Source organism: Pan troglodytes, chromosome 10, assembly GCF_028858775.2.
Source record: "Pan troglodytes isolate AG18354 chromosome 10, NHGRI_mPanTro3-v2.0_pri, whole genome shotgun sequence".
In the NCBI taxonomy this organism is placed as follows: domain Eukaryota; kingdom Metazoa; phylum Chordata; class Mammalia; order Primates; family Hominidae; genus Pan; species Pan troglodytes.
In genome coordinates this window covers 102475194-103032695 of record NC_072408.2, presented here as the reverse complement: position 1 = coordinate 103032695, position 557502 = coordinate 102475194, and the positions used below count along the sequence as shown (strand labels likewise).

The following is a 557502-nucleotide window of genomic DNA, read 5'->3' as shown; positions in this document are numbered from 1 at the left end:
GCCCTGCGCAGTTGGCCCGGGAGGGGGGTCCCGAGGTGGGGAGGCGGCTGGACTCGCTGTTTCCCATCCGCTGGGATGGAAGAGTTGGGGGGCAGAGGGGAATCGAGAGTGGGGTTCAAAGTTTGGTTGCTCTGGGGAAAGGACTGCTTTTCCTGTGGGTGCGGGCACAATTTCCGTCTGGGGTTGGAGATGGACACCGTTCCTGTCTGGGTTTTCGGTATTTTAAAAGCCAGCCCTCGGCCGGGCGTGCTGGCTCACGCCTGTAATCTGAGCACTTTGGGAGGCCAAGGCGGATGGATCACCTAAGGTCAGGAGTTCGAGACCAGCCTGGCCAACACGGTGAAACCCCCCCCGTCTGTACTAAAAATACCAAAACAACAACAACAACAAAAACAGCCAGGTGTGGTGGTGGGTCCCTATAATCCCAGCTACTTGGCAGGCTGAGGCGAGAGAATCGCTTGAACCTGGGAGGCAGAGGTTGAAGAATCGCTTGAACCTGGGAGGCAGGGGTTTCAGTGAGCCGAGATCGCCCCATTGCACTCCAGCCTGGGCAACTAGCGAAACTCCGTCTCAAAAAAATAAAAAAGCCAGCCCTCAGCTGGGGGGCGAGCCTGTGGGGAAAGGATAAGGAGCCACAACACTGGTAGTCATGGAAATAATGCCCGCAGGGTCAGAGACTGAGGCTTGAAGGGAGCCTCTGTGGTCTCAGAACTGGTCTTCACGCCTCCACATCCCTCAAGGAGGTCCTGCCTCTGAGGGCTCAGGCCAGGCTCTGATGGGAGAGCCTGCCCATTGCCCTAGGCTGAGACAAGGTTGGGGGGGATGCCTGTTGAAGAGCCTCTCCCTTCCCAGGCCTGCGCCCCAACCTCACTGCTCACCTTCCAGAACCTTCCATTCCCATGCCGCCACTTAGCAGCCCAGACCCCTGGTTTTCAAACTTGACCCAAGGGGCTTGTTAAACCACTAGTGGCTGGGCCTCTCCTGGAGTCCCAGATTCAGTAGGTCTGGGGTGGTTCCCGGCCCCGGCTAATGTCAGAATCACCTGGGGAGTGTTTTGACACTCTCCAACAATAGACTCAACCCAGGCCAATTAAGTCAGATTCTGTGGGGGCCGGGTGTGAGTCCTTTCAAAAGGACCACATTCTAAGAGTTCCTCCACTACGTTTGCTTCTAGTTTTGCAGTCTCTCCTGAAAGATTATTTTGTTTACAAATTTCTCACTGCCATCAACTGTGAGCTTCTAAAGGGCACGGGGTATGTTTTACTGATTAGTACCACATCCCAGCTCCAAGTGCCTATCAGAGCATACAGGTGATAGGAATTTCCTTCGGGCATTTGCTTCAGGGCTTCTGTGGGTAGTCCACTGGAAAGGGTGGGAGAGTGCCCTCCAGACCTCTGAGAAGGAGTGGGAAACCCGTGGGGTGTAGGGTGGGGGCACGGTAGGAGAGTGGGGCAGAAGGAGAAGATATGGAAAAGAGGGCTGCTTATCAACCCCTGATTTCCCACAGCTAATTTTCCACTTACGGTATTATCGTTTTAATCCCTAGTCATCTTCTTCTGTCACTCAGCAGAACACCTATGGTGTCCCTATATGATCCAGCTGTTGGACTGAGAGAATGTAAACTTATTATCCTCAGGGAAAAAAAAAATCCACACAGTTAAGAACTCATGTTGCTTTGCTTTAGGAGGTATATGCCTGAAAGAAACCGGTCTGAAAAGGCTATGTTCTGTATGATTCCAAACTATATGACATTTTGTAAAAGGCACTATGGAGATAGTAAAAAAGATCAGTGGTTGTCAGGGGTTAGCAGGGAGGGAGGGGTGGACAGGAGGAGCACAGAGGGCAAGGAAACTACTACTCGGTATGATACTATAATGGTGGACACATTTGTTAAAACCCACAGAATATACAACACCAAGAATGAACTCTAATGTAAACCATGGACTTTGGGTGATAATGATGTGTCAATGTAGATTCAATTACAACAAAGGTACCCCTCTGGTGGGGGATGTTGATGATTGAGGAAGCTGTACACGTGTCAGGGCAGGAGGTATATGGGAAACCGCTGTGCCTCCTTCTCAGTTTTGCTGTGAGTCTAAAATCACTTTAGGGTTGGGCATAGTGGCTCACGCCTGTAATCCCAACACTTTGGGAGGCTGAGGTGGATGGATCACCTGAGGTCAGAAGTTCGAGACCAGCCTGGTCAACATGGTGAACCCCCATCTCTACTAACAATACAAAACTTAGCCAGGTATGGTGGCAGACACCTGTAATTCCAGCTACTCAGGAGGCTGAGGCACGAGAATTGCTTGAACCTGGGATGTGGAGTTTGCAGTGAGCCAAGATCAAGCCACTGCACTCCAGCCTGGGTGACAGAGTGAAATTGTGTCTCAAAAAAATTTAAAAAAATAAATCACTTTAAAAAAATAGTGAAAAATAGTCTAGGGGCCAGGTGTGGTGATACTACTATCACCTATAATACCAGCTACTCAGGAGGCCAAGGCAGGAGGATCGCTTGAGCCCAAGAGTTCACACTCCAGCCTGGGCAACAAAGTGAGACCCTGTTTCTTTTTCTCTTTTTTTTTTTTTTTTTTTTTTTGAGACAGAGTCTTGCTCTGTCACCCAGGCTGGAGCACAATGATGCGATCTCTGCTCACTGCAACCTCCACCTCCCGGGTTCAAGCAATTCTCCTGCCTCAGCCTCCTGAGTAGCTCGGATTACAGACACGCACCACCATGCCTGGCTAATTTTTGTATTTTTAGTAGAGACGGGGTTTCACCATGTTGGTCAGGCTGGTCTCGAACCCCTGACCTCGTGATCTGCCCACCTCGGCCTCCCAAAGTGCTGGGATTACATGTGTGAGCCAGCGCACCCGGTCAACCCTGTTTCTTAAAAAAATAAAAAATACACACGCACACATATGAAGTATATGAAGTCTGTTTTTTAAAAAAAGTATATTCAAAGCCAAACATTTTAATTCAGTGATTTTTATGCTTTTATTTTTGCACAACAAATCTTTGTAGAATCCTAACATGTAAGGGAGCATGTTTTTGTCAACCAGTTTGATTGTTTTGAAGAAATACCTCATCTAAAACACTTCTGACACACTTTTGGGCAGCTTTAGGGTTTCCCAGCCCATATGAAATCCTGATAAGTTTCTCTGGTATTTTGGATTGTCCACACGACTACTCTCAGCTCTTCACATGCATGGGTGATTCAGAGCTGACTCTGGTCTTCCTCAAAGCACAGGGCATAGCTTTTATTTTCAGGTGTCGGCAGCTTCCGTTCTTTGCATTCTAAGAGAAAGCTGCTATTTGTTTTCCATGCTTTCCTTCCCACTATCAAAAAGCAGCCAAGGCCAGGGGAGGTGGCTCATGCCTATAATCCCAGCATTTTGGGAGGCCACAGCAGGCGAATCACTTGAACCCAGGAGTTCAAGACCAGCCTGGGCAACATGGCGAAACTCCATCTCTCTACAAAAAAATACAAAAATCAGCCAGGCATGGTGGTGCATGTCTGTGACCCCAACTACCCCAGCTACTCAGGAAGCTGAGGTGGGAGGATCACCAGAGCTCAGGAGGTCTAGGCTGCAGTGAGCCATGGTCACACCACTGCATTCCAGCCTGGGCAACAGAGCGAGACCCTGTCTCAAGAAAAAAAAAAAAAAAAAAAGCAGCCAAAAGATGTGGTATCTGCTATTGCATGATCCACACTCCGCTTTCTATGCTTTTGTTTTAAAACAGCGAGGAGTTAGGACTGAGTAGATTTCAAGTAAGAGTTCTTCAGGAGCCCTTTATAGCAAGTGACAGAGCCCAGGGTCATATATTTTGGCTGGCCAAGAAACAAGTGAGACTCTCTCAGCTTTAAAAAGAATAGCTGAGATTCCACCAGAGATGATATGCAAAATCTGTGTGTTTGAGGAATGAGAGATAGTGATGTTCTGGAAGGTACACAGGCAGGGTCAGGGAGAGGCAGTATGAAGAATGGAAGAGGGCTAAGTCTCAAAAAATAATAATATTCATCAAAGCCTGGTTCCAAAAGAAGGGGTGTTTTAGTCAGCTTCTGCTGGGATAATATCATGTAACAAACAACTCCAAAACTTAGTAGCTTATGGCAACAAGTGAGTCTAGGTTGGCTGGGCTTGGCTGGGCTTGGCTCCAGTCTGCAGGCTGAATGCATGTCGGCTTCTCATTTCTAGGACCAGGCTAAAGGAACAGGCACCACTTCAGACGTGGTTCTCAAGGAGAGTTGGAGCTCAAGTGGGGGTGAGTGGAAACGTGATGCTTCTTAAAACCTCTGCTTAGGACTGACACACTCCCACTTCTACACTTTAACATCCTACAACGTATAACAGAATGGGATGCTATCAAAAGTAAAGAAAAAAATTACAGATGGATAAGAAAACGGAGCGGGAGAAGAAAATTAGTTTTACAATAAACCAAACTAAAATTTACAGTAAACCAAGCAGAATAAATAATGTTTGAAGCTTATGAATTGATGAATTTCTGATAGAAGCTCAAAAGGGTTTGCCATCACTACCTTCGAAGACTGCTTCAATATTGGGGGGCTAGGAGGTAGGGCTGGGAATGAACAGCCAAAGCCTGATGGTAAGACAGACCACTCTGGTGGAATGTGTACATTTGGAATCAGGAATTTGGGAATCCAGTCCCATACCTGACTTGTTCTAACTATGGGACCTTGACTAAATCACTCACCTTCTCTGGGCTGGAACAAGTGTCAGTTTTTACTGATGTTTCCACTGAATGCCAATTTTACATTAGAATAACGTGTTATGGACTAAGATTCTTAAATGTTCATTTAAAAGCGTATTTAAAAGAGTTGTATAGACTTGTAGGCAGCCCCCTGTTGGAGTCTGCGGTCTCCCTTTTGTGTTGTTAGAGGTATTTCAGGGGGACATTTGAGAAATATTGACTTGGACCATCTTTTTTGCCCTCAGACAGGCCACTCATGGGGCAGAGGTTGGCAAACTGCAGTCAGTCCACAGAACCCACTGCCTGTTTCTGTATGACTTTTGAGTGAAGAAGTATTTGCCTTTTCTTTTTTATTTTTAATTGTGGTTAAAAAAAATCAAATTTACCATCCTATTTTTAAGTGTATAATTAATTCTGTAGCGTTAAGTAGATTCATGTGGTTGTGAAGCTCACCTCCAGAATTTTTTCATCTTATGAAACTGAAACTCTATCCCCATTAAACACGAGCCCCCATCTTTCCCTTCCCCAGCCCTTGGCAACCATCATTCTACTTTTTGTTTCTATGAATTTGACTAGATACTTTGCATAAATGGAATTGTACAATATTTATCTTTTTGTGACTGGCTTATTTCACTTAGCATAATGTCCTCAGTGATCATCCGTATTGATCATACGACAGGATTTCCTTTCTTTTTATTTTATTATGATTATTATTATTGAGACAGGGTCTTGCTCTGTCACCCAGGCAGTACTGCAGTGGCATGATCACAGCTCACTGCAGCCTCGACCTCCCAGGCTCAAGTGATCGTCCCTCCTCCACCACCTCCCAAGTAAATGGGACTACAGGTGCCCACCACCACACCTGGCTAATTTTTTATTTTTTTGTAGAGATGGCATCTTGCTATGTTGCCCAGGCTGGTCTTGAACTCCTAGACACAAGCAATCCTCCCACCTCATCCTCCCTAAGTGCTGGGATTACAGGCATGAGCCACTGCACCTGGCCTTCCTTCCTTTTCAGAACTAGATACTATCCCATTGTTTGTGCATACCACATTTTATTTATCCATTCATTTGTTTTGGACATTTGGGTTGCTTCTACCTCTTGGCCATTGTGAGTAATAAGAATCTACATTTTTAAATGTTTGAAACAAGCCAAAAGAAGGATAATATTTTGTAACATGTGAAAATTATGTGAAATCCAAATTTAGTGTCCCTAAGTAAAGTTTTATTGGAACACAGCCACATTCATTTATTTACATATTGTCTAACACTGTTTTTGCACTATAACAGCATGCTTGAGTAGTTGTGACAGAGACCATATGGCCCATAAAGCTGAAGATATTTACTTTCTGGCTCTTTATAGAAAAAGTTTGTCAACTGCTGGTGTAGGCAAACGAGATTCTGTGCTGTTTTTTGGTTTGGATTTTTAACTGCATTTTCTTTCTCATTTCAGACAAGGCCCTTGCTTGCCACATCACGTAAAAATCTTATGTGTCTTTAATGCACTTCACGTCCAGGAACCTCAGCTTCAAAGAAAACCAAACGCTCATGCTTCATTTAATTCCCCTTATTCGGTCTTCCGAAGAGGTGGAGAATAGCTGGTGCTCACTGTCCCAGACACTGAGATGGCATTTCAAGATTTTCTCTGCAATCTGGTCTCTGAACAGACTTGAGCCTTTGTCTGCTGGTTCCCAACCCTGGTTACACATCAGAACCATGTGCTCTAGGACCTCACCTCTTGGAGTCTGAGGTTGAGCCCAGGAAACTCTATGTCTCCATATTTCCATCCAGACACCCTCTCTCTTCATGAAACCCTTGTAAATGTCTTACTCATTCTTTAGACATGGCTTAAACCTCAGCTCCTCCAAGAAGTCTTCCAAGATTCACCAGATGAAATGTACGGCCCATTTCTCCTACATCCCCCACAGAACCGTGTTTGAACTTTACAGCTTAGACTTATTTCTATGACTCGCTCCACTATGCATTCCCGTCTCTATATCCCTAACACCTGCCAAGAAAGTGCTAAAAATTTTTGTTGAATCAATCAATCCATAATAGAAGAAATGATGTAAAATACAGTTTTGTAAATGATGTTATACCATACTAATTGAGATATGTGAACAATCATGAAGAAGAAGAATTAATGACATTTGGGGGGAATTAAAACTGATTCCAAGCTTCAGAGTTTTAAATTTAAAAAATGATCGAAATTCATTAACACCCTGTACCCTCACACCCACCCTGAATCCACATCGTACCTTTAGAAAGGAAGGGAGGGTAAATATGTAGTGGTAAAGTGTCACAACTCCTAAAACGGTTTTCAGGATGAATACAAATGAGAATGTGTACCGACCAGCTGCCGGTCAAAATCACTTCGTACATGCTATAAATCTGACATGCTCAGAAAGGTACAAATGGTCTTTGGCCCTTTCCCTTTCAGTGATGCCCAGAGTTCCTGTGCAAACAACTGTTTTGGATTTTAAACCTGTAGATCAAGAAAATCAAGTATTTTATCTTTTGTTTTGATCCTAGAAGGTGTTGGACAAGGCTTTGTGGGAAACTGCAGTCTTTTTTTTTTTTTTAATCGGGCAGCATCAGACAGTTACAGGAAGCTCAGGAAATACTGTGAAGGGCAGGATGTCACGCTGTGCATTGATGGCAAAGATGGGGAAGAGGTGGTCGGGCCTTTCAAGACCAACTCCTTAAGGGTGGAAAAAGCTAAGTCATTGGAGATTCATGATCACATTTTTAAAAAATCCCTAAAAATAATTTGAGAGCAGCAAAGGGAAGACCAGGACCATGACACTAAGTGCAAGGATGATTGTAGAGGAGGGTCTTCAGAACAAGTAGAAGCTCCAAGGCACAAGCGTAAAATTCCTTCTCCTCAAGAATCTATTTGCATGGGTTGATAGGCTTTGTCTGGGAAGGCTGGAGCCAAAGGGGAGTTGCGGTAAAAAATCAAGAAAAAGAAGCTGTTTCCTGTGAAACTTCAGGAAATTCTGAACACAGGCATGTCTTCCCTTTGGGGGCCAGCACAGAGATGAAGAGGGCATTTTCTCCACATTGGCATGGAACCTGATGGTCCCTGCAGGCATGAGGGGGGCCCCCAAATGAGGAAGCCAGAAAGCACAGAATATGAACAAACATGTTCTGGAAATGTAGGATTCCCCAGCCCCCTGACCCCTTATTCCCTCCTGTCTCTGTCTGGAGGCATTTCCAGTAGGAACGGCAGAGGTACGTTCTCTAACTGGCAAGTTTAGGAGAAGAAACTGGCATGCTTGGCTCAGCTTCCTCCTCTCTCCTCTTTCGGAGCCAGCTTGTCTCAGGAACACATGGTCTCAGTTCTCCCTGCTAGGGGGATGCCTGCAGTCTTTTGGCTTAGCCTAGGTAGGCAAACTCGGTCTTGGGGGCAAAATGACAAACGAACCCATTGCGCCTGCAGTTGGAAGGGTATCCTCCAATTTAGCTTTTGTCTCATAAGACTATCATTTTGATCTCCATCAGTCTGGCTCCTGGGTCTATCCCTCAATTGATTCTGAAATTGGACAGGGAAGAGGGAAGCCATTTATTGGGCTCCTAAACCCCCAGCCAGGTCGTGTGAGACCCCACCCTTGGCACTCTGAGAAACAACTGGAGAAGAGTGTTGATGGTAAGGAGTGGGTATTGAATTTCCATATGAGCAGGGAGAAATTGAACAATGCCCACTGGGGCATCTGTGGTCTTAGGATCTCATGTGTACCCACAGGCCGATTTAGCTACCAATGTAACCCAAGATGAGAAAGAAGAGAAATGCCGTTCTGCAGGCTGTTTTTGGGAGCCATAAATGGTGGTTTGGAGGTAAAATCTGTCATGCTATTGAATTCGCTTTAAATTGAGTGACTTCTGTAGGCCACTGTGAGGGTACTGAGGTTAGAAGCAGGTACTGGGGTGAAAGGAAAAGAAGCATCCTCTCCCTGGAAGCATCTCTTCCTGGAAGCATCATGACACTGGATACTCTTAGGAGGGTGAGACTTCGTAATCCACTCATACCCCTTTCTCTCCACAGCAATACACATTTCTTGAATAAATGCCATGGATACTTAAGGAGAAAAAATAATAATTATTAGAAAATACATATAATGCCACAGTCTAAAAAAGTGCCATTAAATAGATTAAGCCTTTGATCCCTGATATTATTAATCCCGTTTTATGTTTGATACAAGTGACGAACAGAGATGTTAAGAGATTTATGGGCTCAAGATCACACAGTTAACAAGTGATGGAGTTGGAACTAAAATCCAGGTTTTCTGATCTAAATCCAAATCCTTTCTGCTATTCTTTGCTGTATGACAATAGAGGACCACAAGAAAATAAAGAGAAGAACCCAGAAAGCAGAGTCAGGGAAACTGGATCGGACTCCTGGTTCTACCATGAACTTGAATCACCTGAGATTCAGCCTCTTTGCCTATAAAACTGTGTGCTGAGGGCTTGGACTAGAGTGTGTCTAAGACTCTGACATGCTGAGAAGGTCCTGGGTGGTTCTCTGCTTTAGGTCGCTGTCTTAGTCTGTTGGGGCTGCTATCACAAAATACCATAAACTGGGTGGCTTAACTCAACACCAGACATTTGTTTCTTATGGTTCTGGAGTCTAGGAAGTCCAAGATCAAGGTGCTGACAGACTTGGTGTCTGGTGGGGGCCCAATTTCTGGTTCATAGATGGCACCTTCCTGCTGTGTCCTCACACAGCAGAAGGAGTGAGGGGTCTAGGCCCCTTTCCTAAGGTACTAACCCCATTCATGAGGGCTTTATTCTCATAACCTAATCACCCCTGAAAACCTCTCTCCCAATACCATCACCTTGGGGGTTAGAATTTCAACATATGAATTTTTGGGGAACACAAACATTCAGATGCCAGTGTGTTCAGAGTTGGTTCCTACCAGTGGGTTCGTGGTCTCGCTGACTTTAAGAATGAAGCTGCAGACCTTCGCAGTGAGTGTTATAGCTCTTAAAGGTGGCATGGACCCAAAGAGTGAGCAGCAGGAAGATTTATTGTAAAGAGTGAAAGAACAAAGCTTCCACAGTGTGGGAGGGGACCCTAGCGGGTTGCCGCTGCTGGCTGAGGTGGCTAGCTTTTATTCCCTTATTTGTCCCCTCCCACATTCAGTTTTTGTCCTATCAGAGTGCCAGAGTGCCCTTTTTTCAATCCTGCCTGCAACTGACTACCTTTAAGATCCTGCTGATTGGTGTGTTTTACAGAGCGCTGATTGGTGCATTTTACAGAGTGCTGACTGGTGCATTTTACAATCCTCTTGCTAGCTGCGGAGTGCTGATTGGTGCATTTTTACAGAGCACTGATTGGTGCATTTTACAATCCTGCTGTAAGACAGAAAAGTTCTCCAAGTCTCCACTGGACCCAGGAAGTCCAGCTGGCTTCACCTCTCAATAGTAGTCACCTCCTGTCACAGTTATTCATAGCAGTTCTGCTTAGGAAGCACATGGTCACAGAATAGGCTTTGCAGAAGGCTGGGGCATTTTAATCAGCCACCTACAGCAGTGGATTGAAAAGGTTATCTGCAACTCACAGTAGGAAATGAAGTTTACATCTAAACCCAATGCACACATATGTGGAACTGGAACAAGTTACACAAAATAATAGTTTGGTTTTTTTGTTTTGTTTTGTTTTTTACTCTTTTGTGTTGTTTTTTTGAGAGAGGGTCTCACTCTGTCACAGTGCAGAGTGAGTTTAGTGGCTCGATCTCGGCTCACTACAGCCTCGAACTCCTAGGCTCAAGCAATGCTCCTGCTTCAGCCTCCCAAGTAGCTGGGACTACAGGCATGTGCCATCATGCTCAGCTAAGATATTTTTTTAAAATAGAGACGAGGTGTCGCTATGTTGCCCAGGCTGGCCGTGAACTCCTGGGCTCAGACAATCCTTGCGCCTTGGCCTCCCAGAGTGCTGGGATTACAGGTGCACTAAGCCACTGCAATCAGCCATTTCCTTTTTTTTTTTTTTTTTTTTTGAAACATATACTATGTGTTTTATTAGTTAAAACAAACAAACAAAAAACAACTAATATTAAGAAAACAAGTCCGGGCGCAGTGGCTGACGCCTGTAATTCCAGCACTTTGGGAGGCTGAGGTGGGTGGATCACTTGAGGTCAGGAGTTTGAGATCAGCCTAGCCAACATGGTGAAAACCCCGTCTCTACAAAAATTAGTTGGGCATGCTGGCGCGCATCTGTAATCCCAGTTACTCTGGAGGCTGAGGCACAAGAATCACTTGAACCGTGGTTGCAGGGAGCCAAGATCGCACCACCGCACTCCAGCCTGGGCGACAGAGTGAGACTCCATCTCAAATAAACAAAACAAAACAGTTTTAAAACTTTGTTTTTAAAAGAAAACATTTACAATTTGAGTACTTTCTATTCTATTTCATTTGTTTAGAAAATGTTGGTTGCAACACACCAATTTGATCTCATAACCCACAAATGGTTTAAGAGCCACAATTTGACAAGCTAGAAATTGAAGAGTGGTGGTGGGAGAAGTCCTGGGAAGATGGGGGATCCCAGAAGCCAGATGAGGCTGAATGGGAGAAAAGGAAGAGGAGGTGACTGCTGTGTGTGATTCAGTGTCCTTCCTAACATGCCCAACACTTTCACATCATATACCATCTCACCGGGAAGGTTCTCACTTCTGTCTTCTGTAGCTAAGAATGTTCAAAAGATACTTTATCACTGTCTTGATTTATCAGCCACTCAGGCAATAAGTTCCTTGAGCAGCACTCCCTGTGTCCATAGCTGGCTGCTACACATAACAGGGTGGGCTGTGATCTTTTTATTTTTTCTTTGTAATTAACAGCCAGATTCAAGAGGATGTGATCTTTCGAAGGGGTCATGCAACAAGGTCGGGGTGTCACCAAGGGAAGCCTGATTTGACTGATGGCCCATGGATAGCATCACCTTGGTGACAGTCTGAGCCCTAGCTTACTGGTTCAGAAAGTTGAATGGACCAGTACCTCTGAGCATGGTCACTTGGCCTTGGGCCTTACCACACAAGGCCTCTTATTTATCTCTGAAGCCATCTCCAAATGGTCTTGTTCATGTAGTTACAGAGATTGCCTGGCAAGATTGAAAGTAGAAGGCCAGCTGGGTTTGGTGGTTCATGCCTGTAATCCCAGCATTTTGGGATGCTGAGGCTTGCTTAAGCCTAGATGAGGACCAGCCTGGGCAGCATAGCAAGACTCATCTCTACAAAAAACAAAAAACTAACCAGGCATGGTGGTGCATGCCTGTAGTCTCAGCTACTCGGGAGCCTGAGGGAGTATCTATCTGGGAGGATCGCTTCAGCTTGGGGTGTGAAGGCTGCAGTGAGCTGTGATCATGCCACAAAAAAAAATAATAAAATAAATAAATTTAAACAAGACTAGTAATAGAAGGCTTTCATCACACATCTTTAAACTTACATACCATCCTCCAATCACACTGCTTGAAATTCACTAATATTTTTGTAGGTCCTGCAATTATATTGTCACTAGCACAATAATATCACATTGCATTTTGCATGTTAAATGCATCCATTGGTTCAAGATAAACACTGAAAATACATCACAAATTTTAAAACCATCTTTTAACACTTGTTCAATTTTTGATATACACCAAACACGGCAGAGACCTGAGCCTTTCTCAACTTTGAGAAGGCCCACCCAAGGAAGACCAGATTCTTGGTGACACAGTTTTCTTTCTTTCTTTTTTATTTTTTTGAGACGGAGTCTCGCTCTGTCACCAGGCTGGAGTGCAGTGGCTCAATCTCAGCTCCCTGCAACCTCCAACTCCCTGGTTCAAGTGATTCTCCTGCCTCAGCCTCCTGAATAGCTGGGATTACAGGCACGCTTCACCACACCCAGCTAATTTTTGTATTTTTAGTAGAGATGGGGTTTCACCATGTTGGCCAGGATGGTCTTGATCTCCTGATCTCGTGATCCACCAGCCTTGGCCTCCCAAAGTGCTGAGATTACAGGTGTGAGCCACCGCGCCTGGCCAGTGACACAATTTTCTTAGAACATCTGCAAGTGAATTCACTCCGGAGTGAAAGGAAGACGTTCCTTTCTCAAAGTGACTGAAATGCCTGCAGCTCCTGTCCTGTTCAGAGGATCCTCCAAGGTAAACAGGAACCCAACCTAACCTTGGAGAATTTGTTCCTTCATGATTGACATGGTTTGTCTGTGTCCCCACCCAAATCTCATCTTGAATTGTAGTTCTCATAATTCCCACATGTTGTGGGAGGAACCAGGTGGGAGATAATTGAATCATGGAAGCGATTTTCCCCATGCTGTTCTCGTGGTAATGTATAAGTCTCATGAGATCTGATGGTCTTATAAGGGGAAACCCCTTTCACTTGGCTCTCATTTTCTCTTGCCTGCTGCCATGTAAGATGTGCCTTTCGGCTTCTGCCATGATTCTGAGGCCTCCTCAGCCACGTGGAACTGTGAGTCCATTAAATCTCTTTTTCTTTATCAATTACCCAGTCTCAGGTATGTCTTTATCAGCAGCATGAAAATGGACTAATACAATGATCAACAATGAAAGCACCTTGAGGTGAGCATCTTAAGGGCTGTTTCTTTCAGACGATAATGAGGCTTAATGAACCAACCAGTCCTGCCCCATCAGAGAGGGTCCTCTCTGAAAAGCAGAAAGCTCCCACCCCCCATTTTTCATTCTGTCGGACAATTAAGCCGAAGATGGCCTTTCTCTTTGTCCTTCTTTCCTGACCATGCCTATTCTATCCAAATGTTCTTTCTTCAGAAATTAAACTCCAGTGAAGTAGCTATTCCAGGAGACCTAAAAGGCATCTGTTTTTTCCCATCACATACAGACTCAATTTGTTTAATTTCATTTTCAGAGAGAAAACTTGCTTCCAAGCCCCCAGGTTGAACCTCCCTGTAGGCTCCACATACAACCAACATGACGTGGTACAAAATAGACACCATGCCTGACTTTGAGTTTACCAAACTCACATGGAAACAAGAAATCTGCCTTAAACATATAATTTGGAGCAGAGTGGTATGATGAAGAGAAGCACAGATTCACTATCTTAGGCTCTTGTTCAAACCCTGCCGTGTGATTTTGGGAAAAACACTTCACCTACTCTCTTGAAAATAGTAGGCCCGAGGCAAGGGGTGGTTCAGAAAATCTCTCATGACTGAAACCCATTCACTTATTCATTCATGCATTCATCACATATTGCCTTAGCACCTACTATGTGTAAGGGACTGTGCCACAGGCAAGATTAGTAGACATGAATCTTGCCTTCAAGGAACTGCCAATCTATAGCTTTCAGATATAAAATGTCATGATTCAAAATATGATAGGCTGGGCACGGTGGCTCACACCTGTAATGCCAGCACTTTGGGAGGCTGAGGCATGTGGATTACTTGAGGCCAGGAGCTCAAGACCAGCCTGGTCAACATAGTAAAACCCTATCTCTACTAAAAGTACAAAAATTAGTCAGGTGTGGTGGCACATGCTTGTAATCCCAGCTACTTGGGAGGCTGAGGCAGGAGAATCGCTGGAACCTGGGAGGCAGAGGTTGCAGTGACCCAAGATTGTACCGCTGCACTCCAGCCTGGGTAACAGAGCGAGATTCCATCTAAAAAAAAATGATGATAAACAGAAAATGTATTAGCACAGGGGTGGGATGATCATCTTAGGGAGGCTGTGAGCTACATGGGGAGGGGTCAGATGGTCTTAGGTTCAGACTCGGCTCTTTGGTCTTGGGCAAGTTCCTTGATCCCTTCTAGTTTCCACTTCCTTGTTCATAAAACAACGGGCATAAAAGATCCACTTTGGAGTGTTGAGAGGAGTAGAGCTGAATCATACAAAATACCCCACATGTAGTTGGTATTCAATAAACCACCTTCCCAATTTCACTCTCAACCCTCAACATCCATTTTCTATCCAAGCAGCTGATTGATATTTTCAAGAATGTAAAGCTGTCATATCACTTAGAACCCTCCATGCGCCCATTCAAATACATAGTAGGGAGGGCACATGCCTCCCCTGTCGAAGATAAGTTTGTTCTTGTCCAGGTCCTTTGAGCTCTTCCTTTCTTTTTTTTTTCCTTTTCTTTTTTTTTTTTTTTTTTTTTTTTTTTTGAGACGGAGTCTCGCTCTGTCACCCAGGCTGTAGTGCAATGGCACCATCTCGGCTCACTGCAACCTCCGCCTCCTGGGTTCATGCCATTCTCCTGCCTCAGCCTTCCAAGTAGCTGGGATTACAGGTGCCCGCCACCGCGCCCAACTAATTTTTGTATTTTTAATAGAGACGTGGTTTCACTAGGTTGGCCAGGCTGGTCTCAAACTCCTGACCTCAGGTAATCCATCCGCCTCAGCCTCACAAAGTGCTGAGATTACAGGCGTGAGCTGCTGCGGCCGGCCAGCTCTTCCGTTCTTGAAAAGTGATTGGTTCCTCGCCAGTAGGGGCTCGGCTCAAATGTCATTTCTCCAGAGGCCTTTCCTCATCATACATTCCTCAGCCCAGTCATCTCTATCCCATCCTCCTGTTTACTTATTATAACAGCAACCTCTGGTTATCTTGTTTCCTTGTGTGTTGTCTGCCCCACCTTCCTCAAGAAGCTATATTCTCCACAGGTTCATTCCTTGTCTCTCCTCTTCTGCCAAAAGCTAAGGTAGAGCCTGGCAAATAATAGGGGCTTGATAATTTTTTTTTCTTTTTTTTTTTTTGAGATGGAGTCTCGCTTTGTCACCCAGGCTGGAGTGCAGTGGCACAATCTCATCTCACTGCAGCCTCTGCCTCCTGGGTTCCAGTGATTCCCCTGTCTCAGCCTCCCGAGTAGCTGGGATTACAGGCACACGCCACTATGCCCCACTAACTTTTCATATTTTTAGTAGAGATGGGGTTTCACCATGTTGGCCAGGCTGGTCTTGAACTCTTGACCTCAGGTGATCCACCCGCCTAGACCTCAAAGTGCTAGGATTACAGGCATGAGCCATCATGTCCGGCTGATAAATATTTTTTGAATGTATATTGTTGTTATTATTCCTACTATCATTTGGTGGTTGGAATTTATCTAAGGAAAGATTCCTCAGGTTATATCTGTACTTTGAACCAGAAGAGGAAACTAGTTGCATGCCTGAAATACAAAGCTGGGAAGGACTAGTAGGAGGAAGGACGGTGTGGGCCCTGGAGGGAGTTTTGTTTTTGTTTTTGTTTTTGTTTTTCCTTTTGAGACAGGGTCTCACTCTGTTGCCCAGGCTGGAGTGCAGTGGCACAAACATGGCTCACTGCAGCCTTGACCTCCCAGGCTCAAGCGAGCCTCTCACCTCAGCCTCCCAAGCAGCTGTGCCACCATTTCTGGCTAATTTTTTTATTTTTATTTTTTATAGAGAGGAGGTTTTACTATGTTGCCCAGGTTGGTCTCAAACTTTGGACTCAAGCGATCCTCCTGCCTCAGACTCCCAAAGTGCTGAGATAACAGGTGTAAGCCCCATGACTGGCCTGATGGAGTCTTTTAATGCAATAGAAAGAACTCCAGGCCAGGTGCAGTGGCTCACGCCTGTAATTCCAACACTTTGGTAGGCCAAGGTGGGCAGATCACCTGAGGCCAGGAGTTCAAGACCAGCCTGGCCAACATGCTGAGACCCTGTCTCTACTAAAAATGCGAAAATTAGCTGGGAGTGGCAGCATGTGCCTGTAGTCCCAGCTACTTGGGAGGCTGAGGCAGTGGAATCACTTGAACCTGGGAGGTGGAGGTTGCAGTGAGCTGAGATCATGCCACTGCACTCCAGCCTAGGTGTGCAGTGCGAGACTCCATCTAAAAAAAAAAAAAAAGAAAAGAAAAAAAGAGCTCCAAATTTGAGCTAATAGGTCTGAATTTTGGGCCTAATTTTACCACAAGCTACCTCTGTTCTTTAACTTCTCAGAACTTAGTTTTTTCATACATATTTTTAAAAAAATGATTGGACTAACTTGGCCTTAGAAGTTCCCTCAGCTCTGAAATTCTGTGCCTTAAGAATGAGCCGCCTCTGAGGAAGCCCAGAAGTGTGTGTGTGAGATGCTACAGGAAAGCTTAGAAGGGAGCAGTGGGTTTGCCCCTCTCTGAGCAAAACTACTACTCAGATCCTTGACACCCATTCACTCCAAGCCAGACCTTCCCCTCACCACACCCTTCCTCATGCTCACCACAGCTGCTCAGAGATACTGACTAAATGAACAAATGAACATCCCCTGGAACCAGCAGAGAGTGGAAACTGAAAACTCAATGACTCAGTAGGAAGGACCACTGAGTCACGCAAGCCACTTCTTGTTTTCTCAGTGTACTCCAAGCCAAGTCCTGACAGGGTGGGAAGGCAGCAGAGCTCTAGCTCTAGTAAGTCCACACATAACAGCACTGCAAGGAGAAGGCCTTCAAAGTCAAAGCTAGAGGTAGGAGGGGAGGAAATGAAACAGTCACTTAACCTTTGTTCCAGTTATCTGCAGCAAACCCTACTATCCAACTAAAAGATCATATAGCCTGATACCTTAAGAGTAATAAAATCAGTTTCTAGAGTACCAGATATAAAAGGGGCTGTATCAGTTACCTATTCCTATGTAACAAATCACCACTTAATGGGTTAAAGCAGAAACCATATTATTTGCTCACAACTCTATGGGTCTGTGATTTGGTTGAGTTCAGCTAAGCGGTTCTTCTGCTGGTCTTACAGGAATCACACATGTGACTATGGTCATCTGGCGACTCAACTGGGGTTGGATGATCTGAGATGGCCTCACTCACATGTCTGGTGGTTGGTGCTGGCTGTTGGCTGAGCCTCTCTTTCCACATTATCTTTCATCCTTAAGGAAGCTAGTTTAGGCTTGTTCACATGGGTACAGCATCATTGCAGGAATGACAGTGGAAGCTGCAAGATCTCTTAATGCTCAGACTCAGATATAATGTTACTTCTACTACAATCTGTAGGTCAAAGCAAGTTACAGGGCTAGCCCAGATTCAAGGAGACAGGAAATAGATTCTACTTCTTAATAGGAGAAAAAGCAAAAGTATGCCGCAAAGGGAGCAAACATGCAGCGATGGGAGAAGTTGTGGCCCTCTTTATAGTCAACCTACTGCCAAGACCTTGATGCTCATGCAGTCCTCTCATTCTTTTTTTTTTTTTTTTTTTTTGAGACAAGGTCTTACTCTGTCTCCTAGGCCAGTGTGCAGTGGCATGAACACAGCTCACTGCAGCCTTGACCTTCTAGGCTCAAGCAATCCCCCCATCTCATGTGCCCACAAGTATCTGGGACTACAGGTGCACACCACCATGCCTGGCTAATTTTTGTATTTTTTGTAGAGACAGGATTTTGCCATGCTGGCCAGGCTGTTCTTGAACTCCCAGGCTCAAATAATTCATCTGCCTCGGCCTCCTAAAGTGCTAGGATTACAGGTGTGAGCCACCACGCCTGTCCAGGCCTACCATTCTTGAAATGAGGAGACTGATACACAAATAAGTTAAGTGCCTTGGTCAAGTTCATAGAGTTAGTGGCACATCCAGAATGGGAACCTATGCCTCCTGCTTGTCAGTCCACTGTTTTCACACCTTCAAGGACATTTTCTACCTGCAGCCTCTTTCTTCTTTACCCAAACCTAGTGACAGAGCCAGTCTTTTGAGCCACTCCACTTGTCAGAGCCATTCTTTAGACTGATATGGCTTTAGGAACAGAATACCAAAGCCCTATTTCCAAGGCTGGCCACAGCTGCCTTAGTTCTATGAATCTCCCGAACAGGAAAGGAGATTCCATTTCATCTTCTGGTCCCTTGGGAGTCTATTAGGCTCCCAGGCCATAGCTAGATTGGACAGACAAATCTCCTTTTGCTGGATTTTTAAAAGGTATTTCATAAAATAGTGCTTTGTATATGAAGAAATGTTCAATGTCACTAATCATCAGAGAAATACAAATCAAAACTACGAGATACCATGTCACCCCAGTTAAAATGGCTTTTTTTGGCCAGTCTGGTGGCTCATGCCTGTGATCTCCAGCACTTTGGAAGGTCGTGGCAGGAGGATCCCTTGAGTTCAGGAGTTGGAGACCAGCCTGGGCAACATGGTGAGACTTTGTCTCTAAAAAAAAAAGTAAAAAATTAGCCAGGCATGGTGGCACATGCCTGTAGTCCCAGCTACTCGGGAGGCTGAGGTGGGAGGATCACTTGAGCCCAGGAGTTCAAGATCAGCTTGAGCAACATGGTAAGACCACATCTCTACAAAAAATTTTTTAAAAAAATTTAAAAATGGCTTTTGTCAAAGAACCAGGAAATAACAGATGTTGGTGGGGATGTGGAGAAAGGGGACCTCTCATACACTGCTGGTGGGAATGTAAATTAATACAGTTACTATCGAGAACAGTATGGAGATTACTCAGAAAACTAAAAATAGAACTATCATATGATCCAGCATTTCTACTACTGGGTATATATCTAAAAGAAAGGAAATCAATATATTGAAGAGATATATGCACTCGTGTATGTATTGCAGCACTATTCACAATTACCAAAATAGGGAATCAACCTAAGTGCTCACCAGCAGATGAATGCATGAAGAAAATGTAATACATATACACGATGGAATATTATTCTGCCATAAAAAGGATGAAACCCTGTCGCTTGCAGCAGTACAGATGGAACTGGAGGTCACTGTGTTAAGTGAAATAAACCAAGCACAGAAAGACAAATGTCACATGCCCACACTTTTTAGTGTGGGAGCTAAAAAAAGCAAATCTTATGAAGATAGAGAGTAGATTGGTGGTTACTGGAGGCCAGGAAGGGTTGGGTGAGGGGAGATGAAGAGAAGTTGATTAATGGGTACAAATATATGGTTTGACAGAATAAATAAGACCTAGTATTAGATATTAATAGATCAGTAGGGTGACTATAGTTTCCAGTAATCTATTGTGTATTTCAAAATAGCTAGAAAAGGGCTGGGTGCAGTGGTTCACACCTGTAATCCCAGCACTTTGGGAGGCCAAGGTGGATGGATCACCAGAAGCCAGGAGTTCAAGATCAAAATAGCTAGAACAGAATTTGAATGGTTGTAACATAAAAAATAGACAAATGTTTAAGGTGATGGGTAGCTCAAGTATGGTGATTTGGTTTCTACAAATTATATGAATGTATTCAATTATCACATGTACCCCAAAACTATGTACATCTATTATATATCAATTAAAGTAGTGCTTTGTAGTTGTCATTTTTAAGGCAATAATATCTAGTATATCTTGGAAGGGTAGTAACAAAATCTGTTAGATACAATACCACTGCAAAGAATTAGTTCACCAGGCTGGGTGCAGTAGCTCATGCTTGTAATCCCAGCACTTTGGGAGGCCGAGGTGGGTGGATTACTTGAGCTCAGAAATTCGAGATCAGCCTGGGCAACATGATGAAACCCCATCTCTACAAAAAAATACAAAAAATTAGCCAGGTGTGGTGGTACATGCCTCTAGTCCCAGCTACTCAGGAAGCTGAAGCAGGAGAATCGCTTGAGCCTAGAAGGCAGAGGTTGCAATGAGCCAAGATCACGCCATTTCACTCCAGCCTGGGAGACTGAGTGAGACCCTGTCTCAAAAACAAAACAAAACAAAACAAACAAAAAACCAAATCAAATTAGTTCACCAGAACAGCTTCTGAAAGTGAAGGCTAGAGGGAGTAATATTAATTATCTAACATCTATTGAGTTCAAACTACATCCAGACACTAGGCTAGGCATTTATATATATTAGCTCATTTAATTCAAATAACAACCTTGTGACATAAGTTTTATGGCTTTCACCATTCCTAAAATTGGTCTGTCAAACATCATGTTTATGTCAAATTGCCAAATCCAAGGTTTCACAACTTTTAGTTTTTTTCAACTCTCCTCATAATTTGAGAATACATATTCATTCAATTATCCATACGTCTATTCTACTAAGTGACAAGACCTGGTTTAGGTATAGGAGCTACAGCAATAAACAAGTCAGAAACATTTCTTATGCTCGTGGACCTTATTTCTTGTCTAGTGAAATGGACATTGAATAAGTGGCAGCCAATAGGATGGGGGTTATGAATAGGGAGGTGGAGAAGCCCTCAGAGAAGGCGTCTCTTGGATTCTGGGAGTTGAAACTCTCCAAATTCTGGTTCCTATTTCTCTGACCACTCCTTTGCCGATTCCTTTTCCTCCATGTGCCCTTTAAATCCTGGCATTCACCAAGGGCTTGTCCTCATAGCTCTGTCTTCTTTCCTTTCCATCTGTTGGTGATCTCAGCCAGTTCTCCTGCTTCAGGCATGCTTGGTTTAATATGCTTTTCCTGGGAGCTCTCCCAAGCTCCATGGCTTCAACACCTGCTGAAGATTTCCAAACTTGTTTCCTAGTCCGCATTTCCAGTTCCCTATAGGATGCTGTCATCAACCTGTGCAGAACCATGCACTGGACATTCAAACCTCCTTGCTGGTATTTTTAGTTCTGCCATCATTTACCCTAGCCCTTTCAGCCTGCTAAAATCCTGTTCACCTATTGAAGTCTGCCCACCCTCTTCAGGTGGAGCCCATCCCTTCCTCCTCTGAACCCCTCTGTGTATTTCCCCCTGGCTACTTCCATACTTAATCACCTTAAAGACAAATTAGTTTTTTTCTGTGGCTGGCTCTTCGTGTGCTCGCTGAGACTGTGTGCTCCCTGAGGGCAGGGATCAAGTCTTGTTCATCTTGAAATGCTCCATGTTTTGCACAACAGTGAATGCCCAAGTTTACTGTTCATTGCATTGCTGAACTAAATTTGGATCTATGAACTATTTTCAACTCCGCAGTCAAAAGTAGCACATTTTGTTCCGACCATAACACTTCTTTTAGAGTTTCTATTAGGGTTAGTCAACTGCTCTTGTCTCGGTCACGAGATTGTGGGCAAATTTTATGGGCAACCCAACTTCCCACCTCCGCCCCCACATTTTATTTGTCTTTTTTCCAACACCCCCAGTGCCAATCACATAATGGAAGTGTTTGTAGTCCAGACTCATTCCATTACCTTGGCTTCTCCTTGGTAAGAGGACATTCATTCATTCGTTCATGTACTTATCTAACAAGTACTAATTGAATTCCTCCTTTGTGCCAGGAATTGCTCAAGGCAAAGTCCCTGCCCTGAAGGAATTCAAATTCTAGTAATGGACATGGACAATAAATAAGCAAATAAATAAGCAAGAAAATACTAGATTGATACAAGCTATGAAAGGCATCAACAGGGTGGTAAGACAGAATGAGAATGGGAAGGTGCCACTTTAGATAACATTGTTCAGGATCAGCCTCCCTGAAGGAGTTTGGACTGAGACTTGAGTGGCAGAAGGAACCTGGCTCTAGGCCAGGTGTGGTGGCTCATGCCTATAATCCTAGCACTCTGAAAGGCCGACGTGGTAGGATCGCTTGAGCCCAGGAGGTTGAGGCTGCAGTGAGCTGTGATTGTACCACCACACTCCAGTCTGGGTGACAGAGTGAGACCCTGTCTCAAAAAAAAAAAAGAAGGAACTGGGCTCTAGAAGGTCCAGAGGAGATTCCAGGAAAAAAACAGGAACATTGGAGACACCAAAGGAGCATCATGTGCATGGCATGGAACGAGCAAGTGGGACGAGCTGACACAGGGGAGGTAAGCAGAACCAATCGTGGGGGCTTGGAGGCATGTAAGCACTTTTAATTTTTATTAAAAGCAAAATGGGGAGCCATTAAAGGGTTTTGTGCAGAGGACAGACATGATCTGATTTATTTTGTAAAAATAGCTCTTTAAAAAGAATGTAGAGTGGACTGAGTGGGAGCAGAAAGACCAGTTAAAAGAGTGTTATAGTAGCCTAGGCCAGTGTACCGGTGGCTTAGAGCAGGTTGGCTGTTCTATATCCACATGAGGCTTGATTCTGTCTGCTCTTACTACCATTCCGACCCATTAGTCTGGCCAGGAAAATTCTCAGTGATGCCACTGCATCCCTGGTGCCCGTGAGAAATCCAGATGCCGAGAAAGAGGGACACCAGGTTTAGCCAGGAGCCCTTGGTCCTCTTGTCTCTATCTCCGTGGTCTCTTGTGTTCTGGTTCAGCCCCATAGGAGGGACAGCCCTGCTTCTTCTTTTTTTTTTTTTTTTTTTTGAGATGGAGTCTGACTCTGTTGCCCAGACTGGATGGAGCACAGTGGCTCAATCTCGGCTCACTGCAACCTCTGCCTCCCGGGTTCAAGTGATTGTCCTGCCTCAGCCTCCCAAGTAGCTGGGATTACAAGTGCCCACCACCACGCCCAGCTAATTTTTGTATTTTTAGTAGAGACGGGGTTTCAACAGGTTGGCCAGGCTGGTCCCAAACTCCTGACCTAAAGTGATCCACCTGCCTTGGCCTCCCAAAGTGCTAGGATTACAGGCGTGAGCCCCCACACCCAGACTGGGACAGCCCTGCTTCTGAGCCAGCCCTCCAGAGGGTTGGAGAGATTGGCAGGGCATGGGATTGTCTGAAGGCCAAGAGGGCTGTAGAATCTGGCAAGTGTGGGCAGCAGCGGCAGCGGTCTAAGCTCTCAGCAGCTGCCTGAGCTGCACGGCCCACTCCCTGGCTCGAAGCTTGTTGCCTCTGTCTTTACTTATTCTCGGAAGATCTCTGAATGCTAAAGCACACTGTTATAGTTGTTGTTGTTTTCCCCTGGAAAAATAGAGGAGCATTTTAAATAGATTATACTGAGTTGAGTGAACTAGAAACTTAAGAAGAGCTAAAAGGGCACTTGGCATTCGCCCCTCGTCTCCTGCAACTCTTCGCAGGCCCTTCCTGGCCCTCCAGCTCAGCAAACCTTCTCCCTTCTCCCCCCGGACCAGCCTCTTTCCTCCTGCAGCCCTTGTCGTGTTCTCCTGCCTATCTAACCCTCCAGCCAGTCTCTGCTCTAATATCACTTCCTTCTAGTGACTGTCCCCGAGGGCCGCCTGCCAGTCTATGTTATGTGCCCTGATTAAATGCATTCAAAGCACTAGAGACTTTCTCTTCACAGGACTCATGGTTAATTATAATCACATACTTACCAGCAGGGTGTGGACATATACACACTACGGCTCAGGTTTTTTTGTTTGAAAAATGTCGTTTACATTTATTTTTATAACTGGTCTCATCTGTTCCCACTCCTGCTGATAGTGGAGGGGAAAAGAAATTTACACTTACCAATGAAAGGTAACTGCCTCTTCCGGCTTAAAACAATCTGTTTCGCCCAAATAATCAGTTAATTCTAAGTTGAAACTTCCTATCAGGATTGCTTCCTTTTCTCTAAAGCATGCTTTCCCTGCCCATCCTCCTCAATACAGGGTCCGGCTGCAGGGAGGGCTGGGTCAGAGGCCCTCAGGGTGTTGGGCAGGGCCCGGGGGGCTATCATGGGATAAGACCCCCTCATGGGAGCCACCATTGCATCTACACCTGGGCTGTGTGGGGGCAGCTCTGCCCTCCAGCCCTTGGCCACATCTGGGCTTGCCGTGGCATCATCCCCTGCCCGCCAGCTCACGAGCCTGCATTCTCAGCTGTCTTGGGAGTATGTCTTGGGGAACTTCGATGTTCCCTACAGGCTACACACAGGTCAAGAGGAAACGGGGAGCAATCACAGGCTCCTTTCCCTGAAAACATGCCCACCACCACCATTTCGCCCCTGCTGTGGCTGCCCTCACAGTTCATGGATGCCATGCTAGACAATTTCCTCTGAGTTCCAAGCAGAAAGCAAAGCTCTGCCTTCTCTGAGCCAGCTTCCTCTCCACCACCTGGGCCATTCAACATCCCTGCTCTAATGTTTGCTCACGGCAAAGGGGCCTGAAAGCAAAGACACTCTTCTTACTCCCACTTCATCCTCCTCCCTTTTCTCCTACCCTTCCTGGCTGGTGGGAACGACTCTGTGGCATGGTCTCCGTTGACTCACACTATAGTGTAGGCAGTGTGAAGCTGTGCGGTAGGTTTGCCTCTTGCAGGTAAAGGCAAACCACTGCCCTCCCTGCCACCTACCACTTTTTCTTCATCCACTCCCCGATCAAACCTGCCTTTTAAGATTATTGTCTCATGGATGTATCAATTATAGAGATGGGGGGGGGTCTCGCTTTTTTGCCCAGGTTGGTCTCGAACCCCTGGCCTCAAGCTATCCTCCTGCCTTGGCCTCCCAAAACTCTGGGATTACTGCAGGTGTGAGCCACCATACCCAGCCTGTCTTATGGATTTAAAAATTGAGTGTGACCCTCAAAGCTGAGCAATGACCTCTTTCTTCTGCTTGGCATCCACCCATTCTATATCGACTCATCTACTAGGCAGGGGCTACATGGTTGTCAGGAAACAAAGACCATCTTTGCTTAATGTTTTAAAAAAAACTTCCCATGAAGTAATTTGTCTGATTCTTTGCACGAATTCTAGCTGTACATCTCTTTTGCTCAACACCATATACTTTGTGACTAACCCAGGTAGTACTGAGCATCTGGGGCTGCAGGCACATGCCATGACACCAGGCTAATTATTTTATTTTTTGTAGAGACAGGGTCTCTCTTTGTTGCCCAGGCTGGTCTCAAACTCCTGGCCTCAAGCAATTCTCCCAAAGTGCTAGGATCACAGGCGTAATCCACTGCACCCAGCCTCTTTCAATTTCAGTATGAATAAATGTTCATTATTTGATAGACTTCATTTTGGAACAGAAATAATATCTAGATAATGGTGAAAAAAGTAGATGTTACTATTTTGGATCAAAAATAAGATACATGGCCAGGCGTGGTGGCCCACGCCTGTAATTCCAACACTTGAAAGGCCAAGGTGGGCAGATCACCCGAGATCAGGAGTTCAAGACTAGCCTGGTCAACATAGGGAAACCCTGTCTCTACTAAAATACAAAAATCAGCCAGGTGTGGTGTCACATGCCTGTAATCCCAGCTACTGGGGAGGCTGAGGCAGGAGAATCACTTGAACCTGGAGGTGTAGGTTGCAGTGAGGCGAGATGGTGTCACTGCACTCCAGCCTGGGTGACAGAACGAGACTCCATCTCAAAAAACAAAGAAACAAACAAAATATATGAATATAAAACAATATAAGAGTCTTTTTCTAAGTGACTTATAAATTGGCTTTGAGGATTAGCCCACACAAGGATTTGGGACAAGGAGTTCTAAAATGTTTTCTGTAGGGTTGTCATGGGAAAAGGAGCAGGTCTTCCAAGGGGACCAGTTAGATGGTGATGGCCGGTATCTGAATGCAAAGTTTCCAGTAAATGAGTTTTAAAGACAATAATGTTGGTTTATAGTAATATTTTATACAATATTGGACTTTTACAGGAAACTATTTGTAATCGTAGTGAATTTCATTTAATAACCTAATAACTTGATTGTTTTGTACTCATGTAGAAATTGTAGGTCTTACATGATTTGGGGCTGTTGGAATCCAAGATTTTCTTCCCAATTGTTATAAGCTTTCTCCAATAGTTACTTTAAATTTGCCCATTATTGCTTTCTCTTCTCACTGTTTTCCTCTAACCTGATACTTGCTGACAATTCACCAGAGAGGTGAGCCCCTTGCATACTTCTAGACTTCCTGTACATGTTTTATCAGAGCAATAATGATGACTGTTCACCCTCATTACGGGTAAAATAAGTTAAGACAGGCTCAGGCCTAGGTTAATATGCTTCTAACTTTGACTCTAAATGAAACCTGTGTTTAGGAAGAGGGTAGCTGAGGAATTACATGTCCATAGGGGCCAGGCAGGTAACCTAAATGTATGAAGAGAGCTGGCTGTAAGAAAAGCAACAGGTGAGAAGCCCTACCATCAAAGTGGAAGCTTGGAACTGAGTCATCTGCTGGGCTATTTTAGAGACCCCCTGCTCAGAGGCCTGCTGGTCTTGGAGTGTGGCAGGCCTGATTCCACAGGTGGAGGCCACAGCCCTACTGGGTCCTGTGAGAAACAGAGCTTGGAGAGCCAGGGGAGTCCCTCTCCTGGTTCATCATCCTTAGCAGGACTCCCTGGCTCGCTCAAGCTCCATCTGATGCTCAGCCTTGGATTAGAAGGGCCCTTGCTGCCTCCCTTTCATGGGAGTTGAGAACCTCCTGAAGCCCATGCAGGACTTTGGGCTCAGGTCAGCTTGGGACTCAGGGTTATTTTTCTGGAAATGTAGCAGACTCTAAAATGCTGGCTTCCAGAGATCAGGGACTTGTATATTACTGTATTCAGGACTGAGCCAGCTGGCAAGCTGTAGTGGTTACTAAAATATCAAAATGCACCAAGTGACTCAAGGGTTAACACCTGACACAGGAGCAAAGGGCCTCCAGCACAGGCCCAGCAATATCTCCAAAGTCCTCCTGAAACCCTGAAAAACAAAACTGGTGAGTTAGGGTGAAAGCCTTCCTGTTACATGTGTTGAAAATCACCCCTGATTGTTCTTCAAATGTAACTCACTGCCTGGCACCTTCTATAAATGAATGAACACATGAATGAATGAATGCATGAATGAATGAATGAATGAATGAATGTAGGGCTGGAGGGCAACAGCTGTTCAATACGTGTGTGTTGCATGAATGAGTCTTCATCTGCTGTTTTCTGAAAATGCAGGCATTCCTTACACACAGCAGAGCTCTCTGAATCCATCTTAAATAGCATTTTACACTGGTTTGAGAATTCAAGGTCACCCTCTTACTTGTACCTGGGCTTTTATATAATACACTTTAATCACCTGCCTGGCAGCTGTCAGGAAAGCTTTCTGTTGTAACATATCCAGGGAAAAAGTCATATTTTGCTTTACATACTTAAGTGAAAAATTGGTCCCTGGCTGAACATAATGGAAGTCATTCGTTCTGGAAAAAGCAATTCAGAAAAAGATATCCCCTAAAAATCTAGCACAGTCCACTCAGAACTCCGTCCTCTGATGGGCTGGGGAAGATCCTTAGACTTACGAGCTATTTTGAGGGGGGTAGGGAGGTACTTTAATTTCCCATAAGGGCAAGTGTCTAGGAAATCTGTCTATTAACTGTAACTGTTTGCTCCTGAAATGTGTGATTGGCCCCATCTGAGAGGTGACGGATGCTCCTTTTAGTGCCTGGCAGTCCCCATTACAGCGAGTGTGGAAGTGACTTCTGTGATCCCTAGCCAATGTGAAGCCTTTCAGTCAGGAAGAAGAGTGGAGAGAAACATTTCAAAGTTTGCCCTTGAGAAGGCCTTTTCCCTCATGCCCCTCTTCCCAAAACCAGGGAATCTGATAACATTTTTCTATAATTTTTTTTTGTCACCCATCTATGTAACCAGAGGCAGAAAGGAACGACTTGGTTTAGAACACAAGGCCGAGGCATAAGGTGGCGTGAGTCCCCAAAGCTGCTCCCTGGTTTCATCTAGACCCTCTTCTTTCAGATTTAGTGATGGAATTCTCCCTGTTAGAGCCGTGGTTTTCATAACCCTAAAACCAGAGCTGTGCGGCCTCAGGGTGGGCAGCCGAGATTCCTGTGGCAGCTTCTTCTGAGCCCTGGGGGGTGGGAGGACAGACGGCAAGGGGGGTGGAAAGGGACAACTCCAGCCCTCACTAGTGACTTGGGGGTGGAGTGAGGATACAATTCTCGTGTCCCTTATGGGTGAGTTTCTCAAAGCTCATCTCTGGCTGAAACTAGGGAGCCGAACCAAACCCCTGCCTCGTGGGAAGCAATGATGTAGCCACTTTCAGCTTTTGTTCAAATGCTCCTGAAAGGGAGCCGCCCTATCACACACGGAACTTCAGGAAAGCTCATGCCCTCCCCAGAAATGACAAATGGAAAAGACAGAACAGTCTCCGGCCAGGCCAGGATACAGTCTCTGGAAAGAGATTGTTTTTGTCTCCATTGCCATAGAAAACACATCCTTTTAACTTAATAAGTAGGGAAACAGCATAATCACACGCGCTGGAGGTTACCAAGGTGAACAGAATCCAAGATTAAAATCTGCCAGTCCAGGGGTGCATGGAAGCATGGGAGGCCCAAAGAGGAAATCTAGTTTGCTGTTGGTAAATTTTTTTGGATGCTGTTTATGTTTGAACTTTTCTCTGTTTTCCTGTAGAAACTTCCGTACCCTCTTCCTGTGTCCCTACAAAAGCCTGGACAATGCAGTCCCAGCCCTGCTGCAGAACATGGGCAGGCCCCACCTTCCTCCTTCCTGCAGGGATATCCTTTCCTATAGAAGAGGTAAGAATGTAAGGTTCATGTGAAAATGTGATTATATTCCTTATCTCAGTCATTTCATGATTTGCTGTTTGGCGACAATAAGTCAGCCTGGCCACATTCACAATAGAGGTGGCCCCGGTTCCTAGTTTTGGCTCGTGCTGTTTTCTCAGCTGAAGAGGGCAACCGGCTGTTAAAAACGCTGCCTGTTTTCCAGGATCTTATCAGGAGTTCATGTCTAAGGCCAGAAAGAGAAGGGAGGGCTCCATTTTTTTTCCTCTCTCCTCATTGTTTCCAACTGAATTGGCAGGAAATGGGAGTCCTCCACCTGTCCCTCTCGGGAGCAAAATTGATTCGATTCCATTTTTCAGATGTATCCGCTACCACCAGAAATTGGGTACATTTCCGCTCACCCCAAAACGAATGCGTTCCTGGATTGACACAAATGACATCTTTCAGAATTGCAAATTAATCACATTTAAATGGGGATGTTTGGGACGGGGGATTGGTGTCAATTGCCCCACAGAATCTCAGGTTTGCTTTCTCTTCTCATTCACCCTTTTGTGAAGTGCCTTTTAGGGCTGTGGGGCTTGACTGACTCCAACAAGTTTGTGTGAATGTGGTGTGTGTGTGTGTGTGTAGTGTGTGTGAATGTGGTGTGTGTGTATAGTGTGTGTGAATGCGGTGCGTGTGTGTAGTGTGTGTGAATGTGGTGTGTGTAGTGTGTGTGAATGTGGTTTGTGTGTGTGTAGTGTGTGTGAATGTGGTGTGTGTGTGTAGTGTGTGTGAATGTGTGTGTGTGTAGTGTGTGTGAATGTGGTGTGTGTGTGTAGTGTGTGTGAATGTGGTGTGTGTTTGTGTGTAGTGTGTGTAGTTTGCATGTACCATCAATGGCGTGGACACTCAGAGAACTGAAATCCTTCGCTCAGGGTCTCACATAAATCAAAACAGTTCCCTTTCACAGCTGCCTTAGAGCATATGTTTCAGGCAGGGTAATACAGGATCCAGACAGAAGCTAAGTCCATTTCTCAAGACTCATAGTGTGCTTGTGGTTGACCTAATATTTTCCACTTAACCCAGTTCAGCCAATTCAGCCAATTTGAACAAAAATCAGGGTCTGTCTAGATGCTTTATTTCATCTAAAAACAACCCCAGATGATTCTATTTTGAGGGGATCAATCATTTTACTACCTAGAGAAAAAGCTTAAACATAGGAATTACATAAACCACAGTATTCCATAAACAGAAGGACCTTCCTACTCAATGTCAACACTTCATGTTGGAGCTTAGACTCAGAAACTGGGCAGTTGCTAGATGGAGCCCTGAAACAATCCATTTCCAACTACCCTCAAGAGCACAAGAAGCAGAAACAGCATTTTGATTCCACCCTAGCGGGGTCCTGGTTTTCCCAGGTCACATTATCCTCAATCCAGGGTCCTGACTAAGATCAAAGAGGTCATGCTCCTGCCCCATCTTGTTTAGGAACTCCAGCTCCTCACACCCACTGCAACCATGGTGGCTGCCTGTGGTTCTTGTGTTGTGTGAGGATATTTGCAGGCAGGGCAAAATGTTCCAGACTCCTTCCTCCCTGTGGGTCCTAGGGGACCCATGAGGTATCTGTGCTCCCAGACCTCCCTGCTTCTTGACCCCCTGGGCTGTATTTGATGGGAGCCACCCACCTCTGCCCCACTCATGCTCATCCTTGGGTACCCAACTGATGTTCTAAATATGGATGTCAGTAGACAGGCCAAAAGCCATGTAGATAGAAAGAGTGTTTCCACGCAAGTGAGACAACCAACTTAAAATCAGCCTCTCAGAAATGAGATCTGTGGGAGAAAAATATTTTAACCTCCTTGTATTGTATGAACAAATGCTTTCCTTCAACCCCAATGTTTCCTTTCTCTCCTTGGTGCTTGCCCAGGTCCCTGTGCCCTTTGAAGCAGTTGGGCTCTTCTGCACTGACTGCCTCAAAGAAAGGATGTTACAATGGAAAACAGAACTGGGAAAAGACTTCCTGACTTTGGAGTTTCAAAAGCTTAGTTCATTAGAGAAATGGAAAAGACTCAGAAAGGATTAAACACTGGGCAGAAGTATTGTGAGTGAGAACCAAATTCCTTACTAGCCCTACCACCTGAGCTTCAAGGATTGTGGATATCCAGTGGGGAGGAGAACTGACGGGGACTGGGGCGAGAAGATCAGATCGGAAGAAACTTCAGGGGCATGAGCAGACCCAGCATCCATGGACAACGCAGTATCCACTCACATGAGCCTGTGCACCACCGGTGCATCGGGGCTGCACTGGTTGTCTTGTCCTTTGGCATCCAATGAGGACTTCCTAGGAGGGCTGTTGGCATTTTTCTCACTGACCATTTAGCAGGAATAACAACTGTCTTTGCCTCCAAACCTGGCTATGTTGCAGTTAAGAAGACTGATTCCATGCGGTCAACCTAATATGCAATATCTCATGGTGCTTGTAAGCCCCCAAGAAGGAGGATGGGGCCTTTGTGTAGGTGGCAAGGTAGTGCCATAGAAGGAAAAGTTCTTGAGTCTACAATTGAAGGCAAATGGAACCAGCTCAAGATTTTCCTCAAAGAATAACAATGGTCAAGCTCTGCTCCCACACCAAACTCTCCTTATTATATGATTCTCTGGCCTTCTACAGAGTGCTACATTGCTCTTCCATGTTGAAAAACTTTGAACTATTTCCCACAGAGCTAGTCCAGTGGTCTATTTGGGTGATTCTACTCTGTGTTGCATTTCTAGTCTCTGACCTAACCTTGACCTTGACCCTGATCTTGGGTGCTTGCTTGGTTTTCCTGGTTCTCACACCCCTCATCATAAACCATGCCCTCCCCAGCTCCCAGGCCAGGCATGTAGCAGGCTTTATCTCCCCTTCTTTACTGGGGTGTCAGTCTCAATGTCTCAGCCAACCTATATACCTGGAGGTTCCTAACCTCCATGAAACCCTCAAACAACACCCTCCCTCATTTTGCCTAACATGAAGCGGATCACAGGTAACATGGCATCCTCAGGATCACACCATAAGCACCAGATGGAGAAGGGTTTTGCCTGGGATGAGTCAAGGTATTACATTAATGGGACCAGGTTGGGCCAGCGACTGGCTGGGATCCCTTCTCGTCACATGGAATCCCTTCCTTACTCTCTTTCCTCCCATGACTGGTATGGTTAGACCATCCTGGGGACAAACTCACCCTCCTCTTCACTAGAGAAAGGGTGGTGGGAGAGGAAATAACTTCTGCAGCCTAGAGGTGAGACCCAGAGGACCACAGGATTGGGCCTGGAGGGCAAGTGGCCATAGCTGAGACTTTAAACCAGAGAAGAAAGAGGGCAAGGAAACCAGATCAGTCACCAATGCTAATGTCCTCTGGGCATGTCAACACTAAGAAGATGAAAATGGAAAACATGAAAAGGAAGTTTCACTTCTGGCTTATGTTATGTACTTGGCACAGTGTTAATTTCCATCCTTGCACCTTCCCCGTGCCCTTCTCTGCTTCACAGGGGCCTAATTAACATTACACAGTGTCCTATAGGCCTCAGATGAAAGCTATTATAAAAGTGCAGAAACGATCATCGTCATCACAGACCCTAATTTGATAAGAAATTCCTTTCAGCCTGAAGTGAGTATTAACTATATTCGAAGGTCTAGGAATGTTGTCAGTGTGTTTCAAAGGTTACCACTACCTGGGGGGAAGAAATGCACCATGAAAGGAGATTTTTCATGGTGAAATTATTAAAGTATTTAGAGTTGAAAAAAAGAAAAGACACAAACATTGAGAGATTATGAGTGACAATGAAATCAGACTAGTTAGCAGAAACAAAGCAGGGCCTCAACCAGGTGACAGCAGGACTGATTTTTACGTCAGGTTTTCAGGTCAAGTCTATTAAAGGAACAGCTGGGCCCATGAGCTTTCATTGCAGTGCTATTTCTCTGCATTGAATACTGGCTAAAATTAATGGGGCATAGGATAGGGCTGGAAATTTTTTATTAAAATAGAGAGGCTTTTGTGGTAAATTATGGTAGCTAGGGGTTTAAGGTTGAGGGGAGGGGAAGGTCCTGGAACATTTCTTCTACCAATTGCCCTAGCAATTATATCCATCTTTGGAATCTTAATGCCTGGCTTCTAATCCCAGGTAAACTTGGAACAAGTGATTCAACCATTTTGTGCCTTAATGTCCTCATTTGTCAAATGAAAATAGTGAAAATGCCAACCGGGCGCAGTGGCTCACACCTGTAATCACAGCACTTTGGGAGGCCGAGGCGGGCAGATAACCCGAGGTTGGGAGTTCGAGACCAGCCTGACCAACATGGAGAAACCCCATCTCTACTAAAAATACAAAATTAGCCGGGCATGGTGGTGCATGCCTGTAATCCCAGCTACTCGGGAGGCTGAGACAGGAGAATCGCTTGAACCCAGGAGGCGGAGGTTGCCGTGAGCCAAGATCTCTCCATTGCACTCCAGCCTCGGCAACAAGAGTGAAACTCTGTCTCAAAAAAAAAAAAAGAAAGAAAAGAAAGAAAAAGAAGAAAGAAAGAAAGAAGGAAAGAAAGAGAAAGAAAGAAAAAGAAAGAAAGAAAGAAAGAAAGAAAAAAATAGTGAAAATGCCTACCTTATAGGGTTGGTGTGAGGATAGGTGAGTTCATATACAGAAAACACTGTCACATAGAAGGTACTGCTAGAGAGTTTACCATCATTATTATTATGGTCACCATTGTTATTGTTTTCTGCCCTGGGAAACCTCTTGAATAGGGAATCTGTTAGAGCCTGAATGCACTTTACATGAGTACCAAAGAAGGTCTAAGGATCCAGGGAAAATAAAATTGAGAAGAAGTAGAAGGAGAGTAAAGCTTCTATGCAGATTTTCTTGGACAGATTTTCACTGTTTTTGAAAGCTTTTCACACTATTCCACCACATTCTACCCTACCTGTAACCCTTATCAAAATGCCCTGACCCACTGAACCAGGCTGCTTCCAAGCATATTCAAACCCTGCCTTTAGCCCAGTATTTTGAAGCAACATTGGCTACAACAACATTTGGCTCTCTCTCTTAGTTATTGTGGGTTTTTCTCAGCATATTTTAGATGGTTTTAGATTTAGATTTAGATTTTAGATGTGCCCTTCCTTTTGGCATATGACAGGGTTACACCTCTCGCCCACCTTGGGGGGTTGGTTGGGGTTAAGTGACTAGTTCTGGCCAATGAGTTGTGAAAGCCAGTGAAGTGTATCACTTGCAGGCTGAAGCATTTAATGGCCAGTGCAGTTGGAGAGGGCAACAGTTCCATCAGCCTGCATCCCTCAGTGGCTTTCATAATTGAATGGTATATGTGGTATGACTCTGTTTATGTTACTAAATATATATTATATTCATAAAACTTCTGGAAGGATATTCACTAAGCCCATAGTAGTGGCTGTGTCTATGGGGGTAAGATTGCCGGGGTGCAGGGAGGAACTCTTCCACTTTCTAGTGTCTTGCTGGACTTCTTATAAGAAGCATTCATTATCTGTGTGATAGTAGTAGTAATGGCTATTGTTCATTGAGCACTTACGAAGTGCCAAGGATGCCGCTAAGTTCATGTGACAATCTTCACAATGTAACACCAGGAAGAAGGGTTTTTTTTGTTTGCTTGTTTGTTTTTGTTTTTTGTTTTTTATCATCTCTAATGAAGAGAAAATGGAAGAACAGAGAGGTTAAGTAATTTGTCCCAAGTCACAGAGCTACGAAATGTCAGAGTCGGGATTTGAACCCAGTTAGTTTAGCTACGTGATGCGTGCTCTTAGTCACTGCACTACAATCTAAATAATACTGATTCTTTTTTTTTTTTTTTTTTCTAGACGGAGTTTTGCTCTTGTTGCCCAGGCTGGAGTGCAATGGCACGATCTCGGCTCACTGCAATCTCCGCTTCCTGGGTTCAAGCGATTCTCATGCCTCAGCCTCCCGAGTAGCTGGGATTATGGGCATGCGCCACCACACCCAGCTAATTTTGTATTTTTACTAGAGACTGGATTTCTCCATGTTGGTCAGGCTGGTCTCAAATTCCCGACCTCAGGTGATCCGCCTGCCTTGGCCTCCCAAAGTGCTGGGATTACAGGCGTGAGCCACTGTGCCCGGCCAATAATAATGATGATTTTTTAAAGCCTGTTCTTCCTTCAAGGCACAGTTCAACTCTCACTTTTGTGATGCCATTTCTGACCACACCATGCATTCAACAAACATTCACTAAATACCTGTTATGGGCAAAAGGCCTGTTTGCAAAAAGTATGCAAGTCAAATAAATTACAATCTTTGCCATCCAAGAGCTTACAGTCCATCAGGGGAGGATAAAACCACCTCACAAACTAGAATGAGAAGTGCTGTACACAGCAACAAAGCCCTATGTGGGTTCAAAGATAAGAGAAGGCACTTCCAACTTTGGGAAGCAGAGTTGAGCCTTGAAGGCAAAAAAAAGTGTCAAGAAAAGCAGATCATTCTGTTTGCCTGCAGTGAAGGGGAGGAACAGGCAGAGCTGCGAAGATGGAGTCGGGGAGAGCTTGACAACTTGCTAGGGCTTTTCCTACTTTGGTAGGGAATGAGACTTCATGAAAAAATGTTGCGTAGACCAGTCATAGGACCAGAAGAGCAACTTAATGATAATAGCCAATGTTTATAAAGGGCCAGACAGGGTGCTAAGTATACTTTTATATTTAGCTTAATTAGCTAGGTATAAAATATAGCTTGTGTTTATGTATAAAATATATAAGTACATATAAAATATATAAGCTATACATATAAAATATAGTTAATACAGACTAATTCTTTTAATCCTCCATGCAACCCTCAGGGGAAGGAACTGGCACTTTCCTAATTTTACAGAGAAATAACTGTCTAGTTGGGCAGCACAGTTGGGTCTTGTACCCAATCATCTTGCTCCAAAGTCTGCCTCTTTAACCACTTAGCTACATTACCTTTTGTTGGAGGCATGGTCTCTGGTGCCACTACATGGGGTGGCTTGGGAAAGAGAGAGCCCAGAGAGGCAGGAAAGCTGGTTAGGAGATTATTGCAATACATCAGGCCACCATCCCCTCCTACAGCATTTTATTCAAAAGACTCTTGGTCCTTCATTCTGTTGTTAGCTTTTCACGTTGTATGGCTGTTCTTACCTCAAGTAAATGGGCAGCAACCCAAAGCAGGAGCCTTATAATATGAGTAATAACACACACACACACACACACACACACACACACATCACATCACATCACACAAAGGGGTTTGGATTAATCATTTTTAATAATTAATAGTTTCTGTTTTGATTCCAGGAGCAGATCTGGTTTTTGTTCTTTGTTTGTTTGTTTTGTTTGTTGGTTTGTTTTTGTTTTTTGAGACAGGGTCTTGCTCTGTCACCCAGGCTGGAGTGCAGTAGTGCAATCTCGGCTCACTGCAACCTCTGCCTCCCGGGTTCAAGCGATTATCCTCCCTCGGCCTCCCAAGTAGCTGGGATTACAGGTGCACGCCACCATGCCCAGCTAATTTTTGTATTTTTAGTAGAGAGGGGGTTTCACCATGATGGCCAGGCTGGTCTTGAACTCCTAACCTCAGGTGATCTGCCTGCCTCAGCCTCCCAAAGTTCTAGGATTATAGGCATGAGTCACCACGCCCAGCCAAGGAGCAGATCTTGATAATAATTACAGTAACCAACTACAATATACAGTGCCTTATAGTTCTACACTTTCCTGCAGAGAATCATCCTAATTCTGACTTTTAGGACAACCTTCTGAGGGGAAAGAGGAAGCATTACTTTTTACAGAGGAGAAAAGAGATTAGGTGAGGTTAAGGGACCTGCCCAAAGTCACACAGTGCCTGAGCACTAGAATCTGGGCTGAAACCTAGGTCTCCGATTCCAAGTCCAGTGCTCTTTTCAAAGCCAAAGAAAATTTCAGATTCCCTTTGACAATGCACTCCTAAAAGCACACCCTAACCTTCATGCTAAACTTTGCTTCTGAGAAGCTCAGGGTTTCAGAAATTTCATTCGTCATTTCAGGCTTTAAAGTGGGTGGGCAGATAGGCCTGACCCTGGTTTTAAGGTGGCTAAACCTTAGCACAATTGACTGGCAAGTGCTGGAATGCAGACCTCGACAGGGGCCTGTCACCACCCACCACGTCCCTTCACGTAGCAGCTTCCTACACCTCCCATTTTAAGGTTGCATTAATTCCACTGCCCTTGCATTCATCCATAAACACTTTGATGTGGACTTGGGTATGAAGTCACACACTGATTCACTTTTACTTCAAAGAAACTAGTTATGAATGAATTCACCCCACGGATGTCAAAACCCTGGAAATCATTGACAGTTCTCTACAGAAAACCTTTCTGGACATGATGGTATAAAAATACTGCCTGTGAACATGTCTAGCCAGTGCCAGGCACGTCTAGTCACTCAAGAACCACTCATTTCTAAACACCACCTGAGCCAGGCTCTGTTGTAGGTGCTGGGAATAGAGTAGTGAACGACACAAGTGAGGTTCCTGTTCTCAAGGAGCCTAGTTGGGGGAGATGGAGAATGAATGAGTACATAGACAAGAAGGTGTATTGGGTCCTGAAAAGTGCTATGGAGAAAATAAAACTGGTGGCATGATGGAAAGTGGCTGTGGAGTGACTTTAGATACAGCAGTCAAGGAAGGCTTCAATGAGGAGGTGTCTTTTAAGGGCCAGTCATCCAAAGGGCTGCAGGAATATCATTTGGACAATGGTGCATAAGGTCTTAGCTTGTAAAGGACTGAAAGAAGGTGTATGTGAGTGGAATTTGAGCAAGAGACAGAGAGACTAAGACAGAATTCTGAAAATGAGATTGATGGCCAGATCACGGAAGGTCTTTTTAGGCTGAAGAAAGGAGGGTGGGTTATATTCAAGGGAAATCAATGGGGAAGTTAAGGCAGAATGGCTTGATCTCACTTGCATTTGTAAAAGCTGACTCTGGCTCCTGAGTGGAGAGCAAAGTGTAAGGGAGTATGTCTCGGTCAGCCCTGATGGGGATCACAAAATACCATCCACTGGGGGTCTTAAACCACAGACATTTATTTCTCACAGTTCTGGAGCCTGGGGAGTCCAGGACCACAGCACTGGCAGATTGAGTTCTTGGTGAGGGTTTTCTTCCTGGCCTGCAGTCAAGTGTCATCATGCTGTGTGCTCAACAGGACCTCCTTGAATAAACACATGGAGAGGGAGCTCTGGTCTCTCTTTCTTCTTCTTCTTTTGAGACAGAGTTTTGCTCTTGTCACCCAGGCGGAATGCAGTGGCACGATCTTGGCTCACTGCAACCTCCGGCTCCCAGGTTCAAGCGATTCTCCTGCCTCAGCCTCCCGAGTAGCTGGGACTGCAGGCGCCCACCACCATGCCCAGCTAATTTTGTATTTTTAGTGGAGATGGGGTTTCATTCACTATGTTAGCCAGGCTGGTCTCAAACTCCTGACCTCAAGTGATCCGCCCTCCTCAGCCTCCCAAAGTGCTGGGATTACAGGTGTGAGCCACCTCGGCCGGCCTCTCTCTTTCTTCTTATAAGGACGCCAATTCATGACCTCATCTAAGCTTACTCCCCTTCCAAAGGCCCCTCCTCCTGATGCCATCACATTAGGGGTTAGGGCTTCAACATAGGAATTTCAAGGGCACACAGGCCAGGTGCGGTGGCTCACGCCTGTTATCCCAGCACTTTGGGAGGCTGAGGCGGGCGGATCACAAGGTCAGGAGATGAAGACCATCCTGGCTAACACGGTGAAACCCCATCTCTACTAAAAGTACAAAAAATTAGCCGGGCGTGGTGGCGGGCGCCTGTAGTCCCAGCTACTCGGGAGGTTGAGGCAGGAGAATGGCATGAACCCGGGAGGCGGAGCTTGCAGTAAGCCGAGATCACACCACTGCACTCCAGCCTGGGCAACAGTGCAAGAATCCGTCTCAAAAAAAAAAAAAAAAAAATGGAATTTCAGGGGGACACAAACATTCAGTGCATGACAGGGCGGGTGGAAACTGAGAGGAGGCTGCTGCAGGTCCAGGTGAGAGATGGGAGAGACTGGTCCAAGCTGAGTGGAACTGAGGGGAGAGACGACGGCAGATTCAGGTTGTCTTTTCGAGTTGGAGCCCACAGGACAGGCCCTCAGTAAATGTTTCCATGTGTGTTTCCTTTTCTTCCTTTCCTCCCTTCCTCCCTTGCTACCTCCTTGCTGCATTTCATTTATCGAGCTTTGGCACAAGGTATTTCTTAGGTAATCTACACCTTTGTCTCTCTTTTTTTTTTAGACAGGGTGTCACTCTGTCACCCAGGCTGGAATGCTGTGTCATGAACACTGCTCACTGTAGCCTTGACCCCCTGGGCTCAAGCGATCCTCCCACCTCACCCTCTTGAGTAGCTGGGACTATAGGCACACTCCACCACACCCAACTAATTTATTTTTTATAGAGACAGGGCCTTAAGTCATCCTCCTGCCTTGGCCTCCCAAAGTGCTGGTATTACAGACATAAGCCATGGCGCTCGGCCTTACATCTTTTTCTTTAAATGCACCAATCATAATTACATCCAATGCCAGGAAGATTCAGGTCAGTTCGACAAAACTTTGTTGAGAAGAGAATGTGTAGTGTGGGAAATGCCCGGCGCCTCATCAGATGCTCTTTCTACGCGTTTCAATTCAACAATGGGATTTGATTGGTGGTCATGAGCCCCGCACTGTGATTGGTTCTGGCAGTTCAGATGAAAAAACACAGCCCTAGTCCTCCACCATCTCACAGTGCCCTAACGGAGAAAGACAGGCAAGGAGACAAAATGCAATACGAGTGAAACACAGAAATCTGTAAGAGGGAGGGCGCTGAAACAGCACGGGAGACAGGGAAGAGGAGAAAGCTACCCGAAGCAGGTGCCTGCTGGCCTGGGTGTTAGGGGAGGGACAGTTCTCTGGTGGACGGAGAGAGAAGGGCATCTCGAGCAGGCGGGAACAGCGCAGGCAGATACATGGAGGAGTGAAACAGCATGTTTCGAGGGGCCACTGGCCACTCGGTGTTGCTGCCGCAAATGTTACAAGGGAGGAGGGTGAGACTGACAATGTAGGCGGAACCTAGATCATAATGGGCCTCGTTAATTATGAAGACAAGCTTGTGCTGTATCTCATAAGTGATGGGGACTCAGAGAAGGGCTTCAAACAGGGAGAGACCAGCAGATTTCATCAAACCCCACACACTCACCAAGCCTGCCTTTAAAATCCACAGACACATGTTACTGGGTAATATCTGTGAAGGTGTGTGAATGAAAGACGTTAAAAACATGTGGCTCCAAGGAAATAATACAATTTGGAAAGGGCAGAGAATGAGGAGAGGAAAAATTACACCGGCCCGAGAAGGGATTCTCGGCTGGCTTCCAGCCCCTAGGGAAAGCTCGACATGGGAAAGGCGGCCCACGTGTTATGTCTGCAGGCGTCTCAGGCAGGCAAGCCCCACTCCTGCACAGAACGGGGCGATTCACGCCGACTGTAAAGATGAGAGGTGCCCATTTTCCAGGGGCTGCAATGCCAATTCCAGTTGCAGTGAGAAGGTGGCTGGGCCAAGGTACACATTTCCTGTGGGCACACCATTAAGGCATCTAGTAAAAAATCCTAATTGTGCTCAAAGGACTTTCACAGAGTTTGGCAGCTTGAATAGAGGCGTGGAACCTGCAGTTCCCAGGCCTGGTTGAGTGGAGCCTCGCTGCAGCTGGGAGGGTATCGGGGGATGGTGGTATGAAAGTCTGCACCAACGCAGAAAAACATGTTGATTTTAATTCCACTTTGATATAGATGACACATAAAACTTGGTAAAGGGAGTGCTGAGAACTAAAGTCACGAGAGGGTGGCATTACTCTGTGATGTTTCTTCCGTCCAGAATGAATGGGGATTATCAAGATTTTGACTTGGGAAAATTCACGCAAGATTTCCAAAAGTTGTTGGCTTTTGGCTTGCTTGTAGAAATTGTAAGGGGGCAGCCTTGGTCTTCGTCGTGGATATAGGAGCAAGTCTGAGCCCAGGGCATGGCTAGGAAATGAGGTGGGAATTGTTGTATTATTTGGAGTTAGAATGTTCACTTATTCCCTATTGTCAGCTGCTACAAAAATCTTATAACTCTATGCTGCCCAATAATCATATCAATAGCTCTGCTGTTATTTAAACTTTTTTTCGTATCAATAGCTCTGCTGTTGCTTAAACTTCTTTTTTTTCATATCAATATCTCTGCTGTTATTTAATTTTTTTTTTTTTTAAGAGACAGAGTCTTACTCTGTCCCCCAGACTGAAGTGCAATGGTGTGATCATAGTTCACTGCAACCTCAAAATCCTGGGCTCAAGTGATCCTCCTGTCTCAGTCTCCCAAGTAGCTGGGACCACAAGCATATGCCCCCATGCCTGGCTAATTTAAGAAAAAACTTTCTGCAGAGATGAGGTCTTGCTTTGCTGCCCAGACTGGTCTCGAACTCCTGGCCGCAAGCAATCTTCCTGCTGCTGCCTCCCAAATTGCTGGAATTACACGTGTGAGCCACCGTGCCTGGCCTCAGTTTAAATGAACTAAAATTAAATAAAATTTAAAATTTAGTTCCTTGATTGCATTAGCCACATTTAAAGTGCTCAATAGCCACATGTGGCTAACGGCTACCTTGTGGGAGAGTACAGGTAGAGAACTTCCCCTTCCCATCAGGAAGTTCTGTTGGACAGGGCTATTGGACACACCAGCTTCTTGGTGCCTTTTCCTCAGACCGTAGACTCTTGAGCACTGCTTCCTATGTAATTACAATGAGAGTAATAATTATGTTAATTGTCATGGGCCATGTTATTGAGCTCTCACGCTGCCTGGCACTGTGCTAAAGCCTTTCTGTGTCTGGCAGGTTGAACCACTGAGAAGCTAATTTTCTCATTGCATTTTTCCTCTCCCAACCTCAAAATCCAAGACGTCTGAGGCCATCAGTCCCTGTGTAAGGAGAGGTTGGTGTTGCAGAGCCAAAAGCCAAAGTCGACTGAAAACAACTTATCTGCCTTGTCTTTTCTAAGAAAGCTAAACTCATGGATTGTGCTGGGCCTCGTGGTGGGGATGGGGGAAAGCAGGAGAGAGGGAGAATGGGGCAAACTCCCCTGGCTTAAAAGGGGGCAAGGGTCAGAACGTCCTTTTGGTAGTGGAGAGAATATCTGCCCCACTCCTTTGCAGCTGGGCTCCCAGTGAGATTCCCAGAAGGGAATGTTTGTTGCTGCCCCCGGGGAGTCTGGGCTCAGGCCCTGCATTTCCAGCCCGTGTAGAGGATTATTTGTCCTGAGCATGTCACAGAAGCCCTGGAGTGGCTGAGTTTAAGGGGCCACCAGCTGGGCCACCACTAGCCCATATGGTGTCTTTGTGCCAATTAGAAATAGGTACCCTCTTCCTTATTTAAATAATTTATTGTTAGGTTAGTATATTTCTGATATGGGCTGAATTACATTTTCCCAAAATTCGTATGTTGAAGCCCTAGCCCCCAGTACCTTAGACTGTGACTGTGTTTGGAGATAAGGCCTTCGAAGAGGTAATTAAATTAAAATAAGGCCAGGCATGGTGGCTCATGCCTGTAATTCCAGCACTTTGGAGGCCGAGATGGGTGGATCCCTTGAGGCCAGGAGTTCGAGACCAGGTTGGGCAACATGGCGAAACTCCATCTCTACTAAAAATACTAAAAATGTGCCAGGTATAGTGGTGCATGCCTGTAATCCCAGCTACTTGGGAGGCTGAGGCAAGAGAATTGCTTGACCCCAGGAGGTGGAGGTTGCAGTGAGCCAAGATCATGCCACTGCACTCCAGCCTGGGTGACAGAGCAAGACTCCACCTCAAAAAAAAAAAAAAAAAAAAGTTAAAATAAGGCCATTAATATGGGCCCTAATCCAGTCTCACTGGTGTGCTTGTAAGAGGAGGAAATTTGGAATCACAGGGAGACATCAGGGACACGCATGCATGGAGGAATGACCTTGTGAAGCAGCAGCAAAGAGGCTGCCATCTGCAAGACCAGGGGAGAAGCCCCAGAGGAAAGCAACTCTGTTAGTGCTTGATCTTGGACTTCCAAACTCCAGAACTGTGAGAAAATAAATTTCTGTTATTTAAGCCACCCAGTCTGTGGTGCTTGGTTGCAGCAGCCCAAGGAAACTAATATAATTACCATACAATTGGAACAGGTCCCACGGCGGGGTGGTGGGGGTGGGGGGGTCTCTCCAGAACCTTTGCAGGGACGCAGCCCTGATCCCATGCTTTTGAGCTGAGATGCTCTCCTATTCACACGCAAAGTGTATACCTGGACATGTGATACTGGTAGGTAAAGAGGCCCTTTCAGGTTTAGAGGGAGGGACACATGGGAATGAGGTCTCTAAAAGCTGTGAATGGGGAAAAAGGACATGACCGCTGAAGCGAGGTGGGGCAGGGCATAGTCCTGTATCCTGCAAGTGTGTGTGCGCATGTACTTTACTGAGTGTATGCATAGCTGTGTGTACCTCGCTGCTCTAGGACATGGGGTGAGAGGCCTGGGACCTCCGTGCCCACCAGTACCCTCCCATCAACCCCAGTCTAGTTCTCTGCTATGAATGGTGTCCCTGTAGAGGAGATGCTGTTGTGTGGCATGCAGCTTGACCTGCATATGGGCTTGGACCATGAGGAAATTGGCAGCAGCAGCGAGTTGCTCTAGGTAAAATAGTACCATTCCCTATTCTAGCAATACCCTAGACAAGAGAATGGGGTCAGTATTTCCCACCAACCCAATGGAATGGGAAACTGGAGGTAAATTTAATTTTATTCAACAAAAACAGATGACGTGACCCTTCTTGCACCTTGAAGTTTGTGAAATAAAATTCCTGTTTTATGTGTGATTCGGAAGCAGAGTCCCAGCAGGAAACTGATGGCATGCTCAAATGGAGTGACTGGAGAGGGATTCATGGGACCATTTGCAAAGATGTGGGCAGGGTTAAGGTGAACCAGCAAGAGATGAGGGGGAAGCCTAAGCGAGCAGCAGCTGAAGTGGTTCCCTCCCTGCACCTGAGGGATGGAGAAAGAACCAGAAGGACAAACAGGAAAATCCAGCACACCTTCTAAACATGCCTCATTCCATCTATTTTTCCAGCGGTCCTCCAGTGAGGTCCAATTATCCCCATTTTATAGCTACAGAGGCTTAGGCTTGGGGAGGAGTTTAAATGATTTATCTCAGTAGATTTTAGAATGCAACCTCTGTGAGGGCAGTAACCTTGCCTGTCTTGTATCCAGTTGTATTCCCAGTGCCTAGAAAAGCGCCTGGAACATAGTAGGTGCCCACTACATGTTTGTTGAATGACTAAGTGAATCCCTCCAAGATCACACAGAGTCCACACGATGGCACTGGATTTGAACCCAGATTGATGGCAAAGCTCACAGGCCTAATGATCACAACCATGTTCCTAAACCAAGGCCTGTAGATCCCTGTAGGTCTAAGAGTTGGCCAAGGTAATTTTTAAATTTGGTGATTTTTTGTATTCATTTCAATGATAGCCTTAAAAAGTTAATATTTGCACATGCTGGCTCACCTATGATCACATATCCCACAAGCAGGTACAGTGTGAGATTTTCAGGTCGAAGTCTCTGTTTCAATTCACTGTCCTATTGGCACAAAGTGGTGCCACTGTAGTTATCTCAAGCTAATGAGAAAGGTACATGGGTGGACTTAATTCCTAAGTGATTCATACATGATGCCTGTGAATGCCAAATGACATCATGGAGCGCTGTACAAACAAGAAAAGTTAGGGGCACCAGGGAGGTCACAGCATACTCTCCTTGTGGTCACCATTAATGCAAACGCCATTTCTCACGTCAATGCTGTTGTTCTGATTTGTGCTTGTTATGCATAGGTTTTTGTTTTGTTTTATTAAATTCAGTTTTGTTTTGTTTTGTTTTTGAGACGGAGGTTTGCTCATTGCCCAGGCTGGAGTGCAATGGTGTGATCTCGGTTGACCACAACCTCCGCCTCCCGGGTTCAAGCGATTCTCCTGCCTCAGCCTCCTGAGTAGCTGGGATTAGAGGCACCTGCCACCATGCCCAGCTAATTTTTCTATGTTTAGTAGGGGCGGGGTTTCTCTCTGTTGGTCAGGCTGGTCTCAAACTCCTGACCTCAGGTGATCCGCCCACCTCGGCCTCCCAAGATGTTGGGATTATAGGCGTGAGCCACCGCGCCCTGCCCAGTTTGGTTTTATAGTTGCATAGGAGTTTAGGTCTAATTTTATGTTTATGTACGTCTGGGCAACATGTAATTTAAACCAACCCTTAAATGCCTTTTCTTTTCCTTTAAAATATGCCCAGGCATTACTCAAGTGTATGAAATGCTAATGTCACGCTATGAAACAGAGTAGAGTATGAACTGCTTGTAGCAGGAACCTAACAGAAGCAGTCTAGATATAATTAGGGGTATCTGGGAAAAAAAGGAAAATCTTGATCTTTTTCCCCTAAAGCTGGAAATAGTTATTATTTATTGAGTGCTTACCAGTCACAGCACTGAGTTCTTTTTTTCTTCTTCTATTTTTTGAGACCGAGTCTTGCTCTGTCAGCCAGGCTGGAGTGCAGTGGTGCGATCTCAGCTCACTGCAATCTCCGCCTCCCAGGTTCAAGCAATTCTCCTGCCTCAGCCTCCCAAGTAGCTGGGATTACAGGCGTCTGCCACCACACCTAGCTAATTTTTGTATTTTTAGTAGAGATGGGGTATCACCATGTTGGCCAGGCTGGTCTCCAACTCCTGACCTCAAGTGATTCACCCACCTTGGCCTCCCAAAGTGCCGGGATTATAGGCGTGAGCCACTGCACCTGGCCAGCACTGGGTTCTTTATCTGTGTCATTTCAAATCCTCCTAACTTTGCAATGTAAATATTATTTCCCCATTTCACAGAGGAGGAAGCTGAGGCTCATGGAGGTGTGTAACTTGTCTGACACACACAACTAGAAAATGGAGAACAAGGAATCAAGACCAGTCTGTCTGACCTTAACAATGACATTACTCAGTCTTTCCTGGCATCAAAATAATTTTTAAGACTGTAGAAGGATGGCAAAACACTCTTGATATAATTCCATTTTGAAATATGACTAGTTTCATAAAAATAAAGGTTTGTAGATTTTTTTAAAAAGTCCTCTACCTTCCAAGTCCATATTAATAGGTGATAAGGGGTATTCTATCATCTACAGTGACTGTCAGGCTGTTAATAGTGATAAAAACATTTCCAAGTCCTATGTGGATACTGTCTAAAACTTTGCTCAATTTTGTACTGATCTATGGACCATTTCTTATTAACATGAGTGTTAACTAGGGTGAAGCTGATAGTTCGGCTCTAATTATATTAAATGTTGAGCATCTTGGAACCTAGCATCTCTTCCCACTGAAAAGCATTCCTGTGTGAGCAGAGTATGGTATTTGCTGAAAGTCTCCTAGAGTCACACGGCTGAAGCTTGGATGAAGGAGGACTGGAGGCTCTCAGCATGGCAATCACAGAGAGCTGGGGCTACTCAGGGTACTCTAGCTCCTTGTGGAGCTTTACCAACTCAGCGGTGGCTCATCCAGGCCAATAAACAGCATTATGGGTCACCCTCAACCACAGAAGCAATTAAAGGCACAAGCAAGACCTTTAGGTATATGGAAAATTCACATACATCAACTCAAGTATACTTCACTTAGGGGTATGATCCACAACTTAGAGATGAGAAAGCTAAATCTCAAAAAGGCTAAATGATTTGTAGACTTTTTTTTTTTTTTTAAGACAGAGTCTCACTCTGTCACCCAGGCTGGAGTGCAGAGGTGTGATCTTGGCTCACCATAATCTCGCCTCCTGGCTTCAAGCAATTCCCATTCCTCAGCCTCCCGAGTAGCAGGGATTACAGGTGTGCACCACCACACCCAGCTAATTTTTGTATTTTTAGTAGAGACGGGATTTCACCATGTTGGCTAGGCTGGTCTCAAACTCCTGACCTCAAATGATCTGCCCACCTTGGCCTCCTGAAGTGCTGGGATTATAGACGGGAGCCACCGTGCCTGGCCAATATGTAGAGGTTTTGAGTTCAAGTCTTTGGACCAACTCTAAGTGTAGTGCTTATTTTTACAATCTGGGGGCTGTAGACTCCTCCGAGGCCATGGTGTGCTTGCAAAGGAATCTGTACCAGCATATGCTTGAATTATGAGAAATGTAAATTACACGAGGGTGGGGGTTTCCAGTTTTTTAAGAGCTGGAGCTCTGGACCTAGGTGGCTAGATTCAAATCTGAGCTCCATCACTAACTAGCTGTGTGACTTGGGGAAAGTACCTTAACCTCTCTGTGCCCTGATTTCCTCATTTAGAAAATGTTTATATTGATACGTAATTTATATAAATATTAATGGCATCTACATTATAGAGTTTTAGGAATAAATTAATGAGTACTGTACATATAAAACACTTAACATAATGTTTAATACAATGAGTACATGAAATGCTCTCAATATCTATGACTATAATTATTAGTGCTTACCACTGAATTATTCAACATACAGATTAGTGCCTGATACATAGTGTACCCTTCAAATATTTGTTGACTGAATTAAATAAATATATTTAAAAAAAATTTTTTTACCATAATCCAGAAGTCATTACATAAATAAATATTTTATCAGAGGATTCTAAAAAAAAAATATTGTGGAGAGGGATCCTTAAAACATTTTTACTTTAAGAAGTATTTATCATATTCAAAGGAAATCTCATCCTGGGACAATGACATCTAATTTTGAACTTATAATATTTCTAGAGGACTTCAAATATCGGGAAGAAAATTCATTTCAAATCACTTTCACTTTAAAAAAAATAAAAACACCAGTGGCTAGCACAAGTGGATGGCACACAATAGGCAATAAATATTTGTTGTTGATAATGAATATAGTATTTTGTGGCTGTTGTGGGCAGGAACGAAGAAGAGAGCATCACTCTTCCTAAAAAATAATTTCTGCAGAGCTGGCAAAAGAATCACAAGGGCTGGTCCCAACATGACTGCTACTTTGAATGTTTCTTACTGAGTGTCAATCTTTATATTAGGAGAGGTAAACTCTACCCTGAGAACAGAATTTCAGGGGATTTTTCCCCCCTTCCTAGACTCAGGAACTCTGTTTTTGTGTAGTAATTTAGGAATCAAGAGGGTGGAAATACAAGTGGTTTTGCAAGCAGGCAAGAAGCACAAGGCTGGGCATGCAGTATACCTGCATACCCTGTGCAGCAATTTACACAGAAAGCTCTTCGGCGTCAATTTTCACCATTCAGAAGAGATCAATGATCCTGGGTGAAATTGCCAGTATGAGAGCAATTTTTCTAGTACCAAGGAATTTTAAGCCGGGTGTGGTGGCTCACATCTATAGCCACAGCTACTAGGCAGGGTGAGGTGGGAGAATCACTTGAGTACAGGAGTTCAAGGCTGCAGTGAGCTATGATTGCACCATTGCACTCAAGCTAGTCTCTGGAAAAAATTAAAAAAAGAAAGAAATTTTGCTGCTTAGGAATTTGTGGCTTTGCAGTATGCAATTTCTTCCTTTGCAACCAACTTTGCTTCCCCTTTCTTATTAGACTTTTCAACTTTAATGAATTTACTTAGAAAATTACATTTTCAGAGCAACTGGAATTCCTCCTTCCAGGATGGAGTTCACCCTCCTTCCCTCCCACACTGGGAATTTTTCCTGAGACAGGTTTCCGCAAAAGTACTCTTGAGTCTTTTCGACGTGGCAACTGTTCACAAGGCACAATTGTTTGTCTTCAACTCGGAATTCATCTCCATTGAGTCAGGAACAAAATCAAGGCGACAGAGGCTTTAAAATTCAGACAGGAAGTTCTGCCCTTTTGACTTGGGAAACTGAAAGGAAGGTGAGGAGGAAGATGATAAAGAAAAATACCAGGGGGAGGTTGGATATGTGTGCCTCTTATACACATTCCACATTTTTCCAACTTTTTTTTAAGGTAGAAGCAGTCTTCCTAAAGACTATTGATGAACAAACTCCAAGTGAGCCAGGAGACAGCCCACCACCACCATCCAGCAGGCTCCTTTGCATACATCCCTTTTGCACAGATATAACGAAGGCAAGCAGTTCCAAGAGAGAGGTGGGGGAAAGAAACCTTGAAAAGAGTTGTACCCTCCCAACAGAGATGTACTTTCAACACTCAAGTCTGCCCTTTCCCACTCTGGTCTCTCCCTCCCCATTTTCTTGCCTTTGTTCTTCCTTCCTGTTTGGTTACTCCTGCCTCTTGTCTGTCTCTGACTTGCTTTGACCTGTTCTCTCCTGCGGTCCTTGGTGCATCCTTCCTCTTTCTGCTCTGCCCTAGTTATCCCCCAAACAATCAATTTCTCTTTATTTTATTTATTTATGTTAGAGACGAAGTCTTGCTCTATCACCCAGGCTGTAGTCCGGTGGCATGATCATAGTGCACTGCAGCTTTGACTTCTGGGTTCAAGCGATCGTCCCATTTCAGTCACCATGCCCACCTAATTTTTCACTTTTTTTTTTGTAGAGAGAAAGTCTCCCTATGTTGCCCAGGCTGGTCTCATACTTCTGGCCTCAAGCGATCCTCCCATTTTGGCTTCCCAAAGCACTGGAATTACAGGTGGGAGCCACCACACCCAGCCCAATTTCCTCTTTATTTAAACCACTTTTATCCCATTTCCTTAATTTCTACCATTTATTCTTAACGGGGTTTTGAGAAACAGCCCCTCCGCCCTGTGTGTAGTATCAGAGGCTGCTTTACAAATTGTACAGTAGGTCCAGGAGTTACACATCTCAGTGAATGCTCCACTGACAACTGGGACTAAACTAGGCTAAAACTAAATCCGTCAGCCTGTCCAGATTCCTCTCACTCCCGCTATGACTTCTTTGGTCCTCCTTTGCCTCATCTACTTGGTAGAGCCAGACTAGATCCCTCTCTCTTCTCCTTCCCCAAGGCCTATTGATTGATATTACTACAGTGTCTTTTTACTTTTTTAACTTGAATGTTTTTTGAAGTCAAAAGTCTCCCTATTTTGCCCAGGCTGGGCTTGAATGCACATCCTTCTGCCTCAGCCTCCCCAGTAGCTGGGACTACAGACATGCACCACTGTGCCCGAACTGGAGGGTTTTGTTTTGTTTGTGTTTTTTTGAGATAGAGTCTCGCTCTGTTGCTCAGGCTGGAGTGCAGTGGCGTGATCTCAGCTCACTGCAACATCCGCCTCCAGGCTTTAAGCAATTCTTCTGCCTCAGCCTCCTGAGTAGCTGGGATTACAGGTGCACACCACCACGCACGGCAATTTTTTTTTATTTTTAGTAGGGATGGGGTTTCACCATGTTGGTCAGGCTGGTCTCGAACTCCTGAACCTGTAATCTGCCTACCTCAGCCTCCCAAAGTGCTGGGATTACAGGCATGAACCACTGTGACCGGCCTGCAGTGTTTTTTAAATGTTTTCCTTCCTCTCTCCTTCCATTGCCCTAGTTCAAGCCTTCATCATCCTCACCTGAACTGTTTATATACATTCTAATCCTGCTCTGGCACCTTCTGCTCCTCCCCTTTCCCATCAGATTTGGTTCTCTAAAACACAGATATGATCGCATCATTTCCCTTGCTTAAAAACCTTCAAGGTTCCTAGCTCCTAAGGGTAAGTCCACGTCCTACAACAAGACATTCAAGGCCTTTCACCACCTGGTTCAAATCTACTTTTCCAGCCCCATCTCCCATCATATGCTAGATCCTTGGCCACCACGCATTGAATAAAAAAAATGGTTTGGTTTGTCTTAACGTTTTGTCCCATGCTTGTAGTAGCTGGAGTTTATTGCCAGGGCCCCAAAATGAAAACACACTGGTTCTTGACCGGGTAAATGCAGAGGCATGGCTACCCTGAGTTGTCAATCTGGGTCCTACAAAGGATCCCAAATACTAACTAACTGTGTGAGCTGTGGTCAGTCCTGTGGGTCACCTCACTTCTTCAGGCCTAGCTTTCCTCATTAATACCATGAGGCTTAGATGACTTCAGGATTACCCTCCAGCATTAAAGGAGGATGCATAAGATGTGCAAACTCACCAAGCCAGACTCCATGGGCTGTGGAACCTTGGTGCATTTCCCCGGTACTAACTGACCTCCCAGTTCTGTCTGTCCGGAGCTGTCATCTCATCCAGGGATGACCTCAGACCCTGGGAGAACTGACTCATACTGCCTGGACTCGGACAAGTCAGATTTGTTCCAGAAAGCTCTTTTATTAGTATGCAGTAGCAGGAAAACTTTCATATGCTTTCCAGAACACCTTTTCCCTAGATTAATGGTATATGCCTGTTCATATACTCTCTAGATCTTTTTTCCTCTTGGTAAGTCAAATTGAGTTATCAAGATATTGTATGGACATACAGATTCAGAACACGAAGGCCTCATGATCCAGAGGCTATTGTTTCCAGGTTGTGATCAGGCCTGATGAATTCCTTTTGTTCTATGTGTCTGTTAGGAGGGCTTGATGGCAAGGAACAGAAAATAACTGGCTGCTTAAAGCAAGAAGGAGGATTCTTGTGAAGATTATGGGCAGCTCATGGAGGATTTCCCTAACCACCCTGTCTGGTGTGGCCTCCCCAGCTGGGCTCCATCACCTACCTTGCTGATTTCTTTCACAGCTCTTGTGTAGTCTGAAACTGCCTTGTTCACTTGTTTGTTATCAGTCTTCCTCCTTAGACTACATACTCCATGCAGGCAGGGACATTGTCATTCTTGCTCATTGCTTTATCACCAGACTTAGGACAGTGCCCAGCACACATGGTACGCTCAGAATTATTTGTGGGATGACTAAATGAGTAGAAAGGAAGAGCTGAAATGTTAAGCCCTGGAAATGATTGGAGATAAGCAAGATCAGTAGCAGGAACTCCTGGACCATCTTTTTAGGCGTTGCCATGCCATGACTTAACTAACTGCACTTGTCCCTCTGTGTTTCTGCTCCAGGTTTACATGCCTAGAATAGAGAATTAGTTGGCCCAGATGAGCATCATGTGCCCACTCTAGAGGCCATGAGGTTGGAGTCTTGGGAGGGGCTGCAGAGCACAGCCTCACATGGAAGGTAGGCGGTAGATCAAAGAAATGGCTACCAGGCAGATGTCCACTGCCTTCCAGCATAGTGGTCACTTTTCTTAGATACCTGTCCGTTGGATACAGCAATTCTGCTCCCTAGATAAATCTCTGTAAAATGTGTCCATGGACTCAGTTTTCTTGTCTCCATGAGTTCCACCTAAATGGGTCTCACCTACTTAAAAGGTCTCCCTATTTTGCCCAGGCTGGGCTTGAACTCACATCCTCCCACCTCAGCCTCCCCAGTAGCTGCTCAAAGAAGACAGGCATGCTCAGGTCCTGCTGACGTGATCCAAGCACTCCCTGCCTAGCATATGCCACTACATCTTTTCATATATTTGTTTCTTATTTTCTAGCTCATGAATAAAACATACGACTACTTTACATTTGAAAAAGGTATGTTTTCACTTAACCCAAATTCCTTGTTTTCTGTAAACCCGCATTTGGATGACTTTGTTGTGGCTGATGCTCTTCACTGTCTACCCAAGGGCCTCTCAGGGCTGCCACTCACTAAGCCCCAGGGATGAATCATAAGGGAAGCCTCTTACTCCTTTGCCCATGGTTAGATTAGAGGTAAGATGTAACCCAGCTCTGGGATATGAGAAATCATGGAGAGTCTGCTGAGGGCTTCTGGAAGGACTTTCCTCCCCGATGAGAGAATCATATGGAGAGAAGGGGTTTTTGTAACTACCCCTTCCTCTTCCTTCATTCTTGATGGGGTTGCCTGCATGTGAGGATATGATATTTGGAGCTGTGGCAAATATGAAGTAATAAACATGGGAACAAAAGCCAACATGCAGAGGATGGCTGAGGTGGAAGAATATAAAGATCTGGGTTTTTGGACTTAATTAAACTAAAAAGCTTCTGCACAACAAAAGAAATAATCAGCTGAGTAAACAGACAACCCGTGGGGGAAAATCTTCACAATCTATACATCTGACAAAGGACTAATATCCAGAATCTACAAAGAACACAAACAAATCAGCAAGAAAAAAACAATCCCATCAAAATGTGCACTAAGGATGTAAATAGACAATTCTCAAAAGAAGATATACACAAATGGCCAACAAACATATGAAAAAATGCTCAACATCACTAATGATCAGGGAAATGCAAATCAAAACTACAGTGTGATACCACCTCACTCCTGCAAGAATGGCCATAATAAAAAAAAAAAATAGATGTTGGCATGGATGTGGTGAAAAGGGAATACTTCTACACTGCTGGTGGGAATAAAAACTAGTACAACCACTATGGAAAACAGTGTGGAGATTCCTTAAAGAACTAAAAGTAGATCTACCACTTGATCCAGCAATCCCACTGCTGGGTATCTACCCAGAGGAAAATAAGTCATTATATGAAAAAGATACTTGCACATGGATGTTTATAGCAGCACAATTTGCAATTGTGAAAATATGGAGCCAGCCCAAATGCCCATCAATCAATGAGTGAATAAAGAAAATGTGGTGTATATATATATATATACACCATGGAATACTACTCAGCCATAGAAAAAGAATGGAATAATGGCATTTGCAGGATCCTGGATGGAATTGGAGACCATTCTAAGTGAAGTAACTCAGGAATGGAAAACCAAATATCACATGTTCTCACTCATATGTGGGAGCTAATCTATGAGGATGTAAAGGCATAAGAATGATACAATGGACTTTGGGGAGTTGAGGGAAAGGGTGGGGGTGGTGAGGGCTGAAAGACTACACACTGGGTACAGTGTACCCTGCTCGGATGATGGGTACACGAAAATATCAGAAATCACCACTAAAGAACTTATTCATGTAGCCAAATACCACCTGTTCCCCAAAAACCGATTCAAATAAAAAAACAAAAAAATTTTTAAAGAAATGGGTTCTTGATGACTTTTTTTTTTCTTTTTCTTTTTTTTTTTTTTTTTTTTTTTGAGACGGAGTCTTGCTGTCACCCAGGCTGGAGTGCAATGGCGTGATCTCGGCTCACTGCAACCTCTGCCTCCCAGGTCCAAGGGATTCTCCCGCCTCAGGCTCCTGAGTAGCTGGGATTACAGGCACACTCAACCACGCCTCGCTAATTTTTGTATTTTTAGTAGAGATGAGGTTTCACCACATTGGCCAAGCTGGTCTCAAACTCTTGACCTCAAGTGATCTGCCTGCCTTGGCCTGCCAAAGTGCTGGGATTACAGGTGTGAGCCACCATGCCCAGCCTTGATGGCATTTTTGAAGCACAGAAATCAACTCTGGATTTCTTAAGTGAGGGATGAGTGTCCATATGGCTTAAGTCATTTTGTTGAATTTACTGTTCCTTGTAGTCAAAAGCATTCCTACCTGTGAGACCTGCAAAGAACCACTCCTTTTGATCTTAACTCTGACTCCCTTGCTTTGTCACACTAGAGATGCTTCTACTGCCTAAGAGGAGGGGTTCTACTGGGGGTCGACATGAGAGTAGGTCTGAGGAAGAGCCTAAACATTCACTGTGCTTCGTTATAAACTCTCCACTGTTTATAGCTACTTCTTATCAAGTGATCATTATGAATAGCTACTTGAAAGAATACTATGACTATTCATATAAATCTCTTTGATATATATTAATATGTTATCTAACTTCAAATCTTTTTCACATTACAATTTAATAGACTCCCATCTGGTGTAGTTTTAGAATTTCTATACAGAAGGGACTTAAAAGTGGCAATTAAGTGGGAAGTGAGGGTGGGGTCTTGAAACCGCTCTGTACTTTTCAGATTGAGGGCTGGGTGCAGTGGCTCATGCTTGTAATCCCAGCACTTTGGGAGGTCGAGGCAGGAGGATGGCTTGAGCCCAGGAATTTGAGATCAGCCTGGACAACATGGTGAGACCCTGTCTCTACAAAAAATAAAAAATGAGCTGGGCGTGGTGGTGCATGTCTGTAGTCTCAGCTACTCAGGAGGCTGAGGCTTAAGGGTAGCTTGAGCTCAGGATTTAAAGCTGCAGTGAGCTATGATTGTGCCACTGTTCTCCAGCCCAGGCTCCTGCATGGACCTGCCTTCACTCCTCCCTATCCTGTGATAAAGTCAACTGAATACTAAATGCTTTTCAATCTTTTTTTTCCCATAAATGATTTCTTTTTTACTCCCCCATCCCATGATAAGGATAACTAAGTGCTTCTCAATCTTTTTTTCTTCATAAATTATTGTTAGTGAGAAACAGGATCTCACTTTGTTACCCATGCTGGTGTACAGTGGTGTGATCATTGCTTACTCCAGCGTCAAATCCTGGGCTCAAGTGATCCTCCTGCCTCCCAGGTAGGTAGGACTACAGGCACAAGCTACCACTCCTGGCTAATTTTTAAATTTTTTGGCAAGATGGGGTCTTGCTATATTGCCCAGGCTGGTCTTGAACTCCTGGCATCAAGCAATCCTCTCACTTCAGCCTTCCAAAGCACTGGGATTACAGGCATGAGCCATCTGGGCCCAACCCAAGGTATCAATGTTGATGGTTTTATGGTGTGAGCCTCCAAGATTGGAAACTTGGTAAAATAATACGGCGTTACATCTGCATTGTCATTGCTGCTGTCTAAATCACTTTACCTTGCAACATTAGAGTATCACCGGCATTTAACTTTAAAAGAAATTCAGACTCAGCAGGCTTAAATGACTGTATAAAACACACAGATAAGCAGCAGAACCAGGTCTACAACCTTGGTCTCCTGCTCATTACTCTTCCCACTGCATCAAGTTGTTCTCAGCTTAGAGATGGAGTCCTTAGGATCTGGAACAGTGTGGCTCAGAAGGAAGGTTCCTGGTACATTAAAAGGAGCCTTTTAACAGCATGAGCCTTTTCCTGCCAGAGAAGAGGAACAAAAAACCGGAGGGTTTGGGGGTAAAATGAGTCATCTCATCACTCAATGAATCTGAGTATCTAGCTCCATGTTATGACAGCGTATTTATCCAGAATATGAACTGGCTTCTGCCCTACATGTGCCTAAGTGATACTGACCATTGTTAACCAGGAAGAATGTTAGATCTTTGAGGAGGACAGAGAAGAGGTAGCCATGTCCTCCAAGTCTCCCCATACAAGTGGTTTGGAAGAGAATGTCTTCAATTTCTCAATAGGCATGTGATCTCAGAAAAAAGGTCCTGTGTCCCAAAGAAAGAGAAGAGTGTCTGCAGGAGCAGGCTGGTAGGCCAAGTGAGTGGAGGGTTTCAAGTCAAAGGCAGTCCTGAGTTTTCCAAGCCCAAAGGGAAACCAAGATCGAGAAGAGACATGGAAAGTTAGAGCAGGGCCAGAGTGGGAGTGAAGGGGGAAGAAAGCAAAAGGAAAACTCATGTTGACAGACTGACTGACTAAAAAGGTTCATACATAAATGTGAAGAGAAGGCGAGTCTGACTTCTCCACTCAGGACCAGGGTAATGATGTAATCAGCGTAAGTGAGACAGAGTGGTCTGGCAAACATGCCAAGAATGCAGGCTGGGGGGGCCTGGGTTATTCCAGGTTGCCATGCTTTTTAGCCAAAAGTAATAGAGCCAGGCTGGGAAAGGAGGCAGCCTTATGCCTCCAGGATGTCAGTGCATACTCTGAGGTCCAGGACAAAGGAGTCTTGTTTGTTCCCTTACCATGTTGGCCAATGAGCACAGCTAGGCATAGACTAAGTGTTCAAAGGCACAGGATCTGGAATTGGACAGCCTGGCGTTCAAATCCTGGCTCCTCGATTTACTTGCTGTGTGATTTTGGGCAAGTAACTTAATCTCTTGGTGCCACACAGTGTTCATCTATAGGCTAATCAGAGCACCTAACTGACAGGGTGATTGTGAGAATTAAATAAGATCTAGTCTGAGAGATGCTTAATCTAATGCCTAGTACAGAGTCAAAGCTGAATCTTTACCTATTCTTTTTCATAACAAAGTATGTACTGGGGAGAAACCAGAAAGACTAAAAGAAGTAGGAGAGTAGTCAACACTGATTTTGTATGTATCATAAAAATGTATTGAATGAATGAATAGGGAAGATGTGAAGACTAAAAATAGAGTCTGGGCCAGGCACAGTGACTCACAACTGTAATCCCAGCACTTTGGGAGGCCAAGGTGGGAGAACCATTTGAGGTCAAGAGTTTGAGACCAGCCTGGGCAACATAGTGAGACCCCATCTCTACAAAAAATACAAAAAAATTAGCCAGGTTTGGTGGTGCTCTCCTGTAGTCCCAGCTACTTCGGAGGCTAAGACAGGAGGGTTGCTTGAGCCCAGAAGTTTGAGGTTATAATGAGCTATGATTGCACCACTGCACTCCAGCCTGGGTGACAGAGAAAGACCCTCCCTTTAAAAAAAAAAAAAAAAAAAAAAAGAATAGTTTGTACCATCAGTCTCAGAGAAGAAAGCAGATGAAGTCATCTGGAATACTTTCACCAAGGAAATGTTTGGTTTGAGTTGGGTCAGGATGAAGTGAGAAATTTTGAGCCCCCAAACTACCACCAGGAAAAAGGAGACACTCGTGTGACACAGATTTTCTTTTCTTTTCTTTTTTTTTTTGAGACAGAGTCTCACTCTGTCACCAGGCTGGAATGCAGTGGTGTGATCTCAGCTCACTGCAACATCTGCCTCCCTAGTTCAAGTGATTTTCCTGCCTCAGCCTCCCGAGTAGCTGGGATTATAGGCACACGCCACCATGTCCAGCTAATTTTTGTATTTTTAGTAGGGACAGGGTTTCACCATATCGGCCAGGATGGTCTCGATCTCTTGACCTCATGATCCACCCGCCTTGGCCTCCCAAAGTGCTGGGATTACAGACGTGAGCCACCGTGGCCGGCCACATGACATAGATTTTCAAATAAATGTTCACACGTGGAGACAATACCTTTGTTTTTATTTTTTAATTTATTTTATTTATTTATTTATTTTGAGATGGAGTCTCGCTCTGTTGCCAGGCTGGAGTGCAGTGGCACAATCTCAGCTCACTGCAACCTCCGTCTCCCAGGCTCAAGTGATTCTCCTGCCTCAGCCTCCCAAGTAGCTGGGACTACAGGCGCCCGCCACCACGCCCAGCTAATTTTTTATATTTTTAGTAGAGACAGGGTTTCACCATGTTGGCCAGGATGGTCTTGATCTCTTGACCTAGTGATCCACCCGCCTTGGTCACCCAAAGTGGTGGGATTACAGGCATGAGCCACCGTGCCCAGCCAATACCTTTGTTTTTAAAAAGCAGCAATTGTCACATTATAAAATATGACTCCAGAAAGGGCTGTGCCATTTACTGTCTGACCTAAGGCAAGTTGTTAAACTTCCTCATGCCTTTCCTCATCCATAATCATACAGGGAATAATCATCATACCAACTTCACAAGGTTGTAATGGAGATCAAATCAATTAATCCACATCAAAGTCTTAGAAAAGTGGCAGGCACAGTGTTACCTCTGCTTATCCTAGACCACAAAAGCCACCTCTGTGTGTCGTGCCAGTGTCACCAACTCACCCACGATCTACCACTTCATAAGAGCTGCCTTTAATATTTCACATATCTTCTTCTGATCTTTCCCCATGCAGATGTAGTCATAAAAACATTTATTTCTCAGAGAAAGGATTCCTCTGTAATAGTTTCTTATGACCCGCCTTTTCACCTAGCCAATTATGGCAAAGCGCTTCCCACTTGTCTGTCTCCAACACCTTCAGGGATCATGGTCACCCTCTCTGAGGATTCACTTTGGGTCTCAGTAGGGGTAGCCCCTGTTTCGGCAGATGCTTTCCATGTCTCAGCTGCTGCTTTTCACTCTCCCAGCTGTGCCTGCTTGCATGCCTGCTGCTCCCTTGCTGGCTGTGCAGGTCTGCAACCCCTCGGTGTAGGGCAGCTGCACCATGCTAACTCCCACGGGGGGCTCAATCAGGGAAGTTTTACTTTCTTCTATTGCTTATCTCTCAATTTTCCAAAACAGCACCAAACAAGACTGTGCATGCTTAACAGACTTTCCCAAAGGGTTAAGAGTAGCTGGGCATGGTGGCTCATGCCTGTAATCCCAGCATGTTGGGAGGCCAAGGCAGGCGGATCACCTGAGGTCAGGAGTTCGAGACCAGCCTAACCAACATGGTGAAACCCTGTCTTTACTAAAAATACAAAATTAGCTGGGTGTGGTGGTGCATGCCTGTAATCCCAGCTACTCGGGAGGCTGAGGCAGGAGAATTGCTTGAACCCACGAGGTGGAGGTTGCAATGAGCCGAGATTGCACCATTGCACTCCAGCCTGGGCAACAAGAGCAAAACTCCATCTCAAAAAAAAAAAAAAAAGAAAAAGAAAAAAAGGGGTGCCCCATGGCTCACACCTGTAATTCCAGCACTTTGCGGGGTGGAGGCAGGAGGATTGCTTGTGTCCAGGCACTCGAGATGAACCTAGACAACATGGCAAAAAACCATGAGAAGAATAAAACCTTAAAATTTGTTAACTGTTTATTGAATCCAAGTGGGTGAAAAAAGTATGCCCTTCCTAGGAACTCATCTCATTGGCATACCCCAGCCTCATTCCTGCTTCCCAGTTTTGGGGAACTTTCTCCTAGTTTCCCTCTGCCATGTCCACACCATTACTCAGGCAAACTGGCAGCCCTCAGGAACAATTCAACCATCAGAGGTAATTTGGTCAACAAGGTGCTTCAAAAAGATGTTTTCTTTTGAATGAGTTGTCATCATTTGAAAACCAGGAGATTTTATGTATAAACCTAGATTTCCAGCTTCTGTTAAATGATGAAAAGCTCTGGCACATTCCTGTATGGCAGCAATTTAGGGGCTGAGCAGCTCTTGCTCCACATAGACGGGACATGTGTCCACCAGGTGGCCTTGGTCTCCAGCATATGGCACTGGGTGGTATCACTTGTTTTTCTACCTCCCTGGCTCCTGTAGAAATTTTTCTTAATTTTTTTAGTTTTTTGGAGACCGAGTCTCGCTTTGTCACCCCGGCTGGAGTGCGGTGGCACGACCTCAGCTCACGGCAACCTCCACCTCCCGGGTTTGAGTGATTCCCCTGCCTTGCCTCAGCCTCCTGAGTAGCTAGGATTACAGGCGCCTGCCACCATGACAGCAAATTTTTTTTTTTTTTTTTTTTTTAGTAGAGACAGGGTTTCACCACGTTGGCCAGATTGGTCTTGAACTCCTGACCTCAAGTGATCTGCTCGTCTCGGCCTCCCAAAGTGCTGGTATTACAGGTGTGAGCCACCATACCCGGCCTCGTATAGGAATTTGAGTAAAAGGTGGGGAAAAAATTACACACTTTCAGCTCCTCACATTCACGGAGAACCTGCCTTTCAATCCTCCTCTCCACCCAGATGGCTGCCATCCTCTGGGTAAGCTTATGCCCATGAGGGCTGTCCACATCCCACCTGAAGCCAAGGCCAGCTGGGTGAAAGCAACCTACTCTGGGGTGGTGTCCAAGAAGGAGGGTGCTGGGGAGGAGGACTCACCTGAGAGAATCTGAAGATGTCGTACTGGGATGGAAAGGTGGAATCGTTGTGGGGCCCAGTCAAAGCCATTACTTGAGAGTGAAATAAAAAGCATGCAGGAAACCTGAGGAAGGAGGCAAGCAAAGGTGAAGCCGGTGAAATCGATGGCTGGGAGAGTTCGTGGAGACAGGATGTGGGGCAGGCTATGGCTCAGGTCGTCCCCGTCTTATTCCTGGGACAAGGCTTTTGAGGTTTTACCCATTTTATGTGAACACCAAAAATCAAACTCTAATCTCCAGCCTTCAGACCATAGATGTGTAGCCTTTCTGCTTTCTTGTTGAGGATTTGAACCACGTCTACTAACCCCCATTGCTTCATGAACTATCTTCCTGTTCAGCCTGGATTCCACTGGTTATCAGTTTGCACTCGTATGCTCTGCTCCTTCACAGGGTTCCCTTCCAACACCTGCCTCCAAACCTTCAACCTTCACTCACACGATAACTGCCTTCTCACCTAACACTTGGTCACCAAGCACAGCGGAGCCAACCAATGCCTCCCCCCATGTCCAGCATCACTAAGTCTGATCCTGCACTGAGATTCAGATCTTAAAATGCTCCCTTGACCCTGCCTCTGATACAGGAGCTAGAAAGAAATTATTTAGGCAGATAGTAAGGGCAACAGAGCCTTCAGCAAGCTTTCCCTCTTAACAAAAAGCAACTCCCAAATCATTTCCTTTTTAACAAAGAGCAGCCTGAAAAATCGAGCTTCAGAATAGATAAGCAAGCTGGAAGCTTGCATGGGTGAATGCTGGCAGCTGTGCCAATAGAAAACGGCTACCTGACATGGAGGCTCCATCTTCCCTTTTCTTTGTCACCACATGTACAGTAAAGAAGCAGGCAACATGTTGCTGGCCAGGTAGAGAACCTGTCTGCATAATAAAAGATTAGGGTGGGCAGCCAGCTTTTTCACGTGCTGTGCAAACGGCATAACTAGTCCTAACCAGTTCTTCCCGTGCTATGCAAATAGCACACCTGGTCTGACCAATCTTTCATGCTCTATGTAAATCAGGCACCGCCTCCTCAACCTCATCTGTAAGATTTCCTGCATTTCATCATGGAACTGGCAACCCATTTTTTCTGGGACCCCTCTCTGCAGAGTGCTCTTCTCTTTCTTTCGCCTATTAAACTTCCGCTCTTAACCTCACTCTGGTGTGTCCGCATCCTAGTTTTCCATGGCTGTGGGACAACGAACCTTGGGTATTACCCCAGACGAGCGATGCCGCTTCACCTCCACTTTGTCTACAACCACATTCATCTCATTTCTGTCCCTCTTATCTCAGAAGGTTCTTGCTTCTGTTCCCGGGATCTCATCTTCTCTTATCTCTCCTAGGACTTTGCTCTTTCAATAACCCTTTCTGTCTCCTGTATTTTCAACTTTACCCTCTCTCCTGGGTCCTGTCCAGACCATAAACATATCCACGTTTCTCTCATCTTTGAAGAAAAGTGCCCAAGAACTTCGGTGGAAATGACCACAAAATGATAACATTCAGGGTTCTAAGGAAGGAAGGAGAGAAATCAGCAAGATAAAGAAAAATGGGCTGCAGGAAGGTAGACTTTCATGAACTCAGGGTTTTGGCAAGAAAAAGCCAATGGGAACGAAATCTGAGGGACAAAGGATCCGAGTGAACAGGATGCCCTTTTCACATCCTATGCTAAATTTGTCATGCTACCCTTCTCGTGTACAGGGTGGTGTCGCTCACATTGAATGTTTCTTCCAAATCCCACTGCGGTCCAGTGAGTTAGGCAGGGGTGAGATTGGGTGGGTGAGCAGAGGCTTCGGGGACTCCAGGAGGAGCTGGCACTGAGCTAGGGTGGGGCCCGACAGGCACCTCAAGAAAGAAGGGAAAAGATATCCCAGTGGCTGTGGCCAGCAGGGGAACCAGAGAATGGAGAGAGTCTCACGGTGCCTGCAGGAGAGATCATTTGCGTGGGAAAAGCGCAGCTGAAACAGGTTTCCTTAGACCTGGGAGTGCCTGTAGACAGAAATCAACTTATCTTTATGGATAGGGATCATTGAAAGAAGAAAATGATGGTATTAGCAAAAAGTTTGTGAGACAAAAAGGAAAAAAAGCCAGTCTTCAGTTTGTAAGATCAAAAGAGAGGACCTCGGGAGCCAGCTTTCTCCAGAAAATGTTGACACAAAAGCATAGACATTTTATGAAAAGAAGTCCAGGACCATCTGAACAGAGCAGAAATCCCTCTTGATGAAGCTCTGGAGGTGAGGCCAGTAGGCTTACCACTACTTACAGGCCTTTCCCCGCTATTTACCAACTGAGTGATCTACAGCCTCCCTATACCTTTTTGTTGTTGTTGTTGTTGTTTGTCTGTTTTTTGAGACGGTCTTGCTTTGCTACCAAGGCTGGAGTGCAGTGGCATGCTGCAGCCTCAAACTCCTGGGCTCAAGTGATCCTCCTGCCTCGGCCTCCCAGAGTGCTGGGATTATAGTCGTACACCACCATGCCTGGCCTACACGTTGGTTTTCTTCACCTCCATAACCCACCAGCCAGGCTCTCTTGCAGGCATAACAGGAATCAAATGTGACAGCACATGGGAAAGTGCTTTGGGAATGGCAAAGCCTTAAGCAGCTCTAAGCCACTGACACTGACAATGGTGGGAACTGGTAAAGAACATTCTAACAGCCCCTGCACTCAGCTCAAAAGAGCCGTGTGGGACTAGACAGGAAGATGGTGAGTCCGCCCAGCAGGGTGAAGCTCTGAAGGCTGGGGGAAAAAAAGAAACAGTTTTTTAAAGCTGCACAAGGGAACTACCATCTGCATTAATAACACGAACTCGGATTTTTCTTTCTTTTCTATTTGTACAAATTTATGGGTTGCATGTGCAATATTATTTACATGCATAGATTGTGTAGTGGTCAAGTCAGGGCTTTTAGCGTATCCACCACCTGATAAATGCAGATTTTTCAAGGTGGACCTTGTCAGGGGATTCTCCACTGGGGGTTTCCCTCTTGGTCACCTCAGAGGACCAGGGTTAGATTTTATTTAAAGAAGACTGCAGAGTTCTTACAAGGTGAAATCTCCATCTCATCAATGGGGAAAGGATGACTCAAGTAATTACAAATCTACTGTGCATCTAGAGAAAAGGCTGCATTTGATGATGCAGAGAGCACAGGCATGAGATCCTAGCTGACCTAGATTCATATATGCCCTTTGGTAGCTATGTGGTGCTGAATTCATAGCTCATCCACTCTCTGCCTATCAAATGGGGGCAATAAGGCTGATCTCAAGGGATGAAGCTGCACAGCACAGACAGGGCTCCTCAGTATTATACATGCCAAGTCCAACAGTTCCTGGGATGCTGGGTAGTGAAGAATGAAGCTCTGTGATGAGCAAATTTTCTTGAACCAATTTAATTTCTGTCTGGAGAGACAAGATCAGAGGGAAATCATGCATCTGGGATGGTTGTTCTCAACTGGGGGTGATTTTCTCCCCCAGGGGACATATGGCAATGTCTAGAGACATTTTTGTGACAACTTGGGGGTAGTTGCTACTGGCATCTAGTGGATAAAGTCCACAGATGCTGCTAAACATCCTACAATGTGCGGGACCACCTTCTACAATGCTCTAAATTTCAATCGTGTCAGGGCTAAGAAACCCTGGTTTGGCCCAAAGCAGAGTTTTTGTTGTTCTTCCCTGATATGGTTTGTCTGTGTCCCCACCCAAATCTCACCTTGAATTGTAGCTCCCATAATTCCCACGTGTTGTGGGAGGGACCCAGTGCGAGATAATTGAATCATGGGGGTGGTTTCCTCCATTCTGTTCTCATGGTAGTGAATAAGTCTCATGAGATCTGATTATTGTATAAGGGGTTTCCCTTTTCCCTTGGGGCTCTCATTCTCTCTTGTCTGCTGCCATGTTAAGACATGCCTTTTGGCTGGGTGCGGTGGCTCAGGCCTGTAATCCTAACACTTTGGGAGGCCGAGGCAGGCTGATTGCTTGAGGTTAGGAGTTCGTAACCAGCATGGCTAATATGGTGAAACTGTGTCGCTATTAAAAATACAAAAATTAGCCAGGTGTGGTGGCGCACGCCTGTAATCCCAGCTACTCGGGAGGCTGAGGCAGGAGAATCGCTTCAACCTGGGAGGCAGAGGTTGCTGTGAGCCAAGATCGTGTCAATGCACTCCAGACTGCGTGACAAAGCGAGACTCTGTTTCAAAAAAAAGACGTGCCTTTTGCCTTCGGCCATGATTGTGACACCTCCCCAGCCACGTGGAACTGTGAGTCCATTAAACCTCTTTTTCTTTATAAATTACCCAGTCTCAGGTATGTCTTTATCAGCAGCATGAAAACAGACTAATACATTCCCACAGTATCTGTCAATAAGCCAAGTGGACCCAACTGCATATGTGGAGTTGTTCATGCTCTGAAGCAGTAGGTAAGGAGAAATATTCATTGTTGATTCAGATGTTAGCTTAGGGGTGTTAACAATCCCTGTCTGAGGCTGGAGTAATTCATTCAGAATATGTTTACTGGTCGCAGAGGACACCAAGTTGGGATGACTTGTTAGTACACTGGAGGTAGGAAATCATGTCCTAAGTTACCTCGACAAACAAGAGAAGTGGTTTTCCAAGAGCAGAATGAAATTCTTATTGGGGAAAAACTGGTTGAGACGTTAGGGTCATAGGAATGATCTGATGGCCACCAGAGACTAAAACATAAACATGGCCCGTGGTCTAGATAGTGAGAGACAAAGGTTGAGAATGAATCTTTCAGTATTCCTCAGACCCAACGAGGCCGTTTTAAAGTCTTCAGTGTAAGGCCCTGCATTTTAAGAAGAGACATGGAGAAATCCACAGAAAAGCCAGAACAATCGCTGGAAAATAAAAAGATCTTCTGAAAACAGATAAAAGAGTTTGAGTTATTCAACGTGGAAAAAAGAAGATTAAGTGTGCCTTGATTTGAGCATGAGAAAGATTATCACAAAGAGAAAAATGGCCAGCTGTTTTCCATCTCCATGGAGGAGCAAATTATAGGAAATAGGCTGTGATTGCAGCACAAGGATGGTTATGAAGAAAGCATTCCTAATTGGAACCTGGAACAGACTTCAGAGGAAGATGGTTCAATTCCCTTTACTCAAGTTTGCTTTTTAGCAACTTTCGTGTATTTTTATACATGAAGTATTGACCTGACCACAGATAGGAGACTGGACATGATAACTTCCTGAGCCCCTAGTTTTATCGTTCTTTCTGCCTATGTCTTCACAAGGCCCAATTAACTAGCTGATGAGTGAAAAATTCAGTTGTTTTGCTGTATGGCCTTATACAAGGTAATTTTCTAACAACTTATTTGATAGATTTTCATCTATTCGTTTATTAAATTGACCGGTTGTTTTAGGGTCATGTTGACAAGCCTATAATTTTATAACATTCATTTTACTCCACAGAACTTGGACATGAACCTATAAACTATATTATGCTTGTGGGTCATCAAGTAGACCTTGTATTGATCTTAATATTAAATAGCTCAGTTTTATGAGCCAGTAGATTCTTGAATGCTGATACCAATATGCACTTGATATGGTTTGGCTCTGTGTCCCTGTCCAAATCTCATGTTGAATTGTATGTAATCCCCACTGTTGCTGGGGAGGGTCCTGGTGGGAGGTGTTTGGATCATGGGAGCGGATTTCCCCCTTGCTGTACCCATGATGGTAAATGAGCTCTCACTATCTGGTTGTTTGAAAGTGTTGGGGCCAGGCATGGTGGCTGGTGGCTCATGCCTGTAATCCCAGCACTTTGGGAGGCCGAGGTGGGCGGATCCCTTGAGGCCAGGAGTTTGAGACAAGGCTGGTCAACATGGCAAAACCTCATCTCTACTAAAAATACAAAAATTAGCCAGGCTTGGTGACGCATGCCTGTAGTCTCAGCTACTTGGGAGGCAGAAGCAGGAGAATCGTTTGAACCCTGGAGGTGGAGGTTGCAGTGAGCGAGATTGTGCCACTGCACTCCAGCCTGGGCAACAGAGGGAGACTCCATCTCAAAAAAAAAAAAAAAAAAGAAAAGAAAAAGAAAAAGGAAAAAGAAAGTGTGCAGCACTTCCCCCTTTGTTCTCTCTCTCTCTCTCCTGACATGTGAAGATCTGTCTGCTTCAACTTTGCCTTCCACCATGATTGTAAGTTTCATGAGGCCTCCCCAGAAGCAGAAGCCTGGACAGCCTGCAGAACTGTGAGCTGATTAAACTTCTTTTCTTTATAAATTACCCAGTCTCAGGTAGTTCTTTATAGCAGTGCAAGAATTGACTGATACTCACTCTGATGTAATCTGAACCAGTCATTCAGACCAGAGTAAAAAAGGTGAAGAAATAGTTCCAGGCCTTTGGGAGGCTGGGGTGGGCGGATCACGAGGTCAGGAGATCGAGACCATCCTGACTAACATGGTGAAACCCCATCTCTACTAAATACACAAAAAATTAGCCGGGCATGGCAGCGGGTGCCTGTAGTCCCAGCTACTTGGGAGGCTGAGGCAGGAGAATGGCGTGAACCCGGGAGGTGGAGCTTGCAGTGAGCCGAGATCGCACCACTGCACTCCAGCCTGGACGACAGGGTGAGACTCCATCTCCAAAAAAAAAAAAAAAAAAAAAAGAAATAGTTCCAGGCTTTCAATTTGCTCCAAGAGTGTGCTCTTTGTATCAAGAATATATTATCGTATTAATGTTGAAGCCAAACATCTGAGTTTGAATGTGGCAGGTGGGGGGTTGCAAAAGAAGATGTGATCCTGCTGTTTCTAGCATTGTACAGAAATCAATCTATTCCATATTCAAGTGAATTTGCTGAATTGCTGATCAAAAAGGACTAAATCCATTAAAACCTTATGTCCTATGCTGCAGGGGCATCAAGCTTGTGTGCTTCCTGGGACTCTCTTGTGCATCGATTTTAACTTTTTTATGTGGACAACCTAAGTGGGAACTGGAGCATAGATTGGCATCATCATCCATTAAGTGTTTAGCTTCTTTGTTAAACAATGTTCCCCTGCAAATGTTCACATTGTAAACACCAATAACCACTAGATCCCTTGTGTTCTTAAAAGGCACAGAAAATTGTAAAATTTTTAATGTGAATACAAAATGGCTCACATTCAAAGAGCAATAAGGCTTATCAAGGCAGAATTCTACACAAGGTCTTTTTACTTGATTTTGTCCCAGTGGCAATAGAGCAGGTTATCCCCTAAACAGCTGATCTCCACCTCTTCGTTTAATAACATAGCCTCTGAATCTTAGCCAGATCCATGACTGTTCCACTAAAGACTATTTTCTAGCCTCCCTTGCACTTGGTTGAGGTTAGAAATACATTTGAACTGATGTAGGCGACGTGATCTGGGCAAAAGTGATAAGTACCACTTCTGGTCCATGACCTTAAAGGAAAAGGATAACACCCTCACTTCTTCCTTCTCCCCTTTCTGCAGGCTGGGATACAGCTATGATGGCAGGACCTGGAGCAGCAATCTTCAACCATGAGGTGGAAGACTTCTGTTGAGGATAATGGAAAATCAAGGTGGAAGAAATTTGAATTTCCGTGATTGTGGAGCCCCTGCATTAGCCTTGGACTGTTGATGCTCTGACTGAATTACAGGACAGAAGATAAACTTCCACTTGTTTAAGCTACTGTTATTCTGACCTTTCCAACAGTAGCCAAACTAGTATCCTAACTAATATCCTAACGCTTTGGGCACTTTAGTAATTTACATGTTCTTTTCTTTTTTTAAAAACTTTATTTTTTGTAGAGACGGGGGTCTTGCCATGTTGCCCAGGCTGGTCTTTAACTCTGGGCTCAAGTCATCCTCCCACCTTAGCCTCCCAAAATGCTGGGACTACAGGCATGAGCCACCGTGCCTGGCCCTAATTTAGGTGTTTTTTCATACAGTAGAAAAAAATATATGTTGTTCCAGATAGATAGATAGATAGATAGATACACAGACAGACAGACAATACACACACTCATACAAACACTTGAGAGATTTATTAACTAGGGATTTAGAGGATCACTGCAGAACTGGTTGTAAAGAACTCATCCCACACTCTGCAATGTGAAGTATATACAACTCATTTATTTTTTTGAGACAGAGTGTCGCTCTGTCACCCAGGATGGAGTGCAGTGGCACAATCTCGGCTCACTGCCTCAGCCTCCCAAGTAGCTGGGACTACAGGCGCCCACCACCACACCCGGCTAATTTTTTGTATTTTTAGTAGAGATAGGGTTTCATCGTGTTAGCCAGGATGGTCTCGATCTCTTGACCTCGTGATCTGCCTGCCTTGGTCTCCCAAAGTGCTGGGATTACAGGCGTGAACCACCATGCTGGGCCCATTTTATTTTTTATATAGAATGTTCTAAAGGCTATAGAGTGAATGATAATGAACCTCCAGTGAGTTGGCAAAGAGCACAAGTTCTGGAACCAGACAGACCAGCTAAATGACCAGGGGCAAGTTACTTAACCTCTGAGTGTCCAGGTTGCCCCATCTGTACAAAGCAGGGACCATGAGGATGACCTGAGATCATACAGGTAAGATGCTTAGAACCAGACATTAGTGCCTGGCACATACCAAGCACTGAATAAATATTAACTACTACTATTATTATTAGTTACACTAATTAGCCAGTAATGATGCTATAGAAATGTGGCTAATGGAATAATTCTAGACTTTTCTTGATCTATTTGTACGTATCAGATGTGGTCTTATTCAAGACATCTAGTCAAAAATGTTTACTTCTGGCTGGGCATGATGGTTCATGCCTGTAATCCCACACTTTGGGAGGCCAAGGCAGGAGGATCACTTGAGCCCAGGAGTTCAAGACCAGCCTGGGCAAAATAGCAAGACACTGTCTCTGCAAAAACCAAAAGCATTAGCTGGGCATGGTGGTGTGCACTCGAAATCCCAGCTACTCAGAAGGCTGAGGCAAAAGGATCACTTGGCCCAGGAGTTTAAAGTTACAATGAGCTACGATTGCACCACTGCACTCCAGCCTGGGTGATCCAGCAAAGCCCTGGCTCTAAAATTAAAAAAGGGGAAAAAAAGGTCTACTTTTGCCTGGAATGCCTTATTAACGAATCCTAATCTTGGTTTATGTGCATCCTCCAGGTAGTATCTGAAATAGTACAGCATCGTCTCTTTGTAAATTGATTTCTAAAGTTTGAACAATAGCAACAGAAGTTTAGATATAGCTGTCTGTCTCACTGGAGCCATCATCTCTGGCTTCTCATTCCTGTGGACAAGGCTGTAATTTATCCTCCTCTCTGATGGCCACAGTCATCTCTGCTCATGGCAGTGGGGGCTTGGAGAAGTGGATTTACTGAGTAGTGAATGAAGTTTAACCTTCACGGCCTTTCATTTGGTTGGACCCATTCTAAAGCTCCAAGCATTCCCTGCCAGGATTGCAAAGACCATGGGGCCAGTCCCGGGGCTGCAGGCAGGGTGGATAGGCTTTTTGCATCATATGGACAGCCACCCAGTGCCCACCTGCTGCTGGTGGACCTCCAGGAGGATTCTAGTGCTATCTCTGATCCTGAGAAGGAAGGTTTGAACGAGATGCCGCTCTGTTCCCTGCTCAGAGGCTACTACAGCCAGGTTTCATGGCCACCCCAGGACTAGCCGGAACATGGAGTGGCAAGGAGCTGGCTGAGCTGGACCGGCTGCTGTCAAAGACACTGTTTGATTGGCCGGGTGTGGTGGTGCATGCTTGTAGCCCCAGCTACTCTGGAGGCTGAGGCGGGAGGATCTCTTGAGCCCAGGAGTTTGAAGCTGCAGGGAGCTATGATCATGCCACTGTACTCCAGCCTGGGCCACAGAACGAGACCCTGTCTCTAAACAAAATACACTGAGCAAGAAACCATAGAGGTTGTTGAAGGAGGAGCATCGCCAGCAAAGAATTCTGAAGCACAAAGAAACTCTTCTAAACTACCAACATTGGCCAGGCAAGGTGGCTTACACCTGTAATCCCAGCACTTTGGGAGGCCAAGACGGGTGGATCACCTGAGGTCAGGAGTTCAAGACCAGCCTGACCAACATGGTGAAACCCTGTCTCTACTAAAAATACGAAAAATTAGCCGGGCATGATGGTGAGAACCTGTAATCTCAGCTATTTGGGAGGCTGAGGCAGGAGGATCACTTGAACACGGGAGACGGAGGTTGCAGTGAGCCGAGATTGCACCACTGCACTACGGCCTGGGAAACAAGAACAAAACTCAGTCTCAAAAAAAAAAAAAGAATAAAAATAAAAAATCAAGATTAGGAGAAAAAAAAACATGCAAGAGGAAAGCCAGGATTATCTTTCTATTCTCTAAAATAACTATTTTACAACATTGTTATGTGAACAGGTAAGACGGAATGCAGTCAAAACTGTAGGAAAAAATAGTGTTCTTGAGGTGACTCAGGTAGTTAATTAGCAGAGAAAATATTACGTTATTTTAATGGATTTTGTGGTGTTTGTGGTATTTGTCAGCTTTTTAAAAATTTGTCAATACTCATTTCATACCTAAGCTTGTACTTGTAATTTTGTACTCTTTTCCTTAACAAGCCTCTCTGAAATTGGGTAAGCCGTGACACCCACAACAGCTGAATTTTCCCCCAGGAGAGTTTACACCCACTTCAGTGAGAACACTTTTTTGTTAGTGTTTTAGCTGAAGACTGACTGGCCATGTTGAGTGACACTTTCTGGGCAATGTCATTAATCGGCCCCCAGAAGCAGGAACTCCAGCATCCGTGGAGAATCAGTTGATGCACAGGTCCGGGTGCCTTGCACAAGGATTAGTGATTCATCTCCAGGGGGTAATGGAAGTGAATGTGGTGTTTCCTTTTGATTCCTTGCAGCTCTCTTTCCAAATATCATGAATGTGCAGTTACTTCCTAACGGTAACTGAAAGGTCAAGAAAAGAGCTTTCACTTTTGGCCTTTCTGGCCTCAAAACCTCAGTTGGCTACAGCCTAGTTGCATTGGGTGCACTGACTGTGGTCTGGGAAAGTCACTGTCTCATCTCTCACATGCCCCTTTCATGCTTCTTTGCTCCACCACATGAGATGTTGAATGGAGTAAGGCAGTTCCATTTCTAAACCCAGCAAAGGAAATAGGCTGAATTTTAAAGATGATCTTGGCTAGTGTAATCCCCTTCCCTTGGAAATGAAGCTGGAGGGGGTGGGGAGGAGTTGAGGATGGGTCAAAAGTGAAGAGAAGGATGGAGCCTGCTTGTGGACCATGGCATGTCATTCCTCACTGCTGTGACCGAGTCCAGGACACAGAATCTCTCATGTGAACCTTTGTGATACTTAAGAGTTCCCCAGACAAGGCTTGCCCCTACCCCCAGCCCAGTCTCCACGGAAGGGCCAGAGCTGTTTATAATAAGATCATATCACACTTCTGCTTAAAATCCTCCAGTGGCTGCCCATGGCAATGACAACAAAAGGCACACTCTATACTGTGGCCTAGGAGACCTCCCACAGTGTGGCCACTGCTTCTGCTTCTGCTGACCACACATCCCCCACAACCCAGTCCCAGGCCAGTCTGCGCTTTAGCCTCTCTCCCTCCCTCCCTTCCTTCCTTGTTTCCCTCCCTCCCCCTTTTGTCTGCCTAACTTTCTCCCTTCCTCCCTCCCTCCCTTCCTTCTTTCCTTCTTTCTTTCCCTCCCTCCCCCTTTTGTCTCTCTGCCTTTCTCCCTTCCCTCTCCTCCCCTCCCTACCCCTCCTCTTCCATCTTTTTCTTTATAACAGCTTTATTGAGATACCATTCACATACCATACCATATCACCCATGTAAAGTATGCAATTCAATGATTTTTAGTATATTTACAGAGTTGTGCAACCAGCACAATAAATTTTAGAACATTTTCATCACTGAAAAGAAACTCTGTACCCATTAACATCCTTCTTATTTACCCAACACTCCTCAACCCCAAGCCCTAGGTTACCACTAATCTATTTTCTATCTTTATAGATTTGCTTATTCGTATATTCCTTCTAAATGCAATACCATATACAGGCTTTTGTGCCTGGCTTCTCTTACTTAGCATAGTATTTCTGAGGCTCATTCATATTGTAGCATATATCCGAATTTTATTCATTTGGCTGAATAATATTCCATTGTATTGGTATTCCACATTTTATTTATCCATTTATCAATTGATGGACATTTGGATTTTTTCCATGTTTTGGCTATTATGTTGCTATGAACATTTGTGTGTAAGTTTTTGTGTAGACATGTCTCCAATTCTCTTAGGTAAACACCTAGGATTGGAACTGCTGGATCCTGTGATAACTCTATGGTTAACATTTTGAGGACTGACAGACTCTTCTCCAGGGTGGTTAAACCATTTTACTTTCCCACTAGCAATACAGAGTATCAGGGTTCCAACTTCTCTACACCCTCATCAACAATTATTTGTCTTTTTAAAAATAGTCATTCTAGCGGGTGTGAAATGGTATCTCCTTGTGGTTTTTATTTGAATTTCCCTCATGTTATGCATCTTTTGTTGTGCTTATTGGACATTTTGTGTATCTTTCTCGAAATATTTTTCAGATCTTTAATCCATTTTTTTTTTTTTTTTTTTTTTTTTTTGAGACAGAGTCTTGCTCTGTTGCCAGGCTAGAGTGCAGCAGCATGATCTTGGCTCACTGCAACCTCTGCTTCCCGGGTTCAAGTGGTTCTCCTGCCTCAGCCTCCCGGGTAGCTGGGACTACAGCTGCCCACTACCACGCCCAGTTAATTTTTGTATTTTTAGTAGAGGTGGGGTTTCACCTTGAACTCTTGACCTCAAGTGATCCACCTGGCTCGGCCTCCCAAAGTACATGGATTACAGGCATGAGCCACCGCGCCTGGCCTATTGACCCATTTTTAAATCGGGTTGTTTTCTTTTTGTTGTTGAGTCATGAGTTCTTTATATATTGTGGAGAGTAGACCCTTATCGGACATATGATTTGCAAGTATTTTCTCCCATTCTGTGGGTTGTCCTTTGACTTTTGGTGGTGTCCACTGACGCAAACATTTCTAATTTTTATTAAGTCCAATTATCCATTTTTTCTTCTGTTGTGTATGTTTTTGATGTCATACCTAAGAAAGCTTTGCTTAACCCAAGGTTATGGAAACTTACTCCCATATTTTCTTCTAAGAATTTTATAATTTTGGTTCTCACATGGAGGTCTATGATTTGTTTTGAGTTAAGGTGTGAATATGATATGAGATAAGGGTCCAACTTCATTCTTTCACATGTGGATATCCAATTGTCCCAGATCCTTTTGTGAAGGACTATTCTTTCCCCCATTGAACTGTCTTGGCATTCTTAGCCACATCACTTTCTATTCCCCCATTTAAACAATGTAATAGATTATATTAGAATAGACAATATCAAAGTATAGTTAACCATGGACTCTAAAGCCAGACCTGCTGTACTGAACCTCCACAGTGTGACCACTTACTAGCTATGTGGCCTTTGGCAAATCACTTCTCTGTGCCTCAGTTTTTACACCTGAATAGTATGTTCTTCATAGAGCTATTGTAAATATTAAATGGGTTAAAAAAATTAAATGGGTTGGTATATGTAAAGCACTTAAGCTCAGGTGTGGTGGCTCATGCCTGTAATCCCAGCACTTTGGGAGGCTGAGGCAGGAGGATCACTTGAGCTCAGGAGTTCAAAACCAGCCTGGACAACATGGCAAAACCCCATCTCTATAAAAAACAAAAATTAGCCAGGCATGGTAGTATGCACCTGTAGTCTCAACTACTCAGGAGGCTGAGGTGGGAGGATTGCTTGAGCCTCGGAGGTGGAGGTTGCAGTGAGCCGAGATCATGCCATGACACTCCAGTCTGAGCGACAGAGCCAAATCCTGTCTCACAAATAAATAAAGCTAAAAAGCACTTAAAACAATGCCTGGCAGGTGATAAAGACCTTGTAAGTATTTTGCTATACAATTTCTGCAAAAAATTTTTGCTCACAGTTTCTGCCATTGTGAAGAAAATAATGTTTATGAATCTGAATCACAAGGCATGATTTGTTTCTTATTGACCATGTTTGTAACAGTAGATTGCTAAAATAATGCTACATAACAAACAATCATAAAAATCTTGGTGGCACACAGCATGAGGCATTTACTTTTTTTTTTTTTTTTTTTTGAGACAGAGTCTCACTTTGTCACTAGGCTGGAGTGCAGTGGCACTATCTCAGCTCACTGCAACCTCTGCCACCCGGGTTCAAGTGATTCTCCTGCCTCAGCCTCCTGAGTAGCTGAGACTACAGCTGCGAGCCACCATGCCCAGCTAATTTTTGTATTTTTAGTAGAGATGGGGTTTCACCATGTTGGCCAGGATGGTCTCCAACTCTTGACCTCGTGATCCGCCTGCCTCGGCCTCCCAAAGTGTGAAGCATTTATTTCCCATGAGTTTGGGGGTGGCTGGGCAGCTCTGCTGATCTCATCTGGGCTCACTCACTCCTCTGTGGATCAGCTGATAATCAGCTAATCTAGGCTGGGCTTGGCTGAGCAGGTCTGCTTCAAGCTTCAGGTCTTGCCAAGCTTGGCTCCTCATCACTGGACTTGGTTCTGCTCCACATGTCTTCTATTTGGGCCTAGTCTAAGGGGTAGCAGCTTCCTGGGGGAAGCTCTTATCATGATGTTAAAGGCACAAAAGGGCAAACTTAATCCTCTAAGCACATTTGAAGTCTCTGCTTGTCTCCTGTCTGCTAACATCCTATTGGCTGAATGACAAGGTCAGAGAAGTTCACTCCCACAGTCTCATTGATCAAAGCCAGTCACACGACTGAGCCCAACATCAGTTAGATACAAAACAACAATCTGTTGAGCAATAATCTAATAGTCCTAGTCAAAAGAGTTTGAGAAGCATTGCTCTAAAGCAGCAGTCAGCAAACTAGTGCCTGCAGGGCAAATTAGACCCACCACTTTTTTTTTTTTTATATAAAGTTTTACTGAAACCCAGCCTTGCCCGTTTATTTATGTATGGCTGCTTTTGTGATACAATAGCAGGATTGAGTAGTTGCAATAGAGACCTCATGACCTGCAAAGCCTGAAATATTCACTACCTGGTCCTTTACAGGAAAAGTTTGCCCACTTCTGTTCTTTTTTTTCTGAGACGGAGTCTTGCTCTGTTGCCCAGGCTGGAGTGCAATGGCATGATCTTGGCTCACTGCAACTTCCGTGCCTCACTGGTTCAAGCAATTCTCCTGCCTCAGCCTCCCCAGTAGCTGGGATTACAGGCGCCCACCACCACACCCAGCTAATTTTTGTATTTTTGTGTTTTTAGGTTTTGTCATGTTGGCCAGGCTGGTCTCGAACTCCTGACCGCAGGTAATCCACCCACCTAGGCCTCCCAAAGTGCTGGGATTACAGGCATGAACCACAGCACCTAGCCCACCCCTGCTCTTAAGGCGGCAAAGTTTAGGAACTGATGAGAATTCAGCATCAAATCAAATCAAATAATCAAGGAGCTCCTTCTAAATGCCAGACACCGGTGAATGCTGCTCAATGACTGTTTGATTTAATTTGACGCTCTGCTCTCATCCCTGCAGAGAAATGAGTGCTTCCTAGTTTGCAATAATCACTTGTGTGGTAAGAGAGAGCCCCATTCTGGTCTGGCACTTGGGTCTGTATCAGAGCATCGTCATTGTAATTCGTATGCTGACTTTCCTATTCTTGTCCTGTAAGGAGTTAAATATTGTGAGCTTTGGTTAAATGACATGCTACTGGCCAGGCACGGTTGCTGACACCTGTAATCCCAACACTTTGGGAGGCTGAAGTGGATCGCTTGAGCTCAGGAGGTTCCAGACCAGCCTGGGCAACATGGCGAAACCCTGTCCCTATGGGGAAAAATAAAAAATAAAAAAAAATTAACCGGGTATGGTTGCACATGCCTGTAGTCCCAGCTACTTGGGAGGCTGAGGTGGGAGGATCACTTGAGCCCAGGAAGTTGAGGCTGCAGTGAGAAAGCAGTGATTGTGCCACTACACTTCAGCCCGAGCAACAGAGTGAGACCCTGTCTCAACAACAAAAAAAATTAATAATAAGATATACTACCTTTGAAATAATGCTCAAAAAAAAAAAACTAAAAATTATACAGTCATCCAAATAAAACAAGATTTTTGAAACTTTACTGGACTACAACCCTCCAAAAGCTATAATCTTAGGTTGAAATCCAATATAGAAAACTGATCTAAGTGGAGTTGCTAAGGTTCACTGGTAGGTGGGAGGGGACTTGGGCTCAGGGCCACATCCATTAAGCAAGCTCCCCCATGCCACACCCATGGTCCTCTCAGAAGTCCCAGAAACTAAGACATGCCAGGGCTCCTCGGAAATTAATTTTGTTTTTGTGGATTTTCTAATGTCCAGAGAACAACTTTGGTATACAAACAAACAAACAAACAAAAAATTACTATGCACCACTTTTTTTCCCTAAGCAATATTTCACTTATTGGAATAACAAATTTACAATCCAAGGTTTTCCTTCAAGCTTTTAAGTCACTTTTATAAATCTTTTTGGGCTATTTCTAGAGAAAATTTTACTAGCCTGTTTTATGGGAGGCTTTGCTTAAGGGTTGATTCCACTCAGACTTAATGAAACAACTGTAAGCGTTTTAAACTACATTTGTAAATTTATTTGATTTGTGTTTCAGTGATACCTAACAGTTACAGCCCCTACCATGGGCAGACACTGTCCTAAACTGGCTGGGTGTGGTGGCTCACACCTGTAATCCCAGCACTCTGGGAGGCCGAGGCGGGCAGATTACCTGAGGTCAGGAGTTCGAGACCAGCCTGGCCAACATGGTAAAACCCCGTCTCTACTAAAAATACAAAAATTAGCCAGGTGTGGTGGCGTGGCCTGTAATCCCAGCAACTCGGGAGGCTGAGGCAGGAGAATTGCTTGAACCTGGGAGGTGGAGGTTGCAGTGAGCCGAGATCGCACCACTGCAGCCTGGGTGACAGAGCTAGACTCCATCTTAAAAAAAAAAAAAAAAAAAAAAAAATTTACACCATTAACTCCTTTAATTCTCGTATCAATTCTAGCGAATATCTTATATTATTATCTCCGCTTCACATACAGGGAAACTGAGGTATACAGAATAATTCTCACAGTCATATAGCTAATAATATGTGGGCTACTTTTTGAACTAGCTGTCATTGAAAAGCAAATAAAATATATTAAATTTATAAACACAGTTAAAAACCCTTCAAGTTGTTTAATTAACTAAGTCTGAGTGGAACCAACCCTTAAGCAAAGCCTCCAATAAAACAGACTGTGCCCCAGATTCCAGGTTTGCGTGCTTACCTTTTACATTAAGAAGCTGACTACAAATTAACTAAAAAGAAAAAACGCTGACTCCTTAGTCATTTTCGTAAAACTAATATTATACTTATAAATATAGCATAAAAGGTTCAATTTTATATATTCCAAAACTTACTTTTTATTTTTATTTTTGTGTGTGTATTTCTGCTGTTTAATATTTTTTATAGAGACAGGGTCTTGCTATGTTGCTCAGGCTGGTCTCCAACTCCTGGCCTCAGGCAATCCTCCCAGCTTGGCCTCCCAAAGTGTTGGGTTTATAGGCATGAGCCACCCCACTTGGCCTATAGATTCTTTTGTAATTCTCTTACAAAAATTTCTTGACCGGGCACAGTGGCTCATGCCTGTAATCCCAGCACTTTGGGAGGCCGAGGCGGGTGGATCACGAGGTCAGGAGATCGAGACCATCCTGGCTAACACAGTGAAACCCCGTCTCTACTAAAAATACAAAAAAAAAAAAAAAAATTAGCCAGGCATGGTGGCAGGCACCTGTAGTCCCAGCTACTTGGGAGGCTGAGGCGGGAGAATGGCGTGAACCCAGGAGTTGGAGCTTGCAGTGAGCCAAGATCATGCCACTGCATTCCAGCCTGGGTGACAGAGTGAGACTCCATCTCAAAAAACAAAAAACAAAAAAACAAAAACAAAAAACCCTCAGTATAGCAAGTTGTTCAATATGCCAAATTCATTTAAACATTTAAGTGCTTAAAATATCAAACATATGGATTATTTTCAAATTTTATGTATATTTTTAAAAGACTTAACCCTACAGATTTGACATACTCCATCACCTTTATATTTAATTCTAAATCTTCCCTGGGTTGAAGACATTCGGCTATTACGGAAATTCCCACGTCCTCCCTGGGAAGGAGTGTGTTGAGGGGAGTGGGCAATGGAGTTGCTGCTGCTGAATGTCTGATAAGAGCTGAAAATTAACCACTGCATTTGGCCAAGTGAAGGTCATAGTGACCTTGACAAGAGCTGGTGTTGATGGTTTGATGAAATGAAGGTGTAAATAAAAAGGATACATGAGAGAAGAACAGGAGAAGATAAGGAGGCAAGTCTTTTTGCCATTAAAGGAGCTGGAAACTGGGACAATAGCTGGAGGGAGATGTGGGGTCAAGTAAGTTTTTTGTTTGTTTGTTTTGAGACAGAGTCTTACTCTGTCACCCAGACTGGAGTGCAGTGGTGCGAACTCAGCTCACTACAACCTCCACCTTCCAGGTTCCAGCAATTCTCCTGCCTCAGCCTCCCAAGTAGCTGGGATTACAGGCACCTGCCACCACACCAGGTTAATTTTTTGTATTTTTAGTAGAGATGGGGTTTCACTATGTTGGCCAGGCTGGTTTCGAACTCCTGATCTTGAGTGATCCACCAGCCTTCCTCCCAAAGTGCTGGGATTACAGGCATGAGCCACTGCGCCTGGCCCCAAGGAAGACTTTTTTTTTTAACGGAATTTATTGTAAATAAGTTGATAGGGTGGGAAAGGATGAATTCAGGAGAAAAGAGGCAAGTGACATTCCTGGGTAGGTAGAAGAGTTGGAATCTACTCTCCAAGTGAAGGAACTGACCTTGGAAAGGCACAGGAACCGTTGGACCGTGGTCACTGGAGGGAAAGTAGAATAGAAGGACACAGGAACTGCTAGATGTGCTGGAAGCAGGTGCAAGTTTTTTCTGATTGCTCCTGTTTTCTCCAGAAAATAGGAAGTGAGGTTCTCAGTGCAGCACATTGGGGAAGGATGTATTGATGGTTTGAGGAAAGGGAAAGCATGAGATCGTCCTTTGGGAAAGTGGGAGAGTAATAAGATCACGGAAATGTAATGGGATTATCCATTAGCCTGAAGGGCCGTTGGTATACGAAGACTATCTGAAGCCTTAGGACTGGATGAGAGCAGTACGGAGTGAGTTTGGACAGAGGAGAGGACAGGGTTGAGGATGGAGCCTGACTGGCAGAGCTCACTGTAGAGCCAAAACGATTAGATCTGTGTGCAACATTATTTAATCCAGCAAACCACAGGGATTAGAGGGAATTCCCACTTCTCCAAACATAGTTAATAATTGATCACTCACTTACCAGTCGGATCAAGTTCAATGGTTTACTTTCTGGACCAGGAAACGCTTTTGTGATACATTTTCCCCCACACAAATGGATGTCTGGTACCTGCTGCCTTCCAACAATATTACTTGTATTTCCTGAAAGTCAGAACGACAAGGGACTTCAAACGCTATTATCAGTTAGGGCTGCAAAGCCAAACACAGCTGTAGGCTTTCAGAACCAATGAACACATCAGGTTTCATTAGAAACTGGAGAAGCTATGGCTTCTGGTGATAAGTATCACTGGGGCAATATACTGAAATGTCAATATCTGCACAAGGGAGCTAATTAAAAATAGGCAAATCATTTGCTCATAAAGGTTCTGGTTTTTCCTTCTGATACCAAATGCTTTCCAGTTGCTTCCAGCAGACCTCTTCCTCAGGTCCATCATCCCACCCCATTCCAATCCTATCTGTGCAGATACTCAGTTCACTTCACCATCTTTTCTTGGTCAGAGGTCTCAGTCTAGACCAAGGTTTCTCAGTGTCAGCACTACTGACATTTTGGGCTGGATAATTCTTAGTTGTGGGGCTGTCCTGTGCATTGTATTGTAAGATATTTAGCACCATCTCTGGCTTCTACCCACTGGATACCAGTAGCACTTCTCCCTCCTCAGGTTTGACAATCAGAAATGTTTCCTGACATTGCCAAATGTCCCGAGGGGCAAATTTGACTCTGATGGAGGACCGTTGGTCTAACTATTAGACTTAGAAACACTGGGACCCACAGGTACCCAAGTTAGAGCTTCATATGGAATCTCCCATGGTAACCCTTACAGTATAAATTAAGTCTGGTAGACCAGGGCAGGAGATGACAACTTCAGAAGTGAGAAATTAGACACTTTGCTTCTGCATAGAATGTGCAGTTAGCTGGCTAATCCCATTTAAACAAAAAAAGGAGAAGAACTTGTCACATTTTCAACCTTCTCACGAATTGCTGTGAAGATTCTCAGGAAATGATCATTAGTTGCCAACAGCATGAAAGATAAAATGCACAGAATGTTAGAATTGGGAAAATGCACAGGGAAATATAAAGAGGGAAAGAAGGAAGGAAGGGAGGGAGGAAGGGAGAGAGGGAAGAAAAAAGGAAAGGAGGGAGGGAGAGAGGTATAGAAGGAGGGAGGAAAGGAAGGAAGGAAGAAAGAAGGAAGGGAGGGAGGGAGGGATATCGAGGGAAGGAGAGAAAGAAATGGCACAGAACCCAAATGCAAAGTCAGAGTTCAACTATACCAAGTCTTAATCTATGATAGCAAAATGATGTCTGCATTCAAATCCAAGTTGTCGGGGCCAGGTGTGGTAGCTCATGCCTGTAACCCCAGCACTTTGGTAGGCCAAGGCAGGCGGCTCACTTGAAGTCAGGAGTTTGAGACCAGCCTGGTCAACATGGTGAAACCCATCTCTACTAAAGATACAAAAATTAGCTGGGCAAGGTGGTACACACGCCCGTAATCCCAGCTACTGGGGAGGCTGAGGCACGGGAATTGTTTGAACCCGGGAGGAGGAGGTTGCAGTGAGCTGAGATCACGCCACTGCACCTAAAAAAAAAAAAAAAAAAAAAAAAAAAACCTTAGCCTGGCATCCCAGGCTCTAAACAATCTAACTCCCACAGACCTGCTCCCACTACTTACTTTAATCTTCACCCTATTCCATCTGCTCCACTTACATCTCTGCAAGACACCTCGATCATCACTATTCCTAAATCTTTACAGACACGTGCTCCATCCAGCCTTGCTTGAAGGTTAAGAATTCTTTCAAATGCTTAACCTTCAAGACTATCATCAATTCCCACCTCCTTCCTTCACTCACCCACTTTAGCATAACTAGGGGCTGAAGCCAGTGTAGATGATAACAGCTAACAGCTCTACAGAACTTACCGTGGACCGGACACTGCTCTAGGCAAACTTCATTTTGGATGTCAAAGGGGATTTTGTTTCCAGGGCTGCCCCACTGTGCTATCCACGGCTACCCCCATGAAGCAGAAGCAGACCTACTGGGACCCGCCAGTGTCTGCCATTGTGACATTGGCAACCCTTAGTCTTCATGAGCAGAAGTGCAAGGCTAGAGAGCCCGCCCGGGAGAGGTGGGCAAAAAGTAGCCTCTGTGGCTGGGTGTGGTGGCCCACGCCTGTAATCCCAGCACTTTGGGAGGCTGAGATGGGCAGATCACCTGAGGTCAGGAATTCGAAACCAGCCTGGCCAAAATGGTGAAACCCTGTCTCTACTAAAAATACAAAAATTAGCCAGGCATGATGGCGGGCACCTGCATTCCCAGCTACTCAGGAGGCTGAAGCAGGAGAATCACTGGAACCCAGGAGGCAGAGGTTGCAGGGAGCCGAGATCGCGCCATCATGCTGCCAGCCTGGGCGACAGAGTGAGACTCCATCTCGAAGAAAAGTGGCTCACGCCTGTAACCCCAGCACTTTGGGAGACCGAGGCGGGTGGATCACAAGGTCAGGAGATCAGACCATCCTGACAGACATGGCGAAACCCCATCTATACTAAAAACAAAAAAAAAAAATTAGCCGGGCGTGGCGGCATGCGCCTGTAGTCCCATCTGCTGGGGAGGCTGAGGCAGGAGAATGACGTGAACCTGGGAGGCGGAGCTTGCAGTGAGCCGAGATCACGCTGTGTCCGGAATTGGTGGATTCTTGGTCTCACTGGCTTCAAGGATGAAGCCGCGGACCCTCGCGGTGAGTGTTACAGTTCTTAAAGGTGGTGTGTCCGGAGTTTGTTCCTTCTGATATTCGGAAGTGTTCAAAGTTTTTTCCTTCTGGTGGGTTCGTGGTCTCGCTGGCTTACGAGTGAAGCTGCAGAGCTTCACAGTGAGTGTTACAGCTCTTAAAGCGCTGGTCTGGAGTTGTTTGTTTCTTCTGGTGGGTTTGTGGTCTCGCTGGCTTCAGGAGTGAAGCTGCAGACCTTCGCAATGAGTGTTACAGCTCATAAAGACAGTGTGGACCCAAACAATGAGCAGCAGTAAAATTTATTGCAAAGAGAAAAAGAACAAAGCTTCCACAGCGTGGAAGGGGACCCCCACCGAGTTGCCACTGCTGGCTCCGGCAGCCTGCTTTTATTCTCTTATCTGGCCCCACCCACATCCTGCTGATTGGTCCATTTTACAGAGAGCCGAGTGGTCTGTTTTGACAGGGTGCTGATTGGTGCGTTTACAATCCCAGAGCTAGACACAAAGGTTCACCACATCCCCACTAGATTAGCTAGAAACTGAGTGTGGACACAAAGGTTCTCCAAGTCCCCACCAGAGTAGCTAGATACAGAGTGTTGACTGGTGCATTCACAAACCCTGAGCTAGACACAGGGTGCTGATTGGTGTGTTTACAAACCTTGAGCTAGATACAGAGTGCTGATTGGTGTATTTACAATCCCTTAGCTAGACATAAAGGTTCTCCACGTCCCCACCACAGTCAGGAGCCCAGCTGGCTTCACTCAGTGGATCCCACACCGGGGCTGCAGGTGGAGCTGCTTGCCAGTCCCGCGCCGTGCGCCCGCACTTCTCAGCCCTTGGGTGGTGGATGGGACTGGGCGCCCTGGAGCAGGGGTGGCGCTCGTCGGGGAGGCTCAGGCCGCACAGGAGCCCACAGAGCATAGGGGAGGCTCAGGCATGGCAGGCTGCAGGTCCCGAGCCCTGCTCCGCCGGAAAGCAGCTAAGGCCCGGCGAGAAATCGAGCACAGCAGCTGCTGGCCCAGGTGCTAAGCCCCTCAGTACCCGGGGCCGGTGGGGCCGGCCGGCCGTTCCGAGTGCGGGGTCCGTGGAGCCCACGCCCACCCGGAACTCGCGCTGGCCCGCAAGCACCGCGCGCAGCCCCGGTTCCCACCCGCGCCTCTCCCTCCACACCTCCCTGCAAGCTGAGGGAGCCGGCTCTGGCCTTGGCCAGCCCAGAAAGGGGCTCCCACAGTGCAGCGGCGGGCTGAAGGGCTCAAGTGCCGCCAAAGTGGGAGCCCAGGCAGAGGAGGCGCCGAGATTGAGCAAGGGCTGTGAGGACTGCCAGCACGCTGTCACCTCTCAACGCCAGTGCACTCCAGCCTGGGTGACAGAGCAAGCCTCTGCTCCCCCCCCCCCCCCAAAAAAAAAGTGGCCTCTGTGATTCAGCTGGGGTTGGGGGTTAGGACAGGGGTGGGGTGCAGGGAGCTGAGCTGCTCAAGTGGCAGGGCGTGGGGGAAGGGTTTGTCAGCCTGCAGTGACCTTAGGGTTGGAGAGGAAGCAGATTTTTGCTGCTCCTGCTGAAGGCTTCCTGAAGGCGGGGCTCCTGTTCTCTGCTGTTCTTTGGCCTTCCTCTGGGCACAGGCTTAACCAAGGTGCTTACATGCTGGCTCCTTGATTCACCTTCTAAGCCTTTGATTTCACGGTAACTTCATTTCCCCCACGTGGAACCCAGCTCTCTGAAGAGCTAAGGCCAAGACCTCACCGTGTGAACTTCTGTAGTTTCTGGCTTCAATAGCCGAATTCACTTTGAATCTAAAATTGCTTTTTTGAATTTAGAATGGTCTCTTTGTTACCTCCTTTCTTATTTTCTGTTTTCTCCTTGTCTCCTTGGAGTCTGCTCAGTTATCGAGGAACTGCAGTGCTACTTTCAGAAATGTTCTCGGGTCGAGTGCTGGGCGCCCTGGGTGACCGCAGCCAGGTCCTAGGCTCTTCCTGAACCAAACATCCAAACCCCAACCCATGAGGGGAATTGTGTTCCTCTTAGGAAGGATCCTGGTCTGCTTGGGGTGTCTGTGACTGAAGCCTGTCTTGTCCAGTTCTCTCATTCTGGAAAAACAGCAGTAAGAAACATTCACTGGAAGATTGTGGAGATTTAAGTAATGGGAAACGAGTGTCTCTGGTGAAACTATACTTCTATGGTCTCAGTTCCTGGCCTTCATCTTCCCTGCTACCCCAACTAGGCTGTCTCCTCCCCTGCCTTCCCCAGACCCCATCACAGTGGTGTTGGAAAGTGGAATAGCCAGTGGCTGGGGAAGGCTTTGGATTCTGGCAGTCCTGCCTTTAACTCCCGGCACCATCACATGGGTTTGTTACTCAGTTTCCCCATCTGTAAAATGGGGACGATGATCGCTATTCCAGCGATTTGCTTGGAGGGTTGAATGAAACAACAGAGGTGTAAAGAGAACTTTTTATGTATCAGAATTCCTCTTAGGAAGGTAGAGCTGTCTTTGTTGAGAAAATACTTTGCTAAGTTCAAGTAGGAACCGAGATCCTTCTGGCCGGAGGTGGGCGGGAACGCTCCCAACAAGACAAAGGGAGGATTTTGTTTGCAACTCCAGGGGGGAAGTGGGGGGCCAGGAGAGGGCGGAAGCCCAGTGCTCCAGGAATGACCCCTCCCCATGGATACTGCACTCCCATCCCCGCCCTCCACCAAAATCTTGAATCAGGTTTACTGAATTCATGGAACACTTGAAGTAAATGAGGAAAGCAGAGAGGGGCTGAGTTGTGTCTCTGGGGAGCTCTGAAACAAAACCATGGTAGCATTTCAGAATGAGAGGGGATGGAGGCAAAGGACAGCTAAGGATAAAAGACACAGGACCCCGGGCTGGGCGCGGTGGCTTACGCCTGTAATCCAAAGTGTTGGGACACTTTGGGAGGCTGAGGCAGGTGGATCACAAGGCCAGGAGTTCAAGACCAACCTGGCCAACATGGTGAAACACCGTCTCTACTAAAAATACAATAACCGGGTGTAGTGGCAGGCGCCTGTAATCCCAGCTACTCGGGAGGCTGAGGCAGAGAATTGCTTGAACCCAGGAAGCAGAGGCTGTAATGAGCTGAGATCATGCCATTGCACTCCAGCCTGGGCAACAGAGTGAGACTCTGTCTCAAAAAAAAAAAAAGAAGAAAAAAAAAAAAGACGCAGGCACCCTCCTAAGAAGGGATTGGACTATCAAGGGCAGCAAATCTGAGAGGTAGGGGCACCAGCCACAACCTGCTTATGCAAGAAAACAAATTGTAGTTTAGTATCATTAGCCCGTGTTTCGTGCCTTCCTGGGTCTTTCCTTCTTGACCTTCCATCTGGTTAGACATTGCTTCCTTCAGGAAGCCTTCTCTGATTTTCCATACATGGGTAAGAACTGTACATTCTGAGCTCCCTTGTTCATTTTCATCCTGGAGATGTCACCCTGAGTTATAATTGCTCGTTTGGATGCCTGGTCTCTCCTACCAGACTATACACTCCATGGGGTGTACATCTTTTACACCACTGTGTTCCCAAACCTGGCATAGCACCTTGTACATCTGTTTTCAATAAAATACATGTTCAGCAAATGACAGTCTCATAGAAAAAGCCCAGTCTTTGGTGTTCTATAAAACCTGGGTTCAGATCCTGACTCTGTCACTTAAAAGCTGTGTAACTCTGGGCGTATTACTTAACCTCTCTGAGCCTCACTCATCATCTCTGTAAACAGGTGTAAGGTACAAGGTCAGTGTGAGGACTCAATGGGAGGAAATGTGGAAAGTGTGGTGCATGGCCACAGTCAGCACTCAGCAGATGTTGGGTTCTCATCTCTGTCTCCTATATTTAACACATCTATTCCAGCCACATGTCCCCACCAAGCCAAGGCCCTCAGCACCTTATAAAACCTCCTACTTGTTACCTTACTTCACACTGTCTGTCTCAGATGTATTAAGCTCTTCCTTTGTACCAGATACTGCTCTAAACTAGGTGTCAGCAGACTACAGCCTGTGAACCAAATCTAGCCCCACACCTGTTTTTGTATATAATGTCCATGAGTTAAGAAAGGTTTTCACATTTTTAAATGGTTAGGAAAAAACTAGAAATAATATTTCATGCCACATAAGAATTATTTGAAATTCAAATTTTAGTGCCCATAAATAAACTTTTTTTTTTTTCGAGACAGCTTCTCACTCTGTTGCCTAGGCTGGCGTGTAGTGGTGTGATCATGGCTCACTGCAGCCTCGACATCCGGGGCTTAAGCCATGCTCCCACCTCAGCCTCCCGAGTAGCTGGTACTACCCGTGCGCCACCACGCCAGGCTAATTTTAAACTTTTTTTGCAGAGATGGGGTTTAGTTATATTGCCTAGGCTGGTCTTGAACTCCTGGGCTGAAGTGGTTCTCCTGCCTCTACCTCCTGAAGTGCTGAGATTATAGGCCTGAGCCACTGCACTCAGCCATAAATAAACTTTTATTGATATATAGCCATACAAATTATTTTTCATCTTGTCCATGGCTGCTTGTCTCTTTGGGCTGCTACAACAAAATAGCACCTTATAAACAACAGACATTTATGTCACACAGTTCTAAGAGTGGGGAAGCCCAAGATCAAGGCCCCAGCAGATTCAGTGTTGGGTGAGGGCTTTCTAGTTTGTAGAAAATTCATTTCTAATTCATTTCTAGATGATACCTTCTCCCTGTGTCCTCACATAATGGGAGAGGCTAGCTAGCTCTCTGGGGCCTCTTTTACAAGGGCATTAGTCCCAGTCATGAAGGCTTTACCCTCATAGCCTAATCCCCTCCCCAAAGCCCCATCTCCTGATACTATCACCCTGGGGGTTAGGATTTCAACATGCGAATTTGGGGGGACACAAAACATTCAGACCATATCCTCTGCTTTTTTTTTTTTTTTTTTTTTTTTTGTGGCAGAGTCTTGCTGTGTCACCCAGGCCGGAGGGCAGTGGTGCGATCTCAGCTCACTGCAACCTCGCCTCCCGGGTTCAAGCGATTCTCCTGCCTCAGCCTCCCAAGTAGCTGGGATTACAGGTGTGCATCACCACGCCCGGCTGATTTTTATATTTTTAGTAGAGATAGGGTTTCGCCATGTTGGCCAGGCTGGTCTTGAACTCCTGACCTCAGGTGATCCGCCCGCCTCAGCCTCCCACAGTGCTAGGATTACAGGCGTGAGCCACTGCACCAGGCCTATAGCTTCTACTTTTGGACTACAATGGCAGAGTTGAGCAGTTGTTGCAGAGACCATATGGTCCACAAAGCCAAAAATACTTACCATCTGGCCCTTTTTAGAAAACGTTTTCCAACCCCTGTTCTAAGCAGTGCCCACACTGATGATTCTCAAGCCGTCATAAGCCATGTGAAGTCAGCCCCAGTACTTCTCATTCTACAGTGGAGGAGCCTGAGGTGGAAAGAGGTTAAGTCCCATGGCCACAGTCACACAGTGGTAGATGGTAGCTGGGACCAAGCTCCTATTGCCTCTGAAAGAGGAGGTCACTGCTCAGGAGGCTGGGGACAACCCTAGACAGCCTCCATGCTGTGCTGGGGAGTCTGGCCTGGAAGGTTCTTGATCAGGGGAGTGACATAATAAAGTGAAACCCTAAGGTGACCACTATGGTCACTGACTTGCAGGAGAGAGTGGGTGGGAGAAGTGGGATAGAGGAAGGACTAAGAACTGGAATTTTGGAGCTAAACTTCCTGGTTTGGGTTGCAGCCAGCCACTGATCTCTGCCACCTTGGACAAATTAATTAGTGTCTCTCTGCCTAATTTCCTTCACTCTACAAAGAAGATCATAATAGAATCTGGATTCTACCTTATGGGGTTGTTGGAAAGATTAGAAGAGAAAGTTCTGTCTTATTTATCTGCCTTTGAGCACAGAGAGGCCCTCAATCAGTGTTAGCTATGGTTATGCCTGTTATTCATCCCAAAGGGAATATATATATATATATATATATATATATATATATATATATATGTGTGTGTGTGTGTGTGTATATATATGTGTGTATATATATGTGTATACATATATGTGTGTATATATGTGTGTGTGTATATATATGTGTATACATATATGTGTGTGTGTATATATATGTGTGTGTGTGTATATATATATACATATATATATATATATATATATATATATATATTTAGATGGAGTCTTGCCCTGTTGCCTAGACTGGAGGCTGATGTGCAATGGCTGATGTGATCTCTGCTAACTGCAACCCCCACCTCCTGGGTTCAAGCAATTCTCCTGCCTCAGCCTCCTGAGTAGTTGGGACTATCGGCGTGCACCACCACGCCCGGCTAATTTTTTTTTTTTTTTTTGTATTTTTAATAGAGACGAGGTTTCACCATGTTGGCCAGGCTGGTCTCGAACTCCTCATCTCAGGCGATCTGTCCACCTTGGCCTCCCAAAGTACTGGGATTACAGGCGTAAGCTACCATGCCTGGCCTCATCCCAATAGGAATCTACTGCTCCCTCCGTTCCAGGTGCCATTCCAAGCAATCAGGATGCAAAAAGGAAGAAAGAAAAATGAACCAAGTCTGATACCTGCCCATAAAGAGCACACAGTCCACTATGAGGGACAGAGGAGTACATGAGTACCTGGGGAGTGGTGTGACAAGTGCCAGAGTGGGCTATGGCGGAGAGCAGAGAGAAGAAACACCTTGTTCTACTTCTCCCTTCTGTGGCTCAGGTTCTACTCCTTCCTGAGCGCACCAGGCATCCTGTTGGGTTTGCCCTAGGCCTCTTCTCCCCAGGCCCTGGAGCCAGCCTGAATGGGGAATAACATGGGCACAGGCAGTTTTCCAGCGCCCTAGCTCGAGGCTGTGTCTGGAAGACTGTACAGTACATATCAGCCGGAAGTAGAGGGCCCCTGGGAGAACACGGGCAGGGGAATAGCTTGGTCACTTCCACTTACCAAACAGCAAAACAACAAATTCACAGCAAGGGATGTTGATGCCAAAAACCCGTCAGGTTCCAGCCTGGAATCTTGTATTTGTCATATGAGTGTGCCCTTGAGGTGCAGCAAGAATCCACAGCAATTAAGAATGTGATCATAAAATGTGCCAGCAGCTCCTGCCTGCCTTGGTTTTTATTTTTATTTTTATTTTTTTGAGACGGAGTTGTGCTCTATTGCCGAGGCCGGAGTGCAGTGGCGCCATCTCGGCTCACGGCAATCTCCGCCTCTTGGGTTCAAGCGATTCTCCTGCCTCAGCCTCTCCAGTAGCTGGGACTACAGGCACCTGCCACCTCGCTTGGCTAATTCTTTTTATATTTTTGGTAGGGGCGGGGTTTTGCCATGTTGGCCAGGCTGGTCTCAAACTCCTGACCTCAGGTGATCCGCCCACCTTGGCATCCCAAAGTGCTAGGATTACAGACATGAGCCACCACGCCCAGCTGGTTTTTGTTTTTTTTTAAACTACCATTAATTAGTGTTTGGTTTGCCATTTACAAGTGTGTATTTATGTGTATGCATATGTAGCTATTCATGGAAGAAAGACTGGAAAGATACACGGGTATCATTCTACTGGGGCGGCAGTGAGGCAATTGGGGAGTAGAAGGGAAAAGTGGAGGCTGTTTAGTAGCATCCACTAAATGTTTCACCCCAAATCCTCATGCCTGTCCTTCCTCCTTGAGTAAAGTGCTTCAAGTATATACATATTTCAAAAGCTCCCCCAAGTAATTCTGAAATATGTTCTTCCCTTTCACTCCACATCTCATGTCTAATTTATCCACATATATCAAATGTTAACAGTAGTTATATCTGAGTATTGGGATTATAATGATTTTAAAACTTTTCTTTTTCTTGTTCTTCTTTTTTTTTTTTTTGCTTTGCTGGTGTTTAAAAATTCTACCATGGCTAGATGTGGTGGCACATGCCTGTAGTCCCAGCTACTCAGGAGGCTGAGCAGGGAGGATTGCTTGAGGCCAGGAATTCTGGGCTAAAGTGTGCTATGCCAATCAGGTATCCGCACTAAGTTCAGCATAAATATGGTAATCTCCTGGGAGCAGGGGACCACCAGGTTGCCTAAGGAGGGGTGAATCAGCCCAGGTCAGAAACAGAGCATGTCAAAACTCCCATGCTGATCACTAGTGGGATAGTGTCGGTGAATAGCCAGTGCACTCCAGCCTGGGCAACATAGCAAGACCCTGTCTCTAAAAAAATAAAAATAAATTCTACCATGAACATGTAAACTAGTATAATAGTTAAGTGTGTTTGTTCTAGAACCAAACTACCTGAGTTTAAACTTAATAGTGGTAGGTCACTGTAACTCAGTGATGTCATCTGTAAAAGGAGAAAAATAATAACAGCTATCTAATTGGGCTGTTGTGAGAAGTAAATGACAATACAGATACAGCTCTTAAAATAATGCCTGGTACATGTGATGCTTAATATGAGTTACTCCTTACTATTAAAACATAAGGAAAGTTAGCAATACATTTTAAAATTTAAGAACATTTTGAGCTGGATGTGGTGGCACGTGCCTGTAATCCCAGTACTTTGGGAACCTGAGGCAGGTAGATCACTTGAGGTCAGGAGTTCAAAAAATACTGCCTGTACTAAAAATACAAAAGTTAGTCAGGTATGGTGTTGCATGCCTGTAATCCTAGCTACTCGGGAGGCTAAGCCAGGAGAATTGTTTGAACCTGGGGGACTGCAGTGAGCTGAGAACCTTGAATCGCTTGAATCTGGGGGGCTGCAGTAAGCCAAGATCATGCCACTGCATTCTAGCCTGAGTGACAGAGCCAGACTCTGTCTCAAAAAACAAACAGAAAAGAACATTTGGAAATATATATATATATATAAAAAGAAGAAAAGGAGGCCGGGTGTGGTGGCTCATGTCTGTAATCCCAACACTTGGAGAGGCTGAGACGGGCAGATGACTAGGTCAGGAGTTCAAGACCAGCCTGCCAACATGGTGAAACTCTGTCTCTACTAAAAATACAAAAATGAGCCAGGCATGGTGGTGCGTGCCTGTAATCCCAGCTACTCAGGAGGCTGAGGCAGGAGAATCACTTGAACCTGGGAGGCAGAGGTTGCAGTGAGCCAAGATCCCGCCATTGCACTCCAGCCTGGGCAACAGAGCAAGACTCCGTCTCAAAAAAAAAGAAAAAAGAAGAAGAAGAAAAAAAAAGAACCGATGATCTTGGCATGCCTTTGGATCTTATCTGAGCTGGATGGCAAGCCCAAGCCCTACTCTTCCCCGTCTGTGAAGTGGGAAAACAATAGGCTCTACCTATTCTGTTGTGGGGATCAGATTCTGTTGTGGGGATCAGATGAGAAGGGAAGAGATGGGAAAGGGCTCTGAAAACATAAAGCGAAATTTTATAGTGAGGAATGTTTATTGTAATTAGGAAGAGGATTATGCAGCATTGAAAAAAAAAAAGGCCAGGCGTGGTGACTTACGCCTGTAATCCCAGCACTTTGGGAGGCCGAGACAGGCAGATCACTTGAGGTCAGTAGTTCGAGACCAGCCTGGCCAACATGGAGAAACCCTGTAAAAATACAAAAATTAGCCAGGCGTGGTGGCACATGCTTGTAACCCCAGCTACTTGGGAGGCTGAGGCAGGAGAATCGCTTGAACCCAGGAGACAGAGGTTGCAATGAGCCGAGATCACACCACTGCACTCCAGCCTGGGAAACTGCGCGAGACTCCGTCTCAAAAACACAAACATAAAAACACACACCAGCAGCCAGCTGCAAAGGCTGGTGGCAACAGGAAGGGGACGCTGGGCTTCCTCTTCCTGCTCTCTGGTTCCAGCCCAGAAACTACACCCTGGCTGGAGGAAACAGATTGAACCTTACTGAAAGGTACACCAGCCATTCCTTTTTCTGTCAAACATTAAATGGTATCTGCTTTGTATATGCACTTCTCTTCCTTTCTTTCCATTCATTTTTGCCTTTGGCGTTTTTTGTTGGTTTTTTTTTTTTTTTGTAACATTATTTCTTAGCAAGTTACAGGCAACCCAAAAGCTAATACTCAGTAAACATTTATTACGTGCCCATTATAGACCTGAATGTTTGTGTCTCCCAGCCCCAAATTCGTATGTTCAAATCCTAGAATAGAGCCTTCATGAATGGGATTAATGCCCTTTTAAAAGGGATCCCAGAGAGCTCTGTTGGCTCTCTGCTGTATGAGGATACAACGAGAATACAGCCATCTACAAAACAGGAAGCAACACTCGCCATTCATGGGATCTGACGGTGTCTGGATCTTGGACTTTCCAGCGCCTAGAACTGTGAGAAATAAAGTTCTGTAGCTTCAGCCACCCAGTCCATGGTCTTTGTTATGGCAACCCAAACTGACTAACAGAGTGCCAGGCATCATTCTCAGACTACATGTAGTAACTCATTTATCTTCTAAGCAACTCTAGGAGATAAATACCTTTTTATTATTTTAATTTTACAGGGAAGGAAACCGAGGCATAGAGAGGTTAAATAACTTGTGCAGTCTGTAGGTGGTAGATCTAAGGCTCAAATCCCAGCAGTGTGGCTGCAAACTCCTGATGCTCTTAGCCACTAAGACAATTAGAGAGCACAGGCTCCAGGAAGCCCACCGTACCGCAATCCCTAAAATCTCAACCGCCAACCCTGTGCAGAGGATTTGCTAAGACTGGGATGCAGGGGCCATATCTGCCCACTGCCCTCAGCCCTGAGACCCCTCTTTTGGGTTTAGTAGTCCTGGAGGAGCCAGGAGGGAAGTCCAGGTAGTCTGATTCCACTGTCTGTCCTGCTCTCCATGACCTTAAACTGTCTCCCAAAGAGCACACATTGGTAAAGGATTTTCAGGAACAAATGCTGAAGAAGGGTGTTGCTATTCTTGGAGACTTTGCCTTCAGAATCAGTTTCTACCCCATGCTTCCAGAAATTGATGAGGATGACTGTAAACACTCCAGAAGCAACTTGCCAGTGATACGCTGTTTCAGGGAGAAGGACTGGCCCTCGTTGCTGGGGGAGCAGCTGAGATCCTGTGATGCCAGGTGATGTCTGCTGCGCTGACGGTTCCTGGGATCCATTCCTCCAGGATTTTGGACAGCATATGTTCTGAAGGTGGCCTCTTCTCTTACACAGCATGATGTAACCCTCCAATCCTCAGGCTCAAATAGGTTGCAGATTTTCTAGGGTGACTATTTCCTGTGTTCCAAGATCACAGGTGGTGAGAGCATTCTGCCTGAGAACTGTGGACAGCATTTATGTGAAAGCTGCTTATGTGGGTCAGGACATGCTTAGTGGCAAGTAATAGAAAATACAGCCCAAGGCCGGGCGCGGTGGCTCACGCCTGTAATTCCAGCACCTTGGGAGGCTGAGGCGGGCAGATCACCTGAGATCAGGAGTTCAAAACCAGCCTGACCAACATGGAGAAACCCCGTCTCTACTGAAAATACAAAATTAGCCAGGCATGGTGGTGCATGCCTGTAATCCCAGCTACTCGGGAGGCTGAGGCAGGAGAATCACTTGAACCCGGGAGGCGGAGGTTGCGGTGAGCCAAGATTGTGACATTGCACTCCAGCCTGGGCAACAAAAGTGAAACTCCGTCTCAAAAAAAAAAAAAAAAAAGAAAGAAAAAGAAAATACAGCCCCAAATGGCATAAACAATAAAGGAAAGTGTACTGGCTCATGTAGCTGAACAGTCTCTGGATAGATTTCAGGTGAGGATGGATGCAGTGACTCAACCATGTCACAAAACTCCTGGCTTTCTTTTTAACTCTTTCCTCTGCTTTCCATGTCAAGTTCATCTTAAGGCTGATTTCTCTCAAAGGAGCAAGAGGGCTACCAGAAGCCTCAGGGAGCATGCTTCCTTGTTCATTTCTAGCAGAAGCGGCAGCATCTCTCCCAGATTGTTAAATGAAAGTCCTGGGCCTCCGATTGGATAATCTAAGGTCACAGGACCACCCCTGAACCAGTTACTGCAGCCATGGCACCGAGTGGACCATAACTGGTTGAAGTCAATCAAGACCTACCCCTGGCCTGGAAATCAAGTACTTTATCCACCGCAGTATACTGCGGTGATTTCTGACATGGAATTTTCTGGAGTCATTAAAAATACCACATATAGTTTAATGGAGCAATAAAGTAAATGGCAACTACATTTTTCCAATTGCTCAAGTCAAAATCTTGAAATCAGGCAGGGTGTGGTGGCTCACGCCTATAATCCCAACACTTTGGGAGGCCAAGGTGGGTGGATCACCTGATGTCAGGATTTCGAGAACAGCCTGGTCAACATGGTGAAACCCCACGTATTTTGTATTTTGTAAAAATACAAAAATTAGCTGGGAGTGGTGGCGCACACCTGTAATTCCAGCTACTTGGGAGGCTGAGGCAGGAGAATCGCTTGAACGCCGGAGGCGGAGGTGCAGTGAGCTGAGATCATGCCTGGACAACAAAAGTGAAACTCCGTCTCAATTAAAAAAAAAAAAAATCTTGAAATCATTCTTGACTCCTTTATTTCTCACATTCCACTCCCATATCCAACCTATCATCAAAATCAATTAGCTCTACCACAAAAAATATCTAGAATCTGATCCCTTCTCACTTAACCACTACTGTCTCTTATCTACGGAGAAGCCAAAGTAATCCTTTTAAATAGTAAGTCATACCATGTCACTCCTAAGCTCAAAGGCCCTCAGTGACTCTCATATCAATCCAAAGAAAAGCAAAAAGCAAAAAGCAAGACTGTTCATGCTGTGGCCTGTTACCTCTCCACTCTCATCTCCTACTACTCCCGTCTTGCTCACTCTGCTTCAGCCAGACTGGCTTCTTGCTAGATCCCCAAAAATATCCAGCATGCCCCTGCCTTAAGGCCTTTGTATGTGCTGTTCCCTTGGCCTGAACACCTTTCTTTCCAATATCCGCTGGGCTCATCCCCTTTGTTCAAAAATGACATTATCAGAAAGGCCCTGCATGACCAGTCAGCGTGAAAACACACCCAGCCAATCTTTAAGTCTCATACCTTGCTTTATTTTCATAGCACTTACCATTACCTAAAATATTTAAGTATTTGTGTACACGTCATTTTTCTCCCCTCCTGAATGAAAGTTCACAACAGCAAAATTATTCACTAGTACAGCCCCAATATCTAGAACAGTGAAGGCATTCAACATATAGTTACTGAAAGTGAATGAAAGCTTTAGAACAAATAATATACGAAAGAGGAAATAGCTAACAACAGATGAAAAAATGTTCAGTTTTTCCAATAAGCAAAGAAATACAAATTAAAATACAGCCAAGACAATATTTTTGCCTATTAAGTTGGCAAGAACTATCAAGTAATAAATCCATTGCTGTTGATAAGCATTGAAATTGGTATTTTCATGTAATTTTGGTGACCAGTCTCATTAATTCATTTAAGAGATATTTATTGGTACCTACTATATACACTGTGCAATTTGCCAATATATACTCTAATGTGTCATAAGGCTCAGAGTCTCTGTATTAGTCAGGAAAGACTAGGTTACCAGTGGTAACAAATTAACCCCAGAATCCTAGTAGTTTACTGTAACAAGAGTTCCAACATACCCACCTCAGGTTGGCGAACAGGGAGGGTTGTTCTGTGTCACTCAGGGACTCTACCATCTGGAATGTCATTGGTCACCCTTGCAGAAAACAGGAGAGATTGGCAAATCATGCATAGGCTTTCTACAGCCACATCCAGGAAATTCACACATCACTTCCATTCACACTTCATTGTCCAGAGCTATTCATATGACCCTACCCAATGGCAAGGAGGCTGAGAAGTGAAGCCTCCTTTCTGCATGCCCAAAAGGAGCAGAGAAACACAGATGTTGGTAAATACTAATAATGTCTGCTATATTCCTTGACCAAGAAATCTTACCACTCTACTAAAATAACCTAAAGTACATAAAAGGCCTCATTAAGGAAAATATTCATTGATGTTTTATTTATTATTTTGATAGCCCAAAAGAATCTTATTGGATAATGAGGAAATGGGTAATGGAATTATGGTTTATCCATATGCAATAAATTATTGTGCAGTCATAAAAATAGTAGTTAATGAAGAAGCTATATATGGAAAAATAATTTTAACAAAGGAGTAAGTAAAAATTAGGAAACAAATAAAATGGGTATTATGATCACAACACCATAAAAATATACCTGATTTTAAAAAGTCTGAGGAAATACACTGAAATGTTTTCATTCAACAAATACCTGCTAGGCGCTAGGCCCTGCAGATTCAAAGATTAAATACACTATCTTTGTTCTAGAGGTGCTACAGTCTTATAAGAATATCCAAAATGAGCCAAAAGAAATCCTTGCCTAAACCCAGAACAGTTATTCTAATAATTTTATGGTTGTACATAAGGATTCACTTTCATGCCGTCATGATTTGAATCACTCAGAGAATGAGAGGCAGAGAATCATCATTCATTCCATAGATAGTTATCAAACATGTCCTAAGTGGGTCACAGAGTTGATCAAGACACCATACCATGCTCACTGACCCCAGAAGGCTTAGAGTCTAGCTGGAATCCTACATGTCAAACAGGCTGGTCCTTGCTGGCCTCAGCTTCCGGCCTGATGAACTCCTTTACATAATGCTCTGTATTAGACCTATGAAAGTACCTGGTGCCTAAAATAGTTCCTGGCATATAGTTTATAGTTTGGTGTCCAGTAAATTCTGGTGTTTTCCCCAAACCAACTCTACCTGTAGGCTTTCCATTTCAGTTGATGGTATCTACATCCTTCAATGCTCAGGTCAAAAATATGGAGTCATTCTCAACACCTCTCTTTCTCTCACACCCTATAAATCTTTTTCAGAAAACCTTATAGCTCCCTCCTTCTGAAACATATCACAGAATCAGACCACTTTTCACTCCTCCATTGCCACCTCCATCTTTCGCCGTTAGTGCCTCAGCCTCCTAACTGGTCTCCAGGCTTCTCCCCTGGCCCCTGCATTCTGTTTTCCATACAGCAGGCATGAAGAGCTGTTTAAATCCTAGGTCTGACCCCACCACTCCTCTGCTCAACTCTACTCAAACAACTCAGCTTAAAGAGTGAAATTTAGAGTTCTCACAATGACCTTTATGGTCCCTCTCTGGAGTCTCAGCTTTGTTAGATGCAAGTTAGCAGCTGTTAGTAGCAACATGGTATAACACCGCCTTTGCAATCCAGAATTGGAATTCAGAGATAATATGACCTCCCTCCATGCACAATTTTTAAGAGTCATATCTAAAATACAAAGCAGAAATAAAAAGAAAGCCCACAATAAGAGATGCATTTTAATATGTAAACATTCAGGCACAACTACAGTAGAAGACAAAAACATCTCCACGAATTTCACAAACACCCACTATCAGATGGCACCACCCCATTGAAAACCACTGCCCTTTACCATCTGGGCTGGCTTCCTCTCTCTAAACTAAACACCAGCCCTCAGGCAGTTCACTCACTCTGCTCCAGCCACACCTGCTTCCCTGCTGTTTTGGACCAGTAAGTCACCTTCCTGTCTGGAGTCTTTGCAATTGCAGGATTCCCTCAGGGAGCCACGTGGCTCACTCCCTCCGCCTTCAGGTCTTTGCTCAAACATTCTTTTATCAGAGAAGCCTTCCCTGACCACTCTCTTTAAAATAACGACCTTCCTCTCCCCAGACAGCACTCCTTCTCACCTCTCCCTGCTTATTTTTCTCCATACACTTATTGTCTGACATACTAGATATTTTATTTATGATGTTGTCTGTGTCCACTCCATGAGGTCACTGATTTTTCCTGTTTGTCTTCTACTATATCCCTATTATGTAAATGAGTGCTTGGCACAAGGTGAGCGTTCAATAAATATTTGTTGAATGAATGAAAACAGTGAACAAGGGATATGTATTGAGTGACTGACTGAATGAATTGCTACAGACACCCAGCAATCATGGCATTAGTCCTGAACGCCTGGCCTCTGCTCCTCTGTACCTCACTCCTTGCCAAACTTGTTCTGTCCCACATGCTTGTTGCTTTCCACTGTATACATTCTTCATTTCCCAATTTGAAGCTTGACCTGGCTTCTTCCAACCTTGACTTCACATCTGGATTATGAATTTTGTCTCACCCCCAGGCATGATGAAATTGTGACAGCTTCCTAGCAACACCCAACTTGACCTCCTTCCTGCCTTCTACCCTGTGTCCCTCCCCTCCCCGCTTTTCAACACTCCATAGCTTTATCCACATATGTACTTGCTCTAATATGCCTGTCAAAATCCTACTGGTTCTTCAAGGATAGATTCAAATGCCCCCTCCTTGCTCAATGAAGCCTGATCCACCATCCCGAAGTCAGTCTCATACCTCTAAGGCCTTTTAAGTATTTGTAACTCTTATGGCCCTCATCACAGCCTTTGCTGTATAAAATCTTGGTTTGCTTATCTTATCCCTTCTGCTGGAATTTAAATTGTTTAAAGGCAGGGAGTAAGTCTTACTTATTTCTTGCGTTTCCCACGGTATATGAAACATGGTCAATAAGTATTAAATAAGATAATTTCTATAAACTTCTTAGTACAGTTCTTGGCATATAGTGAATGTTCAATCCATACTGGCTGCTAATACCAGTTCACACACAAGGAAGGCAGAGTCAGTTCCACTCCAGATGAGAGCTATACTGTGTGATTTTAGCTAGGTGACTTTGAGAGCCCGTGACATGTCCAGGTCCTTACTTTTCACTGCCTGTGCCTCTTCCTATCTGTAGCAGGTGCCCCATGTTTCCTGGACCCACCTGAGTGCCCCTGAAGCTGTGGGCAGTTCCTGGCACAGGCAGACTGATGGCTTTCATCCCAAGTACCTGCATAGGCCTTCTCTCTTTGTCTGGTACAGAAGCCTGATAGGCTACTTATAAGTGCAACCCATAGTTGAGGGAGAGGGTGTCAATGTTCCTGGGGCCGATTCTCAACAATTTGGATGGAGTTGTTGGAAAAATGCCCCAGTCTCCCTGGCTTCTAGAGGGACAGTTCTGAGGCATGTTCCACATGGTTTCTCAGTCTGTACTGGGACTGAGTCTTTGTTGCCCCTGAGAGTAATCTGCTTTCAGCTTTTCTCTTTCCCTAACTTACTTCTCCTACTTCCTTACTTGTGCGTTCTGGGATCACTTCCCAGAACTCAAGTCCTGCTTGGGAGGGAACTATCGTTACTCAACCTTCCCGAAGAAATGGCTGTCTAGCCCCTTAGGCTGACAAAGTCCTACATGCCTCCCATCATGACACACCTTTCCTGTGGTCTGTCAGCACCAGATATGTCAATGATTGAGGTGGTGGGGAGGTGATAGGAATTCTTGGGTTATTGGCAGAGGCAAAGAATTGGGGGTGATGGGTGGGGTACATGTGGAGTTTAATCCTAGGTTTGCTGCTATCCTTACAGAAATTATCCCCCAAGGAAACAGTTGCAGTAACCCACCATTTAACAACAAAGGCCTACTCTCACTCCCAGATGTGATTGCTTAGACTTCATAAGGAAGAATACTACCTTATGAAGACCACAATGCTATGAAGACACAAAGGACTCACTGGTTTGTGGCCTAGTTTTCTTGGTGCTGTATAAGTTCATCAGAGAGGTTGTCACGTGTTCACCAAAGCCTGTTCGCCCTTCTCACTGAGCACATAACTACATTATATCCCTCAGCCTCCTTTGCATTAGGTGTGATCATGTCTGGATTCTAGCCAGTGGAATGTGAACAGAGCTGATGTCCACCACTTCCAGGCCTTGACATTAAAAACCTCCCATGGATAATCCTCCATGTCCTTAGTGATCTGCTGCCTGGAAGCAAAAGACTCCATGTTCTATGGCATGGCAGACACAAGGTGGCAGCAGCCTGAAGCCCTGAATCACCATGTGGAAGATGCCTGCTGTGAATTGACTGTGAGAAGAAATAACTTTTATTGGGTTAAGCTACTGAAATGCCAGGGTTAGTCATAGTATCTGGTGTCATGTCAATCAATACAAAAATTGGTATCTAGAAGTGGTGTGCTGCAATAACAAAAACCTAAAGTAATATGGCATTGGCTTAGCAGTGGAGTGGTAGTTGGTGAGAAAAGTAATATAAGAAGCTGGAAAAAGGAAACCTAATTTGTAAAGTGGCAAGACATGTAGTAAAGTATTTCCTTCGATGACAGATAGCATCCTACTAAGCCTGTAGTTCTCGGGAAAGTGGTTGGAAAGAATCAGAGTAATAGGATATATAGACGTTTCACAGGGCAGAGACAAGGGTGAGGTGAGTGAGGCACCTAGGATACAAAAGTAAGGAGGCAGTCTCTTTTACCACCCTGTTTTTAGCTAGACATTACAAGACAGATGAAATTTATAGGAAAGATTTGTTTGCAAACAGAAGTGAAAGAGTCTAGAGAGGGCCCAGAAACACAGGGCCTCAAGGGTTATAAAGGCCCACCACTTCTGGACCTCAAAGAGCAACAAAATATTATTGAAACACAAAGGCCCTTTATGACTAACATGTATTAATACTATTAAAGATCTGATTAAGAATGTGAACTTCCCATCTCTCTTAGTCCATTCCGGCTGCTATAACAAATTACCATAGACCAGATAGCTAGAAAACAACAGAAATTTATTTCTCATAGTTCAAGAGGCTGGAAGTTTGAGATCTGAGTGCTAGCATGGTCAGGGGCTGGAGAAGATTCTCTTCTGGGTTACAGATTTCCATCTTCTCACAGTGTCCTCACACCACAGAAAGAAAATGAGAAAGCTCTCTGAGGCCTCTTTTATAAGGGCCTCATGAAAAGAATGAACTTATCCCACTCATGAGGGTCCCATCCTCATGACCTAATCACCTCTTCAAGGCTCCACTTCCTAATTCTATCACCTTAGGGGTTAAAATTTCAACATATGAATTTTGGGGGACACATTTAGTCTTTTGCACCATCCGTGCCTGTTGTTTCAGAAAGCTCAAGCTAGCTGCTGTTAACTCAAGAGAGGGAGCCAGACATCCATGCCCTAGGGCATGGCAGAACGCACGATGGCAGTAGCCTGAGGCTCTGAATTACTATGTGGAAGATACCTGCAGTGGACTGACTATAAATGATGTCTAGGAAAGAACTTTGGGCATGATCATTGCTTATGGAACTGATGGGAAGCAAAGATCAGAAGCTTTCTGTATTAGTCCATTTTCATACTTCTATGAAGAAATAGCCAAGACTGGGTAATTTATAAAGAAAAAGAGATGTAATGGACTCACAGTTCCACATGGCTAATGAGGCCTCATAATCATGGTGAAGGTGAAGGAGGAGCAAAGGCATGTCTTACATGGCAGCAGGCAAGACAGCATGAGCAGGGGACTCCCTTTATAAAACCATCAGATCTCGTGAGACTTATTCACTATCATGAGAACAGCATGGGAAAGACTGGCCCCCATGATTCAACTAGCTTCCATCGGGTCCCTCCCATGACATGTGGATATTATGGAACCTACAATTCAAGATGAGATTTGGGTGGGGACACAGACAAACCATATCACTTGCTAAGTTTCCGGGAAATTATATTGCCAAAGAAAAAAATGAGTCTACATTTAAAAGACTTTTGACAGTTAGAACCTTGAACCAATCCTTGAGTCCCCAAATTTGCACAAGCAGGGAGTGGGCTTCAAAAGCTGTGCAGCCTTCAAAGACCGTGGGCTCCCAACACCCACCTCAAAGGCTTATAGGTGGCTGTGGAGAATAACCATCAAGGAAGAGCCTCTTAGATAGCAAACAGGGACTACAAGGAGCTTCTCCCAGAGAGCCAGATCAGGCACCTTGTTCTTGGACTTCCAAGCCTCCAGAACCATGAGAAACAAATGCCATGAGAAATAAATGTCTGGCTATACAAGGTGGTTCACGTCTATAATCCCAGCACTTTGGGAGGCTGAGGAGGGAGGAGGACAAAAGTTTGAGAACACCCTGGGCAACATAATGAGACCTCATCTCTGCAAGAACAACAACAACAACAGCAACAAAAATCAGCTGGACATGGTGATATGTGTCTGTAGTCTTAGATACTCAGGAGGCTGAGGAAGGAGGGTCACTTGAGCCCAGGAGTTTAAGGTTACAGTGAGCTAGGATCATACCACTACACTCCAGCCTGGGTGATAGAGTAAGACCCTGTTTTGGAAGAAAGAGAGAAAGACAGACAGGGAGAAAGACAGACAGGAAGAAAGAGAAAAAAAGAAGGAGAGAAAGGAAGGAAGGAAGGAGAAGGAAGGAAAGAAAGAGATGGAAGGAAGGAAGGAAGAAAGAAAGGAAGGAAGGGGCCAGGTGCGGTGGCTTACGCCTGTAATCCCAGCACTTTGGGAGGCTGAGGTGGGCGGATCACCAGGTTAAGAGATCGAGACCATCCTGGCCAACATGGTGAAACCCCATTTCTACAAAAAATACAAAAATTAGCTGGGCATGGCAGCGTGTGCCTGTAATTCCAGCTACTCAGGAGGCTGAGGCAGGAGAATCACTTGAACCCAGAGGCGGAAGTTGCAGTGAGCTGAGATCGCACCACTGCACTCCAGCCTGGTGACAGAGCTAGACTCCATCAAAAAAAAAGAAAGAGAAAGAAAGAAGGAAAAGAAAGAGAGAGAGAAAGAAAGAAGAAGGAAGGAAGGATGGAAGGGAAGGGAAGGAAGGAAGGAAGGAAGGAAGGAAGGAAGGAAGGAAGGAAGGAAGGAAGAGCCTGCTGTTTAAGCCACCTGTATATGGTATTTGTTATAGCAGCCTGAGCTGACTATATATATGTGGATATATGTATTAGTCTGTTCTTGCATTACTATAAAGAAATACCTGAGACTGGGTAATTTATAAAGAAAAGAGGTTTAATTGGCTAGTGTTTCCACAGGTTGTACAGGAAACATGGTTGGGGAGGCCTCAGGAAACTTACAATCATGGCAGAAGATGAAGGGAAAGCTGGCACTTTACATGGCCAGAGCAGGAGGAAGAGAGAATGGGAGAGGTGCCATATACATTTAAACAACCAAATCTCAAGAGAACTCCGTCACGAGAACAGCACCAAAAGGGGAAATCTGCCCCCATGATCCAATCACCTTCCACCAGGCCCCATCTCCAACATTGGAGATTACAATTCAATATAAGATTTGGGCCAAGTCTGTATTAGTCTGTTCTCACACTGCTATAAAGATACTGCCTGAGATTGGGTAATTTATAAAGAAAGGAGGTTTAATTGACTCACAGTTCCACTTGGCTGGGGAGGCCTCAGGAAACTTATAATCGTGGTGAAAGGTGAAGGGGAAGCAAGGCACATCTTACATGACAGCAGGAGAGAGAGAGAGAAAGAGAGAGAGAGAGAGAGCAGGGGAGACTCCCACTTTTAAATCATCAGATCTCTTGAGAACTCACTATCATGAGAACAGCATGAGGGAAACCACCCTCATGATCCAATCATCTCTACCAGGTCCCTCCCTCGACATGTGGGGATTATAATTCAAGACGAGATTTGGGAGGGGACACAGGGCCAAACCATATTATTCCACCACTGGTCCCTTCAAATCTCATGTTCTTTTCACATTTCAAAACCAATTATGCCTTCCCAACAGTCCCCCAAAGTCTTAACTCATTCCAGCATTAACTCAAAAGTCCAAGTCCAAAGTCTCATCTGAGACAAGGCAAGTCCCTTCTGCCTATGAGACTGTGAAATCAAAAACAAGTTAGTTACTCCCAAGATACAATGGGGGTACAGACATTGGGGAAATGTTCCCATTCCAAATTGGAGAAATTGGCCAAAACCAAGGAGACACAGGCCCCATACAAGTCTGAAACCCAGCCAGGCAGCCATTAAATCTTAAAGCTCCAAAATCTCCTTTGACTCTGTGTCTCACATCCAAGGCACACTGATGCAAGAGGTGAGCTCCCAAGGCCTTGGGCAGCTCTGCCCCTCTGGCTCTGCAGGGTACAGCTCCTGTGGCTGCTTTCAAGGGCTGGCATTGAGTGCCTGTAGCTTTTCCAGGTGCACAGTGCTAGCTGTTGATGGATCTACCATTCTGGGATCTAGAGGACAGTGGCCCTCTTCTCATAGCTCCACTAGGCAGTGCCCCTGTGGGGACTCTGTGTTGGGGATCCAACCCCACATTTGCCTTCCACACTGCCCTAGCAGAGGTTCTCCATGAGGTCTTTGCTCCTGCAGCAGACTTCTGCCTGGACATCCAGGCATTTCCATACATCCTCTGAAATCTAGGCGGAGGTTCCCAAACCTCAATTCTTGACTTCCGTGTACCTGCAGGCCCAACACCACATGGAAGCCACCAAAGCTTGGGGCTTGCACCCTCTGAAGCAATGATCTGAGCTGTACCTTGGCCCCTTTTAGCCACTGCTGGAGCTGGAGTGGCTGGGATGCAGGGGCCATGTTCCAAGGCTGCACATGGTAGCAAGACCCTGGTCCTGGCCCACAAAACTGTGTTTTCCTCCTGGGCCTCTGGGCCTGTGTTGGGAGGGGCTGCCATGAAGATCTCTGACATGCCCTGGAGCCATTCTTTTCATTGTCTTGCCTATTAACATCTGGCTCCTCATTACTTATGCAAATTTCTGCAGCTGGTTTTAATTCCTCCTTAGAAGATGGGTTTTTCTTTTCTACTATGTGGTCAGGCTGCAAATTTTCCAAACCTTTTTGCTCTGCTTCCCTTTTAAACATAAGTTCTAGTTTCAAGCCATCTCTTTGTGAATGCATATGACTGAACACTTTAAGAATCAGCCAGGTTACCTCTTGAATGCTTTTCTGCTTAGAAATTTCTTCCACCAGGTGGAGGTTGCAGTGAGCCGAGATTGTGCCATTGCATTCCAGCCTGGGCAACAAGAGCAAAACTCTGTCTAAAAAAAAAAAAAAAAAAAAATTATTCTACCAGATAACCTAAATCATCTCTCTCAAGTTCAAAGTTTCACAGATCTCTAGGGCAGGGGCAAAATACCACCAGCTGTTTTGCTAAAGCATAGCAAGAGTAAACTTTGCTTCTGTTCCCAATAAATTCCTCATCTCCAGCTGAGACCACCTCAGCCTGGACTTCATTGTCCATATCATTATCAGCATTTTGCTCAGAACCATTCAACAAGTCTCTAGGAAGTTCCAAACTTTCCCACATCTTTCTGTCTTCTTCTGAGCCCTCCCAACTGTTCCAACCTCTGCCTGTTACCCAGTTCCACAGTCACTTCCACATTTTCAGGTTATCTTTATAGCAGGCCCCCACTCCTGGTACCAATTCTCTGTATTTGTTCATTCTCACACTCCTATAAAGATACCACCTGAGACTGGGTAATTTATAAAGAAAGGAGATTTAATTGACTCACAGTTGCACATGGCTGGAGAGGCCTCAAGAAACTTACAATCATGGTGGAAGGGAAAGGGGAAGCAAGGCACATCTTACATGATGGCAGGAGAGAGAGAGAGCAAGAGAAGCTGCCACTTTTAAACCATCAGATCTCATGAGAACTCCCTCACTATCATGAGAACAGCATGGAGGAAACCAAACCCATGATCCAATCACCTCTCACCAGTTTGCTCCCTTGACACGTGGGAATTACAATTCAAGATGAGATTTGCGTGGATACACAGAGCCAAACCATATCAGGGACACACATCCAACCCATTATATATACTTTTTTTCTGGTGAGAGGCTTCATTACCCAACTGCCTGATTCTCAAAGGTACCCTGATTAAAGAAATTTGGAGTCCCATTTGATTTTCTTCTCTCATTATCTAACATATGCCTCTACCAGAGCATGGGATCTCATCCCCTTCCACTTTTATGATACCATTTATAATGGTTAATTTTGTGTATCAACTTAACTGGGCCATGGGGTGCCCAGACTTTGGTCAAACATTATTCTGGGTATTGTGTCTGGGTGAGGGTGTTTCTAGATGAGATTAATATTCATATCAGTAGAATGAGTAAAGCAGATTGCCCTCCCTAATGTGGGTGAGTCTCTTCCAATCAACTGAGGACCTGAATTGAACAAAAAGACTGAGTAAGAAGGAACTTTTTCTGTCTGACTGCTTGAGCTAGAATCAAGTTTTTCTGACCTTGAACTGAAACTTACACCACCAGTTTTCCTGACTCTCAGGCCTTTGGACTGGCCTGGAACTACACCGCCGGTTCTCCTGTATCTCCAACTTCCCAACTATGGATCTTGGGACTTCTGAGCCTTCATAATTGCATGAACCAATTCCTTATAATAAATGTATGTCTATTAATGTAAAAAAAATAGGTAAGGTCTCTGTCTTATTGAACTTTATCTTTAGAAGGAGAAGATATGAAGAAATATCAGTTAAGAATGCTAGGGCTGGGTGCAGTGGCTCACACCTGTAATCCCAGCACTTTGGGAGGCCAAGGCGGGCAGAAAAAGACCAGGAGATCGAGGTCAGGCAGGCGAGACCAGGCTGACCAATATGATGAAACCCCATCTCTACTAAAAATACAAAAATTAGCTGGGCGTGGTGGCATGCGCCCGTAATCCCAGCTACTCAGGAGGCTGAGACAGGAGAATCACTTAAACCCAGGGGGTGGAGGTTGCAGTGAGCCGAGATCATGCTATCGCACTCCAACCTGGGCAACAAGAGTGAAACTCCATCTCAAAAAAAAAAAAAAGAGTGCTTTGAGTTGCATGAAGCCATCCTAGCCATGGCTTAACTTTTCTCACATGACATAAAGTGCAAAGGTGGGTGGTTTCTGGCAGCAATTGTCATCAAGGACCCAGGCTCTTTCTCTATTTTTGCTCTGTTATCTGTGCATCTTGACTTTATGCCATAACACTTGTCACTCATGGTCAGAAGAAGGTCACAGCAGTCAAGGTAGAAAGAAGAAAACAAGAGAACAACAGTGTCTACTTCCTTTGCAAGGAAAGCAAAAGTCTTCATCAAAACATACCAGAAGACTTAACTTTCTTCTGTTTCATAGGCAGGAGGGATACCAGGAAAGTCAGCATCTGATATTCCTGCATCAGTTGCTGGAAGCAGCTGTTAAGAAGGCTGGGCTGGGCATGGTGGCTCAGGCCTGTAATCCCAGCACTTTGGGAGGCTGAGATGGGTGGATCACTTGAGCTCAGCCTGGGCAACATGGCAAAATCCTGTCTCTACTAAAAATACAGAAATCAAAAATTAGCTGGGTGTGATGGCGTGTACTGTAGTCCCAGCTACTTGGGAGGCTGAGGTGGGAGGGTGGTTTGAACCCGGGAGGCGGAGGTTGCAATGGCTGTCTTCACTCATTCCTGGGCATAAGTCAAGCTAAACATGGGAAGAATTTAGTTCATGGTTTAACTTTAAAGCAAGGATGGTCATAGTCCTTCCTTAAAATGAATCCCCTGAAACAAATCCCCTCCTTGCTCAGGGACAAAAGCTGCCTTTGTAAAACTAATGAAAGTCCACGAAGTTAGGATTATGGCGGTGGCAGCAGCGGGGGAGAAGGGAGGGGGCTGAATGATCTGAAAATGTAGGCATAGTTTCCATGATTCCTTGCTGCTCAAGTGTCTGATTTAGGGGCTGCCTGATTCTTGAATCATTCTTTGCTCAATTAAACTCCATTGAATTTAATTTGTCTAAGACCTTTCTTTTAGCGAGCCACTGAGACCCTGGAGTTGTTTGGTGTGACCACATATTCCAACTAATGAGATTTAGACTGAGGAAAGAGCATTTATCTCGTTTTTTTTTTTTCCTATAAAGCCAAATTGCTGGAAAGTATAATTTACCCTTACTAAATACTTTCTCAGGTTGTTACCATTTGGTTTCCACCCTTCCCATTTGACTGAATCTACTTGTACTAAGGGTGACAGATAAGGTGCCACCATACACTGGTTCAAAAGTCACCTTGTTACCAGAAAGTAGGCCCGATCCAGACCCCAAGAGAGGATTCTTGGACCTCACACAAGAAAGAATTTGGGGCAAGTCCATAAAGTAAAGCAAAGCAAGTTTATTAAGAAAGTAAAGAAATAAAACGATGGCTACTCCATAGACAGAGCAGCGGCATGGCCTGCTCAACTGAGTATATTTATAGTTATTTCTTGATTATATGCTAAACAAGGGATGAGTTATTCATGAGTTTTCTGAGAAAGGGGCATTGATTTCCCAGAACTGAGGGTTCCTCCCCTTTTTAGACTGTATAAGGTAACTTCCAGATGTTGCCACGGCATTTGTAAACTGTCATAGTGCTGGTCGGAGTGTCTTTTAGTATGTGAATCCATTACAGTTAGCGTGTAATGAGCAGTGAAGATGATCATAGGTAACGTTTTTCGCCATGTTGGTTTTGGTGGGTTTTGGTCGACTTCTTTACTGCATCCTGTTTTATCAGCAGGGTCTTTGTGACCTGTATCTTGTGCCAACTTCCTATCTCATCCTGTGACTAAGAATGACTAACCTGCTAGGAATGCAGCCCAGTAGGTCTCAGCCTTATTTTACCCAGCCCCTATTCAAGATGGAGTTACTCTGGTTCAAACACCTCTGACAACCTTCTCTGTAAAAACATCACTGCCTACCTCAGGAAGGGGTTGTTGTTCTCACACCTGTGGTTCCATGCCACTAATTATACATTAAATTATACTAAACAAGAGCAGGCACCATTTGTGTGTGCTGAATGGATTCTGTACAACGTGAGAGTCATTTCTTTGCTAATACTGGCAACCTACATATCTCTCAGCTGCATGAGCTCCTTGAGGATAAAGAGGGTATTCCTTATAACACTCTGACCACCAACACTAACTCGTGGCTTGTCCTGGATGTTTCCTAGTAAATGCTGCTGACACAGACCCACCCTCTCACCCACTTGCTCACGAAGCACACACTTGACACATGTTAACCTTCAGGTAAAGTTCTGTTCAACTCCTAGCTGGATTCCTCCAAGAGTTGCAGTGTTCCTCCCATGGATAGGTGTCAGGGGAAGGAAAGCAAGGGAAGTTCTGCTGGTTTTTTTGCTTGTTGCTGATGTTATGATATCACTGAGGAATGTGAAGGAGTGCAGGGAACCTTACCACAGCATATGGCTCCGTGGGATAACGAGTATTTTTTTTTGTTGAGACAGGGTCTTGCTCTGTCACCTAAGCTGTAGTATGGTGGCTTGATCACAGCTCACTGCAGCCTCTACCACCCAGCTATTTTTTTTTTTTTTTTTTGAGACGGAGTCTCACTCTTGTAGTCCAGGCTGGAGTGTAATGGCGCAATCTCAGCTCGCTGCAACCTCCGCCTCCCAGGTTCAAGCGATTCTCCTGCCTCAGCCTCCTGAGTAGCTGGGATTACAGGCATCCACCACCATGCCTGGCCAATTTTGGTAGAGATGGGGTTTCACCATGTTGGCCAGGCTGGCCTTGAACTTCTGACCTCAGGTGATCTGCCCGCCTTGGCCTCCCAAAGTGCTGGGATTATAGACGTGAGCCACCATGCCTGGCCTAATTTTTTAATTTTTTGTAGAAATGAGGCCTCCCTATGTTGTCCAGACTGGTTTTGAACTCCTGGGCTCAAGCATTCCTGCCACCTCAGCCTCCCAGAGTGCTGGGATTACAGGTGTGAGCCACTGCACTTGGCCAATGAGTATTTTTGAGTTAAAGGCTCTGAAAGATCACAGATGCCAGAAGAGACTTTCCCTCTAACTACATAAAGACTGGACAGACCCACCAAGGAGAACAATTGTTTTTCCTCCCCGCTTCCTGTCTCTCGATCCCCTACCTCTCCAAAGCACAGGCTGAAGTTCCCTTATCTGCCTAAAGTCCGGACCTACCAAAGAAGAAAACGATTACCTCCAGTCCCTTCCCTGAGTTTTCATTAACTGAACCCATATCACAGGAAGTCTGTCAACAAACCTGGACAGACTTTTGTTATAAACCATTATCTGCTCTATGAGTTCAATAGACTTTGCCCCAGACCTTTGCACATTTTTCAAGCCCATTGAATTCCCCCCAAAAAGCATTAACCATACCCCAAAGTCAACCACACTTCCCCATCTCCCTTTCCCCTAAGAAGTAGGACATATAAGCATCTGTACCTTTTGGGATATTGGGCAAACACTCTGTGATTCTCCCTGTGTACTCCATAGTAATAAATTTGTAAAGTCTTTTCCTCTTATTAATCTGCCTTTTTTGTGAGCTGAATTTTCAGTGAAACTTCTGAGGGTGAAGGGGAACTTCCCTTGGCCCCAACAAATACAAAACAAGACCGGCTGGGTGCGGTGGCTCATGCCTGTAATCCCAGCACTGTGGGAGGCCGAGGTGGGCAGATCACGAGGTAAGGAGTTCAAGACCAGCCTGACCAACATGGTGAAACCCTGTCTCTACTAAAAATAGAAAAATTAGCCAGGTATGGTGGTGTGCACCTGTAATCCCAGCTACTAAGGAGGCTGAGGCAGGAGAATTGCTTGAACCTGGGAGGCGAGGTTGCAGTGAGCCGAGGTCGTGCCACTGCACTCCAGCCTGGGCGAAAGAGCAAGACTCCGTCTCAAAAAAACAAAACAAAACAAAACAAAAAAACCCAAGACCATGTGAATGGTTCTTAGGAACAGTCAGCAACCAAAGTGAAATGATTTGTTTTTCCAAAGGTGAATCCTCAAGGCTGTTGTTCATTCATTCACAAATATTTATTGAGCACCTACTGCATGCTAGGCACTGGGTTAGATGCTGAGGATACAGCAGTGAACAAAATAGACACCATCCTTGCTTTTTCTAATTTCCTAGAGCTGCTATAACAAAGTACCATAAACTGGGTGGCTTAAAACAACAGAAATGTATTGTCTCACAGTTCTGGAGAGTAGAAATACAAGATTAAGGTGTTGGCAGTGCCATGCTCCCACTGAAAGCCATAGGAGAATCTTTCCTGCCTCTTCCTAACTTTTGTTGCTTTTTCTTGTCTTGCAACTACGTAACTCCAGTCTCTGTCTTTGTCATGACATGGCATTCTCCCGACAAGTCTGTCGGTTTGTTTGTTTGTTTGTTTTCCTGAGATGGAGTTTCGTTCTTGTTGCCCAGGCTGGAGTGCAGTGGTGCGATCTTGGCTCACTGCAGACTCCACCTCCCGGGTTCAAGCGATTCTCCTGCCTCAGCCTCCTGAGTAGCTAAGATTACAGGTGCACACCACCACGCCCAGCTAATTTTTGTATTTTTAGTAGAGAAAGGGTTTCACCATGTTGGTCAGGCAGGTCTTGAACTCTTGACCTCAGGTGATCCACCTGCCTCGGCCTCCCAAAGTGCTGGGATTACAGGTGTGAGCCACTGTGCCCAGCAAGGCTGTCTTTTTATAAAGACACTGGTCATATTGGGCTAGGGGCTCACTCTTCTGCTGTATGACCTCATCTGAACTACTTACATTTGCAATGGCCCTACTTCCAACTAAGGTTATGTTCTGAGGTACCAGGGGTTAGGATTTTAACATCTTTTTTGGAGGTTGGGGGAATAACTTGACCCATAACATTGCTCTTATGGAGCTTATAGTCTAGAAAGGAGGCATACATTAAATGCATCATCACACAATTAAAGATGAAAATGTCATTAGTAGTTAAGTGCTCCAACAGTAACAAGAACAACAAGAAATCGTAACAGGTGGACTGGACGTGGTGGCTCGTGTTTGTAATCCCAGCACTTTGGGAGGCCGAGGCAGGTGGATCTCTTGAGCTTGGGAATTCGAGACCAACCTAGGCAATATGACGATATCCTGAGTCTACAGAAAATACAGAAATTAGCTGGGCATGGTGGAGTGCGTCTGTAGTCCATGCTACTGAGGCTGAGATGAGAGAATCACTTGAGCCCAGGAAGCTGAGGCTGCAGTGAGTCAAGATCGTGCCACTGCCCTCCAGTCTGGGTGACATAGTGAGACTCTATCTCAAAAAAAAAAAAAGAAAAGAAAAAAAAGGAAGGCTGGGCGTGGTGGCTCAGGCCTGTAATTCCAACACTTTAGGAATCCAAGGTGGGTGGATCATGAGGTCAGGAGTTTGAGACCACCCTGACCAACATGGTGAAACCTCGTCTCTACTAAAAATACAAAAATTAGCCTGGCGTGGTGGTGCGTGCCTGTAATCCCAGCTACTCAGGAGGCTGAGGCAGGAGAATCTCTTGAACCCGGGAGGCAGAGGTTGCAGTGAGCTGAGTTTGTACCACTACACTCCAGCCTAGGTGACAGAGCAAGACTCCATCTAAAAAAAAATCGTAACAGGAGAAGCTAAGCCATGGTTGAAGGGGGTGATCAGGAAAAGTTTCTCTGAGGAAGGAACATTTAAGCTGAAGCCTGGAGCGTTCCTCGGGGGGAGAGCAACACCGAAGGGGGCCCCAGGCTGAGGAGAAATTTGACAGAGGTATATTAATACATAAGAGACCCTCCAAAAAGGTTCTCAGAAAAGCTGAGAAGAAATAGAGTCTCTCTCTGTCACTTTGGTAATCTTAATGGTCCCAAACAGTTGTGTGCAAGAGGAAAATTCAGTTACTGAGTCTGCCAAAGAAGGAAGGCCTGTCTTATTATTAGGTTCTCCTACTACATAAGTGGTTGTTTTGTTTAGTCTTTTTAAGGACCATGTTGAATGAGCCAAATTACATTTATATTCTTATTCCTTTGGGATCTGGACAAGTCTGCCAGATTTCTGGATTAGCAAAAATTGATTCGAGTGTATGATTTCAGTTAGCGGCTGCTGGGATCACTGTGAGTTTTCAGCATGACATTGTTTAGTAAGCAAACCTCTGAAAGTACCCTTTTATATCTATCAGTCCCCTCCCCAAAAAGCCTCCAAAACCCAGCTATTCTAAAGGGAGTTAAGACTTCCTAAAGCAGTAGACAAAGAACTGAGTGTCAGCTCCTCGGTTGAGTTCAAATTGCCTCAGACAGCAACTGGGCTACAGTATGTGGCACACATTTTCAGAGCCAGACGGGGAGAGGGGGTGGGTTGGTTCCCCCTGGAAAGGCTGTGCTGTGGCTGGGTGGGGTGGGAAGTTAGCCTCCCTTTTCAGGGACAATGCGTCCCACCCTATGCCGGATAGTGGCACATCACAGCTCAGCCTCCCAATTTCACCCACTGGCCTCCGTTTCCCATGTCATCTGAGGTCAGAGAGGCCCAAGCCAACAGAGGTGACTCCACAGCCTTGCAGGAAGCTGAAGCTGTGAGAAGAAGGATATGCTGCTCCATGCACCCCCCCGAGGAGCTGTCCACGGACGGGCCAGGGCTGCTTCCGGGCCAGCGTCCAGGTCTGCTGCTGAGGGCCAGGTGGTGTTGGAGTTGGCCGACTCTCCCTCCTCCATCACATTTTCCAGGAAGGGGTGGCTAGGGACCGGTGGTAGGTGGGGATATTGTCAGCAACGAATGTTGGTGTTTTTGACCAAGAGCCAAAGTATTGTGTGTTTCTGGGGGTCTGGCAGACTGCCTCCACCCAGGGAGACATGCACAACGAGCCTGCCATCCCAGCCTATAGCACAGTTGTTTGAACTTTGCAGGGTAGGATGGGTGTGGGTGTGTGGTTCTCACCATGAGGATCAAGCCCTTTTTTTTTTTTCCCCACTCCTTTACATCTTTAAGTAAATGAAGCAAAGGAACTGACTGGTGGACTTGAGGAGTGGAAAGGGGCTGTTTATTACCATTCTTGCCAGTCATTTCCCAGGGTTAGAAGTCAACAGAGAGTTCTTTTCTTCCTTTCGTCCAGTATTTGAGTTTAAGTCTTAACAGAGGCAAGTGGGCATTAATAATAGTTGTCCAGGCCAGGCGCAGTGGCTTACACCTGTAATGCCAATGCTTTGGGAGGCTGAGGCAGGAGGATCACTTGAGCCCAAGAGTTCAAGATCAGCCTGAACAACATAGCAAGACCCTATCTCTCCAAAAAATTTAAAAATCATGCAGGTGTGGTGGCACGAGTCTGTAGTACCAGCTACTCGGGAGGCTGAGGTGGGAGGATCGCTTGAGCCCAAGAAGTTGAGGCTGCAATGAGCCATCATGTCACCACTGCACTCCAGCCTGGGTGACAGAACAAGACCCTGTCTCTAATAATAATAATAATAATTTAAAAGTCCAGTTTGGCACCATGGGCATATAATCCGGCCTTGTTGGGTCCCCGTTTATAAAAGATCTCCCTGCTGTGGGCTGACTCCTTCCTCACATAGCCCTCCTTGGCCTGAGAAAACCCAGGAGAACAAAGGTGGGAGGAAATGTCAAAATCCAGAAGGGCCAACTTCTGAGCAACTCTGGGAAGTTTTCTCCCAGAACCAGGTCTTGCCCGCAGAGAGCTCTTCCTAAGGAACCGGGTTGCTGAGGAGTGGGTGGAGCTCAGCACCTTTCACACTCCATTGGATCACAGTCTGTTTCCATTAGGAAGGTTGGATGCTGCAGCCCGTTTCCCACCTGGTGTAAATTGCAGGGGCTACCGCTGCCACCAGCAGGGTATCAGCAAATAAAACCAGGCCTGAGGCCATTTGTTACAAACTTGAGGCTTGTGGTATTTGAAGCTGCACAGTCATTTGGGAAACTGAGTATTCCACAGAGGAAAAGGCTGGTGGGGCGGTGCATGTCCCAGAGGACACAAAGTGTTCTCCAAACCCACAAAGTCTGAAAATCCATCAGTACAAATTTCTAAAATTTCAGAGATGCCAGATTTGGCTAATCAAAATTCAGGGTGTTCCATTAAGTTTGAATTTAAAATAAAGGAGGAACACTTTTTTTTTTTTTAAGGATAACTATGTCCCAAATATTGCATTGGAGGACATACTTATGCTTACAAAGTATTTGTTCTTCCTTGTATGATGTTGGTGAGAATGTAAATTAGTATAGCCACTATGGAAATGAGTATGGAGGTGTCTCAAAAAATTAAAAATGGAACTGGCATATTGCTGTGGTTTGAATACGTCCCCTCCAAAATTCATGTTGAAACTTCATCCCCATGGTGGTGATATCAAGAGATGGGACCATCTGGGGAGTGATTAAGTCATGAAGGCCCCACCTTCATGGATGAGATTCAGGCCATTATAAAAGGGCTTGAGGGAGAGGCTTTACTCTCATCTTCCTTCTGCCACAAGGACACAGCAACAAGACGTGATCGTGGAAGCAGAGAGCAGTCCTCATCAGATACTAAATGCTGGAGCCTTGATCTTGGACTTCCGAGCCTCTTCAACTGTGAGAAAATACATTTCTGGCCAGGAGCGGTGGCTCACGCCTGTAATCCCAGCACCTTGGGAGGCCGAGGCAGGTGGATCACGAGGTCAGGAGATCAAGACCATTCTGGCTAACACGGTGAAACCCCGTCTCTACTAAAAATACAAAAAAAAAAAAAAAATTAGCTGGGCGTGGTGGCAGGCGCCTGTAGTGCTAGCTACTCAGGAGGCTGAGGCAGGAGAATGGCGTGAACCAGGGACATGGAGCTTGCAGTGAGCAGAGATTGCACCACTGCACTCCAGCCTGGGCGACTGAGCGAGACTCCATCTCAAAAAAAAAAAAAGAAAAAAAAGAAAAAGAAAATACATTTCTGTTCTTAATCAATTACCCAGTGTCAGGTATTTTGTGGTAGCAGGACAAATGGATGAAGGCATGTGCAATCCAGCTACCCACTACTGATTGTATATCCAAAGGAAATGAAGTCAGTATGTCAAAGAGATATCTGTGTCTCATGTTCATTGCAGCATTATTCACAGTAGCCAAGATATGGAATTAAAGTAAGTGTCCATCATGGATGTATGGATAAAGAAAATGTATATATACAATGGAATACTATTCAGCCTTAAAACAAAAAGAGGAAAATTATGTCACTTGTGACAACATGAATGAACCTGGAGGACATTGTGCTAAGTAAAATAAGCCAGGCACAGCAAGACCAAAACCACATGATCTCACTTCTATGTGGAATCTAAAACAGCCCAACTCATTAAAGCAGAGTTGAATGGTGGTTACCAAAGACTGGGTTTGGGGAGATGTTGGCCAAAGGATACAAAATTTGAGCTCAATAAAAGGAATAAGTCCAAGAGATCTATTGTACAAACAATGACTATTATTGATAACAATATATTATATACTTAAAAATCACTAAGAGAATAGATTTTCAGTGTTCTCACCACAAAAAAAGTATGTGAGGTAATGTATATGTTATCTCAATTTATCCATTCCACAATGTATACATATTTCAAAACATCAAGTTGTACACCATAAATATATACATTTTTACTGGTCAATTACAATTTATTTTCAAAAGTATTTGTTCTTTATCTAAAACTTACATTTAACAAAGCATCGTCTATTTTCTCTGACTACCCCACCCCAGGTACAGAATGCCTCCAGAAGTTTCTTTTTCTTTTCTTTCTTTTTTTTTTTTTGAGACAGAGTCTCGCTCTGTCACCAGGCTGGAGTGACTTGATCTTAGCTCACTGCAACCTCTGCCTCCCGGGTTCAAGGAATTCTCCTGCCTCAGCCTCCCGAGTAGCTGGGACTACAGGTGTGCACCACCACGCCCAGCTAATTTTTTTTGTATTTTTAGTAGAGACGGGGTTTCACTGTGTTGGCCAGGATGGTCTCGATCTCTTGACCTCGTGATCTGCCTGCCTCAGCCTCCCAAAGTGCTGGGATTACAGGCGTGAGCCATCGCGCCTTGCCTGCCTCCAGAAGTTTCTACTGAAGGCAGAGGCAAAAGGAAACTGGCTGTGAATGCTGATGTCTTATTCACTAGTCTTTGAACTCTTCTAGGGGCTGGCTGCCAGACTCAAAGCATTGTTTGCTTATGGGATGAACGTCTTAATGCAGGGAACCTGAATGGCCAGTTGTCATCAACCCAACCAAAGGGACTCCGCAAAAAAAGTAATGTTGTTGTTCTGTAATAGGTAAATGTCAGGTAGTTCTATTCTCAATGGCAAGCTGATGAAGCCCACCCCAGTCCACACACTTTCTCCCCTGTTCAGAATCTGTTGCCAGGTGGGTGTCTCGGCCTATTCTTCCTCTCCCTTCCTTGTTGCCCTCTCAGCCTCTGCAATGGGGCTGTGAGGAGACCAAACCCCATCAGCTCCTCCTTGGTATTTCCTCATTCCACTATTCAGAGCATTTCCCTAAACCTGTTTGCCTGAGCATCCGGGCCAATATTTCGTGGGGAAAGTGATTTAATTTTTTTAATTGAGGTGAAATTCACATAACATAAAATTAACCTTATTTTTTTTTTTTCTGAGACAGACTCTCACTCACTCTGTTGCCCAGGCTGGAGTGCAGTGGTGCAATCTCAGCTCACTGCCTCCTGGTTTCCAGTGATTCTCCTGCCTCAGCCTCCCGATTAGCTGGAATTACAGGCACGTGCCACCATGCCAGGCTAATTTTTGTATTTTTAGTAGACACGGGGTTTCACCATGTTGGCTAGTCTGGTCTCGAACTCCTGACCTCAAGCAATCTGCCCGCCTTGGCTTCCCAAAGTGCTAGGATTACAGGTGTGAGCCACTGTGCCTGGCCAAATTAACCATTTTAAAGTGTACAATTCAGTGGCATTTGGTACATTCACAATGTTGTGCAACTTCCACCTCTATTTGGTTACAAAGCATTTTCTTCGCCCCCAGAGAAAACCCTGTACCCATGAAGCAGTTGGCTGCCAGCAATTTAAATTTAATTTTAAATTTTCACATTTTTAATTAAGCAAATTTAATTTCAAATTTGTCTCTTTAGAAATAGAGAGGCTCCCTCAAACTGCCCCTTGTGAGGCTGAAGTGAGGGGAATGAGAGAAATGGAGCAATTCTTGAGTTGAGTCAGTGGACAAGACTGGTTTCCAAACCTAATTGCAGATCTCTCACTGGTTTATAGGATTGAAGGCTATAGATTAAACGGCTCCAGAAAGACAGGTGTGTGCATGAAATGAGTCCCTGGTGATTGACAGAAGAGGGTTCACTTTAAGGCAGGGCTTACCAGGGAAAGTGGCAGAAGCTGCCAGACTATGCAAACAATGGGGAAGGGAGTCACAGGGCATGAAAGGGTCTTGTGAAGGGTGTAACCTGCTCACAGAGCACATTCTTGGGGACTAGGGTAAGAGAAGAGGCTACAAAAAGGAGCACAATGGGCTTGAGCTTCTAGGTTCAGAGGGAGCCGATGAATCACCTTGGGGAGGTGTCCCATTGCCCCTTGGCCAGTGAGAGCCTGAGATTTCCTGATTTACAGGAGTTGGTTCCTTCTCAGAGGAACACTTGACTCTCTCCTGTCTAGAGAGACCAATCCTCCTTATTGTATGTAAAATCTGGTGCAACTGCATTTTTGGAGACCACTGGTACTTCCTGCAGTGACTTGCTTGCAGCAGTTTTCTTTATTCTCCAGCTGGTTCCAGCTTCTTTTAATCTCTAGTTGTTTTCAGCAGTCCCTAGCTCACCACAAAGCCAGAAGCTTCCCAGTTTGGAACAGAGTTGCAGGGGTAATCCCCTTTGTTCAAGATTTGGGAGTTAACTGTTGGGCCAATGCCCCCTTTATTGCAAAGGTTGCAAGGAAAAGAACAAAGGAAGAGGAAGATCCACTGGGACAGTTGGAGCTGCCAGGTGGCACAGAGCTGTACAGTCCTTCACTGAACAAATGTTTATTGAGGGCATGCTGGCACAAGGCACTGCTGTAGAAGATGCAAGTGGTTATAGCCCACCCTGAGCTACTGCATTTTATGTGCCAGGCACTGTTCTTGGGGCTTTGCTTATATTCACTTATACTGAAGGACAACAGCCCAGTGATTATTTATGGGAAAGTGAGCTTTTCCCACCCTTGCCTCAGGGTGGCGGTTGCCCAAAAGTGGGGTTTGTCCTGTGTCCATGCCTCCTTACCTGCCACCTCAACCACCAAAAGGAACTGAACCTCCCCTGCTACTCCAGCTCATGTGCAATAATCACAGGACACAAGGAAGTTGTGGTAACAAGAGCAGAAAAGTGGAAAAACAAATACCTCTACCCCTCTGCACAGATGCTGTGTCTGCCTCACAAATATCTTTAACCTCCATCATCTCGTCATTACTCCCTTGCCCCATGGATGGAAGCAGTTGTCCCCTCTGTCTAGCTTTACAGACACTTTGCTCAAGCATCAGAGCAGATACAGTATTCGAATGGGATGCCCTGAATAATATGCCTTCTTTAGGCATCAGGCAGGAATGTCTGAAGATGAAAAACCCTAAAACAAGTGCACAAGGGCCTTGTTGATGTTTCTAAGAATAGCGCTGGGAGAATCTCCTTGGCCTAGCCTGGAAAGTCATCATTCATCCTGGGTTGCGGGGATGAAGAATCCTGCCAGTGTCATTCTATATACTCTTTTCTGATAAAGATACTTTGTTAAATGTAACTCAATGCAATTTGATTTTATATCCTTAAAAGATTTCTTTCATATGAACAAATCCACAAGGTAAAAAAAAAAAAAAAGTTTTGGCCGGATGCAGTGGCTCATTCCTGTAATCCCAGAACTTTAGGAGGCTGAGGTGGGAGGATCACGAGGTCAGGAGATCCAGACCAGCCTGGCCAACATGGTGAAACCCCGACTCTACTAAAAATACAAAACTTAGCAGGACGTGGTAGTGTGTGCCTGTAATCCCAGCTACTTGGGAGGCTGAGGCAGGAGAATCTCTTGAACCAGAGAGTTGGAGGTTGCAGTGAGTCGAGATTGTGCCACTGCACTCCAGCCTGGCGACAGAGCAAGACTCTGTCAAAAAAAACCCTCCACATTTCTTTATTTTTTATTTTTATTTATTTAATTAATTTTTTTGTATCATTATTTTTTTTGTGATGGAGTCTTGCTCTGTAGCCAGGCTGGAGGGCAGTGGTGCGATCTCGGCTCATTTCAACCTCTAACTCCCTGGTTCAAGAGATTCTCCTGCCTCAGCCTCCCAAGTAGCTGGGATTACAGGCACACACCACTACATCAGGCTAATTTTTGTATTTTTAGTAGAGACAGGGTTTCACCATGTTAGTCAGGATGGTCTCAACCTCCTGACCTCGTGATCCGCCCACCTCGGCCTCCCACAGTGCTGGGGTTACACGCGTGAGCCACCATGCCTGGCCTAAAAAAAAGTTTTTATTGTGTCCTCAGTGGGGATCAGAAAATATAGTTACTGTGTTTTTCCTTCTGCATTCCGTCTGAAATTATGCCTTATTTTTAAATTTATTATTGAATGCCGCATACTGTCATTTTGTTTCCTATCTTGGATCAGGTTGTAGGTACTGTGTGTGAGTGTGCATTTGTGTGTGTGTGTGTGTGTGTGTTTGAGAGCGAGAGAGAGAGAATGTTGAATTGAGGTCTTTCAAGGAAGGGTTAAAGAGCCATGTGCGAATGAGCTTCTGTTCCACGGCAGGCATTTAGAATCACAGTGCTTAGAAGACGTGGTTTAATGATAGGCTGCTGGTGATGATATTGCTTCCCTGGGACGCTTCAGGAAGGGTGAGGAGACTAATTGGCTGGTCTGGCAAACAATTCAAGATGAGACCAAAAGGAGGAGCCATCTGCTGGCAGGAAGTAAATGGAAATTCACCTTAGCGCTGGCCCTTCCACAGTGGGTGCACAGATGGTGACAGGCGGAACCCTTAGGGAGAGAGCAAAGGCCCTCATCTGCCAAGAGAGGAACAAAGGGGATTTGCTATTGCCTCCAGTGAACAGCCTCTTCTTTCATTTTGAGATCATGTAAGGAGTTTGCCCACATCACAAACCTGTTAGTATGAGCTTGGTGGCCTTGGGGAGTTTCCAGGCAGTATTACTGTGTAGAACTAAGAGTTAGGCTTTAGAGGAAGCAATGGAGATGGAAGTAATTGGTTTAAGATCCTGGACATGGGCACCCTCTAATCTGGGATGACCTCATGTGGCTGTGCAGCACAGAACAGCAAGGGGGCTCCATTGACATGCAAAAGGCATTTCCTCGACACTCCCCCTCCCAGCCCTGCTGCAGGTCCCAGTCTGCACAGTGCTTCAGGGCAGATCTCCTCCTGACTGCTTGCAAGTTGAACCTTCGATTCAACTTTATTCCACCTGCTCAATGTAGTCCTTCGAGTTTCCAAGCAGGAAGCATTGCAAGGGCGAGTAGCTGCTGCAATAAGCCCTCATTTCTGCAAAGGAGTGGTAGTGTATGTTTTCCCAACATACCCACCTCAGATATAGTAATTTCTAAACATATCAGTGGAAATAGAATAAAACCTCTCAGATGCAAATTATCTTGGTTGCAAGGGTAAGGAGTAGGGGGGAAACCAATATGAGTTAATAAAAGAACTGAACATACTTCAAATAACATGAAAATTTTCCCTCTAATTCCATGAGAGGTTAGACATGTAATTTCTTTACACTTGAATATATTGAGAGAATCAGTTAGGATAGCACTTTTTAAAAACTTTAATTTTCTGTCTGAAAGCCATCACTGTAAGGACTATTACTGAAAATTTAAAGGCCAAATATTTAAACAATATGAAAAATATACCATCTTGCTTAACAAGAAGTCCTGAGACAGGACAGATGCAAAGTTCGTCAACTCAATGGCTTAACAAGGTTAAGAAAGATTTGGGCTGTTTACAACCTTCCTATTCCATTCTCACTTAGCAGGGCAGTTTTGAACCACCAGGTACCTCCCCTCATGGTCACAAGATAGCAGCCACGGTTCCAGCCATCTCACACAAATCCTACAACATCCTTTAGATGAATATTCCCTCCGTGTGTGTGTGTGTGTGTATGTATGTGTGTGTGTGATCACAGAGGAAAACCTTCCCCAGGAGTACCTCATATACATACAGCTTAAACTGCTAAAACAAAAAAACTAAAAAATATGATGGTTCAAAGAAGGAAGCAATTTATTTTCTTTTCATGTATCAGTCCCAATGTATGTAAGTCTTTCTGTCTTGCTCTGCCATTCTCTGGAGTCATGTGCTTGCTTGAAGCTGGATTAGCAATACCACCCAGTGTGCAGAAAGGGATTAAGAGAGAAAGTAAAGAACAAGCATTCTCCTTCTTAAAAACATGGTCTAGAAATTAGACTCATTGTTTTTTCTCACATCCCATTAGCCAAAACTTGGCCACACCTTGCAACGATGGAGGCTGGGAATTATAGTCTGTAATTGGGCATGTGCCTAGCTAACACTGAATGTAACTTCTGCTGAAAAGAAAGGTAAAGTGAATGTAGGGAGAAATTAACTTTCTCTGCCATACTCCTCTTGTCAATTTCTGCTCATGTCTCATTGGTCAGAATTACTTAACATCATGGGATCTAAACCACTAACAGCTAGGGAATGAGACCACCAGGACTGGTTTAGGTCAGGGTTCTCAACCTCAGCACCATTGACATTTTGGACTGAATGGTTCTCTTTGTTGTGGGGGCTGTCCTGTGCATTGAAGAATGTTTAGCAGCACCCCTGCCCTCTACCCGCTAGATGCCAGTAGCACAATACCCCACCTCTGTGGCAACAAAAACTGCCAAATATTGCCAAATTACCTCCAGTTGAAAATCACTACCTTACATCAACCACGATTTTGCCCTCGAGCAGGAATAGGATGCCCCCTTCCCTGAATCAAGTTTTTAAAAGATGGACGCTGCCAGGTGTGGTGGGCTCACTCCTGTAATCCCAGTGCTTGAGGGGCTGAAACGGGAGGATGGCTTGAGTCCAGGAGTTCAAGACCAGCCTGGGAAATGAAGTGAGATTCCATCTCTGCAAAAAATAAAATAATTAGCCTGGCATGGTGGTGCACACCTGTAGTCCCAGCTACTCAGGAGTCTGAAGTGGGAGGATCACTTGAGCCCAGACGTTCCAGGTTGCAGTGAGCTATGATCACTACATTGCATTGCAGCCTGGGTGATGGAGTGAGATCTTGTCTATAAAATAAAATAAAATGACAAACACAAAATCAGGGTTATTCTAACAGGAGTAATGGGGGCAATGGCTGCTGGGCAGGCAACCAACAGTCATCAATGTACAATGATAGAAGAAATGTCAAATAACATGTTATCCAATGAAGGCTGGTTGTGGTGGCTCAGTCCTGTAATCTCAGCACTTTGAGAGGCCGAAGCAGGAGGATCACTTGAGCCCAGAAGTTCAAGACCAGCCTGGGCAACACAGTGAGACCCTGTCTTATTTTTAAAAAAAAAGGAAAAGAAAAAATAACATTATCCAGTGAAGGTTCTGTCAGATGATCTTTAATTTGTTTATTTATTCAATATATATGTATTAAAAGCATACCTGGTAGGCTGGGTGCTGTGGCTCACGCCTATAATCCCAGCATTTTGGGAGGCTGAGGAAGGAGGATTGCTTGAGCCCAGGAGTTCGAGGCCAGCCTGGGCAACATGACAAGACCCCGTCTCTACAAAAACTACAAAAATTAGCTGGGTGTAGTCGTGCACACCTGTAGTCCCACCTACTCGGGAGGCTGAGGAGGGAGGATGGCTTGAGCCCAGGAGTTTGAGGTTATAGTGAGCTATGATCATACCACTGCACTCCAGCGTGTGTGACAGAGGGAGGCCCTGTCTCTAAAAAGTAAACTAAAATAAAGTAAAATAAAAAATTTGGCTGCTGAGGCTTAGCCAAAAGAAGAAGAAAAGAAGAAATATTTTCTAAAAAGAAAAAAATTTTGTAATTAACAAAAGATTTATGGGTAAATTGCTAATATCAAAGCTTTTTAAGTGCTTAAAAGCCATTTGACTTCTTAAATAGATTGTTTACATTATTTTCCTAGTAAATCCTTTCCCCCATTGAGTGGAAAAATAAACTTAAAACCAACTCCTATCTAAATCATGGGAAATATGGGTAAGATCCAAATGAATTTATTTGGGTTTTAATTTTTTTTTTTTTTAAGACAGTTTTGCTCTTGTTGCCCAGGCTGGAATGCAATGGTACGATCTTGGCTCACTGCAACCTCCGCCTCCTGGGTTCAAGCGATTCTCCTGCCTCAGCCTCCTGAGTAGCTGGGATTACAGGTGCCCACCACCATGCCTGGCTAATGCTTGTATTTTTAGTAGAGATGGGGTTTCACAATGTTGGCCAGGCTGGTCTGAAGCTCCCGACCTTAGGTGATCCGCCCGCCACAGCCTCCCACAGTGCTGGGATTACAGGTGTGAGCCACCACACCCAGCCAAAGTTTTACATTTTTTCAAGTTATCATGTTAAATTCATAGACTTCATCTATACAAATAGATTTGAATTTGCTTAGAGCTTATTTTGGCTAAAGAAGTGGAAACAGAGTATAACAAACAATAATCGAACAAACTCTAAAAAATTATTGGTAACAACATTGGCTGTTCTTCCAATTTGCTTATAATTATTTTATTCTGACTTAGATAATCGAGCTAGTTTCACTTAGATAACCTCTAGCTCTCCTAATGTAGATGTATTTAATATAAATTAAAGAAATATTTCTTTTTATATCCTGTGGTAAATTAAATATAAACTGGGGAGCAATTGAAAAGTATGAGAGAAAACAGGCCCAAATTAATGTCATGCTGTCAGGTAGGGCTTCAGGGGCTGTTATCACATTCCTCATTTCTGCAAAATGTTTCACTTAAATCTGGAAAAATGAAAAGGCACAGTGTTTGTTAAATGCCTGAGGGCAGAGATGGGAAAAGCAAAGGTAAACTTTGTAGAGAAGTGAAGTTGGCAGGAAATTGCAAGATGAGATTTGGCTTGAAAATGGAAGCTTATTTATCAAGAAGAAAACTATGAAAAGATAAAAATACGCAATCCTCCTTGCACATTCTCCCAAATGACCCTGTGTATGGCTTGTGTGATTAGGTTAACCACTTCTATATTAAAACTAGAAAAACTTTATATTTTCCCATTGCTACTTTGCCTGAAAAAAATGGGTCATTGGCCGGGCGTGGTGCAGTGGCTTATGCTTGTAATCCCAGCATTTTGGGAGGCCGAGTGGTGGATCACGAGGTCAGGAGTTCGGAACCATCCTGGCCAAGATGGTGAAACTCCATGTCTACTATAAATACAAAAATTAGCTGGGTGTGGTGGTGCACCCTGTAATCCCAGCTACTTGGGAGGCTGAGGCAGAGAATTGCTTGAACCTGGGAGGTGGAGGTTGCAGTGAGCCCAGATCGCACCACTGCACTTCAGCCTGGGCAACTCTGTCTAAAAAAATAATAATAATAAAATAAAATAAATAAATAAAAAATCATTGCCCCAAGGTGAGTGGCAGGACTCAACTTACAGCTTTTATCAATTAGCTAGGCTTTTGCACATATAGATAACTGCATTTCTTTTTATATCCTGTGATCCAATTATATATTTTTCCCTTTAAAATATCTGTTAAAATAAGAAGCATAAGTTGTAATCACTAAAAGCATTTTTACATATTTAAAACAAAGTAAAATCTAGAACAAGAGTTGAAGACACACCAACAAGTACGTATACTCAAGCTCCTCCTTCTTGAATTAAGTCAGCTACTAATATTTTCTGGTTTGACCTCAGAAATTAAGTAAGGAAGCCACTGTGAATATTTTATTAGAGGCAAAAGTCCTTGATAATTTTTTTTTTTTTTTGAGACAGGGTCTTGCTCTGTCATCCAGGCTGGAGTGCAGTGGCATGATTACAGCTCACTGCAGCTTCAACCTCCCGGGTTCAAGTGATCCGCCTACCTCAGCCTCCCAAGTAGCTGCGACTACAGGTGCCAGCCACCACACCTAACTAAGTTTTTAAATTTTTAGTAGAGATGGTGTTTTGCCATGTTGCCCAGGCTGGTCTGGAACTCCTGGGCTTAAGCAATCTGCCCACCATGACCTCCCAAAGTGCTGGGATTGCAGGTGCAAGCCACTGTCCTCGGCCCTTTATAAACGATTTTTCACCGTTGGAGCTTACTGTGCATAACAGACACCTCTGGGGATCTGTTCAACCCACAGTCCCACCTTTGTGGCCACTACTTCTGTTGGGTGGCCTCTGCCATGACTCCTCTCACTGGTCTCTAGTAACACCTTTCCTTTCCCGTTGCCCTTCAAGCCTCAGGGAGGTGCTGGCTCGCTGCTGCTGCTAATGCCTTGGTGATTTCTCATCCTGTTTGTGCGCCTTTAACCCTGGCCAAGCCTCTGTAAAACACAGTGTCTCATTAAACTTTTGTCAGTTATGTCCTATATGTGCACCACTCGTTCCCCATAGGGACCCTATCACACTCTCTGTATTATTTCCTATTGCTTCTCTAACAAATTACTACACATTTGATGGCTTAAAAAAACACAAGTGTAGTATTTTATAGGTCTGGAGGTCAGAAGTCCAAAATGGGTTTAACTTAGCTAAAAGCAAGGTGTCAGCTGCAATTCATTCCTAGTGAGGTTCTAGGGCAGATTCCATTTCCTTGCCTTTTCCAGCTTCTAGAAGCTGCATTCTTCGGATCAGGGCCCCTTCTTCTCTCTTTAAGGCCCACAGTGTAGCATCTTCTCTCTCTCCTCTGCTTCTATCATCACAGTGTCTTATCTGGCTCTCACGCTCCCGCCTTCATCTTTCCCTTAGAGAGCCCCCTGAGATTTGATGGGGTCCACCCAAATCATCCAGGACAATCTCCCCATCTCAACTTCCTGACTTGAAGCACATCTGCAAAGTCCCGTTTGCCAAGTAAAGTAACATACTCATATTTCCAGGAATTAGGACTTGGACGTCTTTGGGAGGCCAGGGTGGACATTATTCCATCTACCATCCTTCCTTCAAGGCAATGGGTCCTTCTGTTTTCTTTCCCAATGCTCTGTTCCCCCAAATAGAAATACAGTCAAGTGCCACTTAACAACAGGGATATGTTCCCAGATATGTGTCACTTGTCAATTTGACCGTTGTGCAAACATCATGGAGTGTTCAGTACTTACACAAACCTAGATGGTATAGCCTACTATACACCTAGGCTATATGGTGTAGCCTATTGCTCTAGGCTGCAAACCTGAACAGCACGTTACTGTACTGAATACTGTAGGTAATTGCAACACAATGGTATTTGTATATCTAAACATATACAAACAGAAAAAGTACAGTAAAAATATGGTATCAAAGGTTTTTTTCTTTAAAAAGGATACCCCTCTATAGGATACTTCCCGTGATTGGAGTTTGCAGGATGGGAAGTTGCTCTGGGTGAGTAGTGAGTGGGTGGGGAGTGAGTGTGAAGCTTCCTTCCAGTGGTTGCTCTGCTCTTCCCCAGCTTCCTGTCCTCACCCTCCTGTCAAAGCTGCCTCACTACTCCCCTAACCCTGTCCCAGCCTGGGGACAAGGAAAAGAGGACATAGAGGCAAGCAGCTTCCTTTTAAGGATGGAACTCTGAAATTGCAGACATCATTTCCACTCACACCTCAGGTGTCTAGAATGCAGTTATATGGCCACATCAAACTGCAAGGGAGGCTGGGAAATGTCGGCTCTCCTTGGGCAGCCACGTGCCCAGCCAAAACTCATGAGCTCCTGTTATTTAAATAAAGGAAAAGAAAATGGAAGTTAGGAAACCAGGAGGAGTCTCTGCCACATTCTCTGCAGCTTAGTTTTCTCATCTACAAAATGAGAAGGCAGTTTTGATGATTAAATGTCATGCATAGAGAGGGATGAGAACTGTGTGCAGCACACAAGTGTTCAATAAACATTATGTTATTGGATTATATTCTCTTCTCTTCTCCTCCATGCTTGAGTCTTGTCTTTTTGTTGTTTTTTGTTTGTTTGTTTTTGTGTTTGAGACAGAGTCTCATTCTGTAGCCCAGGCTGGAGTGCAATGGCGCGATCTAGCTCACTGCTACCTCCGCCTCCCAGGTCCCAGTTCAAGCAATTCTCCTGCCTCAGCCTCTCGAGTAGCTGGGATTACAGGCACGTGCCACCATGCCCAGCTAATTTTTGTATTTTTAGTAGAGATGGGGTTTCACCATGTTGGCCAGGCTGGTCTTGAACTCCTGACCTTGTGATCCACCCACATCGGCCTCCCAAAGTGCTGGGATTACAGACGTGAGCCACCGCACCCGGCCAACGCTTGAGTCTTAATGTCTGCTCCAAGATAAATGAAGACCATGAATGATCCAAGGATGTTGGAGGCACATTCCATTGGGTATTGACCTCTAGGGTGTAAATGGACCGATTCCTTTAAAGGTGCAAGAATAGGGTGAACCATCTGGCACCCACAAAGGGCCTGGCCCACCAAAATTACTGGATGAATGTGTGGTGCGATGAATTAAATCATCTCTTTACGGACATGGAGCAGGTTCAGCCTGAAGAGGAGAGTAAGGAAAGAGAGAGAAAGGCTGAAGAAAGAGAATGATGGGGAGGAGGACAGGAAAACAACAGAGGAAAACGAAGGGGCCAGCACCTTTGTGTGAATGAGAAAAAGACTCCCCTTCCTCAAGACATGTTGCTGCCATCAGCCTCAACATTGTCATAATACATATGCAAACCTATGCTGACTATGGCATGAATGGTGCCCCCTAGAGTTTTCAGTTTACAATAAATACAACTAGCCCTAGAAAAGCCATATAAAGATTGAGGGATGGCGGATGGGGGTCGGGGGAAGAGTGGGAATAACAAGAGAGTAAGAATGAAAAACCCCATTGGTAGGAAGTGTGAGAATTAGGAATTAAAAAATGAAAGGTATGTGTTATAAACTGAAGAGTGTCCCCTCCAGATTCACACAATGAAGCCCTAACCCCTGGTTTGACTGTACTTGGAGACAGGGTCTTTAGGGAGGTAATTAAGATTAAATGAGGTAACTTGGGTGGGGCCTAATCCCATAGGACTGGTGTCCTTATAAGAAGACGCTCCAGATCTCCCTCTCTCTCTCCCTCCCTAAAAACCCTATCTGCAGGTCGGTGCAGTGGCTCACACCTGCAATCCCAGCACTTTGGGAGGCCAAGGCGGGCGGATCACGAGGTCAGGAGTTTGAGACCAGCCTGACCAACATGGTGAAAACCCATCTCTACTAAATTACAAAATAATTTGCTGAGTGTGGTGGCGGGCGCCTGCAGTCCCAGCTACTTGGGAGGCTGAGACAGGACAATGGCGTGAACCCAGGAGGCGGAGGTTGCAGTGAGCCGAGATTGCACGACTGCACTCCAGCCTGGGCGACAGAGCAAGACTCCGTCTCAAAAAACAAACCAAAAAAACCCTATTTGCAAATACAGTCAAAATGGCGGTTAGGGCTTCATTGTGTGAATCTGACATCTCTCCCTCTCCCACTCCCTCTCCTTCCTCTCTCTGTATGGCACAGAGAAGAGGCCCTGTGAGAATAACAGTGGGAAGGTGGACAGCTACAAGCCAGGAAGAGAAGCCTCACCAGAAACCAGCCCGTATGGCACTTTGATCATGGACTTCCAACCTCCAGAACTGTGATGCATTAAATATCTGTTGTTTAAACTACTGAGTCTGTAATATTTTGCTGTGGCAGCCCAAACTGACTAATATGTATTAAGTGGGAAAGAAAGAAATGGTTCATTACAGCAGAGAGTGAGCAGAGATGGGAGAGAAAAGAAGGGCAAGAGAGAAGAGGAACTTCACTTCAAGGCCTAAATGAGGTTCAGTGCTTTTTTTACTTTTTTTCAATGTGTATCTGGACTTCAGGAGGGAGTTCTCATGAATCTTGTGTTTGGGTTCTGCCTTGATAGTGAGGCTCTTCTGCCACCTGGTGGCAACATGCTTAATCCAGTCATCACTCATTCATTCCTTCATTCCAGAGACATCTGTTGCGTGCCTGCCCTGTGCAAGGTATCGTGCCAAGCAAAGGATATAATCCTTAATGTCTACTCTGTGCTGAGCTCTGTCCTATGTGTGTTTTGTTTTGAGACAGAGTTTCGCTGTTGTAACCCAGGCTTAAGTGCAATGGCACAATCTCGGCTCACCGCAACCTCCGCTCCCGGGTTCAAGTGATTCTCCTGCCTCAGTCTCCCGAGTAACTGGGATTACAGGTGTGCGCCATCACGCACAGCTAATTTTTGTATTTTCAGTAGAGATGGGGTTTCTCCATGTTGGCCAGGCTGGTGTTGAACTCCTGACCTCAGGTGATCCACCCGCCTAGGCCTCCTAAAGTGCTGGGATTACAGGCGTGAGCCACCATGCCCGGCCTGTCCTATGTGTTTTACATGGAGAAATGATTCACACTTCACCACAACCCTCTGGGCTAAATACTATTATCTCTGTTTTATAGAGGAGGAAATTGAGACGCTAAGAAATTAAATAACCTGCCCAAGAGCCTACAGACAGTGAGAGAGTGAGATCAGGAAGCAAGGAGCCCAGCTCTAGAAGGCTTTACAGACATACTCCCTGCCCTGGAAGACCTTACAGTTTCCTTTTAAAAAGAGGTAAATAACCAGCTTAAAGGATATGTATTTTTTAAAAAATGAATAACGTGAAATGGCAGTGTACCATTTTATTCCGTATTGACAGGGACAGGATGCAGAAAAATTCTGGGCAGAAGGGGGTGGGTCCCCAGCGACAGCCCCGCCCTCAAGGTGAAAAGCCTAATACCTCGGCCCAAAGTGAAAACTTACATCCCTGTTTTCCCGCTGGAATGTTGCCTTTTCCAAAACCACCCACGGCCTGCCCTGCCCCCATCCTGTGTCTATAGTAACCCCAGAACTCAGCCGGCAGAGAGGAGAAGCAGCTTGACTTAAAAGTGTGCAGCACCTCCACCTTAGCTCTCTCTTGCTCTGCCTCCCAAAGTGCTGGGATTACAGGCGTGAGCCACTGCGACCAGCAAGGCTGTTTTCTTATAAGGACACCGGACAGCTTGACGTTGTAGCTTTCGAAAGGAGTCCAGCAGGGACGGCTGGACTTCAGGGGAAGATTACCTTCCTGCTCTGTCCCTTTTTCAGCTCCCCTTTCTGCAGAGAGCCACTTTCACTGGCAATAAAATCCCCCACATATACCACCTCCAATTTGTTGTGTGACCTCATTCCTCCTAGATGCCGAACGAGAACTTGGGTGCGAGTGCAAAAGGCTGTCACACTGACTTTCCACTGAGTTGTTAACACTTAAGCTGTCCACAGATGGCAACGCTAAAAGAGCACTGTAACACTCTTACTGGGGCTTCAGGAGTCATGGGTACCCCACTAGACTGTGCTGCAGGGCCTCATGGAGTTTTGCTCCTGCCAGCGCCCCAAAGCACTCGCCCCAATTCCTGCACCCACTCACCTGCACTCCCCCTCCTGTGAGGGGTCAGGGAAAATTTCCTGCTTCAGTATGAATTCTGGTTTTAATTAACTGTCAAGAATCCTGGGGCCTTCATCCCAGGCGAGGAGATCTGGCAGCCATGGATCTCATCGCCACTCAGAGATTTTAGAACTTCAGCTATAAAAATGGGCAGAATTTTCCTTGATCATATCGGTGGTACCTGTCTGTGTTCCTGTGCAAACTGACATGATCCTGACCAACCGTCCAGAACTCATCTCCACTCAGTTCACAGGCGCCCTGGCCTTTTAACAAGGTCGTTAACCTGCTGTGCAGTGAACTTTAAGATCTGGTCATGCTCACTGGCAGCCACAGGGTCCAAGATGTGAGTTGCAAAAGTTGCAATAGCAAACCGGGGTGGATTTATGAATTTGCCACTGGAGATAGCCGTGTTATAAGGAAGGCTGTGTGATCCTGGAAAGTGCTCTAGTTCAGAGAGTGAAGGCTCTGAGGAGCATGTACCATCTGATAATTCTTGAAGAAAAAGAGATAAATTCATCCTTTCCAGATCCCCCTTACTGAAAACAAACATCAGGTGACATTCACTGTCACCTTAGCATCAGAGTCAGATGTATGACCTGCAGGTTGCGAGAATCTAAGATGGAACCTTTTTAAAAAAGTTTTGTATTTTCCATCCAACAGCAGTGTATAGAGAGAATATTAGACAGATGGCCATTGATTTTTTCCCTTGTGTTTACATCTTGAGGTAGAAGAGTCTGTCTGCAGCTACATAGTGGGTTATGTAAGAAAAAATATCTGGGCTATTGGCATGAAAAGTGTGTTTTATGTGAATTTTGAAAGGAAAATATGACAAGAGTGTGGTTTTAAACTTACTTGGGCTTCATTTTAAACTTAAAAAAAATTCCAGTTATTTCACTTGATTTGCTAACTTCAGAGAATAGATCTGAATCTGTGCTTGGCACTGAAGGCCCAGTGTTAGCATGGCTGTGCTGGCTGGTGTGCCATATTCTTGTTGGAAATGAACTGTAGCACCAGAGCCCATTCTTCCTTGTTGGTCTTGACCCAAAACTGTCACCATTCCTAGTTATTTGTTGTCACATAATTGGTGATGATTGGAAACTTTTTCTGAAATGGGCAGAACTGCTTAGTTGTCTTTCTTCATGTAACTTAAGCCTAGTAATATAAAGAAAGAAATACTTGGAAAAAAAAAAGAATCTTTCCCTTTGACTAAAAGAGGCCACATTCAACTGGCTCATTGCGCATCCATTCGGTTAGGGCACTGGCCCCAACTGGGAGGATTTTTAAAACACAGGAAGTTGGCCAGTACAGTGGTTTACACCTGTAATCCCAGCACTTTGGGAGGCTGAAGTGGTAGGATCACTTGAGCCCAGGGATTTGAGACCAACCTGGGCAACATAGGGAGACCCTAGGAGTTCAAGACCAAAACAGAGCAAGACCCTCATCTCTACAAAACACTAAAGAATTAGCCGAGTGCAGTGGCTTACACATGTAATCCCAGCTATTCTGGAGGCTGAGGTGGGAGGATTGTTTGAGCCCAGGAGTTCAAGGCTGCAGGGAGCTATGATCAAGCCACTGCTTGGGTAACAGAGTAAGACCCCCATCTCTTAAAAAAAAAAAATAGAAAGCCGGCTGAGCACGGTGGCTCACATCCATAATCCCAGCACTTTAAGCGGCCGAGGTGGGTGGATCACATGAGGTCAGGAGTTCGAGACCAGCCTGGCCAAAATGGTGAGACCCCGTCTCTACTAAAAATATAAAAATTAGCTGGGCATGGTGGTGGGCACCTGTAATCCTAGTTACTTGAGAGGCTGAGACAGGAGAATCGCTTGAACCTGGGAGACGGAGGCTGCAGTGAGCCGAGATCGTGCCACTGCACTCCAGCCTGAGTGACAAGAGTGAGAGTCCATCTCAAAAAAAAAAAAAAAAAAAGCCACATTCCACGAGAGCATTTCTGCAAGAGGGGTGGTAAATACATAGAAGGCAGAGCAGGAGAGGGATGAGAGAGAGAAAGAAACCATCGAGCTACACTATCCAATATGGTAGAAACTGTTTAAATTAATTTTTTTTTTTTTTTTACAAAGTCATATTGCAGAAGTGCAACAATCCCAGAGCAAAGCAAATGGTCCCTCGTCTCCTGACCTGTCTCAGGGATAAGCTGAGAGTGGCGATGTTGAGCTTAATTAGGACTTAGCTATTTTTCTATGTGAGGTGATAGGATTTTAAGAGTGACCTTATTCCTCCCTTCCACTGAGTCCTGCAGCTGGTTTTTGGGTGCTGTTACTCACACCTTACAAGTGTCCTCTTGCCTGGTGGTTACAGAAAGGAAGGACAACTTCACCTTCCAGTCTCCATTTCAATTGGGACCATTGCTGGCGGTTTATGCTCCATTAAGTTGCCCAGGAGCAGCCTTTACTGCACACTGAGTTATGTGGGTCTCTGAACTTCTACCCCTATTCTTATGAAGACCTGAAAGTATTGTTTAATAAAAGCTCTTTCTTGTAATAATCATGCTTATTTGCTTATATGTGAGTCTCTGATTCTCTATCATTGATTTTTTCACTTGTGATAAACTAACAGAGATGGGTGATTTAGGCAGGCAATAATCAGCCAGTACAATAAACTTTTAATTTAGGCTGGCTGCTAAAGTGACACCAAAAGAAACAAATACGCAGAACAGGGTAGCACTCAGGCTTTAATCTAACTATTGCTCCACCCCACTCTGTATCACTGCCTTGTTAAATCTTTCTTTGGTATTTGTCCCTTCCCTTTCAATCCTACTCTTCAACTTGGTTGAGTCCCTTGATCACATCTCGCACTAAGTCCATTAGCCTTCCTAAAATGTCCCTCCTCTAAGGTCAGTCTCCTTCAAAACACCATTCAGCTGAATTCATTTGACAAATATTGAGCATCTACTGCCCTCAAAGAATTATGGTTAGTAGGGAGACACCTTGGTAAAATGAAATACATATAGATATATAGACACAGATACACAGTGAAATGTATGTATTGGTTAATGTTCCTTTGGTTGCAAATGATAGATAACTCAAGCAGGTTTAAGCTCAAAAAGGGAATTTGTTAGTGCACAAAATCCAAGAATGTATCCTGAATTTAAGTGAGGCATGATTCAGAGGATCAAATAATGTCACCAGCAGACTCTTTCTCACTCTCTCATTCCTTTCACTCTCTTTATTTTCGCTTCATGCTCAGGCAGTATGTGAAGTCTGCTAGCGGCTCCAGGCTTGCAACAAAAACTTGTGTGTTTCTTCCCAGCCGCTCATGCTCAGTCCCAGGATTCACTCTAGTTAGATGAACCTGGGTCTCATGATCACCGCTGAACTGTAGCTCCTTAGTGCTCTGATTGGCTAGACTTAAATCACATGGGCTACACCCAAAGTACGGGGTGGGGGTGGGATGGGTTCCTGAACTCTTGTCAGAGAAGGCAGAATAGAAGCTAGTGTTAAAAGAAACAGTTTAGACAAATTAAATTTAACAGAGTTTGTTTGGGCAAAGAATGATTCATGAATCAGGCAGCACTCAGAACCAGAAGAGGTTCAGAAAACTCCACTTGGCAGTGTGAGCAATGAGCTTTTCTAGGGTGAACACAAAAGCAATGTAGAGAAACCACTTGATCGGCAATAGCTAGGCATCTGCCTTATTGGGCGTGGTCTCATCAATTGGGTGCTTATTATTGGCTGAAGCTTCTCTGTGATTGGCTGAAACCAGGCTATATGTTACAAAAATATACTCCTAAATTAGGTTTCAGTTTGTTTACATACTATTAGGTTGCTGTTTGTTCCACAGAAACTCAAAATATGGAGAGGGCCTCTGGCCAATGGCCTCGTGCTTATTTAATTTAACACTAGGTAGATAAAAAACAACAAATATTTCTATAGTATGGGTAAGATATATTGAGAACACAATAAACAGGTGCCTAAATCTGCATGTGAGTCACAGAAGACATCACAGCAGAGGGTAAATCCGAGTTGATGCTTGAAAAAGGAGCAGGAGTTTGCTGACAGGCAGGGAAAGCCAGGAGGATTGGGAGGGAAGGGGTCCCAGTGGCAAGAATGGCCTATGCAGAGTCACAAAAGAAAATAAACTATGTGTCCATCGGACATGGCTTGGGTGTGTGTTCCCATCAAATCCATGTGGAATTGTAGTCCCCAGTGTTGGAGGTGGGGCCTGGCGGGGAGGTGATTGGATCATGGGGGCGGATTTCTCATGAATGGTTTAGCATCATCGCCTTGGTGCTGTTCCTTTGGTGCTGTTCCCGTGATAGTGAGTGAGTGCTTGTGAGATTAGGTTTTTTAAAAGTGTACATCACCTCCTCTCTAGCTCTCTCTTGCTCTTGCTCCCACTATGTGAGACACCTCGCACCCCCTTTGCCTTCCGCCGTGATTGGAAGCTTCCTGAGGCCTCCCCAGAAGCAGAAGCCACCATGATTCCTGTGAAGCCTGCAGAACCATGAGCCAATTAAACCTCCTTTCTTTTCTTTTCTTTCTTTCTTTTTTTTTTGAGACGGATTTCCGCTCTTTCGCCCAGGCCGGACTGCAGTGGTGCAATCTCGGCTCACTGCAAGCTCCGCCTCCCGGGTTCACGCCATTCTCCTGCCTCAGCCTCCGGAGTAGCTGGGACTACACGCACCCGCCACCACACCCGGCTAATTTTTTGTATTTTTTTTTAGTAGAGACGGGGTTTCACCATTTTAGCCAGGATGGTCTCGATCTCCTGACCTCGTGATCCACCCGCCTCGGCCTCCCAAAGTGCTGGGATTACAGGCATGAGCCACCGCGCCCCGCCAATCTCCTTTCTTTGTAAATTACCCACTCTCAGGTATTTCTTTTTTTTTTTTTTTGAGATGGAGTCTTGCTCTGTCACCCAGACTGGAGTACAGTGGTGTGATCTCGGCTCACTGCAACCTCCGCCTCCTGGGTTCAAGTGATTCTTCTGCCTCAGCCTCCCGAGTAGCTGGGATTACAGGCGCCTGCCACCACACCCGGCTAATTTTTGTATTTTTAGTAGAGATGGGGTTTCACCATAAGCCAGGCTGGTCTTGAACTCCTGACCTCGTGATCCGCATGCCTCGGCCTCCCAAAGTCCTGGGATTACAGGTATGAGTCACCGTGCCCGGCTTCTTCTTCTTCTTCTTTTTTTTTTTTTGAGATGGAGTCTCGCTCTGTCACCCAGGCTGGAGTGCAGTGGCGCAATCTCGGCTCACTGCCACCTCTGCCTCCCGGGTTCAAGCAGTTCTCTGCCTCAGCCTCCCAAGTAGGTAGGATTACAGATGCCTGCCACTACACCTGGCTAATTTTTGTATTTTTAGTAGAGACGGGTTTCACCATCTTGGCCAGGCTGGCCTTGAATTCCTGACCTCATGATCCACCCGCCTCGGCCTCCCAAAGTGTTGGGATTACAGGCGTGAGCCACCGCGCCCAGCAGGTATTTCTTTATAGCAGTGCGAGAACGGACTAACTCACCATCTTTTTGCACAAGGCAGAGAGCCAGATTAAAAAGGCAGGTTGTGGAGCCTGATTGCTTGGTTTGAATTCCGGTTGAATCTTGGCTGCTTACTTAATTGCACCATGCTTCAGTTCACCATCTATAAAATGGGAATAGTAATAGTACCTACCTCTCAGGCGGTTGCCAGGATTAATTGAAATGTGTTAATACATTTAAAATGCGTAGAAGAGGGCCTGGGATATAGGAAGTGCTAAAAACAATTGCTAAATAAATCCAATGAAGTAAAATAAAATTGGTGTGATTATTAATTCATGCTGTGCTACAACCTACTTTAAAATAATGGCCTACAATTATTTGGTTCAATGCACTATAAATTTGGTTTAAAAGATCACAACAAAAGAACAACATGACTTTCTCATGATCATTTATATAGGTAACATACAATCCAGTTCCTTCTCATATATAAATTTCCCTGTTTGTAGTCATAGTGTTGTTACACTGTTATCCCACAGTTCCACATTTTATAGGAAATGTAGTTTCTCCTTCCGGCTTTTGTTGCCTAAGGTCTAATCTTGCAGACTTATTATAGCAAAATGTTGCTCAATTTAGCCCACCCAGTCTCATGAGACAACAGGCTGACCCAAACAACCCCAAAGGAGAGAAACTGAACAGAACGCGCATACAACCCACACTGCCTTGTGTTCATTTTGTAAACGTCAAGCTCTGAAATTGGGTCAATGGTCTTGTTATCCCTTGTCTGTGAGTTACATTTTCTGAATTGTGTATGTGTTAGGAACTTTGGTTAGATATTCTCTGTATATTTTATTCTTTGGAAATCTTCCAACCTCCACCCTTAAGTAACAATGACTTTTGAAATGGTCTAAGAAAAAGGAAAAATCTCATTTGCAATGTTTTGCGCGGTGAGGGGAAGAGAGGAAGTTAGAAAAAAAGGCCTGTGGTGAGGCCAGGGTATAGGGCAGTGCTCTAAAAGGATGTGTTCTGGGGTCTCATTGTCTGGGTTTGAACCCCAGACCTGCCTGTTCCAAGTTGAGTTGACTTGAGCAATTATTTATTGGAGCTTCTGTTTCTCCTCTGTAAAACAGAGATAATGCCTCACAGTGGCAGCCAGCTTCCAAGGAGTCTCCCAGTGATCACCCCTCCTGGTACCCATGGCTTTGTGGTGTGCCCTCCTATTGTATTGGGGTTGCTCTGTGTGACCACTGGAATATAACAAAAATAGTTGTATATTGTTTTCACGGCTCAATTGTGTTAGCAAAAGGCAGCTTCCCCATGGCTGCCATTTCCTCCACTTTTAGAGAATGGGAAACTTCAATGATTCCCTGCCCTGATCACCAGGCCAGGGTAGACTAGACGGCCCCAGTGCACACAGACATCTTGTGTAAAATGTGAGGCATTCATTCTTCGGAAAAACACGTGGGGGTTCAATAAGTGTGTCTTAGTCCATTCAGGCTGCTATAACAAAATACCATAGACTGGGTAGCTTATGCACAACAGAAATTTATTTCTCACAATTTTGGAGGCTGAGAAGTCCTTGATAAAGATGCCAGCAGATGTGACGGCTGGTGAGGGCCCATTTTCTGGTTCATAGATGGTGCCTTCTTCCTGTGTCTTCACATGGTGGAAGGGCATACAAGCTCTCTGAAGTCCCTTTTGTAAGAGCACAAATTCCATTCACCAAAGGCCCCATCTGCCAATATCATCAACTTGGGGGTTAGGATTTCAACATATAAATTTTGGGGGTGACACAAACATTTAGACCATAACAAAAGATAAGTATTTTTCTGAATTTGCTTTTTGTTCCTAACTTTGCTTATAACTGTCAACCTCATAAGAAGTATTTTCCCTCTCAAATACCCATCCAAACTTTACACATTCATTCATTAGAGGTTTCCAAAGTAGTATGGACATAGGCGTATGGACATAGGCACATGGCAATTATTTGGATGCAGGCAGAAACTATTAAATCTTTAAGATTATTTATGTAACTGGCTTCACAAACATAATTTGTAACATAGAATTATAAACAACTATGTTTTATTCTTCTACTGTCCCTTTAATTTTTCTCAGTGAACTGGTATTTCCTCTGCCTCTGGATAAACCTTGTGCAGGCTCGGGATTTTTCTGGATCCTCAGATAATTACAAGTTCTATGATCATGTTTCATATATTGCAGCCTTAATTTAGAAGTTAGAATGTAAGCATAAGTGAGTGCCTGGGTCAGCTAAGGCTGCCAAAACAAAATATTATAGACTGGGTGGCTTAAACAACAGATACTCATTTCTTACAATTCTGGAGGCTGACAAGTTCAAGTTCAGACTGTGAGCAGATTCAGTGTTTGCCATGGCCCCTTTTCCTGGCTTGCAGATGGCCACCTTCTTGCTGTATCTTCACATGGCAGAGAGAGGAAGCTCTAGTCTCTCTTCTTCTTATAAGGGCACTGATTCCATCACAAGGGATCTACCCTCATGACCTCATCCAAACCTAATTACCTCCCAAAGACCTCACCTCGTAATACCCTCACATTGGGGGTTAGGGCTTCAATATATGAATTTGGGGGAGACTTAAACGTTTAGTTCATAATATTCTGCCCTTTGTCCCTCTCAAAATTCACATCCTCCTTGCATTTAAAATACATTCATTCCATCTTAACAGTCTCAAAAGTCAACTCATTCCAGCATCAACTCTAAAGTTTAAAGTCTCATCTAAATATCATGTAAATCCAATATGAGTGAGACTCAAAATTCACCCTAAGGCAAAATTCCTTTCCAACTGTGAATCTGTGAAACCAGACAAGTTATGTGCTTCTGAAATACAATGATGGAACAGGCTCAGGATAGATATTCCTATTCCAAAAGGGAGAAATTGAAAGGTAGAAAGGGGTGACAAGTACCAAGAAATCCAAAATCTAGAAGTCAAACTTCATTAGGTTTTAAAACTGAAATACAATCCTCTTTGGCTCAAAGAATGCTCTGCCCTGTAGGCCCACTGGGGTGGTGGTCCTCCCTTCCAGAACCACTGGACGGTATCACCCCCATCTTTCAGTGGGGTGTCCCTGCTTCTTCAGCTCAGTGTAGCACTGCCCACATGGCTGTCTGTGAGGGCCACACCCACATGAGTGCTGAGTAGCAGTCCCACTCTTTGAAACCAAGATGGAGGCAGCCTTGTTCCCAGGGGCCTTTCCACTCTGGGCCTGTGGTGGGAGTAGCAGCCCTGATGATGTCTGAATTGCCTTTGGGATCCTTCCTCTCTTTTCCTGAAGGGTATTGCATATTCACAGCCTTACTTCATTCCATCTTGTTTTCTCTTTTCCTGAAGGATGTTGCATATTCACAGCCTTACTTCATTCCATCTTGTTTTCTCTTTTCCTTTTAGTCCCAACTGGCAGGGGACTAAGCATTATTTCTCCTGGAATAATCCCAACTCTATTTCTGGCTTCTGTTGAGATGGCTGATTAGGTCCATGGTTGATACTCACACTACTCTCCTTATCAAATGGGTGACCAGCCACACTCTTAATAATCTCTTCTTTTCTTTTCCTTTCTTTTTTTATTTTTTAAAATAGAGATGGGGTCTCACCATGTTGCCCAGGCTGGTCTTGAACTCCTGAGCTCAAGTAATCTGCCTGCTTTGGCATCCCAAAGTGCTGGGATTATAGGCAGGAGCCACCATGCTTGGCCTAACTCTTCTGAACATGGTTTCTCATTTTTTTTGCAGTAAGGACAGGCTAAGAATTTTCCAAATCTTTAAGTGCTGGTTATTTTTTGATTAACAATTTCTTCTTCAATTCATTTCTCTCTTCTTAAATTTTACTATCAGTGGTCAAGAGGAACCAAGCTGCTCTTTCAGCACTCTGCTTAGAAATGGCCTCAGCCAACTATCCAATTTCATTGTTTGAAAGTTCTACCGTCCACAAAACACTAGAACATAAACAATTCAGCAAGTTATTTGCCACTTTATAAAAAGGATTTTCTCCATTGTCCAATAACATGTTCCTCATTTCCATCTAAGGCCTCACAGAATAGCCTTTGCCACCTATATTTCTGCTAGCATTCTGTTCACGATTGTTTACGCATCCTCAAAGAAGGAAGACAGAAGCTCTTTTTGAGTCCTCACCAGAATCATCTTTAGCAATTTTTTCACAGCAACCTTGGCTTTTTGTAGCATGTATCTCAAAACTCTTTTAGCCTTCACCCATCACCCTGCATCATTACTGCTTCCACATTTTTAGAATTTATTTTAATTTAAAAAATGTATATAATGTAATTCAGAAGATCCAAAGATATCCCTTATGCACCATATGGATGCCAATTTCACTATGCAAATTTCACCATGCAAATTCTTCCTCCCTCTGAAATACTTTGGTCTTTATTAGTAGTAGTATTATTTTAATTTGAGATTCAGGAGGTACATGTACAGGTTTGTTACATGAATATATTGCCTAATGCTGAGGTTTGGGCTTCTGCTGAACTGTCACCCAAATGGTGAACATGAACATAGTACCCAATAGGTAGTTTTTCAACTCTCTTTCCTCCCTCCTTCCCTTTCCCCTTTTGGAGTCCCCTGTGTCTATTGTTTCTATCTTTATGCCTGTGTGTACCCTGTGTTTATCTCCCTCCCACTTATAAGTGAAAACATGCAGTATTTAATTTTGTTTCTGTGTTAATTCACTCAAGATAATGGCCTCTAGCTGCATCCACGTTGCTGCAAAGGACAGCTTCTTTATGGCTGTATAGTATTCCATTGTGTATATGTACCACATTTTCTTTTCCAATCCATCATTGATGGGCACCTAGGTTGATTCCACGTCTTTGCTATTTTTATACATTTGTTATAGCAGCACCCATCCTGGTACCAATTTCTGTCTCAGCTTGAGCTGCCATAGCAAAATAACAGTGAGCAACAAGAAAGATTAACAGACCTAATAATTCTCCTACTCCAAGATAAGATGAGTGTATTAACAAACAAAACAAAATAATGATGACAAATAAGATCTGACAAAATGTGCCCCCCATGCAAATCATAATTATAAGATGCTTATTTAAAGTAAGGATTTACATTGACCATTGTTAAGAGTAAACCTTGCCCTCAATGTATTTTGCATCTTAAGATATGATTAATTGCACATGTAAAGAATTTGCAAACATTTATTGAGGGTGTGCCCACCTTTTTTGCTGATATTGGTGAACAATAACAAAAATTAGAACCCCCTGTTTTTTATTTCCATGCAAGCCTCACTGCTTCCAGGAAGATGCCCACTGATGTCTCCATTGAGCTCCTACAGCATTTGTGACTGGTCCACCTGGATACCCTTTAATTATTCAGTCTCCCACACTGATCTTTGGTGGTTTAATTTTATAGTCCCCATTTTCCCAGTATGTTTGCAAACTTCCAAGGGACAAGTGGGCATCCCTGCTGTTTAGTACCCACAAAAGGTGTCTGATAACTTGCCATGGATGTGTTTATGCTTGCCATGATTGCCCACTTCCTTTTGGCCTAGAGTTCAGGAATTCTAGAATTGTCCCTCTCCAAGTGAAGATCAAGGAGTAGAGGATGAGGAGAGGGAGAAGAAAAGTTTGAAAAAAAAAATCAAAGAACCTGGAAGGTTTGTTTTGTTAGATTTTGCAAAGAGCAGCAGAAAAAGCCAAATCTATCATAAAATATAACTTGATTTCTGATATTATATTATTCTAGTTCAATGATTCAATGAAATAAAGAGGAAGCATTTAAGGAGTGAGAGATGAGAAGTTCTGGGAAGCCACGCCCGCTTAGATAAGCAGCACCCTCAGCTTCCATGGTGCGTCTTTTCGTTCTGCCATCGTTCCTTCTTTTGTTCCTTCCTTTCTCCACTCCTGTCTTTTATTCCTTTTGAATCTTTTGAGGACCTACTATGTTGTTTGTACTGAGCTGGGGGCTGCAATAGAGACGACAGAATTGTAAGGTATACCTGGAAGAAACTGCCCCTCTCCACTTCTTTGGGAACAGAGTGAGAAAGGTATAAAGAAACAAATACAAATTAACCAGAAGGACAAGAAATATATACAGTCGATTGTCATGATTTGCAGTAATTATATCTTAGAAAGTTCATAAACATTGCATTAGTGAATCCTGAACCTTTGCTCCCAGGGGAAATATAGTAGGTTCCTGAGAGCCTCTGTTCACATTTTCATCAATCAATACAAAATTTCATTGTATATGTTTTTCTGTTTCAAGACACTTTTGTAATATATAGTTGATTCATTAACATTGAAATCACAGCCAACAGCACTGTAACTCATGCTTGATGCTGCTTATCTAACACACACACTTTGTCCCTAAACACATCGCAGCCTTCTTGCGCTTAACCCTAGACAGCACTTCAGCACCAAATTGGGGAATATTTTAAACTGCAAAATCACCAACGAAAAGCACAAAAATGTGTGAACAAGGTGACACTAGACTGCAAAAAGGACACTTGTTTACAGTATAAGCGCAGAAGCAGGAAGGCAGAGGGTCACTTTGTTTAACCTCAGTTGAGACTGTGTGCCTCTGGAGACTCAAATTTTTCACAGCTCTGAGTGTGTCCAAGAGTGACCACAAAAGCTCTGTAAATATTGATTTTGGAATAACAAATAAATTTTGGCAAGTAGGCAAACTTGTAAACACCAAATCCATGAATAATGAGGATTAACTGCATGTATATATGTATGTGTATATACATACACATACATACATACATACATAGGTATGTGAAGTTCATGTTCAGAAGAATTAATGACCAAAAGAGAGAAAAATACACTGGGAATATATCTATGGCGAAAGGAGGCAGTGAGCAGAGGTGAGAGAAGTGGGTATGGAGGGCCTTCCAGGACCGTGCATTGGTTGGAAAGAGCTGAGTGGGGTGCAGTGTGTGTGTGAGGAAGAAAGAAGAAGGGGGCTGCTTTGGAAGCCAAGGGGAAGCAGCTTGGGAGGGAGGAGAAGGTCAGGTCTGGGAGGTTTGCGGAAGTGCTCGGCTGGGTTTAAGAAATCCTGAGACACATGTGCAGGAGAGGGCAGAGAGTGAGTCAACCATGTGAGTCTCTTCCATGGGTTTACTCAACTCTGGATTTCAAATAAAAGCCTTTTGTAAGAAATGACAAAATAATAGTTCCTCAAACATGGATTTGTAGATGAGAAGAACAGTTAGGAGGAAAGCATTTTGGGTTAGCCTTTGCTCATGAAAATGTTATTTCCATGAGCAAATAGGCATAACCTGCTCTGTTGGCATAGCAAGAGAAACTGGGCTCAAAGCCTACAAATATGACACAGAAATAGGACTTTTGAAAATGAAACCCTGCAAGCACTTATCAAAACCTACTTGTGCTTTAAGTCATCAGAACAAAAGGTGTAAGTACCTGCTGTGATGAAATATCACTGCCTACTTAGTGGGAAAAATGTAAGCTGAGCTGGAATCTGAGTCAGAAAGAAACAGGTACAATGAAGCTTGCAATCAGGCTTACCTGGAAAAGAAACGGAAGTGAGTGAGAGGAAAATAAAGTATGATCAAGGCCAGCAGTTGTAAAGAACTTTTTCTCGTAACTTGAAAACAGCTTCCCTCCCTACTTCATCTACTTTTAACCCCTACCCAAGCTGGGGTAGGGAGAAGGGTGTTGGATTTGTGTCAACAACTACAGAATCAGGTTGCTGCAATGCAGTTAATGTTTCTGGCCTGGTGCAGGGGTCTTAAAGGAAATCTCCTGGCAGGGTGCAACTGTCTAAACTTCAAAGCAGCATGTCAAAACCTGGCTACAATGTGTTCACTGAAAGACACGTACCAGAATGTCCATAGCAGCACCATTCATAATAATAACTCAGAACTGGAAATCACCCACATGTCTATCCACGGTTGAAAGGATAAGTAAATCATGGTATATCCACACATGGAACACTGTAGAGCAGTGAGTATGCACAGCCTAGATGTACACACAACATTATGGAGAAATCTTGCAAAAGGAATGTTGAGCCAAGGAGCCAGGCATGACAGAATATACTGTACGTGTCTGTTTATGCAAAGGAAAGATAAATAGCCGAACAGGTCAAGGTAATATACTATTGGAAGTCAGGCAGTGGTTACCCCTAGGAAGCAGGATTTATAGAGACTGAAACGGAACTTAAGGGAGGCAACAGTGCGGTGGTGGTAATGTTCTGCTTCTGATCTGGGTGCTGATTGCACTGGCATGCTCAGTTTATAAAGTTCAGTGAGCTATACACTTACAATATGTGCATTTTTATGAATGGATAGGATGCTTCAATAACAATGTTTTTAAAAGTGTTTACCATTAGTGGGGGGGGTGGGCTGGCAAGGGCATTCTGTATCACAAACAAACATTGCCTGGTGGCATCAGAGGACAAGGGCAAGTGCAGAAGGTGGCTTTTTCTTTGCTGCAAAGTCAACACAGAGTGAAACACTGAATAAAAGGATGCCTAGAACCTCATGTGAAATCTCATTCGCTCATTTATACGTTTGTTCATTCATACAACAGACATGTGCTGAGAGGGAGAATATACAATCAGGGTCTTAAAGACACACCATGTAGTAGGGAAGGCTGACAAGTAAACTGACAATGATGCAGTGTGGTAAATGCTTTGTTGAGGATAACACTAGGGTATTAAGAGAGTACTGATATGGCGGTCAAGGGCAGTGGACCCTAAGAGAAGAAGTCCTGACATGTTTGATTAACACTTGGACTGAATTTTCTCCAATGCCAAAAGTATTTCTTGAGCCTCTAAGGCAGTGATCTCATTTAAAATGCACACAGATCACCTGGGGATCTGAATAAAATGTGGATTCTGATCCAGTAGGTCAGGGCAGGCCTGATATCTGCATTTTTTTTTTTTTGAGATGGAGTCTTGCTCTGTTGCCCAGGCTGGAGTGCAGTGGTGTGATCTCGGCTCACTGCAAACTCCACGTCCTGGGTTCAAGCAATTTTCCTGCCTCAGCCTCCCAAGGAGCTGGGATTATAGGTGCACGCCATGCCTCAGACTCAGCCTCCCAAGTAGCTGGGATTACAGGTATACACACCACGATGCCCAGCTAATTTTTGTATTTTTAGTAGAGACGGGGTTTTGCCATGTTGGTCAGGCTGGTCTTGAACTCCTGACCTCAAGTGATCCGCCCACCACAGCCTCCCAAAGTGTTGGGATTACAGGCATGAGCCACCCGGCCAAGATCTGCATTTCTGATGAGGCTTCTAGGAGGTGCAGATGCTGCTGATCTTCAAACACACTTTGTGAGACCTAAGAGAGAAGGCCATGTGATGGTGGGCACTGTCTGGCTCCAACTCAGGACAGCGTGACAGCCTATTTGGTTCAGGCCAGTCCCTCCCAAGGACACAAGCCGAGAAATAAAAGACAGAACTGTGTGGGAGGAGACACGGGTGGCTGTGGGGCTTTCCAGACTCTGCTTGCGGTCAACCATGGGGTGGGGTGGGGTGCCAGAAAGGGATCTGGGAGGAGACCACTTACGCTATTTTACAAAATTGGCAGAACTTTTTCTTGTGCTTCTTTCATTTTGGCCTTCCCAGCTGCCCAAACCTTGGGTTTTTTTTTTTTTTTTTTTTTTGAGATGGAGTCTTGCTCTGTCACCAGGCTGTAGTGCAGCGGTGCGATCTCAGCTCACTGCAATCTCTGCCTCCTGGGTTCAAGCGATTCTCCTGCCTTAGCCTCCCAAATAGCTGGAACTACAGGTGTGCGCCACCACGCCCGGCTAATTTTTATATTTTTAGTAGCGATGGGTTTTCACTATGTTGGCCAACATGCTCCTGATCTCCTGACCTGGTGATCTGCCCACCTTGGCCTCCCAAAGTGCTGGGATTACAGGCATGAGCTGCCGCACCTGGTCCCAAACCTTTTCTTGACATGCAGAACATGGAGATGTGACTATAAATATAGAATTCATGTGCATGGCTGCACAAGGAAGAAGAAATTTCACAGAAGATGGAGAAACTGGTCAGGATTGCCTCAACTATGTTGTAAGGTGAACATTAAAAATGTGGCTAAAATCATTTCTTCTATTTGCTCACACACTGAAGGGAGGAAGAGAAGGGTGTCACATGCACCTTGTTCTCTTAGCAAGGGAGATTCTACTAGACTCTAGCCCAGACTGGAGGGTGGTGGGGGGCAGAGTCCTGAAGGGGAGGAGGAGAGCCCTGCCAAGGTTGTGGGAAGAGTGGGAGTGGGAAGGGCATGCAGGCTCAAGGAAGGGCAAGAGAGTGCAGAGAGCTTGAACACCTTGGTTCAGCATGGCTGATGCAGGGTGTATCGAGCCACTCAAGTGGAAGCTGCAGAGCCCCGTGGGGCCAGTGGTAGACACTATGAAGTCCACAGGAAGTCAGCAAGGGCTGTTTTTGTTTGTGGTTTGGGATTCCAGTGACCTTTATTTTTTTCATATCAATAAATAACCTTTTGACTGGGAAATATATTCACATTAAAATTCAAAAGGCTTACAAGATTATTCAGTTGAAATATCTACTTTTCACCTCTGTTCCTTGGCCTTCCTTCTCTGTCCACACTGGCAAACAATACCATGAGTTTCTTGAGCATCCCTCCAGAAGTATTTTATGTAGATATGAATAAATTTTTAGAATAAATTCTCTTCCCCCTTTTTACACAAAACAGTGAGTCATCCATAGTCAGAATTTCATCAGGCTCCCTGACCACACTGCTCCTTTATTTTTCCAGATGTCACTTGTCATCCAAGACACGGACTTCCTTGGTTTTCCTTCTTCATCAAGGCCATTCCTTTCCAGTCTCCATAGCTAGCGTTTCTTCTTCCCCCGTGCCATCCACATGCTGAACTCCCAAATGTGTATCTCCAGCCCAGTTCCGGCTTTTCTTCTGGACTCATACTCATATGTCCAACTGCCTGCTCAGCACCTCCACTCGAATCACAGACACCTCAGATTGAATATGTGAAAGACTGAGTTGGGCACAGTGGCTCACACCTGTAATCCCACCACTTTGAGAGGCTGAGGCAGGAGGATGGTTTGAGGCCAGGAGTTCATGACCAGCCTGGGCAACATAGCAAGACCGCTGTCTCTAAATAAATAAGTAAATAAAATTAGGGGGAAAAAAAGGATTGGACTCCTGAATTTACCCTCGCCCACTCCAGTCTGCTTCTCCCACAATCTCTCCTTCTCAGCTAATCCTACTACATTTTCCTGGTTTGTCAGGTCAAAAGTCTTGGCATTATCTTTGACTCCTCCCTTTCCCTCATACTCCATATCTAAACTGCCAAGAAATCCTAGTAGGTCTGCCTTCAAAATTTATGCTGAATTTGATCACTTCTTACTAATTCTACTGCTGACTCCTGGGTCCAAGCCACCATCATCTCTCACCTGAGAATTGCTGCAGCTCCTACTTTTATTCTCTCTCCAGTCTGTTTTCCTATAATAATCGCCAATAAAACTCTCTAAATGGAAAAGAACTACATGTTTGTCTTTTTTTTTTTTTTTTGAGACGGAGGCTCGCTGTCGCCCAGGCTGGAGTGCAGGGGCTCGATCTCAGCTCACTGCAGACTCCGCCCCCCAGGGTTCACGCCATTCTCCTGCCTCAGCCTCCCGAGTAGCTGGGACTACAGGCGCATGTTTGTCTTTTAAAGCAACAAGGGAAGAGGGCAAGAGGATGCATGGGCTTGGGAGTTTATTTTCTCTCCTCCTGTCTACACCTCCTCTAATCTGTCTCCCATGCTGCCACAGAGAAATCTTTCTAAAAGACAAGTACCGACCATGCATTATCCCAGTTAAGACTCGTCGACTTCTTGCAGCCTTAAAGGTAAGTTCCAAGCTCCTTCTCAAGGCATGTGAGGTTCTTTCGAGTCCCTGCCTACCCCTTCAATTCACCTCCCGGGTCTATCCGACATGTTCTCACTTTGCCAACTACTGCAGGTTGCGTCAGGGAGTTTTCTAGGCAGAATGTGGAGAAAGCAAAGAGGAGCAACATGTTTCTGGAGAAATAACACAAAAGCGAAGAAGTGGAGTTGTGAGATAGGCTGATGGGAAGGTGCAGTCCAAGGACAGAGTGCTTTGGGGGAAGAATGAAGTATGAGATGGGAATGGTAAGCAGGATCAAGATCCTCACAGAACTGGTGGCCACAGTAAGACTGGTCATTTATCAATCATGAACATTGCTGTGGGCCAATATATAGAAATGTTTGATTTAGCTGAGCATGGTGGCTCACGTCTGTAATCGCAGTGTTCTCAGACCAAAGTGAGGGTCAGGCTGCTGTTTCTCGTGGCCCAATAATGAGATGCAGGTGAACTGGGGAGGAAGCGAGTTTTTATTTCTGTAACCGGTTACAGGAATAGTGACCTTTATTTTTTTCTAAGGAGAAGGCCTGGAAATTATCACCAGACCAACTCAAAATTACAGTTTTCCAGAGCTTATATACCTTCTAAGCTATATGTCTATACGTAAGTGTGCATTCATCTAAAGACGTAAGTGATTAACTTCTTTCCGTCTATAACTAAGGTCTGAGTCTTGAAGACCTTCCTGTGGAGCGTCAGTAAATTAATCTAAATGGGTGCAGGTGCTGGGGTGATTACCCTTATCTTGTCTCCTGCTAAATCATGGAGGTTTGGGGAGTTCCTTCAGACTCCCAATAAACTTGTTTAATCATGCTTTAAGGTTCAGGAAAGGCCTAGGCAAAACTCTTGGTGGGCTTTTGTTACATTCCAGCCTTCGTATAAGGGTACTGACTTTTAATATTTAATTTAACCACTCAGTCAGTACTGAAACAGTTGTTATGGAGGCCTGCGTTAGTGGACCTGGCCTGCCATACCAGCACTTTGGGAGGCTGAGACAGGCACATTGCTTGAGCTCAGGAGCTCGAGACCAGCCTGGGCAACATGGCAAAACCCTGTCTCTACAAACAAACAAACTAACTAACTAACTAAAAATACAAAAATTAGCTCGGCGTAGTGGCTTGTGCCTGTGGTCCCAGCTACTCAGAAGGCTCAGGTGGAGGATCACTTGCGCCCAGGAGGCAGAGGTTGCAATGATCTGAGATCGTGCCACTGCACTTCAGCCTGGGTAACAGAGCAAGACCCTGTCAAAAAAAAAAAAAAAAGAAATGTTTAATTTAAAACTGGGGGTTTATGGCCAGGCACGGCGGTGGCTCACGCCTGTAATCCCAGCACTTTGGGAGGCCGAGGTGGGCGGATCACGAGGTCAGGAGATTGAGACCATCCTGGCTAACACGGTGAAACCCCATCTCTATTAGAAATACAAAAAATTAGCCGGGTGTGGTGGCAGGCGCCTGTAGTCCCAGCTACTCAGGAGGCTGAGGCAGGAGAATGGCGTGAACCCGGGAGGCGGAGCTTGCAGTGAGCTGAGATCGTGCCACTGCACTCCAGCCTGGGCGACAGAGAGAGACTCCGCCTCAAAAACAACAACTGGGGGTTTATACTACTTTGAAGATAATAAGCTGAGTGATTTAACTTGGTGTAAAGGGGGATACACATTTCTTTTTTTTTTTTAATTGACATAAAAAGTGTATGTATTTATGGGGTATAGTGTGATGTTTTGATGCATGTAGAGGATACACATTTCTGTAAAAAAGAGGCAAGAGGCAGAGTTTAATCAGGAGCTAGCTAGACCACATCAGCAGGCAGAGCAAAGGGAGGAAACCATTCTGTTTAAATGGCAACATGGTCTCGAAGAGCACCCAACTGTGGAGTCCAGAGGTACTGCTGCAGTCTTCCATGTCATTTCTCAGAAAATTAGGATTCTCAACTCTTACAAACATCAAATGCCAAAATAACAACAACAAAAAAGTGAACTTATACAAGAAATGAGACTCATCTTTCATTTTAATATAATTTCAGATTTAAAAAATCATAAAAGCATACAAATATAATATTATAATACACTGTGAATAACTGGTTATTTAAAAAAAAATTTGCCAAAGCTTTCTTTAAAAAAAAAAAGCTTACATTCATCTTTTAATCCCTTGGATTGTATGCCAAAAATTCTAGTATTTGAAAATGGGCCTTAAATCAAAAAAGGCAGATAATATCAACTGGCAATGTTAGTAAGACCTTGAAGGATTTTAAGCAGGGGAGTGAGACGATTACATTAGAAAGAATGCTCTAGCAGATAACACAAGCAAGAAGGAAGAAAGATCTGTCCACGATAATGTGGTGGAAAACCAACAGATAAGGGCAAGTATCTGGGGCAAAACTGATAAACTCACCCAACTGAGACCAGGAGTCTTAGTAAAGATTGAGTTCCCTGTGAAGGACAGAAAACCCCAGATAACACTGTCTTAAACAAAGTAGAAATTTATTTCTTTGAGAAATTCAGAGCAGTTCACATGGGGTTTCCATGATCCCCAGAGACCTGGCTATTTCCAGCTCATGGCTCCTTCTACCTTGCTGCTCCACCACTCTCAGCACATGGCTCCAACATCATGATACAACATGGTAGTCAGAGCTCTAGCCATCAATGTATCTTATCTACATTCCAGGAAAAGAATAGAGAAAAGGTTAAAAAGAAAATAAAGTTACTGTTAAGGACACTTCCTGGGAGTCATAATTGACAATTCCACTTACATTCCATTGGACAGAACTTAATGGCATGGCCTAACTGCAAAGAAGGTTGGGAAATGTCTACTTCCGGGTGGCCATGTGTCCAGCTAAACATGGAAGGTTTTACTACTAAGGATGAAAAGATATATAGGTATTAGGAGACAACTAATGATCTCTATCATGCCAGATGTATAACCTGGAGAGGAAAGAAGAAAGGCAGATTATTGAGGAGTGTGTGAGGGCACTGCATTAACTTGTAGGACTTTGTACCTTCAGAATTGTTCTTTCCTAAACACATCTCTACTTCTGGCCCCACGCCTTGATTCCTGCTAAGTCCACCTGAAAAATCTGCTCACCTCCCACTCCCCATGCTCAATGCTACCGTTTTTCCTATTAATATTCTGCTCGTCCTCAAATCCCATCTCAAATGCTATGTTAATCATGACGTTATTCTTGACTTTCTCCAAAGGGATAGAACTTGTCCCTCTAGAATTTCATGTATAGTTTTTCTTGGGCCTTAGTCTCCTCTTAACACCATGTTGTCTTAGGTCATTAGTACAGCTGGGTACTAGAGTATAAATTATCCAAGAGGTAAGACAGAACCTTCCCCAATTATTTTCTAGGTAGCACAGTGTAGTAGAATGCATTTAATAAATATCTGCAAATTACATCGACTATTTCAAGAAAGGAAAGGTATATGTAAAGGAAGGGGAGAAAACAATGTAAAATCTTTTTGCCCTCTTAAGGGAAGTATTTGTGCAACAATTGAAATTTCCCGTAAATGCATTTCAAAACATATCTTTGCTAATGTTGCCATTCCTTTTTAGAGGCCTAATTTGGTGTGACTTGTTTTGCTGTACAAACCGTGGTTGCTTCTCACTTCCCAGGTTGTCCTAAAAGCTCTTGCTAACACAACAAGGAAAAATAACATTACAGTGGTTCAAATAGACAAAATAAAAGCCAACAGCAATGATCATATTAGCTAACATGTAACAAATGCCCAATCTGTGCCAATCACAGTGCCAAGCAGTTCCCATACTTTATCTCATTTCATCTTTTCAACAACTGCACGGGCCACAGGTGCCTCAATTATCCTGAGGGGATTGAGGGATTAAGTAACTTTTCCAGGTGAAGAGCAGGGCTGGAATTCTTCCTGTTCATATGGCTCTATAAATATAGGTATTATTTCTTTTCATAATATTTTATATAGATCATCTTTTCATCTTTAAGTCTCCTTTGGTAAGTAAACCCTGATATTACCCTTCTTTTATTATTATTATTACTATTATTTGTAGAGACAGGGATTCACCACATTGCCCAGGCTGAACTCGAACTCCTGGGCTCAAGCAATCTGCTTGCCTCAGCTTCCCAAAGTGCTGGGATTACCGGTGTGGGCCACTGTGCCCAGCCTTACCCTTCTTTTATAGATGCAGTGGAAAGCCTCATTTTTTGAAGCATTCTCAATTCCCCATTGGATATCAATAATACTCCAATTGCTTGTAAATTGCAAATTTTGTACATTCTATATTTGGGGTGAGTGGTATCTCAGAAAACAATTCCTACTGTAATTTATTTTTTGATGAATATATTAATGGAGGAATTTATTTGTGGTTGTGTGTGGATATTTTTATTTAAACACAAGTGGCATAAACTCTGTGGGTTCCTGGTAATCAATAATTGAAGATGATGATAATGAAGTTCTTATTAAAACAAACTATCCTTTCTCCATACTAGATAAATAAGATGATTTGATTGTGTATTATTTGACTAAATGAATTCTATGGTATCTATTGTATTTGTCACCCTAGATTTGGTGACCTCAAAAAATGTTTGCGGCTCTGTGTGGTGGCTCATACCTGTAATCCCAGCACTTTGGAAGGCCAAGGCAGGTGGATCCCTTGAGCCCAGAAGTTTGAGACCAGCTTGGGCAACATGACAAAACCCCATCTCTACAAAAAATATAAAAATTAGCCAGGCGTGGTGGCGGGCGCCTGTAGTCCCAGCTACTTGGAGGCTGAGGCACGAGAATCGCTCGAGTCCAGGAGGTTGAATGTGCAGTTACCCATGATCATGCCACTGTATCCAGCCTGGGCAACAGGACACTTGCCAAAAAAATCCGAAAATGCAAATGTTGATGACAAATTCTTACACCCTATGAATTAGGACCTATGCATGTGTAAGGTATTAGATTTCATAGTTTGGGATTTTTTTGTTTTATTTTATTTTCCTTTGGCTTGCAGGGGCCAACACAAGGATATCCAGAAATATAGCAGTTTTTTGTTGTTGTTGCTGGAGCTAAGTTTCGTCACTTTTGATAGAGAATTGAACCATACCAGCATGCTCAACCCATCAACTATCCCTCACACCTTTGAAATCTTTACTTTCTTCTTCTTCTCTACCTTTTTGCCTCTGAGTCGATCCTTCTGCAGAAACTTTCCTCTTCTCCAGAAGCCCTTTCACCTGTATATCTAAACATGTTAAAGTTTTCTCTTGCCCTAAAAAGCAAACATTAAAAAAATACTTTCTCGGCCGGGCGCGGTGGCTCACGCCTGTAATCCCAGCACTTTGGGAGGCCGAGGTGGGTGGATCACGAGGTCAGGAGATGGAGACCATCCTGGCTAACACGGTGAAACCCCGTCTCTGCTAAAAATACACACACACAAAATTAGTCGGTTTTGGTGACGGGCGCCTGTAGTCCTTGGAGGCTCAGGCAGGAGAACGGTGTGAACCCGGGAGGCGGAGCTTGTGTGAGCCGAGATTGCGCCACTGCACTCCAGCCTGGGCGACAGAGCGAGACTCCGTCTCAAAAAAAAAAAAAAAGCTTTCTCAATGCTGCATTCCTCTCTAGCTTCCCCTTTATCTTCCCTTCTCACATTGGCCAAGCAACTTGACAGTGGTTTATGCTTCACCTCCCTCTTCTCTTCATTGCTCAATCCACTACTCTCTGGCTTCCATCTTCAACCAAATCACGACAGTCAACAAAATCACCACCTTCCCCATTCTCACCCCACTGCCAAATCTAGAGAATTTTCACTTCTTACTTCGGTGGTCCTCGGGACTGCATCTGGCATTGTTGGTTGGCTCTTTCTGGTTTATTTCATGGGTTTCTCTTCCTCTAGCCCTTTTTAAAACAATAAATTCTGGTGTTCTCTCAGCTTCCAACCTGTTTTCATTACCCTTCTCTTTACACACTCTTCTTGGGTTGAGCTTACCCACTGTCATAATTTCATCCACCACGTTATGTGACGTGGTCATGTCTACCTGGCACTTCCCCAGAGCTATGGACTTAAATATCCAAGTGACTCATGGACATCTCCGCTTCGACTCCCATAGGTTCTCAAATTTCATATGTCCAAAATTGAATTTAGCATCTTCCCCTTAAATCTGTCTGATTTAGTTTGAATATATGTCCCTACCAAATCTCATGTCGAATTATAATCTCCAGTGTTGGAGGTGGGGCCTGGTGGGAGGTGTTTGGGTCACGGGGGCAGATCCCTCGTGGCCTGGTGCTGTCCTCGCCACAGTGTCTTGTGGGATCTGATTGTTTAAGTGTGTGGCACCGGCCCCGCAATCTCTTGCTCTTGCTCGGGCCATGTAGAGGCCTGCCCCTTCTTCACCTTCTGCCATGATTGTAAGCTTCCTGAGGCATACCTGGAAGCATACCGGAGCTATGCTTCCTGTACAGCCTGCGTAACTGTAAACCAATTAAACCCCTTTTCTTCCCAGTCTCAGGTATTTATAGCAATGCAAGTACAGCCTAACATACTGTCCTCTTCATATAGACTACTACCTCTGGTTAATGACTAGCCAGCCACTGAAGCCAAAAGCCTGGGCCACCTTTGTCTCCTCTCAATCCGTGAATCCACTTATCTAAGTATTCCTTCCATTCATTCCTTCCTCTCTATCCTAACTTACTACTTACCTATGTCAGGCCCCCAGCATCTTCTGATTGAGCCATTTTAATAGTTTCCTAAATCTCCTGCTAATGGTTTTGATACCGCATTTTATAACATGAGTCTGACCATGCTTTATCAGTCCCCTGCTGAAAACTCTTCAGTGGGTCCCCCATTAATGCACCCAGGATTAAAAGGCCACCTGTTTAAGGTCCTTCGAAACCTAGCCTCTTCCAATTTTTCCAGTTTTAATTTTGTGGCCCCACCCTAAAGGCAAGGCATCCTTCAATCCTCCTTCACCTGCCACAAGGGCCCCAGAGCTGAGCTAGATGTCCCAGCTCTGCACTCCCATTGCGACCAGTGCATAACTTTTATAGAAATTCATTAGTTTCTAAGATGGGAATGTTGGCTTTCTCCGTTTGAGAGATGCAGGTTCTGGGGATGTACATAATAAACACCGAAACTGACAAAACAACTGTTTAAACCTTGAATTACTTACAGCTGGAACAAAAACAATTATTATGCCTCCCCGTCGGGGAATCGAACCCCGGTCTCCCGCGTGACAGGCGGGGATACTCACCACTATACTAACGAGGAACTGCACAAAAGAAGGTCTTGTGATAGGCCTTTTCTACGTTTTTGCTCCGCCCCCCCGCTACATGCAAACACCGATGAACCTGATTTTCTTATGTTTGCCACCACAGCTTCCACGAAAGTTGAACAGAGCCAAAATGGTAGTGTTCAGTTTTATCTCCCCCTCCATTCTCATCATTTCCCTTCGGCCACCCTTCTAACTGCCCCTACTCCCCTCCTCTTCTTCAGCTCCAGGCGCACGCTTGGTCCCCCTCAACATCCCTAACACATACGCTCCCAGGTAGCCAAGCGCCCGCTTGCCGCGCGGCACCATGGAACTTGTAGTTCCTTCACCCATTCCCCCAACGCTCGTCTGACTTTAAGAAACTTCCTTTCCCGGCGTGCACCGCGAATCCCTCCTCCTCTTCTTTACCTCTCTCCCTCCTCCTCAGGTTCTCTATCGACGAGTCTGGTAGCTGAGCGTTGGGCTGTAGGTCGCTGTGCTGTGTGATCCCCCAGAGCCATGCCCGAGATAGTGGATACCTGTTCGTTGGCCTCTCCGGCTTCCGTCTGCCGGACCAAGCACCTGCACCTGCGCTGCAGCGTCGACTTTACTCGCCGGACGCTGACCGGGACTGCTGCTCTCACGGTCCAGTCTCAGGAGGACAATCTGCGCAGCCTGGTACAGTGGGGCGCCTGCCCAGTGCCCGCCTCTCCCGGGCTCCCTGCCCCTTGCCCCTAGTCCTTGCGGGCTCCCGGATCTCCGGCTCACCCCGCCGCGGCCCCTGCCTAGCCCCACGTCCCCGTCTGCTCTTCTGTAGTCCCCATCCAACTCATGTTGTGCACTTCTCTTCAGCCCCCAGATCTCTCACAGCACCCCTTCTCAACCCCGCTTACGCCTCTGCATCCCTTCCCTCACCCCCCACTTATACGTATGTCTCCTCCGCCCCTCGCCCGGATCCTCTCTCCGAGGTCCCTGGGCACATCCAGCGCCTCGTCCACTCCTCTCAACTCACCCAGCCCTTAGGTGTCATCTTTGCAGTAGCCCCCATAATTTTAGTTCCTGGCTCTAATTACTCCATGGCCTCCCCATTGCTTCGGCCTGCGGCCCAGAACCCCCTTCTTCAGGCCCCAGACTTTTCCCAGCCCCCTGGGCACCTTCCTCAGTCAACAATCTCACCCAAGTCTCAGATCCCATGTCATGTCGATCCCTGATCCCACGGTTGCCTCCCGGGAACCCTTATTTCAATCCACAGGTCTGCAGGGCACCACCCATCCGTCTCCCTCCTAGTTCCCTGGATCTCCCTGCTAGTCGTTTTCAAGCCTCTTAGGATTTCCAGCCCCGGCCGGGCAGGCCTCTTCTTTCCGCCGTACTTTGAAACTAACAGTCCCTGCTTGCTAACTCTAGGCGCAGCTCTCTCTCTTCAGGGTCCTTTCTACTTTTTAATCTTATCAACTTTCTTCTAATAATTTAAGAACGGATGGGACATTCAAATTTTCTAAGTATGATTCAATACGCTTTTTTAATAGTTGGTTCCAAGGAGCCAAGTAGTTATTTCACTTAGAAAACACATACTTCTACAAACTCTATAACCATTGGAATGAAGAAAGGTTGTAGATTCATGGAATATTATTCAATGATTTTATCTGTATCATAACCTATATTTAATGTTCTTGCTCAAATTGCCCGATAGTATTTGGTTTATACCTTTCACCTGAAGGTACCTTTCACCTGAAGAATTTCATAGAAGATCATTTTAAAAATAAGAGGGTCATGAAAAGACAGCCAAATTCGGCTTCTTCACCAGGGCAGGATGCTACATGCGTATTTTACACAGTGTAGCATGGTGAAATCTACTAAAGCACATCAATAAGCAATCAGATCAGATCGGGCAGATAAGAATTGGTGGCTTTCAGGCCTCTTTTTCCTACTTGTGTAGAAAAGATCTGCATTTTGATTTCATTAATATGAACTAATAAGTACTTTCTTACTCTTCGTCCTTCAACATTTTGCTAAACTGATTGATTTGAAAAATAGGTCGATTCCTCTATGTACTGATAGGTAATCAACAAAACTACTATAAGAAAGAAAAGAAAGATATTATAAGCAGGAAGGCATCTATTTCCTTGCAGATCGCACTTTGGTCTTCTTGAAGTACCATGCTATCTTTAATTGCAGTAGCAACTTTGCCTGGGCAGGGCTGAAGTCCTATTTCAATGCAGTTTCAAAACTAAACACCGCATGTTCTCACTCATAAGTGAGAGTTGAACAATGAGAACACATGGACACAGGGAGGGAAACATCACACACCAGGGCCTGTTGGGGGTAGGGGCCTAGGGGAGGGATAGCATTAGGAGAAATACCTAATGTAGCTGACGGGTTGATGGGTGCAGCAAACCACCATGGCATGTGTATACTTATGTAACAAACCTGCACGTTCTGCACATGTACCCCAGAACTTAAAGTATAATAATAAAAACAGAAAAACCACACTGTGGGACTGCCATATTTGAACATGTGTTTATATGTCCTACATTCAAAAGTACTAGAGATTTAAAAATTAAGCAATTCAGGACACTTGTGTTCAGATGTGAATAATTGCAAACCAAAACCGAGGTCGCTAGTGGAAGAAATTTAAACAGGTTTTTCTAATATATGAACAGCAAATTCTTCCTTGAATCTTTAGCTGCAACATATATTTCAGAAGAAATATTCCAATTGGTTTAAGATATAATAAAACCTTGACTAAGCCCCAAACCCACTCAAAGCTCTCAGTTAACTGGAAAGTTCTTGTTCTTCACCTTTATTTTAAAAAATTAAATTATAAACTATGCTGAAAAAAGTAAAAGAATGAAAATTTTTATAGCTTTTTGCTGCTTAATGTGACCTCACACTTACCTTTGTTTTGTAAAATAAAAACTTAAAAAAATTTATTATTTGAAGTTCAGGTGTACTTCAAATGTGCAGGTTTGTTACATAGGTAAACTTGTGTCATGAGGGTTTGTTGTACAGATTATTTTGTCACCCAGGTATTAAGCCTAGTACCCATTAGTTATTTTTCCTGATCCTTTCCCTTCTCCTACACTCCACCCTCCAGTAGGCCCCAGTGTGTGTTCCCCACTGTGTGGCCATGTGTTCTCATCACTTTTGTAAAATAAAAACTTTACCTCTGTTCTATAAGTAAGCAAGAGTCAGGATGTTTAAATTTTGAAAAGAATGTCCCAATCTAAAAATCTGCTCATTGTTTTTACATTCCCCAAATCTAGAGAAAAGAAGGTTTTAAAATTGTGATTTCTGGTTGGCATGTCTGTTTAGCAAATTAGAGCCTGGAATTATAATAATGTTAGATGTTATACAAGGAAGGCAATTTATGGTACAAAATAACATGTTTATAATTGTTTGCTTATTTATGACAAAAGCCTTAGACCAGGAGCTTATCCTCATTAATTAGTTAATTAATATTTATTTAAAGTTAACTTGTTGCTTTCCTCCACTAGATTGTGGACTCTTGAATGTAGAGACTGTGTTTCATAACTCTTTGTATCTCAACTTCCTAGTATAGTCTATGTCTGGCATGTAGAGGACATTCAAAAGTTTGATTAATGGATGATTTCAATTAGAAAACAGTGCCTAAGCTTAACATGGGCTACATTGATAATAGTGCCAGCTGTATTTCAGAGGTGAGATGGGAAGACCCAGTGCCAGTGCGGAATCAGGAGAGACGTCATGTCTTCTTTTCCTCTCTGTTCTTAGAGTTTGTGATGTTGAGGAATGCTGAAGAAGCCTTAATCGGACAAATTCTAAGCTTTCTAAAATTCTTTTCAAGTTTTGGGTTATTTACACTGAAGTTTGATCCTCCAAATTTATGATAACTTTCATACATTTGTTTCTTTTCACTGAAACCTTCAGAAATGTTTAGGTGTTCTTTTGGTTAGTGGCTCAAGAGGTTTTAGTGCCATGGCCAAGGCAGAAGCCAGCAGATAACAATAGGTATTTCTGACTGCAAACCATCTTGTTTTCACTAAGTAAATGGCTCAACTGGGAATCAAATCAAGGTGGTTTTTTAGTTTTAGCTTTGTGTTTCACACATAAACTTATTTTTTTCCATCATATCCCTGCACGTAGCAAGTAGAAAATGTAAATTTAGACATCATAATGAGGCATAAAGCTTTTTTAAAAAAAAACTCTGCTTTGTTCTAGAAAGGACTGAGACTGCTTGAAGCAACATATATAGTATAAGATTAAAAATAATTAAATAATTTGCAGGAAGAGAGAATAAGGATAGGAGAAACAAAACCCATGGCATAAAGCTCTCTATACTTTAAAAGAAGTGGGCCACAGGGTTGACATGGAGCTTCCTACCAGCCTGTGCAAAAAAGGAATCAGATATCTATTCCATGTCAACTGACCAGCTACTGAGAAGTACAGCTGCTTTTTAGGGGGATGGAGGGTATTGTTCAAAGAGGATACTGTGAAACATATAAATTATATCCTATAATTAGTAGAGCTGTTGATGCTTAACACGTTTCTTAAAAAGTACTAAATCCAACTTGTCAACAGTCCAGTTTATTTTTCTTTCTTATTACAGTTTTTGACTATTTTTTAAAAAATAACATCGCTGAAATTTGAAGGGGAATTTTAAAAAGTAGTTTGCAAATGATAGTTGAGACTTAGGACTTGAGATAATACAGCTTAAACATTGCATTTTTTGTTTTCTCTTGGTCTAGGACCTACTTCATGCATTAATTGACACCTAGTGTTTTTGAGGCAGAGTGCTAAACCCTGGGAATACAGACCTAAGTAACATTCTCTGTTTTAGAACCCTTAGTCTAATGGAAAAAGAAATCATTATAATGCAGTACAGTAAGTATTATAGGAAAGGGTAGGGCCAAGAGCTATAACAGACACAGGGGATATCAAAACGTTTCACAAAAAATAGTTGTCACTATGACACTTCTGATTCTGAACAGATTTGGAAAGTTTAGCCAATATAGAAAACAGAATATGTTCCACTGGGAAATGACCCAGTTAATTCATCTATATAAGCATGTGTTATAAACACAAGATACTCAAATCAAGTTTTTAAAACAAGTTAGCTATTCTGAATAGCTATTCAGAACTAGGTACTAGACTATGAAGAGACTAGAGAGGTACTAGAATATGAAGGAGTAACCCTATTATTTTAAATAAGATATAAACCGTATCTTCTACTAATTTAGAGTAAGGATAACAGATGAGGTACCCCCAAAAGAAAGTACCCAGGGGCAGCTGGGAAATGGCTGGTTCTTGGCCTCACATGTAGCCAGGTCAGATTTCAGAAAAGGAAAAAAATAATGCCAGAGGTAGGGAGATCTGGTAGAAAGCAGTTCTACCAGTCCAGGGCCTGACCTGGGTTAGTAGTGGAAAGAAAGGAAAAGTATGAAGACATTGTGAAAGAACAACTTTTAAGTGGCTGTGTGGGGTTGGGAAATGGGATCAAACCTTAGGTAACTGGAAGAGTTCTTTTAACAGAATCAAGAAATCTGGGGAGAAATCTGATTCAGGGAGTATAAAAATCATTTTTGGAATTTTTAGAAGCCTATTCAATGTGTGGTGCTATGTCCCATGGAAATGTTGAGCAGGCGATTAGACTGAGGTCCTGGGGAGGGAATACAACTGTAGAACTAGAATGGCAGGCATCTTCACAGAGACACTAGTTGAAGATGTGGGCATGAGTAAGAGCTAGGGAGTGAAGGATATGGCAAGAAAATCAAAGGACCGGGGCTGGAACATTGGGACATATCCATATTTTTGAATTGGAATAAAGGAGGGGAAAGGAAAAAAACATTAGACAAATAGAGAACCATTTATGATGTATGTGTACAGGCAAAGAAGTGAAGGAAGGGGTTTTAACCAGATGACATGGTCCATAAGGGCTGTGAGTAGACAGAGGTCAAGGTTATTGGACAGAAAAGACTTTGTTGATCGGGGTGGGGGCTGCCCTTTCAATAGCAAGAAGCCAGATGGAAGAAGGGGAAAGGGAGGATGATTAATGAGGAAGTAGAAGTAGTAGTCATAGCAGTCAAAAACTCCCTTGGAGTTTAAGGAAGGAAGGAGGAAAACTAGAATATTTAGTGGGTAGATCCATCAAGTAGAATTTTGTTTATGTTGTTAAGAAACAGTCTTGTGGCATAGGAAGGTTCAAGATTCTAGGACAAGAGATTAGTTGAGAGATAATTAAAGAGTATGATTTGTAGGGCTCAGGATTTGGGGGATAGAAAATACTCTGACACTTGATGCCACTCCTTCATGCCCAAAGCAGTTGTCCTTAATTGGCCATGGCAAGTAGATATGGCCTCCCAATCCTCTGCAGAATCATTTGGTCTGAGTTGCCATACCAGGTTGGGCTTTTTCTAGATACAACCACAGTGATATACAGTTTGCTGATTTGCTTAACGAACATGAAGTTTGAAAGTACATGAGTTCTAGGAGGAAATATATTGTGTAATGTATTGAGGAGCCAGAGTGAAAGAAACTTAAGTTATAGATAAAGTTTTTCATAATAGAGAAAATTTTAGGAGTCAGAAGCAAACATATTTTGATTTAGATTTGACTTTTACTTAAAGCCCAAAATTTGTGTGACTGTCCTAGGGTTATTTAACAATATATATGCAAATCTTAGAACCCAAAAATTTTCAAGATGCTTAGAGTCCCAAAAAATGAGACCTAGACTAGCTTTTGACTCTTTAATTCTTCTAATTTCACTCTGTATTTTACTCTCCATAAGCAAATAGTTGTTGTAGCCTATATCTAATATGAGTTTTTTCTGGTAAATGAAACTATTTTCTTACTATTTAAAAATATTAATTTTAGGTTTTGGATACAAAGGACCTTACAATAGAAAAAGTAGTGATCAATGGACAAGAAGTCAAATATGCTCTTGGAGAGAGACAAAGTTACAAGGGATCGCCAATGGAAATCTCTCTTCCTATCGCTTTGAGCAAGTATGAATGTTATGATCTTTCTCTTTTACAGCTAAATAATGGGGAAACATATTCTTAACTAATTTAAATATTTTTTCTTTTTAAATTTTAGTTTGTAAATATGTAATGATTGGTACACTACTTATCCTGATCTTCTGTTCAGATTAAAGTTGATACAGCAGTTAAAATTATATATACTTAAGATACTAAAAATGTTGTTTGTATATAATACAACAAGGACTTTGGGAACTGTTAGTTTCTAAACGATTCATCCTTTTACTAATATCTAGAGTGATGGTGGGGGCATGCCATCATAAGAAGGCATTTCAAGATAACCTGGGCAGCTTTACAAGTTGCACCCTCCTTGCCCTTGCCCCAGAGGCCAGCTGCATTTATTAATGGGACAATGATAATGCCAAAGATAGAACTGTTACAGTGCAGCAATCTTGGGATAAGTGCTTTAAATGCATTCTTGTATCTAATCCTTACAGTAACCCTGCTGGTATAATCTACACTTAAAGATGAGGAAAGGGAACCTTAGAGAAATAACTTATTCAAGAAAGTGGCAACCAGAATTGTCACATTGGGAGTATATGCCACCTCTTGAGGGGAAAGAGGGTGAAAACTATTGGCCTAGAACAAGGGTGATCTACCCCAGTTGTTCAGAGGCCAGTGTTTTCATGCCTTCTCTTTCCCTTTAAGAGAAGGGAAACACTTAAGTCTAGCTTGTGAGGTAGATGGTATTCACCCCATTCTACAAGGAAACTGTGGCATAGGGAGGTCAAATAATTTCCCCAAGTTTACAGTACCAGTAAGTGATAGAGTCAGGATTCGAACACCAGCAGGGCTGCTGGTCTCTAAAGCTCTGCTGTTTCCTTATTATCAGTGCTTCTCAAACTCTCTGGGGTAAAGGACCAATTTTTATCCTCTTCAATCTGTCATAGACTGATACTTTTGTACAATGCAATAAAAATGAAATATGAGGAAGAAGAGATGAAATACAAGCACACATTTTTTATTATTAGATTCAACAGACATAAAAATGACTCTAAAAGTTTTGCAATGCTGACTCTCAACTTCTGGTCTTGTCTTGTCCTGGGCCGGTAACAGTTTGCAGACTAGCACTGCTCTGTGTCATGCTGTGGCACCTGCTGCTGTGGTAGTTGAAGCCCCAAAATGATTTCTTTCACTTTTTCACTCTAATAAAATATTAAATGATATCACAGATGCAAAGTACGTGACACACAACGGGGTAGTCAACCACTGTTAGTTGCCATTAAGCCTTCGCTAGCAGTTAGCATAGGAGAGGTAAAAGGACCCACAGGCTGGCAATTAGGTAGGAAAACTGAGAGGAGACTTACCCACTGAGGATGTGGCATACCTAGAGCTTACTGCCAATCAGTGATGAGAATGCATACTATGTTATTTATATTATTCAGTGTATGTATTATGAGTTTAAATTTTCACTAGATGGAATCATACTCTACTAATATATTTATTTGTTTCATACAGAAATCAAGAAATTGTTATAGAAATTTCTTTTGAGACCTCTCCAAAATCTTCTGCTCTCCAGTGGCTCACTCCTGAACAGACTTCTGGGAAGGAACACCCATATCTCTTTAGTCAGTGCCAGGTAAAAAGGATTCCAGAATGATTTCTGATGCAGAAAATTTCAGCACATATGGTTGAATGAAGCAAAATGAACAGTGGTTTTATGGATTATGTAGGTTTTACCTAATAAAATGTATTAATTGATCTTATAAAAACATATAAGATGAATTATATATTTTCATTTTATCTTTCACTATTAATACACTCATGCCTTACTTTAAATAAGAAGCTTCTTTCAGTTTGGAAATATGTCCACCTAGATTGGACTCTCTAGGCCTGACTTAGAACTTGGCAGAGAGTAGGTACTCAGTAAATAGTCATAAAATGAAAGGAAAAATTAATAAATAATATGTACTGGTTATGAAAAATGCTAATAGTAAAGAAATGGAAAGTGAAAGATTTAATTTCCAAACCTTTTCCAGACACCATTGCCCAGAGGTAACCACCATTGAGTTTGGAATGTAGCTTTTCCATATTTTTCTTACACATTTACAAAAGTGTGTATTATATCAATATATTAACTGTACCTTTAAAATTGCATGACTTAAACTACTTTTGTTTTCTGTTTTAAAACTAAGGGTAAAGAGCCATACAATTAGAGATAACCTGTCACAAGGATAATACATTTCAAACTGTCTTCTGAAAGAAAAAATACCTACTTTTCATAGTAATCAAATAATTTACAATTTAGGGAACTGACTTCATTAAACGTTTGCTCTATTTCCAGGCATTGTGCTAGATTCTTTACATGTTTCATCCCTCCCAATATTCCTGTGTGTTAGGTTCAAATTTCAATACAAGTCCATTTAAAAAAGGAATTAGCATATGAATCAGACCTGTTTACTTTCTATGGCCACTTGAAACATCTTTTTAATCTAAGAAACCCTCAGTTTAATAATCTAGAAGAGATGAAATGTTCTACGCAAGAGTGTACAAATTGCACAATCTGTATCTCATAAATATCTGATTTTCAGGCAGTATTTCTTAATAGAATGTCTATTAACCAAAGTTGGCAAGAAATGCAAGATTTGTGAGTCATGAAAATGTTAATTTTGAATATATTATTCCATTTCTTATTGGCAGCAATGTTGGGAATATGGGAAACAGATTTCAGCTAAATTAATAAATGATTGAGGTGATAGGAATCATGTAGACATGATTTTGTTTGATGAATTTGCTTACGGTTGTTCTGTATGCATATTTGCCTGGGTTTGGCCTTATCCAATGAAATACATTTAAAAACCCCTTTGGTATTGCCATGTCACCTAACTAGAAACCATTAAGGAACTATAGAGGCATGGTCTTGGAACTCTATTTTGGGAGAGAGAACCAGGTGGCTCTGCTAGTCCTACTTAATCCATCTAGAGGTCATTTGGGAGCCTATATCTTTGGAGAATTTTCTAGAACTGAAATAAAAAGACCTGGAGTTTGGGGGTTTTAAGAAAGCTTGTGGTGGAATGAAGTATGTTTAGGATTTGTAATAGCTTCAGAGAAGGGTGTTAATATCAGAATTCCTTTGAGTTTAGTAGACTGTCTCAATGAGGCTGGGTTTTCATTTCATTGTTCACCAGCAGTAGACAGACTTATTTGTAAACAGACCGGGTATAAGATTGTAGGTGCTCTTTTTTTTTTTTTTTTTTTGGAGACAGGGTCTTGCTGTGTTGCCCAGGCTGTAGTGCAATGGTGCGAACTTGGGTCACTGCAGCCTAGAACTCCTGGGCTCAAGCGATCCTTTTACCTCAGCCTCCTGAGTAGCTGGGACTACAGGTGTGTACCACCATGCCCAGCTAATTTTTTTTGTGTAGAGGTAAGGTCTCACTATGTTGCCCAGGCTGGTCTCAAATTCTAGAGCTCAAGCAATCCTCTCATCTGAGCCTCCCAAAGTGCTGGGATTGCAGGAGTGAGCCACGGCACCTGGCCTGTGGCCATACTGGATGGAACCAATGTTAATAACGATTGGTGTGGCAGTACAGAAACACTTTGCATATGATATGAATGAATATGTCTAGATGGCATTGAAAGAGACTGTTCTTTCTCCCTTCTTTGCTTCTTTGTTTTACTTACAAGGTTTGCTGCAAGATTGAAGTGTCAAGATTACAGCAACATTTCTCAGGCTGTGTTCGTTAGAATACTGACATCCCATTAGGTGTTAAACCAGAGAGAAATGGGTTTTGTGTTAACACAAATGTAAGAAATCAAACAGGTTTCTTTATTGTAGGTCTGTTCAGAGCCTTCAGGCGGCTAATATTCTAGTGGCTCTGCAAGACAGTGGTGCAGTATGCCATACTTCTCAGGTCTGTTTTGCTACAGAGCCCTTTTTTCTCAGGTTTCTAAAAGCTTCTCACTGGGCACTACTGTCACCCAGACCATAGAGTAGGAAACACTGCTTAAGAGTTTCTCCATGCTTCAACTGAAATGTGAGGGTTAACCATAGATTAAAATGGAAAATCTGATTTTTAAAAGTCCAAGAATCTATTTTTGGACTTTAAAAGATCCCAAAAGGCCAGGCGTGGTGGCTCACGCCTGTAATCCCTGCACTTTGGGAGGCCGAGGTGGGCAGATCACCTGAAGTTGGGAGTTCGAGACCAGCCTGATCAACAATGGAGAAACCCCATCTCTACTCAAAATACAAAATTAGCTGGGCGTGGTGGTACATGCCTGTAATCCCAGCTACTCGGTAGGTTGAGGCAGGAGAATCGCTTGAACCCGGGAGGTGGAGGTTGCAGTGAGCCAAGATCGTGCCATTGAACTCCAGCCTGGGCAACAAGAGTGAAACTCCATCTCAAAAAAAAAAAAAATCCCAAGAAATGAGGACTGTTTTTATTTTAATGTCTAAGAACAATGCTGCAATTTTTAATGATTTCTTAATGACTTATGCGAAAGATAAATAGCTATTTCTTCTTGTTTCTCCCTTTTTCAGGCCATCCACTGCAGAGCAATCCTTCCTTGTCAGGACACTCCTTCTGTGAAATTAACCTATACTGCAGAGGTAAATATTACGAATTATTAACTCAATTAAATGATGCATATCAGTAAATATGGTATAAATGATAAGCAGAGATGATAATTGAATTCCTAGAGCTAGAATTATTTTTCTTAATGAAATTCTACCTGAAATATGTAAACAAAGAGGCTGTGGCACTCATTCTGAATCTCTACTTTAAAGGCAGTTTTAAACATTTTAACTGTGAAAAAAAGGAAATGGAAACCAATCTGACTTTTAAAAAGGAATTCAGGGCTAGGTGCGGTGTCTCACGCCTGTAATCCCAGCACTTTGGGAGGCCGAGATGGGTGGATCACGAGGTCAGGAGATCGAGACCATCCTGGCTAACATGGTGAAACCTCATCTGTACTAAAAAAAACACAAAAAATTAGCCGAGCATGGTGGCGGGCACCTGTAGTCCCAGCTACTCGGCAGGCTGAGGCAGGAGAATGGCGTGAACCCAGGAGGCAGAACTTGGAGTGAGTTGAGATGGCACCACTGCACTCCAGCCTGGGCGACAGAGCCAGACTCCGTCTCAAAAAAAAACCCAAAAAACAAACAAACAAACAAACAAAAAGAAGAAATTCAGAATCCTGGATCTAAAAATAAGAACTTAGGAACAATTTTTACTTGACTTTTAAAAATTGACATTTGCACGATTTAAGTTTCTGTAAATGCATTCTGTAGCCATATAAGCCTAGTGGGCATGTATTTCAGACTTGTCTGTATGCAATTCCAACTTATTCCCTTGGTAGGTACTGCTAATCCTTTTTGGAAAAGGTGAACTGTAATTACTAAATAATCACTATCCCGGAGGCTAGACCTACTTAGACCAAGCAAATAGAATGAGGACCAACCCATATTTATGGGGCCTTCTTGCTTCCCAAATCATCCCACAACCAAATTACATCTAGGATAGTGCAGTGATATATTATACTTGGAGGCAAAGAATCCCAGGGCTCTGGCTCTTCTCCACCACTTAATAACTGCGTGAAGTCCCAACTACTTGGGAGGCTGAGGTGGGAAGATCACTTGAACTCAGAAGTTCAAGGCCAGCCTGGGCGACATAGCGAGACCCCATTTCTAAAAAAATAAATAAATAATGATGTGACCCTTGAACAAGTTTTATGACCTCGCAACCTCAGTTGGCACATATATATAACGTATCACCACCTAAATGAAGGGAGGTGGCTGAACCAAATTATTTCCTGAATAGTTTTGTGCTTTAGAATCTACAATTGTTGTAGCACTGGTTCAGGAACTTCTAATTCTGTGCCTGCCTCAGTCATAGCTTTGGGTCCTGAGCCATGCAAGAAGAACATGAAAGTCTAGCCCCTACTGGAATATATTCTTGTTTGATCATTAATACTTGGGGGAGTCCTTTATTCTGGCATTCATCAGAAATCAAACTTTCAGAATCACGGAGCTAGGATACACAGTTAAATGACTATATGGTTTGCCGCATAAGGGTCTTTTCCGTATGGATTTCCAGAGAAAATTATTTGACAGTTTTTAGCAATAAATTTTAGTTTTTCACAGTTACTACTTTTAAAAGGTTCCTCTATTTGTAACTCCAAGTGTGTGTTTTCAAAACAAAATTGTTCAAAACCATTCTGTCCTACAGTGAGTATATAACGTCCTTTTGAATCTGTTTTGTGAGTGTAGGGGGAGCAGGGATGGTGGCTGCCATTGCCAGGGATGGTGCTGGGCTCTTCACTTATATTATTTATTCCTTGCAGCAAGCCTTTGAAGTTTTACACTTACTTGATGGGGAAACTGAGGCTCGGGGGTTATATTTATTTGCCCAAGTTTGTGCAGTTAGTTATTAGGTGGCAGAGCTGGGATTTTAATCCAGTTTCTACCAAAACTCTGCTCTTAATGTGCATGGGTGAATGGATAGAAATTTCACATTCACTTTTAAAGAAGCCAGTTTCCCATATTGCTAATTTTATTTACAAAACTGATATGTATATGTGTATATATATACTTTTTGTATATGTGTTTTATATGTATACACATATATATGTGTGCATATATACACACACATATATATGTGTGCATATATATACACATCTATACACGTTGTGTTCATATATATGTGTGTGTATATATATACTTTTTGTATATGTATATACTTTTTGTGTTCATAGTCTGTTTATTAGATAGTCAAGAATGGGAAGAAAAGGTTATTTTACATATATGGTTTAAGACACATAGAAGCTTTTATTTATGACTAGAAATGATTTTTCTCCTTGATTAGGTGTCTGTCCCTAAAGAACTGGTGGCACTTATGAGTGCTATTCGTGATGGAGAAACACCTGACCCAGAAGACCCAAGCAGGAAAATATACAAATTCATCCAAAAAGTAAGATCCTAGGGTCTAGATTTTTGTTTTCATTGGCGGTAAACTACAGTTAGCTTGTACACATCCAGAGGGCAAAATTACTTTTGAAATATTTCAGAATTTTGAGAACAGCTTTTGGTTTTTGTTTTCTTCATTTTTTTTTTCTTTTGTGCTTTTAAAGGGTTTTGTTCTACTTACAGAGTGTTGTATTGAAGAGAGGGTTTGCTATAGAGACAGAATAGGGACCATGCCTGTTTTCATTTTTCCTCACTCCAGTTCAGGGGCTGGCTTCCTGTTCTTTTGAGTTCTTAGGCATTCACCTGCCCTGGTACTACAGTGTGGGCAAGTGGCTGTTGAGAGTGTTTACAAATGGAGGAGTCAAGACCAAAAAAGCACTGAGTTACAGTCCTGGTCATTAGACATGTATCTTTGACCTTCAGTGAACAGAATGTGTATGCATGCGTGAGTGTGTGTGTGTGTGTGTGTGTGTGTGTGTGTGTTTTCTTAATTGACCTCACAATGGATAATTTGACTTCCACTGCAGCTTCTGTGGTTCCAAGCTCCCATAACTTTGGCATCTACTTATTGCCGGGTAACTCTGTGTGCCTCTACAACATGCCAATAGTGCTTTGAAACATAAAGGAATAAAAAAAGAAAACCAAAACCTTTTAAAAGTCAGGAGGAAAAAGGCAAACATATGGGAAATGTGCTTCCTGTAGGTTACTTTTTGAGAAATGCTCAAAATGCACCTTTTAATAGTATGTATGACCTTGTTTTTCATGTGTGAGAAGCTTTTGTTCCTAGCAGAATAAAAGGCAAATAGATGTTTTGAACAATGTTTTGTATCACAATTTCAAGCTATATGTTAAAGATGAGAACTATTTGAGAAGTATAAAAGCAAAGTTATCCCTACTAATATTAGGAGATTTGAAAGGGAATTTACTTACTTTTAAATATGAATTGTCTTACTGTGTAACATTTGTGAACACTAATGCAAGCACGTGGTGTGCGTTTGTTTGCCCTCTTTAGGTTCCAATACCCTGCTACCTGATTGCTTTAGTTGTTGGAGCTTTAGAAAGCAGGTGAGCTTTTGGAAAAATTTTCAGGTTTGTGGAAAGATCAAAACTTAGGCATCTTGAACTTCTCTCAAGGTTAATTGGTCAATCATTTGCATATTTCTCAAGATATCAAGCTGACAGCTCTAGAAAAATTCAAATCTAAAATGTAGGCAACAAATTAATTTTACATTTAAAAATCTTGACCAGTCACCCCTTATTTTTTCAAGTATTGTAAAATGAGTATGCTCTTACCTTTAGAGATCTGGATTCTCATGTAAGCTTGAACAAGTCACTCTCAATCTCTGTTTCTTTATCCTTGAAATTATAATGTCTGACTTTCTACCTCATAGGGTGGTTATGTGAAACAAATGAGATAAAATATATTAAAGAACTTGGAAGCCTACAAATATTACAGAAATGTAAGATATTTTATCAATATTTTACAAATAAAGTGCCCTTCCTTCTTAATTTTTTGTTCATTCTTAGTTTTAAGCACACTTAACTTTTTAAGTGTGCGGTTCAGTAGTGTTAAGTATATCCACATTGTTGTGAAACAGATCTTCAGAAATTTTTCATTTTGCAGAACTGAAACTCTGCACCAATTAAACAATAGCTCCTCTTTCCCCCACCGCCCAGTCCTTGGTAACACCCATTCTATTTTCTGTTCCTATGAATTTGATTACTTTAGATACCTCACATAAGTAGAATCATACAGTATGATTTTATCTCTTTGTGTCTGGCTTATTTCATTCAAGGTGTCATAATGCCCTTAAGGTTTATCCACGTTATAGCATCTGACAGGATTTCCTTCATTTTCTATTTGTTTCTTCTTATATAAGAGTATTCAACCTTTAAGTGCATGACAAAGTTTATACCCATTCCTGTTCTAGAATAGTCTTATAGGCTGGGCTCTGTGGCTCATGCCTGTAATCCCATCACTTTGGGAGGCCAAAGTGGGAGGATCGCTTGAGCCCAGGAGTTCAAGACCAGCCCAGGCAACATAAGTGAGATCATGTCTCTACAAAAAAATAAAAAATTAATCGGGCATGGTAGTGTATGCCTGTAGTCCCAGCTACTCAGAAGGCTGAGGTGGGAGTATTGCTTGAGCCCAGGAGGCGGAGGCTGCAGTGAGCTGTGATGGCCCCTCTGTACTCAGCCTGGGCAACAGAATGAGACCCTGTATATTTAAAAAAAAAAAAAAAAAAAAACGCTGGGCATGGTGGCTCACGCCTGTAATCCCAGCAATTTGGGTGGCCGAGGCAGGCGGATCATGAGGTCAGGGAATTGAGACCATCCTGGCTAACACAGTGAAACCCTGTCTCTACTAAAAATACAAAAAAAAGAAAAAATTAGCTGGGCGTGGTGGCGGGCACCTGTAGTCCCAGCTACTAGGGAGGCTGAGGCAGGAGAATGGTGTGAACCTGGGAGGTGGAGCTTGCAGTGAGCCAAGATGGCGCCACTGCACTCCAGCCTGAGTGACAGAGCGAGACTCCGTCTCAAAAAAAAAAAAAAAAAAAAAAAAAGTTTCTTATGAGTTGTGACTGGGTTTCTATAGTTGTGAAATTGAGGGATGAAATGAGACCCTCAAGAGGTCTTACAAGAGGCAATAAACTAATTGGGGACACCTTATGTCTTGGTTTTTTTCCTTTGGTCCAGCCTGTACCTCCTTAGAGAGCTGCATATCTATTGCTGCATATACAACAGCAGGTTTGCAGCTCACGCCATGTAACCTCATCCCTTTCCCATAGGCACATGGTAAATGCACTCTCACTGTAAAGGTTTGTCTACAAGACATTAACTACTTTTTAGAACCAGATGAATCATTTGCCGTGAATTTCTTTTTTATTAAGCTTTTTAATCTTGCAGGCAAATTGGCCCAAGAACTTTGGTGTGGTCTGAGAAAGAGCAGGTGGAAAAGTCTGCTTATGAGTTTTCTGAGGTTGGTCATATAGTTATCCTTTGTAATCATTGTGATAGACAGTAGATTGAAGATTTTGAGTGTGAAATGTGATGGTTTTAAGTGATACAGGGAAAGAATCAGATTGTCTTTTATGTAGATGTGTAGTTGCTACATTCTTTTTATCATTTTCATTTAACATAAAAATCATTAACTTTTAACCTTCATAGAAAGCAATATACAATTTTAAGAAATGTACAATGGTGATAATTAAGGCATACAGACATATATATGTTGATTTTTCAGACTGAATCTATGCTTAAAATAGCAGAAGATCTGGGAGGACCGTATGTATGGGGACAGTATGACCTATTGGTCCTGCCACCATCCTTCCCTTATGGTGGCATGGAGAATCCTTGCCTTACTTTTGTAACTCCTACTCTACTGGTAAGTGTAAATGTTTCTTCATTTGAAATTGACGTTTCAAAAATAAACTTAAGAACCTTAGGAGTCCTAATAATATGTATATATATGTAAAGAACCTTAGAGTCCTAATAATATATATATGTATAAAAATCTTTTCTCTTGTTCGTGTAACCTTTGTTTCTAATTTTATTGTTTATTGTGGTTATCACAATCTCATTTTTTTGTTGTTGTTTTTTGAGACACAGGCTTGCTCTGTTGCCCAGGTTGGAGTGCAGTGGCACAATCTCAGCTCACTGCAACCTCTGCCCCCGGGTTCAAGCGATTCTCCTGCCTCAGCCTCTTGAGTAGCTGGGACTATAGGTGCACACCACCATGCCCAGCTAATTTTTGTAATTTTAGTAGAGATGGGGTTTCACTATATTGGCCAGGGTAGTCTCGATCCTCTGACCTCATGATCCACCTGCCTTGGCCTCCCAAAGTGCTGGGATTACAGGCATGAACCACCCCACCAGGCATCCATCTTGTTTTTGAAAGGAAAATAATCAGGCCATTTGGAGAAGGAGAATATTATGTTCACGGTATTTGGGGAGTTGGGCATGGGGGTGCTGTGTAACAACAATTCATTGATAAATTATGTATCCAGACAATCAGACTATACCAATTACACTTGGTGTGTAGGTACAATTAAAAAAAAAATCAGTACACCATATACAGGAAAGGATTAGGGCCATAGTACGCTGCTATGTTTAATATGCCTGTGAGCTACTTTAAATTCTTCCTAGAACCAAAATGAGTGATGGATTAGCAATAAAATAAATAAAATACAGCACAGGACAGATAGGACACTCTAAAGTTTTATTAAATATATTTTGGGTAATAGGAGAGAAAGAAAGTGATGGGTAAATAAGAGCAGATATAAAAATGGAAGTAGAAGAAATGTTTCATGGAAGTTAGACACAAATAGACTGGCTTTCATTGTATTGCAAAAATTCCCTAGAATTAGGGCAAGAAAGAATGATGCTAATTTTTAGTTCTGTATTTTTTTTGTTTTTTTCAATTAAGGTCTCTTTTACCTTCTTTGAAGTGCTGTAGTAGAAATACAGTGGATCACCAGTGCCAGTATGCTAAGTATTTAGGTAGGCAGTCTTTTAGATAGTCTGTAATTCGATTACTAAAATACTAAGGTAATTTTCTTTTTTTGTAGGCAGGCGACAAGTCACTCTCCAATGTAAGTTAAACTTTTTCATTATGGCCTTACCTTCAAGAAGTATTACGTCAACTGATTTTAAAATATCCCTTGTATTTTTATGTTAAAGATATGGTTATAACGGACAATTTGGGGACTCTTCTCACATTATTAACAATTAGATGTAATAGATTTAAGGAAATTTTATGGTTTGATCTCTTCATATATTTATGAAATATTTTTAATGCAGTGATATATCTATTTAATATTTTCTAAGTAATTTTTGTTTTCTAATTACTTTATGCCATATTTGTGTGTGTGTGTATGTCTTTGGTTAAATTAAAGATTTTGCTGAACTGAGTAACTCCCTGAATATCTCAGCTAATATTTTTTAAAAATTGAATAACATGGAGTGTTTACAGTAGAATGGGTTATTTTAGGTTAAGATAATCAGTCTTACTATTAATCACACTGTTTTCTTTAGGTCATTGCACATGAAATATCTCATAGCTGGACGGGGAATCTAGTGACCAACAAAACTTGGGATCACTTTTGGTAAGATTTTTGTTATTATTTCTTTATTGGTTCATGTTGCTGATTTTTTTTTCCCTGCCTCCTACCACTCTGAATTGTTTTGTGTGTATCTCTTGTTTTTCTTTGTTATCATCTCTTAGGTAGGCAAGGATTTTTTTTTTTTTGAGATGGAGTCTCACTCTGTCACTCAGGCTAGAGTGCAGTGGTGCGATCTAGCTCACTGCAAGCTCTGCCTCCCAGGTTCAAGTGATTCTTCTGTCTCAGCCTCCCGAGTAGCTGGGATTACAGGCATGCGCCACCACGCCCAGCTAATTTTTTGTATTTTAGTAGAGATGGGGTTTCACCGTGTTGCCCAGGCTGGTCTCGAACTCCTGAGCTCAGGCAATCCACCCACCTCGGCCTCCCAAAGTGCTAGGATTACAGGTGTGAGCCACCATGCCCAGCTTTTTTTTTTTTTTTAATTGGAGACAAGGTCTCACTCTGTGGCCCAGGCTGTAGTGCAGTGGTGCGATCTCTGCTAACTGCAACTCCAGGGTTGCAATCCTCCCTCCTCAGCCTCCAAAGTGGCTGAGACTAAAGGCGCATGCCACTATGCCTGGCTAATTTTTGTATTTTTTATAGAGATGGGATTTCACCATGTCACCCAGACTGGTCTCAAACTCCTGAGCTCAAGTGATCCGCCTACCTCGGCCTCCCAAAGTGCTGAGATTATAGGCATAAGCTGCCACGCCCAGCCAACAAGGATTTTTTTTTTTTTTTTTTGAGATGGAGTCTCACTCTGTCGCCCAGGCTGGTGTGCAGTAGTGTGATCTCTCTGCCTCTCAGTTCAAGCAATTCTTGTGCCTTAGCCTCCCGAGTATCTGGGACTACAGGTGCACGCCACCATGCTCAGCTCATTTTTGTATTTTTAGTAGAGACGGGGTTTCACCATGTTGGCCAGGCTGGTCTTGAACTCCTGACCTCAGATAATTCTCCCGCCTCGGCCTCCCAAAGTGCTAGGATTACAGGCGTGGGCCACCATGCCCGGCCAACAAGGATAGTTCTTAAAAATTCTGTAGGAATACAGCGTTAGGAGTATTAGGTTCAGTCTAGGTGTTAAGTTTAATTCCTGATATACTCCCACTTTTAACATAGGGACATGCAAGAGCAGAACCAGGGCTTAACTTTCCCTGCTGCCATCTGCTGGGCTGGTCTTCCCATTGCTCTGGATTGACTGCCTGGGAGCCAGAGTCGGCTTAGACTGTAGTGGTCATGCCTTACAACTGCTTTCCTCTGTAGAAAAGCCAAAAAGAAAATATCTTGATTGAAATGTCTTTTCTTCTCAGCTGTGTCCGTGTTTTTATTAAAATATTTTTTTTTCAGGTTAAATGAGGGACATACTGTGTACTTGGAACGCCACATTTGCGGACGATTGTTTGGTGAAAAGTTCAGACATTTTAATGCTCTGGGAGGATGGGGAGAACTACAGAATTCGGTAAAGGAGTCAAAGTTTTAAAAACCTTCATCCAAAGTTGTATAGGTGTTAAAAACTGAGTTTTTATAACAGCGTCTTTACTGTGTAGCAACCAAAAAGTCATTTTTACAAGTGTGGAAAGTGAAGTCAATGCTGGTATAACACTGTGCTGATCCACACCGTTCACTGTTCTATGTAAGGTAGTTTTGATGACCTGGTCTAAATAGGGAGCTGTGGGACCTCACTGGGTCTTTGCTATTAATATAGCTGTTAACTATGTTTGAATCTTATTTGGTATGTCATTTTTAAGTGTTGTCTCCTGAAAGCCAAATTTGCTGACCAGGCATTAAATCATTTTTCTAGTCTTTTTATAAGAATAAAGCCTGTATTATTGAGCAAGAAACATCAGAGAATATTACTTAAGTAAGCATTCTATTAATAGACTTCCAGAAGTTTATGCCAACATATCCTAGTATTCCAGTCTCCAAGTTTTAGATTCCCCTAAAGTTACACCACTGAGTGAAGTAATACCTCCTTATTAGCTTATTTGCGTGGTGATAGCAGTCTTTCTATATGTTTCTCCACGTTATTTCATGTCTTGCAGGTAAAGACATTTGGGGAGACACATCCTTTCACCAAACTTGTGGTTGATCTGACAGATATAGACCCTGATGTAGCTTATTCTTCAGTTCCCTATGAGAAGGGCTTTGCTTTACTTTTTTACCTTGAACAACTGCTTGGAGGACCAGGTAAGTAGTTGGTATTTTATGATTTTTTTTTTTCTTTTTGAGGGTAATGTGAGAATTAGGAAGAATTGTAAACTATTGTTTTGTTCCATTTAATACTTCCAATTCATTCTGGATGTAGCTGCTGAAGAAATCTGTATTGTTTTCTGAGTTACCTCTCAACTTAAAACCATTAATAACCCCTAAGGTTTAAATTATGCTGCTTCATTTTTAAAAAAATCTCATCAGTTTTTGAAATTAGGATAATAGTGTGTATTCCCTGAAAACATTTCTATGGTACAGAAGTTTATAAGAGTAACAAGTGAGAGTCCATCAACCCCTTTCCACTCCCCAGGGGTAACCACTGTTAGCAGTTTGGTGTAAATGGCTCCAGATCATTTTCTAGGTGTAAATTAACAAGCAGACAAATAAATACATGTAATTATTTTAATTACAAAAAATGGGTCATGCTATATATTGGCTCTGCATTTGTGTTTTGTTTTGCTCGATATTTCACATACACCCTTCTGTGTCAGTACATATAAATCTGTTTCATACTTTTTAATGCCATCATACTATTTCATGATAAAGCTATGCTGAGTTATGTACCCATCCCCCACTGATGGACATTGAGGTGTTCTCCTTGGTTGATTGACTTGGAAGGCTGTCTGTCACCTGGATCCATTCTGCCTGTCCAGTCTTATTTTTCTCCTTTCTAGTCATATGAAGGTTATTGCTTTTAGAACTTGGGTTATGCATTCCTTTTCTGTGTCTTCATGTGTTATCCCCTTACCTATAATTAGAATTTCTCTTCTCCCTTCCACTGAATTACATATATTCTTCAAGGCCCAACTTAAGTCCCACCTCCTTTTTTGAACATTCTTTCACTCTGAAAGTCCTCGTAGATTTCTCTATTCTCTGAATGTTCTCTGTTCTCTGTGGTTAATAGTACAATGCCAAACACGCACACAGAATGTCAAATAATTACCTTTCTATGAATTGATTTCTTTTCTTTTTTACTCTTAGAGATTTTCCTAGGATTCTTAAAAGCTTATGTTGAGAAGTTTTCCTATAAGAGCATAACTACTGATGACTGGAAGGATTTCCTGTATTCCTATTTTAAAGATAAGGTTGGATTTAAAAACCTTTTCTATTTTTCATGCTCGATATATCTCTATTTATTGACTGATTAGGTTAACTTGTATTATCTAATAGTAGTATTGGTTCAGAACTTTAGGACTCAACCTCTCATTGCATATTTTTTCTATTTTAAATGTGATCTTAACCACATGAACTACCTGTAGAATTTTCCTATTTCAGAGAAGTCATCAATAGTATGGTGATGAATATAAATTTTAGAAGATAGAGTTAGATGAGGTAATGGATATATTAGCTTGACTTAGTCCACATTGAGTACATATATCAAAACATCGCATTGTGTCACATAAGTATACACAATTATGATCTATCAATTTAAAATATTAATTTTTAAAAAAGATTTAGAAATTATCTTGATATAGCAGATTAGACAAAATTATATATCTAAGGACTTATAAGTTTAAATTTTTTTTCAACAGGAAAGGGCATTCTATTGTAAACTGTGAATTCTTACTATTCATAGGTTGATGTTCTCAATCAAGTTGATTGGAATGCCTGGCTCTACTCTCCTGGACTGCCTCCCATAAAGCCCAAGTAAGTACTTGTCTGCTAGTGCTTTCCTTCTCATTCTCCTAACTCCTAGAGAGCCTCAAAATATCTGAAAGAATAGTATGCCTTCCTGAAACTGTTACTAGTTAATGATGAGAGCAGAGTTCTTAGGTGTTTTGGCCTTAACCCTGAGGCCAAAACAATAATTTCCGCAGTTTACAAATGTGGTTTTTCACTTCAAGTAATTGAGTGCCTCCTTTCTGCACAAGGATGGTGAGGGATTTAGAAAATAAGCTATCGTATCTTCCTTCAAACTTCTGCAATAAAAATATTTTATAAGTATTATGTTAATTACAACACTGTTATAAGTTATTATCCCCATTTCCCAAGGAGGTAAGTTAGGTTTAGCTAGGTAAAGTGTCTTGCCCTAGGTTGCACAGCTAGTAAGTAGTAAAAGTTGAGATTCAAACCCTGGCAGTCTTATTGCCTCCAATATACTGCTTTCTTTCTTCTTTTTTCTTAGAAACAGGGTCTCACTCTGTGGCTCAGGCTGGCGTGCAGTGATGTGATCTTAGCTCACTGCACCCTCTGCCTTCCAGGCTCAAGTGATCCTCCTACCTCAGCCTTGCAAGTAGCTGGGACCACAGATGCGCACTACCACACCCGACTAAGTTTTTGTACTTTTGCTAGAGGCAGGGTTTCACCATATTGCCCAGGCTGGTCTCGAACTCCTGACCTCAAACGATCCACCTGCCTTTGTCTCTCAGAGTGTTGGGATTACAGGTGTGAGCCACCGTGCCCGGCCTCAATATACTGCTTTTTATACTGAACCCCCTCCTTCACTCGGACCTGAACCCTGGTCTTTCACGAGTTGTGTGAGGACACTGACCATGGCGTGTTCCATGGCATGTTCTCTTGTTGCCTTTCTTTGGGATCACCAAAATTGCCTACCAGCTTCTCTTACACTAAACAGGCCAGTGTAATTGATGTGCAGGGAGCAGCAGGAGAGAAGCTAAGAAACAAGATGAGGCCTGGTCATGTTTTTTTGTAAAGCACTTTAAACAGCCAGGCCGAGAAGTGTTTGGCTGAGAAGTTACTGGGAGTTTTGAGTATGGAACAAATGTGGTCAGAGCGCCCCACTAACTGGGCAGTCCTGGTTATCATAGGCTGTGGTGGGAAACAGGAGCTCAGATAGGGAGGGGTGATTACAATAGAATGTTTCGAATTTTGTTTTGGAAACAGGTGGCACAAATCATCAGTAAACCCTTTTAACGTCTAAAAAAGGTATCAGCAAAAATAATACTTTAGATTTTTTTCCTAGCACTTCATTAAGAAGTGCCATACATTATCTCGTTAATTTTTACAACAGCCTTGCTAGAGATTATGAGGACCTGAAGTCATACAAAGGCAGTGGAAAAGAAAGGAGTAACTGAGAGAAGAGACGTTTGAGGGCTAGAATCTATTGGCAACTGATTGGCTGTGGTGAGAAAAGAAGAAATTAAAAATGACTGAGCAGAGATGTAATAAAGATTCAGCTCAATTCAGCACACATTTATTGTCAGGCACTAATATGATGAATAAGGAACTCACGGAGCAAATATGTGTGTATCAAGTAATTATAATACAATGAAACGTATTTTTAAAAAAAAATATTAAGTGTTGCGGGTGAGGAAACTATTAATTTTAATGGTGATGGATTTGGACATCGTCTAAGAGATGACTTACAAAGGAGAATACAAGAAGTAAACTTTAGAACCTTAGAGGATCTTCATTTTAGAGCTAGGACAGAGGAAAGGTAGCAAAATAAATGGAAAATTAAAAAGATTTCAAAGGTTAATTCATTGTTAAGAAAGTTGTGGGAAGAAATAATTTAAAAGTGGTACGGAGAGTGGTCAGCAGTCTGGTGTGCTGTAGAATTATGAGGAGCCTGAGAATAAAAGCATAGAATTTGGAGTTTGGAGTCTTTCAAAGACTCTAACTTCAGGGGCCTGATAAAGCCAAAAGACAGTTCCAGGAAGTTTAGGAGTGGAGAAGGCTTTGCCCATTGCTTTTAAAATTGGGGAAATCTGGGTGGAAAATTACTTCTTCAAAAGTGTTTCTTTGATATCACCGCTGCTAAGGGATCCTTTTTGGGCATTGGTTCATTCTAGATCCCTTAAGATTGCTTTCAAGTAATAGCAAAGTGCCGGAGGAACCCTGGAATCATTCCTGTGCCCGGGAATTCTGTAAAGAGAGAGTATCTTAGAAAATCTCAAACCACAGAAAATACTTTGATCCATTGCAGTACAGAATCTTGGCTTCCATGATCCTCTTTTTATAATGCTCTCATCATTTGTGTATGTATTTAAATATCTGAGTCTATCCACATCTCTCCATTTCTACTACCACTGTCCAAGTTCAGTATCACATCTTCACATCCTGGAAGACTGTTCTGGCACCCAAACTGTGCACTTGTATCTGTTCTGACTTCTCCCAGCCACTCTCCACACTAAAGCTAGAGTAAACCTTTAAAAGCACAAATGTGTCATGGTGTCCTCCTGCTTAGCAGTCTCCACTGGTATCTCTTTGCTCTTGGGCTAAGACAAAATTCTTTAGTGGGGATTATAAGCTCCTAACACTCTAGCTCCCTTTGCTTCAGTCACACTGGCAGTTTTGGAGTTTCTCGAACTCCCCATATGTCCTCCAACATAGTACCTGAGCATGCTGTTTCCTCTACCCGGAGCCCTTTGCCCAGTTAATTCCAATCTCAGCTCAAGAACCACTTCCTCTTGGAAGCATTTCTTGACATCCCTGGCCAGGTCAAATCTCCCATTCTAGGGCTTCTTAGTGCTATATCCTCTCTTCGTAGCAGTTGCACGGTTCTAACTTTACATTTATTCGTGTGATTAAAGTATTTCCTCTTTGCTATACTGTCAGAACCATGAGAACAAGGCACATATCTGGTTTTGCTCTTTGCTTTTCTGAAGACTGCCATAAGTAGGGTCCTTTCCCAGGCTAATTCTTAACTTAGTACTTTTAATTACACTGATAAGGAAGTTTCAGGACATGAAGAAACAGACCAGCTAAAGGTTTTCTACTTTGCTATTATTTTTTAAGAAATCAATGCTAATAATGTTTTAGTTGAAAGCAGTGTATTCTGATCAGTCAAGGACCTCTGATCCCACCTGTTCTTGAAGACAAAATGGCATGCCTGCAGTCCACAACCTGACACTTCATGTAATAAACTGGCAGCTGCTTCGAGGTGGGAGCTGTGTTGTCCTCTTTATTGTCTCCCCTAGGGAAAAAACGGAGTCCCAGTCACAACTCTCTTTAAGGGAGATTCAGTGGTAACTTCTAATCAAAACTTACTTCATTTAGGCTCTAAGGGGCAGCTGCCTCTCTGTTCCCTAATACAAGCATTTCAGTACAAGCAAGCATGATTTACGGACAAAGAGGGATGTTTTGCGAGAATTTTGCACACACTGCATGTTCTTTCCCATTGTTGCAAAATATGATTTCTAAGTTGAGAACACACAAATATTGGTATAATTTGCTTAACAATTACCATGTGTTAATTTCATTTTCTTCTAAAAAGGAATGAAATCATCAGGCAATGGTATCGGGCTCTCTCAAGGGTCTAGCATCTAGAACGGTGCCAATTATGTAGCAGGTGCTTGCAGGTTTGTTAGATGATTAGATGTTTGGAACAACCAAGTAAAATCCATGACAGCAAGGACTTGGTGTTGTTCATCTTGTTGTCTTGAGTGCCTAGAACTGTTCCTGCCATGTAGTAAATATGCTCAACTGATTCCAACTACTTTAACATATACTACTTGAGCACATGACAGTCTTTTGCTGAGGTGCTTTAGCATTCTTTCTAAAAGATAGATGGGTGTTTCATTAATGTGGTATCCATTTGGGTTTTTGAGTTCTTGGATGATGCCAGTAGTATGTAAGTTAGGTAAAATATTTCCTATTTTCATCACTTTGGAGTTTGTTTTCCTTATTGAAAAGGGACTTTGAAATTTAAGTATGTACTGTAGCTTTAAAACTGCATTTCTGCAAAAGCATGTGCATTTTAAACAAGTTAATCTTTATCTTTGCAGTTATGATATGACTCTGACAAATGCTTGTATTGCCTTAAGTCAAAGATGGATTACTGTAAGTAATAATGTGCGATTTTTGATTCCTTTTTGAATTGTGCAAATATGTCTTTACTCATGAAGCAGGGAGGGTACTTTAAATCACAAACGGTTATATTTGGAAAGGCTATTTGAAAGTCAGGTTTATCTAAGGTGATATTATATCTACTCTCAATATAGAAAATTAAGGGTTTGAGACAGGGTCTTGCTCTGTTGCCCAGGCTGGACTACAGTGGCGTGATCATGGCTCATTGCAGCCTCAACCTCCTGGGCTCAGTCAGTCGTCCCACCTCAGCCTCCCGAGTAACTGGAACTACAGGCATGTGCCTCCGTGCCTGGCTAATTTAAAACTTTTTGTACAAACAGGGTCTATGTTGTACAGGCTGGTCTCAAACTCCTGGTCTCCAGTGATCCTCCCACCTTAGCCTCCCAAAGTGCTGGAATTACAGGCATCAGGCATGAGCCACTGTGCCCAGCCTAGAAAATTAAGTTTTATGGGGGGAAAAATTGATGTTGAAGGCATTAATCCTGATTTTTCTTGCTTCTTAACTCTTAAAAAAAATATGCAAAAATATTTGCATCTTACCTTTCTTCTTTTCCTTTTAAATCATTTATAAGATACTGCTTCCAATATGGCAATTTCACATACCAGGTAAATCTAAAATGATCTTGGGTGACCAGCTGCTGACTATTAGTGGTGCAAAGAATCGAAGCACTTTTGCTCTTTGTTCACTTTCTATGAAGCTTCTTAAAGAGGCGCTTCTTCATATATGTACTAAAATAGAACGCTTTACTGAAGCCAAAGTAAGGATGAGCCCTTGATAATTCTTTAATGAAAAACAACAGAAGATTTAGGAATACTTTTATTCCTATTAATTTGCAACAGATTTATCATTTTTTTTACGTAATTTCAACTTTTAAGTTCAGGGGACACATGTGCAGGTTTGTTACACGTGCATATTGTGTGATGCTAAGGTTTGGGGTATGATTGATCCCATCACCCAGGTACTGAGCACAGTACCCAGTAGTTTTGCAACCCTTGCCCCACTCCTAGTAGTGCCCAGTATCTATTGTTGCCACTTTTATGTCCATGAATATACAGTCGTTTAGCTCTCACTTGTGAGAACATGCTGTATTTGGTTTTCTGTTCCTGTTAATTCACTTAGGATAATGGCCTCCAGCTGTGCAATCAGTTTAGCTATTGCCTTTTAAAACCTGTTTTGTGTAGTTGACAAACTTGTCATGAAGAAAAGTATAAGAGATTTCTATGGGAAACAGGATTTTTTAACAGTGTGAGTGTATTAAAATCCTCTGTTTTAGTTTGAAAAATGTATTCCGGCTTATTTGGTGCTAGTTAAAACTGCTACTAATTTCTGCTCAAATATTCCTTTGGGCCCAGCAGTTAAGGTAGATAATGATCAACTCTTCAATATTAGTAGAAACAGGCAGTGTTAGGAACAGATTCAGGACACTGTATTCACTAATGCACTCTTTTCCTTATGTATTTTATTTCTCAGTGATTTGTCTTAAATAGTAAATAAATGCAAAAGAATATTTATAACATATTCATATGGTGTATAAAACAATTGTGTGACCCACCACTAGCATAAGAAGTAAAATCTTACCGGTACCTCTGTAGCATCCCTCCCCATCTTATCCCCCTCTCCACCCTCCTTGCTGACCCATCCGGGTAACCATTGTCCTGAATTTTGGTGTATCATTCTCTTGCTTTTTATGTTTTTACCACATAAATATATCCTTAATTAATATATAGTTTAGATTTGCAGGTTTTTGCACAGAAAATGAGCTGGAGCTGTAAGTTCTCATATTAAGGATAAGTTGTAAAGGGAAAAGAAGTATTGCTATTAAAGAGATTTCTGAAGGGGGGGGAAGATGCAAAATATTTATTTAAAAGGGTATATACCTATGCATCAAATTTAGTGGAAGGATATACAGAAACTACTAATATTGGTTACTGAGGAGTAGTACTTGGAGACAGGGAGCAAAACCAAAAGAATTTTTCCTTCTGTCCTATTTGATTTTTTAGTATTTGCATATATTTCTTTTAAAGTAACAAAAGCCCTAATTTAAAAGAATATACAAGTAGTTCTAAAAGATTTAAAAATCCTTATTTTTATAAGCTTTATTTAATATTGCTTAATCATCTTCTCAAAGATTTTTGAGAGTAAATCCAAATTTGAAAAGTGCAGGCTCATTTTTCTTTTCTTAGATGGTTTCTAAGATTAAGTGGGGAAAACAATATGTGGGGATGGAGGAAAACATTAGTTTATGGCCTTACCAATTTATTAATGTAATATTTAAAAATATATGATTTCGTTCTTTACATTTTTGAATTGGTCTATAAATTAGTCGACATGCATACATTTTGAAATGTTTCTTTGCTTTGGAAATTTCTATACCTCAAATGGTACAATGAATGTCAACAGTTTCTTCCACTCTTCCTACCCATAATCTACTTTTTCTTAAGTAATATAGATTCTAGGAGTCATATCAGCTATTTAAATTACAGTAACTCAATCTCATGATTACTTAAGTAACTCAGCCTTAAATTTATTTTGAATAATCTTGTTCATTCATATGGTTCTTTTTCTGAATTTTTACTTTTATGTCAGATAAACCAATAAGTATTATTAAATTGTACTTGAACAAAAATAACTAGGTAACATTTATTTTAGGCCAAAGAAGATGATTTAAATTCATTCAATGCCACAGACCTGAAAGATCTCTCTTCTCATCAATTGAATGAGTTTTTAGCACAGACGCTCCAGAGGGTAAGTACTAGCTCAAAACCTTAGAAATTAAAATGGACAGAAAGGCACAGCATTTATGTTCTACCCAACTTGGCAAAAGATTATTAACGTGGAAACTAATGGGGAAAAAATCATTTATAAAATTTATTCATTTCTTTAAAAAAGCATTGAATGCTTACTGTGTTTTATATTGTGCTAAATATGAAAATATGTAAGAAAGGATATACCTTATCTTCAAATAGCTTATAATCTAGTAGGAAGGGGAACACATGCAAAATTTAGCAATAAGCCAGGCACAGTGGCTCACATCTGTAATCCCAGCACTTTGGGAGGCCGAGGCAAGCAGATCACTTGAAGTCAGGAGTTCGAGACCAGCCTGGCCAACATGATGAAATCTCGTCTCTACTAAAAATATAAAAATTAGCCTGGCATGGTGGCAGGTGCCTGTAATCCCAGCTACTTGGGAGGCTGAGGCAGGAGAATCACTTGGACTGGGAGGCGGAGGTTGCAGTGAGCCGAGATCACACTCCTGTACTCCAGCCTGAGCAACAGAGTGAAACTCCATCTCATAAAAAAATTTTTAAAAAAATATTAGCAATAAAAGGAGGCATACTTTAGGTATCATTTGGAAAAACTTAATTAGTGAAAGACTCTTCCAGCTGGGGGCATCAGAGAGGGAATTTTGGAGGAGACTTGATTTGCACCCCCAGGGCTAGCAGGGAGGTAGAAATTCAAGGTGGAGGGAGCAGCAAGGGCTGGAATTCGTCTGCAGCATTGCTGGAGTAAACAGTAGCACTGGGTAAGGAAGTCAGTGAAGGTAACACTAGAAAAGCTGGTAGGACCAGATGTGATGACTCTCAATGCTAAGCTAAGAAATTTTAGATCTTACACTGATCAGTAGGAAAGGATTTTAAAAATCCAGCAGGAGAGTCGGGATGAAATGCTGGGTTGTAGAAAACTAATCTGGGGCCATGAAGGTTGCATGGTGGTGAAGTTACTAGTTGGGAGACTGGCAGGAGTACCGGACTTGAGGGAGTAAGTTGCGGGGAGAGGAGAGAACAGGACGTGAGAAAGAGGTTACACAGGGTGAAAGCACAGAGCTCTGTGACTGACTGGATATAGGGGTTGACAGTAAAGAATCCAAGCAGATTTTAAGGTTTCGAATCTAGGCAATTGAAAGAATAGATGAAACCGAAAGGAGTTGCTGCATTTTGAAATAAACCAATGACTGGATTTTAAAGACTCCCATGAAAGGGAAGTCTTCAGTCTAAGGACCTTGAGAAGGAAGAAGATTTGGAGCGGAATTTTCTGTGGAATTGATGCAAAAATTAGGAATAGGATTTTGAGGCAACAAAGGACCCATCAAAGAGATAATCTATTTTTAGTGCATCGGGTCATCATGGTTTCATAAATTGCTCTACTACTGGTGGGTGGTCTAGGGCCACAGAGAGAGAGAACATGGTAGGGTGATTCTGGAATGGATATAGCAAAACTTAGGGCAAGTCAGGGAGCCTTGGAGATGACCTCAACCAGTTGGTCTACCAGGGTAGACTTGGAGTTGCATGTGTCCATAAGGGGCTAATGGACTAAATTATTAGCGACAGGATTAGTAGTTCATGAGAGCAGAGATTGGTTAGTGAGTGTGGAGTCCTGTAAGGTAAGGAGGTCGTGGTTGGAGGGGAGAGTTATCATCTACCTAGAGGCACCTCTGCCTCTCACAGGCACTACAAACTCTCTGCTTGTCCAAACTGAACTCATCTTTTTTCTTTCCTTCACCCAAACTTGTCCTCCCTTTTAGGGTGAGTTAAGGTAGGGATAGGATGCTTATGAACCCCCTGAAATTGTATACGGAAGTTTGTATTCATGTAGTAAGTGTATTTTCCCCCTAGGGAAAGAGTCCACATTATTCATCAGATTCCCAAAGAGATCTATAATACAAACATTTAAGAACTGCTATTATGTAAGTATGCAGATAATTTAAGAGGGATTTCAGAGGAAATATACAAAGATAAAGCTAGGGGGAATCAGTCAGGCAAAAATTAAGGAACTATGATTTCATCTGGAGAATGGAATTGCATTTAAGTTATATAAGTTATACAGAATAACTAGAAAAACTCTAGGAAAAGTCTGAAAGATAATATTTATACATGCTAAAAAGTCTAAGAAGAGCAATTCTCATTTAATGCTGAATACTTCACAAAGTAAATTATCCCTGTGCTCCCTGTAGAATATCCTCATCTGGAATAAGTTTGCACAGAATTTACTTTAGTGTGCAATTTGTTTCTTTTATTTTTATCTAACTTATTTCTATATTATAAAATATTTAGGATTTTAATCTGGCTATGCATTTCTCTCCAGCTCCTTTCTTCCAAGGAATCCTGTTGAAATGATACGGTGTACTTCTTTATTTTGCTCTTAGGCACCTCTTCCATTGGGGCACATAAAGCGAATGCAAGAGGTGTACAACTTCAATGCCATTAACAATTCTGAAATACGATTCAGGTACATCATTTTAACTTGTCTCTGTGGAAGAAAGCAGAAAACTCCTTTGAAAGATGGAGAAAGGGAATGCAGAGTATGAGACATACTTGAGTCTTGAGAAGTCCTTGTCAAAGTGACTGCTTTTATATAAATACTTACAGTGGTATTTAAGGAATAGTTGCAATATGTAATCTGATAGTATTAATCTTTTTGTTAGACTTTGCTCTAAACCTCTCTTGCCTTAAAAGAAAAAAAATAATTAGAATGAAGGATTCCGTGGTAAATAGGCTTTCTCCACAACCAACTAAATCTACTTTGAAATGGGAATAGTTAGAAATATTTTATTCTATTATATGTTAATCTTTCTTAATTCAAATTTGTAATGTGAGGCTTAAACCAAAGTTTAATTCCTTCAGAAATTGCACGTATAAGGTATGTGAGCACCTACCTGATCTTTCTTAATTCAAATTTGTAATGTGAGGCTTAAACCAAAGTTTAATTCCTTCAGAAATTGCATGTATAAGGTATGTGAGCACCTACCTGATCTTTCTTAATTCAAATTTGTAATGTGAGGCTTAAACCAAAGTTTAATTCCTTCAGAAATTGCATTTATAAGGTATGTGAGCACCTACCTGATCCAGACCTTTAAAAATATATGATCTTTTTCAAGAACCAGCTCCTCTTCTTTCTCTTCACCAATTATTAAATTGTATATATAAGGATTTGAGAGTCTCAGAATCAAGACATACCATAAAGTGGTGTATAGTATAACTATAGTGGGGTTATTCATATCACTACAGAAGTAATATTAAGATATACCTGTCATATCCTGCCCCTTCCTCATTTTCTACTCCATGCTCCCCCCAAATCCTCCTTTTAGATGGCTGCGGCTCTGCATTCAATCCAAGTGGGAGGACGCAATTCCTTTGGCGCTAAAGATGGCAACTGAACAAGGAAGAATGAAGTTTACCCGGCCCTTATTCAAGTAAGAGCCCACTCAGACTGTGCTTTGAATTCATCTAAGAAACAGGAAGAAAACTGTCAAATATTTAAACGTAATCTATATGACAATATTTTTAAATTTGTTAAAGTTTACCAGTATAATTTTGGAATAGGGATTCACACTTATAAATATTTAAAATTTGAAATAATTTCATTCCTCTTTTTAGAAGCATTATATATGGATTACTATTTTGGATCAAATAGAGTTAGATACTGATAAAATAGAAATAAATCAAAGATAGCCTTATATACACAAAGATTTTTAAAGGTAACTAGAAGATAATTGGTGGGTAGGTATAGACAAGAAAGAGAGTCTGAAGTTAAATGTAAGGAGAAATAAGCAGATAAAGCTAACTCTTGTGTTCAAATGTTGCATAGAGGTCAAGGGTAGGTTGCTTGACATAATAAAGGAATGCTTAGTGAGAGGGGGATAAGTTGTATCTTGACAGCAAGATACAATAATATCTCAGTCAAGGTCTTTATGAATTTTGTCCAAATTCTGGAAAAAAAAATCATGCCATAAATATCCATGATTGCTTTTGTTTGCTTTTCATTTACTTCACAAGTATTTAGGTGGGTGCAAAAGTAATTGCAGTTTTGGCCATCAAAAGTGATGGCCATATAATATCATAAAACTTGGCAAAATAAGTCATTATCTCTTTTTTGATGTGACCACAAAATTAAGTTTTAAGTATATTTTATATGCTTTCCCTAATTAAAACCCATCTAGCTTTGGATTGAGTAAAGTATACTTTAAATAGGTTTTTAAATAAGAGTATACTTGGGCCGGGCGCGGTGGCTCACGCCTGTAATCCCAGCACTTTGGGAGGCCAAGGCAGGCAGATCACAAGGTCAGGAGAGTTTGAGACCAGCCTGGCTAACATAGTGAAACCCTGTCTGTACTAAAAATACAAAAAATTAGCCAGGTGTAGTGGTGGGCACCTGTAATCCTAGCTACTTGGGAGGCTGAGGCAGGAGAATCGCTTGAACCTGGGAGGCAGAGGTTGCAGTGAGCTGAGATTGCACCATTGCTCTCCAGCTCCTCCAGCCCGGGTGACAGTGCGAGACTCTGTCTCAAAAAAAAAATGAATAAAATAAATAAGAGTATACCTTTTGTGGGAAAAATAAATATTTCTGTTTTATGATGTTTATAGTAGTTACATTAAAAATGACTAATCCTACCTTTTGTATGGTAGGTCCTGTTTATTTAGTGTATTTATTATTTATTTAGTGTATTATTTATTATGTATTTATTATTTCACTGTGGTCAGGACTTTTATTCTCAATTATTTGAAGTTTTCAGAAATTCTATATAAATTTTAGTGTTTTCATACTCTTAAAATCTTGATTAAAAAAAAATTTTTTTAAAGCAGTTTTTAAAAAGAAAGGCTTTGAGGCTCACTCTCACATACAGGGCTGATATTTAGCCAGGAGATGAGAGGACTCTGTTCAAATAATAAAATCCTTCCATGCTGCTTGGTAAATAGCCACTGGTCCCAGCCACTCTAGCCCTTCCCTGTAACTTGCTGCAAAATGTCTGATCTGCCAGTATAAAGGCCAGTCTCTGGTACAGAAGGAGGTCTCTGGGACCCTGTGACAGGACCATACCCATCTGATTGGCTGGGACTGGTGCCTTATTTGGGTGATGCTGGCTGTCACCCCTGCTGACATCCTTTAATTTAATCTTGGGTATTGACTTATGTTCTTATTCTCTTTCTCCTTCCTTTTTCCTTTCCTCTGAACCCCTTCCCTCCTTTCTTTCTTCTCTCCCTCCCTTTCTCCTTCTCGCCTTTCTTTCTTTTCAATTTTTTCTTTTTTGGCAGGGATCTTGCTGCCTTTGACAAATCCCATGATCAAGCTGTCCGAACCTACCAAGAGCACAAAGCAAGCATGCATCCCGTGACTGCAATGCTGGTGGGGAAAGACTTAAAAGTGGATTAAAGACCTGCGTATTGATGATTTTAGAGATTTCTCTTTTTTAAATGGAATTCGTAAAGAAATATAAAACTTCAGCTCACAATTAAAACTGTCTTTTTGGTTTTGGCTTTTTATTGTTTTGTTGGTGATTTTACTAAAATAAAGTTGAGCTACTTCTTCTTATAGTGGCATATTCTTTGTAAATTTTAACAAGGTTTAATCTTTCGATTTACAAATTTAAAAATTTTGAATTAGCTTTATATTAATTTTCTCCCAGTATGATCACAAAATATGTCAAGGTAGTATTTTACCTGATATATGATTTAAATTCATTAATTTGAATCTGCTGCAGATTCAAAAATTCAACATGGTTAGGATTTTGCTTTGCTTTTTAAATAACCTTAAACATAAGTCCGGGCACAGTGGTTCACGCCTGTAATCCCAGCACTTTGGGAGGTCAAGGCGGGTGAATCACCTGAGGTCAGGAGTTTGAGACCAGCCTGGCCAACATGGTGAAACCCCGTCTCTACTAAAAATACAAAAATTAGCCGGGCGTGGTGGCACGACTGTAATTCCAGCTACTCGGGAGGCTGAGGGAGGATAATTGCTTTAATCTGGGAGGCGGGGGTTGTAGTGAGCCGAGATGGCGCCATTGCACTCCAGCCTGGGCAACAGAGGGAGACTCTGCCTCGAAAAATAAAAGATAAAAACCTTAAACGTGAATGCTCAGTTGTATTTGCACACCACCTACCTGGTGGACAGCAGATGAACTCCTTACCAGAATGTGTCAACCCTAGCAGGAGCTCTCAACTCCCTCCTCCTGGACCCCTCCGGCTCATCCAGTGGGCTTGTCCTGGTCTCCTGTCCATCAGAGGTCAGATGGCCACCCCAAGCACCAGTCTTTCCCATCCCTCTCACAGTCTGTTCAAAGACAACAAAATAACTTGAACCAAATAAAAGACAAACATAACAAAGCACCCCTGCCAATGCAATGTAGTGCCCCAGCGCACCTCAGCACACATAGCTGTATTAGGTAGAATTATTAGTGTATTAGCTCTATTAGTTAGAATTAATTAGAACCATAGCTGTGTTAGAATTCTTTGATTGCAAGTAACAGCAATCCAAGTGACCAGAAGTCAAAAAGGGAAAGGAAGATTATTTTAAGGATGCTAGGTATGGGGAGATTATCAGAACCTGGGACGGACAGAAGGGGTCTGACGCCCAGGACTGCAGCACCATCAGTGCTCCTGTCCCTCACCTCTGCCTCTCTAGTCTACGTTGTACAGGCTGGCCACTCTCCAGCTTTACTGTTGCAAATAGTTCTGACCACATGGAGAGGCTATCACATTCCAAATTCCCAGAGGTGAGACTCTAACCCAGGTTGGGTCCACCTCTGGTCAAATAAATTGTGTAAGAGGAATGGTGTCTTAGAGTATAATTGTTGGCATGGGGTGGGGGTGGGGGGTGGTGTCCTGACCAAATAACCCCTCAAAGTGCTAATGCAGTGACTAAAGTTACAATAGGAGCAAACACCCAAGGTGGGACAGGTATGGAAGAGACATATTCCTGCCTATTCCCGGAATCCTGACTTTTCCCTGGCTCTCACTCTCCCTAGCAGTTTTTGTTTTGTTTTGTTTTGAGACAGGGTCTCACTCTGTCACCCAGGCTGGAGTGCAGTGGCATGACCATAGCTCACTGCAGCATCGGCCTCTGGGTTCAAGCCATCCTCCCACCTCAGCCTCTGGAGTAGCTGAGACTACAGGCATGCACCACCATGTCTGGCTAATTTTTGTTTTGTAGCGACAGAGTTTGGCCATGTTGCCCAGGCTGGTCTCGAACTCCTGGGCTCAAGCAATCCACCCGCCTTGTTCTGTCCTCTTGGTCACTTATCTATGCTGCAGTGTGATTCTTTCTCCAGGCTCTGCTCTCCCTTGTCTTCCTTGCCAGGAATACAGAGAAGGGAGTTCAGCTCAAATCACTGGCATAAGATCACATTCTAAGATTAGACTTTAGCAAATCCATTTACCCAAATACTGCTCTTTAAGGCTTCTGCCCTATGAGCTTACAAGACAAGCTGTAAGTTAATGGCGTTTTTAGTTATCACTTAGTGATACTGAAAGTGAATTGTGACAAGGGATGCTTGAAGGGTGGCATGGAAGGGTGCTGTGAAGAAGGTAGAGGGCGCTAAAGACAAACTTAATCCTGCTTGCTGGTTTACCTAGGGGCCAGCTCGGTGCAGTTCACAAGTTCTTCAGTTCAGCTAGTAAGCATATGCTAAGTGTCTTTGTGCCAGGTCAGATATATACATAATTATGGATGAACACAGACAAGTAATTTCTAGATAATACTAAAGAAGAGCTACGCTAAGGCATCCCAGAGAAGGGCCACTTAACCCAACTGAAGAATTTAGGGAATGCTTCCTGGAGAAGAAAAGGCCTAAACAGGCTTAAGGAGTAAGAAAGATCGAGCCAGGCAAAGGAAGTTGGAAAGTGCGTTTCTGGAGAAAGAATAACAAGGAAGTCTCTGCTGCACAATGCGTAGGGCCTGAGTTTAGAATCCTCAAACTGCTGGGGGTGACTTACATGGCTGGGAGGTGGTATCACCTGGAAGCTCCTTCCCTCACTAGTCTGATGTCTGGGCTGAAATTACTCAGAAGCTGGACTCGGCAGTGACAGTCAACTGGAGCATGCAGTAGTTTGGGTTGTTTCGCAGCATGAAGATAGTTAGACCTCTTATTAGTCATCTTTATACAGCTTTATCCATCACCAGACAGTAAGCCTCATGAATGTAGAGCGTGTTTGTTATTTATTTCATCTCCAGCACCTTGCATAGACCTTGTTACATAACAGGTGTTGAAAAAATATTTGTTAAATGAGTCAAGGAATGAATGGGGGGGGGGTGGGGCAGAAGGTTAAGGTGGTTCACATGTGCAGTCCTCAGTTTTCTCACAGATGTAGGAAGTAAGGTCTCCTTCTGAGGATTAGAGGTGGATGTCGAGAAGGTCCTGGCAGAGGGGTCAAAGTTTTGGAAAGTCACTGTGGGCTGGATGGAATAAAAGGGCAATACCATCAATCTATGTGATCACAGGACTTTCTCTATCAGTGTCTTCTGCCTGGGTGAACAGATATGGCAGTTTCTTTTAATTTTAAACAGGGTCTTGCTCTCACCCAGGCTGGAGTACAGTGGTATAATCATAACTCATTGCAGCATTGACTGCCTAGGCTTAAGCAATCCTTCCAAGAGATGGCTGTTTTTTGTGATGACTAAGGGGATGGGTGTTATTCCAAGTGTAGACATAAGTTTAGGGATGCAAAGGAATCTCAGAGTGCTTAAGAAAGAGTGGTCCAGTGAGCGACTAGGGACCAGCTTCCTAGGATAGTAAGTGAGGATGCTGGTGGGAAGTGGAGGGATGAAGAGACTGACTGGAGGTCAGGTCCAAGGCTGGCAGTGACTAAAGTAAAAGGGCAGCTGGAAGGTTGTGGTCAGAAGGTGGAATATTGGAATTTCAGATTTCTTAAGTGTGTCAAATTCGGGTTGTGACAAATTCCAGGGTGATTTCTTAAGTGTGTCAAATTCAGGTCATGACAAATTCCAGGGTGCAGTCATGGTGTGAGTATCTGAAGAGCAAGTTTCAATAAGGCTCAAGGAAGGGTAGCTATTTGTACGCTTCCTGGGAAGCTGTCAGCAGATGAGAGGGACTCTGGGTATGAGTATAGGTGTTTTTCTTGAGCAACCATGTCTCTCTTCCCAACAGAAGTCTGATTTAGTGGAAACAGACTTTTCAGGATTTTTCTAGTGCAATAATCAAATCTCTAAAAATTGGCTTACGATGAAAGTGCTGCTTAGTCAAAATAGCATCTGCATATCTTCGATGCCGTAATCATGCTATCCAGAGTTCCTTAATACAAATGGTAATAAGGCGGGTGCAGGGAGCAGTTATCTGTGGTGAAGAAGCTTAATTGGGTGAGGGATATCCATGTGCCAAGATGAAAGAGCATTTATGGAACTTTATAGCTTTATGATTCATACAGAACATTTATAAAGCATTATAGTTACATGGAGTATTGGTGTCCAGATACTAGTAATCACAGACACTTCTATAATATTTCCACTATGCCAGGTGCTGTGTTGAGGGCTTTACATATATGAACTGACTTCATCCTGCCAATAGCCCTTTGACGTATATACTATCATCATTACCATTATCTTCATTTTACAGATGAGGCAACTGAGGCCCAGAGAAGTCAAATCACTTGCCCACAAGTCATACACTTAGCAAATGGCAGAGCCAGGATTTGATCACAGGTAAATCCTGCACATACTGGAGGGAGGCAGTTAGCCCCTAGGCCTTCTGATAAGGAAATACAGGGTAATACTCACCTAATCAAGGCTAATAAGTAGTAGAGCTGGACTCTCATCCACGGCTGTCTGAGCCCCTAATCTCCAAGTCAGGGTGGTTCATTTGCCCAGATGACGACCTTTAGTTGTGAAAATGATCTCTGGCCTTTGCAGTCTTCCCTGGTGGAAAGAAAGCTTCAGAAAACCTTACTGGTGACAGGAAGTAGTTGCTCAATACATGTTTGTGGAATAAACAAATGAGTGACGATTGCCACACTCCCAGTGTCACAGTTGGCCCGCAGGACACATTTTACAGTTGAGTAATCTCAGATAAAGACAGGAACATGGTGTTTATAAGCTGCCCTTAATGGCAGAGAACACAGACAGAAACGAGGGAAGAGAGAGAAATTGGGGACCCTGAAGAAAGGGGGCCAGCAGCAGGTAGGTGCCATCAGGGACAAGAACAGCACCTCCCAGGGTGGGAGACCCCAGGCCTTTCTGGCAGCAGGTCTGGATGGAAAGTGGACAGGAGGCTCACCCGTCTGCATCCCCTGCTCCTGCCCCTGCTCGGCTACAAAAACCAAAGGGACAGCGGGTACCTCAATAAATATTTGTCCAATGCATGAATGAGTAAAGATGAAGGAGGGGGAGTGGTTTGAAAGTCTATTCTCATCCTTCCAGCTGACCACATACCGGTAGCCACTCCTGCATAACGCTCTCCCCTCCTGTGACCAGCTGAGGACCTCAGGCTGCAGCGGAGCCATGCCCAGATACACGGTGCACGTACGTGGGGAATGGCTGGCAGTGCCCTGCCAGGACGCGCAGCTCACTGTGGGCTGGCTGGGCCGGGAGGCTGTGAGGCGCTATATCAAGAATAAGCCCGACAATGGTGGCTTCACCTCCGTGGATGACGCGCAATTCCTTGTGCGCCGGTGCAAGGGCCTGGGCCTGCTGGACAACGAGGACCGGCTCGAGGTGGCCCTAGAGGACAACGAGTTCGTGGAAGTGGGTGAGTGGCTGCAGGAGAGGGCCGCGAACCGGTGCGGTTTGGCCGGGCTTAGTCTTTGCAGCATTGAACCCCCACCTCAGGGAAAATGATGAGCAGAGGTCAGGCTTGCCGAGGCTGGCCCTGTGCAGGCACATGCCACGCCTCTGGGGATCTTAAGTCCTCACACAACCCTGTGAGATGGGTAGGATTCTCCTCCACCTCTGATGGAGGAGAAATCAGAGAGGAGGTAACTTACCCAGACTCCAGCAGCTAGTAAGTAACAAAGACTAGACTGGTACTCAAGGCTGCAGGTCTGAATCCCTTTGCAGTGACTGAATCATTTTGAGGTTATTTTGCCTTTCGAAAGAATCCACCCCCACCCCCAGACTGGAGGCCGGCAGCATAGCATCAGTTCAGATTTTGAAGAAAACAAAGCTGGGAATGGGGATGGAAGTGGAATTCTGTCTTGAACTTTCATCTAAACCCCTGGTCTCTGCCCTGACACCTACCTTTCTGCTTTTTGCTCTCCTCCTACATAAAGATGCTAAGACCACATGAAACCATCTGAAGTAGTTTTAAAGCAGCCATTTCTATAGAATTCATGGGCCAATGATGGGCCCTTCCTTGGTTTAACAGGGGGAACATGGCTGTACAATGTGATCTGTAACGAGTCTCCTGTGCATTGTTTTAGTTATAGAGGGTGATGCCATGTCTCCTGACTTCATTCCATCTCAACCAGAAGGAGTTTATCTGTATCCTTTCCCACAGGCTCTTTGGTCTGCTCTGGGGGTGGCTCCTGCAGATGGTGGGGCTGGGGGTTTTTCCACACCACCCTATGTGTTCCTTTACCTGGATACAGATACAGCAAGTACCGGGAGCCTGAAAAGGTAAGCTTCAAACCACTTTCTTTTTCTTCAGAAAATTAAGGCCCCTTATTTAAGAGGGAGGAAAGCCAGGAAAACTTCTGAGTAAACACTGTCAATTAGAACAGGGCTGGCTGGGAGCACTGACTCATGTCTGTAGTCCCAGCACTTTGGGTGGCCGAGGTGGGCAGTTCACTTGAGGTCATCAGTTTGAAACCAGCCTGGCCAACATGGTGAAACCCCATCTCTACTAAAAGTACAAAAATTAGCCAGGTATGGTGGCGTGCACCTGTAATCCCAGCTACTCAGGAGCCTGAGGCACGAGAATTGCTTGAACCCAGGAGGCAGAGGTTGCAGTGAGCCATGATTGTACCACTGCACTCCAGCCTGGGCTGGAGACTCTGTCTCAAAACAAACAAACAAACAACAAACAAACAAACCACAGGGCTTTATCCAGCTCTGTAGTGGGGAAAGGGGGCTTGGAAAGGCATTATGCTTTTGCACCAATAAGCCTCCTCTTAGGCAAGCTGCATTTTTATTTAGCATATTCATGTTTCACGCAATGATCAGATCTCTGAAATGTCAGTTTGGTTCTGTTGGAGGTGTCCCTACTCTGGTTAGAATAATCAAGCTGTTCAGACTCACTGAGATCCCCTTCTTTTGTGTAGTACATTGAGTTAGATGGAGACCGTCTGACCACGGAGGATCTGGTCAACTTGGGAAAGGGACGCTACAAAATAAAGGTATGGGGAGGAAGGGAAAGATGTCCTCTGGCCATTTTTGTTGCCTGTGGAAGTCTTTAATGTGCTCGGTTCTGATCAACATTTTCCTAGCTCACCCCAACTGCTGAGAAGAGGGTGCAGAAATCCAGGGAGGTCATAGATAGCATCATAAAAGAGAAAACAGGTATCTTTTTATCTTTATGTTATAAATATTTTTATAAACAAACAAAAATCCCTGCATTTAATTGCATAATGTCTCTTTTTATCCTAGTTGTTTACGGTATTACTACAGGTTTTGGGAAATTTGCCAGAACTGTAATTCCTATCAATAAGCTACAGTAAGTTTAAAACACACATATGTTCACGTTCCACCTACCCTCATCTTTGAAATATTTTTCAACAAGGGAAATAATTCACATTTGCCCCGATTTACAGATCAGAGGATGAGGCTTGGGTTACCTTGCATGTGAGTTGGTATTGAAAACCCAGGCTGGCTGGTTTCTCCCATTGCCTTCCTTCTGTCCCTCCAAGGGTTTGACCATGATTCCCTTTATTTTCCCAGCTGAGGGAACATTTTCTCACTGCAATGTATCTAAGAGGGTTTTTACCTTTCTGTTGCAGGGAGCTTCAGGTCAACTTAGTACGCTCACATTCTTCAGGTAAGTCAAAACGTTGGGTGCCTCCTGGATCTTGTGTGATTAGATGAATAAAGCACAGCACAGTGTGAGTTATCCAGTTATTGTCACAAAAAGCTAGTTTCTCAAAACAGCATTTCAAGAACTAGGTGCCGAGGTGAGAAGGGATGCAGAAAGAATCAGCTGAGCCTCAGAAAAAGAAATGGGCCAGGTGGAGGGATGGGGTTGGTATGAGAACACATGTCCCATGCCGTGGAGACAGTGTTGCATTCAGGGAAGGAAATAAAGCCTGGAACTCAGAGAATGAGTGAGGATGGGCATAGTGAGATGGGAAAGACTGTCACCAATCAGCACCCATCAGATGATAAAGAAGTTGTGCTAAGGACTCTGGATGCTATTCTAAAGGTGAGTGGGAGGTCAGGGGTTCACTGAAGCTTCCCAAAAAGGGGAATTGAGAAGGCAAAACTGGGATCTTAACCTTTGTCAGGAAGATGGGGCTCGGACAAGTCAGGCAGGCAGGAGGGAGAGTAGTCCAACTACCTGAGCCGAGAGGAGAAGGTAATAGCAGACTGGGCTACATATGGGAAAGATTGGAGGGAGGGAGGGAGGGAGGGCGGTTGTCAGGAGACAGAAAGGAGTTTGCTTTTCTTGGAGAAAACATCAATTCTGTTTTGCAGGTGTTGGGAAACCACTAAGTCCTGAGAGGTGTCGGATGCTCTTGGCTTTAAGGATCAATGTCTTAGCCAAAGGATACAGTGGCATTTCCCTGGAGACCCTCAAACAAGTCATAGAAATGTTTAATGGTAATGCAATGGCTCCCTAGACAGAACCTCTGTGGAGGCTGGACATGTACCACAGGGTAGAATTGATTGGCCAGATGCTGAGGAATCACCTAAGATAAGAAGACATGAAATAATTGAAATGAGTGGGAAATGCCTTTGGCAAAAAGAAGGATAGTTAGATGGGGGAAGAGGAGAAAGTCCATCAGAGATGCTTACTCCTGTGAATTTTAACTTATTCTGCAAGACCCTTTCCCTAGCATTTGTCATCTTCAAGACTAGAACAGGACTCTTAAGTCTGCCCTTACATTCAAGTCTGCCTAGAAGAACCTTGGATTAAGTGGTACACGAATATGGTTAGAAAAATTGCATAATGATATCAATGTCCATCCCAAAGGCCAATTCAGTAGTTCTGGTTGGTGCCTGGGAATCTGAAATCGTAATGCCCCTCCAGGTGATGGCCAGACTTGTACACTAAAATCCAACTTCTTGCAAGGGTAGAACAAAATGAGTTAATGACTCCCTTGTAATCAAGAAGCCATGTAGTGGCAGGATATGAGGGAACTCAACTCTGGAGCTTTCTTCTTGGATAGGAAAATTCTAATGTGGAAACCAGATTTGCAGTGGTTGGAGGTATTGTCCCTTCTCACAGGTAAGGACAAGCCTTCTAGGTCAGTGGAGACTCAGAACTCTTTGAGGGGAAGGAGAGGGAGGAGAAGCAGTGCTGAGGCAGTCACAAACAGCAAAACACATTCTTGAGTTTCCATGTTATGGACGCAAGTGGCACGTAAATAGGATATGCCAATGAGTGGAGAGCAATTTGAATGAGCAGTCTATTGTATATAGGACTGTGCTGAACAGACTAGTAGTGATTCCAACACCTATTTTTACTCCTACCTTGGTCTGCCATGCTATATAGCCCTAAAATCCCAGACAGTAGCACTCCAACTTTAAACCCACCTGTACTTTATGGGTGAGTCTAAGGCACCTCTGAGAATTCCCCAGCATGAACTATGAGCCAGAAGCTGGTCTGTGGATGGCACTGCCATACCCGACTGACATTATTTAACAGTTGGAAAAAATGCTGCTGTCAGGAATCTGATTTTATTTCAGAAAAATGAAGCCTCTTTTTTGGTAACTTTTTGGGAATTTCTTAGAAAATGGCACGTGTTCATTGATAAGCGGCAGTGGAGTGTAGACTGGGTGACTGGCAAAATGAAAAGACTCAGTTGCCTATGACTTCTCTTCCCCTGGGAACCTTGTTAATGCTTTGGTGCACCACTTCCTTCTGGAACATTTTATATTACTTTTCCAATGTTTCCAAACATTTTCCAATAGCTGTGAATGGCTAAACTTGGTCAAATGAATGTCCTTTAATTTCATATTTAGATAATTTCTAACTATTTTTCCTATAATAAACAATGAACTGTAAAACAAAAACAAAAAAATAAAACAGCTAGTTCCTGATCACGTCTTTAAGTTATATTGCTAAAATTTCTACAAGTGGAAGTACTAGGTTGAATTAGAGCACGCAGATTTTGAGGGCTTTGTATCCAGAAGTGTCCTCCTTCCTTCTTATTTATTTAGGAGACAGGATCCTGCTTTGTCACCCAGGCTGGAGTGCAGTGGCACGATCTCGGCTCACTGCAACCTCCACCTCACGGGTTCAAGTGATTCTCCCATCTCAGCCTTCCCAGTAGTTGGGACTACAGGCATGCGCCACCATACTTGGCTAATTTTTGTATGTTTTGCAGAGACAGGGTTTCACCGTGTTGCCCAGGCTGGTCTTGAACTCCTGGGCTCAAGTGATATGCCCGCCTCGGCCTCCCAAAGTGCTGGGATTACAGGCTTGAGCCACTGCGCCCGGCCTTTCTTTCCTTCTTGCTGACTTTCCCTCCAACCCTCCTTTCCTCCCTCTCTCCTCTTCACCTTCCTCTCTTCTTCCTCTCCACCCCCACTCCTCTTTTTCTTTCTATAACAATTCATCCAGGTCCCTTACATATTAGCTGGGTTTGAAGAATTGTCTTTCCTCAGGTATCTGTGCCATAAAGTGATAGATATTGGAGGCAGGGTGTTTGGGAGGGCGGTGGGGGCACTCACTGGCAAAGCAAGGAGAGTCAGAATGCAGTACTCTTGAACTAATTGCTGCCTACTTCTCTCCCAGCCTCCTGCCTGCCCTATGTTCCAGAGAAAGGAACCGTTGGTGCCAGTGGAGACCTTGCCCCACTCTCTCATCTTGCTCTTGGGCTAATTGGAGAAGGGAAGATGTGGTCTCCAAAGAGTGGCTGGGCTGATGCTAAATATGTAAGACTCGTAGCAGCTTCTATCTGCAGCAATTGCCCTAGGTTGGACACCAACTGTGCTTCCATGCTTCGTATCACCTAATCCTTACAACAGCCCAGTGAGGGAGCCTCTACTATCCTTACTTTATAGATGAGACAACGAAAGCTTAGAAGTCAGACTAGGCAAGACTGTTGTTAGCTTCTATACTTGGCTGTCAGCCTTCTGGGTTTGGTAATCACCTTGGTGAAAAGGCATAACTGCTACTGTTAATCCCAATTATTTATCCTGCACCTACAACATTTCCAGTGCCTAGCAGGGAGGTCACACACTGTCACAATTTTAATTACGAGCTGGTCTCACAGGTGCAGTGGTATGGCTTATAGCACTTACTATATGGCTTCTGGAAAGCAGGTTTCATTTTTCCCTAAGCTCTTACCCTAGTGGCTAATCAAAAAAGCCTGTTTTTGATAAAGCTTTGGTGTTTTCTTCATCTGTGTCTGAATTTCATTACGGCAGCATAAAGCATCATTTAATGTAACATCCCTGATGAACTGCTGGGAGCTTCCCTGATAGTAAGTGAAAGGGGTAGAGGGCCCCAGAAGAGGAAACAGCTAAGGAAATAGATAATCCTTTTGGGGATGCAGCTTCTAGATCATCTGTCTTCCGTGCAGGCTTGTCTTTGATTATTTCACTATGGACAGCGTTTTCCTCCGACCACCCTCATACAGCAATCACCCTGACCTTTCTAAACAGCAAATTCAAGCATGTTCTGGTGAAAACTTGTAATGCTTCCCATTGTCCTCAGGATAAAGGCTAAACTGAAAGTGGCTTTCAAGGGTCTTGTTTGTCACGTTAGCCCCTAATCCCTTCTATGTGTGGTTCTGCATTGCAGAAACTGGAGGTTGCTTGCAGCAGGAATGTGCTGGGCAGAGGGTCTGGTACAAATACGTTCTTCTGTCTCCTATTTCTGCTTCTGAAACATCTTCTAGGGATCTTTTGAAGCCAGAAGTTCAAGACCAGCCTGGGCAAGAAAGCGAGGCTCCGCCTCTACATAAAATAATTAAAAAATTATCCTGGCACAGTAGCATGTTCCTGTAGTCCCAGCTACTCAGGAGGCTGAGGATCACTTGAGCCCAGGAGTTCAAGGCTGCAGTGAGCTAGGATTGCACCACTGTGCTCGCTCTAGCCTGGGTGACAGAGACAGGTGTCTAAAAAATAAAAAGAAAAATAGAAAAGCCCTCTAAGAAGCTTCCGTCTCCGCTGCTCCACTTCCTACCCCTCGAGTTCCTTGTGACCCTCCTGTATGCTCTCCTAGCAAATGATTGTTTTCCACTGCACCCCACCCACTTCCCACATCCTCAAGCACTGAATGTACTATTACTCAGATTGCCCTGAGCTTGTCTGTCTTCATTTTGCCTACTCCTAGACCGACCCCAACACCCAGAACAGAATCTAGCCTCTAGCTGATACTTGAATCTAACTGTGAAATTGACATAGTAAATGGGACCAGCTCTGTCCTTCTCTTACCTTAACTTCCCCTTCCTTCTTTCCTAGAGAGACCTTAACTTAATGACTCTCTACTTCTTTTATTTCAAGGGAAGATTGTTCTGCCCATTGCCCCCTCGGGATTCTGTCTCCATCTAGTAGAGGGAATTTTATAATCCCCTCTTCACTGGTGCTCACACATGTGCCACAAAAGCCCTGCTCTGAGGTTTTGCCAGTATTTAAATGAAGCATTAATGAGGTTAGAGGACTTTTTAGGTCAAGCTCTGGAGGCAAGGGAGCGTGAACTGGGAGGAGTCCAGCCTGAGCACAACACAGATGCATGTATGTGTGTCAGATGCCTGCATGTCAGGAGGCAGCGGTAAAAAAGGTGAACCGCTAAGGTGGAAACTGAACACGAAGGACGTAGAAACCAAAATTTAGGGTTGATTCTATAGACAATGGAGCCCCTGATTTCAGTACAAAAATTAATTGAAAGATAAGTCTGCTTTCACGACTAAAGAACAGAACTAGAGAATAGACCAGAGAACATGAATACAGCCAGTTCCTGTAGGTCTCATTTCTTATAAGATGGACTTTTGGGCATAAAGAGCTATTATTGGATTCCATATGATATTGGAAATAGGCCAGTATTTCATTTGATACCCATTTTCATATTTTTAATCATTCTATAGGTGCTAGAAGCCCATGGATTGAAACCAGTTATTTTAAAACCAAAAGAGGTAAGGAAACTCAAGAAAAATATGTTCATAGTGCATGAGTTTTTATTTATGCAGTATTTTCAGTTTTAATCTCAGCCTCAATCATTCCTTAAATGCAACTTGCATGTTTGCTTAAAGTTCATCCCTGAAGAAGGGGCAACTCCGTAAGAATTTAAAAGATTCTTTATGCCAGGCATGGTGGCGGATGCCTGTAATCCTAGCACTTTGGGAAGCCGAGACAGGTGGATTGCCTGAGCTCAGGAGTTTGAGACCAGCCTGGGCAACATGGCGAAACCCATCTCTACCCGCCCCCCCCAAAAAAAGACAAAAATTATCCAGGCGTGGTGGTGCACACTTGTAATCCCAGCTACCCTGGAGGCTAAGGTGGGAGGCTCACTTGAGCCCTGGAGGTCAAGGCTGCAGGGAGCCATGATCGCACCACTGCACACCAGCCTGAGCAACACAGTAAGACCCTGTCTCAAAAAAGAAAAAAGATTCTTCATGCCACAATGCATAGGGGGTCTCTTAGGAACGTAAAACTTCAAATCGAGTTCTGTTAGGATCTCTGAGAGATAGATGTTCTCAGCCCAAATTCCTTAGAATGCTCTAAGCTAAGAGTCTTGGACCAGAATTGGGTTTTTTTGGATGTCTCGTCTATAACAGTAAGAATTTAAAGAAGAAATGTAACCTAATGCACTAAAGATTTTATGTGCAGTCTACACTCCAGAGCTGCGTTGCTGCTTTGGGAATGGGGATACTTAATGAGTGTTTCATTTGCCAGATTTGTGCTTACGAGTTCACATATGATAGCACTTATTCTTCAAGGGCTTAAATAAACATTACTGTCCCACACTTTAGAAAACATAAACATAATTCAGCTGACTGGCTAATTTTTCTCTTATGAAAGCAAAAGATACAAAATCCACAGGTATGTAGGTTCGTTACAATAATCACAGTAGGAAACTTTGCTCTCTCCCCCGACAGGGCCTGGCACTCATCAATGGGACGCAGATGATCACATCCCTGGGCTGTGAAGCTGTAGAGCGAGCCAGTGCTATTGCACGGCAGGCTGACATTGTGGCAGCCCTGACCCTTGAGGTGCTGAAGGGCACCACCAAAGCCTTTGACACTGGTCAGCAGGGTTCTTCCTTTTGGTTGTTATTCATTCAACCAGAGGTGGTGGGGCGGGGTGGCTGAGATCTTTAGACACAGAAGTGGTGGGGGCAGGTAGTAGGGAAGGAGAAAACCCAAGTGCCTGTGGCGTACCCAGTGTGCTGCCTCTTCATCTAGGCTATGGCACAACTGATCTTTGAAAGAACTGCAATTTACAGATACACACAGCCCGGAAGTTGAGTGACTTGCCTGAGAGCACCCGGGGATCTGGGTGTGTGAAGCTCTGTGCTGTCTTAGGAATCTTTTTACAGGACTTAGGAGTCCTGTAAAAAGGAGTAGGATTAGAGTTGGTCCCGACTAGAAAATTGGGAAAGAAAAACTGTCGAATTGGTAGCTTATTTAGAAAGTAGTGAATTTTGACGACCCCCCAACTATAATATGAAAAAGGGCAGAACATTGTCTAAAAGTGAATGAGTTAAATTAGGCCACTGTAGGGCTCCCTCCTGTTATTAGCCCTGTTCCTTTAAGGTAGGCCCAGTGTCTTGAGTGGAATTCCCAGTGGTCTCAACATATAGTTTGCTCTCAGATATTTAAAGTAGAAGGAGTCAAGTCAATAAGGAAAATCATGCTTTCAGAGTTAAGTTTCTAATTCTGAGTGGTGGCTAAGGACCCCTGGGACTTTTGAGGGCTGTGTCAGCACCGTAGATGGTCCTGAACCATTGATGGTCATTTATTCTAATATCAGAATTACTCGACCTGGCATGGTGGCTCATGCCTGTAATCCCAGCACTTTGGGAGACCAAGGTAGGAGGATCGCTAGAGCCCAGGAGTTTGAAACCAGCCTGGGGAACGTAGTGAGACCCCCATCTTTAAAAAAAATAAATAAATGGAATTATTCAGACTTTTTCTCCTTCATCAATTCTAGACATTCATGCTCTTCGACCTCACCGTGGGCAAATTGAAGTTGCTTTTCGGTTTCGGTCACTCTTGGACTCAGATCACCACCCATCAGAAATAGCAGGTCTGACCATGTTTATGGGAGTGACCTATTTGGTTATGTGTTTTGTGAAAAGAATTGGTAACATGATCCCTGTCTCATCCCCTCCACCTCTTCCACAGAGAGTCACAGGTTCTGTGATCACGTCCAGGATGCATACACCTTGCGCTGCTGTCCACAGGTAAAAGTAAAGAAAAAAAAAGTCAATAAAAAATGCCAATAAAGTTTTTCTTTCCCCAGGTTCAGGATGAAAAATTTTAAAATAGGAAAGTGTTAGAAAAACATGTAATGGTCAACTATAGTCCAAATTTCTTACTGTCTCTATGAAAAGTTATGTATATTTTACCTTTATGTGTGCAATTGTTGTAAAGTTTCTATTCTATATGGTGAACTATTTGTTTTCTTTTGATTGCTCAACCTACTTTCAGAGGACAACCTTTTTTTTTTTTTTTTTTTTTTTGAGACAGACATCCAACAAATAACCTCTCTGATTTGGAGATAGTCTCACTCTGTCACCCTGGCTGGAGTACAGTGGCATGATCTCTGTTCACTACAATCTTCACCTCCCAGGTTCAAACAATTCTCCTGCCTCAACCTCCCGAGTAGCTGGGATTACAGGCATGTGCCACCATGCCTAGTTTTTGTATTTTTAGTAGAGATGGGGGTCTCACCACGTTGGCCAAGCTGGTCTCGAACCCCTGACCTCAAATGATCCACCTGCCTCAGCCTCCCAAAGTGCTGGGCTTACAGGCGTGAGGACCGTCCCCGGCCCAGACAACCTCTTATGTTGATTCAGTGCCCTAACTTTTAAAAATTCTTAGTAATAAAATCATAACCAGTTAGTAGAGTTGTACTGTTTCTCCCTGTTAAGATGAAACTTTAACCAGATAGTCAGAGGTGTTTACAGGAAAGTCTTAATTATATCATTTTGAAACTCAAGTGCATAGTAATGGTTATACCTTACTTGCATTTTATGGGCAATATAAATTATTTTAAATGAATTTGTGATGCTTAACTTTAAATTAAAAATGCAGATGACCTGGGTTGGCATTAGGCATCTGTACTGCAGATGTATAATTTACATATGACAATTAGAGAGCCAGGCATCGCAATAAACCATATTTTGGTCTGTGCCAAATTTCAGTCTATGGTGTAATAGAGAGTCCTCCCTAGAATAAATACCCTCATTTCCCTTTACTCAGCAAGTTTTCTTTTCTAGCTAGCTTATTAAGCAATGGATCAAAACACCTATGGGTAAGAATTGCCAAATTAGATCTACAGGAAGATTAAGTCCTGATGTAAGACTTCCCTGATATTTTAATAACGATAGCAGATTCTATGTGACAGGCACCATTATCACTGTCTCTCATTTATTAATTCATTTAATCTTCCCAACTATAAGATACTCTTTCTCCCATTTTGCAATGGGGAAACTGAGGCACAGAATTAAGTATCTTGCCCACGATCACACAGACAGATAATTACTTCCTTGACTTCTGGGAGAAACCAGAGCCAGGTGCTGCTTTATAGCATTGTGGCTATTTCTGGGGTTTATACAGGGTAGCTGCCTTATGTGTGAGCATCTTCTAATGTGATACCTTCATGCTTAATGAACTTTACTGCCTTGGATAATAGCTACCATTTGAGTAATCTCTGCGAGTCACATCTAAGAATTTGTTTGCATTATTTTATGTACTTCTCAAAAGCCATAAGTGCTATTGTCTGTTTTCTAAGTCTTCCTCTCTTTTAACTATAAACCTAAGGAACTTGCCCAAGTCCTACCACTAACCTGGGAATGAATCTGCCTGTGTCTAGAGTTGGCATTCTTCCTCCCACACCATACTGCTTTGTATAGATTGATCTAATGTGAATATATATGATAATGAATTTATTCTAATTTGTTTCAGTGAAAACCCAAAAGAATTATAACAAAATTATCTTCAGTTCAAAAGGAACATAGTATAATTTCCATGGTTATAACTTTAAAATAAGATCTTCTATATTCTTTATAACTTTAAGATAAGATCTTCTATATTCTTTTAAGAATATTGGTACTCTTCAGGTAATCAAATGGGTCATATACCTTATTTTGATTGTATTTTAGGTCCATGGTGTGGTGAATGATACAATAGCATTTGTGAAGAACATCATTACCACAGAACTGAACAGCGCAACAGATAATCCTGTATCTTTTGATTGTATACTAACCTGCAATTATAGAATTGCAGCTGGTAATTTTAGGATCTACTGAAACAATCATTTTGTGTAGCTTCTCAGTTCCATTGCTCCATTTTACAGAGTAAATGAATCAGTACCTGAGGCTCAGAGGTTAACTGACTGTCTCCAGGTCAGAGCTGGTAAGTGGCAGAGGTGACCTGTGAACTTACTCTCAGGTTCCAAGTCTAACATGCTGTACTTTCAAAATGGACCCATTCATGATTTAAGAAGATATTTCCAGCATCGGCTGACATGTTTCCTGAAGACACTGGCCCTAAAACCCCCTGCCAAGGTTGTTGGTGGGAGGGTGAAGACGTGGGTCACAAATGTGATTGCAGAAATGCTGAACAATTTATGCAGGCCTCTCTGCTTTGAGTGAGAGCAGTTTGCGTTATGCAGAGGTCAGCATTTTAACACTTACCAAAGTATTGATTAAAGAGTTATGGCTTCCTCATCCTGAGGTTTTTGGCATTTTTTTTGTTTGTTTATTTTTAGACGGAGTCTCACTCTGTCTCCTAGGCTGGAGTGCAGTGGTGCCATCTCGGCTCTCTGCAACCTCTGCCTCATGGGTTCAAGCGATTCTCCTGCCTCAGCCTCCTGAGTAGCTGGAATTACAGGCATGTGCCAGCAGGCCCGGCTAATATTTGTATTTTTAGTAGAGACAGGGTTTTGCTGTGTTGGCCAGGCTGGTCTCAAACTCCTGACCTCAAGTGATCCACCTGCCTCGGCCTCCCAAAGTGCCGGGATTACAGGTGTGAGCAACTACACCTGGCCCCCATCATGAGTTTTTATTTGTCAAGCGCACTTTGCTCAAATTAGTGCTTTTGCGTTTGTTCAAAGAAATAGTAAAACTGATTCCATTTCTCAAGGATGGAGGTCCTCTCTTAATGGTGTGGCTTATCTCAGAGCCATCTGGTTTTTCTATGGAATGTTCCATGATGGCTCAGTTCCCCAGATGTTGAGGTGATCAGTCAGGAGTCACACTGACACAGTTTTCATGGAGATAGCACTGCCTCTGAAGATAATCAAATGCCTTTGGAATCTATTTTTCCTATTCCACATCTGCCTCAGTTCTGAATCCCAGAGAAAGTGCTGAAAAAGCAGCCCCAAAAGCAGGTCACAGGCTGAGTTAGCAGATGGTTATGTGATAGCTCCGTAAGGTTTCCCATGAGATGGCTTTTGTATGTATGTGTTTTTTGACAAGCTTACTTCAGAATGTGTGTTTTATGTTCTCTCACATTGTTTTACACTGAAGTCAAACCCACACTAAATAAGCCTCAGGAATTGTGGGTCTCTCCATTCACCTCAATACCACCCCATCCCCCAGATGGAATAGTAGTTTTTATGAACTCTATGTAGTCTTATCTCACGTACCAGTCTTTTCACTGTAGGGAAGAGGTATCTATTCTACATTTACATCATTGCTTTTAAAGGGTATCTCATAGTTTTTAGAAATTACCATTCAATTACTGAATATGGGGCAGGGGATAATTAATTCCTCACTAAATTCTTCTGCTACCACTTGCCTCAGCAAGAATTTCAGCCAAAAGTCTTTTATTTTTTTCAATTAAAGATTGCTAATTATTGATAAATTTCCAATAGGCTAATATTTGGGAGTTCTCTTGCAATACTGCTGTTACCTGAAAGAATATGTGTCTCAATTTTCTATTGCAGATACGGAGCCCCATCACACATGCTGGATATTATGGGAGTTAAATTCTAATTGTTCTAATCTAATAGCCAACAAACAAATTTGGAACAACTAGAGGACAACAAAAACATGTCTAAGTTCTAAATTGATGCAGAATTCCATTGCTATAGGGATTCAGAGAATGGAGAGGAGGCCAAGACCAAGGAGCTAGACCCAATGGGCTCACAGTTACACATGCAGAACAGAGTAATCCACACTTGAGTAGGTTAATGTAACACATACATCTCTAACTCTTTCAAACTTAGAACCTTTCTTGCACACAGCGAGTTCTCAGTTAACAGGTAATGAATATTCTTGAGCCCAAGAGGCAAAGATTAGCTCTTTAGAACCAGGAAGAAGGATCTGCTACTGCCTTTTTCTGGGTGCTTGCTGGTTTAAGTAAAGTGCATGATGGAATAGAATTATCTGAGGCTGGGTTTGGTGGCTCACACCTGTAATCCCAGCACTTTGGGAGGCCAAGGTGGGCTGATCACTTGAGGCCAAGAGTCCAAGACCAGCCTGGCCAACATGGCAAAACCCTGTCTCTACTAAAAATACAAAATTTAACTGGGTGTGATGGTGCATGCCTGTAATCCCAGCTACTCAGGAGGCTGAGGCACAAGAAATCACTTGAACCCGGGAGGCAGAGGTTGCAGTGAGCCGAGATGGCGCCACTGCACTCCAGCCTGGGTGACAGAATGATACCGAAAATAAAAAAAGAATTACCTGAGAGTAATAATATTCAGCAAATTTAAACTTGCCACCTACTTAAAATGGATTCATGAGGACATATTGGCCACCATCTGCTGTTGAACGCTGACACCAGATTACTGAGTAAAGAATTTGAAAATTTTCTCAATATTGATTGTTCCAGACATTTTGGTAGTTGCTCATCAGCAGAGTTTCCCATTCAACAGATTCTTCTATGGAACACAAGTTTGCAGTGCCCATTGAAGAAACAGAAGTTGCTTTCAAACAGATGTGTTGGTCTCTGTTTTTAGTTTCAGGCTATAAACGTTTTGAGGGCAGGTACTAACCACCAGGTTAGTAAAGTTATGGTGCTTGAGAATCTAATCTCAAGAGAAAACATCATTTCAAGGTTCATGTTTTTTCAGCCTCCAAATTGGGTGTACATGATCCACCTTTAAGGCTTTTTGTTTTTTGCTTTTGTGCCCCTTTATGTCTCTTGCAGGAACACTTGTCTCTTTCCCTCCACCCCACATTTGTACACAGACTGCCACCTCCACGTTAAAAAAGAAGGCAGGAAGGGGTTGTACTTGAAGTGACCAGCAAATGTTATCTTCAAGCCTTAACCTCTTTTGAAAGATGGTCTTTGCCAATAGGGGAGAGACAATTTCTGGAGGAAACTTCCATGGTGAATACCCAGCCAAAGTAAGCTTTTTAGAACTGCTCTTGACCCAGAAGGCACATTTCAATATAGGCTGACTAAATGGAGACCCTCTTTCAGGCCCTAGACTACTTGGCCATTGGCATCCATGAACTTGCTGCAATCAGTGAGAGGAGAATCGAGCGGCTCTGCAATCCCTCCCTCAGTGAGCTGCCTGCCTTCCTGGTGGCTGAAGGTGGTCTGAACTCTGGGTTCATGATAGCTCACTGCACGGCAGCAGCCCTTGGTAAGGACACTGCCCCTTTCCCAGAACACATGCCCGTCCATCTAAGGGTCTTTCCATTTCACCTAGAAGTATCAAATGTGGTCTGTGAGCGAGATCTAACTTTTCACCACTTTTATCTGCATCCTAGTTCTCTCAGTGCAAAGGTAACAGGTTAACTCTAATATTTTTCAGAAAAAAATAGTTTAAAAACTTCAATACTGTTATACTGAAATATAATAATACAATAACAAGGCTGTAATGGACAATTTCTCTGTGGAAAGCAATTTGACATTGCATATGAACTTCATCTCTATAGCTTTTTTCCAAATCTCCATTTGAAGACTATTGGAAAAAGACTAAGATGGTTATAGTTAATGGTGAAACTTGAACCAACCTATAATTAAACTTTAAACTTTTAAACCTATAATTAAACTTTGGATTCATTTCACTAGATGTAACAACCACTAAAAACATAAAGATGTTATTGCAACATTAAAAAAATGCTTATAAGAATCAGGATACCCTCTGTGAAGATTGAGCTTCAACATAGTTTATTTCTGACTCAAGATTGTAAGAGACAGATTAACACATCAGAACAGTGCCTGGCACTAAGTAAGTGCTAAGGGCCTCATTTATGTTCATTCACTTAATTGCACAATTGTCACCTGAGGTAAGTGCTATTATTGTTATCTATAGATGAATATCTGAAGATCTGAGAGTTAAGTGACTTGCCCAATATTGCACAGCTAGCAAGATGTAAAGCAGAATTCAAACCCTGAATTTTGGCATGCAAAAATGTGCTTTTACTTCAATTAATGAGGATCTCATTTTAATCAATACTTAATCCTAAAATAGGGTTGTCAAATTTAACAAAAACACAGGATGACTAGTTAAATTTGAATTATTTGGGACATACTTGTACTACAAAAATTATTTTTTTAATCTAAAATCAAAATTTAACTGGGCATCCTTTACTTTATCTAACAACCCTACCCTAAAAGGCAGGATAGCATGAGTTATTACATGCGTAGATGCTAGATCAGAAGCCCAGCTCTGCCATTTACTAGCTCTGTGAGCCTCTTTATCCTGTTGATCCTCGATTTACACCTGCATAAAATGGAGATAAGTTTACCTAAGGGGGTTGTTTGGAGGATTAAATGAATTGATGTATATAAAGCCTGGCACATCATAAGCACTAAAAAAATACTAGTTGCTATTAATATTATTCCCAACCAACACAAATAACCAACTAAGAGCCACTGAATTCACCTCCTCTGACCAGTATCTTCTATTTGCTTACTTGCTTATTAATAAAATACCCCTTTAACAGGTAGAAATTTCTCACAATAACGTAGTAGTGGGGGAGTAGTCATTGATTTCTAGAGAACAGGATGGACATTGGGAAGCCTCATTTGAATATGTTTTAGTTTCCCAAGCTGCCTATTGAGGTTGTTTGGCTTGCTTTCATTGTAGTAAAATTAGTGTTTTTCTTTTTTTGGCACTTGTAAGTTATCTTTCTGAACAAGCCTTACCACAGGTTACTTATCTGTATAGTCCACAGTTTAGGGTCCAAGGACTTGGGACTTACAGTGCTGAAACCTGGAAAGTCCTTGGCCAACCAACATGACCTTGACAAAGTAGCATGACCCTAGTTTAAAGCGAGATCATCTTAGGATACGATCCCATACAGCATAGAAAACAACTGAAGCTTCACCCATGACCACTCTTAAAGCCAAAGATAGAGGAGAAGAGACTTTGAGTCTGACCTTTCCTGACTTCTAAGCTAGGGTGAGGGAACTTCATAACCTAAGTTTTTGCTACTTATAGTGTAGTCCTCAGACCAACAATATGGCCATCACCTGAGAGCTCATTAGAACAGCAGAATTTCACGCCCCACCCAAAGCTCAGTATCTTTGTTATAACAAGGTCCCTGAGTGATTCATGTGCACTGGAAAGCTTGAGAGTCCCATGTCTTGGTCCTCCCTAGAATTCCCCCACCTCCCAGATATTTCTGGCAGTCATCGAGCCCCTGTTTACATCCATTTATATCATCCTTGAACACTCTGAAGTGTTAAATCTTCTTGCCCAAGATTTATGGGTCCAGCCTCAGTCCCCAAATGCCACACCGGAATTCTGGTGACACAACCAAATTGACCTCAAGTACCTGAAAATGGCCATCATGTCTCTTTCTCCCCTAGTCTCCCTGGCATGCTATATGCTTCCCAGGTTGTCATCTTGGCCTTGTTATATTAGAATTCCCAGCTCTCCCATCTCCGTCTTACCTCAGAACTCACTATTGCTTTAGAGTCCTCACTTGGGGAAAAAAATGACCTGCTTCCTTTTCCCAAAGCAGCTTTCTACCATCAGGTGCTTGGATAATGTCCAAGATCTTCTGGAGAGTGTATCCCATGCTGTGGAGCACTCTGTGGAAGCCACGGGTCCTTTAGACAGCTCATCCTATGAGGAGCACTTCTTAACTGGCACTGGTCTCTTGCAGTTTCTGAGAACAAGGCTCTGTGCCATCCCTCGTCTGTTGACTCCCTCTCCACCAGCGCAGCCACGGAGGACCACGTCTCCATGGGAGGATGGGCAGCAAGGAAAGCCCTCAGGGTCATCGAGCATGTGGAGCAAGGTAATGCTGATGAGTTCAGGGTGGTGGGCCTGCCTGATAGACCACTGTGCCCGTGGTTCTCAAGTGGGATCTCCCACCAGCAACATCAGCATCACCTGGAAACTTGTTAGGAAGGCAGACTCTCAGGCCTCCTTGCAGGCTGGCTAATTCAGAAACTCCAGGAGGAGAGTGGAGCAATCTGTGTTTAACGAACCCTCCGGGTGATTCTGATCTTCACTAAAGATTAAGAACCAAGGAACCGTGCAGAACTAAGCTGGTCCTTTGGCTGGCTTTTTTTTCTCTTTTTTTTTTTTTTGAGGCAGGATCTCTATCTGCCACCCAGGCTGGAGTGCAGTGTTGCAACCATAGCTCACTGCAGCCTTGAACTCCCGGGCTCAAGTGATCCTCCTTCCTTAGTCTCCTAAGTAACTGACATCTCAGGCAAGCACCACCACACCTGGGTAATTTTTACATTTTTTTGTATAGATGGGGTCTTGCTGTGTTGCCTTGGCTGGTCTTAAACTCTTGGCCTCAAGCAATCCTCCCACCTCACCCCCAAAGTGTTTTTTTTCTAATGATACTTTTAAAACATATTCAAAGTGGAGAGAAGAGTACCGTGAACTCTCACACCCCACCTTGATTCAACAGCACATTCAATTTATGAAGTACACTATGAACTCTAGTGAGTGCAGACAGGTCACAATGGGAGAGGATGAAGTTGTGGAATTCACTGTGGACCTGGAAGCAATTTCTCATCTTCTAGTCCAGTATCCCCACCCCACAATTCATATGGAATTGGAAACCACGAGATGTAAAGCATCTTGATGAAATGCATAAAATTATTTAATAGAACTGGGGCTCAAGATGACGATCAGCTCTTCTTTCTGACTTCCTTCCCTACCCACATGACCCAAACTTGGCCAACAAACCTTTGTTAGAGGATGTGAATGGGGGACATGGCAGATTTTGCTAGTGCAGATGAATGGGCAGCTTCCTGGGTAGGTGTGCAAGTCTGGTCATTATTCAGGTAAATGTCTCAATTCTCCCCTTCTCAGCATTAAAGATATAGTCAAGGGGTTAGAAAACAGGTTAAAATGGCAACTAAATACCAAAGCAACTTCATTCTACCAATAGACAGAGAACAAACCATCTGTTAGTTGGGTGGTGATGGGTGTCAACTTTGGGAAATCCACATTCCTTAAGCATGAAGTCAGACTTGCATAAGCTACCCTCTTGGAATTTCTTGTTTCAGTGCTGGCCATCGAGCTCCTTGCAGCCTGCCAGGGCATAGAGTTTCTACGTCCCCTGAAAACAACCACTCCGCTGGAGAAGGTCTATGACCTGGTGCGCTCTGTTGTAAGGTAAGATCAAACAGGTCTCTGAAAATTACATCAGTTCAGCACTGTGAACCCTGGCAGCGTTTAATGTTTGGCTGATGGGCGGATGTGCTCTCCCTGTAGGCCCTGGATAAAAGATCGCTTCATGGCCCCGGACATCGAGGCAGCCCACAGGCTGCTCCTGGAGCAGAAGGCAAGCTGGCTCCTTGGCTTGTTTCTTAATTTTTAATTGTTACAGGAAAGCAAAGTCGGGGATGGAGAAACATTGCCTTATTCTATTGTTTTCTGGCCACTCCTTGGGAATGAGCAAAAAGGTATTTGAGCAACAACTTGCAGCACCACTAAGAAGCCATATAATAAACACTAAGTGCACCAGGGTGCAGCCAATGGTTGAATATCTAAGGATTAGAAACAGAAATGATTTTAAATGGAGTTTTGGGACAATATTCATGGGGAAAAAAATAAGATGTCAGGTTCATTGATGCCTCCCCACCCCTGCAAGATGTCCTCTTTGATTTAAAAGTGCGTTCCCTTCTGGGTGATGCTATCACAACTACCACCACTGGGTGCAATGGCTGTGTAGACCTGGAGAGAAAACCAAGGCCCGGGTGTTTACTTCAGAAGACTTTCGGTCTGTCTTGTGCTCTGGTGAGATACGGGTTTTTCTTTCTTGCATATTTCCACTGGTTACATTGACCATATACTCAGTTGCCAGGTACAGATGCCCAGCATGCTGGCTTATCTTTTAAATATCATTTTTGAAGTGCTTTAAACCTTTTGAATAACTTGTGGATGTTATGTTCCCTAGAATCGCTTGATTTCCTTAAAACGGTTGCTCTGCTCTGGGGCAGTGATTTTTCCCTGTGATTTTCACACCCATTATTTCTAAGCATGTCCTGCACTCTGGATGGGGAAGCTGCTTGTCTGCTGCCAACTTTGGTGCTAGGAGGGAGGTATATGAGAGGTTAGCCTTTAAGAGTATTCATTTTCTAAGGTCATAAAAAATAATAGGGAAGGCTCTTTGGCTGTCAGTGGCAATCAGTTAAAAAGCATATATAAACCAAAAACAGGGCCTTAATTTCATTCAATTTTTTAAAAAAAAATTTTTTAGAGATGCAGGTCTTGCTATGTTGCCAAGGCTGGACTCAAACTCCTGGGCTCAAGTGATCCTCCCACTTTGGCCTCTTGAGTAGCTGGGACTACAGGCACATGCCACCATGACCGTCCAGGGCCTTACTTTGAGATGATGTTATGCTTAAAAAAAAAAAAAGAAAGAAAGAAAAAAGAGGTTGGTGGGTGGGAAGCAAAAACTAACCAAGGATCTGAGGCAGTGCCTCTCCAACGTTAAAGTGGCTATGAATCTGCTGGGCATCTTGTTAAAATGCAGGTGTGGATTCAGTAGGTCTGGGTGAAGGCCAAGATTCTGACTTGTCCCAGGTGATGCTGATACTGCAGGGGCACAGGCCACGCTTTGGGTAGCAGGGTCAAAGGAACAGAGCACCTGTTGCATGGAAATAAGGCAAAAGGGAATACAATTCACTGCCTTTTACCATTTAAGGCTTGCTTTAGAAAACACACAGGTCCAGGCCATGTGTGGTGGCTCACGCCTGTAATCCCAGCACTTTGGGAAGCTGTGGTGGGTGGATCACTTGAGGCCAGAAATTCGAGACAGCCTGGCCAACATGGTGAAACCCCGTCTCTGCTAAAAATACAAAAATTAGCTGGGCCTGGTGGCATGCACCTGTAATCCCAGCTACTCAGGAGGCTGAGGCACAAGAATTGCTTGAACCTGGGAGGTGGAGGTTGCAGTGAGCTGAGATCATGCCACTGCACTCCAGCCTGGGCGACAGAGTGAGACTCTGTCTCACAAAAAAAGAAAAAAAACAAAAAAACAAGAAAAAACCACATAGGTACTGTTAAGACCCTGGAGCAACTATCCTTCACTCTGTCCACACTGAATTCTCTGGGTTTTGTTATTTGCTTGCTTGTTTTGCTTTGGAAAAGTATGCAGCTTAAAATCTTTATGATGACTTTAGAAAGTTTTGGACTTTGTATATTTACAGTCTTTAATGCAACCAAAGACTAATTGACACAGGTCATGTGTCAAATGGCTTAAAATAAAAGCAAGCAAACAGCAGCTGTGTCCGGTCATGTATAGAGTATGTTTTGACTTCGGATGAAGTTGATGTTTAATAGCATGTGGAAACAATGTCGTCAATATTTCAACTTTGCTTTGTCCTTGCTTTTCAGGTTTGGGAAGTAGCTGCTCCATACATTGAAAAATACAGAATGGAGCATATTCCAGAATCAAGACCTCTTTCTCCAACAGCCTTTTCACTGCAATTTCTGCACAAGAAATCCACCAAAATCCCGGAGTCTGAGGACCTTTAATGGGTTTTGTCATGAAGTAGCAGATCAGAGGGCAGTCAGTTTAGCACAAAGCAATACTAGGCTGAAGGAGAGACCTGAGAACTTTCCTAGGTAGATCAATCCATTGTATAATTCAGTTCTTCTAAAGCCCACGTTGGTTAGGCTGATGGCAGTATTATAGTTGCTAAATTCAGCACTGTGTTCCTGTTGTCGTGGTTCAAGACCCACCAGGTATTTTCAGATTATAAAACTTTTCTTTCTTTCTTAACAGTTTCAACAGGCCACTCACTCTTAAGGGTGAGAAGAATAACCACAATTGTATGTGCCTGTTTTTTACTCTTAGCATTAGATGAATTCAAATTTGGAAACAGATTGATAGCAATTTTTTCTAAAAACATCAGACTTTTGTTAACCTTTTTTTTTTTTTTTTTTAATTTGCTTCAACAAGCTCTCCACCAGTTGACTTTCTTTGGCTAATTTTACTTTGCATGATATGCCTTAATATGCCTTCATAAATAACCATTTTAAGTCATAATTTGTCCTTAAGCTGCTTTTTTCTTCTATTAATTGGATCATAGTAAAGAGTAGTCAATAGGGTCTTCAGCTATTAATTGTAGAGGTGATTAAAACCAACAAGGAGTTTCATGTGCAAAGGAGATAAGGAATGAATATAAAGATTGCTATTTGGGTGGCTCTTATTAAACTGTGTATTTTGTACTTATCACTACATGTATCCCCCAAATGCTTACATGGGAGTTTGAGGTTAGTATTTTCACTTCCTAGGTGTTAGTACTCTATTCACATTCTTATTGTAACCTTCCTCATTTCACAGATAAGGAATCTTTGGGGATTAACCAACCTCCTTTCTGTAATGGTAATCATTAAAATGAGTCCTATTGATAAAGGTCAGATGGAGCCCTAGAATGTATTACTGCATCTATTTTTTTCCCCAAGAAGATAAAGGACCTTCAGGGATGGCTTAAGTGTATCTGTCCAGATGAAGGATGGGTCACATGACCTCTTGGCTTCCCAAGTCTAAGCTCTGTGACTTTGCACCAGTGTGTGCATATATGTGCAAGGCTCTTCAAGTGGTCTGAAACCGTGGCTCTAAAAACCACAGCTGGTGGAGAGGAGGACAGACACACTTGCCACCTTGCCTACCTAATTGCCGTCTAAAATGGGCCGAACAGTGGATTTCACAATAGAGTTTTCACCCTTTAGATTTACAACCTGTCAGGTGGAAACTGAAGTGAAAACTGCTGCCCACAGCAATTCAGGGAGCAAAAAATGTGCTGAGGAGACTGTTTACTTAAAGGTTGTTCTTGGTGCTATTCTTTGTCAAAATGTGAACACACACAAATGAGGTTTGTGCATTGTCATCCGTGGGCTGCCATTGAGCCAGTAACCCCCAGCGGTCTGATGGTGCTCTTCGCTCCAGTTTGGGGAATGCTGGATTCTTACAGCCCCTGCAGCCCTCCAGGTCAAAATGACACTTTGTCACTGAGTTTTCTACACAGCTCTATTAGTAACTGACAGCACACGCCTTCAAGTGCACTTCAAGGGAAACATGGAATAAACTAAGTCTCAATTGCCTTATGGTGTCGCTTTATTCTTAGGTATTTATAGCAAAGTTAAGCGCCTCTAACAGCAGTTAATCAAGCTTCTGAAGGATTCAGTTGACAGATGTCAACCGTTTTAAGAACAATATGCTTGACTCAGTACACTCTTTTTCCCATTGGCTAGCAACAAAAGAGTTGGAGGCATCAGGATTTCCTCCCCAGCCCCGCAGGCTCACCTGGTCTTTGTCACAAGTTGTCTCAGGGCAGCTGGAGGAGGCAAACCCTAAAGAACAAGGGCTTTTCAAGTCCCTGTTGTGCCACGTTCGCTAATGTCCTGTTGGCTAAAGCGAGTCACGTTCCAGGCCCAGAGTCAATTTGGGAGGGTAACACTCAAGGGCATGGGCATGTGATTTGACGTGATCCATGGGCCTGTATCTGACAATCTACCACATGCATAAAATCCCATCACAGGCTGGGTGCAGTGGCTTATGCCTGTAATCCCAGCACTTTGGGAGGCCAAGGTGAGTGGATCACGAGGTCAGGATTTCAAAACCACCCTGGCCCAGATGGTGAAACCCTGTCTCTACTAAAATTACAAAAATTAGCCAGGCACCGTGGCAGGTGCCTGTAATCCCAGCTACTCGGGAGGCTGAAGCAGGAGAATTGCTTGATCCTGGGTGGCAGAGGTTGCAGTGAGCCAAGATCGTGCCACTGCACTCCAGCCTGGGTGACAGAGTGAGACTCCATCTCAAAAAAAAAAAAAAGAAAGAAAGAAAGAAAAAAAAAAAGAAAAGAAAAAGAAAAAAAAGTCATCACAACCGGCAAAATTCAAAAGCAGATACATTTCATACTGCTTTAAACCTGTGTCTGATTTTTGGGGCTGGTCACTGGATTGCTTTTTATTAAACTTTATGGTTCTCTTTACGGTTCATTTTGCTTTTTTTTTTTTTTTTGAGATGGAGTCTCGGCTCTGTCACCCAGGCTGTAGTGCAATAATGCTACCTTAGCTCACTGCAAACCTCTGCCTCTTGCGTTCAAGCAATTCTCCTGCCTCAGCCTACCGAGTAGCTGGAATTACGGGTATGTGCCATCACACCTGGCTAATTTTTGTATTTTTAGTAGAGATGGGGTTTCGCCATGTTGGTCAGGCTGGTCTCGAACTCCTGACCTCCAGGGATCCACACATCTTGGCCTCCCAAAGTGCTGGGATAACAGGCGTGAGCCACCGCTCCCAACTCATTTTGCCTTTTTGCTTACTTTTGTTGAGAGTATTAATTTATTAAATGTAAACATTGTAAATGTAAATGTAAATGTAAATGTAAAAAATAGTTGGAGAACATTAGTTTCAGCCCAGAGGGTAGACTTCATTAGTCTAACATACAAAAGACAGTTAAATTACAATGCTACAAAGGCTATCATAGAGATGTGGGAATGTGGGGAAGGGCGTCCAGCTCCAGTTTCCCATATAAGGAAGAGAAGGAAAGCATTCTGGGCAGAGGGAACCGTATTGCATGGCCCTGAGCAGCTCACTGTCCCCTAAGGAACAGTGTGAAGATTGGTGTGATTAGGGCTTAGAACTCAAGAGCTGCTCAGACCTTAATGTGCATGTGAATCACCCGGGGCTTATTAGCATGCAGATTCGGACTCAGCAGGTCTGGGTCCAGCCAGAGGTTCTGCATTCCTAGCAAACTCCGTGAGTTGCACGGGCTTGCAGCACGCTGGCCTGGGAGGACTAGGGCAGTTTGGGTAGATGTCTTTTTCTGTCTTCTTTCAAAAAAGGCATGAATGCTATTTGTTTAAAGTGAGTGCCTCCTAGATGAAAAATCAGATGTGCTTCTCTTCCTTGTTCCTTCAATAGAAGAATCTAATCTTGTGTTGCTTGAGTTCCAGGGAAGACTCGACCTAACATTCCGTTTTGGCTTTTATGTGTATCTCCTGCACCCCAAATGTTCACAGTGCCTAGGTGACTGGTCACAGGGGAGCCATCACACACAGCAACTGTGTGCCCCCTACACTGTCTCAAGACTTCTTAAACAATCGCATGAGGTTCAGAGCTCCAGAGACCCCATTGTGATTGTGTCCAGAATTGGTGGGTTCTTGGTCTCACTGACTTCAAGAATGAAGCCGCGGACCCTCGCGCTGAGTGTTACAGCTCTTAAGGTGGTGCGTCTGGAGTTGTTCGTTCCTCTCGGTGGGCTCGTGGTCTTGCTGAGCTCAGGAGTGAAGCTGCAGATCTTCGTGGTGAGTGTTACAGCTCATAAAAGCAGTGTGGACCCAACGAGTGAGCAGTAGCAAGATTTATTGCAAAGAGCGAAACAACAAAGCTTCCACAGTGTGGAAAGGGACCCGAGCGGGTTGCCAATGCTGGCTCGGGCAGCCTGCTTTTATTCTCTTATCTGGCCCCACCCACATCCTGCTGATTGGTAGAGCCGAGTGGCCTGTTTTGTCAGGGCGCTGATTGGTGCGTTTACAATCCCTGAGCTAGATACAAAGGTTCTCCACATCCCCATCAGATTAGTTAGATACAGAGTTTCCACACCCAGGTTCTCCAAGGCCCCACCAGAGCAGCTAGATACAGAGTGTCGATTGGTGCATTCACAAACCTTGAGCTAAACACAGGGTGCTGATTGGTGTATTTACAAACCTTGAGCTAGATACAGAGTGCCGATTGGTGTATTTACAATCCCTGAGCTAGACATAAAGACTCTCCACGTCCTCACCAGAGCAGCTAGATACAGAGTGTTGATTGGTGCACTCACAAACCTTGAGCTAAACACAGGGTGCTGGTTGGTGTATTTACAATCCCTGAGCTAGATATAAAGACTCTCCAAGTCCCCACCAGACTCAGGAGCCCAGCTGGCTTCACCTAGTGGATCCGGCACCAGGGCTGCAGGTGGAGCTGCCTGCCAGTCCTGTGCCGTGGGCTCGCATTCCTCAGCCCTTGGGTGGTCGATGGGACTGGGCGCCGTGGAGCAGGGGTGGTGCTCGTCAGGGAGGCTCGGGCCGCACAGGAGCCCATGGAGTGGGTGGGAGGCTCAGGCATGGCGGGCTGCAGGTCCCGAGCCCTGCCCCGTGGGAAGGCAGCTAAGGCCCGGCGAGAAATCGAGCGCAGCGCTGGTGGGCCAGCACTGCTGGGGGACTCAGTACACCCTCCGCAGCCACTGGCCCAGGTGCTAAGTCCCCCATTGCCCGGGGCCAGCAGGGCTGGCCGGCTGCTCCGAGTGCGGGGCCTGCCAAGCCCACGCCCACCCGGAACTCCAGGTGGCCCGCAAGCGCCGCACGCAGCCCCAGTTCCCACTCACGCCTCTCCCTCCACATCTCCCTGCAAGCTGAAGGAGTGGGCTCCAGCCTTGGCCAGCCCAGAAAAGGGCTCCCACAGTGCAGTGGGGGGGCTGAAGGGCTCCTCAAATGCCACCAAAGTGGGAGCCCAGGCAGAGGAGGTGCCGAGAGCAAGCGAGGGCTCTGAGGACTGCCAGCATGCTGTCACCTCTCATGATGACAACAATGTGCAATGTTACCCTTAACCTTCCAGTGAGGGGCATTTTGAGTTGCTTTATATTGACTACAGCAAAGCCTCATTCATTCAGGCTCTATTAAACTGAAATTAGTGATCACTTGGAGAGTTAATCTTTACTTCTCAAATCATTTCTTACCAAGTTTGGTAATGCAGTTGTGATTATAAAGATGATCGAAACACTTAAAAAGATTTCAAATCAACTTACATGGCTTTTAAAAACACCCATTTATATGTAAATAATTATCAACTCTTTACAAATAATTTTGTAATTTCCTAAAAACTCTAATAGACAACGCTGCTGATCTACTTCCAGGCTGAAAGGAAACAACAACAATAAGAGCGACAGCAAACATTTATTGAGAGCTGTAAAATGTGTTTCACCCAATTGTAATGTAAAGAATCAAAAATTTCCAAAAAAATTACATGATTGTAGTTGGTAAAAATGCACCCATTTCAGGAAGGCCCCTGTGCCTGTGTATAAATGATGTGTCTTGAACGCTGCTGGGAAGCTCTATTGCTGAGATTGAGAAGACCTTAGAAACAGAAGGACACTCTTCATCAGAGGACATTAATTCATTTGACAAGCATCTAGAAAATGAACTACTTGGGGAAAGGAAATACTATTTGCTTAACAGAAGGCTATATTTTAGCTTCATTGGGGCGTATCACTTAGATTTCTTTCGATCCCTCAATGTTCACTAAATATAGTTTAAAAACCAAGATGTGAAATACAGACACAAAATGGAAATTTTAAGCCAAGCCTACTTTTCCCCACAAAGGCATTTTTGTGATACCCCACCATATTAATCTACAGAATATTTGTAACCAATATTTGTGAACTAATTGGATGTTTTGTGATTTTAATCACAATAGGTTTACCTGTTTATATGTCAAATGCATGTGTTAAATGAAAATAAATCTATCCCTTGGGTTTTTTGAGTGACTTAAAAAGACATTGAAGTACATTTAGGTTTAAGTGATATAATTCTTGTAAATATTAAGGTGTTTTAACTTTTAATATAACTATATTGACTTATTTCATATAGTCAAAAAGTCTTCTCTTTTCAAATCTATCATGTTTTATAGATGAGTTTTCCTTTAGCTATAACATATTCAATTAATTCATGATGGCCTCCGAACTGGTAAATCAAATGCTCCCATCTAGAAAAAAAAAAAAAAAAACAACAAATATTACTTCAATGTGTGCAAGTAAAAATTATTACTTTATCAATAAATGCTAATTTTAAAATGCATTCCCTACACATTTATTTACACCCAGTCAATGGTATTTGGGCTTTCTAAAAAACAGTATATAACTAACTGGTCTATGGTAAATCAAACATTGTTTAATAATATCATTTAAGTACTTGATCTTAAAATATTTGCTTCATTAAATGATACATAAATGTCACCATCAGCATTATATTCAATACAGGGAGTGGTTTCTGATCATGGAGAGAATTTTAAAGCAGGTGTCTCTGGAGGACTTGAGGTCCAAGGGCTGCAATGGGCTCGTAAGAGTCAAGTAGCCATAGGATTTACAACTTGTAGGTCTAGAACAGTAAAACCCTGATATGGTTTGCTGCTATGTGCCCACCCAAATCTCATTTTGAATTGTAGCTTCCATAATTCCCACATTGTGGGAGGGACACAGTGGGAGGTAATTGAATCATGGGAGTGGGTCTTTCCCATGCTGTTCTCATGATAGTGAATAAATCTCACACGCTTTGATGTTTTTATGAATGGGAGTTCCCCTGCACACGCTCTCTTGCCTGCTGCCATTTAAGACATGACATTGCTCCTCCTTTGCTTTCCGCCATGATTGTGAGGCCTCCCCAGCCATGTAGAAGTGTGAGCCAATTAAATCTCTTTCCTTTATAAATTACCCAGTCTTGGTATGTCTTTATTAGCAGTGTGATAACAGACTAATATCACACTGGAGGCCCAGGTGGCAACAGACTATGGGTGGGTGAGTGATAAGTCACCAGGAACAGGAAAACTAAGTTTAAGCTTTTGGGATCCAGTCGGCATGAGAAATCAGAGAGGGAATGAATCAGAACCAAGGTGAGAAGCCAGAGTTGGGAGCAAGTTGAAAATCAGAAGCCGAGCAGAAAAACACAAACACATGCCAGAGGGCACAACCCGGCCAAAGTCCAGGTAAACAGAGCAGAAATCTGGAAATCTACGAAAGATACCAGACAGATGAAGAGATCTTGAAAACTTGGTCTACCCTGTTGTTTAGGGTCTGTCAGTAGATTTGCTCTTTGGAAAGGGATCAGGATAGAGGGGACTGGATAGTGTCTGAGTCCAGACAGAGTCTGACATTAATAATTAGTGGAAAAGGGATTTAGGCCTTATCTGCATACTTCAGTGGGCATAATATAAAAGAGCTAAGTTGAAGCACACTCACTGGGATGAATTGATGATAATGAGATCTCCCTGTTTGCCAACTTCCAACGATCCGTGTGTGTGAGACTTTCCCAGTGCATAAGCTGCATTGATGGTGGCAGCGGCCAAGGCCTCAGTCATGGACATTCTCATGTTTACACAGGCCAGATGCATGACCATTGGCTAAGGCAGGAAGAGAAAAGTGTTGGAGGAAAGTGACATATGGCAACTGCAATTTAAAACATTTCTCAACACAGCACAACAAATAGAGGCAGTTAAAGGTATAGGAGGAATTGGCTCAGTTGCAATGGGAAAAATCTCAGTTTATACATAAAGATTCTTAGACTTTGGAAAAGATTACTTTATTATAGGGATTGCGTATTTAATATTTATTGACAACTTTTCAAGATCACTTACTGCACACAATGAAGTTCACTTCCACACTTACTAAGACCTCTTGGAGTTTATGCTATTCTCTGGAGAAAGGAAATGGGTTACTGTAAAACTACAATACTCAAAGCTGAATCAGAAAATAATGCATGTAGAAGCTTCTCTCCTCTCTCTATGCCTGCAGGCATTTATGTGGGACAGAAAAATCCAATTACACTGCTGTCTACCCCTTTTTTTCTTGTTTCACAGAAAAATATTTTTAGATTTTTTATACTGTTTTAGAAGCTAGTGAAATATTTTTAAATTATTTATATGCTTGGTAGATACTCTGCTCAGAAAGGCACATGAAAAAAATAATTACCATTGAAAAGCAATATGCATTGGGGTTGAAATCACTTCCCAGAGCAACTATTACTCCTTCATCTAACATCTTCCTGGCTCGAGGTTGTTTCAGTCTAAGGGGAAGAAAAAAATATGTCAGTCTCTAGAATGTGAACTTTTGTAGAATAGCTGTTCAGAACAGAAGAGAACTTGAGACAGTCAACGCCTTCATATTCTGGAAGAAGAAGCAGAAACTCAAGATTAAATGATTAGTGGTAGAGTTACATATATAATCCCAGGACTCCTGATTTTTATCATTCTGCTTTTGCAGTTACTTAGATATGACTAACATTTAATTAATGATTGTTTATCTCATCCATCTTTTTACATATTAAGGCATTCTTGCAAAGGGAGGAAAATATAACTTACAAATGGTTTTGGAATTTAATAAGCTTTTTGGTGACTCCCAAATTAAATAATAAATGCGGTTACACTATGCTTTTTTTTTTTTTTTTTTTTTGAGATGGAATCTCTGTCTCTTGCCCAGGCTGGAGTGCAGTGGCATGATCTCGGCTCACTCCAACTTCTACCTCCTGGGTTCAAGCAATTCTCCTGCCTCAGCCTCCCGAGTAGTTGGGACTACAGGCACCCGCCACCACGCCCAGCTAATTTTTGTATTTTTAGTAGAGATGGGGTTTCACCATGGTGGCCAGGCTGGTCTCAAACTCCTGACCTCAGGTGATCCACCCACCTTGGCCTCCCAAAGTGCTGGGATTACAGGCATGAGCCACTGTGCCCAGCCACAATATGCTATTTTTATTAGTTTCCATTTTGCAATTTCCTATTCACATCTCTCCCTTTGCCCTCTTTTTTTTTTTTTTTTTTTTGCCTCAAACATCTCTGTAGGTCCTTTAAAATCTTGAAGGCCCAAGAATTTAGTGTGTAAAATGTTTATATTTCTTCCTGGATTAGGCATCCCCTTGACCTCCCTGGTGAAATATTCTTTATTCTTTAGGACATATCTCAAAAGTGTTACATCAAAAATAAACAAAGCCTAAAAGCTCGTTAAAGCAATGAGGACAGATTTAATTTGGGAATAACTGCTGCAATAAAGAAAGAGTCCAGCAGAGATAATTCTCGCCCTAGAGTCACTCCCAGTCTGTGATCAATCATTTGTAGGACACTTAAAATGTTTTTCAACAACGTATGAGAGGAGGTGAGTGAAGCAGAGACAGAGAGTGAGGAAAGGGTACAGCTTCAAATGTCCCTGCAAGTCATTTGAATGGCCCTCCCCGCCTTCCATAAATACTTAGGGGTAAAAGAGGAAAAAGTGAGGCTGTAAAAGTATTAGGGCGCTCCATAAAAACCAAGGTGAATATTTCCTGAATACATTTAAATATTACATGCAAATATACATAAAATACATGATTAAAGCAAGCCCTTAAGTAGCATAAGGCAATGGTTATTCTGGAAATGAGAGTCAAGAGAGGGTTCAGGGGAGAGCAGGGGGCCCTGCTGGTCTCTCCTGATGCAGAGATCAGAAAAATACAGAAACGAGAAGCCAGAAAGCAGAGTGTGGCCTTCACTTCGACTGCCCCTGTGGTCCTAAACAGGAGGCTAAACCTGTCTGTGGCAATGGCAGATGACAGCTTCCGCTGGTATAGGAACAAAGTTCAGACTTTTAATGCTGAATTGCCCTCCAGTACCACAAAGTCTTAGGCTTTTGCTCCATGTCAAGAGATTCAAGACTAGTTAAAGAAAGGCCTTTTTTTTTTTTTAAGATAGAATCTCACTCACTCTGTTGCCCAGGCTGAAGTGCAGAGGTATGATCTTGGCTCCCTGCAACCTCTCCCTCCTGGGTTCAAGCAATTCTCCTGCCTCAGCCTCCCGAGTAGTTGGGACTACAGGCGTGCGCCACCATGCCCAGCTAAATTTGTATTTTAATAGAGACGGGGTTCCACCATGTTGGCCAGTCTGGTCTTGAACTCTTGGCCTCAAGTGATCTGCCCACCTCGGCTTCCCAAAAGTACTGGGATTACAGGCGTGAGCCACTATGCCCAGCCGAAGAAAGCCTTTTCTTTCCAAAAAAATAAAAAACAAAAAACTTATTTCTTGGGTGGTGGAGACAAATATTGATTGATGACTTAGACTGATGACACTTGAAATGCATAAGACATTGGTCATACCAAGAACCGTTATTGATATTTCCTGATTATAGTCTACATTGTGTTTACTCTTTAAGAGAATAGTAATAATAATAAAAATGTATAATATCATACATGTGCATATAAAATCATAGTAGATTTGAGAAAAGCACTGAAGTATTCCTTTCTTCGCCCTTCTAAAAGTTACTCGGAGCCTGGTCTTACCTAACCTCAGTACAATTCATGTCTTGGGCTGGATAATTCTTTGTTTTGGGTAGCTGTTCTGTGCAATGAGGACTGTTTAGCAGCAACCCTGGCCTCTACCCACTAGATGCCGGTAGCATCCCCTAGTTGTGACAACTAGAAATGTCTCGAGATATTGCCAAATGTCCCCTGAGGGAAAAAATTACCCTGGGGTTGAGAACCACTGTCTTAACTGCAGAATCACTCCCCATGAAAAAGACCACATGTCCTAGCTACACAGAAAGCACCTAGTCCTAAGAGAAGATAAACTTCCTCTTGACTGCTGGCCTCCCAGACCACAAACTTGGATATCATATAAGTAAGTGGTACAATGGGAAGTGTCAGAAGACCTCAGATCTCATATTGGTTAGAATCAGAGCAACAGTAATAACAGATGAACTAAGTATATTCAATTCATAGCATACAGCAAAATATCTGGGGAGATTTTACAAAATATATGTCTCCTCTTTCCTCCCACCCCCAGGATTCATAAAGATTTATGACAATTATGGTACCCACTAACATCCCTTTAGAAAACAGCTCATGCAGATTCTGAATACTGCTAAATATCTTTAACATCTTATGCATATATTTAAAAGTATAGCACCTATTTCATTATTCACTAATTATAAAAGTAATGCATAGTAATTCTTTTTAATTGGAAAATTCCAAAATCCATGAAAAAAAAGAAAAAGAAAAAGAAAGCACCATCTTCCTCAATAATCCTGCCACTCAAAGGCAATCTGGGTCTAAGTTCCTTCCTCAGAGAAATTCGTTTACGAACATCAGTCCAGGGTTGGCATCTTCATTAGCTGAGTTTTCTTCATCTGCATTTTTAAGGGATTTGTAAGGGCAATGAAATAATGTCTGGGCACTTTGGACATCTGTGTCTTCACAGCTTGTACTTGCAGCTCTTGGGTCTGGGGTGAGAAACGACCTTACCTCAGCATGTAGGCTGTGGTGGGCAGAAGGATGGCAGAGCACCTGGCCGTTGCCATAGCAACGATGCCTTCATCACTCACTTCTTCCAGGTGGCTGATTGCCTGCGCTCCCAGTTCAGCCCCAAGCTAAGGAGAATGGGCAGAGAGGGAAAGATTTAACAAATAGCAACAACGAATCCATGAAGTTCCATTAAATTGTTTTGTTTGTTTGTTATTTTTAAGACGAAGTCTTGCTCTGTAGCCAGGCTGGGTGCAGTAGTGCAATCTCAGCTCACTGCAACCTCCGCCTCCTGGGTTCAAGCAATTCTCCCGCCTCAGCCTCCCGAGCAGCTAGGGCCACAGGTGTGTGCCACCATGCCCAGCTAACTTTTGTATTTTTAGTAGAGATGGGGTTTCACCATGTTGGCCAGGATAGTCTGGATCTCTTGACCTCGTGATCCGCCTGCCTCGGACTCCCAAAGTGCTAGGATTACAGGCGTGAGCCACCGAGCGTGGCCTAAATTGTTTTTCCCATAAAGAGAAACAGCGTTTTATTATTAAGATTTCTTGCCAACCAACTGTTGTAAGCCCAATCCCCCAAATGGGTGAAGGGTTTGTAATGGGCACTCATTTGAAAATTAGCTAGTGGGCTACTTCAAAAACTATTCTTAAACACAAATCCTTCAGACATTTTCTGAAACAGAAAACTTTATGAATCTTATGGATCAGAGGTGAGATAAGGGGATCTAGAGCTATTTGGGAGAATTGGGAGGAATTGGTGTTTGCATGAAATGCGGTAGGTGAGGGAGAGGCAGCAGTCAAAATGATATCCAAGATTTTGACTTAAGCAACAGACAGGTGATGGCGTCATTTACTGAAGCAGAAAATGGGACAAGACTTGGAAGCAATACGAAGAGATCAAGCTGGATATAAGCCAGTTAAGAGGCATGCAGGTGGGGTATCTATGTCTGTATTTATGCCCCAAGGGCTTGTTTATTTAGGTCTCAGGCTTTAGAGGAGAGAAGCCTAGACTCATGATTGTAGGGACTTTGTCTTACTGCTAAATTCTCAATGCCTAAAACAGTGCCTGGCACACAGTATTCATTCAAATATTTGCTGAAAGGATGAATAAGTGAATTAATTTGAGCAAAGGTATATGGATTTGAAAATCATCTTGTGGCTATTTTTGGTGTGCTCCACTAAAATGATTTGGATGCTGCCACAGAAAGATCTGAAAAGGTACAAGTGAAATTAATATACTGTGCTAGTGTGGCTTTGTGTGCCAAGCAAAATACTTTAGAAATTTAGTAAAAGAGATCACTGAGGTAATTCTTTTTCTTTTCTTTCCTTTTTTTTTGAGATGGAGTCTTGCTCTGTCCCCCAGGCTGGAGTGCAGTGGCATGATCTCGGCTCACTGCAACCTGTGCCTCCCAGTTCAAGCAATTCTCCTGCCTCAGCCTCCCGAGTAGCTGGGATTACAGGCGCGTGCCACCACGCTAATTTTTTGTATTTTTAGTAGATATGGGGTTTCACCGTGTTAGCCAGGCTGGTCTCAATCTCCTGACCTCGTGATCAACCCACCTTGGCCTCCCAAAGTGCTGGGATTACAGGCGTGAGCTACCGCGCCCAGCCAATTCTTTTGCTATTAATACTAATATCACCAGTGGATGATAATGAAAATAAATCATCAGCAAAAAAGTAAGTTTTTAATAGAGGTCAGGGTTTTCAAGTCTCAACCAGACCAATCTGTACATTGTTCAAACAAATTTCCCCATTCAATATCTTTTCAGAGGGCTTTGAAGAAACTAATTAAGTTTCCCATAGCATGAATGTGCAAGAATGAATGTTGACGAGGGAAAAACTAAAAGTCAACCACACCTCAGCAGCCTTCATCGGGTGGAGTTCATCCCCATGGAAGTTAATCTGTAACCCTATAGCTTTTCCACGTTGAAGAATCCTTCTGGTGGAATCGAGATCAAAGACACCTTTCTCACAAAATACGTCTATATTGTCCACGTGTATTTCCCCATTTCTGCCAAGTTCCTTCAGCTTTGGGAGGTGGTTATTGATGATGTCATCAGCAGCTTCAGTAGCAGTTTTTCCTCTGGGGAAGAAAATGAGATTGCCATGGGCAAATATTAAAAACAAAACACAAAAAGACAGGGTAATCTGGCACTTGAAGAACCTGAGGAGCAGTAGAGGTAAATGACTTCAAGCCTCAGAAAGGTAGAGAAAGACTCAAAGCTGCAACTATGGGCTCTTAAATATTGGGCCATGTCTACATAGTGGAGGTATTGACAAGACTTCTGTATGCACTGACCCTATGCACAGAGACTCAAATGGTTTATCCATTCTGGCATACCTGTGTTAACTTTGGGGATGCCAGCAAGACTACCTGGCTGAAAAGCTTAATTTGGCCGGGCACAGTGACTCATGCCTGTAATCCCAGCACTTTGGGAGGCCGAGATGGGCAGATCACTTGAGGTCAGGAGTTTGAGACCAGCCTGGCCAAAATGGCAAAACCTCGTCTCTACTAAAAATACAAAAATTATCCGGGCATGGTGGCATGCACCTGTAATCCCAGTTACTCAGGAGGCTGAGGCAAGAGAATTGCTTGAGCCAGGGAGGCGGAGGTTGCAGTGAGCCGAGATCGCACCACTGCACTCCAGCCTGGGTGACAGAGCAAGACTCCGCCTCAAAAAAAAAAAAAAAAAAAAAAAGCATAATCTTCCTGTCAAGGACACTCAGAGGGCATCCTGGATACTCCCCCTGATGACCCACCTGTGGTCCCCTTACCTGACCCCAGCTATCACCCTGCCTTTTTCTTCCTCCACAATGTTTCCTGAAGCACCTGCCTTAGCTTTCTGTCTCACTATCTGGGGATATGGGGGAGGAGGATAGTAGGAGGCTCTGAAATTCTCTCTAAAATTCTGGTGGAGTTGGGCATGGTACCTCATGCCTATAATCCCAGCAACTGGGGAGGCTGAGGCAAGAGGATTGCTTGAGCCCAGAAGTGTGAGGCTGCAGTGAGCTATGATTGCACCACTGCACTCCAGCATGGGCAGCAGAGCAAGACCCTGTCTCTAAAAAAAAATTAACAATAAGAAGAGTAGATAAAATAAAGTTCTGCAGTAGTTATATGTTAGAAAAGCCTGGGCTTTTAGAGTCTGGTAGACACAGAGCTCTACCACATGGTGGCCACGTAACTTAGGAGATACTCTTTAGCTGTTATTTGAGCTCAGGCTTTACCAATGGGAATCCAGATGCAGACCTCAGAGGCTCATTGGCAGATGGAGAAAATTTCTGTGAAACTTCAGCCCTATATTTGGCACACAGAAGGCTCTCACTCAGCAAAACCATTTGGGTAGGTGGGTAGAGGTGGACTATGAGAGACAGGCACTTACGCAAGTTATTTCTTTTTCTTTTTTTCTTCTTTTTTGAGACAGAGTTTTGCTCTTGTTGCCCAGGCTGGAGTGCAATGGCATGATCTCGGCTCACCGCAACTTCCACCTCCCGGGTTCAAGTGATTCTCTTGCCTCAGCCTCCCGAGTAGCTGGGATTACAGGCATGTGCCACCACGCCCAGCTAATTTTGTATTTTTAGTAGAGACAGGCTTTCTCCATGTTGATCAAGCTGGTCTCAAACTTCTGACCTCAGGTGATCCACCTGCCTCGGCCTCCCAAAGTGCTGGGATTACAGGCATGAGCCACCGTGCCCTGCCTGCGCAAGTTATTTTTAATTCTCAAGACAATCATATAGAATAGGGTGGCATTTAGCTCTGTTTCACAGATGAGTAATTCATGTTCAGAAAAGTTAAGTCATGACCTCAAAATCACCCAGCTGGAAGTAGCCAAGCTGGATTCAAACCCAGGTCTGGCATCACTTCAAACTGAGACTTTTCCACCATGCCACACTATCCTTTCTACTGCAAAAGAAAACAGACTATTATACACTTTATATTCTGTTTGAAAAAAAAATCTACTGTTTTCTATAGAGAATGTCTCAAGAGTCTCAGTGAAATTTTAAGCTTTAATAATTTCAGAAATATAAATGCTAAAAACTTACAACAAAGATCACTGGAAATATTAAATATTTATGTCTTTTCTACACAACTAGTTTTGTTAATTTTGAATAATAAATTTTAATGTTCCTTTTTTAGTTCCTCTGATTGAAGATAACATGAAGTTAATTTTTATTGATATTAAATATTTATATTTTTCCATTAAAAAGTGACTATAGCTAATAGTAATGTATTGTTTTCCTAAAAATTGTTAAAAAATAGATTATAAGTGTTCTCACCACAAAAAGTGATAAGTATGTAAAGTAATGCATATATTAATTAGTTCAATTTAGCCATTTCACAAGGTATACATATTTTAAAACAACATGCTCTACATGATAAATATATTATTTGTCAATTAAAAAATATATATATTTTTTGAGATAGAGTTTTGCTCTGTCGCCCAGGCTGGAGTACAGTGGCACAATCTCGGCTCACTGCAACCTCCGCCTCCTGGGCTTAAGCGATTCTCGTGCCTCAGCCTCCTGAGTAGCTGGGATTACAGGCATGGGCCACCAAGCCTGGCTAATTTTTGTATTTTTAGTAGAGATGGGGTTTCACCATGTTGGCCAGGTTGGTCTCAAACTCCTGAGCTCAAGCGATCCACCTGCCTTGGCCTCCCAAAGTGCTGGGATTACAGGTGTGAGCCACTGTGCCTGGCCTAAAAACGGAATTTATATTCCGAAGTTTACAAAATCAGATAAATGTAAAAGAAATTTAAACAATTAAATTTTTAAATAATGATTGTAAGTCTGTAGTATTATATTTATCTATCTAAGTTATCAATGTTTAAGACCACAGTAAGACTTTGGAGGCACCTTATGCATGTTCAAGTCCTGGATTTCTTTTAGATAGTTCAATTGGCTGTTGGAACCATGAGCCTTCCTATTTAGAAATTCCAGGACCAAAAGGAACTCTGGACAAATAAAATGCAAGTGCAGAAAGGAACAGAGTTCTCTACAGTAAGGCCATGTAGGAGGAACATTTAGATAAAGGGGAAGGCTAAAAATCATTTACAACAACAAAACAAACATGTTTGCTGTTAAGAAAGCAAGCAGATGAACAAAAGCGAACCCCTTTGAGTCACCTAGACCACAAGGTTTGAGCTACCTCCTAAAGAGTGTTACTATTAATTTCTAAAGTGCTTTTAGAAATGCTAATTAATTATCATGGGAAATTATTCAAATTAATATGTGTAATTTTAAGCGACCTACACGGAGCCATTTCTTTGTCTTAACCCAAAGAGCTTGAAACATCTCTTCTATCATAATTAAAGGACTAGCAGACTGATGAGGCTAAGGGATCGCCTTCCTAAAACCGAGTCTGCGGGATGAGTGGCCATTAGAATCAGGTCTTTCCAAAGACTTCTATCCATCTCCCTGCAAGAGCTAAAGTGCTAATGCACCTCCACCCCCGGGGTTCGTTTTCAATGCTCTGAGTTAAACCCGGGTCCCCACTGGCTGAGATTACTTAGGCACTGAATGAGCCCCGCAGTAGGTAGCCGAGATGCCGATGTCCAGCTCCCGCCGGGCGCGCTCAATCACGCGCAGCATCTTGAGCTCGGTCTCCAGGTCGAGGCCATATCCACTCTTGCACTCCACCAGCGTGGTGCCAGCCCTCATCATGCACTGGAGCCGTTGCTGCAAGGAGCGGAACAGCTCCTCCTCTGAGGCTTGGCGCGTGCGCTCCACGGTAAAGTGGATCCCTCCTCCGGCCTGGTGAATTTCCATGTAGGTGGCTCCTGCCAACTGAACACACGCCTCACCCTTAGGCCAGCACATGCCAGGAAGTTGCAGGGAGGTCTGAAGAATCTACTTCCAGGGGCAATATTATATAATGATTAAGAAGCCATATGGCATGGGCACCAACCCATCAGATTAGAAAGGTGCTGGGATACACAGTCCTGGAAGCCCCTAGTCTGCCAGACACTGGATTGTGGGGAGCTCCGAAGGGGTCCTGGGAAGAGGCTGGAGTGGTAGAGATGGGAGATGTGGTGGGTGGCCTGTTGGGATCTTAGGGCAGTGAGGCCTGGCGTGGTGGCTCACGCCTGTAATCCCAACACTTTGGGAGGCCTAGGTGGGCAGATCACGAGGTCAGGAGTTCAAGAACAGCCTGACCAATATGGTGAAACCCCATCTCTACTAAAAATACAAAAATTAGCGGGGGCATGGTGGCACAAGCCTGACCAATATGGTGAAACCCCATCTCTACTAAAAATACAAAAATTAGCGGGGGCATGGTGGCACACGCCTGTAGCCCCAGCTACTCTGAAGGCTGAGACAGGAGAATCGCTTGAACCTGGGAGGCGGAGGTTGCAGGGAGCTGAGATCGCACCACTGCACTCCAGCCTGGGTGACAGAGTGAGACTCTATCTCAAAAAACAAACAAACAAACAAAACAAAACAAAACAAAACTGGCATAGGAGTATTGCAATATTTTAACAAGTCAATCAACCCGCAATGTGTACTTGCTAAGTATCAGCCCTCCCTCCATCCCTCAGCTTGTTTGAGAAAACAAAGCTTAGGCAATTCAGGAGTTGCAGGGAACCCCATTGCAATTATTCAGATCTCCACTAAAGCGGCCCCAGGAAGTTTTCTTGTCTCAATATTTGGCCATCCGAGTTTGGAGCTTGATCTTTGTCACTCAAAGAGGCTCTTTCTTGGGTCCCACTGGGCTCCAGTTACTCTGGGCAGCAAGGAGTGTGGTGCAGAGAAAGGATGCAGGCCTGGGGTCTCCTGGCCAGAGTTTTCATCTGGGTTCTGCCATCCTCCAGCTGGTGACCCTAGTCAACACTCTTCCCTTCTCTAGACCCAGCTTTCTCCATCTACATAATGAGAGGATTGGACTGTAAATCTCTTTCTCCATCTATACAATGAGAGGATTGGACTGCTTTTGGCTCTGAAATTCTGTGATTTAATAAAACAATCTTAAAAACATCTCCAGTTTGTTGAAGAAGGTACATGATAGCTGAAGAAAAGAATTTTTTTTTTCTTTTCCTGAAATAAGCCAGTTTAGCTGCTAGGAGGCACATCTTTTTTTTTCTTTTTTAAAAAACACATGTGAAAATCTCTCCAACCAGGGATTTAGGAGTTGGTTACAGCTAATATAGGACTAACACAGATTACATTTTGTGATTCTTAATAAGTCTCAGTTTATAACAGAAAAATTAAGGTATTTTATTTTTGTGATTAGTAACATATTTTTCCAAGCTTTACTCCAATGAATGGCAATTTTCAAACTATTCCTTGGAGCCCTTTCAAAGGCTACTAGAGATAGCAATTTGGAATGGGAATGTGGGGAAGGAAAGACGGGGAGACATTAGTGGGCAGGAATAGCCCTGTGTATAATACAATGATTTGGGGCAGTTATAAGTAAGTTTTGTTGTCATTTGTTTCCCATACCCAAGCAAGTAAAAATATCCATTAAAAAATACGTTGACATATGTTGCAAAGCTTGATAGCCTACTAACTCTTCAGCAAAAGACTTCATATTTGTGCTTTATTTTGATTTGACATGATTTGTTGCAGTTACCTTCATTGCAAATTCGTGAACTCTTTCACCAGCCCATACTGGATGTGTGTGTGCATCCACCAAACCTGTAATCAATAAATCAAGTTATCTTACAATTAAGAAATAGAGAGCACTTAGACAGCAGGCAAACAGCAGCACTACATCCTGCTGCTCTGGGGAAAGCGTGATGGTGGCCATCCATTTTGGAGGAGCATGAAAGGAAGAATTTGTCTGTCTGGTTCCCTTGATAGAGAGAAAAGAAGACTGCCCTGTTGTATGGTTGGTCTAGAAAGCTCTAATGAAGGAGGTGATGCAACATGATTAAAATATCCCTTACAGAAATACAGCTCCTTTTGCTCAGTAAGTCCATGCTCACCAAATAAGCTTTTATTTTATTTTATTTTATTTTATTTATTTATTTTTGAGAAAGGTTCTCACTCTGTCACCCAAGCTGGAGTGCAGTGGCACACTCACAGCTCCTTACGGCCTTGACCTCCCAGGCTCAAGCAATCCTCCCACCTCAGCCTCCCTAGTAGCTGGGACTATAGGCATGCACCACCACACAGGCTAAAATTTGCCATGTTGCCCAGGTTGGTCTTGAACTCCTGGGCTTAAACGATCTGCCTGCCTCAGCCTCCAATGATCTGCCTGACTCAGCCTCCCAAAGTGCTGGGATTACAAGCATCAGCCACTACTCCTGGCCCAAATAAGCTTTGAAATTAGGTTGTCAAGCCCCCTAGTTGGCAAAACCATGAACCTTATCACAAGGAATAATCTGGATATGAAAACATAATACTACAATCCCCTCCCCCTGCAACTCTGAGAAGGGAAAATGTGAAATCAGAAAGATTAATCTATTTTCAAGAAAGAAATGTATTTTAATTAAGGAGAAACTGTAAAGCAATCACTTGAAACTTTTGTTTATCCAGGTACAATTCAGTAAAGTGTGTCTTTCCAAAATGTTTTAGATACCTTATGGATTAAATGACTCATTATTGGCTCTGACTGGATTAAAATCAAAAGCCCCTACTCAGATTGCTTTCTGCTATATTCCTCTTTTTCATAACATTTCACCCTGACTTTGTCTCCTGACCCTCAAGAATCATAAGGAAGGCCAGGTGTGGTGGCTCATGCCTATAATACCAGCACTTTGGGAGACCGAGATCAGCAGATCACTTGAGATCAGGAGTTCGAGACCAGCCTGACCAACATGGTGAAACCCTGTTGCTACTAAAAATACAAAAATTAGCCAGGCATGATGGTGCATGCCTGTAATCCACCTACTTAGGAGACTGAGGCAAAAGAATTGCTTGAACCTGGGAGGTGGAGGTTGCAGTGAGCCAAGATCACACCACTGCACTCCAGCCTTGGTGACACAGTGAGACTGTCTCAAAATAAACAAACAAATGAAAACCCATCAGGTAGAAGCTCTGTCAGATGTGTACAATAAATATTTAAAAGTATAAAAATTTTATATAAAAAAATATAAATATGAAGCCCTTTTGTTTGTGTAGAACTGAAAGTTTGTGAAACTTGTTTTGGATGATTATATGAAGCCATACAACATAATGTAGGAGATGATGGTTAATAAACTGATTCTGTTGTCAATCATTAAAGATACAAGTGAACTGCAGTGAAAGCTCTAGGATTTTTGTTTTTCTTTTTCTGCCCAGAGCTGGATCCTTTGTTTCACATCCTATACAAATTTAGAGTATTTCTAGTATTAGAGACAGCAGCTGCCTTGTTAGCCTCTCCTGTGCCATGGATTAATAAGGTTCTTTTGACTGTTTTTGAACCTAAACACAACACAGCTGGTTTCTATTCAGCATGTGAGTGGGAAGAAGTGGAGTTGAATGAATGGCCTTGATTCCTAGGTTGTCTGTTTCCTGTTTAGGAACCTTGGGTAACATATTTCACCCTTAGCCTTCAATTTTCTAATCTGTAAAGTTTAGATAATGATACCTCCCACACAGGGCAGTTATAAGGATTCAAGGTGAAACCATGTTTGAAAGCAGCTAGACATTCAATAATAGAAATTCAATACATGGAACGATGATTTTTTTAAAATATTATTTTGAGACTTTAAAATAAGCTGTTACTCTTCCTCTTTACATTTCAGGAGCAACTGTTAAAGCTACTTGTAGACCTTTACTGAAAAAGAGGTAAATACCTGGTAGAATACATTTCCCAGAGCAGTCAATTATTTCTTCAAAAGTTTCTCCAGAAAACTGTCTTTGAATAACATCAGCAGGACCAATAGCTTTTATAAATCCATCTCTGAAGAAAAATCAAGAAATAGTTATTAAATTTGGGGAAATCTTGTGAGAAATCTGATGAGTGACTTAAAATATGTTTTCAGATTCTTTGGTGTTAATTAGTCAACATTTACTGTGTGTCTATCTTGAACCTGAGTCTGGAAAAACGTCTCTAGCCACATTCAAGGCAACCATAAAAGACCCAGATTAGCCAAAGCCTCCTCAGCAAAATGAACAAAACTGGAGGAATCACATTACCTGACTTCAAATTATACTACAGAACTATAGTAACCAAAAGAGCATGGTACTGGCATAAAAAACAGACACATAGACCAGTGGAACAGAATAGTGAACCCAGAAATAAGTCCATACATCTACAGTGAGCTCATTTTCAGCAAAGATGCCAAGAACGTACATCAGGGAAAAGACAGTCTCTTCAATAAATGGTGCTGGGGAAACTGGCTATCCATATGCAAAAGAATGAAATCAAATCTAAATGGGTTAAAGACTGAAATCTAAGACCTTAAACTATGAAACTACTCAAAGAAGACCTTGGGAAAACTCTCCAGGACATTGGTTCAGGCAACAATTTCTTGAGGGATACCCCACAAGAACAGGCAACCAAGCCAAAAATGGACAAATGGGATCACTTCAAGTTAAAAGGCTTCTGTACAGCAAAGAAAATAATCAACAATGTGACGAGACAACCCACAGAATGGGAGAAAATAATTTGCACACTATCTAATTGACAAGGGATTAAAAACCAGAATATATAAGGAGCTCAAACAGCTCAATAGGAAAAAACCTAATAATCTGATTAAGAAATGGACAAAAGATCTGAATAGACATTTTTCAAAAGAAGAGATACAAATGGCAAACAGGTATATGAAAAGGTGCTCAACATCAATGATCATCAGAGAAATGCAAACAAAACCACAATGAGAGATCATCTTACCCCAGTTAAAATGGCTTTTATCCAAAAGACAGGCAATAAAAAATGCTGGCAAGAATGTGGAGAAAGAGGAACCCTTGTACACTGTTAGAAATGTAAATTAGTACAGCCACTATGGAGAGTATGAAAGTTCCTCAAAAACTAAAAATAGAGCTACCATATGATCCAGCAATCCCACTGGTAGATCTATATGCAAAAGAAAGGAAGTCAGTATGTTAAAGAGATGTCTGCATCCCATGTTAATTGCAGCACTATTCACAATAGCCAAGATTTGGAAGTACACTAAGTGCCCACCCACAAATGAATGGATAAAGAAAATGTAATACATACACACAATGGAGTACTATTCAGCCATAAAAAAGAGTGAGATTCTGTCATTTGCAACAACATGGATAGAACTGGAGGATATTATGTTAAGTGAAATAAGCCAGGCACAGAAAGACAAACTTGGCATATTCTCATTCATTTGTGGGAGCTAAAAATGAAAACAATTGAGCTTATGGAGATAGAGAGTAAAATGATGGTTACCAAAAGCTGGGAAGAATAGAAGGGGAGAGGAGAAAAATGGGGATTGTTAATGGCTAGAAAAATATGGTTAGATACAGTGAATAAGACCCAGTATTTGATATCACAACCGGGTGACTACAATCAGCAATAATATGTTGCACATTTTAGAATAACTGAGGGAGTACGATTGGAATGTTTGTAACACCAAGAAATGATGAATGCTTGAGATGATGGAAACCCCATTTACCCTGATATAATTATTACACATTGTACGACTGTTTAAAATAACTCATGTACCCCATATATATGTACCCATGAAAATTTACAATTAAAAAAACTTTAAACGTCAAATATATGTAGCAGACAATTGCCATTTGTTCCCCAAGATCAATGTTCCCTTTTTTTACACTAGTAGAGCCCTAAATTTTAGCTGGACACATGATGACCCAAAATACAGACTACATTTCCCCGCCTCCCACTAGCCAGATGTGGCTATGAGACTAAGGTCTAGCCAGTAGGATTGTCTTCTCTTCCTATTCTTACTGGCTGGAATGCAGACACCATAACTAGAGATGGGGTGGCCATCTTGGGTCATGGAGTGAGTGTAAGAAAGTGGGCCATGCATGGGAGAGCAAGGCAGCAGGGGCCTGGCTCCTGAGGACCCCATGGAGTACTGCAATCAACTAGCCCTGCATTCGTATGTCTGGATTTTCACATAGGAGAGAAATATACTTCCATCTTGTTTCAGCCACTATTAATTTAGGTCTTGGTCACTTACAACAAATTCGTGTTTCCAACATGGAGATTCAGGGCTATAAACCTGAGAGCTGGAATGTGTTGTGAAAAGCAGTTAGGATAAGGGATTCAGAACTGGGACAGAAGTGGTTGGGGTAACCTAACAAAATGTAAGACTGGAAGAGCAGAAGAAACTGGATGGAAAGAGAAGATGTTATGATAGGAAAAGAAATAATGATTGTGGGGGATTTGGGGAGGATAAACTTAGGGTGGAATAAGAAATTAAGTCTTGAAATAGAATTTAGTATCCTGATTAATACAATTCTTCATCACTAACAGCTTTTATCTGGCCCAGTTAGATAATCTACCTAGTGTGCAGCGAATCTGGTGGTGGAAAGGACCGGCAGGATTAGAAATTGACCCTTGAATGGGAAAGAACAAAGAGAATGCTCTTATGCAAAGAGTTAATGACTGACACTGCTTTAAGAGAGGTTGTTTTAACAAAGTCAAACCTAAGAAATAAATCTCTAACATTCTCCGTCTGTGCGGGAGGTGAATTTTGAGGGCACTAGGTCCTCTTCCTGACCCCACTAATCCCATGCTTATCTACCTTTCAACAGTGTGGTTCTCTCATTCATCGGTGGATGTGCCTATGTTTGAACAAAGGCTTATGTTCCTTTGTTGAGGACATAATGAGGACAGTTATTGAAGGAAACCAACAAAAAGCATTCCCCCAAAAGTGTTTTTTTAAGGTAGTCATTAAAATTACAAAGATACATATTACTGCTATGGTGAGATTTTCACTATTTACGACTAAGTGAAAAAACCCGAATACAAAACAATATGCATAGCTTCCTTTTCTAAAGCACGCATTTTTATGTGATTCTATTTGCATAGGAAAACATCTGAAAGCAGAAGCACTAAATGTTGGTATTAGTTCACCTAATGATGGGGTTTGAGTGACTTTTTCCTTTTTGTTCATCTGTATTTTCTTTTCCTACAATGAACGTATATCACATATACTTTTTTAGGGGATACAAATAATAGGCACACGTGGTTTTATTTACTTTGTATTCTGAGAAGTTTAGGAAGAAAAATTCTGCAGAGTCTTCTGAAAGTAAAGCAAATTAGCAAGCAAGACCCTACTTTAGGAGCTAAAGTATAATTATAATGAAAACAGTAATGATGATGATTTAAGGAGGATGATGCTTCTTTGAGTGGCTCTCAGGGTGCTTTGTGAAAATTTAGAATTGGCACATACGCTGTCTCAGTTTCTAAAACCTAAAAATTGGTCTTGTTTTATAGTAGATAAATCTGACACCTCTCCCGATCCTCCCATTGGTTCAGGCACCCCTCTGTGCAGTCTCTTATAATAAGCCTGCATGCACACATCTCTCTACCTTTGTGCTTACCATATTGTATTATAATTATCTTTTCATGTGTCTTGTTTCCCAGTAGACTTTGAGCTCTTTGAGGTCAGAACCAGTCTTAGTCATTTTTGCATCCTCTACGCTGAGCACAATCTAACTACTCAGCACATATTTGTGAATGAATGAAAATGTCCTATTTTAGGTTCATTGTCCACCTGACAGTTTAATTGGCTTCTAGGAAGGAAAATATAACACCCACCAATTTTTCCTTCAACATTTTCCATTTTTGCCCCTCCTCTGAAGTGCCAAAACAAATGGTCCTTGTGTATGAATCTATATTTTAATTCCTGTTTGTTTTGTTCATTTAGACATTTTCATCTAGGTTTTAGCCTTTGGATGGGACAATTGTAAACTGGATGACAGTTTGTGCTTCTTTTCCACACCTGGGAGCCTCTTCAAGATTAACTACAATCTACACACACACACACACACACACACACACACAGAAAGAGAGAGAGAACTTAATTTAAGAATGAGATACCTTTAGAGACCTAAATGAATGAACACAATGGTGGAATTTACACCCTATGGCAGACAATCACTGAGATATTTATTTTTAGGAAGGGGGAGTTTCTGGTGTCCCTCAAACCATATTCTTTTCCAGGACTCATTTTATATATCTATAGCATATAGGGGATTAACTATTAGTTGATCTTACTGAGATTCATTCTAATCAGGACACACCATGGTATGTATATACTTGTTGAAAAAAAAAACACACCGTTAAAATCCATCTAATTCTGGGCTTTGAAATGGAACTTTCTTCCACTTCTCTGTGCTTTTAATCAGTACCCCTCTCCCTACACACACTCACACTCACAGCCTGTGTTCTTCTTGTCTACCAAAAGAAGAGCAGGATTAAGTTGTCCTTGAACACACAGGTTCTGCATAAGGGAAGTGATGTGAAAATTTAAGACAATCACCTAAATAATTCACCCTGAAAACACTTTTACCTTAAAATATTCAGATAATGAGGTGGGAGATATATATCAAAGCACCTCAAGTCACCAGATAATTATTCGAATTCTGTACTTGATTTTTGCACCAACCTAATGTATAAGACAGTGATGATAGTAAGTGAAAATAAAAACAGCACCATCCTGTACTGAGCTAATCATATTTGAATGGCAAAGTTCTCAATATTCTTGTAAATTTATTTCAATGTAATAAATCCAACAAACTCTGAGAACAATGTAGCAGACTCGAATGAAAAAGCCCCACCTTTCAGACCACAAGTCAGCTCCCTCCTTTTTCTTTCCCTACTTTTTGTGGTTTTGATGTGAACATAGAACATGTCTTAGAACCCAAGACTTCATGTTGGTGCATTAGTATCATTTTATTTATGTATTTATTTATTTTTGAGACAGAGTCTCTCTCTGTCACCCAGGCTGGAGTGCAGTGGCGAGATCTTGGCTCACTGCAACCTCCGCCTCCCGGGTTCAAGCGATTCTCTGCCTCAGCCTCCCGAGTAGCTGGGATTACAGATGTGTGCCGCCATACCCGGCCAATGTTTGTATTTTTAGTAGAGATGGGGTTTCACCATGTTGGCCAGGCTGGTCTCGAGCTCCCCACCAAGGTGATCCACCTGCCTCAGCTTCCCAAAGTGCTGGGATTGCAGGCATGAGTCACTGTGCCTGGTAGCATTGATATAATTTTTATAAGATACTCCAGTCCCAACCCAGGTACATATTTTTCAACTTTCTAAGCAAAATTTTAAATAATATTTTCATAGTAAATTGGGAATGTTTTCATCCCTTAATTAAAAATAAACCAATCAGGCTGGGCGTGGTGGTTCACGCCTGTAATCTCAGCACTGGGAGGCCAAACCAGGTGGATGGCTTGAGCCCAGGAGTTCAAGACCAGCCTGGGCAACACAGTGAGACATTGTCTTTACAAAAAATACAAAAATTAGCCTGGCTTGGTGGCGTGCACCTGTAGTCCCAGCTGCTCGTCAAGCTGAGGTGGGAGGATGGCTTGAGCCTGGGAGGTGGAGATTGCAGTTGAGCCTGGGAGGTGGAGCCAAGATCATGCCACTGCACTCCAACCTGGGCAACAGAGCTAGACCCTGTCTCAAAAAAACAAAATATAGGCTGGACGCAGTGGCTCATGCGTCTCAAAAATAAATAAATAAATAAATAAATAAATAAATAAATAAATAAAATTAAACCAACCCACAGTCCCTTAAAAGCTGGGCTCTTGCACAACCCTAAGCTGCCTCAGATAAGCCGTGGTCAGTTTGTGAGACTCATATCGTGTGCAGTTGTGGCCCCATGGCACCCTTTGGATTCAAATTCTCATCCAACTTCCCTTGCTACCCCAGGTCGCCCTCAAACTTTGTTCTTTTATTCATATCTGGCAGGAACCTCAGATGAGTAAGAGAAATATCTTGTTTTCTGATGGTCAAATCTTGATTTATTATCACTCAGGGCCATTATCGTCTAAATGTTCTCCGTGGTTCTAAAGCTTTAGTGTACGAGGTCACGGGGATGTGAAAGGTACTTTTGAAAAATTCAGGTCTCAGAACTCCAGCCCCAGTGATGCTGATTCTAAAATTCTAGGGATAGGGAGTGGGGGACACAGGTGGAATCAGAAATCTGCCGTAAGAATAAAATAACCACAGGCCACCCTGACAAAGGTGGTCTCCTGGCCTCCCTTTAAGAAGCACTGGGGAGGACCTCAACCCCTTCTGATGGTTGGACAGTGATATTTTACCAGCAGAGGCAGGACCCTGATGCGTTCCAATGGGGTGTTCCTCTCTGAGCTCTTTGGACGGAATGACAACCCCAAGCAGCAGAGCGTGTTAGCAACAAGTACCCCAAAGGCTGGCTTGCCCGTGTATCTCTGTGCAGGGACGCTTTCACGGCGTTGTTTCCCTCCAGAGTGCACAGTGAGAGGAAGAGCGGCCAGCTCCGCCCGTGGCGGTCCCCACCCTGCGCGCCCGGCCACTTACTTGCCCACCACCAGGCTGGCGCCTTCCAGCACCGCCAGGCTGCGCAGCGCATCCCGCGCCAGGAAGCGCTCGCCGCGGGCGCACACCAGCACCACTTGCTGCGCGTTCTCCAGCAGGAGGCTGTGGCCGCCTGCCATGTCGCCTCGCGCCGAGGGTCGCCGGGAGGCCACCGCGCTCGGGCCACCGGCAGGACTCAGTGGAGGACGAAAAGCCGCAGCCTGCGCTGTCCGGGGCTGGGAGGGTGGGGCGGGGGCGGGCGCTCGCAGCCGCTGCCCTTTGCTCGCCTCCCCCAACCACAGCAACGGGGCCGGTAATCGTTGCAAGAATGGCAACGAGTAATAAACCTGATGAGGAATCCTCTCTTTTTTGGTCGTCTTGTCCCGTCCCGAGTAAACGAGATGGAGACTAGTGTCCCTACTTTTCAGATAAGGAAACTTAAGCTTGGTCACCCCGAGAGATCAAAGTGAGCTGTGTGGATCACGTGGTTATGTGGAAGCGCGTCAAGGGTTGGCTGGGTGAGGGCACCCGGAGTGTTCGGGAGTGAGGGACCGGAACCTGGGGTAGAGCCCCGGAAGGGGGGCCATGGGGGAAACCTCTGCCCGGGGGGTTGGGGTGGGAGCCTGGAGATAGCGCTCCTGGAGAGGGCAGAGTAGGGGAAACCTCTGCCTAGGGTGCTGGGACGCGAGCCTGGAGGCAGAGCCCCGGGAGGGTACTGCGTGGAGGAAACATCTGCCCACAGGTTCTGGGGCGGGAGCCCGGGACGCGGAGGGCCGCGAGCCGAGGGAACCTGGGGGTGGGGAGGAGGGGGATGCGGTAGGGGAGGTGCTCCTGGGTCCGCGCGGGTGGCGGGTGCCGCGCACTTATCCGTTGGCCAGCTGCGTTCCGGGATCAGCTACCAGACGGTCCCTGAGATGACGGGGAACCGGGCTGGGGGAGGATAGAGCCGAGACTGGAGGATCGATTGGCACCTCCGCCCACTTTTCCCACAACGCCTTCCCGAACGATAGGTTGGAAAGGCTCCTGGATCCAAACTCGCTGAGGTAAAATAGGTTTCAGCTCAGTGTCCGCCCCTCCGCATGCCCCCTCCCACCCCTCAGCTGTGTGTGGTGGGCCTACAAGCAACTTGCGACCAAAATTGGAGACAGAATCAAGTTTATGGAAGATGGTCTGTGATTCTCAGCCTCGTCGCTTCCTGCTACCAATTGCTATGGAAACACTGCCAGGCCCAGGCTTTTGAGTCCTTAATTACTTGATTTCGTTTATCCATGTTTATTACAAGCTCTGTGTTAAGTCTGGTGGAACATACAAAGACAGGAAAGGCGCTTTCCCTGCCCAGTAAAGACTTTACAATAAAAGTGATAGATGTGGACACAAATAATATACTATAAAAGCAGACTAAGCCTGCAAACCCACAAAATATAAAAGTTAATTTAGTCTCATTAAAAAAACCTAGAACAGAAAGCAAAAACTCCTTTAGATGACCGCGATAAATAAGAATATAATTTAGCTTCATATTATGGCCTATAAAAGAGAGATCAGTTAGGAAAGAGAAAGGAAAGATAAAAATTGGAAAATATATAGACAATGTGAGTGAAAGAGACCCTAAGGGCGTGGGGGAGGGGGCATCAGAAGATTATTCACAGCTCATATACACAATGACAAACAGGTTGTGTGTATGTGTGCATAGCTTTTAAAAAGTTTATACATACATATATTTCTATGTCTTTAAAAAGAGAAGTAGAAATAGTGGGGAATAGAAACACATAAAGCCACTAATTCACAGAGAAATATTAAAATTTTCTATTATAAAATTGCTGCTGAAGACTTTAATCAGTTACATTTTGCAATTTTAGGCATATTTGCAGAACTATGCAATTGTAGGTATAAAGGATGGGTTAAAATTATAGAAAAATAGGGTTCAATAAACTTGTCTTAGTCTGAGTTCTGTTTCCTATAAGCTGTTTGACCTTGGGGAATTTCTTTACAGTAATTTCTCGAAGCCTCAGTTTTCTCATCCTCATCATAGGGAGAGCTGTTTCTACTTTATGGGCTTGTCTGAGTTTTAAATAAAATAAAACATAAATCACTTAGCCCAGTGCCCAGCTCTAAACAAGTAATAGGTATTATTACTATTATTCGTTTGTTTTAATCCTGCTATTTGTCTTCCTGGCCAATTAAGTTAAAGATTAGATTTCAGCCAATAGTATAGTTCCTCTCCTGACTTCACAGACCATGTACTTAAAGCTTGCAAGTTCTGGGTGAGTCTAAAAGAAATTATATTTCTTTTTCATAGGTATTTATGTTTGTGGGTGAACTGTGCATCTGATTCACAGTCCAGACAGACATTACCTGATAAGCTCCTGCAAACAGGAGGTTTGCAAAAGCAGAAAGGATGAATGAATTTCTTTCCTTAGTTACTGTTCAGTAGTTATAGATGGATAAGGATGACACATTTTTCCTTGCTAATAACCAACATCCCGATAGCAGCTCTTATAAAATACTTTTCACATTATCTGACTTGTATATGCTGACTCCTTAACAGATCCTTCCTTCCTCTTGACCTCCAGGTTTTTTTTGTTAGTTTGTTTGTTTGTTTTCACTTCGCAAAAGGGGCAGTCAGAAATGTCAACAGAAGCGTCCATACTAAATAGCCTGACGCCAGCAGTACCTTAAAGGTCAAGGTGAAAGTAATTTCCTCATCATTGTGCTGTGCTCTGACCTAGTCAGAAGCGGCAGCGCGCATCTAAGCAGGCCAAGGACCCAGTGGCTCCTGGCTTTTAGGTAAACAAAAAATTGCTAACTCTGATCTCCCCACACCATCCAAGGACACAGTTCACAGCCCCTTCTCCTAGTATTTGTCCAAGGTAGGCGGAGAGGAGGTGGGAAAAAAAAATGGAAGGGCATTGGGTCTGAGAGAACCAGTCTAAATCCTCATATGCATGTGAAGATAAACATTGCTTTTTATCTCACATCGAGATCATCTGGAAATTCGTTTTCATTGGGTTTTAGAGGGGGTTGTTGCAAAAAACAAATAAACTGATTCGAATAATATCTGGTAGACAGTGTTATTATTCATTTTATTTAGAGTTGGTTTAGAAACTTAGGACTGGGCCTTATCAAATCCCACTCCTCTTTCCCCACTTCCCCTGGAGCTCAGAATGTTAAGACTACATGAAGCTGATTCAGGTCCCCCAGATTTGCACTGATATTGCTGGTAGACTCCTCTCCAATGACCAGGTTTCAAGAACTTTGATTGGGAGTTTCTTACAAAAAGTAGTTGTCAGTTATGCTCCCATTTCAAATGGCGGCAGTTGACAGAGTGGGCCAGAAAGAGGAAGGATCTGGACAATATCTAGTTTGAAAAAAGTATAGGAGATCACTTCTTCACAAGCCTACTATGAGCAGGCACTTTGCATATATTATCTGTGTTTGAAAATTGCACCAAGCCTGTAAGGAAGGTGTTATTATTCATACTTGATAGAAGATTCTATGGTGCATTAAGCATAATTCTCTAGACCCAAGAGAAAGAGTAGATAAGAGTCAGAGGCAGGAGTTAAACCTACCTGCCCCCAAAGGCCAGGGGTCTTTCCATAGTGCCATTCCTACTACCCTTGCAATGACACTTGTCAAGAGACCTGACTCAGAGACCACATATAATTGTACAGCTATTAAAGGAACACAACAATTAATTAAATCAACCAGCATGGTGTTCACTTGAAAGAACAGTATACATTACACCTATGTCCCTTTAGATATCTAATATATATCTCAAATTTCACATGTTCCAAAATGAGCCTCTGATCTTCCCAAGTGCCCCTTCCCCCACTGCCTTCTCTGTCTCCATTTATGGCAACTCCATCCTTTCTGCAATCAGTTCTTTATCTCATACTCCACATCCAAACCATCAGCCAATCCTGTAGACTCTACTATCAAAACACATCTAGAATCGGACCACCTCTCACCACTTCCACTGCTATCCCAAGGAAGGGATAGCATTATCTCTTGCCTCCCAGTGGCTGTAGTCTCCTAGTAGATCTCCCTGTGTGACCCTTTTCCCTTTCTACAGTCTCTTCTCAGCTCAGCACCAGAGTGATTCATTGAATGGTTCCATTTCACTGAGAAAATGGCCTCCAGGGCCCTCGTGATCTTGGACTTGTTGTCTCTCTGGCTTCATCTGGGGTGCTGTCCTCTTTGTTCACTGTGCTTAAGGCCCACTGGTGTCCTTACTGTTCCTGAAACACACCAGGCACATTCCTCCCTCAGAGTGCACCTCTCCATGTGCTTACACTCCCATAGCACATACTATGCAAATGAGGCCATCCAAAGGCTGGATGTGGTAACTTACCTAACAATCCCACAAGGTAGACACTATTTGCATCATTCCTCTTGAAAGATGGGGAAATTGAAGTGTGAGGATTAAGGGACATAGAGAGAGTCTATGCTCTTAATCATTTAGCTTATGCGACCTCTAAAATGGATGGCTGGCAGTTATACACCACCATTTTACATTCCTGATATTTCTGAGCTTTTGATCTTTTTCATCTATTGGAAGTTGGATTTGAATGTGTATTTAAGATGTGAACTTTCAGGCATTTGCTATGCAATCCAATAACATTTTCTCTCTCTTTTGGTACAGAGCCTTTGTTTAGCCATCATGCTATTTTTATTTCGCACAACAAAGACATCCACTGACTTTAACATTTTTTCTGATTGGAAAGGGGACTTTATAATCCCTTCCTAACAATAACTGGTTCTGTTCCTCTCCCTCCCTTTTGTTCACCAACCTTTCTTTCATCAATACAGGAATTCATGCATATGGAAGTATAGAAGTATAACAACATCTAGAGACTGCTGATTGCATTTACATGTTATATGAACTATATAATAGAGACAGAATAAGAGCAGATATCTGCTCTTAGCAATTGGTTTAAAGGAACAGAACTTCCAGTTTTTCTGTGAGTGAAAAAGTCCTTGAACCCATGGATAAAGATGCTCATTGCAAAAAGACTTTAAGGATAAAGGGAATGAGAGTGGGAAGGAGAGTGAATTTAGATAGATAGAAGGACCAAAGGAGTGAAAATGTGACAAGAAAGAGGTGATCAGAATCCTAAGAGTGGAGATGAGTACAGAGTGTAAAATTGAGAAAATCTACAAATCTTTAGTATTAGCCATCCAAATTCCAAATACTCATCAACCACAGGTTGTCACCAATTTTTCACCGATCTTTCTTTTCCCCCGTGAGAATGAATTTAATGCCTGTGAAAAAATGTTCAGTCATTTGAAAAAGTATAATGTCAGTGTTACAGTTTTTATTCATTTTTTATCTTTTATAAGCTTTAAGATAATTTTTTAAATATTTGTTTTTATAACCACTGGAACTAAAATCAGATGCTAATTAGTAAATATTAGCACATAATAGTTCCCACTTACTGAGCTGGTCTGTAAGCCAGGCACCCCACTTGGTTAAATCCATTGCCCACTGAATCCTCAAGAAAGCCTTAAGAGGTGTGTCCACTTTATGAAACAGGAAGCAGAGGCTCAGAGATGCTGAGTAATTAAGATGTAGGCTCCATGAAGACAATAGTTTTTGTTCTTTTTTGTCTTTTTAAAAATTGCCCTGTCCCCCACACGTACAGTGCCTGACACATAGTAGGTACTCAATAAATGTTTTTTGAATGATACATGAACTTGCTCACACATAAGTAAATACCAAACCAAGATTCAAAAATCAGGCTTGTCCAAAGTCTGTGTTCTTAATCATCTGCTGCTCTGCTTCCAGGATATTTAGCTCTTATATATGGCTCTTTGAGATTCCTGAGGCACATATTTAAATGAGTAGCCCAAAATAGAATGTGTTGTCCATTGTTTCTGCTGCGGGCACATTTTTAAATATAAACTCCTGGGTGTCCTTTATCCCCAAAATGAATATATCTTTATTATTTTTCTCATTGTAAGAGTTACACCAGCTCACTGAGAAATTTGAATGATACTAAAAGTATAGAAATCAGAACAAGGATTAGGGTAAGGCCAGTGAAGCTCTAGCTTCATGCATAAAATTTAAGGGGAAAGCAAAAACTCAGTAATCAAAATAAGCAATATTTTAATTCACTATTTTAAATATATAAATTAATGTAAAAAATTCATGATAAATGAAATAACAGAATTTTAAATAGAGACAAGTTCTGTGGGCCAGGATTTGGGTGAGTAGAGTGAGGCACTGGCTCTCAGGGTCACACAAGTACAGGGTCAGATACTGTCCGTATTTACAATTTTGATATTTTGTTCATTATAGAATTTCCTGCATTTATTTGGAATTTTATAAAAATATATTGCATTAACATTTAATTTATCATAATAACTGAAAGTTGATTTTTTTGTTTTGTTTTTGTTTGTTTATTTTGGCAATCCTTAAGCTTTGCAGCTAAGGTTGAGTGCCTCAATCACCTAACCCTAATCCCAAACCTGGTAAAAATGAGAGACTGCACCAAATCACATGTAATCAAGATTCATGTTTGATGAACAGCATTTCAAACACCTCTCAGATTTTTGCATGCATTTTTTAATCCACACTATCCCTACTCTTTTGAAATGTTTTGTTTTTTAACCAATACCATGGAGAGAAGTAAATAGTGACTACAGCATCATTTTAAGGGCCAATTGGTAATTTATTTTATGGATATACCATAGTTATTTGGTCAACTCTGTATTTATGAAATGACATTGAACAAACATTATTGCACATGCTTTTTTGGCTGCTTGTCTGATTATTTTCTTGACATAAGATACCAGAATTGAAATTGCTGGGTCAAAGAGTATGTGTGTGCTCACTGCTTTTAAAAGCCATAAGGACTGTTAAGGAGTCATTGGCAGTTGAATTTAGCCCTTTTATATGATGTTCATAGAATTTTTAAAAAACGTATTTTTTTTTCTTTCAACAGGGCCAGGAAACAAAATGTCCTCAAATTTATTGCCAACACTGAATTCTGGAGGTAAAAAGAAATCAATCAATATATTCTTGTTTGGGCCTGGCAGTGTTAGGCTCCATAACAGATTGTGAGCATAAGAAAAGGAGAATGTTACACCATAAATATAAAATGTAATGAGTTTATAAACTACCTGCAGAGAAGATTCTGTTCTACTTTTTAATTCAAAAAAAAATCTTCAAATCAGAGGGTGCATTAAATTGTCATATTTAGCCAGATTGCCCCAGTCTCTCATGACAGAAAACAATTAACTCAATTATTTGTCATAGTCAAGGACATACCTAACTAAACTTTATGAAAATCTGCCCTCTTCTTTCCTTTACCACCCTTTCTCATCTTATCCTTCTGCCTATTTTTTATTTTTATTTATTTTATTTTATTTAATTAATTACTTTTTTTGAGACGGAATTTCGTTCTTGTTGCCCAAGCTGGAGTGCATTGGCACAATCTTGGTTCACTGCAAACTCCGCCTCCTGGGTTCAAGTGATTCTCCTTCCTCAGCCTCCCAAGTAGCTGGGATTAGAGGCATGCACCACCACCCCCAGCTAATTTTGTGTTTTTAGTAGAGACAGGGTTTCACCATGTTGGCCAGGCTGGTCTCAAACTCCTGACCTCAGGTGATCCACCCACCTCGGCCTCCCAAAGACCTGGGATTACAGGCATGAGCTATCATGCCCAGCCTCCTTCTGCTTATTTATGAGCATACAAGGAATTAGTATTTATTGGTATATAAGGAATTACAATTTTCTCTTACAAATCTGACAAAAATTTAACATTTGGATAACACTAAGAGTTTGTAATAGGTAACAGGCACTCAGGCTCTCTATAGGCATTCTCTTTAAAGGAACATTTGACACTATTTGTATTTACAATGTAAAAGTTTGGCTGCAAGAGACAGAAAATATAAAACAACTGTGGCTTAAACATGATAGACGTTTGTTCTCTCTCAGGTTAAGTCTGGATACAAGCATTCCATATGGAGGTTCACATCAGGGGCCCAACTCCTTCTGGCCTGTTCCTGGGCTATGTTCTTGGTCCAAGACGGCTGCTTCCACACCAGTGATTACATCCATATTCCTGCCAGCCAGGAGAAAAGGGGAAGGGGGGACATGCCCTGAAGTTGCATTCACCACTTCCACTGACCTGCCTCCAAGGGAGGCTGAGAAACATAGCCTCTACTCTGAGTGTTCATTTAGGGTTCTATTCCTATAGAAGAAGGAAGAATGGATATTGGGGGTTCACTAGTAGTATCTGCTCCACTACCATTTTTTTAAAAAAAGCATTTAAAAGGAGCCATGTTTGGAATTTATTCTACAGATATGTATGCACAAGTGATTAAAGATGTGTGTACAGGAATATTTATTGCAGCATTGTTCACAATAGCAAAAGACTGGAATCAATCATAATGTCCATTGGAAAGGGTTGGTTATGTAAACTATAATACAACCAGGGAATGGGATAATGGGATACTAGACAGACAGCTTCTCTGTCACCCAAGCTGAAGTGCAGTGGCACCATCTCGGCTCACTGCAACCTCCGCCTCCTGGGGGTTCAAGCAATTCTCGTGCCTCAGCCTTCCGGGTAGCTGGAATTACAGGTGCCCATCACGCCTGGCTAATTTTTGTATTTTTAGTAGAGACGGGTTTTCCCCATGCTGGCCAGGCTAGTCTCCAACTCCTGACCTCAGGTGTTCCGCCCGCCTCGGTCTCCCAAAGTGCTGGGACTACAGGTGTGAGCCACCACACCCAGCCTAGTTATTTAGTTTTTTTTTTTTGATGTCGTGAATATATATTTGCTGATATAAAAGGAACTCCTAGGTATATTGCTAACCGAAAAAAACAAAATGCAGAATATTAGACTAGTATGGATTGGATGATGCCTTTTTTAATTAAAGGATTTATATTACTTTGTCAAGAGCTGTGACAGGGCTAAGATTTTCCTCTACTTGCAAACTCATAAGTTAGCTTGCTACAGTTTCCTGGATGTTGACAAGAGATACAAAACTCTTGGGTCAGAGACAAACGACTTTATTACTCACAAAACAACAAGCAGCATGAGTTTTGACATATTTGGTACCAGTTCCCTAAGACCCATAGCCTTCTTTTAAGATTAATACAATTATATATTAATAACATAATATGAACCTTTGAACCCATCAGAACCCAAAGACGAGGATCTTCACAAGAAATTACAACCTGACAATAACTACATACCCTATCCCTTGGCTTTCATCACCTAAGCCACGCACCATGTTGAAGTCTGTTTAGAATTTTTCTTTACTATTTTATTTGTATGTATAGTTTTATACTGTATATATGCAGTCTTAAAGAGCATATTTTTCATTTTAGTTTTAACTTTTAAAAAAGTATATCTTGTTGACTATCATATTTTAGAACTTTTTCAGTTAACATTATATGTATACATACATATATATTTATTTTAATCTTTTAAAAACAATTGTTTTTATAGACAAGGTCTTGCCATGTTGCCCAGGCTGGTCTTGAATTCTCGGGTTCAAGCGATCCACTTCAGTGTCCCAAACTATTGGGATTACAGGAGTGAGCCACCATGCCCAGCCAACATTATATTTTAAGATTCATTCATACTGTTGTATGGTTTAGATCATTCATTTTCACTGCTGTATAATATCACAAAATGCAAATGTACCATAGTTTACAGTTGACACTTCTTTGGGTATTTGGGTTGTTTTCAGCTTATTGCTACTAAATGGTGCTGCTAATAAACATTCTTGTTCACATCTCCTGGTATATAAGAAAGTTTCTTTGCATGTATATCTAGGAATAGAATTGCTGAATCTGACGTTAGCTGAGTATTCAACTTCAGATAATAATGTCAAAGTGTTTTCCAAAGTAGTTTTGCCAATCATAACTCTACAAGAAATGTATTAGAGATCCTGTGCAATTATATCCTCTCCAAACACTTGGTATTGTCAAGTTTTTTAACGCTTTGCCAATCAAATGGGTGAAATTATGGTCTTTATTTGCATTTCCCTGATAACTAATGAAGTTGAACAACTCTTCATATGTTTATTGACCATAAATATTTCTTCTTCTGTTAAATGCCTGTTTAATACAGTCTTTTTTCTATTTTTCTTTAGGTTGTTAGTGCTCTTTATATTGATTTGCAGTTTTGTAGATGTGGTATATCCCAATTATGTCATCTCTATGGAGTACAAATATTTTCTCCCAGTTTTAATTTATCTTTCAATTTGTTTATGGCGTCTTTTGATGAACAAAGTCTTTAATCTTAATATAGCTGAATTTATCAATATTTTCTTGTATAGTTACTACTTTTTGTGTTTTTAAGAAATCTTTCCCTAGAAAAGGCCTAAATGATAAAACCTATATGTTCTACTGTTTGTTTTAAAGGTTTTTGGGGGACAATTTTATCCTTATTTCATCTGTAGTTAATTTTTGTATGGAGTGTGAGGTAAAGATCCAATTTCCTTTTATTCCATGAGAATAACCATTTTCCCCAACTCATTTTTTGAACAGTCTCTCCTTTCCCCACGTATGGATATGTTCCTGAGATTTCCATTCTAGTCCATTAGTGAATTTGTCTTTCCCTTTACTGTAGCTCCATAATGATACACAGCAGAGCAATCTCCCCATCCTGTTCCTCTTGGGAAGGGTTCTCACTATTCTTGTCTCTTGGTTTTCCTTAGTAACTTTAGAATTTACTTATCAAGTTTATTTAGAGAAACTCCTATGGGACTATGTACTTATATTACTGTGAATCCATTGATCATTCGTGGAGAATTGGCATTTTTATGAAATCATGTCTCTCTATCCACAAACATGACTCATCTCTCTATTAATTTAGATCTACTTTAATGTATTTTAAGATTATGTTATGCAGTTATTTCAATTCTGCAGTTTTTTAGTGCCTTTTGTATACTAACCTAGCTGCTCGGGGTTCAAATATGAATACATCAGTACGATTGGAGACAGTAAAAGCCATGATTTCTAAAAAGATACTTAATATTGGTATGTACTCCAAATATGATTTTAAAAAAAACAAAATCAAGTCCAGAAACAACACCAAAAAATGAAGAAACAAATGGAAGGAAGAAAGGAGGGAAAGAAGGAAGGAAAAATGAGTGCTTGAGGGAAAATACCTCATATGCAATCTATTAGGGAATTCTGTTGGTTCTCCCTTCAGAATGTACTCAGAACCCAACCACTTTTCACCATTTTACTCCTACCATGCTGGTCTGAGCCCATTACCTCTTACCTGAACTAGTCTTATCTCAATCCTTGACTCCCCCACTCCAAGTCTCTTCTTATCCAACTACAAAGTATTAAGTAGGTCAGACCACATTCCTTCTCTGTTCAAAGCCCTCCAATGCTTCTCTAGTTTACTGAGGGTCATTGCCACAGTCTTCAAGACTGCCTACAAGATACTAAGTAATTATCCTTGCTACTACAGTCCCCCGACCCCATTTATTTCACTCCAGCTACACTAGCCTTTCTTGAACACACACAAGAGATGATCCTGCCTCAGGACCTTTGCATTGGCTGTTGCCACAGCCAGTACCTCTCTTCCTCAGATATCCACTTGACTGGTTCTCTCAACTCCTTTAAATACCACTTGATCAATGAGACCCATTCTGAGCACTCTACTTAAAATTGTTCACCCCAGCCCTCCTATACTCTGCTTTATTTTTCCCACAGAACTTTATTACTTTAAAACATAAAAGTTACTTTATTATATTAATGTTTATACTTTCTATTTCCAAACCTGCCACTTCACCTCAGTATAAGATCTTCAAGAGCAGCCATCTTTGTTTTGTTCACCAGTGTAACATCAGTTCCTAAAACACTACCTGGCACATAGTTGAGGCTTCATTGGTATTTGTTGAATGAATGAATGAGTGGATGAATGAATTAATGAATAAATAGAAGAATTAGGACAAGACAAATAGAGTGTCAGTAAGGAGCAAGTCTAGGAAAGGAGTGAGACTGTGTGAGACACAATAATGGCCCCCAAATGTGTCCACATTCTAATCCCTGGAACCTGTAAATACGTTACCTTACATGGCAAAAGGGACTTTGCAAATATGATTAAGTTAATTACCTTGATATGTGAAGTTTATGCTGGATTAGCCAACGGGCCTAATATAATCCAAGAGTCTTTTTATTCAAAGACCGAGAAGGTGATGTGACAATGGAAGTAGAGGCTAAAGTGATGCACTTTGAAGATGGAGGAAGAGACCACAAACCAAGGAATGCAGGCAGCCTCTAACCGCTGGAAAGAGAAAGGAAACTGATTCTCACCTGGAGCCTCCAGAAGGAACACAGCTCTATCAACATCCTGATTTTATGTTCAAAGGACTCATTTCAGACTTCTGGCCTCCAGAAGTGTAAGAAAATAAATTTGCATTGTTTTAAACCACTAGGTTTGTGGTAATTTGTTACAGCGGCAATAGGAAACTAATACAGTGAGGCAGAGAAGAGAAAGCCTTCTCTCAAGGTTGTTAATTAGTAATGTCAGGGATTTGCAAGGCAACTTAGAGAAGAATATAATAGTAACAAAAGGAAGAGATCTAGAGTTTAGAGTTTAGAGTAGCCAGGATTCAGCTACTAGAATTTGATTTGTAGATCTAAGCAGACCCCTTATTGCTAAAATGGAGTATTGGAGAGAGGTTGAGCCTAGCATCCAGTTTGCTAAAGAGCTGGTAGAATGAGACTCTGTGTTGAGGTAGAAGACATGATTAATGGTGGAATTTGATGTACATTGCAGGTATGGAGTGCTGTAAGGGGTTGAATTTAGACCCCAAAAGATATTTCCACCAAGAGCCTGAAAATGTGACCTTGTTTGGAAAGGGGGATCTTTGCAAAAGTAATTAAAGTAAGGATCTCAAGATGAGATCTTCTTGGATTTAGGACAAGGGCTAAATCCAATTACTAGTGTCCTTATGAGAGAACAGAAAGGAAGATTTGAGATACAGACACACAGAGGGGAAGGTCATGTGAAGAATGGAGGAAGAGATTGGAGTGACGGATCTACAATCCAAGGAATCCCAGGAATTTCACTACCAGAAGCTAGGTTAAAGTCATGGAATAGATTCCCCCTCAGAGCCTCCAGAAGGAACCAACGCTGCTAACACCTTGATTTTGAACTTGTGGCCTCCAGAACTGTGAGAGACTACATTTCTGTTGTTTTAAGCCACCCTGTTTGTGGTAATCTGCTACAGCAGCCCTAGTCCTATGTGACTAGGAAAGAAATACAGGGAGAAGTGTTGCCTAGGGACTAGTTCATGTGGTGAGTTTATAATATAGGAAATTTGGTGTAGCGGGTTGAATAGTGGCCCTCCACAAATGGTTGGCCTTCCTATTCTAACCTCTGGAAACTGGGAATGTGGCCTTATTTGGGAAAAGGATCTTTGCAAATGTAATTAAGATAAGGATCTCAAGATGAGACCACCCTGAATTTAGGGTGGGCCCTAAATTCAATAATAAGTGTCCTTATAAAAGAAAGAAAAGGAGAAGGACATGTGAAGTTGGAGGCAGAGGTTGGAATTATCCAGCCAATGAATGTCTAGAGCCATCAGAAGCTAGAACTGTGGAAGGATTCTCCCCTAGAGGCTTCACCAAGAGAGCATGGCTCTGCCATCACCTTGATTTCAGATATCTGACCTCCAGAATGGAGAGAATACATTTCTGTTGTTTTAAACTACCAATTTTGTGATATCTTATTATGGAAACAAGAGGAAACTAATATACTTGGTGTTCAGAAATTTAGTTTTCTTCTATTTCTCTGTAAACTGAAATAAACTCAGCTTTGAACTTGGAGGGACAAAAATATCATCTTGTCAATTCCAAGACAGTTAACCTTGGTCAGTAGAGATTTTAACTCAGGCATTAAAGATTTTAAGACACTTGTGGGGGAGGAGCCAAGATGGCCGAATAGGAACAGCTCCCGTCTACAGCTCCCAGCGTGAGCAACGCAGAAGACGGGTGATTTCTGCATTTCCATCTGAGGTACCGGGTTCATCTCACTAGGGAGTGCCAGACAGTGGGCGCAGGTCAGTGGGTGCACACACTGTGCATGAGCTGAAGCAGGGCGAGGCATTGCCTCACTCGGGAAGCACAAGGGGTCAGGGAGTTCCCTTTCCTAGTCAAAGAAAGGGGTGACAGACGGCACCTGGAAAATCGGGTCACTCCCACCCGAATACTGTGCTTTTCCGATGGGCTTAAAAAACAGCGCACCAGGAGATTATATCCCGCACCTTGCTCGGAGGGTCCTACGCCCACGGAGTCTCGCTGATTGCTAGCACAGCAGTCTGAGATCAAACTGCAAGGTGGCAGTGAGGCTGGGGGAGGGGCGCCCGCCATTGCCCAGGCTTGCTTAGGTAAACAAAGCAGCCGGGAAGCTCGAACTGGGTGGAGCCCACCACAGCTCAAGGAGGCCTGCCTGCCTCTGTAGGCTCCACCTCTGGGGGCAGGGCACAGACAAACAAAAAGACAGCAGTAACCTCTGCAGACTTAAATGTCCCTGTCTGACAGCTTTGAAGAGAGCAGTGGTTCTCCCAGCAGGCAGCTGGAGATCTGAGAACGGGCAGACTGCCTCCTCAAGTGGGTCCCTGACCCCTGACCCCCGAGCAGCCTAACTGGGAGTCACCCCCCAGCAGGGGCAGACCGACACCTCACACAGCTGGGTACTCCAACAGACCTGCAGCTGAGGGTCCTGTCTGTTAGAAGGAAAACTAACAAACAGAAAGGACATCCACAGCAAAAACCCATCTGTACATCACCATCATCAAAGACCAAAAGTAGATAAAACCACAAAGATGGGGAAAAAACAGAGCAGAAAAACTGGAAACTCTAAAAAGCAGAGCACCTCTCCTCCTCCAAAGGAATGCAGTTCCTCACCAGCAACGGAACAAAGCTGGATGGATAATGACTTTGACGAGCTGAGAGAAGAAGGCTTCAGATGATCAAATTACTCTGAGCTACGGGAGGAAATTCAAACCAAAGGCAAAGAAGGTGAAAACTTTGAAAAAAGTTTAGAAGAATGTATAACTAGAATAACCAATACAGAGAAGTGCTTAAAGGAGCTGATGGAGCTGAAAACCAAGGCTCGAGAACTACGTGAAGAATGCAGAAGCCTCAGGAGCTGATGCGATCAACTGGAAGAAAGGGTATCAGCGATGGAAGATGAAGTGAATGAAATGAAGCGAGAAGGGAAGTTTAGAGAAAAAAGAATAAAAAGAAACGAGCAAAGCCACCAAGAAATATGGGACTATGTGAAAAGACCAAATCTACGTCTGATCGGTGTACCTGAAAGTGACGGGGAGAATGGAACCAAGTTGGAAAACACTCTGCAGGATATTATCCAGGAGAACTTCCCCAATCTAGCAAGGCAGGCCAACATTCAGATTCAGGAAATACAGAGAACGCCACAAAGATACTCCTTGAGAAGAGCAACTCCAAGACACATAATTGTCAGATTCACCAAAGTTGAAATGAAGGAAAAAATGTTAAGGGCAGCCAGAGAGAAAGGTCGGGTTACCCACAAAGCGAAGCCCATCAGACTAACAGTGGATCTCTCGGCAGAAACCCTACAAGCCAGAAGAGAGTGGGGGCCAATATTCAACATTCTTAAAGAAAAGAATTTTCAACCCAGAATTTCATATCCAGCCAAACTAAGCTTCATAAGTGAAGGAGAAATAAAATACTTTACAGACAAGCAAATGCTGAGAGATTTTGTCACCACCAGGCTTGCCCTACAAGAGCTCCTGAAGGAAGCGCTAAACATGGAAAGGAACAACAAATACCAGCCACTGCAAAATCATGCCAAAATGTAAAGACCATCGAGACTAGGAAGAAACTGCATGAACTAACGAGCAAAATAACCAGCTAACATCATAATGACAGGATCAAATTCACACATAACAATATTAACCTCAAATGTAAGTGGACTAAATGCTCCAATTAAAAGGCACAGACTGGCAAAATGGATAAAGAGTCAAGACCCATCAGTGTGCTGTATTCAGGAAACCCATCTCACGTGCAGAGACACACATAGGCTCAAAATAAAAGGATGGAGGAAGATCTACCAAGCAAATGGAAAACAAAAAAAGGCAGGGGTTGCAATCCTAGTCTCTGATAAAACAGACTTTAAAGCAACAAAGATCAAAAGAGACAAGGCCATTACATAATGGTAAAGGGATCAATTCAACAAGAAGAACTAACTATCCTAAATATATATGCACCCAATACAGGAGCACCCAGATTCATAAAGCAAGTCCTGAGCGACCTAGAAAGAGACTTAGACTCCCACACATTAATAATGGGAGACTTTAACACCCCACTGTCAACATTAGACAGATCAATGAGACAGAAAGTCAACAAGCATACCCAGGAATTGAACTCACCTCTGCACCAAGCAGACCTAATAGACATCTACAGAACTCTCCACCCCAAATCAACAGAATATACATTTTTTTCAGTACCACACCATACCTGTTCCAAAATTGACCACATACTTGGAAGTAAAGCTCTCCTCAGCAAATGTAAAAGAACAGAAATTATAACAAACTATCTCTCAGACCACAGTGCAATCAAACTAGAACTCAGGATTAAGAATCTCACTCAAAACCGCTCAACTACATGGAAACTGAACAACCTGCTCCTGAATGACTACTGGGTACATAACGAAATGAAGGCAGAAATAAAGATGTTCTTTGAAACCAACGAGAACAAAGACACAACATACCAGAATCTCTGGGACGCATCCAAAGCAGTGTGTAGAGGGAAATTTATAGCACTAAATGCCCACAAGAGAAAGCAGGAAAGATCCAAAATTGACACCCTAACATCACAATTAAAAGAACTAGAAAAGCAAGAGCAAACACATTCATAAGCTAGCGGAAGGCAAGAAATAACTAAAATCAGAGCAGAACTGAAGGAAATAGAGACACAAAAAACCCTTCAAAAAATTAATGAATCCAGGAGCTGGTTTTTTGAAAGGATCAACAAAATTGATAGACCGCTAGCAAGACTAATAAAGAAGAAAAGAGAGAAGAATCAAATAGACACAATAAAAAATGATAAAGGGGATATCACCACCGATCCCGCAGAAATACAAACTACCATCAGAGAATATTACAAACACCTCTACTCAAATAAACTAGAAAATCTAGAAGAAATGGATAAATTCCTTGACACATACACTCTCCCAAGACTAAACCAGGAAGAAGTTGAATCTCTGAATAGACCAATAACAGGAGCTGAAATTGTGGCAATAATCAATAGCTTACCAACCAAAAAGAGTCCAGGACCAGATGGATTCACAGCCGAATTCTACCAGAGGTACAAGGAGGAACTGGTACCATTCCTTCTGAAACTATTCCAATCAATAGAAAAAGAGGGAATCCTCCCTAACTCATTTTATGAGGCCAGCATCATCCTGATACCAAAGCCGGGCAGAGACACAACCAAAAAAGAGAATTTTAGACCAATATCCTTGATGAACATTGATGCAAAAATCCTCAGTAAAATACTGGCAAACCGAATCCAGCAGCACATCAAAAAGCTTATCCACCATGATCAAGCGGGCTTCATCCCTGGGATGCAAGCCTGGTTCAATATACACAAATCAATAAATGTAATCCAGCATATAAACAGAACCAAAGACAAAAACCACATGATTATCTCAATAGATGCAGAAAAGACCTTTGACAAAATTCAACAACCCTTCATGCTAAAAACTCTCAATAAATTAGGTATTGATGGGACGTATCTCAAAATAATAAGAGCTATCTATGACAAACCCACAGCCAATATTATACTGAATGGGCAAAAACTGGAAGCATTCCCTTTGAAAACTGGAACAAGACAGGGATGCCCTCTCTCACCACTACTATTCAACATAGTGTTGGAAGTTCTGGCCAGGGCAATCAGGCAGGAGAAGGAAATAAAGGGTATTCAATTAGGAAAAGAGGAAGTCAAATTGTCCCTGTTTGCAGATGACTTGATTGTATATCTAGAAAACCCCATTGTCTCAGCCCCAAATCTCCTTAAGCTGGTAAGCAACTTCAGCAAAGTCTCAGGATACAAAATCAATGTGCAAAAATCACAAGCATTCTTATACACCAATAACAGACAAACAGAGGACCAAATCAGGAGTGAACTCTCATTCACAATTGCTTCAAAGAGAATAAAATACCTAGGAATCCAACTTACAAGGGATGTGAAGGACCTCTTCAAGGAGAACTACAAACCACTGCTCAAGGAAATAGAAGAGGATACAAACAAATGGAAGAACATTCCATGCTCATGGATAGGAAGAATCAATATCGTGAAAATGGCCATACTGCCCAAGGTAATTTACAGATTCAATGCCATCCCCATCAAGCTACCAGTGACTTTCTTCACAGAATTGGAAAAAACTACTTTAAAGTTCATATGGAACCAAAAAAGAGCCTGCATTGCCAAGTCAATCCTAAGCCAAAAGAACAAAGCTGGAGGCATCACACTACCTGACTTCAAACTATACTACAAGGCTACAGTAACCAAAACAGCATGGTACTGGTACCAAAACAGAGATATAGATCAATGGAACAGAACAGAGCCCTCAGAAATAATGCCGCATATCTACAACTATCTGATCTTTGACAAACCTGAGAAAAACAAGCAATGGGGAAAGGATTCCCTATTTAATAAATGGTGCTGGGAAAACTGGCTAGCCATATGTAGAAAGCTGAAACTGGATCCCTTCCTTACACCTTATACAAAAATTAATTCAAGATGGATTAAAGACTTAAACGTTAGACCTAAAACCATAAAAACCCTAGAAGAAAACCTAGGCATTACCATTCAAGACATAGGCATGGGCAAGGGCTTCATGTCTAAAACACCAAAAGCAATGGCAACCAAAGCCAAAATTGACAAATGGGATCTAATTAAACTAAAGAGCTTCTGCACAGCAAAAGAAACTACCATCAGAGTGAACAGGCAACCTACAAAATGGGAGAAAATTTTCACAACCTACTCATCTGACAAAGGGCTAATATCCAGAATCTACAATTAACTCAAACAAATTTACAAGAAAAAAACAACCCCATCAAAAAGTGGGTGAAGGACATGAACAGACACTTCTCAAAAGAAGACATTTATGCAGCCAAAAAACACATGAAAAAATGCTCACCATCACTGGCCATCAGGGAAATGCAAATCAAAACCACAATGAGATACCATCTCACACCAGTTAGAATGGCAATCATTAAAAAGTCAGGAAACAACAGGTGCTGGAGAGGATGTGGAGAAACAGGAACACTTTTACACTGTTGGTGGGACTGTAAACTAGTTCAACCATTGTGGAAGTCAGTGTGGTGATTCCTCAGGGATCTAGAACAAGAAATACCATTTGACCCAGCCATCCCATTACTGGGTATATACCCAAAGGACTATAAATCATGCTACTATAAAGACACATGCACACGTATGTTTATTGAGGCATTATTCACAATAGCAAAGACTTGGAACCAACCCAAATGTCCAACAATGATAGACTGGATAAAGAAAATGTGGCACATATACACCATGGAATACTATGCAGCCATAAAAAATGATGAGTTCACGTCCTTTGTAGGGACATGGATGAAATTGGAAATCATCATTCTCAGTAAACTATCGCAAGAACAAAAAACTAAACACCACATATTCTCACTCATAGGTGGGAATTGAACAATGAGAACACATGGACACAGGAAGGGGAACATCACACTCTGGGGACTGTTGTGGAGTGGGGGGAGGGGGGAGGGATAGCATTGGGAGATATACCTAATGCTAGATGACAAGTTAGTGGGTGCAGCACACCAGCATGGCACATGTATACATATGTAACTAACCTGCACATTGTGCACATGTACCCTAAAACTTAAAGTATAATAATAATAAATTTAAAAAAAAAGACACTTGGGATAGGGCAGAATCTAAGTTTGTAGACTTTCTCTTGGGAGAAGAGAAGGCTGATTGGGGAAGAGGTGTCCAGCCCACCAATTACTCATCCCCTGGAGGACAACAGTGGCTCCATATTGGGATGTCTGGGGTCCAGCCCTGGCCTGGGAGTGATGGTATATAAGGCATAGGTCCATGGACTCTGTAAACACCACTGTATTAGGCAGAACTCTCCAGAAAAACAGAACCAATAAGAAGGAGATTTACTATGAGTAATTGGCTCATATAATTATGGAGGCTGAGAAGTCCCATGATTTGCCATCTATACGCTGGAGACCCAAGAGAGCTGGTGATGTAATTCAGTCAGACTCAGAAAGCCTGAGAAGCAGGGGAACTGATGGTGTGAGTTCCAGTCTCAGCATAGGAGAAGATGAGATGAGATGTCCCAGTTCAAGCAGTGAGGCAGAAAAGAAGGGGTTACTTCCTAATTCCTCAGCCTTTTCTACTCAGACCCTCAAGAGATTGGATGAGACTCACCCACATGGATGAGGGCAGTCTACTTTACTGAGCCCACCAATTCAAATGCTAATCTCACCTGGAAATACCCTCACAGACACAACCAGAAATAACGTTTAATCTGGGAACCCATGGCCCAGTCAAGTTGACGCACACAATTAACCATCACAGGCACCTGGCCCCAGGTCCTTTTGAGTCCTCAATCTCTGTGGCTACCTCCTGGTCTTCAGCCTGTTGGCTTTGCTCGTCCACACTTCTGCTGTCCCAGAGTCTAGCTGCCTGGACCCACCCTCAGCTGTTTCTACTTCATGTTTTTAAGGCCTAAAATTTTATGTGCTGCCTTGACATATTTCAGCCTCACAGGGCCCCAAAAGCCTAACCATAAATCCTCTTGCTCTTGCCAAATATGACGTCCACCTAGCAGGAAACTCTCCCTGCCTGGCTAGTTCCTCTATCAATTGGACCAGCTGCATTCCACCTGGTCTTCAACCTAATGGGTTTCACTGCACTGTCAGCCATGAAATTATTCAAACAAGTCAATCACATCCTCCTGTGGGGACCAGGGGACACCTCAGCCTTTTATTACTACAAAGTTGCCTCCCACCACTGGTGATTCACTGTGATCCTGAGTGCAATTCCCATGTGGCACTGCATTGCAGGCAGCATTCTCCTCCCCCAGGCTATGAGTATATATGACTTATAAACTGCTTTCAGTCTCATATGTCCAGTGTTGGGTATCATGTGTTCAGCCATCTCGTAGTATTTAGGATAGGGGATTCACTCCATCACCATCAGGGTGAATAGGAGATGATCAGAGTACTCTGTGTTGAACCCAAGACTTCCACTCTGCAATTTTCTTTCTCTCTAACTCATGACTTACAGAAAAATGTGTCTGGAGTTTCTATAATCCCAGCCACTCCCACTTTCTACACTGAATCTTTGGGCAAATGGCTGCTTCTCAGGTAGACTTTAAGCTCCAGTCCATTAATTCCTTAAACTTTGGTCCACTAGCTCTTAGTCCTGGATGTACATTACAGCCACCTGGGGGACTCTCAAAATATTCCAGTGCTGATGTTTCCTTGACAAATTAAGTCAGAATATCTGGAGGTGGGTGGAGCCAAAATGATTCTAGTGATTTGGGGCAAGAATCATTGAGTTTCTTCATAGGCCCTCTGCTTGCTGGGAGGATGTGGAGTCTTTTTGTAAGGTTGAGGTGGACATGGGATGTGGGGTAAGAGTTGGGGAATGTGTCTTCAGGAATCCTCTTCCTATCTCTGATTTAAGGTGTCAACTCCAGGCTCCCAGTATTCTTGGTTATATGGTTTGGCTCTGTGTCCCTACCCAAATCTCATCTCAAATTATAAACCCCACATGTCAAAGGAGGGACCCGTAATCCCCATGTGTTGAGGGAGAGAGGTGATTGGATCATGGGGGCGTTTTCCCCCATGCTCTTGTGATAGTGAGTGAGATCTCACAAGATCTGATGGTTTTATACATGTTTGGAAGTTCCTCCTTCATGCTTCTCTCTCCTGCCACCTTGTGAAGAAGGTGCTTGCTTCCCCTTAGCCTTCTACCATGATTGTAAGTTTCCCGAGGTCTTCCCAGCTATGCAGAACTGTGAGTCAATTAAACCTCTTTCCTTTGTAAACTACCGAGTCTCAGAGAAGTTCTTTACAGCAGTGTGAAAATAGACAATTACACTTGACCTTGACTATTGGTTTTGAAAGCCAAGATTTCCATCCTGCCACATCCCAAGAGTTAGAAAGTAAGAAATAAAGAAATAAAGAGAGAGAAAGTTTTTTTGTCATATCAAATGTTATAAATAAAAACAGGAAGTCCATGCAGAAATTCAACTGACTTTTCTTTTTCTTTTTTTTTTTTTGAGATGGAGTTTCACTCTTGTTGCCCATGCTGGAGTGCAATGGCATGATCTCGGCTCACCGCAACTTCTGCCTCCCATGTTCAAGTGATTCTCCTGACTTAGCCTCCCAAGTAGCTGGGATTACAGGCATGAACCACCACACCCGGCTAATTTTGTATTCTTCGTAGAGATGGGGTTTCTCCACGTTGGTCACGCTGGTCTCGAACTCCCGACCTCAGGTTATCCACCCACCTCGGCCTCCCAAAGTGCTGGGATTATAGGCGTGACCACCGCGCCTGGCCCTCTTTTGCTTTTTTAATGGCCAGCCTTCATTTTTTATTAAGTGTAGAACAATTATGTGCAACCATCACTACAGCCAATTTTAGAACATTTTCACTAATTCAAAAAGAAACCTGCACCCCTCAGCCATCAACCCCTAGGCCCCATCCACCCTCCAGCCCCAAGCAACTACTCATCTACTTTCTATCTCCATGAATATGCCTATTCTGGATATTTTATATAAATGGAATCATATAATGTGTGGTCCTTTGTTACTGGCTTCTTTTACTTAACATGTTTCCAATGTTCATCCATGTTGTAGCATATATTGTACTTCATTCCTTTCTCTGGGCAAATAAGAGTTCCTTGTATGGATATACTGCATTTTGTTTATCATTCATCAGTTGATGGATATTGTATTAATCTGTTCTCATGCTGCTAATAAAGACATACCCAGGCTGGCTAATTTATAAATGAAAGAGTTTTAATGGATTCACAGTTCCACATGGTTGGGGAGGCCTCATAATTATGGTGGAAAGTGAAAGAGGAGGAAAGTCACGTCTTATATGGTGGCAGGCAAGAGAGTGTGTGCAGGGGAACTCCCCTTTATAAAACCATCAGATCTCATGAGACTTATTCACTATCACGAGAACAGCACAAGAAAGAACCCCTCAACACGATTCAATTACTTTCCATTGAGTCCCTCCCATGACACATGGGAATTATAGGAGCTACAATTCAAGATGAGATTTGGATGAGGACACAGCCAAACCATATCAGATATCTAGGTTGTCTCTATTTTTTGGCTATTAAAAATAATACTGCTCTAAATATTCATGTACACGTTTTTGTGAGCCCCTATGCTTTCATTTCTCTTTGGTATATCCTAGCAGTAGAATTTCTAGGTCATGTGGCAATTCTGTGTTCAACTTTTTAAGGAACTGCCAGATTGTTTTCCAAAGTGACTGCCCCACTTAAACATTCCTTCTAGGAGTGAATTTGGGTCCAATTTCTCCACATGCTCTCCAGCGCTTTTTATTATCTTTGACTTTCTTTTTTAAGACTCTCTAATCTGGGCAGAGGCTCTCCCTAAGGGTAGTGGCTGTATCTGTTGCTGTTGAAATGGTGGTGTAAGGGTAATGGTGGTATATGTATAATGGTGAGAAGAAACATATTAATATCTCAAAATTTTATCCTACTATTTTGGTAAAGACCTCCTTATTTTATCAACTCATTCCTCATGAAGCAGTAAGAGCTATGTCGGTGCTGTGGGAAACAGACAGAGGAGCTGTGACTTCTACCCAGGAGATGTGGAGGCAAGGCTGTCTGCACTCTACTGTTAAAGCAAACTAAATATGGCCTGAGAAGGACTCCATACTTCTATATTTGAGTCCTTGTGAACGAACTGCAACCTAACTTAATAGGTAGACAAAATTAAAACCCTAACGTAGAAGTATGCCCTGTAACAATAGCTGAATCTTGGCCTAATCCCAGCAGCCGTACCTCAACCACTCATACACTGCTGAGTGCTCAAACTGTGTTCAAATAAGGCAAATGCCGAGCTGTAACCAATCCAGCTGTTTCTGTACCTCACCTGAGATTTCTGTACTTCACTTCCCTTTTTTGTCTATAAATTTGTTCTAACCATGAGATATCCCTGGAGTCTCTGACTCTGCTGTGATTCTGGGGGCTGCCCGATCCACAAATCATTCATTACTCAATTAAACTCCTTTAAATTTAATTCGGCCAAAGTTTTTCTTTTAACACTACCTTCTCAGAGATCCCTGCATCCCATTCATTCCACCCTAGCTGGTGGGAGACTTACTATTCTGGTCAGCAGAGGAAGGATGACAGAATTCATTCATTCATTCTTTCTTTTTTAACAGGTAAAGTAAAAGATGGCTCAACCAAAGAGGACAGGCCTTATAAGATCTTTTTCAGAGATCTCTTTCTTTTCAAAGAAAATGAAATGGCAGCAAAGGAAACGGTAAAGTTTAATTAAAATCACAACCCCAATTAATGTTAGAATCATATCCACTTACCTATTGCTCTTATGAACTTTGCTGGGCTAAGACATGGAGTCAACTAGACGCAGATGGTGTGTGCCCCACACCATGATGGGGAGACAGTGTGAACACAAACGACAGAAAAACATCCAGCTGACAATAGGCAGCACAAAGATCGCCACCTAACGGAGGAAGAGAGATATACCACTGCAGTCCAGTAGGACACGTATGGTACACTGTCCTTCATTGATTCCAACACACACATCTCCACATTTTTTACATTTCTGAAATTGGTACCTAGCTTACATAGATGGAATGTCATACATCACTGGCCCTGCGTAAAATAATAGCACATCTTACAATAAGTGGCATCTCAGAGTGGAGGAAATACAGTAACAGAGGCGTGCCAAAGAAATATAGAGAAAGGGGTGTTCATCTTTGTTGATGAGAAGATGGAAAAAAGGCTGTTAGTGGTGAGGAGATAAAAGGAGGTGGGTCTTCAAGAATCAGATATGGATAAGACAATGTATATGCGTGTGCTGGGGAAGGAAGAAGGGATGAAAGTGGAGGAGGGGGTGTTGTTTTCAAATTATGTGGTATGAAGCTAGATCAATGATAAGGCTGATTTTCCCACTGTGCCTTGCAGAGTTAATCTCACCACTGCTGTGGTCATCACACCTACATCACCTGGTTCACATTTCAGTAGATTTACTTTCTTTCTTTCCAGAGGTAAAAGTTGATTACAGGACTTTGTCTACCCTAATTAAGATAAGGAAATTATCTAGAAATGCTCAACAACAGATTCACCTGTATGTGATTGTTCCTCAGGATGTGTTGTATGGTTTTGTGGAACATACTTAAAATTAAATTGAGAGAAGATGAATGAAATCACAAGCCTAATTTTTAAATATCTACTGGGGAGATCCCTTTCCTCTCAAGTTTTAATTCCACAGAACCAACACTTAGAATTTCCTTTTTTTTTTTTTTTTTTTTTTTTTGACAGTCTTGCTCTGTCACCCAGGCTGGAGTGCAGTGGTGTGATCTCGGCTCACTGCCACCTTTACCACCAGGTTCAAGTGATTCTTGTGCCTCAGCCTCCTGAGTAGCTGTGACTACAGGCACCCGTCACCACGCCCGGCTAATTTTTGTATTTTTAGTAGAGAGGGGTTTCTCCATCTTGATCAGGCTGGTCTTGAACTCCTGACCTCAGGTGATCTGCCCGCCTTGGACTCCCAAAGCGCCAGGATTACAGACATGAGCTACTGCACCCAGCCTGGAATTTCCAAATTTTAACTGCATTTTGAGCAAGACTAAATTGTGAAAATGAAGCTGAGAGGACATTTTCCAGTCTTGTATTTGTGATGTACATATTTAATAAAAGTTAAATGATCTCAGCTTCATATGAGAAGGAAATTGAAACAACACACATTCCTTCAAAGAGAAGAACCTGGGGTTGTTTTTTTAATGTTAAGATTTTTGTTGCAAATGTTATTTTTGTATATGATCGCTAATTTTAAGATAACATACTTTGGTATATTAAAAATTCTTTTCAACTTTTCCACTTGGGCAGGAAAAATTTATGAACCGTAATATGAAAATCTACCAGAAAACTACTTTTTCATCCAGAATGAAGAGTCATTCATACCTGAGCCAACTAGCTTTCTACCCTAAAAGGAGTGGTAGGTCATTTGAAAAGTTTGGGCCAGGTCCTGCTCCGATTCCTAGATTAATAGAAGGTGAGTCTAAATTACTCTTTAAGAACATCATTTTGAATATTTACTATTAATGTCAGGTTTGGGAGCTTTGTTGGAGGGTGATTAAAACAGACAGTATGCTCTCTTATAATGGTAGGGAGTCTTAGTACATGGGGATTGAGAGTTAGGAGAAATTCTATGTTAAATAAGAAAACATACTTTTCCAAGATGACTGTTACTCATTTTCATAACCGTTCTCCCAGGAGGACAGTTACTGCCAAAAGAATGTAGTATTAAAGTTTGCAAAAGTGGATAAAATGTAAAGGTAATAGCTCTGGCCATTCATACTCAGTTCTAGATGTCAAACTTAGAAAGTTTCTAAAGATAAAAAAGCCTTGATATCCAAGCCATAGAACTCATGCATCCAGAATGAGGAAGCTAATAAAATTAAATGAGCTTACCTGATGTTGCAAATACCTAATCCGGTTTTAGTGACCTTTTGAGGCAACATATTAAAATACTATAAGATGATCATTACTACTCAACAAAAGAAGGCAATCTGATGATCAAAAATGTCATGGGTGTATCCTGCTTGTCAAACCAAGTAGTGCCTATAGATGAGACAGAAAGTACTTTGAAGTTAATGAAAATAAAGGAATTAATGCTAGGATGATGGAGTCTAAAACCTTCCCCCAAAATGAATGTTTTCCAAATTGTTAAATTAAAAAGTTTAAAATAAGAAGGGAAAGAAGGAAGGAAGGAAGGAAGAAAGGAAGGCAGGCAGGCAACTTAAAAAAATTTTCTCTGGATCCCAAAGCCCATGCACTTTCTCAAACTGTAAAAAAATTTTTCAGAGAACAAGCAAACCACTTAGGGAAGGGCTTTGGAGTCAACAATTAATGTAGGAAAAGGAAGCCATGTTAACTTATTCAGAAGAGCTTCCAAGTGCATATATAATTGTATGTAAAAGGAGCAAATGATAGGCAGCAAGGTGATGCCAGGGACTGTACCACAAGTTCTAGGGCATATCTACGTTCAATCACATGCCTCATAGTTCACCTCCGTAGAGTGGTAAACCTTAGGTCATCAAGAGCATTTACAATTACATGTGATATGTTTTAGAAAGAGTTCTACACCAAGTGGCTGGTTTAAAATACCCAGGACGCTCCAGCAGTTCTTAAATAACTCAGAAGTATGGCTTTGCAGATGACCCCATTCGACAGCATTGCTATTTAACAGAGAAGTTACCGGTCTCTTAAAAGTAGATGTCTTGGATGAATTTTGGGTACAAAGGAAAAATAAAGTAAATGGCATAGGGTCAACTCTTCAAAAGGAAACAGTAAAATTGTTTGGCATTATCCAAGGCAATTTGGGCTCTGTCAGCAATGGAAACCAGATTGTCAATTTCTGCCAATTGCACAGATAAGCAATTTGGACATTTTAACTTAAAATATAGAAGTCACCCTCAGGCTGTATTTCCAATCAGGAGCTGATTTGAGTGAAACCCTTACTCCTCAACCTTGCATCCCCTGCCTGAATCCTGACTGAAAACAAACCTACATGAAAGCAAAATGAGCAAGCAACCACACGCTGGGAGGTTAGGTGACTTTAATTTTTTGTGTATGCAGTAAGTGGCAAACTGCTCGGTGCCCATCAAAGAAATCACATGCACAACTAAGTGTCAGAGACAGATCAGTTCGCCTACATGAGAGAAGTGCCATTTCCATCTTCGCACAGCTAGCAGCCTGACTCTGGTTTTGCTCTCAAAGTACAACACCTGGGATAGTTGCAGGACTCTCTGTTGCAGTATTCTGTGTCCTCAGATCTCTCAAGCTGGTCTTTACATCCCCAGAGAGTGGTGGAGGTACCCTCAGGTCTAGGAATGTTAATGCTTTGGGAGGGCTTTATTAATTCATGGCCTCTTGGTTCAAAGATCTGCCTGATAGCTAGAAGAGCCAAAATGGGAAACTCACTATAACGAGTCTACTTAGAGTTGAAGAATAAAATTCTGTCAACTCAGCCAGAGAGTACCATGTCAAAGTAAGCTGAAATGGTGAATATGGCTCTAAGATTTAGTAAGTTGACAGCACAGGATTTTTTTGGATATTGAAGTTTATTTTCAATTTGGCTGACCCATCAGAAGTGATCAAATGAAAGCTACAGTAAGCACTTTCATTCTTTTCTTCTATTAAAAATGTTTGAGTAAATTGAACCTGAATCTAATCAAATAAATATGAGGATTGAAGACCATGTTAGATAACACCATGAGGATACAATATGTCAGATCCATTATATGGGAAATTCTACAGAGAAATTGACCTCGTTTCTTGAACAAATGAATGGCTTGGGAAAAAAAAAAAGTGTGTGTAGGGTATAGGGTGTGAGGAGCGGGGGTGGCTATTATAGATTTAAAAGAGACTTTAGGATCCTTACCATAAAATATTTAGATTTTAATTTTTAAAATTCCAAAAAGGTATTTTTAAGACAACTGGGAAGATTTGAATGCAGACTGTGTGTAAAACGACACTAAGGAATAGTTCATTTTGTTAGGGGTGACGGTGGTTTTATGGTTATGATTTAAAACTTTTTATCTGCTAGAGTTTGATATTAAAGTATTTATGGGTGAAATGATACAAAGGCTTGAATTTGCTTTGAAATACTCCAGTGACGGAGACATTAAGGAGGGTGGCAATAAATGAGACAAGATTGGTAAAATGTTGATAATGTTGAAGTAGGTGACAGGTACACAGGGAACATTATATGGCTCTTTACTTTTATGAATGTCAGTGATTCCCGTAATATAAAGTATTTTTGTTTTGTTTTGTTTTGTTTTTGAGACGGAGTCTTTCTCTGTCACCTAGGCTGGAGTGCAGTGGCGCAGTCTTGGCTTACTGCAAAATCTGTCCCCAAGGTTTAAGCAATTCTCGTGCCCCAGCCTCTGAGTAGCTGGGACTACAAGCACATGCCACTATACCTGGCTAATTTTTTGTATTTTTAGTAGAGACGAGGTTTTGCCATGTTGGCCAGGGTGGTCTCAAACTCCTGGCCTGAAGTAATCCACCTGCCTCGGTCTCCCAAAGTGCTGCGATTACAGGCATGGGCCACCACTCCCAGCCTAAAGTTTTAAAATCTATTAAAAAGACAGCTGTGTGATAAATGCTGACTGATTTCATATGTATTTTATTTAATCATCAACAAAACATTGTTAAATATTTTTGCCTCCTCTTTGTGTCTGATGAACGTGGCTCACGGAGTCTGTCACTTATTCGAAGTTCTCGGTGGGTGCAGAATTCAAGCCAAGGCCTGTCTGACTCCAAAGCTTGCTTTCTTTTACCTCCCAATTAACGTTTATTAATGATTATAATAATCATTGTTGCCATTATTAACCTTGAGAAATTAAATAATTACTCATCCCAATTGTATTGTTTAAATAATAGCCAGTAACAATTATTAAGAAGTTACTATGTGTTTTTGTAATATATTGCATCATTTTCCTCTCACAACACCATTACAAAGTAAAGTAATGTATCTACCCGGGCTTACTTATGCTTTGGTAATAAATCACTCCTAAATTTCAGTGGCTTCCAATAACAGAGGTTTAATTATCCTTCACTTTCCAATGTGGGTGCTTTTCTCTGGGTCTTCTGCTGAAAGAACATTTCCTGTCTAGGATGTTGCTGGAGTTATAGCAAAGGGAGAAAGGAGAGAAACAGGTAGTGGTTCTTGAAGCTTCTTCCTGGAGGCAACATAAATCCCATCCGATCCCATTCCCATTCCCTGGGCTGAATCTGTCAATAGGCAAGTTTGACATCAACTTAGTGGGGAAAGAGAATCCTCTCACAGAGAGGGGCAGCAAATATTTGGGAACAATAACATAATCTGCCACAGGCAATATTCTCATTTCACAAATGAGGAAGCTGAGGCATGGAGAGAGGGTTATTTACTCATATTCCCACAGCTAGTAAGAGGTGAAGGTCAAAAGTGACCCAGGAAGACGTGGGCCTCCTAGGCAGCACAGGCTCACAGGTTACTTGGAAATATTGTTTCCTTTCTATTTCTATTTGCATTTTTTTTGCTTTTATTATTAACTTTTGAGACAGGGTCTCACTTTGTCACCCAGGCTGGAATGCAGTGGTGTGATCATGACTCACTACAGCCTCGACCTCCTGGCTAAAGCAATCCTCCCACCTCAGCCTCCCCTCCCAAGTAGCTGGGACTACAGGCACACACGACCATGCCTGGCTAATTTTTGTATATTTTTGTAGAGACAAGCCTTCGCCATGTTGTCCAGGTTGGTCTCAAACTCCCGAGCTGAAGCGATCCACCTACCTCAGCCTCCCAAAGTGTTGGGATTACAGTCATGAGCCACTGCTGCTGGCCCTGCTTTTATTACTATTTTTAATTGACCCCATAATAATCATACATATTGATGGGGTATGGTGTGATGTTTCAATACATGTATACAATGTGCCATAATCAAATCGGAGTAATGAGCATATTCATCACCTCAAACATTTATCATTTATTTGTGTTGGGAACATTCAAAATCCATTCTTCTAGCTATTTGAAAATATGTAACAAACTATTGCTAAGTATAGTCACCTTACAGCGCTATAGCACACTCGAACTTTTTCCTGCTGTCTAGCTGTACTTGTGTGTCTGTTAACCAACATCTTCCTATCCCCCCACCCCCATCCTTCCCTGCTTCTAGTGACCACTATTCTACTCTCTACTTCTATGAAGTCAACTTTTTTAGCTTCCATGTAGGGATGAGTATTTAAATTCTTAAATTTTAGATTCAGGGGATACATGTGCAGGTTTGTTACGAGGGTATGTTGAATGATGCTGAGCTTTGGGCTTCTATTGATTGCATCACCAAAATAGTGAACATGGTACCCAATAGGAAGTTTTTCAACCCTTGCTCCTCTCCCTCCCTCCCTGCTTTAGGAGGCCGCAGTGTCTATTATTCCCATCTTTATGTCCATGTGTACTCAATGTTTAGCTCCCACTTATAAGTGAGAACATGCAGTATTTGCTTTTCTATTTCTGTGTTAATTCACTTAGGAGAATGACTTCCAGCTCTATCCATGTTGCTGCAAAGGACATTATTTTATTCTTTTTATGGCTGCATAGTATTCCATGGTATACATGCACCACATTTTCTTTAGCCAGTCCACTGTTGATGGGCATCTAGGTTGAGTCTCTGTATTTGCTATGGTTAACATTGCTGTGATGAACATACAAGTGCATGTGTCTTTTCGACAGAACAATTTATTTTTGGGGAGGTAGGTACCCAGTAATGGGATTGCTGGGTTGGATGATAGTTCTATTTTTAGTTCTTTGAAAAACCTCCAAACTGCTTTCCACATGGGGCTGAATTAACAGTGTATTCCCATCAACAATGTATAAGCATTCCATTTTTCTCTGCAACCTAGTCATCTGTTATTTTTTGACTTTTTAATAATAGCCATTCTGACTGGTGTGAGACGGCATCTCATTGTGATTTTGATTTGCATTTCTCTGATGATTGGCAATGTCGGGCATTCTTTCCAGTTTATTGGATGTCACTTGTTTGTCTTCTTTTGCCTACTTTTTAATGTGTTTTTTTCTTGTTAATTTGTTTAAGTTTCTTGTAGATTCTGGATATTAGGTCTTTGTCTTTGACAAAGGTTGCGAATATACATAGCTTGCAAATATTTTCTCCTATGCTATAGGTTGTCTGTTTAGTCTGTTGATAGTTTCTTTTGCTGCGCAGAAGCTCTTTAGTTAAATTAGGTGTGAATTGCCAATTTTTATTTTTGTTGCATTTGGTTTTGAGAACTTTTCCTAGGCCAATGTCTGGAAGAGTATGTCCCAGATTTTCTTTTGGGATTTCTTTTTATAGCTGGAGGTCTTACATTTAAGTCTTGAATCCCTCTTGAGTTAATTTTTGTATATGGTAAGATGAAGGGATCTAGTTTCATTCTTCAGCATATAGCTAGCCAGTTTTCCCTGCACCATTTATTGAAAAGGGGATCCTCTCCCCATTGTTTATTTTTGTCATCTTTGTTGACAATCAGTTGGTTGTATGTGTGCAGCTTTATTTCTCTGTTTTCTATTTTGTTCCATTGGTCTGTCTATTTTTGTACCAGTACCATGCTGTTTTTGTTACTGTAGCCTTGTAGTATAGTTTGAAATCAGGTAATATGATGAGTCCAACTTCGTTCTTTTTGCGTAGGATTGCTTTGGGTATTTGGGCTCTATTTTGGCTTCATGTAATTTTTATTTTATTTTTATGAATTATTTATTCATTTAGAGACAGTGTCTTACTCTGTCCCCCAGGCTGAAGTGCAGTAGCATGATCATAGCTCACTGTAACCTTGAACTTCTAAACTCAAGCAATCCTCCTGGCTTAGTCCTGTGAGAGGCTAGGACTATAGGCACGCACAACCATGCTCAATTAATTTTTTAATTTTTTTGTAAAGATGGGTTTCTTGCTGTGTTGCTCAGTCTGGTCTTGAACTCCTGGCCTCAAGCAATCCTCCCACCTTGGCCTTTCCAAGTTTTGGGATTACAGGCATCAGCCACCATGCCCAGCCTGAATTCTAGAATAGTTTTTTTCTAATTCTGTGAAAAGTGACATTGGTAGTTTGATAGGAATAGCATTGAATCTGTAAATTGCTTTCATAAGTGTGGACATTTTTAATGACATTGATTGTTCCAATCCATGAGCCTGGAATGTTTTTCAATTTGTTTGTGTCATCTATGAATTCTTTCAGCAGTGTTTTGTAATTCTCATTGCAGAGTTCTTACACCTCTTTGTTTACAAATATCCATAGGTATTTGTGTGTGTGTGTGTGTGTGTGTAATGTAAACGGGATTGCATTCTTGATTTGGCTCTCAGCTCAAATGTTATTGATGTATACAAATGCTATTGATTTTTGTACATTGATTTTGTATCCTGAAACTTTGCTGAAGTTGTTTGTCAGATCTAAGACTCTTTTGGTGGAGTCTTTAGGGTTTTTTAGGTATCGAACCATATCATCAGTGAAGACAGATAATTTGACTTCCTCTTTTCCTATTTGGATGCTTTTGTTTCTTTCTCTTGCTGGATTGCCCTGGTTAAGACTTCCAGTATTATGTTGACTAGGAATGCTGAGAGTGCAAATCCTTGTCTTGTTCCAGTTCTTAGGGGAAATGCTTCTAACTTTTACCTGTTCCGTATGATGTTGGCTGTGAGTTTGTCATAGATGGCTGTTAGTATTTTGAGGTATGTTCCTTTGATGCCTAGTTTGTTGAGTGTATTTATCATAAGGGGATGTTGGATTTTATTGAATGCTTTTTCTGGGTCTGTCAAGATGATCCTATGGTTTTGGGGTTTAATTCTGTTTATGTGGTGAATCACATTTATTGATTTGTGTATATTGAACAAACCTTGTATTCTAGGAATAAAGCCCACTTGATCGTGGTGAATTAGCTTTTTGATGTGTTGTTGGATTCAGTTTGCTAGTGTTTTTTTGAGGATTTTCATGTCTATGTTCATCAAGGATAGTGGCCTGTAGTTTTCTTTTTTGTTGTGTCTTTGCCAGATTTTGATATCAGGATGATACCAAATTCATAGGATGAGTTAGGGAGGAATCCCTTCTCTTAGATTTTTTTGTAATAACTTCAGTAGGATTGGTACTAGCCTTTCTTTGTACCTCTGGTAGGAGTCGGCTGTGAATCCATCTGGTCCAGGGCTTTATTTGGTTTGGTAGGTTTTTTATTACTGATTCAATTTCAGAACTCATTATTAGTCTGTTCAGGGTTACAATTTCTTCCTGATTCAATCTTGGGAGATTGTGTGTTTCCAGGAATTTATCTATTTCCTCTAGATTTTCCAGTTTGTTTTCATAGAGGTGTTCATAATAGTCTCTGTGGATCTTTTGTATTTCTGTGGGATTGGCTATAATGTTACCTTTGTCATTTCTGAGTGTGCTTATTTGGATCTTCTCTCTTTTTTCTTTGTTAATCTAGCTAGTGGCCTGTCAATCTCGTTTTTCTTTCAAAGAACCAACTTTTTGTTTCATTGATTCTTTGTATGATTTTTTTGGTCTCAATTTCATTTAGTTCTGCTCTGATTTTAGTTATTTCTTTTCTTCTGCTAGCTATAGTTACATTCTTATCAAGAGATTTTATTTTATGCCACATCCTGTTGGTTTTTATGAAGCAAACATTATTGAAATGTAGCATATGTATAAATTTCCAGAATGAAAAAAGCTTGAAAAGAAACATTTGGTATTTTCTATTGCTAGATGGTAAAACTAGTTGTCATCATTTCCTTTCCTCACAGAAGTTTGGTTTATGAGCCAAAAAAGATTTTGCCTAAGAGCTTTGGTATGTGTAGATTGGCCAAACATTAAGATTTAAAATAGTTCAGTCTTACTTGGTACAGCACAAGCTTAGGTTAGTTGTGTGACCTTGGATAAGAATTTTGACAGCTCTACACTTCAGGACCTCACAGACAGGATGGGGATAGTAGTAAGTACCTTATTCAGGTTGTTGTTAGGATTAAATGATGTGCTTAAAGTGGCTAATGAGGTTTCTGGAATATGATAGACATAAAATAAATTGTAATTACTATTACTAAATTAGTTTGAGTGGCTAGGGAAAGGTTTATTTGAAGATATAGTATTTTTAAAAGATCAGATACATACTGTAGAATAATTTAATTATATGGCTTTTATTTTATACAGCATTTTTAAGGATGATGAACTAAACTCACGTCTATTTCAACTTTCTTCACAGGTTCCGACACAAAAAGGACTGTCCATGAATTTATTAATGACCAGAGAGACAGGTTTCTGCTCGAGGTAGTAAAAATAACTTTTCTCCCCTAGCCAAATGGAAGACTTCTTTCATAGTGTTTTCAAATATTTACCTTGACATTTTGCTTGTCTATTACATGTCCCAAATCTATTGGTTGAACAGGTTGGTTTTTTCATGTGTTCATTAATTTGAAAAATACTTACTGAGAGTTTACTATGTGCCAAGCAGTAAACAAAGCAAAGACCTGCCTCTCAAAGGATTTACATTCTAATATCCCAGACAAGGTTTTATACTTCCTGGAACCTATCAGAAAAATTATTCTAGAAAATGTCTGGTTCTAGTTTGTCCCTTTTTCTCCAATTATCTCTCCTATGACCAGGATAGTGCCTGAGATGCCCTATTTAATGCAGCTTCTCCTGATGCTTTGGCTGAAGATGGTGGGAATCCAAGCACTCTGGAAATTCAGACAATTCTAGAATCCCTCCAGCTTCCTTGATACCTATTCATGTCAGAACAGTGTGCCAGGTCCCTTGTGGAGTCTTTTATAAAAAATAATAGAGGCTTTTTTTCCTGCCATCAAAAACTTTAACTAGATGCCAGGCATATAACTGAAAACATGATTATTTACTATGTCTATATGCATATTCATTTGCCATAGATAAAGCAGAGATGCCAAGCACTTAATGGGAAAATAATTACAAAATGAATGAATTGAACATTTTTGTACCTTTATTGTCAAGTATCTAATAATCTAAAGATGTTAATGTGTCTCAATTAAACTCTTTGATGCTAATGAGTAAATAACAATGTACTTGACTTTTCCTAATTTCACATCATATATTTTGGGGCATAAATTTAGTTAGTTAGTACTTCCATACGCTGCCAGCTACAATCAACATAAAATATCTCACTTAAAGTAACTGATAAAGTTATAAATAGAACCTGATGGCTTTGTTTGTTAAAAAGCATCTCCTGGGTATGAGTTTGATCTTTATTATAAAGTCCTACTGACATAACTGATGTCCTAGGTAGTTTAAGGTGGTGCTTGACAGATACACTAGGATTTCAGGACATTTATATTAAATATACCTCATTTCCTTTCTTTACTGTATCCCTCCCTCCCTCAACCAGTTTGGTGAAGTGTCCACTTATCAAAAAGACTTGTACAGTCTACCCTCTGTATCCACAGGTTCAGCATCTGAGAATTTAACAAACTGCAGATCAAAAATATTCAGAAAAAATGATAAAAAATAACAACAAAATAATACAAATTTTGAAAAATTATAACATATAACAACTATTTATATAGCATTTACATTGGTATTAGGTACTATAATTAATCTAAAGATTATTTAAAGTATATGGGAGAATGTACATGGTTATATGCAAATACTATTCCATTTTACATAAGCGACTTGAGCATCCACAAAGTTTGGTGTCCTTGGGGATCCTGGAGCCAATCTCCTGTTGATGCCAAGGAACAACTATTTGTAGTAAAAAATCTGGCCTTGTCTAGAAAGAGTGTGGCCTTTGCTCTTGACTTCCGGGTGGTAATCTATATCATACTTAATAAGGCTGTCTTTCTTTAATATAGGACTGGTCACATCTGACAGTCTTAGGGTGGAGGCTGCCCATCCCAGAAATATTAACAATGGGACTTAGAGGTGGGGCTTTGGGTCACACTCAGAGGGTCTGGAGACTGGAGACAGATCAACCACATGGTCAATCAATTAATCATGCCTAGTTAATGAAGCCCCAGTGAAAACTCTAGACACTGAAGCTCATTTCTGCTTCCCTTGTTGACAATATTCTCTGTGCGTTGTCACATGTAGATGCAGGGAGGATAACACCTCCTAGTTCCATGGGGAGGGAACACTGGAAGCTTTGCATTTAGAACTTACTCAGGCTCTGCCTTATGGGTCTCTTCCTTTGGATGATTTCAATGCATATTCTTTCCTTTTAATAAACTATACTATACCCATGAGTATAATAGCTTTCAGCGAGTTTGTGAGTCCTTCCAGCAAATTATCAAAACTGATGGTATTTGGGGGAACCCCTCAAACTTGCGGTCAGTGTCAGAAGTGAGAGCAGTCTTGGGGACTATGATAAGAAATTTTCAATTTGGCTAACTCTGGGTAACTTGTAATAGTTTTCAAAAACTGAAGTGGCTTCATGGCATCTTTATTTTTTATTTATAGCAGAGTTGGGACATGAAATACCCATTTAAAAATTATTAACATTGACATATTATGAATTTAATATTATAAACACTTTATGCCAATAAATTTGACAACTTAGATGAAATAGATTCCTTGAAAGATGCAAACTACCAAAGCCTACCCAAGAAGAAAGAAATAAATGGAATAGCTTTATGTCTCTTAAAGAAATTGAACTTACAGGTAAAAAACTTCTCACAAAGAAAAACCCAGATTTATTGATTAATTCTGCCAAATATTTAAAGAAGAAATAAATTTAATTTTATACACACTGTTCCAAAAAAATGAGTAAGAAGAGGGAATACCTCACAACTCATGCTGTGAATCAAAACTAGATAAAATGATTAGAAGACAAGAAAGCTAAAGACCAAGATCTCTCGTAAGCATATATGCAAACATTCTGAACAAAATGTAACAAACCAAATCCAATAATACATAAAAAGATAATACATTATGACAAATTAGGGTTTAATCTAAGAATACAAAAGTAATTTAACATTTAAAAATAAATCAATGTAATACACATTAACAAATTAAAAATGAAAACCCATATGATTATCCCAATTGATGCAGAAAAACCACTCAACAATATCCAAATTCATTCTTGATGGAGACGCTCAGCAAAGTAGGAACAGAAGAGAAGTTCCTCAACTTTATAAAAGGACATCTACTAGAAACTTATCACTAACATTACATATCTAATGGTGAAAGACTGAATGCTTTCCCCCTAAGATTAGGAACAAGGCAAGGATTTCCACTGCACCACTTCTTTTTGTCAGTGTTCTGGAGGTCCTAGCTGGTGCAATAAGACAAGAAAAAGAAATGAAAGACATTTAGATTGGAAATGAAGAATTAAAGCTGTCTTTATTTACAGACAACACGATCCTCTCTGCAGAAAATCTGAAGAAATCTATTTTAAAACTACCATAACCTATGAGTTTAGCAAGGTTGTAGCAAGGTCAATTTACAGAAATCAATTGTATTTTTATAAACTTGTAATGAAGAATTAAGAAATTAAAATTTAAAAAGCAATGCCATGTCCAACAGCATCAAAATATGAAATAATTCTAGATATGTTTGTAAAATATGTACAATAGATGTACACTGAAAACTACAAGACATTGCAGAGAAAAATTAAAGACCTAAATAAATGGAGAGTGATACCATGTTCATTGATCCAAAGACTCAATATTGCTGAGATGCCAAATCTTTCCAGATTGATTTATAGATTAAATAATTTATTTAATCTATAAATACAATCTCAGTACAAATCCCAGGAGTCTGTCTTGTAGAAATTGAAAGGCTGATTCTAAATTTTTTATGGAAATGCAAAGGACCTAGTTTCAAGAGCTATGAAGGATCTAAAATGCTATCCTACTTGCAAGCCAAGAAGTTAGTCTGCTGCAGTTTCATAGTTTCAATAGAAGACACCAGACTCCTGGGTCAGAAATAAAGAATAGTTTCTTATTTATAGCCATTCCACTCCTGGGAATTTATCCAAGAAAAATAAAAGCATATGTGCTCATAGCAACCTTATTTGAAGTAGCCCAATGTAGGAAACAAGACAAATGTCCATGAACAGGTAAATGGGTAACCAAACTGGGGTATATCAACATAACTGATTACTACTCAGCAATAAAAAGGAATTAGTTATGGATATTCTACCAACATGGATGACTCTTAAAATAGTTGTACTAAGTTTATAAATCCAGACAGAAAAATAGTTCATACTATAATTTCACCAGATAAAATTCTAGAAAATGCAAGCTCGTCTATAGTGACAGAAGACAGGTCAGTAATTGCCTGGGAAAGGAGGTGGGGAGGACGGAAGAAGGGATGGATTACAAAGGGCTTGAGTAGACTTTTTGAGGTGATGAATATGTTCATTGTTTTGATTGTGGTGATGATTTCCCAAGTATATACACATGTCAAAACTTAACAGATTGTATACTTTAAAAATGTGGAGTTTATTGGATAGTTATACCTCAATTAAACTAGAAAAAAATTATGAAAATGATGCTACAACTACTGATATTTTCTAATTATTATTTTTCCCTCTCTGCTGGATTATTGCCACCAACATACAAACATCCTATTATTTACCCCATCTTTTAAAACAACCCCACCCCAAAAACCCTCTTTAGATATCAGTTTGGCTAACTCTGGGTAACTTGTAATAGTTTTCAAAAACTGAAGTGGTTTCATGGCATCTTTATTTTTTTATTTATAGCAGAGTTGGGACCCTCTTTAGATATCACATTACATACCATCTTCTGCCCCAATTTTCTGCTCTCCTTTATAGCAAAATTTTTCAAAAGCATTATACTTATTTCCTGCCTCCACTTCTCTCCCTATTCTCTGCTAAATCCACTTCCATCAGGTTTTTGTCCTTATCATTCACCAAAACGACTTTTGTCAAAGTTACCAGAGACTTCTCTGTTGCTAAATCAAATTGTCACAGTATTCCTTTTATTTAACACTTGGCCTTTCAGCAGCAATTGGTCTATTCACTCCTTTTTTGAAATACTTTCTTCTGTTGGTTTCTGGGAGCCACTCTCTCGACTCTTCCACCTTGCTAACTGCTGCTGCTTCTCAGTTTTATGTGCTTGTTCTCCTCTTCTCCCTGATCTTCAAGTGTTGGAATGTCCAGGGCCCATTCCTTACCCTTTGCTCTGTCTACCCTCCTTCAGGCTCATGTCTTCGAATTCCACCTCCATATTAACAACTTCCAAATTTATTTCTCTAGCTTGATCTTCTTCCCTGAACTCCAGGCTCACAGATGCAACTGTAATTCTTAACATTTCCCATCAAGATGTTCAGTAAGCATTTCAGACTTCATGTTTCCTAAACTCCGCCCCTAATATACTCTTTCCTACCCTTGCAAGTCTGCATCTCATACCATAGTCCCTGGCTCACTAAATAGCAATTCCATTTTTCCACTTGCTTAGACCAAAAATATTGGGGTTATCCTTGACTCCTTTTTACAATCCACATCCAAACAGATCTTCAAAAATATTCTTTTTCAAAATATATCCATAATCAGACTACTGTTCATGACCTCCACAGCTACTACTGCAGTCCAAGCCACCAACATCTCTAGCATGTATTAGTGTTATAACTTCTAAACCTGGGTCTCCTGCTTCTACTGTTGCTCCCCTGCAGTCGGTCTGTTCTCCATACAGTGATAGGATCATGCCCTTCCTCTGCCAAAGGCCTCTAGCAACTTGATCTGGTCCCCAGCTTACTCTCTGACCTCACTCCTATCACTCTTTCTCTTGTCCCAAAAGACAACGATTCAAAATGCCATAATCCCAAACACTGAAATCCTGAAAGATCAAAATCTCAAAAATATAGTTCTGGAAAATGTAAACTTAAAAAATTTTTAAAAGACATTTATTTATTTATTTACATTTTTAAAGGGGGATTTTTTTGAGAACATATAACAACATGACAGACCACCTGTTAAGCCACTTTGCACAATGAGGTAGGCAATAACAACAACATATGTATTTTTGCCGGTACAAATACTCAGGCATTCTAACGACAATTGCACAGGTGTAACCATTATGAGCAGACTAACTATATGCAGAAAGAAATAGATCCAAGAGCAAAATGTATAAATGAATATTGCTATGGTTGGTAATTTGTGCACCCAGCTTTACAACTGCAGTCATCAAATAAACTTTATCAATAACACGTTGAAATTTTTTTAGAAGTCTTTGATCACCCCTAATTCCAAATCTGTCATTATGTCAACATATTGTTTGGAGACTCAACTGAAATCCATTTTCATCTGAATAAAGACGATAACAAGGTAATAGTTTTGTCTAACATGATGCCACTACCTTGTGATTTTGATTTTCAGGATTTTAGACATTAGGGATTTTACAATTTTGATCTTTCGGGATTTTGACATTTGGGATTATGGCATTCAGTATTGTGTATTAGGGATTATGATTCAAACCCTTTCTCTTGCTCACTCTGCTCCAGCCTTGGTGGCCTCTTTGCTGTTCCTGGGACACACCAATCACACTCTTGTCTCCAGGCTGATGCACTGGAGGCTCTTCCTTATATTAGGCTGGTGCAAAAACAACTGTGGTTTTTGCTATTTCAATGGCAAAAACCACAATTACTTTTTCACCAACCTAATAGGAGGAACATTCCTCCCTCAGAAATCCTCATGATTGGTTTCCTACTTCCTTCCAGTCTCTGTTTAATTCTCACCACATCAGGGAGACTTTCCTTGGCTGTTCTATACATGATAGCAACCCCCTGCCCTTGTCCACAGCACCCCATCCCGCTTTCATCAGCTTCCTTCCTCTTCTAGAATGGACACTCCATACAAGCATTTATGTTTCTTTGGATCATCACTCTATTTACACCCCTTAAAACAGTCCTGGCACACAGTAGGCACTCAGTAAGTACTTGCAGAATAAAGTAATGAATGAAGCATTTTTTGCTATAAACTTGGAGGGTCTAATTTTTGGTTGTTATCTCTTTAAAATCATCTCATTTCCATATTTTCAATTCATTTATATTATGTATGTGGCCTTATTTATGATTTATTTTTTTCCTGCATGGTATTAAAAACCCAAATAGTCTGGGTGTGGTGGCTCACGCCTGTAATCCCAGCACTTTGGGAGGCCAAGGCAGGTGGATTGCTTGAGCTCAGGAGTTTGAGACCAGCCTGGCTGACATGGCAAAAACCATCTCTACTAAAAATACAAAAATTAGCCGGGCATGGTGGTGTGCACCTATATAGTCCCAGCTACTTGAGTGGCTGAGGTGGGAAGATTGCTTGAGCCTGGGTGGTCAAAGCTGCAGTGAGCCAAGATCACCCCACTGCACTCCAGCCTGGGTGACAGAGCAAGACCTTGTCTCAAAAACAAAACAAAACAAAAATCACCACATGGACTCTTATATTCTGTACTAAAAAAATAGAAGGAACTAGAAGGCAGATGTCAAAGTTGTGTTTGGGGATCTAAACAGGCCTCTTTGATTACAGTTAGATGTGGTACCCTTGGGCTGGCTCCCAGGAATGCGTCACTGGCATGGCAGAGTTGAAACTGCTTTCTCCCATGGTCTTCCTATTGGCGGAGAAGCTGGTAGCTTTTGTGACTGCAGACAACCCAGTTTCCCAATTCCCAGAAAGTACTGGAGGGTAATACACTGTAGGTAATACCAGATGCACCTACTCTTTGGAGGAATATGCAGCTATTTTTTATTTGTAGGGCAGAACCCTTTTGGAACAACACTGACCCTCTTCATAGAAGTAAGGGAGGGAAATTAGTCTCCCCTCCAATTATCCCTGAAAATAAAACTCCTTCAAGAAATAAAGTCCATTGCTCCAAGATTTAGGCGTACTATTATTTCTAATACAAATGTTCACTTGCTGTGTATAAGACTGTTGAAATTACTAAAAATGTGGAATCATGTTTTTACACCTCTGTCTTCAATGCCCCTAGTATGCTTTGTCAACCAAAAGAAACACAATCAAAAAGTTTGAAAAAGACATAGCAATGAGGGAACGGCAACTAAAAAAAGCAGAGAAAAAGCTCCAAGATGATGCACTGGCCTTTGAAGAGTTCCTTCGAGAAAATGACCAGAGATCTGTAGACGCTCTGAAAATGTTTGTTTCATCACTCTGGCCAAATCCCTCCCACCTCTTTTGTTTGTTTGTTTGTTTGTTTGTTTCTAAGAAGCAAATTAACAGATCTTCATTGCTTTTCAGGGCAGCACAGGAAACAATAAACAAACTCCAAATGACAGCAGAGCTGAAGAAAGCAAGCGTGGAGGTACAAGCTGTGAAAAGGTGAGGGTGGGCAGAATCTTCTCATGGCCAAATTTCCACGACCCATTAAAACCTATTCATGCCAGGTAAGACCTAATAATCCTGATCATCCTTATCAGTTGATGATGTCATAAGTATGAACGAATTTTAAAAAATAAGTAACCTGTCCATCAAGATTTGTTCCTGCCTGGGTATCAGGACAGTATGTGGCTTCCAGTTGGAAAGTCTCTCTAACTTGTAGATACAGAAGCAAAGAAATTAGATGAAGCAAAACAATTAGGAATAAACAATAAATTATTATCTAAGTGCCCTTCTTCATTCATTCATTTTTTTCTTTTTATATTTTTAGTTTAGTCTGGTTGCACTTTTGCATTCATTCTGAGACATTTTTTCTCCCACATTTTAACATCTCTGAAATTGGGACTCATTCTACGATCATCTTACAGTCATCATGGGCAGTATTTTTTATATTTACGCTTACATAGTAGAAACTAGTATTGCTATTAAAAACTAAGATCTGCTGGACACACTGCTTGCCTCTCAGCTCCTTTGGAAGCTGAGGCGGGAGGATCGCTTGAGCCCAGGAGTTCAAGTGAAGTCTTAGCAACACAGTGGGACCCCATCTTTAGTAAAAATAAATAAAAATAAAAAACTAAGATCTATAAAGAGAAAAAAGCATTGGAGCAGGAGTTGGGATAAAATTGTACCATCTGCCACTCTTTTTCAAACTTGGATGTTTCCTTCTATGGTCAAGGAAACTCACTTGAACTAATTTTTTTTTTTTTGAGAGGGAGTTTCACTTTTGTTGCCCAAGCTGGAGTGCAATGGCATGATCTCGGCTCACTGAAACCTCCACCTCCTAGGTTCAAGCGATTCTCCTGCCTCAGCCTCTCGAGTAGCTGGGATTACAGGTGCCCACCTCCACACTTGGCTCATTTTTTGTATTTTTGGTAGAAATGGGGTTTCACCACGTTAGCCAAGCTAGTCTCAAACTCCTGACCTCAGACGATCCACCCACCTCAGCCTCCCAAAGTGCTGGGATTACAGGCATGAGTCACCGCGCCCGGCCTAACTAATTTTAAGTAGCTAAAGAAGCTTCCTTCTGTCATCATTTTTGGACAGTAATTTCATGATTCAGAATACACTGTAGTGTTGGTATCAGGTCAATGCTAAAACTTACTTTTCCTTTTTGAGAACTTGATGCTTACCTCCCCTCTAGAACTAGGTCCTAGGCTTCTTACATCCTTCAGACAAGCGAGTCTGAAATAAAGCAGAGTTGGTTTCTCTGAAACCAACTGCACTAACAGAATGTGCATTTCATATTCTGGCTACAGCAGGCTCTTCTATTTTAGGAGCCTAAAGCTGAAGCTGCTCCAAGATGGAGAATTTCCTTCTCTCTTTCACCCCCGATGCAATTAGAAGTTTCTATCCATTTATAGAATATTTCTAGAGCTAGAGTAGCAGCCTCTATTTTTGTGCAAAGTATTGCATTTATGCACAATAGCCGCCGAGTTGAGCCCTCCAAATGGTCTTGCTGAAGATAACTTGATCGTTGATGTATCACATCATCCTAGAAAGGTGCAGGAGATCATGAAAAACAAGCCTGTAGTGGAGCAAGGGCAGCAGGTGCTCTTCTCTCTTTATGGCTCGAGATGGCCCCAGGAGGCCTCCTCTACAGGTAGGGCTGGAAAGGGAAGGGGGCATCTTCTGAAGCTTTTGCTTGGAAACTGTATCTTTCCAGCCAATTGTCACCTCGTGTTCTTTGTAGCATATCTGGGAGGATTTCAATCTAAAATGGAGGCAGCAGTAGAATGAAGGTCTCCCATCAATCTTCCAACTGGTGATACGTGAAGCAGCCATTTACTGACCCTTGAATATCACTCTTGCACCAGGGCTGAAGGAAGGCTCTGACAGATAGAAGTATTAAAGCTGAAAACATTGATACAAAGTAATATTGATATCTTTCAGATAAAGGTTTGGAAGCTGCCTTTCAAGTGGGCCTTCTTTTGTTATTTTAACATCCCTCTTTGTCCACTTTGTAATGTAATTACTATAACGCAATGTGAAGCTGGGCAAAAGCTTTTGGTCCAAGTCACTCAATATTGGCAAGAGCTTGGGCATCTGAGTCAGGTGGACCTAGGTTTGAGTGCTGGCTCTACCATTTACATCTCCTTTCCAAGATAAGAATAATAGTACCTATTTTAAAGTGCTGTCCTGAGGATCAGCTTATGTCTGTAGTGTGTCCTGCCTGTAGTAATAGGTCCTCATTAAGTGTTAGTTTCTTTCTTTTCCTTACAAATGTACCATCTTTTGCTACTTTCTTTCTTTTTTTTTTTTTTTTTGAGACAGAGTCTTGTTCTGTCGCCCAGGCTGGAGTGCAGTGACGTGATCTCACCTCACTGCAACCTCTACCTCCCAGGTTCAAGTGATTCTCCTGCCTCAGCCTCTTGAGTAGCTGGGATTACAGGCATGCGCCACCACGCCTGGCTAATTTTTGTATTCTTAGTAGAGACAGGGTTTCACCATGTTGGCCAAGCTGGTCTTGAACCCTTGACCTCATGATCCGCCCTCCTTGGCCTCCCAAAGTCCTGGGATTACAGGGGTGAGCCACTATGCCCGGCTTTTTTTTTTTTTTTTTTTTTCGAGACAGAGTTTTGCTCTTGTTGCCCAGGCTAGAGTGCAATGGCACGATCTCGGCCCACTGCAACCTCTGCCATCCGGGTTCAAGCGATTCTCCTGCCTCAGCCTCCCAAGTAGCTGGGATTACAGGCGCCCACCACCATACCTGGCTAATTTTTTGTATTTTTAGTACAGACGGGTTTTCTCCATGTTGGCCAGGCTGGTCTCGAACTCCTGACCTCAGGTGATCTTCCTGCCTTGGCCTCCCAAAGTGCTGGGATTACACGTGTGAGCCACTGCACCCGGCCCTTTTGCTACCTTCTAATTTCTCCCTATATCTAAAACTTAATACAGTGTTTCCTACAGAAATAATAAACAAGTCGAGTAAAACTATCATGTCTATTCTATGTGTGCATATCCTTGGACATGTTTTATTTAAACAGCATTCCTAGAGTTTTCCTTCATCTCATTTCATATTCACTGAAGCCCATATTTTTATGGCCATATTTATCCTTTTTGATAATTAAATTATTAATTCAGTACATAAGAGAAACAATTTTGTAAAAATTTTTTTCTAATGAATGTGCTTTCACACTGATATACCTAATCATATCTTTGTTTCTTTTGAGTAGTGAAATAGCAAAAACAGAATTCCGCCTCAGGGAGTATATGAAATATGATTTTTTTCTGCTGCAAATGTCTCCAAAACATTGGCAAACCCAGCAAGCACTAAAAAGAGCACAGGCATCAAAAAGTAAAGCAAATATCATCCTTCCAAAACTATTAGCAAGTAAGTTACTCATACTCAACTTTCATGAACTAAATATCCCTAACTCTAAAATCATCTGCTTCAATGTTTTTTATCTAAATAGATATTTTTTTAAGCAGGACCTAAACTAAGATTTTCACTATCTCTGTTATTGTATATCATTAATTTGGAAACTTGAGCTAATTTCAGATATAAAGTGTCTTTGCCTATTTGTGTTGCTGTAGAGGAATACTTAAGGCTGGGCAATTTATAAAGAAAAGAGGTTTATTTGGCTCACAGTTCTGCTGGCTGCACAAGAAGTGTGGTGCCAGCGTTTATTTCTGGTGGGGGCTTCAGGCTGCTTCCACTCATGGCAGAAGGGAAACATGTGTACAGAGACCACATGGTGCAAGGAGAAGCAACGGGGAGGGGAAGCAGGTGCCAGGCTCTTTTCAACAAGGAGCTCTTGTGGAAACTAAGAGAGTAAGAACTCACTCATTCCTATGAGGATTGCAACAAGCCATTCATAAGGAGTCTACCCCCATGACCTAAGCATCTTTCACTAAGCCCCACCTCTGACATTGGGGACCAAATTCCAACATGAGATTTGGAGTGTAGCATAAAGCAATAAAAATATATGCATGGGGAAAGAGAAAATATATTATTTGCAACTGATATGGTAGCCATACCTAGAAATCCCCTCTAAAAACCTGAGAGACTGTTTGATTTTATTAAAGGATTCTGTAAACAGACACAAAGTCATTCATTTTTATTTTTATTTTTTGTTTTGTTTGGTTTTGTTGTTGTTTTTGAGATGGAGTCTCTGTCTGTCACCCAGAGCTGGAGTCCAATGGCACGATCTCAGCTTACTGCAACCTCCGCCTCCCAGGTTTAAGATATTCTCCTGCCTCAGCCTCCTGAGTAGCTGGGACTACAGCCACGCACCACCATGCCCGGTTAATTTTTGTATTTTTAGTAGAGACGGGGTTTCACCATGTTGGCCAGGATGGTCCTGATCTCTTGACCTTGTGATCTGCCCGCCTCGGCCGTCATGTTTTATTAACCTAACAAATTAACCTAAGTTTTATGTTTTATTAACCTAACATGTTATGTTTTATTTATATATTAACATATTTTTATGTATGCTATATATATGTTATTTACTTATATATTAACATTTATGTTTTATTAACCTAACATATTAACCTAAGTAAACTAACTTTATTAATTAGAAAATACACAAGAAGGTGGGACATGGTGGCTCATGTCTGTAATCCCAGCATTTTGGGAGGCCAAGGCAGTCAGATCAGTTGAGCCCAGGAGTTTGGGACCAGCCTGGACAACATGGCAAATCCCCTTCTCTACAAAAAACAAAATATTAGCTGGGCGTGGTGATGCACACCTCCCAGCTACTCAGGAGGCTGAGGTGGGAGGATCACCTGAACCCCCAGAAGTTGAGGTTGTAGTGAGTCATGAGCATGCCACTGCACTCCAGCCTGGGTGATGGGAGTGAGACCCTGTCTCAAAAAAGAGAGAAAGGAAGAAAGAGAGAGAGAGAGAGAGAGAAAGAGAGAGAGGGAAAGAAGGAAGGAAGGAAGGGAGGGAGGGAGGGAGGGAAGGAAGATAAGTTAAATCTAAGAAAACCTGTCTCAAAAAAGAAGGAAGGGAATGGAATGGAAGGGAAGGGAAGGGCAAAGGAAGGGCAAAGGAAGGAAAGAAGGAAGAAAAGAAAGAAAATATACGAGGAAATTAAGTCTAAGAAAACAACAATAACCTTAATGTGTGTGAGCTGGAGTTTTGAGAAATAGAAAGCTACGTCATGTTTTCAGATAGAAAGATTGATATTGTAAAGTTGCCAAATATTCTAAAACTAATGTATAAGTTTTATGGAATTATAATTAAAATGTTACCAAAAATGTATCAGAGAATTGGGTCTTGGTTGGGGAGAACTTTGCACAATGATCCAAAGGTTCATCTAGAAAGATAAACAAATACTTTTGAATTCGGAAGGTAATGGGAGGAGGATTACAAGTGCTTTAAAATTTTATATATTATCATGGAGTCTCAGTAATTGAAACAGTCATGTACTGGCATTGGGTCAGCTCAACGGACCAGATATGGGTCCCACTACATATATATATAAGAATTTAAGTCCGGGTGTGGTGGCTCACGCCTGTAATCCCAGGATTTTGGGAGGCCAAGGAGGGTGGATCACAAGGTCAGGAGTTCGAGACCAGCCTGACCAACATGGTGAAACCCCGTCTCTACTAAAAAATACAAAAATTAGCCAGGCTTGGTGGCGCATGCCTGTAATCCCAACTACTCAGAAGGCTGAGGCAGGAGAATCGCTTGAACCTGGGAGGCGGAGGTTGCAGTGAGCTGAGATCACACCACTGCACTCCAGGCAGACCCTGTCTCAAAAAAAAAAAAAAGAATTTAAGCCAGGTACAGTGGCTCACATCTGTAATCCCAGCACTTTGGGAGGCTAAGGAGGGAGGATTGCTTGAGCCAGGAGACCAGCTTGGGCAACATAGTGAGACATAGTCTCTACAAAAAATTTAAAAATTAGCTGAGCATGGTGGCATGCAACTGTAGTTCTACCACTAGGGAGGCTGAGGTGGGAGGATTGCTTGAGCCCAGGAGGAGGAAGTTGCAGTGAGCCATGATCATGCCACTGCGCTCCAGCCTGGGCAACAGAACGAGACCCTGTCTCCAAAAAAAAAAAAAAAAAAAAAAAAAGATTGTAATAAGTGAAAGTGGGGTCACAAATCAAAGGGGATGATTTGCACTTTCAACTAACATTGGGGTAACCAGGACCAGACTTAGCCTCTTGCCTGAAAAACTGGATAAATACATGAAACAGGAATTTTCACACATTGGACATCAAACAGTAAAGCAGAGTGAGACTCCGTCTCAAAAAAAAAAAAAAAAAAAAAAAAAAAATAGCAGAGTGATCCCTTGGAGAGGGGAAACCAGGGAGGTGAGCCCTAGGATTGCCTCAGCTTACTACCTGGAGAGAGAGTTTCCAGGATGCAGTGCAGGGATGGGAGCCAGGGGCAGCCCAGCTGAGAACTGATGCCACTACTCCAGGATAGGAGCATTTACAACACAGAAATTGGCGAACTACAAATCAGGGGGAATTTGCTTTCTAGAGAGTTGGTTGTTAAACCTTTACCAACACACCACTAATGGTTTCCCTGCTGAGTTCCCTAGGTCTCTCACTGTGCCAAGTGTGATTAAATTAGGTCATATGTGTAAAGTGTTGAGCACATGAAAAAATTTGGTTAAAGCTAAATGGTGTTGCACAAGAGGGAAAACAAGTGGGAAAAAAAAAACCAAGAAGTATTTGCATTCAACAACTTAAAATTCAGTCCTTCTGGGGCCAGGTGCAGTGGCTCCATCCTGTAATCCCAACAATTTGGGAGGCCAAGGCAGGCGGGGTGCTTGAGCCGAGGAGTTGGAGACCAGCCTGGGCAACATGGTGAAACCCCATCTCTACAAAAAAAATACAAAAATTAGCCAGGCATACTGGTGGACACCTGTAGTCCCAGCTACTCTGGAGGCTGAGGTGGGAGGATGGATTGAGCCCAGGAGGTCAAGGCTGCAGTGAGCTATGATGGTGCCACTGAACTCCAGCCTGGGTAACAGAACAAGACCCTGTCCCAAAAAAAAATAAATTAAAATAAAATAAATTTCATCTGGGTTCGTGATCCAAATAGAGAATGTTCAGAAACTAGTTAAGTCTGTCAGTCCAGAGGCTTGAAAGCTAACATTTGGGATTTAAGGAGTTACGACAGATGGATGTTGAAAACGGAGATGTCCTAGTGCCCTACCAGTCAGTTCTCACACATTCTCTTATCCCAGGGACCAGCACTTACTATCTGCATATTGTGTTTGCATATTACCATCTGCATATTACGTTTGCATATTACTATCTGCATATTACGTTTGCTGGTTGATGATGTCTCCAACTTATATTTCTGTCCCTGGAAGTTTTGACAATAACTCTATCTTCACCCTGAGACAAAGCTCTCTTTCTCAGCAGTGTTTTATTCCCCCCATCTTTCTATGTCTCTCTCCTCTTCATTTTCTATTTCTAGAATTATCATTACATTCAAGTAACAAGGAAGGCATCCTTGAGGAGTCCGGGAGGACAGCCGTCCTTTCAGAAGATGCTTCTCAGGGAAGAGACAGCCAAGGTAAAGGTAGATTTGGGACTCATGAAAGTAAAACCTGAGAATGTGTCCATCTCAAAGTGGAGATAGAGGACTATAAGCCAACCTGGAAAATGGGCTGTGTCCACCCCACCCTCAATCCTAGCAGCCAGGGGCTCTGGTTCTCTTTCTCATGTTATCACAAAATGCCAAGAGGTGCACAAATGGATAGAATAGGCAGAGAATCAGAGGAAGAGGGCCCCTGAGACATCCCCTGGCTGGCCAGCACACGTCCTGAAGTCCTTCCAAGCTGAGGCCCCTCGTTTCTCTGGCGCGGACCTGCCTTCTGCTGTTGGCAGGCCCACTCCCAGGGTCCAGAAAACCAGGCCATTTGCAATGAGGTGACTGACTTTGGCCAGTGATTCAGAGAATTAACCCTTGGGAAAAGGATTAATTTAGAGCAGAGGTAGCTCTAACCTACCCACCATCAACTCCAAGAAGTCCTTCACTATCACCATCTCTCCCAGGTGGAATGACCCTCCTCCTCCCACTCTGCATCACAAATTCAGACCCGAGATTTGGCCCACTGGGCTGCGCTATCTGGCCCCAGTGTTTTGGTGTTGTTTGGCTTGGTGGCCAATGTTTAAAAATCAGCACATGTAGGCCAGGCATGGTGGCTCACACCTTTAATCCCAGCACTTTGGGAGGCTGAGGCAGGTGGATCACTTGAGCCCAGGAATTCAAGACCAGCCTGGGCAGCATGGAAAAAACCCATATCTGCCAAAAATACAAAAATTAGCTGGGCATGGTGGTATACGCCTATAGTCCCAGCTGCTGAGGAGGTTGAGGTAGGAGGATCGCTTGAGCCCAGCAAATCGAGGCCACGGTGAGCAGTGATGGTGCTGCGCCCCACTGCACTCCAGCCCGGGTAACAGAGTGAGACCCTATCTCAAATAAATAAATAAATAAATAAATAAATAAATAAATAAATAAATAAATAAAGTAAAATGAGCATATGTCATGAAAAGAAATCTGTATTTCTATCTTCTCTTGAAAACCACAAGATCTGAAGTCTGGGATCAAGTTGGGAACTTTCTCGTGGGAGGGGTCTGATCTCTCCAGTTGCTTTGTTCTTACTGGATCCACTCCACTCCTTTACCTGCCCTGTCCTGTATCCATCTGAGTTTGCAGCCCCCAATACAGGCTGACTCCTGGGACTCCTTTTCTCCTGTATCCTGCTACCAACCTTGGGATGTATTTAGTATTGGGATAAAGGTCAGGAATACAAGTTGCCTGCCCAGAAATGACCCTGGTATAAGCCTGAAGCCTTGTGCATCTGGCCAGCTGATTGAAAAGTAAATTCTTTTGGGTTGTGAGGCCACTTTGGCTCACTTTAAGACATACTACTTTGCCTGTTGGAGGATCTTGAGTAGGGTGTGGGGGCAGGGGTGGGGTAGACGGAGTGGGAGGTGGTGTCAATATTCCCTTCTCTTTGAAATTTTGAATATAGAAGTTTCTCAGTTTAAATAACACCTCTTAACAATACTTTTTAGTAGTACATGTTAGGGTACCAGCTTAAAAGCTGAGACAGGCCGGGTGCGGGGGCTCACGCCTGTAATCCTAGCACTTTGGGAGGCTGAGGTGGGTGGATCTCCTGAGGTCAGGAGTTCGACATCAGCCTGGCCACCATGGTGAAACCCCGTCTCTAGTAAAAATACCTGTAATCCCAGCTACTCGGGAGGCTGAGGCAGGAGAATCGCTTGAACCTGGGAGACGGAGGTTGCAATGAGCCGAGATCATGCCATTGCACTCCAGCCTGGGCGACAAGAGTGAAACTCCATCTCAAAAAAAAAAAAAAAAAAAAAAAAAAAGCTGAGACAATAATAAGAATAAGATGGTGATGGGACCTATCTGATTGGTTCTTCTTCATCCATTTTTTTCCCCATCTTTCCTTTACTCACCGTGTATTTATTGGAGACATAAATGTTTCAGGTGCTCTTCAAGACCCCACGTACACAAAGACAAATAGTACATGGCTCTGCATCCCAGAACTACACACTACAATGGGGCGAATGATATATAGTTATAGACAGTGAGGGCTCTGGAGGGAAAAGCCAAAAGTGTGATCTCTGCCTGAGGCATTTAGAAGAGTCTGTGCCTTTCATTTTATTCTTATGCATGCAACTCAGTTTCAATAGAATAAAAGACCACCATTTTCTATGCAATGATCATTCCAAAAATAAAATAATTTTTTTAAAAAAGAAAGAAGTAATGGGCATGTCTGTGCAGAAAAATGAATACCTTGCACCAAGTGCACGGGCTCATTTCTAATTCCATGTTATTTCTTTTCACTCCACCATCACCAACGGCATGGCCTCACCTGGACATTTTGAACAGGAAAGCCAAGCAGAAGCCTGACTCGCACCCCAGAGAAAAGGAAATCAAAGTACAGTATATACTTGACTAACTCCCTTGGAAACTGGGAATGGTTTTCAGCAAATAACTTTTAAAGCCTTTTCTCAGCATATATGTCATGTATCCATAACTGTTGTAAGAGATCCTGGAAGTAGTGGTGCCATTTCTGTGCACTCCTGAGATCTCACAGGCCTCTCTCCAATCTTTGTTAAGTACCTACAGCTATTATTTGCAGAAGCTATCTGCCCCGCCCCCTGCATCTTGGGTCTTTGCTTCTCAGAACCCACTGCCCTATTTTTTATTAAGCTATTCTGCTAGCCTGTGTGTTTGCAATTTCACCATGTGATTCAAAATTCCTGCAATTAGGATCATAAAGTATTTTGTTGTTGTTGTTTTCCCCCTCACTTAATTGTTCACTCGTTTGTACTCATTATTTCAGAAGTCACTCGTTCTCAACCCTTACTACCCCAAGAGAGCTTCTTTAAGAAAATATGTTGATGCCTGGGATGGGTACACCAGCCCAGAGGAAGGGATCTGGGCCAGCATCACAGTATCATGACAATCACTGAGAGAAACAGAAACATTTTGCTGTGACTTCTAGGTACCCTCTGAATTCTAGACACCCACTTCTGTGGCATTTGGCACAGATTTTTTTGTAATTAAATGTTCATTTTGAGATCGTTTTAGATTCATGTACAATTGTAAGAAATAGTACAGAGAGACTCCATATACCCTTTACCCAGTTTCCTCCAATGGTATCATCTTGCAAAACTGTAGCACAAATACCATAACCAGGATATTGACATGGATGCCATCAAATACAGAACATCAGCGCAGGGTTCTTCATGTTGCCCTTTCATAGTCACACCCACTTCCCTCTCCCACCTCCTCTTAAACCCTGGCAACCACCAATGTGTTCTCCATTTCTATGACTGTGTTATTCCAAGAATGTTCTATAAATGGAATCCTACAGTATGTAATCTTTTGGGATTGGGTTATTTTACTAAGCATAATTCTCTGGAGATTCACTTAAGTCGTTTGGTCTATCAGTAGTTGGTTCCTTTTTGTTGATGAGTAGTATACTATGGTATGGATGTGCTACAGTTTAACTATTTGCTCATTGAAGACCATCTGGATTATTTTTAGTTTGGGGATATAGTGAATAAAGTTGCTATAAATATCTTTGTTCAACCTTTTGTGTGAACATAATTTTCACTTCTCTGGAATAATTATAATGTAATGCCTGATTAGATGGTAGATGTGTGTTCAGTGTTTTTTTTGTTTGTTTCTTTGTTTCCTTTTTGAAATGGAGTCTCGCTCTGTCACCCAGGCTGGAGTGCAATGGCACAGTCTCTGCTCACTGCAACCTCCACCTCCCAGGTTCAAGCAATTCTCTTGTCTCAGCTTCCTGAATAACTGGGATTACAGGTGCCTGCCACCACGCCCAGCTAATTTTTGTTATTTTTAGTAGAGATGGGGTTTCACCATGTTGGTCAGGCTGGTCTCGAACTTCTGACTTCAGGTGATCCACCTGTCTTGGCCTTCAAAGTGCTGGGATTACAGGCGTGAGCCACCACGCCCGGCCGCATGTTCAGTTTTTAAAGAGATTGATAAGTTGTTTCTCAGAGTGGCTATGTCACTTTACATTCCCACTAGCATTGTATGTGGGGTCTAGTTTCTTCATATCCTCAACAGCATTTGGTGTTTTCACTGTCTTTTATTTTAACTATTCTGGTAGGTGTTAATTGATTTTCCTAGTAGCTAATGATGTTGCGCATCTTGTCGTGTGCTTGTTTGCATCTTTATATCCTCTGATGAAATAACTATTCATGTCTTTTGCTCACTTTCTAACTGAACTGCCTTTTATTAAAACTGTTGGATTTTGAAAATTCTGTATATATTAGATATGAGTCCTTTGGGGATATGTGGTTTGCAAAGAATTTCTCTGAGTGTGTAGATTGTCTTTTTTATCCTCTTAATAGGGTCTTTTGCAGAGTGAAAGTTTTAATTTTGATGAATTTCGAGTTATGAATTTTTTCTTTTATAGTTCATGCTTTTCGTGTCAATTCTAAAACGTTTTCCCTAGCCTTAGACTCAAAGATTTTTTTCCATATTTTTTCTTAGGTGTTTTATAGTTTTACATGTAAGTTTGTGATCCATTTTCCATTCTGAGTTAATTTTTGCATAAGGGGTGAGGTTTAGACTGTGGTGATGGTGCTCTTTTGCCTGTGTATGTCAATTGCTCCTGCACCAATGTTGAAATGGCTTCTTTCATTGAATTGCTTTTGCACCTTTGTCAAAAATCACTTCGGCATATTTGTTGGGGGCTATTTCTGGATTCTCTATTCTGTTCCATTGATCTATGTGGCTGTCCTGCCACATGATCTTGACTACTGTAGCTATTAGTTTTTTGCTTGTTTGTTTGTTTTTAGTATAGGCAAGCTTTATTATGTATGGCCTTGATTTCACAAAGTTAGAATAGCAATTACACTTAAAATTAACTCATTAAAAGGTGTAAATATCACAGTATAGATATGTTATCCAAAACTCCAAAGGTAGTGAAACTGGTAACATACTGCTACTTATCTTTGGACAGATACAACCATAGTATTTATGGAACTGGTTCTCAGACAAGTATGTACCACTTTCTCCCGTGCCTTAGGGAGGATAGGATGTTATAACATAGGCATTATTGATGCAGTGACTCGTGGATAATTGCTCCTAATTAACACTGCTAAAATTAGGTTCACATGTTTTACTTTGTGTGGGAGCTGATGACTCTTGTTATTCTGTGTTTTGAGTGATATCTTTCAAGGTGTTGACATCACATCCACTCATTCCAAAATGCATCACAGATGGGAACTTAAGCCTCTTTACAAAGCAAACCACTGGAAATTTATAGGTAGTATGCAGCACTGGTCTGTAACTGATCTCTGATAATATAGCAACATCATTTCTTTGGAACATAATTTTCTTGATCCCACAAGAAGTGACAGGATAAGAAAACTCATAGTTAAATGGCAACAGTCTTGTTACAGGACAGTTATCTCCCAGGTGTATGTCGCCAGTTTTAATTTCTGTGTTGTTATCAAAGGGCCTTATTTTCATTCTAACAAACAATCATCAGAACACATTGAAACTGTTGCAAGTCAGATAGTGACCTAAGCCATCAGTAGTCAACTCAGTCATTGCTGCAGTCCAAACAGTGTCTTCTTTATCCACTGAAGATCTGTGTCTTAGGACTGGGTCGAGTCCAGAAGAATTCCAAAACAATAGAGAAAACAGGAAGGACCCGCCTAAGAGCACAGAGGTCTTCATTGCTCCAGATTCCAAGACACAACACAGGGAACAGGAAATGTCCTGTAGCTATTAGTCTCGAGGTCAGGGAGACTTCTTATGTAACTCCTGTTTTTCAAAACTGTGTTGGCTGTTCTAGCTCCTTTTTCTTTTTATATAAATTTTAAAATAACCTTATCTATATCTACAAAAAAACTTTCTGGAATTATGATGGGAATTGTGTTAAGCCTTTTTATGGGTTGAATTATGTCCCCCACAAAGATACATAGAAGTCCTAACCCATCGTACTATGTACATGACCTTATCTGGAAAAAATATATATATATTTATTACACCTTTGCAGATGTAATCAAAGTAAGATGAAGTCATTAGGGTAGACCCTTAATTCAGTATGACTGGTGTCCTTACAAGAGAAGAGACACTGAGACACAGGGAGAATGCCATGTGATGACAGAGACAGAGATTGAAGTGATGTGGCTGCAAGCCAAGGACTGCTGGCAATAGGAGCAGCTAAGAGAAAGGTATTAATAGATTCTTCCCTGGAGCTCTCAGAGAGAACATGGCTTGTTGACACCTTGATTTCTGACTTCTAGCCTCCAGAACTGTGAGAGAATAAGTTACTGTTGCTTTAAGCTGTTGTTTGTTACATCAACCCTAGGAAACTAACACAAATCTGTATATCAATTTGGGGATAATTGATTTCTTTACTATGTTACATTTTCCAATCCATAAACACAGTCTGCCTCTCCATTTGTTTAGATCTTCTTTGATTTCTTCAGCCTTCTGTAGTTTTCAGCTTACAAATCCTATACATGTTTTGTTAGATTTATAGCAAAATATTTTTGTCTTTTCTTTTTGAACAATTGTAAATGGTATTGTACTTTGTATTTTGGTGTCCATGCAGTCATTGCTAATATAGAGAAATACAATTGATTGTATACCCTGACCGTACTGAACTCACTTATTAGTTCAAGAATTTTGTTTTGTTTTTAAAGATTCCTTTGGATTTTCTAAGTAGACCATTATGTCATTTGCACATAGCGACAGCTTTATTTCTTCCTTTCTGATCTTTATGCCTTTTATCTCTTTTTCTTGCTTTATTGCAATGGGTAGAACTTTTGATGTTGAATAAGAGTAGAGGGAGCAGATATCTTTGTCTTGTTCCCAGTCTTGAAAGGATTCAGTTTTTCACCATTAAATATAACGTTAGCTGGAGGATTTTTGTAGATGTGCATACTCTATCAAGTTAAGAAAGTTCTTCTCTGTTCCAGTTTTCCTGAGAGTTTTTATCAAAATGAGTGTTGAATCCTGCCAAATGCCTTTTCTGCATCTAGATGCTCACAGTAACATGCAGACACCACATTCGCTCCCTCAGAAATCTCACCACTCTCCTAGTCTCATCCATTCATTCAACAAATACTTATTGAGTGCCCCAACAATAAATAAAAGACAATCTCTGCCCTCAAGGGGCTTACCATTTAGGGAGGAAGACAGCCAAGTTGATTGCAATACAATGTGATAATGTTATTAGAAGGATAAGCCAAGAGTGCCACAGGCATGCAAAGGTAGGACTCTTAACCCAGAGGAGAGGTAAGGGCATGGGAGGGCAAGGGCAAGATCAGTGAATGTGCTTCAGAACAGGATGCCTCTAAGCTGAGTCTATAAGAGGAGGAAGAGTTAGTGAGGACAAGCTCTGGAAGAGGGAGTGCTTTCTGGTACAGAGATGACAGAGCTTGGCTCTGTTCAGAATGGCAGGTTTATCATTCTGAGTAAAAGGGGGAGAGGCTCAAGGAGTACATGGGCACTGCACCATGAGCAGGGAAGTGGTGATGCTATCTACCTAAGCAGCCTGTGCTTTGTCCCAAGGGCCCTGGGGAGACACTGTATGTTTTAAACAAGAGTGTGACAGAGACTCAATCCTATTTGCACTTTAGAAAGATGGATGTGGCAGTATTTTAGAGAATGAAATGGTGGAGGACAAAACTAGAGGTACAGTGGCCAGTTAGGAGCCTATTGTCACAATTCAGGTGAGAGAGATTGGACTGCCTAAACCAGATAATGGCATCGGGAACAAAGAAAGAAAGGCTGTGAGAGACATAGGGAAGTGGCACTGACAGGACTTTGAACGGCTTATGTAAAGATTGAGGGAAGTGTCAGGAAAAGAGAGTGGTTACAGATAACGCCCAGATTTCTAGCATGGCAACTGGGTGCATGGTCTTGCCATCCAATAATATTGGGAACCCAGTAAGAGGAGCAGGCCTGCCTGAGGAGAAGAGAAGGAGTGTGATTTTGGATGTTCATTTTAGCTCCCTGTGGGACAGCCATGTGGGTAATGATGTCCAGTTGAAGGTTGGACATTGAAATCTAAAGCTCAAGAAAGAGAAAGAGATGTGAGAGTCATTAGTGTATTAGCAGTGGTTGAATCCATGAGATGGATGAGGTCTCCCCAAAAGAATGGGTAGAAGGAGAAGGGAAGAAGACTGAGGAGGAGCCCCAAAAGACCGCAAGAGTATCAGAGAGGTGGGAAGAGAGTGATTAGAAAGTGATGTTGCTCAACCCAAGAGCAGAGAAGGGTGGACTGTAATGTCAAATGCTTTCTCAGGGTATGTTTCCCTAAAATTCATCTATGTCCCTGGCCCTTTCCGTTTTCCCACACTTTCTCTCCAACTGCTCAATAGGCAGCTCCAGGTGTGTATTTTGTCCCCTCAAACTCAACATGAATAAAGCAAATATTAATCTTTTCCTTATCCCATCTGTAAGCCGTTTTCCTTCCTGTGAGTGCTACCTCCATTTTTCCAGGCTCCAGACCACAAATGTTGGAGTCATCTTTGTCTCTTCTCTCATGGCCCCAAGAGCCCTTTCTATTTTTGGTTCCCATGATTTCATTCTTCCATATATCTCTAAATTCTCCTCCCTCCCCACACACTTACTCATCGTTGCCATCATCACTGCCCTCTATCTGAAAGTGTTAATGACCTAGATCACAACAGCCAACTTACTCTCTCCCTATCCCTGCTTCTTTAATATTGCAATCAGTTTCCACTGATCTTTCTTACGGGATTTTTCCAGAGCCACTTTCCAAGCCACATGATTATGCTTTAAGGAGGTATCTCACTGTCCATCACCCCAACCAACATTTTGTCAGCCTGATTGGAAGATATTTTGAGAAGTAAAATTTGCTCTTAAAGAGAGAAGCATTGCCTTACTTGGGGACAGTCAGAAGGCTGTGATACAGCTTTCATTTTGAGAAGTAGAGCACATTTAGATTCTCAAGAAGAATGCATTAAAAGGACAAAAGGATGAGGCAACATAGGCTGTCATGTGTTTCTTTAAAAATAAAGTTACCTTACTTTATAGATGCACCTCAAATAATTGGTACCATATGGTATGGCCCTCCCATGTGGTCTCATTGTTTGTGTATGTCAGCTTTGTCTGGGACAGAATCCAATTTTCTTTTGTATATTCATGGAATCCATTGATTTCTGCAATCAGCAGTTCCCTAAAAGGCTAAACCTGCTATTGAAAATAATTATGTTACAGTTGGGTTCCAACGACAATTTAGAAAGGAATGCAAACCTGTTGACAGAAAATGGCTCACAAATCAGACATTTTCTTTTTCTTTTTTCTTTTACAGCCTGGCTGAAAGTTTCGGTTCAGAAGACAGTTTGGAATTCCTTTTAGATGATGAAATGGATGTTGATTTGGTAACCAGATTATATTTGCTGGTTTAAATATTGGGTTTGGTGAAAAATACTGATGATCATTTATTCTTTTGAAATTAAAATATTTTATTCAAAATATTGCACAAACCTTCCAGAAAGAAATATAATTTTGATACTATTCTCCAATTGGATATATAATCTATCTTTGTCATAAGACATTTTATAACAAATAAGTATCTAGAAGAAGGTAATGATTTAGGATATATATTTTTATATATATATAAAAATATATATAAAATCTACAATCTTCTTATAAAAATAGCCACTTGCTGATTGCATTTTATTGGGACTTGAGATGTGTTGGGTAGCTGAACCATAAAATAAATAGGCCTTCAACAAAACAACCCTTTATTGCTGCAAGATTGACTTTGAGCTAACCCCACCCGAAATGCAACCACAGAAACTCAAAAGGGATAACAAATACCATTCATTGTTGTATATTACACACCTTATCCAAGTCATCTTTTTAAAAAATTGTGACAAATAAACATGTAAAAAATTTACCATTTTAGCCGTTTTAAGTGTGCATTACAGTAGTGTCAACTATAAGCAACAGATCTCTAGAACTTTCTGATTTTGCAAAATAGAAACTCTATACTCATTAAACAACTCCTCTTTTCTCCCTCCCATAGCCCCTGGCAACTGCCATTCTACATTCTGTTTCTAAAAGTTTTACTATTTTAGATACCTCATGTAAGTGGAATCACTCAGTATTTGTCTTTTTGTGCCTGGCTTATTTCACTTAGCATACTGTATCCAAGGTTCATCTATGTTATAGCATATGACAGGATTTGTTTCCTTTTTTTTTTTTGAAATGGAGTTTCACTCTTGTTGCCCAGGCTGAAGTGCAGTGGCACGATCTCGGCTCACTGAAACCTCCGCCTCCTGAGTTCAAGCAATTCTCTGCCTCAGCCTCCCAAGTAGCTGGGATTACAGGCACCGACCACCATGACTGGCTAATTTTTGTATTTCTAGTAGAGTCGGGGTTTCACCATCTTGCTCAGGCTGGTCTTGAACTCCTGACCTCATGATCCACCCACCTCAGCCTCCCAAAGTGCTGGGATTACAGGTGTGAGCCACCGCACCTGGTCAATTTCTTTCCTTTTGAAGCCGAATAATATTCCATAGTATGTGTATACTACATTGACTTAATCCATTTATCCATTGATGGACATTTTTGCTTCCATGTCTTGGCTATCGTGAATAATGAGGAACATGGGTGTGCAAATGCCCAAGTCAATTTTTAAAAAAAATGTTTAAGGTAACACATACTTTATCTTAAAAATGTAGGAAATATAAAATAATTAAAATGTGGGGAGAAAATGACTTTCACTCAGCCTCCTGTCATCTTTCTTCTATTCCTTCTCCCTTTCCCTTTTTCCCGCACTTGCCTCCTCTTCTGCTCTGTCTCCTTTTCCTCACCCTCTTCTTCCTTTTTTCTTCCTCATCCCTTTTTTAATACCCTCATCTCCCCACAACACTGCAAATGTGCTCTTTCTGAGAGCCAGCTCTCACTTGGAAATAGGCGAGTTTCCCATACAAGTTCCTACCTGTGTCTCCCTCATCCTTAGAACCGTCTTCCTTTACCCCACTGTATTTTCTAGATAAGTCACATGTGCATAGGTAGCATATTTTTAAGTAAATTATATTCTTCATTATTGATTAATTAGGAGCCAGCACTTTATTTCAAGGAACCAGAGGAGTTACTACAAGTCCTCAGAGAGCTGGAAGAGCAGAATCTTACTTTGTTTCAATATTCCCAAGATGTAGATGAAAATCTTGAAGAGGTAAACAAAAGAGAAAAAGTTATACAGGATAAAACGTAAGTCATTATAAACAAGTAGATTTATTCCATTAAGCAATTTCTAACCAGAGCCTGGGTCCAACTCACTCACATGTGGCTCTTCCTCGTGGTCTCTGTGAATGTAGGCTGGGGTTTTTAATAGTTTACATTGTGGAGTGCAAAACGTAGACATCGTATTTACACAGAATAGACTGGCTTTAATTTTGTCCCTACTTCCTTTCACTTGTCAACGTATTTTCCTACTAGTAATAATAAAAGATACTTTGAAAAATGACTAAAAAGAATTAAAATGGTACCTACTGCCTTAACTTTTGTCCGGTATAGTTTTCGCCCTATCACTTGGCTAGCTGTCATTTACTTTACCAAATCATGCTGTGGATGATAATGCTAACAAATGTATTTTCATTGGCTGTGACTCTCAGAAAAATAATTTTTGTGATTAAATATTATATCATTTTATAAAGTTCCTGTCAATATCTCAGGGCAAATATAGAAAGGATTTCTGTCAGGGGAAAGCAGCTGGATTTGATCCCTCACAAAATTCCTTCCTCATCTAAAAATATATAGTATTACAAACTTGAAAAAGCATTGAATTACAGAGAATAAATCTTTGTATCTACTCATTGCAAAAATGTGTAGAACCTTTTCTCAGAACAGTTTTCTGGGCCAGAAGATGGCAATCTTTTTAAACAATAGGTCAAACTACATTTAACTTCAAAACAAATTAATTTGTTCAGAAGAATCTAAATAAAAATCATTATCTCACAGCTACCCATTACCATTTCTGAGACTTTTTAATCTTTGTATCTTTTCCAATCTTCACAGTGTCTAATGGCCCTCCACCCACCTCCACAATAAGATTTTCTGGGACAGGGTGGGTGCAGGTAGGCAGGAAAGGGGGATATATAGAATCTATCTCTAGAGGATCTTATCAGAATCTTTAGGTGAGGGAATTAGGAGTCTATATTTTCCCTCTTGGCTCCCCACATATTCTGATTATCAGCCACGTTTGAGAACACTGGTTCCTGATGCCTCAGCTCTGCTGCTATTTGGGGGAATTCGAATGGAACCACAAAAGTAGGGGAGGGGAAGAAAATGCCTTCTGATGGAAGTTAGAAACAGCATTTGTGCATGTATTTTTCTCATTTTAACTTGAAAAGTTGCATGTACTTTGGCAATGTCTTCAAATACAGACTTGTATTTGGCTCACTACATGGATTTTGACACATGATCTAGAGTGTTAAAGCTCCTGACTGATGGTTATTTCACTAACCACAAATTTCAGATGAGGGTCTCTTTCTTCTTTTGTAATAGAAATAGCAACATAGAGTTTCTTTTGGAGCAAGAAGAAATGCTTAAAGCTAACTGTGTGAGAGAAGAAGAGAAAGCAGCAGAATTGCAATTAAAGTCCAAGCTCTTTAGCTTTGGAGAATTTAATTCAGATGCTCAGGTAAATCACTCTTTGCCTATGGTGATTTCATTTTGGCTCATGATTATAATTTTTATTCCCTGTGTCCTAAGTATGTGAATAGGAGAGTTAAAGCAAATCACAAGTCCTAGGTTGATGACAGAAGTGGAAAGCCAGCTTGGAATTTATCTTGCCATTATGTAATAGCCAATTTACATAGGCAGAAAGCATTCAAATTGGCATTGGGGTTCTCTTAAAACGTTGCTCTTTTGCAATGCATGATATTGACCATAGTTTCCCCTCGAAATACATTTTTTCAGAGCCTAGACATATGTAGTAGTTCACTGTGTGTTGTCATTTTGGTGGTAATTCAAGGAGTAATTAACAGAGGAAGCCATGAATCAACACAATTAACAGTGACTCAACACTGACTAGAAAATTTTCCCAACACTGAGCCTGTACTAGATTTTTGCCTCTTCAGGCCTGCATAGACTCATTATCAAAACAGCTGTGATATGTGCTAGTACACTTATTTATTGAGAAGTTCATCTCTCAGCTAGATGCAAACCCCCTCGAGTGCAGGGATTGACTTATTATTCTTCGTTCAGTTGAGGGTCCCTTTAAAGTTGGTGCTCAATAAATGTTTGTTGAATGAATGATGAGGTTAGCTTTTAGACCCACAACCAGCTCCATCTAACATTGATTACCTTATAAAAACCTCAAATGAAATAAAAATTCAAAGCTAATATATGAGGCTAACATTGTTTCGGGACCAAACTGAGGGTTGGGCTGCTATTTCTCGTGGCCCAATAACGAGATGCAGATGAACTGGGGAGGAAGACAGTTTTTATTTCTGTAACTGCTTATAGGGAGAAGGCCTGGAAATTATTGCCAGACCAACTCAAAGTTACAAAGTTTTCCAGAGCTTATATACCTTCTAAGCTATATGTCTGTGTGTAAGTGTGCACTCATCTAAAGACATGAGTGATTAACTTCTTTTGATCTATAACTAAGGTCTGAGTCCTGAAGACCTTCCTCTGGAGCCTCAGTAAATTTACTTAATCTAAATGGGTCCAGATGTTGGGGTGATTACCCTTATCTTGTCTCCTGCTAAATCAGGGAGGTTTGGGTAGTTCCTTCAGATCCCCAATAAACTTGTCTGTGGAGGCCTGGAGAGTTTCTTCATCCCCAATAAAACTTGTTTAATCTTAACTGAGTCCTGTTGAGAATTCCTTCATTATTTTGTCATTCTTTAAGACCCTGGAAAGGTCTAGGCAAAACTCTTGGTGGGCTTTTGTTACATTCCAGCCTTTGTATAAGGGCACTGGCTTTTAATATTTAACTTAACCACTCAGTCAGTACTGAAAACAGTTGTTAAGGAGGCCTGCATTAGTGAGACCTGGCCTGCCACAACATCACATTTATGGATATGAACTTGATTTTCAAACAGAAGTAGAACTGGGAGAACTGCATCAGAAGAAGACTGTCCTCCCCTAGCCACAGGTGAACAGGGTTACAAAAAGCACAAGCTGGTTATGGCTCCTCCAGACACACACACATTTCCTAGGGAGTTATAGTGCCCTGAGTTAGTAGGGGATGGGGTTGTGCATTGCCGGGGCCAAGAGGTGTGATGATAGCCACCTTTCAATTCAGTGCTGTTTTTTTCTAACCATTTTTTTAAAACTGTGGTACAATATACATAACCAAATTTACCTGTTAGCTATTTTAAGCGTGTGATTCAATGGCATTAAGTACATTCTCAATGTTGTGGAACCATCACCACTATTTCCACAACTTTTTCATCATCTTTTCAACATAAAAATGTAACATCTTAACCATTTTTAAATGTACGGGTCAGTAGTGTTAAGTACATTCATGTTGTTTTGCAATCTCCAAAACTCTTCATCTTGCAAAGCTGAAATTCTATACCCATTAAACAATAACTTTCCATCCCTCCCTCTCCTAGCCCTTGGCAACCACCATTTTACTTCGTCTCTCTGAATTTGACTATTCTAGGTACGTCACAAAAGAAGAATCATACAATATTGGTCCTTTTGTGTCTGGCTTATTTCATTTAGCATAATGTTTTCAAAGTTCATCCATGTTGCAGCTTGTATCAGGACTGCATTATTTTTACAGCTAGATAATATTCCATTGTATGTTTATACCATATATTGTTTATTCATTCATCTGTTGATGGACACTTGAGTGGTTTCCACACTTCAACTGTTTAAAATAATTCTGAAACCAATTGACATGCAAAATGTCTGATAAATATCTGTGATATCTCCCCTCCTCCCTACCCCATCCCAACCAAGCCCCTTTCATCCAAGTTTGGGGCAACTATTAAAAAATAAAAGCGGCATTTTTGATACTCTTTAACATTGAGGCAACCAGATACCTAAAGAAAGAAAGTAGAATTGACGTAAAATTCCTTTTTAAATGGCTATCCATGAAATTTTGATCACAAGTGTAAATTTGGCATTCATGTATTGCACTCTGCGGAAATGGGACTAATAATCCATAGTGTCTTCTGGAGATGTGAAATGTGGGGTGGGGAAGGGGAGGTGAAGCAGGAAAATTGGGAGGGAAATGTATTCTTAGGATTTTTTCCTTCTCTACCTCCATTTTTTCAGCTCTCAGAATATACAAAACATAATCCTTTGAGTAAATTTAGCTGCAGCTCATTTTTTAAAAGATTCTTTTCCAGCGTTATTGAGGTATAATTGACATATTTGATTGTGATATTCATAAATTATGTTACTCTGGAGCTATCAGTATGAAATGAATTTTAGTCTTTCAAAACTTCCACACTCTTAATGATACTTAATCCCCTAAAAATTTTGCCCTTGATCCAATATTTCACTTTTAAAATAACATTTTAAGTTCAAGTATAATGTAATGTTGAGAAGTGCACAAATCACAAGTGTACCTCTCAAGAAATTTTCTCAAAGCAAACACACCCGTGTGCTACCCCCCAGATCAGGGAATACACCATTATCAGCCCCTGCAAACCTCCCTCACACCTGCTTCCAGGCTTTACCAGCCCTCTTTCCCACTGTCCTGACGTCTCATGCCATCAATCAGCTTTCCTGTTTTTGAACTCTGTTGGAATGGAATCATGTAACATGTCTGGCTTCTTTCTTTCAATACTGTGTTTGTGAGACTCATCCATGTTGTTTAGTGTAGCAGTTGTTACTTCTTCATTGAACATGAAATGGAACATAAACTGCTCCACTGTTCAATGTGAGGAATGTGTTTATCTCTGGTTTTATTGTTTTCTTTGCACAAGGAGCTGATCAGTTGCAATTGAGAGAACTGTGTACAGTCAACACAGCAGAATGTCACATGGATTAGAATGACAGAACCCTTGAGTTTGAAAAGACTTTCAATGACATCTAGATATCCACCCCGGCAACCTTTCCCCTCTCCCGTTTTGATACAATGATTCCTCCTAAAACACTGCTCTGGTCATATCACTTCCCGTTCACTGTTGAAAGGCACCTGAAGTTCTCTGATCAGTCTTCCATAATTCCTGTCCCATTCACCTGGGCAGACTCCCTTGGCAGCTCCTCCTCCGAGGTACTGTGGGCTGGGCCTGCCATCTGGGGGCAGTTCCAGGGATGGGGCTGAAACTTCCCTTCCCTGTCATCAATTGGCCTGTGCCTTGTGCTCCCTTTTGACTTTTTGCTTTGTCAGGCCAGGCTCTCAATCCCTTTTTCATATGTGAATTACCTTCATTCATCTCATTCTCCTCTCCTATCTCTTGTTCTTACCTTGTTATATTAAGAAAATATCTCTTCTCGCCATTTTCTCTCCTCTCAGAAGAGGGAATTTAAGAAAAAAAGGGGAGGGGGTGGTGGTGTAGAAAAGACATCGTAAAAAGCCACTGCCCTGCTCATCCATCTCTAAAGCCATCTAAGTGTTCAAGAGGTCTCCTTCAGAGATTTCCATCAACTAGCAACCACTCTCATCTTAAAGTTGTTTTTCCTCAAAACCTGTGGTGAATACATTTTTAAAGTATTTTTCTGTGCTTTATTTAGTGACTCACGTTGCAGCATTGTTTTCATATGCAATTTACAATATTTCAATCCGATGGGTTACTTTTATTTTCTTTTATATTTTTCTGTGTCTCCAAGGTTTAGAAAAAGAATGTGCTGTTACATAAATAGGAAACACAGTAAGTGTTATTTTAGAGAGAGGGGAAAAGGGAAATTTATGGCCAATATAGGACTTTTGCTGTTTTCTTTTATATTATTATGTATTTCTCCAAGTTTTCTAAAAGGATCATGTCATTCATGTAAATAGGAAATATAATAAGTGTTACCTTACGAAGGTAAAAAGGAGCTTTATGCTAAACAGGACCATCAGAAAGCTTTTTAAGCTAGGAGGTGGAAGAGAAAAGCTGTCGGAAGTGCTCTTGGTATCAGATCTTGGCTTGTAATTGTGTTGGTGGCTCTGTAAGGTGTTTGTGGTTCCAGGAGGGGCTTCCCATGGCTCCAGGAGCCACCTCTCTCTTGAGTGTTATTTGTCGCTGGCTTTATGGTGATTCTCATCTTCTTGAGTGGAAGCAAGAAATGGGGCAGAATGCTACCTGAAGAGTGATTCACATTGCCCAGCAGTTTGTTGAGCTCTTCTTAATTGCAAACACCGGGTTCACAATGGAGACAGAGGATGACAATTTTCTTACGGTCCTGAGACAAGGTACCTACCACTTCAAGAATCTCTTGGCACCAACAGTTAAACGGCACAGTGTCGAGGTACAGGGATCAGCAAGGTTTGGCCTAAGCTTTTGTTTAGACTAGAATACTGCAATGGCTTCCCAACGAAAACAGTGAAAATGATACTTCTAAAAAGGCTTTGGTAGGCCAGCCTGGGTACCTGTTTGCTTGCAACTTTTTTTTCTGAGAATGCATTTAGTCATTTATTCAGCAAACATTTATTCAGTGTGTAGTTATGTGCAAAGCACTGTTTTAGTTGTAAGTTTAAGCATAAGATGTAGCGCCTGCTCTCCTGGACTATAAGGATAAGGCAGAGAACTATTATATAGGATGATTATAGTTTTGCAATTATAACAGAGTAATACATGCAAAAAAGGAGGGGGGCTGGGTTACATATTGTGCCAAAAGGAAATGCATCCGAGTGGCAAAAAAACGATTTAAAATGTTTGTTGCCTGTATTTGAATTCTTAGGGACTCAGATATACAAAAACATTCAAGCAAAAAATATTCCGCCCATTATAACTACTTTTTATATCTAGAGTTCAATATATTTTAAGAAAATAATCCAAGGTGTTCTATAGTAATGCTCTGACTATAAATTATAATATAGGTTAAACATCACTGCTGCATTTTCTCAATGATTTGTTTTATTAAAACTTCTCATTTTAAAAAGTAAACATTAGGCCAGGCACAGTGGCTGATGCCTGTGGCCGAGGCAGCACGATCACCTGAGGTCCGGAATTCAAGACCAGCCTGGCCAACATGGTGAAGCCCCAGCTCCACTAAAAATACAAAAATTAGCTGCGCGTGGTGGCGCATGCCTGTAGTCCCAGCTACTTGGGTGGCTGAGGCACAAGAATCGCTTGAACCTGGGAGGCGGAGGTTGCAGTGAGATGAGATTGCACCACTGCACTCCAGCCTGGGTGACAGAGTGAGACTCCGTCTCAAAAAAATAATAAAAATAAAAATGTAAACATTTAATAGCATATACATGGGATTTTACTGTAATATAGTAAAATGCTATATTTATTGAATGTGCAATGTGATGTTAATGTTTTCTGCTCTTCTCAATCTCAGGAAATACTGATAGACTCACTTAGTAAAAAGATTACTCAAGTATACAAAGTCTGCATTGGAGATGCTGAGGATGACGGCCTCAACCCAATTCAAAAGCTGGTAAAATTAGAATCTCGCCTGGTAGAACTGTGTGACCTCATCGAATCCATTCCCAAAGAAAATGTGGAGGCAATTGAGAGGATGAAACAGAAAGAATGGCGGCAAAAGTACAGTCAATAAGGATAAGAAAGACTTAATGAGTAGCTGGTTTTGCTCAGATTCCACAAACACATTAGCAAGTCTCTTGTGTAACGTCATATTATAGGGACACAGTGAGGAGGAATGAAATCCAGCCCTGCTCTCCTCATATAGCTATTATTTAGCGTGGGAGATCATTCATCAAATACTCTTAGGAAATAAATGTGTCATTACCAATGGTAATGAGCACCGCGAAGGAAGGAACTGGGTGAACAGAGTTCACCAGGGGCAACTGACCCAGTTTGGGATGGACAAACTCGCCTGGAAAAGCAAATCTTTGTAATTATATGAAATTTATGAATAAGTAATTACATGAAAATTTTTGAATAGCTATCATGGGGAAGGAGAATTGCACTGGTGGTGAAGGACCCAAGATATAGAATTAGGAGCCTGTCATGGGAAAACTTCAAGCAGACTCAATCTACCTGTGGTTCTCCCATGAAGGGCTCCAAATTCCTAATGAAGGAATTGTTTGAAAGTCTGAGCAACACAATGAGGGTTTTCCGCAGTGTATAACTGCCAACATGTACACAACATTCACTCATTTATTCCTCAAGACAACCTCATGAGGATTATCATCCCTGGAGCCCCACCCCATCCCCCACATGCTTGCATAGCTTGGTGCCCTTCAAAGGAGATCTGTGCATTGAGGGTGGTATGGCCTGACCAGGGCCTTTCAGAATGCGTTCACTTACAAATTTCCATACCAAGTTAAATAAGAACTTTTAGGTACAAACAGTTGTCCCTTGGTATCTGTAGGGGATTGGTTCCAGGACCTCCCAAGGATACCAAAATCTGCAGATGCTCATGTCTCATATAAGACGGCATATTTGCATATAACCTACGTACATCCTCCTGTATACTTTAAATCATTTCTCAACTACTTATACCTAATACAGTGTAAATGCTAGAGTTGTCATACTGTATTTCTTAAAATTTGTATTATTTTTATTGTTGGGGCTTTTCTCCAAATATTTTCAATCTGCAGTTGGTTGAATGCCCAGGTGTGGAACTGTGAATATGGAGGGCCTACTGTCCTAGTTTGAGGCAATGATTGTAAATATGACCCCTAGCCTACTGTGGCATGTAGGGAATGTTTACAAGTGGGATAATGTTCACGTAATGGCAAAAAACATGTTGAGAGGCAGACTAGTACTCTGGCTACCAGCTTGGGGATTAGACCATGCTGAGTGAGTTCAGTTCAACTATTTATGACTTTGTGACCTTAGGCAACATAAGCACTCTAGTCGGTTTCTTTATCCGTAAAACGAGAGTAATACTGATAAATACAGGTTGTTGTGAGGATTAAAGTAGATGATCCAAGTAAATTATGAGAGCATGCTTGGCGCATAGTAAGTACTCAAATATTAGCCAGTAGTGTTAGATATTTTGTTATTGCCTACTTTATGGATGTATGGTGGATATGCTTACCCATAGTAAAAATGATGTCCAGACTCTGTTATGGTGATCCTGATGGGATCTTATTGAACATAAAGCAAGCTTTAAAAAAAACTATAAATGAAAAGTTACTCCTTCCCTAAGATGACCTCATTATGACTACACTAACAGCACTTCCATCTTTTTTACACTAGCAAATATATTTGCACCAAAGTGTAATTACAACTCATTTTTAGCAGTGATAAATGAATGTAATTCCAATTACTTACATTCTTCTTAAAAAGAATTTTAGCAGATTTTCCCCATGGTTTGGGGCATCTAACACGGCACCTAATTTTGCAATTAAAATGCTCAGTACATGTTATTTCCATTCCCTAGTATATAACCTTACACTTAGAATATCATTAAATAGGTCCATAAAATAGCTATCACATATTTAGTGCCTATTGCTCACCACCTTGTACTTGATAAGTTGCACAGATTACTTAATTTTTTCCCTCAAAACAACCCTAAAGAGAGTATGACAAATAGCATTTCTTGCTCACAATTTGAGGATATTATTCAAAAAGATTAACTGGAAGGTACACTTTTGTGGCAGCTCACTAAGCTATGCATTTATTTGTGTACTTTTCTGTATGTATGTGACACTTCAATTAAAAGTTTTAAAAAGAGGAACAAGTAGCTGAAAGTTAATTCAAGTAGCTATTATACAAACTATCTGTAAAGTGCTGAAATGTTTAGGAGGCCAAGGTGGGCAGGTCACAAGGTCAGGAGTTCGAGACCGGCCTGGGCAACATGGTGACACCCCGTCTCTACTAAAAATACAAAAATTAGCCGGGTGTGGTGGCATGCACCTGTAATCCCAGCTACTTGGGAGGCTGAGGCAGGAGAACTGCTTGAACCCAGGAGGTAGAGGTTGCAGTGAGCCAAGATCATGCCACTGCACTCCAGCCTAGGCAACAGACTGAGACTCTGTCTCTGGGGGAAAAAAAAAAAAAAAAAAAAAAATAGACCAAGATCTGGGTATATTTTATATTTTCCAAAATGATGAAATTTCTTCCCATTTCAAAATAGTATTTATTGTCGAGATTTACCTGAATATTCAAAAGCCACGGTTCTGAGTAAAGATGAAGTGTCATTTTCATTCACCTTTAAAGGAGGTCTTCTATTCACATGGCTCATTAACAAATAGGAATGTGCTTTTCCTACTCAATGTGATTTATAGTTACAAGAATGTTTCTCCCTTCTTGTGACAGGTTTCGTGATGAGAAAATGAAAGAAAAACAAAGACACCAAGAGGAAAGGCTAAAAGCTGCTCTGGAAAAAGCAGTAGCACAACCAAAGAAAAAGGTTTGTTTTGCTATTAATAGATGCAGCCATATCAATATGTGATACAAAATACAAAAACAAAATACTTTATTCGTCTAACTTATCCAGGTTGAACTTCAGAAAGATAATCTTTCTTGCTCACAGCTACAATTGGTCTCTCTGGTTCCTTGTTACTTTTAGAATAATTCAAATTAGTGGCTCTCCAGTTCTCAATTAGACACACATTTTAGTAAAAGAAGCCTCTTTTCTCCTCTTTTTAGACCTAGGTTCATTAAAATCAGATAATTTTTTTCTTGTTTTTTGGAATAGATTATAAAAGTATATTGTTCAAAGTTCAAAAGATACAAGAGTATTCAGTATAAAGTCAGTCTTCCTCAGTTCCCCTTCCTGAAGGCAACCACTGTTAACAGGTTCATTTGCATCCCTCTGGAAATATACATACACAAATATGTATTTATGTACATATTCTTTTTCTTACTAATGATAACTAGGAACTTGGCTTCTTTCACTCGGTAATGTTTTGGAGATGTGAACCCAGAGAATCGCATGTAACTGTGGGGACTGTGTACAATCCCCACATTGTAAAGACAATGAGATTGACAGTTGGAGTTAAGATGATTTGCCCAGAGTCACTTTGACTTAGCAGCACAATCAGGACCAGAAGCCAAAGTTCTTTATTTTGCAAGACTACCTGTCCAATCAGAAGTTTGGGATTAGGTAGTCAGGTACATGTGGTCCATCAATTCTACACAGGGTAAGGAGTTTGTTTCTATATGCCACTCTTTCCCTCCTCTGGGATAGCATCTGAAATATATTCCAGAAAGACAATTTCATGGTTATCTGCAAAGCTATTGCGGATGCTGATTCTTACCACAGTGATAGCTAACACATAACGAATGCTTACTGTGTGCCTTACAACTAACCTCAAGAGGTAAGAACTTGAAAACAATTCTGAAGTATGGGAATTAATATGTGCCATGACAAAAAAACGATTACTTCAAAATATTTTATTGAAATAAATACTTCATCTTAAAAAAGGTATTTATCTAGTTCAATTCTTTCCATGAAGACTTTCCTCACCTGTCCTCTTCTCCCAAGAATTAACCATTCATCACCCTTCCACATGGACTACTTAGCAAACCCACCAAATTGAAATTATTATTTTTTAATATATTCACCTTTCCTTCTAGACCATGAGTTTTATGACGTTTGTATTCCTAATACCTGGCACATCATGGATACTTGATGTGTAGTGAATTAACAGACTAAAAATGAGCATAAAAACTAAAACTGGAAAAAATTGGGGGAAAAAATGGTTATCTGATAAATCAACAACACACAAAAGACCTCTGATAGAAGCTGACCCAGTTAGGACACTTCATCATTGCTAATTTTCTCAGACACTATTAATAACAAATGTTACCAAAGATCTTTGACAGTTAAAAATTCCGATATTGCAGAAGGAATTCAAAGATTCTAGCCCCCCAAGGATATTTTTGTTGTTACAATGATGGGGAAAAGTGCTATTGTTATTCAGGTTCTCTCAGGCCTGCAATGCAGGGGACAATCTCACATAAGAATTGTCCTACAATGTCAATAGTGCCTTTTGAACACAGTGGCAATGTCCCATCAAATCTCATAGAATTACGGTAGTTTCCCCACTTATACATTTAATGTATACAAATTCAGCTATAAAAGCAAAACAAAATAAAAAGCGGAGGAGGGAATCCCAAACGTAAAGAGAAAAATAAGTAGTAATATACTTGAGTATATATGACCCAGAGAGAATGAATAGGTATGAACTCGGGGTTTCCCAAAGCCTCTTCTGTTGGGAACACCTCCAGAAGCCAACCAGTGTTCAAGATGGTACATGGTTTTCTGGACTTTTTATTTAACAAGATTTCTAAATGCTAGTCAGGTGCTCAACAGGAGAAAGCCATCTCTTCCAACCATGGAGGAAAAACTGGCTATGGCACTTACTGAGAAATAAAATGGTGGCCTTCAACATGGTGCTTTTCTAGGCTGACCACATTTGAACCATATACTATCTGATGACTCTACCTAAGTTTTCCCACTTCCCAATAAAACCTAACTGCTGTTCCTTCTGCATAGTTATTAGTGTCCAGTTTGCTACTCAACTTTGCCTAGCACGTTAGACATCCGTTAGGTTATAAGTCCCTTCTAACTGTGATTAGTTAATGTTACAAACCATATTATTCCTTGTAAAAATCAAGTTAATATTGGTATTTCACAAATTTCAATAGAAAATGGCTATGCTCAAAAAATATTAAGTATTTTGTTTTTCTTTTGTTTCAGTTGGGAAGACGACTTGTCTTTCATTCAAAACCTCCATCTGGTAACAAACAGCAGCTACCTTTAGTCAATGAAACAAAAACAAAATCACAAGAGGAAGAATATTTTTTTACTTGAATAAAAGCAGTAAGACATTTTATTACCAGAATGTCTTAGGTGTATTTTGTAAATTTTAAGTCTTTAAGTATTCATATCATAAGTATTATTCCATATAGCTAAACACTTTCTTCTATACTTTGAGTTGTCCCACTTGGGGATACACAAAGATAGTTTACTGATAAAACCATGGTAAATGAACACTGAAGTGTAATAATGGCCATTCTCTTACAACATGAGAATGTAAATGATGTATTTTCTCAACCCATCTGTAGGGAAGTTCATAGCATACTGTTATTACTAAGGAATATACATTTTAACAATGTACAACCCTAAAATACCTGAAGGGTTTTGAGGGGCTTAAAACTCAACCTCGAGGTTATGTCTCAGAACATAATGGTGAGACTGGTTTTTATTTGACATTACATTTTGTTCAGAGAACTTTTTTCTCTTCAGTGAACAAACCGTATGCCTTCAGCCTGAATGTCAGTTCCCAATTTCTGTTGTGCCCTGTCTGTACAATCATTTTAATTTTTAGAAGATGCTTCAATTTTAGCTACAATATGTGCATTTAGCTTATATTGACACAGAATTAACATGTAATTTATTGACTACTAGGTAAAATAAGACAGTATATTATTAATACCAAGAAAATGTTTAATTTTATACGTTAAAAGTGGCTCAAAAGTAACTTTAAAAGAAAAAGTTGCATTTAAAAGGTCTCAGCTAATAGATAATTTTACAAGAAAAGGTCTGAAATTCACCTTCATAAAAATATCTAAAGCATATAAATAATTATCCTTTATGGGAAAAAAAAGAATATTGGGCTTACAAAAGAAAAGCAACTTAAATGAAATTCAGTGGCTTTTAAAGCATTAGTTCGGTGAGTAATCTTTCCCAATTGGTTTATCATTTCAGCTTTGCTTGTAAATATCTGAATACAAATAGTTCACAAGTCAAGTTGAAAAACAAACAAATCTTTATTGTCTAGAAATATATATAAAAAAAAAATCCCCCACAAAAGATGCTATTCTCTCATTTCCCCATCTTCTTCCTCTTCTTCCACACCTCTGATATAAAGGACATTATTACACCTGTAAATACAAAAAGTCGATTTTGTTGTTCCAACCAGAAACCATGTATGATCTGAATTACTATATTTTTATTATGAAAATACTGAATGCTATATTTATAATATTCTTGTCTTTAAAAAAATTATTTAAATATATTCATTTTAAAAAAAAGTTTCACATAGATTTGTTGAAAAGCACATGGCACTTATTTTCCACCGTATGGTTGTTATAAAATGACATCTTTATGATTTTCCAAAGGAAATAATTACCAGAATTTGGAGCTTCAAAGCTAGTACAGAAAATCAATATAACAAAACAGCCAGACCCAACTAAAATTCAAAACTAAGTTCCCGCAACAAAGGCCACTGCAAAAGGTTGCCACTGCAAAAGATTATAGCTAAGAGCTAGAAAATTAAACATCAACACTAGAAAAATCTTTTGGCCAGTTCCAAAACATTTGAAAACTTACCTTTGACAAGTTTAACAATTTCAAAGACTTCTGAAGTCTAACTGTAAAGTATTATAAGTTAATAGTGATTTTTTAAAAAAAAGTAATTCCAAAATTGAGGCACTAATATATTTAGAACAGGTATTCCTAATGCTCACCAGTAACTCCTTACATATACTACTGCTGTTTGTTACCTTATTAAAACTTCACCCAGATGTCCAGACAAAGCTCCATCTATGTATTCTTCTGTATTTGCAAGCTTTCAATAAAAAGAAATATATTAGTATAATCACACAGGAGGAAAATATTACAATACAGCTAATATTGGTGAGAGAACTCATTAACTGAGACCTTTCTATACCAACAACTCAAATTTATCTATAATTAATAAACAGAAGATGAGCTTTCTATTACTATTGTAGTACTTTTGGTTTCATATAAACCTTCAACGAAATTAATATTCAAAGCTTGTTTCAACATAAGTTTCTGAATCTCCCAGGTTATGTAATATTTCTATTAGATATTAAAACAGTGTGTGGAAGAAGGCAGTCTCTAACTCATATTGAGGTGTCCAAATAGGTATACGAAAGCTATGGCTAACATGCCAAATACTTTTATATTAGTCAACAACCAAAGCAGATAATTGAGTAAGAATTTTCTTCTTTTCCTGTCTTTTAAGAAACAGGGTCTCCCTCTGTTGCCCAGGCTGGAATGCAGTGGCACAATCATAGCTGACCAAAACCTTGAACACCTGGGCTCCTCCTGCCTCAATCTCCTGAGCAGCTAGGACTAAAGGCATGTGCCACAAAGCCTGACTACTTCGAAACAATTTTTTCTGTAGAGATGAGATCTTGCTATATTGCCCAAGCTGGTCTTGAATTTCTGCCTTCAAGTGATCCTCCCGCCTTGGCCTCCCAAAGTGCTGGGATTACAGGCATAAGCTACCACATCTGGGCCTGAATAAGAATTTTTAATTATGTACTAATAAACAGGGAAAAACAAGTTCTTAAGAGAAAGTTAAATAGTTAACAGTGACCTTTACAGCTATTTTGGTGAACTATAGCAAAGTAGTGTGTTTCCCTTATGGTATTATTATGAATCGAATGTCTGAGCTCTTCTTACTTTACCTACAGTTATTTTGGTGAATTATTTCTAATTTTATATCAAAATGTTTAGCTTTCCTTCTACATATAGGTAACAAGCTCTACTTGTAATTAAAAGAAAAATCACAATCAATGCCACTTGGGACTCAGAGAAGGAACTAAGGAGTGATGGGAGAGAGGGAGGTTTCCTTCACAATTAGGCATGTGGAAAAGGAAAAGAAAAACAGGGCTTAACAATAAGGATTAAAATAGGATGTTTCATAAGGCATGAAAAACATGGTAATGAACACTACTACTGGATGTTACTCCCTCTCTTATAGACAACAAAAAGTAATCTCCATTATCCAGATGATATAGTTTTGTCTGAAATATACGAGGTTGTTGAGACAATTAGTTTGTATGTAACAGCTATAAGAAATAATGTATTAAGAGCAACTAATTTTTTGTAAAAAGTAATTACAGCATTTAACATTTCTAAATTACACAATAATGTTCCAAATACTTTCTATCATGTATTAAATTCAGTCTTCACCATCACTTAACAGGCTCTCTATGGCCGCCATTTTAACCTAACTTTCTGTCATTCGTCCCTTAACTCAATCTGCTCTGGCCTTTTTGCTGTGCCTTGAACACACCAAGCATGCTTCTGCCACAGGGCCTTTGTACTTGCTGTTCCCTCAAACTGGGATGCTTTTCCCCAGATACTCAACTGAGTTGTACACTAATTCTGGTATCTTCCAGAATTCGCCTCCTCAGAGAGGCTCCTCTATATAATATTGCACATACTGTCTTCCCCCTTTTCTTCATGGATGGCATCTATCATGCCTATTATCACATTATATTACCACCTCCCACCACTAAACCATAAACTGTTGAGGGCAGGGACTTTGTTTTGTTCAATGCTATATTCACAGTGCCAGGCACATAATGGAACTCAATAAATATTTGCTGAGTGAACAAATTCAAACACTGGTACAATATAGTTGACTACTCAAAGTGGTTGGTTACTCAGACATTTTGCAACTCTAGCAGGGTCACTAGCAAGCTATATTAATTCTAAAACAAATATTAAGTGGTAATTCTTTTATTATTGAGATGTTAATTTCCATAGCATAAAATTCACCCTTTTAAAGTGTACAATTCAGTGGTTTTCAGTATATTCAAAAACCTGTGCAACTATCACCACTACTTCCAGAATATTTTCATCACAATTCATATACTTCCCAGATTTTTCTATGGTCTTGGTAAATGACTCCTGTTTAAGGAATTTTCCAAACTCAAACTATGCTTTGGGGGCCTTAATGTCATGTGCTCAGGTGGTAATTGCCTAAGTTAAGGAAAATCATAGCTCTCTGCCTACTTAAGTACTCCTTTTAGTACTCTGCTTACAAGTATGGAATCCTTGGATTCATGATTGGATTGACCACCTGTCTTGATAGCCTTTAAAAACCTGCCTGGAAACTACTACCATTAAAAAAACAACAAAAAATCCCAAACTAATTTTTTAAATGTGCAAAAGACATGAACAGGCATTTCTCCAAAGATAAACAAATGGCCAATAAACACATGAAAAGGTGCTCAACATCATTAGCCAAATGCAAATCAAAACCACAATAAGATACCACTTCACACCCATTAGAATAACTATTTTATAAACACCCATAGAAAATAACAAGTGTTGGTGAGGATGTGGAGAAAGTGGAACCCTTGTGCATTGCTGGTGGGTATGTAAAACCACGTAGCTGCTGTGGAAAATAGTGTGACAGTTACTCAAAAGAAAAAAAAAATTTCTCTGTCATCCAGGCTAGAGTGCAGTGATCACAGCTCACTGCAGCTTCAACCTCCCCAGGCTCAGGTAATCCTCCCAACTCAGCTTCCTGAGTAGCTGGGAATATAGCTGCCCACACCATCATGCCTAGCTAATTTTTGTATTTTTTTTGTAGAGATGCAGTTTCACTATGTTGCCCAGGCTGGTCTCAAACTCCTGGGCTCAAGCAATCTGCTGCCTCAGCCTCCCAAAGTGCTGGGATTACAGGTGTGAGCCACCACGCTTGGCCTCCTTAAAAAATTAAACATAGAATTACCAGTAATCCAGTAATTCCACTTCTGGGTATATACCCCAAAGAGCTGAAAGCAGTGACTGGAACAGACATTTGTATACCCATGTTCACAGCAGCATTATTTACTGCAGTCCAAAGAGGGAAGCAACCCAGTGTCCACCAAGAGGCAAATGGATTAGAATGTGGTATATCCATATAATGGAATATTATTCAGTCATAAAAAGGAAATTCTGACACATGCTACAACATGGATGAACCTTGAATAATACACTACGTTAAGTCAAACAAGCCAGACACAAAAGGATAATACACAATTCCACTTACATGAGGTATTATGCACAGTCAAATTCATAGACATGTAGACTAGTGGTTACCAGGGGTTAGTTAGGTGGAGGAAGGAATGGAAAATTATTGTTTAATGTTTAATTGTAAAATTATTGTTTAATGGAAAATTATTGTTTAATGGGCAAAAAATTTCACTTTTGGATGGTAAACAAGTTCCGGAAATGGACAACGGTGATGGCTGCAGAACAATGTGAAGGTACTTAATGCCACTGAATTATACACTTAAAAATGGTTAGAGTGGCAAAATTGTAATGTATATTTTACCACAATAAAAAGAAAATTAATTACAAAAAAACCCACCAAAACACATGGCTGAATCATTTACAGAAACTCGTTTGACAGACATACAGTCAGTTCAATTCCTTTGGCAGATCTGTCTTTTCCCTGAAGGAATGAATTTCCTCAATAGCTTTGGTGTTGTGCCTTTAGCATTCATTAAAAGACTCAATAATTTCACTTGAAAACTTTCTTTCAGGGCTAAATGATGAGAAATGTTTTGTTTTCTCCAGCAAAGTAGTGTGTTTCCCTTATGGTATTATTATGAATCAAATGTCTGAGCTCTTCCTACTTTAACTACTAGGAATAAAATCTGTAGCTGAATTCTGGTTTAAGTCCATGTCTTGTACCTAGTACATCACAGTATCCTTCCTGGCTTTGACTTTATTTTTGAATTTTGCCGTATATTTGTCAATTTAATTGTATGTATTCTTATTAGTCAGACTAAACCTTTGAGAAATAAGGTGAAGCAAAATAAATGCAATGTTATGACCTTTACAGCTCTTTAGCTTACCTGCATGTTCATGTAGCCATCTACAGATACCAGATAGCCCTTGTACTCCATTCCCCACTTAAGTTTCACCATCACTGGCTTTCCTGTTAGTCCATTGAGGAAAGGTTTGGGATTGAGGGGTAAACTCTGCACAAAGAACAAAAAAGGATCTAATTAATTATTTTTCCTCCCACCACCAACTCTCTTCTACCGAATCACCAATATTTTGTGGTATGCAAATGAAGAAAACTTTTGACTCCTTATCATTTTAGTACATAATTTTCACTTTTATTTGTTGAGAGTACCAGGGAAATTTAAATATCCAGTTAGCCAATTTCACCTTTAACCCATCAAAACAAAACACTGACTATTCACTTAAGATACACTGACTATCTACATCACTCACTGTTCTGAGCTCTAAAGAAACAAAGATAAAGGCACTAAAAAAAAAAAAAAAAAAAAAAAAAAAAGTGGGCCAGGTAGGGTGGCTCGTATCTGTAATTCCAGTAATCTGGAAGGCTAAGGCCGGGGGATCACTTGAGGTCACGAGTTCAAGACCAGCCCAGGCAACATAGTGAGACCCCCATCTCTACCAAAAATAGTCAGGTGTGGTGGTGCACACCTGTAGTCCCAGCTACTAGGGAGGATGAGGTGGGAGGACTGCTTGAACCCAGGAGCTCGAGGCTGCAGTGAGCTATGATTAGGCCACTGCACTCCAGCCTGGGCAACAGAGCAAGGCCTTGTCTCTTATAAATAAATAAATAAATGAGTCCCTGTCAAGAAGTTGGAGATGGGGAGGGGAACTCCTCACATACAAATAATTATATTGCATGCTGCACTGTAGTAAAAGGAGATATACTAGGCACAAGGGTACCAAAGCAATCCAGGGGAAAAAGGAAAGGTTGCCTGAAATAAGTAATACCTCAGTTTTAAAGGATAAGAGTTTATTTCCAGAGCGGGAAAAAATGCTGTTCCAGGCAAGGCTAGCTACTTATGTAAAAGGAGGGAAGAGTGATGCAACAAGGTGATTTTGGGGACATACAATTCAGCATTGTCAGTCAAAGCCCCAAATATAAAACTACAGAAGGAAGCAGAGGGCAGATCACGCTTGACAGTATTTAACTGGGGAAGCTAGGGCTAGGTCCTATCTGACTTTGTCACTAGCACTGCCTCTTACTTACAGCAATTACTTAATGTTTATTTATTCAGCAAACCATTAACATCTCCAGTGATTTCGGTTTTTGCCCTCTTCTGCTCACTCACCAGTCAAACAAAGAAGAGAACTAAGAAACTTGGCTACTAACCCCCTCTAACATGAGCATATTCGGAGTGATCTTGATATGGCGATTACTCCAATAACCTAATGGGTCTCCAGTTTTCATTCTCCAATTTGTTATCCACCACAGTAACTATGATTTTTTAAAGTGCACATCAGATTGTCATATTTCTGCTTAAAATGATCCAATGGCTTCCAACCGAATCATTTTAAATTGATTTGGAGTACAATCAAAACCTCCCAATACAGCCTAAGAGGTCCTGCCCAACGCCTGCTCCTCCGATACCATCTCTTAACCACTATTCGCGCAAGTGGCTATACCTTTCTGTCAATTTCTCCAACTGACCAAGCTTTCTTTCCGGCCGCAGGTCTTATGCTCCTATTCCCTGTGCTCGGTACACTCCTCCTCCTGCTCTTTAAAGGGTCGTATTTCATGACACTTAGGCTTCAAGTTAAATTCCACTTCCTAGGGAGGCCATCTCTGACTAAGCCTCTAATGTCTAACGCGCACCCTCACAGCCTCCTGTCTGCATTGTTCTTAGCACTTATTATTTGCAATTGCATACTTGTTATTTTTTGACTAATGTCTGTCTTCCCCACCCAAGTGAGTTAATCTAGAGCATGGCCGTATCATTACTTTCACGGAATGAAAGTGAATTCTGGAGTGTGGTTAAGTGGGAAGTGCAAATTCTCTTTGACTTTTACCCCGACCCTATAGCCCCAACTAAGAATACCCCAGGCCCGGATTCAAACAAAGAGAAGAAGGCACGGGCACTCCTAGGAAAAGAAAGGCATCGGGAGGAGCACGCGCCTCAGAAACCCTAAAAGCAGAGTGAAAGGAGCTGGCGACAGGGTGCGCGGCGCCTCACGCGGATGAATGGGAAACGCGCGAAGGAACCAGCAGGCCCCGCGAGGCTGGTCTCCCTCCTTCTCTTTCTCCCAGCTTCTCCCGCCGTTCTCTTTCTCCTTACCATCGTAACCACGGCCGAATGTTGCAGGCTACTCTCTGCCGACCAGACCGCCGCCCGTCCCTCGTGACTACAGCAGGTACCGCAGGTCCCGGGCCGCAGAGTTTCAAGAGAAATGGCCGCCAAACAGGAGTATGACCTTTCACCTCCCACCACGGCCCTTCCTGCCTCTGTGATTGGACGCAAAGAGATGCGTGCTGATTGGAGGAGATGGCTGGACCAGTATCTCCTAGCAACCAGCAGCGGCTTGGGTTTGCGCCTTGCAGGCGGCGCCCGGACCTTGGAAAACCGGCTCTGAGGATCGCTGTGAGGCAGCCAAGGACTGGAGGCAGGCCGATGTTTTTAAATGTGGTGTCCTTCCTAGAGGGCGGTCTGGGAGAGGCTGTGTAACGGATGTGATTTCTCCCCAACTTGGCTAATGGGGATTTACTTTGTCTTTTTACACCCGTGAGAATGTTCGGGGTCCCAGAGTTCCTTCCTCACTCTTCCAACAGGTTCCATGATTTGGGGGCGCCTCTGCCGCAGGCCCTTTCTACCTGAGTGTTCTCTCTTCTGCAACACCCGTTTCAACCCCTTTTAAAGGAATTGGGGGCTAGCCAGACTAGACTAGGGGCGGCGAAACGCACTGAAGAGAGTCGGATACAGAATTTCTTGCAAACGAGGTCGAGTTGCGTCTGGGATACGGTGTCATGCCCCACCCCCGCCCCACGACCCTGCCGGCCCCACCTTTCTTTTGCTTCGCCTGCAGAAACCCGCACGGCCTTCTTACGTGCATTTGAAATTACCTAAGGGCGTAAGCAATATTTCCTCTGTCACGGATTAAAACTTTCGATGTAACGGTGTTATCTGAATCTCACTAGTTTTTGTCGTAATCCTATTGAGTTCGGGTCACTCTGATCTGAAATGCTAAATGCAGTTCTTGGAGAACACGCCCTTTGGGAAGTAACGCTTTTTTGCGGCCCTGAAGAGATGGATTTGGAGTTGAGGATGAAATGTTGGGTGTTGAGGCATTGTGGAGCAGTGGGCAAGACTTTGGAGGGGGCCTGCATTCGGAACCTGCGTCTATCAGGCGCGGCCGGTGTTGGGCAGTGTCTTAACCCCGAGGGCCATTGTTTCCTCGGCAGGAACGCGGCTTTAAAAACGGAACCATCCTCAGGGTGGTTGCGAGAATTTAACGTAAAACGGGGCTTGGCCTTGTAAAAGCTCAGTGTTTCACGTAAATGTTGAACACTGACCAGACAATGATTGTCAGTGTAGTTTTTACCAAACAGTTATTAGATTTATTCACCCTAAACTTCAGTGGATTTCTCCGTTTGTCTATTGTTTTATGAACTTTAAGTCTTTATATAGACTTTGAGTTCCTACTATGTGTCAGGCTTTTTCAACAGTTGTGGAAATCTTACCTTACTGTCTGATTCGGGATGACAGCCCCGTTTAAGAGATGAGGAAGTAGGCCCAGCAGGTAACTGTTACCAGTTGAGGGTAGCTGTCCGAGTTCTTGGCGTTTTCAACAAAGAATTGGACAAAACGCACAAACAAAGCAGGGCAGCGAAAGCAGAGATTTATTTTAAATGAAAGTACACTCTACAGGGTGGGCACCTCCTGGTGCAAGCGGCTCAAGAGCATTGGTTATAGAATTTTCTGGGCTTTAAATACCCTCTAGAGGTTGCCCATTGGCCCACAACCAGTCTGATTGGTTGCGGGAGGGGACCAATAAGAGGTACTTTCATTTTTCAACTGCCACGCAGAAAAAGGAGGGGTTGAAATGGGAGTAGCCTCTGATACCCAGTCAGCATGGATGGGCCCTAGGTTCCCTGCTTCCAGCCGCTATTCTTCTGCCTCATAGCTTGCTGAGGACCACATACCTGGGTTTCAAAACTCTGCTTTTTCTACTTCATGAAGCTACCTTTCAAAGACTCAATATGTATTTTAGAAGCCTGACTCTTTAGCTGTTTTCTCAGTGAAGTGAAACGAAATACTACAGTAAACACATTCTGTAAAGATAGTGTATTTAAGGTTGGTTTTTCTTTTCATGTTAAATTTTTTTTTTTTTTAATTTGAGACAGGGTCTCATTCTGTCACCCAGGCTGGATTGTAGAGGTGAGATCTTGGCTTACTGCAGCCTTGACCTCTTGGGCTCAAGAGATCCTCCCACTTAAGCCTCCCGAGTAGCTGGGACCACAGGCATGTGCCACCACACCCAGCTAATTTTTAAATTTTTTTTGTAGAGATAGGGTCTCGCTATGTTGTCCAGGCTGGTCTCAAACTCTTGGGCTCCAGCTGTGTACCCACCTTGGCCTCCCAAAGTGCTGGGATTACAGGCGTGAACCACCATTCCTGGTCCATATTAAATTTTAATCTTAAATACCTTATTAAAATTAAGTGGGCATAAGTCACTTACATTTGTCTAATTGTAAATATTATACAAAATTTTGGAAAATGTAGAAAGTTCTAAACAATAAACCTAAAATCACTAGTAATCCCACCAATCAAAGAAAACAACGATTAACTTTTATTGTAACAATAACATATGCACTTTTTTTTTTACAAGATATCTACAGTTTTTTGTTGTTGTTGTTTGTTTTTTCTTTTTTGTTGTTGTTTTGGAGACAGAGTGTCACTCCGTCACCCAGGCTGGAGTTAAGTGGTGCGATCTCAGCTCACTGCACCCTCCGCTTCCCAGATTCAAGCAATTCTCGTGTCTCAGCCTCCTGAGTAGCTGGGATTACAGGCATGCAGCATCACGTCCAGATAATCTTTTGCTAATTTTTTTTTTAATTTTTAGTAGGGACGGGGTCTTACCACTTTGCCCAGGCTGATCTTGAACTCCTGAGCTCAGGCAATCTGCCCACCTCAGCCTACCAAAGTGCTAGGATTACAGGTGTGAGCCACCACACCCAGCCTACACACAGTTTTGTAACTTGTTTTCTTCACTTTATATTGAGCAAATTCTCATATGACTGAATATACTCCTCTAAAATGCGGCTTAATGTCTTCATTATACTTTGTATTTTGCATCTGTGATAATGTATTATTCTATTATTTTCATTTTTTCTCCTGTTATAAACAGTCTGCACTGAACATACTTTTACATGAATCTTCAAGTGTATTTTTGATTCTTTACCATAAATTCTTACAAATATAATTCCTAGGTTAAAAGGCATTACTATTTTAAAGGCAAATATATATATTGCCATGTTGGCATATGGCTCCACAGAATATTCATCAGAATAATTGCTTCAAATATAGGGGAAATAACAGACTTTATATTTTTTCGAAGATGAGATAGAATACATTTTGAGCACATATGAAGAAAACGACCCCTAATTGTTAATTAGGATGAACAGTTTGGTGAGTTCTACCATTATTTATCCTATAACCCAAAAATTCCAGTGGTATACAACCATCTAAAAAGGAATTTATGAAATGATTTAGAAATATTTACTGAGGTGAGTAAAATGAATGTATGATGTCTGCCCTTGTGGAATTTTAAAACCTCTTTGAGAAGAAGGGGACCAATACATATTGAATGCCTTTCATGTTATGCTAGGATATTTTATTGTGTAATTTGTCTAATTTAAATCCTCACAGTACTTCAAGGTAGATATTATTATCATCCCCATTTTAGAGATGAGAAGACAGCTTCAGAGAGATTATGTATTTTTGTCGAAAGCCATGTGGAAGGTAAAATGGCTCCAAAGCCTAAGATTTTTCCTTTATACGACGCTGCCGCTCCCAAAAATGTGGTTAAGTAGAGTACAAATAAATATATAGAAATACAAATATTAATGCAGTCAATGAAGAGGGATAGCATTTAGGAAGTTACTTTTGAAATTGATGAGCTCTTCTTTTTATTTTGTTTATTCTCATAATTCCAACATCTTATTTTTTTCTGATTATGGCCAGAATCAGCTACAGGTATGATCGGAATAGGTTTAAAGGAGGAAAAATCCAAGATTTGAATGCTGTCAGGTGGAAGCTTTTTATATATTTTTTTGTCAAACCTGAGAGATATGGCATTCTCTCTAGCGAAGAAGTTAAGATTAAAAAATATATAAGCTTCCTTGGATCATACAAACACTGAACCTAGATTAGAATTCAAATCTTTTTGGTGGTTCAAAGCCCATTGTACCATTGTAGAGAGACAATCATACCTCAAAGGTGTAGGAGCATAAGAACCTCCTCTCTCACCTCTTGAGGTTTGATATTTGAGTCTGAGAAATAAATAGACAATAGACCAATTGGTCTATCTATCCAAAACAAGGAGAAAAAGCACAGCGTAATTGATTTATGCGCATGGGAGCATCAGAGGAAGGTGAATGCCCAATTCTAGTAGTGCTAGACCCAATAAGGTCTAGAAGTTTATATACCCTTATTCATAGGGGAGAGGGGAATGCAGGATGTAGGCAATTTTAGAAGAGTAATAAGTGATTTTTACAAGAGATGAATGGGTCCATGGAACAGACAGACAATAGTCTGGGACAAAGTTCTTCTGGGCTGTGGGTATGGTGTTTGATTTTCAGTCTTTTCCTCTGTGATATGAGTTTAATTTTCCTTGGTTAATGAAATTTCATTAAGAAGATTGAAGACAATTGTTTTCCTCTTCAGTGGATTGGATCTTTAGGTAGATAAGGAAACTTCAGAGAAAAGTCTCTTCCTGTGCTTCAGGAGAGGAGGAGGGGCAAGAGATGGGGGGTGGGAGAAGGTCAGAGAGAAGGTCAGACCTTGGTTCTGAGGCTGCTGCTTTAGTGCAAAGTAGCAGTATGCTTCGGGGTATCATTTTCTGAGCCCCAACAAAGGAAACCTGGTATTGTGGGTAGGAGCCAATACTGTCTGAGTTCAAATCCTGACTCTGCCATGTGCAGCTTATCTCTGCTTCAATCTCCTCATCAATAAAGAGGATGATCATGATAGTACCTATCTTAAAAAAATTTTTTTTTAGTGAGGTGGGCTGTAACTATGTTGCCCAGGCTGGTCTCAAACTCCTGGGCTCAAGCAATCCTCCTGTCTCAGTCTCCCAAGTGGCTGGGATTATGGGTGTACACCACCACGCCCAGTTCAATACCCATCTTATAAGGCTGCTATTAGGATACAATATTTGTGGTGTTTATCCACCTCCTGATACTGAATAGTTTCTGTAGCGAGGTACGTAGGCACGTGAGTAGGTCAATGTGACCTACAATAACTAATGCTAATAACTAATATTGGACTACTTGTTTGCTGTTTGCTAAACTGCTGCTTGCTCAAAAAGTTCTGGGCTGTTGGCTTTGATTCTTCAGCTGTGCTGGAATCCACTGTGTACCTGACATCTCTCTATCTGGGTCTATCACTTCACCTCTTGGGACCTGGGGGGCAAGGGAGGCTGACACGGCTAAGACAATGCTTCTGTTTGCTGTGTGTAGTAAACTGTCTTGTTCTGATCCACATAGTCTCATTGTCTCCTTTCAGCACCTGTGGAGAGACAGCAGGTTTACTCCTTGCTACCTGAAGTTGGGGTTCTCTCCTGACTCTCACAGGGTTAACATTAAATGAAGAACATTAAATGAGATAATATATGCAAAGCAGTACAATATCTGGTCAGTTTGATAAATATTTGTTCTCCTACATTTATATTCAATCAAAATCTAATTATCCCCAAAAGCTTGGTTTAAGTAATGTAAAACCAATGTAAAAGTAGCACCTTATATATTTATGGGGAGACCAATCCCTTTATGGACCAGAAAATTAGTTTGCCTAATAACTGAAGATATAAGAGATTAGTCTAGACCCAAAACCATTTATTAGCCATTAAGTGCAGAGGGAGCTGGAGGGAGCTAGCAATCAAGGACCTGGGAAACAGATGAGACAGAAAATGAGTGGATGCATACAATTTGTTCATATATATTGAGTTATATTAAAAAAGCAGTATAGGCCAGGCAGTGTGGTTCATGCCTGTAATCCCAGCACTTTGGGAGGCCGAGGTGGGTGGATCACTTGAGGCCAGGATTTCAAGACCAGCCTGGCCAACATGGTGAAACCCCATCTCTACTAAACCTCGTCTCTACTAAAAGTACAAAAATTAACCAAGCATGGTAGTGCATGCCTGTAAGCCCAGCTACTCAGGAGGCTGAGACACAAGGATCACTTGAACGCAGGAGGCAGAGGCTGCAGTCAGCCGAGATGGCACCACTGCACTCCAGCCTGGGCGACAGAATGGGACTCTGTCTCAAAAAAAGAAGGCAGTATATACGGCAGCAGAAGATAATAAAAACAGTATATTTAATAGCACATTATATGATTGTTTTATATGATTGACAACATAATGGTTGATAATGCTGGTTCTAGAGGCCAGGTTCGAGTCTGAGTTTGAATCCTGCCCCCAACACTTACTAGTGGGAACTTGTGTAAGTTACCCGCCCTCACTAAGCTTATTTTCCCATGACATAGGGATAATTGTTTCTTTCTCCCAGTGTGGTAGTGGATGTTAGGAGTTAGTACAAGGTTGTTCCTCTATCCTTCCTGAAGATGTGGTTTTAAAACCATTAGATGGAGTAAGCAAAGTATGCACCTGTGCTGGGGTATGGGGGTAGTCACAGTGGTCTGAATGGAGTGAGGAGAACATCCACATAAGAGAGCAGCCAGTGTGGGGTGTCAGAGCCTGAGCAGGAGGAGGAAGGTATCTACATAGGAGGGCAGGCAAACATGGGAAGTTGGTGCCTGAGGAGGTGAGGATGGTGATCACGCATGGCGAGGGGCAGCCCAGCACCAGCCATTGGAGCCCAAGTAGGATGAAGCATCCCCAGAGGGTGGCCTGACAGGGAGTGTTGGAGCCTGAGTGGGGTTAAGAGGGTGTCCACACTGCGGGGAAGAGGGTGGCCTGCTGTGGAGTGTCAGAGCCTAAAGGAAGCAAGGAGGATGTCCATGCAGAATGACCTGGCACACGGTGTCAGAACCTGAATGGAATGAAGAAGAAATGCAGGGGAGGGGACAATGGCAGGAAGGGAAATTTGTTACAAGGGCACTAATCAAAGGAATCAACCTATAATAATGAGCATACTTAATGCTCAGGTTTTAGTTTCTAGAAACTGCTTCCCACTAAAGGAATCAGGATCCCTTCGAACATTGGCTATTTTCAGTCTTCTTCACTATAGTAACTGGTAGACACCATCTTATTACAATCCAGTGATCAAACAACTATCGTTAGCAACTGGAAAATCAAAATCAGGTGCCACATGATAAGATGCAAAGAAAAGATGCATTCTGTGATATTCTTACCAAAGCCACATAACCTGAATCTAGTAATCAGGAAATATCAGACAAACCACATTGAGGAACAAAGTGGCCTGCAATGTTCAAGAGTGTCAAGGCCACAGAAAGATCTCCATGATAAATTGCAGAGAAAGACAAGGCACCGAATAATTTGCAAAATATGCTGCCTCTGTATAAAAAGAGAAAGAAGGGGATAACAAGCTATCCATTTCTGTGTATGTGCATAAGTATACTGGAGGGCTCCTAAGATACTAAGAACACGGGTTGCCTATGGGTGTAGTGGGAACTACACTGAGGGCAGACAATGATGAGATGTTTCACTATGCATTTTTTAAAAACTTTTAATTATGAAATTCACATATTAACCATTTCAAAGTATACAGTTGAGTGGCATATAGTACATTCACAATGTTATTGCAACCACCACCTCTATATAATTCCAAAACATTTTTGCAACTTCATTTATTTGTTTGTTTGTTTTGGGATGGAGTCTCGCCCTGTCACCCAGTTTGGAGTGCAGTGGTGCAGCCTCGGCTCACTGCTAACCTCCGTCTCCTGGGTTCAAGCGATTCTCCTGGTTCAGCCTCCTGAGTAGCTGGGATTATAGGCACATGCCACCACACCCAGCTAATTTTTGTATTTTTAGTACAGACGGGGTTTCACCATGTTGGCCAGGCTGGTCTTGAACTCCCGACCCCAAGTGATCTGCCTGCCTCGGCCTCCCAGAGTGCTGGGATTTCAGGCATGAGCCACTGTGCCCAGCCCATTTTCACAACTTTAAAAGAAAACTCTGTAGTCATTAAGCGGTTCCTCCCTATCTTCCTTCTCTCCTAGCCCATGGCAACCCTCAGTCTGCTTTCTATCTATAAATTTACCTGTTTTGGATATTTCATATAAATAGAAACAACATGTGACCTTTTATATCTGGCTTTCACTAAGCGTAATGTCTCTGAGCTTCACCCACATTGTAGCTTGTTGTAGTAGTAGTACTTCATTCCTTTTAATGTATGAGTATGATTCCACTGTATGTATATACCACATTTTGTTTATCCCTGCACCTGTTAATGGACATTTGGGTTGTTTCCACCTTTTGGCTACTGTGAATTTTGCTGCTATGAGCATTTGTGTACAAGTATTTGTTTGAATACCTGTTTTCAATTTCTTTGGACATATACCTAGGGGTGTGGAATTGCTGGGTCATATCATAATTTTACATAGAACTTTTTTTGAGGAACTGCCAAACTTTTCCACAGCAGCTGCGCCATTTTATATTCCCACCAGCAATGTATGAAGGTTCCAATTTCTCCACGTTCTCACCAACAATTTGTTATTTTCCGTTTTTGTTGTTGTTTTAATTATAGCCATGCTAGTGGCTATAAAGCAGTATCTCATTGTGGTTTTGATTTGCATTTTCCTAATAACTAATGATGCTGAGAATCTTTTCATTTGCTCATTGGCCATTTGTATATCTTCTTTGGAGAAATATCTGTTCAAATCCTACATACCCTTTTAATGTTCTATTTTTGGAACTTTTGAATCTATTGCCTACTAAAATAAAAGAAAAAGTCATTTAATTGTTTTGGATCTTATTTTCTTCCTTTATACACTGTAGGGATTGGGCTAGATCAGAGTTTTCAACCTTAATATTATTGACATTTTGGACCAAATAATTCTTTTTTCTTTCTTTTTCTTTTTTTCTTTTTTTGAGACCCTATTTTTTTGAGACGGGGTCTCTCTCTCACCTAGGCTGAAATGCAATGGCTCAATCTTGGCTCACTGCAACCTTCACCTCCCGGGCTCTAGTGATCCCCCCATCTCTGCCTCCCAAGTAGCTGGAACCACAGGTGTGCACCACCATGCCCAGCTAATTGTCTGTATTTTTGGTAGAGACAGGTTTTCGCCATGTTGTCCAGGCTGGTCTTGAACTCCTGAGCTCAAGCAATCTGCCTGCCTCGGCTTCCCAAAGTGCTGGGATTACAGGAGTGACCCACCGCACCCAGCCACAAATAATTCTTATATTGTGACTTGTCCTGTGCATAATAGGTTGCTTAGCAGCATCCTTGGCCTCTACCCATTAAATGCCAGTAGTCCCTCCCCCACCCAGGTTTGACAACCAAAAATGTCTCCAGGCATTGCCAAATGTCCCCTGGGGAGCACAGTTGCCCCTGGTTGAGGACCACTGGAGGTCAATGGCCCCACAGGCCCCTGAACCTGGATCAGTTTGCAGGTAGTGTTGTGGCTTTGCAAACTATTTTCAAAAACAAAGAAAAATAACCAACAAATTGTACATTTATTTTAATAAAGACACTATAGACTAAGACCTCATGTGTCTTTGCTTTTGCTTGGAATGAAGTCACCTTAAAATACGAATACTGGTGGATCATCATGGGTCAGAAGCTCTGACTGGCATTTATTTATGTATCTGATTATTAAAATGGGAAACAAATTTTAAATAAGTAATGTCTTTGAGTTTTGTAAATCATAGATTCAATCTGTGGGGGCGAGTAGATAATAAAAGAAGTCTGTGGATGAAATGGCTGGAAACCACTCAAGTAGATGATCAGCGTTCAATACTGACTTTAAACACTTTTCTGTTTTTTGCCATGGTTCCAGCGGGTGGCAGTGGTGAATTTGGAATAAGAGTTCTGTTTGCCACATAAGCACTTCAAAGTTAATCAGTACAAATAGGACTTCACTGTTCTCAAAACACTAAAGGAAACAAAACAAAACCTCATGGAATTTTCCCCATAGTATCCTGTGCCATACAGTCTCCCCCCACCTCCTTCACCCCTCAAATGTCTCCATTGAATCCAATTTTAAAAAATAAAGCTTATTCTACTTCCTCATCTATTACCCTGTTGCCAGAGGTATCTGACCTCCTTTCCTTCAAAACAAACCGAAGACCTGGACATTTTAGTTGGATATGGGTAACCTTTGTTGGTTACCCATGACTAGCAGCCTAAAACAAACTCCTTCATCTCTTTCCCTTCTGTCCCATGAACCGCAAAGCTGGCCCTTGCACCGCTGGCCATGCTTTTTCTCACAACTCCACGTACTTACACAGGATGTTCTTACCACCTAGAAATCCCTCCCCATTTGCTTTGCCTGAAAAATGCCTCCTCATCTAATCTCCAAGGCCCCACTCAAATGGGCACTTCATATCTGAAGCTTTCTCTGACTTCCCTAGGTAACTAATTGTTCTGTCACATGGGCTCTACCCCACCTGTTTTAGCACTAACTACACTCTTTTAGAGAAAAAGGTATTTTATTCATTAACCCTTTGTTGCTATTACTAGTCATTTACTAGCACATAATTAGTTCCCTGGCACATAATGGCAAATTTCTGGAATGAATAAATTAATGAATAACTGACTTGAGAGACTTGGACTTTAAAAATTTGCACCAATTCAAACATATATATATATATATATATATGCCAAAAAAAAGGGGGGTGGAATCAGGGTGTCCACCCTTCTTACTCAAAAGAATGGAATATACTGAACAGTAGAGCATTCTCCTGCCTCAGCCTCCTGAGTAGCTGGGACTACAGGCGCCCGCCACTGCGCCCGGCTAACTTTTTTTGTATTTTTAGTAGAGACGGGGTTTCACCGTGTTCGCCAGGATGGGCTCGATCTCCTGACCTTGTGATCCACCCGCCTCGGCCTCCCAAAGTGCTGGGATTACAGGCATGAGCCACTGCGCCCGGCCCTAGATTGCCTATATATTCTATTGGCTCCATTACTTGTGCTATTAGCCTTAACTTCTTGATTAGGGAACTATCTGCCAGGTTTCTTCATTGCAAAGTTACCTTTTAAAATTGTATTATTAAGAAGTATTTTGTGAAGGTACTTTGAGGCTATGTAGTTATCTCATTCCTCCTCAAACTTTCACCTACTGCATATTAGCATCCACTGTATTTCTGAGCTAAATCAGTTACTTATGCTGGCTGCCAAATGGTGATTTTCTGACTCCATCATTTCTTCTCCATGCATCAGTTGGCATTCCACTGTAAGAAAAGCTTTCTCCTTTTCCCACTTATTTATATCAGTATGGACTCATAGATTCTATTTTATTTAGTGGGTTAATCATGTCATGATTACTTATTTTGATGCCCTTTATTTTAAGGAGTCATGAATTTCTATTTTATTACATGAATTTATAATCTGTTACTATTGTTATTTCTCTGCCTTAATTGTCACATATTTGGACAGGGGGAACCCCCATTAAGCTGTCTTCTGTGTTCTTTTGACATGTCATCCTCATTCTTTGAGCATTTCCTTATTTTCTGTCCCAATAAGATGTTCCCTGTCCCAAACCTGGAATCAGTCAATTCTCCAAAAAACCCTGCTTCGTTTTAGTGGAGAATGGCATTTAGGAAACTAAAGATTGGTCTAGACAATAGGCACGCTCCTTGGTAGGGGGGTGTTGGTGCTTCCAGTCCCTCTCACTGGACAAAACTAGAGAACGTATGCATGTGTATACATACATACATGCATGCATATATGACCATATCCATACTTGTTTCAATATCGCTATTGAAAATTCCAGTTCAACACCACATGGCTTATTTTAGTTTTTTCAGTTTCCATATTTGTAGTCCCTTCCCCAACAGTTAGAAAACTGTCTCCCTTCATCTTCAATTTGTTTGCTTATCTGATCAATCCCCTCCATGTAACCAAACTTCCATCACCACTACCATCCCCCCTCCCAGCCAACCCAGCAAGACAGCCTTGCCTGACTCTAACAGCATGAACTGGGCCACCACTCCAGAGCGCGCTGACCTCCCCATTCCCACTTTGCTCAGCCCTACCTCATACTTTTAGACAGGATTATTCAGAAATGAAGGATAGATAGAAGCAAACTATAAATCCCCTTTAAACTGATGTTTATAATAAAAACTAATACAAAAGAAAAAATATAGAGGGAAAGAATTTTAATTTTTTCTGGACACCCTCCAATTGTTTCAGTATACCAGTATTCCAAGTAAATAAAAAAAAAATTTAGTCAAGCTTTATTATGTGATGCTATTTTAATGTGAAAATTGTGAGGAAGGGCTATTCTTCTTATTCTTTTCCAGTTTCCTTTTCTCTTTCCATTTCTTTTGTTTTGTTTTGTTTTTTGTTTTTTTTTGAGACAGAGTCTTGCTCTGTTGCCCAGGCTGGACTGCAATGGTGCGATTTCGGCTCACTGCAAACTTTGCCTCCTGGGTTCAAGAGATTCTCCTGCCTCAGCCTCCCAGGTAGCTGGGATTACAGTCATGCATCACCACACCTGGCTAATTTTTGTATTTTTAGTTGAGACGGGGTTTCAACATGTTGGCTAGGCTGGTCTCGAACTCCTGACCTCAGATGATCCGCCTGCCTTGGCTTCCAAAGTGCTAGGATTACAAGCATGAGCCACCATGCCTGGCCTTCCATTTCTATTCTATCTCTTCTATTTCATGGGTGGCCAAAATAAGAGCAAAGGAATTATATCACAAATTGATCTAATAAAATACACAATACTAGAAAAATCATTTGAGAAGTGTGTGACTCAAGGTAAAAAAAAAATCTCTTATAAAAAATCATATAGTCAATATTTTAAGAGTTAGAAGTTCATAAATATGGTGATTAACTCTTAGGAAAGAACCTATTATTTATCAGTATATTAAAGTCTTACTGAAGTAAAGTAAACAGGATAGACTGGTAGATTTTAAGGCAAATTAAAGCAAAAAGATTAAGATTGAGAGAGGGAGCTGTTATTTATGGAAGGAGATTTAGGATTGAGGAAAGGAACTATAATTTATAGAGGGTAATTAGGTTGGGATTATGCTCAGCTATGATTAACAAAGACCCAAATTAAGGATGATTTAAACCAGTTGAATCATACAGTTTGGATATATGTCCGCCTAAATCTTATGTTGAAATGTAATCCCCAAAGTTGGAGATGGGGCTTAGTGAGAGGTGTTTGGGTCACGAGGGCACATCCTTTATGGCTTGATGCTGTCCTCATGATATTGAGTGAGTTCCTGCGAGATCTGGTTGTTTAAAAGTGTGTGGCACCTCCAGGTCCTCTCTCTCTTGCTCCCCTTCCTGCCATGTGAGACGCCGCCATTCCCTCTTTGCCTTTTGCCATGGTTGGAAGCTTCCTGAGGCCTCCCCAGAAGCTGATGCCGGCGCTATGCTTTTTGTACAGCCTGCAGAACTGTGAGCCAATTAAACATCTTTTCTTATAAATTACCCAGCCTCAGATATATCTTTGTAGTAACACAAGAACTGCCTAACAAAAAGAAAGTTTATTGACCTCTTTTGTAAAGGTGAATAGTTCAATACTGGGGTGACGCTTTGCTGCTTGAAATCTTCAGAGACCCTGACTGCCCCTAGCTTTTGATCTGCCCTCTTAGGCTATGACCCTCATCTTCATCATCCCAGATGGAGTTCTAACTACCACATACGTAGTCGAAGGGTCAAATGGAGGAAGGAGGGAAAAAAGGGCAAGCACCAGCTATCTTTAAAGGAAATTTTCTGGAAGTGGCTGCACAATTCTTTTCCTCATAGCATGTTGACCAGAACCTGGTCACATGGCCACACTGGCTGCAAGGGAGGATGGAAAAGGATTCTTACAGTCCCAGTGGCCCTATGCCCTGCTGAGAATCAGGGGTTCTAACACCAGTAGGCTGTTTGGGGTAGGCAACCATTGATCTCTATTGCCAGAGGGTCTACTGGATGTTGTCTATTTCCTTATCATAAAATGGGTTAAATTGGCCTGGTGCATGGCACATGCCTGTAATCCCAACACTTTGGGAGGCTGAGGCAGGCAGATGACTTGAGGTCACGAGTTTGAGACCAGCCTGGACAACATGGTGAAACCCCATCTCTACAAAAATACAAAAATTAGCCAGGTGTGGTGGCGCATGCCTGTAATCCCAGCTCCTTGGGAGGCTGAGGAAGAAGAACTGCTTGAACCCGGGAGGCAGAGGTTGTGAGCCGAGATCACGCCACTGTACTCCAGCCTGGGTGACAGAGTGAGTCACATAGAGTGAGACTCTATCTCAAAAATAAATAAATAAATAAATAATTTTTAAAATGGGTTAAATATTATTAACAGGGTTAAACAAGGTAACAATAGCTAATACTTATACTTCTTATATTCCAGGGATTTCAGGTGAAAAACCTGTTTATAACTATCTTATACTTTTTAACATAATTTTTTTTGCTCTTAACACTGCATTTTTCAAAAATACAATTATCATGTAAATTCAGAGAAGACTATGCTTGCTTTTGTTTAGAGTTTTACTAACAGTTTTCACTATTTCAGAAAAGTATTGACAATGCTGCAAGCTGCACTTGAATCACCAAGATAACATCCATGGCTCTGTTTACAGGTTCAAGCAGTTGACTACTTTGTGAGGTTTTCTAGTGTAAAAGTACTTGAGCGTTTGCATATTTTTATGATCAATTATTTTACATTTATGTCTGCTTGATGCTACAGTTTAGGCATTATATTTATTTTAAAATTACATGTGTACGTAGGCTGTATTCTGTATGAATTTCACTTGATAGTACAGAACAGAACTGCTGCTAGCATATAAGGTGCCTCTGTACAAATAAGAGGCCCCCTCTGAGTGGAGGAATTAGGAAAAGGCACCCCTTCTTTGGGGTTGATGTAGCCCCCTGTCAGGGTGCATGACTAGGCAACAGAGTGCACCTAGAATTTGCCCCCATCTACCACCTGTGTAACTTAGTAGATGGCAAGCCCCTTTAAAGGCAGCATGAAAAAAAATACTTTTTTTTGAGACAGAGTCTTGCTCTGTTGCCCAGGCTGGAGTGCAATGGCATGATCTTGGCTCACTGCAACCTCCGCCTCCCCGGTTCAAGCAATTCTCCTGCCTCAGTCTCCCTAGTAGCTGGGACTACAGGTGTATGCTACCACGCCTGGCTAATTTTTGTATTGAAAAAATACTTCTTGTAGAAGGTAGGCATTGGGTCTGATGGGGCTGATGATTACTAATTTAAAAAGATAGTCAAGGATTGAACCTGGAAATACTTCCATGTTTAGAGGTGTAGTAAGTGGACCCAACAGTTAGGAAGAAACCGAGAGAGTAGTGTACTAGAAACCAAGTGAAGACAGTACTGTAAGAAGAGAAAGTGATCCATTGCATCAAATGCTGCTGTTAACCAGCGCTTTGGGAGGCCAAGGTGGGCGGATCACTTGAGGTCAGGATTTCAAGACCAGCCTGGGAAACATGGCGAAACCGTCTCTACTAAAAATACAAAAATTAGCTGGGCGTGGTGGCACAAGCCTGTAATCCTAGCTACTTGGGAGGCTGAGGTGCGAGAATTGCCTGGGAAGCGGAGGTTGCAGTGAGCCAAGACCATGCCACTGCACTCCAGCCTGGGAGACAGAACGAGACCCTGACTCAAAAAAAAAAAAAAATCAAGACAGATGAAAACTCATTCTGTCCACTAGAGTAGGCCATGTGGGGGTCACTGATGATCTTTACAAGAGCACCCAGTGAGGTAGTAGGATTGAAAGCTTGATTGACATGGATTTAGGTGGAAACATAGGGAGAAGTGAAGAAGGTTAAGTATAGACAACTCTGGTGCTAGAGACTAAGGAGCTGAGGGTCTGTGCAAGGGAGTGTTGATACATAAGTCAATGAATAACAAAAATAATATTAGGTAGTGATTTACACTTTGAAGAAAAATATGTAAAATAGCACCCAAGGGACTGGGGCTCTAGTATTCATTCAGTCATTAGACTCTTTGAGTCCTTGAACAGGTCACCTTTACCTCATTGGGTCTCAGTTTCCTCAACTGAAAAAAATACAAAGGTTGAACTTGGTGACTTCTTTTATCTTTAGCATCTGTTATTCTATATATTGAAAAATAGCTTCCAAACAAACGAGTTCACACTTTACCATCTTGTACAAGGTATTTAGCCTCCCTATATCTTCATTTCTTCTAGTATTTTATTTTATTTTACACTTGATCTTAGCCAAAAAGCCAAGAAGCAATATTTTATTTTATTTTGAGACAGAGCCTCACTCTGTCACCCAGGCTGGATTGCAGTGCACTATCACGGCTCACTCCAGCCTCAAACTCCCAGACTCAGGTGATCCTTCTACCTCAGCGTTCCAAGTAACTGAAACTACAGGCACAGCCACCACACCCAGCTAATTTTTGTATTTTTTGTAGAGACGGAGTTTTGCCATGTTGGCCAGGTTGGTCCCGGACTACTAGGCTCACGTGATCTGCTTGCCTCAGCGTCCCAAAGTGCTGGGATTGCAGGCACAAGTCACCGCATCTGGCCAGTTTCTTCTATTTTAAAACTGTGGACATGTATAAAGACGTTCATGGTCAATACTAGTGAAGTGGCTAAATAATACTTCAATTGGCAACAATATTTTCATATGATAAAATTTAATACAGGCTGGGCACCATGGCTCACACCTGTAATCCCAGCACTTTGGGAGGCTGTGGCCAGGAGTTCAAGACTAGCCTGGCCAACATGATGAAACCCTGTCTCTACTAAAAGTACAAAAAAATTAGCTGGGCATGGTGGTGGGCACCTGTAATCCCAGCTACTCAGGAGGCTGAGGCAGGAGAATCTCTTGAACCTGAGAGGCAGAGGTTGCAGTGAGCCTAGATCACACAATTTTACTCCAGCCTGGGCAACAAGAGCGAAACTCCACCTCAAAAAAAAAAAAAAAAGTAATGCAATAATTTAAAATAATATTTACAAAGATTCTAATGACATGGAAAAATATAAGACATCAAAATATGTAAATAAATATTAATAATGTCAAAATATGGACATTTGAATATATGTGTCTAGAAAAACAGACTAAAAATAAACACCAAAATGTTATTAGTTGTTATGTTTAGGTTATGGGATTTGGGATGGTTAAATTTTCTTTATAATTTCCCGGGTTTTTCATTTTAAAAAATTTTGCCATTAGAAAGTGTGCCCTTGATAATAGAGAGATTATTTTTTAACTCAGTTAGCGTTAGCTCTTTAACATTTATGAATGCTTATGCCCATAACTATTCGTTCACAATTATGTTCCATACGATGGATTTACAGAATGTGGTCACCATGACCCTGAAGTCACTTGCATACACACTAATTTAAACATGTAAATGTTCATTCAAGAATATATTCATCTGGCCAGGTGCAGTGGCTCACACCTGTAATCCCAACACTTTGGGAGGCCGAGGCAGGCAGATCACGAGGTCAGGAGTTTGAGACCAGCCTGGCCAACATGGTGAAACCCCATCTCTACTAAAAATACAAAAATTAGCTGGGCATGGTGATGCACGCCTATAATCCCAGCTACTGGGGAGGCTGAGGCAGGAGAATGGCTTGAACCCAGGAGGCAGAGTTTGCAGTGAGCCATGATCGTGCCACTGCACTCCAGCCTGGGTAATAGAGCAAGACTCCATCTCAAAAAAAAAAAAAAAAGAATATATTTATCTGAGGAGATTAGCCAGTGAATCTTTCCTTTAAGAGGTGGTGGAAATGTATTCATTTTTAAAGTTAGCATTGGTAATATTAGAATAATAATAATCTAAACAATATCTTGTGCTATAGTCAGGTGTGAGCAGGGAAGGAGAGGGCTCCCCCACTACTCACACACCAGGTGTGTCAGGAGGCCATTCTGTGAGGTCAGGCGGTTGTTAACTGTTTCTCTACAGTAATAATTGGTCACAGCTGGCACTAGGGAAAGACAGTCTCTTACCAGATAGAAAACAGCTGAAACTGGTGATCAGCAGCTTCCGGATCAGATCTCAGCGTTGGACGAGCAGGAGAAGCAACGCAAGACCTCGGAAGCCTGCCAAGGTATAAAACCCCAAGTCAAAAGTTCAAACCGTGCTGGTCTTTCAAATCGCCCGCTTGGCCCTCTTTCAAGTGTACTTTCCTTCCTTTCCTTCCTGCTCTAAAGCTTTTGAATAAACTTTCACGCCTGCTCTAAAACTTGTCTCGGTCTCTCCTTCTGCCCCTCAGTCAAATTGTTTCTTCTGAGGAGGCAAGAATTGAGGTTGCTGCAGACCCAGATGGATATGGATTCTCCACCGCTAACAGGGCTATATACACAATTAATATTAATCATTCTGTTATAATCAAAATCATCCAGCAGAATTTCAGAATCTTGCAAAAGTTGACCATAATGTATCATATGGTCTTTTCCTCAAACCTCCTTCCCCCTCACCGCCGCCCTTTGTTTTAAGACAGTGTCCCACTCTGTCGCACAGGCTAGAGAGCAGGGGTGAGATCACAGCAGGGGTGTGATCTCAAGCTCCCGGGCGCAAGTGATCCTCCCATCTCAGTCTCCCAAGTAGCTGGAACTACACCCATCACACACATTTTAAAATGTTTTATTAAGACAGGGTCTCATTACATTGCCTAGGCTGGTCTTGAACTCCTTGGCTTAAGGAATCCTCTTGCCTCAACCTCCCAAAGTGCTGGGATTACAAGCCTGAGCCACTGAACCTCTCCCTCTCTCCCTCTCTCCTCCCTTATCTCTCTCTCCCTCTCTCCTCCCTCTCACCTCCCTCCCTTTCTCCTCCCTCCCTCTCTCCTCCCTCCCTCTCTCCATCTCTCTTCCCTCTCTCCCTCTCTCATCCCTCTCTCTCTCCTCCCTCTCTCCACGTTCTCTCCTCCCTCTCCGCCCTCTCTCCCTCTCCTCCCTCTTTCCCTCTCTCTCGTTTCTCTCTCCTGCTCTCATCCCTCTCTCCCTCTTTCTCTCTTTCCTCCCTCTCTCCACCCTCTCTCCTCCCTCTCTCCCTCTCTCCTTCCTCCCTCTCTCCCTCTCCGTTTCTTCCTCTTTCCCTCTCTCCTTCTCTCTCCCCTCCCTCTCTCCCTCTCTCTCTCCTGCATCTATCCCTCTTTCCCTCCCTCCTCCCTCTCTCCCTCTCTCATCCCTCTCTCCCTCTCTCACCCTTCTCTCCCTCTTTCTCTCTCTCCTCCCTCTCTCCACCCTCCCCCTCCCTCTCCTCCCTCTCTCCCCCTCTGTCTCCTCCCTCTCTCCCTCTTTCCCTCTCTCCTCCCTCTCTCCCTCTTTCCCTCTCTCCTCCCTCTCTCCCTCTTTCCCTCTCTCCTCCCTCTCTCCCTCTTTCCCTCTCTCCTCCCTCTCCTCTCCATCTCCTCCCTCTCTGCTCTCTCTCTTTCATTCTCAGGTTGCACACACTTACACTCCAAAGACTTACCTTTTAAGCACACTTCACCAGTAAACAAGGAAGCTGGCATTAACTCAAGCCAACACATTCCCTGCTTTCTGGACATTATAACATCTTGAGCCACAGTCCCTTCTGCATCTGAGTAAGTTTCCAGTATTTACCCACATTTCTGGCTGAGTTAACTCTCTCCTGCTGGGCAAGAAGATGAAAGTGAGATGAGATGGGGAGAGGAAATGTATAGAATGTGGATTTTAAACCAAGTATCTTCACCTATCCAAATAGGAACAGGACAGATATTTAGCCTTCCCTGAGCAGACAGGATGAAATAGGTAGTGAAGATCCTCTTTTTATTTGGACATAACGTTTGAAGTAGTTTCAGAGTGAAGAATTCAAGATTGTTTCCCTACTGCTGTTCGAAGTCTGTTTGCTACTTAATTACATTCACGAATGCTCATTCATAAATCGTTTGAAGAGATTAACTGGAATGATGCCCAAGGCAGCATATGCCTTTTCCAGGCAAGAATAAGGATACACTCAAGTATGTGAATATGGACAATAGGCAAGCCAGCATAATGACACACTTGTTTCATGAGTCATTTTAATTGAATAATACATGATCAAATACTGAGTAAGGCCTTACTCCATGACAAATAATAGGAATTTGTATGAGATCAAAGAAGATCATGTTTTCATAGATAATTTGATATATTTGTGGTCCATTTGTGGGGAAAAGAGGATATTCTGTTCTTAATCATTTCATTCTGGATTATAATAAATCTGCATTCATATAAACTTGACTAATTCGGACTTTATGGGAATTCCATTAGAGCTGAATTTATCATTGTTCTCTGAAAAGAAAATCTTGCTAAGAAAGTTACTTGTGTAAACAAGAATGCACTGCACATGTATCCCAGAACTTAAAGTAAAAATTTTAAAAATCCCAGAAAAAAAGAATGCAGAAGAAATCATTAGGAATTTGCAAAGAATATTTTCTGACTTCTAAACGGCATCCTTGATATCATCAAAATGTATAGTTGCAATAGAAACAAAAGCCTGCGAGTTCTAGTTATATCACCTGATACTCATCATTGCCACTCTTTCCTCTTCTTCTCACTTAGCAATATATCATGAACATTTTCACATGTCAATATATATTATTTTACAACAAGATTTTTAATAGCTGCATGATATTGCATCTCATGTTCTACCATCATTTATTTAACCCATTGTTGGATGCTCAACCTGGTTATGACTTTTTTGTAATTGTAATGGCACCGTGAACATCCTTATCAGTATTTATTTGTGTGTACCTCTTTGATTGTGTTCTTAGGGTAAAGTCTTAAAAATAAGATTGTTTGATCATAGGATATGTTTAATTAAGGCTTTTAAGGTATTCCCAAATTAAAGGGCTGGAAGTCAGAGGGCAAGGGATTCCACTGATAGAGTCCATAGATTAACCTCCTGTGACAGAGCAAGGCAGAGAAGGACAAAGAATGCATCTCGAGAGGCTATCACAAGTCATTCAGCATCCTCCTTCCCCAAACTAGAGCCTCCTTGCTGCATTTTTTCTGTAAAGCTTATTTCCTATTCATGTATCCTATAATATATTTATTATAATAATTATTATCTTTTGAGACGGAGTCTCTCTGTCACCCAGGCTGGAGTGCAGTGGCACCATCTCGCCTCACTGCAACCTCCACCTCCAGGGTTCAAGCAATTCTCCTGCCTCAGCCTCTGGAGTAGCTGGGATTACGGGTGTGCACCACCACACCTGGCTAATATTTTTTGTATTTTTAGTACAGATGGGGTTTCACCATGTTGACCAGGCCATTCTCAAATTCCTGACCTCAGGTGATCCACCCACCTTGGACTTCCAAAGTGCTGGGATTACAGGCATGAGCCACTGCACCTGGCCAATTTATTATTTATTTTAATTATTATCTGTTTGCCTTCACTAAAATGTTAGGTCTACCAGGTCAGGAATTGGCTTTTTAATTCATTGCTGAATATCCAGTGCCTAAGCAAATGCCATGTACATCATAAACAATAATTCTGTTTTTAATGAATAAGTAAAACAAAGGGATTGGTAGTCCTGCTAGATTATGTACCAGTCAGATCACCTTTGAAGTATTCCGGTCAGGCCAGGCCCTACCTGGAGAGGAATATTGACACACTGACAAGTGGTCTTTAAGTGTGTCCTGGGCAGAATGATTGAAGAAACTCTAATTGTTTGGTTTGGAAAAGAGAAGGGAGTTAGGGATAGGAAAGCTTGTCTATCTTAAAATACTAAACTCTCTTAAAACATTAAAAAGCCTTTCATATGAAAAATATTTGGGCTTATAACCTGTGCCAAAGGATGGAAATTGTTGACTTTTGCTCAGCCTAAGAAAGAGCTTGTTCGCATTTAGAGGTGCATAAGAATTGAATAGGCTTCCTCTCTCTCTCTCTATATATATATACACACACATACATATGTATGTATATATGTATATGTGTGTGTGTGTGTGTGTGTATATATATATATATTCCTCCATTTCTCTTCCTTGATATGTATGAAAGAATTGGCTTTTTAATTCACTGCTGGATATCCAGTGCCTAAACAAATGCCATGTACATCATATGCAATAATTCTATTTTTAATGAATAAGTAAAAAAAGGGATTGGTAATCCTACTAGATTGTGTACCAGTCAGATTACCTTTGAAGTATTTTGGTCAGGCCAGGTCCTACTTAGAGAGGAATATATCCTTGATAAATATGAACAGTATACATATAGAGGAATATATATATATATTCCCTTGACCATTTTAAGGAGAAAACACTTATTGGGATGTAGAGGTGATGCAAGTGTCTGATGGGTAAAAAGATTCTGAAGGTTTCTTTCAATCTGGAGGTCTTATGATTCAGTAAATATATTAACATGGTTTTTATGGTTTTTATTTTGATAATTTTCCTACTGGTTCATCACCAGAGAAGGGGCCAACATAGGGGCAAAGAAGAATATCGTGATCTAATATAAAATAATACACATTTTGAGGGTAGCCAAAAGTTTTGCTTACCAGAAATGGTATCTTCCATTCATTTCCTAGAAAGCTAGAAAATTTACCATTCAAAATTAATTGCTTTAGGTTGAAATTGACAGTAAACCTTCTATTTATTCAGGGCAATGCTCAATAGAAAAAAATATAAATATAGGGTAACATCAAGTAAGAAAACAATCTAATTTTAGAAAAAAAAAACTTAGAGAAACTATCCTAAATCAATATAGCTTAATATTATTGAGTTCATGGAACATAAATAAAATAAATGTTAAGGAATATATTAATAACCTGGTATGATCAGTAAGCTCCTTCCTTTCTCCCATCTTTTATCTTACTGTTTCTTCTTTCTCTTTCTATCGCTTCTCTCCTCTTTCTTTTCCATTCTTCAGTAAGTACCCATTTATCACTGGCTACTATAAGCTCTGGGAATACAATGATTAACAAATAGAGACATGGTTCCTTCGTACTTGGACCTAGCAGGAGCCAGTTAACAAAAGGAAGAAAAAAAGACTTTCAAGACCAAGAAAGGAAGGGGGAGTAGAAAAGCAATGAACAGAAGAAAAATGGGCAACATCGTTTGCTTATTTTTTTTCTACCTTCATCCCACTCCATTCCTTGTATAGTTTTTCTTGCTGGGTGCCATCTTCTTTCAACTTCTGATAAAACCCACTGCAAGGCAATAATCATCCAAGTGTTCTTCTGATTGGATAGCAAGTTCATTTATTTAATTATTTTCAATAAATTATTTTAAAATATGATCTTTTTCCCCAGGAAAAGAGGAAGACAGTAACTTGACAGTGGAGAAACCTGGAAGCCATTGCCTTAACTGAGTCATGAAGGTTAGTGTTATCAGTGATGTCCTCAGGGTATCATGTCATCTGCCAGATTTCTATTCTTTCCCTGGGCAGTTAATGATGAGCTAACTATCTTAGAAGTCAAAGGAAATTTTTGTTTATGAAGAGACTTTGAGAAGTCTTGGGGCTCTCTTGAGTGCTACTCGCTTTCCCCTGAAATCCATTCCTATCCCATCCCTGCCCTCTGCTGGGTCTGCTCTCCGTCACTTCGACCTTATTTAGGGTTTGGCTTACTGGTTGGGGCCACTTCCATCACCACCATGTTTAACACAAGTTGCTTGATTGCTTTCATTTAAATTATGGAGTATTTCAAACTGCACAAAAATGCCAAAAATAGTATGACAATGTAAAACATACTCCATCCCTGATTTAAAACGCTGTAACATTTTGCCATATTTGCTTTGCCCCCTTACCCTCAACTTTTAAAAAAGATGTAGAAGTCCCACATCTACATCCCATTTCTCACCTGTCTCTTTGAGGACTACAGGCTATATACCTGGAGTTGAAATTGACTATACCCATCTTCAACTTTTCTAGATATTGCTGAATTGTTCTTTAAAGTTAGTTTATATTAATTGGGGTTCTCCAGAAAAACAGAATCAAGAGGATAGAGATATAGAGACATGGGTATGGATATGTATATAGATGTAAATACAGATATAGATATAGATTTATTTTATAGAATTGGCTAACATGATTGTGGGCATGGTGGGGTGGGCCAGCAGGCTGGAGATTCAGGTAAGAGTTGTTGTTGTAGTCTTGAGTTTGAAACCTGCAGGGCGGTCCAGCAAATGGGAAACTCAGGCAGAGCTTTGATGTTGGAGTCTTGAGGCAAAATTATTCTTTATTGAGTCTTTTCTCCTAAGCCCTTCAACTGATTGGAAGAGGCCCACCCACATTATGGAGGGTAATTGACTTTACTCAATATCTATTGATTTAAATGTTAATCACATCTAAAAAAATACATTTGCAATAACATTTAGACTCATATTTGACCAAACAACTGGGCACCTCAGCCTAACGAAGCCGACACATAAAATTACCTATAATGGCCGGCACGATGGCTCATGCCCGTAATCCCAGCATTTTGGGAGGCTGAGGCGAGTGGATCTCTTGAGGTCAGGAGTTTGAGACCAGCCTTGCTGACATGGCAAAAACTCATCTCTACCAAAATTCCAAAAATTAGCCAGGTGTAGTGGTGGGCACCTATAATCCCAGCTTCTCGGGAGGTTGAGGCAGGAGAATCACTTGAACCTGGGAGGCGGGGGTTGCAGTGAACCGATATCATGCCACTGCACTCCAGCCTGGGTGACAGAGCGAGACTCCATCTCAAAAAAAAAATTAACTGTCATAGGGTTGTACCAGTTTATACTCCCACCAGCACCTTTGAGAGTTCTTGTTGTTTGATACCCTTACCAGTCCTTGGTACTTACAAATGTTTTAATTTTGCCAATCTGCTTAGTGTGAATTGGTATCTTGTTTTAATTTGGATTTTTTTATTTTCCTGACTACTAGAAAATTGAGTATTGTTGTGTTTGTTTATCGGTCTGAGTTTTCTCTTCAGTTGATTGCCTATTCAAATATTGCACATTTTTATATTGGGTTCTTTGAATTTTTCTCATTGACCTATAAGACTTTATAATTCTGGATAAAAATACCTTGTAGATTATTATAACTTTCTTTTCCTAGACTAATGGTTCCCAACATTGGCTGTACATTGGACTCACTTGGGGAGCTTTTAAAACTCTAGGTACCTTGGCTGTACCTTCAACCAATTAAAACCAGAATTTGGAGAGGTGTAACCTAGGATCAGTACTTTTCAAAGCTCCTCAGGTGCTACCTGTGTGCTTCTGAGAAACACTGTCCCAGACTAAGGCAGTAGGGTCTCTGCCATACAGAAAGTTTTAATTTTAATGTTTCTGATGCCTTAATTTTCTTTTATAGTTTCTACTTTTTGTTTTCTTTAAATTTTTCTATACCTGATGTCATTAAAATATTTTACTATATATTCTTCTCCCTATCTCTTTTGTGTATTAAAATTCTTACAGTGTTGTGACAAGGATTTTTCTACACAGATGACTAAAAACTCTTGTTTTGACAGATTGACAACCTCCTTTTTTTTTTTCAATTTGTCATTACAGAACTAAGAAAAGGTAATTTTAGTAAAAGTTGTGCAAAATACTTATTTTTATGATGTGGCTATAAGTGAGAAGGAACCGTTGATTTTAATCATTGCATTCCAATTTTAGAGCTTCATTTTCATTTGTATTAATATCCAAACTTTTGAAGGGTGGTGGTTGGATGATATGCTCTAATTCAGCTTCAGTAGGAGTTATTAATCATATGTGTGGTTCCAGTGGAAGTATTTTAATTACCATTGACTAAACTGAGGAAGAAAAGCTACTGACAAAAACAGAAAGTTAAACTACTTCAGTGAAGTGACTAATTATTGCTGGATCTAACTGTGGACACAAGTAGGATTATTATAAAGTAGGGAGATGGTGGATCTGAAGAAGCCTAGGATGAGGTAGCACTAGATAGATCTTATTTGTGGAGCATTGTTGAGTGTGCACTTGCATCTTTCTTTGTGACTAAAACCAGAAAAAGTAAATACATCTGTGATGGTTAATATCGAGTGTCAACTTGATTGGATTGAAGGATGCAAAGTATTGTTCCTGGGTGTGTCTGTGAGGGTGTTGCCAAAGGAGATTAACTTTTGAGTTATTGGACTGGGAAAGGCAGACCCACCCTCAATCTGGGTGGGCTCCATCTATCAGCAGCCGGTGCAGCCAGAGAAACATGGAAAGACTAGATCTAGCTTAGTCCTCCAGCCTGCATCTTTCTCCCATGCTGGATGCTTCCTGCCCTCAAACATTGTCTTCAGCTTTGGGACTCGGACTGGCTTCCTTGCTCCTCAGCTTGCAGACGGCCTATTGTGGGACCTCACCTTGTGATTGTGTGAGTTCATACTCCTTAATAAACTCCCCTTTAAATATACATCTATCCTATTAGTTCTGTCCTTTTAGAGAACCCTGACTAATACAATGTCTTTCCTGCCCTCTTCAGTGTTATTAGGAGCACATTGCTTCTTACTGTTTTGTTCTTCTTTCCTTTCCGTTGCAACCCATGTGAGTTTTAAGTTTTCTTATTTTCTGTGAAACAAAATTTGTTTGTCCACATTTCTTTGCTGCTGCTTCTACTTGTCAAGAGTTTTGGTTGTATATAACAGAAACCTAAGTCAAACTAGCTTCAGCCAAAGAAAAAAGACCCTAATTATAGTTTTTGTTTTCGTTTATGTATGCATTCAGGGAAGGAAACTATTATTTAGGATCATTGACTAGTGCCTGAAAGAAATTTGGAGCCAGTCAAGGAAAACAAAATGTGATTTACAAGAAAAAAGTAAAGTTGTTTGCTTTATGAATGGCATTTTACCAGGTACAGAGTACATTTTGGTTTCCCTAGCAGTACTGAAATACTTTCATTACACAAGGACTCTCAATGGTTTAAAGCTCACAATCTCAGCACTATTGATTTTTTTATTGTGGTAAAAATATACATAATATAAACTTACCATTTTAATCATTTTAAGTATACAGTTCAGTAACATTAAGTAGTGACATTATTGTGCAACCATCACCACCATCTGCCTCCAGAACTTTTTAACTATTGACATTTTGGACTGAATAATTCTTCTTGTTGGAGTGGTGGTAGGGTCTGTCCTGTACACTGTAGGGTGTTTAGCAGCATCCTTGGCCTCTACTCCTTAGATGCCAATAGCATCTCCACCTTCTCCCACCCCCACCCCATTCTGAAAATCAAAATTGTCTCTGGACATTGCCAAATGTCCCCTGGGAGGCGAAGTCATCCATAGTTGAGAACCATTGATTTCAAGGGGAAGAATTTCTATTGTAAGTTGTGCCATTTTAACTTTGAAGAAATAACTTGGGAAAAATGCATTATGGGCATTCATTAATATCAGACACAGAACTATTTGTAACTTAACTATGTACCAGATCAATTGTGCTTTCAGTAGTAAACAAATAGAGCATTTAATTGCCAGAACAGTGATAACATAATTACTTTGATTGGCATTGCTGCAGAAGAGCTAAGACTAATCAGAAATAGTCTAGATTGGAAATGACAGCTTTACATGCATGACTGAATGTGTATGGCTAAAAAATTGCTGAAGTATAAGGTTAAGAAGTTTATTTTAGTGTTTATCATAATTACTGCATGTTTTATAGAGTGACATCAACTGACTTGCAGAAAAATAGCAATTCTGTGTTACTCTCATATAGAAAGAGTATCTTCTGTTAAGAATTATTATTTTCTTTCATCTTGTTGTACCAGTATATGCTGTAGTTACAGTGAACAAGACAATATAGGCAAATATTTGAGAGATATATTAATTGCATGCAAGGTAACATGAGATTTCCCAAAGCCAGATATGATTCTGCATCCAATTCTATCCAATGCCCAAAATGAATCCTGAGTAGTACTTTAGCTTTCAAGGCACTAGAGAACATTTTTTCATGCATTATAGAATAATGTGATCCATTATTATCTTAAGAAATGAGGCACTTAATGTTATTCATAACGTTATTCACCATGTTCCAAATAGCTGATATTTGTCCTTAGATGTGACAACCAATTAAGATAGAAAAAGTCAGGTTTATTCCATGCAAAATTACTTCCATTATTTATTTCTAGCAATTATAAGGATATATTAGGTATGGCTGCTGCAATACAGAAGACAAAAATTTTTAAATATTAAACTTGGTTCCATTGATATTTGCTTAAGTCCCTTGACCTATCCAGGCCTTAGTTTTGCATTAGTCAAATTCAGGGATTGAGAGATAATCTTAGGGATCTTTCCAACTTTAAGATAGTATTGTTTCCTTCCTACCTTCCTTCCTTCCTTCCTTCCTTCCTTCCTTCCTTCCTTCCTCTCTTCCTCTCTTTCTCTTTTTGACAGAGTCTTACTCTGTCACCCAGGCTGGAGTGCAGTGGTGTGATCTCGGCTCACTGCAACCTCCGCCTCCTGGGTTCCAGTGATTCTCGTGCCTCAGCCTCTCTAGTAGCTGGATAACAGGCACCCACCACCATGCCTGGCTAATTTTTGTATTTTTAGTAGAGACGGGGTTTCACCATGTTGACTAGGTTGGTCTCGAACTCCTGACCTCAAGTGATCCACCCATCTTGGCCTCCCAAAGTGCTGGGATTACAGGCGTGAGCCACTGCGCCTGGCCAAGATGGTATTATTTTCTTATAGTTTAAATTAATAACTAGAAAGAATGAAGATTAAAATAAAGAATATCCTTTGATTCGTGACTATGCTTTCAATTATACAAATAGTTTATATAAATAGTCAAAATAAAGGGCAGGCTAGCTTTTCAGTTTAAGTAACAATGAAGTCTTTTTGTAGGTAAAGCTTTCAGCAGTTTCCCACATATGTTGAGGATGTGAGATGGTGCAATATAATTATTTTAAAACCATACACTGTAAAATGAGGTTTTGCAAGCATGCTAATACTTATACCTTGATTTCAAAGTAGAGTAGAGCAAGTAGAAGTGTGATAGATTAAGAAGATGAACAAAAACTGGTTCAGCTTTCTGCTTGATGACCTGATTATAGAAAGCAGGCTAGATTATTATGGATAGTACAGAAGATAAAATATGCTGGTATAAAATATTTTACTTATTATTCATTTATCCATAATTATTTATATTTAATAAAAGTTTTCATCTCCCTATAGGTACATATTCTGTTCTGGAGAAAGTCTAGACTGCTCTTGGATATACAGAAAAGTAGTATTCATCATGATGATTGCCATTTATTGAGCACTTCTGTGCCAATGCTTTACATTCATTATCTCATTTAATCCTTACAGCCACTCCGTAAAACAGGTATTATTAGCTAGAATTCCTAAGTAACTTGCTCAAGGTTTCACAAAGAATAAGTCACAGAGCCAGGATCTGTCTGCTTCCAAACTTTACTCCTTAGCTCTTCTAACCCAAACTGTAAGAACTTCAGGAAGAAACAAACAACAAAACAAAACAAACACCTCAATTCTTAATGCTACATATAGTTCATAGCCTCAGTAAGACAGTGAAATTCCTAAGTTGCAGCCTGAGTGGGAATTATTTTGATATCTGTGACTGTCAACTTAATTACCCATACACATGACCTTCTGGATAGTATCAGATTCATCTGTTGATCTCTGAATTAAGTTTTGTTGAGTTGTCAAAATTAAGATCATTCTGATGGTAGAAAGTCTGCTAGGCTTTATTTCATTCCCTGTCTGTAAGGAGAGGGCCTGCAGAGACTCCTGGAAGTTTACATTAGAGGAAGACTTTCTTAGCCTCTTACAAACCTCACCCCCTCTTTTGAATTGTAGTCCTTCAGAGGCATGCTTAAAGAATAGACATTTTCCCACAGTCCCCTGCTGATTCTGAATGAACAGATTCTCAACCCCCCGCTGACTGGTGAATATATTGCGTATCCCCATCTTTACCCTTTACTGACAGCCTTCATAAAAAACTAGCTTAGAAGACAAATGGCACTACAGAACCTCTGACAACTCATTAAGGAAGCATACAGTAGGTTTCTGCCAAAGATTGCTACTATTTTAATGTGACCTAACAGCAGTTTTGTCATGATGGAAGAACGAAAGGATGCTGCCAAGAATGACTGCCTTTGGTCAAATGCAGCATAATGTCCCTTTGCACTGTTTTTAAAGAGAGAAGTAGTGAAGAAGTCAACGAACGTATAGATTATCTATGGCATGTGGCTTTCACACATGCTGCTTCCTCTGCATGGAATACCTTTCTCTCCCTTCCCCACCTGCCATTCGAGAGCTGGCCCAAATCCTACCTTCAATACGAACTCTTCCCTGTCACCCATGGCATAACTTCTTCCTCTGAGTTCTGACAACACTTGTTTCTACCTGTTGTAACCATTCACATGTTGCTGTATAGTTTGTAGAATTATTTGTCTTGTCTTGACTCAACTAGAAGCTCCTTGAACACAGGAACTATACCTTATTCACCACTGCATTTCTTTTCTTTTCGTTTCTTTTCTTTTCTTTTTTTTTTTTTTTTTTTTTGAGACAGAGTCTCACTCTGTCGCCCAGGCTGGAGTGCAGTGGTGTGATCTCGGCTCACTGCAACCTCCACCTCCCGGGTTCAAGCAATTCTCTGCCTCAGCCTCCCGAGTAGCTGGGATTACAGATGCCCGCCACTACACCTGGTTAATTTTTGTATTTTTAATAGAGACGGGTTTCACCATCTTGGCCAGGCTGGCCTTGAATTCCTGACCTTGTGATCCACCTGCCTCGGCCTCCCAAAGTGCTGGGATTACAGGCGTGAGCCACCGCGCCCAGCAGGTGGCATGAGCTTTTAGAAGGTCTGCAAATCTGCAAAAATTGCATGTAACAATTTTATATGTTTTTATATGTTTAAAAAAAAATTTTTTTTGAGACAGGGTCTCACTCTGTCACCCAGGCTGGGGTGCAATGGTGTGATCTCGGCTCACTGCAACCTCCGCCTCCCGGGTTCAAGCGATTCTCCTGCCTCAGCCTCCTGAGTAGCTGGCATTATAGGCAAGTGCCATTATGCCTGGCTAATTTTTGTATTTTTAATGGAGACGAGGTTTCACCATGTTGGTCAGGCTGGTCTTGAACTCCTGACTTCGTGATCCGCCTGCCTCGGCCTCCCAAAGTGCTGGGATTACAGGGATAAGCCACCACACCCAGCCCACCATTGCATTTTTTTGTACCCAGAAGAGCACCTAGCACAGAGTAGGTCCTGGGTTACTGATTGTTAAATGACTTCCCTATTGTCGTATGAGCTTATTCTTGTTGGAGGCCAGATCTACTTAGAGAGAATGGTGATTATGATCATGAAATGACTGACAAGTCCTGCCTCTGCCAGTGACTTGATATGTAGCCTTTCAAGTTTCCCCATTCTGTAAAAGGGGAATTGCAATGATACCTACCTCATGGAAGAAAATTTCTGCAAACGATTTCAGGGTTTTTTTTTCATAATTATAGATATATTCAGGTTTCCTGCTGTTTATTCTTGATCCAGTTATGGTAATTTATATTTCCCTCAAAATCATTCATATCTTGTTGTAATTTATTTTTTAAAGTAATAATAAGTATTCTACTTGTTGATTTCATCTGTACATCTGGTTATAGCCCATTCCTAATTTGTATATATGTGTATTTTCCTGCCTTTCTCTTTTCTTCTTTCTAAAGAGAAATATGTCAAAATATTAATAATAGTTTTCTGTGGGTGATAAGATTATACATTACTTTTACTTTTATGTTTGTCTGTATTTTCCAAATATTCAGAAATCAGTCTATATTATTTATGTGTTCATGAAATGATACTTCATGCTTAATTTTCAAATAAGGAAACTGAAGCCAGGAGCATTTCATAGGTGGATCATGGCCTTAAATTAGGACCAGAAAACCTGCCCTGGCCCAGCCACTGTTTAGCCAATAGGGTGAGAGTCAACCACCATGACTCTTCCAGTTCTCAGTGATCTGCAGAAACTGAGCCATTAAACCACTTCACTGTCTCTTGTTCTCATCTTACATAAAGGGCTGTTAGCGTATGGTAAACTGTCACTGTGAACTGATCGTTGGGGTTTAATCCACCTTACATGGTAAGTTTTATTTTTTGGCATCTCAGCATATAGTTGGTAATAAAAGACAATTATTACAGTGATAAAAGATAACAGTTAATATGTGATGATAACACATATGGCAATGAGTGAAAACATCTGAATGTGTAATTGGAAGGTAGATGCTATATATTTGATATTTTAAAATTTCCTGTGATTCTGTAGGATTGTTAAAGGAAAACTATTTTTTATTTTTATCTTACTTTACTTTTTTTTTTTTGAGACAGAGTTTGTCTCTGTTGCCCAGGCTGGAGTGCAGTGGTACAGTCTCGGCTCACTGCAACCTCCAACACCTGGGCTCAAGCGATACTCCCACCTCAGCCTCGTGAGTAGCTGAGACTACAGACATACACCACCACGGCCAGCTAATTTTTGTATTTTTTTTAGAGATGAGTCTCACTATGTTGTCCAGGCTGGTCTCAAACTCCTGAGTTCAAGTGATCCACCCATCTCAGCCTCCCAAAGTGCTGGGATTATAGCCACGAACCACTGCGCCCAGCACAAAAGTTTTTTTTAACATTGTTAGGAAAAGGCTGCTTGTGGTTCCTAACTCATAGCAAATTAGAAAGGAAGACATGCAGTGCAATTTGATTCAACAAATCTTTCTGGATTGCCTACTTTAAATCTTTTACTAGACCATATATAGGAATGCTTTATCTTGTAAAAATATAAGCTACTTTCAAAGAGATTTTCTTTAGTAAGATTTTAACCATTAGATAAGGCATCTTATTTATCTTCAAACTCTTAAGTGACTTGCCTGGTGATCACCACATGAACACAATAATAATTGTGTCTTTTCCTATGAGGATATAAGCTTTATGAGGGCAAAATTTTATCCTTATTTCATTGTCTTAAGGTTGTTAACAAACCTTAGAACACTGTAACAAAATGGGGATGTTTAACAGGTTTTTAAATAATGATACTAATAGATGGCATTTTTAATATGCCGAAAAGGTATTATCCCTTAAATGAGTTATTGCATTAAATCCTCACAATAAACCTATAAGACACTGTGAACATTTTCATTTTATTGAGGTTTAGAGAGATTACAGAATTTCTTCAAGGTTACATAGCTTGAAAATGGTGTGGCCAGGATTCCACCCAGGTCTGTCTGACTTCAGAGTTGAGACTCTACTGCTTTGCTCTCCAAACTCAAAAAATATTTGGTGGCCAAATAAATGAATGAACTTCCATTTGCAGAAATTTGTAATTAATTCATCACTTTTCCTAGAAAAGAAAAGGATTTCTGAATTCACAAACATTTCCCTTAGAGAAAGAACAAGTACAAGTGCCTATGAGATTTATTTTACTCTATTTCAAAGATGCACCATTGTTCTATATACCAATTGTTTGTTGATTATAATTATAGATATCAGGTATGTATTAATATATGTATCAACTAAAATTATAGACACCATTGATTACTAGTAATATCCCAAATTTAGAGACATTATAGTGTGTCCCTTAGAATGGGTAATAAATGTAATGTGTGAATATATAGGTTTTCTGTAATGCAATGCGAATTTTTTTCTGTAAGTTATGAGGCAGTACCATGCAGTGGTTAAGCACACAGACTATGGAGACAATCAGTGTGCCTGGCTTCAAGTCCCAGTTGTCTACTTATTAGCTTGTAGTCTAGAGAAAATCAGTCAGTTTCTCTGATTTTAGATACTTCATCTATTAAATGGGGATGAAAATAATATCTTCCTCTGGATCATTCAAGATATACTTCATTAGACCTAGTGAAGCATTTTTAGTTTAATTTCTAGAGCCTTTTGCAAAATATGGATCAGATCCATTGCTTAAAATACCTATCAGCTGTCAGAGGACATATTTCTGCTTGTATTTTTTTTTCAAGTTTGTCTTCTAGTTCAAAGATTTTTAACGGTTGTCAGGAAGTCTTCTTCAGTCCTATGATGCCCTAAAAACAGCCATCCTATCAGGTTATTGACCCTCACTGAGCTTATGGTAAGTTCGAACATGATGTTAATGAGACACGTTTCCATCCACTCACTTCCCACTATAAGCTAGTTAATTTTGCATAAAGAAAACCTCCCATCCATAACTATAGCCTATAGTTCTCATTCCTTCCATCTAGGCAGGTTCTTGCTCCATATCTCTTTGCAATTGGAAGATATATATTCACTAATATTTTCTTGCTGTCTTGCTCTCTCTTCCACCTCATCAGTTAGTCTTTGCACAAATAAGCCTCTTAGCTCTATTCAAGGAGCAAATGAACAGAATTCATCTTTGTTAGATGAGGTCTATGGCCCAGTGGATCTATTTGGAATATGCCAGACTATTTGTTAACTAGGGTGAGTTATAATGCATTTTTGGAGATGAAAAAAATGATGTCTTTTGCTCTCCTAGGAAATGTTTTTTAAGGTTAAGTTTAGGAACTATAAGATGTGGGTTTTGTATGATTTTGTTGTTTGCAATTCTGACAGCTAAGAAAGAATAAAGACGCTAACAAAGGTTAACTTTGAACAGAGGATGTAAGAATGACCATTGTCTTTTTTGTACTCTTCTACATTTGAAACATTCTCCCTGGGAAAAGGATTCTAAATTCCTCCACCTGCTTGAAAAGGTCAGAAACCTCTTTCCAAAAATACTTTTTTATCCTCTTAATGCAATAGTCTCAACCCTGGCCACTCGTTAGAATCACCTGAAAACATGTTTTTAAAATCTCATGCCTGGAAGGATATGAACAGACACTTCTCAAAAGAAGACATTTATGCAGCCAACAGACACATGAAAAAATGCTCATCATCACTGGCCATCAGAGAAATGCAAATCAAAACCACAATGAGATACCATCTCACACCAGTTAGAATGGTTATCATTAAAAAGTCAGGAAACAACAGGTGCTGGAGAGGATGTGAAGAAATAGGAACACTTTTACACTGTTGGTGGGAGTGTAAACTAGTTTGACCATTGTGGAAGACAGTGTGGTGATTCCTCAAAGATCTAGAACTAGAAATACATTTTACCCAGCCATCCCATTACTGGGTATATATCCAAAGGATTATAAATCATACTACTATAAAGACACATGCACACGTTATGTTCATTGCAGCACTATTCACAATAGCAAAGAGTTGGAACCAACCCAAATGTCCATCAATGATAGACTGGATTAAGAAAATGTGGCACATATACACCATGGAATACTATGCAGCCATAAAAATTGATGAGTTCATGTCCTTTGTAGGGACATGGATGAAGCTGGAAACCATCATTCTCAGCAAACTGTCACAAGGACAGAAAACCAAACACTGCATGTTCTCACTCATAGGTGGGAATTGAACAATGAGAACACTTGGACACAGAGTGGGGAACATCACACACCAGGGCCTGTCATGGGGTGGGGGAGGGGAGAGGGATAGCATTAGGAGAAATACCTAATGTAAATGACGAGTTAATGGGTGCAGCACACCAACATGGCACATGTATACATGTACCCTAGAACTTAAAAGTATAATTTAAAAAAAAAATCTCATGCCTGGAACCAAACACAAAGATTCAAATTTAATGTTCTTAGGTGAGATTTGAGCATTATTATTGTTTAAAAGTGTCCCCCAGTGATTCTGATTTGCAGCCAATGAAATCCAATGAACTAATGTGTTGCCTTATCTAACTATCTCTCTGATCTCTTAGTTCCTTGAGAAATGAACTAATGGTAATATTTCATTTTATTCCTTATGGAACACTCAACTAATATTTGTTGTTTGATTGAGACTAAGAGGATAAATAGAGACATGATCTGGACTTTACAATACAATGCATGCCATTGTAATCCATCAGAGATATGATTGGATTTTTTTTGTATTATATCTCAGTGCCAATAATTTATTTTATTATTAGCCTTGAGCTAAATTTTAATGCCTCTCTCTGTTACAGAAACTAGAAATTTTACATCCCTGACTGGAATAATAATATAACACGCTCCAGGTCCCTCATCAATCTGTTCAATGAATAGATGATTGGCTATATGCCAAGGGAATCTGCTGCCCTCTGGAGGGTATTGTGCTGTTAGAGATGAAAACACCATTTCCCAGTGGATATTCCAAGGCACATGGGAAATTATGAAACAAAACCAATGCAACAAAAGAAAAAGGTGTCATGGTCATTTGGAAAATTCGTAGCATTTGAAAAATGCCACACACTCTATCTCTCTGTAGGAAAGTCACACTGCAAATTAGCAAAATAGAGACTGAGAAGTTCTATAATAAGATATTTGTTTCCCAAACTAATTGGCCCACCTCCCATCCCACATACACACCTAATTTCTGTTAATATTTGGGAAACTAATATTCTACAAATATTTTGTATTCATAATCTACAAATTAATTAAATTAGGTATTTGGAGAAATTGAAGGAGAATAACTTAATGAAGGATTTCTTAAATAAACTACCAAAAAGGAAATATTAATGAAATGAATACATTAAAATGCAAAGATTCCGCATCCTATGCCATGACATATTAACTGGAGGGATGCAATCTGATGTGGCAGTGTGATGTGCCATGCTATTATATTCATGTTTGTTTTTCTTCTTAGTGCTTATCCTAATGAAACATTTGAGATATTTATACCATTGCATAACAAATGGGCTTGTCATTTGTGCTTTGCAATAGAAGATGTTGACTTCAAGTACTATCATATTAGGTTAAAGATGTGTGAGGGATAGGCTGGGTGTGGTGGCTCACGCCTATAAATCTCAGCACTTTGGGAGGCTGAGGGGTGGATCACTTGAGCCTAGGAGTTTGAGACCAGCCTGGGCAATATGGCAAAACCCCATCTCTACAAAAAATACAAAAATTAGCTGGGCATTGTGGCTTGTGCCTGTAGTTCCAGCAACTTGGGTGGTTGAGGTGGGAGGATAGTTTGAGCCTGGTGGATAGAGAGGGACAGAGGTTGCAGTGAGTTGAGATTGTGCCATTGCACTCCAGCCTGGGCGATAGATAGAACCAGACCTTGTCTCAAAAAAAAAAAAAAAAAAAAAAAAGATGTATGAAGGACAGCAAGAGGCTAGGCAAGGCATAATGGAGTTCACCCTGAAGTTCAGTTAGTACAGAGTGGAGGCCCCAAGTATGCAACTCGGGCTGGAAAGATGACAAGTTTGGTGGAAATAAAAAATGTGTAGTCAGGAGGCTTGGGTTTTATTCTTTTGTGTCACTAATTTTGTGGTCCTGGCTAACTACATAAAATCCTCCTCATCTGTAAAAGGAAATCATGCAGAGCTGTCTAACGGCTGAATGAGATACCACATATGAAAATGCTTCATACAGCCTCTGACATCATAGGCACTCAACGAATACAAGTTCAAGGTAAATATGATTTGTGAGCACAGAGATAACACCAAACTAGACAGTCAAGAGGTCAACACAGGAGGAAGCAAAAACCGCAGGATACATCTAAAGTGACCAACCATCCAGGCCAAGTTTGCCAGGGATGGTCACAATTTTAGCACATAAAGTCTTGCATTTGGGGAAACCAGGTAGTTTGGTCCTGGGAAAACCAGGATGGTTGGCCATCCTAGCTCAGAACCTAGAATAGGAGCGCAAACAACAAGGATTGGACCCCAAGAAAAAACAAGTGGCCAGAATGCAGGAATGGAGTATGGAAACACTAGGAATAATGGTCCTGATGCTGACCAATATTTCTCAGACAACAGATAGCAAAACAGGCTCAGCATGTGAGTAGGGATGAACCCATAGGTGGAAGTCAGTATACACACCTGACTTAACTGAGGGAACCTCAGGAGCCAGGTAGTGCTATGCAAGACAAATCTTACAAAGTTATTATTTTTTTCTTTTTTAAAGATCTGTCACTCAGGCTTGAGTGCAGTGGTGCCATCAAAGCTCACTGCGGCCTAAAACTCCTGGGCTCAAGCAATCCTCCTGCCTCAGCCTCCCAAATAATGCAATGGCAGACACATCACTGTGCTGGGCTAATTTTAGAACATTTTTTGTAGAGATGGGAGTCTCACTTTGTTTTCGAGGCTAGTCTCGAACTCCTGGCCTCAAGCAATCCTCCTGCCTTGACCTCCAAAAGTATTGGAATTACAGGTGTGAGCACTGTGCCTGGCCCCAAATTAATTTCATAAGTGACTTCGGTGATGAGCTAAAATGAACAATGAGGAAAGGATGGTTTCTTCAATAAATAATGCTAGGACAATCATTATCCATGATACAAAAGGAATCGAATTTTCTACCTCACACAATACAGAAAAGTTTATAATTTAGAAACCTAAATAAGGAAAAAAAAACTTTAAACATTTTAAGAGAAAATAAAGGAGAAAAGCTTAATAAAGATTTTAAGGCCAGGCACAGTGTCTCAAGCCTGTAATCCCAGCACTTTGGGAGGCCGAAGCAGGCAGATCACTTGAGGTCAGAAGTTCGAGACCAACCTGGCCAACATTGTGAAACACCATGTCTACTAAAAATACAAAAATTAGCTGGGCATCGTGATAGATGCCTGTAATCCCAGCTACTTAGGAGGCTGAGGTAGGAGAATCACTTGAACCCCAAAGGCAGAGGTTGCAGTGAGCCAAGATCGTGCCACTGCACTCCAGCCTGGGCAACAGAGCAAGACACTGCCTCAAAAAAAAAAGAAAAAGATTTTAAAATAAGCAATAAAAAGGGAAAGATTCATAAAGTTGATTATTATTTATTTATTTATTTATTTGAGACAAAGTCTTGCTCTGTTGCCCAGGCTGGAGTGCAGTGGCACAATCTCAGCTCACTGCAGCCTCTGCCTCCCGGGTTCCAGTGATCCTCCTGCCTCAGCCTCCTGGGTAGCTGGGATTACAGGCACACACCACCACGCCTGGCTAATTTTTGTATTTTTAGTAGAGACAGATTTCACCAGGTTGGCCAGGCTGGTCTCAAACTCCTGACCTCGGGTGATCCACCTGCCTTGGCCTCCCAAATTGCTGGGATTACAGGCATGAGCCACCGCGCCCAGCCAAAGTCGATTGCTTTAAAATGAAAAGATGCCATGAACACAGTGAACAGCCAAGCCATAAACTGAGAAACAATATTTGCAATATATCAAGCCTACAAAGTACTTATATCAGTAAGTACTTAAAGGAAAATGCCAGCAATCCAGTAGGCATAGAATAGGAATAGGCAATTCACGGAAGAAACTTCAGTAGTAAAAACATATTTTTAAAAAGCTCGGCCGGGTGCGGTGGCTCACGCCTGTAATCCCAGCACTTTGGGAGGCCGAGGCGGGTGGATCACAAGGTCAGGAGATCGAGACCATCCTGGCTAACACGGTGAAACCCCGTCTCTACTAAAAATACAAAAAATTAGCTGGGCGTGGTGGCAGGCGTCTGTAGTCCCCGCTACTCGGGAGGCTGAGGCAGGAGAATGGCGTGAGCCTGGGAGGCGGAGCTTGCAGTGAGCCGAGATCGCGCCACTGCATTCCAGCCTGGGCGACAGAGCGAGACTCTGTCTCAAAATAAATGAATAAATAAATAAATAAATAAATAACTCAGTTTTACTACTTGTCAGAGAAATGCAAATTGAAACCACAATGAGATAAGATTTTACATCAAGCAGATTGTCAGAAATTAAAAAGCCTGGCAATACCAAGTGCTGGCGAGAATGTGAAGCCACAGAAGTTTTCTTACACTTCTACTGAGGGTGTAAATTGGTACAACCATCTTGGAGAGCAAATGCTCAATAGCTAGAGATGTTTTGAAAGTATACACTTGTGCAATACCTCCTCGTTGTGCAGCCTAGAGAAACTCACAAATGTGTGCACAGTGGGTCATGTATAAGAGTGTTCACTGTAGCATGGTTTATAAGAGCAAGAGACTGAAAACACTCTGAATGTCCATCAGCTGTAAATTAAATAAATTGTTGTATAATTCATTCAATGGAATGTTAACATACAGCAGTTACAGTAAATGACTGAAGTTAGATGACCAATATCACGAAATCTCCAAAGCATAATATTAAACTAGAAAAAGTAAGTTGCAGAAATATTTGTACCATATGGTATCCCTTATATCAGCTATAAAATATGTGCAATATTATAAATTCTATGTGTACACAAATATGTAATAAAAATACAAAAAGTCACAGAGATAATAAACCAAATATTGATTACTTCTAAAGAGAACAAGATGGACATGAAATCAGAAATAGTTAATAAGGCATCAAATGTGTCTATTACATTTTATGTTTAAAATATCTGATGTAAGTAAAGCAAAACGTTAAGATTTGACAGAGTTGGGTGGTAGATACGTAACTGTTATTTCATTCTCTAGACTTTTCTGTAGGCATTAAGCATTTTATTTTGAAAAAATAAAAACAATGTTATTAGCATTTAAATTCAGATTATTTCAGAATTACTCTAAAACATTTTTAAAAGCAAAACTATGCTTTCCGGAGTTGGCAACTTAACAAAGCCAAGTTTAACAGTCTGTTCAAAGAAAGTTAAAGTATGCCTTGTCCTGACACATATTTCACTGCCACTTAACCAACACTAGATGTCACTTTACTTCATGCATTTAATTTGAGAGTTTCTGGTTGAAATTAGATAAACTTGGATATGTTTTATCATTTTCTTTCTCCAGTAGATACAGAGAATTATGAAAAATGAAAATGTTCTCTGCTATATATCCATCCAGGAAGACAAAGGACACGTGTATTTGGGTTTATCCTTTTATCCTTGGCACATACTGCGTATAATAGGGTTGCAAAAGTATTGTTAACCAAATAAACAAAGGATACAAGAAACTTTCTCAGAAGAAATGTTTAATATCCCCAATATGTATATAATTACATTTGGAACAGTTTTTCCTTCAAACGGCAGCGAGCTGTTGAAAGCAGACCTTCCAGGGATTTGCAAGGGAAAGGTTACGACTCTAATTTCAAAGCCCAGCTTGTGGTCAGTGGAAAGAAGACACCATTTCAGATCTTTCAACCCAAAATTGTATCTCAGTTCATTGGAGCATTGGATCTCCAATAAGGACTGACAAATAAGAACTCCTTAAATCAATAATTGAACCTTTTTAGAAGGAGAGAGACCTTTGATAATCATGAAAATCGTGAACTCTCTGGAAATTTTCTTCTAAACGTATAAAAATCAGCCGGGCGCAGTGCCTCACACCTGTAATCCCAGCACTTTGGGGGCCACGGTTGGCGGATCACTTGAGGACAGGAGCTTGAGACCAGACAGGCCAACACAGTGAAACTTTGTTGCTACCAAAAAAATACAAAAATTAGCTGGGCTTGATGGCATGTTCTTGTAGTCCCATCTACTCGGGAGGCTAAGGCAGGAGAATCGCTTGAACCTGGGAGGTAGAGGTTGCAGTGAGCTGAGATCACACCACTGTACCCCAGCCTGGGTGACAGAGTGAGACCCTGCCTCAAAAAAATTTTTTATGAAAACATATACAATTGTTACATGCAGGTTTTGCAGATTTGCAGACCTCCTAAAAGCTCATGCATGGACTCCAGATCAGGACCCCTTGACCAGAATGGATAAAAGCACTTGCCCAGGTTCCTTTCCCAAGCTTTCTTAAACTCTGCCAATAACTAGAATTTCAGCTGAGGCTGGCACATATCATGTGAACTAAACAACGTGACTACGCAAATGAATGGAATGGAAACCAACCCTGTAAATTCAGGTAATTAACCAAACGTGGGCAATGTCTACTTTGGAAATATTTGACTTATGGATAACAGTCAAAGTGTTTATATATACATTTTTTCTAAGAATAATTAAGAAAAGAAAAAAGTAATAGATTTGTTTGCTGAAATATTTATTTGGAAGCTGGTTTTTCCGTGGGGAGCAAGCCAAATCCTAGGAGTTGCTCCACATAATATTTTCTAGTGCCTGAATAATTGTCCAACTGTTTTCATTTTACACCTAACCGGAAAGAACTAGTTTATAATTTTGTTACTGACTTTCTTGCATCATAAATATTACAGAATAGCCCAAACTAGGTGAAATTAGTTAATTGTATGAATACAAATTAATGAAATTTCACTACATTGTGTAAAGATACTCTAAATCAAATAAGCTTGAACTCCAGAGTCTTTCCCTCCAAATCAAATAAGCTTGAAACTCCTTTATCTTCTTTGTTCCAGAGTCTTTCCTTATTAAAAAGACTTCTTAGGCTGGGCACGATGGCTCAAACCTGTAATCCCAGCACTTTTGGAGGCCAAGGCAGAAGGATCTGTTGAGCCCAGAAGTTTGAGACCAGCCTGGGCAACATAGTGAGACCCTGCCTCTACAAAAAAGTTTTAGAAAATTAGCCAGGTGTGGTGGCACTGCCTATCGTCCCATCTACTTGGGAGGCTGAGGTGGGAGGATTGCTTGAGCCTGGGAGGTTGAGGCTGCGGTGAGCCATGATTGCACCACTGTACTCCAGCCTGGGCAACAGAGTCAGACTGTCTCAAAAGAAAAAAAGACCTCTTTCCAGGGACACTCTGTTCTGTTAGCCACATATCAAGTTTTCAAAAACAGGTGTTGAATGACAAAGAGGGTTCTACTTCTTCTTCTTCTTCTTCTTCTTTTTTTTTTTTTTAAGTGAAATGGAGTTTCATTCTGTTGCCCAGAATAGAGGGTAGTGGTGTGATCGTGGCTCACTGCAGCCTTGACCTCCTGGGCTCAAGTGATCCTGTTATTTCAGGCTCTGAAGTAGGAAGGACTATAAGAAGGTGTCACCATGCTCAGCTAATTTTTTTTTTTTTTTTTTTTTGAGACAGAGTCTCACTCTGTTGCCCAAGCTGGAGTACAGTGGCATGATCTTGGCTCACTGCAACTTACGCCTCCTGGGTTCAAGCAATTCTCCTCCCTCAGCCTCCCGAATAGCTGGGACTACAGATGCTGCCACCACACCCAGCTAATTTTTGTATTTTTAGTAGAGATGGGGTTTCACCATGTTGGCCAGGCTGGTCTCGAACTCCTGACCTCAGGTGATCCGCCCGCCTTGGCCTCCAAAAGTGCTGGGATTACAGGCATGAGCCACCACGCCCAGCTGCTCAGCCAGTTTTTAAAATTTTTTGTATTGATGGTGTCTTGCTACGTTGCCAAGGCTGTTCTCAAACTCCTGGGTTTAAGCAATCCTCCTGCCTCTGTCCCCCAAAGTGTTGGGATTACAGGTGTGGGCCACCACACCTGGCCAGCATTCTTCTTTATCATGATCACCCTGTTACTGAAAGTACGTTATAGGCTATAGTTACAATAGATAAATTGGGCCAATTTTTAAGAAGTATCATTTTACTCACTGGAGATTATGTTAACGCCATGAGAATGGTAAAACCAGGGTTTGTTTTTCTTCTGTTATGCAACTTTGCTATATGTACTAGGCATATAAAGTAAAACAGTAGTATATTAGAGTCCTGATTTGGTGCAGTGATCATTTATAGGCTTAGCTGGTCATAGCACCCATTGTGAAATTACATGCGGAAAATGGATCCTGTTTTAAGAGAACAGAATCTAACTCGGATTCTAATTCTTCAACCACCAAAAACTTCCACACCTCTTTCTAGGAGATACAGAAAAATATATGCCCTTTATTGGAGTCATAAAGAGCTCTACATTCAGAGTTCTGTTTCCTTAAGGCAAAGAACCTGAATGCTAATCCTTCTTTATTTGTAATTGACAAAAACCATAGGATGTTTTCTTAAAGAAAATTATCATTATATATATATATATTTTCTCCAGAGTTAAAATGTTGATACTGATAATTTTCTTTAAGAAAATATCTTAGGGATATTGTCAATTACAAACAAAGGAGGGTCAGTACTCAGGCATTTTAACTCTGGAGAAAAGTTTATATTTTCACAACTAAATACTTCACCATTTATCCAATAAAATCTGTAAATTTTCAGTTATTGATTTAACTATTTCTCTCTGACTTTAGAACTTGATATCATTTGACTGTTATCACAAGTACTTGATTTAATGGCCATGTTTTTCTCTAGACGATATCATCCTACATGAGTCATGGTAGGCTTAGTCAACAGACTTGTATTTCTTTTTGTTTGTTTGTTTTTGAGACAGAGTCTCACTCTGTCACCAGGCTGGAGTGCAGTGGCGCGATCTCACCTCACTGCCACCCCTGCCTCCCAGGTTCAAGCAATTCTCCTGCCGCAGCCTCCCAAGTAGCTGGGACCACAGGCATGCACCACCACGCCCAGCTAATTTTTCTATTTTTAGTAGAGATGGTGTTTCACTATTGGCCAGGATGGTCTCGATCTCTTGAACTCATGATTTGCCCACCTCGGCCTCCCAAAGTGTTGGGATTACAGACATGAGCCACTGCTCCTGACCTTGTATTTCTATTTCTATAGCCGTGATTCTATAATCTTATTTGATCATTCCATCAATTTATGGTTCTGTAGTAAAATATTTTGTTTGTTTATGTTCATATCATGTACCAAATGTAAGTGTTCATTTTACCATAATTTCTTGACACTTTAAAAATTGTTAGCATTTTCTAAAGTTTAGAATTATTCAGCTTGGGGGGAAGTTCAGTGAGGACTGCTGGTGGTGGATAGCATGAGACCTGGGTAATACTGAAAACAGCTCTGTGTCTAAGCTGCTCCTTGGATCAATAGACTTTCTTTCTGGGCCAAATTATAGCTCCTTTTCATTGACAGGTGAACATCTCAATATCTTGTAGCCTTTTCTCCTTCTTAGAAAACATGATAGAAATAAATGGGTGAATCCAAAGCAGTATAATTTTAGCAAACAGAAAAGATATTACACTCCTTCTGGAGTGTAATGGCATGATCATAGTTTACTGTAGCCTCGGGGCTTGAGTGAGCCTCCCACTTCAGCCTCCTGAGTAGCTGGAACTATAGGTTTGTGCCACCATGCCTGGCTAATTTTTGTTATCTTTAGTAGAGACGAGGTCTCAGTATGTCACCCAGGCTGGTCTCCAACTCCTGAGCTTAAGCGATCCTCCCTCTTCTGTCTCCCAAAGTGCTGGGATTACAGCTGTGAGCCATCACGCCCAGCCCCTTATTAATTTTAAACTTTCATGTATTCCTTTGGAGAATGTCTTTCTTGCCCCTTTTTAGCATATCCAAACCTTATCATAGTCGCCATCCAGCTTTTTTTTTCTTTTTCTGGGTCTCCCAGTCTCTAGCATGTTTTATTGCCTTATAGTAGTTTCTCATTGCTTTATGTGCAAATTATTACATGCCAAATCAGATTGTATGCCTCTTGAGAACAATCTTGTGCTTTATTTACCAAGCTTGGTAAACGCTGAATATATAATCTACTTTCCTTGCATTTAATTATCACTAAAGAGTTGATTCCCAATTTACTTTATCCCCTACCATTTATGCATTTTGTTGGGAAATGTTTACTTATGTGCTGGGAAACATAAATAAAGCCCAAGATTGTTCTCAAGAGGCTTACAATCTGATACAAATTCATAAACTTTCTTAAAACATTATGAGATTTTTTTTTGCTTTTTTCTTTTTCTTTTTTCTTTTTTTAGCTCATCAGCTTTCTTTAGTGCTAGTGTATTTTATGTGTGGCACAAGACACTTCTTCTTCTTCCAGTGTGGCCCAGGAAAGCCAAAAGATTGGACACCCTGCTTTAGACTATTAATAAGCAGTTCTTATTTCTGAAGAAGTTTTGGGTCATATTCTTCTCTCCTTTTCTGGCCTGATCTACTGTAGGTGAACATTTGTAGATTAGCTGGTTCCCCTTCATTCCTTCTCTTCTGAAATGTGTGGTAAAGTAAAAATGCCTAAGGCAATAATTTGTGGATAAAAACGGCTGCACATGAAAAATAATTGATGTGGTTTAAAAATTACTCCGAGGTGGAAAATAAAATGCCTTTTCAACCTACACTCTAAAAAGAGTACTAAAGCTAATTCTTTATAAATCATGGAATGGAAGCAAAGAAAGACACATTTTTGGGTAGTCAATCAATTTTAAATAAGGAGAGTTTTTAAATTTTGTATAAAAAATTAAAAAATGTTCAGTTCCCTAAAAGGACATAGCTGAAGATGAAGAAAGTCTTAACTACACCCTTAGCAATGTGAGTTTAATGTTTTCTATAATTATAAATGTGAAAGCTGATCACTTTGGTTTCTTTATAAGTTAATCATTTTAAACATCACACACCAGGGCCTGTTGGGGGCTTGGGGGCAAGGGGAGGGAGAGCATTAGGACAAATAACCTAATGCATGTGGGGCTTAAAACCTAGATGACAGGTTGATAGGTGCAGCAAACCACCATGGCACATACAAATGTATGTAACAAACCTGCACGTTCTGCACACGTATCGCAGAACTTAAAGTAAAATTTTAAAATAATAATAATAAGTTAACCTTTTTTAAAAAAATGCCTTTGTAGTTTTAGCTTTTTTCTATTATGTCTCTGCAACTTTCCTGGGAGTGACCCAAATGCAAACATTCTCTGCTTATGGTACTTCCCAAGGTGCTCTTGTCACTGTAGTGCTGCCCCAATGCCACCTACACCTGGCCTGCATGTGTGTTTACGATGCTAAACATTGGGATGGGACTAGAAGGTTCAACAAGATACATCAACGTGACACAGATACTATTTGATTGATTTTTTTTCTTCTTATGTAGATCTATATAGAGCCATCCTTTCTAAACTTATAAAAGTGCTTTTGTTTTAGTCACTTATTTCTTCATCTGAAATTCTTTGCTCTAGAACAGGGGTCCCCAACTCCTGGTCCGTGGCCTGTTAGGAACCAGCCTGCACAGCAGGAGGTGAGTGGCCGGCCAGCATTACCACAAGAGCTCCGCCTCCTGTCCGATTAGTGGCAGCAATAGATTCTCATAGGAATTCAAACCCTATTGTGAACTGCACATGCAAGGGAGCTAGGCTGCAGGCTCTCTATGAGAATCTAATGCCTGATGATCTGAGGTGGAACCGTTTTATCCCAAAACCATCCCCCCACCGACCCCGTCCATGGAAAAATTGTCTTCCGTGAAACCAGTCCCTGGTGCTAAAAAGATTGGAGACTGCTGCTCTAGAAGATGCACTTGTTAAGAGAATTCTAATTCCCTGGTTTTCTTTATTTAAAGAATGAGTAATATTTTTTAAAGTCCAATACTTTTCTTTAAAAGGAAATTAAGCAGGAAATAGGAAAGAGTTTAGTCATTATCCTTTAAATTGCTGTATCTCATAGCTAATTCACACCAGAAGCCTAAAAATTAAGCAGCATTAAAATGTGATCATTCACTAGCATTTTTCACTGCTTGATTTGAGGCTGTTGTTAATTTCAATACTCATAGTGGTAGCTAAGCATAAAAATTAAAAATATATACATGTATTTTTAAAAATCTTTAAGCTTTATGATTTATGATGTTTAGCAGTGTCTGTATATAAAGATAAAAATAGTCTAAGTATGTATCATATTTGTTATAGCCTAATAGTTTACTTTGTTAGTGAGGGAATTTACTAGTCAATTATATAAACATTATAATTGAAGCCTATGCATGGATTTTGAGAAAAGAAATAGGCTGAGATAATGAAAAGCAGTGTGATCTTAACTAAACATCTGAAGATTAAAATAGAATTAAAGCAATAACTACAATATATTACAATTAGCAATAACTACAATATATTACAATTACAATATACTACAATATATTACAATTAAAGCAATAACTACAATATATTAAAATTAGGCTGACATAAAGCCTTTAATTTCAACCATGTAATATTCAGCCATGTAAAATAAGTATGTTAAATAAGTATTAAATATATTTTGGACATTTAGAGTAAGGAAATGTAAATGTTTCTCTATGAACATTTTACTAATAAACTTGTAAAAATCAACTGGCAAAATATATTTTCTTAACTATATGGAAAAAGTATAAAAGAAACAACTTATATAAGTACATACTATGTGCAAGACACTATTCCTAGAACTTTATGTGCAATGATGACTCATTTAGTCCTTGATATGGTTTGACTCTGTGTCCCCACCCAAATCTCATCTTGAATTGTGATCCCCACGTGTGTAGGGAAGGACCTGGTGTGAGAGGTGATTGGATCATGGGGGCGGATTCTCCCATGCTATTCTCGTGATAGTGAGTGAGTTCTCAAGAGATCTGATGGTTTAAAAGTGTGTGGTGGTTCTCCCCGCTCTCTCTCTCTCCTGCTGCCCTGAGAAGAAGGTCCCTGTTTCCCTTTGCCTTCCACCATGATTGTGAGATTTCTGAGGCCTCCCAGTCATGCTTCCTGTTACGTCTGTGGAACTGAGTCAATTAAACCTCTTGTCTTCATAAATTACCCAGTCTCAGGTAGTTCTTTATAGCAGTGTGAGAACAGACTAATATAGTCCTCATAAGAAATCTCTGAGAGAAATACTCGTAGTATCCCAATTTACAGATGAGGAAACTGAGGCATAAAGAAGATAGATAATTTGCCCAAAATCACTCTGCTAGTGAGTGAGATTCTAACCTAGAGTTAGAACATGAGCGTCTAGGCTCCTAATCATTTCACCATTCTGCTTTTGCAGCATGATCAGTAATCTTTTAATTCACTTTGGTTAGAGCAATTAAAAATGTCTGGTTAAAATAACAAATTATGGTGAGTTAGTATTATTACATTATTACTATCACAACATGGAATTACCCAAATAAGTTGTATAGAATTTTTAAAAATATGAGTACATTGCTGGACGTCACATCCTTAGGCTTCAGGAACTGAAGACACATTGCAATTTACTCTAGGCTAATTAGCAAAAAAGAAAAAAAGCACCACTGCACCTGGTAGGAAAAAGATAAATAATAGTTAATTTTTATTAAATGCGTATGATGTGTCAAGCATTATTCTGAGTGCTTTATTAATGTATTTAATCCTACCACAATCTTCTAAGATATGTGTTATTATTACTCCCATTTTATGAATGAGGCTTAGTGGGAGTAACATGTTCACCCTGCCCTCTCCCTCCTCTATTCTTCATTGTTGGAGATTTCAGAATCTTGGTTGTTTTCTTGTTTTTTACTGGTGGATGATTTTAAAATTTTTAGGTGGCTTTTGCTGGTAAAGAAAGTTGCAACCTTTGGTTAAAGACTGAGTTGAGGCTGAGCGCAGTGGCTCACGCCTGTAATCCCAGCACTTTGGGAGGCCGAGGCAGGCGGATCACGAGGTCCGGAGTTTAAGACCAGCCTGGTCAATGCATTGAAACCCCTTCTCTACTACAAAAATTAGCCGGGCGTGGTGGCATGTGCCTGTAGTCCCAGCTATTCAGGAGGCTGAGGCAGAAGAATTGCTTGAACCCAGGAGGCAGAGGTTGCAGTGAGCCAAGATCGTGCCACTGCTCTCCAGCCTGGGTGACAGAGTGGGACTCCGTCTCAAAAAAAAAAAAAAAAATGAGTTGAAGGATAATTGCTGCTTCATGACAGAATTTTAAGAAAATGGCTTTGAAGGCATTTTGCTTTCTGCCTGTAGTGTTACTACTGCATGATCTGGTTTAGTACAATAATAATGACCAGGAGCTCTGGCATCTAATTTTTCAAATCCTGGCTCTGCCTCTGTCTTAGAAGCAGAGATTCCTGTTCCTGCTGCTACAACAAAATACCTTACACTAGGTAATTTATAAACAACAGAAATTTATTCCTCATAGTTCTGGAGGCTGAAAAGTCCACCATCAAGGCAGCAGCAGATTAGATGTCTGGTGAAGGTCCCCTCTCTGCTTCAAAAATCACACCTTCTCAAGAAATCCTCCCATGGCAGAAGGGTGTAAACAGGGCAAACAGGCTTTCTCCAGTACTAAGGGCACTAATCCCATTCATGAGGTGACTCAATCACCTTCCACCTCCTAATACCATCACCTTGGGGGTTAGGTTTCAACACATGAATTTTGGAGGAACACAAACATTCAGACTATAGCAGCCTCTTCTTAGGTGATCTTGTGCAATTTCTTGAATGGATTATACAGAAACATCCCTGCTCTGTTAGTGTTCCTGGGGTAAGGGTAGGAGAGGGTCATGGGTTGGGATAGGAGGAGAGCTGATTGAGAAAGGGAATGAAAGAGGCCGGAGGCTATAAAAGTATCTAAAATTGTTTCCTCCTAACCTCATTCGACATTTTCCCTTACTTACTTGATGTTTTCTGTTTGCTTAATGATGAAATCTGTTTGATTCCTGTCAGCTTTTTCTTAGTCATATGAGAACTTTCTAGAACTAATGGGGTTGCATGAGAACTGACTTCCAGGCCCACCCATGCTGTTACAGTGAGATCACTTTTTGTAGCACCAGTTCTCGTTCTGCTTGCCATCTTTCCTGATGTGTCACCAATGTTGTCTGTGAACCACACCCACAAAAACAACTCAGAAACAGATTTTCTTGAACCACATGTGACGTTGGCAAAGTGTGGTATTTTTAAGTAGGCCACATAGCTATCTAACCAATCACTCTTCCTCCATTGTGAACAAATATATATTGAGAACTTACCCTGTGCCTGGCACCAGTGATAGAAAGACAAATGTCCCTGGCTACTTCGTATTAGCAGCAAGCCTAGTATGCCTTATACACTGCCAGGGTAGAGGGTTTTTATTTTTTTTAAGTTAAGTTGCTTTCCAACTCTTGACTGTGCATAACTTTTTCTTATAACCTGTGGTCTCTATTTTTGCCTTCTGTTTAGCTCTTTCACTAGTATCATTACTTGCAAATATGCCAGAGCATCTCAACTTTATTCTACCAGGATCACGATTGATTTATATTCCTCTTTTGGCTCCTTGCAGTGCTTTTTTCTGCTAGTGCAAGCTATTTACATGCACTTACTCTGCACTTTGCACACATTATTCCCCTTGTGGTATTACCCCCTGTGAGGTCTAGACCTGTGCTATCCAGTACTGAATGAATAAGATATTCCACAAATACATATACTATATATAGGTTTCTATCTATCTATCTATCTATCTATCTATCTATCTATCTATCTATCTATAGTCTCTCCATATTACCTATAATGTATATTATATATATGTAACTTAAAACTCTAGATATGCAGCTAAAAAATGAACTGGCTATAGTCTTTGCCCTTTTTAGTATTTAACTAAAGACCTGCCTTTCTAAAGAAAGCTTCTGGTTTCAATCGGATAAAATTAATTTTTGACCTTGCTTGTACATGGGATGAGAGTTTAAAAAGTTATAATATAATTGGCAATCTTGTGTCACTGTAAGTTTGACATATATCATTTCTTAGTGAGAAAGCAGAAGCTATGCTATGAAATCCTCTCCCTCTCTGCTTTGAAGAAATTTTTATGGCAGAAACTAAACTATAATGCAGCTTAAACTTGGAACTAAGCCGAACAACTTGGATTCATGGGCATATCAGCATCATTATGATGGTGATGATCATGATGATCATTACTACCTTACCATTATCATCTCATCACAAGTATTATTATTACTACTAATGAGAGTTGTAATTATATTACTTTTATGTTGATTCTTTCTCCAAAATGAATTCCTCCCCTCTCTTCCCATTTTTTTACCTCGTCCTAATTGTGTTTATAGAAACAGAAGTGACAATTTACTTAATTACATAATACTAAACAAAAGAATATTGTATCAACACTGATTTGGCATGGAATGAGGTTGCCTATTAAAGCTGTATTATCATAACGTATCTCCCAGACATGATATTTTTTCTGCTTGCAGCCAAAAGTAGAAATTTTTTTGAAACACATTTAGAGTTGTTTCTGGAGTTAGGCATTAGTAGATTATCACTAATTGCTTGAGAGACCCCACAGTCCTAATTAGACAGAAAAGTGAAATGCAGAGGCAGGGCTACCACAGTCAGCCTTGAAGATTGCGTGCTGCAGAATCCCAGGGCATGCTACTCACATGATGTGAATGGCATTCCCAACATTGTGCAGCAGAGCAACCTGCACATTTGGAAGTACTGAGAATATTGTAGGAAAAAATAAAGAACATTTCATGAAAGCATTTGGTAGATCCATGGTCATCTCATTGTCTTTGAAGGTAAATTTTATTTTTAAATTTAATTCTTTCTAGAAGCCATGAATATTAAGAAGTATAATAATTTGAAAAGAGAAAAAAGTTCTTGGTAGGAGATTCTACAATCAATATTCAATTCCACAAAAGTACACCATTAGAAATGAGAAAAGCAAATGTAACACTTGGACTTAGAGTGTGTAAAGGGCAAATCAACTAGTAGAGAAGGTAAACATAGGAGAAAAGAGTTAAGAAAAGAAATGACTCTAGCAATAGTGCAGATTACATAGCTTGAATTCTCTCGGTACAAAACATCTAGTTGCCAGCTAAAAAACAAACATTTTAAAGCATATTGTTTGCCTCACAAAGATAATAAAGGAAATCACCAGTCCTCCAATATTGTGACTATTCAAAATGTACTACATATTCTAGCCAGTGTAATTAGAAAGGAAAAACAAATAAAAATTGTAAAGATTGGAAAGAAGAAATAAACGGTCCCTAAATGTACACAATATGGTTGTTTATATGGAAACATGGAGTTAGGCATAAGAGACTACAAATTATTAGAATTAGGAATTTAGTAAGGTTGCTGGATATAAGATCAATGGACAAAAATCAATGACATCCCCATACAGCAAAGATTAAGAAATATTACTTTTAAAAATATATCATATAAAAAATAATCAAAAATATGTATAGGAATAAATCTAATAAATGATTGGCAAGATTTTTATGTAGAAAATTAGGCAACTTTGTTGAAATGTCTTTAAGAGGACCTAAATACATGGAGAATATATGATGTTCATAAAAATGTAAACTAAATTCCCTAAAGATGTAAATACTCCTTAAATTAACTATAAATGTAATACAATTCCAATTCAACCCAACCCAACAGATCTGAGTAGTGGAATAGAATTGAGTTGCTGGTATTTGAGGTGAATCTGGAATTCTTTTGAGAGCCTAGTATAATTAACGGTGCCTCTGATAGAAAAAATATTCCCTGTAAATTTTGTTATCAAAAGGATGAATACTCAGATATAGGTTGCAAATAGAAAATCTACCTTATTTACCAAGAACTTGAATATTTACCTCAACATAAGAAACTAAGGATATGATGATTTCTTGGCAAAGGAATTGCTGTGTCAGTTGCAAGATGGCATTTTTCATCCATGACTCAGAAGTCTGGAATACCTGCCCAGTGCCTCATATGGATATAGACTCTAGGCTTCCAGACCCAGAGAGGAGAATGTTTTAGCAAGTGCATACTGCCACACATGAGAGCATCCAAAGCATCCAAAGTTATCTGAACTACTATACCTCACCCAGAGGCTACCTGTTAAACTATAACAGGCATGCCACCTGTGCCTTCAGAGGCCAATAAGTGATCTTTGAACAGGGTTGGAGTTAAAAAGTAAACCTATCCTTCACGTTTCTGCATTGTTAAAACTAAAGTACTTATAACAACGGACTTGATATGACTCTGCGGTCAATGTTTGCTTCTAAGATTGGCTCATTGTTTACATTTTAAAGGAAGAACACATTTGTTATGAAAAAGTTTTTCCGAATAGTGTGATTGCTTTGGAAGCAGCTCTTAAAACTGTAACACTATGTAATTGGCCAAACTTTCTGTACTACAGTTACCCTTCCAACTCTATAACTGTGAGTTTTTGGTATTTTTCAGTGAAAAGAGAGCCAGTTCAAAACATAAGATTATATAGATGTCTTTTAAAAGAGTTATACTATCACTTTTGTGTTAAAAAACAAGAATTCCAAAGAATGCCAATAAAGATTAAAATCTTCATCAACAAGCATTTATTTTCTCAATAGGCATGAAAGCATTACATAAAATATGGAAAAAATCTCAGACTAGTGATGTGTTTGGTGTGTCCTTTCAACAACTTCTTCTGTGTTTCTGGCTCACCCTCTTACCCTGCTTTTCCTCTCTTACATCCTCTTCATTGTGGAAAGAGGTAATAGATACAAACCAAAAACTTCATGGAAAGCATGCATGGCAGTCTGTTTCCTACAATATACACTAAAAGTGTAATTAGTTTCCTATTTACTTTTCTCTTCTGTTGTTTACTAGTTGCTAACCGTGACTATCATTTGAAAAGGGTGAAAATAGTAAAGCTATAGATGATCTGAACAGATCAGTCAATTTGACCTAGTGAACGTTTATCAAATACTTCAATAACAGCTGAATTACACATTCTTTTCAAATTCACATGAAATATACACCACAATAGGCCATATGCTGGGCCATTAAACATACTTTAACAAATTTAAAAGAATAGAAATTATACAAAATATGATCTCAGAAAAGTTAGCTGGAGAATCCCCAAATATCTGCAAATTAAACAATGTGTTTCTAAATAACTCATGAGCCAAAGAAGAAATCTCAGGAGAAAATTTTAAATATTTTGAATTAAATGTAAATAAAAGTACAACTTATCAAAATTCACAGGACACAGCAAAAGCAGTGCTTAGAGGGAAATTTGTAGCATTAAACGCATATATTAGAAATGGAGAAAGGTCTAACTTCCTTAGGAAATTGGAAATTCATTCCATCTTAGATAATTAGTAAAAAGGGTGAAATAAAACTGATTAGCAAGCAAAGAAAAAAATTCAATTTTACATATAATCTAATAAAAGAAATACTAATACAAATATCGCTTTTCACATACTAAATTGGAAAATTTATACTTTTAAAGTATAATATTCAATGCTGGTATGGGTGAGGTGAAATAGGCACCATACCTTAGTGATAGTTATACAGATGGATGCAGCATTTTTGGAGAGAAATTTGACAATGTGGCCTAAATGTAACTTTTCTTTGACCTGATATTTTCATTTTAATGATGATAAGAAAATAAAAATTAAAACTCAAATTAACAAAATGTTTAATTAACAGAGATAGCTATAAAACTATTATGAATAATAGCAAAAATCTGAAAATAACACAAAAGTATAATAAGGTAGATCCACTCACTGGAACAGTATATGGCCATGAAAACTGATGTTTGTGTAGAATTTCTAATAACTTAATAATAAGTGAAGAAAGGCCGGGTGCAGTGGCTTACGTCTGTAATCCTAGCACTTTGGGAGGTCGAGGCGGGTGGATCACCTGAGGTCAGGAGTTTGAGATCAACCTGACCAACATGATGAAACCCCATCTCTACTAAAAATACAAAAAATTAGCCAGGCATGGTGCAGACACCTGTAATCCTAGCTACTCATGAGCCTGAGGCAGGAGAATCACTTGAACCTGGGAGGCGGAGGTTGCAGTGATCCGAGATCACGTCACTGCACTCCAGCCTGGGCAGCAAAAGCGAAACTCCATCTAAAAAAATTTAAAAAGTAAAGAAAACATGGAACAAAAATTGTATGGCTATATAGGCTAGATATAAGATTAGAAGGAGCCATACCAAAATGAAAGCTGGTTTTATTAACGGTAGAGGGTGTCCAGGTTCTTGGTGTCCTAAACAAAGAATTGGACAAAACATACAAACAAAGCAAGGAAGGAATGAAGGGTTTTATTGAAAATGAAAGTACGCTCCACAGTGTGGGAGTGGCCCTGAGCATAGAGGCTCAAAGGCCCAGTTACAGAATTTTTGGGAGTTTAAATACCTAGAGGATTCCATTGGTTACTTCAGGTACACCCTATGTAAATGGAAAGGATGAAGTAAAGTTACAAAGTCATTTACAGCCTACGCCCTATGGAGACGCTATTTCATGTTATAGCTGAAGTATGAGTCAGCCTTATGCTCCCTGCCTCCAGACCCTATTTTCCTGCCTCAGTTTCTTTGGAAGATGGGTTTGCCCTACTAACTGCTTTTCTATTATTTCCCAAAGACCCATGATGAACACAGTGGTTTCACTCATGGGCTTTGGAATCCAGTGGTTGGGTTACAGTCTCAGCTCTATTATTTACTAGTTGGGTGAGTCTCAGTTCTCATTTGTAAAGCAAGGATGACACTTGACAGTCTCTCCCTAGGGTGACTAAGAGGTCTGAAGGTGATCTTGTATGTAGAGTGTTTAGCACAAGGCCTGCTGTATATTAAGTCCCGAATAAATGCTAGCTATTTGTTATTGGTTATAATGAGGAAAAAATTTCTATCAAAAGTAAGCACATTAGGGCCAAGTGCAGTAGCATATGCCTGTAATCCCAGCACTTTGGGAGGCCGAGACGGGCAGATCACCTGAGGTCAGGAGTTCAAGACCAGCCTGGCCAACATGGTGAAACCCCGTGTCTACTAAAAATACAAAAAAAATTAGCCGGATGTGGTGGTGCATGCCTGTAATCCCAGCTACTCAGGAGGCTGAGGCAGGAGAATCACTTGAACCTGGAAGGCAGAGGCTGCAGTGAGTCAAGATGGCACCACCACACTCCAGCCTGGGTGACAGAGCAAGACTCCATCTCAAAAGAAAAAAAAAAAAAGATAAGCACCTTAGGACAGGCTCACCCAGATTTGCACAGGGAAGTTTTCCTTTCTCTGTTGGACTCTATTGATGTATTTCTTTGAATGAGTTGCATTTTCAAGATATTTATTTACTGATTGCAGGATATCTGGAGTTTACAAATGGGGCACTTAAATGTCCTTTCGTATACCAAAAAACAGGACACACTGAGAAACAATAAGTATATTTGATTGTCTGTGTATTTAAAAGTGCTATATCCAAGACCGTACCAGTGAGACTGAGAAAGGAATTCAAAGCTACTGACTTTAGCTACTTATTACCTCAAGTCTGCAGGCTGTGATTTTTTAAATTTCAGAGTAAGAGATAATAATCTATACCTCCTTCACCCTTCCTATAGGGTCATTAATAGACTGGGAACTCCCCTGCCACTTCAGGATTCTTTTCAATGTAAAATTTAATATTATTTTGAAAGTGTTACTGTAGCTTTAAAGGATTTCATTACCAAAGAAAGAATTCTGTTCATGATAGAAATATCATGCATTTTAAGAAGAATTCATCTTTTTTTTTAAAAAGATTCCTTTTTCTCTGTTTGCAATAAATATTGTATTCATTCAAACATTTCTGAAGGAGGACAGATAGTGGGGAAATGATGTACTTTTTCTTTACGATGAAGGAATCTTCAATAGTTATGTTAGAGAGACTTACTACATGCATAAAAAAGTGCTTGGGCTTCAGAGCAATTAATATTTTTGTATTAATTTGGCTTTAAAGTTTTAATTCCTTAAATTTAGTGAGGAATATTTCTGTGAGTAAATAGCATTTATAAGTAGAGAAGGTCTAAGGTAGAACATTTGAGGTGTTATTTTGTAGAGTGCAGAAACCCAAATGGACTTACATTTATTGTAACCTTGAGTGGCTATGGCTAATTGGCTTAAAATTCTTCTTCTTCTTCTTCTTTTGAGATGGAGTTTCACTCTTGTTGCCCAGGCTGGAGTACAATGGCATGATCTTGGCTCACTGCAATCTCTGCCTCCTGGGTTCAAGCAATTCTCCTGCCTCAGCCTCCAGAGTAGCTGGGACTACAGGTGCCCACCACACCTGGCTAATTTTTTGTATTTTTAGTAGAGACGGGGTCTCACCATGTTGGCCAGGCAGGTCTCAAACTCCTGATGTCATGTAATCCACCCACCTCGGCCTTCCAAACCAATTTGCTTAAAATTCACTTACAGGTTTTCAAAATGTATTAACATCCTGAAACCATTAATTTGAGCTCTGAGATGGTACAGTTTTAATACTGCTTAATGAAGTTTTTCTAATGTTTCTGATAACTGAATGCCTCTTCTATGATGAGGTCAATTATACTGAATTTAGGGTTGAAGCAGATTGTGTCATAGATTTACCCTCTAAATTGCATTGTAATCTTGTAAGGCACAATTGTAATAAAAATATTCAGAAAGGCACTTGTGTTTGAAATTGCAGCACAGGTTTAGGATCGGAAAGTGTCCAGGGTAATTAGGAGCTATAGGTAAAACCAAAGCAGAAGCATATCTAGCTTAATTAACATCTTGAACATATTCTACTATATTACATATCTTGAAATCCCACCTATGGACAAGGGATGTTTTTAATCAAATTGCTGCTTCAGTAGATTGTGAGCTTTTTTAAGCTTGATTTTCTAATACTTAGACAATAGTACTTTTCATTGAACTAGACAAATTGAGTAGAATCTTTGTACTCTCAATTGCTTGCATAAGAGTACTAGGCAAAGAAAAGGCTAAATTTGCAAACCCAGCTTAGTCACCAAACCTAACTAGCTGTATAACCTTGACTAGGCTGGGGCCTGTGAAATAAAAAGTTTTAAATGGACCTCAGTTTTCTCGTGTCAGAAAAGGTTGGACTAATAACTTCCAAGGTCTTTTCCTATGCTAAGGTTTTATCAGGATAATTATGAATTAGGTAAAGTTATCAATTTTATTGTCTGACTGTCCCACTAAGCTTTAAAGCCAGTTTAACCATCTGCTGGACATGACTGGTCTGCCATCCTCACTAAGTCAACCCGTTCCAAATGGAATCAGTCACCTCCCAAACCGACTACATTTCCTGATTTTCCTATTTCTGCAAAAGAGATTATTATTTTTTCAACGAACCAGATTCAGAGCCCCCAATCCAAGTCACTTTTTTGTCCCCCCTCATCCACCCCCCACCCACTCCTCGCCACAGTGTTCAAGTGATTCTCCTGCCTTAGCCTCCCGAGTAGCTGGAATTACAGGCATGCACCACCACACCTGCCTAATTTTTGTATTTTTAGTAGAAACGGGGTTTCGCCATGTTGACCAAGCTGGTTTCGAATTCCTGACCTCAAGTGATCTGCCTGCCTCAGCCTCCCAAAGTGCAGGAATTACAAGTGTGAGCCACCGCACTGGCCCAAGTCATTTTTAATTTCTTCCCAGTCTTTGGCCAATCCCATGGTCAGTTACAAAGTTCTATCAATTTCTTTTTGGTTCTTCTTCAATTCCCCCCAACCCCTGTCCATTATCCCTATCCTCATCTTGGTGTAGACCCAGGTATTCTCATAAAGTAGCCCTTAGCTCACCTTCCAAGTCTTCTTTTCCTGATCTATTATATGTCATTTCTAAATTATGACTCAGAGAACCTCCCAACACAAAGCAGCTTGACTTGCCAAAGCCTTTATTTGTTTGTCCCTCCTCTACTTTTTCTTCCCCATTCCACGAATCCCTATGAATCTCCTTCTCCTAATAGACTCCACTCATTCTCTCAGAGGCACTCTGTTTATTCACACTGGAGCACTTAGGCGACCACCACTGGCATATTCATCCACACCATATTCATCCACACCTACACAATTGTTAGTGCCCAGGTTCAGTCCACATCCTCCATGTGGTTTTTTTTAACTTCCTCAGCCCACAAAGTTTCACCTGTGCTAATAGCCTACTTTATATGCCACTCTTGAGGCACTGCCAGGCACTGCTTTATCATATCCTGCCTTAAGTTGTTATATTTTGTAGAACAAAAAATGGAATTATAACAATCCTATGGTATTGCTGAAAGTTTAGAGGCCAGAGGAACAGTCATCTCTAATATTTTGATGTATTTCTTTCCAGACCTTTTTCATATGTATGTTTTCTGTTGTTATAATGAAAGTGGCTGGGCACTGTGACTCATGCCTGTAATCCCAGCACTTTAGGAGGCCAAGGCGGGTGGATTGCTTGAGCCCAGGAGTTCAAGACCGGCCTGTGCAACATGGCAAAACCCCATCTCTAAGCGAACAAACAAAAAAATTAACTGGGCATGGTGGTGTGCACTTATAGACCCTGCCACTTGGAAGACTTGAAGCAGGAGGATCATCTGAGCCCAGAGGTCAAGGTTGCGGTGAGCTGAGACTGCACCACTGCATTCCAGCCTGGGCAATAGAGTGAGACCTGTTTGAAAACAAAACAAAAACCAAAAACAATAATGAAAGTATATATACAATTTTGCTTTTAATTTTCTTTCACCCAATATATGAGAAAAAAAAAGTATAACTGAGAATAATAAAGTGATACAGGGGGTGCCATGAGAGGACAGAGGGGAAACTAACCCTGTTGGAAGAGGAGCCTAAGAAGGAAAGGTGTCACAGCAGCTATTGTCAGAACTGAATTTCCAAGGACCTGCCAGAGGTAGCCAGAAGGAGGAGAGGGTGTGCAGAAGCGAGAGGCATGAAGCAGTATTGTCCATCTTGAAGAGTGCAGGTTGTTCACTGTGAGTGGCAAGGAACCGGGACATTATAGGTTTGGGTGCCAAGCCAAGCAACATGCATTTTATGTGCCAATGATGAGAAGCCACTGAATATGTTAATAGGTGCTTGGGCCAAACACATCAGTGAAATTGCTAACTTTGGATGACATATACTGCTCCTGTAGTTGTCTACTTGATATCCAACCTCCCCTTCTTTCCAGTAGAATCCTGATTTTGTTAAGGGTGTCAATGTGCCCAGTTAAAATGCTTAGCTCTCCAGACTTCCTCATGGTCTGAAGAGGCCATGTAACCCAGTTCTAGACAATTAGATATAAGCAGATGGGTGAGGTTACTGGGAAAGTGTTTTAAGGCCAGCTGGCATGTATCTTTTACCCTTTTCTCTTTTCTAGAATAACAACACCCGTCCTGGAGGCAGAAAAACCATCTTGTGCCCATGAGGGAGAATACCAAACAAATCTGGATGACTTCCTTGAGTAGCTGCATTTATATTGGACTGTCTACCTCCTGACTTCTTGTCTTGTAAGAAAAATCAATCTCAATTTGGTTAAGCTACTGAGTTGGATTTTCATCAATTTCAGAAATAGCAATAGGTACAGAAAGTTTTAGCTAAGAGCCATTTAGAGGGAAAAATATTTAAAATGTGTGTCAATATAATGCTGTCAATGGTAGCTATATCTGTAATAACAACACAACTGTTTTTGGTTTTTGTTTTTGTTTTTTTAAAAAAATTTCTTGCCCTCATATAATTAATTTCAACATGAGAGAGCATGCGTGCTTTTTTTTTTTTTTTTTTTTAGAAAAGTATGGTTACCTTCCTGGAAGAGCATGTGTATTTTCAAAGGCTCTCACTCCCTCCCTTCCTAGGAATGAGCAGCTGAAGCCAGGAAGCACATGAAATAAGAAAGAGCGCCCATGGCAGGAGGCTTAACTTAAAGCTTAAGGAAATTCCCAAGATGATGTTTTTAAAGGGCATTCAAAGGGCACAGTCCAGGTAGAAAACAAAATCTAGGATTATTTTAATGAAAACAATTCTCCATTTTATCTTCTCCCAGTAGTCTTCTAGTTCAAAGAGAGAGAAGATTGTATTCATGGAAAATTGATGGATAAGCAATGATTTTTTTTTATCTGAAAACCCAGGTCCTATCTTCAGTGTGTATTTATTGTATGATTTAAGTTTGGCACTTACATCTTTCATCTCACTTTCTCTTTGTATAAATGGGCACAACTATTGCTGTTCCCTCCCACACATTGATGCTGTGAGGATAAATAAGATCATGTTTATACTTCCATGGAGAAAAAACACTAGGTATACTAAAAATATCACTATTTTCAGAGTCTTTCTTTTTCTTGGAAATGTATAATAATGCCAGTTGCAAATGGTATTGTTGAAGAGTCAAATTTTCCATAAAAGTGATCACCTTTTCAGAAAATAGGTAATTAGTCCTTTGAAAACTAAAAGTTTCTTTTAAAATTTGTAACCATTTTTCAAACTTAGCAGCTTAAATTTGTTGATTTATTCTTCAAATTCATGTTTATTGAATGCTTACTACATGCAATGTATTTTAATGGAAATATTTCCCTCTGGTAAAACAAAATATATTTTGCCTTTTATTGATGACTCTGTAAGATACCAATATATGAAAAAAGGATTTTAGCTGACTTCAAATATACCAGCCAACATCACATTAGGTTACAGAAATATAAGCCATAGAGCTAAGTTAAGGAAAATGTTAGTTCTATTCTATGTTGATCAGACAAACCTGGAGTTGAGTTCTACATGCACAGTGTAAGACAAGCTGGAGTATATCTGAAAAGAGGTGATTAAGATGGTGAAAAGTGTGGGAATCCTGTCATATGGGTGTTTAAACTAAAAGGATAGTTAAGATGAAAATTATTAAAACTTTACTTTAAATCATTGAATACCTACCAGAAGAGAAATTGGACTTATTCTGTATGGTTGCAGATGACTAACCTATAAACACAGAATTTTAAGAAGAGAAACATCCCACTTAAATAGAACAGTGCCAAAAATGAGCAGAATTGCCTTTGAGGCTCTTGTTTATGGAGATTTTTAGAACAGAAACTGGATGACCTTTGGACAGAGGCTTTGTGGAAAGGGGTTTTGATGGAGTGAGAAGTTGGGCTCAAGGGTCCCTCCTGATTCTGAATGTCTTACGCTCCACTAGGAACCTCACTTACTCTACTAAGTTACAGGAGAGTGATGCCTTTATAGCTTTTTCGTCCTTTGTTTCTGCACTAGAAGGCCTCAGACTGCTGTGGATGTTTTGGTTTTGGTTTTGTACTTATGGCTGCTTTTTAGAGTTTTCCCATCCTTCTCATTACTGGATTGCCTCAGTTTATCCCCTGTCTTTAATAACATCCTGCTCCATTCTAATCTGTTACTTCTAATAGGCTGTGATCTAGAAAGATGTCATAACCAAACTTAATAAAAATACATGAATGATTTAAGTGAGGTCCTGAAGGGCTCTCCTGTGAGTAAAGTCTTTGGTGCACAGAGTTTTGCCATTTATTTTATTTTATTTATTTTGAGACAAGGTCTCACTCTGTTGCCCAGGCTGGAGTACAGTGGTGCCAACAGAGCTCACTGCAGCCTCGACCTCCCAGGCTCAAGCTATCCTCCCACCTCAGCCTCCCAAGTAGCTGGGACCAGAGGCATATGCCACCACGCCTGGCTATGCCATTTATTTTACTTTTTAAAGACCCTTTTAACTTCCTTTCAAGTTCTCAGGAATATTCTAGATTTAACTTATCAATTTTGTGGTTTCTGGGAATTGTTATTGAAATTCTGTAAGTTTGCTAAGCTTCCTACTAATTCATAAAATTACAAAATATTCTGAATCCATGACTGATGTTTTCAAAAACAAAATCATAGGCAATAATATACTTATCCAAGATTTTTCTTATGTAGGTAACCTTTTCTTGGATAGCTTCTTCAAAAAGAAAATATCCTTTGTAACTAAACTGGACTATATAAGCAAATGATGTTTATTAGAATGCTGACTATTTTTCTCTCCTGAGCTTTTCATATAGATAGTATTGGTGTCGAATGTGCAGATTCCTTTTGAATATGGGAAATCATTGTGATATAACTGGTTTTCTCCTTAGTCCTTAGTCTCCTTAGCCCCTTAGTATATAACAATAGTTTTAACACAACTCAGTCAAAAACATGTAATGAACACTTATTGTAGGTGTTCTTGGCTAAGAATAAGGAAGAATATCAGAAAAACATAGTAATGTTTTGTATAAACTGAATATTAAAGACTGTTCTACCATTAGAGAGCTTTCTGTCTTGTTAAAGGAAATAAGAGCCAGTTATTCAGCAATCAAAGAAATATATTATCAATGCAGGATTCGTGCAGACAGTAAATGGCTTTGAAATTTGTAATGAGATATGGAGTAGTTCTGTGATTGCTTTGGCAGCACATATGCTAAAATTGGAACAATACAGAGAAGATTAGCATGGCCTCTGCATGAGAATGGCATATAAATTTGTGAAGCATTCTATATTTTTAGCAATATATTGTACTCTTGAAAAATGCTAAGACAGTGAGTGTATTCTTAAATGTATGTTAATATGCAAAAATGCATATGTTCATTGGCTAGATTTAGTCATTCCACGCTGTATACATATTTCAAAACATCATGTTGTACATGATAAATACATACAAGTTTATTTGTTAATTAAAAAACAGAAATGGATTAGTTCTGCCTAAATATACTAGACTCAGAAGTTAATAATAAATGTGCATCCACCCCTTTGTTTAATTTGCCTTGGCTATTAAGTTAACATTTATGCTAAGAACCTTTGGCTGTTATAGTTTCCTATCATTTATTTGGTAAAAAGATTAATTGGAGAGGTGTTTCAATGGCTCCATTAGGAGATGTGAAGAAAGCCCCACCATTGCCAGTATTTGGGAACTCAAAAAGCGTTTATTTTCTAAAGCAGGTGATGCTACATGAATTGCTGTCCACACCTTCTGCTACTTTCCTCTGTTGGCCAGAAGAATAATTTTAATGTCGCCCAAATGGATTATGCTGACCTCAACCCAGATCCCCCTGGGAGATATAAACTTCTTATATGTTCCTGGCTGGGTCATTGTAAATAATATCTACATGAATCCCAAAGCTCTGAATTATCCTCATCTGTAACAGACACAACGACTAAATGGTATCTGGAACGTAGTTAATTTTCTGGAAAATATTCAAAGGAACAAAATGAACACTGCAATACAAAATTGCTGTCGACTTAACTTTTGCCAGTTTCCCTGGATGTGTAAGTAGAATTATATTTTCACAGAACTTGCAAAAATCTCAGACTCGGCTGCTATTTAATCTCTTTCCAGAAGCACCAGCCCTGAGCAATCCTATCTGCAATTAGCTGCGTGTGGTTGCTACTAAATTGCTCCCCATAAGTTAGTTCCTAACACTGTTTCACAGCACGGCATACTCTATAAAGGGAGAACGCTTGGAAGGACCGAAGAGTTCCCTTTGTCGTGCCCCTGCCCTGCCTCTGGACAACGATGTTCTTACACTGCCGACTAGCTAATCCTGTGACCCTTTTCCTTCAGCACCTTGAGTTTGAGTTAGGCAATACCTCTTACACCAAAGTGGGCACACCTTCGGATCATGTAGGCAGCGATTGTTTAGCCGAGACATCCCCCTACCCCCGCAAAAGGCAGCAGAGAAGCGGCGAACGCCGCTTAGCAGTTGGCGCGCTCTCAGTGCGGGTGACCCGGGGCTGGGTTGGGGTGTTCCGTCCCCGGGTCGTGGGACTCCCCGAGAGGGGGTGACTGGAGGAGGAGGGAGGGCTTGTTTCGCTGGGGGATGTGGGAAGTAGGCGCTAGCCTGTTTCGCGGTTTTTTAAGCCCCTTGGCATGCCCTGACCTGATCTAGAGGGAGTCTACTGCTCTTAGGAATGTTCCGGGAGAAGGTGGGAGATTGCTTCCCAGGGGAGGCCTGTGGGTGCTGCAGGGCACCAGGGGGGTCACTAGGGAGATGCAGGGCGCGGGCCAGGAGAGGCGCCAGGGCAGCCGGGGGCCAGGCTGAGGCGACCGGGACCAGCGGGCAGCCGGGCGTCGGGGGCGTCGGTCGGGGCGCGGGGGACCCCCCCCCCCGGGCGGCAGCGGCAGCGGCGATCCGATCCCGCGGGCTGCGCCGCCCGGGCTGTCAAGCGCGGGGGGCGGGCGGGAGGAAGGGGTGGAGGTGCGAGGGGAGGAGGGCTGGCACCGGAGCGCCGCGGCGTCGGTGCAATAAAAATGCATCGCATGGAACTGCCCGTGGAGAAGGACGGGACGGAGCCGGGGCAGCCAGAAGAGGTGGGAAAAGCGGAGGAGGACGCCCAGGAGGAGGCGGCGGCGGCGGCCGGGAAGTGAAAGGTCTCGCAAAGTTCAGCGGCGGCTGCGGGCGCCGAGCCCCGGGCTAGCGGCAGACGAGCCCGCAGGGCCGCTCCGCGGGGCAGCGCAGCCAGGCCGGCTATGGTCCCGGGGCTCCCGCCGCCCCCCAGGTGCCCGGGACCCGCCAGGCCGGTGCGCGAGGGTCACCCCACCTCCCCGCGCGGTCCCGGCCCCTGGCTCCCAGCTGCCGGCGACCGCTGACCGAGCCCGGCGCCCCAGGAGGAGGAAGAAACCAGGGCCCGGTTCCCTCCCGAGGACGGCGGCGCTTCATCCCGCAGCCCAGAGGTCTCGGCTCCCTCCGGCACCCGCCCGGCCCGGCTGCTCCCGGCTCCTCCCGGCCATGGGGAGCTGCGCGCGGCTGCTGCTGCTCTGGGGCTGCACGGTGGTGGCCGCAGGTGGGTGGTGACGCGGCGGGGCCCCCACCCCTTCCCTCGCTGCTTCTCTAACCCATCTCGGGACTCGGGGGTGCAGGGGAGCCAGGGCTGCGAGCGCAGAGCGCTGCTCCCGAGGGTGAAATGAGTGGCCATGTTCCGCCTCCTTTCCCCGGGGCTCCGCAGTTTCAAATACTATTGATTTATTTTTACAACTGGGATACACATGCGCTTGGATAACCAGCTATCCTGGGTGCGCCCTGCCGGGGATACTGCGACCGGGGTTTCTTTCTTGGTTTGGCTTGTTGAAAAACTGCTTTTCCACTTGGTGAGGGAACAAAGGACCCAGCTCGCCATCCCCCGGCACTTCATGGCCTAAGGAATGATGAGGAGGGGTGGCCCAGAGACCCTGGGCGCGCGTGGGCTGGGGCCGGTCTCTGGTGGAAGCCGATCGCTGGTGTCCCTGACCTGGTGCTGGGTACTAGAGAACCAGGTAAGGACACCTGGGGCAGGGCTGAGCGCCCTCTCCCCGGAGCAGTGACTGGAACGCAGTGGGACTCCTGGCTTGGACGATAGGTGGTGATCACCCCGGGCTTGCATTGAGCTGGCTGGCCGCCCCTGGGGAATTGGTACCCTGGCAGAGACTCTGCGGGAGGTCGGAGGCGGGTCTGCTCCCTGGCTCTGTAACTGAACAACCGGCGTCGGCGTCGGCAGATGCCCTCTCCCTCGCACTCCCATCCTGGCTTTCTTGGGCTGCCCTAGGCCACCGGCTCCTGGCTCGTGGTTTCTGTATTCGGGAGCCCCTTCTGCTCCTCTCCCTCCCTCTTGCGGGTCACCTGGTTTCCAGTTAGGCGTAAGCGCAGCCCTGTAGGTGAGGGGGAGAGATGTGAGGGAGTCTGCAGACATCCAGTCTCTCGTGCGGATCTTGACTGCTTCAGAAAGGGGCGCCTGGGCTAGAGGGACGCGCTGGTGGCTACAGAACATTGTAGCACGCATCTCCTCCCTTGAGCTTCCACTCTTCCCTGAGGGCCGCTGGCACCCAGCAAAATCCAGGCTTTCCAGTCTGCATCCCAAACCAGTCCAAGTCACAGGAGCATCCTTAGTATCATTGAATAGTCCCTTGAGTGACTCCAAGTATTTTGCCCCACGGATTCTTTATCTGGCTCAAATCTTTTCTGGACTTAGGAGTTTAGGGGCATTTAAAATTATTGGATATTTTTCCCAGGGACCTATTAAAGGCCTAAGATTTTACTTTAATTCTTGCACTCTTAAAATATGAGCTTTAAAAAAAACCTTTTCCTTCTCAAACCATATTATGGCAAAAACATGCAAGCCATTGAAAGGTTGTAAATAAACATCACAAGGCAAGTGTTTCAAGTCAAAAATACTTGTACAGGCAGTATATGATTTTCCTTGAAATTTTTTACAGGTGAGTCATAGCACACTGTGTGTTCGTGTGCTTCTGGCCACAAGCAACTGTTGCCCCAGCTAATGAGAAAAGTGGCAAACAGAACCCAGGCATAATGCACACTTTAATTTGACATTTAAAAAATAATGCCTAAGGAAGCCCTTTAGTTGCAAGGCTTCGTGGGGTTGGCCATTGTCAGTGTGTGAAATGTCTCTGTTGCAGCCTAAGCTGTCATTTGGCCTCCTCCAATCCTTACTATGACAACAGTTCAGAGGTACTGCTTCTTAAGCAGCAGAAACATTCAATTAGCCAGAATTTAAGGGTTGATTTCCTTTTCCCTCTTTCCCCCTCTGTTTTAACCTTTAAAATAGATGATTTTTGCTTAAGGTATTCACAATTAAAATGACAAACGCAAATCAAAGGATTATAGTATGTACTCAGAATGTTAATAAGTGGATAATGTTTATCATTTTAAGTCATTTTAAAACATTAAAGTCTGTTGGACCTTTGGGAGGAAAAGTGTGTTTTTTAAAGAAGGTGTTGTAGTTCACAGATAATATTTAAAGGTGCTGTTAGTGGCTGCCAGACTGTAGACACTCTCCTGTTAAGCAAACAGTTAACTACTATATAACCTGTCACAGGTAGAAACCCTGAAGAGACAGCATGTAAAATAAGCTTTTCTGCCATTTGGCAGTTCAGAGAGTTTTTTTCTTAGTTATGTTTACGTAATGTTAGAAACTGATAGTGCACATCTGAACTCCAAAGGTCTCTAGCTTTGCCTCCCTCTAAATGAGGACCCATTGTATATTTATTAAATATCTCATATTGCTTTTCCTAGGGAGTTTACCCCTTCCCTGGCTTAAAAATATAAAGAAAATAGAATTCCACATTTCCTTCTAAATACATTCTCATAATAAACATGTTAAATCATGTGAAGGACTCACATTAAATTTGAAAGACTAACTTAGGTGGTCTTAAAAACACTATGGTTTTTCAATAGTCATGACTTCAAAAACACATCAATGTATTTGAAATACAGAAAACATTTATAAGGCAAAGTACTTGAAAAGTTTTAGGCCAATAATCTTCACCCTGGTGGTTCTGTTTTCCCTCCTCTTGCCCTCTGCCTAAAGTGTTTGTTTCTGTGATGTGAATTTTACATCTGAACATAAAAAGCAAATACACACACACGCACACACACACGCACACACGAATGCATTGTGAATGCAGAACAGTGTTCATGCTCAAACAGGAACATGGTGGAGCATGGTAGAATTTGCCATTTATCGAAAGTCTCAAGCGCTTTTGGGGAGATCCTTGACTGTTGTCGATGGACTAGGTGGCCAAAAGAGCTTTCCAGATGGGTTTGTCTTGCATCATGCATGCTTTCCCTTTCTTAGGACTGAGTGGAGTAGCTGGAGTGAGTTCCCGCTGTGAAAAAGCCTGCAACCCTCGGATGGGAAATTTGGCTTTGGGGCGAAAACTCTGGGCAGACACCACCTGCGGTCAGAATGCTACCGAACTGTACTGCTTCTACAGTGAGAACACGGATCTGACTTGTCGGCAGCCCAAATGTGACAAATGCAATGCTGCCCATCCTCACCTGGCTCACCTGCCATCTGCCATGGCAGACTCATCCTTCCGGTTTCCTCGCACATGGTGGCAGTCTGCGGAGGATGTGCACAGAGAAAAGATCCAGTTAGACCTGGAAGCTGAATTCTACTTCACTCACCTAATTGTGATGTTCAAGTCCCCCAGGCCGGCTGCCATGGTGCTGGACCGCTCCCAGGACTTTGGGAAAACATGGAAGCCCTATAAGTACTTTGCGACTAACTGCTCCGCTACATTTGGCCTGGAAGATGATGTTGTCAAGAAGGGCGCCATTTGTACTTCTAAATACTCCAGTCCTTTTCCATGCACTGGAGGAGAGGTAAGGGCACCTGTTTAACTCTACACTGTAAGTAAGATAGAAAAATGTTACCAGCCCGCATTTTTTTTTAAAGCATGAAGCTATACTTGTAGCAACATGAATGAAATTAGAATTTTTCATGAGATTTATTTGTCATAAATTATTTCTTACCCTTACATATGAATGTGTAGTCATTTTCAAGCAGATTGCCCACTGGCTGGGTTTAAGTCAGTATTCTAAGATTCAAATTTTTCACATATAAAAAAAGAGCAGACACAAATCATCACTCTAGAGGCTCCTCATTGCTTCAGTTCTCGGGACTACTTACTGTGCTTCTGAAGGGGGAGGAGTTACTGAGACAGTCTGTTCCTGGAGCCCACACGGGTATCTTCCTGATAGTGTTAATATAAATAGGAAGTAAATAAAAACAAAGCCAAGAAAGAAAAAAAAATCTGTTTGACAGAAGGATACTTTTGTATGACAGTAGCAAACAAATGAAAGTAGTTGCTTTTAACATACAAAGGTTCTTCTGGGCTCACAGACACATGAATTTCAGCTTAGGCCATCTTAAACTCATTCTGCAAAACAGCCTCCTTAGCTACTGATCCAATTTCTATGTGGAATGTTTTCTCTTTAATATTCCTTTCTCCTAAGGGAGAAACAGGTCTCTTTTTAGCTCTTCTTAACTTATGTGGCAATACCTTGAAAGGCTCCCCCCAACCCTCAGGTGTATGAGAACAGAGAAAACTGAATAAAAGCAGATTAAGAGAATATAATAATTCAATAAGTAGATGAAGAAATACTGATTCAGGAAAAAGAGAGGAGAGTATAATCATTCTAATTCTGGTCCATGTCCTGAATATACAGACTAGATAAGTGGCTTTCAACTAGGGGTGATTTTTGGCTCCTCTTCCCTGGGGACATTGGGACACTTGAAAATATCTGGAGACATTTTTGCTAGGGGGAGGAACACCACTGGCATCTAGTGGGTGGAGGCCAAGGATGATGCTAAACCTCAGACGATGCACAAAATAGCGTTCCCCACCCCATCCCCAACCAAAAATTATCTAGCTCAAAATGTCAATGTACCGAGGTTGAGACAGCCTGGACTATTAGGCATATATCCAATACATGGATCACAATGGCTACAGAAACTAGGATAAGCACTCTTCTAGCATCCTTTATATAACTATTCTCAGACTTCCCAGGTAGTTGTGTATAATCAGCATGTATTGACCCCCTCAGGCACTGTATTCAACGCTACTAATTCTGCTTTTGGTGTGGTATGGGGAGGTGCTTGCCAGGAGCCTGATGAAAAGGTTGGTTTGGGACCTCCTTTCCCCACTTCCATAGATACATGGAGACTTTTGCCATATCATTCAGCCACTTCTTCTGTGTGCACCTTGAAGAGACCAGCAAGAATAGTGCTGCTGGCACCAGAACCAAGTAGGACATGGTGCAAGCAGCACACTGACTGTTTTCCATTCTTCATGGTCCCCAAAGTTGGCTGAATATTGTTAAGCCCATTTGCAACCTGTCATGATGGACATTTTTAAAGATACCAGGACAGGAAAGAGACAGATAAGTTAGTCTCATTGTTTTGTTATGTGGAGAACACTTTGTGCTGAAAACAAATGAATGGCTTGAACTCTCAAATTGCTTTGGAATTGATCCTCAGGCTCATATCGGCTCCTTACATCTCAGTGCTACTGGGCCTTGTGTATCTATGAAGTTGAAAAAATACAGTTTTAGTAACCAGATGGCAGGCATGCTCATTTAGCAAATATCACATTGAATTTATTGCAAATTTATTGCCACAGTCCAGCAATTATTTAAAGATGACTATAGTAATCTCTACTGGGCCTTGTTTATCTGTGAAATTGCAAAAATACAGTCTGAGTAATCAGATGGCAGGCATGCTCATTTAGCAAATATCACATTGAATTTATTGCAAATTTATTGCAACAGTCCAGCAATTATTTAGAGATGACTACAGTAACTTTGAACTAACCTATATGGAAATACAATCTTGTCTTTTTTAAAACCAACTATTTATTGTCATCAATGTTTATATCAAATTCCAAGCAGATAGAGACTAACATTTATGTAAGTTATTTCAGTGTACAGATACCTTCTAAACCTAGTTCATAAGTGTTTTTAATTGTAGTTGTCATTTTAGCAGACTTTTTTTTTTTGAGACTGAGTCCCGCTCTGTCGCCCAGGCTGGAGTGCAGTGGCACAATCTTGGCTCACTGAAGCCTCCACCTTCTAGATTCAAGCAATTCTCCTGCCTCACCCTCCTGAGTAGCTGGGATTACAGGTGCACACCACCACATCCAGCTTTTTTTTGTCTTTTTAGTAGACATGGGGTTTCACCATTTTGGCCAGGCTGGTCTTGAACTCCTGACCTAGTGATCCGCCCTCCTCGGCCTGCCAAAGTGCTGGGATTACAGGTGTGAGTCACTGCGCCCGGCCTCAGCAGACATATTTTAATGGTGAGAAAAGCATCAAGTGTGACCTAGTTCCCTCTAGAGCATTATTTGCAAGTGTAAAGTGTAAAGAAGTCATTATAGAATTTCTTCTTTGCAGAGGACAGGTTTGGGAACTAATCTTTCTCTCCTGAGTTAAAGAATGGAAGAGTCTTTCTCTAACTCAAGGACTACAGGAAGCCTCCCCAGAAGTGATTATTGCCTTCCTCTCCTCTGTCATGTTAGAATATATATAAATCAGTGCAGTACTACAAATTTATTTTGCAGTTTCAACTCCATGTCACCAATTTCCATCTTTGAAAATTGTGTGCTCAGAAAAAGAAGCTAGTCAATCTAGTTTAAAAATAAGAAGTCTCAAATTTCATTTATGGCTTATTTGCAATATTATAGACCTATATTTTCCTCCATTCTATATAAGGTTTAAGACTTCTCTAGGTATTATCCTATTAATTAGGCTAACATAAATATATGCCAGACTCAATTTGTTTCCAATGTTCATTCAGAAATACTGCTTTGGGTTTTGAGAGCCTGGAGCTTCATGTCTAAAGAGTCAGCTACCTCCATCAACAGAGTGGAAGGCACCAGTCATCCGAAAGAGGACTTCAAAAACATGGGCCCAAAAATTCACCCAGAAGAACACTTTTTAAATAGGCATTAAACCTGCTATATAGAAACTTCCTAAACTGCCCAGCTCTTTCAAAGAATGGGGTATGGCTATCCTAAAACGTGTCTCCTTCCTGGGAGATGAGATTGAGGCTTGAGCTAAAATGATTTGCCCAACAACATACCGTTAGTTACGTGGCAGAGCTAGGACTAAGTCACAAGTCTTCTGACTTGAAGTCTAGTATTTGTTCCATAAAATCAAGTTCTCTCCCTCTATTTGTGACCCTCAAGAACTACTGGTGGGGAATATCTTATATCTCCCTCCTCTCTCACTCTCTTAAAGCCATTTGCTGCTATTCATTTGGAGATGACATGAAGGTAAAATGGAATTTGCCAAACAGTTTTCTCCTGAGCAGTAATGTCCTCTGAGATGGCAGTGGTATACTGAGAATAAAAGATACCATTGTTAACTTAGGCTGGGAAACACTGACTGGGTTTAACAAATTGAAACATTTAGAAATACATTAATATTCTCATTATGTACCCTGTATCCCCAAATGGGAGATTTAGGATGTGACATTCCTGGACTTACTTGGCTATGAAACCCTCTTTTTGCAGAATTCGTTACTATCTTTCAGGACCCTAATGATCCACAGAGCACAGCATGGGAAATGCTGGGGTGGAGGTTTAAGTGCTCCCAAAACTCTGGTGAAAGGCACAGACAGGCCTGGGGCTAGGCATCCTTGGATATCAGGACTCTGTCCATTAGGAGCTTAGCCTCCTATGTAGTTGGAGCAGTCAATAATAATAACCTTGAGGCTAAAAATGATAGGTTAATTAGGCTTTTTCAGGATGTAAAAGAAGCACTCTCAGATTACCTCTGGATACAGCAAACACAAGGAAGTGGGAAGATGTAGCAAATCGTCTTAGATGCCACACAGTCAGGCCTCATGACACTGGAATTGCGATGATCACTGTTAGGAAACAGCATCTGTTCCAGTGTGGCCCAAAAGTAACTCTAAAGGGATGTAGTTACGGTCTCCTTAGAAGTGAGCATGACTTGCTCCCTGCTCTATTAACTCTCTATTAAAAGAACTCTATTCAAAATTGGATAGCAACCAACCAAAGCACACAGATTTTTAAAATTTTTCTCCAGGGCATTATGAAAATGTACCATTCAAAGGCAGGACTGTAAAGTCGGAGACAGCAGTACAGAGAAGCCAAGAACAGAGGGAGTAGCTGGGTCTCAAAGTAATCTTTGAATAGAAAAGGATTATTAGGCTGGGCACAGTGGCTCACGCCTGTAATCCCAGCACTTTGGGAGGCAGGCAGATCAACTAAGGTCAGGAGTTCAAGACCAGCCTGGCCAACATGGTGAAACCCTGTCTCTACTAAAAATACAAAAAAGTTAGCCAGGTGTGGTGGCACACACCTGTAATCCCAGCTACTCGGGAAGCTGAGGCACGAGAATTGCTTGAACCTGGGAGGCGGAGGTTGCAGTGAGCCGAGATCACGCCCCTGCACCTCAGCCTGGGCGACAGAGTGAGACTCTGTCTCAAAAAAAAGAAAAAAAAAAAGTAAAGGATTATTAAAGAGGGTAAGGCTCGTGTCAGTTTTATTTACCTGTATGTCCCTAGCATTTAGCACATTGCTTGGATCACAGTAGGCAGTCAATAAATCTGTAACTGAATAAATAAATGAGTGATATGACAAGCAGGGAGAAATGACAGGGGATAAATGAATAAGCCTTGGGCAGGGGATGAGGATCAGAAACCTTGGTTAACTGGAGAAGCTGAGTTGGTAGTCATATGAGACTAGTTATGGTATGGGAAGCGCAACCAATAGAGGATCTTAAATGATGTTTATTCACCCATTTATTCAAATAATTTTCAAGCTACTATGTGTCAGATCCCATTCCAGGTGGCATAGACATGGCAGTGAACCAAACACATAAAAATCCCTGTATCCATGAAACTCAGATTCTAATGTGGGGATGGGGAGATAGAGAGCAAATAAGTAAAATCTGTGTTATGTCGGAGTGTGGTAAATACTAAGGAGAGAAAACAAAACGGGGGAGGGGATGGGGAATGCTGGCAGGGGAAGGTTTGCTATTTTTATTTTTCTATTTTTTTAAATTATTACTTTTATTCAATTAAAGCAGAAAAAAGAAATGGGGAACATAAACAAATGGAGAAATAGAAATGACATGGTAAGATGAGAGAGTCAAGCTTAACAACTTTTTTCTTCCAACTTTTAAGTGCAGGGGTACATGTGCAGCATGTGCAGGTTTGTTACATAGGTAAATGTGTGCCATAGTGGTTTGCTGCACAGATCATCCTATTGCCCAGGTATTAAGCCCAGCATCCATTAGCTATTCTTCCTGATGCTCGCCCTCCTCCCACCCAGGTTTGCTATTTTTAAAACAGATTGAAGGATTTGTGTTTGATAGAATGGACAGTGACAAGGACTATGAGTTCCTGGCAAGTTTTCATGAGTGAACAAAACCTATAATTAAGGGTCACATTTGTTTTATGGTAATGGTATGGTTTTTTTTTTTATTATACTTTAAGTTCTAGGGTACATGTGCACAACGTGCAGGTTTGTCACATATGTATACATGTGCCATGCTGGTGTGCTGCACCCATTAACTCGTCATTTACATAAGGTATATCTCCTAATGCTATCCCTCCCCGCTCCCCCTACCCCACAACAGGCCCCGGTGTGTGATGTTCCCCTTCCTGTGCCCAAGTGTTCTCATTGTTCAATTCCCACCTATAAGTGAGAACATGCAGTGTTTGTTTTTTGTCCTTGCAATAGTTTGCTGAGAATGATGGTTTCCAGCTTCATCCATGTCCCTACGAAGGACATGAACTCATCAATTTTTACGGCTGCATAGTATTCCATGGTGTATATGTGCCATATTTTCTTAATCCAGTCTATCATTGATGGACATTTGGGTTGGTTCCAAGTCTTTGCTATTGTGAATAGTGCCGCAATAAACATATGTGTGCATGTGTCTTTATAGCAGCATGACTTATAATCCTTTGGGTATATACCCGGTAATGGGATGGCTGGGTCAAATGGTATTTCTAGTTCTAGATCCCTGAGGAATCGCCACAGTGTCTTCCACAATGGTTGAACCAGTTTACAGTCCTACCAACAGTGTAAAAGTGTTCCTATTTCTCCACATCCTCTCCAACACCTGTTGTTTCCTGACTTTTTAATGATCACCATTCTAACTGGTGTGAGATGGTATCTCATTGTGGTTTTGATTTGCATTTCTCTGATGGCCAGTGATGATGAGCATTTTTTCATGTGTCTGTTGGCTGCATAAATGTCTTCTTTTGAGAAGTGTCTGTTCATATCCTTCGCCTACTTGTTGATGGGGTTGTTTGTTTTTTTCTTGTAAATTTGTTTGAGTTCTTTGTAGATTCTTGATATTAGCCCTTTGTCAGATGAGTAGATTGCAAAAATTTTCTCTCATTCTGTAGATTGCCTGTTCACTCTGATGGTAGTTTCTTTTGCTGTGCAGAAGCTCTTTAGTTTCATTAGATGCCATTTGTCAATTTTGGCTTTTGTTGCCATTGCTTTTGGTGTTTTAGACATGAAGTCCTTTCCCATGCCTATGTCCTGAATGGTATTGCCTAGGTTTTCTTCTAGGGTTTTTATGGTTTTAGGTCTAACATTTAAGTCTTTAATCCATCTTGAATTAATTTTTGTATAAGGTGTAAGGAAGGGATCCAGTTTCAGCTTTCTACATATGGCTAGCCAGTTTTCCCAGCACCATTTGTTAAATAGGGAATCCTTTCCCCATTTCTTGTTTTTGTCAGGTTTGTCAAAGATCAGATGGTTGTAGATATGTGGCATTATTTCTGAGGCCTCTGTTCTGTTCCATTGGTCTATATCTCTGTTTTGGTACGAGTACCATGCTGTTTTGGTTACTTGAAGTATAGTTTGAAGTCAGGTAGCGTGATGCCTCCAGCTTTGTTCTTTTGGCTTAGGATTGACTTGGCAATGCAGGCTCTTTTTTGGTTCCATATGAACTTTAAAGTAGTTTTTTCCAATTTTGTGGAGAAAGTCATTGGTAGCTTGATGGGGATGGCATTGAATCTATAAATTACTTTGGGCAGTATGGCCATTTTCACGATATTGATTCTTCCTACCCATGAGCATGGAATGTTCTTCCATTTGTTTGTATCCTCTTTTATTTCATTGAGCAGTGGTTTGTAGTTCTCCTTGAAGAGGTCCTTCACATCCGTTGTAAGTTGGATTCCTAGGTATTTTATTCTCTTTGAAACAATTGTGAATGGGAGTTCACTCATGTTTTGGCTCTCTGTTTGTCTGTTATTGGTGTATAAGAATGCTTGCGATTTTTGCACATTGATTTTGTATCCTGAGACTTGGCTGAAGTTGCTTATCAGCTTAAGGAGGTTTTGGGCTGAGACAATGGAGTTTTCTAAATATACAATCATGTCATCTGCAAACAGGGACAATTTGACCTCTTTTCCTAATTGAATACACTTTATTTCTTTCTCCTGCCTGATTGCCATGGCCAGAACTTCCAACACTATGTTGAATAGGAGTGGTGAGAGAGGGCAACCCTGTCTTGTGCCAGTTTTCAAAGGGAATGCTTCCAGTTTTTGCCCATTCAGTATGATATTGGCTGTGGGTTTGTCATACATAGCTCTTATTATTTTGAGATACGTCCCATCAATACCTAATTTATTGAGAGTTTTTAGCATGAAGGGCTGTTGAATTTTGTCAAATGCCTTTTCTGCATCTATTGAGATAATAATGTGGTTTTTGTCTTTGGTTCTGTTTATATGCTGGATTACATTTATTGATTTGCATATGTTGAACCAGCCTTGCATCCCAGGGATGAAGCCCACTTGATCATGGTGGGTAAGCTTTTTGATGTGCTGCTGGATTCGGTTTGCCAGTATTTTATTGAGGATTTTTGCATCGATGTTTATCAGGGATATTGCTCTAAAATTCTTTTTTGTTGTGTCTCTGCCAGGCTTTGGTATCAGAATGATGCTGGACTCATAAAATGAGTTAGGGAGGATTCCCTCTTTTTCTATTGATTGGAATAGTTTCAGAAGGAATGGTACCAGCTCCTCCTTGTACCTCTGGTAGAATTCGGCTGTGAATCCGTCTGGTCCTGGACTTTTTTTGGTTGGTAAGCTATTAATTATTGCCTCAATTTCAGAGCCTGTTATTGGTCTATCAGAGATTCAGGTTCCTCATGGTTTAGTCTTGGGAGGGTGTATGTGTCCAGGAATTTATCCATTTCTTCTAGATTTTCTAGTTTATTTCCGTAGAGGTGTTTATAGTATTCTCTGATGGTAGTTTGTATTTCTGTGGGATCGGTGGTGATATCCCCTTTATCATTTTTTATTGTGTCTATTTGATTCTTCTCTCTTTTCTTCTTTATTGGTCTTGCTAGCGGTCTATCGATTTTGTTGATCTTTTCAAAAAACCAACTCCTGGATTCATTGATTTTTTGAAGGTTTTTTTGTGTCTCTATCTCCTTCAGTTCTGCTCTGATCTTAGTTATTTCTTGCCTTCTGCTAGCTTTTGAATGTGTTTGCTCTTGCTTCTCTATTAATTGTGATGTTAGGGTGTCAATTTTAGATCTTTCCTGCTTTCTTTTGTGGGCATTTAGTGCTATAAATTTCCCTCTACACACTGCTTTAAATGCGTCCCAGAGATTCTAGTATGTTGTGTCTTTGTTCTCATTGGTTTCAAAGAACATCTTTATTTCTGCCTTCATTTCGTTATGTACCCAGTAGTCATTCAGGAACAGGTTGTTCAGTTTCCATGTAGTTGAGTGGTTTTGAGTGAGTTTCTTAATTCTGAGTTCTAATTTGATTGCACTGTGGTCTGAGAGACAGTTTATTATAATTTCTGTTCTTTTACATTTGCTGAGGAGTACTTTACTTCCAGCTATGTGGTCAATTTTGGAATAAGTGCAATGTGGTGCTGAGAAGAATGTATATTCTGTTAATTTGGGGTGGAGAGTTCTGTAGATGTCTATTAGGTCCAGTTGGTGCAGAGCTGAGTTCAATTCCTGGATATCCTTGTTAATTTTCTGTCTCATTGATCTGTCTAATGTTGACAGTGGGGTGTTAAAGTCCCCCATTATTATTGTGTGGGAGTCTAAGTCTCTTTGTAGGTCTCTAAGGACTTGCTTTATGAATCTGGGTGCTCCTGTATTGGGTGGAACTATCCTATATTTAGGATAGTTAGCTCTTCTTGTTGAATTGATCCCTTTACCATTATGTAATGGCCTTCTTTGTCTCTTTTGATCGTTGTTGGTTTAAAGTCTGTTTTATCAGAGACTAGGATTGCAACCCCTGCCTTTTTTTGTTTTCCATTTGCTTGGTAGATCTCCTCCATCCCTTTATTTTGAGCCTATGCATGTCTCTGCACGTGAGATGGGTTTCCTGAATACGGCACACTGATGGGTCTTGACTCTTTATCCAATTTGCCAGTCTGTGCCTTTTAATTGGAGCATTTAGCCCATTTAAATTTAAGGTTAATATTGTTATGTGTGAATTTGATCCTGTCATTATGATGTTAGCTGGTTATTTTGCTGTTTAGTTGATGCAGTTTCTTCCTAGAATTGATGGTCTTTACAATTTGGCATGTTTTTGCAGTGGCTGGTACTGGTTGTTCCTTTCCATGTTTAGTGCTTCCTTCAGGAGCTCTTGTAGGGCAGGCCTGGTGGTGACAAAATCTCTCAGCATTTGCTTGTCTGTAAAGGATTTTATTTCTTCTTCACTTATGAAGCTTAGTTTGGCTGGATATGAAATTCTAGGTTGAAAATTCTTTTCTTTAAGAATGTTGAATATTTGCCCCCACTCTCTTCTGGCTTGCAGAGTTTCCACCAAGAGATCAGCTGTCAGTCTGATGGACTTCCCTTTGTGGGTAACCTGACCTTTCTCTCTGGCTGCCCTTAACATTTTTTCCTTCATTTCAACTTTGGGGAATCTGACAATTATGTGTCTTGGAGTTGCTCTTCTCGAGGAGTATCTTTGTGGTGTTCTCTGTATTTCCTGAATTTGAATGTTGGCCTGCCTTGCTAGGTTGGGGAAGTTCTCCTGGATAATATCCTGCAGAGTGTTTTCTTACCTGGTTCCATTCTCCCCATCACTTTCAGGCACACCAATCAGATGTAGATTTGATCTTTTCACATAGTCCCATATTTCTTGGAGGCTTTGTTCGTTTCTTTTAATTCCTTTTTCTCTAAACTTCTCTTCTTGCTTCATTTCACTCATTTGATCTTCAATCACTGATATCCTTTCTTCCAGTTGATCGAATTGGCTACTGAAGCTTATGCATGTGTCACGTAGTTCTCATGCCATGGTTTCCAGCTCCATCAGGTCATTTAAGGACTTCTCTACATTGGTTATTCTAGTTAGCCATTCATCTAATCTTTTTCCAAGGTTTTAAACTTCTTTGCAATGGGTTCGAACTTCCTCCTTTAGCTCGGAGAAGTTTGGTCGTCTGAAGCCTTCTTCTCTCAACTCATCAAAGTCATCTCTATCCAGCTTTGTTCTGTTGCTGGTGAGGAGCTGCGTTCCTTTGGAGGAGGAGAGGCGTTCTGATTTTTAGAACTTCCAGTTTTTCTGCTCTGTTTTTTCCCCATCTTTGTGGTTTTATCTACCTTTGGTCTTTGATGATGGTGATGTACAGATGGGGTTTTGGTGTGGATGTCCTTTCTGTTTGTTAGCTTTCCTTCTAACAGTCAGGACCCTCAGCTGCAGGTCTGCTGGAGTTTGCTGGAGGTCTATCCAGACCCTGTTTGCCTGGGTGTGAGCAGCGGAGGCTACAGAACAGTGAATATTGCTGAACAGCAAATGTTGCTGCCCGATCGTTCCTCTGGAAGTTTTGTCTCAGAGGAGTACCTGGCCGTGTGAGTTGTCAGTCTGCCCCTACTGGGGGGTGCCTCCCAGTTAGGCTACTCAGGAGGCAGGCTGTCCATTCTCAGATCTCAAACTCTGTGCTAGGAGAACCACTACTCTCTTCAAAGCTGTCAGACAGGGACATTTAAGTCTGCAGAGGTTTCTGCTGCCTTTTATTCGGCTATGCCCTGCCCCCAGAGGTGGAATCTGCAGAGGCAGGCAGGCCTCCTTGAGCTGCAGTGGGCTCCACCCAGTTCAAGCTTCCCAGCTGCTTTGTTTACCTACTCAAGCCTCAGCAATAGCGGGCACCCCTCCCCCAGCCTGGCTGCCGCCTTGCAGTTCGATCTCAGACTGCTGTGCTAGCAATGAGCGAGGCTCTGTGGGCGTGGGACCCTCTGAGCCATGCACAGGATATAATCTCCTGGTGTGCCGTTTGCTAAGACCATTGGAAAAGCGCAATATTAGGGTGGGAGTGACCCGATTTTCCAGGTGCCATCTGTCACAGCTTCCCTTGGCTAGGAAAGGGAATTCCCTGACCCCTTGTGCTTCCCGGATGAGGAGATGCCTCGCCCTGCTTTGGCTCATGCTTGGTGCACTGCACCCACTGTCCTGCACCCACTGTCCAACAAGCTCCAGTGAGATGAACCCGGTACCTCAGTTGGAAATGCAGAAATCACCCGTCTTCTGTGTCACTCACACTGGGAGCTGTAGACTGGAGCTGTTCCTATTCAGGCATCTTGGAACCAAGCCTCGGTAATGGTATGTTTTAAGGTATGGGAAAATGATGTTGGATATTAATTAACCCAACATTCATTGATAAAAACCCCTTTTGCTAGTGTTCCTTAGAATGAGAGCATTTGAAAAGGAATCTAAATGTTGTTAATGGAAAAGAATATTACTCATGAGTAATCTGCAGCCTAAAGATAGTTGAAGTGACTTGTCTTCAATTACTCAGCTGAAATCTGTGTTTCCTGACTTCTAGCCCAGTGCTATTTCCACTATACTAAGTTGAAATACCTTTGTGCCAAGTCAAGTAGCATGAAAGATACAAAAACTATATACATTCCGTTCCTTCACACTCCTTACAACCTACTGGGTGAGAGAGTAAACATGATAATTTATGGACTGATTCATTAAATTATATGAGATAGTGCATGCTTAATCCCCCAAATATGTGGTGTAGATAATATGCCTTTCAAGATCCAAGTATTCATTTGTCTCTAGGCCATGGAAAGGGCTGTGTTTCAATACCTTGTGATAAAGTCAGTATGGCACAAGTGTGCAGAAAATGATAAATTACTTAATCGGGGTTTTATGGGCATTTACATTTATGATATGTTAAGCAATATTTAGAATTTCTCAAAAGATAAAACAAAGTCGTATATGAGTAGGAATGCTTTCTAAGCATGACTGTTCGGTTAACTACTTGTAGTCTTCAACTGGCAAAATCTGTTCATGCCTATTTCCACAGTAGCAGTAGTCACAAGTCATAATGGCTGCTAATAGCTGTTGAAGCCTTCCCACCTGCCAGGTGCTCCCAGTGCACTGCATCCCTTATTCTCACAAGAAGCTCCTTAGTTAAGCACCAATATTAACTCTCTTTTACAGACAAAGAAACTGAAACCTAGTGAGTTGAAATAACACAGAGTCAAATAATAGCTAAAATTATTGAGCTAACCTATTCCAGAGCTGGGATGATTAATTTGCCTTGAAGTTATTTATATGATTAGGCTTTATTATAAAACACCAATCTTTTTTTTTTAAAAAAAAAAAAAAAAGAGAGAAAAACTAAAACTAAATTTCCCTGGTAATCAGTAGGTATTGTATACAACATATAGTCTACTGATAATTTGTAATATGGTGGTATGCACTTTGCATAATAAAGTTACTGCTTTTACATTAGATAGAAGAAGTATATATAACAAGTAAAGACTCTTTGCACTTAGTGTTATCCAAGATCGTTTAAAATAAGCTGTATGGGAATGAACATCACAGTTCTTCAGTACCACTTAGCATGCTTTGTTATTTGATTGGTTTGGTTTTTGCGGGGAGGGAAGGTACTTTTTATCTAGTTAGTACCCACTTTAAGTAGTATTTCTAATGAAGTCATCTAATGTATTAATGTTTCACCTTGCATTATATTTTAAATGTAAGGTGCTAAATAAAGTAAATAAGTAAAATATGTAGAATGCTACATAGTGATAAGTGCAAAGGAAAAAAAAATAAAGCAGAGATGGGTGCTATGGGGAGAAGAGGCTTATGTTGAGATGGGGCTCCCAGAGAAAGCCTCATTGAGACGTTCGAATAAGGACCCAAAGGAAAGTAGAGGTGAGTTGTGGACATACATAGATAAGAGCAAAGGCCTTGAGGAAGTCCGCCTGGCACCTTCCAGTGTGCGAGGAGGTTGATACCAAAGCTAAGGGGTCCAGGTGCAGTGTAGTAGGTGAGATCAGAGTGATGGGCAGGTGTGGGCATGCGGGCCCTCAAAAAGAGGTGCCCAGGATGACTCAAACTTACGCCTAGATCAATTCAATCCTGTTCATTATTTTTAGCATTCCCTCAAAGGAGCCCCAATTTGAACCATATGTTATTCTGGGCTTATTTATAAAGTCATTTGTTTTTAGTCTGGGTGATATTAGAAGCCATTGGAGGCCAGGCATGGTGGCTCATGCCTATAATCCTAGCACCTTGGGAGGCCAAGGCTGGTGAATCACCTGAGGTCAGGAGTTTGAGACCAGCCTGGCCAACATGGTGAAACCCTGTCTCTACTACAAATACAAAATTTAGCTGGGCGTGGTGGCAGGTGCCTGAAATTCCAGCTACTCAGGAGGCGGAGGCATGAGAATAACGTGAACCCCGGAGGGCGGAGGTTGCAGTGAGCCGAGATCGTGCCACTTCACTCCAGCCTGGGCAAAAGAGTGAAACTCCATCTCAAAAAAAAAGAAAAAAGAAAAAAAAGAGCCATTGGAGATTTTGAGATTTTAAGTGGTGGGGTGATATTATCTATTTTTAGTACGATTACTCTGGCTTGTGTGTTAATAAAAGACCAAAGAGGGAAGGAGGGTGAGGGAAGAGGCAGGGGGACCATTTAGAATCCTATTGCAATAATTCAGACTAGACTTGATGGTGCATGGGACAGAGGGCAGAGGTAGAAATGGTGAAAAGTGGTTGAATTCTAGATCTATTTTGTTGATAGAGCCAACAGCATTTGCTGACAGTTTGGGTGTAGAGTGTAAGAGAAAGAAGTAAGTATGTTTTTAGTTTGAGCACCTGGAAGAATGCAACGACCATTTACTGAGATAGAGAAGATGTGCCAGGGAACAGATTTGGAGAGGAAGACCAGGAACTCATTTTCAGACACGTTAAGTATGAGTTGCCTTTTAGACATACAAATGGAGATACTTAGGAGGCCACTGGAGTTTAGAGTTCAGAAAAGCTGGCTGGACCAAACATATGTGTGAGATTTTAAGCTATGAAGCTGGTTGAGATTGCCAAGGGAGTGAGTATGGATTAAAGAAAGAGAAAGTTCTAAAAACTGAGCCAAGGGGAGGATTAAAGTTAGTCCATTGATGCTGCCATTATTGAAAACACTTTTGCAACTAATCTTGGGTGGACGTGGTGGCTCATGCCTGTAATCCCACCACTTTGGGAGGCTGAAGTGGGTGGATTGCTTGAGCCCAGGAGTTCAAGACCAGCCTGGGTAACATGGCGAAACCCTGTCTCTACAAAAAATACAAAAATTAGCTAGATGTGGTGGCACACACCTGTAGTCCCAGCTACTTGTGAGGCTGAGGTGGGAGGATCACCTGAGCCTAGAGAGGCTGAAGCTGCAGTGAACCATGATCGCACCACTGCACTCCAGTCTGGGCAACAGAGTGAGACCCTGTCTCAAAAACAAGAAAGAAAACCAATCTCACTAATTTATGGGTCCAACTTTTGTTCAATTAAGCAACAACATGAATTGATTTATGTTGGGTTACCATAGTCAGAATGGTGGGTGCAAACTCTAAAATCACAGGTGAGAGAGAAGTTGGGAATGGCAATTTCACATTTTCAAAACATGACCTAAAACAAGCAGGGAGAAGGCAAAGTACTAATCAGATAACAAATGATGATGGAAAAGGGAGAGGGAGCAATAGTTGGCATGCTATATTGAAGGAGGAAGAAAACTTTGAAAATACTGTGCTGAAAGAGAAATGTTGATTTTAGAGACCTTCAGATTTTGAGGGCCTCATATTCCATTCATGTTGAAATTATCTAACTTTTCATCCTTTTTTGACTCTCAAAATTTCAGCGATAGGAGCAATTTTTTGGAATGCCCCTGGACTATCACAGTATTGTAAACAAAGTTAAAATATAGATAGCATTGTACACATTTTTCTGCTTAATGTTATGAAATTTGATTTACAAAATTTGATGGAGAGCATCTACCTTGACAATCCCATTTAAGTAAAAGGGTTTATACTTTCACAATTTCAATTTGTGTGCAGAATTTTTTAAAAATTTATTCATCTTCTAATTAGTATTGAATATATTAATATTTAATTGTTCTGTTAAGGAGGACAAGGGAAAACCAACATTGAGAGATCATCGTAGAATACAACGGTTTCTGTGCCAGGCAGTTTGCATACACTCAGTGTATCTCTAAGAAACAAATTCTTGGCCCCGCGCGGTGGCTCACGCTTGTAATCCCAGCACTTTGGGAAGCCGAGGCGGGCGGATCTCGAGGTCAGGAGATCGAGACCATCCTGGCTAACACGGTGAAACCCCGTCTCTACTAAAAATACAAAAAATTAGCTGGGCCTGGTAGCGGGCGCCTGTAGTCCCAGCTACTTGGGAGGCTGAGGCAGGAGAATGGCGTGAACCCGGGAGGCGGAGCTTGCAGTGAGCCGAGATCGCGCCACTGCATTCCAGCCTGGGCGACAGAGCGAGACTCCGTCTCAAAAAAAAAAAAAAAAGAAAAAAAAAAGAAACAAATTCTTTTCCTGGATGGTTCATCTTGCTAATGAGCAAACAAAAACAAAACAACACCCTTCTTTCTATGTCATATTTCTCTTCTCTTCTTCCCCTTCCTGCCACTGGCAGAGGAGCAGAAGTCTTCCCAGGCCTCTGCTATGTTTACTGATGTTACTTTACACTTCATAATCCCAGTTCCTAAAACAAAAAATAATTTTGAAAAATATTCACGTGCTTTCTACATGACATCATGTTCATTTGTGCTGACACTGTCTTCTGGCTGCTACTGAAAAAGGCTTCTCTGTTTTAAAGTTGAATTGAAGAGAGAAGATGTGATCACCCTCTTACACTGTTTAATCTATGTCAAGAATTTCTGTTACTTTTTATTTCAGCCAATCTGGCCCTTCTGAGGCCCTTGAGGTTTTCCACCAGTTTCTTTTGTAACAGATGCCTACACTTGTCTCATATTCTGTGTCCCAGTAAATAGCCCCTGATCCCACCACCACCTCCAAATAAAAAGTAAAGGTAATGGAGGTCACATCAAACTGGTGCTGCATCAGGAGAGCCGGGCATCTCACTCTCCAGGAACCCTCATCCTTGCCCTCCATCCTAACACACCCAAATGGGTGCAAAACTCTTCCTTTCGTAACCATAGCTCCCTCTCTGATGATCATGAAAGCTCAGAAGAATGTAAGCCCACTGGAACACCCTCTTGAAGGAGGGGAGTGTAGTGAGAAAGTGTAGTTTGCAGAAACCAAAACCAGGTGATTGGCAGCCCTTACATCCCACCTTTCTTACTCATTCCCATTTGTTGCTTCTGGCCATTTTTCTTTCTAATTTCCACTTCTGTTAAAGGAAACTAAATATGGCCTGAGAAGGACTCTGTACTTCTATATCTGAGTCGTTGTGGACAATCTGTAAACTAATTTAATAAGTAGACAAGATTGAAAACCCACCGGGAGTGGTCACTCACGCCTGTAATCCCAGCACTTTGGGAGGCCAAGGCTGGTGGATCACCTGAGGTCAGGAGTTCAAGACCAGCCTGGCCAACGTGCTGAAACCCCGCCTCTACAAAAAAGACAAAAATTAGCCGGGTGTGGTGGCGCAAGCTTATAATCCCAGCTACTTGGGAGGCTGAGGCAGGAAAGTCGCTTGAACCCAGGAGATGGAGGTTGCAGTGAGCGGAGATCACACCCTTGCACTCCAGCCTGGGTGACAAGAGTGAAACTGCGTCTCAAAAAAAAAAAAAAAAAAAAGATTGAAACCTAATTTAGGAGTATGCACTGTAACAACAGCTGAGTCTTGACCAATCCCAATGTCCATACTTCAACCATTCATGCACTGCCGAATGTTCAAACTGTGTTCAAATAAGGCAAACGCCAACCTGTACCAATCCAGCTCTTCTGTACCTCACTTCCAATTTCTGAACATCATTTCCTTTTTTTTTTTTTTTTGGTCTATAAATCTTCTTCCACCACTGGCTGCGGTGGCATCTCTGAATCGGCTGTGATTCCGGGGGCTGCCCAACTCGCGAGTCGTTCATTGCTCAATTAAACTCCTTTAAATCTAATTCGGCTGAAGTTTTTCTTTTAAGACTCCAACTTATGTCCCAGTAGACCACTTATTTTATCTCTGCTCTGGCTCCTATTTGTCTGTAAAAATGGACATGATACTTAGCTTGCCCCCATGATTTTCTCTCTGGAATCTTCTATCAGTTCTCTCAATTCCACTGCCCCCTGACCTTCTGTTGCATCCCAATCCCAGCTCAATCTCACTGTTTACCTTCTTGCTCCTTCGGCTAGACAGCTGAACTCTACTGGAGAAAATAACAACACAATCATACTGAGAGATGCCTTTATGTTTTCCAGTCTCAAGTTTGCCCTAAAACTTCCCTGGAAGTTCTTCTTCCCTTCCGCTCTCTTTCTTCCCTGCAGAGACTCTCAAAGCTTCTCTCTTCTCCCTGACATCTCCACAAACCCCCTGCTCACTCTCAGCTAAAGAGCTTGCCTCCTGCTTCACAGAGAAAATAGATGTATACATGGCATTGCTGTCTAACCCAGAGAAGCTCATCAAAGCAAAAATCTGAGAGTTTCTCTCAATTCCTTTCTCTCCTTCAGCCAGTTTCGATTATCCACCAGGACCTATCCCATTGTGCTACTTGGGTCTCTCTTTAGTGGGTATGCCTCTCTCCATCCCTGTAGCTACTATCTTAGAGCAAACCACTCTTATTTTTCTTCTGCGTAATTGTGGCATTCTCCTGAATGTTCTGTTCTGTCTCGCTTGCTCCCCAATTTATTCTCTATACTGCATTCTCAAGGATATTTAAAAAGTACAAAATGTTACTTCCTTGCTTGAAACTCTTCAGTGACTCCCCAGGTGCATTATCATGAAGTCCACATTCTTGAATGTGGCTTGCTAGGCCCTGTCTGAATGCCCCCCTGGCCTCTTGTCTCATCCCTGCCTCCTGAGCTGTAGCCTCTAGCTGGATCTGTTGAGCTGCTTAGATCACTCTCAGGTGCCATGTTCTTTCTCACTCTCTGACCCTCCTTGGCTTGGTGGGGGAGGGCTCTCCTTTTCTGATCCCCTCCCCCTAATCCTGCCTCTCATTCATTTAAGTTAATTAAGTCACTCAAATAATTTAGGGGTAGATGGAGAAATACTAGATAATTCCCACTCATCCTTAAGGAATTTGCTTAAACTTCACCTTGCACCAAGATTCTGGGTTAGGTGCAGTGTACACGTACATCACATGTGTGCACCCACAGTATCCTACGTTCACCTCTGTCATAGTACTTACCACATTCTTTAGCGAGCTCCCTAAAGTAGCTCAGACCACACTTGGAGAAACACTGCCTTAGCATCTCACGTGCTGCCTGACATATTCAATAGCTATTGGTCAAGTAAACCAACTCTTGCACTATTGTTGTTATTGTTACTGACAACAACTTTGTATTGCTTCATATGGTTTAAAGCACTTTTATGGCAGAATAAGGGATGTGCAGACACACTAAATAGTGTGTTGGAGAGATGCCTTGATAAGCGTCTCATAAGTTAGCCATTGAGGATGACAGATCCTCGGGCAGACAGTTGGTCGGTGTGATTTCTCAACAAGGACGATGTCATGGGTTACATCCCTCTGCAAATCCAAACCACAGGCTCTATTCCCAGTATACAAAGGCCTAGCGCAAAGGGTTCCCGTTTAGATGGAAAGGTACAGATCTATCACCACCTCCTGGAAAACAGTGCAAGGTGCCTCTGAAGGTTCACTTGGAGAGGGGGCGTTGCTTAGTTTTTCATCAATATGGGAAATGATTGGGAAGGGTGCCTTATGCTCCCAGCTGGGCTCTTTGTCACAATGCTGAGTTCGTTGCATGGGGTGTTGTTTTGTGATTCTGAAAAACAACTGCCTTATGACACTGTGGACAAGCTTGTGCAGCTATTTGGCTTACTGGGATAAATGGCCAAGCTTGTTACTTTCTCTCCGTAAGCACTGCTAAGCTACATTCAATTCACCTGTGTTTTTGGATTTGGGAGGAGAAACTAGTTAAGGGAGAAAACTTTCTTCGGTGAGAGAGGTTTAAATATTATTTTCCTTGCCAAAACAAACAAAATAAACTTTTTTTGTGAGAAATTTCTGAGCTGTGCCTCTTCCCTATTACCTGTACCTCATTATAGTATATTCCTGTCTTTAAGGAGTTAGTCTGATTGGGACTTTTAAATTGCTGTCTCTTAAAGGATGGGTAATAATTGAAAGGTAGAGCAGGGAGTTCCATGGAAAAGTGCACCTGTGTAAGGAAAGCCAATCCTGAGAGTGGTTGGAGAGGGTGGTGTGGTGAGGGGTGGGGAAGAAAGGGAGACAGAGGAAGATGAAGCTAGCCCTGGGTGCTCCACGGGGAGCAGTTTGGACTCAATCCTGTGGGTAGTGGAGATCCATCAACAGTTTTTCTGAGTAGAGATAACATAATCAGAACTGTTTAAGAAAGAAAACTCAGGGGACAGTGTGAAAGATTCTTGAGTAAAATGTATGAGATTAAACTTAACAGTGATAAATATTAATTCCTTTTTACAAAAATCAGCTGTACTACACCAGAGAGGTGTGACTTATCAGCCATTCATGTGAAAAAGACCTGAAGGTTTTAATTGACTGAGATCAACGCGAGTCAACAGTATACCATGACTGCCAAAAAAGCGAATGCAATCTTAGGCTACATTCATGGAAGAATAATGCTCCAAACAAAAGAAGAGAAGAGCCCTTCTGTCTTCCCGTCTAGGCAAGCACAGCTAGAATATTATGCGCAGGTCAAGATATTCCTATTTAGAGAAAGCTGAGCAGAACTGGTGAGATCAATGAGAAACCTCGTTATATAATGAACAATTAACTTGGGATATTTCGCCTATGAGAGAGGATTTATGGATGTTCAGGAATTGCTAGCATTCTTTAGATGTTTGAAGAGGGATTAAATGGGCTCTGATGCTTTCAAAAGGCAAGAGTATGACCAAATAACTTTCTAAAAAACTTGTTGTATCCAAAGACCAAATGAATTCCTTTCAGTTTCTCATCCCGTGAAATGTTTCCGCAAAGGCTGAATGATCTACAGTGAGAAAAGGTACAGAGAGGATTTATGTCCAGATTCAGAGGCTTAGGTCAAGACCTTTGAATGTCCCATTTAACTGTGAATATAGATTATGACTTAAGAAAATATTTTACATCCAACGACTCCAGTAGAAGAGGGCTTGTGTTGGACACTGCTTAGCAAGATCACTGAGTCTTCAGCTAGCTAGGCAGGAGCCCATAATTTTGGTGAAACTCTTTTAGGGAAATCTTATTTCTTGCTACTGTAAGAGGAGCACCCTTTTTAGCCACTGAACATAAGGATGTCACTTAACTGCCAAAGAAAAGGAAGGCAGAGGAAAAAGGCAAGAAGTCCCCGAGTCTTTCTGAGTCTCTGTATTAATGGGTGACATTTTATCTATATTTATAATGATACTAGACACAATATGGCAGTCTGCGTGTGTGAGTTGGGCTCTAGTCTGTCACCAGGCTCTGGTGGTGCCAGCTCTTAAGTTGGTTCTCCACTTCCACTATTATCTGTCTAGTTCCATCTCTCTCATTGCACACTCAAATCTCGAAAGTACCCTAAAAGGCTATCTCTGTATTTTAGGGGCCTTGGATTCTTCCTTTGTAAGTTGGATCAATGTGAGAAAGAATAAGATAAAGCATATATAAACGTGTTTTATAAATGGCTAAGTACTATATAAGTGCTATTATTAATAATCATATAATTCTATTACATTATTAGTGAAGTAGACTTTTGGGGCCAGTTCATCCTGTCACTCGGCAAATATGTGGGTGCCTCTATATGTCTAGCACCTTCCGAGGCTCCGAGGATATGGTAGTAAACAAAATGGACACAAAATGCCTTCTAAAGCCCAGACAACTGACGTACAAATACATCTTTAGAGCACAACCCAGTCGTTAAGTTAGGGACTTCCTGTACTAACTTTGGTCAACTGTCAATGTCTCCAAGAGCGTTGAGGGTCTACATTTTTGCTTAGTGCTTTTGGACAGACATTGAGTTAGAGGACAACATCAGTCTTGGCATTTAATAGTAGATACCGTGAACACAAGAATTGTGTCTTCTCATTAAAGCAGTAGCCCAGTCATCTACCTAGACAGGCAATAATATAGTGGTAGTTAGATTTAGATAAAAGTGAACAAATCAGAGGTACAAAGAACAATTCTTGTCTCTTCATTCCATATTTAGTTTGACATATTTATTGAGACTACAAATTCTTTTTGAACTGTGTTATGAATGTCAAGTACAAGATAAGGAACTATGTTTTTAAAGATATTTTTAGACAGCAATGTTATGGTAAGATACAAGTATGAGCTTAAAGTAAAATGTCTTATCAAAACTGAAAGAAATGTATCCACCTACATCTGGTTGGTATTTCAGACTCATGAAGGAATTTCCAAGTGATTCTGTTAAGAGGTGGCTCTACAGTGAGTGAGTGAACAAGTTAGATTTCTAGCCCTCCTCTGGCTTCCCGTTCGGGACTTGCCTTTATTCTTTTATTAGGGATAGGCACTCCTCATAATTTATATGACAGGTTAATATGCTTTAAAAAAATCTCTCTTAAGGTCCTGTTCAAGTTAGGGAGTTATAACGTGTAAAAGATTCTCAATTTGAAGTACTGTAATCAGAAGTCTCACACACACTCATTTTCCAAGAACTTTATAAAACATGCACCAGGCACAGGTAGAAAGTGACAGCCAAGAGTTCAGTGATGTATTATTTCTGGTGCTTTTTTAGCCCTTTTTTTTTTTTTTGGTCGGGGCTGGGGGATGGAGTCTCGCTTTCTCACCCAGGCTGGAGTGCAGTGGTGCAATCTTGGCTCACTGCAACCTCCGCCTCCTGGGTTCAAGCGATTCTCCTGCCTCAGCCTCCTTAGTAGCTGGGATTACAGGTGCCTGACGCCACGCACAGCTAATTTTTGTATTTTTAGTAGAGACGGGGTTTCACCATGTTGGCCAGGCTGGTCTCAACCTCCTGACCTTAGGTGATCCGCTGGCCTCGGCCTCCCAAAGTGCTGGGATTACAGGCGTGAGCCACTGTGCCCGGCCAGCTCTCCTTCTTTAAAAGCCCACTTAATAAAGCAGTTAGCTACTTCTAGATGCTCTGGCAGGTGCTGTGAGTATAGCCAAGAGGGTCTGTTACCTATAGAGCTGACTCCAATTGCTGTCATCCACAAAGGCCATTTTAATCTCCTGCTCAGTTTCCAGTCAGCCTCCTGCATCACTTCAGCTGCTTAAGGGACAGTTACATGTTTTACAGCTGTGGCTCTCCACAACCCCACCCTTCTATGACTCAGCCTTGACTACTAGTCTGCCTGTCAGTATCATTGGCATGTAACCAGAAATATTATTTTCTTATGAACTAAATGATGCAATGACAGATGTTATAGAAATATGCAGGTCATATCAAAACACTCTAATTCAGATGTGGAAGTGACTCTTTCCTCCCCTTTCTCACCTCCCAAAATAATGACATTGGAACTTCAGTCTTGCATTCCAGTTTTACCATGATTAGAAGTGGTTGCTCAAGAGGCTATGTAAATAATAGGTCTCATAAAAACATATTTTTCTGTCTCATGCTACTGTCTCCACTCAGTCAGCTTCATTTCTTCCCCAACAGCTGTGTTGAAAGTACTCTAGGTCTTTTAAAATCTGAATATTACATTATGGAAAAATCTTTGAAATTTATTTGGATTAAAAAAATAAAATTGGGGCCGGGCGCGGTGGCTCACGCCTGTAATCCCAGCACTTTGGGAGGCCGAGGCGGGCGGATCACGAGGTCAGGAGATCGAGACCATCCTGGCTAACACGGTGAAACCCCGTCTCTACTAAAAATACAAAAAATTAGCCGGGCGTGGTAGCGGGCGCCTGTAGTCCCAGCTACTCGGGAGGCTGAGGCAGGAGAATGGCGTGAACCCGGGAGGCGGAGCTTGCAGTGAGCCGAGATCGCGCCACTGCACTCCAGCCTGGGCGACAGAGCGAGACTCCGTCTCAAAAAAAAATAAAATAAAATAAATAAAATAAAATAAAATAAAATTGGAAAAAGAAAGGTTCAGAAATAGAGGCTAGAATTCGCTTGACATCGTGGAGAGGAAAATGTCTAGAAAATACCGTCATTAGTAACATGTGCTTACGAGTTACAGAGAGGTCATCTGCTACTTAGCGAGAGTGGTAAATGGTGTAGAAACTATGTGATATGAGACATTATAGATAATTTACCTGGAGAATAGAAGTTAAGTTGATGGCTGTGCTTAAATATTTGAAGGATTTCCATGTTGAAGATAAAGTAGACTTGTTTTGTATAGCTCTAAGGCCAGTATTAGGAGTTTCAGGGAACAGACTCTAGCTTAACACAGAAGAACTTTTTGATAATTACACCTTTCTAAAACTGAAACACGCTGCCTGATGAGGCTGTAGGAGCTAGCAGAGAATGAATGGGCATCAGCCATTATAGAGGAACTTCTTGCATTGAGAAATTTGAGTTAAATGGCCTCATGTTCTTTTTTGATTATTAAAAATTCTTTGAGCTGTTTCTAATACCACTTTTGATAGAGATCAATTTTCAAGAATTAGGGGACAATTGGAATCTTATGCATTATTAATTTATCCATTTTTGTATCCAGAGTCTCAGTGCCTCATACAAAGCATTTCCTCAATAAGTAAAGTTTGAACTAATAAATAAGTATTTCTTTATGAAAAGGCTTAAGGTCACAGAAACTTAGGATTTTTATCTTATTTAATTATGGCTTTGTCATTATTTAAAAACAAAAATGACACTGATGATGAGAGACACAGTCGGAATTTATATGAGCCACATTTGCAATTGATTCATGTTAGAAATGCCTTTTCTTATCTAAATGTATAGGAAAGAAACGGTTTTAGAAGCCGAAATGAGAGTTAGTTTGTTTGCCAATTTCTCTTTCGAGCCCAGAATTTCTATTGTGAGCTTTCTTGCTCTGCAAGCCCAAAGCTTAAACATCCTGAAAAATTCTGTACTTTCAGCTCTCCTATATAAATCTCTACTCCATGAGCAGAAGGAAACAGACTAATTTCATACCATTTACTGTTTTCTGTCTCTATACGAATCATGTGAATTAGACTCACCTGTCTTTCAGTTGCACTGCTCGTACTTCAGTACATGTAGGACACAGTAGAGAGAAAAATATCTGCTTTTTACTTTTAAAGCCAATTGCTGGTCTCTATTTCTGCAAGTCTTTTCTTCTAACTCAGCTTTCAGTTCTCTTTCTTAATTCAACTCTTGCAACTAATCCTCATACTTCAGACCGAAACTTAATGGGAAAAGATATGTGAGATTCATCTCTACTGAGAAAACCTTTCATGATGTGATTAATACTTATCCTCAAGGTCTCCTACAAGTGAAGGACAAAGTGGCCCTATGCTGCCTAGTACTAGAGTAACAGCAAATATTTGTCTGTGGCTTAGGGCAAGTTGGAGGTCCCTTTGAAGTCTGTTTGGTAGCCAGGATCTCTCCACCAGGGTAACAGGGTTTAAAACTTGAAAAATTTTTAAACCTTAATCAGCACATTGGGGTTGCTCCTGATAAAGACTCTTGAATGAAAAAAATGGAAAGTACATTCTAGTCTAAGTTTGCATTTTGGAAATCCCCAGTAGGCACACACATGTTCAACAAGAAACTCAATTAGTTTTAACATCAAGTTAATTGCCAACTGTGGTGGTTTTCTGTGGCACCCAGTCAGGGAACGTGTTTAACATATATAATATGAATAATATATATGTATATATATGCATTTTTATAAGGAAGATTAATTGAGGAGATAAACAGGAGGTAATAAAATAATTTTAATGACTTAAACATGCAAAAATGGCTAAAAGCTTTTGCCACTATGGATAAGTTCACTAGCATTTGGTCTCATTACAGCTGAAGAGTTGTCTTACTCTTCAAGAGGGGGATAAAAGAAAAAAACTATGTGTTAATAGAAATGTAGATATAATTAGGTAGACTTAAAGAATTATTCTGGGTGCTCACAACTATGTGTTCATGGTTTATCGTTTTCCTACTGTGACCAGGTTTTGTAGGTAAATTAGACAACCTAGGTGACTCTTCTAATGTCTTTTGACGCACTTTACTTATAAGACTATCTCTTTTGGGCTGGGCACGGTGGCTCACGCCTGTAATTCCAGCACTTTGGGAGGCCAAGGTGGGCAGATCGCTTCAGGTCAGGAGTTCGAGACCAGCCTGGTCAACATGGTGAAACCCCATCTCTACTAAAAATACAAAAAAATTAGCTGGGCGTGGTGACAAGTGCCTGTAATTCCAGCTACTCTGGAGGCTGAAGTGGGAGAATCACTGGAACCCAGGAGGTGGAGGTTGCAATGAGCCGAGATCGCACCACTGCACTCTATCCAGCCTGGGAGACAGAGCGAGACTCCGTCTTGGGGAAAAAAAAAAAAAAGAATATCTCTTTTGTCCTGCCTCGGGAAAATTCACTTTTACTATGCACAGAAGTCTACATTCTGCATTAAAATACCTTGATATTAGAGTTAATTGACTGAAGCATGGAAGAGTATACATAGCTTTGTTCTGATCCTGTTGAATGACAGCAGGACCAAAATGAAAGTCTAAGAACTTTTAACCCAAGAAGTGAAATATCTACCCAGAGCTGTTGTAATTTTCATTTACTTCAGGGGGAAAAAAAGGATATCTGCAACACTATAGTTTCCGCTATTTATATGCTGTGCATACCTCCTAATACAACAAACTATATAGGAAGCAATTCTTGCAACTTTCATTTGCTGAAAGGAAAATAAATCTCAAGTAGAATCCTCTCCCCTTTAAGGAAGAAAGGGAGATGGAGTAAAAAAGGAATAAGAAAGAAAGAATAATTACATTTTAGTATTCAAACTAATCTCCTTAAAATCAGATTGATTTTTCCTTTTGTCTCACTTCTGACACTCCAGAAGTCCCAACCTCTTAAAACTTATCAGTTTGAAATGAGATTTCTGCTTCTGCTCATGAGGGATTAACTGCTACAGGAATGACTGCCCCTCTCTTCTTTCCCCACTACAAACACACAGCTTAAGCGAGAAAAAAAAAAAAAAAAAAGATGGTACAATTGTTTTCAGACATTGGCAATAGGCAGCACAAGACTGTGCTCTGAGAAAGAAGAAACAAACATAACAATCCCTACAATTGCCCCAATTTGCTGATTGGACATTTCCAAGCCACCACATAGGAAGGAGAACCCAGAGTCCAGTGGGCCCACTAAGTTGAGGAGACAGAGATGAGTGCTCAAGGAGGCCAGGGCAGCTAGAATTTGTTGGGTAGAATACTGGGGAGGAGAAAGCTACATAAGAGAAGTCCAGAGATCTGTACACAAAGGTCTCCTTAAGTTTTTGGCTAAATACTGAGCTGCATATGTGTGAGGTAAACTCTAAAAGAGTGAAGAAAGAACTGTCAGAAAGTAGTAGTTGAACCATTCTTAGTATTCCTATGAGTCTGGGAATAGTTCACCTTCTCACTGTCTGGACTGGAAAGACCTCATAATTCACAGGCATCTGGTAGAGCCCTCAGAAAACCTTTGTAATAGGGTTAAATTAGCCCTAAAATAAAGGCAAAACTGGGTTCACCCTAATAAAAATTTACAGCAATCTTCAAAAAGCTGAACATGATCTCAAATAAATTAACTGCATATCAAAACAAAGTCTAACCCTTTTTAGAGAAATATATCAAAATCCATCAAGCAACAATATAAAATTCACAATGTCTAATGTTTAATAAATTACAAGGCATGAAAATATGACTCCTAACCAAAAGAAAAATTGATGAATAAAAACATCCAGAAATTACACAGCTGGTAGAATTAGCAAGCCAGTACATTAGATCATCTACTATAAATATACTCCATATGTTCAAGAACATGAACATGTGGAAGAGAGAAATGGAAGATATTTTTAAAAGATGTAAGTGGAACTTCTAAAGATGAAAAATGCAATATCTGAAATTTAAAAAATATACTACAAGGGGCCAGGTACGGTGGCTCACACCTGTAATCCCAGAACTTTGGGAGACTGAGGCAGGTGGATCACTTGAGGTCAGGAGATCCAGACCAGCCTGGCCAACATGGTGAAACCCCGTCTTTACTAAAATACACAAAAATTAGCCAGGTGTGGTGGCAGGTGTCTGTAATCCCAGCTACTCAAGAGGCTGAGGCAGGAGAATCGCTTGAACCCAGGAGACAGAGGTTGCAGTGAGCCGAGATAGAGCAAGACCCCATCTCAAAAAAAACAAACAAACAAAAATACTACTAGGGACTGACAGTAGATTAGATAGTGCAGAGGAAAAGTTTGGTGAACTTGGAGGCATAACAATAGAAACTATTAATTAATGAATCACAGAGAGAAAAGATGATTAAGTAAAAAGAGCATCAGTGAGTGTGGGACAATGTTAAGTGGTCTAACATTCAAGTAATTGGAGTCTAAAAGAAGAAGTTGAGGACAAAAAATATCTTTGTAGGAGTAACAGGAAAAAAAAAATTTCCAAACTTGATGAAAGTTATAAATCCACAGATCTAAGAAGCTCAGTAAACCCCAAGTAAAAAATAAAACAAGCTGTAAAGAAAAGCACATCAAACAAAGTTACCACGCTGATTCAATGAAGAAGGGTTAGTCTTTCTAATAAACAGTGCTGGAATAATTAGACATTCATATGTGAAGGGACAGAAAGAAGAACCTCAACACTTAGTTCAACTGTAGAGAAAAATTAACTCAAAATGAACTACAGACCTAAATGTAAGAGCTGAAATCTATACAACTTCTAGGAGAAAATATTTATGACCTTGAGTTTAGGCAAAAATTTCTTAGAATGGGACACAAACAGCACAAACTGTGAAAGAGAAATACTGGTAAACTGAACATCATAGAAATTAAAACTGGACAGGCACAATGGCTCACGACTGTAATCTCAGCACTTTGGGAGACCAGATCACTTGAGCCCAGAAGTTTGAGACCAGCCTGGGCAACACAGGGAGATCCCATCTCTACAAAAAATTAAAAAGTTAGCCTGGTGTGGTGGTGCTTGCCTGTAGTCTCAGTTATTCAGGAGCCTGAGGTGGGAGGTACACCTGGGCCCAGGAGGTTGAGGCTGCAGTGAGCCGTGATCATGCCACTGTTCTCCAGCCAGCCCAAGCGACAGGGCAAAACCCTGTCTCAAAAAATAAAATAAAATAAAAAACTATTGCTATTAAGACACTGTTAAGGAAAGTGTTAAAAGGAAGCCACAGATAGAAAATATTTGCAAATCATTACAAACTGAATATATATTTACATATCACAATTCATAAGGAACTCATAAGTCAATAAGAAGAAAACAAGAATTGAAACTGAGCAAAAGATTTGAACAGACACTTCACCAGAGAAGAGGATGCATGTCAAACACATGAAATGATGCTCAGCATCACTAGTCAACAGGGAAATACAAACTAAAACCACAGGGAGATACTGCTCACTTTCACTATAAAGCCTAAAATTCAGAAGACTGATAACACTAAATATTACAGAGGAGGTATAGCAACTAAAATTTTCATCATACATTGCTGCTAGAAATGCAAAATAGTACAACAACTTTAGCAAACACTTTGGCAGTTCCTTATAAATATCCACTTACCATACCACCTAGCAATTCCTCTCCTAAGTACCCACGAAAAATAACTTACATGCTTATAATGACTTCTGCGTGAATGTTCACAGCACTTTTATTCATAATAGCCAGAATCTGTAAACAACCCAACTATCCATCAACTGATGAATGAATAAACTGCCAAAATTCTTCAATCAGTTCTTTCTTGCTTCCATTTACTTGTCTCATGCTCTTTCCTGAATCCTTTATAGCTGTCCCTTATTCCATCTAAGCTCTCAATAGTCTTCTGTTATCCAGCCAAACCCAGAAAGGTTTTTGTAATCTCCTTTTTTCTAATAAATTGCATTTGCCATTTTTAATTACTTTTTTTTTTACTTTGCATTCTCACTTCCTTGGGCTTCTATGATAATGAATTTTCACTATTTTCCCATATTGCTCACGGATCTTTTTTTTTTTTTTTTGTATTATTTTTGGCTCTTCTGCTTTCTGACCTCTAACCATAGATGGCCCCCAAAGCTCAGCCTTTAGTTCTGTTTTTGTTCCAACATTCATTTCTTTGCCTCTCACACGTGGCTGTTCTTCCCCTGCTCCCCACTACATCTCTTATTCCCCAAACTGCCTTTACCATGGTTCAGAGTCTTCTCTTTGCCATATTAATTCTCCTGAAGGGAAGGTCTGTTCATTTCACTCCCCTGATCACTTGCTATGTATTCTATAACCAAACAAAGTCAGCTGTGATGTAATGGTAATAGCACTGAACTTGGACTCCAACAACCTGGGTTCAAGTACTGGCTCTGCCACTTACTAGCTAGGTGACGTTGGATAGGTTAATTAACATCTTCTCAGAGTTTCTGTATCTGAAAGACGGGAATGGATAATACCACATCATAGATTTACTATAAGGATGAAATGAGATAAAAATAAAGACAGTTTATAAAATGTAAGCCATTATTAAGCATGAATATGAGTTTTCAACAAATATGTGTTAACTCATGTGTGCCAAGCATTGCCTACACACTGATGGGCAAGCAGACAAGGTCCCCTGCACTCATGTCTCACTCACAGTCTAGAGAGAAATACAAGCAATTAAGCAAATTTAAAAATAGACATGGTATATTCTAAGTCTGGAAGAAATAACGGGTGCTTGATGTAGCACATAGAAGGAACAGGGATGATTAAGAGAGCTTCCTGAATAAAGTTACATCAAAGATGACATCTAAAAGACTGCCATGAGTTGACCAAGTCGAGGGTGGGAGTGGAATGGGTGGCAATGACAGAGAGGTGTGGCAAGTGATCCAGCTGGGGAATAGCATGGGCAACAGCTGGGCAGGCAGCAAGTTCATGGAGCTTTCCAGGAACAGAAAGGAGTTCTCGGTATGGCTGGAGTGTAAAGTTGGGTACAAAGAGAGGGAGAAAGAGTGGGGAAGGATGGGCAGAGAAAAAAAAGAGAGATCATACAGGCAATTTCCACCAGAGGTCAAGCAGGCAAGAGATTGATGATCCAAGATGAAGTAGTGGGGTATTCCTAAGTGTGGGCCAAGCACGGTGATAGGAAATTGAGGTGATCAGTATTGGGAAGTTACCAGTGTAGGCACACAGCATCCAAGAGGCCTGTCCATGAATCCTAGTCACCAAGCTGTACTCCCCAGGAGGACTCAGTCCCAAAGAAGGGAGATTGACAAAAACAAGGCAGGTTCCCAACAAAAAGCGACACACCAATCAATCTTATTTATAAAGGGCAGTGATGTTTCAAGGCATTTCCACATCTCAGACCTTTGAAGAAAACGTTCACTACATCTTTGCGAGCCAGGCAGAAGCAGGTATTACTACTTTTAACCAGTGTACAGTTAATCACATCCATTCACAGAATAAACGTGGCACAGTTCATCCTATCCATTATTTGGTTGACAAGTGCTAATGGTATCAATCATATATAATATTTTCTTTAATCCTATGTTTTAAATTTAATTTTAGTCCAGGAATGGCTAACTCCAAAACAAGTATAAAATGGGATATAGTGAAAAAATCATTAGATTGGAGGTTAGGATTTTGATTCCAGTCTTAACTCTGTCACCAACCTATTGATTGACACTTGGCAAATCACTTCAAGTTCTCAGAGCCTCAGTTTCGTCTAATTGGACTAGCCCATTGATTGCTAAGGACGTTTCTGACACTCAGATCCTTTGACTTCAAGTCCTGAGGGCAAAAAGAAAAAAGGCTAGGATTCCACAGGTATTGAAGAATTTTTAAAATTTATTTTTAGCCCCAGTCTTTATTTTTAATTTGGTTTTCTATCTTGTTTCTCATTCCTCAGTTACAGTTCTGTCATTTCCCTTTTCCCTGAAGATATTTACGAAGCTGCCTTTGCGTCACTTTAAAACTGTAAATATGCCCTTGAAACATGCAAAGAGGCTTTTGTGTACTTACAAATTGAGGTTATTATCGTACAAGTAAGTCACTTGAGTGCACTGCATTCTTCAGCTTGCTCCATTGAGAGCTTTATTAGGTTATATTGTCCTATCTCAGAAGATAAGACTTTCCCACTTTAAAGGGTGGGCTATCTGATGAAACAGGGTGCCGAATGCTCCAGAGTATAAGCAAAAGGATTTTGGTGCTGCCCAAAAGACAGACACACTTCTCTAAGACAAGTAGGTACTTCACTTAAAGGGGCACAGTCAAGGACAAATGTTCTAAAATTAAACCAACCAGCTGCAGACGCCCACATGTCAATTATACTATCTTCTAGTCCAGCCTTCTTTTTCCATGAAACCAGAACTCCCACTCGCTGCAACCCTGGAAACTTCACATACTTTCCAAGTGGCCACCTACCCATGGAAGCAGAAAGCCTGTTTCAGAACATACTAGGATACATGTACTCATCTGACAGAATGTATGCTCTTTGGGTTTTTCAACTCTGGTACCAAAACGTCAACTTAGGCGATGCCAGAAATTGGTTTCACAAGTCAATTGAAGTATAACCTTCCTCTTCAAGTGAGGTGACAATACAAAAACTAGTCTGTGAATTACATATATTTTAGGAACCTAAAAAGCATGACAGATTTAAGTTTTTACATAACTTAATAAACAATAGAAATGGAGACAAATGTGTCTGTTTCTATGTTTGGGTTTTAGGTGTATTATCAACCTAACAATAATCAGAACAGTTGTGAATGTGTAGTGACAAGATTTAACTGAATTAACCAGATGCTGTTTGTAAATAACTAGTAAACAACCACATAAAACAAATGATGGCTTTATAATACTTTCATGCGCGTCCGTGTGAAGAGACCACCAAACAGGCTTTGTGTGAGCAACATGGCTGTTTATTTCACCTGGGTGCAGGCAGGCTGAGTCCGAAAAGAGAGTCAGTGAAGGGAGATGGGGTGGGGCCATTTTATAGGATTTGGGAAGGTAATGGAAAATTACAGTCAAAGGGGGTTGTTCTCTGGTGGGCAGGGGTAGGGGTCACAAGGTGCTCAGTGGGGGAGCTTCTGAGCCAGGAGAAGGAAATTCACAGGGTTAATCACTCAGTTAAGGTGGGGCAGGAACAATCACAATGGTGGAATGTCATCAGTTAAGGCAGGGCAGGGCCTTTTCACTTCTTCTGTGATTCTTCAGTTACTTCAGGCCATCTGGGCGTATACGTGCAAGTCACAGGGGATGCGATGGCTTGGCTTGGGCTCAGAGGCCTGACATTCCTGCCTTCTTATATTAATAAGAAAAATAAAACAAAATAGTGTTGAAGTATTGGGGCGGTGAAAATTTTTGGGGGTGGTATGGAGAGAGAATGGGCGATGTTTCTCAGGGCTGCTTCAAGCGGGATTAGGGGCGGCGTGGGAACCTAGAGTGGGAGAGATTAAGCTGAAGGAAGATCTTGTGGTAAGGGGTGATATTGTGGGGTTGTTAGAAGAAACATTGGTCTTATAGAATGATTGGTGATGGCCTGGATACAGTTTTGTATGAATTGAGAAACTAAATGGAATAAAAGAAGGAGAAAAACATGTATAAAACGTCTAAGAATTGGGAGGACCTAGGACATCTGATTAGAGAGTGCCTAAAGAGATTCAGCATAGTCCTGCCAGCCAAGATTATTTATTTACTTCAGGAGTTAAGTGTGGCAGTTTGGGGATAGCACCAGGAGATATCAGCTGTGATGGCTTGGAGAAACCGTGTAAACCGGCAGTGTAAACAAGAGCAGGGCATGTACGAGTAGTTGAGAATGGTGAATAGGAGTATGACTAGACAGAAGATAGTAGGGATGACAAGTTTTTTGGGGGCACAGTCTAAGTTGGTCTGGTGTCGAATGAGACTGGGGCCTAATAAAAAGGAGCGTCTATACAGGAGCTTAAATGGGCTGTACCTTGTAGCATTCTGAGGACAGGCCTGAATTCTGAGAAGCGAAAGTGGTAAAAGTATTGTCCAGTCCTTTTTAGGTTGGTGGCTGAGCTTGGTGAGGTGTGTTTTTAAAAGACCTTTAGTCCATTCTACTTTTCCTGAAGACGGAGGACCGTAGGGATATAAAGGTTTCACTGAATACTAAGAGCCTGAAAAACTGCTTGGCTGATTTGACTAATAAAGGCTGGTCTGTTATCAGACTGTATAGAGGTGGGAAGGCTAAACTGAGGAATTATGTCTGACAGAAGGGAAGAAATGACTGTGGTGGCCTTCTCAGACCCTGTAGGAAAGGCCTGTACTTATTCAGTGAAAGTGTCTATTTAGACTAAGAGGTATTTTAGTTTCCTGACTCAGGACATGTTGAGTAAAGCTAATTTGCCAGTCCTGGGTGGGGGCAAATCCTCGAGCTTGATGTGTAGGGAAGGGAGGGGGCCTGAATAATCCCTGAGGAGTAGTAGAATAGCAGATGGAACACTGAGAAGTTATTTCCTTGAGGATAGACTTCCACGATGGAAAGGAAATGAGAGGTTCTGAGAGGCGGGCTAGTGGCTTGTACTATAGCATAGCCTGCCTTTGCTGGTGTGTGGCGATTAGGCCTGGTGGAACTGCCATCAATAAATCAAGCGTGATCAGGGTGAGGAACAGGAAAGAATGAAATATGGGGAAATGGGGTGAATATCAGGTGGATCAGAGAGATACAGTCATGGGGGTCAGGTGTGGTATCAGGAATAATGTGGGAGGCCAGATTGAAGTCCGGGCCAGGAACAATGGTAATTGTGGGACTTAAAGAGCGAGTACAGCTGAAGGAGCCGGGGAGCAGAAAGTATATGCATCAGGTATGAGGAAGAAAATAGATTTTGGAAGTTATGAGAAATGTAGAGAGTGAGTTGAGCATAGTTTGTGATTTTTAGGGCCTCTAACAGTATTAAAGCAGCAGTAGCCGCTGCACGCAGACATCAGGGCTAGGCTAAAACAGTAAGGTCAAGTTGTTTGGACAGAAAGACTACATGGTGTGGTCCTGGCTCTTATGTAAGAATTCTGACTGCGCTAACCATGTCTAGGAAGGAAAGGAGTTGTTGTTTTGTAGAAGGTGCTGGGGTTTGAGAGATCAGTCAGACACAATTAGCAGGGAGAGCACGTGTGTTTTTATGAGAATTATGCCGAGATAGGTAACAGATGAGGAAGAAATTTGGGCTTGATTGAAGTAATGGGGGCTGTCTGTGAAACTTTGTGGCAGTACAGCCTAGGTAATTTGCTGAGCTTGATGGGTGTCAGGGTCAGTCCAAGTGAAAGCAAAGAGAGGCTGGGATTAAGGGTGCAAAGGAATAGTAAAGAAAGCATGTTTGAGATCTAGAACAGAATAATGGGTTGTAGAGGCAGGTATTGAGGATAGGAGAGTATATGGGTTTGGCACCACGGGGTGGATAGGCAAAACAATTTGGTTGATAAGGCGCAGATCCTGAACTAACTTGTAAGGCTTGTCTGGTTTTAGGACAGGTAAAATGGGGGAATTGTAAGGAGAGTTTATAGGCTTTAAAAGGCCATGCTGTAGCAGGCGAGTGATAACAGGCTTTAATCTTTTTAAAGCGTGCTGCGGGATGGGATATTGGCGCTGAGTGGGGTAACGGTGATTAGGTTTTAATGAGATGGTAAGGGGTGCAAGGAGGGAGTAGAGGTATCTTATACTTGTGGGTTAAGGTGGGGGGATACAAGAGGAGGAGGCAAAGGAGGCTTTGGATTGGGAAGAAGGGCGGCAATGAGATGCAGCTGTAGTCCAGGAACAGTCAGGGAAGCAGATAATTTAGTTAAAGTGTCTCGGCCTAATAAGGGAACTGGGCAGGTGGGGATAAGTAAAAAGGAGTGCTTAAAAGAGTATTGTCTAAGTTGGCACCAGAGTTGGGGAGTTTTAAGAGGTTTAGAAGCCTGGCCGTCAATACCCACAACAGTTATGGAGGCAAGGGAAACAGGCCCTTGAAAAGAAGGTAATGTGGAGTGGGTGGCCTCTGTATTGATTAAGAAGGGGACGGCCTTACCTTCCACCGTGAGTTACCTGAAGCTTGGCGTCCGTGATGGTCTAGGGGGCTTCCGAGGCGATCTAGTGTCAATATTCAGCCGCTAAGCCGAGAAGATCTGGGAAGGAGTCAGTCAGAGAGCCTTGGGCCAGAGTTCCAGGGGCTCTGGGAGTGGCTGCCAGGTGAGTTGAACAGTCCAATTTTCAGTGGGGTCCCACACAGATAGGATGCGGCTTAGGAGGAATCCCGGGCTGCGGGCATTCCTTGGCCCAGTGGCCAGATTTCCAGCATATGTAGCAAGCTCCTGGGGGAGGAGGTTCTGGAGGAATGCCTGGCCGCTGCGGTTCAGGCGTTTGGAAGTTCTTGTGTGCTGGAGATGTGGCTGGGGTTTGTCTCACAGTGGAGGCAAGGAATTGCAACTTTTTTCTATTATTGTACACCTTCAAGGTGAGGTTAATTAAATCCTGTTGTGGGGTTTGAGGGCCGGAATTTAATTTTTGGAGTTTTATTTAATGTCGGGAGCAGATTGGGTAATAAAATGTATTTTGAGAATAAGACGGCCTTTTGACCTTTTAGGGTCTAGGGCTGTAAAGTGTTTCAGGGTTGCTGCCAAACAAGTCATGAATTGGGCTGGATTTTTATATTTGATGAAAAAGAGCCTAAACGCTATCTGATTTGGGATAAAGAAAAAGGAACATTAACCTTGACTATGCCTTTAGAACCAGCCACCTTTTTAAGAGTAAATTGCTGGGCAGGAGGGGGAGGGCTAGTCACGGAACGAAACTGTAAGCCGGACCAGGTGTGAGGAGGGGAGGTGATAAAAAGATTATACGGTGGAGGAGCGGAGGCTGAGGAAGAATTGGGACCTAGCTCGGCCTGGCGAGGAGCAGCCTGGGGAGGAAGGGAGAGGTCAGATGGGTCTGTAGAAAAGGAAGATTAGAAAGACTCAGCGACGCTTGGGGTTGGTACTGAGGGGACAGGCAGGAGGGAAAGAAGGAAGATTTGGGACGAGTTGCACTGGGCACAGAGGCTAGGAAGGGACTGATGTGTAAAAGAATGCCTGGACGTCAGGCACCTCAGACCATTTGCCTATTTTACGACAAGAATTATTTAGATCTTGCAGGATGGAAAAATTCAAAGTGCCGTTTTCTGGCTATTTGGAACTACTGTTGAGTTTGTATTGGGGTCAAGTGGCATTGCAGAAGAAAATAAGGCATTTAGGTTTTAGGTCAGGTGTGAGTTGAAGAGGTTTTAAGTTTTTGAGAACACAGGACAAGGGAGTAGAAGGAGGAATGGAGGGTGGAAGGTTGCCCATAGTGAAGGAAGCAAGCCTAGAGAAAAGAGAGAGTAGAGAAATGGAGGGAAGGGGTTCGGCGGTTCTTACCTTCCAGAAAAGTGGGAAAAGGGGTTGGGGCGCAGAGATAAGAGGTCAGGGCGTGGAAATAAGTGATGGGGCGCAGAAATAAGGGGTTGGGGCATGGAAATAAGGGGTTGGGGCATGGAAATAAGGGGTCGGGGCACGGAAATAAGGGATTGGGGCGCAGAGATAAGAGGTCGGGGCGTGGAAATAAGGGATTGGGGCACAGAGATACGAGGTTGGGGTACTTGCCTCTCCTCTAGAAAAGCGGAACTTGCCACTAAGAGTGAAGGAGAAGGGGTTGAGGGGTACTTGCCCCTCCCCCAGAAAAGCAGGACTTGCTGCTAAGGGTGAAGGAGAAGGGGTTGAGGAGTACTTGCCCCTCTCCCAGAAAAGCAGGACTTGCTGCTAAGTGTGAAGGAGAAGGGGTTGAGGGGTACTTGCCCCTCTCCCAGAAAAGTGGGACTTGCCGCTAAGGGTGATGGAGAAGGGGTTGAGGGGTACTTGCCCCTCCCCTAGAAAAGCAGAGAAGGGGTAGAGACAAGGAGAGAAGGGGTTGGGGTACTTGCCCCTTCCCCAGAAAAGCAGGAATTGCCACTAAGGGTGAAGGACCAAGGCAGGCATCCCTGCGTGGTCTGACACCTTTGAAACGTGGGTGTATAATCAGAGAGGCGTCCCTGCAATGTTTAAACACCAAGGGAAGGCTGCCTTCCCAGTCCGTGACCGGCGCCGGAGTTTTGGGTGCACGGATAAAACGTGTCTCCTTTGTCTCTCCCAGAAAATGAAAGGGATTGAAATTAAGAGAAGGGAGAGATTGAAGAGTGGAAAGGAGAAAGTGGTTGAGGGACAGTGAGAGAGGTTGGAGAAGAGAGTAAGAAGAGGCCGCTTACCTGATTTAAAATTGGTGAGATGTTCCTTGGGCTGGTCGGTCTGAGGACCTGAGGTCATAGGTGGATCTTTCTCACGGAGCAAAGAACAGGAGTACAGCGGATTGATCTCCCAAGGGAGGTCCCCCAATTCGAGTCACAGCACCAAATTTCATGCGCGTCCGTGTGAAGAGACCACCTAACAGGCTTTGTGTGAGCAACATGGCTGTTTATTTCACCTGCGTGCAGGCGGGCTGAGTCCAAAAAGAGAGTCAGCGAAGGGAGATAGGGGTGGGGCCGTTTTATAGGATTTGGGAAGGTAATAGAAAATTACAGTCAAAGGGGGTTGTTTTCTGGTGGGCAGGGGTAGGGGTCACAAGGGGCTCAGTGGGGGAGCTTCTGAGCCAGGAGAAGGAAATTCACAGGGTTAATGGTGGGGCAGGAACAAATGACAATGGTGGAATGTCATCAGTTAAGGCAGGGCAGGGCCTTTTCACTTCTTTTGTGATTCTTCAGTTACTTCAGGCCATCTGGGCGTATATGTGCAAGTCACAGGGGATGCGATGGCTTGGCTTGGGCTCAGAGGCCTGACAAATACAAGTGGAAATGTTTCTCACTATAGATCCTATTCCAACCAGGCTTAGACACAGTAGGGAAGAAATGTGATTTTATATATATAAATAGGGCCAGGCATGGTGGCTTACACCTGTAATCCCAGCACTTCGGGAGGCCAAGCTGGGTGGATCACCTGAGGTCAGGAGTTCGAGACCAGCTTGGCCAACATGGTGAAACCCCAGCTCCACTAAAAATACAAAACTTAGCTGAGCATGGTGGCGCGTGCCTGTAATTCCAGCTACTCTGGAGGCTGAGGCAGGAAAATCACTTGAACCGGGAGGTTGCAGTGAGCCGAGATCATGCCACTGCATTCCAACCTGGACAACAGAGTGAGACTCCATCTCAAAAAAAAAAAAAAAAAAAGAAAAGAAAATAGGTTTTACTATGGAGGTGATTTGTCTTTTTATTAGATTATATTAGGCAAAAGTTCCAGGGATTTCTCCCTAAATGTTTGTAGTCATTCCTGCAGTTGGTGTAAATTTATTACTGAAAATATTCAAATATTCAATACTTTTTCAATGCCATATTTGAATAATGTAATGAATAAATAATAAGCTGATTAATATTAAATCTATTTTTTCTTTTCTTTTTTTTTTTTTTTTTTTTTTTGAGACAGAGTCTTGCTCTGTCACCCAGGCCGGATTGCAGTGGCATGATCTTGGCTCACTGCAACCTCCGCCTTCCAGGTTCAAGTGATTCTCCTGCCTCAGCCTCCTGAGTGGCTGGGACTACAGGTGCGTACCACCATGCCTAGCTAATTTTTTGTATTTTTAGTAGAGATGGGGTTTCACCATATTGGCCAGGCTGGTCTTGAATTCCTGACCTTGTGATCCACCCACCTCAGCCTCCCAAAGTGCTGTAATTACAGGTGTGAGCCACCATGCCTGGCATATTAAATATATTTTTTCTATAAAGTAAAATTGTGCTAGTTATGTTGAAGGGGGTGTAAGATTACCATAAAAATTAAGATATTTTTAAAGTGATAAAGTTTATTGTGAGGCAATATGTACCTAGAATTTTTGCTTATTAATGAAATGTACATTATAAAAATAAATTTTTATTATAGTTATTCCGTTATTTTTATATTGGAAAATCAAAATAAACCTGTATTGACATGATTCAGATTCACTCATTCAGTAACATTATTGAGAATTCATAAGGCATTGTATTAGATGTTGGGGATATATAAGGATGCATCAAAACATAGCATAAGCACACACACAAAAAAATATAAATAGTCCAAGCACAGTGGCTTGTGCCTGTAATCCCAAAACTTTGAGAGACCAAGGCAGGAAGATCTCTTGAGGCCAGGAGTTTGAGACCAACCTGGGCAACATAGTGAGACTTAGTATCTACAAAAAATAAAAAAGTTAGCTGGGCATGGTGGCATGCACCTGTAATCCCAGCTACGCAGGAGGATTACTTGAGCCCAGTAGTTCAAGGCTGTGGTGAGCTATGATTGTGCCACTAGACTCAAGCAAGACATTGTCTCTGAAAAAAAAAAGAAAACAATACATACATATATAGGCGATCATAATAATAGGTATCACAAATTATTTGAAAAGTTATAATGGGAGTTTACTGGTATATTCAGACACAAATTACTAAAACAGAATTATTGAATAAATGTACAAAGTTTAGATGCTTATATTTTCTTTTTCAAATTTTTCAGGAACATATTTTATTGATTTTTCATGCCTTTCTATCTACTAAATATAACTATACTTCTAACTTTATTATAAAACATCCAATATGCCATTTCTATATATTTGAGTACAAAAATAAAGGCTTAGTTTATGTACAGTTTTATAAACTGTGTTTTATAAAAGTTAAGCTGCCTTGGTTTTTTACATGTCACTTCTCATCCAGGATGGGTAATAAGGACCAGATTTACCCTCCCACCTGAAACTACTAAAAAACTGGACAAAATATGTGAAACAATTGTTTTAAAGTATTGAACTTCCAGCAGAAGAGGACAATGATCCCTGAGAGAAGGGAAACAAATGAGGTGAGCCCTACAATTACCCCAGCTTACTGCCTAGAGAGGGTGTCCAGTCTGCAGTGCAGGGAAGAGGAAGCTAGATAGAGCTCGATGGATTTCCTGACTTAAGGACTCGAGAATCAAGGAAAGACCAAGGGGGAGCTAGAGTTTGCAAGGTAGAGTTCCACAGAGGAGAGCACTATATGGAAGAGACTTTCAGAGATTTGCAGATAGTCCTTCTCAAGTCTCCAGCTGAGAACTGTTCAACACATATGCAAGAAAACTACCTGAGGCCAGAGAGAGAAACACCCTTGTTGTACCTGAGTGAGTTAGAGAAAACGCCACACTTTGAGATGAATTAAGAGTCCGTTTATTTAGCCGGCGGCCAAGAGACAGCTAATGCTCAAAGTTCTCTCGGCCCTGAAGAAGGGGCTAGATTTTCTTTTATACTTTGATTTAGAAAGGGGAGGGGGGGTCTAGTTAAAACAACTTTACAGAAGTAAAGTAGGCAAAAAAGTTAAACGGATAAATGGTTACAGGAAAGTAAACAGCTCCAGGTGCAGGGGCTTTAAGACTATTACAAGGTGATAGACGCGGGGCTTTGGGTTTTATCAATCGGACGAATTCCTGGGAACTGCAGATTTTGCTCGCCACAGTATCTTATCAGTTAATTGCATTCTTGGATGTGCTAGGAGTCAGCTTGCACAAGTTAAGTCCTTGAGGAAGGGGCTGCCAGTGAAAGAGCCAAGATGGAGTCTGTCTGGCTCTCTTAGCTAAGGGAGAATCAATTCAGGTGGAAACAAGTCTAGGTGATTAAAGGAAAGGGAGAGACTAAGAACAGGGTTAGTAAAAACAAGGTTGGGCATTACACCCTGAAGGAGGGAGGGAACAATCCCCAGAGGTAACATGGGGCCAGGAACAGACAGTGTGGAAAACCTTGTAATTCATTGTTAGAGTAATTAGAAGGGTATCACCTCAGTAGAGGGGCAGAATTAGCCTTATGCTAGAAAATGCATTGGTCCCACATAACAAAATATAAAAGCAAGACTCAAAAGGATCCAGCTATTTCCAAGAAACTGAACTGCATCCCAAGAAAAAGCTCAAGAATACAAAAATATTCAGCCCTCAACAAGGTAAAATTCATGATACCTAGCAGCTAATCAAGACCTGCAAAGAAACAGAGAATACAACTCATAATAAAAAGAAAAACAAATCAATAGAAACAGACACAGAAATGACACAAATGAGAGAGTTAGTAGCTGAGGACTTTAAAACAGTTATTATCACTGTATTTCTTATGTTCAAAAGGTGGAAGAAAGATGGAGCACATTAAGCAGAGGCAAGGAAAAGATAGCAAAAAAAAAGTTGAATGACCATTTTTGAAGATTCTGATGCCTGAGATGAAAAATACATACCAAACAGGATTAGTAGACTAGACATTGTAAAAGAAAAGATTAGTGACGTTTAATACGTAGCAATAGAAATGACCCAATATGAAACACAGGGAGAAAAAAAAGCCAGAAAAAGAAAGAAATATAGCATTAGTGAGCTCTGGGACAGCTTCAGGCAATTTGGTACACGTAGTTGGAACCAACAAAGGAAAGAAGGGAGAGGAGGGGAACAAAAATTTTTAAGAAATAATGGTTGAAATTTTTCTAAATTTTATAATAACTATAAATCCATGGATCCAAGAAGTGCAACAAACCTTAAACACAAGAAACAAGAAGAAATCTACTCCAAAACACATAACAATCAAATTGTTTAAAAAGCAATGGTAAAAAGAAAACCTTAAAAGCAGCCAGAGAAAAAAATGGCACATTACGTACAGAGGAACAAATCTAAGAATGACAAAAGCTTTTTGTTGGAAACAATGTAAGCCTGAAGACAGTGGAGGCAGAAACTTTTAAAGTGCCGAAAGAAAAAAAGAAGTCAACTTAGAATTCTATACCCAGCAAAAAATATTTTACAAAAATGAAGATGAAGTCAAGACTTTTTCAGACATAAAGAAGCCAAAAAAAAAAAAAAAAAAGTTTTTCACCAGCAGATTTGCATTGAAGGAAATCCTTCAGACAGAAGAAAAATGATACCAGATGGATATCTGGACCTACAAAAAGGAATGAAGATCATCACAAAGGAAAAGTAGGTGAATACATGTGAAATGCCTTTTTATATTTCTAAAATCTCTTTAAAGATAATTAGTTGGCTTTTTAAAGCCAAGGTATTAACAGTGTGTTGTGGAGCTTATAACATATACATAGAGGTAATATGGATGACAACAGTGCAAAGGTTGAGGGGAGGAAATGAGAGTATACTATTCTTAGTTTCTTATACTATATGTGAAGTGGTAAATATCATCAATCACATTAAATGTAAAAGGTGTAAACATCCCCATTAAAGGCATAGATTATAATATTGGACAAAATTTTTGAAAAAGATTAGGTATGCCGCCTATAAGAAGCTCACTTTAAATATAAAGATATAGCTAAGTTAAAAGTAAAAGGATAAAAAAAGATATACCCTACTAATACTTTAAAAGAAAGCTCGAGTGGCTATATTACTATCAAAGTAGATTTTAGATCAAAGAATATTGCCAAGGATAAAAAGGGACATACACTGATAAAACAGTCACTTCATCAAGAGGATATAACAATCCTCCATGTTGGCGGGGCACGGTGGCTCAGGCCTGTAATCCCAGCACTTTGGGAGGCTGAGGCAGGTGGATCACCTGAGGTCAGGAGTTGAAGACCAGCCTGGCCAAGACAGTGAAACCCCATCTCTACTAAAAATGCAAAAATTAGCCGGGCGTGGTGGCAGGAGCCTGTAATCCCAACTACCTGGGAGGCTGAGGCATGAGAATCACTTGAACCCAGGAGGTGGAGGTTGCAGTGAGCCAAGATCGCGCTACTGCCCTCCAGCCTGGGGGACAAGAGTGAGACTTCATCTCAAAAAAACAAACAAAAAGCAACAATCCTCCATGTTTATGCACCCAACAACAGGGCTTCAAAATACATGAAGCAAAACCTGAAGGGAGAAATAAAATAAGTTGATAATTATAGCTGGATATTTCAATACTTTTTCAAGGATACAAGGTGCATTATCAAGACAGAACATATACTGAGTCATAAAACAAGTATTGATAAATGTAAAAGGATTCATATCATACAAAACATGTTCTTTGACCACAATGAAATTAAATTAGAAATCAATAACAGGAAGGTATCTGGGAAATCCCCAAATAACTGGAATAAACACACTTTTTATTCCAATTATTCAAAGAAGAAATCAAAAGGAAATCAGGAGTATTTTGAAATTGAATGGAAATGGAAACACAGCATATCAAACTTTGGGGGGATGCAACTAAAGAAGTACTTAGGGAAAAAGAAACATCTCAAATCAATGATCTTCAAGTCCAACAGAGCTTAAAAGTAAAATTCACTGCTTAGTGAATTATTTTTAAAAAGTCAAATCAATGATCTAAGTTTTCCCTTTAAGAAACTAGTAAAAGAAGAGCACATTAAACACAAAGTAAGCAGAAGAAGTAAATAATAAAGATAAAAGCAGAAACCAATGAAAAAGAAAAACAGAAAAACAATAGAGAAAATCATTAAAACAAAAAGCTGCTTCTTTAAGAATGTGAGGATGTCTAGTATCTTAAGAACTGTTAAAGAACAAATGCAGTTATGTTCCTGAAGTTGCTATTTTTAGTAAATAAGAAAACTAGATCAGAAACTATGGAAAAGATTTGTATTTCTTGGAGTGTTTGCTATACCTGCCTGATCCATTTTCTTAAGAATATGAAAGATCTTGTGTGCTACTGAAGAGAAGAAATCCATAAAGCATTTTGAAATGTATTACATATTTTTACGTAGTGTTTATACATAGATGTGTGTGTTCACATCGTTCTCATCAAGAGTGCGGAACTTGTGGTAAGAGCATCTTGCTATCTGTGTTCTTCTAAACTCTAGACCCTGTTTGGCTTCTCCTCTTAGGATGATACTTGGAGAAATAGTTGATTCATTTATTCATTCAACAGTCATTATGAAATGCTACAATGTGCCAGAGACTGTGGGACATGCTGGGGAGCACAGCTGTGAACCAGACAAACAGGATCCCTGCCCTCTGAGCACTGAGTCTGATGTGAGATACAGACAAGTAAATAGGCAACAACAATAGACCAGTGTAAGCGTGCCATCATGGAAGGAACGAGTTCCAAGGGAGTCCACAGGACGGCTTTGAATATTTCTCAAGCTAGCAGCTAAAAAGAATTTTTAAAAATATGATCACATTTATTATTACAAATTTTTATAATTCAACATAGGCAATACAATGTTAGGCATGGAGCAATATGTTAAGGTATGAGTTTGATTCTCAAAGAATTCCTTGACTATTATGTACCTAATATTTACTCCTTATTCTGTTCACACTGTATTGATGCTCTGTTTAAATTTTCATCTCAAAGCATAAATAAGACATATAGGATGCTTTTTTTTTTTTTAAACGCCACCATGCCTGGCTAATTTTTGTATTCTTAGTAGAGATGGGGTTTCACCATGTTAACCAGGATGGTCTTGATCTCCTGACCTCGTGATCCACCCGCCTTGGCCTCCCAAAGTGCTGGGATGACAGGCATGAGCCACCACACCTAGCCTAATTTTCCATCTTCTTATTGAGAAATTTTTATGAGTATTCTAGAATAGAAAGATCATATAGGTCATTTTCACCTGTTCAGGACTTTGTATGGATTTCTCTGTTACACTGGGGCACAAAGAAATGGCAGAACCTGAGCCAAGAATCCCCATCCTCAGGCAAAGTTCAAGGGATTCGAGGCTTAGAGAAATAAGGCAAGACCAGGAAAATGTGAAGATTCCAAAGGTTAGGTAGGAAGGGGTCCATGATTCATTCAGAGGGTCAGATATTTTTTAAATTATGCATTTCCTTTACCCATTGATTTCAGCTTTGGAAATGTATCTTCAGGAAATTATTACAGTAGTCCTCCCTTATGTGCAGTTTCACTTACCGCGGTTTCAGTAACCATCAACCATGGTCCAAAAATAGGCGAGTGCAATAAATATTTTGAGAGAGAGAGAGACCACATTTACATAAATTTTATTACAGTGTATTGTTATAATTGTTTTATTTTTCCTTCTATTTTATTTGTTGTTAATCTCTTACTGTGCTATTATAAAGTTTAATTTATAAATTAATTATATATAATTTATATATATATTAAACACTTTAAAAGAAAGCTTGAGTGGCTATATTACTATCAAAGTAGATTTTAGATCAAAGAATATTGCCAAGGATAAAAAGGGACATACATGGATAAAACAGTCACTTCATCAAGAGGATATAACAATCCTCCATGTTGGCATGGAGGAGACAGATATATATATATATAATTTATATATAATTAATTTACATTATAAGTTTTTCCTATACATACGTACCTATGATAAAGTTTAATTTATAAATGAATTATATATAATTGTATTTAATATATAATATATAATTATATATTATATAATTCATTTATAAATTAAACTTTATCATAGGTACGTATGTATAGGAGAAACATAGTCTCTATGGGTTCAGTACTGTCTGCAGTTTCAGGCATCCCTTGGGGGTCTTGGAAGTCATTCCTGGAGGATAAGGGTGGACTACTGTCTGTACATCCACATTTTAGCTACAAGGGTGTTCCCTGCAGTGGGTTACACTGAAAAGTTGGAAGCAACCTAGTTGCCTAACAATAGCAGCCTGGCTAAATAAATTATGTCATAGCCACACACTGTAATTCTAAGCAGGTTTTAAAATTATGTAACGGTGTTTCTCAAATTTTGTTATGTATCAGAATCACCTGGAAGGCTTGTTGAAACACAGATTGCTGGGCCCCACCTGCAGAGTTTCTGATTCAGTTGATCTTGGATAGGGTCCAAGAATTTGCATCTCTAACAAGTTCCCTAGGGGTGCTGTTGGTCTGTGGAACCATTCTTTGAGAACCTCTGATGTAGAGATACACTTATTGACTTGGAAGAATACTCACAAGGTATATAAAGATGTTTATGTTGTATTTTATATGTATGCATACATACAGAAGTTTAGGTAGAAAGATATTATCAAGTTGGCATCCCTGGTTATCTTTGGAGGTAGATCACGTTGTAGGTACTTATTATCTTTAATATTTTGCATGACCGATTTTTCTGTAATGAGCATAATATTAACCACCAAAACATAATAAAATTTCTTAATTAAAAAATGAGATCATGAAGTCCTGGCCAATAGCACTAACGAGCCAGAAATACTGAAGTATGCTTGAACCTGGTCAAAAAGCGCGATCCCTGACTTTCTAAATATTAATATATCTTGTTGGGAGTGTGTATTAAGAGGCAGTTGCAGACAGAGGATCAGTGATGGGCCTATAGATACATTCCCTTCCTTATGGGAACAAAACACAGAAGAGGCTGATACTATCCTGAGGGCTTCTACGTGTTTTCTTACTTCATTTCACTCATGCCATACAGGCTTCTTCTGGGGAAGTTTGAAGAAAAACTGGGTGGGACCCAAAGGGCGACCTGCCAGAAGTTGGAAGCATCTGTATTGGCGCACTCTTTGTTTCCTGACGCAGGGTAGATCCATTCCCAGGGTATCAGATTAAGGCGTCTCCTTTCTGGAAAAAAGATTTCATGGTTTAAATTCCCGTTCACTTTTGTGTCTGTGGCACTCTGCTGTCTCCTTTCCAGCACACAGCCTCAGGGGTCATGATGTCCCTTCCCTACTGATATCCGCGTGCCAACTGTGGTGTCATGCACACCAAGCACAGAGCCGCCATTCAGCTCCCACTGTCTGGGCTCAGGAAGCAGAAGAGCTTCAAAGTTCCTACAGACCTTGACAGAGCTTCCTCTGGCTTTGCCTGTGCGGAACAATTCTGAGGGTGAGGGGGAGATGGAATGGGGTGAGAGAGGGAACTAGGGTAAATGTCAAGGGTAAATACGTGGCAGAGACAGAGAGAGACCAAACAGTTGCCACCGAGGCTCAGGAAAAGGAAGGGTGGGCAGATAACGAGGAGAAGGACACCACAGACTTTTCAGTGGAGCTCTTACTTGGTTAGCACTGGTGTGTCCTTTTCCATGTCCTTGTATTACTGTGGTTGATAAAATAGGAGGTAGCACTTTACTGATATCATTTAGAGCAAGGGTTCTTCCTGTCTAACAGAAATGCCAGTGTTTGGAGGTCACGTTGAGAATAAGTTCCATATAAAGCCCATAATGGATTCAATTTTTAAAAAATGCTTCGAAACAGAAAATCATGTTCTAGCTGTTGTTAAAAAGATGTTACTTCTGTACTGACTTTTGAATATATGACATATTGTTTGTTGGAAAATTTTATTTTCTGATAAGCTTCCTTCCACCACTTTGCATGTGGATAAATGGGACAGAATGTGGTTTGAGTTTAAGATACAATGTTGTTTAAGCTTTAAAAGTTCAAAAATAGCTAGAAATACAAATACCGGTTAATCCGTTATTTCTTATTATTGTCATAATACTGGTGTTTAACGTGAAATTCAGTATGCGAATGAATTTAGACCCGACATAAGGAAGTTATTTGGAATTCTCACCTATTACACAAATGCCAAGAACAATGTTAAATTAATTAATTTGTTTACCAAAAATTTATTGAGTACTTACTATGTGCCAGCCACTGTCCTAGGATACATCCGTGACCGCCTACATGAAGTTTTTGGTCTGGACTGGGAAGATAGTAAATCACTAAACCACTACAAATATAATGTCAGATGGTGATAAGTACTAAGAACAAAAACCAGGCAGAGCCATTATAAGGACTTTGTATCTTGTTCTGAGGGAAATGGGAGGTCTTCAGGTGGGGGTGGTTTAAGCAAGGGAGTGACACGATCCAATCTCTGTTTATAGAGAACCACTCTGGCTACTGGCTAGACAATGAGCTGCAGAGGCCAAATTTCTGCTGAATTATTACCCTCTCCCCTAAAGTTATATTTCACTGAGGACAGGTCTGTACCAGTAGACCTTGGACATGTGACACAGTTGATTCTTTCCTTTTCATACTTTTGGTATGAAATTGATCTCTAAAGTGATACTTTTATATCCAAAAAGAGAGAGTTATATTTTTAGGCAAGGTAAATCAGATATCACCTCGCTGCCTACAGTGTCCCAGTGGCTTCCGCTACAGTCAGCATAACTCTACTGTGACTTCCACAGGGCTCCATTCGTGTCTATCTCACACCTGCTCTCTGTCTGCCTCTCCAGCCACTCTCTCTTTGTTCACTGGTCTCCAGTCACACTGACTTCGTTGTTCTTCCTTGAGCAAGCCAAGCTTGACTCTGCCTCAAAGCCTTTAAGCTTGCTCTTCCCTCGCCCAGAATGCTCTTCCTGGCAAGATCTTTGTATGGCTGCCTTTATCTCAAGGGTCAGGTCTCTGCTGGTCACTCAATGTATACTTCTGTGTACAAACAGGCAGCACATCTGCTCCTTAGAATAACAGGGCAGCTCTGTCCCAGGTGTGCTCAAGGTCTAAAAACTTCTTGTTATCTTATCGTTCACAGATGACATAAGGCATAAATCAAACAGGGACTACATTAGGCAAACAATTCAGGGTTTGCGCACAGTCCTATAAACGCATGGTATTTTCTTTCTCCTTACAGGTTATTTTCAAAGCTTTGTCACCACCATACGATACAGAGAACCCTTACAGTGCCAAAGTTCAGGAGCAGCTGAAGATCACCAACCTTCGCGTGCAGCTGCTGAAACGACAGTCTTGTCCCTGTCAGAGAAATGACCTGAACGAAGAGCCTCAACATTTTACACACTATGCAATCTATGATTTCATTGTCAAGGGCAGCTGCTTCTGCAATGGCCACGCTGATCAATGCATACCTGTTCATGGCTTCAGACCTGTCAAGGCCCCAGGAACATTCCACATGGTAGGTGAAACAAGTCCTCCCCTAAAAAAAACAAATCATAAGTTACCTTCAGCTTTGGGCATTGGTTGGTATATGCTTAACATAGTGCTGCTGATTTTTTCCTCTGCCCATCACAGCTCCGACTCCATACTCATCCTATAAAGTGCCTATTAACTTGTCTTTTAATCTTCAGTTTTAGAGTTGTAGTCAAGCCTGATAACCAGATTCCTTGGAAAACACCCATGCCAGTTTTTAGTACTGTGACCTTCAGATATAAAGTGTAAAGTGAGCAGGAGTGAGAGGATGGCATGATCATATTAGTGGTATTATCACACACAAGCCAGCTTTGACAGTAAATGGGGACCATTGTGGAGTAGATTTTAAAGTGGGAAAAATAAGAACCTCGATTTTATGCCTGGTATCTTTGCTGCCCAGCCAGCAGAATGAATAAAAATTCTCCTCCATGAAGAGGACTGACCCCCTCTTCACCTAAGGCAGAGTTAAACTCTCTTTCCTCTAGGTTCACACATCTCCTGGGCTTTCCTCTGAATTTTTACTTCTCTGCATCCCCCAGGAGACCGCGAACTCTCTGAGGAACTGTATGATCTTTGTATCCTCAGGACCAAGTGTATTACCTGGGCCAGAAGTAGGTGCTCAGTAGGTGTTTGCTTGAATGATAGCAACATAGGAATAGGGAGATGATGAAAAATTAGTGTCATTGTTTATCTGTCCTTACCTCCCCGACTTCCAGAAAAGATAGAGAGTGGCTCAGCAGTAAGCACCTTGTTGGGACACATCCAGAGACTATGGATGGGGATTGGGCAAGGAGAAAATAAGGATGAGCGCTCCAATTATTTGATTTTCTATTTTGCTCTGATACTTCTGAGCAAACCAAAGCAAAATGAATAAAATGGAAAAGGCTGCGGAATATTCTACTGCATTTCCTAAAGGGTAGACATCCCTATTCTTTCTTCTTTCTCTCAGCCCTAGTATACGATAGGCCACCAGCAGCCATGATCCAGTTAGCCAGCAGGACAGTTTGTGCTGGCTGGGCTGAGTCGCTGGGGCAGCATCAGGGTAACTAAAATGACTAGGACAGCAGCCAGAAAGTAACCAAAATACAAACAGTGCTATTACTTGTAGAAGTTAATCCAGGCTCCCAGAGTTGAAGAAAATGCAGCATTCATTCAACAGATACCTGCTAGTTTCTAGACACTGATGGATCTTTGAAATCCTACAGTATTGTTTCAAATAAAGGGTGCTATGATTTAGTGTATCTCAGTTAACTGGGTTCAGGTAGGATTCAATCAGAAAATAACAAATATTTAGAGACATGTCAACCTACCAGACTGTGAACTAGAAAGTTTATGTGAGGTAGAGTGCTCAAAATATTTTGCCATGACATTTTAGTGAATTCGTGAAAGGAGAGCATGCAGATCTTTTGTTTCCTCAACTGTCTCTTATAATCCAAGCCATACAGGACCACCTCAGAGTAGAGTCCTGAGCAAAATGACAGAGGCCCCCATAACATGGCACAGGGTGGACCCTCAATATTTGTGGACTGAAGGACCTATGAGACTACCTGCATGGCTCTGATCAACCACAACAAAGTGCCAGAGTTGTCAAGGGCCTTATAAAAACTTCAGGTGGCCGGGCACAGTGGCTCACACCTGTAATCCCAGCACTTTGGGAGGCCAAGGCGGGTGGATCACCTGAGGTCAGGAGTTCCAGACCAGCCTGGCCAACACAGCAAAACCCCATCTCTACTAAAAATGCAAAAATTAGCTGGGCATAGTGGTGGGCGCCTGTATTCCCTGCTGCTCGAGAGGCTGAGGCACAACAATCACTTGAACCTGGGAGGCGGAGGTTGCAGTGAGCCGAGATCGTGCCACTGCACTCTAACCTGAGTGACAAAGCAAGACTCTGTCTCAAAAATAAATAAATAAATAAATAAATAAAAATTAAAAAAAAATCATGAGCAGGCATTTAAAAGTATTACTTTCTTTTTTTAAAGTAAGTCCTCTAAATATAAACTTTCAGAGTTAACAACACTTTCTAAGGCTGAAGATAAAAATTCTAGAAGTTTCTCTTTGTTCTGCCAAATTCAACAATGGATAATTACTCAAAGCTAACAGACACTTTTGAAGAAGTCTTAAAATACAACTATTCTATACAATATACTGCCAGTAAGAAAATTATCAGCCTGTAAAGAGGTTCAGGATAACCAAGTAAAGGAGACTATACAGTAAGTGTTTTTCCATTCCAAAAGGATGTTAGAATGAGACATCTCCATCCTAGAAAACCCTATGGAACGGAAACCTCATTTTCTTACTAATCTCCTGCTGCTTTGAAATTGGAAGCAATTTCCTTTTAAAATAATATTAGTTTGCTGACATCTTTCTATTCCATTTTCATACTGATTTCAATTTGTGCAGCAGTGGTAGCAGCCCCTAGTGCCATTACTAAGCATGTGTTTGAATGGAGCTAAGCCAAGCCAAAACTGTGGATAAGGCCAGGTAGGGGGTAAAAAACAGCCTAAGTGGCCAAGACTATGTTGACTTCCAGGGATCCAGTTCCATGACAATTCTTGTTATCCCTATTCTCTTTAGAAAAAAGAAAAAAGAAGAAAAAAGAACCCATAAGCAATTGGACCAATAGCGGCCACGGTTGGAAATGTGAATTATTCTGGTTTTCGATTTTTCCACCCCTAAGCTTGGGTGTATTTGACTTTTATCTATACTTTTTTCTGAATTAGAAAAGAGCTTGTATTAAATTTGGAAATGGTTGCCTCCTTTGAATGTGGTTTTTGTTTTGTTTTGTTTTTTGAGATGGAGTTTCGCTCTTGTTGCCCAGGCTGGAGTGCAATGGCACGATCTCGGCTCACCACAACCTCTGCCTCCCTGGTTCAAGTGATTCTCCTGCCTCAGCCTCCAGAGTAGCTGGGACTATAGACATGTGCCACTACGCCTGGCCAATTTTGTATTTTTAGTAGAGATGGAGTTTCTCCATGTTGGTCAGGCTGGTCTCGAACTCCTGACCTCAGGTGATCCACCCACCTCAGCCTCCCAAAGTGCTGGGATTACAGGTGTGAGCCACCACACCCAGCCTGAATGTGATGTTTTAATTCCTATGATTGCTTCACTGAGCATATTGCACATTGAAAGTATAGCCTTTTGCCTTATTAGGAACATAGGCATAGATTAGTTGTCCCACATTTGTGTGTCTCTGGACGCCATTTATTTTATGTACACGGCTGTAGAAGAACTGAAATCTGATTGTGCCTGCAGAATGGAAGGTAGCTTCTTAAGAAATGCTGTTCTTTTGCAGGTCAGCTTATCATAGGTATGTGCACACAAATCTAAATTTTTAGCACAGTTGTTATTTGCAGCAGTGGAATGTGGTCCCTGAACCAGCACCGTCAGCCTCACCTGGCAACTCGTGAGAAATACACATTCTCAAACCTTACCCCAGACCTACTGAATCAGAAATTCTAGAGATGAGGCCTAAGAATCTGTTTAACAACCCCTCCAGGTGTTCTAATGCTTGCTAAAGTTTGAAAACCATTGCTTTACAGACTGTGCCAGTTCATCTGTGGCTAATATTGTTGCTAAAATGAGTAATTAATGAAACCTGATTTTATGGGCTAGAATTGTTTATGGCTGATGATAGCAAATTAGGGAAGTTAATGGAAATGGCACCCTATTTCTTAAACTATCGAAAAGAATAGGAAAAGAGATTCAAACTAGGAGCCTCATTTACCTTAATACATTCCTTTTTTTTTTTTTTTTTTGAAATGGAGTCTCGCTCTGTCACCCAGGCTGGAGTGCAGTGGCGTGATCTTGGCTCACTGCAACCTCCCCCTCCTGGGTTCAAGCAATTCTCATGCCTCAGCCTCCCAAGGAGCTAGGATGACAGGCACGCACCACCATGCCTGGCTAATTTTTGTATTTTTAGTACAGAAGGTTTCGCCCTGTAGGCCAGGCTGGTCTCCAACTCCTGACCTCAAGTGATCTGCTTGCCTCGGCCTTCCAAAGTGCTGGGATTACAGGTGTGAGCCACCATGCCCGGCCCCCTCCTGTGTCTTTTAACACAGCATCACCTTCCCCCCATGTTTCCCCTTCTCCCCAGATCCATTCCACTTAGTCTCACCAGTTCAGTTTTCCTTCATCTGTCTATTTTACTGGAAGACAGAACAGTGTGATGATTAAGACCCTGGTATTGGAGCCAAACACAGCTAAATCTGACTTACCACAGCATTTACTAAGTTACTTGGTCTCACTGAGCCTCAGTTCTCTAATAAAATGAGGATAATATCTACCTTTTGTAGTTATGGTAAGGATTTAAAAGTCTGATGCTCTGTGCCCAGGATATGGTAGACACTACTTACATTGCTGTCATGATTCTATTGTATTATCTCAGCCACCTCTACTCTTCTCCTTCATACACTTCTCTGCCAGTAATGACAAAAATAAATCACAGCTTATGTGCTGTTTGACATGTTTACAAGGCTGAGGGTTTTGTGGCAAGGAAAACTGTGCTTTGACTCCAGCCTGCTGGAATCCCAGAAATTGTGTGAAGAGATCTTAAGCTTTTTTCTCTTTGCAGCTGTAGAGGACTAATTTAGTTCTCTTTTTCCTAGCAGCTGGTGATTTTACAGCTGTTGGGTGATGAATGGTAATAAGAGGGAATATGGAATGTTTCATTATTTTATTCAATTATCATCCACTGGATAACATGGAGGCCTTAGAATACTGTGAGAAATATTTAAATGCCCTGAGCTGCACTTGTTAAGGCAGATTTTTCTCCTGTAATTTGGAGCTTATTTTAAAAGATGGTCAATATTTTGACTGATGCGTCTAAGTCTGAGGGTAAATGCTGAGATCTGTGGAACCATATAATGGGGTTTGAGGAAAATGTTCCTTAGCTACCTAGCTGTATGAGGCAGGTTTTAGAATCATTCATATAGTCTCATTATGAAAGTGTTTCCCGAGGAATCCGGATACATTCCTTCATGTATTTATGTTTTCATATATCATATGTCATGTTTTATAAATTAAGGACAGATTTAAAGCTACAGTTTTCATCTTCTTTTTAAAATTTATTTTAGATTTTATTCATGTTTTATGAATAAGTCAAAAGTATCATTAGAAAGCTCTTCAGGCCGGGTACGGTGGCTCATGCTTGTAATCCCAGCACTTTCGGAGGCCAAGGCAGGCGGATCACCTGAAGTCAGGAGTGATCTGCCCGGCCAACACGGTAAAACCCTGTCTCTACTAAAATACAAAAATTAGCTGGGTGTGGTGGCGCGCGCCTGTAGTCCCAGATACTCCGGAGATTGGGGCCGAAGAATCGCTTGGACGCAGGAGGCAGAGTTTGCAGTGAGCTGAGATTGCGCCATTGCACTCCAGCCTAGGTAACAAGAGCTAAACTCTGTCTGAAAAAAAAAAAAAAAAAGAGGAAGAAAGAGAGAGAGAGAAAAGAAAGCTCTTCAATCTTTAAGGTGGTAAGGAAATGAACAGGAGATTTTAAAAACGATAAAGTTATTAAATTTGACTATAAAATCAGGATTTTAAGAGAGAAAGAGAGAAAGAAAGGAGAGAAAGAGAAAGAGAAAGAAAGAAAGAGAAAGAGAAAGAAAAAGGGAGAGAAAAGAAAGCTCTTCAATCTTTAAGGTGTTAAGGAAACGAACAGGAGATTTAAAAAACAATAAAGTTACTAAATTAGACTATAAAATCAGGATTTTAAAATACTTTATATGGTAAAACATGCATGTATGTTTGGAAATGTACATCTGTAAATTAGTTTTCGGTTTTAGCACAGAAAAAAACTATCATGGATTATAAATACTGATGACAACGGTTACCCCTTACTGAGTGCCTACTATGTGCCAGGTCTTGTGCTGTCATGCTACAAGTATTATTGAATTTAATCTCCAAAACAACTACATGGAGTATCATCATTATTTTCTTTCACAGATGCGAAACCGAGACTTGAAAATGTTGACTTCCCCAAAACGAACGAAGGGTAGAGCCACAATTACATTCACCTGTCAGACACTAAAGCCCATTCTCTTTTTGTTGGTGTTGCGCTGTGAAAGACTTGGATCTAACCAGGGTTGACATCGTGCCAAGAACAGAGAAAAGAGAGGGAGGGGAAAAAGGATTGGAGAGGGCAGGGGCGATGAGGCTGGGTTCAAGGGATTGATCATCATGATAACCACAGAATCTAAACTAAGGAGGGAAGTGAGAGAGTAAAGACAATTCTCACCCCCAAAGGTTAGCTGATTTATTTATTTATTATTATTTTTTGAGACAGAGTCTCACTCTTTTGCACAGTGGCGCAATCTCGGCTCACTGCAACCTCTGCCTCCCAGATTCAAGCGATTTTCCTGCCTCAGCCTCCCGAGTAGCTGGGATTACAGGTGCCCACTACCACACCCGGCTAATTTTTATTTTTAGTAGAGATGGGGTTTCACCATGTTGGCCAGGCTGGTCTCGAACTCCTGACCTCAGGTGATCTGCCCACCTCGCCCTCCCAAAGTGTTGGGATTACAGGCGTGAGCCACCATGCCTGGCCTAGCTGTTTTATATTTTATAAAGTCCTTTCCTCTGCATTATTTCACTCCATCTTTACTATAACCCTAGAAGGTATGACTGCTCTTACAGGGATAGGTAAACTATCCAAGTCCTCTACATTTCAATGTAACCAGAAATTAGCAACGATTCTCTTCCATTAACGACTAGTGAAATGGCTCCAAAGGGAAGAAAAAGAGAAAGAATAAAAGCAAAAACTTTGGATATTCTACAAAGTAAATAATTTAGAAGTGACTATCTTTGGAGGGGTATGGATATCTATGGTTTTATTAGGAAGAGGAATTTCTGGATCTACCATCCTTTACTTCCCTCTCTAGCCCTAAATCATTTTTGCTGCTGATGAAAAGCACCAGCAACCTCTATCATTTAATTTGTCACATTAGGATCTGGAGGAATAGGTAATCCTGTCACCAAAGGAGTACAACATATTCCTAATATTAACAAAATGTAAAGCTTGCCAATTTGATACAATTAGTGTGAGCCTATCCTCAATCCTTATTTCAGTGCTCCTGCGTTAGCATGGCATAGTTCTGCTGGTAGTCCCTTAGCACTGAGTAACCACAGGTGCTATAGAAGGTGTACAGAATGTTGATTTTACTTTATTTACTGCCTCATATTTCCTAATAGAAGGGCAAGCCAAATTCACGTTCATGGCTGGAAATTGTTAGTGTTTTGACTGTGTTTTCTCTCTACACAGTAAGATATACTTTCTTTTAATGGAAAAAATTGCCCAGGATTACTGTTTCTGATGATTAGGAAACAAGAAGACTTTGGGACCAGAGGCATTCTAAAATAATCTTGGCACCCATGGAAGGATTTCCTGTGGGGTTCCTTTCAAGAGTTCCCCCAGAACAATTAGATATTTATTTATAGGCCTTTATTTCACAGAGAGGTGAAAGGATAAAAATACCTGAGAGGTAAAATGTTGGTATCAGAGCTGACATCTCTAAAAGTGAAATAGAAGCCAATGGGAAAGTAAGGTTGAGTCTCCAAAATATAATATTTGTTCATTTAACTTTTCATGAACATGCCTTCCAGAAAGTGAATGTTTTTCCAGAAAACATATATATTTGGGTCAAAATTGGGGCATTGTAAAAGTGCAAAAATGAATCTAACAGGTTTGAAATACTTGTTCTATAAATTTGGGAAGGAACAACTCATATTTGACTTTTTTCTTACTATAAAGTACTCCCCAAATATTCAAGGCATATCTCACTTTGCAAATTTTCTCATGAATACTTCCTTTTCAGTATAACATTTTTGGGTCCATCTGTGAATAGCTGGGAACCTGGAGTCAGATCTCTGTGTCTGGAAGACCTGGCCTTCCAATTTCACTGCTAATATAATGGGTTCATGGGGAGAAGGAAGCTATATGGAAAGAGAAAAGCTGAGGTTACTGATAGATATCTGACTTCTGGTGCACAAATCGTGTCTCCACGGTATTTCATTTGTGTCTTGCCAATTTTGTAATAGCTGGAAGCATACTTCAATTTGTCCTGAAACAGTTATATTCAGTAGAAGATAAACTGTGATTTAAGTCCTTATTCTCCCTTGCAAGGGAAATTTTTAGTGACAAGACACGTAAGGTTAAAATATACACACACACATACACACACACACACACACACACACACTCTCTTTATAATAATTCCAGAAGATGGAAAAAAACCCACAGCCATTTCAAATAGTAAGGAAAACAAGATCTGTTGATGTTGACATTCAAAACCTTAATAATATAATTGGGACTACGATTGCATTACATCTTAGCAATGTAAATATTTTAATGGAATAAAATAGTAAATTAGTACACATATAGGGATATAAAAGGGCTATAATATTTGTTAACTCATAAAAGATTTTTTTGTAATATGGGATTCTAATTTGGCATCTTTTTAGCTCTTTTCCTAGTCTTTAGGTAGAACAAAAATAGAGAAAATTATGGTTTCAAAAACCAAGACAAAATATATTTTAGCTTTAAGATAGCGCACATATTATAATGGAAAAAATTATTATATTTGTTATACTATTAAATATTTTATATATAATATAAACATTATGCAATTCATACAAGTAAACATGAATCAAGTGTCTTGCCTTTTAATTTTGCATCTCTAAGGGCATGTATTAGTCCGTTCTTGCACTGCTGTAAAGAAATACCTGAGACTGGGTAATTTATAAGAAAAGAGGTTTAATTGGCTCATGGTTCTGCAGGCTGTACAGGAAGCATGGCAGCATCTGCTTCTGGGGAGGCCTCAGGAAGCTTCCAATCATGGCGGAAGACAAAGCGGGAGCAAGACCCCTGACATGGCAGGAGCAGCAGCAAGGGTAGGGGAGGTTCCACACACTTTTAAACAACCAGATCACTTGAGAACTCACTATCCTGAGGGCAGTGCCAAGGGAAATGCTACTAAACCATTCCTGAGAAACAGCCCCCATGATCCAATCGCCTCCCACCAGGCCCCACCTCCAACATTGGGGATTACAGTTTGACATGAGATTTGGATGGGGACACAGATCCAAACCATATCAGGGCAACACTATCAGGCATGTAACTTAGCTGGCTCAGTGAGCTCTCAGAATTTCTGAAAGGCAGTGATTTTATTGTTTCCCAGATAAGAACCTAGTAGCCGTTAAAATTAAAGAGAACACAGGATCATAGTATTTCCATAGGCTGAACAGAGGCAAAAAATCCTGTAGCCTATTTGTCTTTTAGTTCAAATTTATAACTTAATTCAATTCAACTTAACACACCAGGAATAAAAAGGAGCTTCCTCAATGTAATAAAGGTTAGAAAGGAACTTCTCAATGTAATAAAGGTCATCCATGAAAAGTCCCCTGTTAACAACATACTTAATGGTGAAAAACCAAATACTTCCTCCCATGATCAGGAATCAGACAAGGATGTCTGCTCTCACCCCTTCTATTCAATATGGTGCTGGAAGTTCTAGCCAGGGCAATTAGGCTAGAAAAATAAGTAAAGAGCATTCAGATTAGAAAGGAAGAAGTAAGCCTATATTTATTCACAGATGATATAATCTTAGATTATAGAAAACTCTTAAGAATTCACCAAAAAACTATTACAGCTGATAAACAAGTTGTAAGATACAAGATCAACATTTCAAAAATCAATTATATTTTTATACACTGGCAATGAACAATCCAAAAATGAAATTAAGAAAATCTCATTTACAATAGCATCAAAAAAGAATAAAATAGAAATAAACTTAACCAAATGCAGGGCATATACACTGAAAACCCTGAAACATTGTTAAAAAAAATTAAAGAATACCTAAGTAAAGGGAAAGACATTTTGACTTCATGCATTAATTAGAAGGCTTAATATTATTAAAATGACAATACTCTCCAAACTGACCTATAGATTCACTGTGATATCTATCAAAATTCTAGCTGCCCTTTTTGCAGAAATGGACCAGCTGAACCTAAAATTCAGGTGGGAAAGCAAAGGACCTCAAATAGCCAAAACAACCTCGAAGAACAGCAAAGTTGGAGAACTCACACTCTCCAATTTCAAAGCTTACCTCAAATCTATAGTAATTAAAACAGTGTGGTATTGGCCAAAGGATAGGCATATAAATCAATGGGAGAGAGAGTTCAGAAATAAACTCATACATTTGTGGCCAAAATTAACAAAAATTAACCAAAATGGATCAAAAACCTAAATATAGAGCTAAAATTTTAAAACTCTTATAAAGAAACATAGGTGTAGATCTTCATGACTTTGGATTAAGCAATGGTTTCTTAGATTTGACACCAAAAGCACAAGCAACAAATAAAACAAATAAATTGGACATCATCAAAATGAAAAACTTTTGTGCATCAAAGGATGCTATCAAGAAACTGAAAAGACAATGCACAGAATGGGAGTGAATACTTTCAAATCATATATTTGAAAAAGTTCTGGTATCCAGAATGTATAAAGAACTCTTACAACTCAACAACAAAACAACAAATAACCCAGTTTAATAATCAGTAAAAGATTTGAATGACTGGTCTTGAGCCACCCAAAGAAGGTATGCAAATGGCCAATAAGCACATAAAAAGACGTTCAACATCATTAGTCATTAGGGAGATGCAAATCAAAACGATATTGTGATACCACTTTGCATCCATGGCTATGATCAGAAAGACAAACAATAACAAGTCTTGGGGATGATATGGAAAAGTTGGAACCTTCATACATTGCTGGTAGAAATGTAAAATGCTACTGCTGCTGTGGAAAACAGTCTGGCATTTTCCCCCCCAAAATTTTTTTTTTTGAGACAGAGTCTTGCTCTGTCTCCCAGGCTGGAGTGCAGTGGCGCAATCTCGGCTCACTGCAAGCCCCGCCTCCCAGGTTCATGCCATTCTCCTGCCTCAGCCTTCTGAGTAGCTGGGATTATAGGCACCTACCACCATGCCCGGCTAATTTTTGTATTTTTAGTAGAGACGGGGTTTCACCATGTTGAAGGCTGGTCTCGAACTCCTGACCTCAGGTGATCCACTCATCTTGGCCTCCCAAAGTGCTGGGATTACAGGCATGAACCACCGTGCCCAACCCTGTCAAAAATTTTAATATGGAGTTGCCATATGACCCAGTAATTCTACCCCTCAGTATATACGCAAGTGAATTGAAAACATGTCTACACAAAATCTTGTACATGAATGTTCATAGAAGCATTATTCATAGTAGCCAAAAAGTGGAGACAACTCAAATGTCCATCACTTGATGAATGGATAAACTGTGGTATGTCTATACAATGGACTATTATCCAGCCATAAAAAAGAATGAAATACTGATACACGTTATAATTTGGATAAACCTTGAAAATGCTGTGCTAAGTGAAACCCAGACACAAAAGCCCACATATTGTATTATTCCTTTTATGTGAAATCCCCAGAATAGACAAATCCATAAAAATAAAATAGGTTGGTGATTGGCAGGTACCAGCAATTAAGGGGGAATGAGAAGTGACTGCCTAGTGAGCATGAGATTTCTTTCTGGAGTGGTGAAAATGCTGTGGAATTAGATGGTGGTAATGATTGTACAACATTTTGAATATACTGGAACCACTGAAATGTACACTAGAATGGTTAAAAATAGTGAATTTTATGTTACATGAATGTTATCTCAGTTAGAAAAAAATCAATAGCTTAAAAAAAAACCCAAACAAAAACAGAAAAACAAACATGGTGGGTTGTACAGGAATTTTACAGAATAAATATATTTCTTTTCAAGACCAGTCATTAAACTGACTGATTTCAAAAGCAATAGCTTTTGGATGGATGAGTATTGAAGAAAACCAATTCTTTCAATAGCTGTGGCTGTTGTTTCTGGCCATATACAGATAGTCACAGATTTCTGAATGGCTCTGTATTCTGATAGAGTTTCTAAACAAGCGTAACTTTTTAATAAACCAGTATTCCACCTTCATTTTTCATATGTGCATACTCAATAATGAAGACTGTGTTTTACAAGATTCACCTAGAAACAAACAATTTCCCGATATGAAAAGAAGCATCTGAATGAATTAACAACAAAAAACAATGGAAGACAACATGCCCTAGTAACTGACTTCTTGTACTACAATCAGGGGCTCATTTATCTTAAACATGTCAACTTTTGTAGTACCCTGTGCCCTGTATAGAATACTGAGTGACAATCAGACAGTGCTGTCAAGAAAGAAGGGAAACAGCAGGAAACGTGAACTAGACTGGATCTTTAAAAAAAAATCTTTGTAAGAGAATGCATAGTAGCCTGTGACAAGAAATTTTTTTCCTTTAAAACAACCAGAAACTATGCAAACACATTGAGCAAATGAATCTTACTGGGTGAAAAGTACTTAATAATCCTTACAGCATTTCTAATAGAGTTTACCTGGCCCCCAACTAATTATAACAACTCTTCTAAATCCTAGAAGACAGTGAATAAAACCCTACAACACCTTCCTTCATTCTCAAACACTACTTGACAGATAAGTTGCTTACAAAATGAGTTCTACTCGTTTTTTGCTTTCACGCAGTTTCCCAGGTTCTTGCCTAATAGTTGTATTAAGAGTTTAAATGGCTTACTAGAAGTTATATATTGTTAATTCTATTTTTGCTGCCTCTTTCTAAAATTATTAAAATTAAATAGGTACTAAGAAACTGAAATCGATGTAATCCCCTTTTCCCTCCAAGAGATTCTATTATAAGAAGTTATTTTAGGTGTTTGTGGGAAGCAAAAAAAAAAAAAAAAAAAAAAAATCCTCCTGATGACATCACTGTTCTAAGATGGAACTTCTAATATTTTAGGAATCTCTTGGGAGTTCTGTTCCCTATTCTGTCATTGATTTGCTTTCTGACCTTGGGAAAGTTTAAGTATAAAAAGACAAGTGCAAAGGAAAGACTTTGATCAAATGAAGAACAAAGATGGAGTAGGTAGAATGACTATGTAGCTACTGTCTTAGTAACTGAGCATAGTGACCTAGTAGCAATTTGGCTTGAAAGAAATTTCAAATTACTTGGCTGTGTATTGAGATAGTTTCCCATATAGTATTATAGAAAAGTCTGTCTATAGACAGGAATTACAGCAAAAATCTAGTATTTTTGTTGTAATACTTGTTGATCATCTTTTGCTCTATATTTGCAGCTGAACAAACTATAGCTGTTATAAAGGAGAAAAGGAGCCAATTTGATATTCTAATGCAATGAAGTCTTAGATATATTGAAATAAATGTCTTAAAATCAGAGTGCCTTACTTTATTGCCATTGCATACATGCAAATCTGCAGCCAAGTTAAGCCCATACACCAGCTCAGTTCACTTGTAGGATCTAGTCAAGTAAATATCCCTGTTGGACAGAAATCATTTTTAAAAGGCCAGTAGTCAGAAATAATTTTTAAAACCTATTGGAAACAAAGAATAAGAAACAGTTCTATAGAGTGGAGTAATGATGGAAAAAAATCTCATAATTGGTAACAGTATGATCTTATCTAAATGTAATCTTCTTAAGCCTCCTGGGCATTACAATTCTTAGTCTAATGCTATTTGCATTTTTATGGCAGAAATATTTATTACAGTCCCCAGAGGGAAGATAAAGTGCGTGATGATACTGAAAAGAGGAAGCTAGTAGAATTAATCTTGTGAAAATATGAGGCATTCCAACCCCACTATACAAAACATGTTAAAATTCCATTTTTAGAAGTAAATCCTCAAGTATTCTTGATTTAAAAAAGAAAGAAAACTTTAGGTAACATGTGAAGGGTAAGAAATGGTAGTGTTAAAAAATAACTTTGTAAAAAGAAAGGTCATGACTCTCATATATATATAAAACGAACATGAGTCAAAGATGTATTTAACTCATTAATGAATGACAGGCCAGTAAGACATTACAAACAGTTCAAAGGAAAATTCAAAGAATCACACATATATAGGCAAATAAAGAATGCTGAAATAGGCCAGGCACAGTGGCTCATGCCTGTAATCCCAGCACTTTGAGAGGCTGAGGTGTGCGGATCACCTGAGGTAAGGAGTTTGAGACCAGCCTGGCCAGCATGGCGAAACCCCATCTCTATTAAAAATACAAAAATTAGCTGGGTGTGGTGGCACCTGTAATCCCAGTTACTCAGGAGGCTGAGGCAGGAGAATCACTTGAACCCGGGAGGCAGAGGTTGCAGTGAACCAAGATAGTGCCACTGTACTCCAGCTTGGGCAACAGAGTAAGACTGTGTCTCAAAAAAAAATAATGCTGAAATGTATTTACAAATAGATGCAAAACAAGTCAATATGAAGGGCAATAATCAGTTGCATTCTACCAGACACAACTGATTTCCATTTCTATGGACAGAAATTATTTGCATTATTAATCATTTCCTACAACTTACAGAGTTGTAAAATAGCTGAATGATGATAAAAGGCCAAGAAAACCTAGCGAGGGTGTGCTGCGGTAACACACTTGGTAATCTCTTGGTGGGGGGCACAGGGAGTGGATTTCAGAGTCTTTCACTATTTTTCCCCGACAGCAGGAAAGGTAATTTTGGTAGTAAGGTTTCCCAAAAGATGCTATATTTGAACCTAAAGTCCACAGTTATAAGCATAGTCTCTATCGCTGGCCTCACAAAAGAGAGATTTGTTTTGTTCTAGGAAGTCATTATTCTGAAGAGTAAGACAGACTCCTACCTAAAATTACTCAGCCCAAATTTAAACTGTACTGCTCACTTGCAAAAAATACTCTTGAGCCAATTAGATAGTTTTAAAACAATGGATTTTTTTTTTTTTTTTTTTTTTTGAGACAGAGTCTCACTCTGTCACCCAGGCTGGAGTGCAGTGGCACGATCTTGCCTCACTGCAACCTCTGCCTTCCAGGTTCAAGCGATTCTCCTGCCTCAGCCTCCCAAGTAACTGGAATTACAGCACACACCACCATGCCCAGCTGATTTTATTATTTTTCGTAGAGACAGAGTTTCACTATGCTGGCCAGGCCGGTCTCGAAATCCTGACCTCAAGTGATCTGCCCGCCTTGGCCTCCCAAAGTGCTGGGATTACAGGCATGAGCCACAGCACCTGGCCTAAAATAATGGAAATATTTTAAAACCTTCTTTCACTTGGCTTTTTAAGTGAGGTTTTTGTTTTGTTTTTCGAGACAAGGTCTGGCTCTGGCCCAGGCTGGATTGCAGTGGCACAGTCTCGGCTCATTACAACCTCTGCCTCCCAGGCTCAAGGGATCCTCAACCTCAGCCTCCCGAGTAGCTGGGACTATAGGTGTTCACCAGCACACCCGGGTAATTTTTGTATTTTTTGTAGAGATGAGGTATTGCCATGTTGCTGAGGCTGGTCTCCAATTTATGAGTGGAAGCCATCCACCCTCCATGGCCTCCCAAAGTGCTGAGATTACAGGTGTGAGCCACCACGCCCAGCCTAAGTGAGGTTATGTTATCAACACTATTTTTAAACTCAAACGTGTTTTGTGATTTATTTGAAAAGGCCAAGCTGCGCTTTTCTCTGCCCTTGAGCAGTTTCTGCCTTCCTTCCTGCAGATGGGTGGGTTTGGGGGTTTGTTTTTGCTTTATTTCATTTTTGGCTAATCATCTAATTTTTACAAAAGTGGCCATGCTATATAGAGAAAGATAAACCACAAAACTTGACTTTAGGTCTTAGTTCTAGCTGTAATACTACCAAAAAAAAAAAAGAGAGATCTACTGAATCACAACTTTAAGCAGTCTCGGAATCAGTGCCCACCGTATGTATGTATGTGTATATATATATATATATATATATATACACACACATCTATATATATATATAGATGTGTATATATATATATAATATATATATAGATGTGTGTATATATATATATTATATATATATAGATGTGTGTATATATATATATTATATATATATAGATGTGTGTATATATATATATTATATATATATAGATGTGTGTATATATATATATTATATATATATAGATGTATACAGATGTGGCCAATGTACACAGATGGGGTCGCATTTGGAAATTTGTGTGTGAGTGTGTGTGTGCGCGCGCGTGTGCATGCACATGCACACTTGCACTTCTGAATACTCTTCAACTCCTGATTTCTTGTGGTAAGTAGCATATGCCATGGCACAGATGAACTTGGACTTAGATAAATAATTCAAAGCTTTGGGGCATATAAAATTTTGTACATGAAAAAATGGAAATAAGCCAGCAACCTCAATTTAAAAATTTACCTAAATCATTCGGTTATGCACAGTGTACTTCTTATTCTTCATAACTAGATTTAAACTGACTAGAAGTCATCACACTACCTATTACCATTCTTACCAGATCGCATCTAATAGGGATGGTAAATAACATAAAGGAGGTGCTATCCACAAAGAGCAAATCTTTAATTAGAGTTTATTTACATTCCTGCTGTCATCTCTGTTTGTAAATGTATTCAAAGGAGTTCCTAGTAAGGACTTGTTGAGGCTTGCAGTGGCCTGGAAATTCCCCTAGAAGGCATCAGAATCTCCAGTGCGCAGATAGAAAGGTTTTACATAGAACCAGTGAAGATCAAAAAGTATTCTCTACCCTTACTTGCCTGAACTTTATGCCAGATGTGGGAAATTGGGGCCAGTCTCCCTGTATTCACCTGTCTTCAAAACTGCTTGGCTTCTTCCAGAGGAATAGAACCGATAATCCATTCAAGCACAGAACACTCATGAAGTGGCTCACCATGAGTCCAAACCAGACTCTGTCCTGGACAGCTCTTACTTAAAGGACAAGTTTTGGGAGGACACACCAATTTTATTTATAAAAGTGTCATCCCGAAGAGACTTGGCCAAAGTGGACCCCTCAAAATCCTTCTGCCGAGGGTCTTACAATGGCATAGTTTAGGGGTTAAGATGAGGATGCTAGAGTGAGACTGCTGGAGTTCAGGTAGCTTTACCACTTATTGGCTTTGTGGCCTTGGGCCGATTACTTAAACTCTTTGGGCCTTTGTTTTCTCCTTTGTGAAACTGGGCAATAATAGTTATACCTACTGTATGGGGTTTTCGTGTGAAGGAATTGAGTTAATATTTATACAATGCCTAGAACGGTGCCTGGGTATATAGTAAGAGCTACTCAGTGTTAGTTACTATTACTATTGTTGTTGTTATTTATCATCAGGTCCATAACTGACCCACATTCCTTGAGCTTACAATAGATCTCCAGGAGATGACCACTACGCATGAGGACATATTTATCAACATGCCTTGCCCAGGTATAAACCTGTATACCCCTTATAGGAAGCAATCTGGACAAAGCTAAATGTGACAAGTGAAATTATCTCATTCCCACTTCAAATGCATAATTATCACCCTGCCTTCTTGGCAGTTTTAAAAATGAGACTAAGCTCGGTAACTTGAGTTCTCAAGGCTTCATAATATATATATTCCCTGAATGAAAAAAAAAATACACATTTATTGGAAACCCATTGTATGTCAGTTACCAGGGATTCAAAGACATTTAAGCCACTGTTTGTTCCCTGCAAGGTCTTACAATCTAGTAGAGAGAGGCGGATAATGTATGATTCCCATGCTGTACACTAAATGCCGTTTTCTTAGGGAATTTGCATTGGCTCCATTCATGGTTTTTTCAGGTCTGTCCATCAGAGCAAGGTCTTGGCAAATTAGTGAAGTAGGCACAGTTTGTTTTTGGCTCCTCTCTCCCCTTAAGACATTCCCTTTCCCTCCTCCGGGAAGTCCCAGTTCTAGGATTGAAAATATGATTATAATCTCTGCTGACATGTTTTTGCTAATAATATAAAGATTTGCCCCTCCTGAGGGTAAGTGCATTTTTGTAAGGAGGTCTTGAACCTAAAACATCATTCTAGAGCTAAAGGAATGAATTTCTACAGAAAGAATTTCAGGTTACAGCTTAGCTGGGGGAAATGAAGCCTTAAGTACTGGTTAATTTTTATTCTTTGATTATAATTGTTTTTACCCTATGCCTATCTTTATTTTATTTTCCATGCTTTTTGATGAGTGGGTTTCCTCTAGTGTTCAAGTATAGACAAAGAATAAGCAGTAAAGCTTTTCATTTCTACTTGCATTTTTACTACTTATATTATTGGGCAAGGGTTTGAAACACTCAGCCTTCAACCTATTTTGCCCCATTCTGACAGTAGGTTTCAGGCCTCCTTTTCACCAAACTCAATTATTATGCTTGATATTCACCATAGAACTTCTACTTCTTCTGTTAAATTAAAACATGCAAACCTTTAATGGGAAAGGGCATATTTTATTCGTTAATGAAAAAACATGTTTTTATCACAATGCTTTCTATTCAAAGGTTGTGTTGTAGCATTTGTTGTGCATGTTTTTGTCCTGAATAAGAGCAGCAGGTTCTAACAGGCTAGCCCATTATTAGAATTTATTTCTTTTCATGAATAACAAGTTCATTATTTTAGAAGTTTAATCCTTTTCTCTAAAAGGGGCATACTATCTCTTTAGAAATTAATCAGTTTTTGCCTTCACATTTGGTCTTCAATTGCTGTATAGCATTGTTTCACTCTCTAAATTATGTGTCATAGCTATAGAGGTCCATGAATTGCTGCAGCTGTCGTTAAGGGGGCATTTTTCTATGGTACATAGAATAAGCACTGTTTGTATCCTCTTTTCACAAACATTTTTTTAAAGTTCCCATGATGGTCTAAGAGAAGATTCATTTTCAATTGGAATTAAAATTTGCATGGTAACAAATTGAAATAAAATCATGTATATAAGTAATAATGACACAGTAGCACAAGGAAGTTACTCAACTGATGAAATTCAAAGATTTCTGTGTACTTTGCTCTAAAACAAATCTTTTTTTCATTAACTTTCATTATAATTTTTAGTAGGACATGATCAACAAGAGACTCAAACAATAGTTGTTCCTTTCTTTCGTGGAAAGCAATTGGGAAGCAAATTTTATCAGACATTCCTAGAATAATTTAGTTAATGTAAGTCCTTCAAAGCATTAACCAGGTGGATTTTCTGCTTTTGTAATTCCATTATGGTCAACGTCTGTGGTAAACATCACTGGAGATAAAGTACATCTTTATTTGGGAGGAGGAACTAGAATAACATTTAGTCCAAGAGTACTGTAGTCACAAGCAATGGGAAACATGCAGTAGAGAGAGAAGAAAGCTGAAGGAGAGAAATAAAAAAGGATCGTATTTATTTTCATTTAAGTATAGTCAATATAGATGAATGAAAGTCTGTCTTCAGAGACTATTAATATTTATTTACTTTTCCATTTGTGTCACATTGGGTAGTTGCTGCAGGAAAGAGGAAATACTCTCTTAGCTCTTCCTCGTTTGATTTTCAGATGATTCCAGGAATGTTCTGCATTGGTGAAGTGGCAACAGGATCCAGCTATATGTCATTTAAGCCTAATCTGGGGGCTCAAAAAGGATTTTGGGTAGTTCCTGCAACCAAATAGTATTTACAATACAGAGAAACAGGCCTTGAAATCATAGAACCTTAAGACTAGAAGCAACCTAAAAGTTGTTTAAGCCAATCTTCCATGTTTAAATATTCTACAACAATCTTGGTAAGCATCCATCCCATATGCTTGATGCTGTCAATGAACAGCTTCCCACAACCTCCTGGCTGGTCAGTTTCAAACTCAACCACATGATTGCTGACTACTGAAAGCGTTCTGCCCCAAAAGGAAGGACAATGAAAAAGCAGCTTTTCTAGGCAAGTCCCGTGTATCTTCCAGTTATGAATCTAAAAGATAATAATTTCCCCATTTCACCTCCCCCTGACCTAAATTCTTATGTCTCTTGCCTCAAATATGAGGAAATAATATTTTCTCTTCCATGCCTATTTGGCTTTAATATATGATATTATCACCAAAGTAAACAGCTCTTAACGAGCATGCTGTTCCAGTAATTCCTTGACTGACTGGTTCAATGTGTGTATGAGTCCCTTCCTGTAAGATAAATGTGCTAAAAATGACTGGCAAGTGCGTTAATATTAGTAGCAAATAAACTCAATTAAATACGAGTGTGAAAACTTTTGACATTGGCAGAGAAGAGTATTCTTAGCATAACAGGGAAGTTTATGGAAATCATAGAATATCCAAAATTCTATTCACCTCTTGGGTCATTAGAAGTTGTAGTTTTGCTGTTAAGGTAAATTACTCATTTTTTAATTAGATAACTAGACACTGCTTTTCTTCAACTAAACCTTAAATACATAATCCCATTTTCCTGCTCCTTATCTAGTTCATGTTTGTATACCAAACAAGAGCTATGTTTAACCTATTACTAAAGTTTCCTTTTTCTGTTTTTTTTTTTTTCAATGAAGACCTAGTTTTACTTGCACATTTTTCACGAGCATCAAATAGTGGATGATCTTTCAAGCTTGAACAGCAACAGTTGTATTGCTGAGGAAGGATTTCTTGTTTCAAATTGTCTAGGTAATGATTTACAGCTATTTTTGGTAATTCTCAAAATGACAGCTCCTTGAATTTTTCTGTATGCAGAAAAATTTGCTGGGCTAGCATCTTTCAGACCCCGGGAGGTTCATCCCAATCCTTGGCATGTGGGATCAAGGGAATGCTCTGAAATCCTCGCTGTAGAGGGAATTGACCTGTCCAACATTATCTTGTGATACATGTGAATGTTTGATGAGGTAACTCTAAATATCTGTGGACTCCTGAGGCCTGAGATTTGTGTCAGGATGAACCCATGTGTTGGGTGATATTACGTATAGGCCTTAGGCCTTCCAAGACCAAACCTGATAAGTTGAACCTATGATAATGGTTGAGCTCCTTTGAAGAGGACTCACAGTACTTTGCAGCATCTTGCTTCATACGGTATTCAATAAACGGTTGCTAAAAAGTGGAAAAGAGGGCCAGGCATAGGGGCTCATGCCTGTGATCCCAACCCTTTAGGAGGCTGAGGTTGGAGGATCACTTGAGCCTAGGAATTGGAGACCAGCCTGGGCAATGTAGTGAAACCCTATCTTCACAAAAAATACAAAAATTAGCTGGGCATGGTGACATGTGCCTGTTGTCCAAGCTACTGGGGAGACTCAGATGGGAGGATCACTTCCGCCCAGGAATTCAAGGTCTCAGTGATCTGTGATCACACCATTACACTTCAGCCTGAGCAACAAAGCAAGACCCTGTCTCTAAAAAAAATTAAAAATAAATAAGTAAAATTAAAAAATGGAGAGGATGCAAAAAAACTACGTAAGAATTAACATGCTGATGTAACTGGAAAATCAGGAAAAAGAAATTAACAACCTTTTCAACTTCTGAATATTTTCAGAAAATACATGTGGGTGCCACTGGTTATTTATTGTAAGGCATGAGCTGGGGGGAAAGCTGGAGAAGAAACCATAAAAGGAGAAAGGGAAGAAAGAACATAACAGGCAAGATAGGAGAGAGATAGAAATAATTTTTTAAAAAAAGAAGAAAAGAAAGTATATTTAATATATCTTTCACATCATTTCCTTACTCAAAAATCTTCAATGGATCTGCATTGCTTACAGGATAAATTTCAGCCTCTTTAAGCTAATGTTTAGTGTGTTCTGTGATCTGGATTGAACCTACCTCTCGAACACATACCTCTGGTTTATTTATTGACTGTCCCTGACTATTCCTTTAGGGTTTTTATATTCTTGTCTTTGCTCCCTAAGGAAAATCCCATGTACCCTTCAGGACACAGACTCAGGGACTACACTTAGAAGTTTTATACAGACAGCACTAATTGACTTTGTTTTTTATCATATTTACTTTACACCCCTTAACATTTTCCCTAATGCCCTCCTTAGATAGAACTCCCTTAACAGCGGAACTCTGACTCCAATTCTATCAGATTATTTATGTGTTTTTAATATATGTTTTGCTTTTTTGTGTGTGGGTTTTTTTTTTTTGACATGTAGGATTTAGATAATTACAAAACTGTTTTTCCTACTAGTCTCCATTGTGCTACTTCTGCCAGCTACATAAGGATGTCTTCATCTTACTAAATTCTTCAGCCTCGGAAGATTTTTCCTACACAGTCATTTTTTCAAAGACTCTCTTTTCTTTGAAATCAGCATTTAGTACTACAAGTAAAACAAAGAATCATCAACTTTTCCTGAGAGCTTTTACAGAAATTTGCCACATAGAAGTTATTTGATTGGCAAGAGTTTATATTTTTTCATGATGAGAGAGAACACTGAATTTAAAATGCTCAATAAAAGTAATATGTCTGAGGCACCTCTACTTCATATATTTTATAATAAAAAAATGGATAGGAAAAATCAGATACCCAGGAGCTAGGATGAAAAAAATCTCATTTTTATAGAGCAGTAGAAGTTGAATTCCTGCAGCTCTCAAAATTTAAGTGCAGATTTGTCTTTAGAGCTTGCCTGGATGTGTGAATGGAGATTTGTAGTGAACCCTTATAATTCCATGGAATTTTGATATATAAACATTTCATATCAGAGAGAAGGCCAAGAAGGTAGATTATTATAACTCAATTCATACTTGGGGATTCCAAGACCAAAACCAGTGAATTGAATCTATAGTATTAGTTGCATTTCTATAAAGAAAATTAACAAAAATTTTTGCAACATCATCTTTTTTTCAAGGAGCCAATTTACCCTATTTTTTAAAAATCTATATACTCACTAATCCCTGAGAATTAAAAGAACTTCTATAATTTTCATGAAGCATGAGAACCTTACATGACAATACACTGAAATGAAATTTAGCAAGATGGCCACCAACATATTGCTTATGAAATTTTCTAGCTAACTCTTAGGCGTCATGTTCACTCACACGCAGCCCGAAGTCCTCTAAGCCCTGTGTGTAACTCCTGAACTTGGACATTATGTGAGCATAAGGCCCATAGCAGTCATATAGCACACTCGGATAATTGCACGGGCCACTTGCAGAGTGCGTCCACCAGTGGTAGGAAAGTATTAAAAGAAAGAAGGTCCTGGATGAGATGACACAAGTTACTTGAGTGTTATCTTAGGTCAAGCAGTAGTATATCAGTGTATCGGTGTGGCTGTTTTCAGGTTTGTTGAACTTTACCTTAGGGACTCATTTTGGTTTGGCCACTCTGAGCACATGTCATTTTTAGTAATTCATTTTTTGTCACAATCAAAATATTTTAGATGCATTGAAATAAACTTTGCTCACAGATTCTCCTTACACCTTGGTTCATTTTGTTTCCTTTTCCTGAAAAGTTTCTTCCCTTCTGTCTGTTAAAAATGCCACCCATGTGTCAAGGGCCAGCTCCAATCTCCACCTTTCTCATAAAGCCCTCCACAGCTGTCAGCCTGTGGTGATTTCTGCATCTTTTGAACGCCAGCATTATTTTGCTTAAGTATTTGTTTATTGTCTTGTTTATCTGTTATTTTCTTCTATGTAACTCTTTTTTCTCCAGCTATTATACATTTTATCTTTCTTAAAGACAGGAAAGTTTTCTAATACTTTGTGTACCAAACATGGCCTAGCATAGTGACTCTCCCTTGTAGGTACCCATTAAATATTTGTTGACTAGTTGATATAATTTGTTACCTTTATGTTACCTTTAACACTGTTTCTCAAGGAAAAAATATAAAACCTCTTAGATCCACACTTATGAACCCCATTCTGAGCTACTTTGCAAACCTTTCCTTTGTACAGTCATGACATCATGTAAATAAATAATCTTGGTGCTGGAATGCATCTTGGTTGAAATTCATTGCAAGTCTCAGTTATCAGGAGATAGTTCAGATGATTCCAAATATTAATTTTTAGAAGTTATCAGTGAAATAATACAAAAAATATTAAAATTCCCATGTTTCTAAGAATTCTACTGAAGTATTTCTCTCTGGGAGAAATACTATTTTAATAAACCCTATATTACTCTGAACTATGGGGAGGAAAAAAAAATGCCCAGTCATTAGGACAAACTGTATTCAAAGCCCTAACAATGCACATATTTTCAATATTACTTCTAGAAAATACATTCAAAGGAAATAATTAAAGATGCACTCAAATACTTAGCTACAATGATATTCATTATAGCATTGAATATAATATATACATACATTTAAAAACCTAAATTACAATAAAATAGGTGGTCAGATAATTGTACATCATACGGGGTGCCATTAGAGTGTGTATTATATGAGAATATTTAACAAAATGGAAAGATATTCACAATATATTATGTGAAAAAGATTGTAAATATAATTTTTTTAAGTACTGGAATTGTATGCTCCAAATGTTGATATTAATGTCATTTTGCAATGAGATTATGGATTTCTAAACTTTCTAGAATGAAGGTATGTTACTTTTGCATAAAGAATTTTTAAAAATTAAAGATATTAAAAACTTAGCCAGTACTTTAGAATTCAAGTGTTTGCTCAGCCAGTACCTTAGAATTGCTCTATAGGGTCATATACCCTTCAGCCAAGAAACTATATTACTTAATCTTTTGAATTTTTCAAAAGATGATAAGACAAACTAAAGAAAGCATCTCTCCTCTTGATGGCTAACTTCTTCAGGAAAGTGAATGAACATCTTATGACTAAAGCCAGTCCATGAGATGAGATTGTGGGAAGCATGTTCTTCTTCGGCGACATTTGTGCTCATAGTTCTCACTTGATGTTGCTTGTAGGTCCATGGGAAGTGTATGTGTAAGCACAACACAGCAGGCAGCCACTGCCAGCACTGTGCCCCGTTATACAATGACCGGCCATGGGAGGCAGCTGATGGCAAAACGGGGGCTCCCAACGAGTGCAGAAGTAAGTAACAAGCCCACGATACTCAAAAGCTTTCTTTGTAAAGTCAACGCATCTGTGGACTCCTTGTTGTCTCTAGAAACACAACACAAAGTGGTGGATGACAAACACTAGACCCTACACAAACATAGCCATATCACTGCCCACTGAGGCTTCAGCCACTGAAAACAGTTGCCGTTCATTACATTGCCAATGTGACTGTTTTGCCAAGAATATGTTGCCTGTTTGCTTGGATACTTGGTGGGAGCTAAGAACTCTTTTATGATTTGACATAATAAAAACAGGAGGATGGCTCACACCTGTAATTTCAGCACTTTGGGAGGCCAAGGCGGGTGGATCACTTGAGACCAGGAGTTCAAGACCAGCCTGGCCAACATGGTGAAATCCCATCTCTACTAAAAATACAAAAAAAAGAAAGAAAGAAAAAAAAAAAAAAATTAGCCAGGCATGGTGGCGTGCACCTGTAAGCCCAGCTACTTGGGAGGCTGAGGCACAAGAATCACTTGAAACCGGGAGGTGAAGGTTGCAGTGAGCCGAGATCACGCCACTGAACTCCAGCCTGGGTGACAGAGGGAAACTCTGTCTCTAAATAAATAAGTAAATACATGAGTAGACACAAGAACATCTGATTCTGTTGTACTCTCATTGCTGAGATGGTGAATTATAAACATGAAAATAGCTATGTTGAATTCAGTTCTCAAAACTACCCAATAAAGCAGGTGGTGTTAATCCCATTATAGAGATCAGGAAACTGAGGCTCAGTAAGATTAAGTGATTTGCCAAAGTTAGTAAATGATAGTGGGGACTTGATCCCAAGTTTCAAGACTCCACATTAGGTACTTTTTCCCATAATACCACATTGCCTTTTTTTTTCACTTTATGATGCTTGAAATGAAAGATTAGATTTGAAATTAAGCCAGTAAGTTAAGAATGAGATTTCTCTACGAGGACTAACTAACTTGAGGTTTGAGGCTGGAGATTAAATAGGAAGGTTAAAATATGGGAACATGAGCCATTTTTTTCTTTGCAATTTAAAATGTTCAGAGAAATGCGCATGCCCATCACAATGTTAACGCTCACAAACCTCTCTTTTACAAGAATTTAAAAGCAGGTTCTGTGGGTAAAACTGTGAGAAGTCTCTTCCCATACGTAATTTGGAGTCATAACTGATTTGTTTTTGTTTCTAGGAAATGTAAAGGATTTCCTGTAAGAATCAATCTTAAATTATCTTGTAATATACTTTTAAAAGATATGAATCTGGTCAGAATTTCATAACACATCAAGGAAACAATGAAAAACAATAGCACAAACATTTGCAAATACATTTGACCTCCACAAAAATCTGGATTCTTATTCTAAATCACTCATGAAGAGAATCTAAAGAATTTCTCCTGAATTCCTAGGGTGACTTTCTGGCTCTTTCCACAGAAATCAGCTGCCTATCTAAATATATATAGAACACAGACACATGTCACTTGATGCTATTGACTTATAATGTTAGAAGTGCTTTGAGGAATTGTTATATAATAAATACTGCAGGCCTCTTCTGTAAGAAAATTGAGGCTTCAATGGGAGTCCACCTTCTACTCACCAGTTCAACAGCTGAAGAATAGTACTTCATGAAAGATAAATCAATCTACTTGCCAACTTACTAAGCTCTGTCCACCAGAAGCTTCCTTCCAGGCTCATTAGTAAGCATGAATTCATGCCTGCATCTGCAATATGAATGCTCATTTCCACATAAGGCCTGACAATCTCAGCTTTTCTTAGCAAGGACAGGAGACCCACAGGGATGACCCTTGAGAAGTAACAGGAATGGGAATTGTGAAGTGTTACCAAAAGAGAGGGTAAAAAACTGATTGTCACTCCTGTAATCTTTCCATAATAAATGTCAAACCCCGTTGGTAAGTTCATCATAATATCTCCGCCCAACTAGACAAATCTACACTTTGTTGATTTTCATGCATCTCCTGAAACTTACTTTTTTTTAATTAACAGCCTATAATGAAAAACTGGAAGGCTACACAAGAAACCCTTTTAAAAAAAAGTAGTAACCTATTGAAATCAGGAAAAACAGGGTAAATGGGGAGGCCGAGGCTAGATTTCTCAATGGATACCTTTCTATATTGCTTTGATTTTTGTATTGTTAACTACTCAGAAACTAAAACTAAACATTAACAATCAGTTTATCCTATTTTTAGTTTATTTATTTATTTATTTTGAGACAGAGGCTGGAGTGCAGTGGCGCAATCTCAGCTCACTGCAACCTCCACCTCCTGGGTTCAAGCGATTCTCCTGCCTCAGCCTCCCAAGTAGCTGGGACTACAGGCGTGTGCCACCGCACCTGGCTAATTTTTTTGTATTTAGTAGAGATGGAGTTTCACTATGTTGGCCAGGCTGGTCTCAAACTCCTGGCCTCAGGTGATCCACCTGCCTCAGCCTCCCACAAGTGCTGGGATTACAGGTGTGAGCCACCATGCCTGGCCAACTCATCCTATTTTTAACTATCTGAATATGAGATAACCCATCATTTTATTTTTACTTATTAGTGTTTCTCTCCACGCTTCTTATTTCCAGCCTGTAAGTGTAATGGGCATGCTGATACCTGTCACTTCGACGTTAATGTGTGGGAGGCATCAGGGAATCGTAGTGGTGGCGTCTGTGATGACTGTCAGCACAACACAGAAGGACAGCATTGCCAGAGGTGCAAGCCAGGCTTCTATCGTGACCTGCGGAGACCCTTCTCAGCTCCAGATGCTTGCAAACGTAAGTAACCTGTGGTTTCCAGAAAATAGGCTGATTTGTACAAGAGATGAATCTCTTTATCCCTCATTCTGCTAACCCAAGAGAAGGAGGTCATTGAGGTTCTGAGATAATACACTCACAGATATCAGTTAATTTCTTCATTGATAAGAGGCAAGAATTTTCAACCAGTTGGGTGAAAACAGTATAATATTCATCAAAGTAATTTCCTTTCTCACTCTCCATAAAGTAAAATTATTTCCTATAGCACCGCATTTTGGTAAACAGGATGACTAATAAAAGAGAAAAAAGAGTGATGAAGGGGGAGAGCTATTTAAGATCTTAAGACTTTACTTGTGAGTAGAAGGTAGACAATAAATGGACTCAAGCTGATGAAATAAAGGGTAGTTACTGCACTTGGGTTATTCTTTTACCTTAACAGTGAACTTAAACATGAAAAAAGACTAGTTTTGGTTTCCTTATAAATCCATTTTGATTGACACTGCTCTAATGTATCCTCTCTATCATAACTAATTTAGGAAATCATATTAATTTTATGCTCTCCCCAAAAATACTAAACTCTTATAGCATGCGTTCTGCTTTTTTATTGACATAACTCTGAGAAGAGGTTTATTTGGAGGCCAGGCATGGTGCCTTATGTCTGTAATCCCAGCACTTTGGGAGGCCAAGGCAGGCGGATCGTTTGAGCTTACAAGTTCGAGACCAGCCTGGGCAACATGGCAAAACCCTGTCTCTACAAAAACTACAAAAATAGCTGGGTATGGTGCTGTAGGCCTGTAGTTTCAGCTATTTGGGAGGCTGAGGTGGGAGGATGGCTTGAATCCAGCAGGCAGAGGTTGCAATGAGCTGGGATAGTGCCACTGCACTCCAGCCTGAGCAATAGAGCCAAACCTTTCCAAAAAAAAAAAAAAAAAAAAGAGAGAGAGAGAGAAAGGAAGGAAAGGAAAGAAAAGAAAAAGAGGTTTATTTGAAAAAAGAATAGAATTTGAAAAGATCTATCCAATTCATAGGACATTATCTGAATTATGTGAATGTAAAGGGTGCATGCAGGGCTTATGTAAATGTCAACTGTGGATGAATAGCTCATCTAACCACATCAGTATTTACCCTCTCTCAGCTCAGAAATCATCAGATAACAGAAGCCCCTCAAGACTATTAATGGAGATTGATGATCATGCCCTTCCTTTCCCTACCAAGGACTCCATGTTCTAGCTCAAAAACAGTGACAGGAAGAAAGCACTACAATGGGAAATAAGCATTTAAAACCTTGGGGTTATTTGCGAGTTTTTTAAAGGAAAAACTATATTGCTCTTTAAAAATATTTTTTAACATCAGGGAGAAGATATCAATGTGCAATTTGAACAGGCTTGCTTGTTAAAAGCTTTTTCTCTTAAATAATGGCAGATAAAATATAGTACTGCTCACTTTCCACACCAAGCCCCAAATCTGGATCTGTGTCATAATATTTCTCCCAGCATCCTGTTTTACTCCTGCTCCTTGTTTGTACTCAGACTTTGTAATATTTAATAGGTTTCAAACAGATGTAGATTCAATGCCTTCACTGCCAATTGCCAGCTGTGTGATGTTATGCCGGCTATTGAAGCTCTTCGGACTTCAGTTTCTTCATATGTAAAATTCCTGCCTGTAGTGTAATGAGAACTATATAAGACAAAGTGTGTATGTAAGATAAAAGGGACGGCACATTGCCTGTCATAGAATAAGCCCTCAAGAAACGAAAACTACGCCAGGTGGGGTGGCTCGCATCTGTAATCCCAGCACTCTGGGAGGCTGAGGTGGGAGGATCACTTGAGCCGAGGAGTTTGAGATTAGCCTGGGCAACAGAAGAAGACCCTGTCTCTATTTTTAATATTATATTTAAAAATAACAATAAAGAGGCTGGGCGCAGTGGCTCAGGCCTGTAATTACAGCACTTTGGGAGGCCAAGATGGGTGGATCATGAGGTCAGGAGACCGAGACCATCCTGGCTAACACGGTGAAACCCCATCTCTACTAAAAATACAAAAAATTAGCCGGGCATGGTGGCGGGCGCCTGTAGTTCCAGCTACTCGGGAGGCTGAGGCAGGATAATGGCGTGAACCCGGCCTGCGGAGCTTGCAGTGAGCCGAGATCATGCCACTGCACTCCAGCCTGGGCGACAGAGCAAGACTCTGTCTCAAAAATAAATAAATAAATAAATAAATAAATAAATAAATAAAATAACAATAAAGAAATAAAAATGAAAACTAGTATTATAATAACTGTCATGTCCTATAAGCCAGAAGGTGAAAAATAATACTATAGGGTTTCTACTCTTTATTGATCAAAAATACCTTATTTAAAGATACTTACTTCCTTAAAGTCTGCAGCTCCTTAGGGTCTAAAATATAGATCCTAATCTCCATGTGCTAACAAAATGGTCTCTGCTTATAATAATGGTGTCTTAGAACATAGTCCTGACACCATTTTGTACAGAATATGTTTAAATGAATAGATATATATATACGTGTGTATCCCATAGCCTCAGACCACTAGTAGAAATGTCTAAAAATGAGAATGTCTGAACTACTAAGCAGATAAAAGAGAAAAGAAAAATAATTTGTCACTAACTTGGATAAGTCATCTTGTAGGGCAACAGGTAACATTTTCAAAAAGATACAGTTATATAGCATTTCCTTGAACAGTATGCTGTACAGTATACCTAATGTGTTCATGTATTCATTCATCCAATTACTTTTATTGAGCGCCTACTATGTGCCAGGTGCTTAAGATGCATCAGAGAATAAGACAAAGATCCTTGCCCTCAAGGAGCTTATATTCTGATAGAGGAGACAGACAAGAAATATAACTAATAAGTGAAATATACAGTATGTGAGAAGTTCATAAGGGCTAGTGTCATCAAAGAAGAAAAAAATAAAACAAGAGGGAAGGGATCCAGGGAACCAAGGGCTTGGGGTGGGAAGAGGAGTGGCAGGGTACAGTAAGGGACAGGATGATGAGGGTAGTCCCCAGCACTGGGAAGGTGAGATTTCAGCTAAGATTTGAAGACAGTGAAGAAGTTCACCAAAGAGTTAACTGGGGAAAGAACATTCTAAGGAGAGGGAATACCTAAAGTGAACGTCTTAAGACAGGAAGGTGCCTGATGTGACAAAGGAAATAACATGGGGGTTAGCGTGGCTGCATCAGAATGAGAGTTGGGGGTGTCGGGAGATGAGACTAGAGAGGTGACTGGGGAGGGGAGAAAATCTAATATGTACTGATGAGCCACTGTAAGCTCACCAGCTTTTACTTGGAGTAAAATGATGAGCCACTGCAAGGGTTTTCAGCAGAGAAGTGGCATGGTCTGACTTAGTTTTCAAAAGACTGTTCTTGTGTTACACAAAGGCAGCTCAATTAATATTGAACTTGCACTTTCAGCATTCAGCTTTAGTTGAAGTTAGCAAGCAAACTAGTGATTCTCAAAGTGTGGCTCTTGGACCAGCACCATCGGCATCACCTGGGAAATGTGTTAGACTTGTAAATTCTCGGACCCTGAGACAGATCAACTGAATCAGAAATTCTGCAGATGGGGCCCAGCAATCCGAGTTTTCACAAGCCCTCCAGGTGATTCTGATGCACAGTAAAGTTTGAGAAACACTGATCTCAATAAAGCATGCCCCACCCCCCCCAAATTTTACATTGGTTAACAAAGCCAGTTTCTAACATTTTGCTAACATTTGAGCCTCTTCTATGTGCTGGTGTAGCAAACAGCTAGTCACTTCCATTAGAATAAAGAGTAGAATACCAAGGGGAATAGTGCAAGAAAACGTTGGAGGATTGATTGGGGCTAGAATTGAGAGGGCCTTAACTGCCAACCTAAAAATGTTGGTGTTTATTTTCTAGGGTACTAGGAGCCATCACAATAATTCAATTAGTATAGTGTGATATATTTGCAATGTATTTTAATGATGTATAGCTCAGATTAATTTCAAAGCATTACATATTATTCATTGCATTTTACTTTACTGATTTTTAAATTGTTCGGCTTTGTAAAGTCATAAGATAGGTAAATGTACAAAGAATTAAAACAGATGAAGCCCTTTTATAGTGCCTAAGTCTGACCAATTAAAAAGAGAAAAAAGAAAACACTTACTGGCAAAGTTGGAGCCAAAATAAATGCCTTTTTGTTTATTTTGTTTTAGTTTTGTTTTTTCGTTACTGTTCTATGTTCAAGATATGGCTCATATTCTTACTAAATGTAAAAAGGTCACCAGCCCTAGCTTTTTAAATCCTAGAATACTCATAGCTTCAGAGTTTTATAAAAAGAGTATGAAAGAGGAGTTAGGAAAAAAAGTGACCTCTTGTTAGTAGTTACTGTTACTTATACAGCTCATCTAGAGACTTGTGCAAAACAAGTTTTACAGGTTTTGGTTCCCAAACTACCAGGTCTGTGAAAAACATAAGCAAATTGTGAGAATGCAGCTAAAATTAAACAACACCCGTAACTTTTTATTATTTTTTCAATCCATGAAAATGTCTGAACATTCATCAATGAACTTGAGCAATTAGAATATTTTTAAAGCTTATTCCTTCACTCAACTCATTCTTACTCAGTGCTACTATGTGCTAGGTGTGCTAGTTTCTGGGAATTACAACTGTAAGCAAAAGAGACACCGTCTTTTGACAAAGCTAACAAAGTCTAGTGAGTTATCTGTAATGTATACATACACATATGTGTATATAGGCAACTAGTGGTATACACACACACACTCATACACAGAAGTATAATAAGTATTGTGTTACAGAGTGTGGAGGGGAGCACATCAGAGGGGCAGTCAGCAAGAGTGGAGTGTTCTGAGTTTTGAGAACCTGAGACCTGAAGTTTAATGGAAATTAACAAAGCATGAGTAGAGATATTCCCAGCAGAGAGAAAAATCAACAGGATTTGCCAAAAAGGAACAGAAGGAAGAAAGAATATAGCATATTCTGACAACTGAAAAAAGTCCTGGCCATAGAGACAGGAAAGAGCGAGGAGGTGGTTAAAGCAGTGTGAGGATGAGGGAAGTAGGGCAGGTAAGTGGTTGGCTGAAAGTGCCTGCATCTTGGACATCTCAGTCAGGGAGCAAGAGTAACTCTCGAGTTGAACTACCAACAAGTAGTTGATAATCAGTCCATGTGCGTCATCTACTATAATTGCCTGGTTGATATTTATAGATATAGCCAAGTATATTTATAGATAATACCCAAGTACGAGAAGACCAAAGGCTCCAAAGTCATTTCAAGGAAAACTCCCTCAAGACCATATTAAGATACTCTTAAAAAAAAAAAATTGCCCTGAAACATAATAAGGTAATTATAACATATTTATCTGTAATTCTAACATAATTGTAACAAGTTTCTGATCCCCTTATATGTTGTTATGGATTCACCTACATCTGGCTACTGAAAAACTTGAAGCTAAAAACTACTACTACTAAGTCATATTAGTAATCATTCCTAGTTAACAAATACTTGGATGGTACTTAATGCACCAAGTAGGAAAATTATGAAAATAACCAACACCAATTTAGTTCTTTTAGCATAATGTATAGGAGGTAGATGGGTTCATAGGGAAGATCTGTATTTCTTTCTTTCCCGCTCCAGACAGCTCCCCGATCCCTGGGTAGGCTTCCCTAGGAAAGCCTATCTCCATTCACTTTGTGACTATTCTAGGATACATTTGGGGCAGAGATGCCTGTGTCTGCTTCCCTAGCTTACGTTTCCTTACTGGCATCTGCTTCCAGAATATTACTCTGGTTCTTCTCTTCTCTTTTTCTGAGTCTGCAGTAGATCCCAACATTGATCAGCACATCCAGTTCTCTCCACCTACGTACTCTCTACCTACGTTGTTTGATTGGCAGTATGTTTGAGAGCATTTTCATTACTCTTAAGTAATATTTTCATATCATTAATTCCCTCCTTAGTAGATGTATCCCTATGTCACCTCTTTGTCACTGCTTCAGTTATAACTGATAATAAAGCTTGTGACAAATAAGTTAACATATTTAACATTTATTAAGTACCTATAATTACCAGATTTCATGTGAGGTGCTGACAGCGATATTCTTATAGCTAGATGTTTTCCCCCCATTATTTCCCACTTTACTTTTATGAGGAAGGTAGTATCAAGAAAACAAGTTGATATTTTAAAAATTTAAACTATTTCAGTATGTGGTTCCATCAACAACATGTACAATGTTATTCAAAATAACAATTTTATTATATTTATTTTACTGAGCTTACCAAGGCAGAAAAGCAAACTGCTACTCTGTGTGTGGTCTGCAGACCAGCCGCATTGGCATCATCTGGTTGCTGATTAGCAATTCAGAACCTCTGATCCTACCCCAGAGCTATTGAATCGTATTAAAGGTTCAGAGTAGCCAGGCATGATGGCACACAGCTGACATCCCAGCTCCTCAGGAGGCTGAGGAGGGAGGATCACTTGAGCCTCCAAAATTCGAGGCTGCAGTGAGTTAGGATCGCGCCACTGCACTCCAGCCTGGGCAGCAGAGAAATTTCCCATCTCTTAAAAATTTTTTTTTAAGGTTGAGAGTGCTCTTGAATGCTTTTCAACAAGGGTTCTATGCACTTAATTTACAGTTAAATTTTTCAGAGTTAGCCAGAACAGCCTAGTTAAGCAAACATCCAAATTAACGAAGGTTTACATCTCTATTTGTGTGCATATAGACTTAGAATATTTTAGAATAAATTATGTAGAGGTTTACTGAGAAAAAATGGAAATCTGAATAAATATGTTTCTGTGGTACAGCATTTTCCAGAGTTTGATCTGCAGAGTTCTAATTCCATGAAATGTTAATAGAAATTATGTGAGGGGAAATTTTGCTATGGCCTTCAAATTTAGGAAATAAATTAATCAAAGGTTTCTTCACTTCAGGATGTCTCAGAGCCTAATATGCTAATGTTTATTATAAACCTGTTTCGGAGTTTTGACATCTCTCCAATTTAACCAGAGAATGCTTTTCTTTCAAAGCATCTTTTGGGACCCGTGTTCTATAGCACACACTGGAAAATGTTGTTATACTGGCCATATCTATACGAAGACTTTACTTGGGAAGACACACGCTAGAAGATTTTTTTCTATATATTTGTTCCCCATTTCCAAGTGCTAGAGCCTACAAATGGGTGCCAAGGAAATAATGAACCTTACATTTCTATCAGTGAAATAATCATAAACATAAGATTAACTAGGCTTGGGCAATCTAGTCTATTGGACTGCCAGCAATGAACATATGACAGCCCTTTTCTTCTTCTCTCTCTTCTTTTCCAGTTTTTATCTTCTCAAAAGTTAGAACTGGGCCAGGTGTGGTGGCTCACACCTGTAATCCCAGCACTTTGGGAGGCCAAGGCTGGTGGATCACCTGAGGTCAGGAGTTCGAGACCAGCCTGGCCAACATGGTGAAACTCCGTCTCTACTAAAAATACAAAATTAGCCAGGCATGGTGGCAGGCACATGTAATCCCACCTGCTTAGGAGGCTGAGGCAGGAGAATCACTCGCACCTGGGAGGCAGAGGTTGCAGTGAGCCAAGATTGCGCCATTGCACTCCAGCCTGGGAGCCTCCAGAACAAGACTATGTCTCAAAAAAAAAAAAAAAAAAAAAAAAAAAAAACAAAAAAAAAAAACCATTGAAAACCTGAAGCAACAGTTGAGATAAATTTACTAGAAGCACATAAGTTGTAGCTCAGTTTAGTTCAGAAAACATTTATTGAGTGCTTCCCCTGTGCCAACATTAAGTCTGTGAAAATCAGAAGATCTTCCCTAAGAGATGTTACATTCTAGATGAGGAGAAATGTATAATAATAGATCATTTCAGTACTCTGTGGTGGTGATGATGATGACAATATCATAGTAATTGCTGACGTATATTGAGTGCATACTATTTTCTGGTCACTATTCAAAGGGCTGTGTATGTTTTCACTTTTTAAACTTTCACTAAAGCACTCCAATGTAGGTAACATTATTACTACCCATTTTACAAGAGGAAAGTGCAATGAAAAAGATACAGCAAGTGCCTTAGGGAGAGTGTGGGGGTGAGTGAGGACAATTTAGGGAAGACTTCCTTGAAAAGATCCCTCCCTACTTCTTAGATGGCTGTTTCTGTTTTTTCCTGTAAAATTGCTGAAATACAGTTTGTCCTGATTTCTTTTTTTTTTTTTTTTTTTTTTGTTCTTTTGAGACGGAGTCCCTCCCTGTCGCCCAGGCTGGAGTGCAATGGCACAATCTTGGCTCACTACAACCTCTGCCTCTTAGGTTCAAATGATTCTCCTGCCTCAGCCACCCGAGCAGCTGGGATTACAGGTGCTCGTCACCACACCCAGCTAATTTTTGTATTTTTAGTAGAGACGGGGTTTCCCTATGTTGGCCAGGCTGGTCTCGAACTCCTGACCTCAAGTGATTCACCTTCCTCAGCCTCCCAAAGTGCTGAGATTTCATACGTGAGCCACCGCGCCCAGCCAGTTTGTCCAGCTTTCTAATCTCAGTTGTTTTTAATGAGTTGATCTAGAAAATGAAACAAATTGATGATGTTCTTCCTCACAGCATCTATGATACATGTAATAAAATACTTACCTGGGCATGTTGATTCATTCAACAAATATTGATGGCATTAATCTTGGGGTTTTGTTTGCAGTTAGGTAGATAGTTTCCTGCCAGGTTAAGCCAAGGACTTACTGGTTCCACGAATGTTCTAAGAGATTTTTTTTCCTCCCACTCTCCTGAGAAGCACCATGCTAAATGCTATGGTTTTATGTGTACATTTTTACTTAATGGTTATAAATTCATCAAACCTGAAGAAACGAGGCCCTGAACCAAATCTTCTAGCCAATAGATTTATTTCTTGTGAGCAATTAAATCATCCCTGTTCTCACTTCCTCTATTTCAACCTTAATCAGAGTCTACTGTTGGACCCAGCACAATCAACTACACATTACCATGCCAAGAAATCACTTCTGAGGATTCCAGGGATGTTGTTTGTTTTTTTAAGACTAGGGAGATCACTGAAACTGAATTTATTTCTACAGCTTAGGAAAAAAAAATTTTTTTTAAAGGACAGTGCATTTAAGGTCTGTAAACACAAGGGAAAACATGAATCTCTCCAGCTGAACCTAGGGCTGAGAACAGAAATGGAGGCTCAAAGTGACTCGTTGCTCAGGCACAGAAAGAAAAAGGGGAATGTAATTCTCACTGTGCACTGAGGTACTCTGAGGAATCTCATCTCTCTGTTCTAAAACAGGATAGTCTCTTTTAGAGTAACTCACTTGAAACCTCTAAAGTCACCTATGTGACTTTGGTAACCTATAACACAGGTAGATTTTTCTATAGCAGGCATATTTTTAAAATGTGACAGCAGGGGTGGTGGCTCACACCTGTAATCTCAGCACTTTGGGAGGCCAAGTGGGCAGATCACCTGAGGTCAGGAGTTCAAGACCAGCCTGGCCAACATGGTGAAACCCTGTCTCTACTAAAAATACAAAAATTAGTTGGGAATGGTGGAGGGTGCCTGTAGTCCCAGCTACTTGGGAGGCTGAGGCAGGAGAATCACTTGAACCCAGGAGGCGGAAGTTGCAATGAGCCAAGATTGCACCACTGCACTCCAACCTGGGCAACAGAGGGAGACTCTGTCTCAAAAAAAAAAAAAAGAAAGAAAGAAAGAAAAAAGAAAGGGAAAAAAAGAAAAGAAAGAAAGAAAAAAGAAAGGGAAAAAAAGAAAAGAAAGAAAGAAAAAAGAAAGGGAAAAAAAGAAAAGAAAGAAAGAAAAAAGAGAATAACCTTCCTAGATAATTGTGTACTGGCTTTTGCGGCAGGGTTCGTGGTGGGAGGGAACCCTGACCTGATTCACACCATTTAGCAATTTCTGTGGTTGAAACATTCTCACCACAGCCAGTTTCAAACTCTCAGGTCATTTTTCATCAGGAAGTCAGACTCAGACTCTGAGTCAAAAGTAGAATGGTTTGGACAAGGTCTTGCCTCCACTTTCACAGCCCCACTTCTCTCACCTCAAGTCATTGGTTCCCAAACCTGGCTGTGGGTCAGAATCACCAGGGAGCGCTTACTCAAAATGTGCAATCTTAGAGTCCTGCCCAGAATACACTGAATCAGAATCTCCAACAGGGCGTCCGGACAGAAATCTGCATTCCTTTAAAAAGCATCGTTGGTGATTCTGATTCAGCCTTTTGGTCTCCTGGCTCAGCATTTGAACACCACTGCTTATAGCAGTCTTGTCTCTAGCATAAGCTCTCTTTAAAAAAAAAATTAATTAGCTGAGCATGATGGTATGCACCTGTAGTCCCGGCAACTCAGGAGGCTCAGGCAGGAGGATCACTTGTGCCCAGGAGTTTGAGGCTGCAGTGAGCCATGATCACGCCACTGCACTACACAACCAGGGTGGCAGACTGAGACCCTGGGTAAAAAAAAAAAAAAAAAAAAAAAAAAAAAAAAAAAAATCCTCACTTTAGAAGAATACACTGTTTGAAACAGGTGTTTAAAGAAATGCCTGTAGAACAGAATTAACTCCTTTTAGGAAACAACCAGTTAATTCCTTTACAATAAATTTATTGACTTTTATGCCAAGACACATATTTTAAACTATTACATAGTCTTTCTCCATATTAAAAGGAAAATCAGAAAATGGAAAAGAAAGCAGAATTCATTCTCTGTCAAAGTAAACAACCTCTTGAAAGATTGGCATGCCCTTCCTTCCTCCCTGATGGGCCAAAATAAATGTAGTCAATGGCCTTTTAGCACAGAGTGAATAAAAATAAACTTGGTCTCTCTGCCCTAAAACCCAAACCAAGCATTTACCAAGATAGCATCGGGTTTCATGGCTACCTACCCAAATGAACCAGCTATCTTTGTAAAGAAAGGGTTATATCATCCAGATCTTTTTTTTTTTTTTTCCTTCTTTCTGGCTTAGGTGAAAACTACTCAGCTGTTGGAGATGCAGGTGCTTTGGGTGGATGACTCTCTTGCCTCAGTCTCTATTGCCATTCTTCACACTCTACTCAAATAGCCCCTTCTCATGATGCTCTCAGGAAGAGTCTCTGCATTTCCGTTTGCACTGATCTCTCTTAAACAGTTATTTCATTTTACCTCCTGTATAGTGATGCTTCCATTTCAGTCTATCTTTCAAGTACAATTTTTACACTAATTAAATCCAGAATACCTTACCACAATTACACATGTAAGAAAACATAAGCACCTTTCATTTGTTTATTCTCGTGCCTGTGAACCAGTCCATTCCTTCCCAAAGGTTATTGAGGTCTCTTCAAATAGTAACTTGTGGGCTTTTTCTTTCAAATTGTAGGTTTGGCAAAGTCACATGAGTTCATTTTATACCATATAAACAACATAGACATCCTTGTTTTATACTGAAAGCAACTGTGAATGATTCCAGCATAGAATCAATATGAAGTAACTGTTTGTGGAAACCACACTTTAAATAGAACAGTAACTTGGCAGTAATAGTTGGGATACTTTAATCTCAGCTTTTTTTTTTTTTAAATCCAAGAAGTAAAACCAGAGTTTAAGCAGTGAGAGAAATAGAGAAAATAGATATGTCATAACATAATAATCATACTAAGGCAATCCTTTAAAAAGATTAAATAACACATATTGAAATTCATCAAAAAAAGAGAAGCTACGATTATTTTTTATTTTTTATTTTTATTTTTTTTTTGAGGCAGAGTCTCACTCTATCGCCCAGGCTGGAGTGCAGTGTCATGAACATGGCTCATTGCAGCCTCAAACTCCTGGGCTCAAGCAATTCTCCTGCCTCAGCCTTCTGAGTAGCTGGGACTACAGGCATGTGCCATCATGCCCAGCTAATTTTTTAATTTTTTATTTTTAGTATAGACAGGGTCTCACTATGTTCCCCAGGCTGGTCTTGAACTCCTGAGCTCAAGTGATCCTCCCACCTTGGCCTCCTAAAGTGCTGGGATTACAGGCTGGAGCCACTACACGCAGCCAAAACTTTACAAATTGATGGATAATAAAAATCAGTCACATTTGGGAAGAGAAGTGGACGAGGTCATGAAATTCTCTAAAATGTCTTCCAAGAAGAAAGTGGAATGCAGTAATTCACTGAATAAATAAATAGTATACCATTCTACTTTTGATGAGGACATGTAATAATCAAGCAAACAATTAGAAAATATCAAAATCTTCAGAAGGTCTGGACAAAATTAGAAGGTGCATAAAGAAGAGAATGAGCATTTGGTGAATGGCTGTCATGGACCAGACCTCATGGTAGGTAATTTAGCAATGTTTGTGTGCTAAGTTATAGCTTTATGTGCTATATTTTCTATTTTACAAATGAAGACACTGAGACTTAAATTGATTACAGTTGTCCCTGTTCCTCCATCTGCAGTATCCTCGAGGGATTGGTTCCAGGATCCCCGAGGATAGCAAAATTCGTGGATGCTCAAGTCCCTTATATGAAATGGCTTAGTATTTTCATATAACCTATGCACACCCCCCTGTATACTGTAAATCATCTCTAGGTTACTTATAATACCTAATACAATGTAAATGCTGTGTAAATAGTTGTTATACTGTAGTGTTTAGTTGTATTGTTGTACTGCTATTTTTTACTGGGTTTCTCCTCAAATATTTTTGATCCACAGTGGGTTGATTCTATGGATGCTGAATCCACGGATGTTGAGGGATGACTGTATATAATTTGCCCATGTTCACATAGCTGGTCAGTGCCAAGGCTGGGATTTGAACCCAGGTTAGTCTGACTACAAAGATCCCATGACCTGCAAAGATCCAAAGAACTGTATTACACACCGTGACCCAGTTAATGACAACAGAATCAAAACCCAAAGGAAGAAATAAAAAGATATATATTTTAAAGGCAAAAATAATTTTTAAAGAACCTAGTTTTTTTGAACAAAAAAAAAAAAAGTAAAAGCCTTTAGTTTTGTAAGGCCCTGCTTACTGATAAATAGCCATGTAGTATTTGAATCTAAAGAACTGATTTCATCCTAAGGAATCTTAGTATAGGAAAGATGGAAATGACTGGAGAATATTCCAGATAGGCCAACAAAAACCATCAAGAAAAGAGAGATACTAATGAATAAGTGTGAAAGATGATAAATATTGTCAGATTATCCAGGAAATTTCTCAAGGATACTACAGCAACTTTCTATAAATACTCAAAAGGTGTAAGGGGGAAGTAGAGGTGTGGCAAAAAATAATTTACTTTCCTTGAACAAAGAGTTCTAATTGGATATAATTGGGTGAAAGGAATTTCAGATTGATTAATGTGAAAGAAATTTTGCTGCCAGTGAAAGGTACTTACGGGTGGAGAATGTCCCCTATCAAGTTAGAATAAATAACTTTTTTTTTTTTTTTTTTTGAGACAGGGTTTTTGCTCTGTCACCCAGGCTGAATGGAGTGCAATGGCATGATCACAGCTCACTGCAGCCTTGACCTCTTGGGTTTAAATAATCCTCCCATCTCAGCCTCTCGAGTAGTTGGGACTACATGCACATGCCACCACACTCAGCTAATTTTTTTTTTTTTTTATTTTTTGTAGAGAGGGGCTCTTGCTGTGTTGCCCAGGCTGGTCTTGAACTCCTGGGCTCAAGTGAACCTCCGGCCTCAACCTCCCAAAGTACTGAGGTTACAGGTGTGAACCACCGTGCCTGGAAAGAACTTTTCTTACAAAAAATAAATAATAAAGCTGGACTGACTGAAGCATTAAATATAGGATATAGTCTTGCTCTGGGAAGGTGCAGAATAATCTGCTTTGTTTTGACCATTTGAGTTTACCATAGATTTGTTGGGGTGGTTTTCTGTTTCTAGTATCCAGTATCCAGTACTGCAATCCTGTGGTGTTAAGATATTATTCACAGAAACCTGTAAAGAGCAGTATGGACCTTCTAGGAGGTTCATCAAAACATAAAATCATTTCATGATTGTTGCTTATTAAGATGCACGTTCATTTATTAGTGTAACAAAGGTGAGTGATTTGCTAAAATGGGTCAGGCATTGTCCTAGGTTTGGGGGATACAGTGATAAAACGATGTGGTTCCTATCCTCTAGCCCTTTACAATGTACTATAGTGACAGCAGTGTGGTGAAAAATCAGAAGATTATTGGAGGCCAAAAGATCATCAATTATTAAGAAATATTTTTTAAATGACACAAATCGTTCAATTTAAAAAACTCAACCTAGATTTATTCAGTGCCTCTCATGTGGCAGGCCTATTCTAGTCACTGTCTGTACAGCAAAATTGTCTCTATCCCCGTGGAAATAGACTCTAAATAAATTTACCCAAGTAAATATGTAATTAAAAGCTATAATAAGTGTTATGAAAAAAAAAGGGGAGCATGACAGATTATGGCAGGATGAACCGCATCAGTTCAAAGGCGAGACCGAAGATAGACACAGTTAGGTTTGTTTCTCCAAAGGAAAAAGGAGCTAGGGATAACTCCAGTTCCTGGCTAGGTGCCTGCATAGATTGGAAATACAGGAGGCTGAACAGGTGGAAAAATAAGGAAGGAAGGAAGGAAGGAAGGGAGTACGGGAGGGAGGGAAAGGGGAAGGGGAAGGAAAGGAAAGAAAAAGAAAGAGGGAGGGAGGGAAAGAAAGAAAAGAGGAAAGAAAAGAGGGAGGGAGGGAGGAAGGGAGAGAATGGTGCACCCAAGTTTTCCCATGATAAAATTTGTCTGTATATGCAAAAGTGCTTTCTTCAGTTTTAATTAAAGTAGCAAATCAAGAATATAAAATTGGCTTTTTAGCTGCCTAAGATCTCTTAGATATACCCAGGAATAAATAGTAACTGGCCCAACTACAACTAGTAAACATGAAAGGAATGATACAGAAATTAAATAGGGAATCTGAGCAGTAGTCACATAGCAAGCATTAAAAATAAAGGCTATGGCTGGGCGCCTGTAATCCCAGCATTTTGGGAGGCTGAGGCGGGCAGATCATTTGAGGTCAGGAGTTCAAGACCAGCCTGGCCAACATGGTGAAACCTTGTCTCTACTAAAAATACAAAAATTAGCCAGGTGTGGTGGCACACACCTGTAACCCCAGCTACTCAGGAGGCTGAGGCAGGAGAATCACTTGAACCCAGGAGGTGGAGGCTGCAGTAAACCAAGATCACGCCATTGCACTCCAGCCTGGGCGACAGAGCAAGACTTGTCTCAAAATAAAATAAAATAAAGGCTATGACTTTTGTATTTATTTGCATTATGCATTTAAATGTGTATAGAAGACAGGAAACAGACTTAAATACTGTACATTTATTTTTTAAAGCTTTAGAGGCAGATCTCATGCATCCTACCCCTCTTTTGGGTAGGATGTACAAAAACTCAGGAGACACTGAACTTCAGTAAATGAAAGGCAAATCATAATTCAGATTGTTTTCTTATTAAACTGATTCAAGCGTAATTTTTTTTTTTTTTTGAGACAGTCTTGCTCTGTCACCCAGGTTAGCGTGCAGTGGCGTGATCTTGGCTCACTGCAACCTCCACCTCCCGGGTTCAAACCATTCTTGTGCCTCATCCTCCCAAGTAGCTGGGATCATAGGTTTGCACCGCCACGCCCACCTAATTTTTGTATTTTGAGTAGAGATGGGGTTTCACCATGATGACCAGACTGGTCTTGAACTCCTGGCCTCTAGTGATTTTACCTGCCTTGGCCTCCCAAAGTGCTGGGATTACAGGCATGAGCCATCGTGCCTGGCCATAATTTTATTTGAAATTAAATACCCCTTGAATATTGTGGAACTAGCTACCATTGAACGTAATGTATATAACATTGCAAGGATCAATAGAAAAATGTTCCCTAGGATAGTAAAGGGGTACCATATGGCCTTTCACAGAGTAAAGCACATTTACAACTTTTTCTTATTTTTTTATAGCTTTTCATCCACTAGCAAAAATAGCTGATAGCAGAAGGAAAGAAGAAAACAGTGCCAAAAAGAAAAAAAAGATAAAAGATCTCATTTTTTCTACTATTTAACTTCACACTCTATTTATGTATAACAGTTCAAATTGTGTCCTTTCTTCTTAAAGCTGTGTCTCGAAATCATCTCCCTTAAGTCCCCCTTGCTCTAAGAATTCAGCAGGCAGCTGGGCAGCTTTTGGAATGACTTCACTATTAAAAATCCCCCTCAGAAATTCTGTAGGGCCTTGGCCTTTTCAGGAGAAAACAATGTTGGGAGCCTGGAGGCGCTGCCGAGGGAGTGGCCGCGCGGAGGGAGTGGCCGCCGGGGTCTTGGTGAAAGATCTTGACAAGCAGCTTCTTTCCCAGCTAAGGGCCTTGAACTTTGAGTTCTGTTTTTAGAAAAGCTAAATCAGGAGCAAATACTTTTAGGGTATTTTTCTCCCAGTGTAGCTTTTATAACAAAATAACAAAAGTTAGAGCCATCAGGTAATATTAAAGGAGGCCAGTTTCAGAGCGGTAAGATGCTGAATTCCATTGGTGGTTTCAACAGTGAGCTTAAGATCACAGATCACTCCCTCAGTGGAAGACAGGCAGACTCCTAGAGTTCTAGTGGAAGGTGGGAATAAAGATGAACCGGCAGCAATTACCTCCTTTGACTCCATCATCAAAGGCTATAGCAATCTCTTCAGAATAAAGGGAGCCATAATGGTTCCATTATGTTCCTGTTTTGTGCTTGTGTTTGTATACTTTTTATATTCATGCAGGTTGACTGCTGTGACTCTTGTCCTATATGACATTTCAGGGCAGCAGGACCATAGATCACACCCTCCTTTTTTTCAACATACTCTGATCCACAAAATAAGAGTAATAGGTTAATTTTTTTTCTTTTTTTCTTTTTTTTTTTCAATTGAGACAGGGTCTTGCTCTATCACCCAGGCTGGAGTGCAGTGGCGTGATCTCGGCTCACTGCAGCCTCCGCTTCCCAGGTTCAAGCGATTCTCCTGCCTCAGCCTCCTGAGTATTTGGGATTACAGGGATGCACCACCATACCCAGCTAATTTTTGTATTTTTAGTAGAGACGGACTTTCACCATGTTTCTCGGGCTGGTCTCTAAATCCTGACCTTAAGCGATCTGCCTGCCTCGCCCTCTCAAAGTGCTGTGATTACAGGCATGAGCTTCTGCACCTGGCCAATAAGTTAATTTTTTTTGTCCAAGGAAAGGAACATATAACAGGAGAGTAACTTAATTCCATAGAACTTAGAGTAGTCAAGAAAGCAGTGTTCCTCTCTGATACAAAGGCAAGGAGGCTATTTTGAAAGCCAGTTAGATCATTAGTTTCCTTTAAAAAAAAAAAACATATCTACAATGAGGCAGTTTGTTGCTCCTGTATTCTCATGCACCCTGAACTACCTCGGGTATAATGCTTACTGCCCTGTCATTATCTACACTTCTCTCTTCCCTCACTCAAGAGATATGACTTTTTGTAGTCATCTTTGTATCTTCGGCCCCTAGCATAGTTCATGTTAACCTTAAAGTTCAATAACCCTTTGGTAAAGTTGCAAGTGAATGAATGAACGAGTGATGAGCATTTTTATACGAATAAGTTTCATCTAGATAATAATATCCTTTTTTTTTTTAGCATTTGGTGCCACTAGATGCCTGATACATTGCTAAATATTTACATACATGATCTCAAACCTCACAAAACATCTCTGTGGCTTCCTTCATTAATGAGAAAACTGACAGCTGAAGAAGTTAATTTCAAAAGTCTTGTAAATAATAAGCCTCATCACCAGAATCTAGTTCTGGATAGAATCTAGTCATCTAGTCTGATTCCCAAGCTTGTGCTCTTACCAACTTTATTATATTGCTTCTATTTTATTTTCTGTCTTCTAAGAAATCTTACAGCAAATTTCCAAACAACTGTATTTATTGTCAGCCTTTGTGATTGATACAAATATTAGTTTTAGAGCCTTATGCACGCACAAGATATTTGAAAATGTGTCCATCCATCGTTTCATTAACAGGTGTGTTTCCTGCTAGAAAGTCCTACACAGCAGCATTGCCTCCTTTTCTATAAATGCTGCAGGGGCCCTGCTTCACTTTCAGATGTATTGCTGCAAACATATAACTATAGATAAAATTTCTATCATATTCAGCAATTATCTAAATTCATTACTTGAAGGGAATCTGTTGTGAAATCTTTTGTAAAGTACTCATTTCCTCTACCTCATCTGTTTCAAAACTTTTGCACTGTTACCATAGATTTTCTTCCAGTAGAACACTTGGGTAAAGAAGGTACCAGCCAGGCATAGTAGCTCATGCCTGTAATCCGAGCAGTTTGGGAGGCTGAGGCGAGTGGATCACCTGAGGTCAGGAGTTTGAGACCAGTCTGGCCAGCATGGTAAAACCCCATCTCCACTAAAAATACAAAAATTAGCTGGGCATGGTGGCGGGTGCCTGTAATCCCAGCTACTCAGGAGGCTGGGGCAGGAGAATCACTTGGACCCAGGAGGCAGAGGTTGCAGTGAGCTGAGATCACACCATTGCACTCCAACCTGGGCGACAAGAGCGAAACTCTGTCCCCCCCCAAAAAAGGTACTATTCAAAGTAAGTCTCATGCATTATTGATGAACTCTTGTGAAAATATCCGGAAATTAAATTGACATTTTTAATAATTTTGTTTTGCCACCATGGTTGTGGGTGAGAGCAGGTTAGGGCAGATGTTTTGGGGGGAAAATGATGACTCCAGTGATGAATGATTTACCACCTAGACAGGCCATACAGCTTCTAAATATACCTGGTTACCACTCAGTGTAATATTTTGGCTCTTAAGGACAGTTCACCACAGCTGTGAACACTAAAAATTATAACGAAAAGAATAATTAATGTCAGCATAATAGTATATGATGATGGTTCAACTGTTGGGTCTAACAAGAAGACAGGCCGGGCATGGTGGCTCACGCCTGTAATCCCAACACTTTGGGAGGCTGAGGCAGGTGGATCACTTGAGGTCAGGAGGTCAAGACCAGCCTGACCAACTGGCAAAACCCCGTCTCTACTAAAAATACCACAATTAGCCAGGCGTGGTGGCATGTGCCTGTAATCCCAGCTACTCAGGAGGCTGAGGCATGAGAATAGCTTGAACCTGGGAGGCGGAGGTTGTAGTCAGCCAAGATTACGCCACTGCACTCTAGCCTGAGCAACAGAGCAAGACTCTGTCTCAAAAAACAAACAAACAACAACAAAGACAAAGCTGAAGTTAAGAACTTCTGTCAGTCTGGGTCATAACTTTGACATTTATTGTGAAAAAATAAGTTCTTGGGTTGCATTTTAGAATCAACAATTAGTAAGAAATATATGTTGGGGAATCAGAACTGAACCAGAACCTGAGGAGATCCTTTTTCCTTCCAAACAAGAAGAAAATATGTTTGCATTTTGGAAGAAAATAAGAAAAGTAGATTGTATGTGTCAGATATTGACTGCTATCAAGCTTCAGGAGATAAGTATGCAAGGCAGACCTCGGTGTGAGTCTTGAAAAAGTATGCCATGAAAGATGTCAGGGCCTTCGGCCTGGAGCTAGTTCTGCATAGTTTCCAAATGGTATCTTTATCTTGTAATTATGTGAGAAGTCACGCTGACAGAAATCTACTAGCACATATGACAGAAACACATTCTTCTCTGGCCATTCCTGAAATGAGTGTAGCTTTTAAAATATACGGTAGAAGGGAGAGGTCAACTCCTGGAAATGCTTGAATTTTCTATTAGAGGAAAAGATAGGAGTGGTGGACTACCATATATTACCATAGAAGGGGTTCTTATAATATCTTTCTTCTGGCTAAATCTCTCCTATCTGCTTTAAGAACCAAATTGACTTGACTGAGTGATATAGTAACTATAGGTTTCGTCATCTCAAAATTATATAATTTTCATACTAGATTATGTGATTTCATTTTAAGTAATGTCTACACTGTTTTGAATATAGCATTTTGATATATTCATATTGCATATTATATAATCCAAATGAATTATTTCTTAATTAGAAACAAACCATAAATCAATAGTGCTTTGATACTTTAAGAGAAAAATCCCTAAATGTTCTCATAATAAAAACCAAGTGAAGAAAAAAATTAGGAAATTTAATGTAGAGACAGTGCTTATCATAACTGTATGAATATAAAGATGTTCTCCTTAGAACCTCAATGTTTTAGAGGCAAAATCTTTACTTTCCTCCGGTGTAAAGATTTTTAAAATCTTGGAATAATTCTTTTAAACTTGGGATCTCTTTAAGGACCAAGACTGTTTTATTCAAGTTAGATCCCTAGCAATTTGCACAGTACTTAGCACATAGCAGGTGCTCATTAAATGTTTGTTGAGTAAGTGAATGGGTAAATAAACGCTGCCTTAAATACACACATTATTAGCCTTTCAAACAGTGTCTCCTATGCTGTTTTCCTCCATTGTCCTTTGTAAATAGTGCTTATATCATAGCCTTTTAATTCAGTTCAAGGGTCATTTTTGAGCAGCTGTAATCTACCATTTGCTAATGTCTTACTAAGTGCTAGTGATGTACATTATCTCTGGTTTAGTCCTCAACAAAACCTGGTAAAATAGAAATGTGGGGCTCAGAAAGGTAAAACAAATTTCAGCTAGGAGTTAAACTCAAGTCTGCCTCCGCTAAGCACTGCAGGGGATAGGTGAGTGAGGCCCGTGCTCCACTTCAAAGAGCTTACAGACCGGTGTGATAGACAAAGAAAACCCCCAACTGCCTAATGCAAAGTAGAATGTGATCAGAGCTATAAGAAGAAATGTTTCTTTAAAGCACTGGAGGGTTACAAAGAAAGGGTAAATCATACTCAACTGCATTGGAATAAGGAATGATTTCTAAAAGAAGGTGGACCTGTCCCTTGTGGGCAAGTGGAGCTACTGCCCTGGCTTCACATTTGGTGAGGTGGGAAGGGGTGGCAGAGGAAAGGGTGTTGAATCCCACTTTTCTTTTCTGAATACCATTGTATGTCAAAAGTTCTGTCTTTAACAAGGAAAATACCAACAGAGCTCCCACCTTGAGCACGCTAATCCCCCCAAATGGTTGAATTGCAGCAACCCTTAGGGGTGACATTAGATATAGGTTTTGAAGGACATATAGAATTTTGAAAGATTGTTATGGGAAGAAAGATTTCACTGTTGAAATTAATAAAGGCAAAGAAACAAGAAAGATGGAGGGTGTGTCTAGAAATTGTCCCAATTAATTAGAACAAGGGCTATATGCAAGAGAATAATGAGAGGAAGGACTGGAAAAGTAGGCTAGACCTCTGCTATGAAGGACCTTACATGTTTGGCTAAGGAGTGACCACATTTTGGAAACTACAAATGCTTCATAAACATTAGAATTATTATTATTAACATTTGTTGGTTGAGTGAGTGAGTCAATGAATGAGATTCTAATAAATGAATGAATATGAGGTTATCCAAGAAGATAATTCATACCTTTGGCAGAAGAAGCAACATTTCATGCTCTATTGTAGTGGTTCTCAATGAAAGAGAGCTTATGGGGAGGGGCGTGGGGGGAAGGTTACACAGATGTTAGAAATTTTTTGCAAACCTCACACATTCATACTGGTTTGAGAACCATGGCTCTAATGATTATTGGTTAAAGAGATGAAAGAGAGATCTAAACAGTAGCACAGTACACCATCAGGGCCTGTATTTCTCCAGCTTCTGTTCTCACAAAAGTCACCAATGACCTCCTGATTGATGGTGTTGCTGGCCTATTGTCCATCGTATGTGACTTGAGCATTCTGCACTGTTTGACACTGTTAACTGCTTGAAACTTTCTCATCCTTTGGCTTCTTTTTTTTTCTCTCCTCCTTCTCTACCTTCTCCTTAATAATCTTTTTGCAAGTTATTGCTCCTCCAACTGCCAGTACCTATGGATGTTTCCACCGTGTTCTATCCTTGATCATCTTCTCACTCTACACACCGTCCCTGGGAAGTTTCATCTAGCCCTCCTAATTTCAACTGCCATTGGGTGACAACTCTCAAAACTGTATTTGTGACCCCAACTTTTCTCCTAAGTGTCAGAATGTTTCCAGGATATATTTAAGATAGCCTTTAAGCATCTCAAGCTTAATGTGTTTGATCCTAAACTCATTCTCTTTCCCTTCCTTCCCTATCTCCACCCTCAGCATGGATCTATCTGCCCCAACTTTCTCTAGTCCTCTCTTCTAGATCTTTGTGAATAATGTCACTAATTATTCAGTTTCATGAACTAGACACCTGAAAATCTTCCCCGACTTCTATTTGTCCCTCAACAACTCTTTCTTCCTCTTCCAGATGGTCTCCAAACCCTATCTATTCTAACTTTAAAAAATAAGTTTTTCATATCCAAACTTACCTCCCATTCCCACACCTACTGTCTTAGTCATTTCCTTGCTGTCTCTCTTTTCTTTGATTATCCTGCCACCAGCCTCTCCCCACTCTAGTCTATACAATGCCTCCAAAGTGTCTGTCAAAATTCAATTGTAACCATGCCATAATTCTGCTTTATAACTTCTTATGATTCATTATGCCCATAGGACAAAATTCAACCTCTAAAGCTAGGCAATTCCACAACCTGGAATCCTATTACCATCCGACCTGACTCTACAGCTTTTCTTCTGCCTCATCTCCTTCAACTGCTTTCTACTCAGTGTACACTCAGGCACACTAAACTTCTCACATTCCCCACATGGGCTCTTTCACATAGGATTCCCACAGCCTGGAATATCCTCCAGGTCAATTCCACAGATGCTGATTAGGGCATCTATGATGTACCAGACACTGTTCTGGGGCCCCAAAGACAAAAATAAGAAGATAAAGATCCTTCTGTCAATGAATTCAGACTCTACTAGTAAGGGAGATAGGCATATCAACAAATAATTATTTTAAGAAACTGTTTAGTGGCTGGGCGTGGTGGCTCACATCTGTAATTCCAGCACTTTGGGAGGCTGACTCAGGCAGATCACTTGACGTCAGGAGTTCGAGACCAGCCTGGCCAACATGGTGAAACTCCATCTCTATTTAAAATACAAAAAAATAGCCGATATGGTGGTAGGCACCTATAATCCCAGCTACTTGGGAGGCTGAGGCAGGAGAATAGATTGAACCCGGGAGACAGAGGTTGCAGTGAGCCGAGATCACACCACTGCACTACACTCTGGGCAGTAAAGCAAGACTCCATCACAAAAAACAAAAAACCAAAAAAAAAAAAAAAAAAAAAGGCTTTTTCACCAAATTATTTTTACATGGAATGTCTCAAACAGATTTAAGGCTGCAAACTTGTTAATTTTATAGTCGTTTGCTTTTCAAAGTGAAACTCAGAAATACTTAAAAATAGCTGTAACATTTGCATTAGGAAAGATGATGTTTATTCCAGTTTGCATTTTTATGGTGAAATAAAATCCTTTTCCAATGGAAAAATAATAATAATAATAATGATGCACTGTGATAGGCACAAAATAGAAATATATGCAAAGAGGCAGCATAGAGGAGAGAGTGGCTAACTGTCTGGAGGGAGTGGGACAAGAAATCCTGTCAGAATCTAGATGGACAAGGTGGGGAAAGGCCACACAGGCATGGCCAAGGGCCAGGGGCACTGAGGCATCAGAGAGTGTAGCATTTCCAGGAAGCAGTAAGAGCTCCCACACAATGCAGAAATGTAAAATGCAGAAGGGATGAACGGTACACCCAAAAATAGCTAAGACGGTCAACTGTATAGTGTGTGTTTCTTACCACAATTTATTTATGAAAAATTTATTTTAAAAAGATGCACTGGGGAAAGTGTCTAAAGACTGAGCTGGAATCAGCAATTGCCTTCCTTGCCCTCCTTTTCTTTTTTCTTTCTTTTTTTTTTGAGACAGAGTCTCGCTCTGTCACCCAGGCTGGAGGTCAGTGGTACAATCTCAGCTCATTGCAACCTGGGCCTCCCAGGTTCAAGAGATTCTCCTGCCTCAGTCTCCCGAGTAGCTGGGACTACAGGCGTGCACCATCACGCCCGGCTAATGTTTGTATTTTAGTAGAGATGAGGGTTCACCATGTTAGCCAGGCTGGCCTCGATCTCCTGACCTCAAGTGATCCACCCGCCTCAGCCGCCCAACGTGCAGGGATTACAGGTGTGAGCCACCACGCCCAGCCCCTTGCCCTCCTTTTCAACTTGCAAACTCCTATTCATCTTTTATGAACTGGCTCAGATCGCTAAATGATCCCTCCTTTGTTGATCCCACCTGATTCCCTCAGCTTGTATTGCCTTCACCTTTCCTCTGTGTTCCCACAGTGCTTTATGTGTACCTCTGTTACAGCACATCACATGTATGGAAATCTTTTATTTCTTCTCTGTTTCCCCCACAAGACTATAAGTTCCCTGAGGGCTGGCACCATTTCTCAGATAAACATAGGTCCTATATCTCTATAAGAATTATCTGATGGGCACAGTGGCTGGCACCTGTAATCCCAGCACTTGGGAGGCCAAGGCAAGAGCATCACTTGAGCCCAGGAGTTCAAGACTGCCTGAGCAACATAGTGATACCCTGTCTCTACAAAAAAAAAAAAAAAAAAAAAATTAAAAATTAGCCAGGTGTGCTGGCATGTGCCCATAGTCCCAGCTACTTGGGAGGCTGAGGTGGGAGGATCTCTTGAGCCTGGGAGGTCGAGGCTGCAGTGAGCAGTGATGTGCCATTGCACTTCAGCCTGGGTAACAGAGTGAAACCTTCTCTAAAGAAAAAAAAAAGAATTATCTATTGGATTAGTTAGTTAATTTAATTTACTATTAATCATGTACCAGACATCACACTAACTGCTTTGCACACATAATCTCTTTTTATCCTTACCACTGCATGAGGATAGTTCCTATTTTTATTGTCTTTACAGATAAGGGAACTGAGATGAGAGCCTAGGTATCTTGCTCAAAGTCACACAGTTAGTCAGTAGTGGAGATTTGAAGCCAAACTGATATTTTAAAGGAAAAATAATCAATAAAAGAAGTTTCCAAGGGGAAAAAGCAGAGAACAGGATTGAGAATATTAGTTGAGAAGGTGCAGCATGAAGAACTGGCTTCTTCAGTGTGTGACACTGTGCTATGCACCTTGCTGAAGTAGTTTCATTTAAAATCATGTCAACTGCATGAACTCTCCATGAGATGCAGATACCACAATAAGGAAACCAGGATCCAGGAAAGTTATATTTCTCACCTGAGGTCACAGAGGCTCTGGGAGGCAGAGCCGTCAACCAAGGTTTCTCCCAGCGTTTCTCACTTGATTCTCAGAGAAAGCAGTGGGAAGATGAAAAAGATTTTGAAATGGAGAAAAGATTATCCAGAGGACCCTCTCAGTGAATTAGAATCAGACTAAGTGGGTAGGTTGATTGAGAAGCCTAGGGAATTTCTGAGACAGCCACTGTGAGAAATATTATTTTTTTTTAATCCAGGAAAATTTGAATAAATAGAGTTGATGGGCTGGGCACAGTGGCTCACACCTGTAATCAATCCCAGCACTTTGGGAGGTCGAGGTGGGCAGATCGCTTGAGTCCAGGTGTTTGGACCAGCCTGGACATGGTGAAACCCCATCTCTATAAAAAATACAAAAATTAGCTGGGCGTAGTGGCGTGTGCCTGTAGTCCCAGCTACCTGGGAGGCTGAAGCAGGAGGATTGCTTGAGCCCAGGAAGTTGAGGCTACAGTGAGTGGAGATAGCACCACTTCATTCCAGCCTGGAACAAGAAAAGACCCTGTCTCAAAAAAGCAAAAATAGAGTTGATGAGCATTGGTTTGGAGATCCAACTGAAGTTAGGGCTCATGAATTTGTGATAAGCCCAGAAAGCACATTTCACACATACATATATATGAAAAGTGTATATATGTATGTATACAAACACATAGATATACACTTTGTTCAACTACTTTTGCCATCCCAAGAACAAAGAAACTGCTGCAGGTTGTCAGACTGTGAGCAATAAGTAATTCCAGGAGTAGGGAGAGGGCTGAGGAGAAGGACTTTTGACTAGTATTAAAGACTTACGGCCAGGCGCAGTGTCTCACGCCTGTAGCCCCAGCACTTAGGAGGCCAAGGTGAGAGGATTGCTTGAGGCCAGGAGTTTGAGACCAGCCTGGGCAACATAGCAAGACCTTGCCTCTACAAAAAAAAAAAAAATTTTTTTTTAAGTAGCCAGGTATGATGGTGCCGGCTTGTAGTCCCACCTACTCGGGAGACTAAGGCAGGAGGATCGCTTGAGCTCAAGAAGTTGAGGCTGCAGTGAGCCATGGTGGTACCACTGCACTCTGGTCTTGGTGATAGAGTGAAACCCTCTCTCAAAAAAAAAAGCAAAGCTCCTCAAAAGAGCTATCTGTTCACATGCTCGAATTCCTCTACTCCCATACTCCCCTGAATCCTCTTCCACTGGGTTCCCCTCTCACTATGTATTACACTGAAACTCTTCCTGTGAAGAACACCAACAGCCTTTGTGCTGTTCAAATGCAATACTCCATCACATGCCCCATCTTCTTTGACCTTTCAACATCTGCCACAGCTGATGCTGCCCTACTCCTTGAAACCTTCTTTGGCTTCCAGAACACTATACTCTCATGACGTCTTTTCCTTTCTCACTGAATCCTTCCACCCTGTCTTCTTTGCTGGTTCGTCCTCATCACCCCAACCAAAGGGCATTCATATTTCATGCCTTCCATATTAGGATAAATTATGTGTTTATTTTTGCAGCAGACATGCTTTTCTGATTATATCTCGCTTATCTGTCATTTAATTAGCTTTCATTCTCTGAGCATACACTCACTGGCTAAAGAAGGAGTCTCAGAAATATGCTGTGTGGTGAAGGGAAGCCACTTGGGGATGGTCAAGCCTAATGTTCACACGGGTGATCTACAGTCAGTCTTTGATCCTTGCGTGTCCTCTCTGTTGTAGCGTGTTCCTGCCATCCAGTAGGATCAGCTGTCCTTCCTGCCAACTCAGTGACCTTCTGCGACCCCAGCAATGGTGACTGCCCTTGCAAGCCTGGGGTGGCAGGGCGACATTGTGACAGGTGCATGGTGGGATACTGGGGCTTCGGAGACTATGGCTGTCGACCATGTGACTGTGCGGGGAGCTGTGACCCTATCACCGGCGACTGCATCAGCAGGTGAATGTGCAAGGCTCTTGCTCTCAGCTGCATGTATTTCAGGCTCTTTTGAAAACCTATAGTGATTTGGAAAATCTTGCATTCTGTTAATGGAGCAAAGATGTATTTGCACATCTCTTTTAAAGAATTTTTGTCAGGCTGGGCGTGGTGGCTCACGCCTGTAATTCCAACACTTTGGGAGGCTGAGGCGGGTGGATCACCTGAGGTCAGGAGTTCGAGACCAGCCTGGCCAACATGATGAAACCCCATCTCTACTAAAAATACAAAAAAATTAGCTGGACATAGTGGTAGGCGCCAGTAATCCCAGCTACTCAGGAGGCTGAGGCAGCAGAATCGCTTGAACCCGGAAGGCGGAGTTTGCAATGAGCCAAGATTGCACCATTGCACTCCAGCCTGGGCAACAAGAGTAAAACTCCGTTTTAAAACAAAACAAAACAAAACCAATAATTTTTGTCTAATTACAAACTCAAGTAACTTGTTCTTGCAAGATTCTAGAGATCATCTAATTCATTTTGCAAAATAATTATTGTCTTCACAATAGTTCAAGGAAAACACTATTTCTGGAAAAAGGAAGAATGGGAAGGCAGAAGATAAGGTTTAAATCTCTATAGATTCATTTCTATACAAGTTCTAAAAAATTCCTGAATACGTTCTTTATCATGTTCTATTTTGTTAGCCACACAGACATAGACTGGTATCATGAAGTTCCTGACTTCCGTCCCGTGCACAATAAGAGCGAACCAGCCTGGGAGTGGGAGGATGCGCAGGGGTTTTCTGCACTTCTACACTCAGGTGAGATGGATGTAACCAGGCATCATATTTTCGGGTCTGGTCTTATGTAACAGTGATACGTGACAAACCAGGGTCCAGCTTTTGGATCCTATGAGGGGAACTCTTTAGTTCTGGGGTTTCATGGTATAATAAAGTAGTGACTCCCGTAAGTATGAAACTGTAAAATATAGCTAAGGGGTATTTTAACACATTTTTGTTTGTTTTCTGATGATTAGAGTAATATATGTAGTTGGTATAGAAAATTTGGAAAATGCAAAACATCATAGTAAAAAAAAAAAAAAAAAGGTCACCCAAAATCTCATTATTCCACTGTTAATACTTTGGTATGTTTTTCTCACTCTAAAACACAGTTAAGAGCCTACTGAGTGGGGTGAGTATAATCCCAGCATTTTGGGAGACCAAGGCAGAAGGATTGCTTAAGGCTAAGAGTTCAAGACCAGCCTGGGAAACATAGCAAGAGTTATCTCTACAAAAATTAAAAAGTTAGCCCAGTGTGGTGGTGCACGCCTGTAGTCCCAGCTACTTGAGAGGCTAAGGTGGGAGGATCACTTGAGCGGTCAAGGCTACAGTGAGCTGTGATCGTGCCACTGCATTCCAGCCTGGGTAACAGAGCAAGACCTTGTCTCAAAAAAAAAAAAAAAAAAAAAAAAAGCCTACTGAATATATTAGGTTTGGAAATTTACAGATCCATTGAAAGGAAAAATATTCTTATAAACCTAGCTTAACTTAATAGGTACAAAGCAAAAGCCAGATGTGAACTCCTTATGTTTATAGCTTTTTTACAACTAGAAAGCAAAAGTAATTCTACAAACTAAATATAAGCCAAATAATGAAGCCAAAAAAATCAAATTAATGACATTAACTGAATATGAAAAATGATTTGTACCAAAGCCAAAACACTGCTCACTACATAAATATAGCTCTTTGAGTTTACTCAATATGGGCTCCTATTTCCTCTGACTCAATTTCCCTATGATGTTGTTCTGTTTCTTCTTTTGAAGGGCATGCCATGATAGTGGTATGAATTCTCAGCTTCTGTGTTCATCTTGCCTCTGTTCTCTTCTTGTAGAAAAGCAAGTGATTATACTTAGCAGTAACTTGCTCCTTAACACAAACTCAAATGTGGGCATGAAATATTGAATCAACACTTGGCTATAAAGTGCTCACCAAATGCTCCAAATTAAACTCACAGCAAGTTAAATATATTTTATTATGAAACATTACAAGTAGTAAAAATGTTATGCAATGAGCACCCATACACACCTTCAAAGGGTTAGCAAATCTCACACTTTGCCATAATTGTTTCATATTCTCATTTAGGTTATAAAATGTTACAGATGCTTTTGAAGTCCCCGATGTACCAGCCCCAAGCCCAGTTGCCTCCCTTTGTCCACAGAATAACCACAATGGTGAACTTGGTGTTGATCATCCACTTTCATGTTTTTATTACCTATATATATATTGAGTATTTCAGAATTCCACGCACATTATATCTACTCTTTTTTTTTTTTTTTTTTTTTTTTTTGAGACAAAGTCTCACTCTGTTGCCCAGGCTGGAGTGCAGTGGCACAATCTTGGTTCACTGCAACCTCCACCTTCCAGGTTCAAGCAATTCTCCTGCCTCAGCCTCCCAAATAGCTGTGATTACAGGCACCCACCACCACACCTGGCTAATTTTTTGTATTTTTAGTAGAGATGGGGTTTCACTATGTTGGCCAGGCTGGTCTCGAATGCCTGACCTCATGATCCACCCACCTCGGCCTCCCGTAGTGCTGGGATTACAGGCATGAGCCACCGCGCCCAGCCCTTATATACTCTTTTAAAATGTTTTTGGTAGCCAGGCTTGGTGGCGTGCACCTGTAGTACCAGCTACTCAGGAGGCTTAAGCAGGAGGATCACTTGAGCCCAGAGGTCTGAGACTGTAGTGCACCATAATAGCACCTGTAAATAGCCACTGAACTCCGGGACAACATAGAAAGAGCCCATCTCTGAAATGTAAATAAGCAAAACATTTTTTACCTGATTATGTAGTTTTTTGAGGTTTATCCATCTCAAAAAAATTCATATAAAAGCGGTTATATGAATATACCATTTTTATTCTCTCGTTTGTTTGCCATTTAGGATATCTCCAATTTCTAATTTTCCACCATTATAAATAACACTGCCCTAAATGTTCTCTTGTATGTGACTTTGTGCACTTGAGAAGGTGTTTCACCAGGCCAGGGGCTGGCAAACCACAGCCCTCAGGCCAAGTCGGCCACCTGTTTTTCTATAGCTTGCAGGCTACCTGCCCTAAGAATGGTTTTCACAGTTTTAAATGCTTACACTTTAAATGGTTATAGAAGTACCTGTCTTTATTCTTGGCCATTCAGGTTTCCTTTTCTGTGAATTTCCTATCCATAATTTTCTTACGAATTTGTAGTAGTTCTTTATAAATTTATTCATTCATCCAACAGATATTTATTAAGTACCTCTGTCATGTGGCAGCGCTGTAAATAAATGAACAAAACATTAAATCTCTGCTTCTGTGTCTCCTACATTCTAGCGAAGGAAAACAGCTAATAAACAAATAAAATATTTAGTATGATAAATGTTTAGTGTAATAGAAAAATAATGCAGGGACAGGGGATAAGATATGTTTTAGAGGGACATACTTTTAAATAAGGTGATCAGGGTAAGCCCTTTGAAAGGTGACATTTGAGGTAAGAAGCCTAGCTATACAGGTGGCAGAGGAAAGAGAGTTTAGGCAGAAGATACAGCAAGTCTTTAAAGCCCTGAGGAGGAATTCAGGAAACAGCAAGAAGGCTAGTGTGGCTGGAGCAGAGTAAGCTGGGAAGACAAGTGGAAGAGGAAATATAACGAGGCTGCAGAGGCCACTGTGAGGACCTTGGCTTTCACCTGGAGTAAGATGGAAGCCATTGGAGCATTTCAAGCAAAGGTGTGGCATTTAGAGTAACACCCGTCGGCATGGTTGTGTGTTTTCCCTAGTCACATTCAGCACTGTGGATGTAGGCATAAACAAAGAGATGACTTTAAGCTGGGTTGAGGTTTTTCCAAGCAAGAATGAAGCAAGAGAGGGCAATAATTGTTCATAGAATTTAAACTGGGTAAATAGGGATGTGAGGGTGAAATGAGGTAGGGTCAAGGATTACAGGGTTTCAGAGGATTGTTGGAGTTGGAAACAAGCTAGGATGGGATGTAGAAGTCAAAGAATGAGACTCTTGAAATTGAGACTGGAAGAGTAGCAGTTATCGATAATGGCGATGTCTAAGATGTGGTCATGGGAATGAGCAGCTGAGGCCATTTTCTGTAATGCTACCTTATATATCAAGTTTCTATATATGAATGGATCTGTATCTTGTCTCTCTATCATGTTTCATGAGCCAATACCACAATATATTATTACAGTTTTATAATGAGTCCTGATATCTGAGAAGGCAAGTCCCTTCATTTCATTGTTCTTTCTTAAAATTATCTTAGCTATCGGTTCTTTGCCTTTCATGTGAATTTTAGATTAAGTTTATTAAATCCCACAAAAGGCTCTGTTGGGGTTTTTATTGCAATTGCATTGACTTTATAGATCATTTTGAAAAAAGTGATAGCTTTGTAATATTGAGTAGTCCCAAACATGAAGATACCTTTCTATATATTAAGGTCCTCTTTAAGGCCTTTCAATAGCATTTGTCACTTTTCTCCAAAATGGTTTTACCTGTCTTTCATTAAATTTACTCCTAGATACCTTTAGATTTTATTGCTATTGGGAAAGTGTTCTTTACCTGAATTTTTTAAATGATTTTTAAAAATCATTTTTTATGGCTGCATAGTATTCCATGGTGTATATGTGTCACATTTTTTTTTGTATTTTTAAATGATTATTGATATAAAGGATATAAATGTATATGTGTCACTTTTTTTTTTTGTATTTTGAGCTTGTATCCAGCGACTTTGCTGAACTTGTTTACTGATTCCAGTATGTATGGATTATCTTGGATTTTCTAATGTAGGCCATCATATTATTGACAAATAAGGACAGTTTTGTCTCACTTGTGTAGTTCTCATGCCTCATTTTTTTTGACTCCAGTACAATGTTTTCCCAAATTTGATGGAAATAGTTTGAAATTTTCACCACTATAAAACTTGATATCGATTTTTGATAGGTAGCCTTTATCAAGTAAATGTCATTCTCTTCTATTTCTAATTTTATCGTTAATGAGTTTTGCTTTTAGCTGAATGCCTTCTCTGCATCTTTTGAGAAAATCAGATGGTTTTTCTCTTGTAATCTATCAATGTGGTATTTGAAAATAATTTTTTTCCGGTATCAAACTATTCTTTTTTTTTTTTTTTTTACTTTAAGTTCTAGGATACATGTGCAGAGTGTGCAGGTTTGTTACGTAGGTATACATGTGCCATAGTGGTTTGCTGCACCTATCAACCCCTCATCTAGGTTTTAAGCCCCGCACGCCTTAGGTATTTGTCCTAATGCTCTCCCTCCCCTCGCCCCCCACACCCCTAATAGGCCCCAGTGTGTGTTGTTCCCCTACCTGTGTCCATGTGTTCTCATTGTTCAACTCCCACTTATAAGTGAGAATATATGGTGTTTGGTTTTCTGTTCCTGTGTTAGTTTGCTGAGAATGATGGCTTCCAGCTTCATCCACGTCCCTGCAAAGGACATGAACTCATCCTTTTTTATGGCTGCATAGTATTCCATGGTGTATATGTGTCACATTTTCTTTATCCAGTCTATCATTGATGGGCATTTGGGTTGGCTCCAAGTCTTTGCTATTGTAAACAGTGCTGCAATAAACATACGTGTGCAGGTGTCTTTATAGTAGAATGATTTAGAATCCTCTGGGTGTATACCCAGTAATGGGATTGCTGGGCCAAATGATATTTCTGGTTCTAGACCCTTGAGGAATCACCACACTGTCTTCCACAATGGTTGAACTAGTTTACACTCCTGCAAACAGTGTAAATGCATTCCTATTTCTCTACAGCCTTGCCAGCATCTGTTGTTTGTCAGAAAGGCAGTTATTATCAAGCTATTCTTTTAGTCTTAGGATAAGTTTTATTTGCTGTGATGTATTTTTATGCATACGTTGCTGAATTTGATCTGCTAGGGTTTTTATCTTTCATTTATTTATTTGCTTGCTTAGGATTTTCATATTGATGTTTATAACTGATATTGGCCTATAATGTAATGTATTGCATTGTATATTTGAGTAAGTTAGGAGGTCCCCTTACCTACTACGGTTTTTTTCTATTCTCTGCAATTATTTATATAAAAATAGAATCATGTGTTACTTGAATTTTTGTTAGAATTTATCTATAAAACCATTGAGACACAGTGTCTATGAGTAGACGAAAGTATTACTGATTCAATATCTGTCATGGTTATTAATTTGTTTTATTTGTGATTTGGTGTTGGTAATCAAAGTTTTCTAGAAAATTACCGATTCTTTTTTTTTTTTTTTTTTTTTGAGTTGGAGTCTCACTCTGTCACCCAGGCTGGAGTGCAGTGGTGCAATCTCGGCTCACTGCAACCTCTGCCTCCCGGGTTCAAGCAATTCTCAGCCTCCCAAGTAGCTGGGACTACAGGCGCATGCCACCATGCCCAGCTAATTTTTTGTATTTTTAGTAGAGATGGGGTTTCACAGTGTCAGCCAAGATGGTCTAGATCTCCTGACCTTAAGATCCACCCACCTCAGCCTCCCGAAGTGCTGGGATTACAGGCGTGAGCCACCTTGCCCAGCCACCAATTATTTTAATTTTAAAAAATTGTATTGGCATAGAGTTATACATGGTATTCACTCATAATTTATTTAACCTTTACTCAGTCTGTCCTTAATCTTCTTTTTGTCCCTAAGCTTATCTGTGCCTTTTTTCTTATTGTCTTATACTGATCTTAATTTGCTTCTCTCAGAGATTAACTTTTGGTTAACTTGATCCAACCTATTTAATTTTTCTTTATTTCACTAATTCTGCTCTTATCTTTATTTTTTTTTTATGTTTTCTCTAAGTTTGCTTTTTTAGTCCTTTTCTACCTTTGTGAGTCCAGTGATTATTAACTCACTTACTTTTAGTCTTTCTTATTTTTAGCAAGTACTCTTAAGGTTATACATTTCCTTATAAGATCTTTTAGCTGGATCCTATTGGCCTTTATATGTAGTATCTTCATTATCATTCAAGTTCTAATGTTTTTCTAATTTCCATTAAGAATTTCTCTTTAATCCATTGAGTTGTCTAGGATATTTAATTGTTCAAACATCAGGGTTTTTAGAATATTTTTTTTTTTACCCGGGGCTGGGCACAGTGGCTCACACCTGCAATCCCAGCACTTTGGGAGGCCGAAGTGGGTGGATCACCTGAGGTCAGGAGTTGGAGACCAGCCTGGCCAACATGACAAAACCCCGTCTCTACTTAAAAATACAAAAAAATTAGCTGGGTGTGGTGGCGCGTGCCTGTAATCCCAGCTACTTGGGAGGCTAAGGCAGGAGAATCACTTGAACCTGGAAGGCAGAGGTTGCAGTAAACTGAGATCAGGCTACTGCATTCCAGCCTGGGTGACAGAGGGAGACTCCATCTCAAAAACAAAAAAACAAAAAAGAATATTTGTTTACTGATTATCTCTAATCTAATTTCATTGTATTATATCTATTCTTTGAAAACCAGGAGGGCAACTTGGATTCATTTCTAGGTCACTTAAGGACTAGCTACATAATTTGCAGGACTAGATGCTGGATGAAATGCAGAGCCCTTTTTAAGAATTTCATCAAGTGGCCATGAATAATAGTTTGGAGTTTTGTGTATGTGGTTGGTTTATTGTTTTTTCCCAGCCTCCTTTCATTAGCAAGGAGAGCCTTACCCAATCTGTCTTTAAAAAGTGAGTCTGACTGTGATCTCTTTTTTGTCCTATTAACTCCTTTGTATCTGAACTCCTGACCACTGCTGCCTGATTCTGAAAGCAGACCCCAAAGCCGTATCCCCCGAATGCACATTCATTCATTTCTTTTCTTTACATTTTTTTTAAATTCAAGAAGTATCAACAAATTGAAAACATTCATTTCTAGTCCACAGAGATAAATATCTAGTTTTTGATGCAGGTTATGTCTTTTTTTCCGTGCTTTATCTAATATTGCTATGTGCTTGGAGCTGAGGATGTGCTAAAGTATGAATTCACAAAGTTGTGTTGATTGAGAATGTCTGTGATAATTTTCCCAACATTTTATTATGAAAATTTTCAGACATCCAGAAAAGTTTTAGAAGTTGTGCACTCACATACCCGCCACCTAAATTCTGTCCACCCATCAATCCACATTTTAGATCAGAAAGAAATCAGTTTTAAAACCTTCTCATAGAGAACATATGGACCCTTCAAGAATCAAGAACCTAAATCTGAGAAACAAGGTTATTTGCCCATCTGTATCATGGTTTTTTCACTTGACATAATCGTATGATAATTTTCCTAATGGCTTCATGTTCAGTCACAACAGGAAAGAAGGTGCAAAAGAGAAGGCAACATGAAGTTATCATATTTATCTTTTCAGCATTTGAAAAAGAAAACAAGTCTTTACTATGAATTTTTTTTGCCTTAATGCTACGTAGTCTGGAATTTTATGATTTTAACTTTAATAGCCACTTTTAAAGGTGTTCTTCTATTTTTCTAAGCACACAATGACTTTTTATAATTCTCCAAGTTTGCTAAACCAAATCTGTAATAATCCGGTTTTTAGGACTATAGGACATTCACTAAGCCCATCATGCGTGTTATTAGAGAGTTGGCAGCATTCCAGCCAAGCACATAAAGTGCTGGCACCAGAATGACTGCAGACTCTCATGTCCACAGCAGCTGTTAGGTCTGTGATGTCCCCAGAGAGTCTCTGAAATTCATCTGGATGAACGCCAGATTGAGGAAGACTTTACTGAGTTCCCTGCATTGGGTATAGAATGGTGCTTCTGAGCACCTTTTTCAACAAGTGTTCTAAGCACTGAAAAAAATCTACCTACCTATATACCTCCCATAAGTTTCCATAAAAACAGCTTTCAACTAGGAGTATAATATACTTTACCAACAAAACACCCTTAATTTCTACCACTTCTTACACCAGATGTAAAATTTCACTTCCTGAATAACAAAACTGGCCTTAACTAGTACCACAGAACTGTAAACAATGCTCTTTTTTTTTTTTTAATGTCCTAATAACCTAGCATAACTAAACAAGCTTTTCTTCCCTTCCAGATTTCTTTTAAGAAAACATATCTGGGCTGAAGCCTGATCAACAAATATTGTTTGAGCTCTAAGCATATGAAAAAGAAGTATTGGAAAGCAGCCAAAGAAAGGTCATCAAACAATAGACCTATGTCTGCTCTTCTAGGCTGAAGGGTTAAAGAGAAGAGCATTGTGTTGAGGAACAGTATATGCCATTTGGAGTTCCATTAGGTTATATAGCACAGTAGTTACTGTACTCTTCTGCTTTGTGGAATTATCAAAGGCCATAGGCTATTCACTTAGGTTACTACAATTTCTTTTTTTTTTTTTTTTTTTGGCAGAGTCTCACTTTGTTGTCCAGGCTGGCGTGCAGTGGCGCCATCATGGCTTACTGCAGCCTTGACCTCCTAGGCTCAAGCAATCCTCCCACCTCAGTGCCACCAGTGCTCCCCTCCACGAGTAGCTGGGACTACAGGCACATACTACCACACCAGGCCAATTTTTTTAATTGCACATAACTCCTTTATTATACTCATTCCTGGAGAAAGGATTTAGTACAGTTATGCTCAAATGAACACTGGACCCATGTGGCCGAGCAACTAGAACATGATTCAGAAATCAGTCAGTGAAAGACACACTTGGACAGGACCAAGAGGCATTTCACTGCCATGAAACAAGGCAGCAGAGGGATTCTAAAAAACACAGCAGGAAGCACTCCTACTCCTCCGAGGTCAAGGAGCTTATCCCATATTAGTATGAGGAATGGCTTACTTTCTGATGACCACATGTGGGACTATTTCAACTGCCACGAGAGATCCGAGAAGGATTATGGTTTTGTATTATTTATATATACTATACTTTTTTTTTTTATAAAAGTAAACGTAACACCTAAACTAAATTCAGGATTGATCCCAACCTTCTAGAGCCATCTCCTCTGGGGTCAGGGAGGAAACAGCTGTCACATCACCATGCGAGTTACATTCATCTTCCACTGGAATGACTAGAGCCCCCAGGCAGTGGCCTGACTACAGAAGAGCAGAGGACTGGCTCTTGGGGACAGACAGGCTCTCTTGCTTCTCCTCATTGGTCATGGCTTAGCATGGTTCCTCCCCCACAAGTTCTTAGTAAACAAAGCGGTCGCAAAAACCCAAGTCACTACCTTTAAACTCTCTTGGACAAGGGGAGCTTTTCCACAGCTTGGACTGAGAACCCATGCCCTAGAAGTGCTATTCTGACTAGAATGAATGAAGGGAGTGGGTGCAGGAGACAAAAATGGCTAAAACGAAAATGGGAGCCACTGGTCCCCATCTGCAGCTACAGCTCAAGATGCCTACAGATGTGGTCAGTGTGCAGGAGGGATGAGCAGAGGGACACACCAGGCAAGGAGGGTGCTCCTGGGGACAGTAGTCTGCCCGCCGGCCTTCACTTCTTGGCCTTGCCCTGGGCAGCCACAGCTTCCATGGCTTTACACAGGGTCCCTTCATCCCCCAGGAACTCCATGCACCTGATGGGCTTCGAGCTCTTGTCCAATTTACAGACAATGGGAATACCAGTCAGCAGGTTCAGCTCCATGATAGCCTCTTCAGAGAGACCTTCCAGATGCTTGACAATGCCCCGGAGGCTGTTGCCATGGGCTGCAATCAGTACCCATTTCCCTTCCTTGATCTGGGGAACTATTTCTTTATTCCAAAAGGGCAGAGCGCTGGCAATAGTGTCCTTCAGACTCTCACAGGAGGATAGCTGATCATCTGTGAGGTCTGCATACCTACGATCCTTACTGATGTTGCTGTAGAAAGGATGGTCAGGCTCCAGCAGGGTGGTGGGACATCATAGGAGCACCTCCAGATCTTCACCTGGGCCTCACCATGCTTTGCAGCAGTTTCTGCTTTACCGAGATCGGTCAGACCCCCATAGTGCCGCTCATTGAGGCGCCAAGTCCTCATTACAGGTGGGCCACATCTGATCAATGGCATCTAGCACTGTCCAGAGGGTCCGGGTCGCTCTCTTCTGCACTGAGGTGAAGCAGATGTCAAACTCATAGCCAACATCTAGCAGCGCCTGCCCGCCCGCGCTTCACCTCCTGGTGGCCTGCCGGGCTCAGGTCGGAGTCGTACCAGCTGCTGAAGTGGATCTCCAGTTCCATGCACTCTCCATGCTGGATCAGCACCAGTTTGTAGGCGGCCATGGCGGCGGGCTTGGGAGGCGGTGCCAGCTGGGGTTCAGATTCTAGAATCACAGCCCGCCCCCTGCCCCCGCCTCCCCGCCCCCCCCCCCCCCCCGCAACCCGACCATTGCGCCTGCGTGCTCGACAATTTTTAATCTTTATTATAGAGACAATGTCTTACTACGTTACCTAGCCTGGTCTTAGACTCCTGGGCTCAAGCAGTCCACCCATATCGACCTCCCAAAGTGCTGGGATTACAAGCATGAGTCACCACACCTGGCTGCTCACTCTTTTATCTCTATAATCCTCCCAGATTTCTACCTATGAGAATATTAAATGAGTAAATTAATGTAAAATGCTTAAAACGGCCTGGTATACAGTAAGTGCTCCTCAGTAAGCACTAGCTGCTGTTATGACCACTCAATGCCTATGAAATGCAGTGCATGAGGGCAGGAGGGGACAGGAAAGGGGAAAAAGTATATCTAATTGTTAAATCAGTGAGTGAAAATCCTATCCATGCTAGGCTCCAGAAATGTAAGGTTGATAAGATATAGCCATTGTCTTGAAGGGACACAGTCTAGAGAGGAAACGAATATATAAATGAGTATGAGAATGCTATATATCTGTGGTCCCCAACCTTTTGGGCACCAGGGAGCGGTTTCATGGAAGACAATTTTTCCATGGATGGCAGGGGCAGGGGATGGTTTCAGGACGAAGCTGTTCCACCTCAGACCATCAGGCATTAGATTCTCATAAGGAGAGCACAACCTAGAGCCCTCATATGCACAGTTCACAATAGGGTGGGCACTTTTATGAGCATCTAATGCCGCTGCTGATCTAACAGGAGGCGGAGTTCAGGCGGTAATTTGAGTGATGGGAAGTGGCTGTAAATTCAGATGAAAATCAGCTCTCTCTCAAGCTGCTCACCTCCTGCTGTGTGACCCGGTTCCTAACAGGCCACAAACCAGTACCAGTCCACGGCCAGGGGTTTGGGGTCCCCTGCTACATATAAACTATGTACAGGCTGGGCGCAGTGGCTCACACCTGTAATCCCAGCACTTTGGGAGGCCGAGGCTAGTGGATCATCTGAGGTCAGGAGTTCAAGACCAGCTTGACCAATATGGTGAAACTCCGTCTCTACTAAAAATATAAAAATTAGCCAGGCGTAGTGGTGTGCACCTGTAGTCCCAGCTACTCAGAAAGCTGAGACAGGAGAATTGCTTGAACCCGGGAGACAGAGGTTGCAATGAGCTGAGATCACGCCACTGCACTCCAGCTTGAGTGACAGAATGAGACTCCATCTCGATAGATAAATAAATAAATAAATATATACATACATACATACATAAAATAAACTATGCACAAAGGCATTTTGAAAGTCTTCCATAGGGCCTGGCAAATCTCTCACATGTAATAGTGGCAATATATAATTTAAACTATTGGGAGAAAATATTCTACTTATTCTTCAAAGTCCCTTTTAAATCCTTCTTGATCCAAGAAGTTTTTTCCCATCTTCCCAGACACATGTGACTCTTCCACCCAAGTATATTGTACCTCTCCCAGACCACTTATCACTTTATCACTTTTTGTATACTTGGTTTCTTCACCTTACTGAATTGCAAGCCTTAAGGCAAGAATTGTATCTTGCTTATCTTTATGGTGCTGAAGTGCGAAGCACCATGCCTTGCATACCAAAAGTGCTCAATAAATACTTTTTAAATGGATAACAACAACAAAAAAATTGGACGACATTACCTTCAAGGGACTGCCCAATCAGTTCATTTAATTTCACTTTTGTGGTGGTGAGCATTAACTGCAGAAAGACAATTGTTTTCCATTCAGTTTTTCCTTTCTGTTAGCATGGAATATTAATACTAGACTGTATTTATCACAACATCAATTACAAGCATTGAAATACATCACTGTTTCTACCTTCTGTATTTCTCTTGGATGAATACTTTATTGGAAGATAACTAATTTAGAAAGAGACTCTACTTCTTTTGAATGACTTTCGTGGTTCCTCGGTACTTACAGATTACACTGTATGCATCACTCAAGGCTTAAGGGATGTGTTATCTGGATACACTTGCTGATCTCTTATTTTTTCTTTCTTTGCTTTTCTAATAACTAACACCATTTTTAATTTACTTTCCATAGGTAAATGCGAATGTAAGGAACAGACATTAGGAAATGCCAAGGCATTCTGTGGAATGAAATATTCATATGGTGAGTCTGAAATCCTTGAATGCTTCTGAGAACCTATTCACACTAAGTTCAGAGAATTTTTAAGAAAATGGGAGGCCTGACTGATGACATTGTGTATAAATGAAAGCACAAAGCATTAGTCTTACATAATAACACTAAACACAGTGTTCTGGTCTTGAGCTAGATTTTCCTGATGTAGTTGGTGATGGATGTCCCAGGGAGGACAGAATGCTTGTAGAGCAAAGGTAGAGTTATTATACCATAAGAAAAAGAGGCAGAGAGCAGAAAGAAGAAATCATGATATGAAATCCTTTCTTGTGGATACTTCTTGCCTTATTCATCCAAAAGGGACATTTCTAGCCACTTCAGTGACTCTTGTGTTCGTTTGTCATACAGTAATACTGAGTAGAAATCAGTTTAAGGCAGCATTTCACTATAGTTGAGAGCACAGGCTTTGGACTCAGACCTATGTGAGTTTGATTTCTGGCTTATTGGGTGGGAGACTTAACCTCTCCAAACTTGTTTCCTCATCTGTAAAATAGGGATCATGCCACCTTCCTCGTGGAATGAGATGTTTGAAAAGCATGCAGCACATTACCTAGCACATATTTGATGCTCGGTAAATGGTAGGGGGAGGGAGATGATGTCTTATTTGTGAGGCACTGAGACCAGCTGTCCACCTGGGTCTCTTCCCCACCCTCTCTGTATACTCTAGATACCCCTATCTTTCAAATAACAGGAAAATACATCCTGTACAAAAAGGGAAATGGCACTGCCTAAGTAAAGACTGTTACTATCTTCAAATGGCTTTATATTTACTATTAAATATATTAAGATATCATATCTTGCCAACACATTCTTGCCTAGTGTCTGAGACTTTTTTTTTTTTTAGACAGAGTCTCGCTTTGTTGCCCAGGCTAGAATGCAGTGGCACAATCTAGACTCACTGCAACCTCCACCTTCTGGGTTCAAGCGATTCTCATACCTCAACCACCTGAATAGCTGGGATTACAGGCATATGCCACCACGCCCACAACCTCCACCTCCCGGGTTCAAGCAATTCTCCTGCCTCAGCCTCCCAAGTAGCTGGGACTACAGGCATGTGCCACCATGCCCGGCTAATTTTTGTATTTTTAGTAGAGACAGGGTTTCACCATGTTGGTCAGGCTGGTCTTGAACTCCTGACCTCGTGATCCGCCTGCCTCGGCCTCCCAAAGTGCTGGGATTATAGGCGTGAGCCACCGCGCCTGACCTAATTTTTGTATTTTTAGCAGAGATGGGGTTTCACCATGTTGGCCAGGCTGGTTTTGGACTTCTGACCTCAAATGATCTGCCTGCCTCGGCCTCCCAAAGTGCTGGGATGACAGGCATGAGCCACCACACCCAGCCTGAGACTTTTTATTGGTCTATAATATATATGGCCTGAAATATACACTACAGTGAGGAGAAAATTTTAAGTCATCATTTATGAAACCAAGTATTTAGGTTCTGGATAACATTGTCTCTAATCTCATACAAGATTTTAAAAAGTAAATAAGTGATAAAAACCTCATGAATCTTATCTAAAATTATATGTACACTTCCCTCTCTACTTTCTAACTTGGCTAAATAATAGAAGAAAACTTTTTAAATGTACAGCGCTCAATAAAGGAAAGGCAGTTTAGAGGGAATGGCATTGACTATTAAGAGCAAAGAATATGATAATTTAGTTCAAAGTCAGTTCATTCAGTGAAAATATCAACTGGTTTTCCTTATCACATCAACTTGGTAGCTCTCTGAATTTACAAATAACCAATCTTTTAATATAACTGCATTAATTTTCTACTTAAGAAGAATTTGAACACTCTTAATGTAATGAAACATCTTGGTCTTATTAAGTGCAATACTGCTAAGACTTGGAAAAAATTGGTTTCCTCCTCCCCATTCCCTGGCTTAATAGAAAAAAAAAAAAAAACACTTAACTTACTTGCTTACTCCTTTAGCAAATATCTGTTGAGCAATAGAAGTGACAGACAGGGTCCCTGCTCTCTTTTAGCTTACAAGTCTAGTGGAATAATAATAGCGAACATTTACTGAGCGTTAGCCACACGCCGGGCACTATGCTCCCTGTCCTTCATGCATTTATCTCATCAGGGTTCTAGCCCAAACTCTACCTCTAGCCAACCAGTTATGTGAACTTGAACGGTTCACTTTATTTATTTGTTTTATTTATTTATTTGTTTGTTTGTTTGTTTGTTTGTTTTTGAGAGATGGAGTTTTGCTCTGTCGCCCAGGCTGGAGTGCAGTGGCGTGATCTGGACTCACTGCAACCTCTGCCTCCCGGTTTCAAGCATTTCTCCTGGCTCAGCTTCCCAAGTAGCTGGGACTACAAGCATGCACCACACGCCCAGCTAAATTTTTTGTATTTTTTAGTAGAGACAGGATTTCACTGTATGTTGGCCGGGCTGGTCTCAAAGTCCTGACCTCAGGTGATCCGCCTACCTCAGCCTCCCAAAGTGCTGGGATTACAGGCGTGAGCCATTGCATCTGGACTTAATTTCTTAAAACTTGCTTCCTCGTGTATAAAATACATGAGCTTTTAAGACCCCTTAGAAGTCTAAAATGTGATGACTCCATAAAGATAGCTGTCTGACACTGTATTCGCAGAGTATGAGACCAGCCAAGATAGAGTGCTCTCATTACACACACTCTTCCATGGAGATGTGGATAAGCCGAGAAGAACTTCCCTGTGAAAATATATATATATATGAAAATTAGCCGGGCATGGTGGCCTGTAATCCCAGCTACTCAGGAGGCTGAGGCAGGAAGAATTGCTTGAACCTCGGAGGTGGAGGTTGCAGTGAGCCAAGATCGCGCCATTGTACTCCAGCCTGGATGACAGAGCAAGACTCCATCTCAAAAAAAAAAAAAAAAAAAAAAAAAAAAAAAGAACTTCCCTACGTTCCCTAGTGTTCCTGAGTAGCTCAGTGATCCTTAGCTTTACCTTCTTACCGACCCCAAATTATTCCATTACTTAATCCCCAGCCATATCAATTTCATCAATGGGAGGGCGTAATAGAATCATAAGTCATACAGAATACTGGAGCTCCATCGTCATGCATGGGTGTCCAGCCCTTTGAAATGTGAAGACTTTTTGGTTTATCTGTGGTGGTGGATATCACAAAAATTATGCACAGACTTTTTGTTTCAGTTCATCAGCTATCATTAGTGTTAGTGTACTTTATGTGTGGTCCAGTGTGGCCCAGGGAAGTCAAGAGGTTGGACACCCATTAAGGGACAGCTTCCCTAACTCCAGTCAGCTTGCATTTTATGCCAGGAGAAGAATATTAAGTAGTCAATCATATTATATAATCTCTTTGGAATATGCAAAATATATTCTAGCAGTAGCATTTTGCTCTCTATCATAACATTAAACACAATCAGCCACAAAAGAATAATATAGTCAGAACCTAAATAAAAGCCAGGATAATTCTACTTCCTATGTTTCCTCTCTCTGTTTAGATGTGGTAGCTGAATGTATTTAAGATTATAATTGCTGAACAATGAGATCACATGGACACAGGAAGGGGAATATCACACTCTGGGGACTGTGGTGGGGTGGGGGGAGGGGGGAGGGATAGCATTGGGAGATATACCTAATGCTAGATGACGAGTTAGTGGGTGCAGCGCACCAGCATGGAACATGTATACATATGTAACTAACCTGCACATTGTGCACATGTACCCTAAAACTTAAAGTATAATAATAAAAAAAAAGATTATAATTGCAATAGGCAAATGGTTGATATTCTCTTAGGATAATGATATTGGAGGGAGTCACGTTTGAAATTGCCTAACATATAAGAATATAGTTAATATAGATAAATGAGATAAAGCCAGTGCAAAACTGAATGAGCCTATGATTTTTTTAATTCAGTATTTTTATTTTATTTTATTTCAATAGTTTTGGGGGAACAGGTGGTTTTTGGTTACATGGATGAGTTCTTTAGTGGTGATTTCTGAGATTTTAGTGCACCCATCATCCAAGCAGTGTACACTGTACCCAATATGTAGTCTTTTATCCCTTATCCCCTCTCTTCCCCGAGTCCCCAGAGTATATTATATCATTCTTAGGTCTTTGCATCCTCATAGCTTAGCTCCCACTTACAAATGAGAACATAATGAGGTTTGGTTTTCCATTCCTGAGTTACTTTCCTTAGAATAATGGCTTCTAACTCCATCCAAGTTAATGCCTAATGATTTTTAAAGCAAATTTTCACATCCTCATCATCAATTCACCTTTCCATTATATTCTGAAATGCATACTTAAGTGTTATTCAAACTTCAAATGATAATATGAAATTCTATGCATTTTGACTTCTGTGTTAACAGTGCTAAAAATAAAGATTTTATCAGCTCATGATAAAGGTACTCATGTTGAGGTCAATGTGAAGATTAAAAAGGTCTTAAAATCTACCAAACTGAAGATTTTCCGAGGAAAGCGAACATTATATCCAGAATCATGGACGGACAGAGGATGCACTTGTCCAATCCTCAATCCTGGTGAGTATTAGACTTTCCTATCTTAGTACCCACCTTGTCTCTGCTGATTTGCTGCTTGTCTTACATCCTCTGAAGCACAACATAAACAAACTCAGCAAGAACATCTCTCCCTTTCACCATCTGACTCCTGCGGGAAATCCAAATGGAATTCTTTGAACTAACATCGAAAAATTATTTCTCTTCCATGTGCTCTATAAAAGTTTAATATTTTAAAATCCAGAAATATAATACTCTCTATCCTAAAAGAGGAGGCTCAGATTGGTTCCAGGTGCCAGTTGCATAGAAAGCACTTTCATGAATTTATCTGCCACTTACTCTTTATCTGAAAGCTAGGTCCTATTACAGTAGAACCTGTTCCCAAAGGAAGTTCAAATGCAAAATTCCATCTGTGGAAATAATATTGAATTCATTTCGACTATTGCTTGAAAAGCATCTGTTTCTCTTGGAGAGAAAACAGCTCTCAAGTTCTCATCATCTTGTTTTTCATGAAATGATATTTCTGGTTTCAAATTAGAAACAGCAGAAATAAAACAAAAACTGTAGGATTTTAGAGCAACTTGGAGAGAAATTTGATTTGCACCTTTAAATGTTATAGCAGAAGTGAAGACAAATAAATAAGCACAGGGGTTCTTGCCCCAAGCGCATGGTTATCCTGGGTTATAAGCTGCTTATTTCTCTGTCTCCCTCATCAAATTTGAGGATGGGATTTAGGCTTTTGATCATAGTATCTTCAATACCTACCATTAGTACCCAGATAATGGTAACATAATACTTAGCAGGTTCTAATAAAACAAATCATAATTCAAAAAATCCTCTGCATCTCCCTGCTTGTGTGATTGTCATCTGTGTCTTAGCGGCACTGATGAAACAGGTGCATTATTTATGTTCTTGGTCTAATTCCTTCCCCATATAAACTCATTGTTACATTAATAAGAAGTCTTTTGTGCCCAACCTGGCCAACACAGTGAAACCCCATCTCTACTAAAAATACAAAAATTAGCCCAGTATGGTGATATGTGCCTGTAGTCCCAGCTACCCAGGAGGCTGAGGCAGGAGAATCACTTGAACCCAGGAGGCAGAGGTTGCAGTGAGCTGAGATCGCACCACTGTACTCCAGCCTGGGTGACAGAGCAAGACTCCATCTCAAAAAAACAAAGTCTTTTGCGGTCTTTGATTAATAAATTTGAGAGAAACAGATAACTGAGAGAGAAAGAGAAAGAGAGCATAAACTAACAATAAAATATCCCCTCAGTCTAAACAAACTCAACATTGATACAGAACTTTTGATTTTGGCCAAGTGTTGACCAATCTCTCACATCCTTTTCTACCCTTTCAATAATATATTTAAATTAATTTAGATTTTAATAAGGAAACTGTGAAAAATAATGTTTTAAATTATATAAATAAATAAATAGACTGGGCATGGTGGTTCACGCCTGTAATCTCAGTACTTTAGGAGGCCAAGGTGGGAGGATAGCTTGAGCCCAGGAGTTCAAGACCAGTTTGGGCAACATAGTGAGACCCAGTATCTACAAAAGAATTTTTAAATAATTAGCTGGGTGTGGTGGCAAATTCCTGTAGTCCCAACTACTTGGAAGGCTGAGGTAGGAGGATCACTTGAGCCGGGGAGGTCAAAGCTGCAGTGAGCCATGATTGAGCCACTGCACTCCAGCCTGGGCAAACAGAGCAAGACCGTATCTCAAAAGAAATTAAAAATACATAAATAAATAAAATTCCAAAGAACAAACTGAAATAATAAGAATCCTGAGCTTTGAATACAGGAAACTAAAAATAATTCATGTAAGTTCTATTTCCCAATGATTTGTGCTTAGAGGCATCTCTTATAAGAGCTTTCCTACTGTCTTGGCAAAAGAAAAAAAAAGTCTGCCCAGTTTAGTGAGACATTAAAAACAAAAGCTTTGACCATGTGAGCCACCCTCCGGGAAGTGAACTATACTTCCTAATCAGGTTTCTGCCAAGCCAAGTCAAAGAATCAACTGAGTTCATCACAATTGAAAACATAAGCGCAATTATTCAAAGAATTCTTGAAAACATGTTTACTTGCTTTGAAGAAAAGACTGGAACTTGCCAAAGCAAAACCAGACACTCTTTCATTTTACTTTGTTTTTCCATTTTTACAAGTTCAACAGCCAAGGCCAAAGAAAGCTGATAAGAAAACTGAAACCTTACACGCCAACCTGCTTCTTTGGCTACTTTGGAAAAGAAACAATCCTATTGGGTATCCCTGCATATTCATTCATTCTTAATTCATGCATACATTTACTCATTCATCAGTCATATATTTTAGAACACCAAAACTAGCACTAAAGTATTGTATTTTCTTTTTCTATGGATACAAAATAAACTTCGTGTTCTCAAACGTGTAGCAAAGTAGATGTCAAAACCCTAGAGATAGGAAAATAAAATATAAATGCTAATAAGAGGTGTAAAAGAACATTGTTTTGCATATTTGTTTTTGGTGTGATGCTGCTTCATAATTTATGGTTTTATTCAGTATTGTTTTTATCAATTTAACTTATATTTATACTTTAATGGTAAATTCCTGTTTATTCTATTTGTAGTTTCAAAGTAAATTCATGTAAAAATACTAGACTTAACCCTGAGATTGATTTCTTTCTTTTTTTTTCTTTTTTTAAAGACAGGGTTCTCTGCTCTGTTGCCCAGGCTAGAGTGGTGGTACTATCACTGCTCACTGCAGCCTCAACCTCCTAGGCTCAAGCAATCCTCCCGCCTCAGCCTCTTGAGTAGCTAGGACTACAGACATGCCACCAAACCCAGCTAATTTTTGTTTGTTTATGTTTTTGTAGACAGGGTCTTGCTATGGTCTCAAACTCCTGGCCTCAAGCAGTCCTCCCACCTCGGCCTCCCAAAGCACTGGGATTACAGGCGAGAGCCACTGCATCCAGCCCTAACCTTGAAGTTTCTTAAAAATTGATTATTGTATTTTTAAATGAGGAGTTTATTATTTTAGACATTATACAAACAATTTTAAGGCTATTATATTTTTAACTAGTCTGTTAATTAAATATTGAGATTGTTTTTCATGCAGAAGTTAAGGTTGCCTTTTATAATTTAAATGCCTTTTCATTCATTTTACATTGTACTCTCCAGTGTTTGAAACCTCTCTGTGTCATTATTTTCCTTTTTCTCTTCTTCTGAAAACACCATAATAGCTTTTTTTAAAGTTTAGGATGAGTTTCTTTTAATAATCTTTTAGCAGGGTGCAGTGGCTCACACCTGTAATCCCAACACTTTGGGAGGTTGAGGTGGGTGGATTGCTTGAGCCTAGGAGTTCGAGGGCAGCCTGGGCAACATGGTGAAACCCCATCTCTAACAGAAAATACAAAAATTAGCCAGGTTTAGTGGCATGAGCCTGTTGTCCCAGCTACTCAGAAGGCAGAGGTGGGAGGATTACCTGAGCCTAGGGAGGTGGAGGCTACAGAGTTCAGATGGTGCCACTGCACGTCAGCCTGGGTGACAGAGTGAGACCTTGTCAAAAAAAAAAAAAAAAGAAAGAAAGAAAAAGGAAGAACGGAAGGAGAGGGGAGGGAAGGGGAGGGGAGGGGAGACGTTTAGGGGAAATTTTTAAATTTCACATTTCTATCCCCCAGAGATCATCTCTGTTAATAGCTTAGGCAAATCCTTTCCAATCTTCCTCTGTGTGTATGTATTATATTTTTTAACCAAAACGATATCATAGTATATGCTCCATTCTGTAACCTGCATTATTCTGTTAATAAGCTTTACCTTCAATTTCGGTTGATTTTCATATTATCTAATACTCAGTTCATATTTCTATTTCCCAACTGATCCCAAAATGTCCTCTACAGCTGATGTGTCCTTGCCAGCATTCAATCCAGGATCACACGTTATATCTAGTTTTTCAGTCCCTCACCTCTCTTTTATTCTAGCACAGTTCCTTTTTTATGACTTGTTGAGGAAACCAGGTCAGATGCCCTGTCCATTATCTGACCATCAACATTTGTGTGGTTGGTTCATTTATGGTGGTGTTTAGCTTGTTCCTCTATCTCTTCTATCTTCTGTAATCTCTAAAGAAAGGCTTGATTGATTCAAGACAAACATTTTGGCTAGAGTCCATTATAGAGATCATTGTGTGCTTCATGTTGAATCATGTCGAATGCACACGGTACCTGGATAACCTCCCATCAGTGTCTCTAAGCTTGACCTTTGGATTACAATGAAGGCAGTCTGATCTCTCCATTGCCAAAGTTTTGTTTTACCTTTAGAGATAGAAAAGAGTGAATGTGATATTATGTAGCATTCTACAAGCATCCAGCTTTCCATTAACCATTCATTTAATGACTTTATCGCCAATTGATAATCCTTTCCTGAATCAATAATTTCATTAGAGTCTGAGAAATGATGTTTTTCTAATTCTTTTGAATTCTCTTCTCTTATTAGCTGGCATTCTTCTGTAAGAGGGCTTTCTCTCCCAAGCTGGGCAACTAGGTTATCATGAAATACAGTTCTTATTGTAAAGACAGGATAAATGCTACATTCCTTCCCTGTAATTTCTAATTTTCAAAGTAAGAAATGGTTTTAACAGCTACCTCTAAAGATGACAAGTTAATTTTTCTCTGGCTTTCTCGTTTTTTGGTGTCGTTTTGGAATTATGGATTTCTATGGATTTAATGTGTTTTCATAAACACAATTATTATGTTTCTTGGTGCTCAACTTACCACAACTTTGACAAGTTATAACCCCTTCCTGCTAGCTGCTGTGTCCTTTTAAAAAGACACACATTCATCTTTGAAAGCTTTCTTGTTTTTTAACACAAAGAGATGTCCCATGCTCAACTTCCTGCCCTGAACCTGGAATAAGCCGTTTTCCAAGAAGCCTGTATGGTTGTTACAGGTGCTCATTACTACTTGGATGACATTTTTTTTCTCAGTCATTTCAGTGAAAAATGAGCAATGAATCAATTTGTGAAATTAAATTGATATTTGCAGTTGAATTTTAGCATCTAGCATTCACTTAATTTCGTTTTTAAAAGTGTGCCTCTATTTTATATTGGAAAGTTTTTATTTTATAAACATAATTATTTTATCTATCCTATAATTTTAAAAATTGTTCCTAAATACCAAAATCTACGTTATTACAAACATTAACTGAGGGCAATTGTATTTCTTTTTACTAATCTATAGGTGATGAGACTGTCCTTTCATTTCTTGGATATATTAGCTAAAATTTGTTATCTAAAGCTTGAAACGAATTTTGAATACAAGGTCATCACAAGATCTAGGCAAGTTTTATCATTTATTTAGTTTTTCTTTTTTTTTTTAATGTATGACAAACAAACATCCTATTCCAAAAACACATAGGCTTTATATAGGGAATATGTGTTATTTTCTATAATTCATAGCTTCTTTCCTATATGTTTTCCCAAATGCTTGTTTCACTTTTATAAAAATCCTCCTTAGGCTGGGCACGGTGGCTCATGCCTATAATCCCAGCACTTTGGGAGGCCGAGGCAGGCGGATCACCTGAGGTCAGGAGTTCGAGACCAGCCTGGCCAACATGGTAAAACCCTGTCTCTACTAAAAATACAAAAATTAGCCGGGCATGGTGGTGCATGCCTGCAATCCCAGCTATTTGGGAGGCCAAGGCACAAGAATTGCTTAAACCCAGGAGGCAGAGGTTGCAGTGAACCAAGACGGCACCCCTGTACTCCAGCCTGGACAACAGAGCGAGATTCCATCCAAAATCAAAACAAAACAAAACAAAAACAAAAACAAACCTCCTTAATATACACTACCATACACAGTGAGTATCCAAGATGTACTGATCTAGGGCAGTATGATAAGTGTCCTTAGAACCCTCAGTTCTTTGTCATAGAGCATGGTATAGTACAAAGGAAAGGTTCTAGACTCAGCATGACCTGAGTTTGAGTCCAGATGCTGCTATACTTACAAAAAGATATCGAACAAGTTTCTTAGCCTTGCTGAGCCTCAGTTTCCTCATTTGCAAAACAAGAAGGAAAAAATTATCTACCTCACAGGGTTATTTTCAAAGCTAAATGAGATCATACGTGTAAAGCATACATGCACTAAGCGTAGTAAATGCTTACTAAATGGCAGCTATTAATGTTTCTTACTCCTTATTCCAACCTTGAATATATAAAACTGCTGGAGTCAGGCAGGCGTAGTGGCTCACACCTGTAATCCCAGCACTTTGGGAGGCCGAGGTGGGCAGATGGCTTGAGTTCAGGAGCTCGAGACCAGCCTGGGCAACATGATGAAACCCCATCTCGACAAAAAAATATGAAAAAATTAGCTGGGAGTGGTGGCGCACAACTGTAGTACCAACTACTTGGGAGGCTGAGGAGGGAGGATTACCTAAACCCAGGAGATTGAGGCTGCAGTGAGCCAGGATTATGCCACTACACTCCAGCCTGGGTAACAGAGCAAGACCTTGTCTCAAAATAAATGCAAAAGAAAACCTGCTGGAGTCACATCTCTCCCTTCAACAAAGTATGATACTATATAGCCCCTAATTTTGTTCTCTTTTAGGTTTGGAATACCTTGTAGCAGGACATGAGGATATAAGAACAGGCAAACTAATTGTGAATATGAAAAGCTTTGTCCAGCACTGGAAACCTTCTCTTGGAAGAAAAGTCATGGATATTTTAAAAAGAGAGTGCAAGTAGCATTAAGATGGCTAGCACATAATGGCACTTGTCTATGTACAAAACACAAACGTTAGAGCAAGAAGACCTCAGACAGGAAACTGGAATTTTTTAAAGTGCCAAAACATATAGAAATGTTTGAATGCATGGGTCTTATCTAACTTATCTCTTCTGGACCCATGTTTAAATACAGTTTTATTTCATGAAGAGAAATGAAAACCCCTACACTGATATCTGTTTTCTATGGGACTGATTCTGAAATTCTTAACTATTAAGAATATTTTAATAGCAGCATGACATTTAGCAGTAATTCATTAAGGGCAGTACCTCTAACAAGGACGCCTTCCAGCTTCAGCTATGTTACTTACGTTTGATGCTACTTAAAGTAATGAATGACGTTTTAAGGAATCCCTAACCCTACTATCAGAAAAGGTGTTTGTTAAAGAGCCTTCTCTTGTGTGTTATGCATGAACTTTGGTCTGTAGGTGTTAAATGGAACCTCTCCATGTGTGTATAGTATTTCCTTGTATAAAGCACTTTACTACCTACCACTTGTGTTGTGAACGTTTGGTGACTGCTGTTGAAAGAAGGAAAAGGGTGTGTGAGAAAGCCTACTGAGGCAGCAGCACTGCCACTACATGTGGACAAAAGTGACCATATAAAAGAAGTTGTGCTATTTAACTCTGAATACTTGGAGAAACTAGGTGAAGATGCAACCAGAAAGGAGAATATGTGTGCGTGAAGTCTCAGCTTTGAGCTGGAGGCTAGATTCCAAGATGACAGCCATGATGAAACTTTTTAAAAAACTAAACCAGAAGAGACTTTAAAATAAGAGAAAGAAATCATAAATGTAGACATGTGCTTGGCTAAAGGGGAAATGGACTTTAAATTTTAAAGAGCTCATTTGCAATGCACTTGTATACACTTCAAAAATTATTGTAGACACAGAATTTGTTATATTTTTGTGCTTAGTATTTAAACCTGAACATTGAAACAGTTTTCCTCCTTGTCTTTCTTAACAGTAATAGTCATTATATTTACCTGTTTTTTAACACAATGTATGTGATTGATAGTCAAAAAATCACAGTTTTTCATTATTATTCATCTTCTGTACCCATGCATAACCACTATACATAGTTTCTTTTGTACTTGAATATACAAAACATGAACACAGTGCCATATGAATAATTTCACATACAGAACCTTTTTTTCTCTGAAGTCCTGTGGACTTGCAAAAATATATATATATTGCTTTGTTAATTTGTTTTTATATTTCATATATGTAATAAAGGAATATGATCTCCTGATTTTTGTCTCATTTCTTAACTCTTTCAGTGATGCTAAAGATTATCTTCTCATAATGAGGGAACTTAAATCTAATTCATTAATTTAAGAAAATAAAAGAAGACCTGACTGACTTTCTCTCTGTTACTCCGGGGTTTTGGAATGGAGTGGAAGCTAACTCAGATGGATTTATTTTCTGTAGCCTTTAGACACAAACTTTTTTCATCAGATACATTGTGATTTTTATATTACATTAATTAATTAATTTTAACTAATTTTAAAAGTAATAAATGTTCATTGTTGAAAACACAGAAAAAGCATAACTGGAAAAAATATTTATACTCTAGCCATCCTGGGATAAGAGCCATTAGCACTCTGGTGTCTATAACATAGACTGTTTTCTGTGCATACATATATATGTTTTATATCATTGGAATTATTCTAAACATAGTCTTATGAAATCTGCTTTTTCACCTGCAGCATGTCTCTTAGCTTCTTACCTATCGTATCTTATCCTGGTAGGTGGACCACTATCTAGTATGGTTATCATTTAGAAGCAACTTATAAAACATGTTGGTAAGTATAGCATGCCAAAAAAAAAATTTTAAATACATCAGATACAGAATTTTCCATTTCACTTTATTTAAAATAACAAATACCCACTTCAAAAAGAGTAGAAATTTTTGTTTTGTTTTGTTTTGTTTGTTTTGTTTTTTGAGAGGGAGTCTCGCTCTATCCCCCAGGCTGGAGTCTCGCCCTGTCCCCCAGGCTGGAGTGCAGTGGCGCGATCTCGGCTCACTGCAAGCTCCGCCTCCCGGGTTCATGCCATTCTCCTGCCTCAGCCTCCCGAGTAGCTGGGACTACAGGCAACCGCCAACACGCCCGGCTATTTTTTATATTTTTAGTAGAGACGGGGTTTCACCGTGTTAGCCAGGATGGTCTTGATCTCCTGACCTCGTGATCAGCCCATCTGGGCCTCCCAAAGTGCTGGGATTACAGGCATGAGCCACCATGCCCGGCCAAAGAGTAGAATTTTTTTAAAAAGAGTAGAAAAAAGTCCATAAAACATTGTTAAAAAAAATTGCAGAACATACATAATTAGCCCCACCCCAAAAACACATTTATAGTATATATAGTGTTTTTAAAGTTCTGAAAGAGGGCCAGACACAGTGGCTCACAACTGCAATCATAGCACTTTTAGAGGCTGAGATGGGAGGATTCGTAAGGTCAGGAGTTTGGGACCAGCCTGGGCAATGAGTGAGACCCCCATCTCTTAAAAAAAGAAAAATAGCCAGGCATGATGGTGCCCACCTGTAGTTTCAGCTACTCAGGAGGGTGAGGCAGCAGGATGTCTTGAGCATAGGAGTTCAAGGTTACAGTGAATTCAAGGTTACAGTGAGCTATGATCATGCCACTGTATTCCAGCCTGGGTGACTGATTAAGACCCTGTCTCAAATACATAAATAAAAGTCCTGAAAGAGAGACAGATTATAACAGTATTGGTGCCTGTCTGGCAAAGAATGAAGGAGACTTTTCCTTTCTTATTTTACATACATTTGTATTGCTTGACTTTCTTTCACTAACCATGTACTACTTTTGTAATTTTTTTTTTTTTTTTTTTTTTTTGAGACAGAGTCTTGCTCCATTACCCAGGCTGGAGTGCAGTGGCCTGATCTTGGCTCACTGCAGCCTTCGCCTCCCGGGTTCAAGCAATTCTCCTGCCTCAGCCTCCTGAGTAGCTGGGATTACAGGCACTCACCACCGCGCCCGACTAATTTTTGTGTTTTTAGTGGAGACAGAGTTTCACCATGTTGGCCAGGTTGCTCTCGAACTCCTGACCTCAGGTGATCCACCTGCCTTGGCCTCCCAAAATGCTGGGATTGCAGGCGTGAGCCACTGCACCCGACCTGTAATTTATTTTATAAAACAAAATTTAACCAATTGTTTTTAAAGTGTGTTCAAGTAAAATCAGAACTGAAAGTTTAATTTTTTCTAGTTTACCAAATTGTTGGGTCCCAGTGTCTTCCCAGTCCCCTTTGACTAGAATCTGCTTCCTTCATTGCTCTTTCAAGTACCTTTTCGGAAGCAACATTCAGAAAGATAGGTTACTATTAGAACCGTTTCTTAAGGTCTTAATTCTCAAATCACTTGCAGCCTTCCAGTGCAGTTTTAAATTTCCTATGAGCATCATTTGGCTTCCAAAGTGGAAAAAAAAAGGAAAAGGAAAAGAAAGAAACCTTATGTTCCCCATTTTGTAAATGCAAAGGAGAAAATGGAGCTGGCCCCCTCATGACCCCATTCCCATTCCCATCATCCCATCATCCCAACATGCCATCATCCCAACATCCCATCATCCCATCATCCCAACATCCCAACATCCCATCATCACAACATCCCAACATCCCATCATCCCAACATCCCAACATCCCGTCATCCCAACATCCCAACATCCCATCATCCCAACATCCCAACATCCCATCATCCCAACATCCCAACATCCCATCATCCCAACATCCCAACATCCCATCATCCCAACATCCCAACATCCCGTCATCCCAACATCCCAACATCCCATCATCCCAACATCCCAACATCCCATCATCCCAACATCCCATCATCCCAACATCCCATCATCCCATCATCCCATCATCCCAACATCCCAACATCCCAACATCCCAACATCCCATCATCCCAACATCCCATCATCCCAACATCCCAACATCCCAACATCCCATCATCCCAACATCCCAACATCCCATCATCCCAATATCCCAACATCCCATTGTCCCATCATCCCAACATCCCATCATCCCATCATCCCAACATCCCAACATCCTCACATCCCATCATCCCATCATCCCATCATCCCAACATCCCAACATCCCAACATCCCATCATCCCAACATCCCAACATCCCAACATCTCGTCATCCCAACATCCCATCATCCCAACATCCCATCATCCCATCATCCCAACATCCCATCATCCCATCATCCCAACATCCCATCATCCCATCATCCCCACATCCCATCCTGCCATCCTGCTACATGCACTTTCTCCTCCTTAGCCTCTTTCAAAATAACCATCTTGGTACTAAGACAACGGAGTCAAATAAGATTTCCATCTATGGCTTCAGTGGAACCTCAACACTTCCTTCGAGAGCTACTGGGAAAGTCTCTGCTCCTGGACCTTTACTCTGTGTGCCGCTGGGCTTTATTAGTCAGCACTGAGTTTCATAATTGCCACATACCTATCCATGTGATTTGCCTGAGGTCAACACAGTCTTACCCTCTTCTTACATCATTTTCCCTGTAGAGGAATGTTACTAATATTTGCTATTTGATGCAATGGAAATTCTCAATAATAGGATAATCTTTTAATAGTGTCCTCTAAATGAGGTCAAATCTGTGGGGATATGACCATGAGCCAAATAGCAGTGTCCATCTGGCTCTGTTAAACAGAGAGCAAGGCCTATTATGGGTAAACATAGTTCTTGGGGACACTTTAGGTTCTTGCAAAACAAATCCTTTTCTAAACGATCGGAGACTTACCAATTCTAAAGGGTGGGAAAAAGAACCTTGAAAATGTCTCGTGCTGGCTGTCCCTCTGCCACTCCCCTGGAATGCCTGAGAACAAGAGTGAGCACCGCCTGGCCCGCTGAGTTTTGTGAGAAGTCCCGGGACTGAATCGCTTTTGTGCTCATTGTTTCAATGATAAGCAGTCCCTGAGCCTAACTTTATCAAAGGGCCAAACTCACATCTTATTTCCCAGTTTGGAAGGAAAATATTTATGAATAACATCAATTTTGCAAGAGAGATTGGTATAATAAAAATGGAATAGAAGCAAAAGGGTGTGCCTCAAATGACTGACAGTTTCTTTTTTTAAGTCTCTCAGAAAATGATTTGTCTGAAAATACTTTTTAAAAAATGATTCCCTAGTCCCTGTGTTCCTACACTTTCACCAAAGAAATGTAAACATGTCTCTACTTTTTGACGATTACTGATTGTGTTTGAAATGTGCATTTTTTTAAATGACAACTTCCCAGATTTATTATCAGTCAGTTTATGTATGTGAATAACTAAAAAAGCAGAATGTTAGTCATGAGAAAGAAAGAAATATGCACTGGGATAATAGATATTTCCAGAATGTGAGATGTATGTTCCATTAAGAGAGGGTTTTGGCCAGGTGCGGTGACTCACGCCTGTAATGCCAGTACTTGGTGAGGCCAAGGTGGGCGGATCACTTGAGCCCAAGAGTTTAAGACCAGCCTCGGCAACATAGGAGGACCTCATCTCTACAAAACCCACAAAAAATTAGCTGGGTGTGGTGGTGCATGCCTGTAATCCCAGCTACCTGGGAGGCTGAGGTGGGAGGATCGTTTGAGCCTGGGAGATCAAGGCCATAATTGCAACACTGCACTCCAGCCTGGGCCACAGAGTGAGACCCTGTCTTAAAAAAAAAAAGGAAGAGTGTTTTGGTAAATGCTGAATACATTTCTAGTTTCTTAGTATGTCACAGGCAGGGAAACATGTTCCAAAGTGTGATCATTAGTAATTAATTTATTATTAAATCCAAGAATATCCAAGATTTACTAGGAATGATTTAATCATAGTGTGCCCATGTGACCAGGGGGGAACAGCAGCCAGGCAAGGAACCCTGCTTCCCAAAAAGCAAAACAACCACTGTTAGCAGATTTTCACAGTATCGGTTAAATATTCTGCCCAGAAACTCCCTGGATGCCTCCTCAGCTAGGACACTACCAAAGATTTCAAACTTGGTGAATAAAAAATAATCCCAGCACTTTGGAAGGCCAAGGTGAGAGGATTGCTTGAGCTCAGGAGTTCGAGACCAGCCTGGGTAACATAGTGAGACCACGTCTCTCCAAAAAAATAAAACAGTTAGCAGGGCATGGTGGTGTGTGCCTATAGTCCTAGCTATTCAGGAGGCTGAGGTGAGGATCACTTGAGCCCAGGAGGTCGAGGCTGCAGTGAGCCATGATCTTGCCGCCGTACTCCAGCCTGGGCAACAGAGCAAGACACTGTCTCAAAAAAGAAAAAATATATCAATGCTAGCAAGCAGCAATTAAGAGTTTACTACATGCAAGGCACTTTTCTTAGTGCTTTACAGGTGTTATCCCCATTTTATGCTCCTAACCACCCCTGAGGTGCATGCTATTATTATTCCCATTTCTCAGATGAAGAAACAGAGGTGCAGGAGACTGATTAAATTGTTCAAGGACAGTCAGATAATAATTGTGAAGTCTGAATTTGAACCCATGCATTCTAACTCACAGTGTTCATATTTCAGCCCCTAAAAGGGCATTCTTGCATTTAGAAAGGAGTCCATGTGAGATAATGCCAACTGCACCATTTTCCTTCACGCCTGTTTCTTTAGTTGAGGGAAGAGAATTGAAAATCAGCATTTTCTTCCGGTTTTTTTTTTTTACACACTCCAAATTGTAATGTATTCTATCATGCCACTATGCGGCTGTGTCATTTTCTACTCCTTCCTATGGTTACAGCGCCATCAGAGTAATGCTGCCTAATGTCATTTATATTAAGAGGAAGTGGAAATGGTAAGAGTCCCTTCTTTTTTTTTTTTTTTTTTTTTTTTTAATTTTTTCGAGACAAGGTCTCACTCTGTCACACAGGCCGGAGTGTGGTGGCGTGATCACAGCTCACTGCAGCCTCAACCTCCTGGGCTCAAGCAATCCCCTTGCCTCAGCCTCTTGAGTAGCCTGTGGTCCCAGCTGGATGCACGCCACCACACCCAGCTGATTGTTTTTTAATTATTTGTAGAGACTGGGTTCTGGCAGTGTTGCCCAGGCTGGTCTCGAACTCCTGGGCTTAAGCAATCCTCCCTCCTCAGCCTCCCAAAGTGCTAGGATTACAGGCATCAGCCGCTGCCCAGCAAGAGTCTCTTCTTTACCTTTGCCCTTTTCCTCTTGGTCTGATTTTCTGAGGTCGATTTTGGCAGAAGGTCCACTTTTGCATGTATCAGTAATGATCTTGAATGAGCAACTATGAAATTCAACAGCATTTCAGATCAGTCCTGTCAGCTCTGACCTTTGCTGTATAGAGAAATTCTGCTTGCAAGATGAATGAGAAGGAATTACACCAGAGAGAGACAAGGAAATGGGAAAAAATAGAGAATGTAGGCACTTTGTCAACCAAGGGGAGGGAGATAGGGGCAGGAAACAAAAGATAATGATATAAGAGTATCAAGGAAACCAACAGCTAGAAAAAGGCAGTTTGCAGGTGGTGGAGGCTGCAGTGAGCTGAGATGACACCACTGCCCTCCAGCCTGGGCAACAGAGCAAAACTCTGTCTCAAATTAAAAAATAAAAATAAAAAAAGGCAGTTTGTTCTAGTAAAAATATGCAGAACATTTCAAGGTAGAATATATTCAGTTAATCAATTCTTCCATTGCTAGACACCATGATTTATGTAAGGTATTTCTGAATATTTATTACAAAAATTTTCCATCTAACTTTCCTGCTGTTAATTGTGTTTGAAGAGCCAGAAAAGCTACAGAAGGTGAAATAATACAGAAACTGTAAACAATGGTAACCAGGAAATTAGGGAAACCCATTACTTTTACCATATACTAAAATTGATTTATTTTTTTTAGACCAAGTCTTAATCTGTTGCCCAGACTGGAGTGCAGTGGCACAATCTCGGCTCACTGCAACCTCCGCCTGCCGGGTTCACGCCATTCTTCTGCCTCAGCCTCCCGAGTAGCGGGGACTACAGGCGCCTGCCACCACGCCCAGCTAATTTTTTGTATTTTTAGTAGAGACGGGGTTTCACCGTGTTAGCCAGGATAGTCTCGATCTCCTGACCTCGTGATCCGCCCACCTCGGCCTCCCAAAGTGCTGGGATTACAGGCCCGGCCACACAGCTGTTTTTAATGCAGAGACCCAGGCCTCTACCTCAGAGAGTCTTGATTCCAAAGGTCTAGATGGGGCCCGGGGAGGGAGATTTTCATAAGCACCAGTGGTAACTCAGATAGAGGTGGTCTATAGACAAGACTTTGAGAAGCACTGCTCTGGACACTTTTACAGAATAGACTCGACAAATCCACTTGGATTTGTCGGATATAAATCTACTTGGCCTTTGTCACAAATATTATTTTATGAATAACAGAATCATTAGTCCTGTTATGGTTACCCCAAAACTAAGATGGTGGAAAAGGAAAATTGAAAGAACCTCACATAACAGCCCTGTAGAGTCGGTAAGAGAGATTCCTTAAAGTCAGTCAGAAAGGAGATTCCTCTGGCAATTATGTACCCTTACTTCCTAACCTGGCCTTGTATAGACCTGTGAAATACCTAAATTTGTCTTTGCTATCTCTACCCCTCAATCCACTTTGTACAATCTCTCCCCAGCTACCTGTCGACTTCATCCTGCACAGGGTGTACACCAAGATGCTGGACAAAACTCTCAACTCCCAACTTTCCCTCCAGCCTCAGTCTACTTACTTATCAAGATGTTACTCTTGACCAAGAGATTGATAGGTTCATAATATAAATCATTATAATGCAATACTTTCCCATTTTCCCACTTCCCAATTTTCTCCTAACACAATGTCTTCATGACCCAAAGAAGCCAGGCATGTCTGCAAACTTTTTTTTTCTTTTTTTTTTTTTGAGATAGTCTCACTCTGTCACCCAGGCTGGAGTGCAGTGGAGCAACCTCAGCTCACTGCAACCTCCACCCCTGGGTTCAAGCGATTCTCCTGCCTCAGTCTCCCAGGTAGCTGGTATTACAGGCGCCCACCACCACGCCCGGCTCATTTTTGTATTTTTAGTAGAGATGGAGTTTCACCATGTTGGCCAGGCTGGTGGTCTCCAACTCCTGACCTCAGGTGATCCGCCCGCCTCGGCTTCCCATAGTGCTGGGATTACAGACGTGAGCCACCATGCCCGGCCTGCAGAAAACATTTTAATGGGTGATTCTAATCATAGGTATTTCAGGCACTGGTGGCAGGCCAGTGGGGGGGATATTTTTGGTCAGATGTGCCTTTCAATGCCTCATAAATCAGGCTGCCTAGGCAGCGTCGTAATTTTCCCTTAGGCAGTAGCAGTCCTGCACACACACCCCCATTGTAACCTTCAGAGGCTTAAGAATAAGGAGAAAGGTGAACAGGAAGTGACATTGAGAAAGGAAAACATGGAGGATGGCTTCACTTACCCTCTCTCAGAAATGTACATTCAAGCCACAAATAAAATAAGAGAAATCCACACGGACTCCACACTTTTCCTTCCCATTCCTGTGAAAGAGAAATAAAATCCAGGATAGCATTTTTTTGGTTACATATGGGGAGAAAAATCAAGGAGATGTACACAACTCGCATCACAGCAAACAGAATTCCTTAACATCAGAAACACTCTTACATACCAACACTCTCTTACACATGCGGACTTGCTGGGCAGTGACCTTCAGTGACCTAGCTTTTGATACCAACTGAGAATACACAACTGGATATTTTTATCCGCATGTTTTCTGCCTCTCTGATAAATGTTATACTAAACAGTGGGAAGCAAAAATACAGTGAATGCATTTTTTCAAACCATATTTACAAGTACACTTAATTTGCACGCCCCCAAATTTTATAGGTTTCACCAAATGCTTCAAGAGAGAAGATTAAGTTTAGGAACAACCTGCCTCTCCAAGTTTTCACTTGCCCCGGGATATTATCCTACCAGAACTGGCTAAGGCTCTTTGAGAAGTAGTGTTTAAAGCCTCATATTGTTCAGGCTTACATCTATAATCCCAGCACTTTGGAAGGCTGAGGCAGGAGGATCCCTTGACCCTAGGAGTTCAAAACTGGCCTGGGTAGCATAGGGAGATCCCACTTAATTAATCAAAAAAATTTAAAAATTAGCTGGGCATGGTGCCACGCACCTATGGTCCCAGCTAGTTGGGAGGTTGAGGTAAGAGGATTGCTTGAGCCCGGAAGGTCGTGGCTGCAGTGAACCATTATTACGCTACCTAACTCTAACCTGGGCAACAGAGTGAGCCCCTGCCTCAAAAAATAAAAATAAAATTAAAGTTGACTTTTCGGGATTCAATAGCTTTATGAAGTGTCTTTTCCTTTTGTAAACACAAAATAACACACGTGTAAAAACAAAACAATAAATACCTTAAGACATCACGAGTAATTTGTAATCTATAAATCTGTAAATGAATAAATAAATGTATAAACTATCAACTTTTTTTTGAGACAGGGTGTCGCTCTATCATCCTGATTGGAATGCTGTGGCGAGATCACAGCTCACTGCAGCCTTGACCCCCGGTGGCTCAAGTGATCCTCCCACCCAAGTAGTTGGGACTACAGGCATTTGCCACCATGCCTGGATAATTTTTTTTTTTTTAAGAAGATATAGGTTATCCCTATGTTGCCTAAACTTAATCTATAAATTTTTGTGGCAATAAATAGATGCTTCCGCTTTCTAACTCTCCCACTGAATAGATAGTTCATTATGTAAATTCCTTACTGAACTGACATGATTTAAGGAGAGATAGGGTTGGGATCAGCATTTTCAGAGTGTCAAACACCATCACAGTCATCATCTCAAGGAATCCTCAGAACAACTTTGAAGTTGGGATTATTATTTCATTTTACAGATGAAGACCACGAGATTAAGGGGAGTAAAGTAACTTGCCATAGGCCAGACAGCTAGCAAACTAGCAGAGCCAAAACCTATAGGTGCTAAGTTAATGAATAAACCTATAGGTGCTAAATGAGCAAATGAAGATCTACAATCCAACAACACTATATCTGCCTGATTCCACACCCTACGCTCCTGCAACTACATCACACTGCTTTAAAGCTCTGAGCTCCCGAACAGCGTCATTTGTTGGATTGTAGATCTTCATTCGTTACTTTAGCACCTATTTCTTGTCAGCCTCCTGTGCGATAGGTCCAGTTCTAGGTTCTGGAGATAGAGCAGCGCATGACACAAAATCCCTACTCTGCATTCTACACTCTCCATTCTAGTGGGGGAGGTCCTTCAGAAGATCACTTTAATAATCCCTGCTCTTTCTCTCCATTGTAGGGCTTCTTTTGGGAGTGCTCAATGCCCTAAATGGATTCAGAGAAGTATTTTGTTTCCATCACTAAAGGGAAAATTCAAAACAAGAGACCTCATCCTCTTGATCGTATTGAATACTGTTTTCCCCCAGGTGACTTGAAAGCAGTCAATGACTAAATTCTCCAGAGTAGAAAGCTGTTATAATTGGACAATGGCCACAAAACAGGAGTTTGAGTTACACTTAATGCCCAGGAGGAAGCAGCAGAATTCTTCCTCCCACCACCCATTACCGAGCTGACAAGTTCCTGCTCTGTGCTGCGCTCGTTAATTTTCCTTTTGGCTTTAAAGATTTACAACAGCTCCTGTCTGCCCCCCATGTGAGAGAAAGTCAGGGATCCCTGCCCGCCCAAGCCATGGAGAGCTAGCTGGCTTTGTTCCCCACAAGGCTGCCGGGAGCTCCTCGACTCCCGTCATGGTAGCTTGGGAAGATTCACTTGCCTCTGTGAGAAATAACAGTGACCATAAAAGAAAAAATAAATTCTAGGCATTCTTTCAAGCCTTTGGGAAGTTCCGGCACATTCCAGCTGCGAAAGAATTCAAGTCTCTCCACTCATGTCCAAGCTCCAGCCCCTTGCATGTGTGCTTTGCACATTTAATAGAACCAAGCCTAGTAATTAACTCTATAAATTCTCTCCCTGCCTTATTTGTCATGAACTGCAAGCTGATTCTATAGGGAGGTCAACCTGGGATTTAGTGAGTTATTCTCAGGCTTTGGGCAATGACAGATTTCAAAGGTTTGAAGCTTCTCAACATTAAGCATTGCTATTCCAGAGCAAGGAGCCAATCATCTGTGACCCAGAGATTTTGCTGAGTATTTTGTTCCTTAAGCTTCAGAAATTCACATCCAAAACTATTTATGGTTGTTGTAAAGAGAAGTCTTCACTCCTTTATACAGTCCAGACAGCCAGATGTTCTTGTGTCTTTTTCTAGGCCCAGGTGCATCCTCCAAATCACCCGTTTGAGCCTCTCCTGTAAATCTCAAACTCACCTATGATTCCATTTAAGAAGACTCGCTTCCTGCTTACCTCCTAACTTTTCTTTGCCTATTTCTTCCTCTATAAAGGAAGGGAGGGCCAGACGCAGTGGCTCACACCTATAATCCCAGCACTTTGGGAGGCTGAGGCAGGAGGCTTGCTTGAGCCCACGAATTTGAGACCAGCCTAGACAACAAAGCGAGATCCAATCTCTAAAAAAAAAAATTTAAGGCCAGGCGTGGTGGCTCACGCCTGTAATACCAGCACTTTGGGAGGCCGAGGTGGGCAGATCGCCTGAGATCAGGAGTTTGAGACTAGCCTGGCCAACATGGTGAAACCCTGTCTTTACTAAAAATACAAAAATTAGCCAGGCATGATGGTGGGTGCCTATAAACCCAGCTACTCAAGAGGCTGAGACAGGAGAATTGCTTGAACCTGGGAGGCGGAGTTTGCACTGAGCCGAGATCACGCCATTGCACTCCAGCCTGGGCAACAGAGCAAGACTCTGTCTCAAAAAAAAAAAAAAAAAATTAAAAATTAGCCAGGTGTGGTAGTGCATGTCTACAGTCCCAGCTACTCTGGAGGCTGAGGTAGAAGGATCCCTTGAGCTCAGGAGTCTTTGAGGTTGCAGTGAGTTATGATCATGCCACTGCACTCTAGTCTGGATGACAGAGTGAGACCCTGACTCTAAAATAATAACAACAATAGTGAAGGAAGGGAGAAGACTAAAAAGACTAACAAAAGAAGTTGCTTCAAGTTTTCTTAAGGCAAGAAAAAAAAATCATTAAGAAGTGTTCCTGAGGCCAGGCACAGTGGCTTATGCCTGTAATCCCAACACTTTGGGAGGCTGAGGCGGGCGGATCACTTGAGGTCAGGAGTTTAAGACCAGTCTGGCCAACATGGTGAAACCCCATCTCTACTAAAAATACAAAGATTAGCGGGCCACGGTGGCAGGCACCTGTAATTCCAGCTATTCAGAGGGATGAGGCAGGGGAATCACTTGAACCTGGGAGGTGAAGGTTGCAGTGAGCTGAGATCACGCCACTGCACTCCAGCCTGGTCAACAGAGCGAGACTCTGTCAAAAAAAAAAAAAAAAAAGGCCGGGCGCGGTGGCTCATGCCTATAATCCCAGCACTTTGGGCGCCAAGGCAGGCGGATCATGAGGTCAGGAGATCAAGACCATCCTGGCTAACACAGTGAAACCCCGTCTCTACTAAAAATACAAAAAAATTAGCCAGGCATGGTGGCGGGCGCCTGCAGTCCCAGCTACTCAGGAGGCTGAGGCAGGAGAATGGCATGAACCCAGCAGGTGGAGCTTGCAGTGAGCCGAGATCACGCCACTGCACTCCAGCCTGGGTGACAGAGCAAGACTCCGTCTCAAAAAAAAAAGAAAAAAAATTGTCCCTGAGGCCAGGCATGGTGGCTCACACCTGTAATCCCAGTACCTTGGGAGGCTGAGGTGGGAGGATCACTTAAAGCCAGGAGTTTGAGACCAGCCTGGGCAATATAGTGAGACTGTCTTTATTTTATTTTTTATTATTATTATTTTTTGGGAGATGGAGTCTCGCTCTGTTGCCCAGGTTGGAGTACAGTGCCACCATCTTGGCTCACTGTGACCTCCGCCTTCTGGGTTCAAGTGATTCTCCTGCATCAGCCTCCCAAGTAGCTGGGATTACAGGTATGCGCCAACACACCTGGCTAATATTTTTGTATTTTTAGTAGAGACAGGGTTTCACCATGTTGGCCAGGCTGGCCTCGAACTCCTGACCTCAAGTGATCGGCTCACCTCGGCCTCCCAAAGTGCTGGGATTATAGGCGTGAGCCACCATGCCCAGCCAAGACTCTGTCTTAAAAAAAAAACAAAAAAACTTAAATTAGCTGGGCATGGTGTTGTGCACCTGTAGTCCCTCCTACTGGGGAGGCTGAAGTGGGAGGATGGCTTGAGCCCTGGAGCTCAAAGCTGCAGTAAGCAGTGATAGCATCACTGCACTCCAGCCTGGGCAACAGAGTGAGACTCCAGAAGGAGGAGGAGGAGCAGGAGGAAGAGGGGAAGGGAGAAAATAAGGGGAAGGGAGAAGAAGGGGGAAGGAAGGGGGAGAAGAAGGGGGAAGGAAGGAGAAGAAGAAGGGGGAAGGAAGGAGAAGAAGAAGGGGGAAGGAAGGAGAAGAAGGAGGAAGGAAGGAGAGGAAGGAGAGGAAGGAGAGGAAGGAGGAGAAGGAGGAAGAAGAAGAGGAGGAGGAGGGGGAGGAAAGGAGGAAGAAAGGAGGAGGGGTAGGAAGAGGAGGAGAAGAAGGGGGGAGGAGGGGGAGGAGGGGGAGGAGGGGGGAAGAACAGAAGAGAAGAAGAGAGAAGAAAGAATAAGAAGTAGTGTTCCTGAGCATCTAAAACTCGTACAAATTTAGGCTACTAGTCCTAGAAGTCCAAAGCACTGACCTTGCTAACACAGTAGAGATCATTATTACACCCTACAAAGAGAAGACATTTCTTTATGGCACCACAGATTAGCACTTAATTCCTTCCATACAGAATGCAAGTGTCCTCATGCCAACAGTCGGGAATGAAAAATTAAGGGGTGGAAAAGGAGAAAAGACTAATACAATTCAAACACTAGCCAAGAGAGGCCTGACTGGGGAAATAACGCAAACAAGCAATAATGTGGTGCCCTGGGAGAAATGCTATCAATAAGTTACAAGTCAGCGCTGAGGAAGCCCCGAATGAGACTGTGGAAGACATTCTAGAGAAGATGATCTGAACTAGGTCTAGCATCAGCTTCCCAGCTTTTGAATCTCACTAGGCAAGGGGGACAGAGCTCCCTGTTGTGGTTTATAACAACTGTGATAACAGACACCCAGACTCCCCTGCAATCCAAATACTGTTGTCACTGAGGGCTGCTTTATATGAGTTATCTTCACAATTTTATGGTAACCTCTGAGGCGGGTGCTATTATTATTATTATTCCCATTCTACACATAAGGAAAGGAAGCTCAGGTAAGTAGGCTGTTGTATCACTGTTAGTAAGAGACGCATCCAAAGTCCAAGCTCAAGTCTGCGCCCCAGAGTCCATGCTCTCAGTCATCACACTGAAACACCTCCTCCTGAGCACATGCTTCCTTGGTCTGCAGAGGCAGCTAATGACCCTGGCTCCCCCTGGATCTCTGCCTTCCTTCAGGATCATTTGCTGGAATGATACAGGAATTGAGGCCTGAGACAATGAATTGAGTTAGGAGCTGTAGGTGACTCCCTACAGCAGCAGTTCCCAACCTTTTTGGCACCAGGAACTGGTTTCATGGAAGACAATTTTTCCACAGACACAAGGCAGGGATGTGTAGGGGGCAGTGGGTTGGTGATGGTTTGGGATGATTCGAGTGTATTACATTTCTTGTGCACTTTATTGCTATTATTATTGCATTGTAATATATAATGAAATAATTATACAACTCACCATAATATAGAATCAGTGGGAGCCCTGAGCTTGTTTTCCTGCAACTAGATGATCCCATCTGGAGGTGATGGAAGACAGCAACAGATCATCAGGCATTAGATTCTCATAAGGAACGCGCAACCTGGATTCCTCATATGCACAGTTCACAGTAGGGTTCACGCTCCTCTAAGAATCTAATGCCACCACTAATCTAACAGGAGGTGGAGCTCGGGGGTTAATGCAAGTGATGGGGAGTGGCTGTAAATACAGACGAAGCTTAGCTTGCTTGCTGCCACTCACTTCCTGCTGTGTGGTCTGGTTCCTAATGGGGGTTGGGGACCTCTGCCCTACAGCTAGTCACCATCAGCAATAGAAGCTTCATCATCCCCATTCTCTTCTTCCTGCTAAGGCTGAGAAAGGTAAGTGCCCTTCAATTTTTTTTTTTTTTTTAGTCACTGACTGTAGGAAATGCTGTCACCATGGTCCTGTTAGCTGATAGTATACCCTATAGCAGAGGTCTGGGTGGATAAGTGGTACTCCGATTGCCTGAAAAGGAAACCATGCATTAGGATAACGGCCAGTAGGTAACAATGTGCAATGATATAATCGTTGTCATATATAGTCTATTCTCTTCCTTCATACTGTGCAAGCTCTTTGAGGGAGAGGTCCCATTTGCTTTGTTCACATTGCATCCCCAGGCAGTTCACAGTGTCTGGCATATTGTAGGTGCTCAAACAATATTCATTAAATGAATAATTAGATGATGTCTTCAGATTACACCCAGCTATTTTTTATTTATTCAAACATTTAAGAAACATCTATTGAACAGCCGCTGCAAAAAAAAAAAAAAAAAATACAGCATAATGGAGCGGTTATGTACGTGTAATCTAGAGCCAGATTGCTTGGGTTCAAACACTGGTCCTGTCACTTACCAGTTGTGTGACCCTGGGCCAGCCAACTAAGCTTTCTGTATTTTAGCATCCCCGTCTCTACGTGGAGAAGATACTAGCACCTACCTCACAAGGTTGTTGGGAAGATAAAGTGGATGAATATACTTAGAACAGTGTCTGGCATATAATCAATACCAGATGTTTGCTACAGTGATGATAATGACATACCAGGCTGGTCAGGGCACTAGGGACACAGGAGTAAAGAAGTCAGATAAGTCCCTACATTCATATAACTTAGATTCTAGTAAGAGAAACAAACAACCAACCTATAAACAAAATTTCAAAGATTTGTAAACACTGAGAAGGAAATGATGCTTCACTGCTGTGGAGAAAGCCACACTGAAATGGACTTTAGCATGCAGAGCATTTATCAAGGAGTGTCAATGTCAGTGGAGAGCGGGAGGAGAAACTGGAAGTGAGCAGAGAGAGAAGGTGAGCTGCAAAGCATGCCTAGTGATAGCCTCAGCCAACCCCAGAAGGAAGGCAGAAGTGGAATGACCCTTCAGGGTCATCCCAAGTTGACCTGAGGCAGACAGGCCTTCAGATATCCCACTGGATGCTGGCCACCCTAGGATGGGGCATGGCATTGGGGAAATCTCTCTGCGGCTGAAGCAATTCCTATAGGGGCTGACAGCTGGAGACTGTCTGCCACTGGCCCTCCCAGCAGCTGCAGCAGCCAGGTCTCCATTGCAGGAGTATTGGCCACACACTCAGTTTGCAGATAGTGTGAGTGGGAGCTACCTAAAATAAAATAGTCATACCTTAAATATTACCTCTTTGAGGAGGTAATATTTAAGCTGATAACCATATGGTGAGAAGGTGGTAGACTTCCAGATAGATAGATAGATAGATAGATAGATAGATAGATAGATAGATAGATAGGAGAAATAAATAGATGGGAGAAAACACTCTTATTAAAGGGAATAACAAGTGTGATATCCCCAGGTCAGAACAAGCTGGCAGCACTTGAAGTGCAGACAGCAAGAAGACCCATGAGGCCAGAGCATGGCATAAAATGAGGTCTGAAGAAGCCAGCAAGGGCCAGAACATGAGAACCTTGCAGGAGTTTAGATTTATTCTAGAAAATGATGAGTAGCAATGGGAGGGATTTATTTTTTTAAAAAAGGTCCCGCTAGCTGAATGGATTGAAGAAAGAACCAAAATGAAAGCAGAAAGAACAATGAAAAGGTTACCGAAGTTTTCCAAACACGAGGTGGCATGTGGATGAAGATAGAGAAAAGTGGCTGTGTTTACATGCAGTGCTCTGTAGGAAAACCCACAGGGCTTGCTAATGGATTAAACGTGGGAAATGAAGGAAAGGGGAATGAAGACTGACTCCTAGTTTTTTGGCTTGATAACTGGAAGGATGATGGTATAAGAGCAGATTTAGGCATGAAAATAAAGAGTTCCATCATGGATTCTTTTGGTTTGAGATGCATGTTAGCCAGTGAGTGGAGATGCCAAGTAGCCAGATACACAAGTCTAGAGCACAAAAGAAGCAACGTCAAAGGCTGAACATCTGTACTTGGAAGGCATAAGTAAACCGATGATATGTTGATTTGTTATCGCTACATTACCATTCCCAACACTCAGTGTTGTAAAACCATTGATTTTTGCTGCCATCTGCAGATTTCCTGGGGTTCAAGTGAGGCATCTCTGCTTCTGTCTGCAGGTCTGTGGGTCAGGTGGGCAGCTCTACTCTGTCTCTCATCCTCCTGGGACCAACAGGCCAGCCAGGCAATGGCAATGGCTCAAGAGGAAGCACTGGAGGCCTTGAGAAAGACCTGGGGGCCGGGCGCAGTAGCTCACACCTGCAATCCAAACACTTTGGGAGGCCAACAGGACGAGGAGGATCATTTGAGCCCATGAATTAGAGACCAGCCTGGGCAACATGGCATAACCCTGTCTCTACCCAAAAATACAAAAATTAGCCGGGCCTGGTGGCACACGCCTGTAGTCCCAGCTATTTGGGAGCCTGAGGTGGGAGGACTGACTGAGCCCAAGAGGTTGAGGCTGTAGGGAGCTGTGATTGTGCCACTCCAGTCTGGGCGATAGAGTGAGACCCTGTCTCAAAAAAAAAAAAAAAAAAAAAAAATTTACAATAAATAAAAGGTGGGGGCTCATGATACACCTGTACTTCTGTCAATATATTAGTACCAAAAGCAAGTTACACGTCCAAGTCCCACATCAAGGGCAGAAGTATATTCTGCCTGAGATGACACCCTGGATGCAGGAAGTGGGAGAGAGGATAAAATTGGGATCCATAATGTAGTCCACCACAGATGAGATGACCAGGATAAGAACGTAAGCAGGGCTGGCCGCGGTGGCTCATGCCTGTAATCCCAGCACTTTGGGAGGCCGAGGCGGGCAGATCACAAGGTCAGGAGTTCGAGACCAGCCTGGCCAACATGGTGAAACCCCCATCTCTACTAAAAATATAAAAAATTAGCCAAGTGTGGTGGCACATGCCTGTAGTCCCAGCTACTTGGGAGGCTGAGGCAGGAGAATTGCTTGAACCCGGGAGGCAGAGGTTGCAGTAAGCCAAGATCACACCACTGCACAGAGTGAGAGTCTGTCTCAAAAAAAAAAAAAAAAAAAAAAAAAAAGAATGTAGGCAAAGAACAGGGCCTTGGACAAATCCCTAAGTTACCTCTGCATTTGCTGCTCAACCACAAGAAGAAAAACAAACAAGGATTTAGAAAGAGCAGCAAGTGCTGTTGGAGAATAATTAAGAGAAGGTGAGAGAAATGAGAGAGTGAGATTTCAGGAAGAAGACTGTCAAATGTTGCTGAGACGTGAAATCACATGTGAGCAAAGAAGTGGCTACCATAACTGGCAGCCTGGTCGACAAATCCAGATTTCCTATGGCAAGACGAGAAGACAGTTGAGATGGTTTTCATGTCATCCTGGATGCTCAGAGAGCAAGAAAGCAAATTCTGTGTGGACAATGAAAAAACACCACTCTCTCCAGAATAGGAGGATTAGGAAGGTGAGCAGTGGACAATAAGGTTGGAAAGGTTGTTGAAGGCCAGATTGTCAAAGCTCTTGAACACCTGGCTAAGGAGTTGGAACTTGGTCCATTGGGCAAAAGGGAGTCATCCAAACCTCTCTGAGCACAGAGTAATGTATCTCGAGTTTTGTTTTAGGAAGAAAAATCCAAATGCAATATAAGATGGCTTAGAGAGAGAAGAAAGTGGTGGCAAAAAAGCCAATTATCCCGGTTCTGTTGGTCTGGCCTCTTGCCCAGAACTTAACCTCTCCGGAGGGCCTGGGGTCCTTTTACACTAAGCTGCTGGTGTTTGCAGTTGTTGATTGATTGATTGATTGATTGATTTTGACAGAGTCTCACTCTGTCGCCCAGGCTGGAGTGCAGTGGTGTGATCTGGGCTCACTGCAACCTCTGCTTCCCAGGTTCAAGCGATTCTTCTGCCTCTGCCTTCCAAGTAGCTGGGATTAGAGGCGTGCATCACCACATCCGGTTAATTTTTGTATTTGTAGTAGAGATGGTGTTTCGCCATGTTGACCAGGCTGGTCTCGATCTCCTGACCACAAGAGATCCACCCCCCTCAACCTCCCAAAGTGTTGGGATTAGAGGCGTGAGCCACCATGCCCGATTGGTTGTTGGCATCTTTCTTGCTTGCTTCCTCCTTGCCTGATTGACCTTAGTTGCTTTATGATAACTTTCTAATCACAATCTGGGTCCTGACCCTCTGCTCCACTTTCCATCCCAGCACTCACTCATTGAGGAAAAGCAGAGGCATCTCCTTCCCTCTTGTGTTCGAGGGGAACCACAGCCTGGCCTGTTGGACCAGGCTCACAATTCCAGGCTCCTGCTCACATCTGTTCCCCCAAGTTCCTGCTGCTCTCCTTCCCCAGGTCCCATTCCTGTCCACCCTCCCAGACTCCTCACAGCCTGCTAAACGTCCATGGAGTTCAAAGCATGGTGACAGCACCTGACTTGCTGGCGTAGGCTCTATTCTTCTTCCTGTCTCACCTCAGGTGTGGTATTGGAGAGATCTTCCACCTTGTGCAAATGCTGGTCCTATCTAAAGTCTCACTTGGCCCCTCTAGTGACTCTTAGCAGAAAGTTGAGGTGGGGAGAGCATGTAAGCAAGCCCTGATCCCGAGAAGCAGTCACTACCTCCACTATGTGACACCATCTGCACCATTTTGCAAGAAGCCTAAAAGAAAAATACGCCAACAAGTGTCTCACATAATGAAGTATCACTATTAGTATTACATAGTAATTTGGCTTGGAAAATTTTTCCTGCATTCACATGCCTGGGCTTCCAACAGATCTACAGCAGGATGAACAGATGTTGTTTCTAGAACATAAGGATTACGTGAAATGAACTATAGTTAACGTGAGAAGTCATTATTGCATCTGTGCTAGGAATTTTCCTTGTTGATTTTATAGGGCCAGGAGATTTTTCCATAGCACATACATATTCAGTTGCTATGCATGGTATTTTCCTGTTGTCCACCAGCCAAATATTCTTTAGCTGACTGGTTCCAGTGGGAAATAGAGAAAAGCATAAAACTGGAAATGAGGAAGTAATGACATCAGTGTTCAAATCACAAAAAACGTGAAAACAAATATTCCACTTTAACCTGATTTATGCTGTTAACGAAGGATTGGATTTGGCAAAATCAGAAACTGCTAACTCTTCTGTGTCACTGCCATTAAGAAACAATTTGTTTTCCTCAATTTGGTGCCTCTTTTGCCAAAAGGGCTCACTGGGAAGCCTTTTCCCGTGTAAAGGGACACGTGCACGCTCTCGGATTCCACCACTGGTTCTAGTTGCACTCCTTGCTACTGAATCCTTTGGTGATCTCTGCCTCTGAGAGCAGCCATGCTACCTGCTTGGTGACAGAGCCACTCTGAGCTGCCTGTTCTGACATTACATTACATTACCTTACATTACATTACGCAGGTCCAGAAACAAATTGAACTCCAGACTCTGCTCTCTGACTATTCCATTATTGGATTTATTTCAGTTTGTGATAACCAGACTGGATTACTGTGCCCAACAGGGACCAGGCTCTTTAGTCTCAGGCTCCATGCTGTTCCCTCCTGCCATGGCCTACCCTACTAGCAAAGCTTCATGTGCTCTGATGTCCCTTGTTGCCTTGGCAGTTAGTCACTAACATCTCATAGTCATTTCTTTGCCATTGTGAATAGTGCTGCAATGAATATTCACGTGCATGTGTCTTTATGATAGAATGATTTATAGTCCTCTGGGTATATACCCATAATGGGATTGCTGGCTTGAATCGTAGTTCTGCTTTTAGCTTTTTGAGGAATCGCCACACTGCTTTCCATTGCAGCACTATTCGTAATAGCGAAGACATGGAATCATCCTAAATGCCCATCGATGACAGATTGGATAAAGGAACTATGGTATATATACACCATGGAATACTACACAGCCATAAAAAAGAACCAGATCATGTCTTTTGCAGGAACATGGATGGAGCTGGAAGCCATTATCCTTAGCAAACTAACACAGGAACAGAAAACCAAATACTCACATGCTCTCACTTATAAGTGGGAGCTAAATGATGAGAAATCATAAACACAAAGAAGGGAACAGCAGACACTGGGTTCTCCTTTGAGGGTGGAGGAGGGGAGGAGGGAGAGGAGTGGAAAATAACTGCTGGGTGCTAGGCTTAGTACCTGGGTGATGAAATAACCTGTACAGCAAACCCCGTGACACAAGTTTACCTATATAACAAACCTGCACAAGTACCCCTGAACCTAAAACAGAAGTTTTTTCTAAAAAAAAAAAGAGTTACTTCTTAGAGGTGCTCTGCAATACCTTTGTCAAAGGGTAGCTCATAGCCGTTTCTCCACTGAGTCTCCATACTGCTGCAATAGATTATATTTCATAGCTCTTTCCAAAAAGTCTTTTTGAACTAAACTTGTGTAAGTCCCTAAAACATTAGTAGAGGAGGCCGGGCACAGTGGCTCATGTAATCCCAGCACTTTGGGAGGCTGAGGCGGGCAGATCACCTGAGGTTGGGAGTTCGAGACCAGCCTGACCAACATGGAGAAACACCATCTCTACTAAAAATACAAAATTAGCCGGGCATGGTGGCAGGGGCCTGTAATCCCAACAACTCAGGAGGCTGAGGCAGGAGAATCGCTTGAACTCAGGAGGCGGAGGTTGCAGTAAGCCGAGATCGCGCCATTGCACTCCAGCCTGGGCAACAAGAGCAAAACTCCATCTCAAATTGTCACACTTGAAGCTGCCATTTAGACTGTGTCCTTTGGGTCCCTGAGGTGGGATATGGGCCCACTGTCTCTCTTATAGCCTCATGTCCTTCAGTGTGTTATTGGCCTTTCCTAAATGAATCCTATCCCTACTGTCACCTCCAGATGAAACAAGGATGCATTAGTAACACTAGCCCCCAGTCTCTCAGTTCCCCAGGTGTAGCGCTACCATACCCTGGGTTATATTTTTAAAGGAATGGAGACCATGACTATAGGCTGTGTAAGAGTCAAATTACTCAACTATTTATTAAGCACCTTTTTATGCCCACTACCAAGGAGTTCCTGGCACTCAGCTATCATCACTAGTCTCAACAGGAATCCCTGGAAGGGTGATTACATCACATGCTTTTCACAGCCCCCTTGACCTCCAATAGCTGCGGTGTAACACTGGGTGATCATGGACACAGAATAGAGCAAGTCTAGGCCGCAGATGACCCCAAGGCAGATGCAATGCAGCTGACTCTCCCATCCTCCTCCATCCTTCAAAAGGTTCAGAGTAAACAGTGCCTTTATGTTATGGTCATTATTCTGTGATTCCCTTCTCCGCTTCATTACCTCATGTCTGTTGCCTTGACTATAAACACAGACCAAATGCCAAGACAGAGAGTAAAGTCACCAGGAAACCCAGCTCCAGTGCCAAACCCACCTTTGCACCCTTGGACTGCAGCTATGTTTGTTTAAGGATGGCAGGAAAAAGGTGCACACATGGCTCAGTGCTCATTTGCTTCCTGCTCTGTTAGGTATTAAACCTCAGAAACTAGGGCAACTCTCAGTCTCTCTCGCTATAGCCAACTGACTAGAACATTAACCTCCAGTTTAACATCTGATATGGTTTGGCTGTGTCTCAACCCAAATCTCATCTTGAATTGTAGCTCCCATAATTCCCACGTGTTGTAAGAGGGACGTGGTGGGAGATAATTGAATCATGGGGGCGGTTTCCCCCATACTGTTCTCATGGTAGTGAATAAGTCTCACAAGATCTGATGGTTTTATAAGGGGACACCCCTTTTGCTTGGTTCTTATTCTCTACTTGCCTGCTGCCATGTAAGACGTGCCATTCACGTTCTGCCATGATTGTGGGGCCTCCCCAGCCACATGGAACTGTGAGTCCATTAAACCTCTTTTATAAATTACCCAGTCTTGGGTATGTCTTTATCAGCAGCATGAAAACAGACAAATACAACGCCCAATGAGTGTTTGCCTCCTCTCCTCTTCTCTTCTTTTTTCTTATCTCCTCCCAAGTTCCTGTAAGCTAAACACCATAATGCAATAAGCAAGAAGTATATGTTGCAGGATTTCTCTTGTTTATGGTTCTTATAGAAAAAATATTGTTGATTATCTTAACCTGCATGTAACTTATAATAACAAAAAGATTCCTGTCAAATAATTCTCCCTTAATAAATTCCCTTTGCCATTATAAACTAAGACATGACCTTGAAGAATTAATACCCAGACAATACAACATTTGTGTGATATTTAATTAGCTTACTGCTTTTGTTAATGTACATTCCTGTGGTCACACACCACTTTCCACTCAAACCTAAAAAAAATGCTACATGGGATGAAAAACTTTTTTACCAGTGTGTCCATATTTGTGCTCCCTTAAAAATCGTTTTTAACCTCCTAGCCAGGAGTTTTGAGGTTATCTCAGGACAATAGCTAATTTATTAAGTCCTAGACAATTATAACAACAATAAGTCTTTGTGCAAACTTTTGGCATACTAGAGATTTGGGGTTAAAAAAAAAGAGAGAGAGATAATTTGTCAGATCCAGCAGAGACCACTGTCATTTTGGTACCATCTAATCCCCATTATGAAGTGATTTTTATCAAACTGGGAAGTGATCATCTGGCAGCATAAACGACACTGGAGAAACGAATTCAATACATCAGAGAGGTTATTCCATGTCATCTACATGCTCAAACAAGAGAGACAGAGAACATTGGCTCTCATAAATCCTTAGTTTCCGGCCAAAGGCCTCTCAGAGCTCTTGGCTGCCTAATCAGATGTCTGGGATTGTGAAAGCAAATGAAGTTTATGGAGCTGAGGGGGAACTTCTGATTTACCATAAAAAGGAGGTTTGAACTGGATAACTTTTTCAGTATTCTACATAATTATCTGATAATTATGTAATTATCTAATAATTATTATCTCAATTTTACATATGACACAACGAAGACTATAGAGAGTTGAGAAACTTGCTCACAGTCCGGCAGCAAGGAAGTGATGGATTCAGAATGCAAATCTTCCCACCACACCCACATCACAGAGGAAGCTGCAGATCTTTACTGGTGATTCCATTTCAGCGCCCCCAGGTTGCCCAGTCTGGGCATGATGTAGTAACCCGGTGACTCACAGCACCGCACTCATGAGGTTGAGAGTCATTCAGTGATTCAGCAAGTACTACTGAGCAGCTACTGTGTGCCAGGCACTGGTCTAGGTGGTAGGGATACAGCAGTGAATGGAAAAAACTGCTGTCCTCACCGAGTTTACACTCTACTCAGGGGTAATAGATAAATAAATAAGTACATAATAATGTCAGGTAGTGATGAGTGCGATGAACACAGATAAGGAAGGGCAGGGGGCAGTGGCTCATGCCTGTAATTCCAGCACTGTGGGAGTCCAAGGTGGGATGATCGTTTGAGGCCAGAAGTTTGAGACCAGCCTGGGCAATACAGCAAGACTCTGTCTCTACAAAAAATAGAAATAAAAAATAACTGGGTGGGATGGTGTACGTCCATGGTCCTAGTTACTTGGAAGGCTGAAGACAGAGCAGCAGGAGGATCATTTGGGGCTGGGAGGCGGAGGCTGCAGTGAGCCAAGATTGTGCCACTGCAGTCCAGCCTGGGCTGCAGAGTAAGACCCTGTCTCAAAAATAAATAAATGAAATTTAAATTTATATGTATTTGAAAAGAAGAAGAATACATTTGAGCAAAGACTGAAGGAAATGAGGGGAGAGGGAAGAAAGTGACCCATGTGGTATCTGGGAAAGAGCATTTCAGGCAGAGAGAATATCAAGGGAAGGGCCTAAGCAGGAAGCTTAGACAGTTAAGGAAAAGTTCTTAGAATACTGTGCCAGGCTGCAGCAGAGCGAGCAAAGTGGTAGTTGAAAGAAACGAGGGGCATGGGGTGGCAGGGATGGAGGGGATCAGGAAGGGCCCTATGGCTTCTGAAAATAATTGGGATTTTACTCAGTCTGGAAGTCTTTGGAAGGTTTTCTGTAGCAAAGTGATATAGTCTGATTTACATTTTAAGAAAGTCACTCTTAGTTGCCAGCTGACTTGGCTGTCACTAGTTAGCAAGGTCCCAAACCACAAACAGAATGAGAGGTAAGATGATAGTGCAAAAAGCACAGATTTGGGAACTAGATCTGTTTCCAAATCTCAGCCTTCATCATCTGCTGGCTCTATTAACCTTGCACTTGTTACTGTAGCCTCTCTGAGCCTCAGTTTCCTCAACTGCAAAAGGAAAAAATAACCTCCTCTATACTTCCTAATTAAATATAAAGCACATGAAATATAGTAGTTAGCACTAAAAAAAATAAGAAAACCAGCCATTGTAGTTATTTGATTTAGTGATCAACTATTGAGTTACTTTATCATTATTAAAAATAATGCAGGCAAAAATTAGCCAGGCATGGTGGTACACACCTGTAGTCGTAGCCACTCGGGAGGCTGAGACACAGAATTGCTTGAACCTGGGAGGTGGAGGTTGCAGTGAGCCAAGATCACACCACTGCCCTCCAGCTTGGGTGACGGAGGGAGACTCTGTCTAAATAAATAAATAAATAAATAATACAGGCAAGACCTGGATTGAATAATATGTCTTCTCTGCCACTAGAATAATCACAACAAAAAATTAACAGTGGGGAAAAAATGAAAGAAAGATGTGCTCTTCCTTGCTCTTAAAAAACAACCCGGAAAATTGTATCCTAGGAAATTTTTAAGTATATACAAATAATTGTAAAGCAAGTAATGAATCTTAGTTCATTGTACATAGTTTCAGTAATTAGCATTTATCCAATCTTATTTTATCTTGTTTTTCTGGAATATTTTAAAGCAAATACCAGATATATTATCATTTCAACTATAAATCCTTCAGTTTGTATTCCTAACAGAAAAGAAGTTTTTGTTAACATAACTCCAATACAATGATTGTGTCGAACAAAACTAGCAATCATTTCTTAGTATCATCTAGCTAGTACCTAGTCCATGTGCAGATTTCTCAACTGTCTCAAAAGTACCCTTTTACAATTATTTTGCTCAAATCAAGATCTAAACTAGGCCCATCAATTGCAGTTAGCTGATAAGGCTCTCAAGTCTCTCTTTATTTATTTATTTATTATTATTTATATTTTGAGATGGAGTTTTTTTGTTCTTGTCGCCCAGGCTGGAGTGCAGGGGCACGATCTCAGCTCATTGCAACCTCCACATCCTGGGTTCAAGCGATTCTCCTGCCTTAGTCTCCTGAGTAGCTGGGATTACAGGCACATGCCACCACTTTTGGCTAATTTTTGTATTTTTAGTAGAGACAGGGTTACACCATATTGGCCAGGCTGGTCTCAAACTCCTGACCTCAGGTGATTCACCCGCCTTGGCCTCCCAAAGTGCTAGGATTACAGGCGTGAGCTACCTCGCTTGGCCTCAAGTCTCTTTTTATCTGCAACAGTCTCTTCTTCTTCTGCCCCTTCCCCTGCTCCTTCCCTACTCCCTGTCTCTCTTCTCTCCTCCTTCCCCATCACCTCTCCTCTGTCTTTTGCTTTGAAAAAACTGTCCCTCTACATGCAAAGACATCAAATACTATACTGGGGACACTCTCCAGTGCTTCAGAGAGGAGTAAGAGGAATGCTTTTTTGTTTCCAAGAGAGGAGGTGAATACTATCAACTCCCGTAGAGAAAATACCCATGTAATATGGTGAGGAGATGGCTGAGAGCCGACTTAGACTTTTTAATATGGGTATAAAGGGCTGTCATGGAAACGGACCATATGATCTGAGACTTCTCTTCCAGTCCTAGAATTATCTGGGATCTATCAAGAGATAGGTATTTAGATGATTACCATGGGAAAATGACCAACAGAATTTCCTGTTTTCTGTTAAGGAGCAACCAGAAAATGTTTCCTTGTTGGTTAGAAATGACAAAAGTGTTTCCTTCCTGCCTGGTGGAAAGGAAGGGGATAGGCCGGTTGTCACTATGAAAGGCCGATGCTGCCCTTAGCACTGATGGCCTAATTGGGTTGGTTTAGCTAAATCCAACTCTGGAGTCACAACTAAAGCTAGTCAGCCTTTATTAATTCTGTCAGGTAATTCTTAGAACAAGACTAAAAAGAATTACAGGGATACTGATAAATTCTGAATGAGCAGAAGTGGTTTTTTGAGATGAGAGAAAAGAAAACCAGGTTAAGATAGCTCCTTTTGATTCCATACCATGGTATAAGTAAGTTTTGCCAAAGGATCACTTGTGGAAATAACTACCAAGGTGCTAAACTTTCAAGATCTTGTCCAAGAAGTGACTTCTGAAAGCAAGTCCAAAAGTCACATTTAGATATTGGTTCCCATACAGTTAAACAAAGTGTATTTATTTAATTACTTTATTTAACTATCAGGTACAAAATCCCTTTGCAGACTTTAATAAAACCTGGGATCGCGCCACTTCACTCTAGCCTGGGCAAAAGAGTGAAACTCCGTCTCAAAAAATATACATATATATGGTGATAAAGTTTCCCATTTTCCAATGCAGCTTCACATTTGAACAGCTCTAATTGATACAGCATTATGGCAGGGTTTTTGTGTGTGAGTGAGATCCAAAACACTCAATCATGTAAAAGGGTACAGTCCTGTTGTATGTTAACACACTGATCATATAAGCCTATGAGATGAGCCAATCACCAATTATGTTACAGTCAAATCTGCTTTGTGTTGGGATGCTTTAATGTAGGGTTTCACTAAATAAATGAATTTTCATATACTGAACTGAAAAAAAAAGACCAAAATTAGAAATGAAGTATATTTGTATTCATTGCAAATTATTTTGGACTTGGGAATCCTTTTGAAATGCCCACGTGAATCAACAAGCAGTGGGAGGTGAAGAAAAAGAGCGTGGTCTCCCACTCATAGCTAATTCTGGCTCTGGTAATCAGAGAAACATAAGAGGCAGCCAAGTAAGGACTGGCAGCTCCAACCGGCTTGTTTTGTTATTTTGTCTTTGACTCAGTAGTCAACCTTCCTATGGCATTCATTGGAGTGTGACCTAGGACTAGGCCCACTGTGTTCTGAGTATAATAATTCCTCATCAAAATGTAAAGCCAGGAGTCTAGTTGAATGGGAAGGCCTATCACATGGCTGAAAATGATGCAGGACAGGCAAGCCCCAAAATTGGGGTTTAGCCCAGGAGGGTTCTTGGCTTCACCCAGGAAAGAATTGTGAAAGGAAAATCTTGGAGTCCCAAAATAATTAAGCTAAAGGGAAAAGTCAAGCTGGGAACTGCTTAGGGCAAACCTGCCTCCCATTCTATTCAAAGTCACCCCTCTGTTCACTGAGATAAATGCCTATCTGATTGCCTCCTTCGGAGAGGCTAATCAGAAACTCAAAGTAATGTAACCATTTGTCTCTTATCTACCTATGACTTGGAAGCCCCCTCCGCACTTAGAGTTGTCCTGTCTTTCTGGACCAAACCAATGTTCATCTTACATATGTTGATTGATATCTCATGACTTCCTAAAATGTATAAAACCAAATAGTCCTCTGACCACCTTTGGCACATGTCATCAGGCCCTCCTGAGGCTGTGTCACCTATTTATTGGCAAAATTAACTTTCCAAATTAACTAAGATCTCTCTCAGATATTTGGGGTTCACAGAATTCAAGGGTGAGTGGTGGCATTAGAAAGCAGGGCTGCTCCATGTGCTGTGTGCCCAGATGAGCAGCTCACAGGCAGTTCTGTACTCGTATCTATACCCACTTTTAATTATATGCAAATTAAAGTGCAGTTTATGCAGACATTTCTAGGATGAGGGTGGTAACTTCTGGGTTATCAGAGTTGTTGCCATAGAAAGGGGCAGTAGCTTCAACATGAGTGTTGCCATAGCAATGGTAATCTGACATGGCACACTAGTGGGTGTGTCTTACAGAAAGCTGCTTCCACCAGGACCTGCTTTTTGTTTTTTGTTTTCTGAGAAGGAGTTTCCCACTTGTTGCCCAGGCTGGAGTGCAATGGCGCGATTTCGGCTCACTGCAACCTCCACCTCCTGGGTTCAAGCGATTCTCCTGCCTCAGCCTCCCCAGTAGCTGGGATTATAGGCACGGGCCATCAGGCCCAGCTAATTTTGTATTTTTAGTAGAGATGGGGTTTCTCCATGTTGGTCAGGCTGGTCTCAAATTCCCGACCTCAGATGATCCGCCCGTCTCGGTCTCTCAAAGTGCTGGGATTACAGGCCTGAGTCACCGTGCCTGGCAGGACCTGTTTTAGCTAGTCTTTGGTTTGGTCCAGTGTCCAAGCCCCGCCTCCGGAGTCGAGTCCTCCTCCTGCCTCACTCCCTGCTCAGAGATTAGATACTCCTTTTTTGTTTGTTTGTTTGAGACAGAGTCTCACTCTGTCGCCCAGGCTAGAGTGCAGTGTGCACTGGGGTGATCTGGGTTCACTGCAAGCTCCGCCTTCCAGGTTCACGCCATTCTCCTGCCTCAGCCTCCTGAGTAGCTGGGACTACAGGTGCCCGCCACCACGCTTGGCTGATTTTTTTATTTTTATTTTTATTTTATTTTTTATTTTTAGTAGAGACGGGGTTTCATCGTGTGAGCCAGGATGGTCTGGATCTCCTAACCTCGTGATCTGCCCGCCTTGGCCTCCCAAAGTGCTGGGATTACAGGCGTGAGCCACCGCGCCCGGCCTAGATAACTCCTTAATCTCAAGGGGGCTGCAGAAGGGCGGAGGTCCATCTTCTGTAACTGCTTCCTACTGAGTTTATGGGCAGTCGGCCCCACGTAGCACTGGAGGAGTAAAAATCTCTGGATACCTGGTCTAAGGGGCCCAAAGGCAGGACGTGTTCACTCTCCAGATCAGCAGACCAGATGGGTTGGAACTAGCTGGTCCTCAGTTTGGTCCAGTGTCCAAGCCTTGCCTCCGGAGTTGGGTCCCACCCCCTGCCTCAAAAAGAAGGCACAAATCTCACTAGGTGGGAAGGAAGCAAGAAGTGTCTGCAGATAAAGGGAATGGGAGTGGACCACAGCTCTCCACTCGAAAATACATCTCTTCATCTCCTGTGTTTGTCCTACCTCTGGGAATTAAGTTTCTGACAATAAAGCACACGCTAGAGGTAGCACATGCTGTGCGAGGGTTGCCAGTTTGGGTTCAGCGCCCTGAATTACCCTATATATTTTTTTAATAGTTAGCCATATCTTTTAAGGTCCAGAATTGATAGAAAGAGCAAAATTTTTAATTTTTTCCATTTTAAATTACAATAGGAGGAATTTTGGTTAGATTTGACCAAGATTCTAGTTTATAATAAGTTGCTTTTAAAGAAAAAAAAATGAAAAGCCAGCCACTGATAAAGGCTGTTCTTTGGAAAAAGACATAATGTACTAATCCCATTTCCTCAAACTAAAATCAATAAGACCAATGGGAAAATACAGGGAGACAGGTTTCAAGTCAGTACAAGGAAGAACATTGTAACACTTTTATCGGCATTAAACATATCACTCCCTGAAGACACAC

The 557502-nt window shown here is 41.5% G+C and overlaps 6 protein-coding genes, 4 long non-coding RNA genes, 1 other non-coding gene and 2 pseudogenes across 22 annotated transcripts; 7 read left to right on the top strand and 6 right to left on the bottom strand.

Moving 5' to 3' along the window:
• Positions 1–39500: 39500 nt before the first annotated feature.
• On the bottom strand, positions 39501–39809 carry LOC134807589 (uncharacterized). Its single transcript, XR_010148396.1, has 2 exons — positions 39724–39809; positions 39501–39611 (listed from the first exon to the last, which is right to left on the bottom strand). It is a non-coding gene; the product is annotated as an uncharacterized LOC134807589 (long non-coding RNA).
• A 91696-nt stretch (positions 39810–131505) lies between these two features.
• Positions 131506–131856, top strand: LOC107967790 (protein yippee-like 5; annotated as a pseudogene).
• Positions 131857–156162: 24306 nt separating this feature from the next.
• LTA4H (leukotriene A4 hydrolase) lies at positions 156163–191146 on the top strand. Of its 2 annotated transcripts, NM_001280082.1 has the most exon segments (19): positions 156267–156526; positions 162698–162828; positions 164320–164440; positions 167339–167407; positions 169662–169766; positions 170775–170827; positions 172670–172742; positions 173007–173147; positions 174331–174354; positions 174797–174867; positions 176209–176320; positions 176904–177048; positions 178051–178154; positions 178646–178716; positions 182757–182811; positions 185489–185584; positions 187983–188065; positions 188925–189029; positions 190870–191142. In NM_001280082.1, coding segments are annotated over 19 exon segments (1836 nt in total). In that variant the 5' UTR covers positions 156267–156367; the 3' UTR covers positions 190988–191142.
• Positions 191147–195613: 4467 nt separating this feature from the next.
• HAL (histidine ammonia-lyase) lies at positions 195614–219315 on the top strand. 4 transcript variants are annotated; one of them, XR_002938857.3, is made up of 21 exons: positions 195614–195742; positions 195983–196310; positions 196981–197041; positions 197149–197176; positions 197821–197895; positions 197986–198058; positions 198146–198212; positions 198496–198533; positions 199187–199312; positions 201453–201592; positions 203749–203796; positions 204760–204907; positions 205814–205909; positions 206008–206066; positions 207990–208070; positions 211119–211184; positions 211261–211426; positions 213903–214037; positions 215269–215377; positions 215477–215667; positions 217604–217685. XR_002938857.3 is itself a non-coding variant. In XM_009426037.5 (21 exons), exons 2-21 carry the CDS (start codon positions 196064–196066, stop codon positions 217742–217744), a joined length of 1974 nt encoding a protein of 657 aa, XP_009424312.1. In that variant the 5' UTR covers positions 195614–195742; positions 195983–196063; the 3' UTR covers positions 217745–219315. The 4 variants fall into 4 exon arrangements, 3 of the variants coding, with proteins under 3 accessions (XP_009424312.1, XP_024203778.1, XP_009424314.1); XM_009426037.5 differs by having other exon boundaries at positions 215477–215546; positions 217604–219315; XM_024348010.3 differs by lacking the exons at positions 204760–204907; positions 205814–205909; positions 206008–206066 and having other exon boundaries at positions 215477–215546; positions 217604–219315.
• Positions 219316–223133: 3818 nt separating this feature from the next.
• Positions 223134–246127, bottom strand: AMDHD1 (amidohydrolase domain containing 1). Its single transcript, XM_522499.8, has 9 exons — positions 245605–246127; positions 238946–239052; positions 236797–236861; positions 234736–235013; positions 231084–231309; positions 229228–229352; positions 225939–226032; positions 225210–225370; positions 223134–223960 (listed from the first exon to the last, which is right to left on the bottom strand). The coding sequence occupies exons 1-9, from the start codon at positions 245739–245741 to the stop codon at positions 223873–223875; spliced, it is 1281 nt and encodes a 426-aa protein (XP_522499.6). The 5' UTR covers positions 245742–246127; the 3' UTR covers positions 223134–223872.
• Positions 246128–246383: 256 nt separating this feature from the next.
• On the top strand, positions 246384–320047 carry CCDC38 (coiled-coil domain containing 38). 5 transcript variants are annotated; one of them, XR_010148392.1, is made up of 16 exons: positions 246384–246644; positions 252543–252593; positions 270056–270156; positions 271746–271911; positions 280636–280700; positions 288338–288501; positions 288604–288684; positions 291915–292072; positions 296131–296229; positions 298582–298630; positions 305531–305600; positions 307289–307440; positions 308737–308872; positions 314629–314727; positions 317520–317613; positions 319909–320047. XR_010148392.1 is itself a non-coding variant. In XM_001144908.8 (16 exons), the coding sequence occupies exons 2-16, from the start codon at positions 252557–252559 to the stop codon at positions 320020–320022; spliced, it is 1692 nt and encodes a 563-aa protein (XP_001144908.3). In that variant the 5' UTR covers positions 246384–246644; positions 252543–252556; the 3' UTR covers positions 320023–320047. The 5 variants fall into 5 exon arrangements, 3 of the variants coding, with proteins under 3 accessions (XP_001144908.3, XP_009424310.3, XP_009424309.3); XM_001144908.8 differs by having other exon boundaries at positions 314629–314834; XR_010148391.1 differs by having other exon boundaries at positions 288338–288684.
• Positions 320048–320957: 910 nt separating this feature from the next.
• Positions 320958–328216, bottom strand: SNRPF (small nuclear ribonucleoprotein polypeptide F). The gene is made up of 4 exons (XM_009426036.4): positions 328047–328216; positions 325821–325946; positions 321717–321781; positions 320958–321095 (listed from the first exon to the last, which is right to left on the bottom strand). The coding sequence occupies exons 1-4, from the start codon at positions 328047–328049 to the stop codon at positions 321029–321031; spliced, it is 261 nt and encodes an 86-aa protein (XP_009424311.1). The 5' UTR covers positions 328050–328216; the 3' UTR covers positions 320958–321028.
• Positions 328217–328251: 35 nt separating this feature from the next.
• Positions 328252–392470, top strand: LOC107967605 (uncharacterized). 3 transcript variants are annotated; one of them, XR_010148394.1, is made up of 4 exons: positions 328252–328371; positions 351261–351328; positions 388530–388659; positions 392105–392470. It is a non-coding gene; the product is annotated as an uncharacterized LOC107967605 (long non-coding RNA). The 3 variants fall into 3 exon arrangements; XR_010148393.1 differs by having other exon boundaries at positions 328275–328371; positions 392108–392470; XR_001708195.4 differs by lacking the exon at positions 328252–328371 and adding an exon at positions 345956–346112 and having other exon boundaries at positions 392108–392470.
• On the bottom strand, positions 361033–381228 carry LOC107967606 (uncharacterized). The gene is made up of 2 exons (XR_001708197.1): positions 381055–381228; positions 361033–361258 (listed from the first exon to the last, which is right to left on the bottom strand). It is a non-coding gene; the product is annotated as an uncharacterized LOC107967606 (long non-coding RNA).
• LOC112205055 (U6 spliceosomal RNA) lies at positions 391566–391672 on the top strand. Its single transcript, XR_002938920.1, has one exon. It is a non-coding gene; the product is annotated as a U6 spliceosomal RNA (small nuclear RNA).
• Positions 392471–393438: 968 nt separating the features above from the next.
• NTN4 (netrin 4) lies at positions 393439–527103 on the top strand. Of its 2 annotated transcripts, none has more exons than XM_016924014.4 (10): positions 393439–393949; positions 396734–397263; positions 446291–446569; positions 471242–471368; positions 473943–474131; positions 501007–501220; positions 501897–502012; positions 514540–514608; positions 518959–519129; positions 525681–527103. In XM_016924014.4, the coding sequence occupies exons 1-10, from the start codon at positions 393895–393897 to the stop codon at positions 525815–525817; spliced, it is 1887 nt and encodes a 628-aa protein (XP_016779503.3). In that variant the 5' UTR covers positions 393439–393894; the 3' UTR covers positions 525818–527103. The 2 variants fall into 2 exon arrangements, with proteins under 2 accessions (XP_016779503.3, XP_016779504.3); XM_016924015.4 differs by lacking the exon at positions 393439–393949 and adding an exon at positions 394009–394418.
• LOC100612995 (uncharacterized) lies at positions 446520–550048 on the bottom strand. Its single transcript, XR_010148390.1, has 5 exons — positions 549831–550048; positions 535273–535351; positions 519163–519256; positions 504361–504501; positions 446520–446590 (listed from the first exon to the last, which is right to left on the bottom strand). It is a non-coding gene; the product is annotated as an uncharacterized LOC100612995 (long non-coding RNA).
• Positions 511561–512403, bottom strand: LOC107967604 (phosphoglycerate mutase 1-like; annotated as a pseudogene).
• Positions 550049–557502: the final 7454 nt, after the last annotated feature.

Coding starts and splice junctions, on each gene's coding strand:
- NTN4 (XM_016924014.4), top strand. CDS start 393,895: ATGGGGAGCTGCGCGCGGCTGCTGCTGCTCTGGGGCTGCACGGTGGTG. Junction 446,570..471,241: donor CCCCAGGAACATTCCACATG/GTAGGTGAAACA, acceptor TGTTGCTTGTAG/GTCCATGGGAAGTGTATGTG. Junction 502,013..514,539: donor TTCTGCACTTCTACACTCAG/GTGAGATGGATG, acceptor TACTTTCCATAG/GTAAATGCGAATGTAAGGAA.
- LTA4H (XM_063784791.1), top strand. CDS start 156,368: ATGCCCGAGATAGTGGATACCTGTTCGTTGGCCTCTCCGGCTTCCGTC. Junction 174,355..174,796: donor GCGACAAGTCACTCTCCAAT/GTAAGTTAAACT, acceptor TGTTTTCTTTAG/GTCATTGCACATGAAATATC. Junction 182,812..185,488: donor TAAGTCAAAGATGGATTACT/GTAAGTAATAAT, acceptor CATTTATTTTAG/GCCAAAGAAGATGATTTAAA.
- AMDHD1 (XM_522499.8), bottom strand. CDS start 245,741: ATGGCAGGCGGCCACAGCCTCCTGCTGGAGAACGCGCAGCAAGTGGTG. Junction 239,053..245,604: donor GCCAGCCTGGTGGTGGGCAA/GTAAGTGGCCGG, acceptor ATTTTTCTTCAG/AGATGGATTTATAAAAGCTA. Junction 223,961..225,209: donor ATTATCATCAATTCATCCCA/GTGAGTGTGCTT, acceptor TTTTTTTTCTAG/ATGGGAGCATTTGATTTACC.
- CCDC38 (XM_009426034.5), top strand. CDS start 252,557: ATGTCCTCAAATTTATTGCCAACACTGAATTCTGGAG. Junction 270,157..271,745: donor AAATGGCAGCAAAGGAAACG/GTAAAGTTTAAT, acceptor CCACTTGGGCAG/GAAAAATTTATGAACCGTAA. Junction 298,631..305,530: donor CCAGAGAAAAGGAAATCAAA/GTACAGTATATA, acceptor TTTCTTTTACAG/CCTGGCTGAAAGTTTCGGTT.
- SNRPF (XM_009426036.4), bottom strand. Junction 321,782..325,820: donor ATGGCTACATGAACATGCAG/GTAAGCTAAAGA, acceptor TTTTATTGAAAG/CTTGCAAATACAGAAGAATA. Junction 321,096..321,716: donor CTGGGTGAAGTTTTAATAAG/GTAACAAACAGC, acceptor TTGTATTTACAG/GTGTAATAATGTCCTTTATA.
- HAL (XM_009426037.5), top strand. CDS start 196,064: ATGCCCAGATACACGGTGCACGTACGTGGGGAATGGCTGGCAGTGCCC. Junction 197,177..197,820: donor AGTACCGGGAGCCTGAAAAG/GTAAGCTTCAAA, acceptor TCTTTTGTGTAG/TACATTGAGTTAGATGGAGA. Junction 211,185..211,260: donor ATGGTGAATACCCAGCCAAA/GTAAGCTTTTTA, acceptor ACCCTCTTTCAG/GCCCTAGACTACTTGGCCAT.